At 41.2% G+C, this 576716-nt stretch overlaps 3 protein-coding genes across 3 annotated transcripts; 1 reads left to right on the top strand and 2 right to left on the bottom strand.

The window, feature by feature from the left end:
• Window positions 1–1288: 1288 nt before the first annotated feature.
• dbx1a (developing brain homeobox 1a) lies at window positions 1289–3871 on the top strand. The gene is made up of 4 exons (XM_034159458.1): window positions 1289–1754; window positions 1834–1935; window positions 3231–3433; window positions 3534–3871. The coding sequence occupies exons 1-4, from the start codon at window positions 1313–1315 to the stop codon at window positions 3840–3842; spliced, it is 1056 nt and encodes a 351-aa protein (XP_034015349.1). The 5' UTR covers window positions 1289–1312; the 3' UTR covers window positions 3843–3871.
• Window positions 3872–29713: 25842 nt separating this feature from the next.
• nav2a (neuron navigator 2a) lies at window positions 29714–361088 on the bottom strand. The gene is given in 54 exon segments (XM_034163924.1): window positions 29714–29978; window positions 30819–31019; window positions 31150–31268; window positions 31348–31544; window positions 37271–37342; window positions 37967–38118; window positions 38299–38534; window positions 44655–44832; window positions 49682–49777; window positions 49878–49978; window positions 51891–52081; window positions 52516–52689; window positions 59903–59923; window positions 60036–60198; window positions 63270–63393; window positions 63486–63569; window positions 66899–67040; window positions 68613–68684; window positions 69307–69458; window positions 69638–69873; window positions 76004–76141; window positions 76144–76180; window positions 81033–81128; window positions 81229–81329; window positions 83243–83429; window positions 83579–83732; window positions 83866–84038; window positions 91428–91591; window positions 94664–94787; window positions 94880–94963; window positions 111162–111236; window positions 111548–111571; window positions 120177–120229; window positions 128676–128858; window positions 128994–129154; window positions 152961–153250; window positions 159414–159633; window positions 167933–168656; window positions 175014–175332; window positions 188408–188537; window positions 200995–201211; window positions 234225–234313; window positions 237943–238065; window positions 253246–253659; window positions 256364–256472; window positions 256561–256670; window positions 261402–262602; window positions 262995–263010; window positions 295923–296076; window positions 302861–303080; window positions 303787–303859; window positions 350815–350867; window positions 360470–360587; window positions 361020–361088. Coding segments are annotated over 54 exon segments (9240 nt in total). The 3' UTR covers window positions 29714–29852.
• Window positions 361089–496315: 135227 nt separating this feature from the next.
• LOC117504460 (S-antigen protein-like) lies at window positions 496316–528944 on the bottom strand. The gene is made up of 3 exons (XM_034163933.1): window positions 528898–528944; window positions 528585–528785; window positions 496316–497783 (listed from the first exon to the last, which is right to left on the bottom strand). Exons 1-3 carry the CDS (start codon window positions 528942–528944, stop codon window positions 496316–496318), a joined length of 1716 nt encoding a protein of 571 aa, XP_034019824.1.
• Window positions 528945–576716: the final 47772 nt, after the last annotated feature.

Consider the following 576716-nt stretch of genomic DNA (forward strand, 5'->3'; position numbering starts at 1 on the left):
GAAAAGGAAAAGATACGCAGACAGAAGGATTGAAAAATCTCAAAATGTTTATTTTCTGATTTTCATTCTTGAACCATTTGAAATCGAAATCCAATGTGCAGACATATATAATTCCCCCCGTTGGATTTGTAAACTGTCAAACGGCTTTTCCCCCTTTCTTACAGGGTTTTCGGGGTAAAGCTGACAGAACACGGCGATCAGGCTTTAATAAGAGTTTTATAAGAGCCTTATATGAATGCGCTTTAAATCAAATCACAGATGCACTTTTATTCAGGTGGTTAAAAAAGCAGAACAAAACCGCCTTTAGAAATTGATTTTTTTTTAATACCGCTGCTCTTTTTTTTTTTTTTTCTTTTTTGGGGAGTGGGAGGGTGCTGCTGCAGAGAAAAGGCCTAGGGGCGCCTCCTCCGCGGTGCAGGGTGACAGTTTGTTCATGCTTAACAGGATCACGACGCACGGCTCAGGCCGCACACTTCTCCATGTGCGCACCGCTCCGCGCGCTCTGCGCCAATACAACCAATATTTAACACATCTGTTAAAGCGTTTTGATAGCGCCAATCCCGTTAAGACATTAGTCCATGACGAGCACCAGATTGAGTGTTGAGAATCCAATGAAACCCTGAAAGTGATTTACATCTGAGATGCTGCAGCGTCTGCAAATACAATGCAACTATGAATACACTGACGTTATTTATTGTGCTTTCGTTCAAATCAGGCGCATTTACACAAAGGCCGTTACAGAAAAACGAAAAAAAGTTTGTGAAAATATGTGCATATATATTGTTATCAAAATTAAAAACAGAGTTCATTTTAGAGGACAGTGGAGAGTTAATCATCATTTTCTTCAACTTTTATGATCATTCCGATCAACTAAAAAAAGTACAAATCCCGATTAAAAGCTTTAGATGAATTTGTTTCCAGCAGTGCGGTTTGATTCAGCTCTGGATGCAGATTTGCTGAATTGTTTGTTGCACGCGCTGTAATGTGTTCTTCTCCTGCTTTGCATTGAAAATGCTTCTGAAAACAGTCTGAGTGAATGTTGCTCTTTAATTGGGCCTCCTTCCTCCGTCAAACAAAAGTCAGTGAAAAGAAACTGAGGAATAAACACAAGTGATGTGTGAGCCTCTGTGTGCGCTGTGCGATTATGAAGTCTAATGCAATCATAAATTGCGCCTGTGGGCCAATCAGCGGGCCGGAGACGCGCCATGAAAGCGCCCCATGTGGAGGACTTTGTTGCGCCTCTTTGTGGAGGCCGTGAGCCCTGAAAGCAGGAGGAGGGGGGGAGGCTGCTATAAAACTCCTCACAGTGAGGATGAGGAGTCACAGCGCAGTTTCTCACAGCTGGCACGAGGACAATTTCAACTTTCACTCTCTTAAATCTGGGACCATGATGATCCCAAGCGTCATCGCGCCTCCTGCCATGTACCCGGGTCTTTATCGGCCCGCCGCCGCTCTGCCGCTGCATCACACCCTCCCCTCCAACTTCCCGACCTACTCCAGCTTCCTTGTGGAGGATCTGCTGCGGATAAGCCGCCCCGCCGCCTTCGTAAATCGTACCGGAGCAGCCAGCGCCTCCATGACCGCAGCAACTACCACCGCGTCCTTCAGCGGCGCGCCCGCAGAGCGCACGGCGGTGGTCACCACCCCGGTGACACGCGAATCGTGCACCCCAAAAACGTCGCTGCAGAGCAGCAAAGACCCGAGTTTTCTTAAGTTCGGAGTGAGCGCCATCCTCGCCCCGTCAACAAAGAGCGGTGAGTGAACGCGCCGCGCTGGTCTGTGGACTCCTGCTTTCAGGATTGGTTTTAAACATGTGATCTTCTCCCTCCACAGCGCTCTCACCCCCCGCAGTGCACAGCCTGCACCCCAAGACCTTCCCTGTGCCCTGTTTGGACGGAACCTTCCACCCCATATTCAGGACACCCTATTTACCAGGTAGGCACTACTTTTACGCACAACTTTTACGCACGACCCCTCCTCCTTTCTTTCACCTTTCGAACCGTGTCAACTAATTATATTTAAATGCCCCCCCCCCCCCCCCCCCAAACTAAATATATATTGAACTGAAACAGGAGCAAGCAGCCGGAAAAGAAAGAAATCACTGTCTTATTAATGGAGCCCTGGCTCTGGCCTCTGCTCAGTCTCACCCACGCACCCCCTAATTAACCAATTATCCCAAATCGTCACGCTCTAAATTTGAGGCGGGGTGGCGAGTCCTACTCCCCCCTTGCTTCCCACTGGGGGGCGTTCTGGCATTTCTCCGCCCCGCGTTTTCCCACAGCGCCCGGGGGGCCACCGGGCCGCTATGACGTCCAACAAAGCCTCCCGGCACCGTGACCAATTTTGTCAGCACCCACCACCCACACACCCTGGAGAGTGACTTTTACCAGGCGGGCCGAAGGCGTGAACCAGTCATGCACTAATTTCCCTATTAGGTGCCATTGAGAGTTTTCAATATTCTCACAAGACCACATAGTGCGACGTTGTTCCGCACGTCCTGCCGCTGCGCGCTCATCTCCGAGCAGTGAAAAACCCTGATCAGTGACGTTTGAAAAGTCAAACTGACCCCCGGGAGGTGTGCTGGCTGCGCTGTCAGGTCCACTCGCGAGAGAAAAGCAGAAGAACATTGTGTTAAAAAAAAAAAAGTTCAAAAAAGTCTCTTGGAAAGGAGACGGAGTCTTTTCATGCGCTCAGCTGAAAGCCTCAACAAAACAACTCCTGTGCACTGAAAAGCTTTTCGTGTTCATTTAATGAAAATGATTTGAGGGATCTTCCCCTCCTCCCCCCATCAGTATTCTGGTATGCGGTTGTGTTTAGTTTGAAAGTGTAAATCTCCTTTTGTTGCAGTAATATATGGCCTTCGCCGCCTGTCCTGAGTCTTTTCTGCGTTAGTTCATTACTACACAATTACCGTTCACGGTTTATTAACTCCTCTATCCGCCCTCACAGGGTTCCTTAAAGGATACGCTGCCTCTTTACCATACCAATGCGTTTGGGGACCGGCCAATGTGCTAATTAGTCACCTCGTGCCATTTCACTTGGAACGGAGACGCACTGCGCGGCTTTAGAGGAAAACACCCAATAATAAACCAGAGCAGGATTCACTTTATGACGTGGTATTTTAAAGGACCTGTTCCCCTAAAATTGGAAAATCACGTTCATCATTTCTTTTCAGGTGCTCGTGGGAAGCAGGACCACGCTGACTGTTTCTCGATTTATTTTCTCTGCAGCGTCTTCCTCCGTTGTTCCAATCCCGGGTACATTTTCGTGGCCTCTGGCCGCGCGTGGGAAGCCCCGCAGAGGGATGCTGCGCAGGGCGGTGTTCTCCGACGTGCAGCGCAAAGCTTTGGAGAAAATGTTCCAGAAGCAGAAATACATCAGCAAACCCGACAGGAAGAAACTGGCGTCAAAACTGGGCCTAAAAGACTCACAGGTGAGAGTTCTGCGCGTAAAAGCGCTCAGCGCGTGCCGTGCGCAAAGACGCGTCAGTTTGGTGTCTGACGCGCGTCTTATCTCTCTCTCTCTCTCTCCAGGTGAAAATCTGGTTCCAGAACCGCCGGATGAAGTGGAGGAACTCTAAAGAACGGGAGCTGCTGTCGTCCGGCGGATGCCGCGAGCAGACGCTGCCCACCAAAACCAACCCGCATCCGGACCTGAGCGACGTGGGCAAGAAGTCCTCCGCCGAGGAGGAGGAAGAGGAGGAGGAGATGTTGGAGGAGGAGGTGGCCTTCAGCAGGGAGAGAGTGAGGGCGCCGAGCTGCGGAGGCGCGTCCTCTCCGTCCCTGTCCAGTAAGAACTCGGACTTCTCAGAGTCAGACGACGAAGAAATCACGGTGTCCTAATTAAGAGTCACGTGACGCGCGCGGAGCCGCCCCTCCTCACTCACTGTTTGCTGTTTTTGCACAGCTTTGTCGACCTGTACAGTATTCTGTACAAATTTGTATGGAAATTTTATGCCAAGAAAATTGATTTACTTTGACTTTTAAATAGAGGTGTTTATTGAAAATTGTAGCTATTTCGTTAATAATTTATACGAATTTGTTTAATAAATATGTTGTATATATGTTTATTCCACACTTTGTACAATGCCAAATAAAAAACATGTAAACTGTTTCCACCATAACTGTGTTATCAATATGTGAAGATTTGGATCAACATCAGCGTTTAGGCCGGTGGATTAATTAAAAAATGTAAAATATTCATGGAATAAAATTTTAAACAAAAACCTGATGTGAGACGGAAAGTGACACAACTGGACAGACATGTTAAAAAAAAACAAAAAAACTAAAGTGTACAAGAGTAATATACATATGTGGCAGACATGAATGAGCTCGTCAGCATCTCACCATGTCATTTAGGTTCAGGGGAGCATTAGCATGGCAAAAACCTTTAAGCTTCTGGGGGGAGGGGTGTGCTGGAATGTATAATAGAAGATATACCTTACTGAATTTTCATATCAATATGATAAACTATATGACTATGATTTGACACAAAGTGCAGCAACAGTGAAAATTAAACATTCTTAAACAAAACAGTAATAATGCCACACTCATTTTGCACTCATCATAAGTTTAGGATACTGTGCCCTCACACTTGGAATTTCACACATTTTAATTTGTTTATGCCATTTTAAATACAAGAAATAAAAAAAAGAATTAGTTACTACAAACCTTAGCTGTGATTGTGACTCATCTAATTTGAAATATGAGCCAACAGAACATATAATAACCGGTAATCTTAGAATAACTGAGAACAGTAAGCTTAGAAAATTACTTAGCAAGGGAGCAGAGAACAAAATAATATTAACTGGGACACAAACCTCATAATACGTAGTTAAAAAAGCCATTATGGATTCCAAATAATGTTGGACTAAAAAAGAAAAAGTAGATACTAGAACATTGGATGAATGGGAAGGTCGAGTATTAGAAACAGTTCAAATTAAGATAGATAGACTAAGGAAAAAAGGAAAAATCCATATAAAAAACATGTACTGTCAGACAAGGTTTGCCTAGAATACCGAAATAACTTTCAAAGACGTTTTCTTTCAGTATCAGCAGATAAAGCCAGCAACAATATCCTAATAGTTTGCAAAAAATATTACTTTAGATGTAGTTTTAAAGGAACTCAACACTAGTGATGGGACTAACCCCAAAACATATATGTCTTATAATAGTCACACTTAAGATATTTTTACAAAACACCAAAAATTTCTGACTAAATATAACATTAAAATTACTAACGATATGAAACAATTACCATCCTTCTACTGGCTTACAAAAATGCATAAAAAATCCAATAGGTAGTAGATTTATAGTGGTCTCTAATGCATGTACTACTAAACCATTATCCCAACTACTAACCTCTAGCCTTAAATTAGTTACAAAACATTTCAAACAATACTGCGAAGGCATAGCTTATAACACTGGAGTTAATTGTTTTTGGATTATCGATAATGCTACAGAGGTTTTAAATAAACTAAAAAAGTTAAACAAAACTAAAGTAGCTACACATTTTGATAGTTTTGATTTTTCAACCTTGCATCCTAACATCCGACAGGACCAACTTATATATAGTATCAGTGAACTAGTCAGGGAAGCTTTTAGAATTAGAGGTTCTAAATACATCGTTATCAGAAATGATAGCACAACATATTGGTCTAACACTACATCAACACGGTATCATAATATAACTGAGGAAAATATGATTGAGCATATAGAATTCCCTGTAGACAATATCTATATAGAGGTTGGCAACAGAATTTTCAAACAAACAATAGGGATACCTATGGGAATAGATTGTGCTCCACTTTTAGCTAACCTTTTCCTTTTTTATTATGAATATAAATTTATGAAAGATAAACTTAAAACTTACAGCAAGTCAGCAAAAACCTTTAATAATACCTTCCGTTACATTGATGACCTACTTACTTTAAATAACCCTAATTTTGAGAATGAAATTAAAAATATTTATCCATCAGAATTAAAACTAAAAAAGACTACAGAAAACAATAAAAAAAACTCTCATACTTAGATATAGAGTTGAGCATTATAGATAGACAGTTTAGAACAGCCGTTTTTGACAAACAGGATGATTTTAACTTTCATATTGTAAATTTCTTGTATGAGTAGTAACATACAGAGTAAACCTACAGACGGTATTTACACCTCTCAATTAGTCAGAACTGGTCACATCTGTGATAATTACCAAAGCTTTTCCACTAGACACCATAAACTTACGAGTAGATTAGTTAAACAAGGGTTTCTGTATAACAAATTGGTTCTTCAGTTCAAAAGATTTTTTAATAGACATCAAGAAATAATATCTAAGTTTGGGGTTCCCATTAAAAACATGTAGAAGATGGAATTTCTTCTACCTACATTAGCTAACCATAACCTAACAAATAGGGTAAATAGATAAAACCTATAACATATTATATCTGAGCCTTTGTTTATATAGTTATACTGCTACAATTATAGCTTAGCCTATTAGCTATTAATTATCTAATAACCTGCCTCACCCTCATTCACCTTATATATATATATATATATATATATATATATATATATATATATATATATATATATATATATATATATATATATATATATATATATATAGTAGTGTTCAGAATAATAGTAGTGCTATGTGACTAAAAAGATTAATCCAGGTTTTGAGTATATTTCTTATTGTTACATGGGAAACAAGGTACCAGTAGATTCAGTAGATTCTCACAAATCCAACAAGACCAAGCATTCATGATATGCACACTCTTAAGGCTAGGAAATTGGGCTATTAGTAAAAAAATAAGTAGAAAAGGGGGTGTTCACAATAATAGTAGCATCTGCTGTTGAGGCTACAAACTCAAAACTGTTATGTTCAAATTGCTTTTTTAGCAATCCTGTGAATCACTAAACTAGTATTTAGTTGTATAACCACAGTTTTTCATGATTTCTTCGCATCTGCCATTCATTTTGTTGGTTTGAAACCAAGATTTTGCTCATTTACCAGTGTGCTTGGGGTCATTGTCTTGTTGAAACACCCATTTCAAGGGCATGTCCTCTTCAGCATAAGGCAACATGACCTCTTCAAGTATTTTGACATATCCAAACTGATCCATGATACCTGGTATGCGATATATAGGCCCAACACCATAGTAGGAGAAACATGCCCATATCATGATGCTTGCACCACCATGCTTCACTGTCTTCACTGTGAACTGTGGCTTGAATTCAGAGTTTGGGGGTTGTCTCACAAACTGTCTGCGGCCCTTGGACCCAAAAAGAACAACTTTACTCTCATCAGTCCACAAAATATTCCTCCATTTCTCTTTAGGCCAGTTGATGTGTTCTTTGGCAAAATGTAACCTCTTCTGCACATGTCTTTTATTTAACAGAGGGACTTTGCGGGGGATTCTTGCAAATAAATTAGCTTCACACAGGCATCTTCTAACTGTCACAGCACTTACAGGTAACTCCAGACTGTCTTTGATCATCCTGGAGCTGATCAGTGGGTGAGCCTTTGCCATTCTGGTTATTCTTCTATCCATTTTGATGGTTGTTTTCCATTTTCTTCCATCCGTCTGTTTTTTTTTTGTCCATTTTAAAGCTTTGGAGATCATTGTAGATGAACAGCCTATAATTCTTTGCACCTGCGTATAAGTTTTCCCCTCTCCAATCAACTTTTTAATCAAACTACGCTGTTCTTCTGAACAATGTCCTGAACGTCTCATTTTCCTCAGGCTTTCAAAGAGAAAAGCATGTTCAACAGGTGCTGGCTTCATCCTTAAATAGGGGACACCTGATTCACACCTGTTTGTTCCACAAAATTGACGAACTCACTGACTGAATGCCACACTACTATTATTGTGAACACCCCCTTTTCTACATTTTTTTTACTAATAGCCCAATTTCATAGTCTTAAGAGTGTGCATATCATGAATGCTTGGTCTTGTTGGATTTGTGAGAATCTACTGAATCTACTGGTACCTTGTTTCCCATGTAACAATAAGAAATATACTCAAAACCTGGATTAATCTTTTTAGTCACATAGCACTAGTATTATTCTGAACACTACTATATATATATATATATATATATATATATATATATATATATATATATATATATATATATATATATATATATATATATATACACGAGGGCTGTCAATAAAGTAACGGTCCTTTTTATTTTTTTCAAAAACTATATGGATTTCATTCATATGTTTTTACGTCAGACATGCTTGAACCCTCGTGCGCACGCGTGAGTTTTTCCACGCCTGTCGGTGACGTCATTCGCCTGTGAGCACTCCTTGTGGGAGGAGTCGTCCAGCCCCTCGTCGGAATTCCTTTGTCTGAGAAGTTGCTGAGAGACTGGCGCGTTGTTTGATCAAAATATTTTCTAAACCTGTGAGACACATCGAAGTGGACACGGTTCGAAAAATTAAGCTGGTTGTCAGTGAAAATTTTAACAGCTGATGAGAGATTTTGAGGTGATTCTGTCGCTTTAAGGACTTTTCACGGTGCGAGACGTCGCACAGCGCTCTCAGCCGCCGTCGTCACCCTGTTCAAGCTGAAAACCTCCACATTTCAGGCTCTATTGATCCAGGACGTCGTGAGAGAACAGAGAAGTTTCAGAAGAAGTCGGTTTCAGCATTTTATCCGGATATTCCACTGTTAAAGGAGATTTTTTTAATGAAAGACGTGCGGACGGATCCGCGCGTCGGGACGCAGCCGACGCGGTGCGGCGGCACAGGAAAAACACCTCCATGTTGATAACCATTTGTAAAATCCAGGCGGCTTTTGATGGCTTTCAGTGGAGTGAGTATATGAGAAATTGTTTAACAGGCAGGACATGTTCCAACTTGTCCTTAAGGCTTTCAACAGAGGTGTCATGGTGGTATGGCACACCTGTGAGGTGGGATGGATTATCTCAGCAAAGGAGAAGTGCTCACTATCACAGATTTAGACTGGTTTGTGAACAATATTTGAGGGAAATGGTGATATTGTGTATGTGGAAAAAGTTTTAGATCTTTGAGTTCATCTCATACAAAATGGGAGCAAAACCAAAAGTGTTGCGTTTATATTTTTGTTGAGTATACCTTTGTATACTGGCATAGTTCCACCTTAGAACTGGAATATAATATATAAGATATACCTTACTGAATTTTCATGACTGTCAATCTCTCTCAGACTGGGGCTCCATGCAAGATCGCACCTCGTGTGTGGCGTATCAATGATCCTAAGAAAGGTGAGGAATCAGCGCAGAACTGCATGGGAGGAGCTGGTCAATGACCTGAAGAGAGCTGGCACCACTGTTTCCAAGGTTACTGTGGGTAATACACTAAGATGTCATGGGTTAAAATCATGCATGGCATGGAAGGTTCCCCCGCTTAAATCAGCACACGTCCAGGCCCGTCTTAAGTTTGCCCATGACCACATGGATGATCCAGAGGAGTCATGGGAGAAAGTTATGTGATCAGATGAGACCAAAATAGAACTTTTTGGTCTTAATTCCACTCGCCATGTTTGGAGGAAGAAGAATGCTGAGTACCATCCCAAAAACACTGTCCCTACTGTGAAGCATGGGGGTGGAAGCATCATTGGTGCTGTTTATATGCACATGGGACAGGACGACTGCACTGTATTAAGTAGAGGATGACCGGGGTTATGTATTGCGAGATTCTGGGGAACAACCTCCTTCCCTCAGTTAGAGCATTGAAGATGGGTCGTGGATGGGTCTTCCAACATGACAATGACCCGAAGCACACAGCCAGGATAACCAAGGAGTGGCTCCGTAAGAAGCATATCAAGGTTCTGGAGTGGCCTAGCCAGTCTCCAGACCTAAACCCAATAGAAAATCTTTGGAGGGAGCTCAACCTCTGTGTTTCTCAGCGGCAGCCCAGTAACCTGGCTGATCTAGAGAAGATCTGTATGGAGGAGTGGACCAAAATCCATGCTGCAGTGTGTGCAAGCCTGGTGAAAAACTACAGGAAATGTTTGACCTCTGTAATTACAAACAAAGGGTACTGTACCAAATATTAACATTGATTTTCACAGGTGTTGAAATACTTATTTTCAGCAGTAACATACAAATAAATTATTAAAAAAATCATACATTGTGATTTCTGGATTTTTTTTTTTTTTTTTTTAGATTATGTCTCTCACAGTGGACATGCACCTAAGATGAACATTTCAGACCCTTCCATGATTTCTAAGTGGGAGATCTTGCAAAATCGCAGGGTGTTCAAATACTTATTTTCCTCGTTGTATCTATGTGCTCACCATGCTTCATTGAAATCTGTTCATCACTTCTTGAGTTATTCTGCAAAAAGACAAACACATGAAAAGATACCTCTTTGGCAGATGTAAAGTACAAAACTGGACCAGAACCAGTTCAGTATCTGGAAATAATTGGAAGAACCTTTGATTAATCAATCAATCAATCAATCAATTTTTTTATATAGCGCCAAATCACAACAAACAGTTGCCCCAAGGCGCTTTATATTGTAAGGCAAGGCCATACAATAATTATGTAAAACCCCAATGGTCAAAACGACCCCCTGTGAGCAAGCACTTGGCTACAGTGGGATGGAAAAGCTCCCTTTTAACAGGAAGAAACCTCCAGCAGAACCAGGCTCAGGGAGGGGCAGTCTTCTGCTGGGACTGGTTGGGGCTGAGGGAGAGAACCAGGAAAAAGACATGCTGTGGAGGGGAGCAGAGATCGATCACTAATGATTAAATGCAGAGTGGTGCATACAGAGCAAAAAGAGAAAGAAACAGTGCATCATGGGAACCCCCCAGCAGTCTACGTCTATAGCAGCATAACTAAGGGATGGTTCAGGGTCACCTGATCCAGCCCTAACTATAAGCTTTAGCAAAAAGGAAAGTTTTAAGCCTAATCTTAAAAGTAGAGAGGGTGTCTGTCTCCCTGATCTGAATTGGGAGCTGGTTCCATAGGAGAGGAGCCTGAAAGCTGAAGGCTCTGCCTCCCATTCTACTCTTACAAACCCTAGGAACTACAAGTAAGCCTGCAGTCTGAGAGCGAAGCGCTCTATTGGGATGATATGGTACTACGAGGTCCCTAAGATAAGATGGGACCTGATTATTCAAAACCTTATAAGTAAGAAGAAGAATTTTAAATTCTATTCTAGAATTAACAGGAAGCCAATGAAGAGAGGCCAATATGGGTGAGATATGCTCTCTCCTTCTAGTCCCCGTCAGTACTCTAGCTGCAGCATTTTGAATTAACTGAAGGCTTTTTAGGGAACTTTTAGGACAACCTGATAATAATGAATTACAATAGTCCAGCCTAGAGGAAATAAATGCATGAATTAGTTTTTCAGCATCACTCTGAGACAAGACCTTTCTGATTTTAGAGATATTGCGTAAATGCAAAAAAGCAGTCCTACATATTTGTTTAATATGCGCTTTGAATGACATATCCTGATCAAAAATGACTCCAAGATTTCTCACAGTATTACTAGAGGTCAGGGTAATGCCATCCACAGTAAGGATCTGGTTAGACACCATGTTTCTAAGATTTGTGGGGCCAAGTACAATAACTTCAGTTTTATCTGAGTTTAAAAGCAGGAAATTAGAGGTCATCCATGTCTTTATGTCTGTAAGACAATCCTGCAGTTTAGCTAATTGGTGTGTGTCCTCTGGCTTCATGGATAGATAAAGCTGGGTATCATCTGCGTAACAATGAAAATTTAAGCAATACCGTCTAATAATACTGCCTAAGGGAAGCATGTATAAAGTGAATAAAATTGGTCCTAGCCCAGAACCTTGTGCAACTCCATAATTAACTTTAGTCTGTGAAGAAGATTCCCCATTTACATGAACAAATTGTAATCTATTAGACAAATATGATTCAAGCACCGCAGCGCAGTGCCTTTAATACCTATGGCATGCTCTAATCTCTGTAATAAAATTTTATGGTCAACAGTATCAAAAGCAGCACTGAGGTCTAACAGAACAAGCACAGAGATGAGTCCACTGTCCGAGGCCATAAGAAGATCATTTGTAACCTTCACTAATGCTGTTTCTGTACTATGATGAATTCTAAAACCTGACTGAAACTCTTCAAATAGACCATTCCTCTGCAGATGATCAGTTAGCTGTTTTACAACTACCCTTTCAAGAATTTTTGAGAGAAAAGGAAGGTTGGAGATTGGCCTATAATTAGCTAAGATAGCTGGGTCAAGTGATGGCTTTTTAAGTAATGGTTTAATTACTGCCACCTTAAAAGCCTGTGGTACATAGCCAACTAACAAAGATAGATTGATCATATTTAAGATCGAAGCATTAAATAATGGTAGGGCTTCCTTGAGCAGCCTGGTAGGAATGGGGTCTAATAAACATGTTGATGGTTTGGATGAAGTAACTAATGAAAATAACTCAGACAGAACAATCGGAGAGAAAGAGTCTAACCAAATACCGGCATCACTGAAAGCAGCCAAAGATAACGATACGTCTTTGGGATGGTTATGAGTAATTTTTTCTCTAATAGTTAAAATTTTGTTAGCAAAGAAAGTCATGAAGTCATTACTAGTTAAAGTTAATGGAATACTCAGCTCAATAGAGCTCTGACTCTTTGTCAGCCTGGCTACAGTGCTGAAAAGAAACCTGGGGTTGTTCTTATTTTCTTCAATTAGTGATGAGTAGAAAGATGTCCTAGCTTTACGGAGGGCTTTTTTATAGAGCAACAGACTCTTTTTCCAGGCTAAGTGAAGATCTTCTAAATTAGTGAGACACAATTTCCTCTCCAACTTACGGGTTATCTGCTTTAAGCTACGAGTTTGTGAGTTATACCACGGAGTCAGGCACTTCTGATTTAAAGCTCTCTTTTTTAGAGGAGCTACAGCATCCAAAGTTGTCTTCAATGAGGATGTAAAACTATTGACGAGATACTCTATCTCACTTACAGAGTTTAGGTAGCTACTCTGCACTGTGTTGGTATATGGCATTAGAGAACATAAAGAAGGAATCATATCCTTAAACCTAGTTACAGCGCTTTCTGAAAGACTTCTAGTGTAATGAAACTTGTTCCCCACTGCTGGGTAGTCCATCAGAGTAAATGTAAATGTTATTAAGAAATGATCAGACAGAAGGGAGTTTTCAGGGAATACTGTTAATTCTTCTATTTCCATACCATAAGTCAGAACAAGATCTAAGATATGATTAAAGTGGTGGGTGGACTCATTTACTTTTTGAGCAAAGCCAATAGAGTCTAATAATAGATTAAATGCAGTGTTGAGGCTGTCATTCTCAGCATCTGTGTGGATGTTAAAATCGCCCACTATAATTATCTTATCTGAGCTAAGCACTAAGTCAGACAAAAGGTCTGAAAATTCACAGAGAAACTCACAGTAACGACCAGGTGGACGATAGATAATAACAAATAAAACTGGTTTTTGGGACTTCCAATTTGGATGGACAAGACTAAGAGTCAAGCTTTCAAATGAATTAAAGCTCTGTCTGGGTTTTTGATTAATTAATAAGCTGGAATGGAAGATTGCTGCTAATCCTCCACCCCGGCCCGTGCTACGAGCATTCTGACAGTTAGTGTGACTCGGGGGTGTTGGCTCATTTAAACTAACATATTCATCCTGCTGTAACCAGGTTTCTGTAAGGCAGAATAAATCAATATTTTGATCAATTATTATATCATTTACCAACAGGGACTTAGAAGAGAGAGACCTAATGTTTAATAGACCACATTTAACTGTTTTAGTCTGTGGTGCAGTTGAAGGTGCTATATTATTTTTTCTTTTTGAATTTTTATGCTTAAATAGATTTTTGCTGGTTGTTGGTGGTCTGGGAGCAGGCACCGTCTCTACGGGGATGGGGTAATGAGGGGATGGCAGGGGGAGAGAAGCTGCAGAGAGGTGTGTAAGACTACAACTCTGCTTCCTGGTCCCAACCCTGGATAGTCACGGTTTGGAGGATTTAAGAAAATTGGCCAGATTTCTAGAAATGAGAGCTGCTCCATCCAAAGTGGGATGGATGCCGTCTCTCCTAACAAGACCAGGTTTTCCCCAGAAGCTTTGCCAATTATCTATGAAGCCCACCTCATTTTTTGGACACCACTCAGACAGCCAGCAATTCAAGGAGAACATGCGGCTAAACATGTCACTCCCGGTCTGACTGGGGAGGGGCCCAGAGAAAACTACAGAGTCCGACATTGTTTTTGCAAAGTTACACACCGATTTAATGTTAATTTTAGTGACCTCCGATTGGCGTAACCGGGTGTCATTACTGCCGACGTGAATTACAATCTTACCAAATTTACGCTTAGCCTTAGCCAGCAGTTTCAAATTTCCTTCAATGTCGCCTGCTCTGGCCCCCGGAAGACAATTGACTATGGTTGCTGGTGTCGCTAACTTCACATTTCGCAAAACAGAGTCGCCAATAACCAGAGTTTGATCCTCGGCGGGTGTGTCGTCGAGTGGGGAAAAACGGTTAGAGATGTGAACGGGTTGGCGGTGTACACAGGGCTTCTGTTTAGGGCTACGCTTCCTCCTCACAGTCACCCAGTCAGCCTGCTTTCCCGGCTGCTCGGGATCTGCCAGGGGGTAACTAACGGCGGCTAAGCTACCTTGGTCCGCACCGACTACAGGGGCCTGGCTAGCTGTAGAATTTTCCACGGTGCGGAGCCGAGTCTCCAATTCGCCCAGCCTGGCCTCCAAAGCTACGAATAAGCTACATTTATTACAAGTACCGTTACTGCTAAAGGAGGCCGAGGAATAACTAAACATTTCACACCCAGAGCAGAAAAGTGCGGGAGAGACAGGAGAAGCCGCCAAATGCTAAATCGGCTAAGAGCTAGTAGCTACGCTAAGCTAGCGGATTCCTAAAAACACGCAAAGTGAATAATGTGTAAATAATTTAGAGGTGATTCAGCAGAAGGAGTGCTTTAGTTAAGGCACGTAAAGATTACACTGTGAAACAAATCGTAATCTAGATAACTCGATCAATCTAACTGCGCAGATTAAACAGCTAACAGATACAGAAAAACACCGCTGTGCTCCGGAACAGGAAGTGATACAATACCGCAGTGAGAGCCAACCACCAGTGAACAATCAAACTATGAAAACTAAAGAGGTTGTATTTCTAGAAGCTGTTGGAGGTTTGTTTACACCAGTAATGTTTCAAACAGCTGGTATTTTTAGTTTTCATGAAGCGATAAACAAAATACAGAATTTGTGCAATGACAAAAAATTAGTTTTAAGTTCAATTCAAATTATTATCATACAAAAACAAATTGTGCCTTTACACTTACACTTATCTAATTATTAATATAATATGATGCCTTTGAAACCCACTTGATTTCAAATCACAACTCCTCATTATCAACTTCTTTTGAAATAAAGAGCCGTTTGAGCCACTTCAGTCATAAATAATCATTAATTTTATTTTGTCACAATAATTTAAGACTAGTACAGTGATATCAGATTAAATTCTGTGAGTCCTGGACAGACCAGAGATGACAAACAGCATCAATCTGCTGTGATGTAAAGAGACTGTACACAAAATACTCCTTTTCAAGTACCGTAACAAATGAGCTAGAAAAAGTCAGTCAAAATGCTGCCAGATTATCAAGTATATACAAAGTTATCTTACATAGAAAAATGTACATAGCAAAGAAGGCTAAACATTCATTGAGTGTTGTAATAAATGGAAAGACTGGTCAACAGTATCCACGCTGAAAAACGATAGAGGAATCAGAGTTTGTTTGTGCTTTAAAAAAAAAAAAAGAAAAACACCACAGCAGGAGAGCCTCCAGAAAACAGACTCATATGTCCGGGGTTAGATTTATGTCAAAAGTGTCAAAATGAGGTAAATGATAAAGTGTGACACAAGACTGTGGTAAACCAGTAAGTAGAACATTGCAGTAGTCCAATTTAGAAGAGACAAACACATGAATCAGGGTCTCAGCATCAGCCATAGACAGGATGTAACGAATCTTAACTATATTTCACAGGTGGAAGAAAGCAGTCCTGATAATATCTTTAATGTGGAGGTCAAAGGACAACATAGGATCAAAAATTACTCCAAAGTTCCTCACTTTGTCAGTGTGATGTATGACACATGAGCCTAGGCTAAGCCTTAACTGGTCAAATTGATGCCAATGTCTCACTGGACCAAGAACCATCATTTCAGTCTTATCAGAGTTTAAAAGTAGGAAGTTGCTAGACATCCAGCTTCTCCCTGATGCAAGGCAATCTTCTAAGGATTTTATGTGGATGAGATTACCAGCAGTTATCGGCATGTATAACTGAGTATCATCTGCATAGCAGTGAAAGGTAATCCCAAAACGTCGCAATATGTGCCCAAGGGGTGCTATATAAAGGAAGAAAAACAGAGGACCTAAGACGTACCCCTGTGGAACCCCAATTTTCATCTCACTAAGAGGTAGTGTTACTGTACAAAACACAATGAGAACAACTGGTCAGGTATGACGTCAGCCATGCAAGGGCACTCCCAGTAATCCCAAAATGATTTTCCAGCCTATCAAGTAGAATATGATGATCCACGGTATCAAATGCAGCACTGAGATCTAACAGCACCAGAACCGTAGTGGTGTCCGAATCCATTGCAAGCAGATCATTCACCACTTTAGTGAGAGCCGTCTGTGTGGAATGATATTTTCTAAAAGCAGACTGCAGTGGCTCAAAGAGATTATTCTCAGTAAGATAGTCTACGAGCTACCGTGAAACCACCTTTTCTAGAGTTTTAGAGCAAAATGATAGATTTGATATTGGCCGATAGTTTGTCAATACACTAGGGTCAAGATTAGGTTTCTTAAGTAATGGTTTAATCACTGCAGATTTGAAACATTTAGGAACAGATCCAGAAGTTAAAGAAAGATTAACAATTTCCAGCACAGTCTCCCCAAGACTGAACCACAGGTCCTTAAACAGTTTTGTGGTATGCGATCAAATAAGCAGGTTGTGCTTTTAGTAGACGTTATGAGTTTTGTCAGCATGCCTAATGAGATACTATCAAATTCTGTAAATCTTTAAAAAGGAATAGTTTGCACCATCTGTCATGCTTAGTTATGTTACGGGGTAACATAGGTCACACGTCATAGAATCCAATGGATGTCGACCTTGTTTGACCTTTACTTTGGAGACCAAGCATTCACCACAGTTAAAACTATTCCATTTATTAATCCTTTTATTTCAACCAACAATTTGCATCACTTTTTACCAATATTGGAGCAACTTTCACTTTTGACCCCTGTACAAACTGAAACTGACCTTTGTCACCATTTTTGACGTTTTCACCACATAACTCCAGAACATTCAGTCATAGATAGTCCAAACTATACCTTTTTGGAATCATTATGATCAGACAAATAATGTGGTATAGTTTTCAACATGACTGGAGTGTTTTGAAATTTTGACCACTGTGTAATTCTTTATTGACCCCTGTAGCTCATTAGAGGTCAGCTCCAGGATATGTGTAAATTCCATGCTTTTATCACAAAATGAACAATTGTTTTGCTATGCCACCCCACTATAATGTAATTTTTTTTCTAACCTTTCTGACCTCAAAAACCATCCTCTACATTTTGAGAGATGTTGCACACATACCGATGACATCACATCACAATCAGTGAAAAAGAAAGAAAAATTGTATGTGGTATGTTTTTTTTTTAGTTGCAAAAATATTTAATCTGTTTGATATGATAATTCAGAAATGTTAACTCTTCTGACATAAATATAACCCCGTACATGTACAAAAAAAACCCCTGTTTCCACAGGGACAAACACACAGATTTTTGGCTTCTGTTTTGAGATCTGAATGAATGTTGCATAGCACTAATGACAGAAACACAGGAGTGACAGAAGCCGAGCTGGACCACGTGACCCCCCAAGTCTGATCACTAAAACCCCGACTGGAAGACATTTTCCACTGTTTTTAAATCATTCACCCTCTTAACACTTTTAACGTTAAAACATTCGTATCACTATAAACAAAGCAGCATATACTATGTGTTCGGTGTCACATATTTATGACTTCTGTTTGTCACATAAAACAGATGATGAGTGTGAGAGAAGTACAGCTAAAAAAAAAAACAATGGGGATGAGGTATAAAAAATGAATACGACAACCAGCCAATCCACAAAACCTACCGACTTCAAGCACAACAAATCGGGATCACTTCTTACTCCCTAGTGGTCCCAATATTTACACCAGCTTCTTCGCACTGGGTCTCGCATGCATACAAGTTTTTATTGAACCCAAAGCGCCGCTTTGCATTCACACCTCTTCAAGCCCACGGCATGCTGCGTTTGATATGACGTTGGGCCGGCGCGGATCCTCGGAGGGGGGAGCGCGTCGACTCGGAGCCCTGTGAATTTACAGCCAATCAAACACAGAATCATCGAAAGCACATGGTCTGTTAGAAAAGAGTAAGGCATTGCATGTTTAATTCACTCAGCACCCCAATAATAATAATAATAATAATAATAATAATAATAATAATAATTACAATTGTGCTACAGCAGCCTGGTGGGAACAAAATACACGAGACCTCAGAGGGGGCATTGCCAAATTGGGCCCTGCTACTTTTGATGACGTCAGATGGGGGAAAATAGGTTTAAATGGGACTGTTTTGTTGAAATCTGAATCACATATTCTGTCATTTTGTGGTAGTTACACTAACATGCCAGTAGATGGCAGATTTTCACTGTGTAAGTTTTAGGCATTACCCTCCACAGTTTAGACCTCTCAGACAGACAGACAGTCAGGCCACTGACAGAAGTCTGTACTATGATTACAGTTCATATCGGTAAGTGATGATAACCGTAAGCAGTTATTTAAAGGTCGTTTATAGCGGACGTCTACTCTTTGTAGCGGGTCACCCGTGGTTAGTAGATCGAAATCGCAAATATACTATATATAACGTGCTCATATTTACATGTGTCAAGATAATATTGAGTGCACGTTTTACAAATTGTGGCCGCGTTTAAGTAGATCGTGCACACAATGTTCGATAACAACGTTCACCTAATAGTGCTTTCATTATACTAAGTCATTCCCTCATTTTACTCAATCGTGCGCTCATTTTAGAAATTGCTCTCTCATTTTATTAAATTATGCGTTCATTTTATAATGCTTAAAATGAGCGCATGGTATAGTAAAACAAAAGCACAATTAAGTAAAACGTGTACATAATATAGTGACATGAGTCATGGAAAAGGAGCACACAATTTAGTGAAATGAGCACACAATTTAGGGTAATGAGCTTACAGTGTAATAAAACGAGTGCACAATGTAGTAAAAAGAGTGCACAATTTAGTGAAACAAGCGCACAATTTAGGGAAATGAGTGCATAATGTAGTAAAACAAGGGCACAATGTCGAAAAGTGCACAATTTCGTAAAATGAATGCACAATTTCATAAAACGAGTGCACAATGTAGTGAAATGAGCATACAATTTAGTGAAATGAGTGCACAATTTAGTAAAATGAGCGCACAGTTTAGTAAAATGACCGCATAATGTAGTGAAAGGAGTGCACAAGTTAGTGAAATGAGTGCACAATTTATTGAAATGAGGGCACAATTTAGTAAAACGAGTGCACAATTTAGCAAAACGAGAGCACAATGTGGTAAAATGAGTACACAATTTAGTGAAATGAGTGCACAATTTAGTGAAATAAGGGCACAATTGAGTGAAATGAGGGCACAATTGAGTGAAATAAGTGCAAAATTTAGTAAAATGAGCGCACAATTTAGTAAAATGATCGCATAATATAGTGAAAGGAGTGCACAAGTTAGTGAAAGGAGTGCACAATTTAGTGAAATGAGGGCACAATTTAGTAAAACGAGCGCACAATTTAGCAAAACGAGAGCACAATGTGGTAAAACATGCGCACAATTTAGTGAAATGACTGCACAATTTAGGCTAATGGGCACACAATGTAGTAAAACGAGTGCACAATGTAGTAAAATGAGTGCATAATTTAGTGAAACAAGCGCACAATTTAGCGAAATGAGAGCATAATGTAGTAAAACAAGGGCACAATGTCAAAAAGTGCGCAATTTCGTAAAATGAGCGCACAATTTAGTAAAATGACCGCACAATGTAGTGAAATGAGGGCACAATTTAGTAAAACGAGTGCACAATTTAGTAAAACAACCGCACAATTTAGCAAAACGAGCGCACAATGTGGTAAAATGAGTACACAATTTAGTGAAATGAGGGCACAATTTAGTAAAACGAGCGCACAATTTAGTAAAACGAGTGCACAATTTAGTAAAATGAGCGCATAATGTAGTAAAATGAGCACACAATTTAGTAAAACAAGCTCATAATGTAGTAAAACAAGTGCACAATGCAGTAAAATGAGCGCACAATTTAGCGAAATAAGTGCAAAATTTAGTAAAATGAGCACACAATTTAGTAAAATGACTGCATAATGTAGTGAAAGGAGTGCACAAGTTAGTGAAATGAGTGCACAATTTAGTGAAATGAGGGCACAATGTAGTAAAACGAGCGCATAATTTAGTAAAACGAGCGCACAATTTAGTAAAATGAGCGCATAATGTAGTAAAATGAGCACACAATTTAGTAAAACAAGCTCATAATGTAGTAAAACAAGTGCACAATGCAGTAAAATGAGCGCACAATTTAGCAAAATAAGTGCAAAATTTAGTAAAATGAGCACACAATTTAGTAAAATGACCGCATAATGTAGTGAAAGGAGTGCACAAGTTAGTGAAATGAGTGCACAATTTAGTGAAATGAGGGAACAATTTAGTAAAACGAGCGCACAATGTAGCAAAACGAGAGCACAATGTGGTAAAATGACTACACAATATAGTGAAATGAGTGCACAATTTAGTAAAACAAGCACACACTGTAGTAAAATGAGTGCACAATTTAGTGAAACAAGTGCACAATGTAGTAAAACGAGTGCACAATGTAGTAAAATGAGTGCACAATGTAGTAAAATGAGTGCACAATTTAGTGAAACAAGTGCACAATTTAGCGAAATGAGCGCATAATGTAGTAAAACAAGGGCACAATGTCAAAAAGTGCACAATTTCGTAAAACGAACACACAATTTCGTAAAACGAGTGCACAATGTAGTGAAATGAGTGCACAATTTAGTGAAATGAGTGCACAATTTAGTAAAACAAGTGCAGAATTTAGCAAAACGAGCACACAATGTAGTAAAATGAGCGTACAATTTAGTGAAATGAGGGCACAATTTAGTGAAATGAGTGCACAATTTAGGGTAATGAGCTCACAATGTAGTAAAACGAGTGCACAATGTAGTAAAATGAGTGCATAATTTAGTGAAACAAGCGCACAATTTAGCGAAATGAGAGCATAATGTAGTAAAACAAGGGCACAATGTCAAAAAGTGCGCAATTTCGTAAAATGAGCGCACAATTTAGTAAAATGACCGCACAATGTAGTGAAATGAGGGCACAATTTAGTAAAACGAGTGCACAATTTAGTAAAACAACCGCACAATTTAGCAAAACGAGCGCACAATGTGGTAAAATGAGTACACAATTTAGTGAAATGAGGGCACAATTTAGTAAAACGAGCGCACAATTTAGTAAAACGAGTGCACAATTTAGTAAAATGAGCGCATAATGTAGTAAAATGAGCACACAATTTAGTAAAACAAGCTCATAATGTAGTAAAACAAGTGCACAATGCAGTAAAATGAGCGCACAATTTAGCGAAATAAGTGCAAAATTTAGTAAAATGAGCACACAATTTAGTAAAATGACCGCATAATGTAGTGAAAGGAGTGCACAAGTTAGTGAAATGAGTGCACAATTTAGTGAAATGAGGGCACAATGTAGTAAAACAAGCGCATAATTTAGTAAAACGAGCGCACAATTTAGTAAAATGAGCGCATAATGTAGTAAAATGAGCACACAATTTAGTAAAACAAGCTCATAATGTAGTAAAACAAGTGCACAATGCAGTAAAATGAGCGCACAATTTAGCAAAATAAGTGCAAAATTTAGTAAAATGAGCACACAATTTAGTAAAATGACCGCATAATGTAGTGAAAGGAGTGCACAAGTTAGTGAAATGAGTGCACAATTTAGTGAAATGAGGGAACAATTTAGTAAAACGAGCGCACAATGTAGCAAAACGAGAGCACAATGTGGTAAAATGACTACACAATATAGTGAAATGAGTGCACAATTTAGTAAAACAAGCACACACTGTAGTAAAATGAGTGCACAATTTAGTGAAACAAGTGCACAATGTAGTAAAACGAGTGCACAATGTAGTAAAATGAGTGCACAATGTAGTAAAATGAGTGCACAATTTAGTGAAACAAGTGCACAATTTAGCGAAATGAGCGCATAATGTAGTAAAACAAGGGCACAATGTCAAAAAGTGCACAATTTCGTAAAACGAACACACAATTTCGTAAAACGAGTGCACAATGTAGTGAAATGAGTGCACAATTTAGTGAAATGAGTGCACAATTTAGTAAAACAAGTGCAGAATTTAGCAAAACGAGCACACAATGTAGTAAAATGAGCGTACAATTTAGTGATATGAGGGCACAATTTAGTGAAATGAGTGCAGAATTTAGTCAAATGAGCACACAATTTAGTAAAATGACCGCATAATGTAGTGAAAGGAGTGCACAAGTTAGTGAAATGAGTGCACAATTTAGTGAAATGAGGGCACAATTTAGTAAAACGAGTGCATAATGTAGCAAAACGAGAGCACAATGTGGTAAAATGACTACACAATATAGTGAAATGAGTGCACAATTTAGTAAAACAAGCACACACTGTAGTAAAATGAGTGCACAATTTAGTGAAACAAGTGCACAATGTAGTAAAACGAGTGCACAATGTAGTAAAATGAGTGCACAATGTAGTAAAATGAGTGCACAATTTAGTGAAACAAGTGCACAATTTAGCGAAATGAGCGCATAATGTAGTAAAACAAGGGCACAATGTCAAAAAGTGCACAATTTCGTAAAACGAACACACAATTTCGTAAAACGAGTGCACAATGTAGTGAAATGAGTGCACAATTTAGTGAAATGAGGGCACAATTTAGTAAAACAAGTGCAGAATTTAGCAAAACGAGCACACAATGTAGTAAAATGAGCGTACAATTTAGTGAAATGAGGGCACAATTTAGTGAAATGAGTGCAGAATTTAGTAAAATGACCGCATAATGTAGTGAAAGGAGTGCACAAGTTAGTGAAATGAGTGCACAATTTAGTGAAATGAGGGCACAATTTAGTAAAACAAGCACACAATTTAGCAAAACGAGAGCACAATGTGGTAAAATGAGTACACAATTTAGTGAAATGAGTGCACAATTTAGTAAAATGACCGCATAATGTAGTGAAAGGAGTGCACAAGTTAGTGAAATGAGTGCACAATTTAGTAAAATGACTGCATAATGTAGTGAAAGGAGTGCACAAGTTAGTGAAATGAGTGCACAATTTAGTGAAATGAGGGCACAATTTAGTAAAACGAGCGCACAATTTAGCAAAACGAGAGCACAATGTGGTAAATCGAGCGCACAATTTAGTGAAATGAGTGCACAATTTAGGGTAATGAGCTCACAATGTAGTAAAACGAGTGCACAATGTAGTAAAATGAGTGCACAATTTAGTGAAACAAGCGCACAATTTAGCGAAATGAGAGCATAATGTAGTAAAACAAGGGCACAATGTCAAAAAGTGTACAATTTCGTAAAATGAACACACAATTTTGTAAAACAAGTGCACAATGTAGTGAAATGAGTGCACAATTTAGTGAAATGAGGGCACAATTTAGTAAAACAAGTGCAGAATTTAGCAAAACGAGCACACAATGTAGTAAAATGAGCGTACAATTTAGTGAAATGAGGGCACAATTTAGTGAAATGAGTGCAGAATTTAGTCAAATGAGCACACAATTTAGTAAAATGACCGCATAATGTAGTGAAAGGAGTGCAGAAGTTAGTGAAATGAGTGCACAATTTAGTGAAATGAGGGCACAATTTAGTAAAACGAGTGCACAATGTAGCAAAACGAGAGCACAATGTGGTAAAATGACTACACAATATAGTGAAATGAGTGCACAATTTAGTAAAACAAGCACACACTGTAGTAAAATGAGTGCACAATTTAGTGAAACAAGTGCACAATGTAGTAAAACGAGTGCACAATGTAGTAAAATGAGTGCACAATGTAGTTAAATGAGTGCACAATTTAGTGAAACAAGTGCACAATTTAGCGAAATGAGCGCATAATGTAGTAAAACAAGGGCACAATGTCAAAAAGTGCACAATTTCGTAAAACGAACACACAATTTCGTAAAACGAGTGCACAATGTAGTGAAATGAGTGCACAATTTAGTGAAATGAGGGCACAATTTAGTAAAACAAGTGCAGAATTTAGCAAAACGAGCACACAATGTAGTAAAATGAGCGTACAATTTAGTGAAATGAGGGCACAATTTAGTGAAATGAGTGCAGAATTTAGTAAAATGACCGCATAATGTAGTGAAAGGAGTGCACAAGTTAGTGAAATGAGTGCACAATTTAGTGAAATGAGGGCACAATTTAGTAAAACAAGCACACAATTTAGCAAAACGAGAGCACAATGTGGTAAAATGAGTACACAATTTAGTGAAATGAGTGCACAATTTAGTAAAATGACCGCATAATGTAGTGAAAGGAGTGCACAAGTTAGTGAAATGAGTGCACAATTTAGTAAAATGACTGCATAATGTAGTGAAAGGAGTGCACAAGTTAGTGAAATGAGTGCACAATTTAGTGAAATGAGGGCACAATTTAGTAAAAAGAGCGCACAATTTAGCAAAACGAGAGCACAATGTGGTAAATCGAGCGCACAATTTAGTGAAATGAGTGCACAATTTAGGGTAATGAGCACACAATGTAGTAAAACGAGTGCACAATGTAGTAAAATGAGTGCACAATTTAGTGAAACAAGCGCACAATTTAGCGAAATGAGAGCATAATGTAGTAAAACAAGGGCACAATGTCAAAAAGTGTACAATTTCGTAAAATGAACACACAATTTTGTAAAACAAGTGCACAATGTAGTGAAATGAGTGCACAATTTAGTGAAATGAGGGCACAATTTAGTAAAACAAGTGCAGAATTTAGCAAAATGAGCGAACAATGTAGTAAAATGACTGCACAATTTAGTGAAATGAGTGCACAATTTAGTAAAATGACCGCACAATGTAATGAAATGAGTGCACAATTTAGCGAAATGAGTGCACAATTTAGCAAAATGAGTGCACAATTTAGTGAAATGAGGGCACAATTTAGTAAAAGGAGCACACAATTTAGCAAAACGAGCGCACAATGTAGAAAAATGAGTGCACAATTTAGTGTAATGAGTGCACAATTTAGTGAAATGAGTGCACAATTTAGTAAAACAAGCGCACAATTTAGCAAAACAAGCGCACAATGTGGTAAAATGAGTACACAATTTAGTGAAATGAGGGCACAATTTAGTAAAACGAGCACACAATTTAGTAAAATGAGCGCATAATGTAGTAAAACAAGCTCATAATGTAGTAAAACAAGTGCACAATGCAGTAAAATGAGCACACAATTTAGTGAAATAAGTGCAAAATTTAGTAAAATGAGCGCACAATTTAGTAAAATGAGCGCACAATTTAGTAAAATGACCGCATAATGTAGTGAAATGAGTGCACAAGTTAGTGAAATGAGTGCACAATTTAGTGAAATGAGGGCACAATTTAGTAAAACGAGCGCACAATTTAGTAAAACGAGCGCACAATGTAGCAAAACGAGAGCACAATGTGGTAAAATTACTACACAATATAGTGAAATGAGTGCACAATGTAGTAAAATGAGTGCACAATGTAGTAAAATGAGTGCACAATTTAGCGAAATGAGTGCATAATGTAGTAAAACAAGGGCACAATGTCAAAAAGTGCACAATTTCGTAAAACGAACACACAATTTCGTAAAACGAGTGCACAATGTAGTGAAATGAGTGCACAATTTAGTGAAATGAGGGCACAATTGAGTGAAATGAGTGCAAAATTTAGTAAAATGAGCACACAATTTAGCAAAACGAGAGCACAATGTGGTGAAATGAGTACACAATTTAGTGAAATGAGTGCACAATTTAGTGAAATGAGTGCACAATTGAGTGAAATAAGTGCAAAATTTAGTAAAATGAGTGCAAAATTTAGTAAAATGACCACATAATGTAGTGAAAGGAGTGCACAATTTAGTGAAATGAGTGCACAATTTAGTAAAATGACCGCATAATGTAGTGAAAGGAGTGCACAAGTTAGTGAAATGAGTGCACAATTTAGTGAAATGAGGGCACAATTTAGTAAAACAAGCACACAATTTAGCAAAACGAGAGCACAATGTGGTAAAATGAGTACACAATTTAGTGAAATGAGTGCACAATTTAGTGAAATGAGCGCACAATTTAGTGAAATGAGTGCAAAATTTAGTAAAATGAGTGGACAATTTAGTAAAATGACCGCATAATGTAGTGAAATGAGTGCACAAGTTAGTGAAATGAGTGCACAATTTAGTGAAATGAGTGCACAATTTAGTGAAATGAGGGAACAATTTAGTAAAACGAGCGCACAATTTAGTAAAACGAGCGCACAATGTAGCAAAACGAGAGCACAATGTGGTAAAATGACTACACAATATAGTGAAATGAGTGCACAATGTAGTAAAATGAGTGCACAATGTAGTAAAATGAGTGCACAATTTAGCGAAATGAGTGCACAATTTAGCGAAATGAGTGCATAATGTAGTAAAACAAGGGCACAATGTCAAAAAGTGCACAATTTCGTAAAACGAACACACACTTTCGTAAAACGAGTGCACAATGTAGTGAAATGAGTGCACAATTTAGTGAAATGAGGGCACAATTTAGTAAAACAAGCCACACAATTTAGCAAAACGAGCACACAATGTAGTAAAATGAGCATACAATTTAGTGAAATGAGGGCACAATTTAGTGAAATGAGTGCAAAATTTAGTAAAATGAGCACACAATTTACTAAAATGACCGCATAATGTAGTGAAAGGCGTGCACAAGTTACTGAAATGAGTGCACAATTTAGTGAAATGAGGGCACAATTTAGTAAAACAAGCACACAATTTAGCAAAACGAGAGCACAATGTGGTGAAATGAGTACACAATTTAGTGAAATGAGTGCACAATTTAGTGAAATGAGTGCAAAATTTAGTAAAATGAGTGGTCAATTTAGTAAAATGACCGCATAATGTAGTGAAAGGAGTGCACAATTTAGTGAAATGAGTGCACAATTTAGTAAAATGACCGCATAATGTAGTGAAAGGAGTGCACAAGTTAGTGAAATGAGTGCACAATTTAGTGAAATGAGGGCACAATTTAGTAAAACAAGCACACAATTTAGCAAAACGAGAGCACAATGTGGTAAAATGAGTACACAATTTAGTGAAATGAGTGCACAATTTAGTGAAATGAGCGCACAATTTAGTGAAATAAGTGCAAAATTTAGTCAAATGAGTGGACAATTTAGTAAAATGACCGCATAATGTAGTGAAAGGAGTGCACAAGTTAGTGAAATGAGTGCACAATTTAGTGAAATGAGGGCACAATTTAGTAAAACAAGCACACAATTTAGTAAAACAAGCACACAATTTAGCAAAACGAGAGCACAATGTGGTAAAATGAGTGCACAATTTAGTAAAACAAGCGCACAATGTAGTAAAATGAGTGCACAATGTAGTGAAATGAGTGCACAATTTAGTGAAATGAGTGCACAATTTACGGTAATGAGCACACAATGTTGTAAAACGAGTGCACAATGTAGTAAAATGAGAGCACAATTTAGTGAAACAAGCGCACAATTTAGCGAAATGAGCACATAATGTAGTAAAACAAGGGCACAATGTCATAAAGTGCACAATTTTGTAAAACGAACACACAATTTCATAAAACGAGTTCACAATGTAGTGAAATGAGGGCACAATTTAGTAAAACAAGTGCAGAATTTAGCAAAACGAGCGCACAATGTAGTAAAATGAGTGCACAATTTAGTGAAATGAACGCACAATTTAGTAAAATGGCCGCACAATGTAGTGAAAGGAGTGCACAATTTAGTGAAATGAGGGCATAATTTAGTAAAACGAGCGCACAATTTACCAAAACGAACGAACAATGCAGTAAAATGAGTGCATAATTTAGTGAAATGAGCACACAATTTAGTGAAACGAGCGCACAATTTAGTAAAATGAGTGCACAATTTAGTGAAATGAGGGCATAATTTAGTAAAATGAGCGCCCAATTTAGTAAAATGAGTTCACAATGTAGTGAAATATGTGCACAATTTAGTGAAATAAGTGCACAATTTAGTAAAACGAGCGCACAATTTCGTAAAATGAGCGCATAATGTAGTAAAATGAGCACACAATTTAGTAAAACAAGCTCATAATGTAGTAAAACAAGTGCACAATGCAGTAAAATGAGAGCACAATTCAGTAAAATGAGCGCACAATGTCTCAATATACAAAACATTTTGCGGTGACACTTGTAGGGCTCCATAGTTGAAACACCAGTTCACACATTGCTTGAAAAAGTCACGGGGAGGACTGTGTTCTTTATTGTGCTTTAATGATTTAACATGGATTTCTGCACTTTCTGACTTAAGTTTTTTTTAAATATTATTATTTCTTATTTTTGGGTTGGGTGTTAAGATGCGATTGAGCAGAAAACTATCAACCCAATCGGGCAACTCTGCTCTGAGGTCATTTAATGGGCCGATGTGAAAATTCATGAGTCGAGTATCAAAAAGTGTTTTATTGTTTTTGCTGTGACAGAATAAAAAATACTGTCAAAATGTGGAGGGATGAATCCAGCTGTGGTGAACGCTGATGTGTCCGAGAGCCAGGTGTGCGTGTGTGTGTGTTTCATTTCTCCGACTGTCTCTGTGAATGCAGCCATGATGTCACACTGAATGAGAACATCTTTGATTGTCAGCAGGTCCGACTCCTTATTTTGTGCTTTGGGAAAGGAAAGAGACTGAATTGTGCTGCCATAACAACTGACAGACCATTTCTGGGTTTATCACTCAGCAACAATTTGTATGAGACATCTCCAACATGTGATGGAGAGCAGAAACTAATCACCACATTTTAAAAGCTGGAACCAGCAACCATTTGGCATTTTTTATTCCATAAGTGACTGAAAATTCTTAAAGGGATTCAAAAAAATCTCCAATGCACTGATTATTTGTGTCTTATAATAACAGATTTTCCACATGCAAACATGCTGCATTGCCTTGAATAATTGCTGGAGACATGAAAATGCATTTAAAGTAAAGGAAAAAAAACTGAGAATATAAATGTGCACAGCAGAGTGTTTTTCTCCATGGGTTTGCGGCCCCTCAGCTGTATCCCCAGGCAAACATTCACTTTGGCTGGATTTACCCTCCGACATTAACGCACAGCTGTGGAGGATTTACAGCAGTCAGCCTGTGGCGCCACCTGCAGCCAATGCAGCTGCACTGCAGCCAGTGATAATGATTTAAGATGACGGTGAGACAGTGACGGGTTACAGTTGCATCTGAAGCAGATGTTTCTAAAAGGCTCCTGACAGGAGGAACCAGGGGCCACAGCGGTGAAAACAACAAAAAAAAAAACCACAGCAGTAGAAACGTCCGATGCTCCGTTTCTCAAACGCAGTGATCCATTTGTTTGCTTTGTGTTAAATATTTGGGTTACCTGCACCCAAATGAAGCTGGCTGGTTTGTGTGGTTTGAAATGCTCTCAGCGAGAAGTCCTCTGTCCATAAGGTTCCTGCGGCGAAGCTGCGCCTGCTCTGCACCGTCACAACGTGGACTCCAGCGACGAGTCCAGGATGTCGTCCTGGTGACTGTTGCTGTTGGAGTCGCTGTCATAGCTCTGCGGGCTGGACGACGTCGCAGCCTCCTTCAGACGCATTAGCATGTTCATCTGACGGTTACACACAAAACACAGGTATTAAATACTGGACACGTTCACAGTTGTGTATTTTTTGTCACATGGTGTGTAACACTAAAGAGAATCCTGTAAGAAAATACATGTTCCGGGTTCTGATAGAAATCCCATAGAACTCCTGTAGCGTGGCCTTCAACGCCTTCAAGATTTAGGACGCAAGTTCTTCTTAAGACCCTCTCATGCGAGTTCAGAGGGCAATGACCTCCATCTACTTTTTCTGTGTCAAATCAAAGAAGATTCAAAGTGTTCAGTCTAAAGTGACAAATCAGCAGGAGCTACTGATCTCTTGTTGCAAGTGTGTGTGTGTGTGTGTGTGTGTGTGTGTGTGTGTGTGTGTGTGTGTGTGTGTGTGTGTGTGTGTGTGTGTGTGTGTGTGTGTGTGTGTGTGTGTGTTTTGGCTGGTCCTGTTTGCTGCAGCAGATCCATTTTGATACTGATGCATTTGTGGGTTTGAAACCAAGACCTTCCTGATAGGCAGGAGGGCTAACCTCTGTACCACTGCTCGCACATGTCAGTGTTTCATTGGTTTTGCAACATCTTTGTTTGACATTTTTCCACAGCATTGCACATACAAAACTGAAAATCAGGTTAAAGCTACAGTGTGTAGAATTTAGTGCCATCTAGTGGACAGGTTGCAGACTGCATTCTGCTGTCGCCAGTCATGACTATGTTTCCCTTCACAGTTCGTCTTCTTCGGTGATGGGCACTCATGCTGACTTGATATTTTTGACAGTCTGACGGGGCTAATTTCTGCAGAAGTGATCAGTAACAGATTAAAACAAACATGTCAGTTCTTCTTCGGGGGTTTCTGCTCACCAACGGGTCTGCGTCGCTGTCACTCTGGGCCGCCTCTTTCCTCACTCCTTCTCTTGAGGCGGAGTAACCATCGAACCCCACGTCCTCTGGACGCAGCTGCAGCAGCGGTGGCCAATCAGCTGGAGTGGGTGTGGCTGACCAGGGGTAAGTGTCAATCACCCACTGGGCTGGATCCTCCCATGCAGCTCTGCGGCCGTAAAGCTGCAGAGTGACAGGAAGTGTGAACATCAGCATCTATGACTGCTTTTCAATACTTTAATAATAATAATAATGCTTCTCACAATGCAGCTGCCGGTTACTAAAACACTGCAATCATAACCACGTGTGTCACCTGAAGTCCTTCCCGAACTGCTTCCAGCATGTACGGGATGATGGAGTAGTTCCAGAGATCAGTGAACCAAACCCTGGAACCCTCCACGTCCATGGGGCAGGACAGGAAGAGACGAGGTCCTGCAGGAAGCAGATGGCGATCACACCTATGCAGACTTATCGTAACGCAACATTTTCAGCGCTCAAAACGTAATCTTACCAATGGTGACGTCGGACGAGCTGTGCATCTCCAGGAAGCGGTTCAGGTGGTGCCAAACCCGGGGGACCCAGTCGATGATCTTCACCAGCTCCATGTTTCGTGTTCGGGTGCTGATCTCCGTCTCGATCAGCTTCCGCCTCAGGTAGCGGCCCAGGAAGCCTTTTACAGGCTCCATGTGGTTTGCACACAGCACCCACCTGTGCCCAAAAACAAACACCAAACCATCATTTTAATGTACTTGGAGCATCATGGTTTCCAGCACATGAAACTCGTAGCCACTGTTTGTCCAAAAATTTGCAATGGAAACAGTTTTCCACAATTACAGGTCACATGACATACGGAAAGAGTCACATGACATTCTAAAATACACGTGTGGACAGAACAAGAGACAGAGTGTTCCATCTTTTATGAGAAATGATGTCACGACAGTACCGGATTAAAAAAAACAAACAAAAGAAATGGAAATATTTAGCAGGACTTATCGATCCAGTTTTTGCAAGAGTCTCATGACAATACTAGTTTTGCTTATAACTGAAAGATTTACCTGCCACCTCCTTAATGGATGATGGAAATTAGGAGCAGGTGTGGTTGAAGCTATATTAACAGTCAAGCAGTGGTGGCCTTGATTAAAGAGAGACATTTACACAGGCTATTGAGAGTCAGGTCACTTTACCGGCGAAGGTACGACTTGGACGCCGGGACGGATTTCATTGTTGACCAACTGCAAGGTCCCGAAAAGGATCATGGTTACCGGTGGATGCATACAAAGTGTAAACAACGTGGTATTTCGATCAGAAAAGATGTCATGATCCTCCAATACTTCCGGTCACAACTTCCAGTGATAAGCAGGTCTCCAGGAACCAAATGACTTCGCTGCCACGAAATACTACCATGAAGTCAGGTGGTTCAAATTTGAATATGAATTCTTATCATATACCTATAAATGATACGCCAATATGATTGGATAAAACACTAAAGAATAAATAGCAATACACCCTTTTTGCGGACAGGTAATATTTTTCATGCCACCCGAGTAATCAGCCAATCCGGACAGTGGAGCGGCGCCACGACAAAGAGGCGCGGTCAGAGGAACTGTGAAATACTGGTGAGTCACTATTAATAATTTCTTACGTGTCCAACCTCGTAGGTTGATCGTGAAAATTAAATTCATTAGTTCTAAAAGCCATCATAATTATTTATAGGAAAACGTTCTTTTTTTTTCTACTAAGGTTTGAACTTTGAGTGTTTACACAGGAGAGAAAAGTGAGAAAATGTTAATGCCTGTTTGAGAAAAGTGTATAGTGAGGGGTTTTACAGCCTTAAAACATCTATAATAATTGTAAAAAATAACGCTAACTACTTTGCGGATTTCGCCTATTGCGGGTTATTTTTAGAACATAACTCCCGTGATAAACTAGGGACCACTGTATATGATAAACTCGTTATCAACTTGTTCACCAATGAATATGGCTTTTTACACCCTTCAGAAAACCATACAACATTTAGCATTTATAGGTATATGATAAAATCATTATCAAGTAGTTTTACCAATGAATATGGCTTTTTACACCCTTCAGAAAACCATACAACATTTATCATTTATAGGTATATGATAAAATCATTATCAAGATGTTTTACCAATGAATATGGCTTTATACACCCTTCAGAAAACCATACAACATTTATCATTTATAGGTATATGATAAAATCGTTATCAAGTTGTTTTACCAATGAATATGGCTTTATACACCCTTCAGAAAACCATACAACATTTATCATTTATAGGTATATGATAAAATCATTATCAAGTAGTTTTACCAATGAATATGGCTTTTTACACCCTTCAGAAAACCATACAACATTTATCATTTATAGGTATATGATAAAATCGTTATCAAGTAGTTTTACCAATGAATATGGCTTTTTACACCCTTCAGAAAACCATACAACATTTATAGGCAGTGGTGGGCACAGCTAACCAAAAAATTAACTTCGATAACAGATAATCAGATAACTAAAAAGTTATCTTCGATAAAGATAAAACAATAAACCACCCAAAAATGTATCGGAAGTTACAGATAACAGATAAATTCCAATATTATGTCTGGCACATTTACAACTACTAATAAAACAAACTTAATAACTTCTAGTAATATTAAAAGCAACAACAGACCCAAACAATGAGACCACACTTTTTTCTTTCAACATTCTGCGCCTGCTGGAAGCTCTTACTTACTACAGCGCTCCCCACACAGAGGCACCCTGAGAGCAGCCCTAAAACCAGCTCTCTATCAATTACAATGCTCCAGTCAGGCGGCGGTCTTGAAAAATAAAGTCATGCTGAGTTATGGTTTTGATTTATAAATAACCTTAATACCGATAGAATAACTCCATTAATGTCAATTCTGTCATTTGTACAAAGTTAAAATATAACATATATCTTTTAATGTTGAATAATGCACTAATTCTGAGGTTTAGTAACAGACAGATCGCAAAGGATTCTGGGTAAAAGTGCCTCTGCTAAACACTGATTGGTTCAGTCATTCATTATGTAAACCAACATGTTAATGTGACGTCTGTCGTGTGTTGGTGTTTAAAGATAAATGTGCTTTTGTAAAATATTCCATTTTTTATTTGTAAAAACAGCCATTTTTACGGAGCCCTGGAAGTGTCATCGCAAAATGTTTTGCATGTGGAGAGAATGTGCGCATGTTTTATGATGTAAAACGTGTTTTACACTGTGCGAGATGATTTTTCATGCAGGAATTCTTTGGACCGAGTTTCAGCTTAATCGTGCGTCCTGCATCGTGTAGTGTACATGGAGCATCAAGCTGCGGTCAACATCTGACGACCACCTCCTGATCGCCGATCGTATGGTCGAATGAGAATCAAACCTGTTTGATATATTATTGTGGTCGGTCGTTGTGAGGGTTTCCTGCTGCTGAAAGCTACAAGCATCCAAACGCTTGCACTGTGCCTGTGCAAACACTGCAGAACTGGCTTGTAAAGTTGTTATTATTATTATTATTATTTTGCTGTTGTTTTGTTTTTAAACTTCATTTGTAAAAAAAAAAAAAAAAAAAAAAAAAGCCATTTGCAAAGCCAAAAAGTTGATCTGACAATCATCTGATATAACTGAGGTCAAAATAAATAGAACACTGCCATCTACTGGTTCCCAGACGCTTAGTACTTAGGGCGAATACTACCATGAACACTACTGGCCAGTAGATGGCAGTAGAGGCCTTGAAAACAAAATTCCAGATAATCCCTCTCTGCTACATTTAAAATGCGTGGAATTTAACAAACGCAAATATAAGACCAACATCTATAAACGCAGAGAATATATTCAAGAGAGTTTTAGGCACTAGAGTTTAATGCTGTTGTCCGTGGAGCCTGAACAGAGTGTCTGAAATGCATTTGTCCTGTCGTGACGTACTGAGATGACATCATCGTACCCATAATGCACTGCGGGGCAGAGCATGTGCTCACAAAACCTTAAAAATTAGCACATTACTTTAAAACTAAAACATATATCTGATATTTTCACTTTCTAAAACTTCAGACATGACAGTAATTTTAAATAACTTGTCCAAAATTAGTTTGGTTAAAATTTGAACCATACGTTAAAAATATATGCCTCTGGATGACTTAGGTGATATTGCCAGCATATCGGTATGGTGTTAAAGGAAATGTTTTTTGTTTTTTTGGCTGTTTCTCCTTTGTCAGCAGAGGATTGAGACGGTTTTCATACAAGCAGTTCTCTTATGTTTGCAGAGGTTATAACCTTTAAAAATAATGGTTTTTAAAGTTATCTAAAACGATAATCCGATAATGAAAACATTATCTTCGATAATTATCTGTTATTGGATTATCGGAAGTGTGCCCACCAATGTTTACAAGGTCTGTCAATAAAGTATAGGTCCTTTTTATTTTTTTCAAAAACTATATGGATTTCATTCATATGTTTTTACGTCAGACATGCTTGAACCCTCGTGCGCATGTGTGAGTTTTTCCACGCCTGTCGGTGATGTCATTCGCCTGTGAGCACTCCTTGTGGGAGGAGTCGTCCAGCCCCTCGTCGGAATTCCTTTGTCTGAGAAGTTGCTGAGAGACTGGCGCTTTGTTTGATCAAAATTTTTTCTAAACCTTTGAGGCACATCGAAGTGGACACGGTTTGAAAAATTAAGCTGGTTTTCGGTGAAAATTTTAACGGCTGATGAGAGATTTTGAGGTGATACTGTCGCTTTAAGGACTTCCCACACAGCGGGACGTCGCGCAGCGGTCCCAGGCGCCGTCGTTAGCCTGTTTCAAGCTGAAAACCTCCACATTTCAGGCTCTATTGATCCAGGACGTCGTGAGAGAACACAGAAGTTTCAGAAGAAGTCGGTTTCAGCATTTTATCCGGATATTCCACTGTTAAAGGAGATTTTTTTTAATGAAAGATGTGCGGCTGGATTGCAGCGTCGGCTCGCAGCCGCCACGACGCTCCACCACAGGAAAAACACCTCTGTTGGAAGCCTTAAGGACAAGTTGGAACATGCCCAACTGTTAAACAATTTCTCAGATACTCACTCCACTGAAAGCCATCAAAAGCCGCCTGGATTTTACAAATGGTTATCAACACGGAGGTGTTTTTCCTGTGCCGCTGCACCGCGTCGGCTGCGTCCCGACGCGCGGATCCGTCCGCACGTCTTTCATTAAAAAAATCTCCTTTAACAGTGGAATATCCGGATAAAATGCCGAAACCGACTTCTTCTGAAACTTCTGTTCTCTCACGACGTCCTGGATCAATAGAGCCTGAAATGTGGAGGTTTTCAGCTTGAAACAGGCTGACGACGGCGCCTGGGACCGCTGAGCGACATCCCGCTGCGTGGGAAGTCCTTAAAGCGACAGTATCACCTCAAAATCTCTCATCAGCCGTTAAAATTTTCACTGAAAACCAGCTTAATTTTTCGAACCGTGTCCACTTCGATGTGCCTCACAGGTTTAGAAAAAATTTTGATCAAACAAAGCGCCAGTCTCTCAGCAACTTCTCAGACAAAGGAATTCTGACGAGGGGCTGGACGACTCCTCCCACAAGGAGTGCTCACAGGCGGATGACGTCACCGACAGGCGTGGAAAAACTCACGCATGCGCACGAGGGTTCAAGCATGTCTGACGTAAAAACATATGAATGAAATCCATACAGTTTTTGAAAAAAATAAAAAGGACCTATACTTTATTGACAGACCTCGTATAGGTATATGATAAAATCGTTATCAAGTAGTTTTACCAGTGAATATGGCTTTATACACCCTTCAGAAAACCATACAACATTTATCCATTTATAGCAGGAGTGGGCAACATGTTCCAGAAAGGGCCAAGAGGGTGCAGATTTTCTTTGCAGCCACTGACTCCACCAGGTGATTTCACTGATTAATATCACTCTGAGCAGATGGAATCAGTTCATCAGTGAAATCACCTGGTGGAGTCAGTGGCTGCAAAGAAAACCTGCACCCTCTTGGCCCTTTCTGGATCATGTTGCCCACCCCTGATTTATAGGTATATGATAAAATCGTTATCAAGTAGTTTTACCAATGAATATGGCTTTTTACACCCTGAAGAAAACCATATAAAATTTATCATTTATAGCAGGGGTGAGCAACTTGTTCCAGAAAGGGCCAAGAGGGTGCAGGTTTTCTTTGCAGCCACTGACTCCACCACTGATTAATATCACTCTGAGCAGATGGAATCAGTTAATCAGTGAAATCACCTGGTGGAGTGTATAAAACCATATTCATTGGTGAACAACTTGATAACTGATAGCATTTCGTAGTCACAATTCTCTGGGGCTCTGTAGAATATACTGTATGTCAGCACTCACATCAAGAGCATTGGTCCACAGAGAAGAAATGTGTGTTGAGACCTCTCAGGAGGGGTTTACCTGAAGTTGTGATGAAGCTGCAGGTTGGGGGCAGAAGATGTGGCCTGGCTCATGGTGCCAATGATGAAGGGGCTGGACAGAGAGAGAGACCAAAAAATAAATAAATAAATAAAATAAAATAAAAAATACATCAATTATTGTCTAGTCAGGTTTATCCGACGTCAGCGGCTGTTGTGATCACTCTGAACTTCTTACCTCCATCAATGAGGTTGTGTTTGTTTCTCAGCTGGATTATACAAAAACTAATTTAGCAATTTTGATTAAACTGGTGGGGCATGGAAGAACACATTAAATTTTGGAACATGTCCAAATCCAGGGGCAGATAAGGACAGTATCGCACTCAGGATTTACATTTAACAATCAGGATCCAAGTCCATGAATTCAGTTAAATCAAATTAAATGAATAATCTCTCGGTCAGAAATTGTATTAAATGTAGTTGCTTTAAAATCTTTAAAAACACTCGTATGTGTTAATTCAATGTTAATTTGGTGAGTGAGACGTGACAACACATTTCAGATTACAAGCCATTTTAACTGTGATTAAACGTCCTCTTTTATTTGTAACACTGACTGATTGTACTTTGATTTTAAAAAAGTTATTGCTGTGTTCCACTCTGACTTTTTTTTGGACGTATTTCGCTGTGGTTGTGTGGAATCAAAAAGTGATGAATAGAAATGACTTGAGTGAACTCTGACCAGTGCTGGTAGTTGCAGTTGAAGAGGCCGTTGAAGATTTCTCCCAGTGAGCTGACATGATGTAGATTGTCCAGGATGACCACTAGGGGGCTCTCAGCGCCTGGGACACCATTGCATTGCTCAGCCAGGCCCGACAGGTACTGACGCAGCTCCTACCATGAGACACACACACACACAAGAAACTGCAGCCATCTTGGAGAAACAGGGTTTTCTGCATTTAGAATCCATGAAATTCTTAAAAATATAATCAAACACGTACACCGCCAGAACACCACCACACTACTGTTACCCTCACAAGATCTAAAGCAGGCCTCTCCCATGTGGGCATATACCTTAATCGACTTGTGGTCCACGTTGAATGTGACAACAGCATGCGGGGTCAGAGGTCGTCCTTCCAGAAGCAGCAGGTGTCGAGACAGCTGATTGGCCAGGTAGGTCTTTCCTGTGCCGCTGGGACCCGATAGGATAACACGACGGTGCTCCTTCAACAGGGAGAGGTAGCGTTGCAGCATCGGCTTGGGGATGAGCGTCTCAAACACCAGCGAGTCGACGCTCTCAGTACTCACACCTGCACACAGATACACAGATGCGTCAGGACATCACCACAAGTTAAACTGTTGGTCAGTAGAGTTTTCTGCGGCTGCTGCTCTGACAATAATCTCAGGACAAGGAGACCCAAACAACGCTATCGACTGGCAACTGCTGACCTAAAGGAGAGGACTGGAGGTAAAAAAAAAGTTTAAATAGTGTTTTGAACTGGGGTTTGTCCTTTTGACTCTGAATATGACCTGGTAGTCTATTCCATAATACCATACTAGCATAACAAAATGAGGCTTTACCACGGCACTTCACAAAAGGTATTTGGAGAGATGTGCTACTCATTTGAGTTCTGACTGAATGTCGATTGTGTATTGTTTGAAAATAGCAGAAAATTAATTTGTAGCTTTATAATTTACAATGTTATGAATAAGGTTTAATTTAAGCTTAACATTGGTAACATATGTAGGACTGCTTTCTTCCACCTGCGAAATATAGCGAAGATTCGTCCCATCCTGTCTATGGCTGATGCTGAGACCCTGATCCATGGATTTATCTCTTCTAGATTGGACTACTGCAATGTTCTATTTTCTGGTTTACCACAGTCTAGCATTAGGGGTCTGGTTCAAAATGCTGCAGCCAGACTTTTGACACAAAGCAGAAAGTTCGACCACATTACACCTATTTTGGCATCCCTTCACTGGCTTCCTGTCCCAGTGAGATCAGATTTTAAGGTTCTGCTACTAACCTATAAAATTATTCATGTACTGGCACCTCCCTACCTAGCTGACCTAATTAAACCTTACGTACCGGCCCGGGCTTTACGTTCTCAGGATGCAGGACTACTTTGTGTCCCTAAGGTGAATAAGAAGTCTGTGGGTCACACAGCTTTCTCTTATCATGCCCCTGTTCTGTGGAATGATCTCCCTGCATCAATAAAAGAATCAGATTGTGTGGAAAGTTTCAAGTCCAGACTTAAGACGGACTTATTTTCCCTTTCATATGTCTAGCATACTGGTACAGTTTTGTTTTACGCTTTTTACTCTTTTAGTGAAGTTTAGGGCTAGCGGCCGGCGATCACCTTAGTATTTCTCTGTTTTTCTTGTTGTTTAATGCTGGCAAATTATACAGTATTTTTTGTCTTTCTGATGCCTAATTCTGTGTTTTCTCTCTGTTTAAGGTGCAGCTCCATCCAGAGATGGGAGTTGTATTCGTGTTGGCGACCCTCCTGTCCTGTGCGCCAATAGCATTTCTTGTATATTCGTCCGTGAATTGTTCTGTGAATTGTTCTGTAATTTATGTTTGTAGCATGGCCCAAGCAGAGGGTCACCCCTTTGAGTCTGGTCTGCTTGAGGTTTCTTCCTCAGAGGGAGTTTTTCCTTACCACTGTTGCTCTGGGGGTTGGTAAGGTTAGACCTTACCTGTGTGAAGCGCTTTGAGGCAACTCTGTTGTGATTTGGCACTATATAAAGGAAAATAAATTGAAAATTGAATTGAAACATCCTGACTAGTTCATATTGGTAAGTGCCAGTGGTGAGCACAGTTCTGCTAATATGGTAAGTATTAATAACTATTATTAACTAATTAGCGACATTAACATTTTAGTTAGCGGATTAGCTTTTCAGCTATCCTTGAAAACCATCAGTGGACCAATTAGCTTCCTCTAAATTTAGTTCCGCTAGTCTGCTTACATTTTTTGCTGGCATAGTGAGTAAAGCTTAACAGTCAAAACATTTATAAACCCTATAATCATCCATGTTGGTTCTTATCTGTTGCGTGTTTTGCAACAGTCAGACCGCTGTCCCCCAGCAAAAGAGATCAGACAGGTTGCTGCTACTGCTGGTGCAAAAAAATGCTCATTTACTTTCCACATGCAACAGTACAGTGGACAGGAGATATCAAACGCAAAGCACTTTTCACTCATGGTTTCATTTATAAATCAAACTAATTCTGGAAAGTTTATCAACATTAACAGCAACTCTATCATTTTTACAAAGTCAAAATATCAATTACTTTAAAATATCTTTTACAGTAATGTGCTAATTCTGAAGGTTTGAGCATTAACAGGCACACATGCCAAAAGACATTACAGGAAAATGATTCTCCGCTCAATTACCCCCCCACCCCCAGAATCAAAATGCATAGAACACTGCCATTTGCTGGACAGGAGTGTGAATAGCGACCAATGTGTGATTGTTGGTCACAATTTGTTATGAATTACACTTCACAAACAGAAATTTCATTTTTGCAAATGCCTTTTTTTTTACAAATGAAAAAAATGACATTTACAAATACACATTTATTTGTAAAAACCAACACACACGTTACAGTAACTTGATCAACCCAGACCATTTCTAGATTGATTCCAATGTCCTTCCTGGGGTTGAAGGGAGGGTTATTCCTAATGTACATACATACACCTCCACCTCCATGATTATGGTCCTTCTGCACTATGAGATAGCCAGAAATTTCTACCCCAGATTTGAGGACTGTTGCATCTAGTCACATCTCAGTCAGGCCAATAGCTGCGAGATTGTTGTTTATCGCCAAAACTCTTATCTTGTCCAGGAGTAGGCTACAAGCATTCAGGTGGATGACGGTCAGACCCTTTTACCAGAGGTATTCACACTGCATGTCGTTGAGCATCTGTGAGATGCCACTCTTCTCAGACGACTCGGCCCAGATCTGGGACTGTGCGTAACAAACCTTCACTTCTTGGCAGTTGGCCATCGGAGTCCAGCAGTCCTTGTGTGGTAATGAAATCCCGTTGAATGCTGCATGACACCAAAGAGGTGCTCAGCTGCCACCAGGATCATACAAGGTCCTCTCTGTATTATTTCACAAACCACCATGATCCCAATGGTTCTGTTGAAGTATGAAGCTGCACCTGACTTCCACAGAAGCATTGCCAAGCCCAGAAGAGGCACAAACACCACACAGGTCATGCAATAACACCTCACAGAGCACCCCATGACTGCGTGAAGGATGCACAAAGACAACAGCAGATCATCCATTGACGTGAGTTTGGATGCAAACTCAGGAAAAAAGAGTGATATCATTTCAAAATCACAGCCAATAAGTGTGCAATGATCAGGTCTGTGTCACCACAGTTTTGTCCATGAATTGTATAATCCAGAGTTTGAGTCACAGAACGCTGTGTGGAGCTCCGATCAAAAGAAGGAAAAAAAAGTGAGGTTTCTGAAGAGGATAACAGTCACGTGACTTTTTTCCCTCCCTGCAATAGTTTTAAAAAAATCATCCACACGCACGCGTGCACCCACACAAGATAAATCTAAACTGACAAGCGTGAAAAATGAACCATTTAATATTTATCTTGTTTTGTTCTCTCTCTTTCCCTCTCTCTCTTTCGCACGCATGCTCTCTCTTTCACTGAGTGCACACAAACAGTAAGGACAAATTGTCAACTAATAAACCAGTTATGGTGACATTAGCAAAGCAGACATTCACACAAACAAAGATAACTGAAATACATTTCACTGAATGCATGCTGAGGAAACCCTCAGTTAGAAAACAACAGAAGATGGGTGAAGCTGTTAGGGTTACATGTAAAAGGATTCGCATCAGGCTTAATTAATTTTTGATGCTTGAAAGAGTATCACTATTAACCTGACAAACTGAAGAGGTCTAGTTAAAGCAATCATGTATTAAATAATGCAGCACCATCCCAGTACGTTTACCAGGACTGTAGGCAGGTGAGACATCTGTGAATTATTCATTCACATGATGAGACGTGCACTCTGTCTTTGGTCCTCATCAACAGATGGGCGGCTGAATTATGAGCTAAGTTTTTCTTAGCAAGACAAGAAAAAAACATTGCAATAATCAGTTCTGTAGGTAATAAAAGCATCAATCAGTGTCTCTGCACTGGCCTGAGAGAGTAATAATGTCACTTTGGCAATGTTCTACAAATAATCTTCTTTTTCTTTTGGCTGTCCCCGTTAGGGGTCGCCACAGTAGATCAATCGTTTCCATCTCACCCTGTCCTCTGTATCTTCCTTTGTCCCACCAACACCTGCATGTCCTCCCTCAGCTCATCCATAAACCTCCTCTTTGGTCTCCCTCTTCAACTCCTGCCTGGTGGCTCCATCCTCAGCATCCTTCTCCACATATACCCTGGGTCCCTCCTCTGCACATGTCCAAACCATCTCAATCTCACCTCTCTGACTTTGTCTCCAAACTGTCCCACCTGAGCTGTCCCTCTGATATGTTCATTCCTAATGTTGTCCATTCTCGTCACTTCCAAAGAGAATCTCAACATCTTCAGCTCTGCCACCTCCAGCTCTGCCTCCTGTCTTTTTGTTAGTGCCACCATCTCTAAGCCGTACAACATAGCTGGTCTCACTACTGTCTAGTAAACTTTCCCCTTCACTCTTGCTGATATTCTTCGGTCACAAATCACTCCTGTCACCTTTCTCCACCCACTCCACCCTGCCTGCACTCTCTTCTTCACCTTTCTACCACACTCTCCATTACTTTGAACAGTTGACCCCAAGTATTTAAACTGCACTATTCCACTGGGCTCCCTCTCATTCATACACATACACTCAGTCTTACGCATACTGACTTTCATTCCCCTGCTCTCCAGAGCATATCTCCACCTCTCCTGACTAGACTCAACTTGTTCTCTACTCTCACTAAAGGTCACAACATCATCTACAAACATCACAGTCCATGGAGACTCCTGTCTGATCTCATCTGTCAACCTGTCCATCACCAATGCGAACAAGAAAGGACTCAGAGCTGATCCTTGGTGTAATCCCAACTCCACCTTGAATGAGTCTGTCATTCCTACTGTGCATCTCACCGCTGTCACACTACTCTTGTACATGTCCTGCACTACCCTAACATACTGCCACTCCAGACTTCTTCATACAATACCACAGCTCTTCTCTTGGCACCCTATCATAAGCTTTTTCTAAGTTTACAAACACACAACGTAACTCTTTCTGGCCTTCTCTGTACTTCTCCAACAGTATTCTCGGAGCAAACATTGCATCTGTAGTGCAATGTTCTACAAATGATAAAATGCTGTTTTTGTTATATTTCTAATATGTACCATAAAACTGAGACCTGTGTCAAAGATACCTTATAGATTCTTAATTTTTCTTTAACATGAATTTACTGCCCATGTTTTCAGTTTTGGTTCAGGCCAGATAAGCAAGACTTCAGTTTTGCCCTGGTTGTGCTGCAGAAATTTCTCTGCTATCCATGACTTAATATCTAAAATACAATTAAAATGCTCATCATAGGCCCTGGGTCATCAGGAGACACAACAGTGTTCAGCTGTGTGTCATCAGTATTTTTTATTTTATTTTATTTATTTTTTGCCATGCCTCCTATTGAGGTTTCCCATTAATAACATAGAAAGACTAAAAAGTGGAGGGACCTAAAACTGCACCCTGGGGGACACCACAATCTATTTTATAGTTTTTAGAAGAGTATTCATCTATACTAACACGAAATTCTCTGCCAGTAATATAAGAGCTGAACCATTTTAGAACAGCACCAGAGAGGCCAATCAAACCATGAAGTCTAGGTAAAACAATTGTGTAATCCGCTGTATCAAAGGCAGCAAATTCATGTAAGACCCGTACCAAAAGATTTTTCCTTTCCATATTTATTCTGCGGTCATTTATAAAATTGACTAGTGCTACTTCAGTTCTATGACTGCTGTGAAAACCAGACTGGTAATATTCCAGCAGGTATTATGAAAGTTTATAAAATCATTTAAGAATTTTACACTTAAAAATGGCAGATTGAAAACTGGTATATATTTATTAATTGTATTGTAAAAGAGCTGAGGTGTCTAAATTATTTTTCTTCAGAACAGGATTGATCATAGTAGTCTTGAAGGCAGAAAGAAACACATCTGTGTGAAGAGACGAACTGACAATATTAAGAACATCTTCATCCAAAAACCTATGAACTGTTTAAAAACATTTGTGGGAATGGGATCTAAAAAGCAGGCTGCTGGTTTTAACCAGGAAAAAACTCTCGAGTGTTTCCCCACATAATAGTAAGAGAACCGGGGGGATTAAAATTCCGAGGTTTGCATAATAAACGGGATCTCATACAGTCAAGCTTATTTCTGAAGCTTGTTTCTCCTTGTGGTGTTTTGGAGCTGTTGTACCTTTGAGCTGGATATTGATGGTGTTGCTGTCTCCCACCAGGTAGCCACAGGGCAGCAGCTCGGGTGTGTGTGCCGCACTGGGATTGCTGGGCCGGTGTATTTCTCTGATGTTGTAGCCCTGAACACTTTCTGAGCTCAGACCCAGCTGGTTCACCGGGTCCACATGGGTGATGTACTCCTGGAAACACACCGCATTTATTAACATCACTGTTCAGAAAAAGTCATGGAAGAAAACTGCTCCAGCGTCAGGATGTGCTTTTTTAATATGTCCCGTGTGTTACATGTTTTAACTCGCTTTTAAGTGGTGCTTGAACAATGGAAAAGTGCTACTAAGTATTATGGCCATTGTTCGTATAACGGAAATTTCCAAAATATGGCCATCAGGTATTGCGACGACTTTGCGTCTGTCCGTCTGTCTGTCAGCATAACTTCAGTCCTTTTACTGCCAGGGTCTTCAAATTCATAGGGAACATTCTTGGGTCACAGACCTTGGACAAGTTCAAAGATGGCTAACCTGGACCTATTCTAAGGGTCAAAAGGTCACATTCTTTCTACACACTCTTTCACTGATTACATGCTCATACAGCCGAGGGTACTTTAGCATTGCATTACATTTATCACCTTATTTTAAATGAAGTCTTCTTTGCGCATTTTGTGATGACCGCACACCCGAGGTTCCTCTTGGGGATTGACAATAACTTTTTTAATGTTAACTTTAATATTTGATTGTTGCTGCACCAGTCACAGCTCTGTGGCAGCGTGACACAGAGGAAAACACTGTTCAAGAGAAAATATGTGAAATCAAAGTGCATTTTTGTGAAAGGTTGTGTGGCATAATCAACCCTTTGCCTCATTTTTTTCCTAATATAAGAATTCTTTGCATCACTCGACCAAGCTATTCACCAATCACAGTGAGTGAAACTTGTCAATCATTCAGAGTCGTCATGGCGTCTTGGTGACGTCTCATTGTTCCGCTCCAAGGTTTGAGGATGACAGATTTATATACTTTACTGTTATTTAATGAGTGATTTATTTATTTGAATTACAACAATCTAATTTGGTCATTATGGCAACAATAAATAAAACATCCAATGCTGTTTTTTTTTTTGGGGGGGGGGGTGTTATGATGGGATAAGTTTGGGAGCTGCTAATTTAACTGACTAATGCAGTGCCTGTAGGAAGTAGGTATTCCTATAGATAAGTGGGGGTTTGTTGATGATCTCTGTTGAAGCTAGCGCATGAGAACGTTCACCTTGTGATAATAAAGGCCTGGTCGCACGGCACACGGTGTTTGCTGAAAGAAGGAAAAAAACTTATAAAGCCACAAATCGTCGAGAAAAAGTGGACGAATGAGCCGGCACTTCTCCCATCAATGAAAAGCCTGCGAGTGCAGAGCGCAAAAAAGACTGAAATGAAACCGAAACTAGCAAAAGAAAAACAAAGCGAATGGCGACCTTGATGCTGTGATCATTTCTGCAGCGAGTCTGTGCTCTCCACAGCCACCTGCAGCTGCGTTGTCTTGACAACAGTTTTGTCTTCACTACAACGTGTGTGCGCACATGCACGTTGGAGCCACAGATGGCTGCAACATGCGTAAATAGTTAAAGCAGTTAATAAAACGTTCTTGCCGCTATTGTTTCTGGATGAAAATGTTGCTTTTCATCCCATACATGGATGAGTCACGTTCAGCTCATCGGATCTTTAGTTATTGATCCATTCAGATATCGTCAATGTGTCGGACTTGGGAGTTTGGACGAAGTTGGACAACAATCAAACGGAACGCTGATGGTATGGCAACTACGCAAATGATGAGGAACCGTCCATCCATCCATCCATTTTCTTCCGCTTCATCCGGAGTCATGTCACGGGGGAAGCAGCTCAAAGCAAAGCTCACCAGACCTCCGGATCCACACACACCTCCCCAGCTCCTCCGGGGGAACCCCAAGGCATTCCCAAGCCAGCTGTGAGACATAGTCCCTCCAGCGTGTCGTGGGTCTTCCCCGGGGCCTCCTCCCGACGGGATGTGCCCAGAACACCTCTCCAGTGAGGCATCCAGGGGGCATCCAAAAAAGATGCCTGAGCCACCTCAGCTGGCTCCTTTCAACATGAAGGAGCAGAGGCTCGACTCCGAGCTCCTCCTGAGTGACCGAGCTCCTCACCCTATCTCTAAGGGGGTGCCCAGCCACCCTGCGGAGGAAACTCATCTCGGCCGCTTGTTCTCGCGATGTCGTTCTTTCGGTCATGAGCCAAATCTCATGATCATAGGTGAGGGTCGGAACGCAGATTGATCGGCAAATCGAGAGCTTTGCCCCCCTGTTCAGCTCTCTCTTCACCACGACGGTCCGATACAGCGACGCATCACTGAAGACACTGCACCGATCCGTCTGTCAATCTCACGCTCCATCTGTCCCTCACTCGTGAACAAGACCCCGAGATACTTAAACTCCTTCACATGAGGCAAGGACACTCCACCGACCTGAAGAGGGTAAGGCACCTTTTTCCGGTCGAGAACCATGGCCTCGGATTTGGAGGTGCTGTTTTTCATCCCGGACACTTCACACTCGGCTGCAAACCACCCCAGAGCACGCTGAGGTCCTGATTTGACGAAGCCAACAGAAGCATATTGTCCGCAAACAGCAGAGATGAGATTCTGTGGTTCCCAAATCGGACCCCCTCTACACCCTGGCTGTGCCTAGAAATTCTGTCCATAAAGGTAATGAACAGAACCGGTGACAAATGGCAGCCCTGGCAGAGGCCAACGTGCACTGGAAACAGGCTTGACTTACTACCGGCAATTTGAACCAAGCTCCTGCTGCAGTCGTACAGGGACCGGATAGCCCTTAGCAAAAGACCCCAGACCCCGTACTCCTGGAGCACTCCCCACAGGGTGCCCCAAGGGACACGGTCGAACGCCTTCTCCAGATCCACAAAGCACATGTGGACTGGTTGGGCAAACTCCCATTAACCCTCAAACACCCGATGGAGGGTGTTGAGCTGGTCCAGTGTGGCGCGACCAGGATGAAAACCACACTGCTCCTCCTGAATCCGAGGTTCAACTATCAGTCGAATTCTCCTCTCCAGTAATCTGGAATAGACCTTACGGGGGAGGCTGAGGAGGGTGATCCCCCTGTAATTGGAGCACACCCTCCGGTCCTCCTTCTTAAACAGAGGGACCACCACCCTGGTCTGCCAATCCAGAGGCACTGTCTCCAACCGCCACGCAATGTTGCAGAGGCGTGTCAACCAAGACAGTCCCACAACATCCAGAGACTTAAGGTTGTCAGGCCGGATTTCATCCACCCCAGGAGCCTTGCCCCCGAGGAGCTTTCTAACCACCTCAGTGACTTCGGCCTGGATGATGGATGAGTCCGCCTCTGAGTCCCCAGTCTCTGCTTCCTCTTCGGAAGACGTGACAATGGGATTGAGGAGATCCTCGAAGTATTCCTTCCACCGCCTGACAGCATCCCCAGTCAGGGTCAACAGCTACCCACCCGCAGCGTAGACAGTGCCGGTGGAGAGCTGTACTGTCTACAGTGCAGCTCTCCACCGAGGAACCGTCAACGGTCCAGTGAGGAATCATCAACACTGAAAGCAAAACGGGATACGGACAAACTGAGGTTGTCGTCAGAATTTGTGCACATTTTTCAACAGCTTGAAAATTCTGATGAAGCGCCACCTACAGGAACAAAGCTGGACAACAGTTAACCGATGTCTCAAAAATCAACGTAAGTCCTGATTTCTTGTTTCGCTTTGGCTTCGGTGCCCTTCCTTAGTGTCGTGTGACCAGGGCTTAAAGCAAGAAGTGTCTGTGTGTCTGTGGCTCGCATATCTCTCAGATTGTTTGTATATTATTTATTTCTTAATGTATTTCCTCCATCTATTTCTAACGCGGCCCACGTGAACGCATTAGAGATAGGCATCTCTTTAAGGCAGACAGTGACTCATCTTTGTTGGCGATCTTTGTCGAAGCTGGCGCGTGAGAATGTTCCACCTTGTGCCAATAATAACCGATGACTTCAAAATAAAGGTTTCAAACATTAATTAAAAAATTTTTCATAATAAAAGATGCACAGCTTCATGTCATGCGCAAAGTCATATCTGAAAGCTGAGGTCACCGGCAAAATTTCCTGAATATTCGTTTTTGTAAATTGTTTTGTCAATTGTGTCGCTAGCATGGCCCAGGCAGAGGGTCGCCCGTTTGAGTCTGGTCTGCTTGAGGTTTCTTCCTTAGATCATCAGAGGGAGTTTTTCCTTACCACTGTCACCTGTGTGTATGCTCTAGGGGTTGGTAAGGTTAGACCTTACTTGTGTGAAGCGCCTTGAGGCAACTTTGTTGTGATTTGGTGCTATATAAATGAAAAGAAAAAAAAGAAAAGAAAAAAGATAGATGACATATTCAGGACTGGAAATGTTCTTGTATCCATGTCCTGACGTGTCTAAAATCAACTGGCTGTAAAGGTTATGATTTAATCATTGGATTAAACGTGCAATCTAATGTTTTATGTGTTTTTTAAAAATAATATTTAATTCATTGTATTTTCTAAAGATGCGCTTTTACTTTCTTGCTTAAAAGCATAATTAAAAATACATGTACAATTAAAACTGTGGTATGATAACTTACTTGAACTACGTAATGTAGCATCAATATTTTAAGCGTATTAAAATAAGGCCATCCTTTAATGAAAGACATCAGGGGGCTGATACATACTTTTTTAAACTCTGTCTGACTTCATATTTTCATTTATTTGAGACTTCATCATGAAATCACTTATACCAATCAATCAAAAATACTTTACTGATCAATATGAGCCTTTTGACCAAATCTGGCACTGATAGTGGCGATATTATGGGAAAACCTTTTTTTGCTAGTTTTCCTTGATGTTGACTATGACCTTCAACTAATCTTTTGGAGTGTGTCTGACCCTGAATGAATAAAATGTTCTTATTAATGGACACACGTCTAAAAGGTCCATCTGAACAAACTTCAGATGTGTTCGTTGAGGTCCTGTGTTAATCCGTTCTGTTACCTTGAATAGACGTCGGACGACCCCATCCAGCACGTCCCACTTGGTTTTGCCACTGACAGCGATACAACCAATCAGGAAGTGACGTCGCCGGCCGTCCTATGATGGGAAAACATGTCGTGGTTTATCCAGAACTCCAGAACTGAAAGCTCAAATGAAAATATTTTGAAGTAGAGAAGAATATTTTGAGCCGTCTCACCTCGCCACATTTGCTGTTTTCATCCAAGCTGACGACGATCTTCACATGTCGCCCCTCCTTCCTCATCCCGCTATCACTGCCGACGTCATCTAGCAGCATGTCTAACGGCAAGACCACAATCAGATACAGTACAATCACTACACTTCTACACACCCGGCACAAGCAAGTGTATTGTCAGACATGGGGTCAAATACTTTGCATTGTATTTAAATACAAATACTTTAGATTTTCGAATTCCAAATACAATACTTTGTACTTTTCAAATACAAATACTTTATATTTTGCGTATTTCAAATACAAATACAAATACTTTCTATGAACTATAAACAACAAATCAACACAAAAACTGATAAACCGGTTGACAATTTATTGTAAACATAGCATGACAAAATACTATGATAAGTAAAGGATGAAGGATTGAACTTAGAGTTTTCTGGTGTGTCTCAACACGGTTGTCACAGAGATTCCCAAGTTTGAAAAGTATTTGAAAAAGTATTTGTAAAAGTATTTGTAAATACTTGGGATCGGCGATGTATTTTGAATAGAATACAAATACTTTGAATTCAAAATAAGAAAATACAAATACAAATACCCCCGAAAATGTATTACGTATTTTCAAATACAAATACTTTGTATTTGGCCCCATGTCTGGTTATTGTTACATGACTTCACTTAAGCTAGTGTGGGGTATAATGGCCTTAAAATGAGGTGTGGAAAAGCATAGTTGTGTTGCATTGGTTTCGTCCAGCAGCAAAAGTATTTCTGGCACAGACTGGCAAGAACTGGTCTAAAGATCCAGTGCAGAGTGTGTATGATGTTCAAAGAATGCTTTTTGCACTTCCTGGAAATAGCAGTGGCTGAAGCTATGTGAAGGAATTCTGTTCTTACAGGGGGGCCAGACTCAAAAATGTCAATTCATGATAATACATATTTTATAATGTGCAGCACAAGTGATGGCATGACTCAGATCGGGCAACAGAAGACATAACTCAGTATTTGTGTATATATATATATATATATTATATTTCCACTATCTGACCTATTAATGTTGGCCAATATTGGACGGATACTCATCCAAAACAATGGAACAGTGCACCCCTAGTAACAACCCATACTTAGACACAAAACCAAAAACAACATACTCCAACATAACAGAAAAAGAACCTGCTCATTCAACCACCTTGGTCTGTGTGTGTGTTTAAGAACGCAGATTGCACCAGAGTGTAAAAGTAACAGTTTTTACTTACTGTTAACCAGTGCTGCAATTGATGTTTCTGGTCTGGATGCGTCCTTCCTTACTCTTCCATTTATTCCATTCAGCACAGCAGACAGTGAACAATCTTCACACATAGGAGTGAAGGGAACAGATGCTAATAACTTTGCCAGAAGGTCTCACTTTTCAGTGCTCCCTCTCAATATCAGCCAGCCAGAACTTGGTGCATTCTGGCTTCAAGGTGAGGACAGGTGCCATCAGTAGTTGATGTTATGTTATACCCACAACATCATGTCCATGACTAATTGGATGAATTCTTCGGGCCTCTTTTACCCCCGGTCACCCTGGTTTGTGCTGATATTTCCTCACCATATAAAACAGCAATGTACCGGCTGACACACCCCAAATTCATCTGCACCACACGTTATACACCAGCCTACAAGACAGCGCCCTCTGACTTCATCTGAGAAACTGAACCAGTTTTTTCATCAGCTGTAGTTCCATTTAGTAATACCCTAAAAACAAGATTATCTCTTTGTACTGTATTTACTGACAAGCAGCGGTGGGAACTGTTGTCCTCCACACTCAGGCTTTGGAAATGAAAGGAAAATGACAAAAAAAAAAAGCTTCACATTAACTTCAGCCACACCTGCTCCTAATTTCCATCACTGTAGCATTAGTTGGAGGAGAATATTGAACTTTTTGTTTGAGTTTCCGTAAATTTTCAGTAAAACATAAGTTTCTCAGTCTAAAAAAAAACACATCAGCAGTGGCACCATTTAACTTCAGATTGGTCTCACCGAGGCTTGGAGGACTCGCTGGCTTGGTGAGGTTGAGGCTGTGCTGAGGGAGCCCTGTCCCGGGCCCGGCCCCTGACTTTTGTGTATGAGGAGGAGGTGAGGAGGCGATGGAGGCCTGCGAGCCAGTCCTTTGCTGCCCTGGTTCTCCAACTTCGACGGTCATTCTCTGCTTCAGCTTCTCAATCTCCAGCCTGCAGATGCAAGAGATGCTTTCTGTGATTCCATTTGACCAACACAAATGATCATCCTCTTACAAAACGGACACTGAACTGTGACCTTTTGAAAAATAACCGTTTTTGACCTTTTTTTTTTCACATTTATTTTTGTGTGAGTGCAGACCTGCATGCGGTTCATGGCCTCTCTGAGCTGGTCCAGCTGATGAGCCGAGCTGAGAGCCTCCAGGCGGATATCCGTCAGCTTCATCTCCTTCTCCTGAGTTCGCTGCGCAACTGCATCACCGTCTCCGCCTCACTGTCTAAACACTCCGACAGCCTGAGCACAAAAACACACACACAGAAACATCCAAAATCTCAAGTATATTCAGGAATGTCCTTGTAACTTTTTGAAAATTTAGATGTTGCAGATCTGGCAGGGTTCCTGTCTTCACATGCCCACATGTACTTACAGCGTGTTGGAGTGCGTGTTCCTGAGCATGTTGCTGGCGGAGGTGGTGCCGTTGTGTGACAGCTTGGGGGACGACGGCAGGAGGAGGGAGTCGGTCATCTCCTCGATGTCAGAGTGCGAAGACGCTGATTCGGAGACTTCTTCTTGCTGAATGCTGCTTGAAGGAGCTTCGCAGCTGCAGAGAGGAGAAAAAAAAAGAAGAAAGAACGTCAGGAGGCAGTCATCCTCCAATCAAAAGGCAAGTGGGAGAAGACGAAGGAGTGCACCGGGTGAAGGAGAAAAAAAAAGCTGCAAAAAGTGCAATAGACTCACACAGAAAAGGGAATTCTGGGTAGACTGTCTTATGACTTGAGGTTCGGCCACAAACGCAAACCCTGAGCTTTGGCTTCATGTCTTCACTGTAGAAAGAATCATTGTGAACAGGGCTCATTGTTTTTGGTAACAGGTTTAAGAAAAGTGAAACTCCTAGAATAAAGGTCTTGTGACTATATGATTCATAGTTTTGTTCAAAATGTTTTTTTAATAATTTGGTTGCTTTGTGTGAGAACGGAACATTATGAAGATAATACAAGAGCAAGGTCAACACAGTCAAGTAAGCCAGAAATGGAAACGTGTATCATTAAACAATATGACCTGTACAGTCTGGAGAGTAGTTGGTGAGAGAAAAACGGAAGATAGTTTTTAAAAACAGAAACTAATATACTTTTGCCTCATTAAAAATGCATCATATGCAGATAATATTACAAAAATTCAGGCACTTTAGACACTACTATTTAGATCTTAATTAGACACCAATCGAATTCAAACATTTTATAATTTATTATATTTTGCCTGCATTTAAAATCAAATTTTCCTATTTAAAAAAAAAACCTGTTTAAAAGCCAGAATACGACTTACTGGAAACAACTGCTGTCTTGAAGTTTATTGCATAACATAACACGTTTGGATTAAAAACAGTCTGTGTCATGGTCTCATTTGTGTCGTGGCATCTTCTTTCTTTGATTATTTTTTTTTCCAATTTATACCGTGGTCTGGACCTTGTGGGGTCACAGCCTTGGCCTTGCCTCAAGGGTTCTTGTCCTTGACTACTACACTGCATTGTACAGTCGTCTGATGCATAATGTTATTAATCATTAATTTTTTATTTTTAACATTAATTTTTTCCTAAACATTCTACTGACAACCCCACCAATAATGACAAACATCAAAAGTTTTTTGTTTTTTTTTACACAATTTATATATATATATATAAAATTAAGAAATCACATGTATAATACACACCCTTTGCTCAATACACATACAGCCTCAAGTCTTCTTGATATGATGCCACAAGCTTGGTGCCCCTATCTTTGGCAGTTTTGATCATTCGTCTTGCAGCACCTCTCAAGCCCATCAGGTTGGATGGGGAGCGTCGATGCACAGCCATTTTCAGATCTCCCAGAGATGTTCAATCAGATTCAGGTCTGGTCTCTGGCGGGGCCAATTAAGGGCATTCACAGAGTGTCCTGAAGCCACTCTTTTGATATCTTGGCTGTGATGCTTAAAGTCATTGTCCTGCTGGACAGATGTACCATCGCACCAGTCTGAGGTCAAGAGCAATCTGGAGCAGGTTTTCATCGAATGTCTCTGTACATTGCTGCATTCAATCTTTCCCCTCAATCTTGAATAGTCTCCCAGTTCCTGCCACTGAAAAACATACCCACAGCATGATGCTGCCACCACCATGCCTCACTGGAAGGATGGTACCTGGTTCCCTCCGAACATTGACGCCTGGCATTTACACAAAAGAGTTTCAATCTTTGTCTCATCAGACAGAGAATTTTGTTTCTCCTGGTCTGAGAGTCCTTCAGGTGCCTTTTTTCAAACTCCAGGTGGGCTACCATATGTCTTTTACTAAGGAGTGGTTTCCGTCTGGACATTATCATACAGGCCTGATTGGTGGATTGCTGCAGAGATGGTTGTCCTTCTGGAAGGTCTTCTCTCTTCACAGAGGAATGCTGGAGCTCTGACAGAGTGACCATCGGGTTCTTGGTCACCTCCCTGACTAAGGCCCTTCACCCCTGATCACTCAGTTTAGAAGGGCCGCCAGCTCTAAGATGAGTCCTGGTGGATCTGAACTTCTTCCAGTTATGGATGATGGAGGCCACTGTGCTCACTGAGACCTTCAAAGCAGCAGAAATGTTTCTGTGCCCTTCCCCAGACAATCCTGTCTCAGAGGTCTACAGACAATTCCTTTGACTTCATGCTTGATTTGTGCTCTGACTGTCAACTGTGGGACCTTATACGCAGACAGGTGTGTGTCTTTCCAACTCATGTCCAATCAACTGAATTTGCCCCAGGTGGACTCCAATTAAGCTGTAGAAATAGGGGGTATTGTGTATAGAAATTTGAGGAAAAACATGAATTTTATCCATTTTAGAATAAAGCTGTAACATAACAAATTGTGGGAAAAGTGAAGTGCTGTGAATACTTTCTGGATGCACCGTAAAAGCTTGATATACTTTTTAAAAAACTGAATTCTGGGAATTAAGAAAAAAACAAACAAAACAATGAGCCTTCATCCCATTTGTTTGAATCCTTGTATGTTTCACTTTCTCAAAAGATTCAATACAGTTTGTGTCCGAAGGATAAATCCACCCTGAAATACTCTTGTCTTAATCATCACCACATTATGATCTGACCCATTTACTGCAGTTGTTATTTTAAGAACAACACATTATTGTCTAAATGGATGTGGATGGTGATCTGCCTCATTTACTTTCATTTGATACCCTCTCTAGAGTAATTGCTCTCCATGTTGAGTATCTCATCCTTGTACTGTCTTTGTTTAAATATAAGTGTGGTTGGCATGAAGCTGGAATCTCTGGTGATGGTGGCAGAGAACAGAACACTGGACCACCTGCTGGACAATATGGACGATGCCCTAGTCACCCCCTGCACACCATCATCAGCAACTAGAGGAGCTTCTTCAGCCACAGACTGCTCCTTCCCAAGTGCAGGACCAACAGACTGAAAAACTCCTTTGTCCCTCAGACTATATAACTCTTCACTCAGAGGGAGGAGGAGTAACAGGAAGACAGGGGATGGGAATGAGAGGAACGGTAATAGCCAGTAAATGAGTAGCAAACTGGTATTTATATTTGTATTTACATTTTGCAAATTGCTTTTTACTTTTATGTTTGATACTCTCTGTGCTTCTTACCCTGTGTGTTGCTATACAATGCTGCTGGAACCTCAATTTCCCTGAGGGAGTTTTCCCAAGGGATTAATAAAGTTCTATCTAATCTAATCCAATCTACAATTTGTGATTTCTGTTTTTTTTAAATTTAATTTGCATATCATTAGTTTTTTTTTTTTTTTGGAATTGAGGCTTGTACATCAAAATCTGCTTTTCTTTTTCGAGTTCTTTAGAATAAAATAAAAAAAATGTATTTTAGGGTGGATTTTTGTTTTTTCTTTTGGGAGCTGGCTCAAAGCAGCATAAGAGCGGTTTGGCGGTTAAACAGTCGTGAAAAGGAGACAATGAGGACTACAGGGGCAGCAGAAGGCAGTGAGGGAGAAGGAACTGAGGTTAGTAACCTAGAAAAGGTGCAGGGAGTTAGGCTGCAGTGTTTCTTTGGTCTCACCCACCGTCCTTACCTCATAGACCTGCCACATGGAGCGAAGCGGAGGAAGAGAGAGACAAAACAGCTCATGTTCACATCTGTTTGTGTTAATGTGCCGAGGAGGGACAAAGATTCTGCCACAGGCCATTAGGGGACTCAGGATAAGTTTCCATGAGGTCTTTCATGATGTATTACGAGTGCGGGCGCACACACACACACAAAGGCACAGGCGGGCTGTTTGTTATCACTGGGACCTAAAAGACGACGTGCTACATCAAAGCACAAGGTGGCTCGTCCTAAAATTCAACATCAGCATCGGGGGCCATGTTTGTACTCATCATGTGCACACAAAACAAACACAGGCCACTTTGCAAGGAAATGTTATGACTTTTATACAAGACTTTAGAGAGAGTAGAACGTGTCATTGTGTCAAAATGAAGGCATATTTTTCAAAGAGGGTTTTCAAACCCTTTTTTTTTACATTGTATATAAAAAGATGAATTGTCATCGACAGCCTCCAGGTCAGCAAAGCTAAAGTGGACTCAGCATCACTTTGCACAGAACTTTGTGTCAACACTCTTTCAGCTGTTGTCTGGATGAGCGAGCTCAGACATTTTAGACCACAACTAGAGCATGCTGGGAAATGGAAGAAATGACTCAACCAGCTGGAAATCCAAGCACACCCTTCGGAGTGACGAGGGTTGGGGGCATCGGTTCGTCTCACACACAATGCACGTGGGCAAGTCACCAGAGCACAAACCAGATGTTGGGCGCATATACTAAATGAAGCGAGGCTCATCACGTGGGTTTACAGAGGACCCGAATCTAAGACAAGTTAATTTGGATATATAGTTTGGTGATGTTAATCATGAATTCTACTATATTTTACTGTAAGAGAGAGAAGAGAAGAAGAAGTAAGTCATTTGTTGATGCTGAGGTCTGGTGCAGGTGCTTATCTCCGGAGTCCGTAATGAAGATGAAGATGAGAGTCTATAACTCTCCCTGGATGGGATACCAGTCTGAGGCAGGTTACTTCCCAGCCAAGGCTGTACCCAATTACAGATAAGTGGACTGAGATAATCCAGATTGTCTTAGCCATGGCCATGGAAAGGTACCATGAGCAGGATTCGAACCTAGGGCCTTGCCCACCAACACCAGTCCATTGCAAGTTACTTTGCCAGCCAAGGTTGGCACCCATTCACAGCTGGGTGGACTGGGATGAAGCAGGTTAATGTCTTGTTCAAGGTAACAAAGAATGGAGGGGGACATTTTTCATGATATGATCCGTTTATCTGTTGTGAGGGAGGTGGAGCCTATCCCAGGATGCACAGGGCAGAGACAGAACCCACTGTGGACAGATCACCAGTCTGCTACACTGCTAACAAATACCAGCCAACAATCGCGCCTACATTGTCATCATCAGGTGGCCAAATCTGCACATTTTTGGACTGTGGCAAGAAGAATGATTACAATTTCAATTTATTTTCATTTATATAGCGCCAAATCATAACAAAGTTGCCTCAAGGTCTAACCTAACCAACCCCTAGAGCAGGGGTGGGCAACTTGTTCCAGAAAGGGCCAAGAGGGTGCAGGTTTTCTTTGCAGTCACTGATTCCACCAGGTGATTTCACTGATTAACTGATTCCATCTGCTCAAAGTGATATTAATCAGTGAACAGAGCAAACACACAGGCAACAGTGGTAAGAAAAAAGCTCCCTCTGATGATTTGAGGAAGAAACCTCCAGCAGACCAGACTCAAAGGAGTGACCCTCTGCTTGGGCCATGCTACCGATACAATAGACAATACAGGAAATTATGCAGGAGATTTTGGGAGTCCATGCTGGTGCACAAGAGGGAAGGCCTGCAGAGGAAAACACCCTGAAAAGTAATACAAAACTTGTTAAAAAATAAAAAAATAGGCTTGATGCAACTTTGCATCCAATTTTCAAAAGAATAACCGTAAGAGGACAAGTAATGATAATGGAATATACATCAAGTCCAGACCTACATCAAATCCCATCAGACCTCTATCATGAACTCTATCATGAGAGAGCTGCAGCGGGAAATCAGCTGAGGTGAGCCAAGATGTAACTCTGCGTATTAGAATGTCGTGAGGGAGTTGCTTTAATATCTTGCACGGTTGATAACAGCATCAGCTTTAATTAAGAAACACTTCTCTGCTTTTAACTGCAGAGCTGCATTTGCTGGGGAGCAATTAATAGCCACCATAAGACTCCTTAAAGTTCCGCAAACATGTTTTTCCAACTTGCCACAAACTAAAGGACTTGTTCATGTAGTCACATGACTTTGTCAAAGTCTTGTTACTTTTGACACAATGTGGAATTTCCATATGTAAAACAGTAAAGCTCAGAGTGGATTAACAGTGGAATTTGAGACTTTCACACATACACACTGATAAACTCAGTGTTTGATACGTTGGGATGTGAGAACAGGTTGATATAAATTAATATTCATGACGTGTTTATGTTGAGCATTTCTGAATAATTCTAGAGGTGTTGAAAGCGTGAAACGAGGTTCATCCCTGTCTGCCTGACTTGACTGTGCTAATGCTATTTTTGCAAATATGTTGCACAAACCAACATTTAGTTCACAACTTTATAAAAGGACGACCCCAGACACTGATTAACACAAATGGCTAATACAACACTGCATCAGTCTACAGGACAACAAACAGACACATAATCCGTACATCATCATCTTGGACTCGCCTTCCAGTGCACAGTATAGTCTTTGGACAACAAAGAAACAAAGAAATATGTTGGTACCGGTATATAAATGCAATAGTGTATAAGTATTAGTACAAATAAAACTGAGGAGGTTATGAGAAGACAGTATGTCGTAAACACTGAATTGGTGATTTGTAGAGATCAAAAGATATACAGATATGTAACTGGGATAAATTGTTTTGAGACTTCTATATAGGTTATATATAAAAGCCTTCCAGTGATTGTATTTCGGCATGAAACAGGCCAGAAATACATGTTGAAATATATTTAAAAAAATTTAAATGCTGCTTAAAATTTTGTATGACGAATGTGCAGTTTAAATTAACTTAAATCCTTTGCTTTAGAGTCCATGAGAAATTAAGGTCTTCCCAAATTTCAGTTCTGTGAATGCTGTTGAATTGTCAAGGTTTACACGTAAATGGTTTTGTCTTAAAAGTGATGAATCACCATCTGTAAATTAATGTTTTTCATTGGTGTTATTTTTTCTTATATGCCTTTGGTATCTGTGTACAGTTACATGTAACAAGTATTTCCACTAGCAATTAATTAATTGCTAGTAATTAAATGACACGCCTGTTAATATGTTTCTAAACATCACCTCAGATCATCACAACTAAACTTGTTTAAATAACTAACAAAAATAATACCACATTTGATGATAGAAATTGGGGTTATAGACAGAAAACTATTCAGTACAGAGAAAAATGCAAAAATACACAATATCTAAGTTCCAAAAGGCTAATTACACTTCACTTTGTATGCAGATGACATATCACTCATCATAGGTCACAGTGCCATCTCTCATTTATACATTTCACAGCTAGTTTTACTTTATTGCTTGTAAATAAAACTGTTTATAGAATTCTGAAATACTACTGAAAAGAATGTTATACATAACCTAGGTGTCAAAATTAAAAAGCTTGTTTTTTTAACAAATTTTTAGCCCATTTTCATCAAAAATCTTTTTTCTAAATCACCCAATCAGTGTTTTCTGAGTGGTAACAGCACATCATACAAATACCCTGAGTGTATTCACCTTTTCCCCAGTAAAAGATGCCTACAGAGGACAAACACAAAGATGTAAGACAGACACAAATAAATTAACAGAGACAGGGTCAAGAAACTAGCAAGAGCCCAATATGAATGTCACAACTGTCCAGATGCTTTACCCAGTTCTTCTTGTTTTCTTCTTGCTCTTTGCATCAGTGTCCATGTTGGAGCCCACACTGGAGTGGCTGGTTGCGCTGGCGACGCTGCTGACGCTGTCGGAGGAGTGCTGCCTTCTGATTCGCAGATCCGGTTGTTGTTGCTGTGGACTTCCATTACTGCCAACTAAAAAGACACAAATATTCCATATTTGCATTTTATTCATTTATTTGTCACTTTGTTTGTCTATCTGACCTTCTGACCCCTTGGTGTAAGTTTTTACCCTCATGTGATTTTTGGTTATTGGTGGTTATGATAACGAGATCTGAGCTAATTTTGTTACACCAAGGGCCCAACCAACAGTTAATTATCACTTTCTTTGGTTTGGTTTAGATCATGATGGAGATCGAGATGGGGTACATTATTCATCCTTGGCAGTGAGTACTGGTCCAATCTGTTTGATTAAAAAATACATCATTGACATATGTGACATATAGGTTTATGTCATTTGTGTTTTTGAGACTGAAAAAAAAAGTTTCTAAAACCATGTTCCAAAAAGAGAAAAAAGTAACAAAACTCCTTAAGCTATGATAACAGAATTATATCAACATACACAGTATATTCCAATATTAAATAATTTAATGGCTTAGAGGAAGGCCAGTGTTTTACTGCAGTCAGGACTGCAGCTGCAGGTATCTGTGGAATCTTCTTTAAGCGGGTGTAGATGCTGTTGTCCTGCCTTTGCATGCAATCACTGCTGTCATCTGAGTGACATTTATTATTCCGAGTGAATGAAACAAAGGTCTTTTTGTACAGTATCTATGTGGAACGGCGTGGAATGTGATAACTGCAGGGGTATTATGTGGCGTTACGGTGCCAGGTAAGTACTTACAAGGGTCATTCTCAGTCAGATTCAATGCCAGCTGCTTGCTGCTCAGTGACCGCACAGTTTAGTTTCACACCCGCTCAACAACTGATCGCATACCAGCTCTGCAGGTACTCACTGAAGGCCAGCATGAATTTCAGTGGTGCTTCTTGCAGCTCCGTTAATGTGCCAAAGCATTTGATTTGACTGATCGGACTGCTCTTGGGACATCTTGAGAATTTGTAGCCAGCCTGTTCCGTGAGTGCTGTGTGAAATAGAGTTAGACTCTGTGGCTTCCCAGTTCATTCTGGAGCTCATCAGGGATGTGTTCTGGTTCCTTTTCTGTTCAATATTTGCATGAACTGAGTGTACCATGACCTAGACACCTTGGCAATGGTTCACTCACCTCAACTTTGCAGGAGATGCTGTGATCTTTGTGGAATCAAATCAAATCAATTTTATTTATATAGCGCCAAATCACAACAAACAGTTGCCCCAAGGCGGCTTATATTGTAAGCCAAGGCCATACAATAATTACGGAAAAACCCCAACGGTCAAAACGACCCCCTGTGAGCAAGCACTTGGCAACAGCGGGAAGGAAAAACTCCCTTTTAACAGGAAGAAACCTCCAGCAGAACCAGGCTCAGGGAGGGGCAGTCTTCTGCTGGGACTGGTTGGGGCTGAGGGAGAGAACCAGGAAAAAGACATGCTGTGGAGGGGAGCAGAGATCAATCACTAATGATTAAATGCAGAGTGGTGCATACAGAGCAAAAAGAGAAAGAAACACTCAGTGCATCATGGGAACCCCCCAGCAGTCTAAGTCTATAGCAGCATAACTAAGGGATGGTTCAGGGTCACTGATCCAGCCCTAACTATAAGCTTTAGCAAAAAGGAAAGTTTTAAGCCTAATCTTAAAAGTAGAGAGGGTGTCTGTCTCCCTGATCTGAATTGGGAGCTGGTTCCACAGGAGAGGAGCCTGAAAGCTGAAGGCTCTGCCTCCCATTCTACTCTTACAAACCCTAGGAACTACAAGTAAGCCTGCAGTCTGAGAGCGAAGCGCTCTATTGGGGTGATATGGTACTATGAGGTCCCTAAGATAAGATGGGACCTGATTATTCAAAACCTTATAAGTAAGAAGAAGAATTTTAAATTCTATTCTAGAATTAACAGGAAGCCAATGAGAGAGACCACTATGGGTGAGATATGCTCTCTCCTTCTAGTCCCTGTCAGTACTCTAGCTGCAGCATTTTGAATTAACTGAAGGCTTTTCAGGGAACTTTTAGGACAACCTGATAATAATGAATTACAATAGTCCAGCCTAGAGGAAATAAATGCATGAATTAGTTTTTCAGCATCACTCTGAGACAAGACCTTTCTAATTTTATAGATATTGCGCAAATGCAAAAAAGCAGTCCTACATATTTGTTTAATATGCGCATTGAATGACATATCCTGATCAAAAATGACTCCAAGATTTCTCACAGTATTACTAGAGGTCAGGGTAATGCCATCCAGAGTAAGGATCTGGTTAGACACCATGTTTCTAAGATTTGTGGGGCCAAGTACAATAACTTCAGTTTTATCTGAGTTTAAAAGCAGGAAATTAGAGGTCATCCATGTCTTTATGTCTGTAAGACAATCCTGCAGTTTAGCTAATTGGTGTGTGTCCTCTGGCTTCATGGATAGATAAAGCTGGGTATCATCTGTGTAACAATGAAAATTTAAGCAATGCCGTCTAATAATACTGCCTAAGGGAAGCATGTATAAAGTGAATAAAATTGGTCCTAGCACAGAACCTTGTGGAACTCCATAATTAACCTTAGTCTGTGAAGAAGATTCCCCATTTACATGAACAAATTGTAATCTATTAGATAAATATGATTCAAACCACCGCAGTGCAGTGCCTTTAATACCTATGGCATGCTCTAATCTCTGTAATAAAATTTTATGGTCAACAGTATCAAAAGCAGCACTGAGGTCTAACAGAACAAGCTCAGAGATGAGTCCACTGTCAGTGGATGATGTGGGTGGAGCTAATTGTTTTTAAAGAATGCACTACTACACCGTTTTTGTTTATGTTAGCTTGTTGAAAAAATGGAAGAAGATGTAGTAAATTTGATACAGGCCCTGAGGTCCATCGAGGGGGTGCTCATTTAGTGTGAAGTGGATCAGGATGAGAGTTCCACCTGGGCAGGATGCCAGTCCATCACCAAAAGTGGAATGACTCCTTTAATTCTGTCAATATGTCTCGGATCCACATTCACTTGAAAAAAGTTGATAATTAGTCCAACTAACAATTTAACCAACAAAAGGAGCAAAAACTGAAATGAAATGTAAAGGCACAAGAACAACAAGAACTCAACATAAGGTGCCACAATGTGAGTAGCTGTACCTGTGCAGTCTCCTTTGGGTGTGAGCTCGGGGGTGTTGATGACTCCGTTGATGGCGGCCTGAGCAACGGCGTTTTGTTTCTTCAGCAGCTCTATGGTCTTTCTCAGCTCGTTCAGCTCAGAGTCCTGGGTAGAGAAGAAAAACAGACAGTTAATTCAATGTGACCGTTAATTCAATAACAAAGGAAGCGGGTAACCCAACAAGCTTTTTGCTTCACCTTCTGCTCTGCTGTCAGGGTGAGACTCTTCAGTCTGATGGTCATGTTGCCCAAACTCTGCTCAAAAGCTGCAACGAGGTGAGCCTGCACACATAAGAAATGTTTAAGCTGCATACAGTTTTCAACATGAATGATGTGTTACATCTCAAATCATCTCATCAGATCTGAAAGGCAGAAAAACAAAAAATAGACTAAACAAAATCTTGCAGTGAGATATTCTTACTGCCAAAATTCAAATATTAAATCAAGTGTAAAATGGTTATTTAAAATAAGTGAAATAAGAAAATGGCCTGCTTTCCATTGTCCTTATTTTGAAATAAAAGAAAAAGGAAATAAATAAATAAATAAAAATTTAAAAATATAGAATTATTTTTGTAATGCAAGAGACACATCGGTTAGGCGTCAGTCTTTGGTTTTAAAACAGAAAATGAAAATGGAAATTATGTCATCAGCTACGTATTTTCACTTTTTCTTCATTTTATCAACAACCATTTGGTTGTTAAAAAATAACAAAAGCTGCTAAAATTCTATTCTGCTTTTGTATTTTGATCCGGGTATTTTATGCTGAAAGAGGAAATTGAAATTGAAAGGCCTCACCTCTTCAAAATTTTTTAAATGATTTTAGAAAAGGGTTTTCTTATGCAAATGATAATTTTATCTTTTATGATTCACAAGGTTATATTGCCAGTATGATCAGAATCACCTTGTATGGAAATGATTTGTGATTTTTGACCAGTGTGGGTTAAAATACAGCAACAGCACACCACAACAAACAAATGGTCCAAGTAGGCGTGAGTCTTCTGACTAATAGTCGCACAAATTGCCATAGCAAATTTACCAACACATCTACCACCATTCTAAATCATTTAATTTTGAGATTTAATAGTGGAAAATAAGTACATTAAAGTGTCATTTGCAGTTTGAAATAATGAGTGGAATGAACAATGTGCTGCCTGTATCTTTGGACCTCTAGTAAGATTATTTTCCCATCTGAAACAAACTAGAAGTACACTCTAAAAAATTAACCACTGTCTCAATGAGAAAAAGTGATGTAACAATTTGCATAGATTTTTTAAAGTCATTTCAACTTAACTAAAGTTAATTCAACTTAATTAGAGACGTCTTGTGACATTAACTCAGTTGAAAGCTGAAACTAAGTTGAAATAACTTAAAAAATCTATGCAAATTGTTACATCAATTTTTCTGGTTGAGACAGTGGTTCCTTTTTTAGAGTGTATATTACTCTCATGTCACGAATGTAACTTTGATTTCCCCCTGTAGCTTACCCACATCAAATATATATATATATATATATATATAATATATATATATATATATATATATACACATACACACACACACCGAGGTCTATTAGAAAAGTATCCGATTATTATTTTTTTAAAAGCCATATGGATTTGAATCACGTGTGATTACAGACATGCTTGAACCCTCGTGGGCATGCGAGAGTTTTTTCACACCTGTCGGTTACGTCATTCGCCTGTGGGCAGTCTTTGAGTGAGGAGTCGCCCACCCTCTCGTCGTTTTTTTCATTGTTTAGGAATGGCTCAGAGACTGCTGCTTTGTTTGATCAAAATTTTTTCAAAAACTGTAAGGCAACTGAGTGGACACCATTCGATAAATTCGGCTGGTTTTCGGTAAAAATTTTAACGGCTGATGAGAGATTTTGGTCTGTTAGTGTCGCTTTAAGGACGGCCCACGGCGCCTGACGGCGATCTGCGCTCCGAGGCGGTGGCGTCTCGCTGTTTCAAGCTGAAAACTTCCACATTTCAGGCTCTGTTCACCCAGGTCGTCGTTAGAGAACAGAGAAGTTTCAGAAGAGGTTGGCATGAGGAGTTTATGCGGACATTCCACTGTTAAAGGAGATTTTGTAATGAAAGAACGTGCGGGCAGATTCGCATGTCGGGCCGGACCCGACCGCGGGGGGTCGCGACAGGAAACACACCTCCATTGGAAACCTTAATGGCCCAGCTGTTAAACAATTTCTCAGATACTCACTTGTTGAAAGCCATCAAAAGCCGCCTGAATTTTACAAATGGTTTTCAACACAGAGGTGTTTTTCCTGTCGCGGCGCAGATGGATTTGCGTCATCGTCACGGAACCGACTCGGCGAATTTGCCCGCATGTTCTTTCATTACAAAATCTCTTTTAACAGTGGAATGTCCACATAAACTCCTCATGCCAACTTCTTCTGAAACTTCTCTGTTCTTTGACGACGTCCTGGGTGAACAGAGCCTTAAATTAGGATGTTTTCAGGTCGAAACAGCCAGAGGGACGCCACCTCCGACCGCGCCGCGCCAATCCGCTTTGTGAGCTGCCCTTAAAGTGAAAGAAACTCCACAATCTCTCATCAGCCGTTAAACTTTTCACCGAGAACCAGCTGAATTTCTCAAATAGTGTCCACTTGGATATCCCTCACAGGTCATGAAAAAATTTTGATAAAGCAACACGCGCCGTCTCCAGCAGCGTCTCAGACAAAGGATTTCAGCCGAGAGAGCTGGACCAGCGCTCACTCAAAGCCTGCCCACAGGCGGATGACGTCACTGACACGCGTGAAAAAACTCACACATGCGCACGAGGGTTCAAGCATGTCTGGTGTAATCGCACGTGATTCAAATCCATATAGTTTTTTTTTTATATAAAACTGCCGGTTAGTTTTCTAATAAACCTCGTATAAGCCCTTCAAAATGAATCAAGTTACAAATATTTCCCTTCATAATTTTGTGTCACACTTCAGTTCTATCATATCAGGGCATGTAAGGTTATAACTGTATAACCGATTTTACTCCATCTGGCCAAATAAATAAAGAACCCTGTCATGCAGGCCTGACCAACCAACCTACTGTATTTTACAATTCATGAGCATCACAACTCCAGCGTCTCAGCCCAAATATCATGATTTATGAGTCATGATTTAAAAATATTATATATATACACCACATCACATTTACACCAGCATTACTCTGAGCTCACAAGGTCATATGTTTGTGCACAAGATATAAAACCTGCACGAGAGCATTGGGGGAACTTTACTCATCCACGGCCAAGATTGGAACTTTTTAAATTCATGTCACATTCTATATCCACACTTAAACACACACACGGTTCTGGAGGCAAAAACACCGTGTGACCTCGGACTCTGAAATATCAATGACAATAAAAATTCTCCTTGACTGCAGTATGAGAGAAAGGTTTCTTTTAAACCTCTTGTCCAGATGTGTCCACAGTAGGAGGAACCAAGACTTGTCCAGATCTCAGCCGCCTCCACTGATGCCTGCTCCGAGTAGACGGGTAAAGGTTTAAGGGAATCCAGGGTCCCATGGTGCTCCCAGAATAGTGACGGCTGATGGACGTCATAAATTTGAAGACCGCCTGCCCGAAGCTGGCTCAGGGACCAAACAGCTAATGTCAAGTGATGGCAGCGTGTTAGCGACTGAATGAATAATGTCTGTTCCAGAGTTCTGAGCAGACGTTTCCACTGAGCTGTGATAAGCAGCAGAGACCCTGAAAAGAATCCCAGTAAACAGACTGCTGGATCTGAGAAGACATCAACACTGTTGACACAAATGCAATGACCCTGGAGCTAAAACCCAAACATGACCATCTCATCCTGAAACAAAAATCCAACCGTACCCAAGAAATCCTGCAAAAATTAGGTTCCCACTCAGCAAGATCAGATTGGAACAAGATCCCAAGCAGAAGCCAAATTCTTATGTTCACACATTTCAAGTGTACATCAGGAATTCTCTGAGACGGCTGAAAGGTTCAACGTAAATCGCACACAAAGGAAACAAACAAACATTTTTCTTTTGAAAGTTATAAAAGTCCTCATAGCAAGAAAATAGCAAAACAACAGTAAAATACACCATTCACCCAGATATCCCAGTCTGAGTCACCCCTGAAAATGACATATTCAAACATCTTTCATCTGAGAAAATGACCTTTATTCATTGTATGTTGATCATCTGACCTCCAGCTGCAGCCCATACCTGTGTTGCCTTTACCCATTATCAAAATAATTCGTTGAATTAAATATTCTTACCATTGCACAAATGAAAGAAAAAAATCATTGTTTGTTTTATATAACACCTATAATAGATCCTTGTCATGTGATATTTGATGTACTTACATTTTGGTGTGCGTCACTGGTACTTTGAGGTCAAGAGGTTCCAAACAGTCCAACACAAACTTTAAATAACAATCCAATCCAAAATTGTTTGTGTACAGACTGCCGTCTGCTTTCCTCCATCCAGCGAAAATTCATGATTCATACGAAAGCCGTTCTACTTCAGCTGGACATGTCCCAGCGAATAATGTAAATGCCTCCAGATGGCTTTCAGTGTACTGGATTTGTTTTTTGTGTGCGTGTGTTGGAAGAATGAGCACGTCAAAAAGCTCGTTCAAATCGCTGTCTGTCACCAAAACAAACCCCGCCATGTTTATTTTTAAGCTAAGCGCCGTCGCCGTGTCAAGGTAGGTATGGCATGCAATGTATAACACACAGTTAATGAAACGTATGGTGGGTTTTACAACTAAATCTGTATTTGTAAATATGTCATTTTTTCATTTGTAAAAAAAAAGGCAATTTTAAAACTGAAAATTCTGTTTCAGTCCTTCATCATTTTAGTGAATGTGTGGCACACTGCCATGAACACTGCCATTTACTGACCGTATGGCAGTGTTCATGGCAGTGTGCCACACAGTTCATGGCAGTGTGAACAACCATGTGTGTGTCATACCGACCAGCCAACCACTGACGTCAGGAAACTAATGTACCCATAATGCAATTCGGCATGTGTGTCTAAATGCTAAAACTTTCTAAATTAGTGCATGACTTTCAAACTAAAACATATAGCTGATATTTTGGTTTTTTGCAGCCACTGACTCCACCACTGATTAATATCACTCTGAGCAGATGGAATCAGTTAATCAGTGAAATCACCTGGTGGAGTGTAAAACCATATTCATTGGTGAACAACTTGATAACTGATAGCATTTCGTAGTCACAATTCTCTGGGGCTCTGTAGAATATACTGTATGTCAGCACTCACATCAAGAGCATTGGTCCACAGAGAAGAAATGTGTGGAGACCTCTCAGGAGGGGTTTACCTGAAGTTGTGATGAAGCTGCAGGTTGGGGGCAGAAGATGTGGCCTGGCTCATGGTGCCAATGATGAAGGGGCTGGACAGAGAGAGACCAAAAAATAAATAAATAAATAAAATAAAATAAAAAATACATCAATTATTGTCTAGTCAGGTTTATCCGACGTCAGCGGCTGTTGTGATCACTCTGAACTTCTTACCTCCATCAATGAGGTTGTGTTTGTTTCTCAGCTGGATTATACAAAAACTAATTTAGCAATTTTGATTAAACTGGTGGGGCATGGAAGAACACATTAAATTTTGGAACATGTCCAAATCCAGGGGCAGATAAGGACAGTATCGCACTCAGGATTTACATTTAACAATCAGGATCCAAGTCCATGAATTCAGTTAAATCAAATTAAATGAATAATCTCTCGGTCAGAAATTGTATTAAATGTAGTTGCTTTAAAATCTTTAAAAACACTCGTATGTGTTAATTCAATGTTAATTTGGTGAGTGAGACGTGACAACACATTTCAGATTACAAGCCATTTTAACTGTGATTAAACGTCCTCTTTTATTTGTAACACTGACTGATTGTACTTTGATTTTAAAAAAGTTATTGCTGTGTTCCACTCTGACTTTTTTTTGGACGTATTTCGCTGTGGTTGTGTGGAATCAAAAAGTGATGAATAGAAATGACTTGAGTGAACTCTGACCAGTGCTGGTAGTTGCAGTTGAAGAGGCCGTTGAAGATTTCTCCCAGTGAGCTGACATGATGTAGATTGTCCAGGATGACCACTAGGGGGCTCTCAGCGCCTGGGACACCATTGCATTGCTCAGCCAGGCCCGACAGGTACTGACGCAGCTCCTACCATGAGACACACACACACACAAGAAACTGCAGCCATCTTGGAGAAACAGGGTTTTCTGCATTTAGAATCCATGAAATTCTTAAAAATATAATCAAACACGTACACCGCCAAACACCACCACACTACTGTTACCCTCACAAGATCTAAAGCAGGCCTCTCCCATGTGGGCATATACCTTAATCGACTTGTGGTCCACGTTGAATGTGACAACAGCATGCGGGGTCAGAGGTCGTCCTTCCAGAAGCAGCAGGTGTCGAGACAGCTGATTGGCCAGGTAGGTCTTTCCTGTGCCGCTGGGACCCGATAGGATAACACGACGGTGCTCCTTCAACAGGGAGAGGTAGCGTTGCAGCATCGGCTTGGGGATGAGCGTCTCAAACACCAGCGAGTCGACGCTCTCAGTACTCACACCTGCACACAGATACACAGATGCGTCAGGACATCACCACAAGTTAAACTGTTGGTCAGTAGAGTTTTCTGCGGCTGCTGCTCTGACAATAATCTCAGGACAAGGAGACCCAAACAACGCTATCGACTGGCAACTGCTGACCTAAAGGAGAGGACTGGAGGTAAAAAAAAAAGTTTAAATAGTGTTTTGAACTGGGGTTTGTCCTTTTGACTCTGAATATGACCTGGTAGTCTATTCCATAATACCATACTAGCATAACAAAATGAGGCTTTACCACGGCACTTCACAAAAGGTATTTGGAGAGATGTGCTACTCATTTGAGTTCTGACTGAATGTCGATTGTGTATTGTTTGAAAATAGCAGAAAATTAATTTGTAGCTTTATAATTTACAATGTTATGAATAAGGTTTAATTTAAGCTTAACATTGGTAACATATGTAGGACTGCTTTCTTCCACCTGCGAAATATAGCGAAGATTCGTCCCATCCTGTCTATGGCTGATGCTGAGACCCTGATCCATGGATTTATCTCTTCTAGATTGGACTACTGCAATGTTCTATTTTCTGGTTTACCACAGTCTAGCATTAGGGGTCTGGTTCAAAATGCTGCAGCCAGACTTTTGACACAAAGCAGAAAGTTCGACCACATTACACCTATTTGGCATCCCTTCACTGGCTTCCTGTCCCAGTGAGATCAGATTTTAAGGTTCTGCTACTAACCTATAAAATTATTCATGTACTGGCACCTCCCTACCTAGCTGACCTAATTAAACCTTACGTACCGGCCCGGGCCTTTACGTTCTCAGGATGCAGGACTACTTTGTGTCCCTAAGGTGAATAAGAAGTCTGTGGGTCACACAGCTTTCTCTTATCATGCCCCTGTTCTGTGGAATGATATCCCTGCATCAATAAAAGAAATCAGATTGTGTGGAAAGTTTCAAGTCCAGACTTAAGACGGACTTATTTTCCCTTTCATATGTCTAGCATACTGGTACAGTTTTGTTTACGCTTTTTTACTCTTTTAGTGAAGTTTAGGGCTAGCGGCCGGCGATCACCTTAGTATTTCTCTGTTTTTCTTGTTGTTTAATGCTGGCAAATTATACAGTATTTTTTGTCTTTCTGATGCCTTAATTCTGTGTTTTCTCTCTGTTTAAGGTGCAGCTCCATCCAGAGATGGGGAGTTGTATTCGTGTTGGCGACCCTCCTGTCCTGTGCGCCAATAGCATTTCTTGTATATTCGTCCGTGAATTGTTTCTGTGAATTGTTCTGTAATTTATGTTTGTAGCATTGGCCCAAGCAGAGGGTCACCCCTTTGAGTCTGGTCTGCTTGAGGTTTCTTCCTCAGAGGGAGTTTTTCCTTACCACTGTTGCTCTGGGGGTTGGTAAGGTTAGACCTTACCTGTGTGAAGCGCTTTGAGGCAACTCTGTTGTGATTTGGCACTATATAAAGGAAAATAAATTGAAAATTGAATTGAAACATCCTGACTAGTTCATATTGGTAAGTGCCAGTGGTGAGCACAGTTCTGCTAATATGGTAAGTATTAATAACTATTATTAACTAATTAGCGACAATTAACATTTTAGTTAGCGGATTAGCTTTTCAGCTATCCTTGAAAACCATCAGTGGACCAATTAGCTTCCTCTAAATTTAGTTCCGCTAGTCTGCTTACATTTTTTGCTGGCATAGTGAGTAAAGCTTAACAGTCAAAACATTTATAAACCCTATAATCATCCATGTTGGTTCTTATCTGTTGCGTGTTTTGCAACAGTCAGACCGCTGTCCCCCAGCAAAAGAGATCAGACAGGTTGCTGCTACTGCTGGTGCAAAAAAAATGCTCATTTACTTTCCACATGCAACAGTACAGTGGACAGGAGATATCAAACGCAAAGCACTTTTCACTCATGGTTTCATTTATAAATCAAACTAATTCTGGAAAGTTTATCAACATTAACAGCAACTCTATCATTTTTACAAAGTCAAAATATCAATTACTTAAAATATCTTTTACAGTAATGTGCTAATTCTGAAGGTTTGAGCATTAACAGGCACACATGCCAAAAGACATTACAGGAAAATGATTCTCCGCTCAATTACCCCCCCACCCCCAGAATCAAAATGCATAGAACACTGCCATTTGCTGGACAGGAGTGTGAATAGCGACCAATGTGTGATTGTTGGTCACAATTTGTTATGAATTACACTTCACAAACAGAAATTTCATTTTTGCAAATGCCTTTTTTTTTACAAATGAAAAAAATGACATTTACAAATACACATTTATTTGTAAAAAACCAACACACACGTACAGTAACTTGATCAACCCAGACCATTTCTAGATTGATTCCAATGTCCTTCCTGGGGTTGAAGGGAGGGTTATTCCTAATGTACATACATACACCTCCACCTCCATGATTATGGTCCTTCTGCACTATGAGATAGCCAGAAATTTCTACCCCAGATTTGAGGACTGTTGCATCTAGTCACATCTCAGTCAGGCCAATAGCTGCGAGATTGTTGTTTATCGCCAAAACTCTTATCTTGTCCAGGAGTAGGCTACAAGCATTCAGGTGGATGACGGTCAGACCCTTTTACCAGAGGTATTCACACTGCATGTCGTTGAGCATCTGTGAGATGCCACTCTTCTCAGACGACTCGGCCCAGATCTGGGACTGTGCGTAACAAACCTTCACTTCTTGGCAGTTGGCCATCGGAGTCCAGCAGTCCTTGTGTGGTAATGAAATCCCGTTGAATGCTGCATGACACCAAAGAGGTGCTCAGCTGCCACCAGGATCATACAAGGTCCTCTCTGTATTATTTCACAAACCACCATGATCCCAATGGTTCTGTTGAAGTATGAAGCTGCACCTGACTTCCACAGAAATGCATTGCCAAGCCCAGAAGAGGCACAAACACCCACAGGTCATGCAATAAACACCTCACAGAGCACCCCCATGACTGCGTGAAGGATGCACAAAGACAACAGCAGATCATCCCTTGACGTGAGTTTGGATGCAAACTCAGGAAAAAAGAGTGATATCATTTCAAAATCACAGCCAATAAGTGTGCAATGATCAGGTCTGTGTCACCACAGTTTTGTCCATGAATTGTATAATCCAGAGTTTGAGTCACAGAACGCTGTGTGGAGCTCCGATCAAAAGAAGGAAAAAAAAGTGAGGTTTCTGAAGAGGATAACAGTCACGTGACTTTTTCCCTCCCTGCAATAGTTTTAAAAAATCATCCACACGCACGCGTGCACCCACACAAGATAAATCTAAACTGACAAGCGTGAAAAATGAACCATTAATATTTATCTTGTTTTGTTCTCTCTCTTTCCCTCTCTCTCTTTCGCACGCATGCTCTCTCTTTCACTGAGTGCACACAAACAGTAAGGACAAATTGTCAACTAATAAACCAGTTATGGTGACATTAGCAAAGCAGACATTCACACAAACAAAGATAACTGAAATACATTTCACTGAATGCATGCTGAGGAAACCCTCAGTTAGAAAACAACAGAAGATGGGTGAAGCTGTTAGGGTACATGTAAAAAGGATTCGCATCAGGCCTTAATTAATTTTTGATGCTTGAAAGAGTATCACTATTAACCTGACAACTGAAGAGGTCTAGTTAAGCAATCATGTATTAAATAATGCAGCACCATCCCAGTACGTTTACCAGGACTGTAGGCAGGTGAGACATCTGTGAATTATTCATTCACATGATGAGACGTGCACTCGGTCTTTGGTCCTCATTCAACAGATGGGCGGCTGAATTATGAGCTAAGTTTTTCTTAGCAACGACAAAGAAAAAAACATTGCAATAATCAGTTCTGTAGGTAATAAAAGCATCAATCAGTGTCTCTGCACTGGCCTGATGAGAGTAATAATGTCACTTTGGCAATGTTCTACAAATAATCTTCTTTTTCTTTTGGCTGTCCCCGTTAGGGGTCGCCACAGTAGATCAATCGTTTCCATCTCACCCTGTCCTCTGTATCTTCCTTTGTCCCACCAACACCTGCATGTCCTCCCTCAGCTCATCCATAAACCTCCTCTTTGGTCTCCCTCTTCAACTCCTGCCTGGTGGCTCCATCCTCAGCATCCTTCTCCACATATACCCTGGGTCCCTCCTCTGCACATGTCCCAAACCATCTCAATCTCACCTCTCTGACTTTGTCTCCAAAACTGTCCCACCTGAGCTGTCCCTCTGATATGTTCATGTCCTAATGTTGTCCATTCTCCGTCACTTCCAAAGAGAATCTCAACTCTTCAGCTCTGCCACCTCCAGCTCTGCCTCCTGTCTTTTGTTAGTGCCACCATCTCTAAGCCGTACAACATCGCTGGTCTCACTACTGTCTAGTAAACTTCCCCTTCACTCTTGCTGATTATCTTCGGTCACAAATCACTCCTGTCACCTTCTCCACCCACTCCACCCTGCTGCACTCTCTTCTTCACCTTTCTACCACACTCTCCATTACTTTGAACAGTTGACCCCAAGTATTTAAACTGCACTATTCCACTGGGCTCCCTCTCATTCATACACATACACTCAGTCTTACGCATACTGACTTTCATTCCCCTGCTCTCCAGAGCATATCTCCACCTCTCCTGACTAGACTCAACTTGTTCTCTACTCTCACTAAAGGTCACAACATCATCTACAAACATCACAGTCCATGGAGACTCCTGTCTGATCTCATCTGTCAACTGTCCATCACCAATGCGAACAAGAAAGGACTCAGAGCTGATCCTTGGTGTAATCCCAACTCCACCTTGAATGAGTCTGTCATTCCTACTGTGCATCTCACCGCTGTCACACTACTCTTGTACATGTCCTGCACTACCCTAACATACTGCCACTCCAGACTTCTTCATACAATACCACAGCTCTTCTCTTGGCACCCTATCATAAGCTTTTTCTAAGTTTACAAACACACACGTAACTCTTTCTGGCCTTCTCTGTACTTCTCCAACAGTATTCTCGGAGCAAACATTGCATCTGTAGTGCAATGTTCTACAAATGATAAAATGCTGTTTTTGTTATATTTCTAATATGTACCATAAAACTGAGACCTGTGTCAAAGATACCTTATAGATTCTTAATTTTTCTTTAACATGAATTTACTGCCCATGTTTTCAGTTTTGGTTCAGGCCAGATAAGCAAGACTTCAGTTTTGCCCTGGTTGTGCTGCAGAAATTTCTCTGCTATCCATGACTTAATATCTAAAATACAATTAAAATGCTCATCATAGGCCCTGGGTCATCAGGAGACACAACAGTGTTCAGCTGTGTGTCATCAGTATTTTTTATTTTATTTTATTTATTTTTTGCCATGCCTCCTATTGAGGTTTCCCATTAATAACATAGAAAGACTAAAAAGTGGAGGGACCTAAAACTGCACCCTGGGGGACACCACAATCTATTTTATAGTTTTTAGAAGAGTATTCATCTATACTAACACGAAATTCTCTGCCAGTAATATAAGAGCTGAACCATTTTAGAACAGCACCAGAGAGGCCAATCAAACCATGAAGTCTAGGTAAAACAATTGTGTAATCCGCTGTATCAAAGGCAGCAAATTCATGTAAGACCCGTACCAAAAGATTTTTTCCTTTCCATATTTATTCTGCGGTCATTTATAAAATTGACTAGTGCTACTTCAGTTCTATGACTGCTGTTGAAAACCAGACTGGTAATATTCCAGCAGGTATTATGAAAGTTTATAAAATCATTTAAGAATTTTACACTTAAAAATGGCAGATTGAAAACTGGTATATATTTATTAATTGTATTGTAAAAGAGCTGAGGTGTCTAAATTATTTTTCTTCAGAACAGGATTGATCATAGTAGTCTTGAAGGCAGAAAGAAACACATCTGTGTGAAGAGACGAACTGACAATATTAAGAACATCTTCATCCAAAAACCTATGAACTGTTTAAAAACATTTGTGGGGAATGGGATCTAAAAAGCAGGCTGCTGGTTTTAACCAGGAAAAAACTCTCGAGTGTTTCCCACATAATAGTAAGAGAACCGGGGGGGATTAAAATTCCGAGGTTTGCATAATAAACGGGATCTCATACAGTCAAGCTTATTTCTGAAGCTTGTTTCTCCTTGTGGTGTTTTGGAGCTGTTGTACCTTTGAGCTGGATATTGATGGTGTTGCTGTCTCCCACCAGGTAGCCACAGGGCAGCAGCTCGGGTGTGTGTGCCGCACTGGGATTGCTGGGCCGGTGTATTTCTCTGATGTTGTAGCCCTGAACACTTTCTGAGCTCGACCCAGCTGGTTCACCGGGTCCACATGGGTGATGTACTCCTGGAAACACACCGCATTTATTAACATCACTGTTCAGAAAAAGTCATGGAAGAAAACTGCCTCCAGCGTCAGGATGTGCTTTTTTAATATGTCCCGTGTGTTACATGTTTTAACTCGCTTTTAAGTGGTGCTTGAACAATGGAAAGTGCTACTAAGTATTATGGCCATTGTTCGTATAACGGAAATTTCCAAAATATGGCCATCAGGTATTGCGACGACTTTGCGTCTGTCCGTCTGTCTGTCAGCATAACTTCAGTCCTTTTACTGCCAGGGTCTTCAAATTCATAGGGAACATTCTTGGGTCACAGACCTGGACAAGTTCAAAGATGGCTAACCTGGACCTATTCTAAGGGTCAAAAGGTCACATTCTTTCTACACACTCTTTCACTGATTACATGCTCATACAGCCGAGGGTACTTTAGCATTGCATTACATTTATCACCTTATTTTAAATGAAGTCTTCTTTGCGCATTTTGTGATGACCGCACACCCGAGGTTCCTCTTGGGGATTGACAATAACTTTTTAATGTTAACTTTAATATTTGATTGTTGCTGCACCAGTCACAGCTCTGTGGCAGCGTGACACAGAGGAAAACACTGTTCAAGAGAAAATATGTGAAATCAAAGTGCATTTTTGTGAAAGGTTGTGTGGCATAATCAACCCTTTGCCTCATTTTTTTCCTAATATAAGAATTCTTTGCATCACTCGACCAAAGCTATTCACCAATCACAGTGAGTGAAACTTGTCAATCATTCAGAGTCGTCATGGCGTCTTGGTGACGTCTCATTGTTCCGCTCCAAGGTTTGAGGATGACAGATTTATATACTTTACTGTTATTTAATGAGTGATTTATTTATTTGAATTACAACAATCTAATTTGGTCATTATGGCAACAATAAATAAAACATCCAATGCTGTTTTTTTTTTTTGGGGGGGGGGGTGTTATGATGGGATAAGTTTGGGAGCTGCTAATTTAACTGACTAATGCAGTGCCTGTAGGAAGTAGGTATTCCTATAGATAAGTGGGGGTTTGTTGATGATCTCTGTTGAAGCTAGCGCATGAGAACGTTCCACCTTGTGATAATAAAGGCCTGGTCGCACGGCACACGGTGTTTGCTGAAAGAAGGAAAAAAAACTTATAAAGCCACAAATCGTCGAGAAAAAGTGGACGAATGAGCCGGCACTTCTCCCATCAATGAAAAGCCTGCGAGTGCAGAGCGCAAAAAAGACTGAAATGAAACCGAAACTAGCAAAAGAAAAACAAAGCGAATGGCGACCTTGATGCTGTGATCATTTCTGCAGCGAGTCTGTGCTCTCCACAGCCACCTGCAGCTGCGTTGTCTTGACAACAGTTTTGTCTTCACTACAACGTGTGTGCGCACATGCACGTTGGAGCCACAGATGGCTGCAACATGCGTAAATAGTTAAAGCAGTTAATAAAACGTTCTTGCCGCTATTGTTTCTGGATGAAAATGTTGCTTTTCATCCCATACATGGATGAGTCACGTTCAGCTCATCGGATCTTTAGTTATTGATCCATTCAGATATCGTCAATGTGTCGGACTTGGGAGTTTGGACGAAGTTGGACAACAATCAAACGGAACGCTGATGGTATGGCAACTACGCAAATGATGAGGAACCGTCCATCCATCCATCCATTTTCTTCCGCTTCATCCGGAGTCATGTCACGGGGGAAGCAGCTCAAAGCAAAGCTCACCAGACCTCCGGATCCACACACACCTCCCCAGCTCCTCCGGGGGAACCCCAAGGCATTCCCAAGCCAGCTGTGAGACATAGTCCCTCCAGCGTGTCGTGGGTCTTCCCCGGGGCCTCCTCCCGACGGGATGTGCCCAGAACACCTCTCCAGTGAGGCATCCAGGGGGCATCCAAAAAAGATGCCTGAGCCACCTCAGCTGGCTCCTTTTCAACATGAAGGAGCAGAGGCTCGACTCCGAGCTCCTCCTGAGTGACGAGCTCCTCACCCTATCTCTAAGGGGGTGCCCAGCCACCCTGCGGAGGAAACTCATCTCGGCCGCTTGTTCTCGCGATGTCGTTCTTTCGGTCATGAGCCAAATCTCATGATCATAGGTGAGGGTCGGAACGCAGATTGATCGGCAAAATCGAGAGCTTTGCCCCCCTGTTCAGCTCTCTCTTCACCACGACGGTCCGATACAGCGACGCATCACTGAAGACACTGCACCGATCCGTCTGTCAATCTCACGCTCCATCTGTCCCTCACTCGTGAACAAGACCCCGAGATACTTAAACTCCTTCACATGAGGCAAGGACACTCCACCGACCTGAAGAGGGTAAGGCACCTTTTTCCGGTCGAGAACCATGGCCTCGGATTTGGAGGTGCTGTTTTTCATCCCGGACACTTCACACTCGGCTGCAAACCACCCCAGAGCACGCTGAAGGTCCTGATTTGACGAAGCCAACAGAAGCATATTGTCCGCAAACAGCAGAGATGAGATTCTGTGGTTCCCAAATCGGACCCCCTCTACACCCTGGCTGTGCCTAGAAATTCTGTCCATAAAGGTAATGAACAGAACCGGTGACAAATGGCAGCCCTGGCAGAGGCCAACGTGCACTGGAAACAGGCTTGACTTACTACCGGCAATTTGAACCAAGCTCCTGCTGCAGTCGTACAGGGACCGGATAGCCCTTAGCAAAAGACCCCAGACCCCGTACTCCTGGAGCACTCCCCACAGGGTGCCCCAAGGGACACGGTCGAACGCCTTCTCCAGATCCACAAAGCACATGTGGACTGGTTGGGCAAACTCCCATTAACCCTCAAACACCCGATGGAGGGTGTTGAGCTGGTCCAGTGTGGCGCGACCAGGATGAAAACCACACTGCTCCTCCTGAATCCGAGGTTCAACTATCAGTCGAATTCTCCTCTCCAGTAATCTGGAATAGACCTTACGGGGGAGGCTGAGGAGGGTGATCCCCCTGTAATTGGAGCACACCCTCCGGTCCTCCTTCTTAACAGAGGGACCACCACCCTGGTCTGCCAATCCAGAGGCACTGTCTCCAACCGCCACGCAATGTTGCAGAGGCGTGTCAACCAAGACAGTCCCACAACATCCAGAGACTTAAGGTTGTCAGGCCGGATTTCATCCACCCCAGGAGCCTTGCCCCCGAGGAGCTTTCTAACCACCTCAGTGACTTCGGCCTGGATGATGGATGAGTCCGCCTCTGAGTCCCCAGTCTCTGCTTCCTCTTCGGAAGACGTGACAATGGGATTGAGGAGATCCTCGAAGTATTCCTTCCACCGCCTGACAGCATCCCCAGTCAGGGTCAACAGCTACCCACCCGCAGCGTAGACAGTGCCGGTGGAGAGCTGTACTGTCTACAGTGCAGCTCTCCACCGAGGAACCGTCAACGGTCCAGTGAGGAATCATCAACACTGAAAGCAAAACGGGATACGGACAAACTGAGGTTGTCGTCAGAATTTGTGCACATTTTTCAACAGCTTGAAAATTCTGATGAAGCGCCACCTACAGGAACAAAGCTGGACAACAGTTAAACGATGTCTCAAAAATCAACGTAAGTCCTGATTTCTTGTTTCGCTTTGGCTTCGGTGCCCTTCCTTAGTGTCGTGTGACCAGGGCTTAAAGCAAGAAGTGTCTGTGTGTCTGTGGCTCGCATATCTCTCAGATTGTTTGTATATTATTTATTTCTTTAATGTATTTCCTCCATCTATTTCTAACGCGGCCCCGTGAACGCATTAGAGATAGGCATCTCTTTAAGGCAGACAGTGACTCATCTTTGTTGGCGATCTTTGTCGAAGCTGGCGCGTGAGAATGTTCCACCTTGTGCCAATAATAACGATGACTTCAAAATAAAGGTTTCAAACATTAATTAAAAAATTTTTCATAATAAAAGATGCACAGCTTCATGTCATGCGCAAAGTCATATCTGAAAGCTGAGGTCACCGGCAAAATTTCCTGAATATTCGTTTTTGTAAATTGTTTTGTCAATTGTGTCGCTAGCATGGCCCAGGCAGAGGGTCGCCCGTTTGAGTCTGGTCTGCTTGAGGTTTCTTCCTTAGATCATCAGAGGGAGTTTTTCCTTACCACTGTCACCTGTGTGTATGCTCTAGGGGTTGGTAAGGTTAGACCTTACTTGTGTGAAGCGCCTTGAGGCAACTTTGTTGTGATTTGGTGCTATATAAATGAAAAGAAAAAAAAGAAAAAGAAAAAAGATAGATGACATATTCAGGGACTTGGAAATGTTCTTGTATCCATGTCCTGACGTGTCTAAAATCAACTGGCTGTAAAGGTTATGATTTAATCATTGGATTAAACGTGCAATCTAATGTTTATGTGTTTTTTAAAAATAATATTTAATTCATTGTATTTTCTAAAGATGCGCTTTTACTTTCTTGCTTAAAAGCATAATTAAAAATACATGTACAATTAAAACTGTGGTATGATAACTTACTTGAACTACGTAATGTAGCATCAATATTTTAAGCGTATTAAAATAAGGCCATCCTTTAATGAAAGACATCAGGGGGCTGATACATACTTTTTTAAACTCTGTCTGACTTCATATTTTCATTTATTTGAGACTTCATCATGAAATCACTTATACCAATCAATCAAAAATACTTTACTGATCAATATGAGCCTTTGACCAAATCTGGCACTGATAGTGGCGATATTATGGAAAACCTTTTTTGCTAAGTTTTCCTTGATGTTGACTATGACCTTCAACTAATCTTTTGGAGTGTGTCTGACCCTGAATGAATAAAAATGTTCTTATTAATGGACACACGTCTAAAAGGTCCATCTGAACAAACTTCAGATGTGTTCGTTGAGTCCTGTTGTTAATCCGTTCTGTTACCTTGAATAGACGTCGGACGACCCCATCCAGCACGTCCCACTTGGTTTTGCCACTGACAGCGATACAACCAATCAGGAAGTGACGTCGCCGGCCGTCCTATGATGGGAAAACATGTCGTGGTTTATCCAGAACTCCAGAACTGAAAGCTCAAATGAAAATATTTTGAAGTAGAGAAGAATATTTTGAGCCGTCTCACCTCGCCACATTTGCTGTTTTCATCCAAGCTGACGACGATCTTCACATGTCGCCCCTCCTTCCTCATCCCGCTATCACTGCCGACGTCATCTAGCAGCATGTCTAACGGCAAGACCACAATCAGATACAGTACAATCACTACACTTCTACACACCCGGCACAAAGCAAGTGTTATTGTCAGACATGGGGTCAAATACTTTGCATTGTATTTAAATACAAATACTTTAGATTTTCGAATTCCAAATACAAATACTTTGTACTTTTTCAAATACAAATACTTTATATTTTGCGTATTTCAAATACAAATACAAATACTTTCTATGAACTATAAACAACAAATCAACACAAAAACTGATAAACCGGTGACAATTTATTGTAAAAATAGCATGACAAAATACTATTGATAAGTAAAGGATTGAAGGATTGAACTTATAGTTTTCTGGTGTGTCTCAACACGGTGTCACAGAGATTCCCAAGTTTGAAAAGTATTTGAAAAAGTATTTGTAAAAGTATTTGTAAATACTTGGGATCGGCGATGTATTTGAAATAGAAATACAAATACTTTGAATTCAAAATAAGAAAATACAAATACAAATACCCCCGAAAAATGTATTTAAGTATTTTCAAATACAAATACTTTTGTATTTGGCCCCATGTCTGGTTATTGTTACATGACTTCACTTAAGCTAGTGTGGGTATAATGGCCTTAAAATGAGGTGTGGAAAAGCATAGTTGTGTTGCATTGGTTTCGTCCAGCAGCAAAAAGTATTTCTGGCACAGACTGGCAAAGAACTGGTCTAAAGATCCAGTGCAGAGTGTGTATGATGTTCAAAGAATGCTTTTTGCACTTCCTGGAAATAGCAGTGGCTGAAGCTATGTGAAGGAATTCTGTTCTTACAGGGGGGCCAGACTCAAAAATGTCAATTCATGATAATACATATTTATAATGTGCAGCACCAAGTGATGGCATGACTCAGATGGGCAACAGAAGACATAAATCAGTATTTGTGTATATATATATATATATATATATTTCCACTATCTGACCTATTAATGTTGGCCAATATTGGACGGATACTCATCCAAAACAATGGAACAGTGCACCCCTAGTAACAACCCATACTTAGACACAAAACCAAAAACACATACTCCAACATTAACAGAAAAAGAACTGCTCATTCACCACCTTGGTCTGTGTGTGTGTTTAAGAACGCAGATTGCACCAGAGTGTAAAAGTTAACAGTTTTTACCTTACTGTTAACAGTGCTGCAATTGATGTTTCTGGGTCTGGATGCGTCCTTCCTTACTCTTCCATTTATTCCATTCATGCACAGCAGACAGTGAACAATCTTCACACATAGGAGTGAAGGGAACAGATGCTCATCTAACTTTGCCAGAAGTGTCTCACTTTTCAGTGCTCCCTCTCAATATCAGCCAGCCAGAACTTGGTGCATTCTGGCTTCAAGGTGAGGACAGGTGCCACTCAGTAGTTGATGTTATGTTATACCCACAACATCATGTCCATGACTAATTGGATGAATTCTTCGGGCCTCTTTTACCCCCGGTCACCCTGGTTTGTGCTGATATTTCTCACCATATAAACAGCAATGTACCGGCTGACACACCCCAAATTCATCTGCACCACACGTTATACACCAGCCTACAAGACAGCGCCCTCTGACTTCATCTGAGAAACTGAACCAGTTTTTCATCAGCTGTAGTTCCATTTAGTAATACCCTAAAAACAAGATTATCTCTTTGTACTGTATTTACTGAACAAGCAGCGGTGGAACTGTTGTCCTCCACACTCAGGCTTTGGAAATGAAAGAAACTGACAAAAAAAAAAAGCTTCACATAACTTCAGCCACACCTGCTCCTAATTTCCATCACTGTAGCATTAGTTGGGAGAATATTGAAATTTTTGTTTGAGTTTCAGTAAATTTTCAGTAACATAAGTTTCTCAGTCTAAAAAAACACAATCAGCAGTGGCACCATAACTTCAGATTGGCTCTCACCGAGGCTGGAGGACTCGCTGCTGGTGAGGTTGAGGCTGTGCTGAGGGAGCCCTGTCCCGGGGCCCGGCCCCTGACTTTGTGTATGAGGAGGAGGTGAGGAGGCGATGGAGGCCTGCGAGCCAGTCCTGCTGCCCTGGTTCTCCAACTTCAGACGGTCATTCTCTGCCTTCAGCTTCTCAATCTCCAGCTGCAGATGCAAGAAGATGCTTTCTGTGATTCCATTTGACCAACACAAATGATCATCCTCTTACAAAACGGACACTGAACTGTGACCTTTTGAAAAATAACCGTTTTTGACCTTTTTTTTTTCACATTTATTTTTGTGTGAGTGCAGACCTGCATGCGGTTCATGGCCTCTCTGAGCTGGTCCAGCTGATGAGCCGAGCTGAGAGCCTCCAGGCGGATATCCGTCAGCTTCATCTCCTTCTCCCTGAGTTCGCTGCGCAACTGCATCACCGTCTCCGCCTCACTGTCTAAACACTCCGACAGCCTGAGCACAAAAACACACACACAGAAACATCCAAAATCTCAAGTATATTCAGGAATGTCCTTGTAACTTTTTGAAAATTTAGATGTTGCAGATCTGGCAGGGTTCCTGTCTTCACATGCCCACATGTACTTACAGCGTGTTGGAGTGCGTGTTCCTGAGCATGTTGCTGGCGGAGGTGGTGCCGTTGTGTGACAGCTTGGGGGACGACGGCAGGGAGGAGTCGGTCATCTCCTCGATGTCAGAGTGCGAAGACGCTGATTTCGGAGACTTCTTCTTGCTGAATGCTTGCTTGAAGGAGCTTCGCAGCTGCAGAGAGGAGAAAAAAAAAGAGAAAGAACGTCAGGAGGCAGTCATCCTCCAATCAAAAGGCCAAGTGGGAGAAGACGAGGAGTGCACCGGGTGAAGGGAAAAAAAAAGCTGCAAAAAAGTGCAATAGACTCACACAGAAAAGGGAATTCTGGGTAGACTGTCTTATGACTTGAGGTTCGGCCACAAACGCAAACCCTGAGCTTTGGCTTCATGTCTTCACTGTAGAAAGAATCATTTGTGAACAGGGCTCATTGTTTTTGGTAACAGGTTTAAGAAAAGTGAAACTCCTAGAATAAAAGGTCTTGTGACTATATGATTCATAGTTTTGTTCAAAATGTTTTTTTTAATAATTTGGTTGCTTTGTGTGAGAACGTAACATTATGAAGATAATACAAGAGCAAGGTCAACACAGTCAAGTAAGCCTAGACAATGGAAACGTGTATCATTAAACAATATGACCTGTACAGTCTGGAGAGTAGTGGTGAGAGAAACAAGGAAGAAGTTTTTAAAACAGAAACTTAATATACTTTTGCCTCATTAAAAATGCATCATATGCAGATTAATATTACAAAAATTCAGGCAACTTTAGACACTACTATTTAGATCTTAATTAGACACCAATCGAATTCAACATATTTATAATTTATTATATTTTGCCTGCATTTAAAATCAAATTTTCCTATTTAAAAAAAAAAACCCTGTTAAAAGCCAGAATACGACTTACTGGAAACAACTGCTGTTCTTGAAGTTTATTGCATAACATAACACGTTTTGGATTAAAAACAGTCTGTGTTCATGGTCTCATTTGTGTCTGGTGCATCTTCTTTCTTTGATTATTTTTTTCCATAATTTATACCGTGGTCTGGACCTTGTGGGGTCACAGCCTTGGCCTTGCCTCAAGGGTTCTTGTCCTTGACTACTACACTGCATTGTACCAGTCGTCTTGATGATAATGTTATTAATCATTAATTTTTTATTTTTTAACATTAATTTTTTCCCTCAACATTCTACTGACAACACCCCATAATGACAACATCAAAATGTTTTTTGTTTTTTTTACACATTTATATATATATATATAAAATTAAGAAATCACATGTATAATACACACCCTTTGCTCAATACACATACAGCCTCAAGTCTTCTTGAATATGATGCCACAAGCTTGGTGCACCTATCTTTGGGCAGTTTTGATCATTCGTCTTTGCAGCACCTCTCAAGCTCCATCAGGTTGGATGGGGAGCGTCGATGCACAGCCATTTTCAGATCTCCCAGAGATGTTCAATCAGATTCAGGTCTGGTCTCTGGCTGGGCCACTTAAGGGCATTCACAGAGTTGTCCTGAAGCCACTCTTTTGATATCTTGGCTGTGTGCTTAAAGTCATTGTCCTGCTGGAAGATGTACCATCGCACCAGTCTGAGGTCAAGAGCACTCTGGAGCAGGTTTCATCCAGAATGTCTCTGTACATTGCTGCATTCAATCTTTCCCTCAATCTTGACTAGTCTCCCAGTTCCTGCCACTGAAAAACATCCCCACAGCATGATGCTGCCACCACCATGCCTCACTGGAAGGATGGTACCTGGTTCCCTCCAAACATGACGCCTGGCATTTACACTAAAGAGTTCAATCTTTGTCTCATCAGACCAGAGAATTTTGTTTCTCCTGGTCTGAGAGTCCTTCAGGTGCCTTTTTTCAAACTCCAGGTGGGCTACCATATGTCTTTTACTAAGGAGTGGTTTCCGTCTGGACATTATCATACAGGCCTGATTGGTGGATTGCTGCAGAGATGGTTGTCCTTCTGGAAGGTTCTTCTCTCTTCACAGAGGAATGCTGGAGCTCTGACAGAGTGACCATCGGGTTCTTGGTCACCTCCCTGACTAAGGCCCTTCACCCCTGATCACTCAGTTTAGAAGGGCCGCCAGCTCTAAGATGAGTCCTGGTGGATCTGAACTTCTTCCAGTTATGGATGATGGAGGCCACTGTGCTCACTGAGACCTTCAAAGCAGCAGAAATGTTTCTGTGCCCTTCCCCAGACAATCCTGTCTCAGAGGTCTACAGACAATTCCTTTGACTTCATGCTTGATTTGTGCTCTGACTGTCAACTGTGGGACCTTATACGCAGACAGGTGTGTGTCTTTCCAACTCATGTCCAATCAACTGAATTTGCCCCAGGTGGACTCCAATTAAGCTGTAGAAATAGGGGGTATTGTGTATAGAAATTTGAGGAAAAACATGAATTTTATCCATTTTAGAATAAAGCTGTAACATAACAAATTGTGGGAAAAGTGAAGTGCTGTGAATACTTTCTGGATGCACCGTAAAAGCTTGATATACTTTTTAAAAAACTGAATTCTGGGAATTAAGAAAAAAACAAACAAAACAATGAGCCTTCATCCCATTTGTTTGAATCCTTGTATGTTTCACTTTCTCAAAAGATTCAATACAGTTTGTGTCCGAAGGATAAATCCACCCTGAAATACTCTTGTCTTAATCATCACCACATTATGATCTGACCCATTTACTGCAGTTGTTATTTAAGAACAACACATTATTGTCTAAATGGATGTGGATGGTGATCTGCCTCATTTACTTTCATTTTGATACCCTCTCTAGAGTAATTGCTCTCCATGTTGAGTATCTCATCCTTGTACTGTCTTTGTTTAAATATAAGTGTGGTTGGCATGAAGCTGGAATCTCTGGTGATGGTGGCAGAGAACAGAACACTGGACCACCTGCTGGACAATATGGACGATGCCCTAGTCACCCCCTGCACACCATCATCAGCAACTAGAGGAGCTTCTTCAGCCACAGACTGCTCCTTCCCAAGTGCAGGACCAACAGACTGAAAAACTCCTTTGTCCCTCAGACTATATAACTCTTCACTCAGAGGGAGGAGGAGTAACAGGAAGACAGGGGATGGGAATGAGAGGAACGGTAATAGCCAGTAAATGAGTAGCAAACTGGTATTTATATTTGTATTTACATTTTGCAAATTGCTTTTTACTTTTATGTTTGATACTCTCTGTGCTTCTTACCCTGTGTGTTGCTATACAATGCTGCTGGAACCTCAATTTCCCTGAGGGAGTTTTCCCAAGGGATTAATAAAGTTCTATCTAATCTAATCCAATCTACAATTTGTGATTTCTGTTTTTTTTAAATTTAATTTGCATATCATCCTAGTTTTTTTTTTTTTTTTTTTGGAATTGAGGCTTGTACATCAAAATCTGCTTTTCTTTTTCGAGTTCTTTAGAATAAAAATAAAAATAAATGTATTTTAGGGTGGATTTTTGTTTTTTCTTTTGGGAGCTGGCTCAAAGCAGCATAAGAGCGGTTTGGCGGTTAAACAGTCGTGAAAAGGAGACAATGAGGACTACAGGGGCAGCAGAAGGCAGTGAGGGAGAAGGAACTGAGGTTAGTAACCTAGAAAAGGTGCAGGGAGTTAGGCTGCAGTGTTTCTTTGGTCTCACCCACCGTCCTTACCTCATAGACCTGCCACATGGAGCGAAGCGGAGGAAGACAGAGAGACAAAACAGCTCATGTTCACATCTGTTTGTGTTAATGTGCCGAGGAGGGACAAAGATTCTGCCACAGGCCATTAGGGGACTCAGGATAAGTTTCCATGAGGTCTTTCATGATGTATTACGAGTGCGGGCGCACACACACACACAAAGGCACAGGCGGGCTGTTTGTTATCACTGGGACCTAAAAGACGACGTGCTACATCAAAGCACAAGGTGGCTCGTCCTAAAATTCAACATCAGCATCGGGGGCCATGTTTGTACTCATCATGTGCACACAAAACAAAACACAGGCCACTTTGCAAGGAAATGTTATGACTTTTATACAAGACTTTAGAGAGAGTAGAACGTGTCATTGTGTCAAAATGAAGGCATATTTTTCAAAGAGGGTTTTCAAACCCTTTTTTTTTTACATTGTATATAAAAGATGAATTGTCATCGACAGCCTCCAGGTCAGCAAAGCTAAAGTGGACCTCAGCATCACTTTGCACAGAACTTTGTGTCAACACTCTTTCAGCTGTTGTCTGGATGAGCGAGCTCAGACATTTTAGACCACAACTAGAGCATGCTGGGAAATGGAAGAAATGACTCAACCAGCTGGAAATCCAAGCACACCCTTCGGAGTGACGAGGGTTGGGGGGCATCGGTTCGTCTCACTCACACAATGCACGTGGGCAAGTCACACAGAGCACAAACCAGATTGTTGGGCGCATATCATAAATGAAGCGAGGCTCATCACGTGGGTTTACAGAGGACCCAGAATCTCTTAAGACAAGTTAATTTGGATATACGAGTTTGGTGATGTTAATCATGAAATTCCTACTATATTTTACTGTAAGAGAAGAAGAGAAGAAGAAGTAAGTCATTTGTTGATGCTGAGGTCTGGTGCAGGTGCTTATCTCCGGAGTCCGTAATGAAGATGAAGATGAGAGTCTATAACTCTCCCTGGATGGGATACCAGTCTGAGGCAGGTTACTTCCCAGCCAAGGCTGTACCCAATTACAGATAAGTGGACTGAGATAATCCAGATTGTCTTAGCCATGGCCATGGAAAGGTACCATGAGCAGGATTCGAACCTAGGGCCTTGCCCACCAACACCAGTCCATTGCAAGTTACTTTGCCAGCCAAGGTTGGCACCCATTCACAGCTGGGTGGACTGGGATGAAGCAGGTTAATGTCTTGTTCAAGGTAACAAAGAATGGAGGGGGACATTTTTCATGATATGATCCGTTTATCTGTTGTGAGGGAGGTGGAGCCTATCCCAGGATGCACAGGGCAGAGACAGAACCCACTGTGGACAGATCACCAGTCTGCTACACTGCTAACAAATACCAGCCAACAATCGCGCCTACATTGTCATCATCAGGTGGCCAAATCTGCACATTTTTGGACTGTGGCAAGAAGAATGATTACAATTTCAATTTATTTTCATTTATATAGCGCCAAATCATAACAAAGTTGCCTCAAGGTCTAACCTAACCAACCCCTAGAGCAGGGGTGGGCAACTTGTTCCAGAAAGGGCCAAGAGGGTGCAGGTTTTCTTTGCAGTCACTGATTCCACCAGGTGATTTCACTGATTAACTGATTCCATCTGCTCAAAGTGATATTAATCAGTGAACAGAGCAAACACACAGGCAACAGTGGTAAGAAAAAAGCTCCCTCTGATGATTTGAGGAAGAAACCTCCAGCAGACCAGACTCAAAGGAGTGACCCTCTGCTTGGGCCATGCTACCGATACAATAGACAATACAGGAAATTATGCAGGAGATTTTGGGAGTCCATGCTGGTGCACAAGAGGGAAGGCCTGCAGAGGAAAACACCCTGAAAAGTAATACAAAACTTGTTAAAAAATAAAAAATAATAGGCTTGATGCAACTTTGCATCCAATTTTCAAAAGAATAACCGTAAGAGGACAAGTAATGATAATGGAATATACATCAAGTCCAGACCTACATCAAATCCCATCAGACCTCTATCATGAACTCTATCATGAGAGAGCTGCAGCGGGAAATCAGCTGAGGTGAGCCAAGATGTAACTCTGCGTATTAGAATGTCGTGAGGGAGTTGCTTTAATATCTTGCACGGTTGATAACAGCATCAGCTTTAATTAAGAAACACTTCTCTGCTTTTAACTGCAGAGCTGCATTTGCTGGGGAGCAATTAATAGCCACCATAAGACTCCTTAAAGTTCCGCAAACATGTTTTTCCAACTTGCCACAAACTAAAGGACTTGTTCATGTAGTCACATGACTTTGTCAAAGTCTTGTTACTTTTGACACAATGTGGAATTTCCATATGTAAAACAGTAAAGCTCAGAGTGGATTAACAGTGATGAATTTGAGACTTTCACACATACACACTGATAAACTCAGTGTTTGATACGTTGGGATGTGAGAACAGGTTGATATAAATTAATATTCATGACGTGTTTTATGTTGAGCATTTCTGAATAATTCTAGAGGTGTTGAAAGCGTGAAACGAGGTTCATCCCTGTCTGCCTGACTTGACTGTGCTAATGCTATTTTTGCAAATATGTTGCACAAACCAACATTTAGTTCACAACTTTATAAAAGGACGACCCCAGACACTGATTAACACAAATGGCTAATACAACACTGCATCAGTCTACAGGACAACAAACAGACACATAATCCGTACATCATCATCTTGGACTCGCCTTCCAGTGCACAGTATAGTCTTTGGACAACAAAGAAACAAAGAAATATGTTGGTACCGGTATATAAATGCAATAGTGTATAAGTATTAGTACAAATAAAACTGAGGAGGTTATGAGAAGACAGTATGTCGTAAACACTGAATTGGTGATTTGTAGAGATCAAAAGATATACAGATATGTAACTGGGATAAATTGTTTTGAGACTTCTATATAGGTTATATATAAAAGCCTTCCAGTGATTGTATTTCGGCATGAAACAGGCCAGAAATACATGTTGAAATATATTTAAAAAAATTTAAATGCTGCTTAAAATTTTGTATGACGAATGTGCAGTTTTAAATTAACTTAAATCCTTTGCTTTAGAGTCCATGAGAAATTAAGGTCTTCCCAAATTTCAGTTCTGTGAATGCTGTTGAATTGTCAAGGTTTACACGTAAATGGTTTTGTCTTAAAAGTGATGAATCACCATCTGTAAATTAATGTTTTTCATTGGTGTTATTTTTTCTTATATGCCTTTGGTATCTGTGTACAGTTACATGTAACAAGTATTTCCACTAGCAATTAATTAATTGCTAGTAATTAAATGACACGCCTGTTAATATGTTTCTAAACATCACCTCAGATCATCACAACTAAACTTGTTTAAATAACTAACAAAAATAATACCACATTTGATGATAGAAATTGGGGTTATAGACAGAAAACTATTCAGTACAGAGAAAAATGCAAAAATACACAATATCTAAGTTCCAAAAGGCTAATTACACTTCACTTTGTATGCAGATGACATATCACTCATCATAGGTCACAGTGCCATCTCTCATTTATACATTTCACAGCTAGTTTTTACTTTATTGCTTGTAAATAAAACTGTTTATAGAATTCTGAAATACTACTGAAAAGAATGTTATACATAACCTAGGTGTCAAAATTAAAAAGCTTGTTTTTTTTAACAAATTTTTAGCCCATTTTCATCAAAAATCTTTTTTTCTAAATCACCCAATCAGTGTTTTCTGAGTGGTAACAGCACATCATACAAATACCCTGAGTGTATTCACCTTTTCCCCAGTAAAAGATGCCTACAGAGGACAAACACAAAGATGTAAGACAGACACAAATAAATTAACAGAGACAGGGTCAAGAAACTAGCAAGAGCCCAATATGAATGTCACAACTGTCCAGATGCTTTACCCAGTTCTTCTTGTTCTTCTTCTTGCTCTTTGCATCAGTGTCCATGTTGGAGCCCACACTGGAGTGGCTGGTTGCGCTGGCGACGCTGCTGACGCTGTCGGAGGAGTGCTGCCTTCTGATTCGCAGATCCGGTTGTTGTTGCTGTGGACTTCCATTACTGCCAACTAAAAAGACACAAATATTCCATATTTGCATTTTATTCATTTATTTGTCACTTTGTTTGTCTATCTGACCTTCTGACCCCTTGGTGTAAGTTTTTACCCTCATGTGATTTTTGGTTATTGGTGGTTATGATAACGAGATCTGAGCTAATTTTGTTACACCAAGGGCCCAACCAACAGTTAATTATCACTTTCTTTGGTTTGGTTTAGATCATGATGGAGATCGAGATGGGGTACATTATTCATCCTTGGCAGTGAGTACTGGTCCAATCTGTTTGATTAAAAAATACATCATTGACATATGTGACATATAGGTTTATGTCATTTGTGTTTTTGAGACTGAAAAAAAAAGTTTCTAAAACCATGTTCCAAAAAAGAGAAAAAAGTAACAAAACTCCTTAAGCTATGATAACAGAATTATATCAACATACACAGTATATTCCAATATTAAATAATTTAATGGCTTAGAGGAAGGCCAGTGTTTTACTGCAGTCAGGACTGCAGCTGCAGGTATCTGTGGAATCTTCTTTAAGCGGGTGTAGATGCTGTTGTCCTGCCTTTGCATGCAATCACTGCTGTCATCTGAGTGACATTTATTATTCCGAGTGAATGAAACAAAGGTCTTTTTGTACAGTATCTATGTGGAACGGCGTGGAATGTGATAACTGCAGGGGTATTATGTGGCGTTACGGTGCCAGGTAAAGTACTTACAAGGGTCATTCTCAGTCAGATTCAATGCCAGCTGCTTGCTGCTCAGTGACCGCACAGTTTAGTTTCACACCCGCTCAACAACTGATCGCATACCAGCTCTGCAGGTACTCACTGAAGGCCAGCATGAATTTCAGTGGTGCTTCTTGCAGCTCCGTTAATGTGCCAAAGCATTTGATTTGACTGATCGGACTGCTCTTGGGACATCTTGAGAATTTGTAGCCAGCCTGTTCCGTGAGTGCTGTGTGAAATAGAGTTAGACTCTGTGGCTTCCCAGTTCATTCTGGAGCTCATCAGGGATGTGTTCTGGTTCCTTTTCTGTTCAATATTTGCATGAACTGAGTGTACCATGACCTAGACACCTTGGCAATGGTTCACTCACCTCAACTTTGCAGGAGATGCTGTGATCTTTGTGGAATCAAATCAAATCAATTTTATTTATATAGCGCCAAATCACAACAAACAGTTACCCCAAGGCGCTTTATATTGTAAGCCAAGGCCATACAATAATTACGGAAAAACCCCAACGGTCAAAACGACCCCCTGTGAGCAAGCACTTGGCAACAGCGGGAAGGAAAAACTCCCTTTTAACAGGAAGAAACCTCCAGCAGAACCAGGCTCAGGGAGGGGCAGTCTTCTGCTGGGACTGGTTGGGGCTGAGGGAGAGAACCAGGAAAAAGACATGCTGTGGAGGGGAGCAGAGATCAATCACTAATGATTAAATGCAGAGTGGTGCATACAGAGCAAAAAGAGAAAGAAACACTCAGTGCATCATGGGAACCCCCCAGCAGTCTAAGTCTATAGCAGCATAACTAAGGGATGGTTCAGGGTCACTGATCCAGCCCTAACTATAAGCTTTAGCAAAAAGGAAAGTTTTAAGCCTAATCTTAAAAGTAGAGAGGGTGTCTGTCTCCCTGATCTGAATTGGGAGCTGGTTCCACAGGAGAGGAGCCTGAAAGCTGAAGGCTCTGCCTCCCATTCTACTCTTACAAACCCTAGGAACTACAAGTAAGCCTGCAGTCTGAGAGCGAAGCGCTCTATTGGGGTGATATGGTACTATGAGGTCCCTAAGATAAGATGGGACCTGATTATTCAAAACCTTATAAGTAAGAAGAAGAATTTTAAATTCTATTCTAGAATTAACAGGAAGCCAATGAGAGAGACCACTATGGGTGAGATATGCTCTCTCCTTCTAGTCCCTGTCAGTACTCTAGCTGCAGCATTTTGAATTAACTGAAGGCTTTTCAGGGAACTTTTAGGACAACCTGATAATAATGAATTACAATAGTCCAGCCTAGAGGAAATAAATGCATGAATTAGTTTTTCAGCATCACTCTGAGACAAGACCTTTCTAATTTTATAGATATTGCGCAAATGCAAAAAAGCAGTCCTACATATTTGTTTAATATGCGCATTGAATGACATATCCTGATCAAAATGACTCCAAGATTCTCACAGTATTACTAGAGGTCAGGGTAATGCCATCCAGAGTAAGGATCTGGTTAGACACCATGTTTCTAAGATTTGTGGGGCCAAGTACAATAACTTCAGTTTTATCTGAGTTTAAAAGCAGGAAATTAGAGGTCATCCATGTCTTTATGTCTGTAAGACAATCCTGCAGTTTAGCTAATTGGTGTGTGTCCTCTGGCTTCATGGATAGATAAAGCTGGGTATCATCTGTGTAACAATGAAAATTTAAGCAATGCCGTCTAATAATACTGCCTAAGGGAAGCATGTATAAAGTGAATAAAATTGGTCCTAGCACAGAACCTTGTGGAACTCCATAATTAACCTTAGTCTGTGAAGAAGATTCCCCATTTACATGAACAAATTGTAATCTATTAGATAAATATGATTCAAACCACCGCAGTGCAGTGCCTTTAATACCTATGGCATGCTCTAATCTCTGTAATAAAATTTTATGGTCAACAGTATCAAAAGCAGCACTGAGGTCTAACAGAACAAGCTCAGAGATGAGTCCACTGTCAGTGGATGATGTGGGTGGAGCTAATTGTTTTTAAAGAATGCACTACTACACCGTTTTTGTTTATGTTAGCTTGTTGAAAAAAATGGAAGAAGATGTAGTAAATTTGATACAGGCCCTGAGGTCCATCGAGGGGGTGCTCATTTAGTGTGAAGTGGATCAGGATGAGAGTTCCACCTGGGCAGGATGCCAGTCCATCACCAAAAGTGGAATGACTCCTTTAATTCTGTCAATATGTCTCGGATCCACATTCACTTGAAAAAAGTTGATAATTAGTCCAACTAACAATTTAACCAACAAAAGGAGCAAAAACTGAAATGAAATGTAAAGGCACAAGAACAACAAGAACTCAACATAAGGTGCCACAATGTGAGTAGCTGTACCTGTGCAGTCTCCTTTGGGTGTGAGCTCGGGGGTGTTGATGACTCCGTTGATGGCGGCCTGAGCAACGGCGTTTTGTTTCTTCAGCAGCTCTATGGTCTTTCTCAGCTCGTTCAGCTCAGAGTCCTGGGTAGAGAAGAAAAACAGACAGTTAATTCAATGTGACCGTTAATTCAATAACAAAGGAAGCGGGTAACCCAACAAGCTTTTTGCTTCACCTTCTGCTCTGCTGTCAGGGTGAGACTCTTCAGTCTGATGGTCATGTTGCCCAAACTCTGCTCAAAAGCTGCAACGAGGTGAGCCTGCACACATAAGAAATGTTTAAGCTGCATACAGTTTTCAACATGAATGATGTGTTACATCTCAAATCATCTCATCAGATCTGAAAGGCAGAAAAACAAAAAATAGACTAAACAAAACTCTTGCAGTGAGATATTCTTACTGCCAAAATTCAAATATTAAATCAAGTGTAAAATGGTTATTTAAAATAAGTGAAATAAGAAAATGGCCTGCTTTCCATTGTCCTTATTTTGAAATAAAAAGAAAAAGGAAATAAATAAATAAATAAAAATTTAAAAATATAGAATTATTTTTGTAATGCAAGAGACACATCGGTTAGGCGTCAGTCTTTGGTTTTAAAACAGAAAATGAAAATGGAAATTATGTCATCAGCTACGTATTTTCACTTTTTCTTCATTTTATCAACAACCATTTGGTTGTTAAAAAATAACAAAAGCTGCTAAAATTCTATTCTGCTTTTGTATTTTGATCCGGGTATTTTATGCTGAAAGAGGAAATTGAAATTGAAAGGCCTCACCTCTTCAAAATTTTTTAAATGATTTTAGAAAAGGGTTTTCTTATGCAAATGATAATTTTATCTTTTATGATTCACAAGGTTATATTGCCAGTATGATCAGAATCACCTTGTATGGAAATGATTTGTGATTTTTGACCAGTGTGGGTTAAAATACAGCAACAGCACACCACAACAAACAAATGGTCCAAGTAGGCGTGAGTCTTCTGACTAATAGTCGCACAAATTGCCATAGCAAATTTACCAACACATCTACCACCATTCTAAATCATTTAATTTTGAGATTTAATAGTGGAAAATAAGTACATTAAAGTGTCATTTGCAGTTTGATAAATAATGAGTGGAATGAACAATGTGCTGCCTGTATCTTTGGACCTCTAGTAAGATTATTTTCCCATCTGAAACAAACTAGAAGTACACTCTAAAAAATTAACCACTGTCTCAATGAGAAAAAGTGATGTAACAATTTGCATAGATTTTTTAAAGTCATTTCAACTTAACTAAAGTTAATTCAACTTAATTAGAGACGTCTTGTGACATTAACTCAGTTGAAAGCTGAAACTAAGTTGAAATAACTTAAAAAATCTATGCAAATTGTTACATCAATTTTTCTGGTTGAGACAGTGGTTCCTTTTTTAGAGTGTATATTACTCTCATGTCACGAATGTAACTTTGATTTCCCCCTGTAGCTTACCCACATCAAATATATATATATATATATATATATATATATATATATATATATATATATATATATACACATACACACACACACACGAGGTCTATTAGAAAAGTATCCGACCTTATTATTTTTTTTAAAAGCCATATGGATTTGAATCACGTGTGATTACAGACATGCTTGAACCCTCGTGGGCATGCGAGAGTTTTTTCACACCTGTCGGTTACGTCATTCGCCTGTGGGCAGTCTTTGAGTGAGGAGTCGCCCACCCTCTCGTCGTTTTTTTTCATTGTTTAGGAATGGCTCAGAGACTGCTGCTTTGTTTGATCAAAATTTTTTCAAAAACTGTAAGGCACAACTGAGTGGACACCATTCGATAAATTCGGCTGGTTTTCGGTAAAAATTTTAACGGCTGATGAGAGATTTTGGTCTGTTAGTGTCGCTTTAAGGACGGCCCACGGCGCCTGACGGCGATCTGCGCTCCGAGGCGGTGGCGTCTCGCTGTTTCAAGCTGAAAACTTCCACATTTCAGGCTCTGTTCACCCAGGTCGTCGTTAGAGAACAGAGAAGTTTCAGAAGAGGTCGGCATGAGGAGTTTATGCGGACATTCCACTGTTAAAGGAGATTTTGTAATGAAAGAACGTGCGGGCAGATTCGCATGTCGGGCCGGACCCGACCGCGGGGGGTCGCGACAGGAAACACACCTCCATTGGAAACCTTAACGGCCCAGCTGTTAAACAATTTCTCAGATACTCACTTGTTGAAAGCCATCAAAAGCCGCCTGAATTTTACAAATGGTTTTCAACACAGAGGTGTTTTTCCTGTCGCGGCGCAGATGGATTTGCGTCATCGTCACGGAACCGACTCGGCGAATTTGCCCGCATGTTCTTTCATTACAAAATCTCTTTTAACAGTGGAATGTCCACATAAACTCCTCATGCCAACTTCTTCTGAAACTTCTCTGTTCTTTGACGACGTCCTGGGTGAACAGAGCCTTAAATTAGGATGTTTTCAGGTCGAAACAGCCAGAGGGACGCCACCTCCGACCACGCCGTGCCAATCCGCTTTGTGAGCTGTCCTTAAAGTGAAAGAAACTCCACAATCTCTCATCAGCCGTTAAACTTTTCACCGAGAACCAGCTGAATTTCTCAAATAGTGTCCACTTGGATATCCCTCACAGGTCATGAAAAAATTTTGATAAAGCAACACGCGCCGTCTCCAGCAGCGTCTCAGACAAAGGATTTCAGCCGAGAGATCTGGACCAGCGCTCACTCAAAGCCTGCCCACAGGCGGATGACGTCACTGACACGCGTGAAAAAACTCACACATGCGCACGAGGGTTCAAGCATGTCTGGTGTAATCGCACGTGATTCAAATCCATATAGTTTTTTTTTTATATAAAACTGCCGGTTAGTTTTCTAATAAACCTCGTATAAGCCCTTCAAAATGAATCAAGTTACAAATATTTCCCTTCATAATTTTGTGTCACACTTCAGTTCTATCATATCAGGGCATGTAAGGTTATAACTGTATAACCGATTTTACTCCATCTGGCCAAATAAATAAAGAACCCTGTCATGCAGGCCTGACCAACCAACCTACTGTATTTTACAATTCATGAGCATCACAACTCCAGCGTCTCAGCCCAAATATCATGATTTATGAGTCATGATTTAAAAATATTATATATATATACACCACATCACATTTACACCAGCATTACTCTGAGCTCACAAGGTCATATGTTTGTGCACAAGATATAAAACCTGCACGAGAGCATTGGGGGAACTTTACTCATCCACGGCCAAGATTGGAACTTTTTAAATTCATGTCACATTCTATATCCACACTTAAACACACACACGGTTCTGGAGGCAAAAACACCGTGTGACCTCGGACTCTGAAATATCAATGACAATAAAAATTCTCCTTGACTGCAGTATGAGAGAAAGGTTTCTTTTAAACCTCTTGTCCAGATGTGTCCACAGTAGGAGGAACCAAGACTTGTCCAGATCTCAGCCGCCTCCACTGATGCCTGCTCCGAGTAGACGGGTAAAGGTTTAAGGGAATCCAGGGTCCCATGGTGCTCCCAGAATAGTGACGGCTGATGGACGTCATAAATTTGAAGACCGCCTGCCCGAAGCTGGCTCAGGGACCAAACAGCTAATGTCAAGTGATGGCAGCGTGTTAGCGACTGAATGAATAATGTCTGTTCCAGAGTTCTGAGCAGACGTTTCCACTGAGCTGTGATAAGCAGCAGAGACCCTGAAAAGAATCCCAGTAAACAGACTGCTGGATCTGAGAAGACATCAACACTGTTGACACAAATGCAATGACCCTGGAGCTAAAACCCAAACATGACCATCTCATCCTGAAACAAAAATCCAACCGTACCCAAGAAATCCTGCAAAAATTAGGTTCCCACTCAGCAAGATCAGATTGGAACAAGATCCCAAGCAGAAGCCAAATTCTTATGTTCACACATTTCAAGTGTACATCAGGAATTCTCTGAGACGGCTGAAAGGTTCAACGTAAATCGCACACAAAGGAAACAAACAAACATTTTTCTTTTGAAAGTTATAAAAGTCCTCATAGCAAGAAAATAGCAAAACAACAGTAAAATACACCATTCACCCAGATATCATCCCAGTCTGAGTCACCCCTGAAAATGACATATTCAAACATCTTTCATCTGAGAAAATGACCTTTATTCATTGTATGTTGATCATCTGACCTCCAGCTGCAGCCCATACCTGTGTTGCCTTTACCCATTATCAAAATAATTCGTTGAATTAAATATTCTTACCATTGCACAAATGAAAGAAAAAAATCATTGTTTGTTTTATATAACACCTATAATAGATCCTTGTCATGTGATATTTGATGTACTTACATTTTGGTGTGCGTCACTGGTACTTTGAGGTCAAGAGGTTCCAAACAGTCCAACACAAACTTTAAATAACAATCCAATCCAAAATTGTTTGTGTACAGACTGCCGTCTGCTTTCCTCCATCCAGCGAAAATTCATGATTCATACGAAAGCCGTTCTACTTCAGCTGGACATGTCCCAGCGAATAATGTAAATGCCTCCAGATGGCTTTCAGTGTACTGGATTTGTTTTTTGTGTGCGTGTGTTGGAAGAATGAGCACGGTCAAAAAGCTCGTTCAAATCGCTGTCTGTCACCAAAACAAACCCCGCCATGTTTATTTTTAAGCTAAGCGCCGTCGCCGTGTCAAGGTAGGTATGGCATGCAATGTATAACACACAGTTAATGAAACGTATGGTGGGTTTTACAACTAAATCTGTATTTGTAAATATGTCATTTTTTCATTTGTAAAAAAAAAAGGCAATTTTAAAACTGAAAATTCTGTTTCAGTCCTTCATCATTTTTAGTGAATGTGTGGCACACTGCCATGAACACTGCCATTTACTGACCGTATGGCAGTGTTCATGGCAGTGTGCCACACAGTTCATGGCAGTGTGAACAACCATGTGTGTGTCATACCGACCAGCCAACCACTGACGTCAGGAAACTAATGTACCCATAATGCAATTCGGCATGTGTGTCTAAATGCTAAAACTTTCTAAATTAGTGCATGACTTTCAAACTAAAACATATAGCTGATATTTTCACTTTGCCAAATGACAGATGTGATGTTAATTTCAATAACTTGTCAGGAAATAGTTTGTTTAAAATTTTAACCATAGGTCAAAACTGTCTGCCTGTGCAAGACTCCAGTGAAATGACCGGCAGGTCTGTATGGTGTGAAGAGAAATTATCTTTTTTTCCTCTCCTTCCACTTCCTTCCTTTCTCTCTGGTAGTCAGCTCTCCTCTGCCTGCAGAGGATAGAGCTCTACCATTCATGGATGTCTGTCTGCTACAAACCATGTAACAGAGGCACTAAAATCTTTGATTTCAGACTTTACAAATGTTTTTAACTGTAAAGCTTTATTCACTATGCCCAGAAAAATATGTTATCGGTCTAAAAGCTACTGAAACTAAATTTATCGGAAGCTAATTGGTCCAGTGATGGTTTTCAAAGTTATCTGGAAAGCTAATCTGCTAATGAAGATGTTAGCTTCTATAATTAGCGGTTAGCGGATTAGAAGAACTGTGCCCACCACTGAATATAGGCACTGCTAACACAAAGCAGTTCAAACTGTTTCCAACTCCTGTGTCCACACCACAGCTCTTCCGCTGAAATCGCTAACAGAGCCGTTTGCAGTACTCACCCGCCTCTGCTTCCTCTTTGAGCCTTCATCGTCATGCTCTTTCAGGATTCAATAAAGTTGCGCAACTTTCTTGCAGACATATGTAGAAATAAAATGAAATTGCCAGGCGCTACAAAGTCAAACTATTCACTGTGTGAAATAAGCTTATAGTTAGGGCTGGATCAGGTGACCCTGAACCATCCCTTAGTTATGCTGCTATAGACGTAGACTGCTGGGGGGTTCCCATGATGCACTGTTTCTTTCTCTTTTTGCTCTGTATGCACCACTCTGCATTTAATCATTAGTGATCGATCTCTGCTCCCCTCCACAGCATGTCTTTTTCTTGGTTCTCTCCCTCAGCCCCAACCAGTCCCAGCAGAAGACTGCCCCTCCCTGAGCCTGGTTCTGCTGGAGGTTTCTTCCTGTTAAAAGGGAGTTTTTCCTTCCCACTGTAGCCAAGTGCTTGCTCACAGGGGGTCGTTTTGACCGTTGGGGTTTTACATAATTATTGTATGGCCTTGCCTTACAATATAAAGCGCCTTGGGGCAACTGTTTGTTGTGATTTGGCGCTATATAAAAAAATTGATTGATTGATTGATTGAAAGGGAACCGACGTTTAGCTGTCTGCCAAAATAAATAAATAAATAAATAAAAGCAGATGCTGACAACATAATATATTCTGGGTCCAGTTCTGCCAACATGATATGGCAGGTGGTGGTGGTATGTCAACATTTAACCAAAATAAGGTCTTCTTGCAGAAATAACTTCAGCTGTAAGAAATGCATGCACTGTTCTGGCACTAATGTGTCTTCTCCATGTGCCAGTAATACTGCAGGCGGTTGCGTATGCTGTCTGGAAATGACTGTGTACAGCGCGCAAGACAATACAGCGGTCCTGTCCGGCGATTGTTATTCTTTGTGCATCTAATTATAGTTGATCTTCCAACCTTCCAGTAACCTGCTAATGACCCTGAAGACATGTACTTTTGGAAGAGTGCACGTTAAAGGACATGCAGCCACTTGTTGAGGTCTTCCTGTATTCATCATTCCAATTGCTTCCATTATTTTTTTTTACCCTGCGCACGAGCGAACCAGTGAAGTATTCAGAACAAGATAACTAAAACTTCAGCTGCATGGATTTTTGCTAAACGTGGTGGAATATTCCTTGGCTAGAAGTCTTGAGATGATTAAGTTTAGTAGATGATCTGATAAAGATCAAAAACACGGTGTCAAAAACATATTTTCTGCTATACCTCCTCACCCAATAGGAGTGGAGAGATTTCCTAACATTTATACTGATCAGCAAAATATTTGTCGCTGCAGCCGCGAGCTCTCCTTAGCCGGGAGCAGTTCCACCTCAGTATCCTTTCACTAAGGTACTTACATTTTCTCTCCATATACATTTCAGCACGTTTTATAGTTCTGAATACATACAAATTTTTTTCTTGTTCTCTTTTTTTAATATTATTATATTAGTGATAAAAATGGAGGAGTGGGGTACAATTAGTTATACCTAACAGCTAACGTTAGCTTACGGAGCCGGCTGCAGCACCGTTTGTCATAGCTAATAACATAGTCGGTTCTGTTCTGTTTTGGGATGCTAACGTTAATTCAACCTTTTGTTTGCATTTGTTTTTATATGTATTTGTTGTTAATACCGTTATTGTAGGGTGAAGTGATGCTACTCTACTTTATATGCCAGTTACTGGCTTTGTTGGCTAGCGAGGTATGGTTGGCTAATTAACGGCTAAATTAACGGTAGCTCATCCAGCTGCAGTTAGCTTACTTTTGTGATTTACACTTATTTTACATGGTGTAGATTTTTGATGGTTCTTCAGTTTATGGGTTCTTTAATAGATATCAATAGATAGTATCTAAGTTTGGGGTTTCCATTAGAAAGCACGTAGAGTATGGATTTTGTCTTCCTATAGTAAGCTAGCAGGGTGAACTTTAGATAGATACCTAAAACATAATCCATCATAGCTTCTGTTGCTATAATAAAATAGTAAGATTTATAGCTTAGCCTACTAGCTATAACTTAGTTTTACAACAAGTCTACAGACTAGGTAGACATATAATACAAGCTTCTCCTGTATGAACATTTAGGTTTCAGGAACTAACTCCTATAATATTATGTAGTAACTATATTTCTTGTGTATGTTGTTTACTACCCTGATTGTGTAAATGTCACTTACTGTATATACATGCTGTCCATATTCTTGAGCCGCTTAGGTGGGTAGGGAGAGTTCCCACAGGATAAAAAAGCTTTTCAATCTACCATCCCTGGTTCTCAAGACCAGGCACCTAAGTGGCTCTACTCTACTTTTTTTTTTAGATGTTTAGATATACTTTAGTATACACTGGTAGAGTTCTACCTTAGATTTGGAATGTATAATAGAAGACATACCTAACTGAATTTTCATGGGATCAGTTCCCACCTGTGGCCTTTCTGTGTGGAGTTTGCGTGTTCTCCCCGTTTGCGTGGGTTCCCTCCGGGTGCTCCGATTTCCTCACACATCCAAAGACACACAGGTTACGTGACTGAAAACTTTAAATTGTTCGTAGGTGTGAATGCTTTTGTTTGTCTATATGTGGCCCTGTGACAGACTGGCATCCTGTCCAGGATGAACCCCGCCTCATGCCCTATGACTGCTGGAATAGGCTCCAACCCCCCATGACCCTTAATTGGAGTAAGTGGTTGAAGATGAGTCATAATGAAGTCACAAGGATTCATTATGTTTCTCTTTCCCCATGACCCCAGTCCCGGATAAGCGGTTGAAGATGAATGAGTGATGTTTCTCTTTGAGGTTTCCATGTTTCCTGCTTACAAATGACTCTGGTTCAGGAGTGAGAGAACAATCAATATTAGAAGTTGTCTTACCTTTCAACAAAAACTTGTATGATTCTAAGAAACAAATGATCTCCACAGGTTTTTGTAATCAAAACATTGTGCACACTCAAAAGCTTGTATATACTCCTAACATGAACTATGAACTACACGTATATATCCCAGTATGCAGCGTGCACAGCCCTCTGATGCCTTTCTGTCTTTTTAGCTTGACTTAGTTGTGATGTGAAGGAAACAAATGATAATAACAAGTCATTTTGGATGTTATAGGGGAGTTCCCATATCAAGTCATCCTGTGCAGAACGCACGGTTGAGATAACGATCCCACGTGAAGTCGAGATGGAAGCAAAATCCGTGAACAAACAAGAAGTGCTGAAAGTTACTTACTGCTGTACTTTTCACATACAATATTTACAAGCTACTTTAGCAACAGAAAGTATATTAACGCTATAATTGATCTGTTTATTGTTGCATTTTCATTGCACTTCTGTACATTTTTTTTATACTTGGAGGAGTACCATTTGTAAATGGTACAAATGGTACTCCTGTACAGGAGGAATGGTACAGGCGTATCATTTGCTGGGAATCCTCAACATTGAAACACCTGCATGTTGGATCATCTCCTGAGAAGCACACCATATAGCCACCACTGCAAAAACTGATATCATAGAAAGTAAAAAAAAAAAAAAAGACTTGTTTAAAGAAAATTTAATTTAACTTTTGTCTATTTTGGGAAAATGTATCTCACTTTTTCTTAAGTTTTTCCAGCTAATATCAAGCTGTATTTAACCAGTAACAAGGAAAGGCAGTGGATTTCAAATCATCCAAACAAAGGAACAAGACTCATCTTAAAATAACAATTCTGTCTAGTTTTAAAGCACATTTTGATTATTCAGTACCAAGACATTTTGCTAGTTTTGAGAATTCTACCAAAATAAATTTTTCTTACCCCATTGGCAGATTTTTTTTATTTTTTGCTTAATACAAGACAATTTGGCTAGATTTCTGATTATTTGGCTTATTTTGAGAGGGACAGTTTTTGCAGTGAAAATAATATAGCTGACATTCCCTCCCTAAGTAGCCATTAGTGTGATATAAAGTCTAGTACCAAAGACATCCAGTTGTCATCTTAGGTCACCGATTATGGTCCAAGTCACACAACCTCACTGTAACCAAACAGCGACCTGAAAGAACTGAATGTTTGTTTTCTTGCATGGTTATCAGCATTGCTAAACACCTCTATCCTGGGACCTTATGACTCCAGAAGCTCTTCTCAGGAGTCTTGAAACCTCTAAGGCTAGGTGTGGGCCCTGAGATGATGATGTATGGACATAAATGGATTTCCCTACTGACACTTTCACTGTAAGTGTTGAAACAGCAGAGAGATTCATTTATATACACTTCTGATTATGGAGGCCAGGAAGTCATTGAAAGCCTTAATGGTCTCAGTCTTAGTCTTGATCCATAGCAACGGCAAACCCAGACACTCCAAGTCCTTACTCAGTTTCTGAAGTGTTGCAATCAGGGTATCTATTGATTTAACAAAAATCACAGCATCATCTACAAAGTCAAAGTCAGTAACTGTCAAACTCCTGCAAGAACGTTTGATCTTAATGTCTCACCAATCTCAATCTTGGACACTTGCTGACTTTAGCCTGAGAGCCTTCAACTAAATACTTTGAGAAGATACAATAGGTCTGTGGTCAGGGTTCACAAACTGATGCTAGAAGACCTTCCAGCATCTTCCCATGCTCCTTAGTGGCACTGCAGGTATTAGAATAGTCCAAAAGCTGACGCGTTTTTTTTTTTTTTTGTCAGATCCATGAGGATGAATACAGTCCTTCTGGTCAGACTGGTCCATGCTCTGAAATCCTTCTTGACTAGTGGAGCATCACATTTTGGGCAGCTGTCAATCAACAAGTAAAGCTGAGAGTAAAAAAAAAACTTCTTTAACGAGATGTTCACTCACTACGACTGAAGCATAAACTGAGACAACTAGAGAAGCTTCGGTCTGAGCCTCATACTGCACTCGCTGACAGGAGTCTTCCTGCGTGAAGGCAACTTCTGAAAAAGTCAGATTAGTCAGGATAAGAGTCTCGGCTGAGGATATTTGCATTTAATGGTAGATTTGTGGAAGGAGTCAGATAAGTGGAAGGAATGAGGCCGGATGGAGGTTGGGTTCATGTCTGTGTGTGTGTGTGTGTGTGTGTGTGTGTGTGTGTGTGTGTGTGTGTGTGTGTGTGTGTGTGTGTGTGTGTGTGTGTGTGTGTGTGTGTGTGTGTGTGTGTGTGTGTGTGTGAGAGAGTGAGAGTTTGAGGTTTCGGCTAATGTGTGATTTAAGTTACGGTGCTGCACGAAGCAGCAGATGTTCTTCCGATTCTGAGCCTCAGGGCGCCAAGGTGTGTTCAGACAATTCATCTTCTGTCTGCAGTGTCTAATCACATATTTGTATCAAGACCCCACACACCACCTATGAACATAAATTTAATATTATATTCCCGGATATACTACTTACTTTGAAGGGGAATTCCACAACAGGACAACACACAAAGACACCAAAACAGCACTGAACTGAAGCAGTGAGGACACCCATCGATGCACTTTTAATTATTATACAATTATGATTTTTGTTTAATTCACAACCGTGCCATTTTGTACGGAATCCCTAAGGGGTGTTAGATTCATATATTTTACTGCATCTGTTTTCTTGAGGTAACAAATTATCTCACCTTATTTTCTTAAGACGATAGCATAATTAATTCACTATTTCAAGAAAAGAGAAAAAAATAAATAAATAAAAATATGAATCCATGACCCCTTGGGGCTTCCATAATTTTGTCTGAATCTGTCCTAAAATTTTAAAATTCTAAGCAAGACCCAAAACTTTCAATTGTATTTTCTGAACATCGATTCACTTGTATTTGACTATTCTTGCCAACAAAACAACCAAAGGACATAAATATGACATTACAATACATTATTATTATTATTATTATTATTATTATTATAAGAAAATAGTCAATTTGTGACAATTTCCAAAAATGTGATAATGTAGAAAGTTGAACCACATCTACAGCTGTTGTATTGTTTGTCAGTATAACATTTTAAGTTTCATGAAAATCATTTCATTATCAGTACATCAGTGAAATAAAACCAATGGCATAATTTCTAAATGATAAACCTGAATGCCCCTCCCCCCCCCCCCCCCCCCCCCCGCCTTCCCTCTTTCCACTCCACTGACTTCATCTGAGTTTCACAAATTACTTAAGCGTGCTGATAATTTTGCGAACTTTGGGACAAGTTCAAAGTAAAGTTTGATTACCTGATCCATATTCAGCACTGCCATGGACTTTGTATGATATTAGATCAGATGATGCATATTCAGAAGGAAACCTTCAACAGTTTGCCAAGAATTCACCCTCGCTGTAATCCTGCAGTTTTATCCTTCTGGATCTTGGTTCCCCAGCGCGCACATGCAGCAGATTAGAGTGGAGCGTGGAGAGATTTGTGCCATAGAGGCACAAGATCGTGTCTGGAGATGTAACATTACACCATGTGGGAGAGTAAAGGGTTCTGAGGGTGAAGTATCCCAGAATATATGTGTGCATGTGTGTGAATGCATCAAGGAAAGGTGGGGGGGGGGAAAAAGGCCAATTTGTATTTTTGAAATGACTAATTTCACATAAAAAGTGACAAAGTGATTTAACAAAGATGTGGTATCAGAATAACACAGGCAGTGAGACGTATCCGTGATATGTCTGTTTTTAAATTTAGAACTGAGGCCATAGGTTTACATACAGTGTTGAAACACTTTGCAACTCCATTTATTTATGCTACAAATTATTTAAAAATGATCATTAAAACCATTTTTAATTCCTGCAATTTGCAGTGCAAGTCAGTCTGTGAGTTAGTGGCTCTGTAAAATTTCCATAAGTACATAACTCAAATAATTTCATTGCGATTTTGGGTCCTGATGGATCCAGTGAAGCTGATTGTGGGCCATGTTGGCATTTTTTCATGCAAAGTCTTCCATTATTGTCAGACCTCCGTGCCCAGAAACCTGCTTAGTGATATAGTTGTGTACGCTTATGCCCAGGAACCTGAATAGCTACTACAGTCATTCACCTACCACATTTCTGGCCCAAAATGTCAGTGTTATATGTAACGTGGCATATTATGGCACTCAAATGTGATGTTATTCCCTCAATGTTGCAAGGTTTTCACATTTGTTTGAACTACTAGAAAGTGCTTTTCACTGTGACAGAATGCTTATTTAAACAGCACAAAATATTTCCTACAATACCAGAATTTCATTTAATTCATTTTACAAGCTTCTGACTGACTATCTGACTTAAGTCTGGGTTACTTGGGAAACCTTTGATGTATTTAAGGGCCTGCCTGCAGATCCACTGCCTTCTTGCTCTTAAGAAGTAGTAAGTCCTACGTACATAGGCCCTAGGACCTGTTTGTTCAGGTGCTTATCTCCAGATTCCGTAGTGTGAAGCAGATAAGACTCTATAACTCCCCATGGATGGGACATCAGTCCAACGCAGGCTACTTCCCCAAAGAAGGCTGGTACTCATTTACAGCTCAGTGAACTGGGACAATGGACATGAAGTGTCTTGTCCAAAGACACAACCAAGTAAAGTAGCATGAGCAGGATTCAACCCCAGGTCTACATGTTGGCAGTTCAGCTCCATGTCCTCTGAACTGTTCTACAGCAGTACAAACAATAGCAGGTTTCTTGTTTCTAAGAGCAGGAAAAAAAAAATCTAAAAAAATTGAGCCAAGGCTTCCAGAGTAATATTAGGGAGGGGTGTTATTTCAACAAATTTGGAAATCTATAAATGTTTGCATAGAATATGGAAATATACACGGAATAAACCATAGCAGGATAAATTTTGGGTCATTTGGTTCCAAAAACCCATATGGACGGAGCCAGTGAAGATATTGGGTACAAAAATCGCCAAAAATAGACGAAAATGTCATATCTTGAGAACCGCTGCACCTAGAGACTTGAAATTTGGCTCCAAATGTTGCTTGACCCCAAGTTTATATTCAACTTCTATAGTAACAATAAGCCTATCTGGTGTTTTTTTTTTCCAGAGTAATTGACAAAAAAACAAATTTCAGTACATATGTTACGATCAATTGTAACAAACAAAATCTATGAAGTTTTTATTTCAGGAACATCAGTTTAGTATAATCATCACATGTAAAGAATGACATAGCCACAATGAACTAATTATAAGCAACAGAGTGGTTTTCTACATCAACAGCACATATACGACACACGTTATTTGAAATTTTCCAACGCTCTTCCATATGGGTTTTTGGAACCAAATGACCCAAAAATTATACTGTTATGGTTTATTAGTGTTATACTGTTATGTATATTACCTATGTTATGTATATAATACTGTTATGTATATTTACATATTCCATGCAAACATTTATAGATTTCCAAATTTTTTTAAATAACACTCCTCCCTAGTAATATTATGGATCTCCAAAACTCAGGTTCCTCTTTGACAGCCATCTCAAAAAGATTCAAGATACTGTGTGCCAAACGGTACCTTCAATCCTACCAAACATATTGTTGACATAATAATAAAAATATGACCAAACCTATATCACCCTGATCAGAAAATTTTGTTCTATTTTATTCAGCCAGATGAAATTGTATTCAATCGTAAGCAAAATGTTAGATTTCAGGATGCACTGAGCTATTGGAGAAAAAAAAAAAAAAAATCAGTGATAAATGCATTAGTTACGTTCATACTAAAGTTATGCAGTGAGCAAAGCTTTTAGTTAATTCGCCCTATTGACCTTTCCAATCCCACAAAAACCTCGGAGAGGTCGCCGCGCTGCGAGATCTCAGTAACATTGAGAAGTGCATTGAGACGCTCTGATCACGCTGCACTTTAACCGCTGCACACAGACAACACCATTAACATCACAACATAAAACTAGATTTATATTGTGCCTAAAATTCTCATGAATATATTCTCTGGGTTTATAGACGTTGTTATTGCGTTTGTTTTATGTAAACATGCAAGAAACACAGTCTGTCTCTCCGTTATTTTCAATGGGAGCTGCTGTGAGCTACGCTCGCTTCCTGATCATGTTGTTCTGGGGGAAAGTGAAGTTTGCTCTTTAACATCTTGATTATTGTTTTTTTTCAACACTGTTTGACCTCTTTGTTCCAGACTAATATATATAAGATGTCTGAAATTTGGTTTCCATTTATTAAATTCCACACAGATTAAACATAGCAGACACAGATTATTTGTTAGAATTGTTTTAGCAGGTTTTCAGGATATCATGCAGCAGTCTCTTATTAATGTGACGAAAAGCATAAAAAATTACATTTTTGTAGAATAATATTCATTTACAACTGTCATCATGTGGATTCTCTATATGCTGTTTGACTGCAGCGACTCTCTGGCACGCAGTGATGCCGGTAACGCGTTACTTAGTAATTTAGTCTAATCTGACCACTTTTTTTAGTAATGAGTAATCTAACACGTTAATCTTTCCAAATCAGTAATCAGATTAAAGTTACTTCTCCATGTCACTGTGCGTTACTATTATTTTTCTAGGTGGGTCGATAGCAGCATTAAACTTGGTCCGTGGGCAGGAGGTCGGGGTTCGACTGAACTGCCCACTTTCAGCGAGCTGTGAGCTTTTCATCTGCGGTTTTTTGCAGCTGCTCGACTCGTCCTCACCTCTTAACGCGCGGTGATCAGCACACCTGCACTGAGCTTTACAAAGACATTTTTATACTTTTTTTTCCTCCTTTATTTAGAATTCTGAGCTGAGCCACTTTGTATCTGGTCGTTAAAAACAGCTGATCCTCCTCGACGCGTCAACAACTAACACTATTTTCCACTCAAATGCACCTAAACTCTCTTTCTGAGGACCACATGATGTGAAAACGCAATAAAACTTTCTTACCTGTAAATCTGGTCCTGTTTTCTGCATAAATAAATGTTATCCACTTGTTGTGCTCAAACGCCAAAGCAGGGGCGAATCCAGATTGAATGGAGGCATGGGGCAAGGATGTGCCCCCCCACAACACCCCTAGATTAAAGGTGCAATTTTGAAGCCGTTTTTTACTACAACTAATATTGCTTAAAATAATAATAATTTCGACAAGTAAAATGTTTAGAGAGAATTTAAATGTTAGAAAAATGTTAGAATATAATAGTTACATTTATAAACAATGTAGGTTCGAAATTGCAAGTTTTACTGTTACAGTGCTGTCAACAGTTAAATATGAGGTCAAGAAAGAGGTCTTTATTTTACTTTTTATAAAACAAGTATTTATTTTCATTGAAGTCAAGAAAGGGTGACTATAAAGTGAGTTTTGGCAAAACATCGTCATGTTGAGGTGGCAGAGGGTTGTTGTCGACAGCTGGGAAAAGTAACTAAAAAGTAACTAGTAATCTAACTTAGTTAATTTTACAATTGAGTAATCAGTAAAGTAACTAAGTTACTTTTTCAAGGAGTAATCAGTAATCAGATTACTTTTTCAAAGTAACTGTGGCAACACTGCTGGCATGCAAGGGATTATGGGATACGTCAATAGGGCGAATGATGTAAATTATGTAATACATTATTGACATTATTGTAATAATGTCAATAATGTTAATATAGGTATACTAATAAATATTGTGAAACAAATAATAAAACACTTAATGTTTAAGAAAAAAAATTTGGACAGAAATGTAAATATTTAATATAATTTCAACAAGTTGCCATTCCTTTACCCTAATTATATTAATATTGCAATTATTTAATAATACTATTTCGTGCATTTAAATTCACTAACAGAATAACTACTTAGATTATTTACTGAAAGGTTTATCCACAATATAACACAATGTGTTGTCCACCATCACTTCAGAGATACAGTAAGTTGGAAAAGTAAGTTGTTCACTTACGTTGGCACTCAGCTGTGTTGTCAGGGCGGAAACCTTTTCCTGGGAAGCGTCCAGCTCTCGTCGCAGCTTACGGATCTAAGAACGCAAAAGCAAACTACATTAAAGAGCAGAACTAACTGACGTGAAGGTAACATGCAACACCAGATATACACACACATGCAGACACACAATGAAAAGCTCCCAGATTAGAGCCCTGATGCATGCATGTTAACAGATGAGGCACACAGAGGTGTGCGCAGGTGTTCAGAGCGGAACCACATTTTGCTACAGGGTAACTCACAATACAGGTACACGTGCAACTAAATGCGACTGTGAAAATGCCTCCGTGTTCCGACACGTTCAAGCAGTGCACACAAATTAAAGAGAGCAATGCGGCGGGCACTTACCTCAGACTGAGACTTCTCCTCGTTCTGCAGAAAGAAGGAGAAGAGAGAGAAAACCATTAGAGAAGCCGCTGAGTGAATCGGACATGTTTTAATGAGAAAGGAGGTCTGCCGGAGGTTAGACTGCTCGTATCCTGTTTGACTTCTCAGCTCCATGGAAACCAGGTGCTTCATCAAGTGTGCAGGATGCGGCGTGGTGTAACGTGCAAGAAATCAGAGCTGTCCTCCTGTGAAGGCATTTCACTCACACCTGTTTGAGTCCTACTGTGGCTGTAAGGCTTCACGTACAAGAGTCGGAGAACACCGACAGCAAAACGTATGAGCAGAGAATCCACAAAGCGCAACACGCATCGCTGCAAAACATGCATTCTGAAGATGTTTCCTTCATTTGACGTCAAACCAGCTTATTGCTGTGCGATGAGTTGCTTTCCACAAAAATTAAACATGTCACCAAAAACGTACCATATTCATACAGCAGTGCATGCGGTGGCATTGATTCTGGACCGATGCCTCCGTCTGTACGCAAACAATTCCAAAGAGATTTCATCTGATTTAGATCCAACTTGGTGAGACAGATGAAGGTCAGCCAAGAACAATGTGATATGATTTAGAAAAAATGGCCCAAAGTCGAGGTGACTTTGGACCAGTTTTGGCTCAGTGCTTATATATTCCATGGAACTGATTAAAGGTAAACCTGTTGCTAATATTAATCTCAAATGCCATATTCATTGGTAAAACAACTTGATAACGATTTTATCATATACCTATAAATGATAAATGTTGAATGGTTTTCTGAAGGGTGTAAAAAGCCATATTCATTGGTGAACAACTTGATAACGATTTTATCATATACCAATAAATGATAAATGTTGAATGGTTTTCTTCAGGGTGTATAAAGCCATATTCATTGGTAAAACAACTTGATAACGATTTTATCATATACAGTGGTCCCTCGTTTATCGCGGGAGTTACGTTCTAAAAATAACCCGCGATAGGCGAAATCCGCGAAGTAGTCAGCGTTATTTTTTACAATTATTATAGATGTTTTAAGGCTGTAAAACCCCTCACTACACACTTTATACACTTTTCTCAAACAGGCATGAACATTTTCTCACTTTTCTCTCCTGTGTTAACACTCAAAGCTCAAACCTTAGTAGAAAAAATAGAATGTTTTCCTATAAATAATTATGATGGCTTTTAGAACTAACTTAATTTTAACGATCAACCTACGAGGTTGGACACGTAAGAAATTGTTAATAGTGACTCACCAGTATTTCACAGTTCCTCTTACCGTGCCTCTTCGTCGTGGCACCGCTCCACTGTCCGGATTGGCTGATTACTTGGGTGGTATGAAAAATTTTACCCGTCCGCGAAAAGGGTGTATCGTTATTTATTCTTTAGTGTTTTATCCAATCATATTGGCGTATCATTTATAGGTATATGATAAGAATTTATACATCAACTTTAACTTATCATGGGTGACCTTGAAAACTCAAAGTCATAACTGTTTAACTGAAAAATTTGGAGCGAATAATGGTTGAAAGACGAATAAATACAATGCATCCAGAAAGTATTCACAGCACTTCACTTCTTCCACATTTGGTTATGTTACATTTTTATTCCAAAATTGAGTAAATTCATTTTTTTTTTTTTTGCACTCAAAATTCTGCTTACAAGACCCCATAATGACAATATGGAAAAACTTACTTTGGAAAAACAAAAAAGCTAAGAAATCACATGTACATAAATATTCACACCCTTTGCTCAATACTTTGTTGATGCACCTTTCGCAACAATTACAGCCTCAAGTCTTCTTGAATATGATGCCACAAGCTTGGTGCAGTTTGGTCCATTCCTCTTTGCAGCACCTCTCAAGCTCCATCAGGTTGGATGGGGAGTGTCGGTTCACAAAAACATTTTCAGATCCCTCCAGAAATGTTCAATCAGATTCAGGTCTGGGCTCTGGTTGCACCACTCAAGGACATTCACAGAGTTGTCCTGAAGCGACTCCTTTGATATCTTGGCTGTGTGTTTAGGGTCATTGTCCTACTGGAAGATGAACCGTCACCCCAGTCTGAGGTCAAGAGCACTCTGGAGCAGGTTTTCATCCAGGATGTCTCTGTACATTGCTGCATTCATCTTTCCCTCAATCCTGACTAGTCTCCCAGTTCCTGCTGCTGAAAAACATCCCCACAGCATGATGCTGCCACCACCATGCTTCACTGTAGGGATGGTGCCTGGTTTCCTCCAAACATGATACCTGGCATTCACACCAAACAGTTCAATCTTTGTCTCGTCAGACCAGAGAATTTTGTTCCTCATTGTCTGAGAGTCCTTCAGGTGCCTTTTGTCAAACTCCAGGCGGGCTGCCATGTGGCTTTTACTAAGGAGTGGCTTCCGTCTGGACACTGTACCATACAGGCCTGATTGGTGGACTGCTGCAGAGATGGTTGTCCTTCTGGAAGGTTCTCGTCTCTCCACAGAGGAATGCTGGAGCTCTGACAGAGTGACCATCAGGTTCTTGGTCACCTCCCTGACTAAGGTCCTTCTTCCCTGATCACTCAGTTTAGACGGGCGGCCAACTCTAGGAAGAGTCCTGGTGAATCTGAATTTCTTCCATTGATGAATGCAGCAGAGGCCATAGCAGCAGAAATGTTTTTGTGCCCTTCCCCAGATTTGTGCCTCGAGACAATCCTGTCTCAGAGGTTGACAGACAATTCCTTTGACTTCATGCTTGGTTTGTGCTCTGACTGTCAACTATGGGACATTATATGTAGACAGGTGTGTGTCTTTCCAAATCATGTACAATCAACTGAATTTACCTCTGGTGGACTCCAATTAAGTTGTAGAAACATCTCAAGGATGATCAGTGGAAACAAAATGTACCTGAGTTCAATTTTAAGCTTCATGGCAACGACTGCGAATTCCTATGTACATGTGATTTCTTAGTTTTTAATAAATTAGCAAAAATCTCAAAAACACTTTTTTCACATTGTGATTATGGGGTACTGTGTGTAGAATTTTGAGGAAAAATTAATTTTATCCATTTTGGAATAAGGCTGAAACATAACAATATGTGGAAAATGTAAAGCACTGTGAATACTTTCTGGATGCACTGCATGTTCAATTTTGGACAGAGTTGATTATGTTCAGGCCACACAGAACCATAAATTGTGGTACAACTGGATCACAAAGAATTAATTTGCATGAGTCAACGTCAAACTTGTAAGGCATGCCTGAAGCACCTTTTGAGTGAGCTTTCTTGTTTTCTCTAACTCATTGGAAGAATTTCCAAAAAGTGATCTTGGAAAACGTCAGAATGCAGATTGTTGAAACAGTAAAAAAAAAAAAAAAAAAAAAAAAAAAAACACAAGCCAGAGAGTGCTGACATTTTTGTGGTGTTCCACAGGGTTCTGATTTGAAATTTCTTTGTTTTCTTTGTTCTTGCTCCCACTTTGACAGACATCTACAAACTTCCACAATGCATCTTAGTATTCTTTTTCATGTGACATCCATAAATATTTTTTCTTTTTGACCTGATGAGGTTAATAAACTTACAACTACAAATAAATGTTTGCCTTCAAGCGCAAGTGTAGCTGATCACTTCCTGCAGTCAAGTGCAAATAAAAGAGCCTTTGATCATGCTAACACCTTGTGTCTACTCAAGTTTACCTTATGTAGGTGTCTTCTTACACAAATAGATCTCAGGTTGCCTAGTTACCTTACGTCACAAGGCTTTGCGCCCTTGAATGGTTTAAACTCCAGCACGCTAGTTCTGTGCGCTGACATCATTGTGGTGTTTACACTATGGGATTGTCAGAGCGCACAAACTACACAAACTATCTCCAAGGACTGAAAACAAGAGACGTTTCAGCAGATTTGACAGCAGCTATAAGGCTTTCATCAGTGCAACGAGTCTGATTTCCCACTCAGAACTGATTCTGTTTATATAATTACCTCTGCCAACGAAGTTGGAGGAGGTTATGTTTTCACCCCTTTTTGTTTGTTTGTTTGTGAACAGCCTGGAGCCCACAATTTTTCGTATATCATTATGTAATTTTTACCGAAGAGTCATATCCTGATAGGCAAGAAATTACTCAATTTTCAACGTCATTCGTCAAAGGTCAAAGTCAGGAAAAATCTTGGAAAAATCTTCTTTAACACTGAACCAATTTTCAGAAATTCAGAAGTCTGTCAAAAAAACAACAAAATTCTTTCATACTTGAGTGTTATGTAGGATGGTAACCTTTATTAACGGACAAAGTTTGATCCAGTGTTGCAGACCGAATGGTCTCCCCCTAAAAATCGGTTTGCCCTGCCTTCACTGTGCATGTGTCATTTGGAACCACAGCAGAGTCTCTACAACCAAAGCAACCAAAGGGAATAATGTGATTATTAACCATCAGATGACAAGGAAAAACATCTTAAATCATTCTAAGGTCAGTTTTAAGCAGAAACGAGGCGATAATCGGTGAGTCGCTACTGACGCTTTGAAATGACGGAGGCGCAGTGAACGCAACGGCAGCAGCTCGTCTGGCTGCTGTGCTCTGATTGCTTCCTCCGTCTTTTATGATGAAATAATGCTGAATTTATGTGGAAATGATTGTTGTACAAAAGTTTCAGATATCTGTCGCTTAGATAGATGATGACTGCAGTGCAGTTTTAAGCAGAAACGAGGTGATAATCAGTGAACTGTGGCTGACGCACAGAAATGATGCGATTTTTAGGGGGGTACCGTTCGGTCGGTCTTAATCAAACGTGCCCCAATCACTCTCATATTTGAAAGTGAGTTGCAGACTGACACTCACTATCACCAAAGTTTGATCAGGATCTGATCCGAATTGTGGATTTTGTGGGCATTTTAATTTAATATTGAAAAGCCCATTTGATGCACATTTTGCATTGTATCTCAATCAAAAGTGCCTCAATCACTCTGATTTGTGACATTGAGGTACAAACTGGCACTCTCAATAAACAGACTAATAAACAGACTAAGTTTGATCTGCATGTAATAATAATAATAATAATAATAATAATAATAATAATAATGATAGATTTGATTTGTAATGCACTTTACATCAAATAAAAGACCTAAAAGTGCTACAGTGGGGTTATGGTTAGGATTAGGCTTTGATTGTGCCACAAAAATGTGACGCATTTTGTGACGGCATTATCAAATCAAATCAATTTTATTTATATAGCGCCAAATCACAACAAACAGTTGCCCCAAGGCGCTTTATATTGTAAGGCAAAAGCCATACAATAATTACAGAAAAACCCCAACGGTCAAAACAACCCCCTATGAGCAAGCATTTGGCGACATGCGACATCATGACATAAGTGTGACACTGGGCTGAACCATACTGCCGACAATAAGCTAATTAATAAATGTAATTTCAGTGACCCATTTCCATCGTTGAATGTTGCATTAAACATGTTTATCACTAATCTTGTTGATGTCATGCATATTGCTGGACGTCTATGTACACACATGAAGTATTCTGCTTTTAAATGAAGTGATGCATTCACACCTGAGTCAGGTATGGATCATTGATCAACAAGAAAACCAATCACAAATATATCAATAAATAAATAAAGGGTTTTTTTCTTTTACCCCAAAACTGAACATAAAGGTATGTAACAGGAATACAGCAAAGCTCGAACACAGAGCAGCACTCAGACCATCAATGTGCCAAATGTACTTAGTTATCGGCATCTGGACCAGATAATATTTGCAGGTAACACATAAAGAACTTTGGGGGGTGAAGAGACATCATCAGAACTTTTAAGATCGTACATCAGCCTAAAAATCAAACTAGATTTCAGAGCCAGTAGCTGTGCATGAAGCTGATTAGTTCTACGAGCTCCTTCCTGCACCCCCAAGGACTTCTTCAGACACCCACCCCCCCACCGGACTCCCTAGAACAACAACACAAAGGACTGGCTTTCAGAGGAAACATCTCATATTCTCAGTAATGACATGTTTGCCTTCCAGCTAAAATCTAACAAAACTCAAACAGAAGAATGCAGCGTTTTTTTCTGCGCGCCAAACTCGAGCCCCTCCTCTTCCGCTTCATCCCTACCGTTTGTAGCCGGGATGTGACTGTGCCCGCCAGAGATAATGTCGCCATCATGGTGACTCCGTTATAAGCGTCTTCTGATGTGAGAGTGCAGGAGCAGACGGCGCTCTGATCCGCTGTGTGAGAGTGTCTCTGCTCCACCTGTGCAGGTGAGTAAACCAACCCACACAGACAGGAGGGGGAGGGGCTCTGCTTCAAAACACCAGCCTCTGATTGGCTCCCAAATATGTGCCTGTGTTTACAGACAGCCCTTTTGTTTCCCCCGCCTCCAGCAGCACGTCTGAGTCAGATATCAGAAAAGATTAGTGGGTAAATATGTAACAGTGTGTTTACTGAACGCAGTATTTCATAATTTCACAGGGCAAAGTAAAAAGGTTCTACTCTGTTTTCTGCATGAGCTGAGATATGTGAGCAGAATCCAACAGTTTTAATAGCAAAAGAACGGCGTTTCCCACTCCTGGTCCTCGGGATCCAAAGTAACGCACGTTCCATTTCCTCCTCTTCGACCAAATGCACATCACGAGACAAATCAGGTTTGTTCCATCGATCAGCCAGCTGTTGATTTGCTGAACCAACTCATTCTTACACCTAATTAACTCATCACATTTTGATGCCAAACCCAAAACGTAACCATAAATTGAACATAGATAAATGTTTTGTGCAGTGCTGATGATCGACGTGGGATTCAATCAGATATTTTTGTATGTTATCAGGGAGAAATTAGGTTACTCTATGTTAACGTGCGACCTCATGGGTCACTAAATGACCCAGCTCCTCTAGTGCAGCAGATAACAGAATATTTACAGAGGAATCCTTCAAATGGTGATACAAGCACCAAATTTGGCAAAAGTACATCTTAGATATTACTCTTTTGAAAAAACCGACGGGCCACTTGAATTTTCAATAGGCGGCCACGTGGGGGTCAATTGAAGAATGACATAGGGGTCTAAATATAAAAATGCTCCAGTCATATCGAAAATTACACCACATTATTTGTCTGATGGTAAAGATTCCAAAAAGGTATAGTTTGGACTATCTATGACTGAAGTCTATTGAGTTATGGGGTAAAAACAACAAGAATGGTGAGTTGTTCCAATTTTGTTCAAAGGTGATGAAAATTATTGGATGAGTTAATAGGGTTTCAAAAAGGAATAGTTTGCACCATGTATCATGCTTAGTTATCACGTTACGGGGTAACATAGGTCACATGTCATAGAATTCAGTGGACATAAACATTATTTGACTTTTACTTTAGAGACAAAGCATTCAACACAGTCAAAACTATTCCATTTATTAATCCAAGTAGCTCAATTAACAATTTACACAATTTTTTTTTACTAAAATTGGAGCAACTTTAACTTTTGACGCCTGTACAAACTGAAATTGACCTTTGTCACCATTCTTAAGGTTTTTACTCCATAACTCCATAACATTCAGTCATAGATAGTCCAAACTATACCTTTTTGGACTCTTTATGATCAGACAAATAATGTGGTATAATTTTCAATGTGACTGGAGCATTTTTATCAATCAATCAATCAATTTTTTTATATAGCGCCAAATCACAACAAACAGTTGCCCCAAGGCGCTTTATATTGTAAGGCAAGGCCATACAATAATTATGTAAAACCCCAACAGTCAAAACGACCCCCTGTGAGCAAGCACTTGGCTACAGTGGGAAGGAAAAACTCCCTTTTAACAGGAAGAAACCTCCAGCAGAACCAGGCTCAGGGAGGGGCAGTCTTCTGCTGGGACTGGTTGGGGCTGAGGGAGAGAACCAGGAAAAAGACATGCTGTGGAGGGGAGCAGAGATCGATCACTAATGATTAAATGCAGACTCTATGTATGTATTTTGACTCTATGTAATTCTTCAATTAACCCCTACGTGGCCACCTATTGAAAATTCAAGTGGCTTGTCATTTTTTTCATAAGAGCAATGTCTAAGGAGAATTTGTGCTGGATTTGGTGCTTGTATCACCATGTGAAGTATTGTTTCAGTTATTTGCCGCACTACTCCTGTTTCAGTCGTATGTGCAGAGCAGTTGTAGGTAGTCTTCACTCGACCAATCGGACCGCTGCTTAGCTCCCGTTTGTGAAACGTGTGTCCCTGGATGGGACACTAGTCCATCACAGGTTACCTCCCTATCCAAGGCTGGTAGCCATTTCCAGCTTGGTGGACTGGGTTGATGCAGACTAACTGTCTTGTCCAAGGAGACAGGTGGCTAAAAGTGGACACATCTGAAGTCAAACCAATAGTCTACCCGGTGGCAGCTCAACACAACCTTCATGGCTCAAATGAACTCAGTTTGAGGCCACCAGTCTGTCCCCTTGGACAAAAACGTGTTCACCGTGAAGCAGCAGCTTGGGACAGCCCAAGGTCTTTTGTTCACCGATCATTGTGTGAGGACAGATTCTCAGAACCTGTGACCTTTGTGGAATTTGAAGGTTTGGTCATCTTCTTGTTTGATTTTTATGCTAGCTTCGTGGGCGTGGTTGTTGTGCACTGTTGCCTTGTTACGTCTATGACATGCAGACTTCATGTGTGTTCTCACCATTGAGTAAATGGAAGATGTGCTGGAAACCAAAGACAGGGACGATCCATGAACTGAAAAGACAAAATCAAAAACAACAGTGAGCTCCAGTGTGAACACAATAAATAAGAATCTAAGCAGACCACACACACACACACACACACGCACACACGCACACACACACACACACACACACACACACACACACACACACACACACACACACACACACACACACACACACACTAATCGTGACAATACTGCAGGCCACACCCCCTCAACTACTATTCCCCAGAAATCTTGCCTGTTACAACTTGACCACTAACGTCCTCGTTGGCCTGATCACTGTCTGTGGTTGTAAAGATAAAACCCGTACATGTTACCGTTGAACTGTGGCGCAACTAATGGCTAATGAGTCAGCCACTGATCACGCATCAAAGGCCGGGCCACAACACCAGCACTGTTTCTGGGCCTAAGAGCAGATCAGAGTGGATTAGCAGTGTGACGTCATCATCAGCCACACTGAGAGACCGGTTGGTTCTCAGACACAGGCAGAAACATAAGAACAAGGGAGAATGTTAACATCTCATAGATTTACGGACTTCACAGTCGCCATTCTTTAGAGCCCAGAAGACTCACTTATGCTCAACATGAAATATGGACACCATGGATCCCCTGTCTGCAATTTTGTGTTCATATCCTCCACATGTGTGTCTGTTTTTGAAAGATTGTGGATACAAAAGAAATGGAACAGTACCACCACAAACGGTGGTAACAGTGTAGCCAAATGCTCTTGTCTATTTTTGACATGAACATTGCCATCTACTGGCCAGTAGATGGCAGTGTTCATGGCAGTGTGAAGAGCATTTGCCACACATTCGCTAAGAATGATGAATCACTTAGCAAACAGAATTTTCAGTTTTGAAATTGCCTTTTTTTTTTTACAAATGAAAAAAATGACATATTTACAAATACAGATTTATTTGTAAAACCCACCACACCTTTAAGTATATGGTTATAACAACCAACCAATCACTGCTGACATCAGGAAACTAATGTTCCCTTTGAGAGGCAATCGATTGTAGTTTTGCAGTTGTGGTGGCTAAATTCTTTTCCGTTGGTAAATCCGCTTCTTTTATCCAAATTATGTTTTTTTATTTATTATTTATGTATTACTATTATTTATTTCTGTTCCCATAATGCATTGCGGCATGTATGTCTAAATCCATAGTGGTCAATCCGCGGCTCACGAGCCGCATGCGGCTCTTTGCCTGGTGTCATGCGGCTCTTACGTTCATGCCCAAGTTTGTGTTTGTGTGTGTATTTGTGTGTGTTCGCTTCGCTTAAGTTCAATACGGTAATTTTGTTGAATGTGCTTCACTTGGGTTCATTACGGTATTTCGAGATCATGGCAAATGCGCAGGTGCAAAAAGAAAAATTGCAAGAAGAAGAAGAAGAAGAAGAAGGTCAGGGGGTCGATCTTCTGTCAGATCTCAAAATGGCAGGGAAAAAAATGCACTGCAAAAAGAAAATATGAAGATGAAAACAGGACGTTTCTAACAGAGTGGGAGAATTTATATTTTTTCGTCAAATGTAATGGCAAGCCATTCTGCCTTATAAGTCAGTCATCATTAGTGCATTTCAAGGCTTCAAATCTTTAGCGTCACTTCAGCTCACTCCACGCTAACATTGACCAGGAATTTCCAAAAGGGACTGAACTTCGCAAGCACAAGCTGACCACTTTGAAAAGTCAGGCAGAAAAGCAGGTACAGGTTTTCAAAAAATTTACGAAGCAGTCAGAGACAGTAACACTTGCATTGTATAAACTGGCTTGGAACATTGCACGGGCTAAAAAGCCATACAACGAAGGGGAGTTCGTTAAAAAATGCATAAGTGACGCTGTTGAAATCTTGTCTCCTGAAAACGACAAACTAAAACGCATGGCATCAGACCTCCAACTGTCCTGCCACACTGTTGAACACAGAATATCAGACATTAACACAGTTATTGAATCACAGTTGCACTCTGACTTTCAAGCATGCGAGTATTTCAGTGCCGCATTGGATGAGAGTTGTGACATACAAGACAAGCCTCAGATGCCAATATTTGCACGCTTTGTGTCAAAGGAGTGTGTGATCAAAGAAGAGCTCCTGGATATTGTGCCACTGAAAGACCGAACACATGGCATAGATGTGAAAGAAACAATGATGGCTGCATTTGAGAAAGCAAATCTGCCCCTACAGAAGCTAACCGCAATAGCCACGGATGGATGCACCATCCATGATCGGATCTGTAAACGGGCTCGTGGGGCTGTGCAAAGCCGACAAAACATTTCCCGACTTTTGGAATTTCCACTGCATCATCCACAGGGAGCAACTCGTGTCTAAATCGTTGAATTTAGACAACATCATGAAACCTGTGATGGAAATCGTCAACTACATCCGTACACATGCTCTTAATCACAGGCAATTCAAGAATTTCATCGCTGAGCTGGACGAAGAGCTTCCAGGTGACCTGCCACTACACTGCACTGCACCATGAGGTGGCTGTCAAGGGGAAAGGTACTCGCTCGCTTCTTTGAACTTTTGGATGCTGTGAAACTCTACATGGAAGAGAAGAACAAGGACTATCCCCAGCTCTCGGATCCCAAATGGATTTTGGATTTGGCCTTTTTGGTCGACATGTTGGGCCACTTGGATAGACTGAACCTTACCCTGCAGGGTAAAATGAAAGTGCTGCCTGATCTGGTGCAAAGTGTGTTTGTGTTTGTCAACAAACTGAAGCTGTTCAAGGCACATATTCAAAAGGGAGATTAACGCATTTCTCCACTCTGCTAAAAGTTAGCGGGCAAGTCACCAGTGCCACCCTGAATAAGCAAGGAGCCAGATATGCAACTCTGGTTGAAAACCTGCATGAAACCTTTGTGATCCGGTTCCACGATCTACAACTGAAAAGGCCACAGATCACGTTCCTCGTCGACCCATTTAATGTGGATACAGACTGTTTGAAAACCCCTCTAGTCGCAGATGAGGCAGCCGCTGAGTTGGAGATGATTGATCTCGCTGAGGAGGACCACCTGAAACCTGCTTTAAGGGAAGGGACCACTGAGTTCTGGACAAGTGTGTCAAAGGAAAAATACCCCAATGTCAAAACGGCTGCACTTAAAATACTGTCAATGTTTGCTCAACGTACGTCTGTGAGTCTGTATTTTCTACCATGAAATACGTCAAATCAAAACACCACTCTGTTATGACTGACACCCATGTGAAAGAATTGCTTTGAGTGGCAACAACGGAGTACGAGCCAGATTTGAGGAGGATTGTTCAAGGGAAGGAATGCCAGAAGTCCCACTAAGCAACATGCATAGTAAGTGCACGCTATATTGATTATTGAAAAATGACTGGCCTGTGGTCTTGGCACTGTAGTAAATATGTCATTATCATGTTGGTGTGGGGCATTTGTTATTTGTTATCATGTAGGAGTGACATCAATCTGGCTGAGCCTGTGTGTGTGTGAGAGAGAGTGAGGGAGAGGAAGAGATGGTTAGGGGTGTGTGCCCATGTGTATGATGTTGCTGGCCTGTTGTCTTACTATTGTAGGGGTATTTACAATTAATGTGACTGAGCAGAGGTGTGTGTGTGTGTGTGTGTGTGTGTGTGTGTGTGTGTGTGCGTGTGCGTGCACGCTGAAGGATGGGTAATGTTTGTGTGCCCATGTTCATGTGCCTGTGTGCCGATGTGGCTCTTTGCTGTAACACAGTAAGAAATGTGGCTCTTGGTCTCCGACTGGTTGGCCACCCCTGGTCTAAATGCTAAAACCTTCAAAATTAGTGCATTACTTTAAAACTAAAATATATAGCTGATATTTTCACTTTGTAAAATGACAGATGTGATGTTAATTTCAATAACTTGTCCAGAATTAGTTTGTTCATATTGTTTGTATATATATACACACACACACTTACACTTCCATTCAGAGAAAACACCACAGCTGGAGTCCTTGATAGTATCACACAGCAGGAACAGCAAAAACATAACACTACATGATAACACACAGGTACATGTTGCGGTTCTCAATGATACTTTATGAGTGGCAAAAGGTGATGATTTATGGGGAAATGTATATACACACACACACACACACACACACACACACACCACACACACACACACACACACACACACACACACACACACACACACGTTAGTGGACAAAAGCAGCAGTTTAATTGTGTTTTGTACTTTATGCAATAACAATCAGCTCGTTGGCTTCTGTTCACTAACACAGTTTGTTTGTTTTTTTGTCATAGAAAAATTATTTTAATTTTGCTTCTTGTTGTAAGAGGTAGGAGGTGGTGGCCAAGTTGTTAGTGCGCCTGGTTTCATTTCGGTAAGTTCCTGGTTGAAACCCCACCCCTGCCACTTTTCTCCAGTGTAATGTGGAGTTGTGTCAGGGAGGGCATCCGGTCTAAAACGTATGCCAATTCAACATGCAGGTCCACCTTGAATCTGCTGTAGCGACCCCGAGTGAAAACAGGGGAGCACTTGAAGGCTTGCAAGAAGCAGAAGCACCACATTTCAAAAATAAATGTGGATTATGTTGTTTTTTCCTCTGCATGGCAAATGTTTGGACAGATATGACAAATATTCCAGTGCGACTTATACTTCAGAAAATGCGATATGTCACAGACGACATTCTTCGAGACATCTGTATCCACTTTTGTTTAATTTGTGGTAAAATGCCACTGGAGGACTGGATGTTGAAAGAGAGTAGGTGGCATATAGACGTTATAGACAATTCTGAACTATATAAATAAGGACACCGCTGAAGGAATCTGTCAATCACCATAAATATAATCATTAGTCCTTTATCAAGAAGAAGAAGAAGAAAAAGAATCTTTCCAGCTTCAGAACACATGGTTTTACTCGGTTTGTTCATAACTGCAATTCTGGTTTTGGAATGTTGACAGAGAATCTGCTAAATTAAATATGTCACCATGAATCATGGGATGTGGAAATAACAATAAAAAAAAAACAATACATTTATCTTCTTATGGGGCAAACAATTAATTGTCTAAAAATAACATTATTTAATTGTGAAAAATGTCATTTCAGGGAAATTGTTTTGCAAATATGGAAAATAACAGAAATAAGGCAGGGCGAAAAAAAACCCATATCAAATCTTATAACTGGCATGACGAATATTAAATAAACATTAGACGCCTGACTGTGATTCATCTGAAATGTGAACTTTACTGACTCCCATCTTAACAAAAGAAAAACGAGGAGAAAAAAGAATGAACTGCGCTTCTGCAAATGACACAGTTAATCCGTGTGTGAAGGTTTGAGGCTGTGAACGGCTCAGCGGGTGGAACGCAGACAATCGGTCAGTACGGTTCTGACTGTACGGCGAACGTGGGAGGAGTCAGGTCAAACATGACCTGTGTGACTGTGTGCGAGGAGACTTTTGTCCTGTCAGCCGCACAACGGTCAGTAACTTTACACCTCCCTAACACACACACACACACACACACACACACACACACACACACACACACACACACACACACACACACACACACACACACAAAACACACAAAAACGATGATCTGACACCCACAAAGAAAGAAAGACACAAAGTTGACTTGGAGGGGATTTTTTTTTTTTTCTTTTTGGTGCATTATCACGCCTGTCACTCACAAACCGTGTAATTATCTCATCTTCTGAAGATACAAGAGAGACAGAGAGCCGTGAAAAAGAGAGACAGACATAACAATCCTACGGGGGGGTGGCAGTAAGAACAACAATCTGTGTTAAAGTGCACATGCACGTTCGGTGTGCGCTGAGTGTGTATTTGGTACCATCAATCTTATGCATCCTAGGATTTATGCAACTGTGTGTTTTTTTTATGTACTTTAATAGAGAAAGGAGAGTTGGCGTAGCGGCCAAGCGGTTAAGTGCGCTTGTTTCCAGTGCAGAATGTTCTGACGGTGATTTTTGGGATGATGCCGTGATCTTTGGGGAATCAGTGGATTCTCTGATTGCATCAATTGCCAACCCGAGTGAGGAATCTGATTGTCTGGCTTCCTGGACTTGGCCATCAGAAATATATCTGAAAGTGTCAAATGTAGAGATCCACTTATCTCGGCAGTGACGTTTGTTTCTGTCATAGTTTGGACTATAAGACTGACAGATCCCTTATGGAGTCATGGCATCTTTACAGAAGAACAAAGGCTCAGTTTTTTGGGGTTCTTTCTGTCCTTCTGTACAACTGTGAGACTTAGACGCTAACCGGTGACCTAAGTTGACTACTGGATGTCTTTGGTACAAGGTCTCTTCAGATGATCTCTGGATACGACTGGACTGACTTTGGGTAAAACAAACAGTTACTTAGGGAAAGTAACATGAGGGGTTTCGCTTACATTGTGAGGGAACGTCAATTACGACATTTTGGTCAAAACTGGCAATGCAACCCAACTTATCAGCTGTCATGATCCATCATTCTGTCCATCCATCCATCCTCACTCTATCTTCTATTTATCATGATCCATCATTCTGGCCGGCCATCCATCCATCATTCTGGCCGGCCATCCATCCATCCATCCATCCATCCATCCATCCATCCATCCATCCATCCATCCATCCATCCATCCATCCTCACTCTATCTACCATTTATCATGATCCATCATTCTGGCCATCCATCCATCCATCCATCCATCCTCACTCTATCTACCATCTATCATGATCCATCATTCTGGCCATCCATCCATCCTCACTCTATCTACCGTCTATCATGATCCATCATTCCATCCATCCATACATCCATCCTCAGTCTATCTACCATCAATCATGATCCATCCATCCATCCATCCTCAGTCTATCTACCGTCTATCATGATCCATCATTCTGGCCATCCATCCTCACTCTACCATCTATCATGATCCATCATTCTGGCCATCCATCCTCACTCTATCTACCATCTATCATGATCCATCATTCTGGCCATCCATCCATCCTCAGTCTATCTACCATCGATCATGATCCATCCATCCATCCATCCATCCATCCATCCTCAGTCTATCTACCATCTATCATGATCCATCATTCTGGCCATCCATCCATCCATCCATCCATCCATCCATCCATCCATCCATCCATCCATCATTCATCCTCAATCTATCTACCATCAATCATGATCCATCATTCTGGCCATCCATCCATCCATTCATCCATCCATCCTCAGTCTATCTACCATCGATCATGATCCATCATTCTGGCCATCCATCCTCACTCTATCTACCATCTATCATGATCCATCATTCTGGCCATCCATCCATCCTCAGTCTATCTACCATAGATCATGATCCATCCATCCATCCATCCATCCATCCATCCATCCATCCATCCTCAGTCTATCTACCATCTATCATGATCCATCATTCTGGCCATCCATCCATCCATCCATCCATCCATCTACCATCAATCATGATCCATCATTCTGGCCATCCATCCATCCATCCATTCATCCATCCATCCTCATTCTATCTACCATCGATCATGACCCATCATTCTGGCCATCCATCCATCCATCCATCCATCCATCCTCAGTCTATCTACCATCCATCATGATCCATCATTCTGGCCATCCATCCATCCATCCTCAGTCTATCTACCATCCATCATGATCCATCATTCTGGCCATCCATCCATCCATCCATCCATCCATCATTCATCTTCTATCTACCATCGATCATGAGCCATCATTCTGGCCATCCATCCATCCATCCATCCATCCATCCATCCATCCATCCTCACTCTATCTACCATCGATCATGATCCATCATTCTGGCCATCCATCCATCCTCAGTCTATCTACCATAGATCATGATCCATCCATCCATCCATCCATCCATCCATCCATCCATCCTCAGTCTATCTACCATCTATCATGATCCATCATTCTGGCCATCCATCCATCCATCCATCCATCCATCCATCCATCCATCTACCATCAATCATGATCCATCATTCTGGCCATCCATCCATCCATCCATCCATTCATCCATCCATCCTCATTCTATCTACCATCGATCATGACCCATCATTCTGGCCATCCATCCATCCATCCATCCATCCATCCATCCTCAGTCTATCTACCATCCATCATGATCCATCATTCTGGCCATCCATCCATCCATCCTCAGTCTATCTACCATCCATCATGATCCATCATTCTGGCCATCCATCCATCCATCCATCCATCCATCCATCATTCATCTTCTATCTACCATCGATCATGAGCCATCATTCTGGCCATCCATCCATCCATCCATCCATCCATCCATCCATCCATCCATCCATCCTCACTCTATCTACCATCGATCATGAGCCATCATTCTGGCCATCCATCCATCCATCCATCCATCCATCCATCCATCCATCCATCCATCCTCACTCTATCTACCATCGATCATGATCCATCCATTAACATGCCATCTGTCAACACTTGTCAACTTGTACCTTCCTCAAATCCATCCCTAAATGATCCAGACCGGCTCATGGTACGTGTCTTCTCATCAAGTGACATGCAGGAGTTTCTGAGGCGGTTGTCACTGCACGGGTCAAAGGAAACATCCTGATTGGTCAGGCTGTTGTTGCGCATACCGATGAGGTTGATTTGTGCCGCTGAGGTTGGGCTGGATGCTGTGAGGACAAACGCAGCACATTTGGTATTGTAGCAATTCTCTATTACGTTGTGACGCTTTGAAAGAGTTTGAATTAAGCAGCAAAGAACAAACAAAACCACAGGTGCCTCTGTAGGTCCTGCACATTACATACCAAGTTGACCAAAGTTGAAGCGAGTGCCGGAGGGCGAGGTGAGGCTGGAGCCGGGAGAGAATGGAGAGTTACTGGCTGAGTCCTGCAACCCACTGGTGGAGTGGGAGCGAAGCCAATCACGGGCCTCCTCATGACCTCGCAGTTGAGTGGATGGTGTGTACCTACGTAACACAAAACACACAACAGAACAGACTAAGACTGAGACTGACAGTGTGACTAAGCTGAATCAAAAGTGCACGCAATCTAAAGCATGTCCTTCGTCAGGTCTTGGATTCTATGAAGACCCGTAATTTATTTCTAAAAAATGTGCAACTGTAAGTACGGTGGCCTTTCAGGGCCACACTGAGTTTTTTTTTTTTTTTAAGAATAAAGTCATAATATTATGAGAATAAAGTCCTAATTTCATGAGAAAAAAGTCATAATATTATGTACAAGAATAAAGTCAGAATATTACAAGAATAAAGTCCATAATATTACAAGAATAAAGTCAAAATATTACCAGAACCAAGTCGTAATTTTATGAGAAAAAAACTTTTACGAGAATAAAGACATAATTTTATGGTCTGCATCTCAAAATGAGATCTGTGGTTGTACTTCAGTATAGGTTTTACAAATAAGGAAATACTTAACCTTTTAGCCCATCTACACCACATTATCATTAGTGTTGGAAGTGTTGTGTGGGCCGCTGAAGAGGAGGTACTGCTGGCCCACCACCACCAGAGGGCGCCCTGCTTGGAGTGCGGGCTCCAAGCACGAGAGGGCGCCAGACCCAGAGGAAGTGACAGCTGTCACTCATCACACCAGCTGTCACTCATCTACACCAATACTTAAGCCGGACTGCAACTCCACCTCCCCGCCGAGAAATCGTCTACCGAGAGGTAACTTCTCTGCTGACTCATATCATTGAGTGGATTCTGAACTTCTGTTGCAGCCGGTATCCTGTGGTGTTCGCCCTTATCTGGGGAATTGGCGTGTGGCGTGACGACGACGACTGCGCTACAGATAAGTGGTTACACAAGGAGCTGCACGAGTGTGTGATTCGGAGGTGGAGGTCCTCCTCCTGACTGTGTACAGACTATAGACCACTGAGTGTAAGGACTTACACTCATTCATCTTGTCTCTGCTTTTGCCAGCAGTACCAGGTTCGACAGCCGAAGACAGAGGTCACCTGGGGACTCGGGACTTGGCGGCTCCGGTGTTCTTCAAACCGTTGGTGGTGGAGGCCGTGTGGGACGCGGCCTCTCTCTCGTCGGGGTCTTCTATCTTCGAGCCTGCCCACACGTCACCTGGTGTTAATTGACTTTGCAATTTCTGTATATTTAGTTGTGTATTGTCACAACATTAAATTGTTACCTTTTGGCTTACTCATTGTCCGTTCATTTGCGCCCCCTGTTGTGGGTCCGTGCTACGACACCTTCCCAACAGGATTTCTCGGCCAATCGTCATGGATTCCGAGGGGCGTCAGCTCGAGCGTGAACGGCCAATGGAAGAGCCAGGAGCGCAGGCGTCAGCGGGAGGCGTGTTGAGTGAGCTGCAGCAGATCTTAACCGCCTTCACGGCTCGGTTGGATTTAGTGACCGAGCAGAATGTCCTCCTTAATCGGAGAGTGGAGGCTCTCGCCGCCAGGGTGGAAGCGCACGATCAGGGCGCTGCTGCAGCTCCTCCTCTGGCTGGTCCTGGGCCTGAATCAGACGTACCACTGGTCGTTCAACAAACCCCCCCACCATCCCCTGAAGCATACATAAGCCCTCCGGAACCGTACGGGGGCTGTGTCGAGACGTGCGCGGACTTCCTCATGCAGTGTTCGCTCATCTTTTCACAGCGCCCCGTCATGTACGCATCAGACGCTAGCCGGGTAGCTTATGTTATTAATCTGCTTCGAGGAGAGGCACGCGCATGGGCTACGGCGCTTTGGGAGCAGAACTCACGGCTCCTAACGTCTTATACTGGGTTTGTACGGGAGTTCAAACAAGTGTTTGATCATCCCAACAGAGGCGAGACCGCTTCAAACGTGCTGCTGTCGATGAGACAGGGGCGCCGTAGCGCAGCCGAGTATGCAGTCGACTTCCGCATCGCGGCAGCGAGGTCCGGCTGGAATAACGTTGCGCTCCGCGCCGCCTTTGTAAATGGACTGTCACCGGTCCTCAAGGAGCACCTACTGGCTAAGGAGGAACCGCGGGATTTTGACGGGCTTGTCGATTTGGTTATACGCTTAGACAACCGTTTGAATGAGCATCGTCGGGAGCAGGCCGGGGGGCGTGACCGGGTACGAGCCGTCCCTCCCCCTTCCGGTTCCTACAAGGTGATGTCGTCCCCACGCTTCACTGCCAGAGAGCCCCGTGGGGCTACAGCTCCCCCTGCTGAGGAGGCTATGGACACGAGCAGGGCCAAAGTAAGATTAAATGTCAGACAAAGGAGGCTGGCCCGCGGGGAATGTTTTGTCTGCGGCTCTTGTGAGCATATGCAGAAGGACTGCCCCAAAACGGTCAAACTACAACGCCCGTCCTTAGAAACTGGGCTAAGGGTGGGCCATAACACACGCGGAAAGACCCCGCAGATCGGCACGAATCCCAGTAACAATCCTTTGTGAGGAGTTAACCCTTCACGCCCCAGCACTGATAGACACGGGGTCAGAAGGGAATCTGCTGGACAGCAGATGGGCAAAGGAAGTAGGGCTCCCTCTGGTGGAAATCTGCCGGCACCAGTGCAGGTGCGAGCACTAGATGGCACCCTGCTTCCATTAATCACACATCAGACACAACCAGTGACCTTGGTTGTGTCTGGGAATCACAGGGAGGAGATAGTGTTCCATGTAACACCGTCTACCTCCCGAGTGATCTTGGGTTTTCCATGGATGGTGAAGCACAATCCCCGGGTCGATTGGCCGTCCGGGGTTGTGACGCAGTGGAGCGAAACCTGCCACCGGGAGTGTTTAGGATCCTCGGTTCCCCCCGGCACTACAGCCAATGAGGAGGTCAAAGTCCCCCCAATCTATCGGCGGTGCCAGAGGAGTACCATGATCTTGCTGACGTTTTCAGCAAAGATCTGGCGCTCACTCTTCCTCCGCACCGACCGTATGATTGTGCCATCGATTTAGTCCCGGGCGTTGAATACCCGTCCAGTAGGTTGTACAACCTCTCACGTCCGGAACGCGAATCAATGGAGACCTACATCCGGGACTCCTTAGCTGCCGGGCTGATCTGGAACTCCACCTCCCCGATGGGTGCTGGTTTCTTTTTTGTGGGCAAGAAGGACGGCGGACTCCGTCCATGCATTGATTACAGAGGGCTGAACGAGATCACGGTTCGCAACCGATACCCGTTACCTCTGTTGGATTCAGTGTTCACGCCCCTGCATGGAGCCCAAATCTTTACGAAATTGGATCTTAGAAATGCGTACCACCTGGTTCGGATCCGGAAGGGAGACGAATGGAAGACGGCATTCAACACCCCGTTAGGTCATTTTGAGTACCTGGTCATGCCGTTCGGCCTCACTAACGCCCCCGCGACGTTCCAAGCTTTGGTAAATGACGTCTTGCGGGACTTCCTGCATCGGTTCGTCTTCGTATATCTGGACGATATACTCATCTTTTCCCCGGATCCTGAGACCCATGTCCAGCATGTACGTCAGGTCCTACAGCGGTTGTTGGAGAACCGGCTGTTTGTGAAGGGCGAGAAGTGCGAGTTCCACCGCACTTCTTTGTCCTTCCTGGGGTTCATCATCTCCTCCAACTCCGTCGCCCCTGATCCGGCTAAGGTTGCGGCGGTGAGAGATTGGCCCCAACCAACAAGCCGCAGGAAACTACAGCAGTTCCTCGGCTTTGCAAATTTTTACAGGAGGTTCATCAAAGGTTACAGTCAGGTAGTTAGCCCCCTGACTGCCCTGACCTCCACCAAGGTCCCCTTCACCTGGTCGGATCGGTGCGAAGCCGCGTTCCAGGAGTTGAAACGCCGGTTCTCGACTGCACCAGTTCTGGTGCAGCCTGATCCTGATCGCCAGTACGTAGTAGAAGTGGACGCCTCTGACTCAGGGATAGGAGCCGTGCTGTCCCAGAGCGTGGAGGCTGATAAAGTTCTCCATCCTTGTGCCTTTTATTCCCGCAGGTTGACCCCAGCTGAACGGAACTATGACGTTGGCAATCGGGAACTTCTTGCGGTGAAGGAGGCTCTTGAAGAGTGGAGACACCTGCTGGAGGGGGCATCGTTGCCCTTCACGGTTTTCACTGACCATCGGAACCTGGAGTACATCCGGACCGCCAAGCGGCTGAACCCCAGGCAAGCCCGCTGGTCTCTGTTCTTCAGGCGCTTTGACTTCCGGATTACATATCGCCCCAGGACCAAGAACCAAAAATCAGATGCATTGTCCCGGGTGCACGAAGAAGAAGCCAAAGCGGGGCTGTCGAACCCCACCGAGACCATCATCCCCGAGTCCACTGTCGTGGCCGCCCTTACCTGGGACGTGGAGAAGACCGTCCGGGAGGCCCTGACCAGGAGCCCGGACCCGGGGACTGGCCCCAAGGACAGACTGTACATCCCACCAGAGGCAAGAGCTGCCGTATTGGACTTCTGTCACGGGTCCAAGCTCTCCTGTCATCCCGGAGTGCGTAGGACCGTGGCAGTAGTCCAGCAGCGCTTCTGGTGGGCGTCCCTGGAAACCGACGTCCGGGACTACATCCAGGCCTGTACCATCTGCGCCAGGGGCAAGGCAGACCATCGGAGGATGACGGGCCTCCTCCAACCCCTGCCAGTGCCTCATCGCCCCTGGTCTCACATCGGCCTGGATTTCATCACGGGCCTCCCGCCGTCCCAGGGCAACACCGTAATCCTCACGATAGTGGACCGGTTCTCCAAGGCGGCCCACTTCGTGGCCCTCCCGAAGCTCCCGACGGCCCAGGAGACAGCAGACCTCCTGGTCCACCACGTCTTGCGGCTGCATGGGATACCTTCGGACATCGTCTCAGATCGTGGTCCCCAGTTCTCTTCACAGGTGTGGAAGAGTTTCTGCAAGGAGCTGGGGGCCACCGTGAGTCTCTCGTCCGGGTACCACCCCCAGACCAACGGCCAGGCAGAGCGGGCCAACCAGGAGTTGGAGCAGGCCCTTCGGTGTGTCACCTCCGCACATCCGGCGGCCTGGAGTCACCATCTGGCCTGGATCGAGTATGCCCACAACAGCCAAGTTTCGTCTGCTACCGGCCTCTCCCCTTTTGAGGTGTGTTTGGGGTACCAGCCCCCATTGTTCCCGCTGGTGGAGGGAGAGGTCGGTGTGCCCTCGGTCCAGGCCCACCTCAGGAGATGTCGCCGGGTGTGGCGGACCGCCCGCTCTGCCCTGTTGAAGGCCCGGACGAGGGCCAAGTCCCATGCGGACCGCCGACGGTCCCCGGCCCCCACGTACCAGCCCGGGCAGGAGGTGTGGCTGTCGACAAAGGATATCCCCCTCTGTGTGGACTCAACCAAGTTGAAGGACAGATACATTGGACCGTTCCCTATCCTCAAGATCATCAACCCGGCCGCAGTGAAGCTCCATCTCCCGGCTTCGCTGCGGATCCACCCTGTCTTCCACGTGTCCCGTCTCAAACCGCACCACACCTCGCCCCTCTGTATACCTGGACCCACACCGCCTCCTGCCCGGCTCATCGACGGGGAGCCTGCTTGGACGGTCCACAGGCTCCTGGACGTCCGTCGTAAGGGCCGGGGGTTCCAATATCTGGTGGACTGGGAGGGGTATGGCCCTGAAGAACGCTCCTGGGTGAAGAGGAGCTTCATCCTGGACCCGGCCCTCCTGGCCGATTTCTACAGACGTCACCCGGACAAGCCCGGTCGGGCGCCAGGAGGCGCCCGTTGAGGGGGGGGTCCTGTTGTGTGGGCCGCTGAAGAGGAGGTACTGCTGGCCCACCACCACCAGAGGGCGCCCTGCTTGGAGTGCAGGCTCCAAGCACGAGAGGGCGCCAGACCCAGAGGAAGTGACAGCTGTCACTCATCACACCAGCTGTCACTCATCTACACCAATACTTAAGCCGGACTGCAACTCCACCTCCCCGCCGAGAAATCGTCTACCGAGAGGTAACTTCTCTGCTGACTCATATCATTGAGTGGATTCTGAACTTCTGTTGCAGCCGGTATCCTGTGGTGTTCGCCCTTATCTGGGGAATTGGCGTGTGGCGTGACGACGACGACTGCGCTACAGATAAGTGGTTACACAAGGAGCTGCACGAGTGTGTGATTCGGAGGTGGAGGTCCTCCTCCTGACTGTGTACAGACTATAGACCACTGAGTGTAAGGACTTACACTCATTCATCTTGTCTCTGCTTTTGCCAGCAGTACCAGGTTCGACAGCCGAAGACAGAGGTCACCTGGGGACTCGGGACTTGGCGGCTCCGGTGTTCTTCAGACCGTTGGTGGTGGAGGCCGTGTGGGACGCGGCCTCTCTCTCGTTGGGGTCTTCTATCTTCGAGCCTGCCCACACGTCACCTGGTGTTAATTGACTTTGCAATTTCTGTATATTTAGTTGTGTATTGTCACAACATTAAATTGTTACCTTTTGGCTTACTCATTGTCCGTTCATTTGCGCCCCCTGTTGTGGGTCCGTGCTACGACACCTTCCCAACAGGAAGTTTGAAAAGAATGTACAAGAAAATGTGTCTATTCCAGAGGATGAACCACATGGCCTTCACCTGTAGTTCCGGCGATCACTAGCTCCTGAAATTGCCTCTTTCATGGAGGAGGAGATGGCTGGAACTGGTGTCGTGGGGTTGTATCCCCTGGCACGTGCCGGGGGATACAATTCCTGGTGGGGATAACTACTTTGGCATAACACTGGCATTTGTCGCTTCTTGTATAAATACAACTTTATTTTCGTAATATTACGAGTTTTTCTCATAAAATTATGCCATTATTCTTGTAATATTACAAGTTTTTTCTCGTGATATTACAACTTTATTCTTGTAATATTACGAGAATAAAGTTGTAATATTACGAGTGTTTTTCTCATAATATGACTTGATTCTCGTAATATTACAAGTTTTTTCTCGTAATATTACAACTTTATTCTTGTAATATTACGAGAATTTTTCTCGGAATATTACAACTTTATTCTTGTAATATGAGAATAAAGTTGTAATATTATGAGTGTTTTTCTCATAATATGACTTGATTCTCGTAATATTACAATTTTTTTCTCATAAAATTATGCCTTTATTCTCATAATATTACAAGTTTTTTCTCGTAATATGCCTTAATTCTCATAATATTACAAGTTTTTTCTCATAATATTATGACTTTATTTTCCTAATATTATGACTTTATTCTCACAATATTATAACTTTATTCTCAAAGTCTTAAAAAACTCAGTGTGGCCCTAAAATGCCATCGTAGGTAAGACATTCAACAATTCACTTACATTTTACTGTAAATATAAGCAGCCACATTATGTAGAAGCACAGATCGAACACTCAATGAAACAAACTTAGTGTACAACATGAAGAAAGACGAGTTTAACTTTAAGCAACATGAAACCAAAAAAGTAACAAGCTCAAGCGGAAAGAAATTTTTGCTTTAATCACTTAATCCACGTAGCGAACTGTGTGAGACAGTGACAGAGCTGTACAATGGCAAGTGACGCGTTCCTTCACAGAAGCACAAAACAACACGTGCCGACAAAACTGCCAAACAGAAAAACATCAAGACCAGCGTCAGAAACATGAGCTCAAGCCTCAGAGTGAATGAAGGTGGAAATTAAGAAACACACAGGACACTTATTGGGTGAACCGGTGTGCAAAAGCAGCATTTAGACTCTAGAGCAGTGACGTCAGTACCTGAGTCCTTTCTTAGGCAGAGTGTTTCTACCACAGTGAGGCCCGCTGTGGGAGCAGCACAAAGGAACACTTCAGAGGAGCAAAGGAAAGGAGGCAAGGAGACATGGCCCTACATCTCTCAGGACTTCGAGATAATATTCAGATGTTTCTGTTATCATTCATACTGCGTTATAACTTTTACACTGCAAAGTATATTTGCCACTCAAAATAAAATTTTGGATTATTTTAAATAATTGTACCTTTTTTTGTTTTTAATGCATCACAAAAGCTGCAATTCTTCACATCTAAGAAGCTGGAACCAGGAAATGTTTAATTGTTTTGAATATTTAAAGATGTCATTCAAAACTAATAAACCAATTTTATGGACTTTTGTGGGAAACTGGTCATTGATGATGTTGTTGCTGAGGCAGGTCTTATTTTTCCTGACTTTCAGTTTGTGAAATGGGCCAATTTTGAAAATTTTTGTCAATATGTAGTGTCCAACTGTGTAAAATGTCAGTCAAAAACACAGTTTGATTGGATCTGAAGAGAAACCCGGGTTATAACTTATGTGCAGAGTTAAGCCTCAATTGCTACACTTGTTTGTAACTGCATTAGAACCCTTTTATATCAAAAAGTTTTACAGAAATTATTCCCTTCATCTTCAAACATGAAGTGCAGAATGCATATATAGTATACATACGAGGGCTGTCAATAAAGTTACGGTCCTTTTTATTTTTTTCAAAAACTATATGGATTTCATTCATATGTTTTTACGTCAGACATGCTTGAACCCTCGTGCGCGTGCGTGAGTTTTTCCACGCCTGTCGGTGACGTCATTCGCCTGTGAGCACTCCTTGTGGGAGGAGTCGTCCAGCCCCTCGTCGGAATTCCTTTGTCTGAGAAGTTGCTGAGAGACTGGCGCGTTGTTTGATCAAAATTTTTTCTAAACCTGTGAGACACATCGAAGTGGACACGGTTCGAAAAATTAAGCTGGTTTTCAGTGAAAATTTTAACGGCTGATGAGAGATTTTGAGGTGATTCTGTCGCTTTAAGGACTTTTCACGGTGCGAGACGTCGCGCTGCGCTCTCAGGCGGCGTCATCAGCCTGTTCAAGCTGAAAACATCCACATTTCAGGCTCTATTGATCCAGGACGTCGTGAGAGAACAGAGAAGTTTCAGAAGAAGTCGGTTTCAGCATTTTATCCGGATATTCCACTGTTAAAGGAGATTTTTTTAATGAAAGACGTGCGGACGGGTCCGCGCGTCGGGACGCAGCTGCCGCGACGCTCCGCCACAGGAAAAACACCTCTGTTGAAAGCCTTAAGGACAAGTTGGAACATGTCCTGCCTGTTAAACAATTTCTCATATACTCACTCCACTGAAAGCCATCAAAAGCCGCCTGGATTTTACAAATGGTTATCAACACGGAGGTGTTTTTCCTGTGCCGCCGCACCGCGTCGGCTGCGTCCCGACGCACGGACCCGTCCGCACTTCTTTCATTAAAAAAATCTCCTTTAACAGTGGAATATCCGGATAAAATGCTGAAACCGACTTCTTCTGAAACTTCTCTGTTCTCTCACGACGTCCTGGATCAATAGAGCCTGAAATGTGGAGGTTTTCAGCTTGAACAGGCTGATGACGCCGCCTGAGAGCGCTGCGCGACGTCTCACACCGTGAAAAGTCCTTAAAGCGACAGAATCACCTCAAAATCTCTCATCAGCTGTTAAAATTTTCACTGAAAACCAGCTTAATTTTTCGAACCGTGTCCACTTCGGTGTGTCTCACAGGTTTAGAAAAAATTCTGATCAAACAACGCGCCAGTCTCTCAGCAACTTCTCAGACAAAGGAATTCCGACGAGGGGCTGGACGACTCCTCCCACAAGGAGTGCTCACAGGCGAATGACGTCACCGACAGGCGTGGAAAAACTCACGCATGCGCACGAGGGTTCAAGCATGTCTGACGTAAAAACATATGAATGAAATCCATATAGTTTTTGAAAAAAATAAAAAGGACCGTAACTTTATTGACAGCCCTCGTATATATATATATATATATATATATATATATATATATATATATATATATATATATATATACATTCAACAAAAATATAAACGCAACACTTTTGGTTTTGTTCCCATTTTGTATGAGATGAACTCAAAGATCTAAAACTTTTTCCACATACACAATATCACCATTTCCCTCAAATATTGTTCACAAACCAGTCTAAATCCGTGATAGTGAGCACTTCTCCTTTCCTGAGATAATCCATCCCACCTCACAGGTGTGCCATATCAAGATGCTGATTAGACACCATGATTAGTGCACAGGTGTGCCTTAGACTGCCCACAATAAAAGGCCACTCTGAAAGGTGCAGTTTTGTTTTATTGGGGGAGATACCAGTGAGTATCTGGTGTGACCACCATTTGCCTCATGCAGTGCAACACATCTCCTTCGCATAGAGTTGATCAGGTTGTCAATTGTGGCCTGTGGAATGTTGGTCCACTCCTCTTCAATGGCTGTGCGAAGTTGCTGGATATTGGCAGGAACTGGTCCCCGCTGTCGTATACGCCGGTCCAGAGCATCCCAAACATGCTCAATGGGTGACATGTCCGGTGAGTATGCCGGCCGTGCAAGAACTGGGACATTTTCAGCTTCCAAGAATTGTGTACAGATCCTTGCAACATGGGGCCGTGCATTATCCTGCTGCAACATGAGGTGATGTTCTTGGATGTATGGCACAACAATGGGCCTCAGGATCTCGTCACGGTATCTCTGTGCATTCAAAATGCCATCAATAAAATGCACCTGTGTTCTTCATCCATAAGAGACGCCTGCCCATACCATAACCCCACCGCCACCATGGGCCACTCGATCCACAACACTGACATCAGAAAACCACTCACCCACACGATGCCACACACGCTGTCTGCCATCTGCCCTGAACAGTGTGAACCGGGATTCATCCGTGAAGAGAACACCTCTCCAACGTGCCAAACGCCAGCGAATGTGAGCATTTGCCCACTCAAGTTGGTTACGACGACGAACTGGAGTCAGGTCGAGACCCCGATGAGGAAGACGAGCATGCAGATGAGCTTCCCTGAGACGGTTTCTGACAGTTTGTGCAGAAATTCTTTGGTTATGCAAACCGATTGTTTCAGCAGCTGTCCGAGTGGCTGGTCTCAGATGATCTTGGAGGTGAACATGCTGGATGTGGAGGTCCTGGGCTGGTGTGGTTACACGTGGTCTGTGGTTGTGAGGCTGGTTGGATGTACTGCCAAATTCTCTGAAACGCCTTTGGAGATGGCTTATGGTAGAAAAATGAACATTCAATACACGAGCAACAGCTCTGGTTGACATTCCTGCTGTCAGCATGCCAACTGCACGCTCCCTCAAATCTTGCGACATCTGTGGCATTGTGCTGTGTGATAAAACTGCACCTTTCAGAGTGGCCTTTTATTGTGGGCAGTCTAAGGCACACCTGTGCACTAATCATGGTGTCTAATCAGCATCTTGATATGGCACACCTGTGAGGTGGGATGGATTATCTCAGCAAAGGAGAAGTGCTCACTATCACAGATTTAGGCTGGTTTGTGAACAATATTTGAGGGAAATGGTGATATTGTGTATGTGGAAAAAGTTTTAGATCTTTGAGTTCATCTCATACAAAATGGGAGCAAAACCAAAAGTGTTTCCGTTATATTTTTGTTGAGTGTGTGTGTGTATATATATATATATATATATATATATATATATATATATATATATATATATATATATATATATATATATATGCACAAAATGGTTGGTTTTGTCTGGTTCATTGTTCAGATGCATTTTATAGGCATATCATTAAATCAACCAATCAGGGTGTTGTCAAACCAGAATGCAAGGTGCATAGCCTCTGGGTAATGAAACATATCTGTGCAGACAGGGTGATCAAGAATCAGCTGGTATAAAGCTGAAAGTTCCCATGACAGTTGGAAAAATGCCTAAGTGAATACTGCATCCTTTTCGAAGTGTCCATTGTCACATGCATAAATGAAAGATGAGGCGGTTTCAGTGAAACTTTTAGATACACATAGACCAGTTGCATGCAGTATATTTTAAGGTAAATAAGAAGGGTTTGTCTGTCTGTAACTGTGCTTTCTCTGTGCACTGTGATGTAGTTGGAGTGATTCTTCTTTGTCTGTTATAAGGTTGGAGTTTGTGATTAGTGTTTGTAATGCTGTTTTGTAAAAAAAAAGTATGTTTGTGATGTTTTATTAGCAAATATATTTTTGTTTAAATGTTTAATATCTGCAAAACATCCTGTGAAAATTGAATCCTCCCCTGTCCACACAACTTCTGTGTAGTCCCAGAAAGAAGAAAAGTGCCAATAAAATATAATGCAAACCAGAGTTATTAAAACTGTTTATTCCATTTATTCTTCCATTTATTTGATCATTAATTTGTAATCACTTCAGTTTCATATTCCTTTTATGGGCTATTATAATCTATGTGCACAGTGTACATGTGCAGTGAACCCACATATGTAAGACACATCTGAGTGCTGCGCTCTTAAAATAACACAGTCTCTGCACTCGATACAGCAGACTTTATATCTGTTTACATGTGGTCTGAAATGCAAATGTGAATATGCGCATGTGAACACAGATAAACACAAGTCCATTTGGTATTAAAGGAGAATGGCCATTAAAAAACAAAAAAAAGAGAAGTGCTTCAGATGGAAGCTAGCAATGTTTTATCATGTGTCATGTTACACATGGCAGAAGCGAGGACTATCAATGTGTCAAAATGTTTACAAATAGGTAAAAGATACGAAAACACAAATTTTTTTAAATGTACCAAATTTTGAAAGTTTCTTTTTGTTGAAAAACTTACATAATTTTACAATAGTTTAACTATGAGTGAATGTCTTTTTGTTGTCATGTCACTGTGTCATCGCTGCAATCAATCAAAAAACATGTTTGTTTTGTTTTTATGGAAAAGTAATTTTTGAACATTTGGATTTGATGTGATTTTCTGTTGCCCTACTGATGAAGACAGCAACACACATTGAATCAAAACTCTAGGATGCTTAAAACCTTACCACTGTTTTAACCCAAAGTAAGCCAAAGACTGAGAAACATCTCAGGATTATCCTTCAGGTCTTAAAAATAAAAGCAAAGAATTCTACTGAATAGCTTTTTCATACCACTAATAAGGTATCTGACTGTCCCACCAGCTATACAAAAATTAAAGAATTGTATACGTATAATACCTATATCATCACAGTCTGTAAAAGTTGAACTAAAGATATACATGTAGGTTACAATTTGAAGGTTGTGATTGAACAGATTACAAACAAATTTTACTCACACTATTGATACGTCTGGTTATGACACTTCAATTTTATAAACTATCAACAATCATATGCTGAATTAATGCTGCCTTTGTTTCTACACTAGCCTCAGGACAAGTAAAAATGATCAATAATCTGATTTTATACATTTTCTATGTAGTCTGCAGATTTTTCCACATTATTTGAAAATGACTGACTGAATGAATGATCATTCAGACATCAAAAATAAAACAGTTCATCTGAAAGTCTTTGCAGTGTAAAAGACTCCTAACAGCTATGTTTATATAGAAGCTAATAATCTGTGATTACTCATTACAGCAACGTCTCATATAAAGGCTTCAACTGAAATGGAAGAGTTGAATCTGATTGTGATAAGAGTGGTGACATTCCTGAATAATCTGTTTGGAAAACATTGGAACCTCAGTGTGAACACTCAGAATTTTCATCATGTTCATGCAAAAGACACATGTGAATTCACTGATCAGCATTATTCTGTTCAAATGAGATGATATTCAGATTTGAACCTTTCAGTTAATAAGCAAAATGTCCTGAATCAAGTGGGAAAAAGCTGCACATATAAAGTCCAACACAAGGTGGCAGTATACAAACAGCCACAACAGACCAGAACTAATAAAGAAAAACAGTGAAGCTACCAAAATACACACACACACACACACACACACACACACACACACACACACACACACACACACACACACACACACACACACACACACACACACACACACACACACACACACACACATTTCCATTCACAGAAACACCAAAGCTGGAGTTCCTGATAATAATACCACAAACTACTACACAGTACCACAGTAAAAACACAACACTACACAGTACCACACACAGGTCCATGTTGTGGTTCCCTTTGAGGCTCTGTGAGTGGCAAAAGGTGTCGATTTATAGGGAACTGTATGGGATTAGATATGCATCAAAATCACTGACTGTCTTATTTGATATCAACCAAAATAGAGAACAGAGAAAATCAACACAATTCTTCACCACAAAAAGGCTTCAAAGATATTTGCATCTAAAATGTTATGTATTTTTAACAATAATAACAGTCCAATCATCTTCCAGTACTTACCATGACTAGGTCATGGTGGCAGCAGATGCTCCTTCTCTGAGATTACAAGGTGCTTCCCACACAACTTTGATTTACTGTGTAACATCTCCAACAAGTTCTTCTCCTCCCAGTTGGACACTACCAGAAAGTCTCCAAAGTAATACATCCACCTCAGATATACAAACAATCAGAGCTGCCACAATTCAACCAAAAGGATCCCTGACTGTGTTGTCCGACATCCCCAAGGTTCTGATCATGTTCTTAAGGATGAACTGGAGCGCTCGGAGAAGGAAAGTCATTTTGGACATTGAATATGTAAATGTCCTTTAGTTATCTTTTAGCATGAAATGTAGACAGCATGGTGGCTTAGCGGCTAGCACTGTTGCCTCACAGTGAGAAGGTCGCAGGTTCCCTTCCGAACTGGTTCTTTACGTGTGCAGTTTTTAAGTTCTCCAGTTTGTGAGTTTCCTGCGAGCGCTCTGGCTTTCTCCCTTTTTTTTAAAGACATGCAGGTTTGGTGCGGTCAGGTGTGAATAAGTTTGCCTGGCTCTATATCTCAGCCCTACGACAGATTAGTGTCCTGTCCAGGGTGTACGTCACCTCTCGCTCAATAACCATTGGGATAGGTTCTAGGTCTCCATGACCCTTAACTGGAGTAAACGCGTTCTAAAAATGGATGGATGAAATGAAGAGCAGGTATCTCAAAGTGATAAAGAATTTGTTGACCAATACTATATAGGGTTAGATTCCCAGTCTTGCTTCCTGTCTGTTTCGATCTACACTGTCCTAATCCACCCGTGTTGGAACATAAGCTGAGATGGGCTCGCGTCCCACCAGGCAGAGTCACAGACTCAGCCATTACACCAGGACATGATTTCTGTCATATCATCCAGGCCTAACTACAATTTAATATAATGCAATGCTAAAATACCCTCAGCCGTATGAGCATGTAATCAATGAAAGAGTGTGTGGAAAGAATGTGACCTTCTGACCCCTTAGAATAGGACAAAGTTAGCCATCTTTGAACTTGTCCAAGGTCTGTGTCCCAAGAATGTTCCCTGTGAATTTGAAGACTCTGGCAGTAACAGGAATGGAATTATGCTGAGCACAGACGTACAAACAGATGCAAGTCCTTTGCAAGACCCGGTTACCCAATACCCAACTTTTGGCCTCGGGTTAAAATGACTAATGGAAGCTTTTCTTACTGGTCGATCTTCCTGTTTATGACAATGTCAATATACTCTCACCACGGCTCATGCTGCCGCCGCACTCCGCCTGTGGCTCTAATGCTTCAATTTACCATCAAACATTAACAAGAAGCCAAGATACTTGAAGTCCTTCAGCAGGAGCAGTAGGACACAGAGTGAAAAGCAGGTGTGTTGGGGGGAGGCTAGTACACGTACGGACATACAACCTACCACACCAAAACTTGTTGGCCAAGCAGAAGTACCATATGAGAGGCATGTATCAGAAACACAAGTCAAAATTCCATGAACCCAATCCGACAATCCAACAACCCAACAACGTAAGCCACTGAAGCAAGCTGTCAACACTGTTGAGGCTACTTTTGTTAGTGTTGTTGAGATTAGATTTCTATTTTTGGCCGACACCAAGAACAAACAATTTAATACTTTTGACACATATCTAATCCCATAATTACCTTCCGCTATTTCAGCAGAAGCCTGACACCACACACAGGTACAATTACCTGTCCTGTTTCCGAGGCAGCGTGTTTCGGCTGAATATAGGACTAGCGGAGGGGGAGGAGAGGGGACTGACAGAGACAGACAGAGAGAGAGGCAGGTTTAGAGAACACAGATGAGGAAATCTGTTGGAACAGAAACTCAAGTTATTTTCTGGATGAACAAGTTGAAAGAACCCGGAGTGGAGGGCGACATCATATGGCGAGCCTCAAAGCTTTGGCTCCAGATGCTAATCGTTTTTGTCTGAGACATTCCTGTCACATTACAGTCAACCTGCCAGGATGGAATCTGCTACGAGGACGGTAATTACTGCATGATCGACTGAAAGAGTTTTTGTTTCTGACGACAGTAAGAACGGCAAAAAAAGAAACAGAGCAACGCCAGATCAGACACTTTGTGCATCATCGCGATTCTGGATTATTACAAGTGACTAGAAGGTCCTGCACTCAGTCATTGAAGATTTATTACCATCTGGTTAAAAAGTTTACCGTTCAATATGTAAATCAAAAATCAGTGAAAAACAATAAATTAGTACAGAAAAACTGAAGGTCAAATACACATTTAAAATACTGGAAACAAGTTTTCTTCCATATTAATTAACTTGGCTGTTAAAATGGTTGAAAAATTTCTACTGATTGTGTCAACGGAACATCGTGACATCTAGTCATGGATAACATGCAAACTATATACGAGGTCTATTAGAAAAGTATCCGACCTTATTTAAAAAAAAAAAAAAACATATGGATTTGAATCACATGTGCTTGCGTGAGCCAACCTTGAACCTTCATGCGCATGCATGATTTTTTTTCACGCCTGTCGGTTGCGTCATTCGCCTGTGAGCAGGCTTTGAGTGAGGAGTGGTCCACCCCCTCGGCGGATTTTCATTGTCAGGGAAATGGCTGAGAGACTGCTGCTTTGCTTGATCAAATTTTTTTTAGAAACTGTGAGGCACATCCATGTGGACACCATTTGAGAAATTCAGGTGGTTTTTGGTGAAAATTTTATGGACTTCAAAGACATTAAGGGATGTTACTGTCGCTTTAAGGACGGCCCACAGCAGCGGTGGGGCGCGCCTCGCTCCAGCTGCCATCAACAGGCTGAACGACCATTTCATTTCTAATCGGATCGCTCTGTGGATCCGTGACCATCGTGTGCACTTTCTCTGGTTATCACAAGAGCTGGACATCACCCATTTTCCTGCAGATTTCACTTTTAACAAGAGATTTTGTCGTGGAGAGTCGAGCGGACGCTTCGCGCGTCATGATGGATCTGCTACTGGACCGACACAAAACCACCTCCGTTTTGGTCTCACAGGACGGCTTTGAGATGGCGTTCAGACAGCTGTCGTGGTTTTTCAGTCGAGTGATTATCCAAGAAATTATGGATGTGCCTGGACATGCCAGAACATGTTCTGTGACGCTTCATCACGGCGTTGCTTGAATTCCTCCGCATGTCTGTAAGCACTGAAAGGCATGTCCCAGCTTGTCCTTCTGGCACTCTGAAACTGAGGTGTTCTTTGTCTCTCTTGTCGTCGTGACGCGCGAAGCGTCCGCTCCTTTCCATGACAAAAACTCCTCGTAACAGTGGAATGTGCCGTTCATTTCCAAACTGGACGCTGTGTTTTATCAGGGACGTCGTCTGGACTAGCACAGGAATTGTGAAAAGACGTGGACATCAGCACTTTTTTGGCAAATTGAGACAGACGTGCGGAGGAATTCCGTGCGTCGCGGCACCGCCGTGATGAAGCGTCACAGAACATGTTCTGGCATGTCCAGGCTCGTCCACAATTTCTTGGATAATCACTCGACTGAAAAACCACCGACAGCTGTCTGAACGCCATCTCAAAGGCGTCCTGTGAGACCAAAACGGAGGTGGTTTTGTGTCGGTCAAACAGCAAATCCATCATGACGCGCGAAGCGTCCGCTCGTTTCCGTGACAAAATCTCCTAGTAACAGTGGAATGTGCCGTTCATTTCCAAACTGGACGCGGTATTTTATCCGGGACGTCGTCTGGAGTAGCACAGGAATTGTGAAAAGATGTGGACATCAGCACTTTTTCGGCAAATTGAGAGAGACGTGCGGAGGCGCAAAGCAACGCCGTGATGAAGCGTCACAGAACATGTTCTGGCATGTCCAGGCACATCCACAATTTCTTGGATAATCACTCGACTGAAAAACCACCAACAGGGATCTGAACGAAATCTCAAAACCGTCCTGTGAGACCAAAACGGAGGTGGTTTTGTGTCGCCGCTCGGCTTTCCACGACAAAATCACTTGTTAAAAGTGAAATCTGCAGGAAAATGGAATCCGCTAGCTTAGCGCAGCTACTAGCTCTTAGCCGATTTAGCATGCCGGCTTCTCCTGTCTCTCCCGCACTTTTCTGCTCTGGGTGTGAAATGTTTAGTTATTCCTCGGCCTCCTTTAGCAGTAATGGTACTTGTAATAAGTGTAGCTTATTCGTAGCTTTGGAGGCCAGGCTGGGCGAATTGGAGACTCGGCTCTGCGCGGTGGAAAATTCTACAGCTAGCCAGGCCCCTGTAGTCGGTGCGGACCAAGGTAGCTTAGCCGCCGTTAGTTTCCCTCTGGCAGATCCCGAGCAGCCGGGAAAGCAGGCCGACTGGGTGACTGTGAGGAGGAAGCGTAGCCCTAAACAGAAACCCCATGTAGACCGCCAACCCGTTCACATTTCTAACCGTTTTTCCCCACTCGATGACACACCCGCCGAGGATCAAACTCTGGTTATTGGCGACTGTTTTGAGAAATGTGAAGTTAGCGACACCAGCAACCATAGTCAATTGTCTTCCGGGGGCCAGAGCAGGCGACATTGAAGGAAATTTGAAACTGCTGGCTAAGGCTAAGCGTAAATTTGGTAAGACTGTAATTCACGTCGGCAGTAATGACACCCGGTTACGCCAATCGGAGGCCACTAAAATTAACATTGAATCGGTGTGTAACTTTGCAAAAACAATGTCGGACTCTGTAGTTTTCTCTGGGCCCCTCCCCAATCGGACCGGGAGTGACATGTTTAGCCGCATGTTCTCCTTGAATTGCTGTCTGTCTGAGTGGTGTCCAAAAAATGAGGTGGGCTTCATAGATAATTGGCAAAGCTTCTGGGGAAAACCTGGTCTTGTTAGGAGAGACGGCATCCATCCCACTTTGGATGGAGCAGCTCTCATTTCTAGAAATCTGGCCAATTTTCTTAAATCCTCCAAACCGTGACTATCCAGGGTTGGGACCAGGAAGCAGAGTTGTAGTCTTACACACCTCTCTGCAGCTTCTCTCCCCCTGCCATCTCCTCATTACCCCATCCCCGTAGAGACGGTGCCTGCTCCCAGACCACCAATAACCAGCAAAAATCTATTTAAGCATAAAAATTAAAAAAGAAAAAATAATATAGCACCTTCAACTGCACCACAGACTAAAACAGTTAAATGTGGTCTATTAAACATTAGGTCTCTCTCTTCTAAGTCCCTGTTAGTAAATGATATAATAATTGATCAACATATTGATTTATTCTGCCTTACAGAAACCTGGTTACAGCAGGATGAATATGTTAGTTTAAATGAGTCAACACCCGCGAGTCACACTAACTGCCAGAACGCTCGTAGCACGGGCCGAGGCGGAGGATTAGCAGCAATCTTCCATTCCAGCTTATTAATTCATCAAAAACCCAGACAGAGCTTTAATTCATTTGAAAGCTTGACTCTTAGTCTTGTCCATCCAAATTGGAAGTCCCAAAAACCAGTTTTATTTGTTGTTATCTATCGTCCTCCTGGTCGTTACTGTGAGTTTCTCTGTGAATTTTCAGACCTTTTGTCTGACTTACTGCTTAGCTCAGATAAGATAATTATAGAGGGCGATTTTAACATCCACACAGATGCTGAGAATGACAGCCTCAACACTGCATTTAATCTATTATTAGACTCAATTGGCTTTGCTCAAAATGTAAATGAGTCCACCCACCACTTTAATCATATCTTAGATCTTGTTCTGACTTATGGTATGGAAATTGAAGACTTAACAGTATTCCCTTAAAACTCCCTTCTGTCTGATCATTTCTTAATAACATTTACATTTACTCTGATGGACTACCCAGCAGTGGGGAATAAGTTTCATTACACTAGAAGTCTTTCAGAAAGCGCTGTAACTAGGTTTAAGGATATGATTCCTTCTTTATGTTCTCTAATGCCATATACCAACACAGTGCAGAGTAGCTACCTAAACTCTGTAAGTGAGATAGAGTATCTCGTCAATAGTTTTACATCCTCATTGAAGACAACTTTGGATGCTGTAGCTCCTCTGAAAAAGAGAGCTTTAAATCAGAAGTGCCTGACTCCGTGGTATAACTCACAAACTCACAGCTTAAAGCAGATAACCCGTAAGTTGGAGAGGAAATGGCGTCTCACTAATTTAGAAGATCTTCACTTAGCCTGGAAAGAGTGTCTGTTGCTCTATAAAAAAGCCCTCCGTAAAGCTAGGACATCTTACTACTCATCACTAATTGAAGAAAATAAGAACAACCCCAGGTTTCTTTTCAGCACTGTAGCCAGGCTGACAAAGAGTCAGAGCTCTATTGAGCCGTGTATTCCTTTAACTTTAACTAGTAATGACTTCATGACTTTCTTTGCTAATAAAATTTTAACTATTAGAGAAAAAATTACTCATAACCATCCCAAAGACGTATCGTTATCTTTGGCTGCTTTCAGTGATGCCAGTATTTGGTTAGACTCTTTCTCACAGATTGTTTTGTCTGAGTTATTTTCATTAGTTACTTCATCCAAACCATCAACATGTCTATTAGACCCCATTCCTACCAGGCTGCTCAAGGAAGCCCTACCATTATTTAATGCTTCGATCTTAAATATGATCAATATATCTTTATTAGTTGGCTATGTACCACAGGCTTTTAAGGTGGCAGTAATTAAACCATTACTTAAAAAGCCATCACTTGACCCAGCTATCTTAGCTAATTATAGGCCAATCTCCAACCTTCCTTTTCTCTCAAAAATTCTTGAAAGGGTAGTTGTAAAACAGCTAACTGATCATCTGCAGAGGAATGGTCTATTTGAAGAGTTTCAGTCAGGTTTTAGAATTCATCATAGTACAGAAACAGCATTAGTGAAGGTTACAAATGATCTTCTTATGGCCTCAGACAGTGGACTCATCTCTGTGCTTGTTCTGTTAGACCTCAGTGCTGCTTTTGATACTGTTGACCATAAAATTTTATTACAGAGATTAGAGCATGCCACAGGTATTAAAGGCACTGCGCTGCGGTGGTTTGAATCATATTTATCTAATAGATTACAATTTGTTCATGTAAATGGGGAATCTTCACAGACTAAGGTTAATTATGGAGTTCCACAAGGTTCTGTGCTAGGACCAATTTTATTCACTTTATACATGTTTCCCTTAGGCAGTATTATTAGACGGCATTGCTTAAATTTTCATTGTTATGCAGATGATACCCAGCTTTATCTATCCATGAAGCCAGAGGACACACACCAATTAGCTAAACTGCAGGATTGTCTTACAGACATAAAGACATGGATGACCTCTAATTTCCTGCTTTTAAACTCAGATAAAAACTGAAGTTATTGTACTTGGCCCCACAAATCTTAGAAACATGGTGTCTAACCAGATCCTTACTCTGGATGGCATTACCCTGACCTCTAGTAATACTGTGAGAAATCTTGGAGTCATTTTTGATCAGGATATGTCATTCAAAGTGCATATTAAACAAATATGTAGGACTGCTTTTTTGCATTTACACAATATCTCTAAAATTAGAAAGGTCTTGTCTCAGAGTGATGCTGAAAAACTAATTCATGCATTTATTTCCTCTAGGCTGGACTATTGCAATTCATTATTATCAGGTTGTCCTAAAAGTTCCCTGAAAAGCCTTCAGTTAATTCAAAATGCTGCAGCTAGAGTACTAACGGGGACTAAAAGGAGAGAGCATATCTCACCCATATTGGCCTCTCTTCATTGGCTTCCTGTTAATTCTAGAATAGAATTTAAAATTCTTCTTCTTACTTATAAGGTTTTGAATAATCAGGTCCCATCTTATCTTAGGGACCTCGTAGTACCATATCACCCCAATAGAGCGCTTCGCTCTCAGACTGCAGGCTTACTTGTAGTTCCTAGGGTTTGTAAGAGTAGAATGGGAGGCAGAGCCTTCAGCTTTCAGGCTCCTCTCCTCTGGAACCAGATCCCAATTCGGATCAGGGAGACAGACACCCTCTCTACTTTTAAGATTAGGCTTAAAACTTTCCTTTTTGCTAAAGCTTATAGTTAGGGCTGGATCAGGTGACCCTGAACCATCCCTTAGTTATGCTGCTATAGACTTAGACTGCTGGGGGGTTCCCATGATGCACTGAGTGTTTCTTTCTCTTTTTGCTCTGTATGCACCACTCTGCATTTAATCATTAGTGATTGATCTCTGCTCCCCTCCACAGCATGTCTTTTTCCTGGTTCTCTCCCTCAGCCCCAACCAGTCCCAGCAGAAGACTGCCCCTCCCTGAGCCTGGTTCTGCTGGAGGTTTCTTCCTGTTAAAAGGGAGTTTTCCTTCCCACTGTCGCCAAGTGCTTGCTCACAGGGGGTCGTTTTGACCATTGGGGTTTTTACGTAATTATTGTATGGCCTTGCCTTACAGTATAAAGCGCCTTGGGGAAACTGTTTGTTGTGATTTGGCGCTATATAAATAAAATTGATTGATTGATTGACATTTTCAGCTTCCAAGAATTGTGTACAGATCCTTGCAACATGGGGCCGTGCATTATCCTGCTGCAACACGAGGTGATGTTCTTGGATGTATGGCACAACAATGGGCCTCAGGATCTCGTCACGGTATCTCTGTGCATTCAAAATGCCATCAATAAAATGCACCTGTGTTCTTCGTCCATAACAGACGCCTGCCCATACCATAACCCCACCGCCACCATGGGCCACTCGATCCACAACATTGACATCAGAAAACCGCTCACCCACACGACACCACACACGCTGTCTGCCATCTGCCCTGGACAGTGTGAACCGGGATTCATCCGTGAAGAGAACACCGCTCCAATGTGTCAAATGCCAGCGAATGTGAGCATTTGTCCACTCAAGTCGGTTACGACGACGAACTGGAGTCAGGTTGAGACCCTGATGAGGACGACGAGCATGCAGATGAGTTTCCCTGAGACGGTTTCTGACAGTTTGTGCAGAAATTCTTTGGTTATGCAAACCGATTGTTTCAGCAGCTGTCCGAGTGGCTGGTCTCAGACGATCTTGGAGGTGAACATGCTGGATGTGGAGGTCCTGGGCTGGTGTGGTTACACGTGGTCTGCGGTTGTGAGGCTGGTTGGATGTACTGCCAAATTCTCTGAAACACCTTTGGAGACGGCTTATGGTAGAGAAATGAACATTCAATACACGAGGAACAGCTCTGGTTGACATTCCTGCTGTCAGTATGCCAATTGCACGCTCCCTCAAATCTTGTGACATCTGTGGCATTGTGATGTGTGATAAAACTGCACCTTTCAGAGTGGCCTTTTATTGTGGACAGTCTAAGGCACAACTGTGCACTAATCATGGTGTCTAATCAGCATCTTGATATGGCACACCTGTGAGGTGGGATGGATTATCTCAGCAAAGGAGAAGTGCTCACTATCACAGATTTAGACTGGTTTGTGAACAATATTTGAGGGAAATGGTGATATTGTGTATGTGGAAAAAGTTTTAGATCTTTGAGTTCATCTCATACAAAATGGGAGCAAAACCAAAAGTGTTGCGTTTATATTTTTGTTGTATATATATATATATATATATATATATATATATATATATATATATATATATATAGTTTGTCAGTCTGACATGACAACTTTACATTTGCTTTTGTCCAAAGTCCATAATTAACTTTAAGAGCATGAAGTTTTCCTGATGGAGACCCTAGCTGGAACCAGAGGATATTTATTGATTTATTTACTTAATAAATGAATTAAACAGCTGTTAGACTATAGGGACAGGTTTCGTTGAAGTTGTTTTCTGTCTCTTTACCTCTCGGACATGCCGGTCTTGACGCTGCTGGTGCGTCCTAAGGCAGACAGAGTGTCCTCCCTGTGGGTCCCGTGGCCGCCACCGCCTCCCCCGGCGCTCCCCAGGCACATGTCGATGGACTCGCTGCTGGTGTGCATGCTGCTGACGGAGGGGTAGCCCATGCTGCCCGCCCCGCCATGCCCACCCAGCGTGCTCTCCCTGCTCTGAGCGGAGGAACCGCTGAAGGTCGTGCCCCACGTCAGGCTGTTGGATGGACCGGTGGAGGAGTAGACCGAGCCGGGACTGGAGGCCTGGAGAGATGTGGAGACGAGGTTTTATAGTCAGTGGCAGTCATCCTCTGCAAACATTTTTGTTTGATGCCTTCTACCCAAAGATTTGTTTAAAAAAATTTGTTATGACTGACAGTATTTAATTTATTTTGTTTACATTTCCAAACTGATCATATTAAAAGAAATAGGAGACTCTTAAACTCATTGGAGTTGTGTAATAATGACTGCTTTGACCAAACTAAGTCTGCATAAATCCTGTTTGTTTGTGTCACTGTTCACCGAATACTATTACTACTACCACTACTACTAATAATAATATTACTAAAAAAAACAACAACAACAACAAAAAAACATTGCCCACATCATGAGGACATCTTGGAGATAAAATGTATTTATTTTATTTTTGGATCCTACATAAAGTCTGTCTCAATTCAATGTCTAAATAATTTTAAAGAAAAAGGGGTGAAAATATTTTGATTAAATCACCATCAAAATGTGAAATTTATATTTAACATATAACTTTTTAGAAACTGTAATTAATATATTGACTTTTATGCTTAATTTTTTAAGTCACCCGGTGCCTTGTTAGCAGTAATTAAATTACTTCGTTGCGTCAGCTGATTGTTAAAAAAAACAACCTTCTTTTCTTCTCAATCATCCTGAGTAAATACTTAATTTTGTACATTCTGTGCTTCAGTCCTGTTGAGAAGGAGCATTTATTATGTTTTTTTTTAATTTATTAAGGAAATTGACTTGTCTCTGCTGTGACATTCACGTCTCTGGGTTGTCGGACTATGAAAATGAGAGATGCCCGATAAGAGCTTATGGAATCATGAGGACACTGGACAGAGATGTTTGGCGATGACGACAGTCTCGCAGGAGAACCAAAGTCCAAGTCTTTAAGATCCTGGTGCTGCCGGTCTTACTGTATGGTTGTGAGCCTGGATGATAACCAGTGACCTAATGAGACGACTGGATGTTTTTGGTATTAGATCTCTTCAGAGGATCCTTGGATACTACTGGAATGTCTTTGAAATGAACAGCTACTTAGGGTAAGTAGGGTAAGTTGAGTAAGGGTGAGTATAACTTGTACTGTGAGGGAACATCTGTGCTGACATTTTGGCCATGTAGTGTGTGCACATTAGCTTGGAGAAGACCAAGAACACAGTCATGTTTCACCTGGCAGCAGGTAGATGGCTACCCTTCAGAGGTGAGGATGGACCAGTTGTCTGTCTGGGTGGTTGCCATTCAGGACCCAAGGCAGTTCTTGAGTGTTGTGGATATACTGACACATGGCCAGATTTATTATGGCCTTGAAAATGTTTTTGACTTGGACAAAGTGTTACACTGAAAAAAGAGCCAACTTAATTGAACTGTTTCAACTGGCAACAACTAAATGAAATAAGTTCTTTGAAATTACGTTAATCAGTTAGATTAACACATATGTTACTACTACTACACTCTAAAGCATCGCCGCCTCGTTTAGTTATGTCCACTTGCTACCTCTCTTTAACATAAAGAGCTCTTACAAATTTTGGATGTTGAACTCAACTTTACAACTCAACTCAACTTGTAAAGTTGAGTTGAAGAGAGGTAGCAAGTGGACATAACTAAATGAGGCTGCAAAGTTTTAGAGTGTACTACTACTAATAATAATGATCCCTAACTTAACTTACCTCAACAAAATAAAGAAATATTTATGCCCTAAAGCAGCACTGTAGATAAAATAATAAAAAAGACAATTTTCAATGAGCCACAAAAACAGGAAATGCACTATAGCATATGATTTGTTCTTTAGTTTTTTGAAAACAGGTTTACCCATTTAAAAAGACCAGTGCAACTTTGAAAAGCAAAGCCAGGTGTCTCATTTATGATTCATAGCGATTTTGATAAGATGTTATGAATCATGTGAGAACATGACGGTGAGTTCATGACCAGGCCTGCTCACGTTAGCCACTCAGCAGATGAAGCTATGCCGCCAACATGTCCTCCCACTGAACTCGCACATCGCCGTGTCTGTTCAGCTCTCTGTCCTGAGGCTGAAGTGCGGTTCCCACCATGGCAACAGAGATGGAAGCCCTTCCCACATCTTTCAATCATCTCTAAGCTCTTGGAGAAACGTCACCACTTTCAATCTCATAGATAAACTTAACTGAGCGGGTTGACATTTGCCTAAAATCCATCTGCAACCCACAACTACGGTGTCAACAAACTGTAAAAATAATAGACAAACCTTCTGTGATGTCACCAATCAGTCTGAAGATCTTCACTTAGCCTGGAAAGAGTGTCTGTTGCTCTATAAAAAAGCCCTCCGTAAAGCTAGGACATCTTACTACTCATCACTAATTGAAGAAAATAAGAACAACCCCAGGTTTCTTTTCAGCACTGTAGCCAGGCTGACAAAGAGTCAGAGCTCTATTGAGCCGTGTATTCCTTTAACTTTAACTAGTAATGACTTCATGACTTTCTTTGCTAATAAAATTTTAACTATTAGAGAAAAAAATACTCATAACCATCCCAAAGACGTATCGTTATCTTTGGCTGAATTCAGTGATGCCAGTATTTGGTTAGACTCTTTCTCACAGATTGTTTTGTCTGAGTTATTTTCATTAGTTACTTCATCCAAACCATCAACATGTCTATTAGACCCCATTCCTACCAGGCTGCTCAAGGAAGCCCTACCATTATTTAATGCTTCGATCTTAAATATGATCAATATATCTTTATTAGTTGGCTATGTACCACAGGCTTTTAAGGTGGCAGTAATTAAACCATTACTTAAAAAGCCATCACTTGACCCAGCTATCTTAGCTAATTATAGGCCAATCTCCAACCTTCCTTTTCTCTCAAAATTCTTGAAAGGGTAGTTGTAAAACAGCTAACTGATCATCTGCAGAGGAATGGTCTATTTGAAGAGTTTCAGTCAGGTTTTAGAATTCATCATAGTACAGAAACAGCATTAGTGAAGGTTACAAATGATCTTCTTATGGCCTCAGACAGTGGACTCATCTCTGTGCTTGTTCTGTTAGACCTCAGTGCTGCTTTTGATACTGTTGACCATAAAATTTTATTACAGAGATTAGAGCATGCCACAGGTATTAAAGGCACTGCGCTGCGGTGGTTTGAATCATATTTATCTAATAGATTACAATTTGTTCATGTAAATGGGGAATCTTCACAGACTAAGGTTAATTATGGAGTTCCACAAGGTTCTGTGCTAGGACCAATTTTATTCACTTTATACATGTTTCCCTTAGGCAGTATTATTAGACGGCATTGCTTAAATTTTCATTGTTATGCAGATGATACCCAGCTTTATCTATCCATGAAGCCAGAGGACACACACCAATTAGCTAAACTGCAGGATTGTCTTACAGACATAAAGACATGGATGACCTCTAATTTCCTGCTTTTAAACTCAGATAAAAACTGAAGTTATTGTACTTGGCCCCACAAATCTTAGAAACATGGTGTCTAACCAGATCCTTACTCTGGATGGCATTACCCTGACCTCTAGTAATACTGTGAGAAATCTTGGAGTCATTTTTGATCAGGATATGTCATTCAAAGTGCATATTAAACAAATATGTAGGACTGCTTTTTTGCATTTACACAATATCTCTAAAATTAGAAAGGTCTTGTCTCAGAGTGATGCTGAAAAACTAATTCATGCATTTATTTCCTCTAGGCTGGACTATTGCAATTCATTATTATCAGGTTGTCCTAAAAGTTCCCTGAAAAGCCTTCAGTTAATTCAAAATGCTGCAGCTAGAGTACTAACGGGGACTAAAAGGAGAGAGCATATCTCACCCATATTGGCCTCTCTTCATTGGCTTCCTGTTAATTCTAGAATAGAATTAACAGGATAGAAATGAACAGCTACTTAGGGTAAGTAGGGTAAGTTGAGTAAGGGTGAGTATAACTTGTACTGTGAGGGAACATCTGTGCTGACATTTTGGCCATGTAGTGTGTGCACATTAGCTTGGAGAAGACCAAGAACACAGCCATGTTTCACCTGGCAGCAGGTAGATGGCTACCCTTCAGAGGTGAGGATGGACCAGTTGTCTGTCTGGGTGGTTGCCATTCAGGACCCAAGGCAGTTCTTGAGTGTTGTGGATATACTGACACATGGCCAGATTTATTATGGCCTTGAAAATGTTTTTGACTTGGACAAAGTGTTACACTGAAAAAAGAGCCAACTTAATTGAACTGTTTCAACTGGCAACAACTAAATGAATTAAGTTCTTTGAAATTACGTTAATCAGTTAGATTAACACATATGTTACTACTACTACACTCTAAAGCATCGCCGCCTCGTTTAGTTATGTCCACTTGCTACCTCTCTTTAACATAAAGAGCTCTTACAAATTTTGGATGTTGAACTCAACTTTACAACTCAACTCAACTTGTAAAGTTGAGTTGAAGAGAGGTAGCAAGTGGACATAACTAAATGAGGCTGCAAAGTTTTAGAGTGTACTACTACTAATAATAATGATCCCTAACTTAACTTACCTCAACAAAATAAAGAAATATTTATGCCCTAAAGCAGCACTGTAGATAAAATAATAAAAAAGACAATTTTCAATGAGCCACAAAAACAGGAAATGCACTATAGCATATGATTTGTTCTTTAGTTTTTTGAAAACAGGTTTACCCATTTAAAAAGACCAGTGCAACTTTGAAAAGCAAAGCCAGGTGTCTCATTTTATGATTCATAGCGATTTTGATAAGATGTTATGAATCATGTGAGAACATGACGGTGAGTTCATGACCAGGCCTGCTCACGTTAGCCACTCAGCAGATGAAGCTATGCCGCCAACATGTCCTCCCACTGAACTCGCACATCGCCGTGTCTGTTCAGCTCTCTGTCCTGAGGCTGAAGTGCGGTTCCCACCATGGCAACAGAGATGGAAGCCCTTCCCACATCTTTCAATCATCTCTAAGCTCTTGGAGAAACGTCACCACTTTCAATCTCATAGATAAACTTAACTGAGCGGGTTGACATTTGCCTAAAATCCATCTGCAACCCACAACTACGGTGTCAACAAACTGTAAAAATAATAGACAAACCTTCTGTGATGTCACCAATCAGTCTGGATTTTTCCTTCTTGGCATTGCTTGATACCACCTGATCTTCTGCCAACATATGAATGCCACTTTGTGGGATGAATATAGGCCCAATTCTACCCACCGTTCAAGATGTTTGCCAATCTCGCCCAAACAAACAAGCTAGATAACCTGGGTTAGAGCGACCGATTAATGTATATTTTCTGGAGTGGGCGTGGTTCAATTAACATTTGGCTTGGCTGCAGATAAAAGCCAGTGGCTGTTACAGTGTAGTTAATGTTAACTACATAACGATAGCTGCTAATTAGTGCATACAGTGATACACTATTTGCCTGACTGGCCCAAAAATAAGATGATGCCTAATTATAAGACTACCCCACTTTTTCAAGATATGTTTAACAGTACAGTAAACTGGCCTACATTGACGCCACACATCACCGTGCTAGTCAGTCTATTCTCAACATTCTCTTAAAATTTTAAGACAGCACAGACACTAATGCTAAAGTTGGATTTAGATATAAACATCCTCAATTTACAGCTGGCAGGTGGTACATTGAACTCTTACTGTATTTGTCAGGTGCTTTCAACTCTTAATACTTAGCTATCCTAAAAAAAACTTTCAATGTTCAGATATTTATGGACCCACCTGCAGAAAAAGTCCTTCCAAAGTCTCTCAGCCAAATGTGGCTCAGATGCAGATATTTAGTTTCAAATTATCAAGAATATCTGTAAATTCTCAAATTTTAGGGAGATCGAAAAGTTGAAACTAAATGAATTAGTGATCAAAATACCAAATCGTATGACGATAGTAAGTAAGACCCTTCTGCTGCTCCCTTGTTTTCCACTTGGGGTCGCCACAGCAGATCCAAGGTGGATCTGCATGTTGATTTGGCACAAGTTTTACGCCAGATGTCCTTCCTGATGCAAGTCAACATTGCATGGAGAAATGTGGCAGGGGTTGGAACTGAACCGAGAACCTTCCACACTGAAACCAAGCGCACTGACCACTTGGCCACCACCCCTGCCATGAGTCAAATAACAGTTTTCAGGCTGTATTATTTAATTTATTCTTACCCAGTCTTTAACACCCATCTTATCTGATTACCGCCGTTCTTACCTGCTCACTGCCAAATGTCCCCGTCCCTGACACCGGCACTCGGCCTCCGAACAGGGGACTGCTGGTCTCGCTGTCTCCGCCTCCCAGCCCTCCATCAGGTGACTCCAGTACCGTGGCCACGTGGTTCATGGTGGCGTGGGGGTTGGATATAACCGTGGAGTTCTTCATGCTTTCTGCCGTGGTGACTGGCGCCTGTTTGCTGGGCTTGCCGCCAAACAACCTGAGGTAGAACCAAGGAGCAGGGAGAGTGAAGGCAACACGGGAGGGTTACACACGGCACAAGAAGAAAGGAAACATCACGTTATACTTGACAGTGGAACAAATGATTAAATGTTAGGAATCAAGAAAGTATTAAAAATGAACAAGGGACACATTTTTAAAAGTTTGGTTTTACTTTGGGAAACGATACAGTCGTGAACACAAGCTTATAGACACCTTGACAAAAACTTTTAAACTACCCAAATAACTACAGATCTTCAGTCTCAGAATAATTTTTTAAAATGCACTTGAGTTTCAGATGTCCCAAAAATTGCCTATTTTGTGCACAAATTTGACCCTGTTGGCACCATAATTTTCATATGTTTACCATGTGTTCTTATGCATCAGGAGATGATCTGATAAAAATATGGTGGTGTTGCTGAGCTTCCTTCTAGAGTTATGAATTTTTAAAAGAAAAGCTGTTGTGCATTTGTTGCTGTGCATATTTAATCAAAACACAAATCCTGCATAGCTCAATGTTTCAGACTAGTCACATAAACTTTATTTCAATAAGAGAAGTGTAGGACCCCCTTTCATGAATTAAAAGATAAAAGTGAAGAAAAACAACATTTCATTTTTTAAGTTGGGGGGCCAAAACATGTCAAAGTATTATCACCAGTAACATACATAAACACTTTTCAAGAGATGTATTTACCAAAGACCATGCTCTTGCTGATGTCAGATGCAAGGAGAATGATATAACAGCAACAAATTTTACATCTAACGTTCATGCTTTTATTAAGAAGCTGGATGTCTAGTAATGTCTTGCTTTTAAAATGGTGAATATGCTTACATATCAAAGATAATCTCCATGATTTCAGCAAACAAATAGTTTCTGCTAACTGCACAAGCGCTTCTGTGATGCTGTTACGAACATGAGTATTTAATATGCATTAAAAAATGATAACTCCAAAAGGAAGCTCAGCAACAATACCATATTTTTTTCAGATCATCTTCAGATAAACAAGAACACGTAGTAAACATATAAAAACAATAAACTGCCCGCATGGCAAAATTACAACACAAAAATAATTTTTGAGAAATTTGAAAATTGAAGCAAATTAAAAAAAATAATTTTGAGACTCCCATAACTAATAAATATGGTTACTGCATACACATGCCCCAATATGTCATAAATTATAGGAAAGGGGGAAGTGATAGTCTAGTGGTTAAAGCGCTGGAGTTGAGACCAGAGGATCCTTGGTTCAAATCCCAGCCTGACTGGAAAATCACTAAGGGCTCTTGGGCAAGGTCTTTAATCCCCTAGTTGCTCCCAGTGTGTAGTGAGCACTTTGTATGGCAGCAGCCTCACATTGGGGTGAATGTGAGGCATTTAAAAAAAATCCCGAGTGCTTCATCAAGCCTACTATTTGAGTGAGAAGCTCTGAAAGGGAATTTCATTTCAAATTTTGAATTAGGATATTTTCAGGGTCTTGCAGTGGAAAAAGTTTATAAAATACACTTATTTTGATTCCATTTTTTTATTCTACAGGACAAATTAGTCCAAGTCACAGATTTTCAAAACACTACGTGTCATATGAGCTATGTATGTAAAAAGTTGGCCCAACAGGCTTGTTTGACAAAATGCATAAAATTACTGAAGATTTCAAAGGTATTTATTGCAAATAGAAACCTAATATTTGGCACTTGTCAGTATGTTTGGTATCAGAGCCCCCTGTGAATGTGTGAATGTGAATTATGTTACCTATGCCATTTATGTTGTATAGGTAACATAATTATTATGCAATTCAAACAATATACTTTATGTATTTTTAAATAAATACTGTCATTATTATTGATTTAGAGTAATTATATTTTATTAATACTAAATACATAAAGCTGAGGATTATGCATTTCAAATTAATAGGATTTATTACAGTAATGAATATGCATCATATAAGGTTTATTTGGTAGGTTTGTATTAAAATTATCTAAAAAAAAGTAAATGGGAATTTGTCATGTAATAAAATTACATAAATCTTAAAGGTTAGGGTTAAATATTTCTGTGAGTGTGTGATTTGATATTAAATTTCCCAGAATGGATTTGTAGCTTTGAAGCAAACTGAAAATGTTTAAATTGACTAAAAATCACTTTAAACTAGAACACAGACTCAGTCTCACCTGTACTGTCAGTCTTTGTGACTAAAGCTTTCTTCTTCTATTTTTTTAATAAGTATCATCAAACACCTGAACTTGTTTAAACTGGGTTGCATCAATTTATTGTAGGAACAATGAATACTGAAGGTAATCAATGTCAGACTGAATGATCAAGTCCACAACCGAACTGCACTGCTGGCACAGCTTTGGTGGCACCTTGTAAGAGCCACCTGTGCACGTTGGTGCCTTACATCCTCACCAGAAAAACTGTAGACTCTGCAGTCAAAACAGGAATATTGTAGGTTCGACCCGGCTCTTAAAGCTGATTGGTTTAAATCATGTTGCGTCCAAAACACACCCAGCATTAATTAAGAGACTAAGTGGAGGTGTACACACCTCAAATGCACATGTACCACTCACTATAGACTGTGCACCATGCTGTAGATTGTCAAAATAGGGCCCAAAGTTTGATAAAAAAAAAAATTGTAAGATTTAGTCACAAAAATAATGGCACCAGTGAAATGGAAGCAGAGCAGAAACAAGTCTGTCCATGTTAGAAAAAAATACAAAGATCACATATTTTTAATTACATTTATTCCTCTCTCATGTTGTTGATGCAATAGTTCGCAAACTGTTTGCTTTTTGCAGAAGCAGCAGCAGCAGCAGGTCAAAAACAATAGAATAATTCTTTCTTCTTGGAAGCGAGACAGTTGCAGGCTGGTGGCCAGGAAAGGTAGAGTCAGCACTCAGATGTGAGTCAAGACAAACACACACAGACTCGTTTGTCTCCTAATCCAGGTTTAGGCTTTAACGCTGGGCTGTGGTGACTGGATAATGGCAGCACATAATGTCTCTGAAGAGATATCGCTGCCCCGCGTTAATGAGCGCGCGGCGCTGAGGTAAGAACCAGCTCCCGTTACTCCGGCTGAGGGCTCGGAAGCTGAAGTCCCGCTTTCCTTCCACAGCGGCCTGATTTCACCTCTGCGAGTCCGTGTGTGGAAGCAAGCCCCCACATGTAACACCTACTCACCGCCGCGTACCATTTACTGCAACTGTATGATTACTGGAGCTTAAAGTGCTTTGTCCCGCAGTAGTCTCATGCTTTTTTCGTGCTCCCGTCATGAAATGAGTCACATTTTAATGATGCATTTTTTATTTTATTTTATCATTTCTAACCCCCACCCCTTCCCCAAACCCTAACCATCAGCTTGTTTCCTGACTTTTTATCCAGTTATGTTATGGACATTGTCTTTTTGTTCCTGGTCCTCTGTTTTTGGCTTAAACATGGCATATATATACATACAGTAGTGTTCAGAATAATAGTAGTGCTATGTGACTAAAAAGATTATTCCAGGTTTTGAGTATATTTCTTATTGTTACATGGGAAACAAGGTACCAGTAGATTCTCACAAATGCAACAAGACCAAGCATTCATGATATGCACACTCTTAAGGCTATGAAATTGGGCTATTAGTTAAAAAAAAAGCAGAAAAGGGGTGTTCACAATAAAAGTAGCATCTGCTGTTTTGTTGGTTTGCAACCAAGATTTTGCACATTTACTAGTGTGCTTGGGGTCATTGTCTTGTTAAAACACCCATTTCAAGGGCATGTCCTCTTCAGCATAAGGCAACATGACCTCTTCAAGTATTTTGACATATCCAAACTGATCCATGATACCTGGTATGCGATATATAGGCCCAACACCATAGTAGGAGAAACATGCCCATATCATGATGTTTGCACCACCATGCTTCACTGTCTTCACTGTGAACTGTGGCTTGAATTCAGAGTTTGGGGGTCGTCTCACAAACTGTCTGTGGCCCTTGGACCCAAAAAGAACAATTTTACTCTCATCAGTCCACAAAATATTCCTCCATTTCTCTTTAGGCCAGTTGATGTGTTCTTTGGGAAACGGTAACCTCTTCTGCACATGTCTTTTATTTAACAGAGGGACTTTGCGGGGGATTCTTGAAAATAAATTAGCTTCACACAGGTGTCTTCTAACTGTCACAGCACTTACAGGTAACTCCAGACTGTCTTTGATCATCCTGGAGCTGATCAATGGGTGAGCCTTTGCCATTCTGGTTACTCTTCTATCCATTTTGATGGTTGTTTTCTGTTTTCTTCCACGCGTCTGTTTTTTTTTTTGTCCATTTTAAAGCATTGGAGATCATTGTAGATGAACAGCCTATACTTTTTTGCACCTGCGTATAAGTTTTCCCCTCTCCAATCAACTTTTTAATCAAACTACGCTGTTCTTCTGAACAATGTCTTGAACGTCCCATTTTCCTCAGGCTTTCAAAGAGAAAAGCATGTTCAACAGGTGCTGGCTTCATCCTTAAATAGGGGACACCTGATTCACACCTGTTTGTTCCACAAAACTGACAAACTCACTGACTGAATGCCACACTACTTTTATTGTGAACACCCCCTTTTCTACTTTTTTCATTTATTTCATACAATTTCATAGCCTTAAGAGTGTGCATATCATGAATGTTTGGTCTTGTTGGATTTGTGAGAATCTACTGAATCTACTGGTACCTTGTTTCCCATGTAACAATAAGAAATAACAATAATAAAACCTGGATTAATCTTTTTAGTCACATAGCACTACTATTATTCGGAACACTACTGTATACAACCCCTGGCAAAAATTATGGAATCACCGGCCTCAGAGGATGTTCATTCCGTTGTTTAATTTTGTAGAAAAAAAACCAGATCACAGACATGACACAAAACTAAAGTCATTTCAAATGGCAGCTTTCTGGCTTTAAGAAACACTATAAGAAATCAGGAAAAAAAATTGTGGCAGTCAGTAACGGTTACTTTTTAGACCAAGCAGAGGGAAAAAAATATGGAATCACTCAATTCTGAGGAAAAAATTATGGAATCATGAAAAACAAAAGAACGCTCCAACACATCACTAGTATTTTGTTGCACCACCTCTGGCTTTTATAACAGCTTGCAGTCTCTGAGGCATGGACTTAATGAGTGACAAACAGTACTCTTCATCAATCTGGCTCCAACTTTCTCTGATTGCTGTTGCCAGATCAGCTTTGCAGGTTGGAGCCTTGTCATGGACCATTTTCTTCAACTTCCACCAAAGATTTTCAATTGGATTAAGATCCGGACTATTTGCAGGCCATGACATTGACCCAATGTATCTTTTTGCAAGGAATGTTTTCACAGTTTTTGCTCTATGGCAAGATGCATTATCATCTTGAAAAATGATTTCATCATCCCCAAACATCCTTTCAATTGATGGGATAAGAAAAGTGTCCAAAATATCAACGTAAACTTGTGCATTTATTGATGATGTAATGACAGCCATCTCCCCAGTGCCTTTACCTGACATGCAGCCCTATATCGTCAATGATTGTGGAAATTTACATGTTCTCTTCAGGCAGTCATCTTTATAAATCTCATTGGAACTGCACCAAACAAAAGTTCCAGCATCATCACCTTGCCCAATGCAGATTTGAGATTCATCACTGAATATGACTTTCATCCAGTCATCCACAGTCCACGATTGCTTTTCCTTAGCCCATTGTAACCTTGTTTTTTTCTGTTTAGGTGTTAATGATGGCTTTCGTTTAGCTTTTCTGCATGTAAATCCCATTTCCTTTAGGAGGTTTCTTACAGTTCGGTCACAGACGTTGACTCCATTTTCCTCCCATTTGTTCATTTGTTTTGTTGTGCATTTTCGATTTTTGAGACATATTGCTTTAAGTTTTCTGTCTTGACGCTTTGATGTCTTCCTTGGTCTACCAGTATGTTTGCCTTTAACAACCTTCCCATGTTGTTTGTATTTGGTCCAGAGTTTAGACACAGCTGACTGTGAACAACCAACATCTTTTGCAACACTGCGTGATGATTTACCCTCTTTTAAGAGTTTGATAATCCTCTCCTTTGTTTCAACTGACATCTCTCGTGTTGGAGCCATGATTCATGTCAGTCCACTTGGTGCAACAGCTCTCCAAGGTGTGATCACTCCTTTTTAGATGCAGACTAACGAGCAGATCTGATTTGATGCAGGTGTTAGTTTTGGGGATGAAAATTTACAGGGTAATTCCATAATTTATTCCTCAGAATTGAGTGAGTCCATATTTTTCAGTAACCGTTACTGACTGCCACAATTATTTTTCCTGATTTCTTATAGTGTTTCTTAAAGCCAGAAAGTTGCCATTTGAAATGACTTTAGTTTTGTGTCATGTCTGTGATCTGCTTTTTTTCTACAAAATTAAACAACTGAATGAACATTCTCCGAGGCCGGTGATTCCATAATTTTTGCCAGGGGTTGTATATGCCAGTTAAATGTTTAACGCTTTAAGTGGTTACTGAGTGACTGTGCAAGAAGGAGAACAGTGAGGAAAGCCACCAAGACACTCAGACAACCCAGAAGAAGTTACAGGCTTCAGTGGCTGTGATTGGAGAAATTGTGCAGAGTGTGTGTTTTGCATTTTGTATCACCAGTTACACAGCTTCATGATGAAGTGGATCACAGTAGGATTTTCTTTCACCAAAGCATCACAGATATACATTCTGGCAAATTGTAGCTGAACTTTCAGCTCTTCTTTTTAACAAAACCCTCCTCTGCTCCACTTCATCATGAAGCTGTGTAACTGGTGATACAAAATGCAAAACACACTCCAGTCACAGGTACAGAAACCTGTAACTTCTTCTGGGTTGTCCGGGTGGCTTTCCTCACTGTTCTCCTTCTTGCACAGTCACTCGGTTTTTGAGAACTGTCTACTCTGCACAGATTTACCATAGAGTGCCATACTGTTTGTATTACTTCATAATTGATGTAAAGTCTAAGACATATTCAGTGACTTGGAAATGTTCATGTATCCATCCCCTGACTTGTCTGAAGAAAAGTGGCTAATAAAACAGGTTATTTCCAGGTATTATATCAAAGGGGCCCATTACTTATGTAACCTGTCATCTTGGCTCTTATATTTTTAATTAATTTATATGAAGTTGTAGAGATTTGGTTTGACTTTGAGTTTAAGGAAGATAATTTTAGAAAGTTTTATACTAAGAAGCCTGATTTACTTTTTATATTTGAAATGGCATAAATAAATTAAAATGCATGAAATACCAACGGTCCGAATACTTTTGCAAGCCACTGTATGTAGAAATGATTGTTGTGCTAAAGCTTCAGATATCTGACTCTGAGATGTATGATGACTGGAGTGCAGTTTGAAGCAGAAACAAGGTGTTAATCCATGAACCATGTCATCGGGGGGGGGCCGCGATTTTTAGGGGGGCCGCTTGGTCTGTGACACCGGCTTAAGTCTAAATATGAAACTGTAACTGGATACAGGCGGAAAGACATTCAGGCAGCTTAACGGCTGTGAACCTGTTATGCATTTTTTAAGACACACTCTGGCTTATTTTACTTTTATCACCTATTTCAGGGCCTGCACAAGGTAAAGACTGGGAAGAAATGATTTATAATCTGGCATATAATTTTTTAAAAGATAGTGTTGACTGGAATTTAATATGCCCTTTAAGTACGATGACAGGGTGTTGTTCAAGAGTGGGGGTAAGTTGGAGTGTGAGATCGAGAGATGGATTGGGGCTGCGTCTGATGTTTTATAGACATTATACCTGACCGTCTTGGTGAAGAAAAAGCTGAGCCAGAAGGCAAGACTGTTGATGTATGCTCCTATCCTCCCCTATGGCCATGAAATTAGGGTAATGGCCGAAAGAACAAGATTGCGGATACACGATTTCTCTGTCAGGTTATCTGGGCTTACACTCTGGGACAGCGTTCGGAGGGACTTGGAGTACAGCTTCTGCTTCTTCACATCGAAAGGACCAGCTGAGGTGGTTCAGGCATCTGATGATGATGCGCCCTAGTTGTCTTCCAGACACGTCCAACTGAGAGGAGACACTGGGGAAGACCCAGGACACACTGGATGGATTATATTTCCCAGCTGGCTTGGGAATGCCACAGGATACCCCTAGCCTGACCGGAAAATCACCTGGGCAAGGTACTTAATCCCCTAGTTGCTCCCGGTGTCTAATGGGCACCTTGTATGGCAGCACCCTAGATCACCTCTGATGCAGACGGAAAAGCGCTATATAACTGCAGTCCTCATTGGTGCCTTGGTCAGTCATATCTGTGCATGAATATTGTGTGTGTGTGTATGTTTTACCTGCGGAGTGTTGGTGAGGAGACCTGCTGCCTGCCCGCCATAGGAACAGTCGCGGTGCCTCCACTCTGCATTATGACTCCGCTCCTCAGGTTGTCGATGTCAGGCACCCCCTTCTCCCGATCCGTCTGATTGGCCAGCAGGATCCCTGAGCCATTGGTCTTGGCGGTGCTGATAAACGGTTTCCCATGCAAGTTGACCGACAGAACAGCGGCTTCGATGCTGCTGGTGGAAGAGCGGTTTCCACTGCGGACAGCTGCCCCTGAGCGGCTCGGTCTGGGAAGGCTTCGGTACTGTAAGGTGGAGCGGGCACTAACAGGAAGGAAGCTGTCATCATGGTGACCCATCATTGACCCACCTTCCTGCTCGCCTGCCTTCAGACCCCCTGCTAGCGAGCGCCCTGCAGATTTGGGAATCTTCCCCAGGGTGGCTGAGCCACTGGTGATGGTGGCGCCACTGGCGGTAACCATGGTTACAAGCCCAGAGCCCTGCTTCTTGAAACCAAAGGTACTGGTAGGAGTGCGTGAGGTAAGGGTGTGTGTCTGCGGGTGGGGGTCTGACACAGTCTGCGTGAGGGTGTTGGTCAATGGTGTCCGGCTGGAAGGAACGACTTGTTTCTTTGCCTCATCACCGCTACTACGTCCTGCATCAGAGGGCGAGCGATGGAGGCCATTGGAACGAGGAGAAAGACATCCCTTTTCTGACACCTTGACGTCATCAGTCTTACCTGGAGAAGAAACCACATCGGAAAGGAGAAATGGTGAAACTTCTGCATGATAGTGCTTTACGGTAACCCCCCACCAAAAAAAAACAAAAAAAAAAAAAACTGAGGCAACTGCCTCAAAACATTCAGGTTTAATTAACTCAAATGACTCAGAGTCATCCAATCCAATGACCTTCTGGTTTGAGAGCAACCTTCACTACTCGCTCAACCCCAGTCTTGGACAAAAAAGTAGTAAGTACTTTATAGACCAGGGGTGCCCAAGTTCAGTCCTCGAGATCTACCTTCCTGACACTCTTAGTTGTCTCCCTGCAACAACACACCTGAATCCAATGAAAGACTCGTTAGCAGGCTTTTAATGAGCTTTTCATAGACTCTGATATAGACCCTGAGGCCTGTACCGGTACTTATCCCTGAATTCCGTATCATGACGCAAAAGACGGTATGCGACTTCCCCTGGATTTTGACATGAGTCTGATGCAGGTTACTTCCAGGGGTTAAAGATGCCGACAACAGTCTGGAACAGACATCGTTCTGGCAGCTTCAGTAGGGATGCGCAGTCTGTACTGAACCCTGTGTGATATCGCAGGATCTGACCACTTATGGGGACAGCCGCTGCCGTTGTGCAATACATACACAGCAACTTCACACGGGAAAATGTGCTGTTTTGTTTTTGGCTGCAATCACCGAAGCAGTCGTGAAAAGTGCAGTTTTTTCTGGTTCCCAGTGGAGGAGGGAAGATGAGCCAAATGGAAGACGTCGTGTCGGTAAGTGTTAGCCTACGCAGCTAACCAGAGTAGCTGTGTTCTCTCACCTGCAAAACCGCCTCGACACGTTTGAGCACCGGGTCATAAACAAACCACAACACCTCCACTTTCCACCACATAGTCACTTTTTCTTTGCATTTTCACTTTGCGTGTAATTTTACAAAAACTCAGAGGAAGTGCCGTGTTTCTGTCCCCGGAAGTAGAGAAATTACGTCACAGGCGTCATATTTTACCTCTGTAGCACCCGCCCCCAAACGAAACTGTGCTGCCCAATAACTTTTTACACAACTGCCATTAAACTCAAAACACAAGAAAAAAAAAACCAACTGCCGCTGCAGCAGAAACAACTCCGCTCTAACTTGTTAACAAGAAAAGACTAAGACTTTCCATGTAAACTAAATGAGTAACAGTTGATTCATAAAAGCCAAAGCACCTGAAATCAAACTACAGTGTTTGTGATTTAAATAAATGTAAACAGTCTGCAGTTGCACATCAAACTTGAACAAATCTGGCAGTCCGGCATCGACCTGAAATATCTGAAGCTTGCATTCACCGAGTCCAACTGTGTCATGATCCAGTGCTTCATAGCGCCTCACAAGGACATATAGTGAAGTTGGGGACATCCAGCCTCGATGTAACATTATTGTGCTAGAAATGTGCAGCGTTAGATACTAATGCTGCATTCCAGACGACTCAGAAAAGCCAAATTTGCAACTTCCGAGTGCCTAAAACCATGTGTTCACTTGATGAACTCTTAAAACGATATGGACGCACACAGTTACATATTCAAGCTTTGTTGTTGTCTTTACAAGAAACACACAAATAAGTTGTTACCACTGCTTGTTGTGGATGAGTAAGATGGAAAATGTGTCAGATGAGTGTATTTCTATTTCACAGTATCAGTTACTGCAGATGTCTTTGCAAAACCAATAACACAGGCGACCTCACAAATATATGAAGAACACAAACATATCACGGAGAAAAGTAAATAATTTGATCATGAAAATGGCATTTGGAATATTACTGTTTCAAGAGTTAAAATGGACGACGCCATGATTGTAGTTCTTATGACGTCAAGTTGAATAAATCATTAGGACTGAATTTCTGCCAGGGTTTCTAAGCAAAAAAAAAAAAACAATATTCAAATAGTTTTTTTTCTGAGCTGGAGCTCATATTTTCTGACTTTTCGACATGTCATGAATATGCAAATGTTGCACAGATACTGATCCAAAATAATAGATCAGTGCACCCCTGGGTCTCAAGGGGTGCACTAACATCATGATTCCGTTCACCGTTTTCCGTGCAAAATCACAGAAAGTAAAAAATGGCAGATTTAGGGGAGGTGATGGTCTAGTGGTTTAGGTGTTGGGCTTGAGACCAGAAGATCCTGGGTTCAAATCCCCGCCTGACTGGAAAATCACTAAGGGCCCTTGGGCAAGGTCTTTAATCTCCTATTGCTCCCGGTGTGTAGTGAGCGCCTTGTATGGCAGCACCCTGACATCGGGGTGAATGTGAGGCATTATTGTATAGCGCTTTGAGCGTCTGATGCAGATGGAAAAGCGCTATATAAATGCAGTCCATTTACCATTTACTGTCTCTGCCATAAAGGGTGTTAATAGTACAGGTTGAATCTAATATTACATTAAAACATGATGAGCGGCACAGTGGCTTGGTGGTTAGCACTGTTGCCTCATGGTAAGATTGTTGTGGGATCGGTTCCCACCTGGTCCTTTCTCCCCGTGTTCGAATGGGTTCCCTCTGGGAAATCTGGTTTACTGCTGGGAAAGGCTCTAGCCAAACCCCCCCCATGACCCTTGACTGGAGTCAGTGGGTATAGAAAATACATCAATCAAAACATGACTATTAAATGTGTTTTCAATCATTAAAATAAAATATGCTGTGGGTGGAATCCGAAGCTGCGTCCATGCACACATGCAATGTTCCAAAGCTGCACCTGGTGGAATCCAGAGTCACTGTAGGAATAGAATCATATTAACCTAACGGGAATTTTAGAAAGAAGGCTCAAGCTCTTTAAAATAACAGAAAAACATGCACAGGCAGCCAACAAATCTGGTGGGCACCGACATGCTGAAGAGGCTTTTTGTCAGTCGGAGGTGGCAGCCATGATTTAAATTCAATTCAACTTATTCAATTTATAACGCGGCAAATCACAACAAAAGTTGCCTCAAGGTGCCTCACAAACAACAGTTCAAAATCAAAATTAAAATGAGTGCGTAAATTAAAAGATTCAAATACACAATTAAAAGAATAAAACAGATACAAAATAAAAGCTATTCATAAGAAAGGGAGTAAAAATACATTTTTAGTCTTGACTTAAAAATGTCCACAGAATCTGACTGCCTCACGGTTACTGATGAATCCTTGAACGTCTGGGTGTCTTTAAAGGTTCACTTCATAAACAGCAGGAATGAAGGTGAAAATAAACACCTAAGAATCTGATGGAATGACAGAAAGGAAGGCGAGTCTGTCCGGGTGAATGACAAAAGCATAAACATTAAAGGCGAGCTAATATAGGTCACCAGACGGCCAACACGTTTTTCCTGAAAAAACGCCACATAAGTCGAATTTTTGCTCCCCGTTTCTCTCAGTGACATTCAGATCTCTGGTTCCTTGGCCTTTGAGACCAGAACGAGCTTATGGGATATTTAGGACGGACTCTCATTGCCTGTGTTTGCCTTCCCAACTCCAAAAATATGAAAATTGGGCCAGATTCATCACTACAGCAGGACAAAGTTTCTGCCATTGTGTCAAACACAATGATCCACCACGTTATTGGCAATTAGAACACAGCACTATGACAAGGGAGCTACTGGGCATCAGCAGTACTGTGTGCAGTCTATGTGCTAATGCCTGTGCTTTATAATAGCACATTTAATTCATAATTCATTTTGTGTAAAAATATTGTATATATAAATATACATAATGACATCATATTATTAAAAGTTACAATAAAACAGTTATTAACAATTATAAAACCTGGTGGCATTTACACTATAATACAAATCATAGTTTGCTTTAAAAGCATTGATACTGGGTGAGAGAACTACTTCAGATGGTAAACTGTTCCAAACCGTAATAGCTCGATTGCTAAAGAAATTTTTTTTCTCACATTCAACCTCGATCTATTTACTTCCAGGCTCAGTTCATGGCCTCTAAGGCCAGCATACTTTCTCATTTCGAAGAAGACACTAAAGTTAACATTTTCAAAGCCATGCAAAATTTTATGCATTTCGATCAAGTCCCCTCAAGTTCTTTGCTCGAGGGGACTTGCTTCAAAGTCCCCTCATTGCTACAAAGCTAAAATGTATCTGTTATCATCTGAAAACTGTCTTCTGCCAAAGAGTGCAGCATGCTTTTCATGCAATTGTAGATTAATATAACATGTCCAGAGGAAATTTAAATAGGGCAGCCAAAAGTGAATCTATCAACACTGGCATGTATACACACAGATATACACAGACACATATACATTCTGCTCAAAAACAGACATTCTGCATTGTATTTTAATTTTAACCTGGCATCAAAGTGACTGAGCAGCCAAACCCACATTCAAGCATTAATGATTCATGTCAAGATGCATTAATGAAATTAAAAACCAAAGCAGTCTGAAAAATTAAAGTACAAGCTGCATATTACTCCCAATCTACACAGACTGGGGCAATTTGGACTTATGTCAAACCAATCACCCTTTCAGGTACAAACTTTGCTTATAGCAAGAGAATTTCTGCAGGCACGCTCAGAGAATCATGGGACTTTGGAGATATTTGACACAAAACCCAAAACGTATGTAAACATAAAAACAGATTTTATGCCACATGACCCCTTTAAATTAATAATAAAACACAGGTAGACAGACACATACTCTGTGCATACTGTTTTTGTTTTGTTTTCACATACAACTCTTATTGCCTGCCAGGTGGATTCATTACTCACACGGACAGGAGACTGACATCAAGGCTTCTTTCGAGCACAGCGTCCGTGTTTTGGTTATAGCACATGCACAGTGAGCGCACTCGCAAACATACACAAAGAATGCCTGCAAGGTTGCGCACTCATGCAGTTCCAGATAACTGCAGCACAACTCTTCAGTATTAAGAGTGTGTGATTTTTGGGGAGTGGGGGCACCTCTAACAGAAACACCAGGCAAATCTGGAGGTTTGGTTATAAGGCGTTTAGAATGCAAAAATCAGTGAACACAGCAGGTTGCTCACGTAAAAAAGGAGAGAAAAAAAGAGTGCAACATAATATGTGCTTCTGTGTAACCTTGACATGTACTCAAATGTTGTACACGTTTCAACCACTTTATCCTTGAATAACACAAAACACTTCCAACATATTTAATGCCTAACAGCTCCAAAACTGAGTTAAACACTTGTGATCCTGAGTTTCAGCTTACAAGGTCATTCAGTGTCAAAGGTCATGTGACCATTAGAAAGGTGATGCATGTCTTCCCCCATCCATCCATCCATTTTCAAAACACGCTTTTTGGACATGTTATATTCATCTACAATCCCATGGAAAGCATGTGCAATCTTCGGTAGAATACAGTTTTCAGATGTTAACAGATACGTTTTAGCTTATTCCCTATTAAGGGTCATAGGGGGTGGAGCTTATCCCAGCAGTCATTGGGCGAGAGGCGGGATACTGGGGATGTGAATCATACAACAACTCACGATTCAATTCGATTCCGATTCTTGGGGTGACGATTCGATTCAGAATCGATTTTCGATTGAAAGAGCTCTGAGAAATAGTTATATTACTTAAAAAATGTTTATGTTTAAGAAAATGCAGCTTTACAAGGTTAATCAAGTGATTCTAGATGTAAATTTACTTATCTGCTTTGCTCGTTCAGAGTTGACTGACAGTTTAGCGAAGCATTGGTCAGTCAGCAGATACCGCTGCTCCGTTCTTTTAGCTCCGGGTGATGGCGTAGCATGTGGGCTTGCGGATTTGAAGTGTTTCCGAAGTACTTGACTTTCATTTTGCAGATTTTGCACACTGCGTAAGTCATGTCAAACTCCTTCTTACGCAGCAAATAATAAAATCCAAAATGCGCCCAAACATTTGCCTTCAGCAAAGATGGTGCTGGCTGAATTAGCTCTTCGTCCACCATGCTAAGCTGCAGCTCACGAATGTTTGAAGCATGCCGGACCCTCCCCTCGCGGGGACGCTGTAGTACGGAGGCCGTTGCCTGACAAACAGTACACGCAGCGAGTAAGTAAGAAAATGTTTAAAAAAATGCTTTTTAAAAATCGATTCTTGGACATTTTGGATCGATTCAGAATCGTAATAAATAAGAATCGCTAATCCAGACGTGAATCGATTTTTTCAGGCACCCCTACAGGATACCGCCCTGTATGACTTCATATTAATATTTATTAGTAACCACAAATGTATCTGTAACAAATTCCTCAAAATAGCCATACTATATAAGCAAGGAAGTCCCTTATCTGCAAGAAGCATTTGTTTTGTTTCCTGGACGCATTCACAGGTCAGTCTGCACGGTGTGAAGCAGGCACATGTTTGCCTGTGGGTGAGGTGGTGTAGCGTGTGCAAACCATAAAGCGGATCTTACCTGCGCTGTGTGCCTTGAGGCCGACGGAGCTGGCGGAACCTGTGCTGCTGGTGCTTTTGGTCCGTGGGGAAGTCACCCCCACCTGAGCGCTCATGCCCCTCCTCCAGGAGCCCGTGTGAGACACAGAGGCCGCCTTCTTTCCTGAGCTGCCCTTGTCGGACTCGTCAGAGATGTCAGACGGGTTACGGCGGCTCCACTTGGAACCCGTCTCCATCCTGACCCCGCCGTCTGACCCGCTGTCTGGCCTCTTCACCTCGTCTCCAGACCAGGCCTGGTGCATTGCCGTGGAGGCTGAGTGCTTCTCAGCATCTGTCACAGGCTGTTCACACACACACACACACACACACACACACACACACACACACACACACACACACACACACACACACACACACACACACACACACACACACACACACACACACACACACACACACAGATTTGTTACTGCTAAAGAAAGCAATATTTTTTATGGGACGCTGCCAAGTGGCTGTAAAAATCGTACAGTTTTATGACCACCACCATCACACTCGATAATCCGACACACATCTGCGCCGTTTGCAGTTTCTTTGAAATGTTTCTAAAGTGCTGGAAATTATTCAACTTTATGTTCTGTGGGAAATGAATCCCAAGTACAAGCAGGCAGGTGTGTGTCTTTCCAAATCATGTCCATTCAACTGAATTTCCTCCAATTAAGCGACAGAAAGGATGATTAGTGGAAACAGGACGCACCTGGGCTCAATTTTGAGATTCATGGCAAAACCTTATGTACATGTGATGTTTTTGTTGTTGTTGTTTTACAAATTTGCAAAAATTTCAAAAACCTTTTTCACACTGTCATTATGGGGTACTGTGTGTAGAATTTAGAAAAAAAAATCCATTATAAAATAAGGCTGTGACATTAAAAAAATGTGGGAAAAGTGCAGCCCTGTGACTACTTTCTGGATGCACTGTAACAATAGCAGTGTATGAACTGTTCTGGAATTGCAGCCATTATTATACATAGTCCCTCCATCTTCAAAACCTATAAGTAATGGGACAATAAAAATGTAAGCACGATTGCTAAATTGTCACTTTTCAGTCAGTGTTTTTTGACATGTCAAGGTTATGGGGAGGTGATGGTTTGGTGGTTAAGGAGTTGGGCCTGAGACGGGAAGAGCCACGGTTCAATTCCCAACCTGACTAGAAAATCACTAAGGGCCCTTGTGCAAGATCTTTAATCCCCTATTGCATTGGGGTGAATGTGAGGCATTATTGTAAAGTCAATCAATCAATCAATTTTTTTATATAGCGCCAAATCACAACAAACAGTTGCCCCAAGGCGCTTTATATTGTAAGGCAAGGCCATACAATAATTATGTAAAACCCCAACGGTCAAAACGACCCCCTGTGAGCAAGCACTTGGCTACAGTGGGAAGGAAAAACTCCCTTTTAACAGGAAGAAACCTCCAGCAGAACCAGGCTCAGGGAGGGGCAGTCTTCTGCTGGGACTGGTTGGGGCTGAGGGAGAGAACCAGGAAAAAGACATGCTGTGGAGGGGAGCAGAGATCGATCACTAATGATTAAATGCAGAGTGGTGCATACAGAGCAAAAAGAAAAAGAAACAGTGCATCATGGGAACCCCCCAGCAGTCTACGTCTATAGCAGCATAACTAAGGGATGGTTCAGGGTCACCTGATCCAGCCCTAACTATAAGCTTTAGCAAAAAGGAAAGTTTTAAGCCTAATCTTAAAAGTAGAGAGGGTGTCTGTCTCCCTGATCTGAATTGGGAGCTGGTTCCACAGGAGAGGAGCCTGAAAGCTGAAGGCTCTGCCTCCCATTCTACTCTTACAAACCCTAGGAACTACAAGTAAGCCTGCAGTCTGAGAGCGAAGCGCTCTATTGGGGTAATATGGTACTACGAGGTCCCTAAGATAAGATGGGACCTGATTATTCAAAACCTTATAAGTAAGAAGAAGAATTTTAAATTCTATTCTAGAATTAACAGGAAGCCAATGAAGAGAGGCCAATATGGGTGAGATATGCTCTCTCCTTCTAGTCCCCGTCAGTACTCTAGCTGCAGCATTTTGAATTAACTGAAGGCTTTTTAGGGAACTTTTAGGACAACCTGATAATAATGAATTACAATAGTCCAGCCTAGAGGAAATAAATGCATGAATTAGTTTTTCAGCATCACTCTGAGACAAGACCTTTCTGATTTTAGAGATATTGCGTAAATGCAAAAAAGCAGTCCTACATATTTGTTTAATATGCACTTTGAATGACATATCCTGATCAAAAATGACTCCAAGATTTCTCACAGTATTACTAGAGGTCAGGGTAATGCCATCCAGAGTAAGGATCTGGTTAGACACCATGTTTCTAAGATTTGTGGGGCCAAGTACAATAACTTCAGTTTTATCTGAGTTTAAAAGCAGGAAATTAGAGGTCATCCATGTCTTTATGTCTGTAAGACAATCCTGCAGTTTAGCTAATTGGTGTGTGTCCTCTGGCTTCATGGATAGATAAAGCTGGGTATCATCTGCGTAACAATGAAAATTTAAGCAATACCGTCTAATAATACTGCCTAAGGGAAGCATGTATAAAGTGAATAAAATTGGTCCTAGCACAGAACCTTGTGGAACTCCATAATTAACTTTAGTCTGTGAAGAAGATTCCCCATTTACATGAACAAATTGTAATCTATTAGACAAATATGATTCAAACCACCGCAGCACAGTGCCTTTAATACCTATGGCATGCTCTAATCTCTGTAATAAAATTTTATGGTCAACAGTATCAAAAGCAGCACTGAGATCTAACAGAACAAGCACAGAGATGAGTCCACTGTCCGAGGCCATAAGAAGATCATTTGTAACCTTCACTAATGCTGTTTCTGTACTATGATGAATTCTAAAACCTGACTGAAACTCTTCAAATAGACCATTCCTCTGCAGATGATCAGTTAGCTGTTTTACAACTACCCTTTCAAGAATTTTTGAGAGAAAAGGAAAGTTGGAGATTGGCCTATAATTAGCTAAGATAGCTGGGTCAAGTGATGGCTTTTTAAGTAATGGTTTAATTACTGCCACCTTAAAAGCCTGTGGTACATAGCCAACTAACAAAGATAGATTGATCATATTTAAGATCGAAGCATTAAATAATGGTAGGGCTTCCTTGAGCAGCCTGGTAGGAATGGGGTCTAATAAACATGTTGATGGTTTGGATGAAGTAACTAATGAGAATAACTCAGACAGAACAATCGGAGAGAAAGAGTCTAACCAAATACCGGCATCACTGAAAGCAGCCAAAGATAACGATACGTCTTTGGGATGGTTATGAGTAATTTTTTTCTCTAATAGTTAAAATTTTGTTAGCAAAGAAAGTCATGAAGTCATTACTAGTTAAAGTTAATGGAATACTCAGCTCAATAGAGCTCTGACTCTTTGTCAGCCTGGCTACAGTGCTGAAAAGAAACCTGGGGTTGTTCTTATTTTCTTCAATTAGTGATGAGTAGAAAGATGTCCTAGCTTTACGAAGGGCTTTTTTATAGAGCAACAGACTCTTTTTCCAGGCTAAGTGAAGATCTTCTAAATTAGTGAGACGCCATTTCCTCTCCAACTTACGGGTTATCTGCTTTAAGCTACGAGTTTGTGAGTTATACCACGGAGTCAGACACTTCTGATTTAAAGCTCTCTTTTTCAGAGGAGCTACAGCATCCAAAGTTGTCTTCAATGAGGATGTAAAACTATTGACGAGATACTCTATCTCCCTTACAGAGTTTAGGTAGCTACTCTGCACTGTGTTGGTATATGGCATTAGAGAACATAAAGAAGGAATCATATCCTTAAACCTAGTTACAGCGCTTTCTGAAAGACTTCTAGTGTAATGAAACTTATTCCCCACTGCTGGGTAGTCCATCAGAGTAAATGTAAATGTTATTAAGAAATGATCAGACAGAAGGGAGTTATCAGGGAATACTGTTAAGTCTTCTATTTCCATACCATAAGTCAGAACAAGATCTAAGATATGATTAAAAAGTGCTTTGAGCGTCATGCAGATGGAAAAGCGCTATACAAATGCAGTCCATTTATCATTTATTTATGTCAAGGGAAGGATACATTAACATTTCCAAGTGACTATTTCTTGGACTTCATTTACACAGAAGCCTGTCACAGGTGTCTTGGTGGCTTTGTTCACTCCTCTCCTTGCTTACTCCAGACAGATTCACCATACAGTACCGTTCTGCTTTTATTTCTTAATGACTGTTGTAAATCAAGTTCAAGACATATTCAGTAATTTGGAAATGTTCATGTATCCATCACCTGACATGTCTTATGAAAACTGGTTGTAAAAGTGATGATTTGTGTTTACAATAAACAACATGTCCACTTACTTTTATGGGCACTGAAAAATGGTTAATGTTGGTTAACAGTTAATTTAATATTTTAGCAAAAATGCTTTGAATAAAAGCTTAAATCATTTATACAAGCACACATTCCTTGTTCCATATGGCTTGTTGTGTACAGAGCATAAATTACACAATTTGCATCACTGTCCAGCTGGATGTGGAACTGTATAATTCTGAACAGGGACGTGCACCAATCATTCACTGGTTTCTATGTATTAAATTTGGAGGTTTCCTCTGTTTATTTATTCCTCTGTTGATTATACATTAAATTGGATACACTTGAGTTTTGAAGTATTGCTCAGACAGCTACAAGTAATTTATAGTGTTACCTGTGATCTGTGACTCATCTATAACAAATAATGGGGAAAAAAAGTTTACAAATGATGTACAAATCACTAAAATTGTAGTTTTCCATCAGTAAAAGGCAAACAAACAAAATTAGGCAAGCACAGTCCACCTCAATAGTCAGCAGGTGACATTCATTTAAATTGATTTGCAATTTTAGGCTTGTTAATGGAGAATTTAAAGGCTACCATGTTTTTGATTTTGAGCCACATCATTCCACTTAAAAACTGATTTAACTATAATCAGGTGAACAGTTTATCAGGATGTTGTTACACCACTTAAGGATGACTCATTCCAAAAGCAGACACTCATTATCTCCACCGAGGATGGAGCCATTGGTTTTCAATTGTGCAATACTACTGAAGAAGGCGATACTCAAATTCTTTAAGCTTTTGAATTTTTTTGGCCAGTAGCTCAAAACTAAAGCATAAGTTCAGCACAGATTGGAGGTTATTTGTTGCACCTGAACAGAGACCTCATGAATAAAAGGTGCATGAGGTTCAGGCCATGGTTCAGGTGGTAATGCTGTGTTTACACATAACGACGACAAGTCACGAATGCCACGAAGTACACATTCTTGGCTGCTGATCACGAATGTGATGATTCGGGGCAGAGGCGTCAGGTGTCCTCAGGAACTGCTGCAACCTGTTACCACGCGTTATGATTAATGGCACGTGTTGCTTGAGAATTATCACGAACACGTATAACATTAGCATGGTCAAGAATAATGTTCCGTGTTGTTGGCGCTGTTGCCGCTGTTGCGCGCTATCGCGCGTAACAGCGCATCATTGAGTTCTGTCATGTTGTGAATGAGGTGAATTGTCTCCATACACACCCCCATATTCATCCAACCGTCAGCTGCTGAACAATTCAGATCGCTACAGTTTGCTCCTCAAAATCCACAGCAGAAGAACTTTGTGACTGCACGCTTAGTTGGGCTCTGTGCCATGGAGTGGTGCAGAGGGGAGGAGACAGAGAGCCAGATGTGTGGCTTCACACAGCTCTCGTCTCGCTTGTTTTCCCAAACATCAGGCACATGCAGCAGGTGAAACACCTGCAGGAGCACGCTGAGGAGCACTGGAACGAGATTAGCTGACTTGGCGTCACTGTCCTCCTTCAGCATCCTGCAGCAATGAAACTCAATGCGGTGCAGCAGGGTTTAATTGTGCGCACGTCGGAAAAGAACGCTGTCATGCTCTATTAAGGATCATCACTAATCAAGATGGATCAACACGCTCAGTTGTGACCTCCACGACATGAGGCGAAATGAGGGTGGTGTGTGACATTCATGGAAGATTTTTTTGACAGCCAAAAACATGCTCCACGAAATTCATGAATATCACGCACCAACACGTGCTATTAAGAAAACTAGTCAGATGCGATAAGTCACGTTAAGAATGTCAGGAATGTGCCAAGAATGACGCAAATATGACATTCGTAATACGTATTTCCTATGTGTAAACGCACCTTAATATTTAAATTAAGGACTGGCATGAGACATTTAGTAAATCACTGACTCAGCACCTCACAAGCATGTTGCATTAGGGTGGTCCTCTACCTTATGCCAAAAATAAAAATGTGACTTTCTTAAGGCGCTTCCTGACAAAATTGTTCATTTTGATGAGAAAATGTTTTGTGGTAAATTTTATTTTGATATGACGATTCTAACCATTGCCACATGCGGGGTAGAAATTGCAATAGCTGAGCATATTCACGCAAACCAGCAATCGTAATGTACCTGTTCACAAATAAAATACAAATTTAAACAACAGTCCTTTTTCCATTAAGTGATCATACAGGAGAGATAAAAAAAAAAGTATTACATGTCCACCTATTTGGTGAAAACAAACAGTCATGGGGACAGGGGCGGATCTACTGGGGTGGCATGGGGTGGCAACTGCCACTCTAAAAATAGTTCTTGCCACCCCAATCAGAAGTGGGTGATATTTTTTTCAAAAAAGGGACCTCGCGAATGACTTTAACCGGCGAAAACTGTGCTCTCTGAGCGCCCTTGAATGCAGCACAAGCTGTGCTTTGCGCTTTCCCTGCCCCCCCCCCCCCCCCCCCACCTGTTGTGACGCCGAACATTCCCTAAAAGACACGACGACACGCCAGCGCACACGGCTGCCAGGAAAACTTTGCGGAGAAAGAAATATAAAATTGATACATTCACCAAGTACTGTATAAATTAATAAACAATGAGGAATAAGTTTTCAGTGGTATTTTTATTAGGGCAGAACCTCTTGTTTCCCTCGTCGTTTCAGGTGAACTGAAAACAAGGACGGACGTCAACACTGGTCACATCAGCCGGCAAAACTTTCTTTGTAGCTAGACTTCAGCTTTACTCATGTCTCTTACAGATATTAGGGATGTTTCGTCCAACCTTAAAGTCGTGTTATGTTAACAAAATTCTGTGCACGCGTGCGGCAATGTACGCTTTTTAGGTTTCACTTTCATTTCATAACGCGACAGTGGAGCACTTTTTTTTATTGCTGAGGGGAGAAAACACTTTGTTGTGGATTTAGAGGAACATTGGAAACAAGAGGGTGTGAGGAGAGGACAGAAGGATGGACAGAGGACAGAAGGATGGGCAGAGGACAGAAGGATGGGCAGATGGCAGAAGGATGGACAGAGGACAGAGGACAGTGGGATGGACAGAGGACAGAGTACAGACAGAAGGATGGACAGAGGAGAGGCACTGATACACACACCCTTGAGGTGTGTTTCTGTGAGTCTTCAGCTCAGGTAAGACTCATACAGCTTCTCTGCTGTCATTTGATTAAATATGTTGTTTTCTACTATAGTGGTGCAGCTTAGCTATTTTCCATAACAATCATTCAGTTTGTGATAAAAGCATGAAATTGCCACAAATATTCTAAATTAACTAATATTTATTTTCAGATATGGAGGCATCCTGGAGCTGACCTCTAATGAGCTACAGGGGTCAATAAAGAATTACACAGGGGTCAAACTTTAACAATGCTCCAATCATATTGAAAAGTATACCACATTATTTATCTGATTACACAGCTTCCAAAAAGGTATAGTTTGGACTATCTATGACTGAATGTTCTGGAGTTATGGGGTAAAAACAGCAAATATGGTGACAAAGGTCAGTTTCAGTTTGTACAGGGGTCAAATGTTAAACTTGCTCCAATTTTGGTAAAAAAAATATGCAAATTCTTGGTTTAGTTAATAGTATTTTTAAAAGGAATAGTTTGCACCATCTGTCACGCTAAGTTATCATGTTACGAGGTAACATATGTCACATGTCATAGAATCCAATGGACATCAACCTTGTTTGACCTTTACTTTGGAGACCAAGCATTCGACATAGTCAAAACTATTCCATTTATTAATCCTATTCACTCAACCAATAATTTGCATCACTTTTGACCAAAACTGAAGTAACTTTAACTTTTCACCCCTGTACAAAACTGACCTTTGTCACCATTTTTGCTGTTTTTACCCCATAACTCCATAACATTCAGTCATGGATAGCCCAAACTATACATTTTTGGAATCCTTATGATCACACAAATAGTGTGGTATAGTTTTCAACATGATTGGAGAAGTTTTATATTTTGACCCCTGTGTAATTCTTTATTGACCCCTGTAGCTCATTAGAGGTCACCTCCAGGATGTCTCCATATCTGAGAATAAACATTAGTTAATTTAGAATATGTATGCCACATTTCATGCTTTTATCACAAACTGAACAATTGTTTTGGTGATCTGCTGCACTACTACAGCAATGTTCATTTTGTGATCATGAAAACACAATTTATAGATCTTCTGACGCCCATTGGAGTGCTTGAAATTACCTTTCCACTGACGCATTTTTTTACACACATTGTTTATAGTTTTTTCTATATTGGTCTGCAAAAATGTTTTAACGTTACATGAAAATTGGTCCGTGGCGCAAAAAGCTTGCGGGCCGCTGCTCTAGGCTATATGATCCAGATTCCTGACCTATAATAGCATAATACATAAACATTACATTGCCACCCCACATAATCGTGCCTGTTCCTGCTTGCCACCCCATGAATTTATCTCTAGATCCGCCCCTGCAAGGGGAGTGGCCTTTGGTTCAGATTTTCTTTGCCTCCAGGAACTGACGTCGATGCCACTCAACAACTTGCAGCAGGTGGCGCTGCTGTTCATTCTTTGTTAGGATCTGACTGTAATCTTGGATAAGTGCAACTCTTCGCTCAGCAAAATCATTGACGGCAGAATGTTATCAGGATCTGCTGTGACGACTGGAATGACGGGTCGTCCTCCCACTCTGAGGGTCCTTGATGAAGAAGTCCTTGTTGACGTTGAAATGCCTCAAAAATGCAACCTGAGGCAGATGTAACAAAATCTGCCACGAATGAACTAATGTATCCCGTCCATAAGTGAAAATGTCACTTGCACATCACAAAAAAAAGGGGCGGGGCAGCAGTGGTTAGTATTTTTCAAATCTCATGAAATTTCACTCAATTTGTTTTTTCCCCCTTAAGGAACCAAAAAAATGAAGAAGCACCTTGGAAACATTGAAGTTTGTTTTTCAGGACCACCCTAATGTTGTAATGTAGTAAGGCTCATAATTGAGAAGGCTAACATACCAAGAAAACAGAGCCACTGTGGTGGTAATATGAACTCTGTTGCTGAAACTTTCAACTGCAAACTATGTATATCCCAATATTTTCTGAAAGGTGAACACTCTGGTTGACCAGGACTTTACTAAATTAGATTATCTGACTGATCAGCTGACTATACCACTCATTTCAATAATTTCTAAGCCACATGCGATGTGGACTGTGGTGTGATTTAGTTGGCCAAAATTCATCAATATTGAACCTTCATAAAAGTATAACAATGATGTTTCAAAAAAAAAAAAAAAAAAAAAAGCCTTTTGGGGGGATTTTTCAACCTGAGACCTGTTTTGGTTTTATATTCTCCATTAGGATGAATATGATGCTAATCGGTCCCGTAAGTGAGTTATAACACTGACACTATTTAGAAGTAAGACTCTAAATAGAGGGCTTGCTCTTTCCTGTTGTAAGCAGAAGACAAAGAACCTCATCAGCAATCGACTTGTATGGACTTAGTGGAGAGCCGTATCGTCAAGTGGGAAGCTGGCTAAAGTAATTTACTGCTTGTACAAACAGTCATTTAAAAAGTCTTCATACATTTACTGAGTTAACCCCTTAACACCTGAATTTATATAGCTGTATATAAAAAAATGTTTTGTGTGTGTTTTTGTAGATGGTAAATAATGTTGAGATTATTAATTTCACTTTTGCACAAAAAAATAAATAGTAATTTTGGTATTTTGGTAATAATTTATGTTATAATGTTATAATAATAATAATAATGGTATGCTGCAAATTTGCAACAACCGGCATACTGGTCAATTTGGTATGTTGCATATTTGAGTCAAATATTGTAGCATATATGCGACAACAGGCATTAAGGGGTTAAACATGCATCACCATCTTATGAATCTTTTCCATGCCAGCAGATGACTTGAATGACATTTGCACATATTCAGTGGAAACAAGAGCATTGTTGACAAGACCACTTACCACCATTTTTTTCAGGAAGTGGCATTTTTGAGTCAAAGCTGGTATCCACTCTTTCTGGATGCCATAAACTCAAACTTAAAAATTTTCATTGCAAAAAAAACATACTTAGAAACGCATCGCCAAATAGGCAAAATTTCATAGTATTTCAATGTTTCAGCCCTTTGTTCATGATGTTGTCCAGCATGTGCAATGTAACCTTGTATTGCTGTCTTAGTTTTGAATATTGTTTAATAATGTTTCCACATATCAATTTTATCAAGTTTGCATTTGTGCAAAAGCAACAGGACATGACTGATGTTTGAATGACAGTACATAAAATAAGTGTTCTCTCTGCAACAAACATGCATGTTGTTATTATGTGGATGTTGAATATTTGTCTTTAAGACTTATTTTGGTCTAATTTGTCTTTTGGCCTAATGGTCATTTATGTGTTGGTCATGATTTCGCAAATATAACCTGGATATCAGAATACATGCACCGTTTATTAGTAGTTTGTTCCTTTATAAGTGGTGTTAAATCAATAAATTACAAACATCAGTTTTAACTTCTTAATGAAATGGTACATGTAGAAGTGACAAATTAAGATGTTCATTGTATTTACTCAACATTTTAACAGTAATATGATTTTTGTCATGTTATTCAGGAAAACACATACAAATGTTGAATGCTTTACTTCAGATTTGTCGTGTATCTACCGTATACATTTCTTCTCCATGTAGAAGCTAAAAATAAAAATGTTAGCTTGGTATCCTATTTTTCCATGGACTGGAACATTTGAACAGGTTAAACACAATACTGATATACTTCTACTCAAAAGTGCTGGTTAACCTTTTATAAAGGCACTTTTCATGAATTCTGTCCAGACTATTGAGGTTTGTAACCTTCCCAATAGGCCTATATTGTACAGCTGTTTAGCCTGTGATGACCTTCATATTCCAAATCAACATTGGACTGATGAACCGCCATTTTTGTCCCAAGTGAGAAGACTAACCCAAAAACATCAAAAAATTGGGTTGAAGTTGAAAAATCCCATTTTCCCCCTATAATCTACATTAAAAAAAATGACTCATTGGATGAACTCAATTCAATTATGAGTAGGATTTCCATCTAATAAATATATGTAGCCCAAACTTAAAAAGCACATCCATGCAAGATAATTTAATTTAATTGGGACTACATATGTATATTTACTAGACGGAAATCCAGTCCAATGAGTCCGTTTTTTTTTTTTTTTTAGTGTACCATTCACAGCAGCTGCATGGGAATTAATTGATTTCTGTAAAGACTTTTGCACAATTAGCCGCAAAAATCAAACACCCAACAAACGGACATTAAGGTACACCTGTACACCTTAATCAGTGTATATTATCAGCAAGCATTGCAGTTGGCAGACAAACACACTTTTTAAATCAAGCATTGGCTCAAAACTGCAATAAAGAGACAAGAAGTCCGTTATATTCATGTAGGTGATTTTAACAGAAATTCAACCTCCTCACCAAGAAAAATGGCACAAATTACAGAATTGTGTGTTATATAATAAACATGATTCTGCACCATGTTTTTAATATCAGCTGATAATTTTCTGCTCTCACCCTGATCTACAGTGGCCCAAAACAACATTTGATAATTTCAGGCCAGTTTCTGTGTCAACACTGGATCTGTGAGGTCACAGCTGTGCCACCCAGGAGAAAAAAAAACACAGTCTCACATTCTTCTGTGAACGCTAAGGAATGCTGGGTTACATCGGGTTGAGAGGAGGAGGACAAAAATACTGCTGTGTGATCTCAAAGAGCAAAGTGTGGATAAATCAGATTTAGATATACAATGTACTATCATCCCTATTTAATAAATAGGACAATTCAGACTAGAAAATAACAGAAGTATAACTGTGCAGTGGAAGAAAGGTTGGCAGAGGACACTGAATTTACAAAACGGACACTGAATTTATGAAGGATTGGGTATGTCAACATCCACATGGTTTTGCATGGTTGGGCGTGTCCCACAGTGTCTATTTCAAGGTCAAAATATAGGTCAAAAGGTCATCCTAGTCAAAAAAAAAAAAGAAAATGCACAAAATTTAGATTCCTTGTAGTCTCCCCTTTACATATATACCTTATTTTTCAAAATCGGACCAGTGGTTGCTGAGTTACAGCAGTTTGAAATTTGGCGGCCACACTCTTTTTTGCAAAAAAAATGAAATTGAGATATCTCAAAAATCTTTGGTCTGAGAAAGACAAAATTTGAAATTCTGGATTTTCTGGCCATGAAATACCTCTATACCAAATTTCATATATATTGAAGGTGGTGAGGTTTAACTGATTGGGTGAACTGAGTTGGACTGACTCATAAGGGATATCACATGCATTGTGTGACATTCTGGCCATGTGGCATGTTTCTTGGGTCATGATCCAGATGCCTTGATGTTGAGGACCCATATACACTGCAAAAACTGATATCTAAGAAAGTAAAAAGACTTGTTTAAAGAAAATTGTACTTATTTTTTGTCTAAATATAAAATAATCTTGTCGAGCATTTTCTACATGGGAAAAAATGTCCTATTTTGGGAAAATGTTTGCGAGTTTTGAAAATTCTAACCAAGCAAATTTTTCTTACCCCATTGGCAGATTTTTTTTGCTTAATACAAAACAATTTGGCTAGATTTAGGATTATTTGGCTTTTTTTGAGAGGGGTAGTTTTTGCAGTGTAGATGTTTACTTTCAAGAGGTGAGGATGAACCAGTTGGTTGCCATCCAAGAACCAAGGCGGTCAGTGCATGTTCCCAGACCATTTGCATTTTGGGCCCTAATGCAACTCCTACTTTGTTGTGGTTCTCAAACTAAATCTCCAGCAACATACCCTCCCAAGGTGTTATGAGCAACTCTTTCTCTGAGGTCATGTTCAGGATCAAATCTGAAGAAAAGCTCTCAAACATTTGACAAACATCAGTCCTAACTTGGCTCCGAGATGAGCTATGGATTAATGTCAAGTGATTTCTGACCAATTCCACTTTGACCTATCCATTTGTAGTTCCCGTGTGCGACCTGTAGTAGGATCAGTTTCCATTTGAATGAGTTGGCATGCGGTCCTACCTGTGTGCTGAGGCTTTTGCGCTGTGCCGCCGGTGTGTTGGCGTAGGACGAGATGGAGGAGCTTGTGTTGATATCATCTGTGTCTATGTTGTCACTGATTCCGCTACTCACAGAGCTGCTGTCGTCCCAACTGGACACACACACACACACACACACAAAAACGGCTGCTTTAGGAAACATGTTCATACAATGAATTTGACATGGCTAATGACCACGTGACACTATTAGGTTAGTAGTAGTAGTAGTAGTAATAACAGTAATAGTAATAGTAGTAGCCCTGCAATACACAGCTCATTGTTAACACTACTGGGTTTTGCAGTATCTGCTCTGAGTGTTAGAGCAGGCGTGTCCTAGTTTGTTTTCCAATTAATCTCCTCACTGGTTTTCCAATTAAAAGTTTCCATTATGAAATTACATGATTATTAATATATCCACAAATCATGTGCAATAACAACTTGTTTACAAATTCCAGCACGAGTGTCACCTCATCATATCTAAATTCCACTTCACATATTGTAAATAAGATGCTTATATATATATATATATATATATATTTTATTGCTACCTCATTTTCTTATTTTATTGTATTGTTACAAGTATTATTATTATTGCTTATCTTTGCACACGCTGTTTGATGCACATTTTCCTCTACTTGCACTCATCTTGTGTGTGTTTTTAAGAGCTGACGTAACGTGAATTTCTCCTCTGTGAGATCAATAAAGTCTTATGTTATCTTAATGCATTTGGAAAATTTTTAATACAAAAAATGTACACAATGACGTTCACACAATGATACCAGGAGCTTCTGTGTACTACGTATACGTCCACGCTGAGAGACATTTAAAGTGTAGTATTTTAGCTTTTCAGATACCCTCAGTAATAAACCTCAAGGCGCTTCACACAAGTAAAGTCTAACCTTACCAACCCCCAGAGGGAGCACACAGGTGACAGTGGTAAGGAGAAACTTCCTCTGATGATTTGAGGAAGAAACCTCAAGCAGACCAGACTCAAAGGGGGGACCCTCTGCTTGGGCCATGTTACTGACAATAGACAAAACAATTTGCAAAATGAATATACAGGAAATGTTGCCGGTGCACAGGACAGGAGGGTTTCAGAAACAGACACCACACCCACCTCTGGATGGAGCCGCACCTTAAACAGAGAGAAAAAAACAGAATGAGACATCAGAAAGACAACAAATACAGTATAGTTTGTCAGCACTGAGCAACAAGAAAAACAGAAGAAATACTAAGGTGGTCGCCAGCCACCAGCCCTAAGCTTCACTAAAAGATCCAGACTTTAGATAAAGTTAAGGATGCGGCACGCTCCATTTACTAATAAAATGAATTAAAAGAGTAAAAAGCATAGAAACATACTATGCCAGTATGCTAGCCATATAAAAGGGAAATGAAAGGTAATCCCAAAACGCCACAATATGTGCCCCAGGGGGGCTATATAAAGGGAGAAAAGCAGGGGGCCTAAGACAGACCCCTGTGGAACTCCAAATTTCATTTCACTAAGGTTAGAGGTTTCATTAAGGTTAGAGGTTTCCTGTGGGTTCACCACCTGTAGAGGGGACCATGGGGGTCGGGTGCAGAGAGGATTGGGTGGCAGTCGAGGGCGGGTGGCCCGGTGGCCCGGTCCATGCTCACAGCCCCTGGCTGTTGGGACGTGGAATGTCACCTCACTGGGGGGGAAGGAGCCTGAGCTTGTGCGGGAGGTTGAGAGATACCGACTAGAGATAGTCGGGCTCACCTCCATGCACAGCTTGGGCTCTGGTACCCAACTCCTGGAGAGGGGCTGGACACTTCATTTTTCTGGCGTTGCCCATGGGGAGAGGCGGAGAGCCGGGGTCGCATTGCTTATTGCTCCCCAGCTCAGTCGCCATGTGTTGGAGTTCACTTCAGTGAACGAGAGGGTCGCGTCCCTACGCCTTCGGGTCGGGGACAGGTCTCTCACCATTGTCTCAGCCTATGGGCCGAGCAGCAGTGCAGAGTACCCGACCTTCTTGGAGTCCCTGGGAGGGGTAGTAGATAGAGCTCCGACTGGGGACTCCATTGTTCTCCTGGGGGATTTCAACGCCCACGTGGGCAGCAACAGTGAGATCTGGAGGGGGGTGATCAGGAAGCACGGCCTCCCCGATCTGAACCCGAGTGGTGTTCAGTTGTTGGACTTCTGTGCTAGTCACAGTTTGTCCATCACAAACACCATGTTCAAGCACAAGGGTGTCCATAAGTGCACATGGCACCAGGACACCCTGAGCCGGAGGTCGATGATTGACTTTGTAGTCGTATCATCTGACCTTCAGCCACGTTTCTTGGATACTCGAGTGAAGAGAGGGGCAGAGCTGTCGACCGATCACCACCTGGTGGTGAGTTGGATCCGCAGGGAGGGGAGGAAGCCGGTCAGACCTGGCAGGCCCAAACGTATTGTGAGGGTCTGCTGGGAACGACTGGCGGAACCCTCTGTCAACGAGGTCTTCAACTCCCACCTCCGGGAGAGCTTCTCCCAGATCCCGGGGGAGGTTGGAGACATGGAGTCCGAGTGGACCATGTTCTCCACCTCCATTGTCGATGCGGCCGCTCGTAGCTGTGGTGGCAAGGTCTCTGGTGCCTGTCGCGGCGGCAATCCCCGAACCCGGTGGTGGACGCCGGAAGTAAGAGATGCCGTCAAGCTGAAGAAGGAGTCCTACTTATCTTTGTTGGTAGGTGGGACCCCTGAGGCAGCTGACAGGTACTGGCAGGCCAAGCGTGCTGCAGCCCGTGCGGTCACAGAGGCAAAAACTCAGGTCTGGGAGGAGTTCGGGGAGGCCATGGAGGAGGACTATCGGTCGGCCTCGAAGAGATTCTGGCAAACCGTCCGACGCCTCAGGAGGCGGAAGCAGCTCTCCACTGTTTACGGTGCGGGTGGGGAGCTGTTGACCCTGACTGGGGATTTTGTCCGGCGGTGGAAGGAATACTTCAAGGATCTCCTCAATCTCATTGTCACATCTTCCAAAGAGGAAGCAGAGACTGGGGACTCAGAGGCGGACTCATCCATTACCCAGGCCGAAGTCATTGAGGTGTTTAGAAAGCTCCTCGTTGGCAAGGCTCCTGGGGTGAATAAAATCTGTCCTGAGTACCTTAAGTCTCTGGATGTTGTGGGACTGTCTTGGCTGACACGCCTCTGCAACATCGCGTGGCGATCGGGGACAGTGCCTCTGGATTGGCAGACCGGGGTGGTGGTCCCTCTGTTTAAGAAGGGGGACCAGAGGGTGTGTTCCAACTATAGGGGTATCACACTTCTCAGCCTCCCCGGTAAGGTTTATTAGTACTGGAGAGGAGAATTCGACCAATGGTCGAACCTCGGATTCAGGGATTCAGGAGGGGCAGTGTGGTTTTCGTCCTGGTCGCGGCACACAGGACCAGCTCTACACACTCCATCAGGTGCTCGAGGGTTCATGGGAGTTCACCCAACCAGTCCACATGTGTTTTGTGGATCTGGAGAGGGCGTTTGACCGTGTCCCTCGGGGCACCCTGTGGGGGGGGCTCCGGGAGTACGGGGTCCGGGGTCCTGGTCGTGGTGAAAAAGAGCTGAGTAGGGGGGCGAAGCTCTCGATTTACTGATCGATCTACGTTCCGATCCTCACCTATGGTCATGAGATTTGGCTCATGACGGAAAGAATGAGATCGCGAGTACAAGCGGCCGAGATGAGTTTCCTCCGCAGGGTGGCTGAGCGCTCCCTTAGAGATAGGGTGAGGAGCTCGGTCACTCGGGAGGAGCTCGGAGTCGAGCCGCTGCTCCTCCACGTTGAAAAGGAGTCAGTTGAGGTGGCTCGGGGCATCTTTTCCGGATGCCCCCTGGACGCCTCGCTGGAGAGGTGTTTCGGGTATGTCCCATTGGGAGGAGGCCCCGGGGAAGACCCAGGACACGCTGGAGGGACTACATCTCTCGGCTGGCTTGGGAACGCCTTGGGGTTCCTGTGGAGGAGCTGGGGGAGGTGTGTGTGGATCGGGAGGTCTGGGCGGCTTTGCTTGAGCTGCTGCTCCCGCGACCCGACTCCGGATAAAGAGGAAGAAAATGGATGAATGGATAAGGTTAGAGGTTGGATTATTGTACAAAACACAGTGAGAATGACTGTTCAGGTATGATCTCAACCATGCAAGGGCACTCCCAGTTATCCCAAAATGATTTAACAAAGTAATGAAGTACAAGCCCAATTCCAAAGAAGTTGGGACGTTGTGTGAAATGTAAATATAAACAGAAAACAATGATTTGCAAATCCTCTTCAACCTATATTCAAAACAAGATATTTAATGTTCAAACTGATAAACTTTATTGTTTTGTGCAAATATTTTCTCATTTTGAAATGGATGCCTGCAACACATTTCAAAAAAGTTGGGACAAAAGACTGGGAAAGTTGATGAATGCTCAAAGAACACCTGTTTGGAACATTCCACAGGTGAACAGGTTAATTGGAAACAGGTGAGTGTCATGAATGGGTATAAAAGGAGCATCCCCAAAAGGCTCAGCCGTTCACAAGCAAAGATGGGGTGAGGATCACCACTTTGTGAACAACTGCATGAAAAAAATAGTCCAACAGTTTAAGAACAATGTTTCTCAATGTTCAATTGCAAGAAATGTAGGGATTCCATCATCTACAGTCCATAATATAATCAGAAAAATCAGAGAATCTGGAGAACTCTCTACACATAAGTGGCAAGGCCAAAAACCAACACTGATTGCTTGTGACCTTCGATCCCTCAGGCAGCACTGCATTAAAAACCAATATTGTGTAAAGGATCTTACCATGTGGGCTCAGGAACACTTCAGAAAACCATTGTCAGTTAATGCAGTTCGTCTCTACATTTAAAAGTGCAAGTTAAAACTCTACCATGCAAAGCGAAAGCCATACATCAACAACACCCAGAAACGCCGCCGCCTTCTCTGGGCACAAGCTCATTTGAAATGGACAGACACAAAGTGGAAAAGTGTGCTGTGGTCTGATGAGTTCACATTTTAAATTGTTTTTGGAAATAATGGACGTCGTGTCCTCCGGACAAAAGAGGAAAAAGACCATCCAGATTGTTACCAATGCAAAGTTCAAAAGCCAGCATCTGTGACGGTATGGGGGTGTGTTAGTGGCCATGGCATGGACAAGTTACACCATCAATGCTGAAAGGTACATCCAGGTTTTGGAGCAACACATGCTGCCATCCAAGCAACGTCTTTTTCAGGGACGTCCCTGCTTATTTCAGCAAGACAATGTCAAGACACATTCTGCACGTATTACTACAGCGTGGCTTCGTAGTAAAAGAGTGCAGGTACTAGACTGGCCTGCCTGCAGTCCAGACCTGTCACCCACTGAAAATGTGTGGCGCATTATGAAGCGCAAAATACGACAACAGAGACCCCGGACTGTTGAACAAATCCTCTTACTGTATATAATAATACAAACATATGATTATTATTAAATTACAATTTTGGGGAAGGTGGAGTAGCATCTGGAAGATAGGTTTTTTTTTATTTTTAATAAATCTGCAAAAATGTTATAAAAACATGTTTTTTCATGTTGTCATTATGGGGTGTTGTCAGCAGAATTTTGAGGGAAAAAAATAATTAACTCCATTTTGGAATAAGGCTGTAACATAACAGAATGTGGAAAAAGTGAAGCGCTGTGAATACTTTCTGGATGCTCTGTAAAATAAAGAAAACCAAATCCTCTTACTGTATATGAGAAGGCAGAAGAAGTCAAAATTTCTATTTTTTTTATTTTTTATATATATATATAAGCACTTTAATTTCTGAAATACTGTAGTTGAAACATTTTTTGATGAATGATGAATCAGTTCATTGGCAACTTGATTCCTCCCTAAATTAAATATTCCAGCAGGATGAAGACAACAATAGCGTTCAAGTAACAAAAATGTTCCATTCACTAAAATAATGAATTAATCATGAATTCAGTAAAAAAAATAAAAAATACAGTGAATAAAAAGTGTGATCCGGTGCCTGCAGATCTGTCACATCCTTTATTCTGAATGTAAACTGACTTTGTTTCACTTGACACACAGAGAAACCAAGTGAATGGGGCCTGTCCATCACGTGGACAAAGGCTCGTCACCGGGGGGTGACATCATAGCATGATACAGACACACAGTGTGTGTGCATGTTTGTGAAAGCAGGGGAGGAAGATGATGGTGATGATGGAGAGTCTACACACACACACACACACACACACACACACAGTGCATATTTACAGTCACCAGGGGACGTCGCTCTGAAGACCCCTGGCACATAAATCCTCTGAAGAAAGGCTTTTTGTACGACGACACAGAAACGCGGTGTACACACAGACCACTTACAGCTGACGCAGCGTTCCTTTAGTCGTCCTTCTTTGTCATCATCAGACTGATGCTGACACAAGCAACAACATCCTACCGACACACACTCATCTATAAACCATCCAGGTAGGTGAGATAAATTTACAGCAAGCGGACTTGAATTTGGTATTCAGGCTGACAGTCACAAAATTTGATCATGTCACTGCATCCGTGACACCAAGGAACCGCCTTGGTGTCATGGATGGCAACCGCCCAGGCAGACAACCGGTCCATCCCCACATCTCTAAAATAACCATCTAGCAACAAGGGTCCTCAAGACTCATGCACAGGTGCACTGGATCATGCCCAAAGGAATGGGCCACATAAGTAAAACATCGCAGCTCTGGATTCTGGTAAAAAAAAAACCTCATTAAAAAAAGAAAACTAGAGCATCACACTCTTAAGAGTGCAAACATCCACCAACACAAGTTCCCAAATCTACAAACCTTTACCTTTGGAAAAACTTTTCAAGGTCAAAGTTCTGTTAGAAGTGACTTTTCATAAGACAAATTAGATGTGGTCAAATGTCAGGAGGATGTATTTAGTTCATCCACTTGAATCAAAGTTTTTTTGTGGTGTTGTCAGGTTTTTGTTATTTATTTATTTATTTTTTTTACTTTTTCAGTTTCTGAATTCTTTTTCAGATAATTTTCACAGAAGAACACTGGTTATCTCTGCTATGCACAATTTGTCAGCTTTTTTGTTTCCGGCTGATAACTGGAAGACAAACAGGCATAAAACTGGAACCTCCATCCAATTTTTGTGGTGTAGGTAAATCTATAACAGAAAAATTAGAGTGATTGAGGCACTTTTGATTGAGATATAATGCAAAATATACACCAAATGGGCTTTTTAATATTAAATTCAAAATGTCCACAAAATCCACAATCTGGATCAGACTTTGTTAGGTGATACTGAGTGTCAGTATGCACCTCACTTTCAAATATGAGAGTAATTGGGATACGTTTTTTTAAGATATAATGTAAAATACACATTTAATGGGGTCTTCAATGTTACATTTAAATGGCCACAAAATCTGTAATTTGGATCAGATCTGGATCAAACCTTTGCCATGTGATACTGAGTGTCAGTCTGCAACTCATTTTCAAATATGAGAGTAACTGGGATACGTTTGACTAAGATATAATGTAAAATATACATTAAATGGGGTCTTCAATGTTACATTTAAATGGCCACAAAATCCACAATCCGGATCAAACTTTTGCCATATGATAGTGAGTGTCAGTCTGCACCTCACATTTAAATATGAGAGTGATTGGAGTGTGTTTGATTCAAATATAATGTAAAATATACATTAAATGAGGTTTTCCATGTTAAATTTAAATGGCCACAAAATCTGTAATCTGGATCTGATCTGGATCAAACTTTGTCAGTCGATAAAGGATACCATTCCCCATAACGCTGTCAATTACGAAAGAAATTTGATCTTTGACAGTTATGAATTTTTAAAAATTCATTCAATGTTGAAAATAGGAATTTTTCCAATTTTCCAAGATTTTTCCTGACTTTGACCTTTGACCTTGAAAATTGAATCAGTTCTTGCCCATCAGGATATGTATCTTCAGTTAAAAAAAAAAAAATCCATTGTGATATATGGAAAACTGTGGGCTCCAAGCTGTTTACAAACAAACTAACTGTTGTGTGGGCCGCTGAAGAGGAGGTACTGCTGGCCCACCACCACCAGAGGGCGCCCTGCTTGGAGTGCAGGCTCCAAGCACGAGAGGGCGCCAGACCCAGAAGAAGTGACAGCTGTCACTCATCCTCTGCACCAGCTGTCACTCGTTATCATCACTACCATAAAAGCCGGACTGCAACTCCACCTCCCCGCCGAGAAATCGACTACCAGTACCAAGGTACACTTCTCTGCTGTGATTATTGCGAATAATAATCTGATCTGTTTTGCAGCTGTTTTTCCTGTTGGTATTCCTTATCTGGGATTTTTGGCGTTTGGTGTGACTGCGACGGCTTCGCCTCACACCCCAAAACCGATAAGTGGTTGACCAGGAGCTGCACGAGTGTGTGTGATTTGGAGGTGGAGGTGCTCCCTCCCAACTGTGTTTGGACTGTAAATTACTGAGTGTGCGGACTCACACTCATACATCATCTTTCTGTTTTCTGCCAGCAGTACCAGGGTCGACAGCCGAAGACAGAGGCCACCTGGGGACTCGGGACTTGGCGGCTCCGGTGTTCTTCAGACCGTTGGTGGTGGAGGCCGTGTGGGACGCGGCTTCTCTCTCGTCGGGCGTCTTCTATCTTCGAGCCTGCCCACACGTCACCTGGTGTTTATTGACTGTGAGAATTACGACACATTTCGTTGTGTATTATCACAACATTAAATTGTTACCTTTTGGCTTACTCATTGTCCGTTCATTTGCGCCCCCTGTTGTGGGTCCGTGCTACGACACCTTCACAACACTAACAGACAAAACAACAAACAGGAGCAAAAACAAAACCACCTCCATCTTCATTGGCGAAGGTTAAAAAAAGGTTAATAGCCGTCTTTCAGATCACCATCTGGGCAAAATACATCAATGAATAATAGCACTTCTGAGACCAAAGAAAGAACACCGAGCGGGTGATAGTCATGTTGCCAGTACGGCGTGTACCGTCTTCCAGTACAGCGCGACAGGAAACTTACTCTGTTCTTCTCCTCACCTGCAGGGAACTTCACCAACAGAGCTCAGAAAGCAAGACGTTCCTCAGATAGAAGACAAGAAGTACTTTTAGAAGTTCCTCAGCAGACAACGTTGGGCGTTAACCTTCCAGTTTTAACTTCCAGTTCAATTGTGTGGCTTAAATTTCCTCCTCGAAATCCAGTTGATTGTTTTGTTCAGGTTTTAAAAAAATTCATGCCACACTGATTCATGGAAGATTTAGCCACTCCCCTAAAACACCTGTCAGTCTGAAAACCACCGAATGCAGTCAGAACAGTTTTAGAAATGACAAGCAGAACCATGAGTGTACCTACAATCAGTGATTAGCAATGTAAATAAAAAGTGATAAAAAGCGCACCTTGTGGCACACCTACAGTATCTTACTCAAAATAATATCAGATTCGTTGTTATGAAGTGTGGAGATTAGGTCATTCGTAAAGCAGGTCACTGTACAACTACAGATTTATAAAGTCAACTGCATCTTAGCTGAAATTTAAAGAGATTATCAGCACCGATCTCTCAGACCAGCACGTGACTGTAGTATGATTACTGTTAAAACCATCCAAACCTGCCTCTGATGAAGGCCAACAATCTGCCGGATGTGGATCAAGATCTAAACTGTGTTAACAGTTACTGGTACAACACACATGCTGTCCCATTTTTACTGAGATAGATGTGCTGGTTTAAAAAAAGAAACTCAACAACACACTACTTCACTGTGTTAAACAAAGAGATAATTTAATGATGGATCCATGTCCAGCCCCGGATCATTACTGACATTTCATGGGTTCTTACAAAACATCTTGGAAACATTACTGGTTAAGACATTACAAATACTATTTTGGATATGTTTTACATATAAATATCTGTGCATTTTTTTTTACAGTAATCCTGCTAATAATAATTCAAGACTCAAGAGTCTTGACGCACCCTGCCCCCCGCCACCCCCACCTCTTCATGGTTGGTTAGGGTTACAGTTAGTAAAAAAAGTACAATTTTGGGCTCCATATGTATAATTATAAATAAGTAATGTTTATAAGTAAGTTATAAATAGGCACTGAAAAATGATCACTAAACTACAGGTTACGCCCACTATGCTAGTGTGGAGCTGCCAAGGTTGCTAGGCGACAGTGGTCGATGTCCTAACATTACATCCTACCCATTGAGACATCCTACCGACGGTTAAGGTGCCCTGTGAATTGTTTTGTAAACTGTGTCTGTAGCATGGCCCAAGCAGAGGGTTACCTCTGAGTCTGGTCTGCTTGAGGTTTCTTCCTCAGATGGACTTTTTCTTACCACTGTCGCCTGTATGATTGCTCTGGGGGTTGGTAAGGTTAGACCTTACTTGTGAGAAACGCCTTGAGGCAACTTTGTTGTGATTTGGTGCTGTATGAATGAAAATAAATTTAATTAAATTGACACTTGCACAGATTTGATCCCCGCAATGGCACGCAATCTGGCGTGCCAGAGAATAAACTCATTGTAAATTGTGTGTGAACTGTATGCTGCTGCGTGCATGTGCGCAAAGAAAATTTCGAAATGTTCAAAACTTTCGGCACACATTAATTTTGTGGCCTGGACGTGAACATTTCGCAACCTATTTGGAAACACTGTGTGTCACTGCGAGTCGACGCACCTTGTTGCGCAGAGCTGCACAGCATGTCTGAATGAGATGTTACATCTTTAATAAACTTATCTAACACTTAAGAAGGAATAACAATGCAACTGTTTAACCAATCCATTTATATATATATATATATATATATATATATATATAGCGGCTGCACTCTGCATTGTGTTGTTATGACTCCGCCCATTCGCTCCCCTTGGGACGCGAACTCACAAGCTCCGGCATGGGAGTCGGACTCTCTAACCAGAAGGCTAAAACCCAGGGCTCTGGCCTTGTGACCAGAGAATCCTTTTGAGCTGTTGGGAGTGAGATTTTACTAACTACATCTGCACAGCGACACCTGCTGGCCTCCGTTACACACACACACACACACATATATATATATATATATATATATATATATATATATATATATATATAAAATAAATAATGACTTTTCAGAAAATTCCAGCAGCTGATCTGCTCCATGTCAGCCTGATCCCATCAGATCTCAGAAGCTAAGCAGTGCGGGACCTTGTTAGTACTTGGATGGAGACCTCTTTGGAACACCAGCGGCTGTGTGTGTTTCTCCAGGTAAAACTAGCGTTGCGTCAGGAAGGGCATCCGGTGTAAAATGTGTCAGCTTCCAATGCAGATTTGCTTGTATCTGCTGTGGCAACCCCGAACACAAAACGGGAGCAGCCGAATGGACAACAACAACTTTTCAGATGATTCCAAATGCGTTCTCCACCTCACGATGCGCACAAGAGAAGCTACAACTGCAGGTAATTTCTCTGTGATTCTGGGAGCGACGAGAGAGTCGTTCTGGGAACAAATGCATCATCGGCTATGAAATGATTATTTTATACAACGTGGCGTCAAATGGGACAAAGTGGGTCACATTGGGATGACGAATTGCGCAGCAGTGCGGGGATCAAATTTGTGCACAAGTCAAGGGTCTAGAACACAGGCACACAACACAAAAAACGGAATTTTTCAGCAGTTTTCCACTTTTAAAAGTTCATAATTGATTTTAAATCGTTGAATTTGTAGTGTCGTGCAACAACAAAGTCTTGCTGTTCGTGACTTGTTTTTGTGGGGTTTTTTGGATTGATATTCTGCATATTAGCATACTTGTGCTAGCTTTGTGGAGCCCGTGTGTTTGGTGTCGCCAACAAAGTTCTGTTTAGATTAATCCTGCAATCCAGTATTTCTGGTTTTATGTCATTTGAAACAGCAGATACTGGGTCAGTTTAGATCAACCGTAAGCTGCTTACTTGACAGATGTGTCTATAAATTCAGCGTACAGACGGATGTTTCACCAAAGTAGGATGATTCGTCTGAACACCGGGATAAGCTAATGATGCCGTGTGGGCGAGACAGTCTCAGTTCAGCATGGCTGGTTTGGCTTCTCCCCATCTTGGAAGTCCAGATCTTTGTAGATCACAGCCTTCGAAGGACACGGCCCCTAATTTGAGGCACAGTTAATGTGCCCAGCTCGGCCTCGGTTGTTAACTGTGACATCAGCGAGAGACTACAGAGTCAAATATAGCCTATAGACATTCCGTCTGAAAGATACATGTTGTTTTGACACACGGCCTAATATAGAAAACTGTTCACTGGTTTGTCATTTGGTTCAAACTGTTTGGAGAATGATGATTTTGAGGTGGAACCCAAAACCAGGCGACTGGAAAATAATTCTACTTTGAAGTCCTGTTTAAAACACATCTTTCTTCAGCAGAGAGGCCACGGCCGTGTCGACCGCTCCGCGCAGCCACAGGGGGAAGTCCCACACACACACACACACACGTGCACAAACAGACACTCAGCAGACACACACGGACTCACAGCATCCAAACACTTAACTCCCACTTACTAACTGCACATCACACACACGTGCACCGTCCCGTGTGCACGTGCACACTCATACATGGTATCTACCTGGTATCTGGGTTGCCGTGGGAACCAGAGCGCTGCTGGAAAATGCCGAGTTGGACAGATAGTTTCATGTCTCCATGCTGCCTGTCCCTCTCTCTCTCTGTGTCTGTCAGTGTCTCTCGCCCTCTCTGTGTTCCTACACGGAGCTCCTTTGTCATTTGTTGCACTGATGCTTCATCTCTCGGACTGTGTTCGTCCTCTCTGGACGGACAGAGAGAGACTGAGGGGGTGAGACACACACACAGAGAGAGAGAGAGAGAGAGAGAGAGAGAGACCTGCCCTGCTGCTGGTAACATGAGCCTTTGCTGTGACTGTTAATCACTTCACTGCTGCAGCCACGCCACTAAACACACACACACACACACACACACACACACACACACACACACACACACACACCCCGCGCCCTAAATAAGCCACTTGATTCTCTCAGGAATCAGACCGCCGACCTGCACAAGTCTAAACCACACCGCTGCGGATGAAGTCTTCCCAGACTGAAGGACAATCCCCGCCCCTTTCTTCTTTTCATGTTTCCCTGCGTCAGTTGACAGTGTGTGTGTGTGTGTATATACACACAAGTGTGCAGGACTGCAATTTCCTAGAGAGATCCACCCTGACAAGCCAGTGCTAATTACAGATCAGGTCAGGCAGTGGGGCCCGGCCCTCAGCCTCCCGCTGGCAACGCAACCCACCAGTTAGCAACCACCAGTCCTTTACAACCAATCACAGGAGACGCAGGCATTAACCACAAGCTGCTCCCGGATGGAGAAAGTGGTGCCAACCGCGGGCCGACAAGGCCGAGATGTAGTAGGTCAGCATACTGAGCTGAAGTAAGTCGCGGACTTCCTAATAAAAGGTGGGATTCACCCAAAATACCAAACTAGAGCAGCACTTCCTGAAACACCATCTGCACCTCCACCAACAATCTCCCAGATGGCTTGTGTATTCAGTTTTTTTATTTGGAAATAGCCACACGAATAGACTGGACTTTTAAATGATTTGGTACAAAAGCAGCACCCACGTAAGGCTGAAAGACGAGCAGAGGATCTCCAGTTAAATGCATTAGAGAATTATTGAAACCTTTAAAAACGATGTTGCTCAAATAAAGACAAGAAGGGATTTGCATATTTCTCACACTACAGTGCATAATATCATTAAACAATTTAAGAAAACTGGAGGAATTTCAGCAGTGTTGCCACAGTTACTTTGAAAAAGTAACTTAGTTACTTTACTGATTACTCAATTGTAAAAGTAACTTAGTTACTTTACTGATTACTCAATTGTAAAAGTAACTAAGTTAGATTACTAGTTACGTTTTTAGTTACTTTTCCCAGCTGCCGACAACAACCCTCTGCCACCTCAACATGACAATGATACCTGTTTTGCCAAAACTCACTTTATAGTCACCCTTTCTTGACTTCAATGAAAATAAATACTTGTTTTATAAAAAGTAAAATAAAGACGTCTTTCTTGACCTCATATTTAACTGTTGACAGCACTGTAACAGTAAAACTTGCAATTTCGAGCCTACATTGTTTATAAAGGTAACTATTACATTCTAACATTTTTCTAACATTTAAATTCTCTCTAAACATTTTACTTGTCGAAATTATTATTATTTTAAGCAATATTAGTTGTAGTAAAAAACGGCTTCAAAATTGCACCTTTAATCTAGGGGTGTTGTGGGGGGGCACATCCTTGCCCCACGCCCCCATTCCAGCTAGATTCGCCCCTGCTTTGGCGTTTGAGCACAAAGAATGGATAACATTTATTTATGCAGAAAACAGGACCAGATTTACAGGTAAGAAAGTTTTATTGCGTTTTCACATCATGTGGTCCTCAGAAAGAGAGTTTAGGTGCATTTGAGTGGAAAATAGTGTTAGTTGTTGACGCGTCGCGGAGGATCAGCTGTTTTTAACGAGACGATACGGAGCGGCTCAGCTCAGAATTCTAAATAAAGGAGGAAAAAAAGTATAAAAATGTCTTTGTAAAGTTCAGCGCAGGTGTGCTGATCACCGCGCTTTAAGAGGTGACGACGAGTCGAGCAGCTGCAAAAAACCGCGGATTAAAAGCTCACAGCTCACTTAAAGTGGGCAGTTCAGTCGAACCCCGACCTCCTGCCCACAGACCAAGTTTAATGTTGCTGTCGACCCACAATGAAAAATAATAGTAACGCACAGTGACATGGAGAAGTAACTTTAATCTGATTACTGATTTGGAAAGATTAACGCGTTAGATTACTCGTTACTAAAAAAAGTGGTCAGATTAGAGTAACGCGTTACTAAGTAACGCGTTACCGGCATCACTGAATTTCAGTGTATGAAGGGCAAAGGCACAAGCCTAAGATGAATACCCGTGAGCTCCGTTCCCTTGCCAGCATTGCATCAAGAACTGCCATTCATCAATAGGTGATACAACCACATGGGCAAGGGATAACTTTGGGAATTCTTTCACAAATGCCACTTAAAGCTATACTTTGCAAAAAAATAAAATAAAAGTGAGGCTTCTGTTAAACTTGTCCACAAGCAGCGTCGGCTGTTCTGGGCTTAGAGGCATCTGGGTTGAAAGAGTCAGACAGTGGAAACATGTACTATGGTCAGACGAATCAGTATTCCAGATTTTTTTTTTTTGGGGGGGGGGTATTGGGCAATGGAGCCATGTGCTCCAGAACAAAGACAAAAAGGACCATCTACACCTACAGTAGTGTTCAGAATAATAGTAGTGCTATGTGACTAAAAAGATTAATCCAGGTTTTGAGTATATTTCTTATTGTTACATGGGAAACAAGTACCAGTAGATTCAGTAGATTCTCACAAATCCAACAAGACCAAGCATTCATGATATGCACACTCTTAAGGCTATGAGCTATTAGTAAAAAAAAAAATAGTAGAAAAGGGGGTGTTCACAATAATAGTAGTGTGGCATTCAGTCAGTGAGTTTGTCAATTTTGTGGAACAAACAGGTGTGAATCAGGTGTCACCTATTTAAGGATGAAGCCAGCACCTGTTGAACATGCTTTTCTCTTTGAAAACCTGAGGAAAATGGGACGTTCAAGACATTGTTCAGAACAGTGTAGTTTGATTAAAAAGTTGACTGGAGAGGGGAAAACTTATACGCAGGTGCAAAAAATTATAGACTGTTCATCATGATAAGATGATGACAAGATGAAGAGTATCTTTGCTGAACCAATCCTTCATAAAGCAAAACTTTTTTAGATCCTATTGATTCACCCCCCAACATGCTATAAACAGACTTCACTGGAACTTATTGCTGCTAAACCACATAAATGCTGTTTTATGGAACACTGTTTAATGTCCCCTTGAGTAACTGGGACATTATTTTTGGGAAGAAATGCAACAAATGAGGTTTTAACATGCCTCTATTATGGTATTAGCCCAAAAAAAGGAAACAGTTTATTAACTTGTGTCATAGTGGAAGCAGAAATCTGAGGGATCTTAAACTCTGGTTAGTCCATAAAATCTAGACTCTGCACAATTGGATGAGCCAACCCTTAAATCAGACAGGATATGCGGTTAAAGGACATGAGCAGCTTGTCATTCACCAGAATGAGGAGAAAACCTTATTCACTCTCTTGCCAGAGAGGCCTATAAACCAATCACAGAGGACGGTAAAGCTGGACAGACAGTGTCCTCTGTGAACTGACCCAAATCAAGACATTCCACAGAGAAATTGTGTCCCTTGGCATACGTATGACTTTCTGTTTTCTTAAAGAGGTCAGGGTTCAGGGGCCAAACCTCCAAACCTTATTTAAAGACAGGAGTGACAGTGGGGAAGGCAGCAGGACCAATAAAGAAACAAAAAATAAAGGCCAGCTAGACAAGACGGCCAATAGCAGTTCCAGGATGTGTCCTGAGAAAAGGAGGACTGCTTTTGTTTGCTTAACTTTTGTCCTGTGAGTCCCCGGGGACCTGCGGTCATTCTGGTGGCTGGTTGGTCCGGGAACACTGTAACTCCTGAGCGAAACCCTGTTAGCCTCTGGTGCACATGCACACAGGATCAGAACTGCAGGGAAATGCATCCAGACGTGCAGCCACAACTTGCCGTGAAGCAGAATTAAGGGGATTTCCTTTGTGTGAGGGGTGGCTACTGGTCCTGACACTGCTGCCAGATTAGATAACCACCAAATCTCTGCCAGACTGGGGGGGTACCACTGGGAATTGAATCGTGGTCAGCAGGTGAGGCTGGAAGCTTGATAACATGGTCATATTTTCTTTTCACATACACTGCGTTTCCCTGTTACTGAGGTGCTAATCGTATGCTATCACAATTTGAATTATTTAGCAAATATCACTTAATTTAGCTGTGGGTGAAGCCTGTCAGATGAACACATCAGAAACATACATTATATTAATTGCATAGCCAGTTGTTTAATATGTTTGTTTGGCTGCAAGCTACATGATAACTACCTCAAATCACTCACCATGTCAGTGATCTAACATGGCTACTCCATAGGGTGCCGTTCTACTGTGCAAAAATGGGATGAAACACCTTAATCCAGTTTGCCTCCTGACATGCTGTCTTATAAAGTGCAGACCTGGCAACCTGCCCGAAAAGGAAAGAAAGGAGCTGTGCCCTCAGCCAGACATGATCAAAAACTGCAACAAACGCAGATTGGCTTTAAATTTTTACCCAAATGGTGCATGATCACACAACTTTCAAGCCATAGTCACGACGAATAATCCAACTCAATAATTGGAGCCGTTAAGACTACAAATACCCAAAGTTACCACGTATTATCACCGATTTCAAGAATCCAGATGACATTTTTGAACAGTTAAAAAACTGGATCCTGTTTACAAATCTGGTGGCTATGATGACCATAAATACTATATGTCCCAAGCTTGTTCAAGATGGACAAAGATGGATCAAGACGTTACTATGGTGCTTCAAAACATGCCCAAATTTGATATTCGGGATTAAACAGGAAGGATTGTTGCTCTGTGGAATAGCCCCATTATTGACACATTTGGTCACTTCCCATTAACAGGTAATTGAATGGAATTTATTTGTACTGCAAAAAATGTTGGGGTGATCTTCGATCCCACATTGTCCACAGTTTGCAGAGAATGCATTTTTTTTTTCCTTTTGTAGAATATTACAAAAATGTTGCCTATTTTATATCTGGCTGGTCCAGAGATGAAGATTCATGTGTTTGTTTCATCTTAAATTGATTCCTGTAATGTTGTGTATTTTCTGGCTTGCCACAAACTAGAAATGCTGCTGATGGAGTTTGAATCAGGAATAGAAAATGTAACCATATTACCCCAGTTTTAGTCTCACAACATTGGCTTCTTGTTCATGTGAGATCAGAGTTTAAAGTTTTATTGTTGATTTACGAGGTCTATTAGAAAAGTATCCGACCTTATTATTTTTTCAAAAACCATATGGATTTGAATCACGTGTGATTACATCAGACATGCTTGAACCCTCGTGGGCATGCGAGAGTTTTTTCACGCCTGTCGGTTACGTCATTCGCCTGTGGGCAGGCTTTGAGTGAGGAGTCGTCCACCCGCTCGTCGATTTTTTTCATTGTTTAGGAATGGCTCAGAGACTGTTGCTTTGTTTGATAAAATTTTTTTCAAAACTGTAAGGCACAACTGAGTGGACACCATTCAATAAATTCAGCTGGTTTTCGGTAAAAATTTTAACGGCTGATGAGAGATTTTGGTCTGGTAGTGTCGCTTTAAGGACGGTCCACGGCGCCTGACGGCGATCTGCGCTTCGAGGCGGCAGCGTCTCGCCGTTTCAAGTTGAAAACTTCCACATTTCAGGCTCTGTTGACGCAGTAAGTCGTCAGAGAACAGAGAACTTTCAGAAGAAGTCGGCATGAGGAGTTTATTCGGACATTCCATTGTTAACGGTCATTTTGTAATGAAAGAACGTGCGGGCAGAGTCGCATGTCGGGCTGGACCCGACCGCGGGGGGTCGCGGCAGGAAAAACACCTCCGTTGGAAATCTTAACGGGCAAGTTGGAACATGCCCAAGCTGTTAAACAATTTCTCAGTTACTCACTTGTTGAAAGCCATTAAAAGCCGCCTGAATTCTACAAATGGTTTTCAACACGGAGGTGTTTTTCCTGTCGCGGCGCACACAGATTTGCCGAGTCGTCACTGAAACGACTCGGCGAATTTGCGCGTACGTCTTTCATTAAAAAAATGTCCTTAAACAGTGGAATGTCCGCATAAATTCCTCATGCCGGCCTCTTCTGAATCTTCTCTGTTCTCTCACGATGTCCTGGGTGAATTAAGCCTTAAATTAGGATGTTTTAAGCTCGAAACAGGCCGACGACAGCGCCTGGAAGCGCTGCAGGACGTCCCGCTCCGTGGGAAGTCCTTACACCGACAGAAACACCCCATAATCTCTCATCAGCCGTTAAACTTTTCACAGAAAACCATCTTAATTTCTCGAATAGTGTCCACTCGGATATTCCTCACAGGTCCAGAAAAAATTTTGATAAAGCAACGCGCGCCGTCTCGAGCAGCGTGTGAAACAAAGGAATTCAGCCGAGAGGGTGGGACCACATCTCACTCAAGGCCTGCCCACAGGGAAATGACATCACCGACACGCGTGAAAAAACTCACGCATGCGCACGAGGGTTCAAGCATGATTGGTGTAATCGCATGTCATTCAAATCCATATAGTTAAAAAAAATAAATAAAAGGGTCGGTTTATTATCTAAGAGACCTCGCATAACATTTTAAATGGTCTGGCATCCTCTAGTTAGTCGATCTTGTTAAACCCTATGTGCCGTCCTGTACTCTGCATTCCCTGAAGGCAGGATGACTCTGTGTTTCCTAAGAGTAAAGAAGAGGTCAGTCTTGCTCTTACAATGATTTATTATTCCACTGTTATAAATGGAATTTGTGCCACAGTGTTCTTGTAGTGTGACTGCTCTCTCACAGTCATCATGATTGGAGGCCTTCTGCTACGACACTGTTATACTTGGGGCACTAAAGGGTCTGTCAGTGGCTCTGGGCTCAGACTCTGACATCATACTGGCTTGAAAATGTCCTGCAAACATTTACTAGATGTTTATATGTATTGCTAATTGAAGAGTCTGTGTTTTCCAGAAAAACTGGATTCGTACAAGCTTACATCCTGTGAAAACACAGTGACCACAAAGACTTGCAGAGAACAATCGATTTGTTTGAGTCGTACAATCAATCAATCAATCAACTTTTTTCTTGTATAGCGCCAAATCACAACAAACAGTTGCCCCAAGGCGCTCCACATTGCAAGGCAAAGCCATACAATAATTATGAAACACAGTCTACGTCTAAAGCAACATAACCAAGGGATGGTCCAGGGTCACCCGATCCAGCCCTAACTATAAGCCTTAGCGAAAAGGAAAGTTTTAAGCCTAATCTTAAAAGTAGAGAGGGTATCTGTCTCCCTGATCTGAATTGGGAGCTGGTTCCACAGGAGAGGAGCCTGAAAGCTGAAGGCTCTGCCTCCCATTCTACTCTTACAAACCCTAGGAACTACAAGTAAGCCCGCAGTCTGAGAGCGAAGCGCTCTAATGGGGTAATATGGTACTACGAGGTCCCTAAGATAAGATGGGACCTGATTATTCAAAACCTTATAAGTAAGAAGAAGAATTTTAAATTCTATTCTAGCATTAACAGGAAGCCAATGAAGGGAGGCCAACACGGGTGAGATATGCTCTCTCCTGCTAGTCCCCGTCAGTACTCTAGCTGCAGCATTCTGAACCAACTGAAGGCTTTTTAGGGAACTTTTAGGACAACCTGATAATAATGAATTACAATAGTCCAGCCTAGAGGAAACAAATGCATGAATTAGTTTTTCAGCATCACTCTGAGACAAGACCTTTCTGATTTTAGAGATATTGCGTAAATGCAAAAAGGCAGTCCTACATATTTGTTTAATATGCGCTTTGAATGACATATCCTGATCAAAAATAACTCCAAGATTTCTCACAGTATTACTAGAGATCAGGGAAATGCCATCCAGAGTAACGATCTGGTTAGACACCATGCTTCTAAGATTTGTGGGGCCAAGTACAATAACTTCAGTTTTATCTGAGTTTAAAAGCAGGAAATTAGAGGTCATCCATGTCTTTATGTCTGTAAGACAATCCTGCAGTTTAGCTAATTGGTGCGTATCCTCTGGCTTCATGGATAGATAAAGCTGGGTATCATCTGCGTAACAATGAAAATTTAAGCAATACCGTCTAATAATACTGCCCAAGGGAAGCATGTATAAAGTGAATAAAATTGGTCCTAGCACAGAACCTTGTGGAACTCCATAATTAACTTTAGTCTGTGAAGAAGATTCCCCATTTACATGAACAAACTGTAATCTATTAGACAAATATGATTCAAACCACCGCAGCGCAATGCCTTTAATACCTATGACATGCTCTAATCTCTGTAATAAAATTTTATGGTCAACAGTATCAAAAGCAGCACTGAGGTCCAACAGAACAAGCACAGAGATAAGTCCACTGTCCAAAGCCATAAGAAGATCATTTGTAACCTTCACTAATGCTGTTTCTGTACTATGATGAATTCTAAAACCTGACTGAAACTCTTCAAATAGACCATTCCTCTGCAGGTGATCAGTTAGCTGTTTTACAACTACCCTCTCAAGAATCTTTGAGAGAAAAGGAAGGTTGGAGATTGGCCTATAATTAGCTAAGATAGCTGGGTCAAGTGATGGCTTTTTAAGTAATGGTTTAATTACTGCCACCTTAAAGGCCTGTGGTACATAACCAACTAACAAAGATAGATTGATCATATTTAAGATTGAAGCATTAAATAATGGTAGGACTTCCTTGAGCAGCCTGGCAGGAATGGGGTCTAATAAGCATGTTGATGGTTTGGATGAAGTAACTAATGAAAATAACTCAGACAGAACAATCGGAGAGAAAGAGTCTAACCAAATACCGGCATCACTGAAAGCAGCCAAAGATAACGATACATATTTGGGATGGTTATGAGTAATTTTTTCTCTAATAGTCAAAATTTTGTTAGCAAAGAAAGTCATGAAGTCATTACTAGTTAAAGTTAATGGAATACTCAGCTCAATAGAGCTCTGACTCTTTGTCAGCCTGGCTACAGTGCTGAAAAGAAACCTGGGGTTGTTCTTATTTTCTTCAATTAGTGATGAGTAGAAAGATGTCCTAGCTTCACGAAGGGCTTTCTTATAGAGCAACAAACTCTTTTTCCAGGCTAAGTGAAGATCTTCTAAATTAGTGAGACGCCATTTCCTCTCCAACTTACGGGTTATCTGCTTTAAGCTACGAGTTTGTGAGTTATACCACGGAGTCAGACACTTCTGATTTAAAGCTCTCTTTTTCAGAGGAGCTACAGCATCCAAAGTTGTCTTCAATGAGGATGTAAAACTATTGACAAGATACTCTAACTCCCTTACAGAGTTTAGGTAGCTACTCTGCTCTGTGTTGGTATATGACATTAGAGAACATAAAGAAGGAATCATATCCTTAAACCTAGTTACAGCGCTTTCTGAAAGACTTCTAGTGTAATGAAACTTATTCCCCACTGCAGGGTAGTCCATCAGGGTAAATGTAAATGTTATTAAAAAATGATCAGACAAAAGGGAGTTTTCAGGGAATACTGTTAAGTCTTCTATTTCCATACCATAAGTCAGAACAAGATCTAAAATATGATTAAAGTGGTGGGTGGACTCATTTACTTTTTGAGCAAAGCCGATAGAGTCTAATAATAGATTAAATGCAGTGTTGAGGCTGTCATTCTCAGCATCTGTGTGGATGTTAAAATCGCCCACTATATTTATCTTATCTGAGCTAAGCACTAAGTCAGACAAAAGGTCTGAAAATTCACAGAGAAACTCACAGTAACGACCAGGTGGACGATAGATAATAACAAATAAAACTGGTTTTTGGGACTTCCAATTTGGATGGACAAGACTAAGAGACAAGCTTTCAAATGAATTAAAGCTCTGTCTAGGTTTTTGATTAATTAATAAGCTGGAATGGAAGATTGCTGCTAATCCTCCGCCCCGGCCCGTGCTACGAGCATTCTGACAGTTAGTGTGACTCGGGGGTGTTGACTCATTTAAACTAACATATTCATCCTGCTGTAACCAAGTTTCTGTTAGGCAGAATAAATCAATACGTTGATCAATTATTATATCATTTACCAACAGGGACTTAGAAGAAAGAGACCTAATGTTTAATAGACCACATTTAACTGTTTTAGTCTGTGGTGCAATTGAAGGTGCTATATTATTTTTTCTTTTTGAATTTTTATGCTTAAATAGATTTTTGCTAGTTATTGGTGGTCTGGGAGCAGGCACCGTCTCTACGGGGATGGGGTAATAGGGGGATGGCAGGGGGAGAGAAGCTGCAGAGAGGTGTATAAGACCACAGCTCTGCCTCCTGGTCCCAACGCTAGACAGTCACACAGTACACAAAGAGAATACCCTTATTTACCTGAATGAGAGCCCCGCCCTCCTCACTGTTGTGTGTGTGTGTGTGTGTGTGTGTGTGGTGGGGGTGGTGAACCTGTTACAGACCACTGGCACAAGATGGTCTGATGATCTATGGTAGCTCATAAACGTTTTCTAACGTAAGGCCCTTCCATTCATGTACTGTACACTTTTATCTTTTTAAACACTATTTCTAGAACTCGGTCCTCCGACTTGATTGGATGCACCTCCCACATCGGGCACTAAGATATTTCCTCTGTGAGCTTCCACAGAGAAATACTTTCTGCAGCAGGTGCAGGAGGCAGCATTTTGAGAGTATTTAAGTCCTAGAAATGTTTTGTATTGAATGCCCGTATCTGGGAGAGGACTGTTCAGACTGGTTCAGACCGCTCCGACGTGCTCGCAAAGCCTCTGGCTTCATTACAAACACACACACACACACACACACACACACACACACACACACACACACACACACACACACACACACACACACACACACACACACACACACACACACACACACACACACACACATACCGCTGGGACGCGGCAGAACAATGCTGGCTGGAAGGGATCTACAGTGTTTAGTATTCTAGGGTAGTTGAGGCCTGTGAGCAAAGGATTTAGTTGCATAAAATATGATGAGATCAAAAATGTACGTGTAAGAGGAAAGATAAGAGGAATGCAGACAAAGGATGGGTGCGGCTGTTACCGTTTACAGAATATGTTACTCTGCTGTGATTAAGAAATATTTGTATGAGAATTTGTTTTCCTGATGGGGGAAGAATAGGAAACGGAAGTCGAGCAGTTGCCCCACATTCCTCGACAAAAGATATCTGGGAATTTGGAATTACAGTGGTCTCTCATTTATCGCGGGAGTTACGTTCTAAAAATAGCCCGCAATAATCAAAATCCGCGAAGTAGTCAATGTTATTTTTTTACAATTATTATAGACGTTTTAAGGCTGTAAATCCCCTCACTTCACACTTTATACACTTTTCTCAAACAGGCATTAACATTTTCTCACTTTTCTCTCATGTGTAAACACTCTCAAAGTTCAAACCTTAGTAGAAAAATAAGACCAACCTCTTTTCAGGCCCAAACATTTGTTTGAGAAATAAAAATAGAACGTTTTCCTACAAATAATTATGATGGCTTTTAGAACTAACAAATTTACTTTTAACGATCAATCTACGGGGTTGGACACATAAGAAATTATTAATAGTGACTGACCAGTATGTCACAGTTCCTCTGATCGAACCTCTTCATCATGGCGCCGCGCCGCTGACGCGTCTTTCTCCACCGAGTGACACCTCGGTGCATGTATCTTTTTCCGAGTGAAGAACACAGTTATGGGTAGTTGTTGGCGCTCTTTTTTCTTCTGGGCGAGAAGATTCTTATAAACAGACACGCAGAACACAATGCGCGTACTCTCCCTTCGCGGTGCCGCGACCGGCCTGTTTGATGAGGACGCAGAACACAATGCGCTGTAAAGAAAAAAAAAAAGCATGCAAAATTGGACTAAAAAAAAATCTGTGAAACTGCGAGGCTGCGAAAGGTGAACCGTGTTATAGCGAGGGACCACTGTAATTCAAAATATTTCAGAATAAAAGTTGTGACAAGATTAAGCTCAAACCAAACCTGTACTGGATCCAGTGGTGGGCAAAGTTCAGCTAATCCAATAGCAGATAATTATCGATGCTAATGTTTTTCTTTTCAGATAAGTTTTCAGTCCATTTTCTTTGCTGGTACAGTTTAACATTTGTAAACCCTAAAATCAAACATTTTAGTCTGTTTGTTGTGTGTTTGTAGTTTGTTGTGTGTTGCTTGCTGATGACGTCATCATTAAGCGCAAAACGTGATTGGCCGGTCGACGCAGGGAGCATTGTGGGTGGTGTAGTTCAAGTTCACTTTGGACATTACAGTGACTTGTCCACTCGACACAAAAACAAAACAGACTAATTTTAACATTATTTTATTTTATTTCCTTGTGGCTGTAATTTAATCGCCAAGACTCGGTGGGGAGAGGAGCTCTCACTGCACAGCTGTGTGTACAGAGGGAGGGACTTTTCTTCACACTGTTTGGGATTTTTAAAAAGGATGCTTAATGTGGATTATTTCTTCAGATGAATCCCACTGAAACTAACATGGTAAGAATTTATATTTACTACGTGTATTTTCCTCTGCCAATCAATGCATTAATGGAAGTATTTCGGTTGTTTAAGCCGCAGGGTTCAAAGTGTGTGAAAAAAGCAGCAGCTTTTGGAAGCAGCAGCTTCTCGCTTTGGAAGCGAGACAAAGGAACACCTCCGTTTCGGCGTGTCAGAGGACAAGTTTGGACATGTCCAGCTCTCCACAATTTCACTGATACTTACTGGACTGGTAAGCATTGAAAGCCGAGACAGACATGTCCAAACTTGTCCTATGACATGCCGAAACGGAGGTGTTCCTTTGTCTCGCTTCCAAAGCGAATCGGTCGTGACGCGCGAAGCCTCCGTGCGGCTTTCCATGACAAAATCTCTTGTTAAAAGTGAAATCTGCTGGAAAATGGCTGATGTCCAGCTCTTGTGATTACCAGAGAAACAGCACATGATGGTCTCGTATCCACAGAGCCATCAGCTCAGAAATGGTCCGGTGGCTTATGCCGTATAGTCGCAGCTCGGAGCGCGGCACGCTGAGCGTCCTTAAAGGGGTCCTTAAAGCTGTACTACCAGACCTTATTCTCTGTGAAGCCCGTAAAATTTTCACCGAAAGCCAGATAAATTTTTTGAATAGTTTCGAGGTGCCAGTCTCTAACAGCTTCTGAAAAAACTCTGATGGAAAAAAACTCCAAATCATTCCGCCATTTCCAGACAATGAAAATCCGATGACGGGGCGGGACCACTCCTTCCACAAGGCGTGCTCACAGGTGAATGATGTCACCGACAGGCATGGAAAAACTCACGCATGCGCACGAGGGTTCAAGCTTGTCTGACGTGAAAACATATGAATCAAATCCATATAGTTTAAAAAAAATAAAAAGGTACGATACTTTATGGACAGACCTCGTAGTACGTAAATGACGGTGTATCTAATACTGAAATAAACTGTGACTTCTAATACTGTGTTTTACTGCTTTTGAAAGATGATGACAGTGTTTGGGGTTTTTATTTTTTTGTTTATACATTTTTCGTGCGTTCTTTGTCTTTGTGATCCTTGAATTTACCCAGCAGCCCCTGCGATGCTTAAAGTGAAACTGGTTTGTCGGAAGCCGACAGTGTGATCTGATGTGGCTGCGTCCAAATCAATACTAATAGTTATCGGTTATCAGTTATCTGTAATAAAGATAAATTTTGTAGCAGTTTATCGGTTTATCATCATAAAAGATAAATTTCAGTTATCTCATTAATGGTTATCGAAGCAAGTTGCTTCAAATGTAGCATTTTTATAAATATATTCTTGTAATTTTCAGTTCATGCTGAGTTACGTTTTGGGGAGCTCCAATCTGTGAATTTGCACCAACATCCAAATGCAGGCATGATGCTGTAGACATTTGTGGTAATCAGCTGTAATCCAATTTCACTTCATTCTACTTTTACACTACAGTCAGGTATAAAAGTACTTCGACACACAAATCTGGAGATTTGTAGTAAAAACAATCCTCATCTTTAGTTTGTCCTATTTTTATATGATGGAGGGAGTGTGTAGAAAAAAAAACTGGCTGCAATTCATATATGGACAATACAATATTTTGTGTTTAATCCCTTGAATTCCATCTGAAAGTCTACACAGCGATCCCATTTAAACAGTTTCATTTTTCAGTTTCAAAAAAAAAAAAAAAATGAGGTGGGCTTCATAGATAATTGGCAAAGCTTCTGGGGAAAACCTGGTCTTGTTAGGAGAGACGGCATCCATCCCACTTTGGATGGAGCAGCTCTCATTTCTAGAAATCTGGCCAATTTTCTTAAATCCTCCAAACCGTGACTATCTCTGCACTTCTCTGCAGCTTCTCTCCCCCTGCCATCCCCTCATTACCCCATCCCCGTAGAGACGGTGCCTGCTCCCAGACCACCAATAACCAGCAAAAATCTATTTAAGCATAAAAATTCAAAAAGAAAAAAATAATATAGCACCTTCAACTGCACCACAGACTAAAACAGTTAAATGTGGTCTATTAAACATTAGGTCTCTCTCTTCTAAGTCCCTGTTAGTAAATGATATAATAATTGATCAACATATTGATTTATTCTGCCTTACAGAAACCTGGTTACAGCAGGATGAATATGTTAGTTTAAATGAGTCAACACCCCCGAGTCACACTAACTGGGAGAATGCTCGTAGCACGGGCCGAGGCGGAGGATTAGCAGCAATCTTCCATTCCAGCTTATTAATTAATCAAAAACCCAGACAGAGCTTTAATTCATTTGAAAGCTTGACTCTTAGTCTTGTCCATCCAAATTGGAAGTCCCAAAAACCAGTTTTATTTGTTGTTATCTATCGTCCTCCTGGTCATTACTGTGAGTTTCTCTGTGAATTTTCAGACCTTTTGTTAGTGCTTAGCTCAGATAAGATAATTATAGTGGGCGATTTTAACATCCACACAGATGCTGAGAATGACAGCCTCAACACTGCATTTAATCTATTATTAGACTCAATTGGCTTTGCTCACAATGTAAATGAGTCCACCCACCACTTTAATCATATCTTAGATCTTGTTCTGACTTATGGTATGGAAATTGAAGACTTAACAGTATTCCCTGAAAATTCCCTTCTGTCTGATCATTTCTTAATAACATTTACATTTACTCTGATGGACTACCCAGCAGTGGGGAATAAGTTTCATTACACTAGAAGTCTTTCAGAAAGCGCTGTAACTAGGTTTAAGGATATGATTCCTTCTTTATGTTCTCTAATACCATATACCAACACAGTGCAGAGTAGCTACCTAAACTCTGTGAGTGAGATAGAGTATCTCGTCAATAGTTTTACATCTCATTGAAGACAACTTTGGATGCTGTAGCTCCTCTGAAAAAGAGAGCTTTAAATCAGAAGTGCCTGACTCCGTGGTATAACTCACAAACTCGCAGCTTAAAGCAGATAACCCGTAGAAGATATTCACTTAGCCTGGAAAAAGAGTCTGTTGCTCTATAAAAAAGCCCTCCGTAAAGCTAGGACATCTTACTACTCATCACTAATTGAAGAAAATAAGAACAACCCCAGGTTTCTTTTCAGCACTGTAGCCAGGCTGACAAAGAGTCAGATCTCTATTGAGCCGAGTATTCCTTTAACTTTAACTAGTAATGACTTCATGACTTTCTTTGCTAATAAAATTTTAACTATTAGAGAAAAAATTACTCATAACCATCCCAAAGATGTATCGTTATCTTTGGCTGCTTTCAGTGATGCCGGTATTTGGTTAGACTCTTTCTCTCAGATTGTTCTGTCTGAGTTATTTTCATTAGTTACTTCATCCAAACCATCAACATGTCTATTAGACCCCATTCCTACCAGGCTGCTCAAGGAAGCCCTACCATTATTTAATGCTTCGATCTTAAATATGATCAATCTATCTTTATTAGTTGGCTATGTACCACAGGCTTTTAAGGTGGCAGTAATTAAACCATTACTTAAAAAGCCATCACTTGACCCAGCTATCTTAGCTAATTATAGGCCAATCTCCAACCTTCCTTTTCTCTCAAAAATTCTTGAAAGGGTAGTTGTAAAACAGCTAACTGATCATCTGCAGAGGAATGGTCTATTTGAAGAGTTTCAGTCAGGTTTTAGAATTCATCATAGTACAGAAACAGCATTAGTGAAGGTTACAAATGATCTTCTTATGGCCTCAGACAGTGGACTCATCTCTGTGCTTGTTCTGTTAGACCTCAGTGCTGCTTTTGATACTGTTGACCATAAAATTTTATTACAGAGATTAGCGCATGCCATAGGTATTAAAGGCACTGCGCTGCAGTGGTTTGAATCATATTTATCTAATAGATTACAATTTGTTCATGTAAATGGGGAATCTTCTTCACAGACTAAGGTTAATTATGGAGTTCCACAAGTTTCTGTGCTAGGACCAATTTTATTCACTTTATACATGCTTCGGGGGACTAGAAGGAGAGAGCATATCTCACCCATATTGGCCTCTCTTCACTGGCTTCCTGTTAATTCTAGAATAGAATTTAAAATTTTTCTTCTTACTTATAAGGTTTTGAATAATCAGGTCCCATCTTATCTTAGGGACCTCATAGTACCATATCACCCCAATAGAGTGCTTCGCTCTCAGGCTGCAGGCTTACTTGTAGTTCCTAGGGTTTGTAAGAGTAGAATGGGAGGCAGAGCCTTCAGCTTTCAGGCTCCTCTCCTGTGGAACCAGCTCCCAATTCAGATCAGGGAGACAGACACCCTCTCTACTTTTAAGATTAGGCTTAAAACTTTCCTTTTTGCTAAAGCTTATAGTTAGGGCTGGATCAGGTGACCCTGAACCATCCCTTAGTTATGCTGCTATAGACTTAGACTGCTGGGGGGTTCCCATGATGCACTGAGTGTTTCTTTCTCTTTTTGCTCTGTATGCACCACTCTGCATTTAATCATTAGTGATTGATCTCTGCTCCCCTCCACAGCATGTCTTTTTCCTGATTCTCTCCCCTCAGCCCCAACCAGTCCCAGCAGAAGACTGCCCCTCCCTGAGCCTGGTTCTGCTGGAGGTTTCTTCCTGTTAAAAGGGAGTTTTTCCTTCCCACTGTCGCCAAGTGCTTGCTCACAGGGGGTCGTTTTTACGTAATTATTGTATGGCCTTGCCTTACAATATAAAGCGCCTTGGGGCAACTGTTTGTTGTGATTTGGCGCTATATAAATAAAATTGATTGATTGATTGATTTTAATTCCATTGTGGTGTGTACAGATGTGAACAACAAAAGAAGAGGTTTATTCATGTTTACTAGCAGTATATCTCTTAAAGTGAATTGTTTTATGTAAGGCGCCTTGAGATGGCTTATAATGAGATTGGCGCATTATAAGCTAATTAAATTAAACTAAAAATAAGCCAAATAATTTCAGTTTACCTGCTATGTTATATATATATTTATATGCAAGCTGTTTGGTATGTTTATGTATTCCGGGTCAAGGATGAGTGCCGCTGAAATGGAATGTTGACAGGACAAATATTTTTGGACAAACTACAGATATTAGCTAACAACAATGAACAATGGATGTTGACAGTTACATTCTGCACTCACACACCATTCCAGCAGGGGAAGGCAAATCATCTATATATTAAAAGCCAAGTGGTGTCTGTGTATCTGTATGTGTGTGTGCTTTTATTTATTAACTTCAATGTAAGTACATTGTAAATAAATGAAAAATACATGGATGACTCAAGAAAATGAAAATACCTTTCTATAATACTAATAACAAAACAACAACAAAAACAAACAATAATAATAATAATTATTATTATTATTATAACAATAATAATAATGTGTATATGATAATAAGAACCTAAACAACTTATAAATACATTAAGAAAGTAAATTAACATTAAAAAATTACATAATTAACACAAAATAAATGGGTTGAGTTCCTCTAAAAATGATTGAGGTCTAAGGTTCTAAAACATTCTGGACTCACATGCCATTCCAACTCATTATAGAAACTTTGCATAATTTATTACCACCCTTGAAAAATGTCAGCTACCTATTTTATAAACACTACTGAATCTAGAGCCTGTGGATGCCCACGGGCAACATGCTAGTACATATATATTTGGTAGAAAGCCTAAGTATAGGTGGGATATAGTGACAGAATACAGTAAACTGTAAGTATACTTGCGGAAACTGACAACTGTACTTAGTGGCTTGTATGTACACTCAACAAAAATATAAATGCAACACTTTTGGTTTTGCTCCCATTTTGTATGAGATGAACTCAAAGATCTAAAACTTTTTCCACATACACAATATCACCATTTCCCTCAAATATTATTCACAAACCAGTCTAAATCTGTGATAGTGAGCACTTCTTGTGCCATATCAAGATGCTGATTAGACACCATGATTAGGGCACAGGTGTGCCTTAGACTGCCCACAATAAAAGGCCACTCTGAAAGGTGCAGTTTTGTTTTATTGGCGGGGGGGATACCAGTCAGTATCTGATGTAACCACCATTTGCCTCATGCAGTGCAACACATCTCCTTTGCATAGAGTTGATCAGGTTGTCAATTGTGGCCTGTGGAAAGGTGGTGAGATACAAGCCTAATTATGTTGACACCCAAACACAACCCCATCTTCATCCTGTTTCCACTGAGGCAGTCAAAAAGTCTAAAACGTAAGAGGCCATATTAGGTGAGCATGTTCAATATGCTCACTGGCCACTTCATTAGGTACACCTTGCTTGCACCAACTATCAACTGTTCCACAGTGGTTGACTACATAAGTTAACTAGCATAGTCCAACTGACACGAAGGCTCACTAAACCAATAAACTTAAACTCAATGTCAGGCAGCTACCCAATTAGTAATTTTATTAAATAATTTTATCTCATGTTGTGATGTGAGATGGTTATTTGGTTATGTTTTCACACCTGTTTGTTTGCTTGTTTGTGTTGTGTGGGCCGCTGAAGAGGAGGTACTGCTGGCCCACCAGCACAAGATGGCGCCCTGCTTGAAGTGCGGGCTTCAAGCACGAGAGGGCGTCGGAGCGACAGCTGTCACTCATCATCCGTACCAGCTGTCACTCATCCACTACTCATCACCACCACCATAAAGGCCGGACTGCAACTCCACCTCCCCGCCGAAAAATCAGCTACCATTCAGGTAACCTTCTCTGCTGTAATTATTGTTGTCCAAAACATTGTTCTGTGTGCAGCCGTGTTCCTGCGGGCTCTGTCGGAGGCTGGATTGGTGGACAGTGAGAGGACGACGTTCTTCGCCTCTCACTCCATCCAGGAAAGAGACCAACAGGAGCTGCACGGGTGAAATTGTTGCTGGAGGTGGAGGTTCTCCCTCCTAATTGTGTACAGACTGTGGGATTACTGAGTGTGCGACCTCACACTCATCAGGACTGTCTCTGTTCTCTGCCAGCAGTACCGGGTCTGACTGCTGAAGACAGTGGCCACCTGGGGCGCAGGTGTTCTTCAGCTCCGTTGGCGGTGGAAGCTGTGTGGGATCTGGCTCTTCTCTCGCCAGGCGTCTTCTATCATCGAGCCTGCCCACACGTCACCTGGTGTATGATTGACAGTCACCATATTGTTATTGTCTGTACGTCGTTGTGCGATTCACAACATTAAATTGTTACTTTTTGGCTTATCCATTGTCCGTTCATTAACGCCCCCTGTTGTGGGTCCGTGTCACGACACTTTCACAACAGTCTGTTTGTGAACAGCCTGTAACCCACAATTTTTCATATACTGTTATGAATTTATTTATTTATTTATTTTTTTTTTTTTACAGAGGATTCATATCCTGATAGCTGGGGAGGTGATGGTCTAGTGGTTAAGGTGTTGGGCTTGAGTCCAGAAGATCATGGGTTCAAATCCCTGCCTGACTGGAAAATCACTAAGGGCCCTTGGGCAAGGCCTTTAATCCCCTATTGCTCCCTGTGTGTAGTGAGCGCCTTGTATGGCAGCACCCTGACATCGGGGTGAATGTGAGGCATAACTGTAAAGCGCTTTGAGCATCTGATGCAGATGGAAAAGCGCTATATAAATGCAGTCCATTTACCATAGGCAAGAACTGATTCAATTTCCAATACCGTAGGTCAAAGGTCAAAGTCAGGAAAAATCTTAGAAAACTGGACAAACGCCTATTTTTAATATTAACTGAATTTTCAAAAATTCATAACTGCCAAAAAAGATCAAATTTCTTTCATATTTGGCAGCATCATGTAGGATGGTATCCTTTATTGACTGACAAAGTTTGATCCAGATCTGATCCAGATGACAGATTTTGTGCCCATTTAAATTTAACATTGAAAACCCCATTTAATGTATATTTTAAATTCTATCTTAATCAAATGCCCCAATCACTCCTATTTTGGAGGTGAGGGGCAGACTGACACTCACTATCACCTGACAAACTTTGATTAAGATCTGATCCACATTCTGATTTTGCAGACCTTTGAATTCAATATTGGAAAGTCAATTTGGTACATTTTGCATTATATCTCAATCAAAAGTGCCTCAATCGCTCTCATTTTTGACAGTGAGGTGCACATTGGCACTCTCAATGAATAGACTAAGTTTGATCCAGATCTGATCTGTATTGTGGATTTAGCGGATATTTGATTTTAACATTGAAGAGCCACTTTGATATACTGTATATTTTGTATGATAATTTATCTTATGAAGCTTCTAACAGGACTTTGATGTTGAAATTCTTTTCCAAGGTAAAAATTTGTGGAATTTGAAACTCGTGTTGATGGAGGTTTGCGCTCTCGCCACATGGTGCTTTAGTTTTTGGTTGTGATACTCATAAAACGCAGTTCTCATTGCGTCACCGAGCTTCAAATCCCGTTCTTCTACCTATACCCTGTGCTGACAAGTCCCATTGCAACTGCAGACTGTTTGTAATGCTGTTGTGGGCTTTTCTCTCACATTTAGGTTATGGTTCACGGGCATAGAGGAGTTTTGTCTGTCCAGGTGGAGGCTGAGGTGGGGCTGAACACAGACATGTAGGGAGACAGGTGACGCTTCGCTCTGTTTGTACCTGAGGCCAACAGGGAACCCAGTCAAGTCCAGATAGGAAGGAGAGAGAAAGTACTGGTTCCTGGAGCACGTGTGAACCTCAGTATGTGCCTGTGAACCACTGTGTCAGAAACAGCTTCAGGTCGACTAGAGTCATGGAGGAGAGACGAGAAGACTGGGATTCAACCTTCTTACGTTCAGTTCATTTGCACATAAGTTCATTTGATGCATCCTGAATTACAGTTTACACAAAGCATTCTTTCTCTCTATAACATTAACTGCTCTGTCTGCAATCCAGTTTTTTGCTTTGAGCAAAATGAAAACTACATGCACACACACACACACACACACACAGCAGTTTCTCCTCCACAAACCACTTTTCTTTGTCCGTCCTAGGACAAAGAATTCAAATCAGAGGACAAACCGTTATTGCTTCCTCTTCAGCTGCACAGATAAATGGCACGCTCACTTTTTAATGTCTGTGCACGTTCACTCGGGAGTGCAGGTCCTCTTGGCTCACTGCTTTGCATCCTGTCTGACAAATGCAAAAACTAGCTCTGCACATTCCGATGGGGTTTGCAGGTCCTGATCAGCCCTGATCGATATCTGCCGTCACATCAGTCAGAGATGATGATGAAATGTGACTTCATAAACTCGTGCTTCTGAGTGGGATTGTCAGCAAGCGGTAAGCTCTGACTGGCTGAAATGAGGCAAAAACCAGAGCTACAAAAAGTTGAAGTTCTTTGACTGGCTCCAAAAGTGAGCCAGTTCCCATAGAATCCCATGTTAAAATGCCCAACTTTAAAACAGACATAAACATGATTACAGCCTGTCACCATAAAATGGTTTTGCTCTTCATAGCTAGTTACCCACTCCATGAGAAATATAGCAGGTTTGAACTGGGAACCAAGCACACTAATCACTTGGTCACCCCTGTCATCTAAAGACTTAGTTTAAGACATTTTAAGCCTTAAAGTTATGCATATTTAGGGGCATGGCTGCTTGTTTTGTTTTTTTTGTTTTTTTTTTGCTTGGCTCAGCTTTGCTCACTCAGAAGCCGCTGGGCTGTAGCTGTTAGCTACTGTGCAGGATCATCTCTGTTTTATTTTTAGCATTTTATTGCAAATACCTGCAATAACAGTTTGTCATGTGGTGAAATGTCCTGAAAGATCAAGGAGTCTTTTTTCCAATATTTCCATCAAGTGAAATTATTGTGATAAGCCTTGTCCACACGTAGCAGGGTATCTCACAAAACGAAGTTATTTTTGTACAACTCGCCCTATCATCCACACGTAAACACAGATGTAGGACCGTAAAAACAATTATTTGTAAAAACTCCGACCAAAGTGAAGATTTGGGAAAACTCCGGTTATGCGTTTGTGTGTGTAAGTGAATTCCGGAGATTTACGCTCCCAAACGTCACTGCCATGCGACCCAAACATGTTGACGTCAAATGGGCGACCCGTGTTTACGTTCAGAAACATGGATGTTCTCAAAGTGTTGGTATTGTCCATTGTCCAGGTGCTTTTTGTGTGCATATATTTGCAAGCCCAATTCTTGCTTCACGTTGAAGATCAGAGGCGAAGAAGCAGTATTCGGTCAGCTTTTTTTTGTTTTCAGTTTTTGCGGAAGTGACGACTAGAGATTGAGGCTCCTGATTGGATAGAATTTTAATCAGTACTGCCACCCAAAGGTTTGGCAGACTAATTACAACACATTTATACGGTTCGATGTGGATGGATTTTTTTTTTTAAACAACGTAGTGTGGATTAATTTTTTTCCCCAAACGGAAAGGGTAAGATATTCGGTTTTACAAATACCGACAACGTGTGTATATGGCCTTAATTTTGGAGGCTAATGACATTAGCGCTTTTAGCAGCTATCAGTAGCTTGATCCAATTTTTGCACTGTTCAAAAATATCATCCAGAGTCTCGAAATCATTGCTAGCACGTGAAACATCTGGGTATTTGTAGTCTTAACGGCTTCAATTGTGTTCAAACGTCTTTAAGCAGGGTATTCATAGTGACTACAGCGTGAAACTTTATTGTGCTCCATCGGGGCAAACAATTTGAAGCTGAAGCAGTGTTGTTTGAGGTTTTTGATTATGTCTGGCAAAAGGAGATGTTTCTTTTGTTTGTATTTGGGCGGGTTGCCAGGTCTGCACTTTATAAACTAGCCAGTTGCCAGGTCTGCACTTTTTAAACCAGCCTGTTAGGAGGCAAGTTGGATACTCCAAATCTTTTATTCCCTTTGCGATCAGATTACTTAGCTCTACCATGGGTCATTTAAAATTAGGGCTGTATGATATGACCCAAAATTCATACAGTATAAACTGAATCCCTTCACAGTAAAGGTATATATCGCAGTATAAACTAAACTGTAAAAATCATAATGTGTTTCTGAATGGGTCCCTTAGCAAAGGTAAATTGATCAAAAATAAATAAATAAAAATAACAAAAAACAGATATAATGTAATTTTTAAAACATTTATTGTGCAGATCTCAAAACTGCAGGTACAATTTGATGGAAGCTACATCTAAAATGCGAGCCTAGATTTGATGTTTTGGTGAAATAATTAAATAACATTAATTTACTGTTGGGTCAAGTTTCATCTCTTGAACACTAGATGGCACACCCGCTCTGAATACATGAAGCGCTTTCAGGACAGTCACTGGTGCTTTTCTTCATTTACAAAACCACCAAAAAATGAGTAAACATACTTAATTTACTCAAATTTGAAGTCAGTCTGGGTAAATCGCCTCATCCTGGCTGATTTTGTCTTTTTGCTCCGGTTAAAAAAAGTCCTTGCGTTATTAAATGTGGCACTTTCTCAAATGTTTAATTCAGGTCGTGACGGAGTGTCCGCCTTCCCCCAGTGTGTCCATTGAAACCAAGTTCAAGTTTATTCGGTTCAAGGAAAGAACTTTGCAACACAAAATAAAACAAAACAAAATAAAATAAATAAATAAATAAGGGCTAAGCGACAAAACAAGCATCTCAAACTTACATGAACAGCAGTGAGTCACCTCAGCTCAGAACACCCCTCTCCGCCGCTGCAAACTGGCTCACACACACACACAGCCGCTCAACAGAGGAGTTTTTCTGGATCGAAAAACTCCGTGGGTGTTATCGCAAATCGTCAGTGGAGTCTAAATCTCTACCGTCTGCCAAAATCATACCGTGTACCGGATAAACCGGTTATACCATGCAGCGTTATTTAAAATGTTTGTTTTTTACCCGAGGCCAACATATGGCCATCGGGTATTGCAAAGACCTGGCATCTGTCTGTCTGTCTGTCTGTGCTCAGCATAAGTCCAGTTCTATTACTGCCACAGTCTTTAAATTGACAGGGAACATTCTTGGGACACAGACCTTGGACAAGTTCAAAGATGGCTAACCTTGACACATTTTAAGAGGTTAAAAAGTCATATTGTGCTTGAATCTGTTCTGCTTTGACAGAAATAAACACTTCTCAAACCGAAAACACAGTTTTTGGAAGCTAATAATACGATCTGAACTTATTTTGCGGACATTAACGTGGTGACGTCACAGGCTGGTAGCTAGCTACAAAACTCTGTTTTGTTTGTGTGTAAATATATCCTCTGTCATATATTATGTAAAAGCTAGCAAGAAATAAACACTTCTAAAACCAAAAACGCTGATTTGGAACCTCTGAACTTATTTCGCAGACATTAGCATGGTGGCGTCACAGGCTGGTAGCTAGCTGCAAAACTCTGTTTTGTTTGTGTGTAAATATATCCTCTATCATATATTATGTAAAAGCTAGCAAGAAATAAACACTTCTAAAACCGAAAACACCATTTTTTTTTTAAACCTAATAACACCTCTGAATTTATTTTGCGGACATTAGCATGGTGACGTCACAGGCTAGTAGCTAGCTGAAAAACTCTGTTTTGTTTGTGTGTAAATATATCCTCTGTCATATATTATGTAAAAGCGAGTGAGAAATAAACACTTCTAAAACCAGAAACAGTTTTTGGAACCTAATAACACCTCTGAACTTATTTCGCGGACATTAGCATGGTGACATCACAGGCTAGTAGCTAGTTGCAGATAGTAAAAGATAGCGAGAAATACACACTTCTAAAACTGAAAACGCTCTTTTTGTAACCTGATAACATTTTGCAGCATTAGCGTGATCACTAACTTTCGCTAACTCAAAGCTAACTTCCTATGGAGTTAAATTTGTCTCATTAATACCAGCATACGCACAGGCTGAGCTACAAATATTTTGTCTGATCTGTGATAGATGTGTAACGTTGAATGTTGTGGGTGATTGTGGACGGGGTAAACTGCAAATGAATTGGGATCAATAAAGTTGCCTGAATTCCAAACACGCTTCGGTCCAAACCTGATTATCCTTGGCATTGGTGTGCACTCCAATTGGAAGTCTTTCGTTGCGCTTCTGTCCAAGTATGCTTGGATTTGGAGGTTTTTGTAGTGAAATCTTCAAGGTTTTTTAAAAACCCTCTTCTCTGTGATCCTTGAGCCTTTGAAGCTCTTGACCTCCTTTTCCGGGGGTCACAGGGTTTTGGTCCTAATGCCACAGTGACACCCTACACCTCTCCACCCGCCCCTGCTTTCATAGCAAACCAGCCACATTTAAACAGAAGCAGGTTTCACACGCCCCGTGAGCAAACACTGAGTGCACACATCTTGCATTTCAACATCTCAAACAGTGACTCCGGCACAGCTGATTGGCTGAGCCAAATGCACAATGTGCACGACATGAGCCTCACTTCTAACAACAGAAGGCCGGTCACCCTCCTTCACCCTCCAGCTTTACTGGTTTCCGTTTGCGATACTAATGTGTTCATCTACCCAAAGTCACCTAATTAATCCCAAACTAAGAGCAGGAGGCTCATTTATCTGACACTCCTTCAGGCGGGAGCTACTGGAGCCGTCTCACCCGCTCGTCCCTGCCCTCCTCCTCTGTCATCTCAGCGATAATGAACCCGTCTGAAGATCAGGGAGCGGTTTCTGGAAAGAAAAAAGCCATAACAGCAGCCTACCTGCCCAATTAGAGTTCAGAGAGAAACATAAAAGCTGAAATTAAAACACTCCCACAAAAACAAAAAGAAAGAAATCCCCTCACTTTTATCACTTTACACTTTCCTCTGCACGCTTCACTCTGTAATAAGGAGTCCGAAAAGGAAGAAGCACAGAGACACAACTTCAAGGTCAAAAAGACAACTTTCACATCTTCACCTGCGCCGTCTCAGCTTGTCAAAATTTTTCCTACGACTGCATTTCCATCTTTTTTGCAATGCGGTAAGCAGGGAAGCAGTGTGCTAAGTTGGGGCGCTCCGCCAGTGGGTTTGGGGCGCTTAGCCATGACTCCTAAACTCAGCCTGAGCAATGTACAATGCTTGGACTGCTGCTCAAAAGTTCATCCAAAATTCAAATATGAAGGATTGACAGAGACAAACAAAGAGGACAGCGGTGAGTGACATCATCAGGACGACACAACAATGGCAGCGCTCCCCCCGGATCCAGCAATTTCTCAGGTTGCTCAACTGACAGCTTTAAACAGACATGAGTGCACTAGCTGGGATGTGGTTCTGTTTGCAATGGCGGCATCTTTATGCTGCTATGGCAGCAGGCATTCCGTGCACCCAACTGGGCACAGGGCATCATGACGACTGGCAGATGCCAGCATGAGAGGCTGTTCTCCACATTGCAAAAAAAAAAAAAAAAAAACAGATTTCATGTTTATGCAAGAGCAGGTCCCTTGCTGGGCTAAAGCCCTTGCCCCCCCAGTAACTCTCACCCTTCCATCGGGAGGTCAACTAAAGATCACAGGAGGACCACAAGACTTTGACTACGTTTACATGCAGCCAATAACCCTTTCATAACCGGAATATTAGCAATAACCCGGTTGCGCATGGCCATGTAAACACCCGCAAAAACCCGAATATGCTCATATTCCGGTTTTTAAAAACCTGAATATGACCCCTGGGTTACTCCTTTTCTAACTCGAATATCAGGTCATATAAACATGCATCGGAATATCGCCATAGAAAAGAACATTATTTTGTGTTCTGCGCATGTCCTAGCCGCAAGGAATCTTGGTCTTTTGAGTACGACAACTACTTGTATGCGGCGCGTGCAGCCCACCGGACACCACAGAAGCAGAGGTACAACAAGCATGGCGAAATCCAGATGCGGCAGCACAGCACCACACTTTTGGAGCGAGGAGGAAACCGAGTACTTCATTAGTATCGTGAAAGGCATGAATATAATGTCTTTTATTGACGGCAGAAAGTACCGAGATAGCGACATTTACAAGAAGGTGGCCGAAAAGTTACGCAAAGCAGGATTTGCACGAACGCCAGACCAAATCAAGCACCGGTGGAAGACGTGTGTCGCTGTTGAGATGGGGATATTCCACATGATACCAATGACCATGTATACAGGAGTAACTCTGTCTGCTTCAGCATGTGAACGGGTTATTCCTAGTGATTCAGAAACCGGAATATTGACCTTATCCCAAATATTAACGGCATGTAAACGTAGCCCATGTCTACTGTAACATGATCAAAATTACAAGCGCACAGAAGGGGAAAAAAGCCCAAAACCACTTTTTTTGTTTGTTTGTTTTCTTGATTGTTTTTTAGGCCAACCTGTAATTGGCTGCAGCGGAAACTATCTGCATGCAAAATATTAAAGGATTTGAACAAACCATTTTCATTGTACTGATGGAAATCTGGCTATTTTCTAATGTGTTTTCCATTTTAAAAGACACTTTTGTCAATTTGAAGCCAAAAAATCAACTTGCAAGGTTTTCCAGTTTTTGCAAAACCAAACAAACAGAATGTGTGCATGTGTGTGTGCGCAGGCATATATGTTGGCTTGTGTGTGTGTGTGTGGGGTGGGGGGGGGGGGGGTCACCCTTTCTTCAATACCAATGAGGGGAGGGGGCATCTCCAAGAAAAAAAGGTTGGGAACCACTGAGCTGGAGTTAAGCTCCCAATATGTGGACCTGGGGTTGATTCTTGTACAAGACACTTTATCTGCATTATCTCAGTCCACCCAGCTGCGGATGGGTACCAACCTTGGCTGGGAAAGTAACCTGCATCAGACTGGCATCCCATCCAGGGAGAGTCACAGACTCCCGTCTACTTTACGCTACGGAAACCAGGGACAAGCACAGATAGAATCGGGTCTCGGTGTGTGTAAGCCATGTTCATGAAGAGTTCATGGTGGCCTAATCACCACCATTAATAACTCTGTGCAACGTTCCTGTCCGTGGAGCGAAGAACCGCTGAGACACCGCAGGTTACAGTCACTGCACCCCTTCATAGCATGGAGTGGCACAAACAGAACCCGGGTCTTCTGATGCCACTCTTTAAACCTTTTGTCTTTTCAACCACGGCAGGTCCTTCAGAGGTGAGATGACAGGACACGACAGAGAAAGGACTAAAAGTCAGGAGTGGTAGAGTTTACCTTCAGGTACACCTCAGGACCAGCGTGCATGTATGCGTGTGCAGGACAAAGGTTAAAAGTCTGGAAGCCAGGAAATTAACTACACCTGTGGATTTAAAGGGGGGAGGAGCTGTTTCATGTCCAAATTAGACAAATCAAATCCTCCTGACTGTGCACACGCAGATGAGCTTTGGGCTTCAATTAAAAATCAGTAAAAATATTTGTGTTTTTAAAAATTTTTGAAAAAATATATATACATAACTACACTGGGATAGTTTGTGTTGATGGTGTAGATACAGTTGATGTAAGTTCGATAATGTTGCATTTTTTATCAAGTCTGTGACGGATAATGTCAAATAAAACCAGCACTCAGAGCGTAAACCTCCACCAACCCATGAATCTTCAACTACAGCCGGATCCAGACTAATCTGCAGTTGTATAACTGACATGGGCTCCAAGACTTTTGTTTTCAATATACAGTTAGGTCCATAAGTATTTGGACTATTTGGTCTTCGTTCACCACCACAATGGAGTTAAAAGAAACAATCAAGATGCTTTTGTAGCGTCGACATTTACTTTAAAACAGGAGGATTAACAAAAATGTCACATTACCCACACATACACACACATGAGGTCTGTCCATAAAGTATTGTACCTTTTTATTTTTTTTAAAACTATATGGATTTGATTCATATGTTTTCACATCAGACATGCTTGAACTCTCGTGCGCATGTGTGAGTTTTTCCACGCCTGTCGGTGACATCATTCGCCTGTGAGCACGCCTTGTGGGAGGAGTGGTCCCGCCCCCTCGTCGGATTTTCATTGTCTGGAAATGGCGGAATGATTTGGGGGTTTTTTCCATCAGAATTTTTTCTGAAGCTGTTAGAGACTGGCACCTGGAAACCATTCGAAAAATTTATCTGGCTTTCGGTGAAAATTTTACGGGCTTCACAGAGAATAAGGACTGGTAGTACAGCTTTAAGGACCCCTTTAAGGACGCTCAGCGTGCCGCGCTCCGAGCTGGATACGAGACCGTCGTGTGCACTTTTTCTAGTTATCACAAGAGCTGGACATCAGCCATTTTCCGGCAGATTTCACTTTTAACAAGAGATTTTGTCATGGAAAGCCGCACGGAGGCTTCGCGCGTCACGACCGATTCGCTTTGCAAGCGAGACAAAGGAACACCTCCGTTTCGGCGTGTCAGAGGACAAGTTTGGACATGTCTATCTCGGCTTTCAATGCTTACCAGTCCAGTAAGTATCAGTGAAATTGTGGAGAGCTGGACCACTCCTCCCACAAGGCGTGCTCACAGGCGAATGACGTCACCGACAGGCGTGGAAAAACTCACGCATGCGCATGAGGGTTCAAGCTTGTCTGATGTGAAAACATATGAATCAAATCCATATAGTTTAAAAAAAAAATAAAACGGTACGGTACTTTATGGACAGACCTCATATATATATATATATATATATATATATATATATATATATATATTTACAGGGTGAACTCAAAAGCACTCCTTGGTTCCAAATATTTATAATGCCAAAAGTTACATGAATAATTTTACAATTCTGAAGATGAAGAATCTGTAAGAGAACAAAACTGGATGAGTTTCTGCAACTGTAGACACCAAAATAAATACAATTATTCACGTAACTTTTGATATTATAAATATTTGGAACCAAGGAGTGTTTGAGTTCACCCTGTATGTACACACACACACACACATATATATATATATATATATATATATATATATATATATATATATATATATGTGTGTATATATATATATATATATATATATATATATATATATATATATATGTGCACACACACAGACACTTTTTTTTGTGTGGACCCAACTCCCTGCTGAAGCCTTTGTCTACCTCATTTTGTAGCCCGTTCATTTATTCTTCCAACCTCTTCCATTAATTCTTCAGTCCATCTTCATACCAACCCTTTTTCCTTCCCCCACAACATTTTCTTTCTTTTTGCTTCCATCCTTCTCTCTGTTTCTCTTCGCTGTTTGAGCGTCATTTATTTCTGCCTGTCAATTAGCAAGAAGCCAAATCCTTTTCCAGTGACAGGACAAAGAGCGCTGCAGCTTCTCACCGAATCACTCACACTGATATCAAACAGTCACGAACTCTCACCGTTAATCTTCTCGCATCTCCAAATGACCAATACGACAGCCAGCGGGAACTCCCGCTCTCACTCTGTCTGTGCAACAGCCAGAATCAAGCTGTCATTTATTGCTTCGCTCTTTACAGTGCATCTAGAAAGTATTCACTGCACTTCACTTTTTCCACATTTTGTTATTGCAGCCTTATTTCAAAATGGAAACATGGAAAAAGTTTTTTTTTAATTGTTGCAAATTCATTAAAAATAAAAACCTAAGAAATCACACGTACATAAGTATTCACAGCCTTTGCTCAATACTTTGTTGATGCACCTTTGGCAGCAATTACAGACTCACGTTTTCTTGAATATGATGCCACAAGCTTGGTGCACCTATCTTTGGTCAGTTTGGTCCATTCGTCTTTGCAGCACCTCTCAAGCTCCATCATGTTGGATGGGGAGCATCGGTGCACAGACATTTTCAGATCTCTCCAGAGATGTTCAATCAGATTCAGGTCTGGGCTCTGGCTGGGCCACTCAGGGACATTCACAGAGTTGTCCTGAAGTCACTCCTTTGATATCTTGGCTATGTGCTTAGGGCCATTGAGCTGCTGAGAGGTGAACCGTCGCCCCAGTCTGAGGTCAAGAGCGCTCTGGAGCAGGTTTTCATCCAGGATGTCTCTGTACATTGCTGCATTCATCTTTCCCTCAATCCTGACTAGTCTCCCAGTTCCTGCTGCTGAAAAACATCCCCACAGCATGATGCTGCCACCACCATGCTTCACTGTAGGGATGGTGCCTGGTTTCCTCCAAACATGACGCCAAAGAGTTCAATCTTTGTCTCATCAGAACAGAGATTTTTGTTTCTCATGGTCTGAGAGTCCTTCATGTGCTTTTTGGCAAACTCCAGGCATGCTGCCATGTGTCTTTTACTAAGGAGTGGCTTCCGTATGGCCACTCTACCACACATATTTCTGCAGAGATGGTTGTCCTTCTCTTCTCTCTCCACAGAGAAGTGCTGGAGCTCTGAAAGAGTGACCATCGGGTTCTTGGTCAGTTCCCTGACTAAGGCCCGTCTCCCCTGATCACTCAGTTTAGACGGACTGCCAGCTCTAGGAAGAGTCATGGTGGATCTGAACTTCTTCCATTTATGGATGATGGAGGCCACTGTGTTCACTGGCACCTTCAAAGCAGCAGAAATGTTTCTGTACCCTTCCCCAGATTTGTGCCTCGAGACAATCCTGTCTCTGAGGTCTACAGACAATTCTTTTGACTTCATGCTTGGTTTGTGCTCTGACATGCAACTGTGGGACCTTATATGTAGACAGGTGTGTGTCTTTCCAAATCATGTCCAATCAACTGAATTCATCCCAGGTGGACTCCAATTAAGCTGTAGAAACATCTTAAGGATGATCAGTGGAAACAGGATGCACCTGATCTTAATTTTTGAGCTTCATGGAAAAGGCTGTGAATACTTAGGTACATGTGATTTCTTAGTTTGTTTTTTAATAAATTTGCAAAATTCTCAAAAAACTAGGGTATTAATAAAGAAATTCGTAGGGTTGTTTGTTTTGTCTCCCTGGCCTTTATGTCTTTTGATGAACTGGTCACGAATAGCGCTCCTATTTCATGGTTTTCATTTAGTTTAAAGACAGTTTCGTATGTGTGCAATATATGGACATGCAGTGTTGCTATAGTAACTCTCGCTGCAGCTGTATCTGTCTCTGTATCTGTACCTGTTGCTGTCGGCTCATAAGTGCCGAACTAACTTCCCTTAGATTTCGGCACATGGCCAACTTGGAGGCATGGATGGTGTTGCTGATAACCTGCTTAAAGGTCCAAAAGATGCCACTTTGTCAATAAAAATAACATTGGCCTCTTTTGTAGCAGGGTAAAAACTTTAGTCGGGTAATGTGAAACTTTAGCAGACGAAGCACTTTGTGCAATGACTGACCAACTTCAAAGATTAATCGACTGAGTTTTGGCAACTAAGCAAGAATAGATAGTAAGTATTAGTAGGTATTGCACATCCCATCCATCAAGAAGTTCACTCCAGGACTCAAACGTTTCTACAAGAGCAAGACCCAAGACACCCTCTATACTATTACCAAGATATAAGAAGAAGACTCAAGTCCAGAAAGGGTTTCATTGTTTTACAGAATCTATTCCCTAATAGACCATGGGGCATTCCACAGAAATATGAAATTTCGTTTGACCCATTACTGAACAAAGATCTGACTCTTGTATCCTCTGATTAATGGTACAAATGTGCCAGAATGCCATTTTTCTGGAAATATTACCTTCACATTAATTAGTAACAGCTGTTTCAAATCTACAGTGTTTGTTTTAATATGACTAGTTCTTAACCCTATAACGCCAAGTATATCATATTTGATACAGGATTTTCTGAGATGTCTGCTTCATCAGTGTGATATTTTCTCCCCAAAAAACCCATCGTATACAATGAGATACTTGTAGTGCACAGACAAACCACCAGAAAAGACAGGTTGCATCAAGGGGAAATGCTCATGTCTTGAACATAGCCTACCTTGCACAGAACTGTGTAGGTGCTTAGACTGTTCAAATTCTGGGGAAAAGCCACAAGAGGACGAAGATGAGTTGGACTCAGACTCGGACCTGGATTCAGGGGAAAGTGATGCCGAATAGACATGAAAAATTTCAATATTTCTGATTTATAGACAGTAACTCTTACAGAGACAGTTGATAAATATAGTTAGAATTTTAGCCACAGGATATTTGAAGTAATTTGTGCTACATTATGGATTTACTGAGTCAAAGGGAAGGTGTTTAATGTCTAATAGAGGAAGTTCACAGATCAGGAGGAAATGAAAGGGGTGAGCTATTTAAAAACACTTTGGTTACCCTGCATGACTAATGGCATGGCATGCACTAATTAACAGATGAATTAATTGAGTGGCATGGCATGATGCATATCAGTATTGTGTGATTCACTTAATAGACATGATACTTAAAAGAGTTAATACACGTACCAAATTTATTTTAAGGAAATATTCAAATTCTTTTAATTGAGTGATTTGGTACTTTAAATATCAATGTATTTTTTTCTCGCCATTTCAGTTTGAATTTAAAGTTCTTGTTCACCATACACATGTACTTTCCAGGCATGTAAAGGGTTAATGTGAAATATGTTTTTTTTTTTTAGGAAGGAAAGAGTATATCACTTTCATTGGATATTCCAAAATTTTCATGAAAAATCAATGACAATTTCATGTTGCACACATTTATCCCATTTTTAAGAATTTTGCTCTTATAGTGCAAGTTTTGGTTTGTGGAGGGTTAATATCCAGTTTTATGACCCAGAAAACATCATTTTTGAATTGAGCACCCCCAAAATACCCAAGGATACCTATTTTCAGGTTGTTTCATTTTTCCCCACAATTAAACAATTTTTAGTGTTTTGCTCTTATATTGTACATTTTGGGGCGTGAAGGGTTAATGTGCACATTTATGACCAAGAAAACATTTTTGAATTTAGCACCCCTAAATTACCTAGGAATACGTGTTTTCAGGTTGTTCGCTCATATGTCAAACGAAACTTCATTTCTAAGCCTCTTTCAAGCTAAGCCCCATGGTCTACGAGGGCTGTCAATAAAGTATAGGTCCTTTTTATTTTTTTCAAAAACTATATGGATTTCATTCATATGTTTTTACGTCAGACATGCTTGAACCCTCGTGCGCATGCGTGAGTTTTTCCACACCTGTCGGTGACGTCATTCGCCTGTGAGCACTCCTTGTGGGAGGAGTCGTCCAGCCCCTCGTCGGAATTCCTTTGTCTGAGAAGTTGCTGAGAGACTGGCGCTTTGTTTGATCAAAATTTTTTCTAAACCTGTGAGACACATCGAAGTGGACACAGTTCGAAAAATTAAGCTGGTTTTCAGTGAAAATTTTAACGGATGATGAGAGATTTTGAGGTGATACTGTCGCTTTAAGGACTTCCCACGGTGCGAGACGTCGTGCAGCGCTCACAGGCAGCGTCGTCAGCCTGTTTCAAGCTGAAAATCTCCACATTTCAGGCTCTATTGATCCAGGACGTCGTGAGAGAACATAGAAGTTTCAGAAGTCGGTTTCAGCATTTTATCCGGATATTCCACTGTTAAAGGAGATTTTTTTAATGAAAGACGTGTGGACGGGTCCGCGCGTCGGGACGCAGCCGGCGCGGTGCGGCGGCACAGGTAAAACACCTCCGTGTTGATAATCATTTGTAAAATCCAGGCGACTTTTGATGGCTTTCAGTGGAGTGAGTATATGAGAAATTGTTTAACAGCTGGACATGTTCCAACTTGTCCTTAAGGCTTCCAACAGAGGTGTTTTTCCTGTGGCGGAGCATCGCAGTGGCTGCGTCCCGACGCGCAGACCCGTCCACACGTCTTTCATTAAAAAAATCTCCTTTAACAGTGGAATATCCGGATAAAATGCTGAAACCGACTTCTTCTGAAACTTCTCTGTTCTCTCACGACGTCCTGGATCAATAGAGCCTGAAATGTGGAGGTTTTCTGTTGTGTGGGCCGCCAGAAGAGGAGGTACTGCTGGCCCACCACCAGAGGGCGCCCTGTCTGGAGTGCGGGCTCCAGGCACCAGAGGGCGCAGCCGCCTCACAGGAGCAGCCAGGGTGACAGCTGTCACGCATCACCTGCAACAGCTGTTACCAATCATCTGATCGGCAGGAGTATATCAGCAGGACGACGTCTCCACCTCTTTGCCGAGATATCGCTCTACCTGGAAGGTAATATTCTCAGCTGACTGCTTGACAGTAACCTTTTGTGATTTTTGTGAGTGATAGCAGACTTTTTCTCCAACGAGAGGTGGAGGTAGCTTCCCTGCCGTGCAGGTTGCTGGGTGCAAACGCGCCCACGTTTAATTGTGTTCTTGTTCCTCGCCAGCAGTACCAGGTCCGACACGCGGAGGCAGTGGCCACCTGGGAGTTCGGGACTTGGCGGCTCCAGTATTCCCGGGGTCTGGTGGCAGAGGAAATCGTGTGGTTCCGGTTCTGCTTTGGACAGGCGTCTCCTATCTTCGAGCCTGCCCACACGACACCTTTGTGAATTGACTCTGGTCTATTGTTGTAATCTGTTGTATTTGTTGTGCACATTCACAACAGTAAAGTGTTGTTATTTGACCTGCTCCATTGTCTGTTCATTTGCGCCCCCTGTTGTGGGTCCGTGTACCTACACTTTCCCAACAGTTTTCAGCTTGAAACAGGCTGACGACGGCGCCTGAGAGCGCTGCGTGACGTCTCGCACCGTGGGAAGTCCTTAAAGCGACAGTATCACCTCAAAATCTCTCATCAGCCGTTAAAATTTTCACTGAAAACCAGCTTAATTTTTCGAACCGTGTCCACTTCGATGTGTCTCACAGGTTTAGAAAAAATTTGATCAAACAAAGCGCCAGTCTCTCAGCAACTTCTCAGACAAAGGAATTCCGACGAGGGGCTGGACAACTCCTCCCACAAGGAGTGCTCACAGGCGAATGACGTCACCGACAGGCGTGGAAAAACTCACGCGTGCGCACGAGGGTTCAAGCATGTCTGACGTAAAAACATATGAATGAAATCCATATAGTTTTTGAAAAAAATAAAAAGGACCGTAACTTTATTGACAGACCTCGTATAAGGCAGAACCAGAGATAACCTCCCGAAATGAGGACCGGTGAACTCAGCTGAGTGCCCATGTCACCAACCTAAGCAAACCATGCAGCATATTCTCCATGACTGGGCCCAAATGTCATCCAACAAGACCTATATGAAGCCAATCAAGAAGCCCTGAATTGGTTGCAGTACTTGCACGACAAGATATGATGATGATGAAAAAGATTTGACTGTTTTATGAAACCAGGCCCAGGGGAGGACTTTTCATAATGTTGGGATATCATTTGAAGCTCAGCAAAATCAATCATTGAGAAATGTAAAGAGTATGACACATTAGTGAGGGAAGCCACCAACAACTCTGAAGCAGGTGCAGTCTTCACTGGCTGTGACTGGAGACAGCATTTGTTCTTTGCTTCACCAGTTACAGCGTCATAGTAGATTGCAACAGAAAAATGTGAAAAAGAAGGCAAAAAACCAAAAGTCAAGTTAAGAAAAAGCAGCACATCCTGAAAAGATCTGAACGTCTGGTAGCTCACTTGGAGCAACATGACACAGATGGCCTCATGTGATACTCCAAACCAGCCAATATCCCTCAGCGACACAAACAGGTCGTAAATAGAACCCGCAGAAGATGACCTACCTGTCGGCGTCTCCCTGTCCCGATGATGCGTTTCTGTGCAGAGTCTCCCTGACGGCAGCCATGCTGTCAGGCAGGCGGTTCAGGCGTCGCGTGTACAAACTCAAACCTCCATCAGTCATATAACTGCAAAATACAAAGAGGATACAGAGGATACATAAAGACTTTGTGTGGTTGACAGTTGAGGTGCTGCTTTAGCATCATTGTCATGTTCATGTTCATGTTCAGAGCAGCAAGTTTCCCAGCGGCGATAAAGCAGTTCTTATGAAAGTATTTTTTTAAGCAAGAAAACCTGAAAGTTCAGCTACAATTTGCCAGAAGGTACATCTGAGATGCAAGCCTGGATTAGATGTTTTGGTGAAAGAAAATCCTCCTCTATATCACTTCATCATGAAGCTGTATAACTGGTGTCACGTGCCCGTGGCTCAGAGGACAGTGACAAGGAGGAGACACAAATGAGAGGATTAGAAAAATAGAAGTATTTATTTACAATAGTTTAAATCAATAAATTAAAAGGTGCAAAAATGTGCCGCTGTGCAAAAAGGTGCTCTGTTACCGGTCGGCGCAACGAGACGTCCTAGAAAGAGAGAGGGAGAGAACCAAAATGAATTAGTTGGGCCCACTTAAATAAGAGACAGGGACACTGGGCCCAGGTGCCCCTGATTATGGGCCCGTCCCACTACAAGACAGCGGGGCCGTCACACTGGAGATACAAAATCCAAAATATACACTGTGCACAATTTCTCCAATCATAGCCAGAGAAGCCTATACACTTTTTCTGGGTTGTCTGGGTGTCTTGGTGGCTTTCCTCACTGCTCTCCTTCTTGCACAGTCACTCAGTTTTTGAGAACTGTCTACTCCACACAGATTTACCATAGAGTGTCATACTGTTTGTATTTCTTCATAACTGATGTAAATAAAGTTTAAGACATATTCAGTGACTTGGAAATGTACATGTATCCATCCCCTGACTTATCTGAAGAAAACTGGCAATAAAACTGATTATTTACAGGTACCATACAAAAGAGGCCCATTACTTATGCAACCCATCATCTTGGCTTTTATATTTTTAATTCATTTACATGACGTTGGAGAGATTTGCTTTGATTTTGAGTTTAAGGAAGATCATTTTAGAATTTTTTATATTGAGAAGCCTGATGTACTTTATGTATGTGAAATAGCAGAAACAAATTAAAATGTGTGAAATACTTTGTTGGGCACTGTAGTTACCCCGGTAACTGCCCCTGGTGTGGAATGAAAAAAGGTTCTTAGACACAGTTTGTTCAATGTGCTGTTCATAACAGGCAAAAAGTTCAAAGAAATTTGCTTAATCTAACAGGATAAATGAGACAATATCACCAAACAGTGTGTCATCATGAATATGAGACGTGCAGCTCCACCGGTTATTTGCCTCTGGTCTACAAAGTGTGACTAACGGCTACAGTCGTTGCTGCACTTTAGTTTGAGACACTTGACATGTAATGACAAGCTCATCTGCCGTTGAGTTGTGCCAAAGCTGGAATGCTGGGCAATGAGGGGCTGAGGATTAAACGGAGGTGCGCCTATAACGGCTGACTTCACTTCATGTCAAAACAGAAAATTATTTTTGATTAATGAGTCGTCACCGTCTGAACCCTCAGACAAACATTCCCATTCAAACTAAAACAACACGGAGAAATTCACCAAAAATATTTAGACGTTGAACACATCTGTAACGGACCTAAATATTGACTGCATTAACCCAAGTGTAAGTTAATGAAATATTTGCTGATTTGAACTCCAGCTCGGGCCCCTCAGCTGGTGAATGGCTTCTGTGTTTGACTGTGAAGATTCGGCTTTTACAGTTAAGTGAGACGAAAAATAAGCTCAAGTAAAGATCAGCCACTAAAAGGCTGTGCGTTATCTTGCTTTGGATCTCAGCGAGGGGGAACACACACACACACACACACACACACACACACACACACACACACACACACACACACACACACACACACACACACACGCACACATTGATATATTGGTGTGCGTGTGTGTACAGAGTGTAGGCTCAGCGCAGTGCTGTTGACAGAGTTCAAACTGAATCATCATCTGAACCTCAGAACAAGCTATGAAACCTCTTCAGATGGTGAACAAGTTGCAGTCTCCATACTGTTTCATGTTCATGCACGGGTGGAATTCAGGTTCAACACTTGAAGGGCAAAAACTGTATTTACTCCATTACATGCCTCCACCCTATTGAACGCTCACCTTGATTTTTTTTTTCAGCACATTGCGTGCAGCGAAATTGTGAATTCCAAAGAGAACAGAGTAAAATGAAAATCAAATTCCTACTTCATTGCCACGACAAAACATAAGCAATCCGCGAAGTTCACAATTTGTATCTAGTGTCCAGGATGGTCACAGTCTTCCTCTGCCAAAGTCTTGGCATCATCTTCACTTTACTCCACATCTGACTTCAAACTTTAAATACCAGCCATTCGAGGCTCAACGTTCTGGTTTCCATGTTGCTTATGCAGCCACAGTGCCTTGTATTTCAGACCCTCCCCTGTCACACGGATGCCTGCCGTTCTCATTTCGTAAAACCATTTTAGCAGCTCCTCTACAATGTCCTCATAAGGCACTTTCACCCAGGCAGCCGTTTTGCTGTTTTGGCCAGGATTGCAAGCTTATCCTTGTTCCTACACCACTCCCAGATGCATTTACTCTCAACTAGAAAAATCTGGGCAGCGTGGTTCTTCTGCTTCTCTTCTACTTCTCTTCTACTTCTTTCACAACTTTTAGCTTGAATGCTCCCGAGTAACAATGTTTGCACGGAGCCATTTTATGTAATTGTGTAGCAGCTACTGCATGCAGAAAAAAACATCCATTTCAAGTCTGTGCTGAGTCTCCAAACATACCGTATGGCTGTACTGTGTACAGCATGCATGCAAGCATGCACACGCAAATGCTCGTCAATAAATGCCCCCTTTTTGAAGATTGCGGCCTCCCTGGGGTTTTAATAGAGTAAATATGGTATCATTTAACCCTCTGGGGCCGACGCTGTTGTATATGATGGCTGAGATCAAGCTTTACTAAATTATGAATAACTTTTTAATGATATGAGATAGAAACTTACTTTTTTGCTGAAAAGTTAACTCCGCGGACTTTCGAGCCAGCCATCAGCCATCTTTGTACTCCTCATAGAAGCTGTATAATGACGTGCACAATGTGAGTGTCCAATCGGAATTGGTTCACTGTCACATGGTTTTCCAAAATCCAATCGTAGGGCAGATTTACCTCACGTGATAAACCAAAGATCATTTTTAGGAGTGATGTGTTACTAGTTATAATAGCGGGATGGAAGGCCAAGGGCAAAAAAACAAATGTTGATGTTTTTTGAATTACATGCATACAAATAAAAGGATATTTATTTGTATGAAAAAATATACAATTGAAATCTGAAATTAAAGGTCAAAATCATAAGTGGACTAGTTTAATCTGCTCCATGCTAATTTGTATAGAATTTAACCATAAATTGGGAAGGAAGACATCTGGTTTAGCAATAAAAAAAAAACCTTCCTGGGATCCTTCAGATTTGTGACCGTGTTGTTTAAGTTTTACAATGTAACTGCCAGTAAACAATCAGCAAACAATTTGTTTCTTTGAAGCAATACAGTTCTGTGTGCTAATGCTCTCTCTCTCTCTCTCTCTCTCTCTCAGACCCCATTCATTGCATACCTCATTTGACCATCTCTCTCACTTTCTTTTCTTTCATGGGTAAATTTATTTTAAATAAAAAATCTATTCTGCTGTCATGTGGTAGAATGACTCTGTTATTTGAAGTTTAGAACATAATTGCTGTGAAACAATCAGAAAATACCGGATGACTTCTCTGATACAGAAACTCTCTGAAACCAGCTTCCACTAACCATTCAGCAGTTGACAGATATGGAAATGGGATATTAAACAGGCAAAACTGAACTACTTATTTCAATTAATCTGGTCCACCAAATTTCACCAGATGTAAAAGGGTTTGTCCTCATTATGTGCTGTTTTAACTGCATGATTTACAAGTTGGAAGCATTCATTGTTTTTGAGTTATGATGTTAACAATCAGAAGTGGATGTACTCACTCATTCATTTATTCACATTCTGTGCAGTTTAATCAATCAATCAATCAATTTTTTTTATATAGCGCCAAATCACAACAAACAGTTGCCCCAAGGCGCTTTATATTGTAAGGCAAGGCCATACAATAATTATGTAAAACCCCAACGGTCAAAACGACCCCCTGTGAGCAAGCACTTGGCTACAGTGGGAAGGAAAAACTCCCTTTTAACAGGAAGAAACCTCCAGCAGAACCAGGCTCAGGGAGGGGCAGTCTTCTGCTGGGACTGGTTGGGGCTGAGGGAGAGAACCAGGAAAAAGACATGCTGTGGAGGGGAGCAGAGATCGATCACTAATGATTAAATGCAGAGTGGTGCATACAGAGCAAAAAGAGAAAGAAACAGTGCATCATGGGAACCCCCCAGCAGTCTACGTCTATAGCAGCATAACTAAGGGATGGTTCAGGGTCACCTGATCCAGCCCTAACTATAAGCTTTAGCAAAAAGGAAAGTTTTAAGCCTAATCTTAAAAGTAGAGAGGGTGTCTGTCTCCCTGATCTGAATTGGGAGCTGGTTCCACAGGAGAGGAGCCTGAAAGCTGAAGGCTCTGCCTCCCATTCTACTCTTACAAACCCTAGGAACTACAAGTAAGCCTGCAGTCTGAGAGCGAAGCGCTCTATTGGGGTGATATGGTACTACGAGGTCCCTAAGATAAGATGGGACCTGATTATTCAAAACCTTATAAGTAAGAAGAAGAATTTTAAATTCTATTCTAGAATTAACAGGAAGCCAATGAAGAGAGGCCAATATGGGTGAGATATGCTCTCTCCTTCTAGTCCCCGTCAGTACTCTAGCTGCAGCATTTTGAATTAACTGAAGGCTTTTTAGGGAACTTTTAGGACAACCTGATAATAATGAATTACAATAGTCCAGCCTAGAGGAAATAAATGCATGAATTAGTTTTTCAGCATCACTCTGAGACAAGACCTTTCTGATTTTAGAGATATTGCGTAAATGCAAAAAAGCAGTCCTACATATTTGTTTAATATGCGCTTTGAATGACATATCCTGATCAAAAATGACTCCAAGATTTCTCACAGTATTACTAGAGGTCAGGGTAATGCCATCCACAGTAAGGATCTGGTTAGACACCATGTTTCTAAGATTTGTGGGCCAAGTACAATAACTTCAGTTTTATCTGAGTTTAAAAGCAGGAAATTAGAGGTCATCCATGTCTTTATGTCTGTAAGACAATCCTGCAGTTTAGCTAATTGGTGTGTGTCGTCTGGCTTCATGGATAGATAAAGCTGGGTATCATCTGCGTAACAATGAAAATTTAAGCAATACCGTCTAATAATACTGCCTAAGGGAAGCATATATAAAGTGAATAAAATTGGTCCTAGCACAGAACCTTGTGGAACTCCATAATTAACTTTAGTCTGTGAAGAAGATTCCCCATTTACATGAACAAATTGTAATCTATTAGACAAATATGATTCAAACCACCGCAGCGCAGTGCCTTTAATACCTATGGCATGCTCTAATCTCTGTAATAAAATTTTATGGTCAACAGTATCAAAAGCAGCACTGAGGTCTAACAGAACAAGCACAGAGATGAGTCCACTGTCCGAGGCCATAAGAAGATCATTTGTAACCTTCACTAATGCTGTTTCTGTACTATGATGAATTCTAAAACCTGACTGAAACTCTTCAAATAGACCATTCCTCTGCAGATGATCAGTTAGCTGTTTTACAACTACCCTTTCAAGAATTTTTGAGAGAAAAGGAAGGTTGGAGATTGGCCTATAATTAGCTAAGATAACTGGGTCAAGTGATGGCTTTTTAAGTAATGGTTTAATTACTGCCACCTTAAAAGCCTGTGGTACATAGCCAACTAACAAAGATAGATTGATCATATTTAAGATCGAAGCATTAAATAATGGTAGGGCTTCCTTGAGCAGCCTGGTAGGAATGGGGTCTAATAAACATGTTGATGGTTTGGATGAAGTAACTAATGAAAATAACTCAGACAGAACAATCGGAGAGAAAGAGTCTAACCAAATACCGGCATCACTGAAAGCAGCCAAAGATAACGATACGTCTTTGGGATGGTTATGAGTAATTTTTTCTCTAATAGTTAAAATTTTGTTAGCAAAGAAAGTCATGAACTCATTACTAGTTAAAGTTAATGGAATACTCAGCTCAATAGAGCTCTGACTCTTTGTCAGCCTGGCTACAGTGCTGAAAAGAAACCTGGGGTTGTTCTTATTTTCTTCAATTAGTGATGAGTAGAAAGATGTCCTAGCTTTACGGAGGGCTTTTTTATAGAGGGTACGTGGCTAATATATAAGTAGAATGTGCAGCCACGAGTGACTTTAATAATTACAGAATGAAATTTATGTTATTTAGTATCCTGCAATTTATAATAAAATGATGTATATTTAATCAGCTTTTTACACGTATTTTGTTAGTGAGTGTCCATCGAACTCTTGTAATATACACATTAGTAAAATTACTCTCCCCTCTCAAAAATGCTTGAAAATTAATTTATTTTATTTAATGAAGTAAAACAAAAAGAAAGATGTTTATATTTTGTTGAAATTGGAATGTTTGGAGTTCTCAAATTAGGTGTTCTTTTGACATATGGATGAAGAACATAGTAGCACACCCTACATTTCGTGTGTGTGTGTTCTGAACCTGCTTAGTCCTGTTCAGGGTCACAGGTGTGCTGGAGCCTATCCATAAGGACACAAATAATACTTATAATAATAATAATCACACCTGTCCTGGCTTCCCTTCACTGGCTCCCTGTGAGTCTAAGAGCAGACTTCAGGTTTTGTTCTTCGTTCTCGTACCCTGCGGTTGCTGGATGCGGAGCTCCTGTGTGTGCCAAGGTTTAAAAAGAAGTCAGCAGGTTTTAGAGCCTTTTCCTTGTTTCTACCTTGTGGAACAGCCTGAATGTTGGGATTTGAAAGACAACTTCCATTGACTCTTTTAAGATTAGTCTTAAAACTTATTATTATTTAATATTCTAATCCAGTTTCATTTCCGCAAATCTGATTGGTTAATCGTGTGAGATTTTCAGAACATAAAATATCATGTCGGCGGTGGCAAAATATTTAACCGTTTCACATTTGATGTATTACTCCTCGTTGCTACGCAGATGTCAATAATGGCGCTGTCAGCTGAGGGCGAGAGAAACTAGTGCAGCGACGACGATGCAGAAATGGGTAAATGTAATCTGTCATACGAATTGATGTGGATTCTGATACAGAATTACTCAATGCAGTTGACATGATGGAGAAATCTGGGGGTCTGCTCACAGAATCTCCAGTTTGGCATGAAGACGCTGTTGCTATGGTATTCGCTGACTGAACTAATTACAGAACAATAAACCATGCAAACAATGGAATTGGATTAAAATAGGAATAACCCCCTTGTGTCTGATGATTTACTGATGTTAATGCTGGATTACGGATGCTGGATTAATCCAGCATTCCCTAATTGCCTATCATTAGTTTTATGGTATTAACTCATTTTAATTATTTTGTTTGCACAAAACTGTTTTATGGATTTAAGCGCTTTTACTCTATGACAAGAGGATCTTTATTTAATCTTGTTCTGGAGCTATGTTCTTTGTTGACTTTTTTTTTATTTAAAGTGCTTTATAAATGCATTATTATTGTTATTATTATTATTATTATTATTATTATTATAAATAACAATAATAATAGTAAATAATAATAATAATAATAATAATAATAATAGTACATGGATTGCACTTTTGTATCCGATACAAAAGGTCAGTAATTTACAATGAAGTCTCACATTTGCACAAATAGACACACACACACACACAGAGACACAGATGTAGGGTGCCGCCATGCAAGGTGCCAGTTGCATACAGGGAACAGCTTCGGGATTGATGACTCTGCTCAAGAACCGGTCTCACTCTATGTACCTGAAATGCTCGGGTTTCTATTCTGTTCAATTTTACTGAGTTGAAAATTGAACCAACATTTTTGGAGACAAATTTTTGTCAGAACTGTAACTGAAAAATTCAACAGTAATGAAACAACCTGAGAGTGCAAACAACAGAATAAAGGAAGGAAACACTCTGATTGGTAAAAAAAAAATACTACAATGAAAAAGGGGAGAATTGATTGGAGAAGTAAAGCAGAGTTTGCTTTGTTGACACAAGGGCTTGTTCTGTGGTGGACTTTCACGATAAGACAACAGAAAACAGACAATACAAGAATTTGGACATCCTCCTTTGTCACCGAGGGAGTATTCGCTGTCCGTCAGGAAGCAACGCCACCTTAAAGACGACCCGAGACTGACAGACAACCTGCTTGACTAACAAGCACCTGAAGCTCTCTGTCATGTGGAAGTCTGTTAACCTGTAACCTCCTGCAGAGACAATGTGTCCAAACAGGCACATTCATGGGTTCAAACTGTGCCGCCAGGTGAGGTTGGCACACAACCGTGCCAACATCAGATGCAAAACTTCTCCCATCAAGCAATCAGCAGAGATATTAGACTGAGAAACAAATCCTGATGCCAGATAACCACCACAAGTTGAGGTGGTGCACTGAATAAACAATGGGCTCCTGATGTCAGACGTACCTTTCTGCCTCAAACATGGCAACACGCTGAGTCAAAAGCAAAACAAGTCCAGGTGAGCTGCGATAACAATCTCTCCCTTTCCAGGTCGTCCGGTTGAGTGAGCGTTATCAGGTCTGAACGTGTGCGTGAGATCATCAGGTGATCAGTGGCGTCAGTGATCTGCCCAAGTACAGGCTGAACGTGTGGCGGATCCTCAGTGTAGGAATGCTGCCTGTCTCCTCACATCCACACTCACCCACCCCCCCAACACACACACACACGTGCACACGCACACACACTCCACCCTGCCCCGCCCCCTCCAGTGCTAGAGGTTGGGTCTGTCTGAAAAAAAATCATAAGGAGGGAGGGCAGATCAGGCGATGTACCCTCAGGCTGAGGAGGAGGTTGTGGTGGTGGGGAGATGCTTCCTCGTCTCCACGGCCGAGAGAAGCTAAAAGGCAACAGAGACCGCGGTGGAAAATAAATCAACTGTCAATTTGTCTGCGTAGTCAGTGATCTCTTTAACTCAGTTAAAATGAGAAGGACACTAATTACATTTGCATTCATGCATTTGGTGGATGGTTTTAGCAAAAATAAAATTACAACTGAAGGAAAAAAAAAATACACATTTGGGATAAATCTGGAGGGGAAAAAAATCAACCAGAAGCATGGGGGGAAAAGTAATTTCAGCTCTATAAGACATAAGCACTATAAGTAGACTCAAAAAGACTCAGAGGAATAGTCTGATGGACTCGGACTACAAATCAGACTGGGGTTTGAGTCCAGGAGCCTCATGTACAAAGGCTGCATACGCACAAAAATGTGACGTACGTCTAACGTTCAGCTGTATCAAAAGTGAAATGACCGTGGAAATGTGCAGAGCGTCACGCAAAAATCCTGGCTGGCGTACGCGCGTTTCTAAAGTTCCACTTTGGACATGTAGAGGTGATGCTGGGAAACGTTAGTGTGAAAACAAGAAGACGTCACAGTGATGTGCACATGAGAGACACACTTATGAACAATTAGCACACCCACGTGCTTTCAATCATATGGGTGGATATAAAAGCATGCACAGAGTGATGAGGAAAATGGCACTAACAGTGGCTGCGTTAGTGTTGTTCGAACACATTGCAAATGGTGCAATTCGAGGTGAGCGTGTATTCAGGGAACGCGAGGATTTACTTGCAAATGACGATAACTGGCTCATAAGCCGATTTCGATAACCAAGGCCACTGTTACTGGAGTTGTGCGTAGAACTCCGGACGACCCAGAGCACAATACAGCGAGGAGCCAGGGGTTGTCTGTGCCACACAGGTGCTGACCACGCTGGGCTTCCAGGTAACAGGGGCATTCCAGCGTGAGCTGGCCGATCGGTCAGGAATGTGCCAGTCAATCTTGACCCGAGCCATGCCAGCTGTGTGGAATCATCCGAGTGTCATCCAGGTACATCATATTCCAGCATGAAAATGCATTTAACAGCAAGAGCTGGCGTCGCAGACCAAGCGGCCCCCCCTCTAAAAATTGGTCCGCCCTGCCTTCACTGCGCATGCGTCATTTCGGACCACAACAGCACGTCTGAGACGGACTCTCTACACCCAAAGCGATCAACTGGATTAATGGGATTATTAACCATCAGATGACAAGGTAAACTGGTAAACTAACGCTTAGCCTAGGCTCATGAGTCATACATCACACTGACAGTGTGAGGAAACCTGGAGTAATTTTTGATCCTACATTGTCCTTTGACCTCCACATTAGAGATATTATGAGGACTGCTTTCTTCCACCTGCGAAATATAGCAAAGATTCGCCCCATACTGTCTATGGCTGATGCTGAGGCCCTGATTCATGCCTTCGTTTCTTCTAGATTAGACTACTGCAATGTTCTATTTTCTGGTTTAACACAGTCCAGCGTTAGGGGTCTCCAGTTGGTTAAAAATGCTGCTGGCAGACTTTTGACAGGAAGCAGAAAGTTTGATGACATTACACCCATTTTGGCGTCTCTTCACTGGCTTCCTGCTGCTGTGAGAAAAGATTTTAAGGTTCTGTTACTAGTCTAAAAAATTGTTCACGGATTAGCCCCCCCCCCACGACTTAGCATTCTCGGGGTGCAGGACTACTTGTGTCCATAGCGTGAATAAAAAGTCTGATTCTGTAGAGACTTTCACGTCCAGACTTAAGACACACTTATTTTCCCTTTCGTATGGCTAGCATACTGACATAGTATGCTACTATGCTTTTTACCCTTTTAACCCTCTGGGGCCGACGCGTCGTATACGACGGCTAAGACCAAGCTTTACTAAATTATAAATAATTTTTTAATGATATGAGATAGAAACTTACTTTTTTTTTTGCTGAAAAGTTAACTCTGCGGACTTTCGAGCCAGCCATCGTCCATCTTTGTACTCCTCATAGAAGCTGTGTGATGACGTGCGCAATGTGAGTGTCCAATCGAAATTGGTTCACCGTCACATGGTTTTCCAAAATCCAATTGTAGGGCAGATTCACCTCACGTGAAAAGCCAAAGATCATTTTCAGGAGTGACATGTTACTAGTTGGCCCGTTTGAATAGCCCCCTGGGTGCTCCAATGAGTACATCCAGTGCGCCCTGCGCCATTACGCACAGTGATCAGTGAAAGCACATGGAGAGCCTCTGATGACAATCTCACATGCTTAAACAAAGAGTGTGTAACTATCAGGATTGCTCCACTAGTTTGCATGTGAATGTTACTGGATAATTATGTTGCTTTCTCTGCGTAAAGCACTGTTTACCATATCAATGGACAACAAAACACATAGACCATTTTGTATATATTGTTCAAAATGTGCATTTGTGTTTATTGTTTGAACCTTTTTGTTGTTCAGTCTTTCACACAAGACCTCAAATTACCTTTATAAAGTGTCAAAACAGTTGTTTATTATAGTTTTCTGTGTATTCTGAATAAATGTGTGGAAAAGTATTTTTTCGCTTGCCTATTTTTGATTGTAAACCTTTATTACATTTATAAAACACAACAAAAACATATATATTCTGAAAGCACAGGTTGTCCTGAAAAAAAAAGAGACATAAAACTTGATTGTGGGATGCAGGGAGAGCTGTTAATAGCAATAATAAAACATTTATGCCAGGCGAGTGAACTGTCCAAAAAATGCCCTCGGACCCCAGAGGGTTAAATTCATTTTATTATTTAAAGGGAGCATGCCGTGGCCTCAGTTTTATCTACATTTTGGGTGTTTTAGTGAAGCTTAGGACTTGTAGCCGGCAATCACCTTAATATTTCTTCTGTTTTTCTTGTTGCTAAATGCTGACAAATTATACTGTATTTGTTGTCTTTCTGATGCTTGATTCTCTTTTTTCTCTCTGTTTCAGGTGCAGCTCCATCCAGAAATTGGTTGTGGGTGTTTTCTTCTGCAGGTATTTACAGGTATTATCATCTGGGCTTTTATATTTTTAATTCATTTATATCAAGTTGTAGAGATTTACTTTCAGTTTGAGTCTACAGAAGATAATTTTACAAATTTTTATTTTTTTGTATTTTTTGTGTTTTTATATTTGAAGTGACATAAACAAATTATAATGTGTGAAATACCAAGTGTTTGAAGGCCAATGCATACTGTAAAATTACTCTTCAGAGAGCTCCTTATCTGGTAGATAGTTGGTCGCTGGCATCAGTCTGCACTCCAATGAGCACTGCTCTATTTACCATTTAAAGACAACTAAAGAACGGAAGAATAGTGGAACTGAGAGAGCGTGCACGGCTGTTAATACCAGCTCTGCCTTCTGGGTAAACATCCCACATCTGTGTGGAAGAACCAGTTATTGGATGTTAACAGGCGTGCGATGGCAGGTAACCGCTAAATGCCTGGAGGGCGTACATAGAGAAGTCTACTTTAAATGGTTAAACTGCAGGCTCCTCCCACTCAACACACACACACATGTGCATGTGCATGCACACACTCTTGCTTCTGTGTACAAGCCCACATAAAACACAGCTCGTGCTTCTGTAGTTTCTGCTGCCAAAACTAACTTTGACCCTGTATTTCCGTTCTACTCTGCTTTTGTTCCTCTGCTTCCTGGGTTTGATCACATACACACTGAAGATGTTCCTCACACAAACCACACCAATTACGACACACTGTGTAACCAGTTTAACGTAACAGTGAATCCTCATTTTGAAAACTGTGAGATTATACGTCCGTCCTTTAAATAAATAAATATACAGTCTGTCAGATATACAAGTAAGACAAATCACTATAATCCCCGTAAAATATAGATTTATAATCAAACTAAGACCCCAAAATGTAATCAGCTGCTCTTCCTCACCTTTGGCCCGCCACGGGTGTCGGGTTCTCAGAGGAGCTCTTCTCACCTGTTCGCCTCACTCACCTGTCCAGGTGTTGCAGAGGCTCAACGTTTATGTACTCAGCTGGGATTCAAGTAGATCAGGTACTTCAAGAGCAGCTGCCTTGAGGCTGCAAAAGACCTGATATAACTTACTTGTGCTCCGGGTTTTAAGAAATGTATTAATTTAAGATTTCGGTACTCTATGTTATTCCCAGAACAAATGTTCATTTTTCATTATGGTTAATATTTCAATTATTTAAAGATATTCAGTGTCCAAGACGAAGTCATGGGATATCAGTTCTCAGTATTTCTGTCCATTACCAAACTGAAGTGCCTGTGGGGGCGCTGTTTCACCAAACTACAAATATCATACAAAATGAATAGAGACATTACATTGATTCAAAACTGTCCTGGATCGTCTGGTTTAAAATATACTCAATCCTTTTTTAAAAGAAGGCCAAGCAGTTCGCCAAATACAGTGGAACCTCAGTTTTACAACGGCTGTCTTTACAAACAAACTGGTTCACGAACATATGTTTTGAACGAAAAATGCATCACTTTTCTAACAAAGTCTTGGTTCTCGAACACCTTCACCGCAGTAGGTGGCAGTAATGCACCGTTTCGGGTTGCAATCCACCAATAATCTCCAAAGAAGAAGCAACAAAGTCCATCTTCAGATGTTTATTAAATCATATTTTTGGGGACTGTGCCGTGGTTCTCCTAACAGTTTTCTTTGTTGTGGACATTAAAAATTATTAGCCCCATATTTTTTCCAGTAATCGTACATTAAATAGAACTAACGGGTGAAGCTACTGCCAGCTAAAAGTGCTAATGCTGTTAGCATACAACATTAAACCAGAGTTTGACTGTAACAGAGGCGTCTGATCCATTCAGAAGTTCAAGTACCTGATGTTCTTACGGCCTCTTCTGTACAGGTACTTACTGTACAGTATTTTGTATAAGATACTATGCATATCTTTGTATTTTGTCTGCTTCTTATGCATGAAATGCTGTTAAAAAGGTAAAAAAAAAAAACAGTGTTCTTTTTGGGGCCAGGAACTGATGAATCCATTTTACATTGTTTCTTATGGGAAAATTGGTTTTGGTTTAAGAACGACTTCGTTTTAGAAAAACATTTAGGAACCCGTTAAGGTTCTGCTATACAGTCAGGTGCATAGGTATTTGGACAATGACACAATTTTTGTAATTTTGCCTCTGAACATCACCACAATGGAGTTGATGTGAAACATTGTACACCGTGTGCTCGTAGTGGAGACTTCCTATGTAGACCCTGATGTCAGTCACGCCAGTTAATATCCTTAGATACTGTACTGTGAAGCGGAGACAGTCTAGAGCTCCCTTGAACAGGATGCGAGCCCATTTCATACCCTTTTACAACTTGGTGGACTGGAACAATACAAATGTACAGACACAGAATCTAACCCTGGTCTATATGTTGGGAGTCAACCACCTATCCCGCTGATCCACCTGCTCTGTAGTTAATTCAAAGACTTTAACAAAAATAACGTGTTACAGTACAAGAAGGAGACAAGTGAGGAAAGGAATCAGGACTTACAGAATATGCTTTTATGGATGTGATTTGAGAAACTTTGAATGAGGCAACTTCTGTTTGTGGCATCACCAGCCACAGCTTCAAGGTGAGGAGGAGCAGAGAAGGATTTCCAGACAACAAAACACATCAAATCCAGGCTTGCTCTTCCACTCCACCATGAAGCTGCATTATTGGCATTAAAAGTGCACAAACTGACTGATTCTCAAAACATCTGTTTGACCTCTGACTGTCTGTATGAACTAGTTTTCATAAAACCGTGGTGGACTCCTGGTGGTGACGCCCTCGTAATCTGTTAAATTCTGTTCTGTCTGAGCGTTTTAGTTGCAATCTGAAGACGTGTTGGTGCCTTTAGGAGCTAAACCAGGCCTGCACACGGTGTGACGGGCCATTGTGGGGTCTTAATGTTCCTGAATAACTGTCCATGAGGCCACCAAAGCTGCTTAAGCACCACCGTACCAGTCTGACAATGAGCAAGGAGCAGTACTGCCCCCTACTGGAAAGTCTGCATTAAAGAGGATGAAGTGACTTCAGGTTGAAGTCATAGTGAACATGAGACCACTTTACTTCAGTCATGTGAAATCATGTGTGTCACACTGCTGATTTTCTTTCACTCATTCACCCCCCCCCCACAAAAAAATCTAATTTTACTTAAAACCTGTCGCTGGGGTTAAAGTGACATTAGTGCAGGTTACTCACCCACTGGTGACATCATCAGTGCATGCAGCATTCTTGCTTAGCACATCTCCGTCGCTCATGTACCCGGTGACCTCCATGGCCAACCCCTCCAGGTTAATGTCCTCCCCGGCTCGGTCTCCGAGGTCCACGCTACAGAGGGCCCCGCCCCTGCCGGCGAGCTGCCTTCGCAGGTGTCCGGGATAACGGTAGCGTCCTCCCCGGCCGCTGTAGCCATTCCCCGCGGAGGGGGCATCGCCTGCCTGCAGACGAGGGGTGGATTGTCCGAGGCGCCATGACGTTAGGGACGGGCGGGTAGAAGTGAGGCTGAGAATGCTGCGCCCTCCTCCGCTGCTGCTGCCACCACCGCCAACGCCGCCACCGCAGCTGCTGTTTATGTCTGTAGTGACGCTGCCATCAAAGGTGGTTTCCAGAGTGCTGCCGGTGCAGAGACAGACAATAAAGAGCAGAACAGATCTGCAACATGTGTTTCAGCAACATCAATATGTGACACAGAGCTCCTTCAAATCCATCACTAAACCACTCAGCCTCATTTGTGGTGCCCCCATTTCTCCAAACATACCAAAAAAAAACCCCACAAATGTTGAGCTCCTTCTACCTGCTGCTAACTCTACTTACAATAAAAACACTTCCTCATCAAATCTAACCACCTCGGGTCACTCTCAGCACCCTTTTGCACTTTGACGTTACAAACTGGCTTATTACTGCAGCACCCATGAGAGCACCTACCTTCACCATCAGGCACCAGGTGTCTACCAAGATGTGAGTTAGTTACAGAGTTACCTTTGTTAACAAAGAGATAACTAACTCCTCAAACAATTTCTTTGACTTAAGTCACACAAATATAAAACAAGCGGTTTCATACTGAAACTTTGCCGATGGCAGGCAGATTTCTAAGTGCACTGGAAAATTTAAACTTCACAAGATTTTTGCACATGTGGCCTCTTTAAAAGACAGGACTAGAAACTATGTAGAACTTTGTCAGTGTGCATTTTGATGAAATATTCAAGGGACAGTACACACATCTATGGAATAAAAATCATAAAGTTGGACGCTGCAGAGGAAAAATTGACGTTTTCCGCCTGTCTGTAAGACAGGCCGTACCGGGCCAGGGTCATTCTCATCTTTGTAAATATAACACGTTGTGTTTCTTCACTTTTATGATGAAACATCTAATCATGGCCCTGACTAGCTAAAGACCATGTTTGTATTAGGATTTTGTTTTCATTATGGCAAAAGTTCTTAACATGGCTCTCTGAGAATGGAAAGCCAGAAAGCTCTGAGAGTACATTGCATGCTGTACCGTTTGGAACTTCTTCAGGCCCTTCTGTCTCTGCTTCAACCAAAAATAAATCGCTCTGCATCTGTATGTCTGACGCCTGAATGCTCCTTCATTGTCTGTCTCATTTTATGCTGACATTCATCACAGAAATTCTACATCAGATGCAAAACGTGTGGAATAAAAAAGAGCTTCACTCATTCCCATGTTGTCCTGGTAAGGGCCCTGTCCCATTGGGGAGAGGATTAATTGCGCATGAATTGAGTACACAAATTACAGGCGTTCGTTTTCATCTGCAACAAAAATGGCCAAAAATGACAAATGTCCCAGTATGAATTACAGATATATTAATAATATATAGCAAATATATGATGAACAATCACGGTTATATAACACAAGTAGTGAAGAAACTGATCTGGGTGTATTATGAATGCATCGCACACGTGTTGCGCGTGCACGGCATCTGCATTGTGGTCATAAAATAAGCGCACTCGGGCCTTTCAGCATCACTATTCACACCAACAATGCAGCCTCTGGAGCATTTGCTGGACTTGGACAAGTTGATCACAGAGTTAATGTTCATTTTGTCATGTGAGGGTTAACTGTTGAGACAGTGTTTTTTTTTTTTTTTTTTTTTTTGAGAGTGTCACAGAAAACAGACTTCAGCGTGAGTTGTGGGTAAACAGCAACTCTTCCTTTTGTTGGTGTTAAATAAAAGTCCTGGATTGCAGCAGCTACGTCTTTGTGGATCTACACAGCCGGACCGGCAATGACTGGCAGGTATGTCACTGCCACATATAGTACTTTGGGTTTACGTGACGTGTTTGTTATGCATTCACAGACTGTCCGCAAATCAGCTGCAAAGCAGATGTAATACAAACGCTTTATTTGTGGCCAATTTGTATGCAGTCGCTACAACTTATTTTAGTTTGTGATGTGGACATGATGGGCACGCAATATATCTGTTTTACACACTGTCCCGGTCCGCTGCCAAGCCACAAATCCCTGTCAGTTGCGGATATCAGCGGTTAATGGCAGATATACAGCGCATAGAGTGAGTATGTATTGTGTATGAATTGAGTATTTATGGAGTATGTAAGGCGGATGTTATCTGCATCCAGGTTTTTGAACAGCTCAAAAATCCTGGCTGCGGACATGCATGCCTCTGTGGATGATCACGGACGTGTTCGGATGACGGCCGACTCATACAGGCATGTTACACGGATATTGCGGATGTTTGGCAAATATGGGACAATTTTGTGCACAATCCATACGCAAATCCTCCTAAACGCCAGTGGGAGAGGGTCCTAAGACAAACGCTTGTTAATTACTTGCTTTTTAAGTACCTTGCTTTAAGAAGTATGAGAAATTAACGTGTGCACTAAAACAGTCTGTAGGCTTTAACTGTAGTTAAATATACAGCAACAGATCTCTTAAATATTGCAAAACTGCAAAAATGGAGAGAGACAGACAGAGTGAGATTTGTGGTTTGCCTGTAGTCTGTTTCTGAGAAATGCAAAAGTAACGAGTAATGAAACAAGTTACTTTCCACAGACAGTAAAGAAGTAAAATAAGACATGACATATTTTTTAAAAGTAGAAAGTAATGTGTACTATATAACTTTTTTGGAGAAACGACCCCAACACTGATCTTGACACACACGCGCACACACACACACACACACACACACACACACACACACACACACACACACACACACACACACACACACACACACACACACACACACACACACACACACACACACACCACACACACACACACACACACACACACACATATTCCATTCAAACAGCCACATGGATTCAGTGGATTCTTCACCTGTGTGTAACCTGAGTTCCTCGCAGGCTGGACATGGTCTCCTCCAAGTTCTGACGCAGATCTGCAATGTTTTTCACAGTACGTAACCGCCGCGTTTCTGGGTCTTCACCTGGACAGAAGGACAGTCTCAGACCAATTTCACAGCAGGCACACTGTAATTCATCTAAAACGAACACGGCGGCTTCCCTCCCTCCGACCTGAAAGGTCCTCGATGGAGGGCTGGCTGGTCTTGGTGAAGGGGATGTCTCCGCCCCGTCCTCCTGAGCCGGTGTCAGTGTTCGCCAGTCCCTCACCATCTGTTTGTGATCTGGGGAAACACATTTAATGAGTGATCAAAGGGGGGAATTCATTGATTCTGAATTACTGTGCACTGAGCGTGAACTGAATATTCTGCAAACTATCATGAAAAAGAGCTAAGCCAGATTAGGAATTAACTGCACCTTGTTCCTGTCTTGTGACCATGCAGAGTCCAAAATGAACGTGGCCTTCTGCTAAGCCCTGAATGCCAGTGAGTGTTTGTACGTGTTTGAAGGACAAATCAATACAGTTTGGCCTCTGCACTGAACATGTCAGGCAGACGCAGCCTCTGGACTCCGTCTCAACTTAGACTTTGTCCTTGGTGACGGCTCAGAGCTGTGAGCCAACACAAACTGAACTCATTCACAAAAATCACAGCACCCAAACATCTGTTTTACTTGTGTGTCAAAAGTTGACTGGAATAATCCGAGTTCATGTATGAACGACACACCACAGGCGCATTACTACTGTCGCAAACATTAAAGGAAAAACATTTTGACTGTAAAGTGACCAATTTGGTGAAATATAAGAGCTCTACGGAGAGACATAGTCCTACATAGGCTCTGAGGTCCATTGGACCTGTGCTTATAACCAGATACTCAGGGTCTACGAGTCTCATCAGTCCTTCACAGGTTACTTCCCCAGTCAGTATCTGTACCCAGCAGGGTGTACTTGGACGATGGCGATATAGTGTTCTGCCCAACGACGCAGACAGGTGACATGACTGGGAATTCAATTCAATTCAATTTATTTAATTTATATAGCGCCAAATCACAAGAAAGCTGCTTCAAGGCGCTTCAGACAAGTAAGTTTGAACCTTACCAACCCCTAGAGCAAGCACACAGGTGACAGTGGTAAGGAAAAACTCCCTCTGATGATTTGAGGAAGAAACCTCAAGCAGACCAGACTCAAAGGGGCGACCCTCTGATTGGGTCATGATACTGACACAATTGACAATACAAATATACATTCATGCGCATGTGTGATTTTTTTCACGCCTGTCGATTGCGTCAGTTGCTGGCAAGCAGCATTTGTGTGGGTCGTGTGTGGTGCTCTCAGCGGTTTTTCATTGCAAGGAAAAAGACGGAACGACTGGAGCAGCGCCGCATCAAATTTTGCCAGAAACTGGGCGACAGCCAGGTGGAAACTATTCGGAAGATTCAGATGGCTTTCGGTGGCTTTTCAGTCGTGTGACTATCCGAGAAATTGTGGAAGAGGTGGGAATCATTTTTCAGAGTCCGGCGTGTCCTGTGAGACTTCAACACGGAGGCGCTTTTGTGCCGCCGTCAGCAATTTCACTGCCACTCTTTTCATGGCCAAATCTTCTGTCACAGTGGAATGTACCGAAAAAGTGCTGATGTCCACCTCTTCCGCAATTTCTCGGATAGTCACACGACGGTCCCACATCACCACAGTGTTCACTTTGGGAATGATCTGGTCATTTCAGCATTTCACCGGAGTGTGGCTCGCTCTCTACCGTTGTGCGGATGTCTTTAAACTGGTTGTACCGCTCCTTAATCTGTGTGATGCCCATAGGATTGTCGCCGAAAGCCGTCTGAATAATCCGAATGGTGTCCACCTGGCTGTAACCCAGTTTCTGGCAAAATTTGATGCAGTCGCGCTGCTCCAGTCGTTCCGTCTTTTTCCTTGCAATGAAAAACCGCCGAGAGCACTGCACATGTCCTTACACAAAGGCTGCTTGCCAGCAACTGATGCAATCGACAGGCGTGAAAAAATTCATGCATGCGCACGAAAGTTCAAGGTTTGCTCATGCAAGCACAGGTGATTCAAATCCATCAGGTTTTTGGAAAAAAAAAAGGTCCGATACTTTTCTAACAGACCTCGTCAGTGCGTCTTAAGTCTGGACTTGAAAATCTCTACAGAATCTGACTGTTTTATTGATGCAGGGAGATCATTCCACAGAACAGGAAGTGAACCCAGGTCTCCATATTAGTAGCCCAACTTATATCCCACCGAGCTACCCTCTCTTTAAGAGACAGCTGTTAAAAAAAAAAAGACAAAAGAAAAACTTTAAGGGACTGATTTAGTAAGATCCCATTTCCTGACTGCTAAATGGTGTGGGCACATCAGGTTTGGAGAACATTTTGCAGATGATTTACAGAGAATCACTGTGCACATGAGTGGTAACAAGACATAATAAATAGCAGTATGCAAATGAGGAATTTGACTGTGTTAATGACTGTATATATGCATTGAATCAGCCACTGGCAGGCACGTGGCTTGTGCTCATTTGCACACAAAGCCTATATAAAGTGAAATCTTGATCCAGAATCCAGATTCAAATCTGGATCCAAATCACCTCCAAAATTTAATGGAGTTTTTCATGGCCTAATATGTATCCGTGGTAAAGATTTGGTGAGAATCCGTGAAGTAGTTTTGAAGTAATCCTCCAAAACCTATATAAAGTGAAATCTTGATCCAGAATCCAGATTCAAATCCGGATCCAAGTCACCTCCAAAATTTAATGGAGTTTTTCATGGCCTAATATGTATCCATGGTAAAAATTTGGTGAGAATCCGTGAAGTAGTTTTGAAGTAATCCTCCAAAGTCTATATAAAGTGAAATCTTGATCCAGAATCCAGATTCAAATCCGGATTCAAATCACCTCCAAAAGTTTTTCATGGCCTAATATGTATCTGTGGTGAAACTTTGGTGAGAATCCGTGAAGTAGTTTTGACTTAATCCTTCAAAGCACATACAAAGTGAAATCTTGATCCAGAATCAGGATTTGGATCCAGATCACCTCCAAATTTCATGTTGTCTTCCATGGCCAAATATGTATCTGTGGTCAAAATTTGGTGAGAATCCGTGCAGTAGCTTTGACATAATCCTGCTAACAGTAATCCTTCAAAGCCTATATGAGATGATATCTTGATCTAGAATCTGGATCCAGATCCAGGTAACCTCCAACATGTAATGGAGTCTTCCACGGCCTAATATCTATCTGTGGTAAAAATTTGGTGAGAATCCATGAAGTAGTTTTGACGTAATCCTTCAAAGCGTATATAAAGTGAAATCTTGATCTAGAATAGGATCTGGTTTCAGATCACCTCCAAAATTTAATGGCGACTTCCATGCCCTAATATCTATCTGTGGTGCAAATCTGGTGAAAATCTGTGACGTAGTTTTGAAGTAATCCTCCAAAGCCTATACAAAGTGAAATCTTGATCCAGAATCCAGATTCGAATCTGGATTTTAATCAACTCCAAAATTTAATGGAGTCTGTCATGGCCTAATATGTATCCGTGGTGAAAATTTGGTGAGAATCCGTGAAGTAGTTTTGACTTAATCCTTCAAAATGCATACAAAGTGAAATCTTGATCCAGAATCCAGATTTGGATCCAGATCACCTCCAAATTTAATGGTGTCTTCCATGGGCTTATATGTATCTGTGGTCACAATTTGGTGAGAATCCGTGCAGTAGCTTTCACGTAATCCTGCTAACAGTAATCCTTCAAAGCCTATATAAAGTGAAATCTTGATCTAGAATCTGGATCTGGTTTCAGATCACCTCCAAAATATAATGGAGTCTTCCATGCCCTAATATCTATCTGTGGTGCAAATTTGGTGAGAATCTGTGAAGTAGTTTTGAAGTAATCCTCCAAAGCCTATACAAAGTGAAATCATGATCCAGAATCCAGATTCAAATCTGGATCTGAATCAACTCCAAAATTTAATGGAGTCTATCATGGCCTAATATGTATCCGTGGTGAAAATTTGGTGAGAATCCGTGAAGTAGTTTTGACTTAATCCTTCAAAGCGCATACAAAGTGAAATCTTGATCCAGAATCCAGATTATTATCCAGATCACCTCCAAATTTAATGGTGTCTTCCATGGGCTTATATGTATCTGTGGTCAAAATTTGGTGAGAATCCGTGCAGTAGCTTTCACGTAATCCTGCTAACAGTAATCCTTCAAGGCATATATAAAGTGAAACCTTGATCTAGAATCTGGATCCGGATGCAGATAACCTCCAAAACTGAATGGAGTCTTCCGGTGAAACTTTGGAGAGAATCCGTTAAGTAGTTTAGACTTAATCCTTCAAAGCGAATACAAAGTGAAATCTTGATACAGATTCCGGATTCGGATCCAGATCACCTCCAAATTTAATGGTGTCTTCCATGGCCAAATATGTATCTGTGGTCAAAATGTGGTGAGAATCCATGCAGTAGTTTTGATGTAATCCTGCTAACAGTAACCCTTTAAAGCCTGCATAAAGTGAAACCTGATCCAGCATCTGGTCTGGATCCAGAGCAACTCCAAAATTTACTGGGTTCCTCCATGGCCTAATATGTATCTGTGGTGAAAATTTTGTCAAAATCCGTGCAGTAGTTTTGACGTAATCCTGCTAACAGACAGACAAACAAGTAAACGTAGGTGACTTTATTGCGTCGTTGTTGCACGCAGTAAGTTATTTTTTATTGAGCACTGTCTAATAATGTCTAATAATGAATAATGCAAAAAAAAAAAAAAATCACTTCATGCTCATGCATGTTTCATATGTACCAAACAATCATTTTATCTTGATCAGAGAAGAAAAAAGGTACTCGTATATTATTTCTACTCATTTGTGTTTGAGTCTGTGGAGGGGTTTGTAAACTGTGTTTGTACGATCACATGCACAAATCTGTTTCTATGAGAACATTCAGTAACTTTACTCTTCGAAGGTTACGTGGGGGCGGATACTGTTGCTGTGCGTCAGGGTTTGCGCGCTCTCACCTGTACATGAAAGGTGCGACGGTGGCCATATTGGGATGGCTGTGGTGCTGTTGGGTCTGAGGTAGCTGCACGCTGACCGTGTTGCTGGCTGTGCTCTGTGTAGTGCCCCCTCCCGCCACCGGAGCGGCGCTGTGGGTCTGGGTGGGCTTCCCCTCGGAGGAAGCCAGGCTGGAGGTAGAGCTGGAGTGTCTGCTGTCTCTGTCCAGAGGACCGCGGTGCAGGGCAAAACCCCCTCCTAATCGCATGCTGTGCGGCCTCTCCGCTGCCTCCTTCGCTCCCGCTGACGAGGCTTTGCCCCCGGCCCCCGGGGCTTTAGCTCCTGGCTTTGGTATTCCACTGTGTGCTGGGGTTGAACTTTCCTTTTTGGCCACCTTCCCCCCTTTGGGAATGAAGCTGGCAATTTTAGAGGTCTTTTTGTGTGAGCTTTCTGCTTCTGCAGCAACAGGTGTTTCCTCCTTAGGCTCCTCCCCCCTGAGTTCAGTCCTGTCTGGGGCAGAGATACGCTTCCCTGCCTCCTTCCCTCTCTCCTTCTCCTTCCCTTTCTCTGGACCTTTGACCAAGCCCTTCTTTGCTGTGAGAGCTCTGCTAAACGTGCGCTGAGCAATGCCCCTCAGGGCAATTTTGGGGCTGCTGGCCGTCACGGTAACAGCGCTTCCTGCAGACGGCGCTCCTCCGTATCCCGTCCCATTACTGTTCCCGTTCATTCCGGGCCGGACGTTCCCCTCATCTTCCTCCAGCGGCTCAGTGTTGGAGCCAGCCTCCGCTCGCTCCTCTTGCCCCGCTCCAAGCTGCGGAGGAGGAGCAGCGCTGTCAGTCTGGGCCCCTGCTGCACTGGAGGAGGAGTTGGAGGACTTAGAACCTCCTTTACTGTTAAAGAGTTTCAGCTTCTCCAGCATTGACCTCTGAGCAACAGCTTTAGGAGGAGCTTCAGCTGTGGGAGTATCCTTACAGGAGGCGTCCTGCTTGACGGGCTGGACGGCAGACGAGGAGGTGCTGGTGGAGGAGGTGTTCTTGGAGCTCATGGATTTGCTCCTCCAGGGTTTGCTGCTGCCATTGGGCTGCGGGATGGCTGTGGAAGAGGAGGATGAGGGTGGAACCAGGGCAGAGGTAGAGGAGGGGATGCTGGTGGAGGAGCTGCCGGCAGATGGCGGAGCGTGCTCAGTCATCGCCGGAGGCTGTGAGGTCGTGCCCTCTGAGGAATCTGCACCACAAAACAGACAGTAAGAACATTTTACAAAAGAGGAAGATGCAGAGGACGAAAAAGACGAGCAGCGGGAGGAGCCGGGGGAGAAGAGGAACCAGATGCTGAGTCTCCAGCAACCCCACACAAAGTGGCCTTATAAGGTTCTGTGGTGATCCAACCAAACGTGCCGTTGCTTAACTTTGGGCCAGTCACCAAAACTGTTAAAAAACCTTCAGCGCTAATAATGAAAGGAGTCCACGAGCTGTTCAGAAAAACAAGGACGAGCAGCCGCCAGAGCTTTAAAATCCTGCCAAGCAGGACGCCGCTGCACTTACAAGGGCCGGACTTATATGGACTGGATTTGGTCTTTGTCCCTCTGGTGAAAAAAACAAAACAACCTGACTCCTTACCTGCATCCAGACCGTCCTAACGTCATTCAACAGAGGGCACAGTCCAGTTTGGAAACAAGCAGCATGACACAAATTAACATCACCATCAGGAAAAAAATAAATAAATAAATAATAATAATAATAATAATAATCTGGCATGAAATCGTACATTGGTGTCTATTCCGGGTTTCATTCAACCTTCTTATTAAATAAGTTTTCTACCTTCACCAACTGACAAACATCACAGTAAATTTTTCAGAATAAACTGTGCCAGGACTACATTTGGTCCCAGTCCAAATAGAGTTAAATATACTCTATCGCAGTGTTAAATCAACTCAATCATGCTGTGAATGACTCTTATTGGAGTTGAAAAACTTGATTTGAGAAGACAGTAGAGCTGATTTCACTCTATAATGGAGTGTATTTAACTCTATTTGGACTGGGATCAAATGTACATTTTACTCTGAAGGTTAGAGATATGAGATAATCCCTGTCTGTCTGTCTGTCTGTACATCTGAAGACAGGATAGATGAGTTATTGTATCAAACCGCCACACTGTTTTGCCTTTAATTTAAATTCATTTATTTTCATTTATATTGCGCCAAATCACAACAGAGTTGCATCAAAGCGCTTCACACAGGTAAGGTCTAACCTTACCAACCCCCAGAGCAACAGAGGTAAGGGAAAACTCCCTCTGAGGAAGAAACCTCAAGCAGACCAGACTCAAAGGGGTGACCCTCTGTCTGGGCCATGCTACAGAGATAAATTACAGAACAATTCACAAAACTAATATACAGGAAATGCTGTTGGTGCACAGGAGGATCTCCAGAACAAACACAACTCCCATCTCTGGATGGAGCTGCACCTTAAACAGACAGAAAAAACAGAATCAGGCATCAGAAAGACAAGAAAGTATACAGTATAATTTGTCAGCATCAATCAACAAGAAAAACAGAAGAAATACTAAGGTGATCGCCGGCCACGAGCCCTAAACTTCACTAAAAGACCCAGAATTTAGGCAAAGTTGAGTCCGCGGCCCACTCCAATTGCTAATAAAATGAGTTAAAAGAGTAAAAAGTGTAGAACTATACTGTGCCAGTATGCTAGCCATATGAAAGGGAAAAGAAGTGCGTCTTAAGTCTGGACTTGAAAGTCTCCAAAGAATCTGACTGTTTTATTGATGCAGGGAGATCATTCCACAGAACAGGGGCACGATAAGAGAAAGCTCCTTTACCCCCTTTTTTAATGGTTGCCCATTTAGGGAGGAAAGTGCTTCCCGTGTGCCCTTCAACTTAATTTCAACAATCCTATTAGTGGTCCAATGAACTGACGTGCTAAAATATAACCTCCCATGCAGAGGTTAAAATGTAATTTGTAGAAAAAGATGTTTGAGTGTTCAATACACTCATGGCTGTTGTTCATTCATCTGCTCCCAGTTTTGTTCGGGGTCGCCACAGCGAATACAGCCAGATCCACTACGCCGGATGCCCTTCCTGACGCAACTCCAGTTTTACCTGGAGAAACACACACAGCCGCTGGTGTTCCAAAGAGGTCTCCCATCCAAGTACTAACCAGATCCTTCTCTGCTTAGCTTCTGAGATCTGACGGGATCAGGCTGACACAGAGCAGACCGGCTGCTCTTCAATACACTCATGGCTACAGAAGAAAAAAGTCATTTTAAGAGAAAAACAGCTATTTTGAGAAAGCAGGTCATGAAAACAAGCAGACTGAGGCTTTGGAAATGAAAGACACTGACAAACAAACTTATTTCAAGTTATATTCTTGTCCAATTACCTTTTTTCTGCAAATCTGATTGGTTAATCCTGTGAGATTTCAGACCATAAAATATTGTGTGGACAGTGGAAAAATATTAAAACCATTTCATGTGATGCGTTACTCCGCCCCCTGACTGCGTTGCTGCGCAGGTGTCTCTAATGGCACCGTCAGCTGACAGCGACAGAAACTAGTGCAGCGATGGCGATGCCGAAATGCACGGATTTAATGGATTTAACTGGATTGATTGATGGATTTACTGTGGATTTAACTCAATGCAGTTGATGAGATGGAGAAATCTGTGGGTCTGCGCACAGAATTTCCAGTTTGGCATGAAGACGCTGTTGACACGGTACGCTGTGATGAGCCGACCACACCCTATCACAACGATTCACTGACCGAATTACTTACAGAAAAATAAACCGTGCAAACGATGGAATTGGATTAGAATGGGAATAATCCTGTTGTGTCTGATGATTTGCAGACGTTCATACTGGATTACGGTCACAAATAGCCGTTTTAAAACTCCTTTTTACCAGCACTCAATTTGCGACTGTAAAATCCAGCATGAACGTCCGCAAATCATCAGACACAACACGGTTATTCCCTAATTTACCTACAAAACACAACCGAACATAACAGAGAGAGAGAGAGAGAAAGAAAGAAGGAAGAAGTGTCTGTTTCTTCTACGTTCAAATGAAGTCCTTTCCACAGGGTGGTGTGGACATGTTATCTAAAGCAGCATTACATGAGTTTTGATGCCATCTAGTGTTGAGGTTTGAAGTGGGAACCAAACCAAAAACTGCACCTAACCCTGGACCAAACAAGTGTGTGCTCGTGTGCTGACAACAAGGCCGAAACAGAGATTAACACACTGTTGACTAGACCGGAGAGAAGACATCATGACTATAGACAAGTTAAACTGTTACGCTGATTATTAACTTTTTCATGCTGTGAAACATCAGGATTAGGAACCAAACCAGTTTCCCTGTCACTGTCTAACTTTTACAGAGGCTCAGTGATCTGTGCAAAGTGGAGCTGCAACAAATGATTATTTTCACAATTGATTAATCGAGAAAATAATTGACCGATGACTCACTTAGTTGTTTGGTCCATAAAATGTCTGAAAATGGTCCATGATGTCTACAAATGTCTTTTTTGTCCACAACTCAGAGGTATTCTGTTTACTGTCAGATAGTAGGTGTATCGGAAACTTTATAATTGTCCATGTTTCTCTTGAAAATGAGATCTCGGTCACAGTGGGACTAACCTGGAATTTTTTTATTAAACCAGGAAGTATGCACACTGAAATGAGAAAATTTGGATACTTTTTGCAAAAAACAAAAAAATTAATGGATTATTAAAATAATTTGCGATTAATATGGTAGTTCATTATTATTATTACTGATTAATTATCAATTCATCAGTTAATGAATGATAATGTAGTGACAGTTAGTGAACTGTTAATCAGAACAAACAGTTTCTCGGATTTAGTCTTTTATTTTCCAGACTATAAATAAAATAAATAAATGAATAAAAATTATACTTGTTTAGTACATTCTGCCATTTATATTTCAAAGCGATTCATGTCAGGCAGCACAGTGGCTTAGTGGATAGCACTGTTGCCTCACAGCAAGAAGGTCGTGGGTTCAATTCCCACCTGTGGCCTTTCTGTGTGGAGTTTGCGTGTTCTCCATGTGTTTGTGTGGGTTCTCTCCAGGTGCTCCCAATTCCTCCCACATCCAAAGATACGCAGGTTTGGTGGACTGGAAACTTTAAATTGTCCATAGGTGTGCGTGCGGGTGTGAATGTGTTTGTTTCTGTATATGTGGCCCTGCGACAGACTGGTGCCCTGTCCAGGGTGTGCCCCGTGCAAGGCTCCATGACTGCTGGGATAGGCTCCAGCTCCCTGTGACCCTTTATTGGAATAAGTGTTTGAAGATGAGTGAGTGAGTGACCAACTCATGTTAACAAAATACGGCCACACGATGACAACGTCTACATGTGTGATGTGCTGCTCCTGTGTTCTGAGGGGGACATGCTAAGCCTTACAGAAAGAGAGAAATTAATAAATCATGCTCTCAAACTGAAAGACCACAGTCTTGAATAAAGAGAGGCAATAATCTTCATATGCTGTTGAATAAAGAGAGTGAATAACAATCAATCCGCTCGGTACTGCACTTGTTCACACTTTGTGGGTCAGCCAAATTGCATCTTGGCTAAACTAAGGCTGATGATAATGTTGTAAAAATATTTAATATTTAATTACCATTAGTGAGGTAAATGTGCACATTTAGCTCTGCATTGACATTTTTGTCTGGTCAGTGGTGACAAGAAGCAGTTTACTCTTGAGCTCCTTGTTCCTCCTTCAATAACATCAATTAGCCCATTAGCTTCTGCTTGCTAATAAATGATGTATCGATTAAACTCACTGTATGACAATTCAATTTCACATTTTATAGAAGTGCAACAAATACGGAAGTGCTACATATAGTCCTGAAAATATGATCAATTTATGTGCAAAAAAAAAAAAAAATCAAGAATTGTGTGTGTGTTAATTCTATCTCTCGTTCACTCACTCACTCAGCTAAACTGAAACAAAATCCTATTTGCAGGATTGTGTGGAAGTGTGAAGTCTCATTTTAGTGACAACACTCTCTTGTAATCATACAGACGGCCCTGACGTATCAGCAGAGAGAAAATACTGAAATAAATCTGCAGAAAGTCACTCAACCTGCAAACGTACCGTGGAGAGAAGCAGCAAGAGAAAAGCTGAGTGTCCTGCTGGAAATCGCTGCGTGCAACCTGCAGCATGCTGAGACGGTCAGCGTGCCGACTTCAGACCAGCAACATTTGAATATTCAAACACAAACGGCCAGCGACAGGGAGAGAAAGAGAGGGGGTCTGTGCACGGGCGGAATGAATCACACAAGTTCCACTGCAACGTCCTCACTGAAACTTTCTGCAGCACAGACTGCTGCTGCTGCTTTTCCCACTTGGACCTATAGAAGCTGAACATGTCTTAATATGTGGAGAAAGATTTATTCAGAGCTTTTTCCCCAACAGTCACTCACTGAACATAAAGTTGGACAACATGGCAGTTAATGAAAACCTCAGCCAATATGTGTCTATTGTCTCATCGTGGCTGGTTCCAGTTCAACCAACCACAGTTCACCTCCTCCAATCATGTCACTGGGGCACGGCCAAAATGAAAATTAAAAGTACACACAGAAACACAAAAGACTTTTTGTTTCAATCACAGAATATTTATATATATATATATATATATATATATATATATATATATATATATATATATATATATATAACCATATGGATTTTTCACGCCTGTCGGTTGCGTCATTCGCCTGTGAGCAGGCTTTGTGTGAGCACTGGTCCACCCCTCTCGTCGTTTTTTTATTGCGAATAAATGTCTGAACGATTTGGAGCTTTGCTGCATCAATTTTTTTCCAGAAACTGTGAGAGACCTCCAGGTGGACACTGTTCGGAAAATTAATATGACTTTCAGGGACGATTTTATGGGGATTATACAGATTAAGGAGTGTTACTGCCGCTTTAAGGACGGCCCACAACTGCTGAGAGCGCGGCGCGCTCCCAGCGCCGATCAACAGGCTCAGACCCCGCTGAAACAACCAGATCATTTCCAACGTGAAGGCTTTGTTGATCCGGGACCTCGTCTGACTTTCACAAAAAGGCAGAAGTCGTGGACATCAGCACTTGTTCGGCACATTCCACTGTTACAGGAGTTTTTTTCATGGAAAGAAAAGCAGAGGGACGCGCCACGGAGCCGTTCATTACGCAGGACAAAACCACCTCGGTGTTGGTCTCACAGGATGGCTTAAAGGTGGATTTCAGACGGCTGTCGGTTGCTTTTCAGTCGTGTGATAATCCGATTGTGATTGTGCATGAGCGCGTCGCGGTGGAGCCGCTCCTCTTTCCATGACAAAAACTCCTGTAACAGTGGAATGTGCCGTTCATTTCTAAACTGGACGCTGTCTTGATCCGGTATGTCGTCTGACTAGCACAGGAATTGTGAAAAGACGTGGACATCAGCATTTTTTTGGCACATTGAGACAGACGTGCGGAGGAGTTCCGCGCGTCACGGTGGAGCTGCATGGCGCAAAGCAACGCCGTGATGAAGCCTTCCAGGACATGTTGGGGCAGGTCCAGCTCATGCACAATCACAATCGGATTATCACACGACTGAAAAGCAACCGAGGTGTGGACCAGTGCTCACACAAAGCCTGCTCACAGGTGAATGACGCAACCGACAGGTGTGAAAAAACTCACGCATGCGCACGAGGGTTCAAGCTTGTCTGATGCAATCACATGTGATTCAAATCCATATGGTTTTTGAAAAATTAAAAGGTCGGATACTTTTCTAACAGACCTCGTATATATATATATATATATATATATACATAGATAGATAGATAGATAGATAGATAGATAGACTGATCTACGTATATGTAGTTAGATCGATAGATACAGATCTATCTATATATCTATCCATCTATCTAGATAGATGGATAGATCTATATCTATATGTAGACACATCGATCCATAGATAGATCTCTATCTATCTATCTATCTATCTATCTATCTATCTATCTATCTATCTATCTATCTATCTATCTATCTATCTATCTATCTATCTATAGATAGATCTATATCTACTTATAGATAGATAGATCATCTATCAATAGATGATCTGTCAGTCTATCTGTATACAGATAGATTGATAGATACAAAGGTAACACTTTTGTTTTTGCTCCCATTTTTCATGAGCTGAACTCAAAGATCTATAACAATTTCTATCCACAAAAAAGACTTATTTCTCTCAAATATTGTTCACAAATCTGTCTAAATCTGTGTTAGTGAGCACTTCTCCTTTGCCAACATAATCCATCCCACCTCACAGGTGTGGCATATCAAGATGCTGATTAGACAGCATTAATATTGCACAGGTGTGCCTTTGGCTGGCCACAATAAAAGGCCACTCTGAAATGTTCAGTTCTATCACACAGCTCAATGCCACAGATGCCGCACGTTTTCACAATGCACAGGCCTTTAAAAGCATGTCGATCCCACAAACCCTCATACAGACTCATCATGCTGTATACTTTCTGTTTGGCCGCTATATCTGCGCCTCAGATTTGACTCATTGTGTAGGTTTTGCTCTGCAGCAAACATGCATTGGGTTAGCGCTACATGTGTGCACCAGTATACACAATTCCAAGTGCATAAGAAGACATAAGACCCAGTTTGGGTCAAATGCTAGATTCATGAATGCTTTCCATATTTGGGTAGGTTATTCCTGCTACTTTTGGAGTCTTGTCTTAACCATGTTTTTGTCCAGCATATTTTTCCAAGGTTTTTGAAAATCCTCTTGGGAAATCAAATTCTTTCAATGATAAGCAGAGTCGGAGGAATGTCTGCTCTCAGATCACTGTGAAGTTCAGATTAATCTGATCAGTAACACTTCTTCTCTAAAAGTGGAAAAATGCACACAGTGGATATTGATATGATAAATATCCTGCAAAGGGATTTCCACAGTGCTGAAAGTCAATCGAGAAAACAGGATGTCATGTCTGGAAGACGACCAGTCTGCTTCATCAGGACAGAATCAGGACAGATGTTTTTTTAACAGGATGCTTCTTCTGCTATTATTCCTTAGGTTTCTTCTTTTTATTACCTCCGCCAAGGACGTTATGTTTTCGGTCGCATTTGTGTGTTTGTTTGTCTGTCTGTCAGCAGGATAACTCAAAAGGTTTTGAACGGATTTTGATGAAATTTTGTGGAGTGGTTGGAAATGACGAAAGGAACAAGTGATTAAATTTTAGTGGTGATTCGGATCACGACATGCTAACGCGTTAGCATGTCTATGGCATTTTCAATGTTAAAAGTTAGCATTAAGCAGTTGCAGCTGTCATCACGTTCGGGTGCATTTGTTTTCAAATTGTAATATTTCTTAAATTTATTTTTGTTTATATATTAATAATCTAATGATTATTATATACAATTTTAGAGAAAGAGACAAAAAGAAATAGATCACTGTGTCAAGGAGGGAATCTCTTTAGGGTCAGTGACCCTATGGCCTTGTTTAGAGAAGTGTTTCATAAATGTTAAAAAATTCATATATTTGCAGTTTAGTTGAATAATAAATTGAATTCTGTCTCTTATTTGTTTTTGTCTATAAGCACATGCAATATCAGTATCAGTGCTCAGATGACAGTAGCTTCTGGGAAAGGTGCAAGTTGCAATAAACTGTGATGCCAAGCGCTAAGGATACATGCTATCCAGTCACAGCAGATGAAACTTTTTTTTACTACTGAGCAAACATCATTGTTAGACTTTTTTAGGTTCAATGATTCCACGGCGTGTAGATGTTATGGCGTCAGTGACCCCATGGCCTTGGCGGAGGTTTGCACTCTCTGAGTGCTTCTAGTTCATTTTTACTTCAGGAGGGTGGAAGGACAGACGGTTTCAAGTGCTGGACACAAGAAACAAGAGGCTTTTGTGTAATTATAGTTGATGTAATAAAGGAAGTTAACTTCCATCGAAGCTGCTCTGCAGTAATGATTGCGTAACATGTATTGTTCATTTGGATAATAAGCAAGTCCTCAGTAATACACTGCTCATCTCTCAAAAATGAAGGAAAAAATCTGCATGGATGTTTTTTTAAAGTAATTCCAAGTTTCACAAAGCATTTTGTTAAGTGTTTTAGTTTCCTTGATTTGCTCTGTCCTCTACAAGGTTAATTAAGTTGAACCAACTTAAAATTAAATGCTTAGTATTCAAATTAAAAGGTCTTGGTGGTGTTGGGTAGCCAAGTTATTTCAATGAAATTATGCTAACTTCTTTATTTTTCCTCCATTCTACTCAGAAATGTCTATGCATTTTTTGGGTCATTTCTTTAAATTATTATTTTACTTAAGTCAGAATAAATTACATGTTACAATTCCTGTTTTACAATCAAACTGTTTATAGTAAAACCATTATTCTAGAGTATCAGTACTACTAGTGCATATCCATTTTTTTTTTACTGTGAACAATGTTGTACAAACATCTTGTAAGTTATCAACTTAATAAAATCTGACTTTGCAGAAACCTTATTATTTTTCATGGTGAAAATACTCAATGGTTTAAGTTATACAAACTCATCCCATGCAGTACTTTTACAGTGTGGTCTAAAAAAAACTTGAGTCTTTTAGTTATCCATTTATTTTTACTCTCACCTCCACGTTATTTCATTTTTGCAGCACGTATCATGTGCTAATTTCAAATAGGCCTTTCCTTTCCCCATTTAGCATTTAGTTGCTGCAGCCTGAAACAATGCCGCCATTAGGAAGCGATTAGAGCCCAATTAGCCGTGCTAGCAGTTAGTGATGGGAAAATTGGGTCAGCTTGCTAATAGCTGGCTTCCTATCAGAGGCGACTAAATGAGAGGGGCACCTCCTGTCATTATGTAGGGAGCCCAGGTTTGGAACCAGTGAAGTGAGAAGCATGACGGGGCTTTGATGTGGGGCAGTGGTACGGTCTGTGCCACCCGTGAATGTAATGTGAAGGTCAGCTTGGATTTTGGATAAGAAGGGAGCAGAAGATGAAAGGTAGGACACAGAGAGGCCCCTGGATGCTGGGACAACTGGTTATTGTCATGGTTTGGAGTCAGTGACCACGGTAGACCCGCTCCAGTTGGGCTGTCAAGTGTGAAAGAACGCGGCCAATCTTCAACATGTCAGGTCATGAAGGTCACTGGACTTAGAATCGAGCAGTTATCAGTATTAAAAACAACCCTTTTGAAACACAAGCTTATGACAAGCAGAAGAAATACGTATTCTCATTCTTCTCATGCTATAGAAATTTATAATGATGTTAAAGTGACCACATGGTGTTTGAAAGGGGGTCTTTTAAGTGATAAAACTTCACCATTTAACAAGAAAGAGAAACGTTTTTGTAACTTAATATGTTTTAAGACACTTCTGTTTGTTGTGGGCAGTGTGACTCATAATCTAATTAATCAGTTTGGATTAAACTTTGTGAAAAGGTTGGATCTATTCAGGAAAAAAGAACTTGTGAACTTTGGGTTGGATCTCGAGTAATGGTTGGAACCAGTAATTAATTATTTCCACATTGTGAGGGCCTCTTAAACCTCAGCGGTGAAACAGTTTGCACTTTAACGAGTTCATGTATTTTCATGAAGTGTTTCATATGATCTCATATGAACAGATACATAAACATGACATTTTATTTCATTCACTTCTCAGAAACATGCACAATGTTAGAATAATAAGAAGTATATAAGAGGAATATCACCAAAAACACCATGTTTTCTCTCCCAGGTTACGGATACATGGGATATGTACAAATTTTCTTTTATTAGGAATTGTTCATGAGGATAATCTGAATGAGTGCACTTTTATTCATTCATTCATTTTCTGCTGTTTATCTGCATCCAGGTTGCAGTGGCAGCATAATAAGCAGCTCGGCCCACACATCCCTATCCTCTGCCAGGCCCTCTAAATAATTTTGTAGAAAGTTGAAAGAGCTGAAACTTTGAACTAATTTGCCCAAATAAAAGAGATATAAGGTTTTGTAAACATAATAAGTACTTATTAATGTATCTGAGATTTAAGTAAGATCAAGAACATTATGGAATTTTCCGTAATATAAGTAGGGTTTTTAATTTTTTTTTTTTTTACTAGTTTTGGCGTCTCTGTGAGTTACACTCTGGCGTTACTTACATAAAGAAAAATCACAAGTTTGTTATTCATAACAGTAATTATAATAATAATTTTTATATTGGACTTTCCCAGAAATCAAAGGACTAAACAAAATAAACTCCAAGAATAAAAAGAATATATGCCAATAATAAAAAGTACACGTCAACAACACACAAAAATACCACATTAAAGAGCTGATAATACATAAAAAGGTGCAACTTATATGCCAGTGCAACATATATATGGGTTTTTTCCTCATCAAGAAGCATTTTTTTACAGGTGCATGTTATACTCTGGTGTGACTTATACTCCAGAAAATACAGCATATAATATTTGTATCAAAACAGACTGAATGGAGTTCATCAGAGTTTTTGAGTAGTTGTTGAGTTATTTCTTTCAGAGAACTGTTTTTATTTTTTTCATTACTGGTCCTTTTACTTTCCAATGTGCCAAAATGTGTTTCCGCCTTTCATTTGTAAGTACAAAGTAATTGGAAGTGCAAAACAAACTTCAATATTTTTCCATTCTTTCTTCCATTCTTTCACCTGACAAAGCACTCAACTCAGAATAATTACCATTTGAATGATTACATTTAAAAGTCCTCTCCATTTAAGATGCAATTAGTTCCAAGTTGCACATGGTTACGTTAACAGTGAATGATTTACAACATAAAAGGTCAGAGTTTATAAGACACCAGCCAAAAAGATGAAAAGTCTGATTGTGTTTTCCTGGCAGCGTTTTGAGAAACAAGTCTTTCACGCTCATGACGAACGCACGCTGAACTCTGAGGAGTCTTCACATGTGCTGACCTCATGACCCTGGCTTAGCCTGGAGCTAAACTCCAGAATCAAACGTTACTCTGCTTGAGGAAACATGTTGAAAAAATGTCAGTCTTTAGGACTCAACTGCTTAATTGCAGCCGTCATTAGACATGACGATAAAGAGCAGAAAATGACAACAGAAGACAAAGTGGAACACAGACCACCGCGTAACTTTCTGCTTTACGAAATCTGCTGAAGTGCACCGAAAGCTTTTTTTATTTTTGGTTGTTTTCCACACAGATCGTCATTCTTACGCATTTGTAACTGTACAACCAATTATCAGGGCCACTGTGGGGAAATTAATACCTGAAAACAATCATAATATTTAACAACAAGCGTGTTCCATTTCAAGAATTAAGTTGCAATACAGAAATTTCCATTTACCAGTAAAATGTTTCTTTCTGCATAACCAGCAACAGTTGTTGCGCAATATTATTTCAGTGTTTTAACACTTCTGACAGAACATTTTATTAGTTAAATGAGTGTACAAAATTTCTCCAGAATCCCTACAGTCCTGTCAAGCAGATCTGATCCACCACATCCCCTTTGTCTATAATATTACACTCAACAAAAATATAAACGCAACACTTTTGATTTTGCTCCCATTTTGTATGAGATGAACTCAAAGATCTAAAACTTTTTCCACATACACAATATCACCATTTCCCTCAAATATTGTTCACAAACCAGTCTAAATCTGTGATAGTGAGCACTTCTCCTTTGCTGAGATAATCCATCTCACCTCACAGGTGTGCCATATCAAGATGCTGATTAGACACCATGATTAGTGCACAGGTGTGCCTTAGACTGCCCACAATAAAAGGCCACTCTGAAAGGTGCAGTTTTATCACACAGCACAATGCCACAGATGTCGCAAGATTTGAGGAAGCGTGCAATTGGCATGATGACAGCAGGAATGTCAACCAGAGCTGTTGCTCGTGTATTGAATGTGCATTTCTCTACCATAAGCCGTCTCCAAAGGCGTTTCAGAGAATTTGGCAGTACATCCAACCAGCCTCACAACCGCAGACCACGTGTAACCACACCAGCCCAGGACCTCCACATCCAGCATGTTCACCTCCAAGATCGTCTGAGACCAGCCACTCGGACAGCTGCTGGAACAATCGGTTTGCAAAACCAAAGAATTTCTGCACAAACTGTCAGAAACCGTCTCAGGGAAGCTCATCTGCATGCTCGTCGTCCTCATCGGGGTCTCGACCTGACTCCAGTTTGTCGTTGTAACCGACTTGAGTGGGCAAATGCTCACATTCGCTGGTGTTTGGCACGTTGGAGAGGTGTTCTCTTCACGGATGAATCCCGGTTCACACTGTCCAGGACAGATGGCAGACAGCGTGTGTGGCGTCGTGTGGGTGAGCGGTTTTCTGATATCAATGTTGTGGATCGAGTGGCCCATGGTGGCGGTGGGGTTATGGTATGGGTAGGCGTCTGTTATGGACGAAGAACACAGGTGCATTTTATTGATGGCATTTTGAATGCACAGAGATACCGTGACGAGATCCTGAGGCCCATTGTTGTGCCATACATCCAAGAACATCACCTCATGTTGCAGCAGGATAATGCACGGCCCCATGTTGCAAGGATCTGTACACAATTCTTGGAAGCTGAAAATGTCCCAGTTCTTGCATGGCCGGCATATTCACCGGACATGTCACCCATTGAGCATGTTTGGGATGCTCTGGAGCGGCGTATACGACAGCGTGTACCAGTTCCTGCCAATATCTAGCAACTTCGCACAGCCATTGAAGAGGAGTGGACCAACATTCCACAGGCCACAGTTGACAACCTGATCAACTCTATGCGAAGGAGATGTGTTGCACTGCATGAGGCAAATGGTGGTCACACCAGATACTGACTGGTATCCCCCCCCAATAAAACAAAACTGCACCTTTCAGAGTGGCCTTTTATTGTGGGCAGTCTAAGGCACACCTGTGCACTAATCATGGTGCCTAATCAGCATCTTGATATGGCACACCTGTGAGGTGGGATGGATTATCTCAGCAAAGGAGAAGTGCTCACTATCACGGATTTAGACTGGTTTGTGAACAATATTTGAGGGAAATGGTGATATTGTGTATGTGGAAAAAGTTTTAGATCTTTGAGTTCATCTCATACAAAATGGGAACAAAACCAAAAGTGTTGCGTTTATATTTTTGTTGAGTGTAATATGTAACGTCTAAGTCAACACATACTGTCTTAGAATATTTGGCCAACCTTTTGAAATTATTATTAATTTGTAGAAACAATTAATGCATCATGGAAAAACATGTGTTGTGTGCTGGGGTGTTTGGCTGGCTTTGTTTTTGTTTTCTGTTTCTCCCACCAGGTGGTATGCATTCAGGACTGAGTGGCTGACGTGGGGCTGAGTTTAAGGACCTCACCCTGATCACCTGTGGCTTGTTATCACGTGCAGTTCATCAGGACTCACAGCTGTGGTGCGTCTGTCTTGATCAGGGCATGTTGCATTTAAACCTGGAATACACAGTGTGTATTTGCCAGAGACTCGACTTTGTGACCAGACGTGTGAGATCGACGTTGGGAGAACAATCTCACCACTACGTACGCAGAGACCGCTCTAGGTTTGACGCCACGGTCTGTGAAAGAGGACTGGGTGAGGTCTCACGCTCTTCAGCATACTTCTGGTGTATTTTGGTTTTGGTTTTTGTGACTTTCATGAAGTAAAGTCAGTAAATTTGGTGTCGCTCACACCTTGTTATATTGAGCTGTTATGCTATGCTAATTGTCTAAATCAGCTTCTACTGCAGTGGAGTTTTGAACTGAGTTGTTCCGTGCCTGCAGGGAGAGAAGCTGATTTTACATTTAGGCCAGGAAGTGTTTTGCTGATTGTGTGCACCTTTGAGCTGTCTCTCTGTGTGGAGAGTGTTGGACTCACCTTACGGTTTCTTCTTTCACAGACTCGGTTTATCGCGGCCACCTGGGGGTGTCGGCGGTGTCCTTGGGTCCAGAATTGTTGTGGCTCCGGTCCTTTTGCGCTGCTGGAAGCGCGTCGTTTTTCCACCTCGCCAGACCGTTGACTTTTGGGTTATTACTTAATACACTATGTTAATTAAAACTTGTTTTCCTTTGAACTGTGCTCTGCTTCTTTTATGCTGGGTCCTGTCAAACGCTGGGTCGGTTCTCCGCCCGCGTCCGACACATAACAACATGTTTGCATTGCCCAAACTGATGCAACATTCATTTAAAAAGCACTTAAAAATATACATAGTTGCCATAAATAAGAATATAAATTCATTATACAACCCCAATTCCAATGAAGTAGGGACATTGTGTAAAATGAAAATAAAAACAGAATACAATGATTTTCAAATCCTCTTCAACCTATATTCAATTGAATACACCACAAAGACAAGATATTTAATGTTCAAACTGATAAACTTTATTGTTTTTGTGCAAATATTTTCTCATTTTGAAATGGATGCCTGCAACACATTACAAAAAAGGTGGGACGGGGCAACAAACGACTGGGAAAGTTGACGAATGCTCAAAGAACACCGAACTGGAAACAGGTGAGTGTCATGATTACAATGTTTCTCAAAGTTCAATTGCAAGGAATTTAGGGATTCCATCATCTACAGTCCATCATATAATCAGAAGATTCAGAGAATCTGGAGAACTTTCTACACGTAAGCTGCAAGGATGAAAACCAACAGTGAATGCCCGTGACCTTTAATCCCTCAGATGGCACTGCATGAACAACTGACATCATTGTGTAAAGGATCTTTCTGCGTGGGCTCAGGAACACTTCAGAAAACCATTGTCAGTTAACACAGTTCGTCGCTACATCTACAAGTGCAAGTTAAAACTCTACCATGCAAAGCGATAGTCATACATCAACAACATCCAGAAACGCCGCCGCCTTCTCTGGGCCTGAGTTCATTTGAAATGGACAGACACAAAGTGGAAAAGTGTGCTGTGATCTGATGAGTCCACATTTCAAATTTTTTTTGGAAATCATGGACGTTGTGTCCTCCAGACAAAAGAAGAAAAAGACCATCCAGATTGTTATCAGTGCAAATTCAAAAGTCAGCATCTGTAATGTTATGGGGGTGTGTTAATGCCCATGGCATGGGCAACTTATACATCTGTGGGTACATACAGGTTTTGGAGCAACACATGCTGCCATCAAAGCAACGTCTTTTTCAGGGACGTCCCTGCTTATTTCAGCAACACAATGCCAAGCCACATTGTGTACGTTTTACAACAGCATGGCTTCGTAGTAAAAGAGTGCAGGTACTAGACTGGCCTGCCTGCAGTCCAGACCTGTCACCCATTGAAATGTGTGGCATATTATGAAGCGCAAAATATGGCAACGGAGACCCCGGACTGTTGAACAACTGAAGTCGTACATCAAGAAAGAATGGGAAAGAATTCCACCTACAAAGCTTCAACAATTAGTGTCCTCAGTTCCCAAACGCTTATTGACTGTTGTTAGAAGGAAAGGTGATGTAACACAGTGGCAAACATACCACTGTCCCAGCTTTTTTGAAATGTGTTACAGGCATCCATTTCAAAATGAAAAAACATTTGCTCAAAAACAATAAAGTTTATCAGTTTGAACATTAAATATGTTGTCTTTGTGGTATATTCAATTGAATATAGGTTGAAGAGGATTTGCAAATCATTGTATTCTGTTTTTATTTACATTTTACACAACGTCATTGGGGTTGTAACTGCAATGGAAGATTTTTGAAATTCACTGTTTTAAAACAATTAATTAAATAATTAATTCTTGCACCTAGGATGAGATGCAGTGGATATTTTTGTTGGAGGGGTGTTGCAGAAATGAACTCAACTGCTTCACCTCAGGGAGTGGTGACTGCATTTTTCTGTGATGCTGTTCCATCTGTTGCAGATACTCAAAGCACTATCCAGTGATGCCTCACATTCACCCATTTACACACACTCACACAACGATGTTGTGGAACTCACATGCAAGGTGTTCAACCACACGGCAGGAACAATTGGGAGATTAAGGACTAAAGAGCTCAAGGGCAGTTTAGTGAGTTTCCTGTTTGGCATGGAATCAAACTGAGGATCACTTTGGCCCATTACTTGAAGCTCCAGGCCACCACCTTCCCTACATGATCTGCTATGTCATTTTCTTGCCAGAGAACCTCTCATTTCTGAGTCCACCATGTAAATAGCAATGCACAAGGTTCCACTGCACAATCTCTTCAAGTTTCAATTAATATTATGCCCAAAACACGTCTTGTTGTTTCAGCTCCTCCCGTTAAGGGTCACCACAGCAGGTTTACTGTCTCCATCTCACTCTGTCCTCTGCATCTTCTGTCCCACCCACCTGCAGGTCCTCCCTCAGCACATCCACAAACCTCCTCTTTGGACTGTGTCTTCTCCTCCTGCCTGGTGGCTCCATCCTCAGCATCTTTTTCTCCATATACCCCGGGTCCATCCTCTGCACATGTCCAAACCATCTCAATCTCGACTCTCTGTCTTTGACTCCAAATCGTCCTGCATGTGCTGCCTCTCTGATACTGTATGTTCATTCTTAATCCTGTCCATATTTGTAATTCCTGAGTAAAATCCCAACGTCTTCATCTCCAAACTGTTCAACATAGCTGGTCTTACAACTGTCTTGTAGACTTTTACCTTCACTCTTGCAGATATCCTTTTGTTACAAATCACTCCTGCCACCTTTCTCCACTCACTCCACCCTGCCTACGCTCTCTTCATCACCTCTCTACCACACTCGCCATTACTTTGGAAAGTATCAATCAATCAATCAATTTTATTTATATAGCGCCAAATCACAACAAACAGTTGCCCCAAGGCGCTTTATATTGTAAGGCAAGGCCATACAATAATTACGTAAAAATTACGTACCTTCACCACCTCTGCTCTGTGTAACCACACTACATCACCCTGCTACCTCTCATTCATTCACATGAATATTTATTCCGCCTGACTTTTATTCCCCTTCTCTCCAGAGCACATCACCATCTCTCCAGGCTTGTCTCAACCTGCTCTCTACTCTCGTTACAGATCTGCAGAACACCGTAGCCCATGGAAACTCCTGTCTGAACTTGTCCATTAAGTTGTTCATCACCACTGCAAACAAGAAACTGACATTTCTGCTGCACATCTCACTGTTGTCACAGTGTTCTTGTACATATCCAGCACCACCCTCACACAGTTCTCTGTAACTCCACATCCACAAACGCAGTGCAATTGTTTCTGGCCTTCTCTGTACATCTCCATCAATCCTCTCAGCACAAACATTGTATCTGTCATGCTATTTCTTAGCATAAAACAATACTGCTTCGCACAGATCTTCACCCCTTTTCTCAGCCTAACATCTTTTCTTTTCCATAACCTCATGCTGTGACTGATCAACTACATGCCACTGTAGTTACTGCTGCAGCTCTGCACATTGCCCTTATTCTTAAAAATTTGAACCAGTACACTACTTCTCCAGTTCTCAGGCATCCTCTCACATTCCAAGAATGTATTAACAGTCTATTTAGAAGCTCCACTGCCATCTCTCCTAAACATTCTCATGCCTCCACTGAAATTGCTCGATTCCATAGAAGAGATCAATAAACATGTGGACCAAAGGGTAATAGTTGCTGGTTTATTTATTGACTTAAGAAAGGCTTTTGACACAATTGATCACAATATATTATTTCAAAAGTTGGAACTGTATGGGATCAGAGGAGTTCCTCTGAGTTGGATTAAAAGCTACTTACAAAACCAAAAGCAGTTTGTTAAACTCTGGGAATACTGTTCTTCATGTCTGGACATCATTTGTGGGCTACCACAGGGTTCCGTGTTGGGCCCAAAATTATTTATTTTATACATTAATGATTTATGTAAAGTCTCAGATATGGTTAAAACCGTGCTCTTTGCAGATGGCACAAACCTGTTTTGCTCAGGGGAAAATCTGCAACAATTATTATCTGATTTAGGAGCAGAAATTATAAAGTTAAAGAGATGGTTTGATATTAACAAATTATCATTAAATTTGTCTAAAACTAAATTGATGTTATTTGGAAATTATAAAAAAGACATACAAATTCAGTTAAATATACATGGGGTAAACATAGAGCGTGTCAAAGAGAATAAGTTTTTAGGTGTCATTATTGATGAAAGAATTAATTGGAAAGCTCATATTCAGCATATTCAAATGAAGGTATCAAAAAGTATTGCAGTATTAAATAAAGTAAAGCATGTTCTTGATTGCTGAGCACTACATACTCTCTATTGTTCACTGGTTGCACCCTACTTGACTTACAGAGCTGAAGTTTGGGGCAACAATTACAAAACTACATTGCAACCATTATTCATTCTTCAAAAAAGAGCATTAAGGACAATTCATGATGCAGGTTATCGAGACCACACCAACCCACTGTTCATTAAATCTCAAATATTAAAACTTAATGATATGATTTTGTTCAAGACTGTTCAATTAATGCGAAAAATAAACAAGTGCCATTTAGAATTCAAGAATATTTTACTGAGAGAGGGAAAATATCATTTACGTGGCTTGTATCATTTTAAAATTGCTGGCGCTCAGACGACCAGGAAAGGTTTCTGTGTCTCCATGTGTGGCCCTAGATTATGGAATAACCTGACGGATGAACTCAAACGATGTCCAAATATCAATCAGTTTAAAAATCAATATAAAAAAATGATGTTTTCAAGATATGTATCTGATGAAGTACGATGAGTTTTGTGTGTGTGTGTGTGTGTAATTATGTATGTATGTGTAGGTGTATGTTGGTGTGTGTATACATGTATACTGTATATGTATGTAAATGTGTATGTAGATGAAGACACAGTGTTCACTTGATATGTTTATGATAATGGGATTTGAGTTTGTGTTGTTAAATGTGTTTGTAGCATGGCCCAAGCAGAGGGTCTGGTCTGCTTGAGGTTTCTTCCTCAATACATCAGAGGGAGTTTTTCCTTACCACGGTCGCCTGTGTGCTTGCTCTGGGGGTAGGTAATGTGTATATATGTATGTATGTATGTATATATGGGGTGGGCGTTTATAAGCTTTGCTTCTGCTCACCCCCTTTTTGGTCACACGTCACTGTGGAATTGTCTTGTATATCAGTTTTTGTTATTGACGAGTTGTGTGCCAAATAAATAAGTTCAAGTTCAAGTTCAAATGTAATCTGGACCAACTGCCTTTCCACTCTTCATACCTGTCTGCACTTAATTCATACTAATCTTTCGCACTTCCTGATTTAGTTTCTTTGCATTATCAAGCCTTCTCTCTCACTCCCTTTTTCTTCATTCATCAGCTCCTCAAAATTCTCCCTCTGCCTTCTTAAAACACTCTCCTGTTCTGCTCAACACATATTCATGTTTAATTTAGTGGCTAAATACAACTCATTTGTGTCCTGCACATCACTTTTTGCTGAAATTATATGCTGTGTAAACAAAAAGAGCATGCCATTCTAACTCAAACAATGCCAGTTAGCAGAGCTAAAATGAGAGGCTGGCATTTATCAGGCACTCCACAACTCCACAGTCAGACTTGTCCCCACAAGAGAATGTACATTGTTTATGATTCTATTAAAATCCAGGCCTGTAAATATACCTGCACAATTCCAATGAAAGCACATGTTACGGCCAATTGTCTGATGATGTCACAAAAACCATCTGTGTCCGTATTTCCTTTCACCAGCCAAACTCTGAGATGGGACTAAATAGTCATTGTCAAATGATAAAAATGTATGCAGCTGACTCACAAGATCATCAGATTCATGCATAAAGATGAATAAGTGTGCATGACACCTATCAAGTGTGTCAGATGGTTCAATCATCGCATGTACTAGTACGAGCCGTATGCAAGTTTCCTGCACCATGAAATTTGAAATGGTCTGGCTGCATCTTTGATAGTGCCTTTCAAAACCAAAACATTTCTAATTTAGAACATTAACCAATGGTATCTAAACACCACTAATACCCAAACTCCTCCCTGATGTATTTTAAGGCTTAGTAATTTTAGTTCCATTGCAGGTCCATATGTAGGTTAAGATAAAAAAGAATCCAGACCAAAAACCTGAGGTAAAGACATTTCCTCTCTGGTGGAGGCATTTTGCAATTTTGTACAACATCAGAAAAATATAGGCAAATAAATTTCAATGGCCAATTAGCAAATTGTGCTCTGTTGCGCAAAGGAATCATGAGAGGAACAAAGTTTTCTGATCTACTGCTCCCATCAAAAAAAAAAAAATAGGTTTGTATTAACACAAATTTATCCAGATGCAAATGACAAGTCCAACTAACTGAACCTGCTAAAAACACAGATTGAATAAAAATCTGAAGATACTTATGTCAAACTGAGACCTACAGCCACAGAGGTGTTCTAGAATTGCAGACTGACAAACCTCATCGTTGTCTCAGACGTCCAGCAGGGACAAAAACCCACAAAGAGGAAAGGTGGAGGAAGACAGGAGAGGAGAGATCCAAAGTGTGGCCAACTATCAGGAGAGTCAGGAGGAGGAGGAGGAGTGTGTTGGGTTCTGACAACAGGGAGGGGCTTGACTAGTCAGCAACGGGACACGCTAGAGATCTGTGACCAAACTCACAAAATCGTACCCCCCAATCCACCATGCAAGCGTCTTCCATGGATTATACATTGGCGGAAGTAAATCTTTTGAGATGAAATACTTGAATTAACAAACTGGTCAACCTCTATACACACAACTGACAGCACACAACAGGATTATGTATGCATTATGTGCAGTATTTTGTAAGTATGATGCACAAAGAGTCAAATAATCTTCCCTTGAGGGAAATTACTTTTATTCCTACAAAGCACCCAAAACTTTGGTTGTGGGAACTCTAACAAGATGGGTTGGACAGTAAATATGAAGAGTTTAATCTCAAGAAGAGCAGGATTTTCAAAAATTGGATTACTGAATGTGGCATGACAAGCAAACACAACAATGCCCTCTATGATACAGAGAAGATATGTCAGTTGGGTAAGGGATTGGGCTACCAATACATAAACCAGGGTTCGATTCCTGGTCACATTAGCTGTCTGTGTCCTTGGACAAGACTCCTCATTTGCATTGTCGCAGTCCACCCAGTTGTCCACCAGGCCATGGTTGGGGAAGTAACCTAGGTGAGACTGGTTTCCTGTCCAGATGGATCTGCTTTGCATGAAAGAATGTGGAGACAAGTACCAGCACAAATGGGCCACAGGGCCTATACAGGACTAAATTCTCCTCTGGCACATGCTGTGCTACCATTGCGTGAAGTTTCACAGGGTGATTCCTTTATATACCACCAAATCCTTGTTTGTGAGGTTTAGAAAAATACAAAAGCAAATCAAGCACGAGTGAAGCGCTGAGGTAAACACACTGATGTTTTCCACAGTTTGGATCATGTTTCAGTAATTATCCACTTCAGGTCTTATCAATCAATCAATCAATCAACTTTTTTCTTGTATAGCGCCAAATCACAACAAACAGTTGCCCCAAGGCGCTCCACATTGCAAGGCAAGGCCATACAATAATTATGAAACACAGTCTACGTCTAAAGCAACATAACCAAGGGATGGTCCAGGGTCACCCGATCCAGCCCTAACTATAAGCCTTAGCGAAAAGGAAAGTTTTAAGCCTAATCTTAAAAGTAGAGAGGGTATCTGTCTCCCTGATCTAAATTGGGAGCTGGTTCCACAGGAGAGGAGCCTGAAAGCTGAAGGCTCTGCCTCCCATTCTACTCTTACAAACCCTAGGAACTACAAGTAAGCCCGCAGTCTGAGAGCGAAGCGCTCTAATGGGGTAATATGGTACTACGAGGTCCCTAAGATAAGATGGGACCTGATTATTCAAAACCTTATAAGTAAGAAGAAGAATTTTAAATTCTATTCTAGCATTAACAGGAAGCCAATGAAGGGAGGCCAACACGGGTGAGATATGCTCTCTCCTGCTAGTCCCCGTCAGTACTCTAGCTGCAGCATTCTGAACCAACTGAAGGCTTTTTAGGGAACTTTTAGGACAACCTGATAATAATGAATTACAATAGTCCAGCCTAGAGGAAATAAATGCATGAATTAGTTTTTCAGCATCACTCTGAGACAAGACCTTTCTGATTTTAGAGATATTGCGTAAATGCAAAAAGGCAGTCCTACATATTTGTTTAATATGCGCTTTGAATGACATATCCTGATCAAAAATAACTCCAAGATTTCTCACAGTATTACTAGAGATCAGGGAAATGCCATCCAGAGTAACGATCTGGTTAGACACCATGCTTCTAAGATTTGTGGGGCCAAGTACAATAACTTCAGTTCTTATGTGAACTATATTCAGGGGCGGATCCAAAGGGAGAGAACTTTTGGTTTGCACTGGTAAATACTTAAGTGTTGTTGGACGACTGAATACTTTAGACTAAAATTTGTAAGGATCTTAAAGTCCATGATAACAATCAGAAAAAAGCCAATCTACCTCTGCATCCAGGCAATCACAACTATGTAGTTTACTATAAAACTTGCAAATCAACATCTGGACTGAAGCAGCGTATACAGAAAACTGTAACGCATCTCGATTCAGGTAATCCAGCCAAAACAACACAATTCATTTGTCACATATGCCTGAAGCCCGGCTTTCTGACAGACTGCAGTCCTGTCCAGGGTGTACCCCACCTCACGCCCTATGACCACTGGGACAGGCTCCAGCACCCCCCCGTGACCTTTAATTGGAGTAAGCGGGTACAGAAAATAGATGGATGGTTGGGTTTGCCCAAAGCCAGTGACATCAATGGCTGGTCTCAAGTGTCATCTCAAAGGCCACTAACATTATTTATATATATCAGGGCTGGGCAAGTTAATGCATTATTAACACGTTAATGCATTAATAAATGAATTTACAGCAACAATTATTGTATTGCCCATTAACACAGTTTTTTATGACCATTATTTGGAAGTCTGTTCCTCACTGACTCTGAATGACAGGGGTGGGATGTTGATCAGGACTGGCTTTTCCTCTCAACCAATGAGAGGATTTGGGGTGGGCCAAAGACTGCTGCAGTGCTCACATGAACCTGCAACAGAAAAAAACTGGCCAGCATTGCCAACTTACAACTTTTAACGAATATTCAGACCCCTCTAGTGACTTTTTTTTTTTTTAAAGTGACTAGCGGGATATCTAGCAACTTTTCCTGGATTTATTGGAAACTTTTGGAGACTGATGTGAAAGCACGTATTTCTCCTCAATGAGCAGCGGGTACTTCGATGCGACTGGGCCGTTCGCAGGGAAAAGGAGGCAGACAACCAGCAGTGAGTTACTCCATTTCATTGGCTGAGAGCTCCTTAGTGAGCGCTTCTCATTGGCTCACACAGACACAACACAGGCTGGCTCCCACCTCTGTCACTGCAACTGTGCATGTTTATTTTTGGCCACACAAAATTCTATTCATAAATCATTTTTTGCCCAAGTACTGTGTTTTTTCGCTGACATGCAAAATAATAAATAAACATCTCTACTGTCTGTGTGTCACATCAGTTCCAAGCAGAATTTTTCTTTATCAAAAAGAAATCACTGATAAATGCCAGACTTAAGAGAACAAAAGTAAAAAAAAAAACAACAAAAATACAAAACAAGTAACTATGCTAGAGTCTCTTTTGGGTAATTTTTGTCGGCTCCAAGCAGAAGAATCAACAGAAGTTTGTTTACAGTTCTAAACATATTTAGGGTGTTTTTTACTCAGTTTTTGTTTTGTTCCAACTTGAACCCAAGAGCTGGGCACGCCGCTGCTCACCGTAGCTAGAACCCCAATACACGGTACTAAGAACAGGGGTATGCAGGGCTCGAAATAGTATGTGCATGTGCTAGTTTGTGCATGTATTATTCGAGCGGTGCACGTAATTTTATACAAGTTTTATCAACTATAAGCACCAGTAGAATGAACCAATAAAGGAATAAATAAGGAAAAAACAATTTCCAGTGTGTTGTCTTCGTCTTCCCCGCGTTTTATGACTTCACAAACGGAGCCAGTTTGCTGTGCTCTATTTGTTCTGGAAAGCTGACAAACGTCACCAGCAGCGTGCGCATGTGAAAAAAAACAAACTGGCTGCCGCCGCGGTTCCTTTACGGAACCCGGGAGAGGTATTTTTTTCCGGCCATGATAATTTGTGCACACGTTTTCCTTTAATTGAGCCCACGAATTAATAAAACGTGCTGTCAAATTAATTACACTGTCTGCTGGTTTGTTGACTAATAGTCAAAATCTATGTGTCAAGACAATATTGAATAATTGAGTGCACGTTTTACAAATTGTGGCCACGTTTAAGTAGATCGTGCCTTTGTTTTACTCAAACGATGCTTAAAACATGCGCACAATATAATAAAACGTGCGCACAATATAACAAAACGAGTGCACAATATAATAAAACGTGCACACATTCTCTCCACATGCAAAACAATTTGCGATGACACTTCCAGGGCTCTGTAGTTCCTCGATCTCTCTCCCCTCAAACTCTGTCATAATTGTGTTATAAACCAGTCACCATTCATTTTATTGTACATCTGCGTAGTTGATAAATAAAATAATCTTCACGGACAATTCGTTCACGCTCGCAGGTGAAAAAAAAAAGAAGCTGCTGCTGCTCTCCCCTCAAACTCTCCCCAGAGAGGAAGCATCTGACACATCAGAGGAGGAGTTTTAAGGTTGATATAAGACTGACTTTTGGTTGTGCAAGTAACTTTTTTTTGGTGCAAGTAATTTTTTTGTTACTAGCACCAGTGCAAGTAGGTTAAAAATGTATTTCGACCCCTGGGTATGTAAACTTTGATCAGGGTAGTTTCTGTTGTCATTATGATTTAAACAGACTAAACACAATTGTTTGACAAAAATTGGCTTCACCCAACCACTAACTATGAGTGGAAAAAAACGTTTTGTGTTAATTTGTGTTAAAAATTCTACCAGGGTATGTAAACGTTTGAGTACAACTGTATATAGTTGTCATGAGCAGAGAAACTAGTAATATAGACCAAAACCGTTCTTTGTTGTCCATTCATTCACTTTTTATATCGGTTTACTCCAATCAAGGGTCACGGAGGGGGGCTCGAGCCTATCCCAGCAGTCATCGGGCATGAGTCAGGGTCCAGCCTGAACAGGACGCCACTCTGTCACAGATTCTTTATTGTAAACATGTTTATTTCTGCTATAAAGTTGGACACTTTATCATTGGAGTTTCTATGGGAAATGACTTGCTTTTGAACGCAGCCTCAAGGGGCCATTCAAGGAACTGCACGTTTTGGCACTTTCATGTTAGCTTTATTTTTCAGCGCTGGGCGTGGCCACTTGGGTCGGAACCCAAACCCATTTCAGTCACACGTCCTTCACGTCTGGTGTCTAGATACAGATACGTAAAATGAAGTTGCTACTAAAAGCACGCACACTAGCTTGCGTAACATGCCCATAAACACACATGGAAACATTACGAACCCCCGTCCCTCCCTCCCATCGAAAACTTTCCCATCTTCAGGCGAGCAGCACATCAGAATAAAAGACTCCCAGTGTTTGGGCCTGGTTAATTTGTCACCGCTTAAACAAAGACAACAGCCCCTCTCTCCGCGGCTAATGAGTTTAGACAGCGAGCACTAACACAGCCTAAATAAAGCCTCAGCCCGCCGAGTGCTGACAGAAGCTATTTCAACACTGCTCTCACTCAATATGCTGCCAAACACACTCACTTTTTATTCTGCAGAACACCGAGAGAGTAGAACGAGTTAAACTGGGTCACAGCGGGTTCTGGGTGAAACGCAAACAGTCAGAAATCTCAAAGAGAAAACAGAGACGACTAATGAACTCTTTGCCTCGGTTATACTGTGGAAACAGCCAAGTGATGCATCATTCTACTGACAGGTAACTGTCAACAAATTAGGACTGAGTCATTGAAGGAGGACTGAGATGAGATGATGCCATTGATAGAACACAAACCCTGACAGTCCACTTTATTTTAAGCCCCAAGTAAAAGTCCAGTCTTTAATCCACTCTGACAGACAACCCAGTCGAAAGTATGTTTTAGGTCACAATAGTCCATGAGCCAAGTGAGTTTTGAGTACCACTTAAGGGGAAAAAAACAACACTTAGAATCCAGCCTCAGTGTATCATGGCCTACACAAAAATGTATGATAGCCATCCCAGGGTGGTAGCTGTAGCCAGGTAGGGGTCAATGAAGAATTACACAGAGGTCAAACTTTAAAAATGCTCCAATCACGTTGAAAACTACATCACATCATTGGTCTGATCATAATCATTCCAAAAAGGTATAGTTTGGACTATCTATGGTAGAATGTTCTGGAGTTATGGGGTAAAAACAGCAAAAATGGTGACAAAGGTCAATTTCAGTTTGTACAGGGGTCAAATATTAAAGTTGCTCCAATTTAAGTAAAAAATCATGCAAATGATTGTTTGGGTTAATAGGGTTCTAAAAAGGAATAGTTTGCACCATCTGTCATGCTTAGTTATCGTGTTACGGGGTAACATATGTCACATGTCATAGAATTCAATGGATGATGACCTTGTTTGACCTTCACTTTGGAGACAAAGCATTCAACACAGTCAAAACTATTCTATTTATTGATCCTTTTATTTCAACCAATAATTTGCATCATTTTTTGCTGAAACTGGAGCAACTTTAACTTTTGACCCCTGTACAAACTGAAATTGACCTTTGTCACCATTTTTGCTGTTTTTACTCCAGAACAGACATAGATAGTCCAAACTATACTTTTTAAGAATTGTTATGATCAGACAAATGATGTCAGGGTTCTAGCTAACTTGCGTTACAGCCCGTTATGCTATAATTTTGGACCGTTACGCTTATTTTGGACCGTTGAGCTTATTTTCAATACAGCGTCTGTAATCAACCATTTCTGCAGCGCGACTCCAGTTTGAAGCGTAAATCGAAGCAATGCTTCGATTCAATGGCTCGTGGCTCTTTGATTCGCTGCTCTTCAGAAGTGGTAAGTCCGCTTCTTAACCCCTCTGAAAGCCATTAAAATATCATGAGTCACTTTTGTGTGGATTTTGTGTGGATTGCTTGCCTCTACTGGTGGTTGGCTCTCACTGCGGTCTTGTATCACTTCCTGTTCCGGAGCACAGCGGTGTTTTTCTGTATCTGTTAGCTGTTTAATCTGCGCAGTTAGATTGATCTAGTTACCTAGGTAACGATTTGTTTCACAGTGTAATCTTCACGTGCCTTAACTAAAGCACTCCCTCTGCTGAATCACCTCTAAATTATTTACACATTATTTACTTGGTGTGTGTTTTAGGAATCTGCTAGCTTAGCGCAGCTACTAGCTCTTAGCCGGTATAGCATGGTGGCTTCTCCTGTCTCTCCCGCACTTTTCTGCTCTGGGTGTGAAATGTTTAGTTATTCCTCGGCCTCCTGTAGCAGTAATGGTACTTGTAATAAGTGTAGCTTATTTGTAGCTTTGGAGGCCAGGCTGGGCGAATTGGAGACTCGGCTCCACACCGTGGAAAATTCTACAGCTAGCCAGGCCCCTGTAGTCGGTGCGGACCAAGGTAGCTTAGCCGCCGTTAGTTTCCCTCTGGCAGATCCCGAGCAGCCAGGAAAGCAGGCTGACTGGGTGACTGTGAGGAGGAAGCATAGTTCTAAACAGAAGCCCTGTGTACACCGCCAACCCGTTCACATTTCTAACCGTTTTTCCCCACTCGACGACACACCCGTCGAGGATCAAACTCTGGTTATTGGCGACTCTGTTTTGAGAAATGTGAAGTTAGCGACACCAGCAACCATAGTCAATTGTCTTCCGGGGGCCAGAGCAGGCGACATTGAAGGAAATTTGAAACTGCTGGCTAAGGCTAAGCGTAAATTTGGTAAGATTGTAATTCACGTCGGCAGTAATGACACCCGGTAACGCCAATCGGAGGTCACTAAAATTAACATTGAATCGGTGTGTAACTTTGCAAAAACAATGTCGGACTCTGTAGTTTTCTCTGGGCCCCTCCCCAATCGGACCGGGAGTGACATGTTTAGCCGCATGTTCTCCCTGAATTGCTGGCTGTCTGAGTGGTGTCCAAAAAATGAGGTGGGCTTCATAGATAATTGGCAAAGCTTCTGGGGAAAACCTGGTCTTGTTAGGAGAAACGGCATCCATCCCACTTTGGATGGAGCAGCTCTCATTTCTAGAAATCTGGCCAATTTTCTTAAATCCTCCAAACCGTGACTATCCAGGGTTGGGACCAGGAAGCAGAGTTGTAGTCTTACACACCTCTCTGCAGCTTCTCTCCCTCTGCCATCCCCTCATTACCCCATCCCCGTAGAGACGGTGCCTGCTCCCAGACCACCAATAACCAGCAAAAATCTATTTAAGCATAAAAATTCAAAAAGAAAAAATAATATAGCACCTTCAACTGCACCACAGACTAAAACAGTTAAATGTGGTCTATTAAACATTAGGTCTCTCTCTTCTAAGTCCCTGTTAGTAAATGATATAATAATTGATCAACATATTGATTTATTCTGCCTTACAGAAACCTGGTTACAGCAGGATGAATATGTTAGTTTAAATGAGTCAACACCCCCGAGTCACACTAACTGGGAGAATGCTCGTAGCACGGGCCGAGGCGGAGGATTAGCAGCAATCTTCCATTCCAGCCTATTAATTAATCAAAAACCCAGACAGAGCTTTAATTCATTTGAAAGCTTGACTCTTAGTCTTGTCCATCCAAATTGGAAGTCCCAAAAACCAGTTTTATTTGTTGTTATCTATCGTCCTCCTGGTCATTACTGTGAGTTTCTCTGTGAATTTTCAGACCTTTTGTTAGTGCTTAGCTCAGATAAGATAATTATAGTGGGCGATTTTAACATCCACACAGATGCTGAGAATGACAGCCTCAACACTGCATTTAATCTATTATTAGACTCAATTGGCTTTGCTCACAATGTAAATGAGTCCACCCACCACTTTAATCATATCTTAGATCTTGTTCTGACTTATGGTATGGAAATTGAAGACTTAACAGTATTCCCTGAAAACTCCCTTCTGTCTGATCATTTCTTAATAACATTTACATTTACTCTGATGGACTACCCAGCAGTGGGGAATAAGTTTCATTACACTAGAAGTCTTTCAGAAAGCGCTGTAACTAGGTTTAAGGATATGATTCCTTCTTTATGTTCTCTAATACCATATACCAACACAGTGCAGAGTAGCTACCTAAACTCTGTGAGTGAGATAGAGTATCTCGTCAATAGTTTTACATCTCATTGAAGACAACTTTGGATGCTGTAGCTCCTCTGAAAAAGAGAGCTTTAAATCAGAAGTGCCTGACTCCGTGGTATAACTCACAAACTCGCAGCTTAAAGCAGATAACCCGTAGAAGATATTCACTTAGCCTGGAAAAAGAGTCTGTTGCTCTATAAAAAAGCCCTCCGTAAAGCTAGGACATCTTACTACTCATCACTAATTGAAGAAAATAAGAACAACCCCAGGTTTCTTTTCAGCACTGTAGCCAGGCTGACAAAGAGTCAGAGCTCTATTGAGCCGAGTATTCCTTTAACTTTAACTAGTAATGACTTCATGACTTTCTTTGCTAATAAAATTTTAACTATTAGAGAAAAAATTACTCATAACCATCCCAAAGATGTATCGTTATCTTTGGCTGCTTTCAGTGATGCCGGTATTTGGTTAGACTCTTTCTCTCAGATTGTTCTGTCTGAGTTATTTTCATTAGTTACTTCATCCAAACCATCAACATGTCTATTAGACCCCATTCCTACCAGGCTGCTCAAGGAAGCCCTACCATTATTTAATGCTTCGATCTTAAATATGATCAATCTATCTTTATTAGTTGGCTATGTACCACAGGCTTTTAAGGTGGCAGTAATTAAACCATTACTTAAAAAGCCATCACTTGACCCAGCTATCTTAGCTAATTATAGGCCAATCTCCAACCTTCCTTTTCTCTCAAAAATTCTTGAAAGGGTAGTTGTAAAACAGCTAACTGATCATCTGCAGAGGAATGGTCTATTTGAAGAGTTTCAGTCAGGTTTTAGAATTCATCATAGTACAGAAACAGCATTAGTGAAGGTTACAAATGATCTTCTTATGGCCTCAGACAGTGGACTCATCTCTGTGCTTGTTCTGTTAGACCTCAGTGCTGCTTTTGATACTGTTGACCATTAAATTTTATTACAGAGATTAGAGCATGCCATAGGTATTAAAGGCACTGCACTGCGGTGGTTTGAATCATATTTATCTAATAGATTACAATTTGTTCATGTAAATGGGGAATCTTCTTCACAGACTAAGGTTAATTATGGAGTTCCACAAGGTTCTGTTTTAGGACCAATTTTATTCACTTTATACATGCTTCCCTTAGGCAGTATTATTAGACGGCATTGCTTAAATTTTCATTGTTACGCAGATGATACCCAGCTTTATCTATCCATGAAGCCAGAGGACACACACCAATTAGCTAAACTGCAGGATTGTCTTACAGACATAAAGACATGGATGACCTCTAATTTCCTGCTTTTAAACTCAGATAAAATTGAAGTTATTGTACTTGGCCCCACAAATCTTAGAAACATGGTGTCTAACCAGATCCTTACTCTGGATGGCATTACCCTGACCTCTAGTAATACTGTGAGAAATCTTGGAGTCATTTTTGATCAGGATATGTCATTCAAAGCGCATATTAAACAAATATGTAGGACTGCTTTTTTGCATTTACGCAATATCTCTAAAATTAGAAAGGTCTTGTCTCAGAGTGATGCTGAAAAACTAATTCATGCATTTATTTCCTCTAGGCTGGACTACTGTAATTCATTATTATCAGGTTGTCCTAAAAGTTCCCTGAAAAGCCTTCAGTTAATTCAAAATGCTGCAGCTAGAGTACTGACAGGGACTAGAAGGAGAGAGCATATCTCACCCATATTGGCCTCTCTTCATTGGCTTCTTGTTAATTCTAGAATAGAATTTAAAATTCTTCTTCTTACTTATAAGGGTTTGAATAATCAGGTCCCATCTTATCTTAGGGACCTCATAGTACCATATCACCCCAATAGAGCGCTTTGCTCTCAGACTGCAGGCTTACTTGTAGTTCCTAGGGTTTGTAAGAGTAGAATGGGAGGCAGAGCCTTCAGCTTTCAGGCTCCTCTCCTGTGGAACCAGCTCCCAATTCAGATCAGGGAGACAGACACCCTCTCTACTTTTAAGATTAGGCTTAAAACTTTCCTTTTTGCTAAAGCTTATAGTTAGGGCTGGATCAGGTGACCCTGAACCATCCCTTAGTTATGCTGCTATAGACTTAGACTGCTGGGGGGTTCCCATGATGCACTGAGTGTTTCTTTCTCTTTTTGCTCTGTATGCACCACTCTGCATTTAATCATTAGTGATTGATCTCTGCTCCCCTCCACAGCATGTCTTTTTCCTGGTTCTCTCCCTCAGCCCCAACCAGTCCCAGCAGAAGACTGCCCCTCCCTGAGCCTGGTTCTGCTGGAGGTTTCTTCCTGTTAAAAGGGAGTTTTTCCTTCCCACTGTCGCCAAGTGCTTGCTCACAGGGGGTCGTTTTGACCGTTGGGGTTTTTACGTAATTATTGTATGGCTTTTGCCTTGCAATATAAAGCGCCTTGGGGCAACTGTTTGTTGTGATTTGGCGCTATCTAAATAAAATTGATTGATTGATTGATTGTTTGTTTTCTAATTTATTTTTATTCTACTATGTTTTAATTTTTTTGTTGTGCTTTTCTTGCTTTTAATTTTGATTTTAGATTAATTTATGTTGTTGTGAAGTGTGTGAAGCGCCTAGGGGTGACTTGGTCGTGAGTTGGCGCTATATAATAAATAATAATAAATTGAAATTGAAATTAAATTTTTTTTTTTTTTTTTTTTTTTTTGCCAAAATATGTTTTGCAGTTGACCCATATTATGATAACCATCCAGCACTCACGAACATGAGCTCGCAAACTACGCTCACTGGCCACTTTATTAGGTACACCTGTTCAATTACTTTTGACACAAATAGCTAATCAGCCAATCACATGGCAGCAACTCAGTGCATTCAGACATCTAGACATGATGAAGACGATTTACTGAAATTCAAACCGAGCATCAGAGTGGGGTTAAAAAGGGGATTTAAATTACTTTGAATGTGGCAAGTTTGTTTGTCTGAGTATTTCAGAATCTGCTGATCTACTGAGATTTTCACGCACAACCATCTTTACAGTTTAGACAGAATGGCCCAAAAATAAGAAGATATCCAGTGAGCGGCAGCTGTGTGGATGAAAATGCCTTGTTGATGTCAAAAGTCAGAGGAGAATGGGCAAACTGATTGAATGGGCGACTGTGTGATGCCTTCATGTCAATACGGACCAACATCTCTGAGGAATGTTTCCTACACCTTGTTGAATCCATGGCAAGAAGAATTAAGGCAGTTCTGAAGGCAGGAGTTGTATGAAAAGTCTGAAGTCCATTTTCATGCTTCTTAAACCTCCATGATCGAACACGAGCAACCACAATGAGCGCTGGCACTTTAACAATTTAGAGGACTAAATTGTGGCAGCAGAATTGCCAAGATGATGTTTATTTTAACAATTTTAGCTGATGAGTCCAGTGGACAGACAGACAGTGTGGTCTACCTTTGTGCAGGTGTGAGCTGGCTTTGGTCTTGTCACTGAAGCCCTGACTGCGTCTGTTGCCAGCAGCACTGACCGAGCTTCTGGGAGTGATGTCACCGCCAGCGGTGGACACCCTCGCTGTGGGACCAGGAAGTCTGAAAGGGAGAAAGGATACACACAGACCAAAAAAATATAGTATACGTAGTTTATTCATGACAGTGAAGACGGTAAGCACTCGGCTACTGGTTTCATAAAGACAAATTCAGCTTGTCTGAGGTGCCCTCTAGATTCAGTGGCATATTAGGTGCTTTTCCACCACACTCACAGCTGATCCACCCTCCACCTTGACTGAATCTGTCATTCCTACTGCACAGCTCACCGCTGTCACACTATCCTTGTACATGTCCTGCACTACCCTCACATCTCTGCCACTCCAGACGTCCTAATACAATACCACAACTCCTTTCTTGGCACCCTGTCATAAGCTTCCTCTAAATCCACAGACACACAATGTAACTCCTTCTGACCTTCTCTATACTTCTCCATCAGCACACTCACAGCAAACACTGCATCTGTAGTGCTCATTTTTGGCATGAAACCATATTGCTGTTCACAGATCTTCACCTGTTTTCTAAGCCTAGCTTCTACTACTCTCCCATAACTTCATGCTGTGGCTGATCAACTTCATGCCGCTGTAGTTACTGCAGCTCTGCACATCACCCTTGTTCTTAAAAATAGGAACCAGCACACTTCATCTCCACTCCTCAGTCATCTTCTCACTTTCCAAAATTGTATTAAACAATTTGGTTAGAAGCTTCACTGCCATCTCTCCTAGACATTTCCATGCCTCCACTGGAATGTCATCTGGACCAACTGCCTTTCCACTCTTCATCCTCTTCATAGCTGCCCTCATTTAATCTCTTGCACTTCTTGATTTACTCTGTCAACATCACTCAGCCTTTCCCCTCTCTCATTTTATTCATTCATCAGCTCCTCAAAATATTCCCTCCACCTTCTTAACATGCTGTCCTTGCTTGTCAGCACATTACCTTCTGCATTTACCACTATAACCTGCTGCACATCATTTCCAGCTCGATCCCTTTGTCTGGTCAATCGGTACAAGTTTGTATCGCCTTCCTTACTGTTCAATTTCTTGTACAGCTCACTATATGCCTGTTCCTTAGTATTTGCCGCTTCTCTTTTCACTTTACGCCACATCTCCTTGTACTCCTGTCTATTTTCTTCATTAACTAACAATTTAGTTGTTTTTTCCTGATGACTCACTGCAGTTTGGTGTGATTTCTGCCCCCAGCGTCTCTGTAGGATCACATCCTCTCATGAACACAAGTTGAGCTATAAATTAGGAACTAGTTGCTGAGTCACAGAAACAATTCCCGTGGTGCACAAACACAGACACTGATTAACCAGAACATCTTCTGGAAGATTTATGACCAAAGACCTTTATGTCAAACCAACTGGACTGTATCACTCTGTCAATAAACCCTGAAAAACTCCAATATCGCTGTAAAAATTGACATATCTGACAAAACTGACACTGATCATATACCAAACATTTTCATAATTGTGGCATTTAATGTATCATAATTTAAGCATTTATCAAACAACAAATTCCAAATATTCACAAATGTAAGAATTTGAAGCTTTTTCACACACTCTAAAAAATGAACCGCTGTCTTAACAAGAAAAAATGATGTAACAATTTGCATAGATTTTTTTAAAGTTATTTCAACTTAACTAAAGTTATTTCAATTTAACTAGAGTAGTCTTCTGGCGTTAACGCAGCTGAAAGTTGAAATAACTACAATGTAAGTTAAATAACTACAATGTAAGCTGAAATAACTTAAAAAAATGCAAATTGTTCCATCAATGTTTCTCGTTGAGATAGCGGTTCATTTTTTAGAGTGCAGTTTTACAGTTCTACTGTTACACATGTGCCTAAAAGTTTTGAAAATAATGATAAACTGTTATTTATTCACTACATTGTGAAGCTGTCATTGCCAACTGTATTTGTCTTGCCGTGCATCCGACCTACAAAGAAATTAAGTTTTAATTTTTAATTTTTGAATTTGCTGTTTATATATATATATATATATATATATATATATATATATATATATATATATATATATATATATATATATATATTTGGCTTTTGTTAGAACAAACCTGTTTGGACATTTTGGGCCTGATTGTACTAAAGGTTTGCCTGTGCACAACCACCACTGCACTTATAGATTATACGTATACTTATTATATACTGTATTTGCATGCTGATTTATAAACAGTGCACAATGAAAACAGTGCCGTCCAAATGCTCAGAATAGTGCATATTGTCTATTTAGCACATCTGCTTGCATGAATATGCAATTTGGTTTTTGTTCACCTGAGTGTACAAAACTCTAGAGGTGAACATGCAAATACGCAAGGTTTGCATACGAAAACCTGATTTATTAAGGTCAAAAGGAAATTTAGCGGGTGATAATATCATTTGTAGTTTGCAAGTTTGAAACCTTGGCATTGACTGATTGTGCTTGGCAGTCTGCTGTTCCAGCAGCAGAGGGCACTGCCTCCCTGTGCACAGAATAAAAGTCATTCATCCAAAACCTTTGGCAAAATTTAGTGTTAAACATTTTACTTTGTGTTTTTTTTTTTAATTCTTCCTGTCTCTCGTTCTTTAATAAAAATGTCTCCATGGACTTAAATTTCAGTGAATTGACAGAAATATTTGTTACTCCATAGGCTCCAGAGACCCTTAACTGGAGTAAGCTGGTATAGAAAATGGATGGATGGATGGATTTGTTGTCCTACTTATCAATAAATATATTTCCTACACTGTAAAACGTCACAGTTCAGAAGCTGTAAAGCATTTGTAATGTTATTCTCATGCCGAAAATGAGAGACAACGTTTTGGCTGTTTGACTGTTTTTTAACCTGTAACTGTATCCGAAAAAATGTTTTCCTCACAATCCTGAAAAGCAACAGCAGTTATCACAATTTTGGAATTATGTTTGTGTGAAAATGTAATTAATGAAGTTGCTACATTTATATTTCCCAAATGTCTTTGACAACACATTACATATATAAATGGCATTTTTGGTGAAATGAGCCAAACAAACATAGTACTGATTTCCAGGCTTATTTATTTATTGGTCACTGCACAATCCAACATAAAACCTACAACCTAACAGAGTTAGATTTATGTTTTAGTTGTGGTGTGCAGACTTTTGATTGACACCACGTACAAACCTCTGTGAGGCCCTTTAAGTCTCATATTTAGCTTCACCTGAATTCGCGTTCTTATTAAAAACAATTATTGGACCCATGACTCTGTTTTCTCAAGGTCTGATGGGTTCAAAGAAAGTTTCCTCAAAAACCATGAGCCCAGAGCGAGAGTTGACCTTGTCTTCACCCTGTAGTTACACATGCAGACCAGAGGGTGGAGCCGTTGCATTGCTGTGAGGAGCAGTTGGTGAGGACCACACACACAACCTGGCAGGGGGGCGGCAGCATGCAGGAAGCACCATGGCAAACTGTTGACTTATTTATTGGAGCAACAATATATAAATATTTCTATCTGTAATCACATTGTGGCCATTCAACATGTGACGTTAAATTATTGGTAAACCTCTCTGGTGTACGGAAAGCCACATTCAAAGTGAAGTGTCTTTAAACACGTTGGCATCGTCAGGGAGGCTGTGATGAAGCACAACTTGAATTTAGCATATTTATTCAATACGATGTGTTTAGACATGCTGTAAAAGTAACATTTATCAAAAAGTTATTGTAGCTATGTGAGATGGGAAAACAGCTTGCCATAAAACCGCATGATAAAAGCCGGTGTCTGGGAGCTTTATGACATCATTTGACAGCGCATGCTGATAAATGGATGAATGTGAGTGAGCGGTACGTAATCTGGATGACGCGCACCGTCGAAGAGTTCAGCCACTTAATTGTTAATGTTACATTATATTGGGGGGGGGGGTGCCTGTAGAGTAAACACACACACGCTGTGTTAGGACAGTCACAGTCCATTTAGCAGGCTTGAAAACGGAGCGCCCTGCCTGACAGGAAGCGGCATCAGCAAATGGAGCTGCACGTCCGATCTGCTCAACTCTCATGCACATTACACGCAGATCGCCCCGAATCGCACAATCATTCAGAGATAATGTGAGCATCGGTTAGCGGTGAGGGGAGGTGGGGGGGGGGGGGCAGGAAGGCAGAAGAAGCTGACCTAGAGGTCTTTTTCTGACCAAGGGAGAACTTGAGTAGTTTACTTTGAGAGCCGTCCCTGGAGGAGGGGAAGAGAGAAAAAAAAATGGAAGAGGACGCAGTTATCAATGACAAAGTGTGAGCAGGAAGAGACGACGTGATGGAGAAGAACATCAGCGAGCGAGAAATGACCACAGTGAAAACAACCTGTAGAAAGTCATCCACTTTAGTTCCTGCTTTTACCTCAACCAAGGTTTTTTTTTTTTTTTTTTTTTGTCAAAGTTTGTCTTTTAGCAGGATTATTCAAAAAATGAATGAACATATTTTGCTAAATGTAGAAATGTTGGAGTTTTAGAGCAACAACAAGCACGTTAGCTCACGTTTGGACACAGATCCCGGAGTCTGCTTGTTTTGACTGGTCTACTCTGACAGACTCTTCATAAATGACTAGAGGCACATCGTCACATGACCATTGACGGCTAAAATCTCAGCTGTTATGAATTCCGTGCAACATTTCCTTTGAAACAATTTTGGGAAGTCTCTAAGTGTTCCACTCAACTTTGACAAGTGCTTCATTTGTGCGAGTCCATCAAATATGGCCATCGGGTATTGGGAAGGCTTTGCGTCCATCCGTCTGTCTGTGCTCAGTATAACTCCGGTCCCATTACTGGCAGAGTCTTCAAATTCACAGAGAACATTCTTGGGACACAGACCTTGGACAAGTTCAAAGATGGTTAACCTTGACCTATGGCATATCAAGATGCTGATTCGATGGCTTGATTGTTGCACAAGTGTGCCTTAGGCAGGGTATGAATAATCCATGTCACGTGACATACAAATCACCAATCAAATGACAAGGATCTATTCAGTTGGTCAAATATACATTAAATGGGGTTTTCAATGTTAAATTTAAATGGCCACAAATTCTGTAATCTGGATCAGATCCTGATCAAACTTTGTCATTTGATAAAGGACACCATCCTACATAACGCTGTCAAATATTTAAGACATTTTATCTTTTTTGACAGTTATGAAATTTTTTGAAAATTCATTCAATGCTAAAGATAGGGATTTTTCCAATTTTCCAGGATTTTTCCTGACTTTGACCTTGAAAATTTAATCAGTTCTTGCCTATGAGGATATGAATCTTAATAGTCCATGAGCCAGTCATCAATTTTGACCTAATCGGTACCACTGAAGGTGACTAAACAACACTTAGAATCCAGCCTCAGTGTATCATGGCCTACACAAAAATGTATGATAGCCATCCTAGGGTGGTAGCTGTAGCCAGGTTGGAGTCAATGAAGAATTACACAGAGGTCAAAATTTTAAAATGCTCCAAACACATTGAAAACTATATCATATCATTCGTCTGATCATAACCATTCCAAAAAAGTATAGTTTGTACTATCTATGATGGAATGTTCTGAGGTTATGGGGAAAAACAGCAAAAAATGCTGACAAAGGTCAATTTCAGTTTGTACAGGGGTCAAAAGTTAAAGTTGCTAAAATTCAGTAAAAAAAATGATGCAAATTATTGTTTGGGTTAATAGGGTTCTAATAAGGAATAGTTTGCACCATCTGTCATGCTTCATTATCATGTTACAGGGTAACATATGTCACATGTCATAGAATCCAATAGATGTTGACCTTGTTTGACCTTTACCTTGAAGACCAAACATTAAACACAGTCAAAACTATTCCATTTATTAATCCTTTTATTTCAACCAATAAAATTGCATCATGCTGTACTGAAATTGGAGAAACCTTAACTTTTGACCCCTGTACAAACTGAAACTGACCTTTGTCATAATTTTTGCTGTTTTTACCCCATAACTCCAGAACATTCCATCATAGATAGTCCAAACTATACCTTTTTAGAATTATTATGACCAGACAAATAATGTGACATAGTTTTCAACATGACTGGAGCATTTTTAAAGTTTGACCTCTGTGTAATTCTTCATTGACCCCTACCTGGCTACAGCTACCACCCTGGGATGGCTATCATACATTTTTGTGTAGGCCATGATACACTGAGGCTGGATTCTAAGTGTTCTTTAGTCACCTTAAGTGGTACCGAAAACCTGCTTGGCCCATGGACTATAAGTAAAAATTTCATAACGGTGTATAAAAAATTGTGGGCTCCAGGCTGTTCACAAACAAACAAATAGGGACAAAAACATAACCTCCTCCAACTTCGCCGATGGAGGCAAAAATGGATGGATGGATGTTTGTGTGACTTTAAAAATGACTTGATGCTGCAGCGTCCCCAGATGTCCTGGTGCTAAGGTGCATCATCACAGAAGAACTCAATGAATGTGTGGATGGTGTGAGGTCTTAACGTGCATCCCTTCAGCCAAGCCCCATCTCACAATCTAAGGGCCCCTTCACACATAGTGTGAATATGTACAACTCAGGGGAGCTCCCGTCAGAACAGCTCATATGAGCGAACCACGAAACATCGCGCTGAACCACCGGCATCGTGCCGGCACAGCACAATTTCCTTCAGGATAAATAAAGTTGATCTTCTTATTCTTCAAAGCCACAAGAACATTTCTTCATTTTTTTGTTTTGCTTTGACTTGAATAAATCTCACCATTTTGGGGAACACTGGATATTTCCTTTGTGTAAGTGAATTTAGAAGCATTGATGAACGAGGTCCCCGTCCGTTGGTGGACTGTCCTAGTGTTTGACACGGGGCCTTACCTGGACTGCATCTCGGCCTGCGCTGCTGCTTTGTGGGCTGTGAGGGCAGGGGTCCCATGCGTGGAGTGGCTGAGCTGGGCCGGGGCGCTGCTCTGCTGGCTGAGGGGAGCGTGTGGGTTCTGGCTCTGTGAGTTCTGCCTCTGGGCCTGCTGCTGCTGTTTGTAGCGGGACAAGCTGAAGAAGAGGCCGAGGATAGCCTTCAGATTGCCATTTCGAATCTCTGGAGGGTCAGACACAAGGAGAGCGTGGAACATTTACACAGGCAAAGACGGAGTGAAAGAAAAAGCATTAGGGCGGCAACTAACAATTCTATCTGTAATTGATTAATATGCCTACTGTTTTATTCAATTCATCAATTAATTTTAATAGTGTACTGATTATTTTCTGATCAGTCAATTGCCCTTTATTTAATTTATGAATAGATCAGCCATAAATTCTACCAATAACTTTCTACATTATATTAAAATATTTTGTTATAAAAAGGATGCATTTTACAAGAAATAATACTTAAAAAAAACAAGCATGTAAAGGATACAAAGTGCCAGAAATTAAAAAAGGCGGAATATATATATATTATATATATATATATATATATATATATATATATATATATATATATATATATATATATATGTGAAATAAACAATCTTTATTTATCTTTGTAACTATTTTAACATCAATTTAAACTCTCTTTTGCACAAAGTGCAAATCAACGGGTAAAGCTTTAATTATTATTTTTTTTATCAAGAATTACTTAAATACAACCTGACAAATTGCCAATATCTGAGTGGGTCAAGCAGCTGTTCTGGTCCCTGACTGCATGTGACATTTGTTTAGCAGTTAGGTTGCTTTGGCCCAGTTTGGTGTGTTTGGGTCATGTTCTGTCTGCTGCCCTGGTTCCAGTGAAGTGCATGAATCTATCTTACCTTCTGCAGACAGGCCCTGGATGTTGACTCCTTTGGCTGCCAGGAATTTGAGGCAGGCATCAATGTTCTCAATCTGGACAGGAAGAGACAAACACACCTGCTTTGAGATGCTGCACCCTTCACATTTACATATTCAAATATCACGTAGAAGCGCGTTACCCAGACATGAACACACTTCAGCCATACAGCTGAACTGGAGCTGGGAATTAATAATAATAATAATAATAATAATAATAATAATGAGAATAATAAAAACGGGAGTTATACCACGTGGTGTCTGCGGTTGTATTTGCCTGCTTGTAAATTGCGAGGCACATTACATCAACAAACCATGTGCTACAACACATTCGTGGCCAACCATGAGCTTCACATGTTTGTCACGGTTACAGACTGTGACCTTCTAGGATTCACATCCATGAACGTGAGAACAGGTCTGAAGCAGCTTGATGTGCAGAGATGGACCATTTCTGACATTCTGCAAAGATCACCGACAGAATCAAAACAGGATTCCAGATGAGCAGACAGAAAGGCGAGCCGTCACTTGCAGTCTGTGTCGATCCGTCGCTAGACCCACACAGGATCTGATGAGCGGACAGTCTTTGCGCGGGAGCCCGTGACCTATTGTCCACTGAGGCTGCAGGCTGCCGCTGTAGTCACACAGTAAACCCCATAAAACACGTCAACGTGATGGAATGATCAAAGTTTACCAACACCGAATGAGCAGATATCACACACACACACACACACACACACACAAACCGCTACTTAACTGACACACTGATCATAAAACAGCAATTATAAACACGCCGCAGAATGTCCAAAGGTCAAAGAGGTGCCAGATCGAGCAAAGATCGCAGAATCCATTCTGTCATGGTACACTGTAAAAAAAACAAAACAAAAAAAAAAACATTTGGACAACAGATTCAAGAACCGTTCTCATTACACCGTCACCCAAAATTCCATAAATAAATAAAGATGGGTTCTCATGCATGGCTACAATGTTTGCTGCTCACTGTGAAGTAAAATGGTTTGGTCCACATGAGGACAGTGTGTGAGACGCTACTATGACTGCTGGAACCTACAAGCTTCACCGCGGCATCTGGTGACTTTTCTGTGGCTTCCACGTTTATACACAAGTATTTATGCGGCCACCAGGGCCGTATCTAGAATTCTGAACTCATGGGGTGCTGCTGTTACCCCAATGAATGGGAATCCAAGGCTTGAAATGGTGCATTTTTTTATTTGTGCACAGCGGGATCATTGTGACAGATGCTGGCATAAGTAGAAGGCTGACCTTCACCAACACCTTGGATGATGACACCAGCAATAACCGACTCTCTACTGCCTTTAGTAAGACCATATTGTTCCATGATGACCACACATAGCTGTGAAGAGAGACACCGGGGTCATGTCAAGAGTCAGATCATAAACTGTGGTGGTCACTGGATCTCATAATCAGTAGCTTAAATCTGACTAATAATAAATGATAATTCAGAATAATTCATTTAGTTTTGTAAAAAAATGTATATAATGACACATCATAACAATAAATTAAGAAGAAAACAATAAAACAGTATATTAGGAACCACTGTTAAAACTATAATGGTTACATTTCACAAATTGGGCCTAAAAAGTGTAACAGGGTCATTTTTTTAAGATTCATTATGTAACATATACACGTATTCCTTTCAAATGCAACCTTCTGGATTTAATTGTTCCATTTAGTTTTAGAGAAAAAGCCAATTTATGTGACATAAATGAATGGGAAATGTACTGGAATTCAAACTCTTTTTATCGATATTCTCGGAATTGACCTTTTTTGCAAAAAATACGAGCATTATCAATTTTCATGCAAAATCTATGGAAGTGGTGTCAAAATGTTCTGAAGAACCCATTCTTTCATAATATACCATATTTAATTACATCTGGGCAAAAAATGACTGTATGTTTAGTGAATCACCACCGCCGAGTCCACCCCTGACAGAATTACTTCGACAAACCACCGAGGTTCCTTGATTTATGTCCACATTTTATGAAATACATATCACTGGAAAGAGAACATCCTAAGCTTTAAAATGACACCAAGATTGTCTTGAAAGGTCTTCTCTTCTCCAAGAAAATACATCTGATGTTCATAAAAATTAACCAGAGAGTTACAAGTCCACCCTTTTTGATACACCAGTATATGAAATGTGACCTAATAAAAATCATAATTCATCTCAAAAGAATTAACACTTTGTGAGAGAACCACTTCTTTAGGTAAATTGTTCCATAATACCATTGCTCTATTACTAAAGAAAAAATTTCTAAGATTTAGTCTAGACTTTTTCACCTCAAGGCTGAGCTCATGGCCTCTCAGGCCAGCATACCTTCTCATTTCAAAGAAAATTTCAAACTTTACATTTTCGTAGCCATGCAAAATTTTATACATTTCAATCAAATCATATCTGATACATCAATCATCTAAAGTGGTTAGACCCAGTTCAGCAATTCTGTCCTCGTAGGACGGATATTGCAACTCCGGAACCAACTTGACGGGTCTTCTTTGCACATTTTCCAGGAATTTACGTCTTTTTCAAAGTACGGCGCTTCAAGCCTGAACACAATACTCAAGATTAGGGCATACGAAGGTCTTATATAAGAGAAAGAAGCACTCCTTGTCGATATACACTACCATATCTCACGGCATGTCGTGATTCAGCATCACAAAATATACGTTAATCTATTGGTTCACGAAAAGTGCAAAGTTTTTGTATGGGGAGGATGAATTTATTGTATTGTACATTCCGTGAGGGGGGGTATGGTTAGGGGAAGGGTAGTAAGTAGGGTTAGTAACAGTAAGATTTAAAAAAACCCGTCACGAAAATTTGACTCATTTTGTGACAGGAGCATGAAAAAACTCTTGAGACTGGGTTGGATATACGAGAAGGCTCTTTTTATGTTGCCCAAATATACTGACTGGACTGGTGAATGCTATGGATGAAGATGTTTTTAGACATTCTGTGACTGTTTTTGGTCAAGAGTCATGGATTAGATTCAAGTTGACAGATTAAAAAAATATAATATTCTTAACACAGTGATCTACACTTTCCGCCAATATCAAGTATAATGCAAAGATGCAGTGAGCAGTCTTGAAAGCACTTTGAGAATGAGGTAGTGTGTGGTCTGCTAACAGGAGGGATCCTCTGACTAAAGGTTCATGACATGATTACACTTAATAGAAGTGACTAAATATAGCCTGACCTACAGCCCCCTCTGTGGTTCTGCTGTGAGGACGGATCTGACTGTGAGGAGAGAAGCAGACGTCAAAGCTCCTCAGCCACCATTCTAATTGAGGGGTAAAATATAAGAGTTTACCCATCAACCAGAAAAGACATAACGGGGATAAAGTTGTGATCAGGATTAGATTCAATCAATCAATCAATTTTTTTATATAGCGCCAAATCACAACAAACAGTTGCCCCAAGGCGCTTTATATTGTAAGGCAAGGCCATACAATAATTATGTAAAACCCCAACAGTCAAAACGACCCCCTGTGAGCAAGCACTTGGCTACAGTGGGAAGGAAAAACTCCCTTTTAACAGGAAGAAACCTCCAGCAGAACCAGGCTCAGGGAGGGGCAGTCTTCTGCTGGGGCTGGTTGGGGCTGAGGGAGAGAACCAGGAAAAAGACATGCTGTGGAGGGGAGCAGAGATCAATCACTAATGATTAAATGCAGAGTGGTGCATACAGAGCAAAAAGAGAAAGAAACAGTGGGAACCCCCCAGCAGTCTACGTCTATAGCAGCATAACTAAGGGATGGTTCAGGGTCACCTGATCCAGCCCTAACTATAAGCTTTAGCAAAAAGGAAAGTTTTAAGCCTAATCTTAAAAGTAGAGAGGGTGTCTGTCTCCCTGATCTGAATTGGGAGCTGGTTCCACAGGAGAGGAGCCTGAAAGCTGAAGGCTCTGCCTCCCATTCTACTCTTACAAACCCTAGGAACTACAAGTAAGCCTGCAGTCTGAGAGCGAAGCGCTCTATTGGGGTGATATGGTACTATGAGGTCCCTAAGATAAGATGGGACCTGATTATTCAAAACCTTATAAGTAAGAAGAAGAATTTTAAATTATATTCTAGAATTAACAGGAAGCCAATGAAGAGAGGCCAATATGGGTGAGATATGCTCTCTCCTTCTAGTCCCCGTCAGTACTCTAGCTGCAGCATTTTGAATTAACTGAAGGCTTTTTAGGGAACTTTTGGACAACCTGATAATAATGAATTACAATAGTCCAGTCTAGAGGAAATAAATGCATGAATTAGTTTTTCAGCATCACTCTGAGACAAGACCTTTCTGATTTTAGAGATATTGCGTAAATGCAAAAAAGCAGTCCTACATATTTGTTTAATATGCGCTTTGAATGACATATCCTGATCAAAAATGACTCCAAGATTTCTCACAGTATTACTAGAGGTCAGGGTAATGCCATCCAGAGTAAGGATCTGGTTAGACACCATATTTCTAAGATTTGTGGGGCCAAGTACAATAACTTCAGTTTTATCTGAGTTTAAAAGCAGGAAATTAGAGGTCATCCATGTCTTTATGTCTGTAAGACAATCCTGCAGTTTAGCTAATTGGTGTGTGTCCTCTGGCTTCATGGATAGATAAAGCTGGGTATCATCTGCGTAACAATGAAAATTTAAGCAATACCGTCTAATAATACTACCTAAGGGAAGCATGTATAAAGTGAATAAAATTGGTCCTAGCACAGAACCTTGTGGAACTCCATAATTAACTTTAGTCTGTGAAGAAGATTCCCCATTTACATGAACAAATTGTAATCTATTAGACAAATATGATTCAAACCACCGCAGCGCAGTGCCTTTAATACCTATGGCATGCTCTAATCTCTGTAATAAAATTTTATGGTCAACAGTATCAAAAGCAGCACTGAGGTCTAACAGAACAAGCACAGAGATGAGTCCACTGTCCGAGGCCATAAGAAGATCATTTGTAACCTTCACTAATGCTGTTTCTGTACTATGATGAATTCTAAAACCTGACTGAAACTCTTCAAATAGACCATTCCTCTGCAGATGATCAGTTAGCTGTTTTACAACTACCCTTTCAAGAATTTTTGAGAGAAAAGGAAGGTTGGAGATTGGCCTATAATTAGCTAAGATAGCTGGGTCAAGTGATGGCTTTTTAAGTAATGGTTTAATTACTGCCACCTTAAAAGCCTGTGGTACATAGCCAACTAACAAAGATAGATTGATCATATTTAAGATCGAAGCATTAAATAATGGTAGGGCTTCCTTGAGCAGCCTGGTAGGAATGGGGTCTAATAAACATGTTGATGGTTTGGATGAAGTAACTAATGAAAATAACTCAGACAGAACAATCGGAGAGAAAGAGTCTAACCAAATACCGGCATCACTGAAAGCAGCCAAAGATAACGATACGTCTTTGGGATGGTTATGAGTAATTTTTTCTCTAATAGTTAAAATTTTGTTAGCAAAGAAAGTCATGAAGTCATTACTAGTTAAAGTTAATGGAATACTCAGCTCAATAGAGCTCTGACTCTTTGTCAGCCTGGCTACAGTGCTGAAAAGAAACCTGGGGTTGTTCTTATTTTCTTCAATTAGTGATGAGTAGAAAGATGTCCTAGCTTTACGGAGGGCTTTTTTTATAGAGCAACAGACTCTTTTTCCAGGCTAAGTGAAGATCTTCTAAATTAGTGAGACGCCATTTCCTCTTAAGGTAAGTAAGTTGCTTTGGCTTCTCCATTGTTTCACTCGGGGTTGCCAGTGCAAATCTGAGGAGCGTCTGCTTGTTAATTTGGCACAGGTTTTACGCTGAACGTCCTTCATAAGGGGTGCCCGAGTTCTGTCCTTGAGATCTACCTTCCTGACACTCTTAGTTGTCTCCCTGCTCCAACACACCTGAATCCAATGAAAGACTCCTTAAAAGTCTGCTAACGAGTCTTTCATTGGATTCAGGTGTGTTGGAGCAAGGAGACAACTAAAAGTGTCAGGAAGGTAGATCTCTAGGACCAAACTTGGGCACCCCTGCCCTTCATGATGCAGCTCCATATTACATAGAGAATGGACAGGGGTGGCATTGAACTTGGGAACCTTCTGCGCTGGAAACAAGCACACTTAACCACTTGGCCAGTACCGCTTGACTGCAGGTGCAATTAGTGTAAATCCTGAAGTTAGCCTTTAGGGTCTTGGTACTGCCTGTCTTGCTGTATGGTTGTGAGACTTGGATGCCAACTAGTGCCCTAAGGGATACTTGGATGTCTTTGGTACTATGACTCTTTGGAGGATCCTTGGGTACAGCTGGAATGACTTTGTGTTGAACGAGCAGTTAGTGAGGGAGACTAAGATGAGGAGTTTCATTTTCATTGTGTGGGAGCATCAGCTTCTAGATTTTGGCCATGTGGCGCATTTCTTTATGTGTGATCATGACTGCTGAGGAACCCGGTAGCTGGAGAAAGCCAAGGGGGATCACGTTTGACTCGGCTGTGGCTGATGGTTATTTTAGAGATGTGGACCAGCACTCAAGACAGTTCCGTGGTGCCATGGATGTGGCAAAGTGCATGCTCTCAGACCATTTTTCATAGTCCTTTCTTGACACCTGCTATTCATTCTGGGAGCTTCTGCACAAACAGATTAGATTACAAGTAAGTCCTTCACAGGTCTGAGGCCCATCGGGATGGTGCTCATCCCTGGATTCTGGGGTGTGAAGCCGCTGAGAGTTTAGGACTCTCCTGCACTGGGACATCAGTCCTTCACAGGTTACTTCCTAGTCAAGGCTGGTACCCATTTGCATCTGGTTGGACTGAGACAACGCAGATCAAGTGTCTTGACCGAGGACACAGACAGGTAGCATAAAGAACACACCAGCAATCAAACAACAGTGTGCAGACTGGTTGTCCAACTCCTGCCCCGCAAAGCCACCTGCTCTGCATTTTAGATTACAGGAACAAACATTCAGTGACTACAGACCTTTACCCCCTGCTGTCACTCATGTGACCTTTGACCCCAGAACAGCTGTTAGACAGGTTGATATATGCAGGTGATCCAACGGGCATAAAACGGCAGGAACGCAAAGAATGAGCCTGTCTCAATACCACAGACCCTTAAAAATAAACCAGGCTCACATGCCCCTTGAAGCCAGCTGAAATACCCCCGCAGACTTTTTTTTAAAACTGCATCTGAGGGCCTGAGCCGCTCCTCTGCTGCCTGACATTCCTACGTACTGTTGTCGTTTATATAGATATAGCCTGTTTCATGAGGACACATCAAGTCCGTCCTGCTGAGACATACCACAGTAAGACCTCTCAGAGGGTTTCAATCCAAAACCATTTGGTATTTAAAACCTACATGCAAACTACACAGGATCACTGACGATACCCCCATCACAACCTCACAACCTCCTCAGGCTGCATTTTAGTCAGCAGTGAAGGTATACTGAGCACAACGTCCAACAAAACACGAAGGTTTGCCGTCTTATCGTTGGCACTGTGTCAAGGTCACGGTCTCTGGTGTGAGACTCTCCAACAAGGAGACTAAAACCCAACCTGCTGGCTACTGTTAAAAGTCATTTATGCTCTATTTACATAAAAAAAAAACATAAAACACAGCAACAGTTAAAGAAGTTGTGAGAATGTTTCCATTGCAAAAGAAACAAACATGGAAGTGTCATGATCCGACCCTTTTAGGCCAGATGTTATGGTTCTGTGCTCTGAGCCTTTAGTGTTTTTTGTCATGTCATGTATCATGGTCATGCTTATGAGCTTGACGAGCTCGTAGCTTATGTTTGGTCTTGTTTCATTTTCATGTCAGGTTACCGTGCTCATGCTCAGTTTCTTATTGGTTTTGTTTCATTTTCTGGCCGCGTATATAGTTTTGCTGTATTATTTATTGTTTGCTTTCACTCTTGGTCCCTTCTGTTGCTTTAGTCTTAGTTTAATTCTGTTTATTACATTTATCGTATTATGCTTGAGTCACAGGTTTTGGTTATCATTTATCTTCAAGTGTTTCTTATCTGATCATGTTCAGTTGTTATTTATTCCATTCACTGGTTATCAGTTAGTTCGTTTTGTTTATGACATTATTCTGTAGTCTCTGGTTTTGTCATTCTGTTCATTTATCTTTGGTGACTTTATTATCGGTTATTGCATTTACTTTTTCATATTACATCAGTTTGGTTCTAGTGTTGATTATAATCATTAATCTTCTTGTTTCCCACTATTTACTTTATGTCACGTTATTTCCTAGCTTTTCCCCTTTTGTTTTGTTCACGTTAATTATTGTTTGTTGAGCACCTCACATTTTGTGCTGTTGGTTTTTCAGTCACTTACAGTGAGGAAAATAAGTATTTGAACACCCTGCGATTTTGCAAGTTCTCCCACTTAGAAATCATGGAGGGGTCTGAAATTTTCCTCTTGGGTGCATGTCCACTGTGAGAGACATAATCTAAAAAAAAAATTCCGGAAATCACAATGTATGATTTTTTTTTTATAATTTTTTTGTATGTTACTGCTGCAAATAAGTATTTGAACACATGTGAAAATCAATGTTAATATTTGGTACAGTAGCCTTTGTTTGCATTTACAGAGGTCAAATGTTTCCTGTAGTTTTTCACCAGGTTTTCACACACTGCAGCAGGGAATTTGGTCCACTCCTCCATACAGATCTTCTCTAGATCTTTCAGGTTTGGAGTTTCAGCTCCCTCCAAAGATTTTCTATTGAGTTCAGGTCTGGAGACTGGCCAGGCCACTCCAGGACCTTGAAATGCTTCTTACGGAGCCCCTCCTTAGTTGCCCTGGCTGTGTGTTTGGGGTCATTGTCATGCTGGAAGACCCAGCCATGACCCATCTTCAATGCTCTTACTGAGGGAAGGAGGTTGTTTGCCAAAATCTCGCAATACATGACCCCATCCATCCTCCCTTCAATACGGTGCAGTCGTCCTGTCCCCTTTGCAGAAGAGCACCCCCAGAGTATGATGTTTCCACCCCCATGCTTCACGGTTGGGATGGTTTTCTTGGGGTTGTTCTCATCCTCTAAACATGGTAACTGGAATTGATTCCAAAAAGGTCTATTTTGGTCTCATCTGACCACATGACCTTCTCCCATGCCTCCTCTGGATCATCCAGATCAGTGGTCTCCAAACTGTTCCAGAAAGGGTCGAGAGGGTGCAGGTTTTCTTTGCGGCCACTGACTCCAGCAGGTGATTTCACTGATGAACTCATCCCACCTGCTCCAAGTTATGTTAATCAGTGAAATCACCTGCTGAAGTCAGTGGCTGCAAAGAAAACCTGCACCCTCTCGGCCCTTTCTGGAATAGTTTGGAGACCACTGATCCAGATAGTCACTGGTAAACTTCAAACGGGCCTGGACATGTGCTGGCTTGAGCAGGGGAACCTTGCTGCCCTGCAGGATTTTAAACCATGACTGTTATGGTTTGGACGCGGATTGAGGAGCGATCCAGTGTCTGACTGAACCCAGCGTCAAATAACCAGAAGCAGTTCCAAAAGAAACAAGTTTTTTTTTTTTCCCCTAGTGCTGTACATGAAATACTAAACAAAACTGGTGAGGTGAAGAGGCGGCGCGCTTTCTCAGCGTCTCAATAGATCGGAGCCCGAACGTTTTGGACTCAGGAATTCCGCCGACACCCCCCCAGGTGGCTTTTCCCAGGACTGTACTCTGTGAAGGAGGAACAGAGGTGAGGTTATTCAACACTGTTACCACGAAATATTATTTAGAGGCACACTTATCAGCTACACGTTCAGGTCTGCTTTCGGATTTAGTTCAAAAGGGCTGCTGCTCACAGCTAGTAGAGGATAAGCAATCCGCGCGCCACTGCCGTGAGGAGCAAACCAGACAATTTTCACCAATATTTAATTATAGCTGTGCAAAAACGCCAAATTACAATTACAGATAAGCCTTGCAGAATAATCACCTCTGACGTGTGCTGACCGCGTTTGCCTCTCACCCTCGTCCTCCTTCACAGGCGCAATGTCAGAATCTGGAGCGGCCCTCAGCGTCCCCAAACAATCGTCACATGGTCGTATTCTCCGGCAATTCAGCCCTGATGGCTTAAATGCAGCTCTTCATTTCTTCATTGGCACCAGCTGAGAGTCCTTAGATCTGCACGTGAATGCCACAGGTGTCGTAGATTGTCCTGATAGAGAGCCGCACGTGAGTGCAACAGGTGCAGCAGATCACCGTAACAGAGGTGAGAGACTCTTCTGCAGCACACTCTCCCCAGAGATCAGCCCCAAACCACCTGGGAGGAAAATAAACAAAAAAACAGCAAAACAATGCCCAGCCAAACCCCCCAACACACAACAGACCCCCCCATCAACGGGAAGCCTCCTGGCGACCGCACAGACCTGACCCGAAAACAGCCCCTCTCATCGGGGTCCAAAGCAGGAGGTGGGCAGCAACGATGCCCCCAGAGTCCACAGCAGGCAACAGGGCCGGGAGATGCAGCTGGAAGGCCGGCTGGCATCAAAACAAAAACACCCCCCAAACAACTCCAAAAGAGTCCCAACACAACCCAACATAAAAACAAAAAGACAGAAAAAACCCCCAGCATGCCCCCCAGAGAACACCACAAACACACCCCAGGAAGCACACCGGGGAAAACACAAAAGAAAAACACAACACCCACCGCAACACCTCCCCAGGGGACCGTCCCATCAAACCCCGGGAAGAAATGAAAAACATACAACCCCAAAAACCCAACAAAGCCCCACAACACAATATAACACAAGCTACAGTAAAAAAAACAAAAAACAATCAACACCCTCCCTCCAACATGTAGAGGTCAACTCCCCCCAGAGGACATTCTCGTCAACTCCGGGAGTTGGCTGGGGCCATCGAGGAATCCCCAGACGTATACGGGAGCCTTAACGCCCCCCAGAGGCCCGTCCCATCAAACCCCAGGAGACACCCCCACGACCCAGAAACCCCCACCCCAGCCAAACACGGCCAGTTGGCCCCACAGTCAAACTCCCCCCCCAGAGGACCGTTCCATCAAACCCCAGAGGTGGAAAACAGGAGGAAACATAAACAACGTAAAAATCCCAAACCCCCAGGGGACCCCAAAAAACCACCCCAGGGGCAAATAAAAACAACGGGAAGCCCTGTTGACCTCCCCAGCACCCCGAAAGACCCCGGAACACCCCCAGAGTCTGTCGGCAGACACGTCGTGGCAATTGGCTCAAGACTACTGAGCCGGGGAAGACAACAGGAAAAATGTAACCCAGCCCCACCCCCAAAGGCAGGGGAAAACCAGCAGTACGGCCGGTGTCGTCCCTCCGACTATACTCCAGTCTACCGGGAGGGGTGGACAGCGGAAGAAGAGGCGGTCCGGACCTGTGTCGGGGAAGGCCCCGAGACACAAAACCCCGCTCGGACGTTCGCCCTCTCTCCCGTCCACGCTCCCCAGTCCGATCATCCAGACGAACAACCAAGGATATCAACTCGTTTAAATCCTTCGGTTCATCACGGACTACTAGCTCGTCTTTCAGGGAATCATTCAACCCGTCTACAAACACCCCCTCAAATCGTCAGCGTTCCAACCGGATTGTGCAGAAAAGATTCAAAAATCCACAGAATAAGCAGCTGCGCTTCGCCGCCCCTATCGGAGGTTCAGCAATCGTTGAACCACGGTATTTATATAACTCATGGGAAAATTCATCAAAAGATTCTAGCAGTGATGATTTATTGCTCCACAACGCAGTGACCCACGCCAGGGCGTCCCCTCTCAGCAGATTTGTAACATATGACACACGGCTGCTCTCAGAAGAGAAAGACGCCGGTCGCTGAGCAAAAACCAAAAAACACTGCATCAAAAATGGAGCACAAGTCTCCACATCTCCCGAATAAGGTTCTGGATGACATATAACCGGTTCAGGAGCCGAATCTCTGGACGGCGAACTTATCTGTACCGGGCTCGATGGAACCGGAGCTGCAACCGCAGGAAGCGGAACTGCCTGCGCTACTAGCTCCGTAACACGGGCATCTGTCTGCTGAATTTGGATCGAAAGGTGCTGTACTTGCATCTCCAGGTGTTTCTGGACTTTTTCCTGAAAAAGAACTGCCTCTGCCACTGGGTCCATACTGGAAAGGCCGGAGAATTCTGTTATGATTTGGACGCGGATTGAGGAGCGATCCAGCGTCTGACTGAACCCAGCGTCAAATAACCAGAAGCAGTTCCAAAAGAAACAAGTTTTTTTTTTTCCCCCTAGTGCTGTACATGAAATACTAAACAAAACTGGTGAGGTGAAGAGGCGGCGCGCTTTCTCAGCGTCTCAATAGATCGGAGCCCGAACGTTTTGGACTCGGGAATTCCACCGACACCCCCCCAGGTGGCTTTTCCCAGGACTGTACTCTGTGAAGGAGGAACAGAGGTGAGGTTATTCAACACTGTTACCACGAAATATTATTTAGAGGCACACTTATCAGCTATACATTCAGGTCTGCTTTCGGATTTGGTTCAAAAGGGCTACTGCTCACAGCTAGTGGAGGATAATCAATCTGCGCACCACTGCCATGAGGAGCAAGCCAGACAATTTTCACCAATATTTAATTATACCTGCGCAAAAACGCCAAATTACAATTACAGATAAGCCTTGCAGAATAATCACCTCTGGCAGATCCTGAGCAGCCGGGAAAGCAGGCCGACTGGGTGACTGTGAAGAGGAAGCGTAGTCCTAAACAGAAGCCCTGTGTACACCACCAACCCGTTCACATTTCTAACCATTTTTCCCCACTCGACGACACACCCGCCGAGGATCAAACTCTGGTTATTGGCGACTCTGTTTTGAGAAATGTGAAGTTAGCGACACCAGCAACCATAGTCAATTGTCTTCTGGGGGCCAGAGCAGGCGACACTGAAGGAAATTTGAAACTGCTGGCTAAGGCTAAGCGTAAATTTGGTAAGATTGTAATTCACGTCGGCAGTAATGACACCAGGTTACGTCAATCAGAGGTCACTAAAATTAACATTGAATCGGTGTGTAACTTTGCAAAAACAATGTCGGACTCTGTAGTTTTCTCTGGGCCCCTCCCCAATCGGACCGGGAGTGACATGTTTAGCCGCATGTTCTCCTTGAATTGCTGGCTGTCTGAGTGGTGTCCAAAAAATGAGGTGGGCTTCATAGATAATTGGCAAAGCTTCTGGGGAAAACCTGGTCTTGTTAGGAGAGACGGCATCCATCCCACTTTGGATGGAGCAGCTCTGATTTCTAGAAATCTGGCCAATTTTCTTAAATCCTCCAAACCGTGACTATCCAGGGTTGGGACCAGGAAGCAGAGTTGTAGTCTTACACACCTCTCTGCAGCTTGTCTCCCCCTGCCATCCCCTCATTACCCCATCCCCGTAGAGACGGTGCCTGCTCCCAGACCACCAATAACCAGAAAAAAATCTATTTAAGCATAAAAATTCAAAAAGAAAAAATAATATAGCACCTTCAACTGCACCACAGACTAAAACAGTTAAATGTGGTCTATTAAACATTAGGTCTCTCTTCTAAGTCCCTGTTAGTAAATGATATAATAATTGATCAACATATTGATTTATTCTGCCTTACAGAAACCTGGTTACAGCAGGATGAATATGTTAGTTTAAATGAGTCAACACCCCCGAGTCACACTAACTGCCAGAATGCTCGTAGCACGGGCCGAGGTGGAGGATTAGCAGCAATCTTCCATTCCAGCTTATTAATTAATCAAAAACCCAGACAGAGCTTTAATTCATTTGAAAGCTTGACTCTTAGTCTTGTCCATCCAAATTGGAAGTCCCAAAAACCAGTTTTATTTGTTATTATCTATCGTCCACCTGGTCGTTACTGTGAGTTTCTCTGTGAATTTTCAGACCTTTTGTCTGACTTAGTGCTTAGCTCAGATAAGATAATTATAGTGGGCGATTTTAACATCCACACAGATGCTGAGAATGACAGCCTCAACACTGCATTTAATCTATTATTAGACTCAATTGGCTTTGCTCAAAATGTAAATGAGTCCACCCACCACTTTAATCATATCTTAGATCTTGTTCTGACTAGAAGTCTTTCAGAAAGCGCTGTAACTAGGTTTAAGGATATGATTCCTTCTTTATGTTCTCTAATGCCATATACCAACACAGTGCAGAGTAGCTACCTAAACTCTGTAAGTGAGATAGAGTATCTCGTCAGTAGTTTTACATCTTCATTGAAGACAACTTTGGATGCTGTAGCTCCTCTGAAAAAGAGAGCTTTAAATCAGAAGTGCCTGACTCCGTGGTATAACTCACAAACTTGCAGCTTAAACCAGATAACCCGTAAGTTGGAGAGGAAATGGCATCTCACTAATTTAGAAGATCTTCACTTAGCCTGGAAAAAGAGTCTGTTGCTCTATAAAAAAGCCCTCCGTAAAGCTAGGACATCTTACTACTCATCACTAATTGAAGAAAATAAGAACAACCCCAGGTTTCTTTTCAGCACTGTAGCCAGGCTGACAAAGAGTCAGAGCTCTATTGAGCCGAGTATTCCTTTAACTTTAACTAGTAATGACTTCATGACTTTCTTTCTATTAAAATTTTAACTATTAGAGAAAAAATTACTCATAACCATCCCAAAGACGTATCGTTATCTTTGACTGCTTTCAGTGATGCCGGTATTTGGTTAGACTCTTTCTCTCTGATTGTTCTGTCTGAGTTATTTTCATTAGTTACTTCATCCAAACCATCAACATGTCTATTAGACCCCATTCCTACCAGGCTGTTCAAGGAAGCCCTACCATTATTTAATGCTTCGATCTTAAATATGATCAATCTATCTTTATTAGTTGGCTATGTACCACAGGCTTTTAAGGTGGCAGTAATTAAACCATTACTTAAAAAGCCATCACTTGACCCAGCTATCATAGCTAATTATAGGCCAATCTCCAACCTTCCTTTTCTCTCAAAAATTCTTGAAAGGGTAGTTGTAAAACAGCTAACTGATCATCTGTAGAGGAATGGTCTATTTGAAGAGTTTCAGTCAGGTTTTAGAATTCATCATAGTACAGAAACAGCATTAGTGAAGGTTACAAATGATCTTCTTATGGCCTCAGACAGTGGACTCATCTCTGTGCTTGTTCTGTTAGACCTCAGTGCTGCTTTTGATACTACTGACCATAAAATTTTATTACAGAGATTAGAGCATGCCATAGGTATTAAAGGCACTGCACTGCGGTGGTTTGAATCATATTTATCTAATAGATTACAATTTGTTCATGTAAATGGGGAATCTTCTTCACAGACTAAGGTTAATTATGGAGTTCCACAAGGTTCTGTGCTAGGACCAATTTTATTCACTTTATACATGCTTCCCTTAGGCAGTATTATTAGACGGCATTGCTTAAATTTTCATTGTTACGCAGATGATACCCAGTTTTATCTATCCATGAAGCCAGAGGACACACACCAATTAGCTAAACTGCAGGATTGTCTTACAGACATAAAGACATGGATGACCTCTAATTTCCTGCTTTTAAACTCAGATAAAACTGAAATTATTGTACTTTGCCCCACAAATCTTAGAAACATGGTGTCTAACCAGATCCTTACTCTGGATGGCATTACCCTGACCTCTAGTAATACTGTGAGAAATCTTGGAGTCATTTTTGATCAGGATATGTCATTCAATGCGCATATTAAACAAATATGTAGGACTGCTTTTTTGCATTTACGCAATATCTCTAAAATTAGAAAGGTCTTGTCTCAGAGTGATGCTGAAAAACTAATTCATGCATTTATTTCCTCTAGGCTGGACTACTGTAATTCATTATTATCAGGTTGTCCTAAAAGTTCCCTGAAAAACCTTCAGTTAATTCAAAATGCTGCAGCTAGAGTACTAACGGGGACTAGAAGGAGAGAGCATATCTCACCCATATTGGCCTCTCTTCATTGGCTTCCTGTTAATTCTAGAATAGAATTTAAAATTCTTCTTCTTACTTATAAGGTTTTGAATAATCAGGTCCCATCTTATCTTAGGGACCTCATAGTACCATATCACCCCAATAGAGCGCTTCGCTCTCAGACTGCAGGCTTACTTGTAGTTCCTAGGGTTTCTAAGAGTAGAATGGGAGGCAGAGCCTTCAGCTTTCAGGCTCTTCTCCTGTGGAATCAGCTCCCAATTCAGATCAGGGAGACAGACACCCTCTCTACTTTTAAGATTAGGCTTAAAACTTTCCTTTTTGCTAAAGCTTATAGTTAGGGCTGGATCAGGTGACCCTGAACCATCCCTTAGTTATGCTGCTATAGACTTAGACTGCTGGGGGGTTCCCATGATGCATTGAGTGTTTCTTTCTCTTTTTGCTCTGTATGCACCACTCTGCATTTATTCATTAGTGATTGATCTCTGCTCCCCTCCACAGCATGTCTTTTTCCTGGTTCTCTCCGTCAGCCCCAACCAGTCCCAGCAGAAGACTGCCCCTCCCTGAGCCTGGTTCTGCTGGAGGTTTCTTCCTGTTAAAAGGGAGTTTTTCCTTCCCACTGTCGCCAAGTGCTTGCTCACAGGGGGTCGTTTTAACTGTTTGGGTTTTTACGTAATTATTGTATGGCCTTGCCTTACAATATAAAGCGCCTTGGGGCAACTGTTTGTTGTGATTTGGCGCTATATAAATAAAACTGATTGATTGATTGATTGACGTGTGCTGACCGCGTTTGCCTCTCACCCTCGTCCTCCTTCACAGGCGCAATGTCAGAATCTGGAGCGGCCCTCAGCGTCCCCAAACAATCGTCATATGGTCGTATTCTCCGGCAATTCAGCCCTAATCACTGCTGGATTAAATGCAGCTCTTCATTTCTTCATTGGCACCAGCTGAGAGTCCTTAGATCTGCAGGTGAATGCCACAGGTGTCGTAGATCGTCCTGATAGAGAGCCGCACGTGAGTGCAACAGGTGCAGCAGATCACCGTAACAGAGGTGAGAGACTCTTCTGCAGCACACTCTCCCCCGAGATCAGCCCCAAACCACCTGGGAGGAAAATAAACACAATGCCCAGCCAAACCCCCCCAACACACAACACATGACAGCATCATGTGTTACTAATGTAATCTTTGTGACTGTGGTCCCAGCTCTCTTCAGGTCTCTCTTCTACCAGATACAGGACATGTTCACATCTTCAGTCAAACTCCAGACATCTCCACATCACTACATATCCAGTCCCTGATTGGTCATCATGGCACGACGAGACGAAAAAGTTCTGATTTTTCAACTTGGGGAGGAGGGCAACGCGACGTGATGCGACGCAATATCGCACCACAAATGCGGCAATCGCTCAAAATCGCTTCACTCGCATCGCTTCATTCACGTCGCTTCATTCGCGTCCATCATGTCGCGCTGCGTGACTTGGCGCCAAAACGCGTCGTTCCATAGGGATTATATGGCAACCTGTTGCTGCTGTCGCTCACGTCGAGCCCGGTGTGAATGCAGCATTAGACAGCTCTTTGGTCTTGGCTATGGTGGACAGGTTGGAGTGTGATTGATTGAGTGTGTGAACAGGTGTCTTTTATACAGGTAACAAATTCAAACAGGTGCAATTAATACAGGTAAAGAGTGCAGAATAAGAGGGCTTCTTAAAGAAAAATTAACATATCTGTGTGAGTCAGAATTCTTGCTGGTTGGTAGGTGTTCAAATACTTATTTGCAGCAGTAACATACAAATAAATTATTAAAAAAATCATACATTGTGATTTCCAGATTTTTTTTTTTTAGATTATGTCTCTCACAGTGGACACACACCTAAGATGAAAATTTCAGACCCCTCCATGATTTCTAAGTGGGAGAACTTGCAAAACCGCAGGGTGTTCAAATACTTATTTTCCTCACTGTAGTTATCTTGCTCCAGTTCACTTTGCTTTTGTCTCACTGCACTCTCTTGCACTTACCTTTGTCTTCCCTGGCCATGCCCCCTTCCAGGCCCTTCCACACACTTGCACCTCATCACACCTTGATTAGTCTGCTTCCCATTTAAGCCCTCACAGTCTCACAGCTCACTGCCAGATTGCTGATTTTTTTGTCACATTCCAGCCTAGTACCTTGCTCCATTCTGCCTGCCTGTATTTTGACTCTGCCTCGTTTTTTGACCTTGATTTTGCCTTGCCTCTGATAGCCCTTACACCGTGTTTTTTGACCTGTGCCTGTTTGATGAACTACGTCTCAGCCTCTTGCCTTTTTGTTACCTTTGCCTTGCTGCTGGACCCCAGCTTGTTGCATTTATTAAACCTTTTGAACTCTATCAGTCATGTGAGCTTGCATTTGTGTCCACCTGCTTTGTGCCACGTCTGATAGTAAGTGCACAGAGGTGATCTATGCAGAGTACAAACATAAAACTCCTCAAAATAGTCCGCTGTTGTTAATGTACTTCTTTGTGTCCTTTTGCTTTGAAGGATCTGTCTCACTTAAATTTTGTCTACACTGCCCCCTTAAGTCCAGGAGGTATAGAGCTTGCAGAATTACATCTGCCACTCATGAGTGGATGAAAGACCCCAACATCCTCTTACATACATTTTGGACTCTGCGCTTACACTTTACAGGACTTTACTAAGTACGAGTCACTTGAAGCTTGTGAACAGTTCAGCAGAGGCGGAGTGAAAAATCTCAATAAGGATGTGATGTTATTCAGATTCTCCAGAAATTTACGATGACAGGATTGCAACAACTAATTCAACAGCGAATACAATCAATATACATGTACTGTACATGTAGAGAAAAAGAGATGGATAGAGATGGATGGATCACAGCTCCACATATAGTGGTTGAAATAAGTCAGTCATGTGACATTTCACTTGTGAGTGAGATTACTTCAGCTGTACTGGCCCAGTGTTCACCAAACCCGGTATGTGTGTTTGGTATATTGACTCCTAGAAGCCTACTGTCTTTGGAGTCAAAAGGTCAAGGTCGCTGGAGTGTATTCTGTAAAACCTTTGTGAGGGCAATAACTTCTCCTTTAGCTGCCCAGTTGTCACCAAACATGTTATGCATGTTAGGTATATTGACCCTAAGAAGCATACTGTCTTTGGGGTGAAAAGGTCAAAGGTCAACATCATCAACGTGCACTTTGTTAAAATCTCTTAACAACAATAACTTCTTTCCTAATTATCTGATTGTTACCAAACCTGGTTTGTGTGTTTGACATGGTGACCCCAAGAAGCCTATTGATGTTGGGGTCAAAAGGTCATAGGTCAGACTCACTGAACAATACTTTGCAAAAGCCTTCTGCAGAAAAGCATCACTTGTCAGTGAAAAGCTTATGAACGTTTACCCCCAGACGCCAAGGGTTAGTGCAGACGATGAGCTGGGTTTGGGTTTTTTTTAACAGCCTCTTCATGATGAATGTTTGCTAAAAAGCACAGAGAACTGCATTCTATAAATAAAAACACAGCCCAAATTAATGTGCCTGCATGTGTGCCAACAAGTCAGCACTACATTTGGCTTTGTGTACATGCTGAAAAATTGCATCTTATGAACAGAAATTCCCAAAAGATCAGCTCCTGGCCGACAAGAAGACAGAAAGACAAAGTGTGCAGGTGTGAACACTCAAACTCCACTCCAAATAACCCCGTCCAAAACACACACACACGCACACACACAAAACAAAAATAAAATATATTCACAGGCACTGCCTTTAGGAAGGCTAAACCTGACTTTATTTTCAATATCGTGTGTCACAATAATGTGTCATTTTAATGACAACGTGACGCCGCCTTGGTGGATCACACAGCAGAACGATCTGTCACAGAGATAGAAAGGTTAGTATCAGGACAAAAAAGTTTGAGACAAGCCATTTAATACTGTTTTTTTTCCCTCCGGTGTATACATTACACCTTTTTTGTGTATTATCCATTAATTAATTTGGTACTTATGTGCATTATTTTAGTGTAATTTTATGACTGGTGTTTATTCTTTTATTACTGGAGTTTATTTTGTTTAGTACCTTGAGTCTTGGGAAAACCATATATATACATTATTATAAGTGTTGCTATTAAGAACTAATGTGTGATTTTTTTTTTAATATATAAACCTCCCAAACTAGTAAAAAAAAACAGACAAACAAAACAAACAGAGAAACATCCATCCATACAAAAACAAAAACAAAAAAATGAATTCTACTCCGGGAAATATGACAACTTTCTATATGATCCTGCTGGAAAAGAAGCAAGCGGAAGTAAAAAAAAAAAAAAACAAACAAAATCAGCTACAAATGCTCATAAATATGAACATTTAAATAAATGTGCTGAGAAGACGCAGCAGACTAAAGGATCAAACCTTAAACACAAAGTGTTTGTGCTCTGTTCACTATCGACATGTCATCATACCTCTAAAGACGCTCCTGCCAGCGGATGCCCTCAAACGCCGGCGCTGCCGCTGCAGTCATCCTGACAGAGTACAGAAGCTCAACTTGTCCTCACACCTCCGTCCAGGTCAGCGTCCCCGCGCGCTCTACTGTGGCACAGCGCACCAAATGCAGCGGCACGGGGCCGGCCGAGCAACAATCCTCTGAACAAACACACCCTCCCGACACACAGCTGCTACTGCAGCGTGTGTGTGAGAGAGCGAAAGTTCGAGGGCGTGTGAGGAAGGGCGGCTGCGTGTGCAGCAGGTCTGACTTTGGTATCGGTCCTCTTAATGAAAAGTGCAGACACCAGGCTAGTGACCTGGAAATGTACTCTACACATTTTAATACTGTGTGCATGCAATATTTACAGAACTACTTATAGGAATATAGCAAATGTATATCCACAACTGAGTTGGACACTAGTGGGCACGTGTCTGTCCACAGTTCAGTTTATACGGTACTCGGCGGCCTCCTGGGTGGAGACGTGCACTGGTTTTAAACATAGTGCCCGTATTGTGTTTCTGGCACATGTGCAGACAGTGATCTTGTGCACGTATTCCGACCCATATATAGAAGAGAGAGGGTGATAGTGAGCACTTTGTATGGCAGCACCCTGACACTGGGGTGAATGTGAGGCATTATTGTAAAGTGCTTTGAGCGTCTGATGCAGATGGAAAAGCGCTACATAAATGCAGTCCATTTATATATATAAGATGTATTTAGTAAAAATACTTATGTACGTCCTAAAACAGATTCGTCTTTGTACTCTGTTTTAGCTGCAGTTCGAAACTGTTCCATAAATTCTCACCACAGACTGATAAGATTTTCACTCCTATATTAATGTAACTTGGCACACGTATGGCACTGTAGGTGGGTTCTAATACTGCCCAGGGGTTTTTCACTCTGAACTGCTTTGAACTTGTCACTCACATTGGAAAAGGTTCTGAAGTTACCCAGCAAGGTCAAATTTGCCAAAGGTCAATGATTGGGGTCAAGGTCGTGTATGCTTGTTTGTTTGTCTGTTTGGTCTGCTCCTCCTCAGGTCCCTTTGCTGATCAAAATTTCTACTAAGCTTTGTGGCCAATGAAGGTCAGCCCCAAAACGGCATTTTTTCCCCCTTCAAAACCAGTTAAATAGCTTTGAGTTACAAACTGATATACTTCTACAAACTAACCCCTCTCACTTTCTCCTGTAGCTGTTGGTACAGTCAGTAGTGAAGCATCAGAGGTGTTGCTGTGGAGTCATTTGACTTTTGTCTGAAAGTTAGTTGTGATCATCACTCGATGGATCATCACCTGCAGTTTAACAGCAAAATTTCAGAGAAAAGTTCAGTTCATTTCATTTTAATTTGTTAGCTTCTCAAGCTTGTTTACAAATTATAGATTTTTCAGTATGAGTCTCACCCTGACAAATATGTGGTACACCTTTTAAACAACACCTTGCAACAACATAGCAACATGGCACTACAGCTAAGAAGAATTTCGAAAGCCTGTCTATGCTCTGCTTCACTTCAAATACACACAGAGTCTATTTTTGATGATTACAACATCTGGCGTCTTGTCCATTCCCATGATCTCCATGTGTCCTCTAAATTGCTGGTTGAAAGTGTCAATTGTTGCCTTCTACCAGACTGTCTTGTCTTTCCCTGTCTCCTTTTATTCATCTTCTTCTCCATAGCTTACTGGCAGTTGGAAATATGTTAGAACATCACTGCCAGAAGCTGGACCAGATTGTGAACCTTCTCATCTGTCTTGCCACACATTTAACTATTATTACTGATACCTAGAATCCTTTTGTATTCATAAACTCCTTTAATTACTAACATCATAATCTTCACATCCCCCTTTCTTTGAATAGATTATGACTACAATGATATACTAGGTAGACGTCATAAGAACCATGTAATAATTCAAATTTTTTACTTTTTACCCGAGGTCAAAATACGGCCATTGGGTATTATGAGGACTTTCCGTCCGTCTGTCCATCTGTCCATCTGTCCGTCTGTCTGTGCTCAGCATAAGTACAGTTCTATTTCTGGCAGGGCCTTCAAATTCACAGGGAGCATTCTTGGGGCACAGACCATGGGCAAGTTCAAAGATGACTAACCTTGACCTATTCTAAGGGGCCAAAAGGTTGCATTCTTTCTACACACACTTTCATTGATTACATGCTCATACGCGGGTACTTTAGTATTACGGTCTACATTTAACAAATAAAAACATGAAGTAGGATCTTGGATTGCAGGTACTTTTGTGTCATCTTGGTCATTACAAGCATCAGTTCAAAACTTTGTATCAACAGATTCTCAATATTACAACTTAGATCAGGATAAGGGGGAGACAAAAAAACTTAATTAGGTTGAAAGTTGTTTTTGTGCAGGATTTTATAAAAGGGGGTGTTGTGATACTGGTGGCTAATGTGAGAGCCACTTACAATTCTCATCTCATCTGCTTGTAAAACTTCAAACCTCAGCCAAATTAAAATGGCTTGTGATTTGTGTGTGATTTGCGTGAATGTACACGACAAGCCTGGACAAAGTCAAACTTTACAAAAAAGCATCAAAATGATGCAAAAATACATACATATTTTTTGTTTTACACCTGTAAAATTCTTACTGATAATGTACCGTTGTAAACCAATTTCTTGTATTTTCCAGAAAAAAAAATACTGGCACAGCTAAACTATGGCAAAAAGCTTCATTGCATGAGATTTGCAAGTTGGCTGTTGAAAACGGCTCTAATCGCTTCCTGAATCACAGAGGAGCGCTCCAGCCGCAGCTGTTCACGTGCGCACTGAACAATGTGGAGAAAGCATTTAGCCGTCTAAAAAGGTAATTATTGGTCATGTTTACATTATCATGGCTTGGTAAAACAGTTGCATGTTCTTTCCATCTTGTGTGCAGGTGTAAAAGTATGTTTGTGATAGATTTAACATCTCATTATAATCGTTCAGACGAGCTGCGCTGTGAGCGGTGCGCTGACGCAACCACTCACACTGCTCACTTCTTCTTTACTCGACTTGACGAGCTGAACATAGTGTTGGCGAGTAGATTGCGCAATGCTGAATGACATTTATGCGTGAAAGATTTTTTGAACATATTAAAATTCTCTTAGCTCTCTTGCATGCACCGACGCCCCTCTCTACACCTGTTAACGACAACTTTACTTTCCTGCACGACACAGGGCGTGCAAGTGCATGCAAGTGTCAGGGGGCCTTAACTCTCTCTCAGATGTACAATGTTGCAACAAGCGTTAACTTTCACGACCTAATCATAAACATTAACCAACAGCCACAATACATGCAGCAAATTCTGTCAACATTAATACAAATACATTTCTGAAAAAAATGTTAGTCTTCATTTCATTGTTTGACTCATGAATTATACTGAAGCCTCTTCACAAACACAAACCTGCCTCTCTCATTAACCACTTGGTTGAATGATTAACCGTACATCCCTTTGGGTCCTGTTCCATTTACCTTCTTAAGACTTCATCCTCTTTATAAAATTCCGTCGAATATGTCTGAGTGTAAAAGCAGTAATTGGGCAAAAAGCCTTTCTCAACTGCGGTTGTGTGCACTCAGGTTAAGCACTGGGTATGTTCTGAAAACCTAAAACCATTTGATCGTCATTAACACAGCACCTAATTTCTGCTGTAAGAGCAGGTCTAAACATTTATACACACATGACGAGGAAGAAGCTGAAGTACATTTCTAGAAAGCTGAAGATGTCTCCACGTGTCTGTTATATGTATCACTGCCAGGCTGGCGTTTCTAGCGCAGGATGTACTGGACAAACCCTCTGTAGGTTTTCTGAAAAGCAGGTTTGAAGCTTCAACTGGATGACTCTAGATGTCATCGTCTTGGCTGTGTCTGACAACGCCAAAGTCCCAGCAATGTAATGAGTTTCCTCGAGTAAGACTCACACCAATTAACATAAAAGGTTGTGTCGAAATTGTTTACCACATAGCATGATAATTTATTACTTTACTTCGAAAACACAGCCCCTCATACCCTTAACTAATTATTATTCATCTTTTCTTTTTTTAATCTGATTTGGCTACCATGGAAAGTATGTAGAGATGCTGCATTTATTTTATTTATGAATTAAGTATTTTTGGCCATTTGTGTTAACAAAATTTGATTCCAAGTTTTGACCCGTGTATCGCACAGCTAATTTCCTGAAAAAGGTGGGTACCTTTGAAAAAAAAAAAAAAATTATGAAAAAAAAACAAACCTATGTTTAATTTCAATTATTTATATTACTTGTAGCACTTTGTTGGTGTTGTTTTTGTTGTTCACGACAATTTTATTTAAAGGGAATTGTTGATGTTGATGTTGGGCAGCGCGTGGCTTAGTGGTTGGCACTGTTGCCTCACAGTGAGAAGGTTGTGGGTTCAATTCCCGTGGCCTTTCTGTGTGGAGTTTGCATGTTCTCCCCGTGTTTGCGTGGGTTTCCTCTGGGTGCGCCGGTTTCCTCCCACATCCAAAGACATGCGGGTTAGGTGGATTGGAATCTTTAAAATTGTCCGTAGGTGTGTGTGTGGGTGTGTCTGTGTTTGTTTGTCTATTTGTGGCCCTGCGACAGACTGGCGTCCTGTCCTGGGTGTACCCCGCCTTGCGCTCTATGACTGCTGGGATAGGCTCCAGCCCCCCACGACCCTTAATTGGACTAAGCGGTAGAATGAATGAATGAATTGTTGATGTTGTATTTAAATTGTTAAATTAATTTATTGTATCCAACATTACATGGTGTTTTTTGGAAACTGTTTTTATTTCTAAGTATGCAACTTGTGATGTTGTTGTAATCAGGTTTTTCTGTAGCCAGAATAACATTTTCAAGTTAAATTTTTTTAAACAAGTTTAAAAGTGAAAGCCCCCCCACTGTCTACTTGTACAGGTTGATGTGACATTTGACAGTTTCTTACAAGGATTTGCATTCCCGGTTTTAAATTACATGTGAATGTGGGTCTTTGACTTCTCAACAGAAAAGTGCTCACTGGGGGCTGTCAGTGGTGGGCAGGAGGTGTTTAAACACGCCCCTGTACTGTAATTGGCCTGAATCATACCAGGAAAACAAAATTGCATGTCCGAGCCAACCCATAAATAGAAAAAGGTGAGCCATGGGCAAGACTGGCTTGACCTGGGCAGGTTAAATGGTGTCTGAACATGCCCACATCTCATAATTACTGAGCAAGCTAAAACGAACAGGATAACTTTGGTTCATATATATGTGGAGTGGGTGGTGTTTTTCATAAGAGGAGTGGACATTAAAAGCTATGACCAGCATATTGCCTCAGTAATCTCAACAACATAACATTACCAGGCTATTGATATCTACTAATGACTGCTGACTGTGGTGATATACAAATTAAATACTAAACTTTTACTTAAGGGAAATACTGGAGCAGCAAATGGAGCACAGCTTCTCAAACAGAGTGGACGCCGATAAAAAAGGGAAACATTTTCCGCAATTATATGTGAATTATATGTGAAACTAGTTGAAACCCTGTTTCAAGCACTATTCTAACTAATCTGGTTCCTTGTGTAATTTAATTTAAGTTTTTTTTTGTTTGTTTGTTTGTTTTAGATTTGGTCAACTTTCCATTTCGAGAAAGCTTATGAATTCAATAAACAATGTTTCAAATTTCTCAAAGATTGTTAAGGTGGCCATCTTGTATTTCTAAAAATGGAAACCATGGGATCATGACTGAAGTGACTAACTAAGAATTTTGAAAGGTGAGGACCCAGAGATACTAATTACAAATGACTGAAGGTCATAAATAATAACATTGTATGCTACCATTTTGGATTTTTGTTGCGCGTAGCTGACGTTAATGACTTGTGGGACAAAGGAACCTGATCCATGTGAGTGTCTTTTCCTTACTAATCAGAGACATATATTTGTAACTGTTTAATATTAAAAAAGATACATGAATTCAATCACTATTGGAATTTGTAATAAATGTTATGAACCTTTAAACAAGAATGATACTGCTATTTGTTAATTGTGTACCTCAAAGCTCACCTACAAATAACCAGAAGTCAAAAAAAAGTGAAAAGGTAGTTTCCGAGAGGCGCCAATTTTGGAAATCTAAGACGGCAGCCATAACAACTTTTCAAAAAATGGAAACATTGTTTGATGATTCCTCATCAAACAATAAGCTATCTACAGATGAATAGTTTTCCAAATCTCCAAAAAAGTTTAACCCATAAATAATTACATAAGGAACCTCACTAAACACTCAAAAACAATAGTGCTCTTTCACACTCTCATGACCTTGTACAGACACAGAGTAGAAAAACCCAGCTTTGAGAAGACAAACCAGTCCAACACAGACACGGGTTCAAATCCAAGAAACAAGGTCCAGATTGAAGCCAAAGACAGAAACCATTTCTCAACACGGAATCGAACTGTCTTCCTCATTATCCATAGATCATTGGAGTGTCCTCGTTATACTGAATATGTAATGTTATGACTTCAGTGTCGGAACAAAGTTCAATATTCCATCAGCAGCTGGTTTAATGGTGCACCTGCATGTGCCTAATAGATAATCGGTGGCCACAACAGGGATTGTTTTTTCATTTATTTATATGTAATGCAGTTTAAATTCAGCTGAACTACATAGAGACATCTGTAATTGATCTAACATATCCAAAACCAAAATAGCAATGTGGCAGATTCTTTCACTGTGCACCGAAATCTGGCAGGAAATGTTGATCTGGTTTTTTTTTATCATCACTGAGTTTAGAAAATGTCAGAAAATGGTTTCTTTAAGGAACTTACCAGAGCCTAAAGGTCAAGGAACTGAAGAACCGATGCCTGTCAAAACATTTAAATTGCAATTTTCCAATACAGTTGATTATTATTTTCAAGTACTGTCAAACAACCAACTGACTAAATGATTTACTGTAACAGCACAACAACAATAATTAACCTGTGCACAGCCATATGAGAGGTACTGTAATCACACACCTCTGTGTGTGTATAAAAATAACTAAATTTGTCTGGATGGATTTTTATCAAAACTGATGAGAATATTACTTTGGTTAATAAATAATTTTTACAACAGATTGGTCAAGTGTTAAGGCCAAGTTCAAGCAAAACAAAATATGTTACTCATATCTGTTACCAATGTGGTTACAGATTTGGATCTGGATCGGTAAAACATTTGTGATCAACTGGTATAAGTAAATTCATGATGAAGTTTCAAAGAAGCCATAATAGGAAGTCATATATTGTTAAAAAAAAACACCTTACTCGAATATGCATGGTTCTACGAACGTCACTGCATGTACCACTGAGAATAACGTTTCATAATTCATAACACTAATTTTTTTTTTTTTTACCCTATGGTCAGATTAGCTACAATCAACAGCAAGAGCCAGCGGCAAAGAGACGAGCTGCACATTAATTTTCAATCATAGTGGCCATTTTGCAATGATAAATCACAACAGTTGCTATGCCGCCCGCTAGGCAGATCCAAAAATATGAGAAGTCTATTTTATGCAAAGGCTGAGTGGCGCAGCATTAACTGGAGGCTCACTCAACCAAAATAATCCCAGATGGTGGAATATGCTCCAAAACAGCTGTATTTCTGTATGAATCTCTTTGGCTTTGTTTTCTCATTTTGTAAAGGTTACGAGAAAAATCACATCAAAATCTAAAATCTATGTTTTTGTAAACAGATAATACCTCTGAAGTGATTTACAAGACATCTTATGGAGATGTTCTCATGCTAACTGGCGATACAGGAACGTCACTGCGAAAGACGGTGGACTGAAATAAATCAAGTGAATTTTGGTTCCATTAAGCAGTCAAACATGGAGGAAAAACTCCTAGGGACAGTGTCATTGTTACTAAATGTTGTGCACAGTAACGCAAAGTAACCCTGAGCTAGCTAGGCCCCGGGAACACCTGTCAAGTGACAAACGCCAACTGCTGGTTGACCTCATTCCCAGCTAATCTGACCGTAGGGTAACTGTGTTGTTATCTTGAGGTCAGCTTTGGAGCTGTATTTCTTTTGTATTTGTATTCAGGCTGATGTTGTGAGAGGAGAAACCTCATGTGTGTTTGTGGCATCCTGTGTGGTTTTCACAGCTCAGCGTCAATTCATTCAAAACCCACAGACAAATGAGCTTCACTCAGATCACTTCAACCCCAGCGTAACTCCACAGTATCATATTTGTACTGACACACACACAGCAAAATCCACAGAAGCATTTTTGAGCAATCATGTGAGACGAGGATGTGATGAGTTTAATTCTACTTTAACAAGTACTAGAGGTAGATTGTCACAGAGCATGAAGGGTCTCACCCGAACAGAGAAAGAAGGATGGTGTAACAAGGAGACACCTGATTAAACGTAAAAGCACAAATCACTATTTAGTTGCATGCTGAAACTGCTACATTACGTCTTACTGGAACATCTGCACTCTGCACCAACCCGAGGGGAATTTAATCATAGGTGGCTACAGACACCAGGTATTAATCTATGCTCTTCTGTGTTTGGAGTTAAATGAAAAGCCGCCATAGTAGAGAAGCTTGAATCTTCGAATGGACTGGGTTGCTTGACGCGAGGACATTTCGCTTGTGAAACGTTTGAAACCCAGCCTTAACTGGGGAGGGGGTCTGAGACACGCTTTATCCCCTGTTTACAATGGGGTACTCAGATCAAAGCAGTTTCAGTCTTTTGTTCATGGTAATGAGTCATTCACGTCATCAGCAGAGTCGTCAAGGGAGCCATCAGGAGAGGGACAGCTGCCCTGTCATTAGGAGGGTGCTAACTAGAGCACAATAGGTGCTAATTAGAGCTATTGTTTAGTCACTAGCCTATAGCAGTCTGCCTCTCGGTAGGAGGGGTCTGGTTAGGTTTAAAACTCCAGCTTTTGTGACTTCTTGATTATTCTTCTCTACAAGAGTCAAGACAGAAGTCAGACCACCAGAGCAAGAATTTTAGCTGAGGAAGCTTCTGCGATTTGAAGCGAAACGTCCTCGCGTCAAGCAACCCAGTCCAGTCGAAGATTCAAGCTTCTCTACTATGGAAACCACCTGGACAACTGAGAGCCTTCACAGAAACATGAAAAGCCGCCATAAACCGTACAGCAACAACTGCATGAAAATATGTTTCAAGTTTATCTGTTTTATAAATGCCTTTACGATGTCAAATCTCGCGCGTAATCACGTTCTCGCTGGAGAGGCCGAGATTTCGTTGTCAGTGTAAACAAGCGTTTGCAGCAACTTGTTTGCAACATTGCTTCATTATGGAGGTGAGTTCAACCAAAATATGTATTTAGGTGTTTTTATTTAATTTAATTTAATTAGCTTATGATGCGCCAAATCACAGCAAAAGCTGTCTCAAGGCACCTTACATAAAACAAGTCAACATAAAATTGAATAAATAATTAAAAATGAATAAAAAATTCAAATACATAAATAAAAACAGAAGTAAAAGAATAAAACAAATAAAAATAAAAACTATCCATAAGAAAGAGAATAAAAATAGGTTTTGAGTCTTGACTTAAAAATGTCAATGTTTAACTAAGATAATCATGAGTCTTGAATGTGAGTATTATTTAAAAAAAAAAAAAAAGCGTGTTGCTGTTAGGGTTTTGTGTCGGGAACCGGTTCCTTTCGGGTATCATTAAGAAATTATTCGATCCACCGACATCAACAGCGTATTTGCGTAACGATTCCCTTATCGGCCCTTCAGAGTGGCCGTTGTTTCTGGGGGTGTTTGTCAGGAAAATGATAATTTCTCTACACTGATTACAGACCCTTGCAGCGGGTCTGTATAATCAAGTGTTTCTGCAGCACGGCTTTGCTTTGAACCTTGAACCAATGAAGAAGTGCTTCGATGTTCGATCTGCTGCTTCGTTGCTTCTTTGTTTTATTTCGCTTTATCTTAATTTTTTCCCCGCTAAAACCCTAAAGAGCACATGTCTGAGTAATATTTACTTTTCTATGTTAAACCAACCTGTTATGGTCTTCTGAAACAGTTGATAGATGTACACTCAAAAAAATATAAACGCAACACTTTTGGTTTTGCTCCCATTTTGTATGAGATGAACTCAAAGATCTAAAACTTTTTCCACATACACAATATCACCATTTCCCTCAAATATTGTTCACAAACCAGTCTAAATCTGTGATAGTGAGCACTTCTCCTTTGCTGAGATAATCCATCCCACCTCACAGGTGTGCCATATCAAGATGCTGATTAGACACCATGATTAGTGCACAGGTGTGCCTTAGACTGCCCACAATAAAAGGCCACTCTGAAAGGTGCAGTTTTGTTTTATTGGGGGGGATACCAGTCAGTATCTGGTGTGACCACCATTTGCCTCATGCAGTGCAACACATCTCCTTTGCATAGAGTTGATCAGGTTGTCAATTGTGGCCTGTGGAATGTTGGTCCACTCCTCTTCAATGGCTGTGTGAAGTTGCTGGATATTGGCAGGAACTGGTACATGCTGTCGTATACGCCGGTCCAGAGCATCCCAAACATGCTCAATGGGTCACATGTCCGGTGAGTATGCCGGGCCATGCAAGAACTGGGACATTTTCAGCTTCCAAGAATTGTGTACAGATCCTTGCAACATGGGGCCGTGCATTATCCTGCTGCAACATGAGGTGATGTTCTTGGATGTATGGCACAACAATGGGCCTCAGGATCTCATCACGGTATCTCTGTGCATTCAAAATGCCATCAATAAAATGCACCTGTGTTCTTCGTCCATAACAGACGCCTGCCCATACCATAACCCCACCGCCACCATGGGCCACTCGATCCACAACACTGACATCAGAAAACCACTCACCCACACAACGCCACACACGCTGTCTGCCATCTGCCCTGAACAGTGTGAACCGGGATTCATCCGTGAAGAGAACACCTCTCCAACGTGCCAAACGCCAGCGAATGTGAGCATTTGCCCACTCAAATCAGTTACGACGATGAACTGGAGTCATGTCAAGACCCCGATGAGGACAACGAGCATGCAGATGAGCTTCCCTGAGACGGTTTCTGACAGTTTGTGCAGAAATTCTTTGGTTATGCAAACCGATTGTTTCAGCAGCTGTCCGAGTGGCTGGTCTCAGACGATCTTGGAGGTGAACATGCTGGATGTGGAGGTCCTGGGCTGGTGTGGTTACACGTGGTCTGCGGTTGTGAGGCTGGTTGGATGTACTGCCAAATTCTCTGAAACGCCTTTGGAGATGGCTTATGGTAGAGAAATGAACATTCAATACACGAGCAACAGCTCTGGTTGACATTCCTGCTGTCAGCATGCCAGTTGCACGCTCCCTCAAATCTTGCGACATCTGTGGCATTGTGCTGTGTGATAAAAATGCACCTTTCAGAGTGGCCTTTTATTGTGGGCAGTCTAAGGCACACCTGTGCACTAATCATGGTGTCTAATCAGCATCATGATATGGCACACCTGTGAGCGAGATGGATTATCTCAGCAAAGGAGAAGTGCTCACTATCACAGATTTAGACTGGTTTGTGAACAATATTTGAGGGAAATGGTGATATTGTGTATGTGGAAAAAGTTTTAGATCTTTGAGTTCATCTCATACAAAATGGGAGCAAAACCAAACGTGTTGCGTTTATATTTTTGTTGAGTGTATTTTATTATATCTTAAAAATGGGACAGATGCTAACGCATTAACATGTCTATGGCATTTTCAATGTTAAAGTTAGCATTAAGCTCCCCAGCATATTGTAATTGAAGTTTAAGATAAGTTGTTTTTTTTTACAACAGTATACATACAAACATATATATATATATATATATATATATATATATATATATATATATATATATATATATATATATATATATGTGTGTGTGTGTGTGTGTGTGTGTGTGTGTGTGTGTATACATACAAATAAAAAGAAAAGCATAGCACACTCAAAATATTGATGTCCAGCCGCTGTTTTATTTCATAATAACGTTTCAGCCAAAGGCCTTCGTTAGATTGCAGCTTCAGTTGGATCAAGTGTTCAAAATTGTTTGTCAACCCAGGTGCTCAAAACCCCCTCCAATGAGTGGGAGGTCCCAAAAGTGATGTCACCCAGTGATTTCAGCCCATTCTAAAAATCAGAAGACAAGATTATTAAATGTTCATAGGAAAAACATCAGCATAAACAATACATTGCAAAAACATAATCACAAAAAACATCTTAAATCGAAGTCAATGTTGAGTCCATGAGGAGTGAGAGTCTTCAAATGGTGGATCCAGAAGTGCTCTCTTTTTGACAGTAGCACTTCCAGGTTCCCACCTCTTGGTGGCAGAGTTACATGTTCAATACCAATATACCTTAGAGAAGAGATAGGATGATTGAACTCCACAAAATGAGCTGCCACAGGATAATTTAAGTTTTTACATCTTATTGTGCTCCTATGTTCTGCAATCCGTGTTTTTAAAGCCCTGCTTGTTTTCCCACGTAGGCTTTTCCACATGGGCAGGTAATCATGTAGATAACAGATTTTGTGTTGCAGGATATTATGCCTCTGATGGGTATGACTTCACCAGTGTGGGGATGTTTAAAACTGTTACAGCAATAGGTGTAGTTACACTGACTACAGCCTCCACACCTGCGATTACCATCAGGGATAGGAGTCAACATGATTTGGCCTGTTTTTGGTGGAGAAGGAGGAAGATAGGAATATACCAGTTTGTCTCTAAGGTTTCTTCCTCTTTTGTACACCACCAGAGGGTGCTGTTTAAAGGCCTCCCCCAAGGTAGAGTCAGTTTGTAAAATGTGCCAATGCTTTGAAATGATCTGTTGTGTGTGTACATACACCACAACAAGTTGAATCAATAAATAAATCATGAATAAATTTGAAATCTGCATGAAATAACCACCCAAATCAAAAAAAGAGGTGGATTGAAACATTTTATTCCAAACACCAGCGTGATGTTTGATCCTTTATATTTCGATGAAGCACAGTTTATTTTTGTGTAATACATAATTATTGGAATGTTTTAGTGTGCTATAATGTCAGTGTTTTGGGTATGTTTTAATTTCTGTACATTGAGTCACAATATTGTAGGTGCTGAGTGTTGTTCAGCACTACGATTTTTTTCTCCACTAGCCGCCGTTGGACGTGACTGTTTAAGGAGGATCTGACAGTTATAAAAACAACCACAGGCAGAAAGATAATCAGCGAGTGAAAGGTGGGAGTGTTGTACAACCCCAATTCCAATGAAGTTGGGACATTGTGTAAAATGTAAATAAAAACAGAATACAATGATTTGCAAATCATATTCAACCTATATTCAACGGAATACACCACAAAGACAAGATATTTAATGTTCAAACTAATAAACTTTATTGTTTTGTGCAAATATTTGCTCATTTTGAAATGGATGCCTGTAACACATTTCTAAAAAGTTGGGACAGGGCAACAAAAGACTGGGAAAATTGATGAATGCTCAAAGAACACCTAATTGGAAACAGGTGAGCGTTATGACTGGGTATAAAAGGAGCATCCCCAAAAGGCTCAGCCGTTCTCAAGCAAAGATGGGGTGAGGGTCACCACTTTGTGAACAACTGCTTGAAAAAAACAGTCCAGCAGTTTAAGAACAATGTTTCTCAACATTCAATTGCAAGGAATTTAGGGATTCCATCATCTACAGTCCATAATTTAATCAGAAGATTCAGAGAATCTTGAAAACTTTCTGCATGTAAGCGGCAAGGCCGAAAACCAACATTGAATGCCCGTGACCTTTAATCCCTCAGGCGGCACTGCATTAAAAAACGACATCACTGTGTAAAGGATCTTACCATGTGGGCTCAGGAACACTTCAGAAAACCACTGTCAGTTAACACAGTTAGTCGCTACATCTACAAGTGCAAGTTAAAACGCCACGATGCAAAGCGAAAGCCACACATCAACAACATCCAGAAATGCCGCTGCCTTTTCTGGGCCCGAGCTCATTTGAAATGGACAGACACAAAGTGGAAACGTGTGATGAGTGATGAGATGGTCTGATGAGATGAGTCCACATTTCAAATTGTTTTTTGGAAATCATGGATGTCGTGTCCTCCAGACAAAAGAGTTAAAAACCATCCAGATTGTTACCAGCGCAAAGTTCAAAAGCCAGCATCTGTGATGGTATGGGGGTGTGTTAGTGCCCATGGCATGGACAACTTACACATCTGTGATGGCACCATCAATGCTGAAAGGTACATCCAGGTTTTGGAGCAACACATGCTGCAAGCAACGTCTTATTCAGGGACGTCCCTGCTTATTTCAGCAAGACAATGCCAAGCCACATTCTGCACGTGTTACAACAGCATGGCTTCGTAGTAAAAGAGTGTCTAGACTGGCCTGCCTGCAGTCCAGACCTGTCTCCCATTGAAAATGTGTGGCGCATTATGAAGTACAAAATACGACAACGGAGACCCCGGACTGTTGAACAACTGAAGTTGTACATCAAGCAAGAATGAGAAAGAATTCCACCTACAAAGCTTCAACAATTAGTGTCCTCAGTTCCCAAATGCTTATTGAGTGTTGTTAGAAGGAAAGGTGATGTAACACAGTGGTAAACATACCACTGTCCCAGCTTTTTTGAAACGTGTTGCAGGCATCCATTTCAAAATGAGCAAATATTTGCACAAAAACAATAAAGTTTATCAGTTTGAACATTAAATATCTTGTCTTTGTGGTGTATTCAATTGAATATAGGTTGAAGAGGATTTAAAAATCATTGTATTCTGTTTTTATTTTCATTTTACCCAACGTCCCAACTTCATTGGAATTGGGGTTGTAGCTTATTCCACTGATGGATCTTATTTCCACGTTTCCTCATTGACACACGGAGGTTAAGTAAAGTGGTGGTAACTGGGAGCAGCTTTTCAAAGCTTTGAAAGCTGAATTTCCACAATGATGAAATCAAGTGCGGTAATAAGAGGCTCTTATACCCGTGCACAGCTGCCAGTGACACACACACAGCATGTACGCGTGTGTTTGTTTTGACGGGGTTACAGCACACAAAGAAGACATTTGCATAATGACGGTGTGTGCACCTGCACTGAGCACTGCTTGGGTGGCTTCAGATTTAGTTTGAAATGTGACAAACCCATTGAGATTACAGCACCAAGAAACACTCGTTCAAACTCCGTTGAAGCTGAAGCCATAATTCCATCACCTGATCAACAGAGATTTAACTCACAACTTGTAACAATAATTTATTAATCACAATAAATTATATATATCATACATACTTCTAGTGTTAGCCTATCAAATGTTAACATTTTTCTCAGTTTTACATAACTGTAGATGGAATAATAATAATTATTATTTTATAAATGACTGCTTGTATTATTTATTTATTCATTAAAATATATTGTTTAAATAGGTTATTTCTTTGCTTTTGTGCATGATGGATAACTCAACAAAGAAGTGTAATGATCATTGGTGGATAGACACACCAAGTAAGCTGCATCAAGTTTGGCAACTTTTCTCATAAGTGTTTTAATGCTGTGCAACTGTTTGATTTTTTTTTAATTTTTTTATTTAACCTTTATTTATCCAGGTAAGTTATTAAGAAAAAAAAATTCTTATTTACAATAACGACCTGGTAACTGCTAGTGTGGCATGGAGCAGAGCAGAGGGTTAGGGTGAGCCAGAGTGGAACCAGTCATCATTTTAGGGTGACATATCTACTCGAAAGTACAAATTTCCCAAGCTGCTGAGTACAACTACTGTTCTGCAAGCACATGTTCAGCTCAGCTTGTGGTGATCAGCAGCATCATGAGCTGGGTTCATTTTTTAATCTATGTCATAAAAAAAACAACAAAAAACACAAATACATAATGCACAGAGTTTTCAAATGCTTAATTACATTGCACGTTCACCTCACATATGATTGTCGGTTCAGTAGCATCAAGAAGCAGTTTACTCTCATTTTGTGCCTGTTATATTAACATTAATTAGCTCATTAGCTGTGCTCCTTAATGCAGCGTATGCTTTATAAATAAATAATGTGCCGGTTAAATTAATTTTGTTTTCTACACTGTGACTTTTACTCTGGAAAATATGGTACATAAAACCACTGGTTCAAAATAAATGTTCCTCCATGTTCAATCCCCATAAATAACTGAACAAAAAGTTTTGTTCATATTACTGTTCATAAAAAAAAAAAAAAAAAAAAAAAAAAAAAAAAATCACTTTTACAGACAGTTTTCTTCAGCCAAGTCAGGGGATGGATACATGAGCATTTGCAAGACTCTCAATGTCTTACACTTCATTTTCATCAATCATTAAGACATACATATAGTATAGTACTGTATGGTAAATCTGTCTGGAGTAGGCAGTTCTCAAAAACGTAATGACTGTTCAAGAACGAAACTCGTGACAGATGCTACCAAGACATCCAGATAACTCTGAAGGAACCACAGGCTCCTGTGGCTGTGACTTAAAAAATAGTGCATAGTGCTGTAAATGGCTGTAATTCTGAAATGTTTTAGTGCAAATTCATTTTCACAGTTTTTCAAAAAGTTAGTTAACATAAAACACACTGGTGGGTCAGCCATTTTCAGTTTGTATATCAGCTCACTCTGCCTTCTGGGATTCTGGAATAGAGTGGTGATCCTAGGCCATTGAATAGGTGTGTTTTTTTAATAATCCAAGGTAAAATTAAAACATTTGGGGTAGCTGTATCAAGCCTAAATTATGTTTGTAGCAAGAGAATGTCTGTGATCACACTCAGAACTGTAGGAGTTTGCAGATTAAACATGAAACCTCAAACATGACACTGTAAAAGGTTGATAAAATTGGTTCCACACACTGTGATGGGGTGGAAGCTGTGCTCCTTAAATACTTAACGCCAGTTAACGCCATACTCAAGGAACTTATTTGCTTCAACAAATATGTATAAAGTGTGAATCCAATGGAAGATGAAAAAAAAAATTGCATTTTAATGCTGGCACACACATGTTGCATGGCAAAACAAATAATTGTATCAGGAGCAGAAGAGCTGTTAGCACTATATACTATTTATATACTATTTATTTAAGAACATCAGCAACAAATGCACTCAGTTGCTATTAATTTGATTAATATAAATAAGTATCGCAACATGTTTTCCACAATACTGTATTGATTGTCCTGCTTCTCAAAGCAATACATTAAGTAACTTTGAAATGTGCTTAAACTTCCCCCAAATCCCTCTGATCACTATGACCTCCACTCCTGTAGGTGTCGCTATAGGACTAGTAGGTTGTTTGTCTCCTGGTACTTGGCAGCCGTTACCTCGAGAATTACTTCAGAGATGAAAATGGCAGAAAATAGAGCAGCACCTGTAACAAATGCAGTTTCTAAGCTTTGCGTCACGGAAAACTAGACACATGACAACTGTTATCTATTCATGTTACTTTACATGACCCCAAATCACTGGCAAATGGCTGAGTGCCCTGGATTAAGAACGAGGTGAATTTTAATATTGCATTATGACGTCTTGAGTAATGTGTGACTTTCGATATGTTGACAGGCGTCAAAATCTATAAAGTAGATTTCAGATTCTGATATCTGACACCTTCTGTTGAAAGCCTTGTGACAGTGCAATGCAAATATTGTTCTAAAAAACTAGAATAGAAAGATGGAATGAAATTGTTTTAAATTGCTTTTGCCGCTGAGAAATTAGACTCATGTAATGTGACCAGTTGAGTACACAGGTGATACACAAGAAGTTGCATTCTCAGGTCAGTTTTTAAAATTTGCAATAAACTACGTAGCGTATTGCAATAAATCATGATACAGTCATATTGTGGCCCATGTGTCATGATACATATCGCATCATGAAGCCCTTGCTAATATTCACACTGAAAAAATGGTAAAGCTGCAACCTCAAGTCATCAAACATATTTTAAAGTTTATATATAAAATTCACATGCAAACTAGACGCGATACAGTTAACATAGCCAGAGAATATATGAAATTGTGTGCAGAGTGATTTATTCCTGATTTTTATGATCGCTAAACAGGAGTAAACAACAAATCTACAGCACTTTTTCATTCCGGTGTCACGAAACGCAGTGCAGTCAGGTCGTGAAATGAAAAGAAGTAGTGCAGCATCTGGCAAATATCTGAGGATGAAGATTCAGGGATCAGCTGTGTCGCCGTTTTCGTGTGTGTATGTGGGGGGGCACTTGGGTCTCTGGCACGTGGCCATAAATAGCCCTGTCAGCTGGTGCACGCTCCCATTTTAAGACCTTCACTTTGACTGAAGGACAGTCCTGCCTCAGGACTCATGGCTCATGTCCCACAAATGACACAACATCCAGAAAACACCCACATCCAGCCAGCTCTGGTCTACAAAAAATAAAATAAAATAAAATAAAACCAACAAAAAAATAATAGATACAGTACCTCCAAAAGTACTGGGCCCCTTGATATTTCACACATTTTAATTTGTTTATGCCATTTCAAATACAAAAAGTAAATCAGGCTTCTTAATCCAAAAATTTTTTAAACTTAAACTCAAAGCAAATCTCTACAACTTGATATAAATTAATTAAAAATATAGAAGCCAAGATAATGCACTGAATAAGTAATGGGCCCCTTTGGTATAATACCTGTAAATAATCAGTTTTATTGCCAGTTTCCCTCAGACAAGTCAGGGGATGGATACATGAACATTTCTAAGTCACTGATTATGTCTTGGTCAGCACGGGGGCGTAGTGGTTAGCACTAATGCCTCACAGACACTGGCTGGACTCACAGACACAGGAGTATGAGTAAAAAGGCTTTATCCAAAAATCACCGCTTAAGGTACGGTATACAGATAGACAGTCGGCGTGGCAGAACTTAAACAGAGCAGGAAGTGATTAGAAAACAAGCTGCATGTGTGAGAGAAGTTTCTGGAAAGAGGTGTAGGAATTGTAAAAGGTGCACTGCAAGCAGCGGTGCTGACAGCAGTGAGGGATCATAGCACAGAAAAACAGAAGTACATCTCACTCTCCACCCTTACGGTGCATCCAGAAAGTATTCACAGTGTTTCACTTTTTCCACATTTGGTTATGGTAGTTTTATTCCAAAATAGAGTAAATTCATTTTTCCCTCAAAGGTCTACTCACAACACCCCATAATGACAACAAGAAAAAAGTTTTTTTTAGAAATGGTGGTAAATTTATAAAAAATCACAAGTACATAAGTATTCACACCCTTTGCTCAATACTTTCTTGATGTACCTTTGGCAACAATTACAGCCTCAAGTGTTCTTGACTATGATGCCACAAGCTTGGTGCATCTATCTTTGGTCAGTTTGGTCCATTCCTCTTTGTAGCACCTCTCAAGCTCCATCAGGTTGGATGGGGAGCGTCAGTGCACAGCCATTTTCAGACCTCTCCAGAGATGTTCAATCAGATTCAGGTCTGGGCTCTGGCTGGGCCACTCAGGGACATTCACAGAGTTGTCCTGAAGTCACTCCTTTGATATCTTGGCTGTGTGCTTAGGGTCATTGTCCTGCTGACAGATGACCCATCACCCCAGTGTGAGGTCAAGAGCGCTCTGGAGTCTCTCTACATTGCTGCATTCATCTTTCCCTCAATCCTGACTAGTCTTCCAGTTCCTGCCGCTGAAAAACATCCCAGCAGCATGATGCTGTAGGGGATGATGCTTCACTGAGGGATGGTGCCTGGTTTCCATGATGCCAGGCATTCATGCCAAAAAGTTCAATCTTTGTCTCATCAGACCAGAGAATTTTATTTCTCATGGTCTGAGAGTCCTTCAGGTGCCTTTTGTCAAACTCCAGGTGGGCTGCCATGTGTCTTTTAAGCTGCGTTTACACATAATGACAAGTCACGAATGCCACGAAGTACACATTCTTGGCTGCTGATCATGAATGAGATGATTCGGGGCAGAGGCATCAGGTGTCCTCAGGAACTGCTGCAACCTGTTACCACGCATTACGATTAATGGGACGTGTTGCTGGAGAATTATCAGGAACCATTACACACGGTCAAGAATAATGTTCTGCGTTGTTGCGCATCTGTAAGTTTTGTACCGTTATGAATGAGGTGAACTGTCTCCACACACACACCCTCATATTCATCTAACCTTCAGTTGCTGAACAATTCAGATCGCTCCAGTTTGCTCCTCAAAATCTAGATTGCAGGAACACACTGAGGAGCACTGGAATGAAACATTTAGCCGACTTGGCATCACTGTCCTTTAGCATACTGCAGCAATGAAACTGGATGCAGTGCAGCAGGGTTTAATTGTGCACACGTCAGAGAAGAACGCTGTCATGCTCTATTATGGATCGCCACTAATCAAGACAGATTAACATGCTCAGTTGCGACCTCCATGACATGAGGGAAAATGAGGGTGGTGCGTGAAATTCGTGGAAGATTTTTTTGACAACCAAAAACATGCGTCACGAAAATCATGAATAACACATACCAACACGCATTATTAAATAACCTATTCAGACGTGTTAAGTCACATTAAGAATGTCAGGAATGTGCCAAGAATGACGTAAATATGACATTTGTAATACATCTTACCTATGTGTAAACACAGCATTACTAAGGAGTGGCTTCCATCTGGCCACTCTACCATACAGGCCTGATTGGTGGATTGCTGCAGAGATGGTTGTCCTTCTGGAAAGTTCTCCTCTCTCCACAGAGAAATGCTGGAGCTCTGACAGAGTGACCATCAGGTTATTGGTCACCTCCCTGACTAAGGCCTTTCTCCCATGATCGCTCAGTTTAGATGGTGACCAGCTCTAGGAAGAGTCCTGGTGGATCTGAACTTCATCCACTTATGCATGATGGAGGCCACTGTGTTCACTGGAACCTTCAAAGCAGCTGAAATGTTTCTGCACCCTTCCCCAGATTTGTGCCTCGAGACAATCCTGTCTTGGAGGTCTACAGACAATTCCTTTGACTTCATGCTTGGTTTGTGCTCTGACTGTTAACTGTGGGACCTTATATGTAGACAGGTGTGTGCCTTTTCAAATCAAGTCCAATCAACTGAATTTACCCCAGGTGGCCTCCAATTAAACTGTAAAAACATCAAGGATGATAAGTGAAAACAGGATGAACCTGAGCTCAGTTTTGAGCTTAATGGCAAAGGTTGTGAATACTTACAAACATACGATTTCTTAGCTTTTTGTTTTGAATTCATTTGCAAAAATTTCAAAAAGCAAAGCAAAACTGTTTTCACATTATCATTATGGGGTATTGTGTGTAGAATTTTGAGGGGATAAAAATGAATTTCATCCATTTTGGAATAAGGCTGTAACATAAAACATGGAAAAAGTGAAGCGCTGTGAATACTTTCTCGATGCACTGTATGGGCGGCATGCTGGAGCACAGCGATATAATGAAGCCCAGACACACAGCAGATATTTTCAGCTTTCTCTTTCAGCACCTTGGACAGCATCTTTCATCTGATCACATCTCTTTTCTTAAAAATTAAAAAAAAAAAAAAAGAGCGTACGTCAGATTACTGGGGGGGGGGGGGGCACCTGTAGAATTTGCATGTACAGGCAGTGAAAGTCTCCATAGGCAGTCTGCAACCTTCTCCGGTGTTGAACTTGTGTTCAGTGCACATCTCACACATGGTTTTGCCGTTTTTTCACCTGTAGATTGCCTGTAGCAGCATGTACAGTGAGTTGTCAGGGAAGCTTCATCTCACCTCCACTTTAAATGCATCTGTCATCCATCCATCTGTCATTCTTACTGCACAGTTAACTGCTGTCACACTGTCCTTGTACAAATCCTGCACCACCTTCACATACTTCTATGACACTCCTGACTTCCTCATACAATACCACAGCTATTCTCTTCTCACTCTGTCATAAGCGCTCTCTAAATCAACAAACACACAATCCAGCTCCTTCTGGCCTTCTCTATATGTCTCCATATAGTTTCAAAGGAAAGATCTGCAGTATTCTTTCTTGACCATATTCAATTCAATTTCAATCAATTTTTTTTTTTATATAGCGCCAAATCACAACAAACAGTTGCCCCAAGGCGCTTTATATTGTAAGGCAAGGCCATACAATAATGATGTAAAACCCCAACGGTCAAAACGACCCCCTGTGAGCAAGCACTTGGCTACAGTGGGAAGGAAAAACTCCCTTTTAACAGGAAGAAACCTCCAGCAGAACCAGGCTCAGGGAGGGGCAGTCTTCTGCTGGGACTGGTTGGGGCTGAGGGAGAGAACCAGGAAAAAGACATGCTGTGGAGGGGAGCAGAGATCGATCACTAATGATTAAATGCAGAGTGGTGCATACAGAGCAAAAAGAGAAAGAAACAGTGCATCATGGGAACCCCCCAGCAGTCTACGTCTATAGCAGCATAACTAAGGGATGGTTCAGGGTCACCTGATCCAGCCCTAACTATAAGCTTTAGCAAAAAGGAAAGTTTTAAGCCTAATCTTAAAAGTAGAGAGGGTGTCTGTCTCCCTGATCTGAATTGGGAGCTGGTTCCACAGGAGAGGAGCCTGAAAGCTGAAGGCTCTGCCTCCCATTCTACTCTTACAAACCCTAGGAACTACAAGTAAGCCTGCAGTCTGAGAGCGAAGCGCTCTATTGGGGTGATATGGTACTACGAGGTCCCTAAGATAAGATGGGACCTGATTATTCAAAACTTTATAAGTAAGAAGAAGAATTTTAAATTCTATTCTAGAATTAACAGGAAGCCAATGAAGAGAGGCCAATATGGGTGAGATATGCTCTCTCCTTCTAGTCCCCGTCAGCACTCTAGCTGCAGCATTTTGAATTAACTGAAGGCTTTTTAGGGAACTTTTAGGACAACCTGATAATAATGAATTACAATAGTCCAGCCTAGAGGAAATAAATGCATGAATTAGTTTTTCAGCATCACTCTGAGACAAGACCTTTCTGATTTTAGAGATATTGCGTAAATGCAAAAAAGCAGTCCTACATATTTGTTTAATATGCGCTTTGAATGACATATCCTGATCAAAAATGACTCCAAGATTTCTCACAGTATTACTAGAGGTCAGGGTAATGCCATCCAGAGTAAGGATCTGGTTAGACACCATATTGCTTTCCTTACCATATTGCTGATCAAAGATCTTCACCCTGTCAGCCTGCCTTTGACAAATTTTTCTTATAACTTCATGCTGTGGCTGATCAACACACTTTTCCACTCCTCAGGCATCTTCACTTTTTCCAAGATTTTCTTTGACAGATTAAAAACTCTACCAGTTGCTGTCTCCATGCATCTACTGGTATGTCATCTGGACCAACTGCATTTCTACTCTTCCTCTTCTTCAGTGCTGCCTTCACTTCATCCATACTAATATAAAGAGCTTAGGAATTCACTCTCCTTACATCAGCTCACCTTCTCTCTCTCTCTGATTTTCTTCAGTCATCAGCTCTTCAGTGTGTGTCACCCACCCTGTCAACATACTCTCCTTGTCAGCACATTTCCATCTGCATCATTTATCACCATAAACTGCTGCACATCCTTTCCAGCTCGGTCCCTCTGTCTGGCCAAACAGTACTTTTCCTCAGTGTCCAACTTTGTATATGGCTCATCATGTGCCCTCTCCACATCTCCTTATGCCACATGAATAAATGCATGCATAAATAAACTAAAATGCATATAAATACCAATAAATAGTGAAAGAACATTAAGTGACATTAATTACATGTTTACATAACTCCGCCCACCTTTAGCACAATCACTGCCCTAAATGTTTACAGACACTTTTTAAACTGTACTTTATTCATGTTATATATATATATATATATATATATATATACAGTACATATTTCATAGTTACACAATTTTTGTGGTGTATAAGATGTCTTGTTTTCCTTTTTTGTGGTATACAGTAGCTCTGTGGGATTACTCTCAATTTTGTTGCCCCCCCCCCCCCCCCCCCGCTCTGTACAATGACAATAAAGACTATTCTATTCTATTCTATATTTTCAGTTGTGTTAGAAGGATTAGTCAATACTCAGTCAACCAATTTTCAAGGTACTTGGAGAGATGTTTGGGTCCAACATGCAAGAAAAGCATGTTCAACAGGTGCATATCATGAATGCTTGGTCTTGTTGGATTTGTGAGAATCTACTGAATCTACTGGTACCTTGTTTCCCATGTAACAATAAGAAATATATTCAAAACCTGGATTAATCTTTTTAGTCACATAGCACTACTATTATTCTGAACACTACTGTATATGACTAAAGTGGGAGCTGTGTCTGCATTCTCAGCATTACATCAGACTTGTTCCCAGTGGGTGTTGGTCTCCACCAGGGCTGCCCCTTGTCACCAATCCTGTCAGTGATGTTCATGGAGGTGAGTTGAAGCGATAGACGAATTGGGGTAGCATCTGAAGTTTTAAGGACACTGTACCAGGCCGTTGTGTTGAAGAAGGAGCTGAGCTGGAAGGTGAGGACCTAATCGTTTTACGCTCCTATGGTCATGAACTTTGGGTAATGACTGAGAGAATAAGATCGTGGATACAAGCACTGGAAATGAGATTCCTCTGTCGGTTATCTGGGCTTACACTCCTGGACAGAGTGAGAAGCTCAACTAACCGGGAGGTACTCAGAGATGAGCCCCTTCTACCTTCTCACTGAAAGGAGCCAGCTGAGGTGATTCAGGCACCTGGTTGTGCACTATTTTGTGTATTTGGATGTAATCGATTTCTTCATCTTATTATTATTACTATAATTATTATTATTACTGTTACCAATGTAGTCTTAGTCAGAGACATGAAGTCTGAGTGCCTACCTGACCATTTATTGCCTCACCAAACCAAACCAATTTGAGTGTATTCACTGGAAAAGGAAGAAAAGCAGAATGTATAAACTTTGAGTTCTAACCCTGTTGTCACCTTAGTTTGACTGGTAGAAACTATTGCTTTAGTATTCCATCTCATGTGAAATACAGAAATTTCAATATGCAGATGGCAAGAACTTTCTAGAAACATGTAGAGTGGTCAAGATGGGTTTAGACTGGATAAGATGAGATTTGAGTGGATAAAACAAGTTTAGACTGGACAAGACGGTTTAGACTGGATAAGATGGGTTTACACTGGATAAGACAGGTTTAAACTGAACAAGATGGGTTTAGATGGGTTTAAACTGTACAAGACGGGTTTAGACTGGATAAGACAGGTGTAGACTGGGTAAGATGGGTGTAGACTGGACAAGATGGGTTTAGACTGGACAAGATGGGTTTAGACTGGACAAGACAGGTTTAGACTGGGTAAGGTGGGTTTAGACTGAACAAGATGAGTTTAAACTTGGTGAGACGGGTTGAGACTGGGTAAAATGGGTTTAGACTGAGCAAGACAAGTTTAGACTCGACAAGACGGGTTTAGACTGAATAAGACGAGTTTAGACTGGGTAAGATGGGTTTAGACTAAACAAGATGAGTTTAGACTTGGTAAGACGGGTTTAGACTGGGTAAGACGGGTTTAGACTGGTAAAATGGGTTTAGACTAGGTAAAATGGGTTTAGACTGAACAAGGCGAGTTTAGACTGGGTACGACGGGTTTAGACTGGGTACAACGGGTTTAGACTGAACAAGACAAGTTTAGACTGGACAAGACGGGTTTAGACTGGGTACGACAGGTTTAGACTAAACAAGACAAGTTTAGACTGGGTAAGATGGGTTTAGACTGAACAAGATGAGTTTAGACTGGGTAAGACGGGTTTAGACTGGGTACGATGGGTTTAGACTAAACAAGACAAGTTTAGACTGGGTAAGATGGGTTTAGACTGAACAAGATGAGTTTAGACCAGGTAAAATGGATTTAGATTGAACAAGATGAGTTTAGACTGGACAGTGGGTTTAGACTGGGTATAATGGGTTTAGACTGAACAAGACGGGTTTAGACTGGGTACGACGGGTTTAGACTGAACAAGATGAGTTTAGACTGGAAAAGACGGGTTTACACTGGATAAGACAGGTTTAAACTGAACAAGATGGGTTTAGATGGGTTTAAATTGTACAAGACTGGTTTACACTGGATAAGACAGGTTTAAACTGAACAAGATGGGTTTAGATGGGTTTAAATTGTACAAGACTGGTTTACACTGGATAAGACAGGTTTAAACTGAACAAGATGGGTTTAGATGGGTTTAAACTGTACAAGACTGGTTTAGACTGGATAAGACAGGTTTGGACATAAAAAGACGGGTTTAGACTGGATAAGATGGGTTTAGCCTGGACAAGACGAGTTTAGACTGGAGAAGACAGGCTTAGGTTGGACAAGACGGGTTTAGACTGGATGACTCTCGATTCGTTCGATAAAAAATCTTGATGACTGTCAGAGCTTACAAATACACTTACACAGTAATCCGGTGACATAGATGAAGATGCTGAGTCATCCTGCACTGTAACCAGCTATCAGTGTAACAGGTTCTGTGGCTGCGAGGCCACCTGGCTGCTGTTGTTGGTGTGTCAAGAATAAAATAACCGTGAGCTGGCCGGTGTTTTAACACCTAACAATGGAGTGCATTACAAACACTCACCAGAGTGGATACATCTAAACCGTCTCAGGTCCGAGAATCACAACAACCACAAAAGTACAACTAAAAAGACAGACGTTCCCCGTCTACTGCAGTTCCACAGCGTTTTGCACAGGATGGATCAAAGAGCTGTGCTACTTCACAAACACAAATTTCACATTGTTGTGCCCAAATGCACTCAGATCACTTACCATCTGAGACCGGCTCTTGGGACAGCCATTGATGTCATCAATCTTCTCATTGGCTGTGGGAAAGAAGAAGAAAAGACAGACAAGAGGGAAAACAGGATGAAATGTCTCTTTTGGTGGGTTTGTCTTATGCAGTTGTGTCCTTTATTTCCATCAGAGACAAATTCTGGCTGAGTAAGGACAGTGGGCACCCTCCTCTATAATCTGAAACACTATCTGGTCACAGCAAATGGGAACAAGCCCGCTGGGGGCCCAGCAGAGATGGGAGTGTTCTGTGGGTTTTTTTTTTTTTTCAAAAGGTTTATGTGTTGACCATTAGGGACCCAGCTCACAGCAGCTGAGACCGGGCTGTCACCTCACAGCTGACACGTACCAACAGTACAGCCTCCTGCATCGCAGGGCACAGCAAGGCCCACAGCAGAGCTCCACCACAGGGCCCTTGGGACAACCTCACCTGCAGGAAATACACTGCTCCACTGAATGAACTTACAGTGCACCCCAAAGTATTCACAGTGCTTCACTTTTTCCACATTTTATTATGTTACAGCATTATTCCAAAATGGATGAAAGTCATTTTTTTCCTCAAAATTCTACAAACAATACCCCATAATGACAATGTGAAAAAAAAATTTTTTTTTTTGCATATTTACTAAAAATAAAAAGACTAAGCCCTTGAAATGTTTCTACAGCTTAAATGGAGTCTGGGGTAAATTCAGTGGACATGATCTGAAAAGACACACACCTGTCTACATATAAGGTCCCACAGTTGACAGTCAGAGAACAAACCAAGCATGAAGTCAAAGGAATTGTCTGTAGACCTCCACGACCAGATTGTTCTCGAGACACAAATCTGGTGAAGGATACAGTAACATTTCTGCTGCTTTGAAGGTTCCAATGAGCACAGTGGCCTCCATCATCCATAAATGGAAGATGTTTGGATCCACCAAGACTCTTCCTAGAGCTGGCTGCCCATCTAAACTGAGCGACTGGGGAGAAAGACCTTAGTCAGGGAGGCGACCAAGAATCCAATGGTCAGGGCAAGCATCTCTGCAGCAATCCACCAATCAGGCCTGTATGGTAGAGTGGTCAGACGGACGCCACTCCTTAGTAAAAGCCACATGGCAGCCCACCTGAAGTTTTGCAGAACATGAAGGACTCCAGACTATGAGAAACAAAATTCTCTGGTCTGATGAGACAAAGATTGAACTCTTTGATGTGAATGCCAGACATCAGGTTTGAAGGAAACAAGACACCATCCCTACAGTGAAGCATGGTGGTGGCAGCATCATGCTGTGGGGATGTTTTTCAGCAGCAGGAACTGGGAGACTAGTCAGGATTGAGGGAAAGATGAACGCAGCAATGAACAGAGACAGCCCAGAAAAAAACCTGCTCCAGAGCGCTCTTGATCTCAGACTGGGGCGACGGTTCATCTTTCAGCAGGACAATCACCCTAAGAACACAGCCAAGATAATAAAGGAGTGGCTTCAGGACAACTCTGTGAATGTCCTTGAGTGGCCCAGCCAGAGCACAGACCTGAATCTCATTGAACATCTCTGGAGAGAGATCTGGTAGAGCTTGAGAGGTGCTACAAAGAGGAATGGGCAACACTGCCCAAAGACAGGTGGGCCAAGCTTGTGGCATCATATTCAAGAAGACCTGAGGCTGTAATAGCCAAAGGTGCATCAACAAAGTATTGAACAAAGGGTGTGAATACGTATGTACATATTATTTCTTAGTTTTTTATTTGTAACACATTTGCAGAAATTTCAAAAAAGTTTTTATGCTGTCATTATGGGGTGTTGTGAGTAGAATTTTGAGAGAAAAATGAATTTAATCCATTTTGGAATAAACCTATAACATAAAAAAATGTGATAAAAGTGGATACTTTCCGGATGCACTGTAGATGTCAGAGTTGGATTTAGTGTGTTCATTAGGCATGGGCATGTTACAAATAATACAATAAAGACACGCACATCCAAAACACATAAAAAGGTGCGCAGGACCAAAAAAAAAAAAATACCAAAGAAAGAAACTGAATGATCCGCACAGCCACAGCACTCCAATAGGCTCCTTTGTTAAATAAAAAATTTTGTATTGGAGCGCTGTGGCTGTGCGGATCATTCAGTTTCTTTTTTTGGCATGTTGCAAATAATGTCAATATTTTTGTTACAAGTATTCCCTGAATAAGACCATTACACATTTCATGTGCCCACTCGTGTGTCAGAGACAAACTCTCAAAAATATCTTCCCGCTCCCAATTTTTTCCTCTTACAGTAACTGTATTAATGATGACATGATGTGATGGCATGATGGCATGTGTAGGCAGTGTGTACGGGTATTATGAACCCACTTATGCAAGGAAAGTCTGAGTGTTGCACTCTTTTAGTAAAGAAACACAAACGTGTGTAGTGTATGTTATATACAGAATGGGGGCATTTAAAATGACAATTCCGTCAGGAGGAAATGGGAAATAACACTAACACACATTTCCACGTGTGTTTGTGCCCACGGAAGGGGCCAAATTTTTCTCCTGACAAACTCCAAACAAAATAACTGAAACCAACTCAAAATAAAATTGATAAAAATGAAAAATTAAATATTACGGATGAGGTAGCATGATGGCTTAGAGGTTAGTACTTTTGCATCGTCGTGAGACGGCCCCTGGTTAGCTTCTGACCTAGGTCTGGTTTCATAAAGCAGTCTAATCTTTTAGTCTACTAAACTTACTTAGTAGACTAAGATTAGTCGCCCAATATTATCTGTATAATCGCTGTTTCACATCGGCGGCTAAACATGTAGATTAGCCATTTTATGTTAGTGGACGATTTTCACAGGCATAGCGTCCTCGCGAGTGCCGTTGTTAAGAAATTCCTCCAGTGAGTGACAGTTTTGTTTACTTCCGTGTTGGTCTGTCTACGACAAACATGGCTACAGCAGAGGAGAAGCGCTCCCGACTTTGGCATCCGTAAACATCTCCAATGGATTATTCCAGTCCCGGAACACCTGCTCCCGCCGCAAGTCTCTCCTTCCTTCCTCCTCCATCAAGTGGTGGTACATGATAGGCGCCTTTTTTGAGGTAAGACACTGAAGTTTTGTCAACCAAAATAAGATTAGCCTCCTCTGTACCAGGCTAAAAATGCTAAATTTTAGCCGACTAAGCGCTTTGTGCAACGACTAACGTCAAAAGATGAGTCGCCAAAGTCAGTTTAGTCCACTAAACACAAACAGGCTGCTTTATGAGACTGGGCCGTGGACCTTTCTGTGTGGACTTTGCACATTCCTCCTGTGTGCACCCGCTTCCTTCCAAAGACATCCAGGTTAGGTGAATTGGTGACTCCAACCTGTCCGTAGGTGTGAGTGAGAGTGTGAATGTGTGTTTGACTCTACGTGTTGGCCCTGCAATCTACTGGTGTACAAACAAATACACATAGGAAAAAAAAACTAAATATCAACAAATATGTCCCATGTTTAGGAGCTGAAGATCCATCTAAATGTCATGATCAATGAAAAGATTTTGTTTCTGGGATGATCAGCAAAGATCATAACTTGAAGGTGGCCAGTAAACCAAACCCTGAACTTGAGAAGAAGCTGGTCAAACAGGTCAACAGGTGCCCCCATTCGGCTCTGAGTGTGTCTGTTGTGACAGCAGCACGCTGATCTGGTTTCAACAGAAATGGTGTGAGATTTCCTCAGAGGAGGAGACTGGCTGGCTGGAGGCCAGAACAGGTGACCATAGAGGCACTGTTGGCTGGTTTGTGTTCTTTGAAAATAGGTGCAGCGCTGGTCAGCTGTCACTGTGGTGGGTTTGCCTGGAAGTGAGATGTTTGGACAGAACCACTGAATAAATAAGGTGATCTTCTGGTCCCCTTTTTTCAAAGGCAGGAACGTTTCCAGGAGCTTCATCTCGAAACTCGATAACAAAGAGATGAGGACAAGTCTGTGCTGGTTTTAGGTTCGTGCAGCCTGTTGAGTGGCGCAGAATATGTGAAAATGTAACCACTTAAACCCAACATGACAACTTATAGAAGTGGAATCCCTCTCCAACTTCAGACATTTGGTCAAACAAATGACATTTCTGTCCAGAAGATGATATGATTTAAGGTTTCTGTTGAGCCTTTTGTGAAACCAAATCTGTCCTGTTCATCCAGTCTCACATGCAAGTTGTCAATTTTGATGCAAATGGTTCATTTTCAATTTCAATTTCAATTTCATTTCATTTATATAGCGCCAAATCACAACAAGGTTGCCTCAAGGTGCTTCACACAAGTAAGGTGTAACCTTACCAACCGCCAGAGCAACAGTGGTAAGGACAAACTCCTTCTGAGGAAGAAACCTCAACCAGACCAGACTCAAAGCACTGACACTGGCACTGACCAAACGCAAAAATGTGACAAGTTGGGACTAAGAATGCGTACTGCAGATCAGTTTTTCATCCATTGTGTTATGACTGTCACATACAGGTCAGATCTGGAAGCACACGCCACAGTATAGAACCTTTCCTCACCGACAAAGGCACCTCATCTGCCGGAACCCAAAACCTTGCCCAACACCTAGTCCCAGCAAGTACTGAACAGGGTAGGACCCAGAAGACATCCTTGTTGACGAAATCAGAGCCTCTTTCCCTACTTAAATCACTCACAGTGCCAGCTGTAACATCCAGCAACTTCCTCAGGACAGGCAAATTTTTCAGGATGCTAGGATGTCGGTCACGTGCCCGTCTGCTGCTACACATTTCTGTCCACTAGGTGGCAGTACTCTATGAACAGTTTTGCCAATGTTACGTTGTAGGGTTGGGTATCGAGAACCGGTTCTTTTCGAGTATCGTTAAGAAATGATTCGATCCACCGATATCAATAGCCTTTTTGCTTAATGATTCCCTTATTGGTCTTTCAGACCAATGATTACAGACCCTGCAGCGGGTCTGTAATCAACCGTTTCTGCAGTGCGACACCACTTTGAAGCGTGAATCATTGAAGCAATGCTTCAATCCACTAGCTCATTGGTTCTTTGATTCGATGCTCTTCAGAAATGGCAAGTCTGCTTCTTAACCCCTCTCAAAGCCATTAAAATATGTCAATCGTGAGTCACTTTTGTTTGGATTAAAGTCACTAACTGGGACTCTGAGACAGAGTCCGGTTGGAATTAATAACTTCAAAACAAATTGCCGCTTTAAATAAAATGACACCTGTTTACAAACGTTGTAATACAGACAAAAAACTACAATCGAATAAAATGTTTTTTCATGAGACGTGCTGCATTCTTTATGAATTACATCCTGATCTGCAGCACAGCAGCTGCAAGAGTTCAGCTCAGATTTATGGAAAGTCATTCATGCCGATAATGTCTAAAAGGAAATGCTTTTGACAATAACTACAGATTTTGCTTATTTCTATTTATGTCCAGAGATCAAGGATCCACCATATAGGGTTTATTATGCCTAAAGTTTATGGATCCAGTGACCAATTTCATATTTATTTACTTTAAGACTCAATAAAATTTCAATTCAACTTAATCGGCTTATAAAGCGCCAAATGACAACAAAAGCCGTCTCAAGGCGCCTCACATAGAACAGTTCACCATAAAAAATTAAAATAAAATAAGTAAGTCCCTTCGGCTGCTCCCTTGTTTTGCACTCGGGGTCGCCACAGCAAATCCAAGGTGGATCTGCATGTTGAATCGGCACAGGTTTTATGCCGGATGCCCTGCCGGAGAATTCGCGTGACGACGGAGACAACGCGAACAACGGCGTTTGATACTTTTTAATCGTCGTTTCATTCTGCCCCTTCCTGTAGTGCCGCAGTTTACACCGCCGTAATTGGCGGCCGGCATTGTATCCCTAATCAACGGCATGTAAAATGGCGATAGAGCCCACATCAGCGTCCTCAAGGGCGTTTTAACCGGCCACAGAGGCAGACAAAACGGCGGCGCTAGCGGACAGTACGCCGTTCTAAACGCCACCTCCCGGTTAATGGCGTTCCAAACGGCGGATAGGCGGCGGTCCACATAAAAATGCTAGCGCGCTGCATGCAGGCCTCTCACTCATGGCCAGCTCCAGATATTTTTGCAGAGAAACTCCAGTATGCCTCCTAAAAGAAAATTGGCAGAGGCAAGGACTTACCAAGAAGTCTGGTTCAGAAGCAGAGGGTAGCCCTGTGGTGGAGACGGAGCAACACGTTGAGGAGGGTAAAAGGAAGGAGAATAAAAGGCTGAGGATGATCTCCCTCCCCCTGCAGTGACAGAGGCATGTATTCCTGCTGCTTCAGCCTATTATACTCTGGGGGCGGTGCCTATATGCAAAAGTTCCTGGAGTAACGCAGGATTTGCCTGGATAAATCCAGCAGTACACAGGGCATTATCAGCGGCAGCAGAACACCGCCATTCTCACGCGCACCTTAACCCGCGATTGTAAAGGATAAACGGATTTAGCGGCGTTTTATCTGCGTATTTGCGGATAGTACGGCGGCCAAAACGCCGGCAAAATGCTCCGCCCCTTTCCACCGTGAAAACAGCCGGAACTACCGCGAACTTCGGTCTACGTACTGCCCGCCGACAAAACTGTCTATGTGTAAACTAGGCTTAAGTCTTGACTTAAAAATCTTATCGATACCCATCCCTTGTTACCTGTTTGCTGTTGTACATTGATAAAAATGTTTCCACGAGTGGATAACTACAGTGAATATTCTGATGTTTGTTAGCGTTTCTTAACAAGTGTTAAACATTTCTCCCTTCATATTGAATGCAGCAGCTACAAGATTAGCTTAGTAGACAAAAATACCCAAAACGCCACGCCGGAACACAAACGCCCTGATATCAGGCCGGAGAGACTTTCATACTCCAGCCACATACCAAATGTTGAACACTGATGCACTAAAATTTACACGAGAATCTTTTTCTTCTTGTTTTTAAGACCTATGTAGGCGCCGAGGCCTTTTGGCGGTGGTGCTTATTGTCAGATTCCAACTGAATAGAGTCTGTGACTCCTCCTGGACAGGACACCGGTCCATCACATACGTCCCCAGCCGAGGCTCGTACACGTGTCCGGCTGGGCGTACTGTGATGATGAAGTGTCGTGCCCAACAACACAGGCAGCTGGCGTGACCGCTAATCGAACCCGTGACAACATACTGGTAACCCACCTCCTATCCCACTGGGCGACAAAAACGGAATGTCCACCTTTAACCTCCCAGGTAAGCTGTTTACTGAACACTTTGCACTTTTAGGCTTCTTTGAAAGAAATGAAACATTTTCTGTTGGTGGAAAGAATAATGAAATTTGTAAATGAAGTTGACCATTTTTTTTCCTCCAAATGTCTTTATATATGGTACTGTGTCAATGAGACCAAAATAACCTCAATTCATGCCATCAGACATTCACAAAACTAAAATCCAACAGCACGTTTTAACAGTCATACCTGGAGAAAACTGCACACAGTTCTTATTCAAGAGATATTCATGAATGAAGTTACTATGTTGTGGTCTTGTTTGTATGTCTGTCAACACAATTGGTCAAACATACACACACTTCAACAAACAGCCCAAAAGGTAAAATATTTTCATAAAACTGAAGGGAATCCAGATAAGTATCCAGATGTGTGACCATGAATCTTTTAAGTTCTTAAATCCATATCCAGATCTGAATCATGACTACAATTTATTGGGTTATTCATGAGTTCCAGTTACAATAATGACTAATATTTCTATTAACCACTGTAACCATCAGAAAAAAAAAACTGTCACTTCCTCGTATTTAATGAAGAAAGTATATGTCTGTTATTACCCTAAATTACAGAATCAGATATTGGGAATTTTCAAATAAATAACCATTGGCAGCACGGTGGATTAGTGGTTAGCACTGTTGCCTCACAGCGAGAAGGTCGTGGGTTCAATTCCCGTGGCCTTTCTGTGTGGAGTTTGCATGTTCTCCCCGTGTTTGCGTGGGTTTCCTCTGGGTGCTCCGGTTTCCTCCCACATCCAAAGACATGCGGGTTAGGTAGATTGGAATCTTTAAAATTGTCCTTAGGTGTGCGTGTGGGTGTGTCTGTGTTTGTTTGTCTGTTTGTGGCCCTGCGACAGACTGGCATCCTGTCCTGGGTGTAACCCACCTCGCACCCTATGACTCCTGGGATAGGCTCCAGCCCCCCGCGACCCTTAATTGGACTAAGCGGTAGAAGATGAATGAATGAATGAATAAATAACCAATATAAAATCCATTCTGATCAAAGTTTGACCAGATCTTTAATAGATTCTCACATTCAACTCATCAAATTTTGATGCAAAACCCATTTTGTAATCGAAGGTCAGTATTTGATGAGTTTGTTACACCCTTGGTGTCAGTTAGTGACATGTGGGGAAACACTTACTCCAACCGTAACCTTAACCCAAATGTAGATAAATTTTTCCTGCTGTAGCAGAGGATGAAGAGGGAGTCAAGCAGATTCGTCCCATCCTGTCTACGGCTGATGCTGAGACCCTGGTTCATGCGTTTGTCTCTTCTAGATTGGACTACTGCAATGTTCTATTTTCTGGTTTACCACAGTCTAGCATTAGGGCTCTCCAATTGGTTCAAAATGCTGCGGGCAGACTTTTAACATGAAGCAGAAGGTTTGACCACATTTCATCCATTTTGGCATCTCTTCACTGGCTTCCTGTCCCAGTGAGATCAAATTTTAAGGTTCTGTTACTAGTCCATAGAATTGTTTATGGACTGGCACCTCCCTATCTAGCTGACCTAATTAAACCTTACGTACCGGCTCAGGCTTTGCGTTCTCAGGATGCAGGACTACTTTGTGTCCTGAGGTGAATAAAAAGTCTGCAGGTCACAGAGCTTTCTCTTATTGTGCTACTGTTCTGTGGAATGATCTCCCTGCGTCAATAAAACAGTCAGATTATGTGGAGACTTTCAAGTCCAGACTTAAGAAGCACTTATTTTCACTTTCCTATGGCTAGCATACTGGCAGAGTATGTTACTATGCTTTTTACCTTTTTATATTCATTTTATTAGGAATTATGTTTGTAACTTGTGTCTGTATTTGTGTCGGTAACATGGCCCAAGCAAAGGGTCACTCCTTTGAGTCTGGTCTGCTTGAGGTTTCTTCCTCAGAGGGAGTTTTTCCTTGCCACTGTCACCTGTGTTCTTGCTCTGGGGGTTGTAAGGTTGGACCTTACTTGTGTGAAGCACCTTGAGGCAACGTTGTTGTGATTTGGCGCTATATAAAATGAAATAAATTGAAATTAAATTGAAAACGAAGAGGGAGTCAAGCAAATAGTTTTGTATGTTATTACAGGCAAATTAGACCACTGTGCATTAACGTGCTATCCTGCATGTAGCTAAAAGACATGAAAGGGGTATCCAAGCATTCACATAGTGATGCAAAGGGGTACTGATCAAGGATAAATATGTGGCGAGTTGAGAGTAAGAATGTGTATATAAGAATGTGTATATAAGAATATTTTAGATGACTAGATTAGCAAAGTACATCCAGATAAATGTATTTATTAACAGAAGATTATCATCATACCGGACATGGACAAAGTGGTATTGTGCCATCTCTCATCCTAAAAGTAACAAATAAGATCTTTTCTATTTGTTCCAACAATCCCAACTAACATCAAGTACTTTTAATAGATTTCAGAGTCACACTTTAGTGTTTTTTTCTTACCTACAACCTGTATGATCTCGGCCAGCAGCACTCCATCTGTGACATCTGTTTGCAGGTCCTTGATCAGACGCTTGTGTCCCGACTTGGCGAGGTAGTGGTTGGCCCAGTCCGTGTAGATCTACAGTCAGACACACAAACACGGCTTTCAGTAAGGAGCCAAAAAAAGTAAAATCAAATCCAAGCAGGCCACTGCGATCATGTTGGCCACGTGCTTCCATCGAGGCTCAATCAGTACTTGATAAGTACAAACAAACAGTTGAAGCAAATTTACGACTCTAACAAGGGAACAACATGGTTGAATGGGAACAGAGCAGCACTCTTTTGTTGGTGCACAGATCTGGCGTATATCCGCGTGGTATTCAAATTGGGGCCATTGTGCTCGTTGGGGGCATTCATCTGGGAGCGCACGGAGGCTGTTTTCAATGGGCCATGCTGACATCACTCTCCAGGGACAGAAAAGACCCTTCAGTTTCGGGGGGGAGCAAGCATCTGAATAATCTTAATAGCTTCCTTCATAATAAGTCTCCAAAGTGAGAATTCACTCACTCACCTCCACACATTCAGATAAGTGAGCTTCTATCAAAGGCCACAAAGGTTGCTGGGAAGCTGTGAGGAACATTTTAGATAATTATGAAATAAATCATTTATTCTCCTGAATGAAGCTTGTTTGCTTTGTCTGTAAAAAAAAGTTTGTCTTAGGCCCCCTGCTTTTCTCCCTTTATATAGCACCCCTTGGGCACATATTGCTGCATTTTGGGACTACCTTTCACTGCTATGCAGATGATACTCAGTTATACATGCCGATAACTGCTGGTAATCTCGTTCATATAAAATCCTTAGAAGATTGCCTTGCAGCAGTGAGAAGTTGCATGTCTAGAAACTTCCTACTTTTAAACTCTGATAAGACTGAAATGATGGTTCTTGGTCCAGTGAGACATCGGCATCAATTTGACCATTTAACACTCAGCCTCGGCTCGTGTGTCATACATCACACTGACAAAGTGAGGAACCTTGGGGTAATTTTTGATCCTACGTTGTCCTCTGACCTCCACATTAGAGATATTACTAGGACTGCTTTCTTCCACCTGCAAAATATAGCGAAGATTCGTCCCATCCTGTCTCTGGCTGATGCTGAGACCCTGATTCCATGCATTTATCTCTTCTAGATTGGACTACTGCAATGTTCTATTTTCTGGTTTACCGCAGTCTAGCATTACGGCTCTCCAATTGGTTCTAAATGCTGCAGCCAGACTTTTGACACGAAGCAGAAAGTACAACCACATTACACCCATTTTGGCATCCCTTCACTGGCTTCCTTTCCCAGTTCTGCTACTAACTTATAAAATTATTCCAGGACTGGCATCTCCCTATCTAGCTGACCTAATTAAACCTTACGTACCGGCCCGGGCTTTACGTTCTCAGGGTGCAGGACTACTTGTGTCCCTAAGGTGAATAAGAAGTCTGCGGGTCACAGAGCTTTCTCTTATCGTGCCCCTGTTCTGTGGAATGATCTCCCTGCATCAATAAAACAGTCAGATTCTGTGGAGATTTTCAAGTCCAGACTTAAGACGCACTTATTTTCCCTTTCATATGGCTAGCATACTGGTACAGTTTTGTTTTATGCTTTTTACTCTTTTAATTCATTTATAAGTAATTGCAGCGGACCGCGGCCTCAACTTTACCTAAATTCTGGGTCTTTTAGTGAAGCTTAGGGCTAGCGGCCGGCTATCACCTTAGTATTTCTTCTGTTTTTCTTGTTGATTAATGCTGACAAATTATACAGTATTTTTTTGGTCTTTCTGATGCCTGATTCTGTTTTTTCTCTGTTTAAGGTGCAGCTCCATCCAGAGATGGGAGTTGTATTCGTGTTGGCGATCCTCCTGTCCTGTGCGCCAATAGCATTTCTTGTATATTTGTCCGTGAATTGTTCTGTGAATTGTTCTGTAATTTATGTTTGTAGCATGGCCCAAGCAGAGGGTCATCCCTTTGAGTCTGGTCTGCTTGAGGTTTCTTCCTCAGAGGGAGTTTTTCCTTACCACTGTTGCTCTGGGGGTTAGTAAGATTAGACCTACCTCTGTGAAGTGCTTTGAGGCAACTCTGTTGTGATTTGGCGCTATATAAATGAAAATAAATTGAAACTTCAGAAAGACATCACATAAATGTTTATGCTCAGAAATATGACAGCAGCATCTCAATGCCTGAATCAAAACTGAGACCATAGTCATGCTGTGCTGAGATTTCAAAATGTTTTATGGTGGACAACAGGAGAGCATGGCGGCACGGTGTGTGTGTGTGAGTTCCAATCTGCCCGTCACCGCTGACATTTACACGACCAGATGTGCAGATGTGGCTCAAAGGCCAGCAGCATCATTAAGGTCTCCACCCACCAAACTAATGGAGCGTTTGTTCCGCGCTGCGTTCACTGCACTCATTTACAGTACGTAAATACTGTGAGGGAGTCGAGGGTGTTAAATATAAACCATGAGAGAAGGGCCATAAAAGAAGCCGCATTTCACTCATGAAATATGTCATATTAAAAAAAAATTCTCACCTGATTTTAATTCAGTGCAACTATGCTTACTGCTTAAATGACATTTAAATGTGTCAATATTCAATGCAACATTAAAATTTTAACTTCTTTAACAGAAAGTCCCCGGTTCAAGGCTATCTCTTCCACATCCTCTGTGTCCATGTGCAGTGTATTCTCATAAACATTTGGAGGAAAATATATATTTAAAAAAAAAATTCATACATATGTATTTGTATGTACTTTTTTTGTGCATAAATATCCCATGTATTTGCCACTTATGGTGATTAACTGAGCGAAAATAAACAGTGGTCAGTAACCTTTTACTGTATTATGGCAATTCTAATCCAAAACCTAACCATTAACCTAACCACCAAAATATATGTTGTGCATGCACACAGAAATCTGTAGAAATAACGCACAAGAACACCGAGACAAAGCTGATAAAACACTGGCCAGGATGCAGCAGATGATAACACGATAACGCTACGGTACACGGGCATATGCAGCTCACACATGGTGCCAGTAATGGGCACAGCTAACTAAAAAGTTAGCTAACTAATCTGCTAACTGAAAAGTTAACTTTTCTAATGCTAAACCGATAAAGCACTAAAAAATTTAGCAGAAGCTACAGCGAACTGCTAAATTTTAGTACTGACTCTACACTACACTCATCACACTACACACTGTCGGCTCCTGATAAGTCAGTTTCGAGTTTAAGCACCACCGAGGCTTCTGAGTAAAAAGCTCTTTCCCTGCTGCTAAATGCTATAAACAAACAACAGAATGCCTATCCAAACGGCGTTCACATCATTGCGGGCGACTTTAATAAGGCAAATCTTAAAACTGTTTTACCAAAATTTCACCAACACGTGAAATGCCCTACAAGAGGGGAAAACACTCTGGACCATGTTTATACCAACATCAAGAGAGCATACAGAGCCATACCCTCCCCCACCTGGGCCAGTCAGATCACCTCTCCCTGTTTCTCACCCCCGCTTACACCCCCCTCAACCGACAAACAAAGCCTAAAAGGCTGACCATTAACACCTGGCCTGATGCTGCCCTCGCCCATCTGCAGAACTGCTTTGACCAGACACAGTGGGAAGCCTTTTACCATGAATACCTGGCTACGTTTACAGACACAGCACTGTCCTATATCAAGTACTGCATTGAAATGGTTACTGTGGAAAAGAACATTCTGGTGTTTCCAAACCAAAAACCATGGATGACTAGCCAGGTCCACACGCTCCTCCGGGACCGGGATGCAGCCTTCAGATCGGGAGACAGAGCACTATATAACACCACCTGTGCTGACCTGAGGAGAGGCATCAAGACCGCCAAAGCAGAGCATAAGAGCAGGATAGAAGACCAGTTTAATAACCCCCGACAGGTGTGGCAGGGCATACAGTCGATCACCAATTACAGAGGCTGTGCTGCGACACCAGGGAACTCACATCTGGCACTAGCAGAGGAGCTGAACAGCTTCTATGCCCATTTTGAGTCTCAGGCACAGCACTCAACCACAACACCCCAACCCCCACTACAACCCATTCCAGCCTCCAGTTCCCCCCCCCCCCCCCCCCCCCCCCCCCACTTACTCTAGCGGCTGAGGACGTGAGACGAGTGTTCCAGGCTGTGAACCCCAGGAAGGCTTCAGGCCTGGATGGAGTACCAGGGAAGGTGCTCAAGGCATGTGCTGACCAGTTAGCACAGGTCTTCACTGTCATTTTCAACCTGTCACTAGAACAAGCCGTCATCCCAGCCTGGTTAAAATCTGCCACTGTCATCCCAGTTCCCAAAAAAATCACCCACAACCAGCCTCAATGACTTCCGCCCAGTAGCACTCACCCCAGTCATCACCAAGTGCTTTGAGAAAGTGGTTCTAAGACACATCAAAGCTTGTCTCCCCCTACCCTGGACCAGCATCAGTTCGCATACCAGTCTAACAGATCCACAGAAGATGCAATAACCGCCCTTCACTCAGCACTGACTCACCTGGAGAAACGAGGGAGCTACGTCAGGATGCTCTTCATTGACTATAGCTCAGCTTTTAATACCATAATACCGGACATTCTTATCCCCAAGTTGTGGGGATCCCACTGCCCACCTGCTCCTGGATCAAAGACTTCCTGGTCAACCGACCACAGCAGGTGAAGCTTGGCCCTCACTTCTCCTCCTTCTGTACTCTCAGTACCGACTCTCAGTACTGGCTCACCCTAGGGCTGTGTGCTGAGCCCACTCCTCTACTCGCTCTACACATCTGACTGCACCTCCACCCACTCGGAGAACATCATCGTCAAATTTGCTGATGACACAACAGTGGTGGGGCTGATAACAGGGGGAAACAAAGCGGCCTACAGAGATGAGGTACAAAAACTGGTCGAGTGGAGTGCAGCCAACAACTTGGCACTAAACATCACAAAGACTAAGGAACTCATCCTGGACGTCCGTCGAAAGAAAGCTGCCCCTGCCCCCCTGTACATCAATGGCGAATGCGTGGAGCGAGTGGAGTCCTTCAAGTTCCTTGGGGTTCACATCTCTGCTGACCTCTCCTGGTCAGTCAACACCGCAGCACTGGTCAAGAAGTCCCAGCAGCGACTACACTTCTTGAGGGTGCTTAGGAAGGAGCAATTAAGCACAGCCTGCTGGTGACCTTCTATCACTCCACTATAGAGAGCCTGCTGACCTACGCAGTGTCAGTGTGGCACTCCAGCTGCACTGAAGCTGACAGGAAGAGACTGCAGAGGGTAGCAAACACTGCCCAAAAAATCACTGCCTGTCCTCTGCCCTCCATTTCCACCATCTACACCTCCTGTTGTCTTAGTAGGGCCAAGAACATTCTCAAGGACAATACACACCCCAGCTTTCACCTCTTCAACCTGTTGCCCTCTGGCAGGCGCTACAGGTCCATACAGGCCAGGACAAATAGACTCAGAGACAGTTTCTTCCCCAAAACCATCACCATGTTGAACAATAATCTGCACTAAAAACGGACTATATTAGGTACTGAGTCGCACCATATCTATCTCATTTGTAGCACAGGACTTCTGCACATTTTTCAGTTGTTACATTGTTTACATTGCCTATAGTTGTCATACAGTTTTAGATTTCCTTTTGCACTCTCTCAATTGCTGCACTGTTTGCACTGTCCATATGTTACACAATTTTACATTTCAGCAAAGGACTTCGCGTGTTTCTTTATGTTATATTGTTGTTTATTTATGTTATATTGTCTTGTATTGCACTGCGTGCACATTTTAAGGAGCAGCCCCCCTAATCTTGTTGTACTATACAGACTGTGTTTGCTGTGTATAATGACAATAAAGGCTTTCTATTCTATTCTATTCTAAAATCAAAAGCAATCACAAACCTAAAACGAACAACGAGCCAGAGCTTCTGTCTCTTGTATGGCAGCACCCTCATACTGGGGTGAATGTGAGGCATTATTGTAAAGCGCTTTGAGCGTCTGATGCAGATGGAAAAAGCGCTCTATAAATGCAGTCCATTTATTTACCTTCAGCAACACCACAGGACTCTGCATGGACCAAATGAGTCAAAATGGCACTTGGAACTTCTGAGAAGAACATGTGGAAACGTCTACTCTCAATCTAATGCTCATGGAAAAACGTGCTAAAGAGAGATGTATCCATTTCCCTGAACCTCTGAAGACATAACCGTGGCTGAAGATTTGGCCGGTTCAGTGTGATGTTGTGCAGAACATAAGCTTCTTTCTCAGTGGTGAGGAACTGAATGAAGAACCGAAAACACAATGTTCTGAAGGTCAAATGCGAGCACTCTGTGATGTCATCATAAACACCAGCTGTCGCTCGTCACACTTAGCTCGTACAAACATACGCATCTTCATGCATGAAATCAAATACAAATATACGAACGGTTTGTGGCAAAAAAAAACAGGAACGTTAAAGATCGGACAGACGACAAACACGTAAAAACAGAAGCTCATCCTGAGTGACACATGAAGCTAAAAGCCACCTTCAGTCTCACTTCCTGCTGTCAGCTGCTTCATTTTTTCACGTTTCCTCTGAAGCTGTTCCGAGCAGCTTCATTAGGGGTCTGTGTTGTATTTAAAGCAAAGGAAAATGAGTCGCTTTCAATTACACAGGTGGAAACGAGCGTGTGTGTGTGTGTGTGTGTGTGTGTGTGTGTGTGTGTGTGTGTGAGACGCACGAATAACAAAACACGTTTTGTCCCTGAAGACAAAAACTGGTGTTTTCCTTTAAACTTGGATTGATGTCAGTGTTTTGAACCGTGTGTGTGTGTGTGTGTGTGTGTGTGTGTGTGTGTGTGTGTGTGTGTGTGTGTGTGTGTGTGTGTGTGTGTGTGTGTGTGTGTGTGTATGTGTATGTGTGTGTTTTCTACTGCGTTTCTGAGGTGGTCGATTTCCACCAAATATGCGGTATGGATGCAGGTTGACATCAGAGCTCAGAACATCAGAAAGGTGTCATTTTTGGTTTGTGTGTGTGTGTTTTCTCTCCTCTTCCTCTTCCCTTTGAACAATTTCCATCATATTCGATCTGGTCAAATCTGGTAACGTGCTCGTGCTGCACCTCACTGCATCCAAGATGGCTCACAATATGCTAAACCGTTATATTACACCTGAGGTACTTCATGAATGTGTTTATTAAATATGGATTGTTGAATAGAAATGTTTGAATTGTTAACACTAATGTAACTAATGTATATATAGTATGCATAATTTGAGTGTATTTCGTTGCTCATAAAATAAAGAAAAATTGAAAAGAAGTTTGGAAAATCCACTTTTTTTCATCACATATTATAACACGATTGGACCTCACTTTTTCAACCAGGTCATATTTTTTTCAAACCAACCTCAAGGCAATTGCATTGTGCGTTACTCAATAGAAAACCCATGAAATGAAAAATTAAAAGTAAATAAAAGGCCCTTGAGTCAATTTTAAGTACAAAAAAATTAAATTAAAAATGACCCTTGCGGATGTTACGCCGTCTGTCAAAACCAAGTGGGAGATATAGATGGTTAAAAGTCGCATAAACTATAGCAAACATTTACACTTAGATGGGCATTCTACTTTGAAATATGTATTCTCCAATATACATCATCAATTTATATAAAAGATACGCGTATTAAGAAATTATAACAAGTTGAAAACAACCTGAGAATTGTCCGTCAAAAATAACATCCGCAAGGGTCCATACTCTTATTAATTTCACTTTTCCATAATGGCAAAGTGAAATTTTTAAAGTTAATAGTTAATGAGTTATCTTGAGCTTTGTGGTTTATGAAAGAAATATATGTGTTCTACAATTTCAAACTAGTTTGCAATAAAAACATGTAACTTGAAAAACTGACTTTGTGTTACACTTTCATAACAGTTATCATATTGTGAGCCATATAACAGAATGACCAACTGACATGTTCTAAACAGATTCGAAAGACTCCTGCTGTAAGTAAAACTGGAAGCAGAAGACTTCCAGTCAGGTCAGGTCATGCCAGGTCAGGTGCGCTGCAACTGATGCATCCACCACATTATGGAAACGCCATGTGTCTTTGATGAAAACTAACCAGGCAGACAACTGGTCCATTCCCACATCTCAAAAATAACCATTTATCTGCTGCAGCCAGGTGAAATATGGACGTCCCCTTGGTCTTCTCCTGCTACTGGTGTCCTCAACACTTATGCACCTGTGTGCTGGATCATGCACAGAGAATCAGGCCACATGTCCAGCATGTCGAAGCTGACGCTTCATTACAATACACATGACACCCCTCATCTTCGTCTCTCTGAGCAACTACTCATCTGATACAAAGTCATTCTAATGGCACCCAAAGATCTGCCAAAGAGACCTACAATAGTACTAAAGACATCCAGTCGTGGCCTTACAGTAGGTCACTGATTAGCTTTTCCAAAATTGCCCTTAAGGAGTTAATTTTGGCAAAGGTCAAGGTCAAGGAATTAGATTTTCAAACTGAATCGGATAAAATGTGGCACACACTTAGGTGGTTTCTAGAAATACCCTGGCAAGGTCAGCCAGGGGTTAATCATTTGGTTGAACATCAAGATAACTGGGGTCAAGTGTCAGAATGCTGTAGCAATTAGTGTCTTCATGTCCAAGGATACTACGACCTTGTACAAAACAAATAGTAAATGGACTGCATTTATACAGCACTTGTCCATCTGCATCACATGCTCAAAGCGCTTTATAATAATGCCTCACATTCTCCCCGATGTGAGGGTGCTTCCATACAAGGTACTCACTACACACCGGGTAACACTACCTCTAACCTTAGTGACATGAAATTTGTGGTTCCACAGGGGTGCATTTTAGGCCCCCTGCCTTTCTCCCTTTATATAGCACTCCTTGGGCACATATTTTGGCATTTTGGGACTACCTTTCACTGCTATGCTGATGATACTCAGTTATACATGCCGAAAACTGTTGGTAATCTCATCGACATAAAATCCTTAGTGAGACATCAACATCAATTGACTAGTTAACGCTTAGCCTAGGCTCGTGTGTCATACATCACACTGACAAAGTGAGGAACCTTGGGGTAATTTTTTGATCCTACGTTGTCCTCTGACCTCCACATTAGAGATATTACAAGGACTGCTTTCTTCCACCTGCAAAATATTGGGAAGATTCATCCCATCCTGTCTCTGGCTGATGCTGAGACCCTGATTCCTGCATTTGTCTCTTCTAGATTGGTTTACTGCAATGTTCTATTTTCTGGTTTACCGCAGTCCAGCATTAGGGCTCTCCAATTGGTTCAAAATGCTGCTGCCAGACTTTTGACACAAAGCAGAAAGTATAACCACATTACACCCATTTTGGCGTCTCTTCACTGGCTTCCTGTCCCTGTGAGATTAGCTGACCTAATTAAACCCTACGTACCGGCCCGGGCTTTGCGTTCTCAGGGTGCAGGACTACTTTGTGTCCCTAGGGTGAATAAGAAGTCTGCGGGTCACAGAACTTTCTCTTATCGTGCCCCTGTTCTGTGGAATGATCTCCCTGCATCAATTTAACTGTCAGATTCTGTGGAGACTTTCAAGTCCAGACTTAAGACGCAATTATTTTCCCTTCAGTATGGCTAGCATACTGACATAGTATGTTACTATGCATTTTACTCTTTTAAATTCACTTTATTCGGAAACTGAGCGTGCCGCGGCCTCAACTTTATCTAAATTTTGGGTCTTTTCGTGAAGCTTAGGGCTAGTGGCTGGCGATCACCTTAGTATTTCTTCTGTTTTTCTTGTTGCTTAATGCTCACAAATTATACTGTATTTGTTGTCTTTCTGATGCCTGATTCTGTTTTTTCTACGTTTGAGGTGCGGCCCCATCCAGAGATGGGTGTGGTGTCTTTTGCAACCCTCCTGTCCACCGGCAACATTTCCTGTATATTCATTTGGTGAAATTGTTTTGTAAATTATGTCGGTAGCATGGCCCAAGCAGAGGGTCACCTCTTTGACTCTGATCTGCTTGAGGTTTCTTCCTCAAATCATCACAGGGAGTTTTTTCTTACCACTGTCACCTGTGTTCTTGCTCTGGGGGTTGGTAAGGTTAGACCTTACTTGTGTGAAGCACCTTGAGGCAACTTTGTTGTGATTTGGCGCTATATCAGTTAAATAAATTGAAATTTAATTGACCAGTGGTCAGGATGAACATCCTTAGGTGTTTTTTGATCGTAGGAAGAACCCTCAAAGGGTGACTACCTGCATTAGATTATAATATATTAGATTAGACAGAACTTTATTGATCCCTTGGGAAGACTCCTTCAGGGAAATTGAGGTTCCAGCATGATTGTATAGCAGCACACAGGGTAAGAAGCAAACAGAGTATCAAAAGTGAAAGTAAAAAAGAAAAGCAGTTTGCAAGTATAAATATAAATACACAGTATAAATACCAGGCATATTGATCAGTACTGGTTTACTGGCTACTACTGTTCCTCTCATTCCTGGCCTCTTCTTCCTGTTACTCCTCCTTCCCCTGAATGAGGATTTGTACAGTCTGATGGCCTGAGGGACACACTAACACAGTAACACAACAAACTTGGCCACACTAACAATAACAAACAATCAAATAAACAAAGAACAACAAAGACATGTCCAGCATGCTCGACAGAGATGATGGAGCTAAGCATTCAGGTACTTCTAAAGTGCAGTGGTCACAATGACCAATTAGTCCAAGCAATGAAGTGGTAAAGATCATGGGACCATGAAGAGTGTTGTAGTTAACTGACAGCTCTGAAAGTCCCCCAGATCCCACATCAAGGCATACCGTGCCACAGTCCCTAACCATCTCCCTGCCCCTGTTACAGTCTAATAAAGGGAACTCCAGTCTTCAGCCCCCTACTCAGATAGAGGAGATCCTCTTCAGTGATGTCTCTCAGCAGCTTCTTTGAAAACATCTCCAACAAGAAGACCGAGCAGATGTGCGGCATCCTCAACAAACAACTCCCAGGAACCACATTTATCCTTCTCCACTCCACTCCATCATGATGCGCTAGGCAGTTTCTCCAATCACAGCCACAGAATCCTATATCTCCTACAGAGGTGTCTGGGTGCCTTGGTGGCTTCCCTCACCAGCTTTGACACTCAATTTGCCTACTAGCCACACTATTTCCACACAGTACCCCTCTGCCTGATCAATACAAATAAAAATCGATGCACGCTTCACAACCTTTGCAAATATGCCACAATTAACAAGCCAAATAAAGGTGGACATGTCTCAGCTATATTTAATCTTCCCACAAATACTGGCTTTGCATAAAGACAACGGGAATAGATTTTGACATGTTTGGCATCACGCTGACTGTAAAACATGAAAGAACGTCGCTGCTGTCCCACTCGTACGCGTCAGAAATGTGTCATGCTCTCACACAGCTGCTGTGTCTTTCATCTCTGACAAGCACACAAACGCGCTTCACATGAAGAACCTCCCACCGCCACCGTCTGCTGAGTCACCGCGCACAAAAAGGTCACGCCGAGAGTGCCGCATCAGTCACGAGGACGGCATCCTGCAACTGCAGCCCAAGAGACCAGCGAGCTCTCTGCTGCAGTCGGACAGGCTCAGCTCCAGCTGGAGCACAAAACTTTAGCCAGAAATCTTCATGGTTGTGTGATAAACAGCCAGGAGGAATCATGCATGTGCTTGATGATGGTCATGGCTGTGAGTATGTGACTAGAGGAATTAACGTGTCGCTCAGATGGATGAAGTTTTGCTCTTGTCTTACACTTATGAGGATGTTTAGGTGCAAAAATGTTTTAAAATATTATGCTGATGGCATTGCCTGTTAGAGCCCAACCGATATATCGGCCAGCTGATATTATCGGCCGATATAAGCCCTTTTCAAAGTACTCACTATTGGCTGAAATTTTGCCAACAGAACGCAGATAATTTCTCATAAACAGAACAGTTACTGAAATAATGTTTGTGTCAGCAATGTAAAATGTCCTTGCACCGTTTGTCCAGTAGATGGAGCTCTGACTCCATTCAACTGAGAGCTGCTTACACCCCTGCTTAAATGTGTTCATCACCGGCCCCCGTAGTTTGCGTCACACTGCACTGATCGGCTGACAAAAGCATACAAGTAAGTTTATAAGGATCTATATCCTTATCCTGACACCTATATCTAAGTTGCAACAACATGAGGTACAAGATCAGATGTATTTCACAACTCTTTTTTAAGGATATGTATTTGCTAATTTCACAAAGGTTTAATTCTTGATTGCATTTTTTGAACTTGAAATTCTTCTCTGTTATAAAGTTAATCAATATGAGGACAAAGCTTCAGCTTTTAGCTCATACATTTTTTGTTAAGGGTCCAAAAAAGAACATTTTATTCATTAAAAAAAAAAAAGGCTGATTTATCGGCTGTCGGCAAATCAGTTGATTTATCGATTATCTGCATTTTTTTTCATCCAAATATCGTTATCGACATCGGCCTCAAAAAATCCATATTGGTCAGGCTCTATTTTCTATCTATTGATTGATTACCGCTTATTTTCATACAAGAACACAAATCAAATCTAGGCTTGGATCTCCCATGTGTCTTCTGACAAACTAGAGGAAAATTAACATCTATTTCAGGAGACAAATTCTGCACAGTTTTTCCCCACTCACAGCAACAGAAGCTTATAACTCCTTCAGAGTTGTCTGGGTGGCTTGATGGCTTCCCTCACTCATCTCCTTGTTGAGAGCTGCAGTGGCATGAAAACCAACAAAGTAAGTAGCAAGAGAGAAGTCCTGCTCTTTGGAAGAAAACCTCAAAATGCTGCAATTACGCTCACTAAGGAGACACCATGGAGAGGGTTGAACAGGTGAAATACTGAGGAGCAATTACATCAAAAGAATCAGGAAACAAAGCTTAAGTCACAGAAAGAATCAGCAAATTCAGCCAACAGGCGACAACCCTCTAACTGATCCTCAGAGACAAGTCCCTACCCAAGTCAACAAACCAGTCTTTAACACCATCTGTCTCCTGTATGGATTAGAATCATGGGTCCTGACAAAAGGAGACACAAGTAGACAGCAAGCAGCAGAAATACACATAGTCTGCACCACCTCGGACAAAAGAAGAGCTGACAGAATCCGAAACACACAATTGAGGAAAATGTTGGGCACAACATCTATAGAGGAAGACATTGAAAGCTCATCCCTCAGATGGCTGGAACTCAGAAAGAATGGAAGACAACAGAATCACCAAAAGGCCCTTGAAGTACATACCAATAGGAAAGCACCCTTTGGGAAAACCTAGGAAAAGATGGAGAGACAGCTTACAGGAGATGCAGACTAGACTAGGAGGGGGTCTTCCAAGATCTTGAAGAACATAAGAAACGTTGCTCTTGACTGACAGGCCCTGACATGTAAGCTATAAGTAAGAAGCCCAGTGACATGGAAATCTTTTTCTATCCATCCCTGAACTTTCTATAAAAGTAATGATTTATTTTGACAATAAATCTAGTTTGTCCAATTACTTATGGCCTCTGAAAATGGAGGCACCACGTATAAAAATGGCTGTAATTCGCAAATGATTGACAGAATTTTTCTTTACATCCTTGAATTAAAGGTGGAAGCTACGGCACATTTTTCACATCCAGTACGAAATCCAAAAATTACAAAAATTGCATCACTGTCCAGATACTTATGAACCTGAATGTAAAGGAAGGGTACAATGCTCATCCACATGCAGTATTCAGGTCCTGTCACCTGGCGGTGTCAGGAGCCTTCTATTTAAACACTCTGAGCGATCGGACTCAACCTTTGACATTTCCCGCTGTAGCTGACCTTTACTCTTCATTCATTTTTACCAGTAAAGTCCAGGCTCCTGCTCGTACTCACTTCATCTCACCAGCTAGAACCTCTTCAATCTTACCATCCTTTCCCTTCATACTTGTAAAGTTTCACACATACATACATACATAAACCACTGTGATGTTTCATACAACAAAAGGCAAATACATACAGTATATAAATACATGAATATTTTATTTTCTCTCACAACGATCTAAGATCTCCTCTTATTTTCCTCTCTTGGTCCCTTGCTGGTTTCTTACCACTTTGTAGTTTTTGTAGGAGAAGCGGCTGTGGCTCCTCTCGGGCACTCTGATGGCGCCACACACCGCCATGCGACTGTTTAACCTGGATAAAGAAAACTTATGGGCTGAGACGAACTAGCGGCTGATGAGATAAGTTCCCGCCGCGGAGGTCTGAGAGCTGTTTCTGGCATGTAGTCAAGGTGGAGCGAGTAAATATAGCGAGACTGAAGAGTGCCCGACCCCTCTTACATCTCAACAGTTCTGACATGTTTACTCCTTGTAGCATGTGCTCCTCTCTTATTGCCCTGATTCACGCCGTCTGATCTGACCGCTGTCCCTCTCTCTGCCCGTCGCTGCGTCAACTCCAAACTCCAACAGAGACGATACATCGATGTAAATTCCCCGATGACAAACTCAAACAGGCAAATAATTTAGTTTGAGCTGTCAAAAATGTTATTTCCTGCTCAAATTCTAAATATCATGTGGAGACTCTGTCAGGGACTCCCTGGGACTGTCCCAATTCTGGTCTTCGGAAACCGCGGCAGCTGAACCAACCATTGTGAAGCGAGATGGAGAATTTTGCATTTGCGTAGCAACTTGGACAGCTGTGCACGACAAGCTAGCGTAGTGGGCACATTAGAGTCATTTTTCAATGCTTATCCATGTTTTACTTTTTAACATTACTTATGTATTTACAACATTGGTCAACAACAACAACAACAACAAATTCTTGCATGGACTTTGAGAACTGATTTAGGGTAACTTTGGGGTGCCGAATCCAAATCTGAGCTCAGATTTCTTCTATCACATCACATTTTTCTGCAATTTGCATGTTCCCTATTGATGGATTACGCAAAAGTTGCTCATTCACTCACGAGTTTGACGCCACTAATCCTGCACATAAGCAGATTGAAAAGCATCGTTTTTAAACGAGGTTGGCGAAATGTGAACAAAGCTGTAATATAATTTATGACACCAAAGAGGTGTGTGAGACTGCAGCTTTTGCTTCAATGCTTGGGATGAAAAATATGTTTTCATACTCTGATGTGCAAAAACTAACACCAGATTTGGATTCAGCGCCCCAAATGACCCAAAGTCCATTGAAAAACACTATGCAAGAAAAACTGTGTTGACTAGTGTTCCTGTACACATGGAAACTGAAATTTTAATTTTGTTGTTTTGTTTGTTTATTTTTTGAAGATTTTTTTGAACAAACAAACAAACAAAACCTCAATGACTCTTTGGATTGTTTTAGCTGCGAAGGATAGACCTGTTGCATCCTTCATCTTGGAGGGCAGGAGGCTACATTTGTTGGCCACAATCCACAGAGTCGCTGAAATGGCACAACTATTACACGCGCAGTCGATGAATGCAGTGGTCAAAGGACGCAGCCCCTGAATTAGAACATAGCAGCCCATGATTAATTTCCAATGTCATATGGAATTGACACATGTTCTAAACAGATCTGAAAGATGCTTGTCATAACTTGAACTGGAAGCAGAAGTCCTCAGGTCAGATCAGGTCTGGGAGCATGCACTGACCCCACATTGGCACTGCATCCATCACATCTATGGAACTACCTACTGTGTTGGATGAAACTTAGCCATGTAGAAACCTGGCCCATCCCAACTCTCAAAAGTACCATCTGTCTGCTGCAGTCATGTGAAACTTGGTCATCCTCTTGGCATTCTCCAGCCTCTGGGGTCCTTAAAACTATGGCGCCTAAGTGCAGGATCAAGTCAAGACAAATTCATCATATAATCAAGTTGACTCTCCCTTGCAATATAAGTCTCAGTCCGCATCTTAGTCTCCCTACGTAACTGTGCATTTGATACAAAGTCATTCCAGTAGTACCCTGGGATCCTCCGAAGAGACAGAGTACCAAAGACATTCGGCTGTCACCTCACCATCTCTAAACCATACAGTAAGACAGGAAACACCAGAATACTCTGGACTTGGACCTTCATTCAACAAACACTTTTGTTCAGTGACCTAATGCCTACATAAGGTCTTCACGGTCATCTATCCATCTCAGAGGTCAAAGACATCACAACGCTGACACTTTCACCACAGAGATGCACTTTGGAGGGCCAAGACAAGGAAGTCACTGAAGGTTAAGATCAGGGGTGGGCAACTTGTTCCAGAAAGGGCCAAGAGGGTGCAGGTTTTCTTTGCAGCTGCTGATTCCACCAGGTGATTTCACTTATTAATATCACTTTGAGCAGATGGAATCAGTTGTTTCTGGAACAAGTTGCCCACCCCCAATCTAGATGTTTGTCTTGATCCAGGACAACTTCAAACTCTGATAGTCCAACTCCTCAGTCAGCTTCTCAAGTGCTTGAATCTGGGTATCAGCAGTAAATTTAGGGTTTAGAAACTTGGGAGTCCTTACCGACATCCCAGTCAATGAATTTTGTTTGTCAAAGGAGATGTACGGTTGAATGCAACCCATTTACCTTTCCCAGCATGGTATGCACCTCTTATTATTACTAATTTTGTTTTTCCACACAGACAGCATGCGTCTATAAGGTTGTTGTGTACTGATGTCAGGAATCATGCATATTTCATAGCACTAACATTGATTCTTTTAGTACTTGTGATAGATGTGGAACCAACAGACTCTGACATGAGGGACCTTATGGAGCTTATCTTTGTAGTTACTGATTTTTTTTCTCCCTTAAAACAGAGGTGTTCAAATTCTTAATTTTGGCTATAAATGAAACTGAATGGAAGGCCACGGGTGAAAATTTTTCATCTTGTGTGAATTACATACAATTTGAACTCAATGCATTAGATATTATAGACAATTTCAACATAGTGAAATCAGTTTTATTTAATTTGCTCAAAAGCAGTTTATTAATTCTTGAGAGGCCGACAACTGCTGAGGTGGACCAAAACAAAGGCAAGTTGGGTCACAAATTGAGGCAGCCACAGAAAGACAGCAGGAAGCTTTCGCTGCAGGTTTGTCCAGGTTTATTTGTGTTTTACAGCTTAACACAGCTGTGAAACTCGAGGTGGAATGAAGTCAAACAGCGGTACAAAAATATGTTTTTTTCTAGGTATAGGGAGGAGGAAGGGTAATGAGGGTTAGGGTGTTTTTGTTTTTTGCTTCGGCTTGTAAATATATAGTATTTTGTATGTAAGTAGGTATGTGTAGGTGTATATTTATGTTTGTGTGTATATATATATATATATATTGATATTGATATCGGTTTAGGTGTGTAGGAATTTATGTGTATATGTGGCAAAGGGTATCACTGGTTGTGGGGAAGAAGGGGTAGGGAAAAATAAGCTGATGCTTCACCCTACCCCTTTTCGGACATGTTGGGTACACAGTAGGAACTTTTTTGTTGTTGTCTTCACTGATCTATCTTGTAATTGTTGTTGTATCAAATGTTCGAAATAAACAGTTTTCATTCATTCATTCAAGTCACTATCAAGTCATTCTCAAGTCATCAATCTGCAAGTCCCAAGTCATGTCAAGTCAGCTTACAAACAATTGGTGGTCACTATGACTTGAGACTTGACTTGGGACTTGCTGATTGATGACTTGCTGATTGATGACTTGAGAATGACTTGATGGTGACTTTGTCCCACGAATGGAACAGTGTTAATCTGAACCCTGGGGTATGCAATGATTCCAGAAAAATCAAAGCATCATTTATCAACAGAGTGACAAAAAATATTCTGTGGGTTTTATAATAATTCATAATTCTCGTCTCTGCATCAGTTTGAAGCAACGCAGACGTGCAGCATCAGAGCGTGAGCGCTGAGGAATCCAGCGGCCAAAACAAATGAGAAGCAAGCAACGGTTTGCTAGAACTAAGACATCTGTAGGCTGGTTTGACGCAAGTTACAGCTGAGGCCAGTACCCATTTACCACTGGGTGGACTGAGACAATGCAGAAGAAGTGTCTTGTCCATGGACACAGAAAAGGAGCATAACCAGGAATCAAACCCAGTTCTAGATATTGGAAGTCCAACACAACCCCAATCCCACTATTCCAACGAGCTATCAAAGAGACTGTGTTACTGTGCAGGTTATGAATGCAAAATTAGATTTTGCCAGGCAAATAAAACTTTTTAAGTTGGCACAAACTGAGTGATGTATTTATATGATCTTAGACAGGACATTTACAGATTATGTCAATTTTAAGGCAACGTTTTTTGCTTGGTATTTTACAGAACAGTACGCTTTTGGAACCTAAAGACTTGCTGCTGGCGGCAGACCTTTTCTGTACAACTTGGCTTCTCAAGATTCTGTTGAAATTCCACAGAATGTTGTTGGAAGGTTGAGCCTGTTGTGTTGAGCCATAACTTTTACCTGAATATTCATCAATCTGAGGTGTCGATGTCATTTCAAAGCAGTTTGATCACCGTGCACAGTCCAATGACAGCTTTCCAGAAACCGAGCGGGTGGGTCTGTTAGCAGATGTGCGTGTGGACGGTCACACGTACCCTCACTTATGCCTCTTCAATTCTTCAAATGCAGCAAAAGACAATGAGGACATCCTTCATGATCATGCACAGATTGATTTCCACATCATGCATGGATTCAAGATCGATGGAATAAGAGCTTCAGAAAGCACGCTGTGCACACACACACTCACTTTGTGCTGCACATTATAGCGGTTGCTCACACTCTCAGGTATGGTTTCTTTTGTCATAGTTACATTTCCATAAAAGAATCTGACAACCATGAGCTCAGGTCCATCCTCATTTTGGTCTGAAACGCCAAAATGTCGCCGTCACAAGTATCAGGGGTAATGTTGGGTATTGATAAGATTTTATCGATATCGATGCCATTATCGATTCTGCTTATCGATCCGATTCCTTATTGATTCCCTTATCGATACCTCTTGTGAATTTTGTACTAAACGTAGGCTTTGCAGGGTTCTATGTATTTCACTGAGTCTTAAAGTAAATAAATATGAATATGACCGATGGATTGCCTATTCCGGGTAGGAAATGAGGTCTTGCACCCAAGCAAAGGAGTTCAAGTACCTCAGGGTCTTGTTCATGAGTGAGGGGATGATGGACGTGAGATTGGCCGGAGAATCGGCGCAGCAGGGGCGATGTTGCATTCGCTCTACCGTACTGTTGTGATGAAAAGGGAACTGAGCCAAAAGGCGAAGCTCTCGATCTACTGGTCAATCTTTGTTCCTACTCTCAAATATGGTTGTGAGTGTTGGGTCATGACCAAAACAACTAGATTGCGGGTACAAGCGGCCGAAATGGGCTTCCTCAGGAGGGTGGCTGGTGTCTCCCTTAGAGATAAGGTGAGAAGTTCGGTCATCTGTGGGGACCTCGGAGTAGAGTCGCTGCTCCTTCACATTGAAAGGAGCCAGCTGAAGTGGTTTGGGCATCTGGTAAGGATGCCTCCTGGGCGCCTCCCTAGGGAGGTGTTCTAGGCACGTCCATCTAGGATGAGGCCCCGGGGAAGACCCAGGACTAGGTGGAGAGATTATATCTCCACACTGGCTTGGGAACGCCTCTGGATCCCCCAGTCAGAGGTAGTCAATGTGGCACAGGAAAGGGAAGTCTGGGGTCCCCTGCTGGAGCTGTTGCCCCCGCGACTTGATCCCGGATAAGCGATTGAAGATGAGTGAGTGAGTGGATTTGTGTAATTATTGGCTCTGAAAATGGATTGTAAATATAAAATGGCTGTAATTCATAAATGCTTCCTGTGATGTTGTTAAATCTGTTCAGTTAAAGCTGAACATCTCCAAATACAGTGCTCGGTGGTAGGTCACTACAAACGTGCAATATGATAAATGCTAAATGAGTGAGTTATTCATTCATCATTTCATTGTTGTATGGGATATAATTCAGCTTTCTGGCTTCTTTGACATACTTTCAAAATAAGACAATGTCGTCCTGACCGTGGCTTTGGCAGAGCAGTACACACTACCTTTTGTTGTTGGCGATCTCTGCTGCTGCCTGACTATCGATAAGGACTGCCGCAGACGCCACGGAGGGTGACATGTGGCAATACGTCCCCTCTGACCCGGGCAGAGCTGCAGAGCAGATGGCTGGTGTGAGAATGATGGATGGACTGATGGATACACTGACACAAAAACCTCAAAACACAAAGAGCACATGATGAGAGGAAGCAGTGTTGGGTAGGTGTGTTGGGGGATGATCGTCCTTTTCTCTGTCACATGTCAAACATACTGTAGAATCATTGCAGATAGTGCCAGATAATCCTATCGGCTTCTATAAGTCAACATGCGAACAAACAGACAGATGGCTTGTGGGAAATCACCGCGGCTGGTCTGAGTGACAGAAGAGCAGAGCGGGCGGCGGTCTGCTCTGACAGCTGCCGCGCCGCTTCATACAGAACTGCTGCTCAAATATTTTCACTGGTTTCATTCACAATATTTTCACTTTTCAGTGAAGCATCCTGACCGCTCAGGCTCCTCAAAACGTCTTTACGCAGTGACGGAAAATGGAATTTCTTCCCTGTTGTGCACCATGTGTTTCAACATGGCTATAGCCTGGAGACTAATGCTTCTTTTTTTCCTTTCACACTTTTCTTTTTGTCAAGCACAATTTACTACCCTAAAATGAATAAATCTTTTAACCCCTTAAAGCTGGAGCAGCCTGTCGATGAGCTAACACTTTATTAACCACATGTCCAACCTTTCAGGAATGACATTTTTTTTGCCAAAGTTGTAAGTAAAATGTAACAAAAGCACAAGATCACCTCCTGGATAAACTGCCTTTGATTTTTGACAAAACAACTTCTGGAGGACCTTAAAGCACCTTAAAGCATTTCACAACAGACTCTTGGACTGTCTAAGGTGTACCCCACCTCTCTCGCCCAGTGACCGCTGTGAAACTTTTTAGTGCCAAATTGCAATAAAGTTGCATCAAGGTGCTTCACACAAGTAAGGTCCAACCTTTCCAACCTCCAGAGCAAACACACAGGCAACAGTGGTAAGGAAAAACTCCCTCTGAGGAAGAAACCTCAAGCAGACCACACTCAAAGGGGTGACCATCTGCTTGGGCCATGATACAGACACGAATTACAAAACAATTCACAAAAAAGGCTGCAGAACCTCCTTGGAATAAGTTTGCAAACGGTTTGCAAAGAACTCCTTGTTGGAGTCGTGATGCCAACGCACAATATTTTATAACATTAATAATTGGTTGTATTTTAACTTTTTCTAATCAAAAGGATGAAAGATGGTTAAAAAAAATCAGTTTTTTTTAATAAAGACATTTACTTGGTTCATGGATGGGTGAGATTTATTGTCACTGTCATTACACGAGTACAACAACAATGAGATTATGTCCACACTCCAATTACCACAGACAAGATACAGCAATTAATCCACAATTATTACTTGTTTACCATAATAATGGCACACATCAGAATTAAAAACAACACATATACATTTGACATTGTTTATGTGCACTAAACTTTGAAACAGTCTGTTTTCTGAATTGAGGTGATGTGAATGGGGGGGGGGGGGGCAGCAACATGTAGTCACGCCGTTGTCAGCTTGTGGGGGGGATGGGGAACTACAGCAGCTAAAACTGCGTGGCACCCCGGAGGGGGAAGGGAGTGGCATGAGCGGGGGCCGGGATGGGGTGGTGGACGGGGACAGGAGGGGGTGGAGGGGATGGGAACATGCTTTCAGTCTCTGTCCATGTATGAGTGGCAAATGAGTCAGTTTCTGTCCATGTGTGCTGGAATTGCAGAAAATAAGAAAGAAGGCAGCTGAATGGTTCACCAAGGCCGTAGAAATTCTTCTGGAGGAAAACAATAGAGCATTTTGTCCTTCAGAGGCTGATAAGCCTGCCATGTTTATGGTTTAGCAGTGAAAAACACCGTTACAGCTTCACATGAACAACCAGATCCAATTATGAATATTCCCTGGTCTCCGACATCTTCCTTTGCAAGGCATGCATTCGCTCCGAAATGTTATCCAATTTGCGTCTGAGTTCAAGGGTTAACGCAGTCTGAGAATGTATCACCTTGCTCAACTCATTAATCATGACGGACAGGTGAGGGGTCGTGGTTCTGGTGGCAGCCGTCTTGCTAATTCTCCGGTAGGTCAGGGCAGCACATAAACCAATAAGCACCAACCCTCCTACAATGAAACCAAATATAAATAAATCCTCGACGTCCTCCCCAGAGAATGGCACAAAGAATGTGACATGCCATGTCTCCCAGGAATCAAGAATATAGCCCGCAGGGTAGGTTCCATCTGGGCATGCAGGGTCCCCCAGCCCTGATTTCCTTGTTGAAAAAAATGGTGTCAATAGCGTTCAGAGACCAGCTGATCAATTCCATGGTTAATCCAATATAGTTTGAAGAATTCACAGTCTGGTGAAGTAGGGGACATGAAGGTTGGAGCAGAGATAGAGGAGAGAGGAGGAGATGCAACCACCCTCGCCGGAGTCCCAAGCTCATATTACTGAATATGTTTGAAATTGGAATTTCATGTATATAATTCATATTTCCAGGTCACTGAAGCAGCTTAGTCACCATGATTGACTCTGAAGATGCCATTTACTCTTGCACTATTGGCGAAGAAAGAGAAGTGTTTTCATATTTGTTTTGATTTATAAAATGTACATATTTCTAAAATCTACAGAACAACAGCTTTCATTTCATATGTTACACTTGTGTCTACTGTAATTTTAATTTTCAAGTCCTCAGGGGGAAAATGTTGGAGTGTTCACCATACTTTCACCCAGCAATCAATCACAAATATTTTGCTTATGAATGTAAACTTTAGATCATCTCTCTAGCCCTATTGAAGATATAGCCAAAAATATGACAGAATTCAGAGTGTCATTAAGCAAAAAACCTCCTTCAAATTAGCCCACACATAGAATTATATTTACACATATTTATACACATATTTTGTGTGGTCAGAAGACCAAAACAAAGATATACCCCTGTTTTCTTTCATATAAAACTGACTTAACATGGACAAGGTCTTAGAAAAGAGAAAAGCGGAGCTACAACAACAGTCAAAAGACACATTCAGGACTCTATCTTGATGAGGGGCACGTATCACAAGTATTTTTGGGGCATATCTGGTTATTGGCGACTCTGTTTTGAGAAATGTGAAGTTAGCGACACCAGCAACCATAGTCAAATGTCTTCCAGGGGCCAGAGCAGGCGACATTGAAGGAAATTTGAAACTGCTGGCTAAGGCTAAGCGTAAATTTGGTAAGATTGTAATTCACGTCGGCAGTAATGACACCCGGTTACGCCAATCGGAGGTCATTAAAATTAATATTGAATCGGTGTGTAACTTTGCAAAAACAATGTCGGACTCTGTAGTTTTCTCTGGGCCCCTCCCCAATCGGACCGGGAGTGACATGTTTAGCCGCATGTTCTCCTTGAATTTCTGGCTGGCTGAGTGGTGTCCAAAAAATGAGGTGGGCTTCATAGATAATTGGCAAAGCTTCTGGGGAAAACCTGGTCTTGTTAGGAGAGACGGCATCCATCCCACTTTGGATGGAGCAGCTCTCATCTCTAGAAATCTGGCCAATTTAAATTAAACCCTCCAAACCGTGACTATCCAGGGTTGGGACCAGGAAGCAGAGTTGTAGTCTTACACACCTCTCTGCAGCTTCTCTCCCCCTGCCATCCCCTCATTACCCCATCCCCGTAGAGACGGTGCCTGCTCCCAGACCACCAACAACCAGTAAAAATCTATTTAAGCATAAAAATTCAAAAAGAAAAAATAATATAGCACCTTCAACTGCACCACAGACTAAAACAGTAAAATGTGGTCTATTAAACATTAGGTCTCTCTCTTCTAAGTCCCTGTTAGTAAATGATATAATAATTGATCAACATATTGATTTATTCTTGTTGTGTGTTGGGGGGTTTGGCTGGATGTTTTTGTGTTGTTTTCTTTTCTTTGCTCTCCAGGTGGTATGCAAACTGGTTTTTGTCTGTGGAGAAGGTGCTGGCAGAAGAGTCCTTCACCCTCATCAGCATTATTAGCTGCACCTGTGGAGGATGCTCACGTGTAAACTTAAAGACTTTCAGCTGAAGCAGATAATGAGATGGCGTTCTGCATTTAAGCCATGAGTGGTACAAGCAGAATTGCCGGGAACTCGACCTTGCGACGTTCGTTTGTGAGACGCTGAGGACCGCGCCAGGGTTTGACACATCGTGCCTGTGAAGGAGGACGGGTGAGGGACACATGCTGTCAGCACTCATCAGAGGTGATTATTGTCTGAATGATCGTTAATAGTAATTTGGCATTTTGTTACGCAGTATATTTGAACATTGATGAGAATTGTGCAGTTTGCTTCTCACTGCCGTGGCGTACGGACTGATGATCCTCCACCTGTTCTGAGAAGCTGCTCATTTACATAAAGCTTAAATTCAGACCTGAATGTGTTGCTGATAGTGTGTGCCTCTGAAAGATATTTGCTGTAGCTCTGTTGACCTACCTCACCTTTTCCATCCTTCACAGAGTCAGTTTGTCGTGTCCACCTGCGGGGTGTTTGGCGGTGAATCTGAGTCCAGAAGCGCCGAGGCTTCGAACCTTTTGGGCGCTGGAGAGCGCGCCGTCCTTCACTCCGCCAGACAAACCAATTATTTATGTTATACACGAATTATTGCACTGGAGGGGAATAAAATCGTTTTGTTTGTGGAACCGCTTTCTGGTTATTTAGCACTGGGTTCGGTCAGACATTGGTCCGCTCCTCAACCTGCGTCTGCACATAACAGTAGTTCCCGGCCATTCCAAAATGGACCCAGCGGCAGAAGCGGTTCCGTTTGCCGAAAGAGTTCAAGAACACTTGGAGAAAATATTGGAGCAATTACAGCATCTCGCAAACCAAATTAAACAAACAGATGCCCGCGTTACGGAGCTTGCAGCGCAAGCCGTTCCGTTTCCTACCGGCCTCTCCCCGTTTGAGGTGTGTTTGGGGTACCGGCTCCCATTGTTTCCACTTGTGGAGGGAGAGGTCGGGGTGCCCTCGGTTCATGCCCATCTGAGGCGGTGCCGTCGGGTGTGGCGCTCTGCCCGCTCTGCCCTGCTCAAAGCCCGGACGAGGGCCAAGGCCCATGCAGACCGCCGGCGGTCCCCGGCCCCTACATACCAGCCCGGGCAGGAGGTTTGGCTGTCGACTAAAGACATTCCGTTACAGGTGGACTCACAAAAACTGAAGGATCGGTACATCGGCCCCTTCCCCATCATTAAGGTCCTCAGTCCTGCCGCAGTGAAGCTGAGGCTGCCAGCTTCACTGCGGATACATCCAGTCTTTCATGTCTCCCGGATCAAGCCTCACCACACCTCATCCCTCTGTGCCCCTGGACCGGTGCCGCCTCCTGCCCAGATCATCGACGGGGAGCCTGCGTGGACAGTTCGCCGGCTCCTGGATGTCCGTCGTTAGGGCCGGGGGTTCCAGTATCTAGTGGACTGGGAGGGTTATGGACCCGAAGAGCGCTCCTGGGTGAAGAGGAGCTTCATCCTGGACCCGGCCCTCCTGGCCGACTTCTACACCGGTCACCCAGACAAGCCTGGTCGTGCGCCAGGAGGCGCCCGTTGAGGGGGGGGGGGGTCATGCATTTATTTCCTCTAGGCTGGACTATTGTAATTCATTATTATCAGGTTGTCCTAAAAGTTCCCTGAAAAGCCTTCAGTTCCCTGAAAAGCCTTCAGTTTCGAAATTCGAAATGCTGCAGCTAGAGTACTGACGGGGACTAGAAGGAGAGAGCATATTTCACCCATATTGGCCTCTCTTCATTGGCTTCCTGTTAATTCTAGAACAGAATTTAAAATTCTTCTTCTTACTTATAAGGTTTTGAATAATCAGGTCCCATCTTATCTTAGGGACCTCATAGTACCATATCACCTCAATAGAGCGCTTCGCTCTCAGACTGCAGGCTTACTTGTAGTTCCTAGGGTTTTTAAGAGTAGAATGGGAGGCAGAGCCTTCAGCTTTCAGGCTCCTCTCCTGTGGAACCAGCTCCCAATTCTGATCAGGGAGACAGACACCCTCTCTACTTTTAAGATTAGGCTTAAAACTTTCCTTTTTGCTAAAGCTTATAGTTAGGGCTGGCTCAAGTGACCCTGAACCATCCCTTAGTTATGCTGCTATAGACTTAGACTGCTGGGGGGTTCCCATGATGCACTGAGTGTTTCTTTCTCTTTTTACTCTGTATGCACCACTCTGTATTTAATCAGTAGTGATTGATCTCTGCTCTCTTCCACTGCATGTCTTTTTCCTGATTTTCTCCCTTAGCCCCAACCAGTCCCAGAAGAAAACTGCCCCTCCCTGAGCCTGGTTCTGCTGGAGGTTTCTTCCTGTTAAAAGGGAGTTTTTTCCTTCCCACTGTCGCCAAGTGCTTGCTCATAGCGGGTCGTTTTGACCGTTGGGGTTTTTCTGTGATTATTGTATGGCTTTTGCCTTGCAATATAAAGCACTTTGGGGCAACTGTTGTTGTGATTTGGCGCTATATAAATAAAATTGATTTGATTTGATTTGATATCCAAGTAATCAGAATCTGAAAAAAATGAATGTCACTGAAGATGAACGTGATTTAAAGACATACAGCAACACATCCAGGTACAGGTTCTCTCAAAATAATTATAAAAATAGTTAATCTAGCAAATTTACATAAATCTTCCATTTATGATGATTTATTTAATTAATTTAAAGCCTGATTTACGCAGCTGCAGTTCTGTAACTCCGTGTCATGCAATGACATGCGTGACAGTTTTAAAGTTCTTGGTCTCTGGATTTTGCTTTATTCTGGACTAATTTTACCCTCAACAAGCTTTTCTTTCTACAATCATCACCTCCAAATCAAAGCTAAGCTGAACATTTTCCTCTTTTATTGACTTCATGCTGTAAAGTTGCAGACTTTTCTGATCCATTTATTACGACAGCGTTTTAGGGCCACATAGAATTTTTTTTTTTTTTTTTTTTTTTTTAGACTTTGAGAATAAAGTCGTAATATTACGAGAATAAAGTCGTAATTTTAAGACTTCGAGAAAAAGTCGTAATATTATGAGAATAAAGTCGTAATTTTACGAGAATAAAGTCGTAATATAATATATAATAGTCATAATATAATATTTTGACTTTTTTCTTGTAATATTTTGACTTTTTTCTCATAAGATTTTTTTCGACTCCTCGTGTTGCCACTCTCTCAATCAAGGCACTCTAACTCCCCCTTTGGCTGGACTTTACTGGCAGCTGGCAAACACTGTGGCACATGTCTGCCACCAAATGGACCGGAGTACAAGACAGCAATTATCATATTAGAACAGCACTGACTGAAAAGTAATGCCTCCAAGAAAATTACTTGTAACTGGATGGGAATATTTTAAGGAATGAAACAGAAAATTTACAGTAGAACTGCACTTTATTGCATACCTTCATTTTTCAACACACTTGCCAGGTAACTGGATACATTTCTACCAGTCAAAAAGTTTAGTGAAGCTGTCACAGAAGAATTCCACCTTCTGTTTCAGCAACCAGTTATTATCTGAGTCGTAGTGATTTCCATGAAGGTCTTCATTCATTTTAGGAAAAAGACGGAAATCACACGGATGGTGATGTTGGATGCGCTAATGAGTGGAGTTTCACCTTCCTCAGCTCTTCCATGGTGACATGAGAAGTGTGCGGCCTCGCGGTGTCATATTAGAGGAAAACGGATTCTCCGTAAGCGCTTTTACGGAACAAGTTGAGTTAATTGTTGTCCCATGTTCCTCCAGGAATTCAATATGGATAAGATCATGTGCAACCCCCACAATACAAAAAACAAAACAAAACTATTGACACAATGTTTCCAGCCACAGGATGTGATTTGAATTTTTTTGTGTCTGTGGTGTCTTTGTGTTGATATTCCACAGACTGACACTTTGTTACGGGTTCATAATGGGGCACCCAAGTTTTATCTACAGTAACAATATTGTGGAGAAAAGCTTCACCTTCAGTCTCATAACATGACAGATGTTTCTGGCAAATTTCAAATCGGTGAGCTTTCATTTCAGGCGTCAGCATCCGGGGAACCCACAGAGCACAAATCTTCTGATAATCAAGCAAAGAAATAATGGGACCCACTCTTGTGGAACCATCAGCAATTTCTCTGAGCATTGCGCCAGTTCTCCTGAGTCAATTTCTCGACTCATTTCTTGTGAAACTCATTGGTTGCTGACAGAGGTCTTCCAACTTTTTGTTTGTCACAAAATTTCATTGTTCCAGCTTCACCATCTTTGCAACTGTTGACGGCCGTGCAGTGCTAACATCAACGCATCTATTACCATAAACGACTTGCATTCTATGAAGAATTTCCAGTGGAACAACACCTTCTGCTGACAAGCTTCCATCACAACATTCCATTTGTGCCACAATAAACGTTTTGCCACAATAGCTTGTGGCTAACAGATTGTAGAGGAGAAACCACAGAATGTATTAAACCTGTTTTGCGCCAACGCTGCCAACTGTTGACAAAAACAGGAAACCTCGTATATTTTGATAAATATTGGAAAAGATCAATATGGGGGGGGGGGGGGGGTAACGTGATGCTTGGGTAGTGCTGTGCTCTATGCTGTGCCAGTTGGAAGAGATGATCTGAAGAGTGCATGGACATGAGTCACAAAAACTACACGAGACTGTCAGCAAACCTGCGATAACTCCTTAGTCTTTCCTCCCAACACTCCTAGTGTCAAATATATTGTTGTGCCATGGACCCAGCAGGGTGCAGAGTGGCTGGTTTTAGGTCTGGGCTCCTGGCAGCTACTTTCACCGGGTTCTCCATTGTACACACAGCTCTCTAAAGTGGCTTTAACCCACAGAAAGCTGAAAGAGTCCAGCTGTAATTGAGTCCTCGTGTCTCTGCTGGCTCCCCGTTTGGCACATAAAAGCCTCGTGGTTTCGTGAGGCACGGAGGCCACACCAAGCACATGGCTGACAAAACAACTTAGCCTGAACTCTGTAGTTTGGGTGATGGGGAAACACAGGAGCTACATACATGACACGTGAAGTCATGTGAAGGTCATGGCTGCTGGGGCACGCACCTTTCAACACCAAAACGACTGCAGAATGCTTCATCCATTCCAAATGGTTCAGGCAAAGGCCAAACCCTTTGGATCTGGAACACGTGAATTCAGAGGCACTTCTAAAAAGAGGGGATGTTATAAATACAAGGATAGCAAATCCCATAAATAAGTGGTGTTTTTCTTTTTCTTTTTTTTTCATGGTGGTGTCTGACATATAACATCTAATCAGGACAAATCCTTGCAGGCCGATGCACGTGGCAGCATTATTACTGTACGACTGAATCAGTCACATACAACATCAGAAATGAAAACTGTATCATCAGTTGCTTTGGGTCTGCATCCTACAGTATTTAGTTCTGAGCTACAAAATGATATAACCTGGGGTGAGGGCTAATATTTTCTACCAAAGCCACATAAAGTTCCTTGCACTTTATTTTGGAGACTAACAATGGACTTAATGGGTTCCACATGGGCGGCCCGAATGGGGCCAATGCAGTTTTGTCCGGGGGCTCCACCTGGGGCTCAGCTGGTTGGAGGTGGGCTTGGTGGCTACCCCATGTGGGTAGCCAACTGGACTGGTGAAGCCCCTGGAGAAAACTGCATTGGTCCCCATGTGGGGCCAATGTGGGCATGTTTGCTAGGGAGGGTCACAGGACTGTTAAGTGCAGATACATTCTTAAAATGTCAAAAAAGTCAAATTGTGGTGCCCTACAGTGGAACCAACAGGTCTCAGGACCTATATCGGACTTGAGAGGTAAAAGGACATGAGAGAGCCAGGAATGCAAAAATGGCGATGTGTGTGCAAGTGAGTTAGTCCATCCCAGCCAGGTCATGTGACAATAGCTTTTGATCAATAAATTCTTTCATCTTATAACTTAAATTAAAAGAACATATAATGAGGAAAAAAAAACGTACTGCATCTGGTGAACTTTGATGAACCAGATCAACTGAAAGAGCAACTTTCCTTTAGCTATGTAATATCCCATAGGCATGTCTGCCCCCTGCTGGTTGAACTATGTAATATATCCCATAAACATGTCTGCCCCCTGCTGGTTGAACTCGCATGTAAATTTGCTAATGGTAGTGCTAATCCCGGTGTCGCCAACTGAACAGTCCCCCCCAAAAAATCGGTTCCCCCCTGCCTTCACTGCGCATGCGTCATTTCGGAGCATCAGCAGCGATTCACTGATTATCGCCTCATTTCTGCTTAAACCTGCACTTCGGCCATCATCTATCTCAGCCACAGATATCTGAAGCTTTTATACAACAATCATTTCCACATAAATTAAGCATTATTTCATAATAAAAGACGGGGGAGCGATCAGAGCACCACAGCAGCACGTCTGAGTCTGACTCCCTGAGTCTGACTCTTTACACCCAAAGCAATTAAAGGGAAGAATGTGATTATTAACCATGAAATGACAAAGTAAAACCTCTTAAATTATTCTAAGGTCAGCCAGGGACGGAATTTTAGGGGGCGGGGGGGACTGATCGGTTGGCAACACCTTCACCACCATCCAAAAAGGATAATGTGTTGGCCGCGGATGCAGAGAATATCATAGTAAGGATGCACACATAAAATACACAAAATAGCAAACATGAAAAAGAAAACAATTAAAAAGGACATAATGATGGCTGTTAGCTCAGAAGGAGCTCATCCACCCTTTGACCGATCTCGTCTTTCGTCCTGTTGGTGTCACTACCAGCATGAAGGCTACTGGGGGAGCACCCGTCCACGCAGCAGGTTGTAATGGGGTAAAACCTTACCAGTAGTTGGATCAATGCTGATTTGGACCTGATCTTGTTCGGTGCAGCTCACATAATAATACTCAGAGCACCTCATGAAAACAGACATAAAGCCCCTTTCAGGAAATTGTGCGGTCACTTTGCCCCCTGGGATGACATCAGGGTCTCATGTTTCTCCCAGCGTAGTGGTTTAACATGACAAGCGCATGCTAATTAGAGAGGAGCCAGAAAGACAGAAAGGCAGGAAGAAATTACAGTTAAAAAGGTAAATAAAAAAATGGAACATTAAGGTCTTTGTCAAAACTACTGGTCTTCTTGACCCAAAGATATCCCCATCTTGCAAATGTTGCACAGCGCAGCGCCGGTATCATTGCTTCTTTCCACCAAATGCAGTTGCCATTTTTAAATTCAGCACTCATTCTTCAAACAGGATTCAGCGTTTTGTCATTACCCATAATACAATGGGGCATGGCCTTTAGCATCCATCAGTCACAGACTGGCGTGGATCGGCACCTTGAGAGTCAATCAGTTGGCGCTTAAGCAACGGCTGTGCAAGCCGATGTGGGAATGACAGTCCCTGTGGCAACAACATTCATTCATTCATTGAAGTGACATGAAAAGCCAGTTGATCCGTATTACAGCAGAGGACTGTGTCTACCGTTCACACTGTATAATAACTCAGAGAGTCACTTTAAATCGTGACATTTTGAATCGGCTGCAGTCCCACTGTCTGTCTCTGTCTGACCCTGTGGTCCGTCGCTCTGCTGTCAGTCACACTGCGCGGCGGTTAGTGGGCCGTAATTAAACGGGCCACCTTATCAGCTCATCTCGAGACGAGTAATAACCTCCTCTCCTTCCTCTATGAGCTCACAGCACATCCAGATAAGATGGAGAGATAGAAAAAGAGAGAGGGAGAGAGATAGCGTGCGTCCCGTCTGCCCGTGTTATGTGTAAACTCAACAGGGTGGTCATTATAGAAAATTACTTTTATTAAATCTGCTGCTTCCACCTTTTGTTGCAAACATCAGCCACCACAAAGATTTCTTTTCCTCATCTTTCTGCTCCACATGACCCGCCGCACCTGACTGGTCCTGTTTTTTATCACAGCGTCCCAGATTCTGTTGAATATTCACAAGCTGACACCAAAGAGTGGACAACAAAGCAGAAGTGAACACCGTCTCCTCCAATAAAAGGCTGAAAGCGCGACACACACCAACAAAAAGGTGTCACGCACAAAGAAACGGCTGCTCAAGTTCATGTCCAGGCTGTCACGAATCCTTTGTGTATTTGTAGTGAAACACCACAGCTAACAAACACAAAGTAGAAAAAAGGTATACGAGGGCTGTCAATAAAGTAACGGTCCTTTTTATTTTTTTCAAAAACTATATGGATTTCATTCATATGTTTTTACGTCAGACATGCTTGAACCCTCGTGCGCATGCGTGAGTTTTTCCACGCCTGTCGGTGACGTCATTCGCCTGTGAGCACTCCTTGTGGGAGGAGTCGTCCAGCCCCTCGTCGGAATTCCTTGTCTGAGAAGTTGCTGAGAGACTGGCGCGTTGTTTGATCAAAATTTTTTCTAAACCTGTGAGACACATCGAAGTGGACACGGTTCGAAAAATTAAGCTGGTTTTCAGTGAAAATTTTAACAGCTGATGAGAGATTTTGAGGTGATTCTGTCGCTTTAAGGACTTTTCACGGTGCGAGACGTCGTGCAGCGCTCTCAGGCGCCGTCATCAGCCTGTTCAAGCTGAAAACCTCCACATTTCAGGCTCTATTGATCCAGGATGTCGTGAGAGAACAGAGAAGTTTCAGAAGAAGTCGGTTTCAGCATTTTATCCGGATATTCCACTGTTAAAGGAGATTTTTTAATGAAAGACGTGCGGACGGATCCGCGCGTCGGGACGCAGCCGACGCGGTGCGGCGGCACAGGAAAAACACCTCCGTGTTGATAACCATTTGTAAAATCCAGGCGGCTTTTGATGGCTTTCAGTGGAGTGAGTATATGAGAAATTGTTTAACAGGCAGGACATGTTCCAACTTGTCCTTAAGGCTTTCAACAGAGGTGTTTTTCCTGTGGCGGAGCGTCGCGGCGGCTGCGTCCCGACGCGCGGACCCGTCCGCACGTCTTTCATTAAAAAATCTCCTTTAACAATGGAATATCCGGATAAAATGCTGAAACCGACTTCTTCTGAAACTTCTCTGTTCTCTCACGACGTCCTGGATCAATAGAGCCTGAAATGTGGAGGTTTTCAGCTTGAACAGGCTGATGACGCCGCCTGAGAGCGCTGCGCGACGTCTCGCACCGTGAAAAGTCCTTAAAGCGACAGAATCACCTCAAAATCTCTCATCAGCCGTTAAAATTTTCACTGAAAACCAGCTTAATTTTTCGAACCGTGTCCACTTCGATGTGTCTCACAGGTTTAGAAAAAATTTTGATCAAACAACGCACCAGTCTCTCAGCAACTTCTCAGACAAAGGAATTCCGACGAGGGGCTGGACGACTCCTCCCACAAGGAGTGCTCACAGGCGAATGACGTCACCGACAGGCGTGGAAAAACTCACGCATGCTCACGAGGGTTCAAGCATGTCTGACGTAAAAACATATGAATGAAATCCATATAGTTTTTGAAAAAAATAAAAAGGACCGTAACTTTATTGACAGCCCTCGTATGTCAAAGATATGTCATGTTTTGTGTGGTCAACTTCATTTCATTTGTAAAAATACATCCATTCCTGCATTTAAAGTCTGCAATACATCGCAAAAACTGCTGGAATGGATGCAATTGAGCACGTAATGAGATTAATAAAAATCAGTCATGATATCATATTGAACAGTTGTCAACTGTAATTATGTCATTATTATTTGGTATAAAAGTTGTATCCATGAAAGGCTGACCGTTTCAGGAGCAGTGCTTGGCAGAGGATCTCCAGATTACCAATAAAAGTGTGGGAAAATTATTGAACTGTTTAAAAACAAAGGTTTTCAAAGAAAGGTTAGAAGGGATTTGTATATATTTCCAGCTCAAAATAAAATCATGCATAAGCTCATGAAATAACCCAAAAGAACCAGGAGGAATTTCAGTGTCCAAAGTTCAAGAGTGCAAGCCTAAATGGAACACCAGTGATCTACCATCCCTAAGACAGCATCATTCATCAATAGCTGATATAATCACATGGGCGAAAATTTGTAAAGAAAATGTGTTTGGGCTTATTGTGTTCTGGTGAAATGATGCTTTACAGCAACTAACCTAAGAAATGGAGTGTAGCACAGGTTCTACCAGAAAGACTCAGGCTTTAGCTTTCCTCACATTAGCTAATTAATAGCCCCTGTTATTAAATCAGAAGCAGATTATCTCAACATCTGCATCAACAGCGACCAATAGGAAATGCCAAATCCAGTTAAAGATGGCAATCCTGACTCACTTCTCGGCTGTTTACAGAAACTGTCTGAGGCTTTGCCTCCTCCACTCTGCTGCTTCCTGGTTGGTTCCTGCCATGCATCTGTGTTCTGCTGCCTCCTGTTGGTCCCTGGTTGTTGCTGGCCTTACCTCTCCCTCCTCTTCATGTCACCTTTGCTTGGTTCCTGCATCCACCCTGGTTACTGTCCTGTGTTGTCCTCCACTCCACAGCCACCAGTTGGTTCCTGTCACATTCTGGGGGTAGGCTCCACCTCTGCCTTCTTCCAACGGCAGGATTCAAGTGCAATATACCCTGATGCCATCAGGAATGAGGACCAGCCCCAAAACAAGAACTATCTCATTTGTTCAATTTTAATCTAGGGAATAAATGTTCAAGTGGTTTACCTCCTGAGTCTTAATGATAGAAACCTTTGTCAAGCACTACAATATGGAGTTACATTCACAAATGCAACCTAAAACTTTACCATCCAGAAAAGAAGCCTTATGTTAACCTTGCCCAGAAGTAACATCAACGTCTCTAGGCTTGGAGGCATCTGGGTTGGACTATCATACAGTGGAAACATGTATTTTGGTCAGTTGAATCAATACTTCAGATCTTTTTGTATTTTATTTTTTAAAGAAATAGATGCTGTGTGCTCCAGACCAGAGACAAAAAGTACCATCCAGAATGTTCTCACCAACAAGTCCAAAAGCCAGAGTCTGTCATGGTATGGGGTTGTGTCAATGCCCTTCTTATGTTACACTTCTGTGATGGCAACATTAAGGCAGAAAAATACACTGATATTTTAGGGCTGCCTTCTAGACATCTTTTCTAGTGATGTCCAGCATTTTCAACAAGACAAAGCAAAACCACATTCTGCGCACATTACAAAAAAGGCATGACTGCAGAATGTGTGGAGGATTTTGAAATGAAAATGTAACAACCCCGTACTGCTGTACACCTTAAGTCGTGTTTCTAAGAAGAATAACACCTGATGGACTTCATCACTTGGGATCCTCAATGCCAAAATAACTTTTAAGAGTTGTGAGAAGGAATGGCAACATTACAAAGTGGTAAATGTTTTCGAGTCCCAACGCTTTGAATGTTGAAGGCCTGAAATGCAGGAATGGATGTATTTCAACAAATAAATGAAGTTCACTGGAGAAAACATGATATAATTTGTGTTTGAACTGTTTGCAATGAAACAGAAGTCAAAGTAAATATAAGAATCACTGGGGTGTTTTTTTGGTGTTTGTTTTATTTTTTGCATTTTCCATACGTCCCAACTTTTTTTTTTAGTTGGGGGTTATACTTTGTGCCTAAAGAAAAATGTTTTAAAAAAGCCTGTAATGGTTATTGGTTTGGGGATTTTCAAATGCATTTTTTATTTCAAAACTGTCAATGCACTTGTTAATTCCCAGTTGATACGCAATTTCAAAATTTGTAAAGAAAATGTGTTTTGGCTTATTGTGTTCTGGTGAAATCCCAATGCCAAGTCATTCTTTCATCTTCATTTCTAATAAAGTTTTCTGTTCTTATCACTGAATATATTATTTGAACCGTGGGTCACAGTCAGAGTTCACGTTTAATATGATTTTAGTAACCCGGCCATGTGGAAAAGCAGCATCCTACCCAGGCCCAGATCTCAATCTCATCCCTCCCCTAAGGCCAAAAAATCAATTTACAATAATTTTTAAGAATGATTTAAGATGTCCAGGATACACTGCTTCAGCACGGGTCACACATCAGCCTCAAAATTGTCTGATTTATATTCCAGATGAGCCTCGATTTCACAGTGTTTTGTGAAAATTAGTTTGCTATTCTCACAGGATCTGAAGAGAAAAAAGAGAAGTTAGAATTATTCAGTGCATCGCTCCACCAAGCTCCAAAACTCTCCAACTTGTAATATTAGTGGTCAATAAAACACCCTGGTTGTGTATATTTTGTTCTTCCATTCTGAAGCTTTGTAGTCTGTAGTCCAAATTTTACCAAGCATTTTTATCAAGTTTTATAAAAATTCATACACTATGTTACAACACGTACCATCAATAAATGTCACAATATTAAAAATGTATTGTTGGATTTCCTGCTCCTGCTTGCAGATCAGCATCAATACAGATGTTACGGTATCAAACCCAGGCCCAAACATTTCAGAACACATAGTCAACATCTGTCTGATTAGTAATGCACCCTATCTTGCAATATTATTACAAAAACGCCTATTTTTTAAATGTCCTGCATCACCAATTGAACTATTCTTTTTGCAAACCACTCAAAATGTTTTCACCAAATGTCATTATATTGGGTTCACATAATTTTGAACAATCCTGCTGTCAGTGCCACAAACCAAGAAACAGACAAACATGAACACGTAACTTTGCCATTCAAACTTTGAAAGACAATTTCTGGTGCGTAACTGCAATATTCAGGATTTTTCCTCTACTGATAACAAATAATTCCAGCAAGTTTCACAAAACCCTCCGTACACATATAGAAACAATGACTTAAAACAGAACAAATTCACAAACATGTATACAACATGCACAGATGAGCAGCAGAATGTAGTAATTGTTCAATCGGATGCCCCGGCGTGACCTCGGGGATGACCTGGAGGCACTGATCTTACCAGTTTCATGGTGAAGGTGTTCTGCTCCCAGCGGCACAGCATCAAACTCATGTTGGCGCTCAGAGCGTCCGTCCTCAGAGACACCTGCCTCACACGGAGGGCGGCTGCTGACCGAGCAGCCGGGCCTGATTGTAAGACATCGGAACCTGCTCCAACCCAAACCGGCCAAACCGAGTCCAAAGTCAGGCCCCCGGGGTGCACTCAGAGCGAGGACCCTACGACTCCACGGAGGCGGGTGGAGTAAAATGAGAGCGCAGTGCGCGGATCCACTGGATCCAGAGGGAATGACAGAGAGGCTGCTGCTGCTGGAGCCCTAGCAGGTCTCCGCGGGGTGGAGGGGGGCACGCTCAGTGCCTCTGGTGTCTCTCCACCCACTCTGAGAAACCAAGGAGGGAAAAATAAACCAAGGAGGGAAAAGCCAAGAGGAGAACTGTGGCCTCTGCTGCCGCTCTGACAGGCGGCCAAACCAAACGCACTCAGAGGAGGAGGAGGAGGAGACCCATCCAACCTCCTCCTTCAACCCTCCCCCTTCACGGATGCCCTCGGCAACTCATTGTGCTCCTTCCTGCTCTTCAATGAACCATCGGTCATGTGGCCGGGAGAAAGGAAAAGAAGGAGACAAACCTCTTAACCTTCGGATAGCCCCTCCCCCGATGGTCAAAAAACCCCTCCCCACATGGAACTGGTCACATTTAGAGAAAACTATCAACCGGGAGATATGGCATACCCACACGAGTTTCTGTCCAGTATGATTTGCTGTATTTGAGTAATGAACCATCCATTGACTGGAACCACAGCGTGGTGGCTAACCGCTGTGTACGGACGTCAAACATCACATTTCCTCCTGCTTGAGAATCTTTTTGTCGGACCCCGTGATTAATGAGTACAGCTGTGAGCAGTCTCAACTCAAAATTTGCCAGATAAGTTAGATTCTTAGTAGAATTTGTGTGTAGAGGTTAGCACTAGTAATCAAATCAAATCAAATCAATTTTTTTATATAGCGCCAAATCACAACAAACAGTTGCCCCAAGGCACTTTATATTGTAAGGCAAGGCCATACAATAATTATGTAAAACCCCAACGGTCAAAATGACCCCCTGTGAGCAAGCACTTGGCAACAGTGGGAAGGAAAAACTCCCTTTAAACAGGAAGAAACCTCCAGCAGAACCAGGCTCAGGGAGGGGCAGTCTTCTGCTGGGATTGGTTGGGGCTGAGGGAGAGAACCAGGAAAAAGACATGCTGTGGAGGGGAGCAGAGATCAATCACTAATGTGTAGTAATTCTGACTCAATGCATGTCTACATTGAACCATTACTGATCGTGATGCTACGTCTGTTTTCAAACGTAATGCGCGCCTCACGTTTGCTTTTTTTTAATGAGATACCTCCATTTTACACAACACCCAAGAGTCAACCTCAGTTAAGGTTAGGACCCGTGTGCACAAGCAGTAAGTGCGGCTCGATCACAGACTAATGTTCCGTAAAACCCACTATTAGCCGCGGAATTCTGCGTTAATCTTTTGTCAGGCAGGGTGCCATGTAGCACAGCTTTGATCTGGTGTCATGTTTGGGCCTCTATGCTCAACTATGCACTGTGCGTCCTACGCTTTTGTGTCTAGAGCCAACTGCCAAAGTTAAATTAAGAAGTTGACCAGGCATTGGGCCTCATGCCAGAACCATAACACTTCCTGAATTCACCATTTTTCTCTTTTTCTGCTGTCGTAGATATGAACAAAACCTTGTGGTCACTGGTGGAGTCACTGTCATCCAAACCTAAGGCACCGTTCAGGCTGGGGTCGACAATCTGGCTCGAGACAGATTCAAGCCAGGTCATTTTTTTTTTTTTTTTTTTTATCTGGTAAAGTGAATTGAAATGAAATTGTAGGTTTTTCCGAATGTGAACGATGCAAATCAGATTTAAGTCGGATTGTTTACTAACCGGCTCAACCTGCCTCTCCGAGCGAGGGTTGAGCCGGATTCTGACCCGGATTCGCCAAGGTAAAAGAAAGATCCTTCAGCTGCTCCCTTGTTTGCACTCGGGGTCACCACAGCAAATCTGAGGTGGATCTGGATGTTGAATTGGCACAATTTTTATGCCGGATGCCCTTCCTTATACACATTACATGGAGAAATGTGGAAGGGGTGGGGTCTGAAACCAGGTGCACTAAACCACTTGGACTTCCTCACTGCGTCCGTGCAGCCATAGCGTCCGCTGCACTGTGGCAATGCTCAGTGTGGCTGCAACCGTAAGAACAGCAAACAACAACCTTCTTTCTGTGCGGCACCTACTCACCTAGAAAATCCACCAGGTGCATTCCATTCCACGTGCTACATACACCGACGCCCTCATATCCAGATCCACGCACACACCCTGCGCACTCCAGACAGAAAACCATCCTGGGACGTTGCTGCTGTAAGGCAACAGCGCTAACCACTAAGCCGCCATGCCGCCCCACACTGCACACGGAATTTCATAGGAATATACATGAAATATCTTGCTTAACTTTCAATACGATCTCAAACGAAACACATCATGAGAAAATGTTGCCTTATTTCAGCAACAAAGTTCAACCCTTGATGAAATGTAACTGCTTTAATGGCATTTTCAACTTCCCATTTGCTGGCTTTAGCCAGTTCCTTCCACTTTTTATGCTTTTAACAATTGCTGTTTCTTTTGTGTTTTTATGACAGCAGGGCCTCAGCCTCTAATTAACGGAGTTCCTCTTTGTTGTCCCAATCCCAGTGTTCAAACTGGACACTGCTGGCATATGTAGGCAAGACGTGCAGCCCTATTTGGTGTTTTTGGAGTGTTACCTATGTTCATGAGCGTTCATGAACGTGCACCGATATACACACACACAGGCAGAAATCAGCATGTTCATGCATGTAATTAATGCAATTTTCAAGATTTACGAGCATTTCCCGGAAGATGGTTTATAGAAGTGTTATTGCATGAGGCCCATCGTCCGTGAAGGTTTGTAACATGTCATGGAAATCTCGTCTTTTTTCATATTTGAATGAATGAATGAATCAATTTATATATTTGGCACACAGACCAACAATAACAACAAAAACTCATAAAAAGAACAACTTAACAGTGTCCCCTTGTGGCCAAAAGGGTATACAACCCCTGGCAAAAATTATGGAATCACCGGCCTCGGAGGATGTTCATTCAGTTGTTTAATTTTGTAGAAAAAAAAGCAGATCACAGACATGACACAAAACTAAAGTCATTTCAAATGGCAACTTTTCTGGCTTTAAGAAACACTATAAGAAATCAGGAAAAAAAATTGTGGCAGTCAGTAACGGTTACTTTTTTAGATCAAGCAGAGGGAAAAAAATATGGAATCACTCAATTCTGAGGAATAAATTATGGAATCATGAAAAACAAAAGAACGCTCCAACACATCACTAGTATTTTGTTGCACCACCTCTGGCTTTTATAACAGCTTGCATATATATATAGAAGCCACAGGGGAGATTATCCCTACATGACACTAACAGGAAGAAACAAGAAATTTTTCTACACCTTACACAGGCATCTGTTACCAATTAACCAATTTGAATTTAATATTATGAGGGGACTCCAATTAGAAAAAGGGGCCAAAAATTAAGCGTGTCAGTTTTTTTTTTTTGTGCCTTCCCCAGCAGTGCATCTGCATTCACACAGACAGACATACTGTGAACCAACTCAAATGCTGCAAATGCTAACTATCTAGTCAAATTGGTGATGTGTCTTTGCATGAGAGACACTGTGTGATGGTTTCAGGCACCATAAATCTAAATTAGGGGTATAAAATGCCTGAAAGGGGCTGATCTGGTAGACAACACCAATCGAAGCAGGAAGTTACGTGACAAGATGAAAGACTGTTTGCTCCAACATGAACAATGAGGATCTGCTGTGTCCAGGTCACAAGTCAGATCTGCGTCACTCAACCGTGTGCGCCACTTCTATAGAGCTCTGCAATGCAGGTGCACGCTTACCAGCATCAGACTTTGCATTTACTCACAAAAGAATCACAGCGTTTCTCAGCAGAACTAAGTACAGCTTTTAAAGAACATAGTCCCTTCAGCTTCTCTCGTGTTTCACTCCGGGTCGCCACAGCAGATCCAAAGTGGATCAACATGTTGATTTAGCTCAGGTTTTACATCGGATGTCATTCTTGACACAACTTCAGATTACATGGATAATGAGCAGAGGTGGTTTTTGAACTGGGAACCTTCCACTCTGATAGCAAGCACACTTAACCACTAGGCTTGTTCACGCGCTGCTAAGATTATAGACACAACAGTGATCCAAGATTCGGATCTGGATCCAGATCACCTCTGAATCACCTAAACGAAGATCCGGATAACCTCCAAAATTCAGTGGAGTCTTCCATGCTCTAACATCTATCTGTGGTGCAAATTTGGCGAGAATCCATGAAGTAATTTTGACGTAAACCTTCAAAGCTTATATAAAGTGAAATCTTGATCCAGAATCTTTTTCCAGATCACCTCCAAAATTCAGTGGAGTCTTCCATGGTCTAACATCTATCTGTGGTGCAAATTTTGTCAAAATCTGTGCACTAGTTTTGGCGTAATCCTTCTAACAGACAGACAGATAAATACTGTAAATAAATGCAGATGATTTTATTACATCCTTGGAGAACGTAATGAGTGCTAAAATGTGTTGGAAATTAAAACTCTTGCACACTGAGAAGGACAGTTTTTCAGGTTCTTGACAGACACTAAATATGCAGTTAATAGCTGGCGGTAATGTAACGTAGACAACATTTGCATATCGCTGTATGCAAATAAGGATTTTGTACATGTCATTGGCTGTAAGCACAAGATGAAATTCAATCAGTCATTGTGCTTCGTTACGCACAACCTCTGCCACATGACTGAGCCTGTTCATGCATTGGCAATTAAAATAATAAATAAAAAAATCTGCAATTTAAAACATTTGATTCTTGTACCATCCATAGCATTTAAGAAAAACTAGTGAATAATAATTATGCTGCATTCAACCAGTGGAACCCACACAGACAACAGTGTGCACAGTCTTCTGCATTCCACCGGCAGAATGTAGCATAATTATTCACCACTTAAATACCACGGCTGAAAATAGGTCATTGCTTGTTTTGTTCCATGATGTACGTCCTCTGCACAGCTATGTGTTTAACAGGCAACATGTGACACATCAATGACAGTCAAGATCAGGTGTTGCACCAAAATGTGCTTTACGCTCAGCACAGAATTATGGAGACATTTACACTTAAAGAAATAAGCACAAAGTAAACTGATAACTCCTTATGTTTGGCCGATACAATGAATGACCCTATGACAGACTGACATCCTGTCCAGGCTGTACTCCGCCTCACTCCCTGTGACTGCCGGGATAAGACCCCCCCCAAACCTTTAAGTGCACTATGCGGATATATAGAAAATGGATGGATAGATATTAGATATACAAAGAATGATTTTATTTATTATCATTTTGCGGCCTTTCTAGTGCTGGAACAGCAGGTTTTTCAAGTACAATAAATTAACGACAAGGTTTCAAAAGTACACAATATAGAAGCTATCAGCACCCACTAAATTTCCTTTTGATGTTGATAAATCATGCTGCGTGTGCAGTCGTTACCCACCCACAATTTCGCCCACTCGGGTGGACAAACTCCAAATTGCATATTCAAGACGGGAAATATGTGAAATGGACAACATGCGCTATTTTGCGCATTTGAAAGATGCAATCCTCAATGGGCACGATCAGCGTGCACTTTTTTGTGAGTGCCGCGGTGTTTGCGCAAATTTTTACACATGCAAACCTTTGGTAAATCAAGTCCAAAGTGTCTTTGCCCGAAAGGACGTAAAGCAAAGTGAGATGTTCAGCACTCGGATATAACAGCAGTGAAACTCGATAGCGGGAAGAGGCCAAACCGCGCAAAAGTCAACGCTGTCCGTCTCTTTTCTATTTATTATTTCTTTTACCGGCCCCTCTGCTGTCTGTTAAAAAAAGCCGTGTCTTAGTTTTCCAGACCACAGATGGGGCAGTCCAGCCTCTGATCAGCCGTCACCCACAAAACAGTGCAGCGACTGTGCGCGCGCGTATGCATGTGTGTGTGTGTCCACAGCATAGGATGGCCTCTGTTTGAGCTCACTCCAACCCCCCATGCACACACACACACACACACACACACACACACACACACACACACACACACACACACACACACACACACACACACACACACACACACACACACACACACACACACACACACAACCGCCAACCACAAATTACAAGCCAAATTTAAATTTTGGGAAAGGCCCAAGATTTGCAGAAAGTTCCCACAGTAGGGGGACGCCTGATCACTTCCAGGAGGTGGCACAAAAAACTTTAAGTTTGGTACAACAACAATAATACTTGAACTAGGCAGACTGCTGGAAGCAAAGGGGTGTGATATTTTCACAGACAGAAATGTCTGTTCTGATTCCCCGTTGACAAAAACCATCATCACAGACATTAAAAGTTTAGTGGGCCCAGGACAGATTTGACACTTGCTCTCCGTCAAACGTCTCTCCCAGGAATGAACCTACAGCATAAACTGTTTTGTCAGACCAGCTGTCCAAAGTTCAAAATATCCAGTTAAACAGGAAATCAGAAAAACACAAACAAGCTTATATCAGGGATACATTCATTAACTGATTGCGTCACATGGTTTTTCCTGATCTTCGTAAACGTAGTGTCGAGGTCACCGCAAGTCTTCTCATCTTTGAGGAACTGAAATCTGACCTTGAAGTGAGAGCGTCACACTTCATTTAATTTTCGACTGGGTTCCATTTTGTTGTCTCAGGTCTCAATAATATGTTGAAGGGTGCTTTTTTGTTTGAAACATCAAAGCAGACAGATCTTGGGGTTTTCAGTTGGCCAAAAGGCCAGTTTTCAGTTTCTAACTGGACCCTAGACCCTAGTCTAACAGATATTAACACCTACCGGTGTTGTTTGACTGGACCCTAGGGGCAGGTCAACTGTAGAGCCTAGCAGGTATTAACACCTACCTGTGATGTTTCACCAGACCCTAGGGACAGGCTGACTGTAGAACCTAGCAGGTATTAACACCTACCTGTGATGTTTCACCAGACCCTAGGGACAGGCTGACTGTAGAACCTAGCAGGTATTAACACCTACCTGTGATGTTTCACCAGACCCTAGGGACAGGCTGACTGTAGAACCTAGCAGGTATTAACACCTACCTGTGATGTTTAACTGGACCCTAGGGGCAGACCTACTATAGAGCAGTGATTCTCAACCGGGGTGCCGCGGCACCCTAGGGTGCTGTGATCGATCGTCAGGGGTGCCGTGGGCAATTATCAAATATCACCATTATCGGGTGTATGTGCTGTAATAGTGTGGCAGATGATGTAATGCTCTTTTATTCCAGTAGATGGCAGCAAAGCGCTGTACTATAGTATAATAGACAGTCGAGTTAGTGCTGCGTGACACGTGACACATGACAGTGGCAGTGTAATACGAGCAAGTGACAGTGATGAAGAAATTTTTGAAAAGAGAAAATACAAATGCCAATTGGGATCCTGGACAAAATTCAGACGCAGATGGAGACGGTGGGCCACCAAAGAAAAAAGACAAGACGGTGAAATCGAGGCAATATAGCGAAAGCTACCTTTCATTTGGATTTACTTTTTTTTTTTTTTTTTTTGCTGACTACAGCATGAATCTCAGCTGCTCATGGAGCATGGCTCCTCTGGGGAAGGAGAAACCGCGTTGGCTGTGGAGGTGTGCGGGGAAGGTGGCCTGACCTCCGTTGATGTCACCATGGTCAGACTTGGGCCTTCTCGCTCACAACTGGGTTCGCTGAAGGCAGCCTCTGCGCTCCGTGAATATTAGAGTGGCAGATTATTGTGAATAAAAGTGTCGACACATCTAAAAAAAAACACTTGAGATCAGAGCGCAAAATGCTTGAGGATTTTCGAAATGCGGTGTTTTCTGTATAGATTTTCTATTGCGATAATTGGGTTTTGCGCAAAAAAAGAGGTAATAGAATTATAATATTATTTTGGTTGGTGGTGTGCCGCAGGATTTTGTAAATATTAAAAGGGTGCCGCGACTCAAAAAAGGTTGAAAATTACTGCTATAGAGCCTAGCAGGTATTAACACCTTACTGTGATGTTTAACCAGACCCTAGGAGCAGGTTTACTGTAGAGCCTAGCAGGTATTAACACCTACCTGCGATGTTTAACCGGACCCTAGTAGCAGGTTTACTGTAGAGCCTAGCAGGTATTAACACCTTACTGTGATGGTTAACCAGACCCTAGGGGCAGACCTACTATAGAGCCTAGCAGGTATTAACACTTACCTGTGATGTTTAACCGGACCCTAGAGGCAGACCTACTATAGAACCTAGCAGGTATTAACACCTACCTGTGATATTTAACCAGACCCTAGGAGCAGGTTTACTGTAGAGCCTAGCAGGTATTAACACCTACCTGCGATGTTTAACCGGACCCTAGTAGCAGGTTTACTGTAGAGCCTAGCAGGTATTAACACCTTACTGTGATGGTTAACCAGACCCTAGGGGCAGACCTACTATAGAGCCTAGCAGGTATTAACACTTACCTGTGATGTTTAACCGGACCCTAGAGGCAGACCTACTATAGAACCTAGCAGGTATTAACACCTACCTGTGATATTTAACTGGACCCTAGGGGCAGACCTACTATGGAGCCTAGCAGGTATTAACACCTACTTGTTATATTTAACCGGACCCTAAGGACAGACCTACTGGACTGCTGAGTGGTTTTACCCTTATGACACAGTGCAGAGATTCCACAAAGTACTCATGACTACCACCTTGTTTCTGTCACTTACAAGATGAGTTGCCTTTTAAAACTCAAACAAGTAAGAATACGAAGAAGACTAACAATGCGACAATAGTCAATAACAACAGTCTAACAACAAAACAAGTCTTTATTGTTATTTTGGCACAAGAAAATATCCAGCCTGAATTGGAAGGTAGCTTAAAAAATAAGGTCAAGAAACCCTGAAGAGTAATTTTGCCCAAATATGGGTAAAGTAGCATTAATGATTCAATGTCAAGGAAACGGTAAAGTTTGCCTATCCAAGCGGTCATAGGTCATGAGGCAGGATACACCCTGGACAGGACGCCAGTCTATAGCAGGGTCACATACAGGCAGCAGAGCACACACACACACACACACACACACACACACACACACACACACACACACACACACACCACACACACACACACACACACACACACACACACACACACACACACACACACACACACCTACGTTCAATTGAGAGTCACCCATTCACCTGCATGTCTTTGGACGTGGGAGGAAGCTGGAGATCCCGGAGAGAACCTATGCAACCATGGGGAGAACAAACTCCACACAGAAAGTTAAAAACAGGATAAATGGTAAATGGACTGCATTTATATCGCACTTTTCCATCTGCATCAGACGCTCAAAGTGCTTTACAACAACAATACCTCACATCCACCCCGATGTGAGGAAGTGATCCCAGGTTCTTCTCACTGTGAGGTAACAGTGCCAAACATTCAGCCATCGTGCAACCAGTTATTGAACAGCTTTTCTTCATACAGAACTCTGTAACACCTGCAAACCTGAATAGCACTATGTGTGTGTGTGTTTCTCTCAGATACATATTTATTTAATGATTGGAGTGATGTGTATTGTCAGGAGGAATAAAAAGCTTGAGTCAGATTTAATGCTGCATGCAGTTGCCAGTTTCAGGAGCTCAGGCTGAAATGTTGCAGCAGGTAGAAGAAAAAAACTGCAACTCCAGCCCACGAAAAAATTCTGTCACAACATGCTCGGTGTTCCCCGTAAGTCTGTCAAAGTGCTTTGTTCCAACCAACAACAGACACAATGCCGATATCCAGTCAACAATGCAAAATTTGCTTGTTGATTTTGTTAATATTTTTCAACATGTGGTCATACACACTTTGCACACAACACCTTTTTTTGGACTGGGTGCCCTCTGGAATTAACATAATTCATTAATATACAATTAATTGTAATGAGCTGTTCCAATTAATTCTACATGCAGTTTCTCATTTAACATTAAAGCCTGTGTGACCAGTTGACATCAGGAGATTCAGTAAAAACGTACAGATCTGAGCAGTGAAACCCGTCAATCTCTACTTTGGTGTATAGTTTCCGTGGATACAACAATTCCCAGAGGCAGAATATCTGTCTCGATTTTGAATATTCAAATTACTTAATCAATGAATAGTTTGAGTCAACTATGGCATTTTCCAGAGTACAAGTTCCATAGGAGTATTTAAGATGTAGCTTTTTTTCTGTATTATCAGCTCATTAAATTTGTGATTTTTCTGCATTATTGCAGCGTACTTTTTATTACTGGCTTTTATTCTTTTGTTGTTAGAGTTTAGTTTGTTTAGTCTTTTCATTCCTGGGGTGGATGCAGGACGGACTCTGCTGTAGAAACAGATCCACCCCCCGTGATGGTGTCTGGATGCCTCCATGGACTCTCATCAGTTGTTATTGTGTTGTGTTCTGTATTGTAAACCTTTTTGGTAGAATGGCCTAAAAAGTGGGTCGCCCCTTTGAGTCTGGTCTGCTTGAGGTTTCTTCCTCATTATCATCAGAGTGAGTTTTTCCTTACCACTGTTGGTCTGGGGGTTGGTAAGGTTAGATCTTACTTGTGTGAAGCACCTTGAGGCAGCTTTGTTGTGATTTGATGCTATATAAATTAAATAAATTGAAAATAAATTGAAAGCCTTATGCAAATCATTATAATTATTCTTTGTAGCAACAAAAGGTGAGATATTTCAGTCGATAAGTCGCAGGCCTCCCATATTAGTAAAAAACAAAACAAAGTGACTTATACTTTGGAAAATCCGATACTTACTGCGCCAGTGGCACGGCTGCCGTGGTCACTACAACATCAACGCTAAAGAAACACATCTCACCCTGTCACACAGATGAAACAGCAATATCCCTTTTTTCCCTCCTAAATATTGATTTAATGACATTCTGGCTCTACCCGTAGAGAATATGTCAGCATTTAGTGTTGTGTTTAGTGGTTTTAGCACAGGCCTTCAACAACCTCATTAAGTGCCGCCAGCCTGAATGGGTCGAATAGAAGTCCTTTCACCATCGCACATAAACCCAGGGTGTCACAGACAATAGCGGAGAATAAAACACTGGTGGAGGGGCTTTTGTTTTGGAAGACACACACCCCCCCCCCAACCTCTGGGCTCAGAAAGGTTGGGGTGAAGATAGGGGGTGGGGACAGTGCTGCCGCCTGGTTGGTCTGTTCTGAGAATGGGTAGGTGGGGATCCGGGACATATGCACTCTGCGGCACAGTGGAGGTGGTGGTACACTGACTATTTGACCTTTAATTCCCTCTGTGAGACACACAGTGGGATACTGAACAATCTCAACATTAAACTAGAAGCTCGTTAACAAGCTTCCATGTCCAGTTTATTTCGTGAGGTTGAACAAATAGAATTTGCTTTATTGTTTCCTACGCGCACCAAAAAAGTTCCATCAAACTTGGAAGTGAGGTTGACCCTAGACATACCCCCTGAGCGGACTCTTGGGGATCAATAGACACAAAACTTGAGCGGCACTCAGTGAGAGCATACATTTACCAAGGCACAACAGAACCGACAACCTTAACTAACTTCAAACCATATTCAAAATCGTCAGCTTCTAAATCTATCAAGCAAAAAAAGCCAGCTGACTTTAACCAACCTCTTAACACTGGAGTAGCCATGGGACGCCCCAGCACCCTGTACATCTCATTAACTTCTCTGGAATAAAATGACTCCAAGCATCTATACATTAAAAGCCAAGTGGCCTCTGTGTACGTGTGTGTAACTACAATCACGGACAAACCGGGGAGAGCTGAGATTTGCCGTTTGCTATACTTATGTATTTTGGGTCAAGGATGAAGATCAGGAAAACGGAAAGTTGATTTAAGTTGGTTTAATATTTTTAGAGAATTTTTTTTTTAACCTTTATTTAACCAAGAAAGTTATGAAGAAAAAATTCTTATTTACAATAACAACCTGGTGATTAGGGATATTACATGACAACAGTTAACAATGGACATTGATATCACCATTAATCAGTCCCTGGTAACCAGACAAGCTCTGAACAAAGGAAATATCTCAACCTTGGCAGTTGTAAAACATGACATCAACTAAATGTGCCAAATAATAAATACAATTATTCACAAAACTTTCTCATTTTGATTTCCTGAACTTTCAGTTAAAATCATTATAGAAACTTCTAGAAACGTATAGACAGAAGGTTTTTACTACTTTTGAAAAATGTCAGCTACTTATTTTATAAACATTACCCAATCTAGAACCTGTGGATCCCCATGAGCAATGCGCTAGTGATTTTTTATGATGCTGTCATTCTGAGTAAAATCCAGTGAAAGCACAAGAGAGCCTCCGGGCTAAATGCAGCTCCCTCACTTTCAGATGATGCCACGTCTCGGAGGGCATTCAATTTTAAAGTCTTTCACTGTAATTTTACAGATGATTTCACTGCTGGGTTGGTGGTCTTCTTAGTTTTTATTTAGATACGGCAACAGGCAAAGTTTCACATGTATTAACTATAAGGCAACTTGCAGGCTTGATGGGGACAGAATTGGATAAAGGTGAAGATGAAAACAGAAGGCTTTGTTTGTTAGGGTGTTTGGAAAATGGTGTGGATTTGGGTGTACATTGGTTGTTGTGATTGCTACTATTGTCTTGCTGTATAAATTAATCTTGAAATGATGTCCATTTTGTGCCAAAGGAGGGACAACTGTGTCAGTTGCTATAACTTCTTTTCTAATTGTCCAATAATTCTATATTTTTCTGTAGTCACAGCTTAAATATTTAGCAACATCGTAAAAGTTAATCAAAGGAGCTCGCCAGTTGTGCTCCAAACCTAGCAATTGTAAAAAAATGTATAACTTGGAGTAAAATTCTCTGTTCACCAAAATATGTGTTTTGTTTTTTGCTGCTCTTGTTTTTTTTAATTATTGAACATAAAAAATGTGTAAATTCAAGAGCAGTAAATGTTTAGTTTTGGGTATGTCATTTAGGCTGAAATTGTTCAAATGTTAATACACAGTATGAAATTGAACTATGTATTTCAAACTACTGGTATTTTTTTGTAATCATGAAAGTGTGAGATTTCCTCACTGAATGATTGACAATCTAATACATATGGCACAAGTGGATTTGGGGCATGTTCAGTTTATTTTTTAACTATTTACACACTGCGTAATCTGAGTACAAAAAGCACAGAGTATGTGTGTGTGTGTGTGTGTGTTTTGGGGGGGGGGGGGTTGTAATTATTTTCTTAAATAGTTATGGAAGGTTTTTTGGTGTAACATGAAATCTTATGTGAAGAGCTGGAGTGTGTCAAAAATGTATTTTGATAAAGTGGATTCAAGTGAGAGGATTTCTGGTGAGAACGGATCTGTACCAGCACATAAAAGTGCACCATTGGAGACCAGACACCAAAGCTACCTGAGGTGAAGCAGAAATCAGGTGATGTCTTGTATTTTTACCATGAGTGTGACTGCCTGACTGTCTCCCTGTATATATTGACTGACTGACTGTCCCCCAGCACATAGTGACTAACTGAATGACTGACTGTTCCCCTGCACATAGTGACTGACTGACTGTCCCCCTGTATATATTGACTGACTGACTGACTGACTGTCCCCCTGCACATAGTAACTAACTGATTGACTGACTGTTCCCCTGCACATAGTGACTGACTGACTGTCCCCCTGTATATATTGACTGACTGACTGACTGTCCCCCTGCACATAGTAACTAACTGATTGACTGACTGTTCCCCTGCACATAGTGACTGACTGACTGTCCCCCTGTATATATTGACTGACTGACTGACTGACTGTCCCCCTGCACATAGTAACTAACTGATTGACTGACTGTTCCCCTGCACATAGTGACTGACTGACTGTCCCCCTGTATATACTGACTGACTGACTGACTGTCCCCCTGCACATATTGACTGACTCATTGACTGAATGTTCCCTGCACATAGTGACTGACTGACTGTCCCCCAGCACATAGTGACTAACTGATTGACTGACTGTTCCCCTGCACATAGTGACTGACTGACTGACTGACTGACTGTCCCCCTGTATATATTGACTGACTGACTGACTGTCCCCCTGCACATAGTGACTAACTGATTGACTGAATGTCCCCCTGCACATAGTGACTGACTGACTGACTGACTGTCCCCCTGCACATAGTGACTGACTGACTGACTGACTGTCCCCCTGCACATAGTGACTAACTGATTGACTGAATGTTCCCCTGCACATAGTGACTGACTGACTGACTGACTGTCCCCCTGCACATAGTGACTGACTGATTCACTGCCTGTCCCCCTGCACATAGTGACTGACTGACTGACTGGTGGACTGACTGTCCCCCTGCACATAGTGACTAACTGATTGACTGACTGTCCCCCTGCACATAGTGACTGACTGACTGACTGTCCCCCTGCACATAACAACTGACTGACTGACTGTCCCCCTGCACATAACAACTGACTGATTGACTGCCTGTCCCCCTGCACACAGTGACTGACTGACTGTCCCCCTGCACATAGTGACTGACTGATTGACTGACTGTCCCCCTGCACATAGTGACTGACTAACTGACTGACTGACTGTCCCCCTGCACATAACAACTGACTGATTGACTGCCTGTCCCCCTGCACACAGTGACTGACTGACTGTCCCCCTGCACATAGTGACTGACTGATTGACTGACTGTCCCCCTGCACATAGTGACTGACTGACTGACTGTCCCCCTGCACATAGTGACTGACTGACTGACTGTCCCCCTGCACATAGTGACTGACTGATTGACTGATGGACTGAGTGTCTCCCTGACCATAATGATGTCAAGCTGCACCGTAGGCAAAGACAATTTCCCATCTTTGATGATACGTTTTAAAATGGGTTTTCTTTACTGGGTTTGACCCAATATTCTTGCCGCCAGATGTTCTGATGTTCTAACATTCTCATCACAGTTTATGCAAAAATGGTTGAATTAACTACTCCTTCCTTTTTTCAGATTTCACACAAGAACCTTTGATCATTTTCATTATTTTTTTGCGGAATCTAATATTTCATGAAAATAAATTTAATTTATTTTATTAAAATATATTTTTAATATATTTTATTAATGGGGGAGGTGATGGTCTAGTGGTTAAGGTGTTGGGCTTGAGACCAGAAGATCCTGGGTTCAAATCCCTGCCTGACTAGAAAATCACTAAGGGCCCTTGGGCAAGGCCTTTAATCCCCTATTGCTCCCGGTGTGTAGTGAGCGCCTTGTATGGCAGCACCCTGACATCTGGGTAAATGTGAGGCATTATTGTAAAGCGCTTTGAGCATCTGATGCAGATGGAAAAGCGCTATATAAATGCAGTCCATTTACCATTTATTTAAGTGCTGTAATCAGATTTTGGGAGAAGGGATGACCTAGGCTCCACCCACTTTTGTGAACATGATCCAACACTTTTTTTTTTCTTTTTGTCACATCTCACCTAATCCCCAGTATTTGGAAACATTACTTAGTTAGTAATTCTGTTCTAAAAAAAAAACCCGACAAAGAATAATAACATCAATGATGGGGATTTAAAAAAAAAAACCTCAATCCAGCACGTCCATGTTTTTGGCGCTCTGCTGGCTCCACAGAGGTCGTGGCGTCGCAGCCTGGGTGACGGTGGGTTCGAGACTCTGGGGAGGGTGACTTCAGCCACTGACCTCCCTCCTTCTAAACCACCTCCTGCTTCCAAACTGAGATGGAGCTGACTGTGTTAATCTAACACAGCGTCCCCAGGGGGCGCCGCTCACAATGACCTGGATGCTACCAATAAAGGCCTTACTGTGACAAGTAGTGCAAGGAAAGCAGAGAAGGAGAGAAAACCGGGGGAGGAGAGGCGTCGGGGTGAGATCAATGGAAGGAGTCAGGAGAAGCAGATGCACGGCTCTCATTAATGCGGTTACATCCACAGCCATGACCTCATACAGGAAGGCGCGGCGACAACCCCACTGCACGTGGAATCTGATTGTCAGATCATTATGGCTCCAGACAACCGTCACATGGTCAGTCAAACTCATTAAAAATAAAATAAAAAAACTCTGGGCTTTTCACAATGTTTTGACAAAGAAAAAAAATCTGTTTTTCTTTCATTTTACTTTCAGTCCAGACAAATATAACTGATAAAATTGAAAAGAAAAACAAAAGCATTCTAAAAGCAACAGGATAAATTACCAATAATTAAATCTGTTTAATCATTTCAAGTCTCTTTTCGTTCCAGTAAAACAAACCAGTCTAAACATTTCAATTAAGAACATTAAAGGAAATCTGAAACAAATGTAAACAAGAGCGTTCCTCTAACACTGAAGAACAACACCATTTTAGAACATGTCCACAATCCGGCATGAAACATGGGCTATTGTAAGGGAAAAAAATAAACCTGCTGTACAGTTCGGTCCACAAATATTTGGACTTTGACAAAGTCAGTGGGAGGTACAGCAGTGAGCTCCGTCGTATCTATGTCGTAATGAATCATGGAGCAACGACCCCAGTGCAGAGAACCACAATGTGGGATGATCTGAAATGGATTTAATGACCAGTGCAAAAATAGCAACAGCAATTAGTGACAAGAGTAAAACAAGTTGTCAAAACCCAAGGTTAGATGCACAGTAGTCAATCAAAAAAAAACAACAACAAAAAAACACCCTGGCTTCTCTGAGGGGAGAAACATAAAAACATAATCCAAAACCAGGTCATCTTCAGTAACCAGCGTTCATTCAATTCATGGTAGCAGCCTTTCAACGGGTAGATTTGACCAAAATACAGAAAGAGTTCAATAACCAGGAGAACTGGAAAGAGAACTCATGCGACACAAAGTTTATACAGCAGATGAAACAGGGATCCGGAACGGCAGCAAGGTTCAATAATGTGGAGTCCAAAAACACTGCAACTAGATCACAAGACAGTAGGCAAAAACAGACGTCCAGGACAATAGCAAGATCTGCAATGCAGAGCCAAAAAACAGAGAGTTAGAACGCTAACAAGCAGGGAGAACCTAATACAATCTGGCAGTTAGGAGACATTTTCACAGAGCACTGAAAGGATATGGAGCAGGAAACCTGGATGTATGTGCAGAGATCGTCAGAATAACCATATGTTAAACCACGACCTGACACAGAGCGACAACTAAGAAATAACTGTTGTGACGATAAAACAGACACAGGCAGGGAATCGTAACTGAAGCTAAAACTCAACCCATGACTATGGATGGGTATTGATAAGATTTTATCGATATTGATGCCATTTTCGATTCCGCTTATTGATCCAATTGCTTAGCGATTCCCTTATCAATACCTCTTGTGAATTTTCTGTGTACTAAAAATAGACTTTACAGGTTTTCTATGTCAACAACATTTTAAATTGGTCACTGGATCCTTGATCTCTGGACATAAATAAAAATAAATAAAATCTGTAGTTGTTGTCAAAAGCAATTCCTTTCAGACATTTTGGCATGAATGTCTCTCCGTACATCTGAGCTGACCTCAGTCGTCTGCTGCACGGCAGCGCAGGACGTCTCATTTTGGGAGGAAAAAACATTTTGATCGATTGCAGTTTGTTTGTATTACAACATTTGGAAAGAGGTGTCATTTGATTTAAACGGCATTTCGCTTTGAAGTTATTAATTCCAACTGGACTCTATAGTTCTAACTTGACTCGGCAGAGAGCCGCGCAGCGTTTGGAGCTGTGTGAACAGAACAGAGGACGATTCTCGTTTCATTCTCACAACAAGACAGAAGTCCCAGTTAGTGACTTTAATCTGCACAAAAGTGACTCACGGTTGACATATTCAGGGATGAAAGTGGTGAAAAACAAAAAAAAGCTGTAACCCAAGATTACCCCCCAACACCACCCGCACGAAAATATATATTGTCGTTAATCTTAAATAAAACAGGGATGAAGTGGATGTGTAAGAGTCACTAGGTGTTCACAGGAAACACTTATTTATTTCTATATGTATTTATTTCTGTTCATTGTTAGTTGGTTTTATATTTTCTGTTGAGTTTTGTAAGCTTCTTTTTGTCTGTTTCTCTAAAAATGTATTGTAGCATTATTAGTTATTATTACTATTGTTGTTGTTGTTGTTGCTATTATTATTCATATATAAATAAATTAAAAAAATATTACAATTTGTAATACATTTGACTCTTTAATGACAACAAACGCTGAGACATTAATTCTTATAGAGAAAACAAATGTACACAAACGTGCTGAGATGCAAACAGCTTAATGCTAACTTTAACATTGAAAACCCCATAGACATGCTAATGTGTTAGCGTCGGTCCTGTTTTTAAGTTATTAAAAAACATCTATCAACTGTTTCAGAAGACTGTAACAGGTTGGTTTAACATAAAAAAGGCAAATATTACTCAGACATATGCTCTTAGGGTTTTAGCAGGGAAAAATTAAGATAACAAAGCAGAGCACTTTGAGCCTTTCATTGGATTCAGGTGTGTTGAGCCATTAATTGTTATAGAGAAAACAAATGTACACAAATGTGCTGAGATGCAAACAGCTTAATGCTAACTTTAACATTGAAAACCCCATAGACATGCTAATGTGTTAGCGTCGGTCCTGTTTTTAAGTTATTAAAAAACATCTATCAACTGTTTCAGAAGACTGTAACAGGTTGGTTTAACATAAAAAAGGCAAATATTACTCAGACATATGCTCTTAGGGTTTTAGCAGGGAAAAATTAAGATAACAAAGCAGAGCACTTTGAGCCTTTCATTGGATTCAGGTGTGTTGAGCCATTAATTGTTATAGAGAAAACAAATGTACACAAATGTGCTGAGATGCAAACAGCTTAATGCTAACTTTAACATTGAAAACCCCATAGACATGCTAATGTGTTAGCGTCGGTCCTGTTTTTAAGTTATTAAAAAACATCTATCAACTGTTTCAGAAGACTGTAACAGGTTGGTTTAACATAAAAAAGGCAAATATTACTCAGACATATGCTCTTAGGGTTTTAGCAGGGAAAAATTAAGATAACAAAGCAGAGCACTTTGAGCCTTTCATTGGATTCAGGTGTGTTGAGCCATTAATTGTTATAGAGAAAACAAATGTACACAAATGTGCTGAGATGCAAACAGCTTAATGCTAACTTTAACATTGAAAACCCCATAGACATGCTAATGTGTTAGCGTCGGTCCTGTTTTTAAGTTATTAAAAAACATCTATCAACTGTTTCAGAAGACTGTAACAGGTTGGTTTAACATAAAAAAGGCAAATATTACTCAGACATATGCTCTTAGGGTTTTAGCAGGGAAAAATTAAGATAACAAAGCAGAGCACTTTGAGCCTTTCATTGGATTCAGGTGTGTTGAGCCATTAATTGTTATAGAGAAAACAAATGTACACAAATGTGCTGAGATGCAAACAGCTTAATGCTAACTTTAACATTGAAAACCCCATAGACATGCTAATGTGTTAGCGTCGGTCCTGTTTTTAAGTTATTAAAAAACATCTATCAACTGTTTCAGAAGACTGTAACAGGTTGGTTTAACATAAAAAAGGCAAATATTACTCAGACATATGCTCTTAGGGTTTTAGCAGGGAAAAATTAAGATAACAAAGCAGAGCACTTTGAGCCTTTCATTGGATTCAGGTGTGTTGAGCCATTAATTGTTATAGAGAAAACAAATGTACACAAATGTGCTGAGATGCAAACAGCTTAATGCTAACTTTAACATTGAAAACCCCATAGACATGCTAATGTGTTAGCGTCGGTCCTGTTTTTAAGTTATTAAAAAACATCTATCAACTGTTTCAGAAGACTGTAACAGGTTGGTTTAACATAAAAAAGGCAAATATTACTCAGACATATGCTCTTAGGGTTTTAGCAGGGAAAAATTAAGATAACAAAGCAGAGCACTTTGAGCCTTTCATTGGATTCAGGTGTGTTGAGCCATTAATTGTTATAGAGAAAACAAATGTACACAAATGTGCTGAGATGCAAACAGCTTAATGCTAACTTTAACATTGAAAACCCCATAGACATGCTAATGCGTTAGCGTCGGTCCTGTTTTTAAGTTATTAAAAAACATCTATCAACTGTTTCAGAAGACCATAACAGGTTGGTTTAACATAAAAAAGGCAAATGAAAGGCTCACTTTGAGCCTTTCATTTGCCGGGAGCAGGGAGACAACTAAGAGTGTCAGGAAGGTGGCTCTCAAGGACCGAACTTGGCCACCCCTGGCCTAGACCATGCAAACATTCTTGAGGAACGCTACAAATCATTGCGGAGTTTAAACTGAAACAATCTCGTGTATTTTGGGTTTAGGTTTGGGGTTAATTTGTCAAACTAATAGAGGTTTAACGAAGCGTGTTGGTGTTGAAAGTGTAATTCCTCTTGATTCTCAGAACTCAAGCACATGCCCATATGTGTATAAGTCAAAACAGGGACTCTAATAAAAGCATCACTAATGACAGGCAGATTGGACTGACTTGCTCAGGCACCACTTTGGGGAGAATCAGGCTCTTCATCCGACAGACCAGCTGCCAGTGTGTCACCGACGGTCTGCTTCAACTAAATCCACTTAAAGTTGTGTGACAGGTGACACGGAGGTGTGCTGTCCATGGAATCAACAGCAGCAGAGGCTTCCTTCTGTAGGACGCTGATAGTAACACACTCGGTCACCGTCAGCTGGAAACCTCTTATCTCCTCCGTGTCAGCCTTTCAGCAAACAAACAAACAAACAAAAAAAAAAAGCCCCACAAATATCCTGAGGGATTATCTGATTTGAAAAGACCAAACATGAACCTTTTAACTCGCACTATAAGAGTGGGGTCATGGAGCACGGCAGGAAGAATAATCTGTGCACAAAGGTGTTGTGGGTAATCACTGGTCACCGAGGCTTAGATAAACATTCACACCTTTAAAATCTCTCCAACAGGTTGAGGCCAGTTTTTAGTGTCATTTTCCACTGATGTTCTAAGAAAGTTGTGTTAGTCCGAGATCACCACTGGGGGGCAGCATCACTTACTGAACATGAAAACAGCAGATGTCTGCAAATTACATTTCTATCTGTTTCTGGGTTTTTTTTTTTACAGTTCATCTGACAGCAAGCGCCAGATTCAACCAATCGCTTTCTTTTGACTTGCATCAAGGACGAGGAGCTGCTGAACATCAGTGTATCCACTGTTCTCCTCTCCGTCAGTATCAGTTAGCTCCGCCCCTTTGCCAGTCATACTGCCAACATTCAAAGTTCAGACCCTCATTAACACACTTCTACCTTTTCTCCTTTTCTCCTGCTGTCTCCAGACTCATTCTCCACCTCTTATTCTTTGCCCAGCAGTAGATCAGTTCCCGTAGCCACGCTGTTAGCAGCACCGGTGACGGTCATTAACCCAGTCCTAGACCAATCCGGTAAAGAAATTTAATTTCCAATATGTATGTTTGGTGAAGTTTATGCTGGATGCCATTCCTAATGTGACCCAACTGACAGATTCATCAATAATCAAAATAGCCGTTAGGTTCCAAAGCACCTGTCGTCTTCTTTGGAACCTTCATCTCTGCAATAAAACCCACTTCATGCAACTGAACCAGGTTCAAACCTTTTTAGCTGTGATTGTCTACATTGGACAAACACCAACAGACACAACTAATGCTGCACACAGTGAGAGGAGGATCTCAGGATCATGTCCACCAAGGACCTAATAAAATCATCAGCATTTATTTATCTGTCTATCTAACTGTTAGCAGGATTACATCAAAACTATTGCACAGATTTTAACAAAATTGTTATGGAAGAAGAACCCATTAAATTGAAATGGAAGAACCCATTAAATTTTGGAGGTGATCTGGATCAGCATCCAGATTCTGAATCAAGTTTCACTTTATATGGGCTGTGAAGGATTACTGTTAGCAGGATTACGTCAAAACTACTGCACGGATTTTGACAAACTTTTCAACACAGATACAGTACATATAAGACCATGGAAGACTCCATTATATTTTGGAGGTAATCTGCATCTGGATCGAGATTCTGAATCAAGTTTCACTTTACATCGGCTTTGAAGGATTACTGTTAGCAGGATTACATTGGAATTACTGCACGGATTTTGAGCAAATTTTCACCACAGATACATATTAGGTCATGGAAGAACCCATTAAATTTTGGAGGTGATCTGGATCAGCATCCAGATTCTGAATCAAGTTTCACTTTATATGGGCTGTGAAGGATTACTGTTAGCAGGATTACGTCAAAACTACTGCACGGATTTTGACAAACTTTTCAACACAGATACAGTACATATAAGACCATGGAAGACTCCATTATATTTTGGAGGTAATCTGCATCTGGATCGAGATTCTGAATCAAGTTTCACTTTACATCGGCTTTGAAGGATTACTGTTAGCAGGATTACATTGGAACTACTGCACGGATTTTGAGCAAATTTTCACCACAGATACATATTAGGTCATGGAAGAACCCATTAAATTTTGGAGGTGATCTGGATCAGCATCCAGATTCTGAATCAAGTTTCACTTTATATGGGCTGTGAAGGATTACTGTTAGCAGGATTACGTCAAAACTACTGCACGGATTTTGACAAACTTTTCAACACAGATACAGTACATATAAGACCATGGAAGACTCCATTATATTTTGGAGGTAATCTGCATCTGGATCGAGATTCTGAATCAAGTTTCACTTTACATCGGCTTTGAAGGATTACTGTTAGCAGGATTACATTGGAACTACTGCACGGATTTTGAGCAAATTTTCACCACAGATACATATTAGGTCATGGAAGAACCCATTAAATTTTGGAGGTGATCTGGATCAGCATCCAGATTCTGAATCAAGTTTCACTTTATATGGGCTGTGAAGGATTACTGTTAGCAGGATTACGTCAAAACTACTGCACGGATTTTGACAAACTTTTCAACACAGATACAGTACATATAAGACCATGGAAGACTCCATTATATTTTGGAGGTAATCTGCATCTGGATCGAGATTCTGAATCAAGTTTCACTTTACATCGGCTTTGAAGGATTACTGTTAGCAGGATTACATTGGAACTACTGCACGGATTTTGAGCAAATTTTCACCACAGATACATATTAGGTCATGGAAGAACCCATTAAATTTTGGAGGTGATCTGGATCAGCATCCAGATTCTGAATCAAGTTTCACTTTATATGGGCTGTGAAGGATTACTGTTAGCAGGATTACGTCAAAACTACTGCACGGATTTTGACAAACTTTTCAACACAGATACAGTACATATAAGACCATGGAAGACTCCATTATATTTTGGAGGTAATCTGCATCTGGATCGAGATTCTGAATCAAGTTTCACTTTACATCGGCTTTGAAGGATTACTGTTAGCAGGATTCCGTCAAAACTACTGCACGGATTTTGACAAACTTTTCAACACAGATACAGTACATATAAGACCATGGAAGACTCCATTATATTTTGGAGGTAATCTGCATCTGGATCGAGATTCTGAATCAAGTTTCACTTTACATCGGCTTTGAAGGATTACTGTTAGCAGGATTACGTTGGAACTACTGCACGGATTTTGAGCAAATTTTCACCACAGATACATATTAGGTCATGGAAGAACCCATTAAATTTTGGAGGTGATCTGGATCAGCATCCAGATTCTGAATCAAGTTTCACTTTATATGGGCTGTGAAGGATTACTGCTAGCAGGATTACGTCAAAACTACTGCACGGATTTTGACAAACTTTTCAACACAGATACAGTACATATAAGACCATGGAAGACTCCATTATATTTTGGAGGTAATCTGCATCTGGATCGAGATTCTGAATCAAGTTTCACTTTACATCGGCTTTGAAGGATTACTGTTAGCAGGATTACATTGGAACTACTGCACGGATTTTGAGCAAATTTTCACCACAGATACATATTAGGTCATGGAAGAACCCATTAAATTTTGGAGGTGATCTGGATCAGCATCCAGATTCTGAATCAAGTTTCACTTTATATGGGCTGTGAAGGATTACTGTTAGCAGGATTACGTCAAAACTACTGCACGGATTTTGACAAACTTTTCAACACAGATACAGTACATATAAGACCATGGAAGACTCCATTATATTTTGGAGGTAATCTGCATCTGGATCGAGATTCTGAATCAAGTTTCATTTTACATCGGCTTTGAAGGATTACTGTTAGCAGGATTCCGTCAAAACTACTGCACGGATTTTGACAAACTTTTCAACACAGATACAGTACATATAAGACCATGGAAGACTCCATTATATTTTGGAGGTAATCTGCATCTGGATCGAGATTCTGAATCAAGTTTCACTTTACATCGGCTTTGAAGGATTACTGTTTGCAGGATTACGTTGGAACTACTGCACGGATTTTGAGCAAATTTTCACCACAGATACATATTAGGTCATGGAAGAACCCATTAAATTTTGGAGGTGATCTGGATCCACATCCAGATTCTGAATCAAGTTTCACTTTATATGGGCTGTGAAGGATTACTGTTAGCAGGATTACGTCAAAACTACTGCACGGATTTTGACAAACTTTTCAACACAGATACAGTACATATAAGACTATGGAAGACTCCATTATATTTTGGAGGTAATCTGCATCTGGATCGAGATTCTGAATCAAGTTTCACTTTACATCGGCTTTGAAGGATTACTGTTAGCAGGATTACATTCGAACTACTGCACGGATTTTGACCAAATTTTCACCACAGATACATATTAGGTCATGGAAGAACCCATTAAATTTTGGAGGTGATCTGGATCAGCATCCAGATTCTGAATCAAGTTTCACTTTATATGGGCTGTAAAGGATTACTTTTAGCAGGATTACTTCAAAACTACTCCACAGATTTTGACGAAATTTTCAACACAGATACATATAAGGCCATGGAAGAACCCATTAAATTTTGGATGTGATCTGGATCTGCATTCAGATTCTGAATCAAGTTTCACTTTACGTATATGGGCTTTGAAGGATTACTGTTAGCAGAATTACGTTAAAGCTACTGCACAGATTTTGATGAAATTTTCAACACAGATACATATAAGGCCATGAAAGACTGCATTATATTTTAGGGGTGATCTGGATACAAATCCAGATTTTGGATCAAGATTTCACTTTACATACACTTTGAAAGATTACATCAAAACTACTTCACCGATTCTCACCAAATTTTCACCAAGGATTCATATTAGGCCATGAAAGACTCCACTGAATTTTGGAGGTGATCTACAACCCCTGGCAAAAATTATGGAATCACCGGCCTCAGAGGATGTTCATTCAGTTGTTTAATTTTGTAGAAAAAAAGCAGATCACAGACATGACACAAAACTAAAGTCATTTCAAATGGCAACTTTCTGGCTTTAAGAAACACTATAAGAAATCAAGAAAAAAAGATTGTGGCAGTCAGTAACGGTTACTTTTTAGACCAAGCAGAGGAAAAAAATATGGAATCACTCAATTCTGAGGAAAAAATTATGGAATCACCCTGTAAATTTTCATCCCCCAAATTAACACCTGCATCAAATCAGATCTGCTCATTGACATTGACCCTATGTGTCTTTTTGCAAGGAATGTTTTTGCAGTTTTTGCTCTATGGCTAGATGCATTATCATCTTGAAAAATGATTTCATCATCCCCAAACATCCTTTCACTTGTCCAAAATATCAACATAAACTTGTGCATTTATTGATGATGTAATGACAGCCATCTCCCCAGTGCCTTTACCTGACATGCAGCCCCATATCATCAATGACTGTGGAAATTTACATGTTCTCTTCAGGCAGTCATCTTTATAAATCTCATTGGAAAGGCACTAAACAAAAGTTCCAGCATCATCACCTTGCCCAATGCAGATTCGAGATTCATCACTGAATATGACTTTCATCCAGTCATCCACAGTCCACAATTGCTTTTCCTTAGCCCATTGTAACCTTGTTTTTTTCTGTTTAGGTGTTAATGATGCCTTTCATTTAGCTTTTCTGTATGTAAATCCCATTTCCTTTAGGCGGTTTCTTACAGTTCGGTGACAGACGTTGACTCCAGTTTCCTCCCATTCGTTCCTCATTTGTTTTGTTGTACATTTTTCGATTTTTGAGACATATTGCTTTACGTTTTCTGTCTTGACGCTTTGATGTCTTCCTTGGTCTACCAGTATGTTTGCCTTTAACAACCTTCCCATGTTGTTTGTATTTGGTCCAGAGTTTAGACACAGCTGACTGTGAACAACCAACATCTTTTGCAACATTGCGTGATGATTTACTCTCTTTTAAGAGTTTGATGATCCTGTCCTTTGTTTCAATTGACATCTCTCGTGTTGGAGCCATGATTCATGTCAGTCCACTTGGTGCAACAGCTCTCCAAGGTGTGTTCACTCCTTTTTAGATGCAGACTAACGAGCAGATCTGATATGATGCAGGTGTTAGTTTTGGGGATGAAAATTTACAGGGTGATTCCATAATTTTTTCCTCAGAATTGAGTGATTCTGTTTTTTTCCTCTGCTTGGTCTAAAAAAGTAACCGTTACTGACTGCCACCATCTTTTTTTTCTTGATTTCTTATAGTGTTTCTTAAAGCCAGAAAGTTGCCATTTGAAATGACTTTAGTTTTGTGTCATGTCTGTGATCTGCTTTTTTTCTACAAAATTAAACAACTGAATGAACATCCTCTGAGGCCGGTGATTCCATAATTTTTGCCAGGGGTTGTAGATTCAGATCCAGAATTTCCCTTTATATAGTCTTTGCAGGATTTCTTCAAAACTACTTCACAGATTCTCCCCAAATTTGCACCACAGATACATATTACACCATGGAAGAATGCATTAAATTTTGGAGGTGATCTGGATCTGGATTCGGGATCAAGATTCACTTTATATAGGCTTTGAAGGATTACATCAAAACTACTTCACGGATTCTCACCAAATTTGCACCACAGACAGATATTAGGGCATGGAAGACTCCACTGAATTTTGGATTTGATCCGGATTGGCACACGTCAGAAATCTCTGACTGCTCTTGTTCTGTATGTGGAGATGTGGGCCATCGGCATGCTAATAAATACAGAAGCACCAGTCCCAGACGCCAGTCTATGGAAGCAAATTAGCAACCCAATGCAGCTTTTCACTCTCACCTGCAAGGAGACACAATAAAAGACAGCATGTTTGACATGCAGATGAGGTCAAGGAGAGGAAGAGTGTGTCTCACTGACAGACTGACTCATTAATCCTATGCTTGTTCTGCTAATCACAGGAAATATTATACATTTTTGATTGTAATATCTATAGTATTAACACTTATTATTCTGACAACATAATTTATGCATAGCAGTGCAATAATGAAATGGACCTCGTTGGTCTCCGTGGGAGTGAAAGTATTAGCGAGGCATTTTAATACGCTTGGAATCACATGTATGGGCTCTATTATTAAGTTAAAAGGGGGAGGGAAGGAAAGAAAATCAATTTTTCCAAGCTTTTCCAAGATTCCAGTAGTAACATTATTAGAAGAAGAGCTCAGATACTCTTAATTGCAGGTCAATTAACTGCCGTGTCTGTGGGTGTGTAGGTTCTACATAGCCCAAGTAACACCCTGAATTAAATTAAAGCTTTTTTTAATAATTCAAAAGAGGGCAGTCATAATCTCACAATTACACATCTTCAACGAAGCAATAAGATGAATTAGTGAAGCTCCACAAAACTGAATACTAATGATTTAATATCAGTACCATGTCTGCATCTCAATGCATGCTGCTCGCAGATTTATACCGATGTCTCCTGGGTAAATATTAGCAGAGCTGGATGGTGACCCTCTTTGCTGACCCCGGTTTTGTGTGATTGTGATTCACCTCCCATCGGTCCAGAATCAGCCGTCATACTGAGGCAAAAAAAAAAAAAAAAAAAAAATCCTGATTTAAGGCTTTAGAACCAGGAAGATTGCTATTAAGATATGAGCTCCTTATCACACAGACACATGGACAAATCATCCTTGTGGGCTGAGCACACATGGTACATTTATTTATGCCAATTCACCAGAAACATAATTTGAAAATAATTGGCAACAAGAATTTTATCGCCACTGCCCAAGTCGGTTTGTGGTGACTGATGACACTGTGACTGTTTTCCTTCTGCTGCTATCGTGATATTAGAGTGATGCAAATATTGTGTTCAGTTACGACTTGAAGATCAGGATTTCCAACATCCAAGGTGAAAAACAAAAGAAAAATACACCTTATTTTGAGAAAACTACAGGGTGGGCCAATAAAATGTTACCACTTTTTTAATTTGTCCAATTTTCAAAATAATAAAGTTTTCTTTTTCATCTTCAGGAATATCACTTCCTGAAAATGAAAAAGAAATTAGGAGAATCTCTCTTGAGATGTGTGGGAATGTCATACATAACAAACCCCAACCCCTTATTACAAAAGTGGACAAAATCCCAGTCTCATTCCAAAGTCTCATTTCACTTAAGAGGTTTCAGCTTTTTCTAAGTATTGAGTATTGTGTTGAGGTGACACCATAGTTGTTTAAAGTAACTGTGATAGTCTATTTGAAAGTGTGAATAAAATGTAATTAAATGTGTGTGATGAACTATAAATAAAATATTTTGAATGTATATATGTTATTATTTTATATTTATACATATATATATTTTATATTTGTTCATGAGACTGGGATTTTGTCCACTTTTGTAATAAGGGGTTGGGATTTTGTCATATGGAACCATAACAAACTTCAATGTGCGTGTTGCAGCTGTAGTCCAAAGGAGAGGAGCGTCGATTGAACATGTCATCAATTATTGAACTGTGCGGAAAACAAGAGACAAAGTGGGAAACCTTTGGTACCAAATGTTAATTTGATGCTTCTGTTACAACTCTGTAAATAAAATATTCGAAAAAGTTCTCATTTGAAAAACTTGTGTGCGATCAAAAAGTGGTAACATTTTATTGGCCCACCCTGTATATCAGGAACATTTCAAGCCTGAATACACAATGTGACATCACAAAATCCATGCCTGCAACATCGTGACTGAATAAATCAAAAGTAGTTTGAATGACTGTTAGCAACATCACCTTTATAGATATCACGATCAAGCTAGCTAAAAAAATAATGGCTTCTCTATTTTCTCTGGTATTAGGTCCCAAACCCACAAATATCTAAAGTCACAAATGCAAAGTTGTCATTTGTTAAAGTTAATAACCGGGTAGAAGCCTCATGCTTCAATGAAATAATATTATCAGAATGTATGACTTCATACACGCTCGTTTTAAGCCTTTAAATTAATTTAAATTAGCTTGGATGCTCGCGAGCCCTCATCAGTTACAGACGGATGTTTTCTCATCTTTGAAATGACTAGAAACTCATTTTGAGCCATATTTTACTTGTATCAGGAAGTATTACATATTTTACAATTAACACAGTACTTTAAAAATCTTATGGTGAGTCAAAAAACCTTGTTTCATCTCAGAAATGAGTCAAGATGTTTCCGTGATTCTTACATTAAGATTTTTAGCTAAGACGTCTTTATATCTTACTGACATGTCATCTGGGATGTGACTTTTATTTATTTTTTTTTCTTAAGCATGTTTAGATATTTTAACTATAAATTAGAGGAACATACCTTGTAAGATTTTGCATTTTTACAGTGCAACCCTTTGGAAAAGAACTGGGAATTTAGCCTGACCATGAAATTTCCCTTGCAGAACAAACAAAGTCTGACTTATCTTATGTGATATTGTCTTATCATCACTACTAATTTAATCATATATAACTCTAACTAGCGTGTAGATTGGGTGGTGTTTATAAAAGAGGTTGCTGACAGTTTTCAAAGGTGGTAATAAATTATGCAATGTTTCTATAATAGTTTTAACTGAATGTGCAGGAAATTAGTTTTGTTAATAATTGCATTTATTTTTGTCACATTTAGTTGATGTCATGTTTTACAACCGTTTAAGGCTGAGATATTTCTTCTGTTCAGAGTTTGTCTGGTTGCCATGGACTGATTAATGGTGATATCAGCATCCATTGTTCACTGTTGTTAGCTAATATCCCTCATTTCTCCAAAAATATTAGTCCTATCAACTTTCCACTTTCGCACCGTTCACCCTTGACTAAAAATACATAAGCGTACCAAACAGCAAATGTCAGCTCTCCCCAGTTTCTCCGTGACACAGAGGCCACTTCGCTTTTAATATATAGACGTTAATCCCTAATTCTAAACAACAAAATAAATGGTACATTTCCCCCCCACGTCCTCATAATGTGATGAATACAAGATCTCTCACACACACACACACACCTATACATCTATTTTCTTTACCTAAAACTCAGACACTAGAGGGCAGCAGAGCATATGTAGAGAGAGAGAGAGAGAGAGAGAGAGAGAGAGAGAGAGAGAGAGAGAGAGAGAGAGAGAGAGAGAGAGAGAGAGAGAGAGAGAGAGAGAGAGAGAGAGAGATCTTGTTCACACATTTCCAGACTGTCACCTTCACATCAGGTGTAGCAGACTGCGTCAGATGGTGTTTCTGGTTGTGCACGTTTCGGTGTCAGATGCCAACTGGGTCGACCAGCTGGCTGTGTAGGATTGAACCATGACCTCAGTAATCTTAAAAGAAGCTAAGCATCAAAAACAAACAACAATCTCATTTAAATGTTCCAGTCACATATGACGAAACGATGAAAAACTGAAATTTTGTGTAGAATCAGATCAGGAAATATGGGGAAGAAGAGAAGAGATCAGATGCAAAACCCAGTATCTCCAAAACCATACATTTTAGTAGGCTGTCAAGGGGACCATCAGTGTGCAAAATATGAAAGAATTTGAACAAACTGTTTTCATTTTATTGATGAAAGTCTGTGCATTTCAGAATATGGTTTCCTTTAAATCTCCATTTTCAACTCTATTTTTCTCCATTAAAAAAACACACACTTACTGGGTTTTGCATCAACTCTTCATCAACAATATTGTTAATCTCATTAATAAGTCCCACAGCTGTTTGGCCACGGTGGAGATGTGTCTTTGCAACTTGTTCTATAAACCAGATCCCAATCATCATCAAAATTTCACAGATTCTTCCACTTAATAAAAAAGGATCATTTGATCAAATGCTGAGGAGACGAGCTGAAAATCCAAAGAGCAACAAATAAACCCATCAACCAACCGATAAACCCAAGTGTTGACACATAAATCTTACTGGAAAGCTGTTTAATCGTGCTTAAAATCAGATGGATTTATTTGCCGTTCCTCTGATGTCAAAATCTATTGCAAGATTTCATGAAAATATAAAGAGCTACTATTTTTAGCATGCACAGTTAGCTGCACATTACCAAATATTGTTGATTTAATATCAAGCCAATCTGCAAATATTTAGTGAGAATTTCTGATGGACTATTAGCTAAGTTGGGCGATGACCTTTTTGTTGGCCCCAGTGTGAGTTGTGTGATTACACTTCATGATTATCATAAGCCGCTTGATTAGAACATTAGCCCATTAGCAGTGTTGCCACAGTTACTTTGAAAAAGTAATCCAATTACTGATTACTCCTTGAAAAAGTGACTTAGTTACGTTACTGATTACTCAATTTTAAAAATAACTAAATTAGATTACTAGTTACTTCATTAGTTAGTTTCAGCAGCTGCCGACAACAACTCCGCTACCACCTCAACATGAAAATTGATAACCCGTTTTGCCAATACTCATTTAATTGGAAGTTTTAACAGTAATGAAAACAATATATGTCCTCTCATTATGAGTTGGACTTAAATACTATTTCCTGGAACAAAAAGTTTTTGTAAAACATGAAATAAAGTCAGTCTTTCTTGACTTCAATGAGCATCAATGGTTGTCTTAGAAAAAATAAAATAAAGACAGTCTTTCTTGAATTCATACGTATTTAACTGTTGACAGCACTGTAATGGTAAAACTCACAATTTATAGTCAACAGTGTTTATAAATGTAACAGTTAAATTTTTTTCTACAATTTTTATAATATTTAAATTCTTTCTAAACATTTTAGAGGTTGAAATTCTTCATCTTCTTCTTCTTATTATTATTATTATAAGTAGTAGCATGTAATACTACGATCAACCCGCACCATCTCTGCAATCAACCAGTCGGGCACCCCTGATTAATACGGTATAAAAACACAAAAATAATCAAAATACACTGACTTGGAGAAGTAACTTTAATCTGATTACTGATTTGGAAATATTAACGTGTTAGATTACTCTGTACTAAAAAAAAGTGGCCAGATTAGAGTAAAGCATTGATAAGTAACGTGTTACCAGCATCCCTGTCTTTTAACTTGCAAAGGCAAATATTCTAACTAATAAGTACTTTATCAAACACATCAGAGGATTGGGCTCCATCAGCAATTTGAAAAGTTTTCAAAGCTATGTTTTAAAAACTGTCAGCTCTCCGTACAAACAAAGGATGCGGCTCCAGGTACAAGACTTGTGTACTAAGTGGAAGCAGCTACATGTACGAGACATTTATGTGCATGTCCAGCAGTAGTTCAGTGTACGTAGCATTCTGACATTGTCAGCTATAACATCCAGTGGTATAAAGCTCCTGGCGAAATTCAATTCTACCTGCATTAATGGTATATAACCACCAGGTGGAGATATTGCTCCATTTTAAGAACCTTGAGAATAGGTTGCTGTTGGACACAACAATGAACCTCTTGCTTATAGTAGTAGGTATATTCAAAATGTATCAGACTACGACTACTACTACTACTACTAATACCACTGAAGTAGCACCTTGTGGTGATTATCCATGATTGTTTCTTTGGTTTTTACTTTATGATGTTATGACACAAGATCCTGCAGAACTTTCATCATGTCACAGACGATTTCAGCCAAAAAAGTGCCATAAAAATGTCAAAAATTCTGCTTTGTTTGTTTTTTCCCACCAAAACCCTCATAAAGCAGTAGTACTGCATTTGTTAATACTGCACAGTGCTATTGCGTTCTGTCACAGTGTCAGAGCGCCACTGTGCAGAAATGTCTCATACGTGTTGCCACATCCTTCATTAAATGTTGAAAGTGAAGTAATGTCTTCCCCATGTCAGACACAGAAACGGACAGATTTATTTTTTTGGAATGTGAACATCAGGGCGGCAGGTTGGGAGGGTCAAGTGTTAACAGAGACGGAGACTAAAGACTGCTGCCTCCTCAGAGCCGCAGGGACGGACAAAAGACAAAGTCAGGCAAAGTGGGTCAGCGCCAAAACACAATTAGACAATAAAAACGACACCAGCAGCGGACGCCGGCCTCATGATGTCATCAGGCTGGACTCACTTCACTCTGCCTCACTGGATCCAAGACGCCGTTACTGTGGTGACACGCTGTCAAATGTGAACCTACTTGTTGGCTCCGGCGCACAAATCCGCGCTCAGATTTGGTGCCTCGCTGCCTTACATGGCGTTGGAACATTCCTGCTCGTCGCTGCAGGCGCTATGCAGCCGTTACGCAAGGCGACCAAGTGCAGCCAAAGTATCACAAACATCCAGGAGGACACACAGAGGAGCATGCGCAGCTGGGCTTCGACTTTCTGCACGCGGCAAGGTGACACAAAAACGACGTGCACGACTCCCACAGAGAGAGACACTGCTGACTGAAACCGGACACGCAAAAACACAAAGGAACTGTTGCCCGAAGTCAGCGGGTTTTATATAGTCAAAGGATTTACAACTTCTTCTCTTTTTTCCTTACAAGTGCTGAATGTCCAGCTTGTGAGCCAACCGGCCAGGCAGAGGTCCTGCAAAACGTCAGGCAACATTTGCATAAACATATTCTGAGAAAAGTACATTTTTCCCTCCACAAGTTGCTGCTAGCTCACTCATATAAATGATGGCGCCACTAACTCTTCATCGAAGTCATTATACATGGAAAATTGTTCATATTCCACAAGCAGCAGAAGCAGGGGGACAGTGGACAGGGGCACCACCCCCTCCCACCCCTGTAAATAATAATGGATAGATCAAAAACAAATGATTGTTTTTTTGATCTGTCCATTTTCTCAATCTCACAGTGTCACAGACTCCTCCCAGATATCAGTGCTGATGTTTAAGCCACGCCTTCATATCTTAACACATCAGATTATTACATACTTCATCTTACAAATACTGAGAAATAAAGACTAAACACTGGCACAGTTGGTAAAATCTCCATTAAGAAATTATTAAAATAAATGTAAAGTACAAAAAGACAAAACATGTCAGAATACACAATTTAGCAGAGACATTTTTAAATGTCATTCACTGCCCACCCGTTAATTTTCCTTCTGCCGCCTGTGTATAAACCGACATGCTAAAAACTGTGTTCAACTATGACAAGATGGAAAGGAATTTTTTTTATTTTTAACTCTAAAAAATTAAAACAGAAAACCTACTGTATTTTCCGGAGTATAAGACACATTTTGTTTGTTTTTTTGGTTTTGTTTTGTTTTTTGTTTGTTTTTTTACAAGTATGAGAGATCCTGAAACTATATACTGAAAATTCACAAGTTTTCTATTAATAATAGTAATTATAATATATTATAATATAATTCTAATTTATTTAGAACATTCCCAAGAATCAAATCATTATACAAAATAAACTCCAATACCTGCAATAAAAAATGCACTACAACGCACAAAAACCTCAAATTTAAGTGCTCAGAATACAGAAAAAAACAGACTCCAGTTCAACTTATACTCCAGAAAATACAGTACTTCATAAATGTAATTTATAAATAAAGAAACAAATGATAAAAAATACTTTTGTTTTATATTTAATTTTGTTTTTTTGTTTTTTTTAAGTTTGAAGTGGAAAGCTAACATTGAGGTAGCCAAAACTATATTTAAAAAGTTCAAGTTAAATCAGATTACATCTTCATAACTGGCTTGTAGATAAATCTGCTGTGTCAAATATGAGATGTGGCTGAGCAGAGATCCTGACCTGAGTACCTCCACCAGTCGCTGACATCGAAGTGGCACTTTTTGGGGGTTCCAATCCCCCCTGCTGGCCAAAGGTAAGGACATGTGTCTTCAGAGCCGCGGAGGGCAGAGCCAGAGCTGAAGGCCTGCTGAGTATCTGTGGAATGGGCAGGGCGCTGTGGACTGGTATGGGTTTGGGGAGTCCTGACTTCATGGTTGAGGCCACCAGGATGGCGGGCATCTTCCCCCTGGCAGCCTGAAGTCTCTCCAGCCGCTCCCGCGGTGCTGGATGTCCTGCTCTTCTCTCAGATATGGTCACATATGGTAAAGCTGCTCGGGTGAGTGGATGTGTTGTGGAGTGGAAGCCCCGCTGTGGAATGTCTGGGTGTCCTGGTCTTGACTGGTCCTGCCGGATCAGCAGTGGAGTGAGCTGATCTTCCAAAACATGCAGCTTAGGCTTGAAAAACCCACCAATCACACCTTCAGTTCAGCTGCTCTTCTCGTTTTTGGAAACCAAAAATGACTACAAGCAAATATCCGTGTCCACAGATGGAAATAAGAAAATCCACCCTGCAAAGTCCAGAAAGGAAAATCAAAAGCCCCACTTTACTTTAGGAGGAATCCCCAGCCGGTGTGCAGCAAAGCCGGCATTTCCTCTCGTTACCACCCTGCACTGAGTGACAGCGATCAACCGAAGCATCACACACACGGTTCCCAGCGGTTTCTCCCCCACAGAGCTCAGTTCATCATGAAGGAGAAGATGAAGGAGGCGAGATGAGGAGAGCAAAAAGGAAAAGCAGAGACACAGCAACCGCTCGCTTTGGAACGAGCAGGCTGATTGAACACCAAACACACCGCGCTCAACTGGGGCTCTCTCTCTCTCTCTCTCTCTGTGTCTGTGTGTGTGTGTGTGTGCGCAAAGTCGTACTGAGGAGCAGGTGTGGCTTATAGCTCAGTGCTGACATACTGTACTGTACGAGAATACACTGTCTGCTCCTCCACACACTCCCTCTGTTAACTCACACACACACACACACACACACACACACACACACACACACACACACACACACACACACACACACACACACACACACACACATCTTTAACTGCTTATCTGAGATCAAGTCCTGGGGGGCGGGGGGCGGGGGGGGGGGTGCTGGAGCCCACCCCTCTGTTAACGCTTCTCACAAAAATACCCACAAAAATTTCATCTCTAACATCCTCCACGTTTTTAATTTTGCCACCTTCAGTGTCTTTGCAGTCTTATGCTGAATTTATTAGCACAATTTTTCTATAACTGGTGGAAATATCATCCAATTAATGAATGTTTCTGAGTGCAAAGGTAAGAGTATCTTCATACAAAAAGATAAGGAAAAGAAGTAATGTTTCTTCTTTCAATGCATGAAATGAAAACATTCATTATTTGTTTTATATGACACCTAAATAGCTTTCTTGTAGCATCAACGCATTTTTAGAAAAAGGTCGTGGAGTCAAGTACCTCGGGGTCTTGTTCACTAGTGAGGGGACGATGGAGCATGAGATTGGCCGGAGAATCGGTGCAGCAGGGGCGGTGTTGCATTCGCTCTACTGTACTGTTGTGATGAAAAGGGAGCTGAGCCAAAAGGCGAAGCTCTGGATCTACTGGTCAATCTTCATTCCTACTCTCACCTATGGTCATGAGGGTTGGGTTATGACTGAAAGAACTAGATTGCGGGTACAAGCAGCTGAAATGGGCTTCCTCAGGAGGGTGCCTGGTGTCTCCCTTAGAGATAGGGTGAGACGTTCGGTCATCCGTGGGGAGCTCGGAGTAGAGTCGCTGCTCCTTCACATTGAAAGGAGCCAGCTGAGGTGGTTCGGGCATCTGGTAAGGATGCGTCCTAGGCCGCCTCCCAAGGGAGGTGTTCCAGGCACATCCATCTGGGAGGAGACCCCGGGGAAGACCCAGGACTAGGTGGAGAGATTATATCTCCACACTGGCCTGGGAATGCCTCAGTCAGAGGTGGTCAATGTGGCCCAGGAAAGGGAAGTCCGGGGTCCCCTGCTGGAGCTGTTGCCCCAGTGACCCGAACCCAGAAAAGTGGCTGAAGATGAGTGATGAGTGCCATGGAGTCATTCAATGTAGCTGTTAAAGTATGTTTATGATAGATTTAACATGTTGTTATAATCATTCAGACGAGCTGCGCTCTGATGCGATCCGCTGACGCAATAACTCGCTTTGTTCACTTCTTCTTTACTCCACTTGATGAGCTGCACGTCGTGTTGGTGAGCAGATCGCGCCACGTAGCATGACATTTATGTGTGAAGGATTTTTTGGAACATTTCAAAATTCTCTTTGTGCAATTGCACGTGTCGGTGCCCCTCTCACATTCAATTTGCACCGGTTAAAGACAAGTTTACTCTCCTGCAGGACACAGGGTGTGTAAGTGCGTGAATCAAAGTCATGCACGTGTCGGTGCACCTTAAGTCAATCAATCAGTCAATGCAGCAACTCGGCACAACTCAGATGTACCTCCAACCCCTCCGCAAGGTGCCTCATCATCCAGCAATGGGATTTCTTTTCTTCATCAGTTCCAGTATATACTGCACACTACATACTGTACATATTGATGGATGTTACCGACCACCCTGCCACCTACCTGATGAAATAACTACAGCAGTTTGGTGGTTAAATGTTTAATTTTATGTGGGTTTGAATGTGAACATAACAGTATAATGTGCCATAAAAACAGCAAATAAATAAATAAATAAATAATTAGTTTATCATCCCCGCCTGCATGCCAAAATTGGCCCGCATCATTTTTTTTTTTTTGGGGGGGGGGGGGGGGTGAGTTTCATTGACGGTGATACACCTGGTGCAAGAAGCAGCACGTCTGCTAGGTGGCGAGTATGCTTTAGCCAACGACACCCAAAGTTTACCGACCTGAGCACGGAACTTGCCATTTGTTGTTATTGGCAACCACGCACACGAGGATGATTGCCGATGAAGCCGTGGTACGGTGTGAACGTTCGGTGTATGGAGGTAGCTTGGACCCAGACATCAGAGTGTGAGTGTGCCTGTGTGAATGTGAGGCATAATTGTAAAGCACTTTGAGCGTCTGATGCAGATGGAAAAGCGCGATATAAATGCAGTCCATTTACCATTTAAGTACAACGGTTGCAAGGTTACCGTAAAATCAAGTGTGAGTGAAGAAAAAACGTCCACTGCCTCGTGCTTCGCTAGAAACAGCCTGTGAAGTGCAACATATGTCGTTCATCAGGAAGATGAGAACGAAATGTGTGGACGACGCAGTGATTTCAGTCAGATCATGCAGACTGGTGAGACTGGAACGTATTGGTGGCTGGGACTCCACATAACTGCAGGTGGGGGGAAAAAAACAGAGAGAGAGCGAAGTTCGTGGACTTTTGTCGATTCAAGTGGCTGTTTTCGAGGACAAAACATGTTCAGGACTTGAGAAGTCAAAGAATTTGAGAGGAGCTACCAGTGAATGATCTCCATTGTAGATGTTGTGATCTCACTGTGGACCTGTGATGGACTGGCGCCCACTCAGGGGACTCAGACTCACACTGCGGCATCCAGAGGCACCAGTGCACCTCAGGGACAGGGACTTCTTCTTAAAGCTACAACCTCATGTTATCGTAAAATAATGAAAAGAGGCAGAGCAACGACATTTTAAAAGGGACTTATTTTTATTTCTGTTTTTAAACTTTGCTGGTGCAGTAGGGACCTGAAGCAGAGCGGCTGAATGCCGGGAACACACTGAACGCACCGCTTTTTGATTTATATCGCCGTAGTGAGCACGCTGCGCGCCCAACCCCACAACAAAACCGCCGGGAGCAACTGACATTTAAGGAGGAGCACTTAGAGGAGAAAAAGCTTTGGGACACGCTGCCTGGTGGTAAAGTTAAAGTGCTTCTCTCACACAAACACACGGGGCCTGAACGCAGCGTCACCTTCAACGCCCCCGTGATTTAATCGAGGGGGGGGCGTCTTTAATACGCTCATCTTTATCTTGTTGCATTAATACTAAATTATGGAAATGGCAACATGAGAATATCATTTCATTTGTGCACACAAACGAAATGAGTGAGGCGGTGTGATGTCATTTAATTTTCAGAGTATCTGGGAGTGAACTGCCTGTGAACGCTGTGTACTTTGTTTTGTACCTGCAGTATTTGCAAGGTACACTATTAGTTTCTGAAGCAGTAAAGCCGCTTTGTTTGTCTGCTTTGGTGAAGCAGCAAATAGGTTGAGTTGCCAAATTCAAGTGCCAGAATTGAGCAGCACCATCTACTGACAGTCTGACATAAAGGCAGAGATAAGAACTTCTACAGCTGAAAAACTTACCAGAATTAAAAAAAAATAATAAGAATAATTCAGTCAAGATCAATAATTATTGATGACCTGCTTTTAAGGTAGAAGATCATGTCAATGGTAATTGCTGAGTGATAATGATGCCAAAGTTATGTGAGGGATTGGAGCTCCAGTGAAAAGATACGAGGGGCGATTGAGAAGTTTTGAGTCTGACCCAGTAAAAGAGACGTGGTTCTCCATCTTTTGCATTCTGAGAAACCAACATTTGTCAGCACTGCACACAGTGAGTCAAAACTTCACACTTTCTCAGTAAATAACTATTTGACAGCCTTATGTAGGATAAGATCCTTTATCAACTGACAAAGTGTGATCCAGATCTGATCCAGGCTACAGATTTTGTGGCCATTTAAATGTAACATTCAAAACCCCATTTAATGTATATTTTATATTAGATCTTAATCAAACATGCCCCAATCGCTTTCATATTTGAAAGTGAGGTGCAGGCTGACACTCACTACCACCTGACAAAGTTTGATCCAGATCTGATCTGCATTGCGTATTATTTGGACATTTGAATTTATTTTTGAAAAGCCCATGTAAATGTATATTTTACATTATATCTTAATCAAATGTACCCCAATCACTCTCATATTTGAAAGTGAGGTGCAGACGGACACTCACTATCACCTGACAAAGTTTGATCCAGATCTGATCCCGATTACAGATTTTGTGGCTATTTAAATTTAACACTGAAAACCACCTTTTAATCTATATTTTACATTATATTTTAATCAAACGTGCCCCAATCACTCTCATATTTGAAAGTGAGGTGCAGACTGACACTCATTATCATCTGATCCAGATTACAGATTTTGTGGCCATTTAAATTTAACATTGAAAACCCCCTTTTAATCTATATTTTACATTATATTTTAATCAAACATGCCCCAATCACTTTCATATTTGATGGTGAGGTGCAGACTGGCACTCAGTATCACCTGACAAAGTCTGTTCCGGATCTAATCCCGATTACAGATTTTGTGGCCATTTAAATTTTACATTGAAAACCCCCTTTTAATGTATATTTTACATTATATCTTAATCAAACATGCCCCAATCACTCTCATATTTGAAAGTGAGGTGCAGACTGGCACTCACTATCACCTGACAAAGTTTGATCTGGATCTGATGTGGATTGTGTATTATTTGGACATTTGAATTTAATATGTAAAAGCCCATTTGATGTACATTTTGCATGATATCTCAATGAAAAAGTGCCTCATTTACTCTCATTTGTGACACTGAGGTGCAAACTGGCGCTCTCAATGAATAGACTAAGTGTGATCTGCATCTAACGTATTGGGGATTTAGCAGATATTTGATTCTTTTTAGCATTGAAAAGCCCTTTTTGATATTTTGCATTATATTTTAGCTTATGAAAAGCCACTTCTAAATTTTTTCCAAAGTAAGAATTAGAAGCTAATGTTGGTGGAGGTTTGCACTCTACAAACGTGGTGCTCTAGTTCCTGTTTGCAAAAGAAACTGAGGCAAACATGTCGCCGTCAGTGATGCGCACTGAGGCAGCTGGAGCAGCGGCGTGACATTCCAGCTGTGACAGCGCTGCATCCGCGACTCACCCTCCGCACAGCCGTCCACTTCCTCATGCGCGCTCAGTCATTTACATTAATGAGCAGCGGCAGCGTCATCAAGCCCAGCAGGACTGTCCTCAGGATGCTCCACACACACACACACACACACACACACACACACACACACACACACACACACACACACACACACACACACACACACACACACACACACACACACACACACACAAAACACAACACAAATGCAAACAAACAACAAACACACACCTCTGCTCTGACATATTCAGCACAACCCGGCAGGCAGAATGAGCTGGAAGAGGACAAATGAGTCCAGGCTGATTCTGAGCCATGAGGTGGGACAACAGTCCTTCACACACAAGAATCCGTCAGAACGTGTGAGTGCTTCAGAGGAAAATGTTTCTCTGCAGGGATGCTTGTAGTTCTACGTACTCACACCACGGATATAAAGCAGCGAACTCAGCGAGTGCCAGATTTCAAAAGGATGAAAAGCAGAAAATGTGTGTGAGTCCAACCTGGAGGAGAAGACTTCATGAGTCCAAGAATGAAAACATTGTCACGACTGAAAGAGAGATTTGAAGGCACAGACTGCAATCGAGTTCACACCGTTAAACTAGACTGAGCCGACTGACCTACGACCGAAAAAAAGACACTCCGATACTAATTGATACTACAAATTAGTATTGGATTAGATATACATTTTCATGGAATCAATACCACCAGTGCCGCGTTGTTTGCTTCCTCCCATCTTAACGCGGCTACAGGCAGTTCTCTCTCTTAACACCTCGCTAGTCATGGAGTCAGCGAGCCATGACATGGCCTTATCATGGCAAAGAATTTCGGGGAGAGTTGTTATACAAGACGAGATCAGACTGTGTTGTGTTAGCGTTGAAGTTCCTGACTTCCCGGCCCGCTCTGCACCGGACGCACGGCGCGCGCCACACTAGTGTCATGCTAATGTTGCCTTTAAAGACGGCTGGGAAAACCAGGATGTTCACAAACAACCAGACAGAGAAACAGACAAACGAACTAACAAAGAGGGGCGTAAACACAAACTCTTCCAGCTTTATTAGCAGAGGTAAATGGGTGATTCTTTAACTACGGGCACTACTGGCCTTGTAAATGTAATTTCCACCACACCATTGCCTTACAATATAAAGCGCCTTGGGGCAACTGTTTGTTGTGATTTGGCGCTATATACATGTGCTCTGATGTCACTGTTTATCTCCATAGAAACTACCCAAACAATCTTTCATACAAACTGTTTAAAGGGACATTACAGTGTTGTGGTGGAAATTACGGCAATAGTGTGGGACAACTACATTTTGTTTAAAAAAATCACAACAGTTGTATGACATTGAACACCCCAATTATGTTTTGATTATTTTACTGATATTTTATTCAGAGATATTTTAAAACATTAGAAAAAAACGTTTCTTTACCATTCATTTTTATCATTGAAGAGACAACCAAAAGCATGATCCAAAAGTGAACAGGCCATGACTTTGAAAACTGACATTTGAAACAATCAGACTAATTGTTCACTTCTGGTGTGTAAATATTAACAGGCAGCATCCATCCTGGTGTCCTACCTTGGTTAATTCTGCTTTAGTCAAACCCAATTAAACTCCAGTAGATCTACAGGAGGGGTGACACGAGAATACGGCATGAAGCAGACGTGCATTTTATTACATATTTGGTCTACTGGCACCAACAGTGCCAATTAAGATTTACAAGAATACTGCAACATACCAGTATCTTTACAGTGTTACAGATGCTCCAGTTTGCCTCCACAAGTAATAGTCAGCGGTGTTTTTAGAGATACAGTGATGAGCAATTAACACACCCATGTATTTGCAATTATATGGGTAGATATGGGTGGATATAAAAACATGCGAAAAGTGATGCGTAAAATGGCACTAACAGTGGCTGCGTTATCGTCAGAAGACCTTGCAGATGGTGCAATCTGACGTGAGCGTGTATTCAGGGAACGTGAGGATTTTCTTGCAAATGACAATAATTTGCTCACAAGCTGATTTTGATTACCAAGGCCACTGATACTGGAGTTGACACAGAACTGCAGACGGCCCAGAGTGCAATACGGTGAGGAGCCAGGGGTTGTCTGTGCCCACACAGGTGCTGAACACGATGTGCTTCCTGGAAACAAGGCATTCCAGAGAGGAGTTTGGTTCCACATTCAAGTCCACGTTCAGTGGGATGTACAAACGGAACGTGTGTGGATTCAGATATATCAAAGTGTGCACAGGACACACTTTGATATATCTGAATCTTTTTGTGCTTATGCCAGTTTCTGGGTTTTGGCTCACACCATCTTTTAGTAGGAATCCACACAAGTCTTTGTACATGAGGCCCCTGGGAATATACAAAACGTAAACTGCTAAAGCCTGGTTCACATGGCAAGATAATCAGGCCGATATCGGACCCGATCTTCCCCTTCCGACAATCTTAAGAATGTCCCGATTGTCATGATGATGCGAAAGATAATTTTTTTTAGATATTCCTGCCATGTGTAGTGCATTAAAAGCACTCTGATCTGCTCGGAAGGACGTCAGGAGCGCTCCAATCACAAATCGGGGATATTCAACATGTTGGATTGTCTTGGCTCGATATCGCAGCGTGTTGTGTCCTCCGACCACAAATGAGCACGCAGCTTGCTGAATGCGACGTGCAGCCAGTCAGAAAGCGAGGTGACGGACGCACGGAGTGGAAAATAAAATCAAAACAGCTGTTCTGACTTACCAGAAAGTCCGGTGGTTGCGCTGTCTCCACTCCTTTAAAGAACGCTTTTACTTTTTGTATCGTTTTTTCCATCTGTTGTAAATAGTCCACAAACTATCTCAATTCAATTCAATTTTTTTTTTTTTATATAGCGCCAAATCACAACAAACAGTTGCCCCAAGGCGCTTTATATTGTAAGGCAAGGCCATACAATAATTATGTAAAACCCCAACGGTCAAAACGACCCCCTGTGAGCAAGCACTTGGCTACAGTGGGAAGGAAAAACTCCCTTTTAACAGGAAGAAACCTCCAGCAGAACCAGGCTCAGGGAGGGGCAGTCTTCTGCTGGGACTGGTTGGGGCTGAGGGAGAGAACCAGGAAAAAGACATGCTGTGGAGGGGAGCAGAGATCAATCACTAATGATTAAATGCAGAGTGGTGCATACAGAGCAAAAAGAGAAAGAAACGTCTATAGCAGCATAACTAAGGGATGGTTCAGGGTCACCTGATCCAGCCCTAACTATAAGCTTTAGCAAAAAGGAAAGTTTTAAGCCTAATCTTAAAAGTAGAGAGGGTGTCTGTCTCCCTGATCTGAATTGGGAGCTGGTTCCACAGGAGAGGAGCCTGAAAGCTGAAGGCTCTGCCTCCCATTCTACTCTTACAAACCCTAGGAACTACAAGTAAGCCTGCAGTCTGAGAGCGAAGCGCTCTATTGGGGTGATATGGTACTACGAGGTCCCTAAGATAAGATGGGACCTGATTATTCAAAACCTAATAAGTAAGAAGAAGAATTTTAAATTCTATTCTAGAATTAACAGGAAGCCAATGAAGAGAGGCCAATATGGGTGAGATATGCTCTCTCCTTCCAGTCCCGGTTAGTACTCTAGCTGCAGCATTTTGAATTAACTGAAGGCTTTTTAGGGAACTTTTAGGACAACCTGATAATAATGAATTACAATAGTCCAGCCTAGAGGAAATAAATGCATGAATTAGTTTTTCAGCATCACTCTGAGACAAGACCTTTCTAATTTTAGAGATATTGCGTAAATGCAAAAAAGCAGGCCTACATATTTGTTTAATATGCGCTTTGAATGACATATCCTGATCAAAAATGACTCCAAGATTTCTCACAGTATTACTAGAGGTCAGGGTAATGCCATCCAGAGTAAGGATCTGGTTAGACACCATGTTTCTAAGATTTGTGGGGCCAAGTACAATAACTTCAGTTTTATCTGAGTTTAAAAGCAGGAAATTAGAGGTCATCCATGTCTTTATGTCTGTAAGACAATCCTGCAGTTTAGCTAATTGGTGTGTGTCCTCTGGCTTCATGGATAGATAAAGCTGGGTATCATCTGCGTAACAATGAAAATTTAAGCAATACCGTCTAATAATACTGCCTAAGGGAAGCATGTATAAAGTGAATAAAATTGGTCCTAGCACAGAACCTTGTGGAACTCCATAATTAACTTTAGTCTGTGAAGAAGATTCCCCGTTTACATGAACAAATTGTAATCTATTAGACAAATATGATTCAAACCACCGCAGCGCAGTGCCTTTAATACCTATGGCATGCTCTAATCTCTGTAATAAAATTTTATGGTCAACAGTATCAAAAGCAGCACTGAGGTCTAACAGAACAAGCACAGAGATGAGTCCACTGTCCGAGGCCATAAGAAGATCATTTGTAACCTTCACTAATGCTGTTTCTGTACTATGATGAATTCTAAAACCTGACTGAAACTCTTCAAATAGACCATTCCTCTGCAGATGATCAGTTAGCTGTTTTACAACTACCCGTTCAAGAATTTTTGAGAGAAAAGGAAGGTTGGAGATTGGCCTATAATTAGCTAAGATAGCTGGGTCAAGTGATGGCTTTTTAAGTAATGGTTTAATTACTGCCACCTTAAAAGCCTGTGGTACATAGCCAACTAACAAAGACAGATTGATCATATTTAAGATCGAAGCATTAAATAATGGTAGGGCTTCCTTGAGCAGCCTGGTAGGAATGGGGTCTAATAAACATGTTGATGGTTTGGATGAAGTAACTAATGAAAATAACTCAGACAGAACAATCGGAGAGAAAGAGTCTAACCAAATACCGGCATCACTGAAAGCAGCCAAAGATAACGATACGTCTTTGGGATGGTTATGAGTAATTTTTTCTCTAATAGTTAAAATTTTGTTAGCAAAGAAAGTCATGAAGTCATTACTAGTTAAAGTTAAAGGAATACTCGGCTCAATAGAGCTCTGACTCTTTGTCAGCCTGGCTACAGTGCTGAAAAGAAACCTGGGGTTGTTCTTATTTTCTTCAATTAGTGATGAGTAGAAAGATGTCCTAGCTTTACGGAGGGCTTTTTTTATAGAGCAACAGACTCTTTTTCCAGGCTAAGTGAAGATCTTCTAAATTAGTGAGACGCCATTTCCTCTCCAACTTACGGGTTATCTGCTTTAAGCTACGAGTTTGTGAGTTATACCACGGAGTCAGACACTTCTGATTTAAAGCTCTCTTTTTCAGAGGAGCTACAGCATCCAAGGTTGTCTTCAATGAGGATGTAAAACTATTGACGAGATACTCTAACTCCCTTACAGAGTTTAGGTAGCTACTCTGCTCTGTGTTGGTATATGACATTAGAGAACATAAAGAAGGAATCATATCCTTAAACCTAGTTACAGCGCTTTCTGAAAGACTTCTAGTATAATGAAACTTATTCCCCACTGCTGGGTAGTCCATCAGGGTAAATGTAAATGTTATTAAAAAATGATCAGACAGAAGGGAGTTTTCAGGGAATACTGTTAAGTCTTCTATTTCCATACCATAAGTCAGAACAAGATCTAAGATATGATTAAAGTGGTGGGTGGACTCATTTACTTTTTGAGCAAAGCCAATAGAGTCTAATAATAGATTAAATGCAGTGTTGAGGCTGTCATTCTCAGCATCTGTGTGGATGTTAAAATTGCCCACTATAATTATCTTATCTGAGCTAAGCACTAAGTCAGACAAAAGGTCTGAAAATTCACAGAGAAACTCACAGTAACGACCAGGTGGACGATAGATAATAACAAATAAAACTGGTTTTTGGGACTTCCAATTTGGATGGACAAGACTAAGAGACAAGCTTTCAAATGAATTAAAGCTCTGTCTAGGTTTTTGATTAATTAATAAGCTGGAATGGAAGATTGCTGCTAATCCTCCGCCCCGGCCCGTGCTACGAGCATTCTGACAGTTAGTGTGACTCGGGGGTTTCTGTTAGGCAGAATAAATCAATACGTTGATCAATTATTATATCATTTACCAACAGGGACTTAGAAGAGAGAGACCTAATGTTTAATAGACCACATTTAATTGTTTTAGTCTGTGGTGCAATTGAAGGTGCTATATTATTTTTTCTTTTTGAATTTTTATGCTTAAATAGATTTTTGCTGGTTATTGGTGGCCTGGGAGCAGGCACCGTCTCCACGGGGACGGGGCAACGAGGGGACGGCAGGGGGAGAGAAGCTGCAGCGAGGTGTGTAAGACTACAACTCTGCCTCCTGGTCCCAACGCTGGACAGTCACAGTTTGGAGGATCCAAGAAAATTGGCCAGATTTCTAGAAATGAGAGCTGCTCCATCCAAAGTGGGATGGATGCCGTCTCTCCTAACAAGACCAGGTTTTCCCCAGAAGCTTTGCCAATTATCAATGAAGCCCACCTCATTTTTTGGACACCACTCAGACAGCCAGCAATTCAAGGAGAACATGCGGCTAAACATGTCACTCCCGGTCTGATTGGGGAGGGGCCCAGAGAAAACAACAGAGTCCGACATTGCTTTTGCAAAGTTACACACCGATTTAATGTTAATTTTAGTGACCTCCGATTGGCGTAACCGAGTGTCATTACTGCCGACGTGAATTACAATCTTACCAAATTTACGCTTAGCCTTAGCCAGCAGTTTCAAATGTCCTTCGATGTCGCCTGCTCTGGCCCCCGGAAGACAATTGACAATGGTTGCTGGTGTCGCTAACTTCACATTTCTCAAAACAGAGTCGCCAATAACCAGAGTTTGATCCTCGGCGAGTGTATCGTCGAGTGGGGAAAAACGGTTAGAGATGTGAACGGGTTGACGGTGTACACGGGGCTTCTGTTTAGGGCTACGCTTCCTCCTCACAGTCACCCAGTCAGCCTGCTTTCCCGACTGCCCGGGATCTGCCAGGGGGTAACTAACGGCGGCTAAGCTACCTTGGTCCGCACCGACTACAGGGGCCTGGCTAGCTGTAGAATTTTCCACGGTGCGGAGCCGAGTCTCCAATTCGCCCAGCCTGGCCTCCAAAGCTACGAATAAGCTGCACTTATTACAAGTACCGTTACTGCTAAAGGAGGCCGAGGAATAACTAAACATTTCACACCCAGAGCAGAAAAGTACGGGAGAGACAGGAGAAGCCGCCATGCTAAATCGGCTAAGAGCTAGTAGCTACGCAACCTAGCGGATTCCTAAAAACACACAAAGTGAATAATGTGTAAATAATTTAGAGGTGATTCAGCAGAAGGAGTGCCTTAATTAAGGAACCAAACAGGCCATGAAGCAGCACAGGTAACGCACAACAACAGCGAACGCACGACAACGGTGCTAAAATAAAATAAAAATCGACTAAACACGCTGTGGAGCAGCACAGGTAACGCACGACAACAGTGCTAAAAAAATAAATACATAAATAAATAAATAAAAACGAAAGCGTTAGCAAGCTAGTTTGCTTGCCAACGCTGATGAAAGTTAGCTGATAAAAGTGCTCCGTCGCGATGTTTCGACCGTTAGAGGTCTTCCTTAGGCGTTGGAGCACAGTAAAAAAGTAAAAAAAAGTAAAAAGTTAAAAAAGTAAAAAAGTAAAAAAGTCTTGAAAAAGACTGTTAGTTCAAAGTCCAAAGCAGCAGGTAGCAGTCTCTGTGTAAACAGTCCCAACAGAGAACCAAAATTCTGATGCAATCTCACTCAGTGCCACCTATCTGACTGGGCTGTGACAGCATGTGAATGGCAATTGTGAGGGAAATTGCTTGATTTCGCTTGACACCCACTTGGTCAGCGCTCTTCCCTCGCAGGATCAAAATCTCCTGTAACAGTGGAATGTGCCGCAAAAGTGCTGATGTCCACCTCTTCTGCAATTTCTCTGGTAGTCAGACAATGTCCCAGATCAATATATATAGTCCAAATAAATTTGGGGTTTGTCCAACTCCAAAATGCAATTTGCATGGCCCATAATCTTAGCACAAAGCAGGATACAGTACGCAAAGGGGTTTTCAGCATAACTTGAAATAAACTAAACAAATAGTCATCTGTCATTGCCTCTAAGGTACAAATGTACCAGGGAGGTGGCATGCAAAATAAAAAGAGAATACATAAAATGCCTGTCAAAATGACACAATATGCTGGAAGCCATGACAGGTGTAGTAACTGCTGTTAGTCCTGGAGTAACACATACTGCATCCACTGTGATGTGTGAAAACTAATTCTCAGTGTTGTTGAATGTCTTTTCTGGTTCACCACTGGGCCATGCGACATATACATATTTAAGAAGCATCTTGTTCAACTGGCTTTTGAGAAAGGCCTCTCACACCCTCACACACACAAATGTGTAGAAGAATGAGGCTCTCAAGAGATTCAGCATGATGTTGCTTGCAGCTCTGTTACCGGTAAGATAAAAACTGTTCACTCCGACTCGAAACAAAAATCCTTGTGCCACACAGCTGGGATGCACTCAGTCAGCTGTAGTATGATGCAGACATGGAGTGAGTTTTCTTTTTCTATTGAAGTTGACACGTTTGATCAGAGTGTGTAATGTGTGTGTTATTATCAAAGACACACACATGGGCGGCTGGTGTGAAAATGACAACTGTGTTGATTGTATACTACGAAGACATGCACTCTGTGTACTGCTTTGCACTAGCATATGTTTGATTATTAATAAACCAAATCCTGAAAAACGTTGATCTGTGTTGTAAAAAATGTGGGAAAAGGTTACAACCAAACGGGTTCCTTATTGTAAAGAAATAAGATTTTAAAATTTAAATAATAGACACACACGTGTTTAAAACAGTTCTCTCATACAAACACACACACACCACCTCCTCTGTGGTGTGACTGAAGGCAAGAAGACAAGAGTAAATTCATCAAAATTTTAGATGTGTGCTGCACATCCAGACAGTATTGTGGAGATGGAGAAGACAGCAGCACCCAAACATTCGTCTCCCTGCAGGAAACCGAGGTGACACATCAAGAAACCTGCTGCAAGGTGTGAGGAGAAAATGAACAATGCATCAAATCTACCAGCAAAATCCAATCTGTACCAGCTGGAAACACATGTCCACGTGTTTTCTTTGACACTTTTCTCCGGTGAGCAATTAAAAAGCTGGGCTAATGTAAAATCAGACTTCTAGGAATCACTTTGCGTTAACGAGTTTAAATATTAAGCAGTATTTTAACTCTGCTGTTCGACAAAGGAGACGGCAGTGAATATTTTATGAATGAAAGAAGGTGAAGTTTTACAACCCGCCGACGTAACGAACGACTCAAACTGATATGTGCTCAACTCCCACATTCGCTGACCTGATCTGCTTTGTCCCACCCCAGCGTTTGTCCCGGGGAGGACAAACGCTGAGAAAACACACACCCACCAGGATGTCACATCCAACAACAGCAGACCGTCCTCCACAATGGGAAGGCAAATAATCAATGTGGGCGAAATGAAAAATTGCAGCGAGTAACAGGATGGCTGTAATGTGAGTCCCGAGGGTTAAATAGCAATTACCTTCCCCAGACCGCTGTGACAGAAACAGTGCAATAAAAAGCCACTTAGTGCTTTTTCTCTTTGATAAAATAGGAAAGCGAGGGAAGAGAAACAGAGGTGTGAGAAGGACCAGGAATAAACACATTGATGGAAGAGCAGGAACAGACAATGCAATGATTAAGAAGTACAATGAGGCGATATTTTGGTTCCGTCCGTGTTTCTGTTTGCAGGATGAGCCACAAATTAAACATGATTTCAACTTATTTAACCCTCAAGTAGCCAAGCAATTTTAGCAACTAAAATTACCGAGTCGGGTCATTGAGGACGAGGGATGGGTATCGAAAAGATTTTATCGATATCGATACCATTATTGATTCCGCTGCTTGGGACTCTGACGAGGGCGGTCGCATCTCCTCCACTCTCCCTTATCTCTGTTCTCTGCTTTAACCTTCAAGTCCCTACTTCACCAGACTGTGAATTCCTCAAATTATATTGGATTCTGGATCTATTGGATTAACCATGGAATTGATCAGCTGGTCTCTGAACGCTATTGACACCATTTTTTCTACAAGACGGTCAGGACCGGGGGATCCTACCTGCCCAGATGGAACATATCCTGCGGGCTATGACCTCGACTCCTGGGAGTCTTGGAGTGTTGCATGCTTGGCACCTTTTTCTCCGTTGAGGACGTTGAGGATTTATTAATTTTTGGTCTCATGGCAGCAGGGCTGGTACTTTTTGGCTTATGTGCTGCCCTGATCTACGGGAAAATTGGCAAGATGGCAGCATCAAGAACCACGGCCCCTCGCTTCTCCGTCATGATTAATGAGGTTGGCAAGGCAGTGCATTCTCAAACTGCGATGACTCTTGAACTCAGACGCAAATTGGATGACATCTTGAAGCAGATTCATGCCTTGCAGTTGAAGCTGAAGATTTCAGAGGCTATATTCTTAATTCATAACTAGGAATATTCTTAATTCATAATTGGGTGTTATGTGCAGACGCGAGTTGAGGAGCGGACCAGCGTCTGACTGAACCCAGCGCTAAATAACCAGAAAGCGGTTCCAAAAACAAAACATTTATTTCCCCTTTGTGCAATAATTGTGTACAACATAAAGGTGCGGTTTGTCTGGTGGAGTGAAGGATGGTGCGCTCTCCAGCGCCCAAATGGATCAAAGCCCGGCGCTTCTGGACTCAGATTCACCGCCAAACACCCCCCAGATGGATACGACAAACTAACTCTGTGAAGGACGGAAAAGGTGAGGTAAGTCAACAGCTACAACAAATATCCTTCAAAGGCACACACTATCAGCAACACATTCAGGTCTGAATTTAAGCTTTATGTAAATGAGCAGCTTCTCACAACAGGTGGAGGATCATCAGTCCGTACGCCACGACAGTGAGAAGCAAACTGCACAATTCTCATCAATGTTCAAATATACTGCGTAACAAAATACTAAATTACTATTAACACTTATTCAGCCAATCACCTCTGATGTGTGCTGACAGCATGTGTCCCTCACCCGTCCTCCTTCACAGGCACGATGTGTCAAACCCAGGCACGGTCCTCAGCATCTCACAAACGAACATCACAAGGTCGCGTTCCCGGCAATTCTGCTTGAATCACTCATGGCTTAAATGCAGAACGCCATCTCATTATCTGCTTCAGCTGAAAGTCTTTAAGCCTGCACGTGAGCATCATCCACAGGTGCTGCGAGTCATTAGGCCTGCACATGAACATCCTCCACAAGTGCAGCTAATAATACTGATGAGGGTGAAGGATTCTTCTGCCAGCACCTTCTCCACAGACAAAAACCCAGTTTGCATACCACCTGGAGAGCAAAGAAAAGAAAAACAACACAAAAATGTCCAGCCAAACCCCCCAACACACAACAATTGGGATTTGGTTGTGCAAGTGGAACTGTTAAAAAGTGTTTTTCACTGCTGTAACCATAACATTACAGGTTTATCAAGCCTGAAGGTCAAACTGCCCGACTGTTTTTCCTCCAGAGGGATTTGTTTCGGGGAACATTGGCTGTTTCTTATCTCATCTCACAAAGACAATACACTGCTTTTCACATGACTGAAGCATGTTCCATTCCCTCCCCCCACCCCCCTCCTTCCCCCATCAATAACCCCCCTTTGTGGCGCCTGCTAACGTCACTCCTTCCCCCTTTGGCAGGGGCGGTGCAGTTTTAGTTGCAGCCCATGTCCGCCCCCCCTCCCCCCCCCCCCAAGCTGATGGCAGCGCATCTCAGGGTTGAGGCAAGTGGGTGAAGGCCACACAGCAACGCTGACATGCGCCGCCATCAGCTTGGGGGGGACGTGGGCTGCAGCTAAAACTGTACCGCGACTTCAAACTTAGTGCACATAAACAATGTCAAATGTGTATGTGTTACCTTTAATTCTGATGTGTGCCATTATTACGGTAAACAAGTAACAATTGTGGACTAATTGCTGTGTGAGGTAACTGGAGTGTAAATGTAATTTCTCCACTGTGAGATCAATAAAGTATATCTAAATCCGCTTATCAATCCGATTTCTTACCGGTTCCCTTATCAATACCTCTTGTGAATTTTTTGTGTACTAAAAGTAGGCTTTACAGGTTTTGTATGTCAGTGGGTCAAAGAGCTTTCTGTTATCATGCACCCGCTCTGTGGAACGGTCTTCCTGTGACTGTGAGGCAGTCGGAGTCCGTGGACATTTTTATTCTCTTTCTTATGAATATTTTTTTATTTATTTATTTGAATTTTTATGTTGAACTGTTCTGTGTGAGGCGCCTTGAGACGGCTTTTGTTGTGTTTTGGTGCTTTATAAGTCGATTAAACAAACTGAACAACATTTTATTGAGTCTTAAAGTAAATAAATATGAAATTGTTTACTGGATCCTTAAACGCTGGACATAAATAAACTCTACATGGTGGATCCTTGATCTCTGGACATAAACCGAAGTAAATAAAATCTGTAGTTTCTGTCAAAAGCATTTCCTTTCAGACATTATTGGCATGAATGTCTTTCCATACATCTGAGCTGAGCTCTTGCAGCTGACTGTGCTGCACATCAGGATGTAATTCATAAAGAATGCAGGACCTCTCATTTTGGGAGGAAAAAACATTTTAGTGACTCACGATATTTTAATGGCTTTGAGAGGGGTTAAGAAGCGGATCTGCCGCTTCTGAAGAGCAGTGAATCAAAGAACCAAAGAGCCAGCGGATCGAAGCACTGCTTCATTGATTTATGCTTCAAAGTGGAGTCGCGCTGCAGAAGTGGTTGATTACAGACCTGCTGCAGGGTCTGTAATCAACGTAGAGAAATTATCGTTTTCCTGACAAACACCCTCAAAAACGTTAAGCAAAAAGGCTATTGACATTGGTGGATCTAATAATTTCTTAACAATACTCGAAAAGAACCGGTTCTCGATACCCAACCCTATTGAGGACCCGGTGATACTTTATCCTTTTTTAATGGATCTATTTCTGTTGATATCCTTTTTTAATGGATCTATTTCTGTTGATCCTACCTAGACGGCTTACTTTACCTATGATAGATATTCTGAATGAATGAATGAATGAAAGTTTTATTTCAGACATGATAAACAAAACAAATAAAGAAGAAGAACAACAAACATAGAAAAGCAACAAATCATAAAAACGACAAAACAAAATAACTATCAACATAACAACAGGTTGGAATGATTGATTTTTATATGAGAAAATCAAAGCAAGTTAAGGGTCATGGGGGGGTGGGGGGGTTACAGCCTATCCCAATGGTCACTTGGCAAGAGGCTGAGTTATTTGTTAAATACATATTTTTATATGATAGATATATGGGGCCATACATTACCCCACATATTGTTCCATGATCGCTGCCATACCCATGGGACAATTCCTACTGAAAAAATATGAAAAACTGGAGGACAAGTCGATTGACAAATTCATGTTAGAACATATTTTTCTGGTTAAAAACATCATAACTGCAACAGATAAATATTTGGCTGGGGTCATAGTTGGCCACACTTGTCCACTTGGTTTCAGTTTCATATTGTTAAAATAAGACAACACAGTCTTGCGACAGTTTGTGGAGGCATCATGTATTTATCACATTGTGATACCATCACAAAATGCAGTAGATTTTGGTGTTGGTATCATGATCCAGTAGATTACCAACTGCCATGAGACTGTGGAGCCGCTGTGGAGTGTTACTGTTCGGGTTAGACTGCCCCTTCATGAAAACCTAGATTTCGTCATGGTATCATCGCGATTTAATACCATTTAGTACCACAGTACACTAAACCTGGAACTATTCTGAAAAAAGGAATTAATGGATCCTGTGGTGAGTTTTCTTTGTTTCTGTATCAAATGCTGTGAAGATTATGGAAATTTAAAGCAGCTACCAACTATGCTGGCTCAACAATCAGGTTGACTAAATAAGAATATTAATTACAGAGTGCTGAATATTCATCAAGACTTAAAAATACAGAAAAAAGTGAAGGGCTCAGGATTTTTTTTTTTTTTTTTAACTTTCATCTGCCCTAGTTGCTTGGGGTCACCAAAATAGATCTGGTAGAGGATTGCACTGAGATTTGGAAGAGATTTTACATTGGATGTCTTTGCTGTTGCACATTCTATGTGGAGAAACACGTGCAGTGCTCGTGGTACAGTGGTGGGCACAGTGTTTCTAATCCGCTAACCACTAATTATCAAAGCTAACTTTTTTGTTTGCGGATTAGCTTTTCAGCTAACTTCAAAAACCATCAGCAGACCAACTAGCTTCCAATAAACTTAGTTGTGATAACTTTTAGACCGCTAATGTTTTTTTTAGATAGTAACGGTAAAAAACATTTAGAAACCCTGTTGGCACCTGTCTGCTATGTACTTTGCAGCATTGAGGCAGCTAAGAGAAACTGAGCTCAACTGTACCCCAGCAAAAGGGGCCTGGCTGTTATGTGTCGGACGCAGCCCGGAGAACCGACCAGCGTTTGAAGGACCCAGTATAAAATAAGCAGAGCACGGTACAAAGGATAACTGACTTTAATAACATAACAGTGAGGTGATAATACAAACAAATAAGTGCGCGGTCTGGCGTGGTGGAATGCCGGTGTGCTCCCAGCAGCACTAACGGTCCGGAGCCAGAAACAGTTCGGACCCAAGGACCCCGCCGACACCCCCCAGGTGGCCGCGACAAACCGAGTCTGTGAAAGAAGAAACCATCATGTGAGTCCACACTCCACACACAGAGAGACCGCTCAAAGGTGTACATAAACAGCAAACACTTCCTGGCTTAATCACTAATCAGCTTCCCACCCTGCAGGCATGGAACACCCTGTTCACATACTCAAACTGCAGTGGAAGCTGATTAAACGACTAACATAACAGCTCAATACAATAAGGTGTGAGGGACACCACATATACTGACTGTACAAATGTTAGTCACAAAACCTAACGTACCTCAGGAAGTGTGCTGACGAGCGTGAGACCTCACCCCCTCCTCTTTCACAGACCATGGTGTCAAACCTGGTACAGTCTCTGCATCCACTGATGATGAGATGACTCTAGAGACGACGATCTCACCCGTCTGGTCACAAGGTCGAGTCTCTGGCAAATACACACTGTGTACTCCAGACTTAAATGCCACCATGCTCCAATCCGTGTAGATGCACCACAGCTGTGAGTCCTGACGAGCTGCACTTGATCAGCCTCAGGTGATCAGGGTGAGGTCCTGATGACTCAGCCACACAGCCACTCAGTCCTAAACGCGCACCACCTGGAAGGAAAAACAAAAGACAGCACAGAAGACAGAAACAAAAGGCAGCCAGGCCCCCCCAGCCATACAACACTGACCACCAGGCTGCTACAAAAAAACCAAAACAAAAGTCATTACCCTTTACAGCATACAGCGGTCCAGCCGTGAGGGAGAAGTCCTCAAAATGAAAGCAGGTTTGACTTATGGTTTTGATTTATAAGCCAAATTAATCCGGATAGTTTAACGACATTAATATCAACTCTGTCATTTGTACAAAGTGAAAATATAACACATATCATTTAATTTTAAAATAATGCACTAATTCTAATGTTTTGAACATTAACACACAGATGCCAAACTGCATTATGGGTGCTCTCTTAGAATGAACATGAGCTATGGTCACCGTAACCCTTGTACAACTATTCTTCCAGCACCTATTTCAGCCATCTAAGAAAAACCCACGGCTGTAATCAGGACAGTCAGACACAGACGGTTGATTAAAACACATGAAGGATGTGTTGTACTTCCATATTTAAAGTCAGTGTGACGGATTTCTCCTGAGCTGCCTATAGACGACATGGTAAGAGAAGAAAAAAAATCTTATTTTGGAGCTTTCTTTTGGAGTTCGGCATGCATCAGACATTCAGCAGCAGGAACTGGGAGATTAGTCAGGATTGAGGGAAAGATGAATGTAGCAATGTACAGAGACATCCTGGATGAAAATCTGCTCCAGAGCGCTCTTGACCTCAGACTGGGGCAACGATTGATCTTTCAGCAGGACAATGACCCTAAACACACAGCCAAGATATCAAAGGAGTGGCTTCAGGACAACTCTGAATGTCCTTGAGTGGCCCAGCCAGAGCCCAGACCTGAATCCAATTGAACATCTCTGGGGAGATCTGAAAATGTTTTTGTGCACTGACGCTCCCCATCCAACCTGATGGAGCTTGAGAGGTGCTACAAAGAGGAATGGGCCAAACTGCCCAAAGATAGGTGCAGCAAGCTTGTGTCATCATATTCAAGAAGACTTGAGGCTGTAATTGCTGCCAAAGGTGCATCAACAAAGTATTGAACAAAGAATGTGCAGACTTACGTACATGTGATTGCTTAAGTTTTTATTTTTATTTATTTATTTATTTTTTTTATAAATTTGCAAAAATTTTAAAATTTTTTGACGTCATTATGGGGTGTTGTGAGTAGACCTTTGAGGGGAAAATTAATTTACTCCATTTTGGAATAAGCCATAACAAAATGTGGGGAAAAAGTGACATGCTGTGAATACTTCCTGGATGCACCATATATCAGTATTATAATTTTGTTTTACTCCATAATATTGTAATCATAGCGACCCTTTAAAAACTGGCCTCAAATTTTGAACAGGAGAATCCATGTCAGTGCTCTTGCGGTGAATCATGTGCATGTCCTGTCAACTCACAACACTTCTCTAAAACAACACCACGACCTTCTTATGTCATAAAAGATGATTCCTCATGGCTGAACCTGAAACCATGAAAACTCTGTTGAGGTTCTCTAAGATCGCATCAGACGCTGTCAAGACTCCAGGGCCGTATATAGGAATGTGAAAGGGGGGGGGTTCAAATCCTTGAGTTGGGGGTCCAGTGGGCCACAGGGCCCCCGGTGGGTTCGAGGGGCAACGCCCTCGTGGGTGGCTCAGGGGGGCAAAGCCCCCCGAAGCAGAAGCTTTTTGAGGATTTCATTTGAAACCCAAAATGTATCATTTTAGGAAATACATTTTTATATACAAATAGTCCTTGCTTGGGATTGGATCAGTTGCCGTAAGAACCACCCAGGAAGAACCAAGATAACATTAATGCAAACTTTATACCTGCCTGTCGGTTGCGAATGACACAACCGACAGGCGTGAAAAAACTCACGCATGCGCACGAAGGTTCAAGCTTGGCTGACGCAAGCGCACATGATTCAAATCCATATCGTTTTTGCAAAAAATAAAATGGTCGGATAGTTTTCTAACAGACCTCGTATTTAGCGGTATTAATATTTGCGTTTACATTATGAATATGTACGTATATGTATGTTATGTATTAAAATAGCGGCATTTAATTTGGCGACCTTGTTTAACTCGCCAAATTCGCATAATAAATCCTACGCAAATATTTGCACCTTTACAGTATTTGCAACAGGAAGGAGAAGCTCCCTTTATTTCTCAGCTTATACATACAAACATGTTTTTACAAACCAGACAAGTGTAATTGTGTGTCTACATGGGTATTTACAAGCCTACTAATCTGTTTGATATCAGAGGAGGATAGGGACCAGGGAGCAAAAATTCTCAACCCCCATGGGAAAAGTTTATGTAGCAGTTTCTCCTTTCATCACTTAAGGGATTACTCTGGCAGAGGAAATTGAAACTTGAGGGTGTGTGATAATAGCTGTGTAACAGTTAGTGCTTGTTGCTTATTATCAATGAAAAGAAAATACATAACGATATCCAGATCAGAAAAAAATCAGCAGAATTCTCAGGGGGGTTGGTTGAACCCCCTCTATATACGGGCATGAGACTCTATCGTGGTACAGTCCTCTACATGCTTGCTGCACGATTTAACACAAATATTGAAGGATGCCCAGGATGACCCTCAATGGGCAGCACAATGACACTAAGAGGATTTGTTCCCTGACAATAGCATCTTGTACCATCAGAACCAATCAAGATTGTCCAATATTGAACAAGACTCACTAAGACATCAACGTGACTCTCCACAGGACTGCCATGATTTGGTGTTGGTGTCCTGGACAAGATGGTCCTGGTCATAGTCTCTGTCAAGCTGTGGAACCTGGGAATCAGCACCAGCAGGCCCCGATACAGAACACTTTATTCTTCACACAGTCAGGTCAGATTTTTACACTCCTGCCAAATAAACTGACACCTGACAGAAATCGTCAACTAAGGACGGCAGCAATCCTGGATTAATGTATCGCAGAGACAAAAAATGCTAGTAGAATTCACCAAACAATGTGTTGGATATCTGTGAGGGTTTATAGAGGTGACGGGTTGAACTGATGCATTATTCCTTAGTGGAGGATAGAAAACCTTCTGTGTGTGAATGCAGCATCAGTCCTCAGTATCAATCCTCAGAATCAAGAATGTTCTCCTATGCTTCTGTGTGTGTGTGTGTGTGTGTGTGTGCATACACAAACAACGTGACAGTTTTTATTTGCAAAGCGCAAATTAAAAATACTGCACTGTTGTTTTAATTGGGTAGTTATGTATTAATATTAATAATATATAGTGTTTTGTATTTCACAAGCTCTCTCTTTCTAAAAATCTAAAATTATGAGATGTTTATATGTGAAGTTACAGCTCCATGGAAATAAATTTAAATAAAAAAAAAACCCATTTGACTGGCTGTACACAGAGAAATTCTGCAGCAGGGAACATCTGCTCATTCTACTGAACCCCCCCCCCCATCTCCATGTACATCTGGAGATACGGCAGGAGATTGCAACAAATCAGCATGTGGATATTTATGGATCTGCCGTGGCTCCCCGAGGAATAAAAGGCAGCAGCCAACAGAAGGATTTAAAATTCAGGCCGCATAAATTCATAAATGTGGATTTTAAATGTTTCATTTAAATAAATTAAGAGGACTTTCAACTTTGACATAAAGTATTCAGTTTTAAATGATGATAAAATTTCCATCTGGCTTTTCGCTGCTGCTATAATTCACATTATTACGGCACTGATTTGTTTCCTGCAGCACTTGTAGTATTGTGCTGGCAGATGATGTGAAATGAGGTTCAGGAAGAATTTCAAAGCCTGTGGAGCTTTATCGGACCTTGAATATCTGAGTCCAGCTTCCATGGAGAAGACTATGAGTCTGTCAAAGTCTCCCCACTGTGCGTCACATAAAAGTTACAGAAACCCCAAGACATGCTTCCGACTATCATATAAGCATGTGCCATTTTGGAAAATGAGGTTCGGACTCAAGCTTTAAACTCCCCATTCATAGAAAATATACATAAAGGTTGCAGACCTCAGGACAACAAATGTCTAAGAGTTGCATTTCAGCATGTCTGAAACACTGCACTTCACTACACGTGACATACAGCCAATAATATTGGGAGGCAAGTGGCACTTCAGCCTGATTTCTACCATAAGCTGAACATGTAGTTTTGTAGTGTTCAAGACCATTTTTATTCAATCTTGTCTCTGTGTCAAGCACGGAAGACTTGTACTTCTATTTCAAGACAGTTCAAGACCCCAGCAGTTGAGATATCACTGTATTATCTTGACTTGGGCCACTGAATGTTTGACCTCTTTGGATTAAACATCTTATGTTGCTTTGAAAACATATAAAAGTTGAAATGGTCAGAACTCTATTGAAGCTGACACATTCATTCAAAAACAAACTTAACCCTCTGGGGTCCGAGGGCATTTTTTGGACAGTTCACTTGCCTGGCATAAATGTTTTATTATTGCTGTTAACAGCTCTCCCTGCATCCCACAATCAAGTTTTATGTCTCTTTTTTTTCAGGACCACCTGTGCTTTCAGAATATATATGTTTTTGTTGTGTTTTATAAGTGAAACAAAGGTTTACAATCAAAAATAGGCAATGAAAAAATAAAGCAGAAAATAATTTTCCACACATTTTTTCAAAACACAGAGCAAACTTTAATAAACAACTGTTTTGACACTTTATAAAGGTAATTTGAGGTCTTGTGTGAAAGGCTGTACAACAAAAAGTTCAAACAATAAACACAAATGCACATTTTGAACAATATATACAAAATGGTCTATGCGTTTTGTTGTCCATTGATATGATAAACAGTGCTTTACACCGAGAAAGCAACAGAGTTATCCAGTAACATTTACATGCAAACTAGTGGAGCAATCCTGATAGTTACACACTCTTTGTTTGAGCACGTGGGGTTGGTAATGAGTATATATGTATGTTTGTATGTATATAAGGGATGGGCGTTTATAAGCTTTGCTTCTGCTCACCCCCTTTTGGTCACAGATGTCACTGTGGAATTGTCTTGTGTATCAGTTTTTTGTTACTGTTGAGTTTGTGTGCCAAATAAATTCATTCATTCATTCATTGTCATCAGAGGCTCTCCGTCTGCTCCTGGTTTCACTGATCGCTGTGCGTAATGGCACAGGGCACACTATCTACTAATAGTATGTACTCATTGGAGCACCCAGGGGGCTATTCAAACGGGCCAACTAGTAACACATCACTCCTGAAAACGATCTTTGGCTTTTCACGTGAGGTAAATCTGCCCTACGATTGGATTTTGGAAAACCATGTGATGGTGAACCAATTCTGATTGGACACTCACATTGCGCACGTCATCACACAGCTTCTATGAGGAGTACAAAGATGGCCAATGGCTGGTTCGAAAGTCCGTGGAGCTAACTTTTCAGCAAAAAAATGACTAAGTTTCTATTTCATATCATTCAAAAGTTATTTATAATTTAGTAAAGCTTGGTCTTAGCCGTCCTATACGATTGCGTCGACCCCAAGGGTTAAATCTGAAAAACAAGAAAAAATTCTTGACTATAGTCCACACTCTTGATGATTGGTCCCAAAGTTTCAATATTTTACATATAACTATTATATACGTAAAAACACCTTTGAGGAACGGCAACCAGCTCAACTCCTCAAATGGTCAAGGCATTGCAAGACCGAATCAATGCATTGAGAAAGGCAATGTTGACTTGGTCGCAACTGATTGTCATGTTCATGATGCACTCAAGTCTTGGTCATGACTTGTCTCGGGTCAGTCGACTTGACTACAATTCTGCATACGTGTGTGTATATAAAAAGTATGTTCCTCTTTTATGGTACACCACTATATACACTTGGTACCATCCAATCAATGCTGCCTCAACCCAGTAGTGTAATTATACAAAGAAGTGACATTGTGCAGCTTCATGACATTGAACATGTGTCAACTGGTACTTTTCGAAGACATTGGGGGGGGGGGCTTGGGTGCAAATTTCTCAAAAAGTTATCATACTCTACTGGCTTTGTCTAAATTAGCTGTGCAAATTACATTTTTCTTCCATGTCAGGTACAATCACAAACTACTACAATTACTGGGCAGATTTACATATATTACCTGTATTTACATGTGTATGTATACATCTATCCAACTACATGTGATTTGTAGTGCCTTTATCCAAAAAACACGAACCCAACCATGATGAAAGAGCAGTAGGGTGTTTGGGGACACCCTCCAAGTGGTATGGACAAAACAAAGCGAAAGTGTTGCAGTGGCCATACCAAAGCCCTGACATGAATCCCACCAAAAATCTACTCAACAGGCCCATAAACCTGACTGATTTACACCAGTTCTGTCTGAAGCAATGGGCCAAAATTCTAACAAAATGTTGTGAAAAGCGAGTGGAATGCTATCTGAATGATATATGAATTCTACATAAGCAATAAATAGACACTTCCACCAAACACAATGTAAGTCAACTTCTGACCCACAAAAAATCTGACATATCAGAAAATAAATGCATCATGGAAATAAAACAGGTGCTGTTGTTTACTTAACATGTGACTTGCTTGGAAATATGAAATAACTGGATTTGGGGAAAACTGAGTCTGGAACCTTTTAGCGAAAGTAAATGTATAAATTATGTGTAAATCACAATGCATAAAAAAATATTGGATAAACAAGTCTGTTTTAGGATTCATCTCACTGCACCCTTTGATTTGGTTCAAACCACCATCTGGCAGATGTGTGAGTTTGTAAAAGCCAACGCTGACAGAAAGCCGCACTCAGCTGAATGCCAAAAAATGCAAACAAACAAAGATTCTTACCTTTGAAAGGAAGGAAACAGCATCACAGATGGAGGATGAATGAAAGCATTAAAAGGAGGAGAGAAAAAGAAAGTAAAATGTTCACAACAGATACACAAAAAGAAAATTTATAACATCATTTTAAGAGGTTTGGTTTAAAAAATGAACTCTTTGACCGTAGTAGCTTGGCAGACAATGCTAAAGCACCCAATAAATCAATCAATAAGTAAATGAGACCAAAATTCCCACTAATATGTGTTTTAGAAATACAATTACCAAAACAAAGAAAGAAAAAACCTTGAAGGTACTCAGAGAAGGCATACGTACCTCCGCCAAGGCTGCATATGTTCCAAAAAATATGTTTTGGATTAAATTCAAAATTACCATATTTTCTGGAGTATAAATCGCACCTATTAAAAATGCATATTGAAGAGGAAAAAACCTGTTTATAAGTTGCACCGGAGGATAAGTCACACTGGAGAACGAGTCACACCTTTTCTCTCCATTATTGGTTCTGTAATTTAGAATTTTTGGGCATTGTTGTAATGTACTATATTGGAGTTTATTTCTTAGTGCTTTGATTCTTGGACAGGTTCTATACAAACAGTCACTATAATTATGAGTATTATTAATAATAATGACTTTTTTTTTTTTTTTTTTGTATACAAGTTGCATTGGAGTAGCAGGATCTCCAAAACCAGTAAAACAAAATCATAAGTTCTCAGAAAAATATAGTAAATCCCTCATTTTCTAGGCCAGTATCAAGCTGCTCAGCTTGAGTTTGTCATGAGCTGGGTAGGCGTGGCACAGAAGGAGGTTGAACACAAATGCAGACTCAAAATACTGAGGCTTACGTTAAAGGCTTTATGTCAAAAATCAGCCTGGGGTTCGGTACACAAAAAGGCAGTCCGAGAAGCAGCAGCACAGGCAGGGGTCAGGCAGAGGCGTAGTCAACAACAAGCATGGTTCAAAAATACCAGGAGACACAATACATGGGCAGAGGCAGGAGCAAGGTCAAAAAACAAAGCACGGTAAAAAATGGCAAGGCATATACAGAGCAAAAACAAAAGCTGGAATGTGGACAAAAAATCACAACGAACTAGCAGGGAGTGGAGAAAGTGAGGAACTTAAATAACAGGTGCAAGTAATTAGGGAAACAAGGCACAGGTGTCAGGGAAGGTTCTGGAAGGGGTGTGGTCAGATGAGAGAGGTGAGACAGGAGTCAAGAGAGTGCAAGAAGACAGAGCAGACAGAATTACAATGAAGGTGAGAGAAGCAGATGCAAGATAGTGCAGGAAGACAAATGCAAAGTGAACAGGACCTGACAAGATGGTAAACCTAACCACAGTGATCAAAATAAAACACCAAGACAAAAGATGAACAAAACCCAAGTCCCAATACACAAGAAATAAAATAAAGAAAACCTGACATGAAGGAACAAAGAATTAAACCATGAAACAAATGTAAGAATAAAAGACTAAGACCAAACCAGAATGGAACTATGTGGAACCATAAACAGATAATTCAACATAAGACAAAAGAAAAGCAAACAGGAAATAAAACTAATGAATATACAAAGGTAGGAATGAAACTAGACACATGACTAAAGTAAGATAAACAGAAAATAATTGAAACAGAACATAAAACCACTGACAAAAGTATTACACACAGGAACAAGATAATCAGAACCAAAGTTTGATGAGACTAGATTAATAACTAAAATAAAATGACCAAATAAAAACAATAAGGGACAAAACATGACTGGGCCAGACTGGGGCCGAAACCTGACAGAGTTAAATGTTCCTATATGCAAAACACTCATCTAGATCTCAATTCCAGAATATATTCTGAATGACCTACATAATTGAATCACTTATTTATCTTTTCACAAAATTACATTGAAATCTGTTCATTACTTTTTGAGTTATTCTCAATCAATCAATCAATCAATTTTTTTATATAGTGCCAAATCACAACAAACAGTTGCCCCAAGGCGCTTTATATTGTAAGGCAAGGCCATACAATAATTATGTAAAACCCCAACGGTCAAAACGACCCCCTGTGAGCAAGCACTTGGCTACAGTGGGAAGGAAAAACTCCCTTTTAACAGGAAGAAACCTCCAGCAGAACCAGGCTCAGGGAGGGGCAGTCTTCTGCTGGGACTAGTTGGGGCTGAGGGAGAGAACCAGGAAAAAGACATGCTGTGGAGGGGAGCAGAGATCGATCACTAATGATTAAATGCAGAGTGGTGCATACAGAGCAAAAAGAGAAAGAAACAGTGCATCATGGGAACCCCCCAGCAGTCTACGTCTATAGCAGCATAACTAAGGGATGGTTCAGGGTCACCTGATCCAGCCCTAACTATAAGCTTTAGCAAAAAGGAAAGTTTTAAGCCTAATCTTAAAAGTAGAGAGGGTGTATGTCTCCCTGATCTGAATTGGGAGCTGGTTCCACAGGAGAGGAGCCTGAAAGCTGAAGGCTCTGCCTCCCATTCTACTCTTACAAACCCTAGGAACTACAAGTAAGCCTGCAGTCTGAGAGCGAAGCGCTCTATTGGGGTGATATGGTACTACGAGGTCCCTAAGGTAAGATGGGACCTGATTATTCAAAACCTTATAAGTAAGAAGAAGAATTTTAAATTCTATTCTAGAATTAACAGGAAGCCAATGAAGAGAGGCCAATATGGGTGAGCATTTTGAATTAACTGAAGGCTTTTTAGGGAACTTTTAGGACAACCTGATAATAATGAATTACAATAGTCCAGCCTAGAGGAAATAAATGCATGAATTAGTTTTTCAGCATCACTCTGAGACAAGACCTTTCTGATTTTAGAGATATTGCGTAAATGCAAAAAAGCAGTCCTATATATTTGTTTAATATGCGCTTTGAATGACATATCCTGATCAAAAATGACTCCAAGATTTCTCACAGTATTACTAGAGGTCAGGGTAATGCCATCCAGAGTAAGGATCTGGTTAGACACCATGTTTCTAAGATTTGTGGGGCCAAGTACAATAACTTCAGTTTTATCTGAGTTTAAAAGCAGGAAATTAGAGGTCATCCATGTCTTTATGTCTGTAAGACAATCCTGCAGTTTAGCTAATTGGTGTGTGTCCTCTGGCTTCATGGATAGATAAAGCTGGGTATCATCTGCGTAACAATGAAAATTTAAGCAATACCGTCTAATAATACTGCCTAAGGGAAGCATGTATAAAGTTAATAAAATTGGTCCTAGCACAGAACCTTGTGGAACTCCATAATTAACTTTAGTCTGTGAAGAAGATTCCCCATTTACATGAACAAATTGTAATCTATTAGACAAATATGATTCAAACCACCGCAGTGCAGTGCCTTTAATACCTATGGCATGCTCTAATCTCTGTAATAAAATTTTATGGTCAACAGTATCAAAAGCAGCACTGAGGTCTAACAGAACAAGCATAGAGATGAGTCCACTGTCCGAGGCCATAAGAAGATCATTTGTAACCTTCACTAATGCTGTTTCTGTACTATGATGAATTCTAAAACCTGACTGAAACTCTTCAAATAGGCCATTCCTCTGCAGATGATCAGTTAGCTGTTTTACAACTACCCTTTCAAGAATTTTTGAGAGAAAAGGAAGGTTGGAGATTGGCCTATAATTAGCTAAGATAGCTGGGTCAAGTGATGGCTTTTTAAGTAATGGTTTAATTACTGCCACCTTAAAAGCCTGTGGTACATAGCCAACTAACAAAGATAGATTGATCATATTTAAGATCGAAGCATTAAATAATGGTAGGGCTTCCTTGAGCAGCCTGGTAGGAATGGGGTCTAATAAACATGTTGATGGTTTGGATGAAGTAACTAATGAAAATAACTCAGACAGAACAATCGGAGAGAAAGAGTCTAACCAAATACCGGCATCACTGAAAGCAGCCAAAGATAACGATACGTCTTTGGGATGGTTATGAGTAATTTTTTCTCTAATAGTTAAAATTTTGTTAGCAAAGAAAGTCATGAAGTCATTACTAGTTAAAGTTAATGGAATACTCAGCTCAATAGAGCTCTGACTCTTTGTCAGCCTGGCTACAGTGCTGAAAAGAAACCTGGGGTTGTTCTTATTTTCTTCACTTAGTGATGAGTAGAAAGATGTCCTAGCTTTACGGAGGGCTTTTTTATAGAGCAACAGACTCTTTTTCCAGGCTAAGTGAAGATCTTCTAAATTAGTGAGACGCCATTTCCTCTCCAACTTACGGGTTATCTGCTTTAAGCTACGAGTTTGTGAGTTATACCACGGAGTCAGGCACTTCTGATTTAAAGCTCTCTTTTTTAGAGGAGCTACAGCATCCAAAGTTGTCTTCAATGAGGATGTAAAACTATTGACGAGATACTCTATCTCACTTACAGAGTTTAGGTAGCTACTCTGCACTGTGTTGGTATATGGCATTAGAGAACATAAAGAAGGAATCATATCCTTTAACCTAGTTACAGCGCTTTCTGAAAGACTTCTAGTGTAATGAAACTTATTCCCCACTGCTGGGTAGTCCATCAGAGTAAATGTAAATGTTATTAAGAAATAATCAGACAGAAAGGAGTTTTCAGGGAATACTGTTAAGTCTTCTATTTCCATACCATAAGTCAGAACAAGATCTAAGATATGATGGTGGGTGGACTCATTTACTTTTTGAGCAAAGCCAATAGAGTCTAATAATAGATTAAATGCAGTGTTGAGGCTGTCATTCTCAGCATCTGTGTGGATGTTAAAATCGCCCACTATAATGATCTTATCTGAGCTAAGCACTAAGTCAGACAAAAGTTCTGAAAATTCACAGAGAAACTCACAGTAACGACCAGGTGGACGATAGATAATAACAAATAAAACTGTTTTTTGGGACTTCCAATTTGGATGGACAAGACTAAGAGTCAAGCTTTCAAATGAATTAAAGCTCTGTCTGGGTTTTTGATTAATTAATAAGCTGGAATGGAAGATTGCTGCTAATCCTCCGCCCCGGCCCGTGCTACGAGCATTCTGACAGTTAGTGTGACTCGGGGGTGTTGACTCATTTAAACTAACATATTCATCCTGCTGTAACCAGGTTTCTGTAAGGCAGAATAAATCAATATGTTGATCAATTATTATATCATTTACCAACAGGGACTTAGAAGAGAGAGACCTAATGTTTAATAGACCACATTTAACTGTTTTAGTCTGTGGTGCAGTTGAAGGTGCTATATTATTTTTTTCTTTTTGAATTTTTATGCTTAAATAGTAGTCTGGGAGCAGGCACCGTCTCTACGGGGATGGGGTAATGAGGGGATGTTTTCTGCTAACAGAAAACAAACAGACCGAATAGTTTGGGGCCTATCTCAAAGATCTATTGCACACAGTATAAAGTACATTTGGGGTGTGGCCAACTCCACCTTGCTATTTACAAGGCACGTGATCTGAGCACAAAGTGGATGTATTTATTCACATCACTAGTCATGGGCATATTTTGGGAACAGCATGAAATAAATCAATCAGTCATTTGTGCTAATTGGCAGCGATAAGAGAAGGAACTTCCCACTAGTCCTAGGGTCCACTAGTCATAGGTGTACACTACTCCTGGTTAGCAGTTACAGTGAACTTTAGGTTCAGTTTGTGGTTGTAATATGCACCTTAAAATAATATACAGAGGTTAGGACCAGTGGACCCCTGGACTAGTGGACCCTCCCCTTAAGAGAAACGGCAGATCATGAGCTTCATGATATACCAGAATCAGTAAAGCTAGTCTTACTGAAAAAGGTCATCAAGAGTTGCTGAGACCTCAGGACAACAGTAAGCAATATGAAGGTTGCCGGTGCTCCTGAACACAGATGTGAGAGGTTTCTGCCCCGAAAATACTTGTATGTGCAAAGAATCAAAGCACATGAGAAAGAGCAGTGATCCACCTCATTCTCCTGAGGTGAAGCATTGGAGAACCTCCTGCAACACCTCCTGAATACCCTGCTCATCCTCCTCCCACCACCTGAACACCTTCGTATGTCACCAAGCAGACCAGCCCGCTGTTCCATCTGCACCTCAACACTGTCGCCTGCACCGTCTTGGGAGAAGGACAACCAATATAAAGATATGATACAAACCAGATTCATGGAAATTTCATTTAATTTTTAATTTTCAGTTTTATTGTTTTGTAGTCTGATGCACCCATGCATGCCCACAAAATCTAGACCCAAGTCTCCCAAGTCTTTGAACAAACTGAAGCTGAAATTTTGAAATTTTATAAGAAAATCCGTTCCTGGTCCAGCTGTGATATAAATGGTGGTAATTCCTAAACAGTTGCTGTGATATTTTAGTTAAACCCCTTGAATTAAAGCTGAAGGTCCACATTACAAGCTCATCTTTATTATTTCACTTCAGCCCCACTGTGGTGGTGTACAGAGACAAAATTACAAAAATAAGTCACTGTACTGATGAAGTCAGTCTTTCTACCCAGAAGGATGCAAACGGGATAAAGTGCTTCTGTAAATGAGGTGTGAATGAGGTGTGTGTTTGGCCCGTATGGTGGTGTAATAATCCGAGCAAGCGCCGGTCAGGTTTCCAGCACGTTCGTATCTGCAGGGTGCATGAGATGTGCTGCCCACCCAGCTCAGCGGCACTTACTCACAGCTTCCATTCAACATGGAACGCCGTTTGTACACTGACGGAAAGCTCGTAAAAACTCTGAACTAACGCGTCAAGCCAAGCACTCACACCTGTTTTATGAAGGAGAAACAAACGTGTAAAACGTTGTCAGAGAAACAACACGTTAAAATTACCACCAACAAATAAAAGTCCTGATTTAGAGCCCTTTGGACAGAACCAGAGGAAACAACATCTAAGACCTCGTTTCCTGCCTCCGGGCTTTAAAGGAGAGTCAACGGTTACAAACTGTATTTTATGAATTGTTGTTAAAGAAAAAGGAGTCTAAAAGGCCAACTTTTAAACCTTCAAAGTCGACCGGCTTGTGGAGAGGAAACACATCGGCTCTGAGCCGCAAATATTACACCAATTAAAAGCTCTAATTTGGCAGAGGCCAGTGTGGATGACAAATCAAACAGCACCCACACCCCTGAAACACACACATATCTGAAGTGCGTGCACGTGTTCTTACCTCTGTCAGTCAGCTTACAGGATATTTGTTGGTTTGCCTTTATTATTATTATTATTTTGTTTTGTTTTTTACGCAAGTTTCCTGATATGAACTGTTTTTCTGCTCAGCCTGAGAAAAAGCTTGCGTGTGTGTGTGTGTGTGTGGGGGGGGGGGGGGGGGGGAGGTATTAAAATGTGATTAAAGATTATGCATCCACTTTTTATGCACAATGTGATCCATTTACTTTATTAGCTATAAAGAAATTTAAAAATAAATAAATAGAAATGAAAGGTGTGCACCATATCTGGGAGGTGATGGTCTAGTGGTTAAGCGTTGGGCTTGAGACCAGAGGATCCTCAGTTCAAATCCCAGCCTGACTGGAAAATCATTAAGGGCCCTTGGGCAAGGTCCTTAATTCCCTAGTTGCTCCCATTGTGTAGTGAGCACCTTGTATGGCAGCACAGAAAAAAAAAATGAAACCTTGCAACCAAATAAGATATTTGAAATTTTATTAATTATTATTATTATTATTATTGTTATTATTTATTTATTCCCCGCAACCCGGTCCTGGATAAGTGGATGAAGATGAGTATGAGTATTTATTTATTTATTTGAGCTTCACAGTACATAACACACATGCATGAAATGAGATATCAAAGATACAAAAAAAAAAAGAAAAAAAAAACCCTCCATCTCTGACACAAAATGAAAAATATATTAACTAAACAGTAAACTTCTTGCATAACTCCAAAACCGATTCCATAATGAAGTTCACTCATTTCTTCACTGTATACTCGTGATGCTGTTTCCGCAATTGCATTTATCCATTCTTCTACATGTGGATCCTTGGTGGTTTTCCCGTGTCTTAGGGTGACACTTAAAGCTGTAATTGTACCCATGTTAAAAATTGAAAAAGCAGACTTTGAAATATTTGCCACCTGGGACTTATCCCCAAAGAAAGATGTGGATTCAAAGGAATTCTAAAGTCACACCATCTGGCTCAGCCTGTCTGAGATACATATCTGAGGGGGTCCAAGGAAAAATGGTTGGAAACCACTGACTGAGATTTGGGTGACCACTCCAGCCCTACTGGCTGTAAAGATATCCTCAAAAATATGTTTTCAAACAATTACGACTGCATGAAAATTCAGTAAGGTATGTCTTCTAGAATATATTCCATTTCTAAGGTAGAACTCTACTAGTGTATATGAAGGTATATCTAAATATATAAAAAAGGAAGAGTAGAATAGAGTAGAGCAATTTAGGCACCTGGTCTTGAGAACCAGGGATGGTAGGTTGAAAAGCTATTTATCCCATGGGAACTCTCCCTACCCACCCAAGCGGCTCAAGAAAATGGACATATTCTGCTGCCCCCGCGACCCGACTCCGGATAAAGTGGAAGAAAATGGATGGATGGATGGAAGTTATATTTATATAATAAGGGTAATAAATAACATATACAAGAAATATGGTTATTATATAATATTATAGGAGTAAGCTTCTGAAACCTAAATATTAATACTAAAATATTAATACAGGAGAAGACTGCAGTATACATATACTTAGTTTGTACGTAGACTAGTAGTTAAATTTAATTATTGCTAGTAGGCTAAACTTTTAATATGGTATATCATTATAGAAACAGAAGCTATGATGTAATATGTTAGGTGTCTGTCTAAAGTAAAACCTGTTAGCTTACTATAGGAAGACAAAATACATAATCTATATGCTATAAAATGGAAACCTAAAACTAAGTACTATATGTTGATATCTATTAAAGAACCCATAAACTGAAAAATAATGAAAAATCTACACCATGTAAAAAAATTATGTAAATAACAAAAAATAAGCTAATTATAGTTAGAGGAGTTAACGTTAATACGTTAATAAGCCAACCGCACTTAGCTAGCTAACAAGATAAACAAAACCAGTACCTGCGTATAAAGTATAATAGCGTAGTTAAACCCTACAATAATGGTATTAATAAATACATATAACAAGAAATGTAGACAAAAGTGTGTATTAACATAGGTATTAAAACAGAAAAGAATTGTTAGCTATATATTGTTAGCTATATTGTTAGCTACGAGAAACGGCACTACAGCCGGCTAGATAAGCTAACGTTAGCTGTTAGGTATAACTAATTGTACCCCACTCCTCCAATATTTATCATAAATGTAATAATATTAAAAAAAAGAACAAGAAAAAATGAATGCCTGCTGAAATGTATATAGAGATATGATGTAAGTACCTTAGTGAAAGGATATAAAGGTGGTATCATTCCCGGCATGACATCTTTGTGCTGTTGGTGATGTCACTTATAGCATTACTTAATAATACATTAATATAAGCTTTACATCATTTTCTGTAGTAAACTGTGAAAAATGTGTTTCAGCCAATATTTTTGGTGACCTTAATTGCGCTGTTGAACCGTTCTGCTTCAAAAATTAATCATCTGGAGACACATAAATAGAACATTCCTCGTACATTTGGTGAAAATGTGCTCACTTGTGTCAGAGTTATTTTGTACCTAAGCAGACATACATGAGCGATAAGATTACCTGCAAAGAATCATTCTAAAAAATACAGCAGAACAATAGATGCCATTTTGGAACATCATAAAATTGTTGACTCTTTACAGATGCCAACACTTCACTTTACTTTTTTCTTATTGAAAAGTGCTTGGAAATATTAGATGCTGTACAATAAAAAAAAAGGTGGCGCCAAAATCTCTTAAAGAATTTTACAACATTGTGAGATAGTGTGTTTGGAGTCTTAATCTAATCAAAGGAAGACGTTGATATTACACACGCTCAGCATGTCTGAATTTCTAGAAATGACATTTACGCCCAATGACATTTACAATTCATTCCCATAAATTACATCAATTTGCAAAATTTATGAATGAGATTATAAAGAATTACCTTAAACTATATACATAACACATTTAACGTCTCCACAATGCAAAGCTTGCATCGTTCCAAGTAAAAGGTAATTACATTGTCCTTGACCATTCATTACATTAAAAGTATGAATGACTGTCGGGCTGTTCAGAGAACCAGGACAGCTTTTGTTGAAGCAGATGCCACTTTAAATGCAACTCTAGTGATTCTGACAGGAGCAATCTGGAGATCAGATTAGAAGGTGTGCTGTTTATCAGCCTGCAATCCTTTAAAGAGCTTAGCCAGAGAGGCCGGCCTGCCTCTGACGGTGCACTGGGTCAGGAAGGCGCCTGCTCCCCCTCAGACACTCCACGTTCTGCACTAATCCTGTTTTCTGTGGACTTTTCATGGTAACAAACGCTGGTACACAGACGGTAAAATAAAGGAAGAAAATACAGGAAAAAAAAAACACACACACACAAAAGATGAGTATTGACATTTAACCTCCTGACATCAGGGGGTGCAATTCAGAGATCGCAACAAAGTGGAGCTGGAATGTTGGACCTACAACCGTTACGCACGGCTTCTTTTCAGCTTAAACTCCAGTTGCTCCAGCCAACTGATATGCAAATCAGTAATGTTGATACATCCGCCAAGAACGTAATTAAATCATCGGTGTATATTTGTTTATTTGTCTGTCTGTGTTTTAGGAGGATTAGGTCAAAACTACTGCATGGATTTTGACGAAATTTTCACCACAGATAGATATTAGGCCATGAAAGACTCCACTGAATTTAGGAGGTGATCTGGATCTGGATCGGCGGACGCCAGAAATCTTGGTTTTCTCTTGTTCATGATACTGTAATGATGATCAGTTCCAAAATCAGCCTTGTTAAGATGTTTTAGAATTTAATTTCCCCCAACTGGACTATGTGTACTTCATGACATGCAACATTAACTCAACAAGATAAAATATGTATGTAAACAAACTGTGTCAATAAAACAGGTGTATATAATTTCCATATGGCAGAGAGAACATAGAGAAAGCCGACTTCTTATATGCTGCATTGCAAATGGCTGAGTTGGCCGCCATTTTGAATGTGTGTAACTGGGTGTTGCTATAGACGCACAGTGGCAGTCTTTGTGTCACTCTAGAGTCATGTTAGAGACAAAGGTTTCTGTTTATGTGCATTTTTCATGACCATGGATCATAGCTGTCATACCAGCAAAATCAGAAAAACACCAAGCGCTAAAGGAACTGAGTGTTCGGCTATCAATTGCACCAAGTACACCAAAACAAACAAGGAAGTGGCATTCTACTCCTTTCCAAAGGGTATCGTTAAGAAATGATTCGATCCACCGACATCAATAACCTTTTTGCTTAATGATTCCGTTATCGGTCCTTCAGAGTGGCCATTGTTTTGGGGGGTGTTTGTCAGGAAAATGATCATTTCTCTATATTGATTACAGACCCTGCAGCAGGTCTGTAATCAACTTTTCTGCAGCGCGGCTTTGCTTTGAATCTTGAACCAATCGAAGCAGTGATTCGCAGATCAAAGCAGTGCTTGAATCTAATGCTTCGTTGATTCATTGTTTTATTTCGCTTTATCTTAATTTTCCCCCGCTAAAACCCTAAAGAGCATATGTCTGTGAGTAATATTTATTTTTACCTTTTTTATGTTACACCAACCTGTTATGGTCTTCTGAAACAGTTGATAGATGTATCTTATAACTTAAAAACAGGAGTGATGCTAACATGTTAGCATGTCTATGGCGTTTTCAATGATAAAAGTTAGCATGAAGCTGTTGCAGCTGGCAGCTGCTTGTTTTCTGTATAATAATTAATGGCTCAGCATTTGTTGTCGTAAACAAGTTAAATGTATTACAAATTGTAATATTTTTAAATTTATTTTTGTTTATATATTAATAATAATAATAGCAACAACGACAATAATAGCAGTAATAACTAACAATGCTACAATACATTTTTAGAGAAGAGACAAAAAGAACCTGATTAAAAACACAACAGAAAATATAAAATTAAGTATAAAATCTAAAACTAAAAATATAAAAGATCAGGCTGCCTAGGTTATAATATACTTACAGTGCCTTATTTTCCACTCTATACAATCATAACAAAAACTGTTTTTTTTTTTTTTTAATGTTTGTGTTTGTGTTATTTGTGTTTGTCTTTGTCAATGTCTTTTAATGCAACTCTGTAGTACTTTGCCCAAGACAAATTGCCCCTTGGGGACAATACAGTTTATTCAATCAAAAACAGCTGTTTAAATAAACGTTTGTACTTGTGTTCTAAAGTCAAATAGTGCATTACAGTAGCTTGTAGCACACTCAAGAGATGTTTTGTTTACAAAACATCACTCCACTGCAGCAGCCAAACTGCCCCAGTTACACACAATCAAAATGGCGTCCAGATTACATCATTTTGTGGGAGTCGGCCCTCTCTATGTTCTCTCTGCATAAGGTATCTCTAATCAGTGATATGTTGAGATAAAATAGAAAAGTTGAACAACTACACTGAACAACTACACTGAACTCCCCCCCCCCCCCCCCCCCCCCAAAAAAAAAACGGCTGTTCCGTTGTTTTCACTCAGGGTCAACAAGGTGGGTCCGCATGTTGATTTGGCACAAGTCAGCCAACGGGCTCTTTCATGTCTGCAGTTAGTCCAGAATACTGCAGGGTGACTTTTAACAGGGGCCTGGAAGCATGATCACATAACCCCAATTCTTGCATCTTTGCACTGGCTTCCTGTTAATTTTAGAATTGATTTTAAGATTTTATTGTTTGTTTTTAAAGCTTTGAATGGAGTGGCCCCTCAATACATTACTGACCTCCTACAAATTTACTCTCCGGCGTGTGCTCTGAGGTCTGAGGCCCATTTCCAGCTCGTGGTGACGAAGACGAGACTTAAAACCGGGGGGACAGGGCTTTCTCTGTGGATGGTCCCAGACTCTGGAACGCTCTGCCCCTCCACGTCCGAATATCCCCCACAGTGGAGTTTTCGTCTGAAGACCCACTTTTATTCTGTGGTTTTTAACACTGCGTGAGTTGTGTGACCCTCTGTTTTATTGTTTCTGTTTTTATTTAGGTTGAATTTATTGGTTTTATCTTTTGTATGCTGTATTTATTTATTTATTATTGTTATTTTTAATTTATTTCTTGACTATTGGGGTTTGATCTATCGTTGATTCTATGTGCAGCACTTTGGAAAGTCTTTGTTGTTAAATGTGCTATATAAATAAATGGATTGGATTGGAAGTTTTATGCCAGATGCCCTTCCAGACACAACTCCACATTACACCTAGAAACAAGGCAGGGAAGGGGTTTGAACCAGGAACCTTCTGAACTGAAACCAGGCGCACTAACCACTTGGCCATCACCAACAGCCCTCAGAAACAGTTGTACAATAATGTGATTTTGAAGGGCATTATGGTTGATTCTTGGCCAACATCTTGTGCTGCTAATGAAATGTTGGGCTGCTCAACATAGATGGAGGGCTGATGACATATCACAGGGTCTGGAATAAAATCATGTTATTATGTCCAACAAGGACGTAATAAAATCATTGGCGTTTATTTATTTCATTATTGGTCTGTCTGTTAGCAGGATCAAGTCAAAACCACTGCACGGATTTTGACAACATTTTCACCACAGTCACATATTAGAAATTTTGGAGGTGATCCAGATCCGGATCCGAATTCTGGGTCCAGATTTCTCTTTATATAGAAATGAAGGATTACTTTAAAACTACTTCACAAAATCTCACCAAATTTGCACCACAGATACATATTAGGGCATGGAAGACTCCACTGAATTTTAGAGATGATCCGGGTCCGGACTGGCGGACGTCAGGAATCTCGGACTGCTCTTGTTATGATTATTATCACTTACACCACACAAGCACAAACCATATCCACTATCACACATCAAAGAACATCTATTGCTGAGTGATGGAACATCACGACTGCCAATCTGAGTAACAACAGTATGACATATGCTGGCTGGTTGGTTGAAAAAAACAAAAAAATATCCAACATGGCAGAATAAGCTCCCAAACATCTGTAATTCTGAATAAATCAAGTATGTTTGGCATTTTTTTTCTTATATTTTGGAAAGTTAGCCAGAAGTAAACACTTTCAAATCTAAAAGCTCTGTTTTGTAATCAGGTAAATACCTCGGGAGGTTGTCATGGTTGAGGTTTTATGTTCTACTAGCTGGGGTACCTGGCATTGCCCAGGTTAACCTGTTTAAGATATAATCTACAAAATATTCCAAAGTTTATATTTTGTCATAATTATAGATATCTTACAAGTATATATGTAGTCCGAATAGGCAAAGGTTTGAATGAAAAACCCAAAATAGGTGGAATCCCCAAACCAAGAGAGAAAACTGAATTTTGCTGCATGCAAGAAACAACAATGAAGTTCTTCAGACTTTATATTGCAGATCAAGTATGCTCATAATCATTAATCAGAATTGATGTTATGACCTTTATAATTGTTGATACATTGCAAATCTAGTTTATAAGAATGCTACAAAAATAAAATGGCTTTTAAGCAAATGTTAATTTTGGATTTGAGATGTTGAATATATATTTAAATGTAGCTTTTACTGACCAATAGTTCTGAAGAGCCTCTTGGTAGACAATGTTCCTTGTCCTTCTGTCAGGAAAGTGGATATACAGCTGATTGGGGTTACCAACTCTGGAGCATCTGACTAACTAACTGTGGAAGATTGCAGGTTCTGCCATATTCAGACCAGCCACATTATCAGCAAAAGTAGTGGTTTCTTTTTGCACACTTTGAGGCATTCCATCTTGAAATGGTGTAAATGTTGCCTTGCATATTTCATAAAGTTATGCATTCATTGGTATATTTAGAGAACAAACAATCTTTCAATTGTAAAAAAAGAGGTTTGACCACTAAAAACAGTTTGAGCCATGAAACATCAACATACCAAAACTATTAGATCAACCCCAAAGCTAGTGCACTATTATAATAGGACAGCAGGTTGTGAAGAGGTGATAAATAACAAAATTTAATTTATGATATTTACATCATAATGAGCAGCCTATATACAACGCGCCATTGGAGAACACAGGCTCTATGCCCGCTTACTGGCTGATTGAAAGGGTGCTGCCCCATCAGCAGTTAGAACTACATCACTTTATCAAATGATCTGCAGAGTGCCATTGTGATACAGAAAACATGCATTTGCCTGATGCATTATGATCAACGCTAGGCAAGTGATACACATCATGTACACTCGACACCTTTATTTTTAGAAAATGTGCAAATGTTTAGAAATACATGTACAAATTGCAAGAAAAGACAAAGCTTGATATTTTATCCAGTAAACTTTTAAAGTTTAATTTACAGCCTGTGGTTGAAAGCTCTCTGCTAAGAGTGAAAACCTTCATTCCAAGAAGGAATAGGCTGTATTCTGATAAGTATTATATCATAGTGATTGTGTATAAGTTTTATCAAAATTCATGTGGATTGACCCCCCCAGCCACCCCCACCCCTTCTCAGCCACCAATGCCTGGCATGGGGAGAACTATCACAATTCATGTGGATTGACCCCCCCAGCCACCCCCACCCCTTCTCAGCCACCAATACCTGGCATGGGGAGAACCCATCTACATCTCTGAGCTGGCACCTTATCTGCAGGTCTAAATCCTTGTTCCTGGGGACAGCATTATGAAGAGTTTACCCTGTATTTATTTTGAAGTTGATAATAACACAGTATTGGCCATTAGGTACAGAAAAATCTCAATTTGAGGGTGCATATTGCCATAATGATTAATCCAGATTTAAGGACTATTTTTAAGTAGGATGGCATATCTACTCATTCACACATGGTGTCAAATATCATGGGTGTAATATTGGTAGAGGGGAGTAGGGGGATAACAAAGCACATGGAAGAAAGTTACTTTGTATTGAATTGTGTATTTATATTCTTACAATCAAAATGTTCAGTATATGATTAGTCAGTAAATGACAGAATACTTGTTATGTGTCGGACGCAGCCCGGAGAACCGACCAGCGTTTGAAGGACCCAGTATAAAATAAGCAGAGCACGGTACAAAGGATAACAGAGTTTAATGAACATAACAGTGCTGTGAAAAAAGTGCGCGGTCTGGCGTGGTGGTTTTGCGGTGCGCTCCCAGCAGCGCTAACGGTCCGGAGCCAGAACCAATTCGGACCCAAGGACCCCGCCGACACCCCCCAGGTGGCCGCGACAAACCGAGTCTGTGAAAGAAGGAATCATTATGTGAGTCCACACTCAACACACAGAGAGAACGCTCAAAGGTGCACAAACAGCAAACACTTCCTGGCTTAATTACTAATCAGCTTCCCACCCTGCAGGCATGGAACACCCAGTTCACAAAACTCCACTGCAGTGGAAGCTGATTACACGACCAACATACAGCTCAATATAATAAGGTGTGAGGGACACCACATTTACTGACTGTATAAATGTTAGTCACAAAATCTAACGTACCTCAGGAAGTGTGCTGACGAGCGTGAGACCTCACCCCCTCCTCTTTCACAGACCATGCATCAAACCTGGACGTTCTCTGCATCCACTGATGATGAGATGGCTCCCGAGATGACGATCTCACCCGTCTGGTCACAAGGTCGAGTCTCTGGCAAATACACACTGTGTACTCCAGTCTTAAATGCCACCATGTTCCAATCCATGTAGATGCACCACAGCTGTGAGTCCTGACGAGCTGCAGGTGATCAGCCTCAGGTGATCAGGGTGAGGTCCTGATAAACTCAGCTACACAGCCACTCAGTCCCAAATGCAAGCCACCTGGGAGGAAAACCAAAAGACAGAAACAAAAGACACACAAAAGCCAGCCAGGCACACCAGCCACAACAATACTCACATTTGTTTTTGCTATAAACAGGTCTGAAAACACTAAAGTTTGTAGAGTTGTTCAAATCTTTTCAAGGACAGTCAAACAGGTTTGTAGCACCCACGTGCAGCATGTACAGAGAAAGGATGCTGTTATATGGCTGGGGGGGCCTGGCTGCCGGTTTGTTTCTGTCTTTTGGTTTTCCTCCCAGGTGGCTTGCGTTTGGGACTGAGTGGCTGTGTTGCTGAGGCTGTCAGGACCTCACCCTGATCACCTGCGACTCGTCAGGACTCACAGCTGTGGTGCATCTGGATGGATTGGAACATGTTGGCATTTAAGACTGGAGTGCACAGTGTGTATTTGCCAGAGACTCGACCTTGTGACCAGACGGGTGAGATCGTCGTCTTGGGAGCCATCTCATCAGCAGCGGATGCTGAGAACGTCCAGGTTTGATGCACAGTCTGTGAAAGAGGAGGGGGTGAGGTCTCACGCTCGTCAGCACACTTCCTGAGGTACGTTAGATTTTGTGACTAACAGTTATACAGTCAGTAAATGTGGTGTCCCTCACACCTTATTGTATTGAGCTGTATGTTAGTCATGTATCAGCTTTCACTGCAGTGGAGTTTTGTGAACTGGATGTTCCATGCCTGCAGGTTGGGAAGCTGATCAGTAATCAAGCCAGGAAGTGTTTGCTGTTTGTACACCTTTAAGTGTTCTGTGTGTAGAGTGTGGACTCACATAATGGTTCCTTCTTTAACAGACTCGGTTGTTGCGGCCACCTGGGGGGTGTCGGCGGGGTCCTTGGGTCCGAAACAACTTCTGGCTCCGGACCGTTAGCGCTGCTGGGAGCGCACCACGCCAGGCCGCACCTTTTGTTATTATATTATCACTGTTATGTATTAAATTCAGTTAGCCTTTGTACCGTGCTCTGCTTATTTCATACTGGGTCCTTCAAACGCTGGTCGGTTCTCCGAGCTGCGTCCGACACATAACAGTAGTCTCTGGCCAAACATCACGGACCCAGCGGTAGCAGAGACGGTAACGCGCCGGGAAGGCGGCAGCAGACGTTCAGTAGTTATCCGGATCAGTTGCGGGGCTCTCCGCCCGGAAGGTGCGTGTTTGAGAACCCATTACTGAATACTGATTTGTGCTCTCTTGCAGCCATGTTCCTGTGTTGTGCCTTATCCGTGGGTCGTGGTGGAGTGTGACTGGCGATGGCTTCGCGTCACGCTCCGACCGGATAAGAGGTTTAAACGGGAGCTGCAAGAGTGCGTTTGTAATGGGTTCACGCGCACAGCGGAGCTCTGTTAGCACGGGTCGCTGGGCTTCCTGTGTTACAGTCGTAGCCCCGTTTCCCCGGACAAAGGAAACTACTGCGTCTGTTGTATCAGCTCCGGCATTATTTAGTTGAGCACACTTTGGTTGTGTGTTGCACTCAGCTGCGCACATAAAAGCAGCTCGTTTGTTTTTTCTGTCGCCAAAGGGGTTTTTTCATTTTTAGCACTCAGGCTCCCCCTTGTGGTGACTGAATCACGTTACCGTCAAGCTATTGAGTAGGAACAGGTGTGTTCCATTTGGTTGAGCTTGACGGTATAACTCACTGATTTGTTTTGTGTTAGTTCATTTTGTGTGGGTGTTTTTTGAGTTGGTTTTTGTGTGGGATTTTATTTTTTGTTGTCCACTATTTGTCTGGGGTTGTGACCCTGCAGCCTGTCTGAAAAAGAACAAAAAAAAAACAAAAAAAGGGACCCAAACAACTGTGTGTTGGTCTGTTTGTTTTTTCTTTTATTTCTTTTTGTTTCACATCCCCAGGGTTAGATGGAACGGTCCCCTGGGGGGTGATGGGGTGGTACTTGGGTTATTTTTTCTCTTTGTTTTTTGTTATGCCCTCTCTTCTCCTCTGACTCCAGCCGGGTGTGCCGTGGTGTCGGCATTGCTGGAGGGGTGCAGTTGGGTTGTGCTGGGCGTTTCCCAGGTAGCCTCTGCTTCCGGGAGGGGAGGGGGGGGGGGGTTTGGGGTATCTTTTTGTTTCCCCCCCCCCTGTTTCCGCCCTCAGGGTTTGACTGTGGTGTCCTCTGGGGGGGAAAGGGCTGTAGGCCCATCTAGCCATGGACGGCCGGGGCTGGGTCCATTGGTCATGAGGGGAGGCGTCTCCTGGGGTTGACGAGTGGTCCTCTGGGAGGCGCTGGTAGTCCCCGTGGGTGACGTTGGATCCCAGAGGGACCTCGGTCGTGGTTATTACTCCTGGAGCTGGCGGGAGGCCCTCTGGGGGGTGTTGGTCCCTACATGTCGTTTGGGGGGGAGGAGGGGGGGTATTTTAGCATTTTTGTTTGTAACTCAAGTTTGGGTTTTTCTTTTCTCCCCTTCCCTGGGGTTTGATGGAACGGTCCTCTGGGGAGGGGGGGGGGGTGTTTTAGTATTTTTATTTGTAAGCTCAAGTTTGGGTTTTTCTTTTCTCCCCTTCCCTGGGGTTTGATGGGACGGTCCCCTGGGGAGGGGGGGGTGTTTTGGTTGTTTGTGTTTTGTTTTATGACTAATTACACATGTTTGGATAAAGGCTGACCGCACAGGTGTAAGAACTCCTGGCCACACCTGTGCTAAGAGACTGTCAGAAACAGGGGCAAAGATGCAGCCAGTTCAACCAGTCTGTTGGAGGATGAACGCAGACACGGTTTCCAGCCATGGTCCCTGGAGGGGGGTGTTTCTCCTGGGCCAGGTGTGTGTGGTCGCCGGGAGGCTTCCCGTGAGGGTGGGGTACTGTTATATGGCTGGGGGGGCCTGGCTGCCGGTTTGTTTCTGTTTTTTGGTTTTCCTCCCAGGTGGCGTGCGTTTGGGACTGAGTGGCTGTGTTGCTGAGGCTGTCAGGACCTCACCCTGATCACCTGCGACTCGTCAGGACTCACAGCTGTGGTGCATCTGGATGGATTGGAACATGTTGGCATTTAAGACTGGAGTGCACAGTGTGTATTTGCCAGAGACTCGACCTTGTGACCAGACGGGTGAGATCGTCGTCTTGGGAGCCATCTCATCAGCAGCGGATGCTGAGAACGTCCAGGTTTGATGCACAGTCTGTGAAAGAGGAGGGGGTGAGGTCTCACGCTCGTCAGCACACTTCCTGAGGTACGTTAGATTTTGTGACTAACAGTTATACAGTCAGTAAATGTGGTGTCCCTCACACCTTATTGTATTGAGCTGTATGTTAGTCATGTATCAGCTTTCACTGCAGTGGAGTTTTGTGAACTGGATGTTCCATGCCTGCAGGTTGGGAAGCTGATCAGTAATCAAGCCAGGAAGTGTTTGCTGTTTGTACACCTTTAAGTGTTCTGTGTGTAGAGTGTGGACTCACATAATGGTTCCTTCTTTCACAGACTCGGTTGTTGCGGCCACCTGGGGGGTGTCGGCGGGGTCCTTGGGTCCGAAACAACTTCTGGCTCCGGACCGTTAGCGCTGCTGGGAGCACACCATGCCAGGCCGCACCTTTTGTTATTATATTATCACTGTTATGTATTAAATTCAGTTAGCCTTTGTACCGTGCTCTGCTTATTTCATACTGGGTCCTTCAAACGCTGGTCGGTTCTCCGAGCTGCGTCCGACACATAACAGGATGCATTCATATCAAGGGGGATATTTGAATCTGCTTGGTTATACAACCAAGCTGGCATGCACACCCACACTATGTGTGCTAACCAGCAGCCAGCAGCGGATAGCCCAGAAGTCTGGGGTCTGTTTATAGCAGTAGGCAGGCTACTGAGCTCCTGCATATATGCATAGGGCCAGCGGCCAGCTATTAAAGCTGAGAGATTTGTGCTGGAGTACAACTGCCACTGAGGTACATATGGTTCAACTGTATGTATCAGATTATTGTTAATATTGTTGTCTTAATATTAATTTTTTTGTTTGAAAATAGTACCAGATTGTAGCCCATGTCATGGTGGTTCAGAATATGTAACTTTGGGGTTTAACTGTATGTATCAGATTATTGTTAATATTGTTGTCTTAATATAAATTTTTTTGTTTGAAAATAGTACCAGGTTGTAGCCCATGTCATGGTGGTTCAGAATATGTAACTTTGGGGAGTTCACCTTTTGTAGTTTTAGAGCCTATCCGGACAGACAGAAAGACAAAACTGTATGTATCAGATTATTGTTAATATTGTTGTTTTAATATTATTTTTTTTGTTTGAAAATAGTACGAGGTTGTAGCCCATGTCATGGTGGTTCAGAATATGTAACTTTGGGGAGTTCACCTTTTGTAGTTTTAGAGCCTATCCGGACAGACAGAAAGACAAAACTGTATGTATCAGATTATTGTTAATATTGTTGTTTTAATATTATTTTTTTTGTTTGAAAATAGTACGAGGTTGTAGCCCATGTCATGGTGGTTCAGAATATGTAACTTTGGGGAGTTCACCTTTTGTAGTTTTAGAGCCTATTCCGGACAGACAGAAAGACAGAAGTAGCCATTTATGTATACTCAACAAAAATATAAACGCAACACTTTTGGTTTTGCTCCCATTTTGTATGAGATGAACTCAAAGATCTAAAACTTTTTCCACATACACAATATCACCATTTCCCTCAAATATTGTTAAAAAACCAGTCTAAATCTGTGATAGTGAGCACTTCTCCTTTGCTGAGATAATCCATCCCACCTCACAGGTGTGCCATATCAAGATGCTGATTAGACACCATGATTAGTGCACAGGTGTGCCTTAGACTGCCCACAATAAAAGGCCACTCTGAAATGTGCAGTTTTATCACACAACACAATGCCACAGATGTCGCAAGATTTGAGGGAGCGTGCAATTGGCATGCTGACAGCAGGAATGATAACCAGAGCTGTTGCTCGTGTATTGAATGTTCATGTCTCTACCATAAGCCGTCTCAAGAAGCCTTTCAGAGAATTTGGCAGTACATCCAACCAGCCTCATAACCGCAGACCACGTGTAACCACACCAGCCCAGGACCTCCACATCCAGCATGTTCACCTCCAAGATCATCTGAGACCAGCCACTCAGACAGCTGCTGAAACAATCGGTTTGCATAACCAAAGAATTTCTGCACAAACTGTCAGAAACCGTCTCAGGGAAGCTCATCTGCATGCTTGTCGTCCTCATCGGGGTCTCGACCTGACTCCAGTTCGTTGTAACCGACTTGAGTGGGCAAATGCTCACCTTCGTTGGCGTTTGGCACGTTGGAGAGGTGTTCTCTTCATGGATGATGTGAAGGAGATGTGTTGCACTGCATGAGGCAAATGGTGGTCACACCAGATACTGACTGGTATCCCCCCCAATAAAACAAAACTGCACCTTTCAGAGTGGCCTTTTATTGTGGGCAGTCTAAGGCACACCTGTGCACTAATCATGGTGTCTAATCAGCATCTTGATATGGCACACCTGTGAGGTGGGATGGATTATCTCAGCAAAGGAGAAGTGCTCATTATCACTGATTTCTACTGGTTTGTGAACAATATTTGTGGGAAATGGTGATATTGTGTATGTGGAATTAGTTTTAGATCTTTGAGTTCATCTCATACAAAATGGGAGCAAAACCAAAAGTGTTGCGTTTATATTTTTGTTGAGTATATATATATGGTATTCAGTTCCTGTGTGGTTTTTGTTCTGGGGTTTTCTGGTTTGTGTTTCTTTGTTTGCACACTCTTGCCTTTTGGTTTGGGCTTTGGTTTGGGGTGTGTCTGTCCCTTTTTTGTGTGCCACACCTTTTCCCTGCTGATCCCCCACACCTGTGTCTGATTCACTGTGATCACTCCCTCTATTTAAGTCTTGCTGTTTCTGTCCTTCAACGCCAGATCGTTGTGCCTAACCGCCTTCACTTCCAGCCTTCCTTACAGCATTCCTTCCCAGTTTCTTGACCTAGTCCTTGTTCTGACTGCCTGCTGTGTTACTGACCACCTTCTTGTGTACCAAATCCTGTCTGTGACCAGATTAAACCCTTTTGAACACCAAACACCTGAGTCAGAGTCAAGCATTTGTGTCCAGCCTTCTCTAGTTCCAGAGTCTGATAGAGGAGATTTGTATGCCATCTTTCAGACACATTAGCAAATTAACTCAAGATACTGGAGTGTTATGGGGCACATCCTATTATTGAAACAAATAAATCAGTCAATCTTCTGTCAGTCATTCAAGACATATGGTGCAAGACTCCACTGTTGAAGATACCAAAGTAGGGGGCAGATATTGACATTAGTGGTCCGTCTTTCGTGACCGGTCTGCCTTTGGTGAGCCGTTATAGAGAATCTGCATCCATGCAAAGTAATGCTAACCCCCAAGTAAGTAATAATAATAAATCCAATCATCTGGTGAACGTTGATGCACCAGATTGATCAAAAGAGCAATTTTGTTCATAAGTGTTGTCCAACAGATGTGCTACCACCAGATGGATGGACATAGAATGTGTTTGTCTTCATCAGCACAACAACAACAACAACAAGTTACGGATCTTTAGTGGATGTTGAATATACTGTCGGAAATTACAAATAGCTGTGGTTATACCTGACATGTAGTTTGTCTGCTTCCTAAATACTGACACTGGACTATGTGCTCCTCACTGCACTCTATCCAGCTAAAAAGCGAGCAAGCACGGGGAGGAACATGATGCCCATTAAAACTCTAGAGGAAATCTACAACAGAGTGGAAAAATAAAACCAGATTTAAACAATAGATAAAATGTGTGGCTGGGGATAGTAGCAAAACTTTAAAGCAGCTCAACAAATTAATGAGACAAACTCGAAACACCGCTCCAGACTTTTTCAAAATCTGATTCAAACATGGTTCTGGAATCCAAGCCACGTCTCAATTCACAGGCTGTATTATCAAATGCTGCTTTAACCGACAGCATATGTCATAGTGGCGTGACAAGGTTGTCTCATTTCAAAGGGCCTTCGGAATGTGGCTGATGAATGTGGCCTTCTTTCCCCTGGAAACAAAGGATACAACAGTTGTATCCTTCATGGACCAAATAATCCAAAGTTATTACACAATTTTGTTGTCCAAGACAAAATGACTGAGATGTTGATGACCGGAAATAAAACTAAGGTCGCTCTGATAATGTACTATACACATACACACACACACACACACACACACACACATATATATATATATATATATATATATATATATATATATATATATATATATATATATATATATATATACTACATATTCAAGAAGACTTGAGGCTGTAATTGCTTAATTGCTGCAAAAGGTGCATCAACAAAGTATTGAGCAAAGGGTGTGAATACTTATGTACGTGTGATTTCTTAGTTTTTTACTTTTTAATAAATTTCCAAAAAAAAAACAAAAAACTTTTTGATTGTCATTATGGGGTCTTGTGTGTAGAATTTAATTTTGAGGAAAAAAAATGAAGAGCTGTGAATATGTTCCATATATATATATATACAGTGGTGGGCACACTTCCGATAATCCGATAACAGATAATTATTGAAGATAATGTTTTGATTATCGGATTATCTTTTTAGATAAATTCAAAAACCATCATCAGACTAATTATCTTCCGATGAATTACCGTCCGATAACTTTTAGCCCGATAACGTACTAAACTAAGTTGAACAGTGAAATACATTTTTAAAACTGTTAAAGCTGTTGAGACCTACCTGTTAAAAATTTCCTAATACGCATGTTGTTCTATCCTCTGCAATCAGAAACGGAGAGAACTGGTAACCAAAAAAAAGTAATTTCCTTTAACACCATACTAATATAATCGCAATGTCACCAAGTCATCCAGAGGCATACATGTTTAATTTATGGTTCAAATTTAAACACTCATTTTAGACAAGTTATTTAAAATTATTGTCATGTCTGAAGTTTATAAAGTGAAAATATCAGATATATGTTTTCGTTTTAAAGTAATGTGCTAATTTTTAAGGTTTTGTGAGCACATGCTGTGCCAGGCAGCAATGCATTATGGGTAGCATAAAGTAATCTCAGATGTTCACGACAGGACAAATGCATTTCAGACACTCTGTTCAGGGTCCACAGATAACAGCATTAAACTCTAGTGCTTAAAACTCTCGTGAATATATTCTCTGGGTTTATAGACGTTACTGTATAAACCCAGAGTATAAACCCAAAAAAATGAGGTGGGCTTCATAGATAATTGGCAAAGCTTCTGGGGAAAACCTGGTCTTGTTAGGAGAGACGGCATCCATCCCACTTTGGATGGAGCAGCTCTCATTTCTAGAAATCTGGCCAGTTTTCTTAAATCCTCCAAACCGTGACTATCCAGGGTTGGGACCAGGAAGCAGAGTTGTAGTCTTACACACCTCTCTGCAGCTTCTCTCCCCCTGCCATCCCCTCATTACCCCATCCCCGTAGAGACGGTGCCTGCTCCCAGACCACCAATAACCAGCAAAAATCTATTTAAGCATAAAAATTCAAAAAGAAAAAATAATATAGCACCTTCAACTGCACCACAGACTAAAACAGTTAAATGTGGTCTATTAAACATTAGGTCTCTCTCTTCTAAGTCCCTGTTAGTAAATGATATAATAATTGATCAACATATTGATTTATTCTGCCTTACAGAAACCTGGTTACAGCAGGATGAATATGTTAGTTTAAATGAGTCAACACCCCCGAGTCACACTAACTGCCAGAATGCTCGTAGCACGGGCCGAGGTGGAGGATTAGCAGCAATCTTCCATTCCAGCTTATTAATTAATCAAAAACCCAGACAGAGCTTTAATTCATTTGAAAGCTTGACTCTTAGTCTTGTCCATCCAAATTGGAAGTCCCAAAAAACAGTTTTATTTGTTATTATCTATCGTCCACCTGGTCGTTACTGTGAGTTTCTCTGTGAATTTTCGGACCTTTTGTCTGACTTAGTGCTTAGCTCAGATAAGATAATTATAGTGGGCGATTTTAACATCCACACAGATGCTGAGAATGACAGCCTCAACACTGCATTTAATCTATTATTAGACTCAATTGGCTTTGCTCAAAATGTAAATGAGTCCACCCACCACTTTAATCATATCTTAGATCTTGTTCTGACTTATGGTATGGAAATAGAAGACTTAACAGTATTCCCTGAAAACTCCCTTCTGTCTGATCATTTCTTAATAACATTTACATTTACTCTGATGGACTACCCAGCAGTGGGGAATAAGTTTCATTACACTAGAAGTCTTTCAGAAAGCGCTGTAACTAGGTTAAAGGATATGATTCCTTCTTTATGTTCTCTAATGCCATATACCAACACAGTGCAGAGTAGCTACCTAAACTCTGTAAGTGAGATAGAGTATCTCGTCAATAGTATTACATCCTCATTGAAGACAACTTTGGATGCTGTAGCTCCTCTGAAAAAGAGAGCTTTAAATCAGAAGTGCCTGACTCCGTGGTATAACTCACAAACTCGTAGCTTAAAGCAGATAACCCGTAAGTTGGAGAGGAAATGGCGTCTCACTAATTTAGAAGATCTTCACTTAGCCTGGAAAAAGAGTCTGTTGCTCTATAAAAAAGCCCTCCGTAAAGCTAGGACATCTTTCTACTCATCACTAATTGAAGAAAATAAGAACAACCCCAGGTTTCTTTTCAGCACTGTAGCCAGGCTGACAAAGAGTCAGAGCTCTATTGAGCTGAGTATTCCATTAACTTTAACTAGTAATGACTTCATGACTTTCTTTGCTAACAAAATTTTAACTATTAGAGAAAAAATTACTCATAACCATCCCAAAGACGTATCGTTATCTTTGGCTGCTTTCAGGATGCCGGTATTTGGTTAGACTCTTTCTCTCCGATTGTTCTGTCCGAGTTATTTTCATTAGTTACTTCATCCAAACCATCAACATGTTTATTAGACCCCATTCCTACCAGGCTGCTCAAGGAAGCCCTACCATTATTTAAAGCTTCGATCGTAAATATGATCAATCTATCTTTGTTAGTTGGCTATGTACCACAGGCTTTTAAGGTGGCAGTAATTAAACCATTACTTAAAAAGCCATCACTTGACCCAGCTATCTTAGCTAATTATAGGCCAATCTCCAACCTTCCTTTTCTCTCAAAAATTCTTGAAAGGGTAGTTGTAAAACAGCTAACTGATCATCTGCAGAGGAATGGTCTATTTGAAGAGTTTCAGTCAGGTTTTACAATTCATCATAGTACAGAAACAGCATTAGTGAAGGTTACAAATGATCTTCATGCCATAGGTATTAAAGGCACTGCGCTGCGGTGGTTTGAATCATATTTGTCTAATAGATTACAATTTGTTCATGTAAATGGGGAATCTTCTTCACAGACTAAAGTTAATTATGGAGTTCCACAAGGTTCTGTGCTAGGACCAATTTTATTCACTTTATACATGCTTCCCTTAGGCAGTATTATTAGACGGTATTGCTTAAATTTTCATTGTTACGCAGATGATACCCAGCTTTATCTATCCATGACGCCAGAGGACACACACCAATTAGCTAAACTTCAGGATTGTCTTACAGACATAAAGACATGGATGACCTCTAATTTCCTGCTTTTAAACTCAGATAAAACTGAAGTTATTGTACTTGGCCCCACAAATCTTAGAAACATGGTGTCTAAGCAGATCCTTACTCTGGATGGCATTACCCTGACCTCTAGTAATACTGTGAGAAATCTTGGAGTCATTTTTGATCAGGATATGTCATTCAAAGCGCATATTAAACAAATATGTAGGACTGCTTTTTTGCATTTCCGCAATATCTCTAAAATCAGAAAGGTCTTGTCTCAGAGTGATGCTGAAAAACTAATTCATGCATTTATTTCCTCTAGGCTGGACTATTGTAATTCATTATTATCAGGTTGTCCTAAAAGTTCCCTAAAAAGCCTTCAGTTAATTCAAAATGCTGCAGCTAGAGTACTGACGGGGACTAGAAGGAGAGAGCATATCTCACCCATATTGGCCTCTCTTCATTGGCTTCCTGTTAATTCTAGAATAGAATTTAAAATTCTTCTTCTTACTTATAAGGTTTTGAATAATCAGGTCCCATCTTATCTTAGGGACCTCATAGTACCATATCACCCCAATAGAGTGCTTCGCTCTCAGACTGCAGGCTTACTTGTAGTTCCTAGGGTTTGTAAGAGTAGAATGGGAGGCAGAGCCTTTAGCTTTCAGGCTCCTCTCCTGTGGAACCAGCTCCCAATTCAGATCAGGGAGACAGACACCCTCTCTACTTTTAAGATTAGGCTTAAAACTTTCCTTTTTGCTAAAGCTTATAGTTAGGGCTGGATCAGGTGACCCTGAACCATCCCTTAGTTATGCTGCTATAGACGTAGACTGCTGGGGGGTTCCCATGATGCATTGTTTCTTTCTCTTTTTGCTCTGTATGCACCACTCTGCATTTAATCATTAGTGATCGATCTCTGCTCCCCTCCACAGCATGTCTTTTTCCTGGTTCTCTCCCTCAGCCCCAACCAGTCCCAGCAGAAGACTGCCCCTCCCTGAGCCTGGTTCTGCTGGAGGTTTCTTCCTGTTAAAAGGGAGTTTTTCCTTCCCACTGTAGCCAAGTGCTTGCTCACAGGGGGTCGTTTTGACCGTTGGGGTTTTACATAATTATTGTATGGCCTTGCCTTACAATATAAAGCGCCTTGGGGCAACTGTTTATTGTGATTTGGCGCTATATAAAAAATTGATTGATTGATTGATTGATCTACTGGCCAGGAGTGTTCATGGCAGTATTAAACGTCTGGGTACATGGCTGCTCTCAAAGTGTTGGTATTGTCCATTGTCCAGGCGCTTTTTGTGTGCATATATTTGTTAACTTTGTATTCTAAAACTACGGTTAGAAGTAATTCCGACTCCTTATCGGTCCACACGAATGAGGTTGGCGCCATGTTTTTAGTTTTTGTGGAAGTGACAATCAGTACCACCACCCAAAGGTTTGGCAGACTAATTACAACACATTTATACGGTTCGATGTGGATGGATTTTTTTTTAAATGACGTAGTGTGGATGAAGTTTTTTCCCCAAACTGAAAGGGTAAGATATTCGGTTTTACAAATACCCGACAACGCGTGTACATGGACTTATGCCTGTGAAAGGCACTATATAAATAAATTTACTTACTTACTTACTAATATTGAGAGCACATTTTACAACATCATATAAGTTTTAAAACATGCAACTGCGATGACACTTCCAGGGCTCCGTAAAAATGCCTGTTTTTACAAATAAAAATAGAATATTTTACAAAAGCACATTTATCTTTAAACCAACACACGACACACGTCACATTAACGTGTTGGTTTACATAATGGATTACTGAACCAATCACTGTTTAGCACTTTTACCCAGAATGCTTTGCGGTCTGTGTTTGTTACAAAACCTCAGAATTAGTGCCTTATTCAACATTAAAAGATATATGTTATATTTTAACTTTGTACAAATGACAGAATTGACATTAATGGAGTTATTCTATCAGTATTTTCAAAAAAACATAAGTTAGTATGACTTTATTTTTCAAGACCTCCGCCTGACTGGAGTGTTGAAATTGATAGGGAGTTGACCTTATGGCTGCGCTTGGTGTGACTCTGTGGTGAGAGTGCTGTTGTAAACAAGAGCTTCCAACAGGGGCAGAATGTTGAAAGAAAAATGATTGAGTAGTAAAGAGTTGATTACATGGGTGCTCTCAGGATTTGTCTGTACTGCTTCCTGCAGGGGGCAGCATGGTCTAACATTCATTGCTTATTCTTCAGGTCTTTTACCGCTTTTGATGCTTTCAAAAGCGGTCGTGTTAAAAATCAATTTCAGCTCTTTAGTAACTGCAAATGTCCCATAGACAACACCGGAATTTATCGGTTATCGATTATCTGTAACTTCTGATACATTTTTGGGTGGTTTATCGGTTTATCTTTATCAAAGATAACTTTTCAGTTATCTTATTATCTGTTATCGAAGTTAATTTTTTGGTTATCTGTGCCCACCACTGTATATATATATATAAAAAATTACAATCTGTACATTTTACTCTGAGAGTGAACATCCTCAGTTTACTGTAACTGGGAGACCATCACTATGATAACAAAGAGGAACCACAGACTCTTTACTGATGCTGGGAGAGGAACCAGGGAAGAGACGTAAGAGAATTAGGGCAAAAACCACACACGCCTGAAACAATGAAGAACCCTGATTTGAACAGACATAAGAACGCTGGAAGACAAAGTGCCCAAATGAAAAGGGCAAGAGAAGAGAGCAGGATAGAGGAACACTGCTTGTGGCAGAAAAGCATGATGGAAATGGGATAAAAAGGAGTGGAAGAAACAGCAGGGAAGAGGGCTGGTTTGTGCTGGGAGGCCCAGACACCAAAACACATCCCCATCTGAGCCTCAGCCATGTCAGCTCGCATCATCTCTGCTGCCTAATTCACATGCATGCATGCACGTGCTGACTGACATGATATCTGATCTTTACAGTGGATTATGGGACAAACCTGGACGCTTACAAATCAGAATTATGTCACATTTAAGAACAAATTCAATCACTGCTCCATTCAGCTTTGACTTGTAGAACTCTAAATTTACTCCAAACATAATTTTTCCTGAACTGTAAAATTGAAAATGTAGCTATTGATGCATTCTTGCATTTTCTCACTACTTACAAATTATTGCTGATAATGTTAAGTTCTCCGAAAAGGCTCATCTTCTTTGTAACATATTTTATACTTTATATTATTTTTATGTTTCTCTCAAACTCTAAACCCTGAGGGTCCGAAATGAGGCCACCCAGAAGAAGAAAAAGTTGCAGTTCCTTGACTGGCCACTTGAGGCTTCCTCCAAAAATGCGTGGGTTCCCAGAGAAGCCCATGTTAAAATGTCCAATTTTAGAGAAGAAATAAACATGTTTACAGCTTGGTACAAGAAACGGTTTTGGTCTCTATGGCTAGTTTCGTCCTTCATGACAACTGTAGGGGGTGAATTTTATGTGGTGGTGGTGGTGGTGGGGGGGTAGGGGGGGATCTGGCAGAAAAGTGTTGAGAGAAGGCCCATATGGATTTCATCCCAGTAGTTTTAGTGGGGGAAAATGCCTGCGCTTGGGATTTGTTTTCACACCAACAACAAACAGTTAAATACTAGCTTATAATGTACAGTGATAAAAAGTACTCACTCTCAACAAGAACCTTCTACCCAATCTGCTATCACAGAGTTTTTTTTTTGGTCTTCACTGTGGTACAGTTTGAGCGACAAATCAGCAAAAATAAACCTCTCCTCCCAGTTGCCTGAAAAGGTGCTGCAGCAATGTGTGTCTTTCAAAAAAGTTCAAGGATTTTCAACTCAAGACCAGTCGGAGCAGTCACCCAAAAATCATAGTCTACCCTGAAAAAAAACTGCTGGGTATGCTGTTTTGTTTTGTTTTTTTCCTGGAGGCTGCATGAGGCCGCATCCACTTCATCATCATTCAGATCAAGTTAAAAAAGATGCTGGTACCCAGTAAAACAGACCATATGGGGCTGTAATGGTGTGTAGTGTTTGGTGTCAGTATGGCGCTGGACATGTGATGGTGCAGAGATGTGCCTCTGCTGCAGAACTCTGGGAGGATTATGAAGTTAAAGCAATAACCTGATGCAATCTGTCAGTGGAGGGGGTTGTCTAGATGGATCGGACTACGGTGTTACACTGACCTGTCGTCAGCATAGTGTCTGACTAACTGAACACTCTTACATTTTTTTCATGGTGATGAAAAAACTCAAAATACGAGAGAATTGCTGAAGGTTCTCTTAAATCACACCTACTCACCATCTGTGAACAAATCTATTGGAATGAGTCCCATCAGGTGAATTACACCCACTGACCCCAATCACAAAGCCAGATTTATACAGGAATAGATTCAAACAACCATATTATTGTCTTGGAGGGGTCCAGCTCCAATCGAATTCAGCACTTCAAGGTGAGAATTTGTGGCTGAACTTTTCTGATGAGTAGTTTGATAATGGCAGTAATTTACCAGTTAAAAAAAACCCATTTCTATCAGTAATTGTAAATCTTATAGCTTATATCGAACCATTTCGTCATAAAAACAAATAAAGACATTATGTTGTGAAAGTGTAGTGACACGGACCCACAACAGGGGGTGCAAATGAACGGTCAATAGATGAGCCAAAAAAGTAACAATTTAATGTTGTGAAGGTGCACAACGAATACACAGACAATTTCAGAATCTGATAACAGTCAATCCACAGAGGTGACGTGTGGGCAGGCTCGAGGATAGAAGACGTCTGTCCTGAGAAGAGCCGGAACCACACGATTTCCGCCGCCACCGAACCTGGTGAATACTGGAGCCGCCAAGTCCCGAATTCCCAGGTGATCACCATCCCCGACTGTCGGATCTGGTACTGCTGGCGAAGAACAAAGACAGTCAAGTGTGGGTGTGTGTACACCCAGTAACAACAACGGTGGGAATGCCACCTCCACCTCTAACACACACTCGTGCAGCGTCTGTTTAACCACTTATCTGACGGGACGTAGGACGAAACAGTCGCGACCCACGCCGGTCCTCTGGTTGACAGCTGCAACACAATAGCTCTTGGACTCAATTAATACAGGCAGAGAAAGTTACCTCCATAGAAGTACGATATCTCGGCAATGAGGTGGAGATGACGTCTGGTCTTTATGGAGTGAGATGATGTTGAGTAGATGGGTGACAGCTGTCAAGAGATAATGAGTGACAGCTGTCACCCTCGGCTGTGTCCGTGGCGGCAGCGCCCTCTCGTGCCTGAAGCCCGCACTTCAGGCAGGGCGCCCTCTGGTGGTGGGCTAGCAGTACCTCCTCTTCTGGCGGCCCACACAACACATTACCCAGCTTAAGGAGTAGGGAAGGGACCGATCCGATCCCGGATTGGTATTGGGTTCTGATACAGACGTAATTCACATATCGGAAAATACCGATCCAACCTGCGACATTTTCCGATACCGAAGAAGAGCCACTGTGAATCCTCTCAACTGCTGTTGTTTGCTCTCTGCTTGTTTACTGCCGAGCGGGAGGAGGAGACAGGAAGGTTTTCTGAAGCCGGGCTGTTTCAGAGAACTCTCTTCCATGGTGTTCTATCGGTATCGGTATCGGCAGATATCCAAATTCAGGTATCGGGATTGGCTTGGAAGTGAAAAATTGCGCATCAGTGCATCCCTAATAAGGAGTGCACATCAAATTGTAAAAAATTAAAGGACATGTATGACAAAAGACAGAAATTCAAATCTTGCACATGGCTTGGTCTGTTCCAAACAAGAGCCATCAGGAGATGACACCCCCCCCCCCCCCCCGGTCCCCACAAATCACTAATACAGAGTGTCGGGGATCACCCAAGTACACCCTTATGCGAAATATGAATGAAACCAGGGTGACAATAAAAATATCTTGAATACTGTCAAGCTATTGTCTTGACAGTATTCAAGATATTGACAAACTTCCTGTGGCAAACTACTTTTAAGGCACATTTATTTTTTTATTTTCAGTTTTTCAATTCAGAATGTCTTGTGTTATGCATAGCTGCAAGTGGCTGAGGAATTTTGTTTTGCGCTTACAGTCATGAACATGTGAAATCCTCATTTGCATACTGCTGTATGCATCATGTTACCATCCGCTGACATGAGCAAGATTATTTTACCAATCACCCACAAAACATTTGGAATACCCAAAGAAGTTAGCACCTGTTTATGGGGCCTTAGTAACTCAGGTCCAATGTGATATAGCTGGTAACAGTGAGTAAACTAAAATAATGAACAACATAGTACCTAAATATTAAGTTACCTGGTGTTTACAAAACATTACATATAACGCAATGCTAAAATACCCTCAGCCATATGAGGGTAAAAACAGGAAACAGAATGTGATCTTTTAACCTCTTATAATAGGTCAAGGTTAGCCATCTTTGAACTTCTCCAAGGACTGTGTCCCAAGAATGCTCCCTGTGAATTTGAAGATTCTGGCAGGAACAGGACTGAAGTTATACTGAACACAGGCAGACGGATGGACACAAAGTCGTCACAATACCCGATGTCCAGATTTGGGCCTTGGGTAAAAATGACAAAACACAAGTAAATGAAATCAAAAACACTGGTTGGTGAATGTCTGTGTATTCAAAACTCCAAACTCACCACTAGCATCATGTTTTATATTTGCATCTGTCGGCTTAGTGAGAGCTGCTGTTTGAATTTCAGCAGCTGCATATGTGGAGGCAACCCCACCACCACCACCACCAAAAACAACAACATAGTGCACCTGCAGACTTTGTGATGCAAACTCCAACTCTTCCCAGTCACCCACCCTGCAGCCCTGTGTTCAGATTTCACAGCGACAGCATCGAGAAGTGCCTCTGTGAGCAGAACTTGATTTGAAGAGGGAAGCAGGTTTAGATGGCAGAATGCTTCATGTGACGCTGACAGTGACAGACAGCCCCGTTCTGGACCCCAATCTGAACCCTGTTCTGAGCCCCGATCTGAACCCCAATCTGAACCCTGTTCTGATCCCCGATCTGAACCCCAATCTGAACCCTGTTCTGAGCCCCGATCTGAGCCCTGTTCTGAACTCTGAACCCCGTTCTGAACCCCAATCTGAACCCCATTCTGAACCCTATTGTGAGCCCCGTTCTGAACCCCATTCTGAACTCTGAACCCCGTTCTGAACCCCGTTCTGAACTCTGAACCCCGTTCTGAACCCCAATCTGAACCCCATTCTGAACCCTATTGTGAGCCCTGTTCTGAACCCCATTCTGAACCCTGTTGTGAGCCCTGTTCTGAACCCCGTTCTGAGCCCCGTTCTGAAGCCCGTTCTGAGCCCCATTCTGAGCCTCATTTGGAGCCCCATTCTGAGCCTCATTCGGAGCCCCATTCTGAGCCTCGTTCTGAAGCCCATTCTACGCCTTGTTCTGAGCCCCATTCTGAACCCTGTTCTGAGCCCCATTCTGAAGCCCGTTCTGAGCCCCATTCTGAGCCTCGTTCTGAGCCCCGTTCTGAAGACCCCTTCTGAACCCCATTCTGAGCCCCGTTCTGAGCCCCATTCTGAGCCCCGTTCTGAAGCCCGTTCTGAGCCCCATTCTGAGCCCCGTTCTGAAGCCCGTTCTGAGCCCCATTCTGAGCCTCGTTCTGGAGCATGTTGTGAAGCCCATTCTGAGCCCCATTCTGAAGACCCCTTCTGAACCCCGTTCTGAGCCCCGTTCTGAGCCCCATTCTGAGCCCCGTTCTGAAGCCCGTTCTGAGCCCCATTCTGAGCCCCGTTCTGAAGCCCATTCTGAAGCCCATTCTGAGCCTCATTCTGAGCCCCGTTCTGAAGCCCGTTCTGAAGCCCGTTCTGAGCCCCATTCTGAGCCCCGTTCTGAAGCCCATTCTGAAGCCCATTCTGAAGCCCATTCTGAGCCCCATTCTGAGCCCCATTCTGAAGCCCATTCTGAGCCCCATTCTGAGCCTCGTTCTGAAGCATGTTGTGAAGCCCATTCTGAGCCCCGTTCTGAACCCTGTTCTGAGCCCTGTTCTTAACCCCGTTCTGAACCCTGTTCTGAGCCCCATTCTGAACCCTGTTTTGAGCCCCTTTCTGAGCCCCGTTCTGAGCCCTGTTCTGAGCCCTGTTCTGAAGACCCCTTCTGAACCCCGTTCTGAGCCCCGTTCTGAGCCCCATTCTGAGCCCCGTTCTGAAGCCCGTTCTGAGCCCCATTCTGAGCCCCGTTCTGAAGCCCATTCTGAAGCCCGTTCTGAGCCCCATTCTGAACCTCGTTCTGAAGCATGTTGTGAAGCCCATTCTGAGCCCCGTTCTGAACCCTGTTCTGAGCCATGTTCTTAACCCCGTTCTGAACCCTGTTCTGAGCCACGTTCTGAACCCTGTTTTGAGCCCCGTTCTGAACCCTGTTCTTAACCCCGTTCTGAACCCTGTTCTGAGCCCCGTTCTGAACCCTGTTTTGAGCCCCGTTCTGAACCCTGTTTTGAGCTCCGTTCTGAGCCCTGTTCTGAGCCCCGTTCTGAAGCCCATTCTGAAGCCCGTTCTGAAGCCCGTTCTGAGACCCGTTCTGAGCCTCTTTCTGAACCCCGTTCTGAGCCCTGTTCTGAAGCCCGTTCTGAGCCCTGTTCTGAGCCCCGTTCTGAAGCCTGTTCTGAAGCCTGTTCTGAGCCTCATTCTGAACCTTGTTCTGAGTCCCGTTCTGAAACCCATTCTGAGCCCTGTTCTGAGCCTTGTCCTGATGCCCCGTTCTGAACCCTGTTCTGAGCCCCGTTCTGAACTCCATTCTGAGTCCTGTTCTGAGCCCCGTTCTGAACACCATTCTGAACCCTGTTCTGAGCCTCGTTCTGAACCCCGTTCTGAGTCCTGTTCTGAGCCCCGTTCTGAGCACCGTTCTGAGTCCTGTTCTGAGCCCCGTTCTGAACACCATTCTGAACCCTGTTCTGAGCCTCGTTCTGAACCCCGTTCTGAGTCCTGTTCTGAGCCCCGTTCTGAACACCATTCTGAACCCTGTTCTGAGCCTCATTCTGAACCCCGTTCTGAGTCCTGTTATGAGCCCCGTTCTGAGTCCTGTTCTGAGCCCCGTTCTGAGTCCCGTTCTGAGCACCGTTCTGAGTCCTGTTCTGAGCCCCGTTCTGAGCACCGTTCTGAACACCATTCTGAACCCTGTTCTGAGCCTCATTCTGAACCCCGTTCTGAGTCCTGTTATGAGCCCCGTTCTGAGTCCCGTTCTGAGCACCGTTCTGAGTCCTGTTCTGAGCCCCGTTCTGAGCACCGTTCTGAACACCATTCTGAACCCTGTTCTGAGCCTCATTCTGAACCCCGTTCTGAGTCCTGTTATGAGCCCCGTTCTGAGTCCTGTTATGAGCCCCGTTCTGAGTCCTGTTATGAGCCCCGTTCTGAGTCCTGTTCTGAGCCCCGTTCTGAGCACCGTTCTGAGTCCTGTTATGAGCCCCGTTCTGAGTCCTGTTATGAGCCCCGTTCTGAGCACCGTTCTGAGTCCTGTTCTGAGCCTCGTTCTGAACCCCGTTCTGAGCACCGTTCTGAGCACCGTTCTGAGCACCGTTCTGAGTCCTGTTCTGAGCCTCGTTCTGAACCCCGTTCTGAGCCCCGTTCTGAGCACCGTTCTGAGTCCTGTTCTGAGCCTCGTTCTGAACCCCGTTCTGAGCACCGTTCTGAGCACCGTTCTGAGCACCGTTCTGAGTCCTGTTCTGAGCCTCGTTCTGAACCCCGTTCTGAGCACCGTTCTGAGCACCGTTCTGAGCCCCGTTCTGAGTCCTGTTCTGAGCCTCGTTCTGAACCCCGTTCTGAGCCCCGTTCTGAGCACCGTTCTGAGTCCTGTTCTGAGCCTCGTTCTGAACCCCGTTCTGAGCACCGTTCTGAGCACCGTTCTGAGCACCGTTCTGAGTCCTGTTCTGAGCCTCGTTCTGAACCCCGTTCTGAGCACCGTTCTGAGCACCGTTCTGAGCACCGTTCTGAGTCCTGTTCTGAGCCTCGTTCTGAACCCCGTTCTGAGTCCCGTTCTGAGCACCGTTCTGAGTCCTGTTTTGAGCACCGTTCTGAACCCTTTTCTGAACCCCATTCTGAGCCTCCTCAGGATTTGGCCTCTGATATCCACAGTGACTGTCCTTCCATCTGTTTCTGCTCCCACCATCATCAGCAACCCGTGTCCCAGTTCGTGCACTTCAGTCGCTTGTTTTGCTTGTAATGATCAGTGTTTGGAGGCAATTGTGGTTTTGTGCACAGAATCATCTCCAGGAGTATCTGCTGTACAAAGTAAATCTGATTCATTGACCCTTCAAAAATTCAAAGAATTTCTGGGATTAAATAGACTTGTTGTCAGATGTCTACGTAGACGTGGACATGAGTATGACAGCAGGACAGGGCCGTCAGTGACGTCTGTCAGCTGTTGTTTCATCATCAATTTGAAAAGGTCCAACTAGCTCAGCCTTAATAACAGCAGCCTGTCACAGTAACTCTCCTCCACCTTGCTGGCATCAGACTGGAAGCAGTGCTGTGTGTCCATGAGTGGTCCAGCCACAGGTTCACTCATCTGGTCCATCAAGAGTTACTCTCATTTCATCTGTCCAGGAAACCTTTGGAAAGTCTGTTTTCAGATATTTCTTGGACCAATCTAGACATTTCCATTTGTTAGTCTTATTCAATGGTGGTTGTGTTTCAGCCTTCATTTCTTTGTCCATGTCTCTGAGTGCTGAACACCTTGGACTTCTGGACAATCCATGTATGTTGCAGTTCTGGAATATGGTGCTACTGGAAGATAATAATTCCTGGTAGCATCATGTTTAATTCTTGTGAATTATTTTGCAGTTAATTTGTTCTTTTTTTTTCTCCACAGCTTTCCTGCAACCCTCTTGACTGTTTGCAACAAAATGTTTGATGGTTTGGAGATCACGCCTCATTAGTTTAGCTATTTCATGAATGTTGCATCCTTCTGGAAGATGTTTTGTTTGTTTTTACATTTCAGTGCCTGTTAAATCTTTTTTTATCCCAGTTTGCTCGAGGTAAAGATGCTGAGCCTCACAGCAAGAAGGTTGTAGGATCACTTCCCACGTGGGGCCTTTCTGTGTGGAATTTGCTTGTTTTCCCCATGTTTGTGTGGGTTCCCTCTGGGTGCTCCGGCCTCCTCCCACATCCAAAGAGATGCAGGTTCAGGTGGACTGGACACTTCAAACTGTCCGTAGGTGTGAATGTGTTTGTCTGTCTATATGTGGCCTTGTGACAGACACACCCATGACCCTTAATTACACAAAGCAAGTATAGAAAATGAATGAATGAATAAAGATGCTGCCTAATAATTATGCACACCTTGATATAGGATATTAATCACTTTAGGCCACACCCTCCCTAATGACACAATGGCTCAAATCCAGTGTAGCTTGGAGTTGGAAAATATGCATCATTTTAATAAGAAGGTCAGAATACTCAATACCGAATGTTCGGGTGATGACAAAAAAATGAATAAATAAAAACAATCCAACTGGGCCATCCGCCTCATCCACCATGAGGACCCCTGGAACCATGGGTGCGGCCATTTTGAATGGTCACATGATGTGCCATGCCATCCGTTTCATCCACCATGAGGACCCGTTCACGACAACGTCACTTCCGGTTTGTTTCTGCGTCAGACTGCGGAACATCACTTCCAGTTTGTTTCCTTGACAGAAAAGTGTTCACCTCATCCACCTTAAGGACCCCTAGAACCGAAGGTCACATGATGTGATATCTAAAATAACGTTCAGGAACAATTAATACGGTCGCGGAAAAAAAAAAAAAAAAATGGAAGATTCGGTTGCAGAATGTCACTTCCGGTTCGCTCCTGCATGAGATCAGTCGCCGGCATTACTAAGCATGTTGCTAAAACTTCACAGACAGAGTGCCCGCATATGTGACTGAGTCAATAGACCAAAAACCCGTCTCTGATTTCAAAATAAGGGTAGTACCAAAATATTTAAATTTAAGCAAAACAAAACAAAAAAATTCCGCTGGCCTTTAATACCTAGTGGTGTTGTTACATCTTTTGTTTTTGTGTGCTGTTTTACGGTAGCATGGTGGCTTAGTGGTTAGCATTGCTGCTTCACAGCAAGAAGGTCATGGGTTCGACTCCCACCTGTGGCCTTTCAGTATGGGGTTTGCATGTTCCTCCCGTGTTTGCGTGGGTTTCCTCTGGGTGCTCTGGGTTCCTCCCACATTTAAACACATACAGGTTAGATAAATTGGACACTTTATAATTGCTCAGGTCTCCTTTGCAAAAGAGGTCTCAGTCTCAATGGGACTAACCTGGTTAATTGAAAATTAACTTTATTGTATGTGTTTTGTATGCTTGAAATGGTGGGGAGCCCTGGTTGAGGTTGAAGGGTTTTAGCCATGCTAATGTTTTCCAGAGCCATTTTACTGAAAAAAGTGTGAAGGACCTAAATGACATGTTGAGATGGTGAGGAGCTTCCAGGTATGTCAGAGGCAAATAAAGAAATATGCTTAAAATGGTGGGGGATGAATAAGGCCATGAACGTTTTTAGCCATGCTAATATCCCTCAGAACCATTTTACTGAAAAAAGTCTACTGGACCTAAATGACATGGTGAGATGGTGAGGAACTTCGCTCATTAATGTTGGTGACATAAACATATTTTCTGTTGCTGCAAATGACATTGATTATTCAAAAAAAATCTATCAATCTCAAGAATACAGAAGTTTCTATTCTTGATATTTTACTTACCAATGATATTTTCATGAATACCTTTAATAAACCCATATGTTTTACCATTAAAGCCTAGAATAGTTTATCATTAACAAATCGTCAGTTTAAAATACCTTCATCTCAAGACCTTAATACACCCAAGTAATTTTGAACTATGGTGTATCGCATACAATTGACATGATATATTTACATCAACCTACATCAATGTTCGCTCCAAGGCTTTGCCTTAAAGTTGTATTCATAATAATAGGAGGGTTGACTGTAAAGTGATGATTCCATTTCTTTTTTCGCCAAGAGTTGGCAGCATTGGCACAAAACAGGTTTTAATACATTCAATAGCTTCCCCTGTGCCATTTCACTTATCACCAAGCTTATCACAGTGAAATGCTGCTTTGTTACTGCAGCAACAATGGAACCCTGTAAAGGAAGCTTTTGTCACTACGTTTTGAGCAATGGTCTGTCATTGAGTTCTTGACAGCAGAAGGTGTTGCTCCACTGGAAATTCATCAAAGAATGCAAGTCGTGTTGATGTTGGCACTGTGTGGGCCTGGGCCAACAGATACAAAGATGACAAAGCTGGAACAATGGAATTGTGTGTTTCACAAGAAACGAGTTGACGAGTTGATTCAGGAGAACCGAATCACTAAGAACTTGCCTGCACAGTCGGAATTTCACAAGAGCGAGTGGGTGACATTATTTTGCTTGATAATCAGAAGATTTAAAAAAGTGCTTACGGAGAATTCGAAGAGAGAAAGAAACTGTTTTTCTGCAACATGACAGCGCTAAGCCACACACTTCTCATGTCACCATGGAAGAGCTGAGGAAGCTGAAACTTGACACATTCAACATACAGTTGATTTCCATCTTTCCCTAAAATGAAGGAAGACCTTCATGGAAATCACTACGATACAGATAATGAAATTCAGACAGCAGTCAGGAGTGTGGCTGCGGAAACAGAAGGTGGAGTTCTTCCATGACGGCTTTGTTGGCAGAAATGTTCAGATATCTGGTGAATATGTTGAAAAATGAAGGTATATAATCAAAGTGTAAATACAAAGGATTTTTTTGTGTGTGTGTGTGTGTGTGTGTGTGTGTGTGTGTGTGTGTGTGTGTGTGTGTGTGTGTGTGTGTGTGTGTGTGTGTGTGTGTGTGTGTTTCACTCCTTAAAATATTCCCATCCAGTCACAAGTAATTTTCTTGGAGGCATTACTTTTCATCCAACCCTTGCAGTAATAATAATAATATTAACAATCATAATAATGACGATTCTGTCATGTTTCAAATGTGTATCATCTGTATAATAAAGTCAATGATGTGTTTCTCTAAATAAGACTGTCAAAAGAAACTATGTATAATGTGAATAATATTGGGCCAAGCATAGTACCCTGCAGAACTGCATTGCTAACGTTTGTGTGTTGAGGATTTGTTGTAAAATTGAGATATGAAAATTCAGATCAATCAGATAAGAAGGACTTAAACTGACTTGTTGCTCTTCTTTTAATTCCACTTAGATGATGTAGTTTCTGATGGTATATGGTGCTAAAAACAGCACGGAGATCTTAAAAAAGTCCAAGCAAGTACATGACTCCATTTGAAATCCTGCATACTCTGAGTGATACCCTCACCAGGTCTGTCAGAGAGAGATGACGCCTTAATGCTAATATCAACCCCTTCCCATCAACAGGTATAGGAACAGGATGTTTCTTAGAGAACTGGGAATGGGATATTTTTGAGAAGCATCACCTCACTGTGATTAAGCTACAAAGTCTAACACACATTGCCCTATATCAGCTTGTTGGAAATGTCTATGTCTATACTCTTTACCAGGGGTAGCCAAGTTCGGTCCTCGAGAGCCACCTTCCTGACACTCTTAGTTGTCTCCCTGCTCCAACACACCTGAATCCAATGAAAGTCTCATTAAAAGTCTGCTAACGAGTCTTTCATTGGATTCAGGTGTGTTGGAGCAGGGAGACAACTAAGAGTGTTAGGAAGGTGGCTCTTGAGGACTGAGCTTGGCCACCCCTGCTCTATACTATAATATAACCCTTTACTAAAAAGTTGTATTTTCAACATGAAACACTTATTTCAAAAAAGGGCATTTAACATACACTACCACTCAAAAGGTTGGGCAGATGTTCCCATTCAACTGAATGGGAACATCTGTCCAAACGTTTGGAAGTTGTGCCATAAAATTTTGAACTTGGATCAAAACATCTATGATATATTTAATCTGTGAAGACTTACAAAATGAAATAGATGATCCATGTTTGACACGTTTATTACAGTGGAATCTAATTTTCGAACTGCTCTGTTTACCAACAAAAAGCTTCATGAACATGTTTTTTGAACAAAACATGCACCGGTTTTCGTACAAAATCTCAGTTTGTGTACAACATCCAGCCTCCTGCCAACCACCATTGAATTCCAAAGAAGAACAAGAAGAAGAGCATCTGGCTTCCGACATAATGTGCAACAGTCACAGTGCAGCCGTTGTTCTGTGAACATTCTGTGAACACACACGTCCAACTGGACTTTGGATTACGTACACTGGATTTTCTTTATTTTATGTTATTTATTTATTTATTTATTTATTTATTTTGTCTGTTAAGTAGTTAAGAAAGGAAGCAAAAGTGAAAAACGGAAGAGAAAAGTTGTGAAAATCACAACAGAGGTGAAGAAAGAGATCATATTGAAGCATTAAGTTCTAAAACTGAGGTTCCACTGTATTGCCTTTAAATCCATACAGTTAATAACTTGATATGTAGTTTTGCTAAGAAATAACATATGTATGATGTACAGGAGCATGTGCTACTGTACACGGTACAGTTTCATGATTTGAATCAGCCCAGAATTATATTAGTAAGTAGATAGATAGATAGATAGATAGATAGATAGATAGATAGATAGATAGATAGATAGATAGATAGATAGATAGATAGATAGATAGATAGATAGATAGATAGATAGGATAGATAGATAGATAGATAGATAGATAGATAGATAGATAGATAGATAGATAGATAGATAGATAGATAGATAGATAGATAGATAGATAGATAGATAGATAGATAGATAGATAGATAGATAGATAGAACACCTCTCTGTGATCTTGGATGATCCACTGGTAGTTCGCTGAAAGCAAATCAATTCAGCTGTTGTCGATCACCACAATTAGACGGACAGACAATCATGATAAACGGAAAGCAGTTTGCATCAGCCTATACAAAGTTATTGCGACAATAGCATTTCTCTATCTCAATACTTGAATGGGTTGAGCGGTTCATTCCACAGAAGGGAATGTGGGAATGCACTGAGCTGCAAGACGTTTTCTCTTTCATTTCCCTGTGGAGCAGCAGTGTCTGGAATAATTGGTTTTGATAGAGGTAACTTTTCCTGGAGGCATTCAAAGGAGAGCAGGGACTCCACGTGTAGATTTCCATCTCTTCACTGATAGATGACTCACCGTCCTCAACATGCTCCTTGTCAAGGTCAGGAAAGTTGAGAGAGTGGTGGAAGTGAAAAGCCGGACCAATCGGAACAATCATCTCGAATGCTACAATCTGAAAGGAAATTGGGTATCTGGCAAATTTCATAAGGTCGTATTATGACTGTGTGATGATGGACAACCAACCTGTTCAGGGTGTTTCCCTGCCCACTGCATTATGGGACATAACAACCCAAACAGAGAGATTAAGTGGGCAGAGAAAAAGGAAGAATGAATGCCAGATGGTCAGAGAGCACTTTGCAATTAACCGGAAGGTCAACTGTTGGAAGAGCTGAGCCGGCTCAACAGAAATCACACGTAGAGGTTTGCTCTGTGTGTGTGTGTGAGAGACAGAGAGAGAGAGAGAATCTCCAGAGAAACATACAGGTTGAGAAAGTTATTTCTTTCATGACCCCTGAGGCAACAGGGACCAAAAATACAAAGTGACAGGCGATAATCCCAGATCACCCTCTCATCTATAGGAAGAGATTTAAAGGGAAGCTAAAGACCCTTTTGTATAGGCTGGCTTTTACCTAGTTTTTATGGTTTTATGTTTCTGCTGTTTTTAATTTCTCTGTTCTTATGTGAAGCACTTTGTGATTTCTATCTTGAAAGGTGCTATATAAATAAACCTTACTTACTTACTTACTAACAGCTGTATATTGGACAATAAACTATGAAGAAGAGCATCCCTGTGGTCTCGCTTTGGGATCGGTTCATTATATCCCTGACAAATCAGAAGCTCCTGCTGTCACAATGAAGAAGGGTCATCTTTGAGGGTCGGCCTTCAAGCTGCTGCTGAGCGCCACAGTTAATGTCACCTCAGAGAGACGAGGAAGGACTGACCTCAACCATTCCGGGATGGTAAATTAGGGTTTAAATTAAACCAATACCACTTCAAACTGAGTTTTATTTGGCTGATCCAGCACCAAGGAGGTTATATCTCTAAAACTCAATCACACATATGCCGATAGAGGCCAAATGGTATCAGAATGACACATCCGGCCACTGACGGCATCAAAACAGCATCTGAAATGATCTGATTGCGACTGATTGAGCTCTGAGATCGATTGGTCACAGCAAAGCCTCCACCTCCACTGGACCCCGGACAGGGAGGGTGAAGGAAATGTTACGTAATAATGTGTGTGGCACGCATTCATCATATACAGTGAATGTGAACAGCGCACAATCAAACCAAAAGCACCATGCGCTGCTGCGCCTCTCTGTGGTCTCATGTGCAGTAATGCGTCATCGCACATGTTAGAGCTGAACGAATCTCACCGCTGTAATATACATATTATTACTTGATCACCTAATCTTTGTAGGAGGTGTGATGTGGAACTGTATCCCAGGCCGTGACAGCATTATTAAACATGAAACTCACCTCCAGCATGGAACCAGGACAGCGCAGAGTGCACAGGATCCACACTACAGCCTGTGGTGAAAATCCTCTCACCAGGCTGCTGTGTGCTGCAAATAACCACGGCAAAAATTAAATCCCATGTGATAATCTAACCGATATCACGATGTACAGAGTTGCATTGTGCTCCTGAAGTGAGCAAAAAAGAAAAAAAGAAATTAAAGTTCCCTGGAAAGGCAGTTTGATGTTTTCTGTTTCACTCTAACTGAAAATATCCATAACTATCTGTCATTGTTTGAAAAGGGGAAAGGCCCTCACAAAAAAATGCCCATTTGTTCTGTTGTGAGGGAATTTGTCAATCCTGTTAAAATAGCACATTGATATGTTTTTTTTTTTTTTAATGATGGTATGCACTGTCTGTTGGATGACATAAAAAATAAAAAGTGTTTTCAGGCTGGCAGGACAGGTTTTTTTTTATTTTATTAGCATTCATGAGTATTTTGTGGCAGTGTCAATACGTCTGACTCCTAAATCGAGCAGCAGCACAGTTTGACTAAGCCTGCTGAACTGACAGACAAAGAAAAGGGATTGAAACTGGAGATGATACTGTATTTTCAGAAACTGGTCAAATGATGTCTGTGACCAAAAAACTGAGTTGGACATCCAGGCACATCCACTGACCCCAAAGAGTTTAGGCAATGTTGCATTTTAAATTCTAAACAACAAAATGGCAATATGAAGTGGAACTTAGCCTTCAACTGGAATTACAGTTTTAGCAAGAGCTTCAGTAGAATGAAAGACATCGCGTGAGGACTAGGGATGGGTATCGAGAACCGGTTCCTTTTGGGTATCGCTAAGAAATGATTCGATCCACCGACATCAATAACCTTTTTACTTAACGATTCCCTTATCGGTCCTTCAGAGTTGTTTTTGGGGGTGTTTGTCACGAAAATTATAATTTCTCTACATTGATTACAGACCCTGCAGCAGGTCTGTAATCAACTTTTCTGCAGCGCGGCTTTGCTTTGAACCTTGAACCAATCAAAGCAGTGATTCGCAGATCAAAGCAGTGCTTTGATCATTGCTTCGTTGATTCACTTTTTCTTTCGCTTTATCTTAATTTTCCCCCGCTAAAACCCTAAAGAGCATACGTCTGTGAGTATTATTTACCTTTTTTACGTTAAACCAACCTGTTATGGTCTTCTGAAACAGTTGATAGATGTATTTTATAACTTATAAATGAGACCGATGCTAACACGTTAGCATGTCTATGGCATTTTCAATGTTAAACTTAACATTAAGCAGTTGCAGCTGTCAGTACGTTCGGGTGCATTGTTTTCTGTATAAAAAGCATTTGTTGTCGTAAAAGAGTCAAATGTATTACAAATTGTATTTTTTTTTATTTTGTTTATATATTAATAATAATAGCAACCACAACAATAATAGTAATAATAACTAATCTAATGATTATATACAATTTTAGAGAAAGAGACAAAAAGAACCTGAATAAAAACACAACAGAAAATATAAAACCAACTAACAATGAACATACATAAATAAATAAATACATACATACAGAAATACGAGGTCTATTAGAAAAGTATCCGACCTTATTATTTTTTCAAAAACCATATGGATTTGAATCACGTGTGATTACATCAGACATGCTTGAACCCTCGTGGGCATGCGAGAGTTTTTTCACACCTGTCGGTTACGTCATTCGCCTGTGGGCAGTCTTTGAGTGAGGAGTCGTCCACCCTCTCGTCGTTTTTTTCATTGTTTAGGAATGGCTCAGAGACTGCTGCTTTGTTTGATCAAAATTTTTTCAAAACTGTAAGGCACAACTGAGTGGACACCATTCGATAAATTCAGCTGGTTTTCGGTAAAAATTTTAACGGCAGATGAGAGATTTTGGTCTGTAACTGTCGCTTTAAGGACAGCCCATGGCGCCTGATGGCGATCTGCGCTTCGAGGCGGCAGTGTCTCACCGTTTCAAGTTGAAAACTTTCACATTTCAGGCTCTGTTGACCCAGTAAGTCGTCAGAGAACAGAGAACTTTCAGAAGAAGTCGGCATGAGGAGTTTATTCGTACATTCCATTGTTAACGGACATTTTGTAATGAAAGAACGTGCGGGCAGAGTCGCATGTCGGGCCGGACCCGACAGCGGGGGGGTCGCGACAGGAAAAACACCTCCGTTGGAAACCTTAACGGGAAAGTTGGAACATGCCCAAGCTGTTAAACAATTTCTCAGTTACTCACTTGTTGAAAGCCATCAAAAGCCGCCTGAATTTTACAAATGGTTTTCAACACGGAGGTATTTTTCCTGTCGCGGCGCACACAGATTCGTCGAGTCGTCACGGAAATGACTCGGCGAATTTGCGCGCACGTCTTTCATTAAAAAATGTCCTTAAACAGTGGAATCCGCATAAAGTCCTCATGCCGGCCTCTTCTGAATCTTCTCTGTTCTCTCACGATGTCCTGGGTGAATTAAGCCTTAAATTAGGATGTTTTCAGGTCGAAACAGGCCGACAACGGCGCCTGCAAGCGCTGCACGACATCCTGCTCTGTGGGAAGTCCTTACACCAACAGAAACACCCCATAATCTCTCATCAGCCGTTAAACTTTTCACCGAAAACCAGCTTAATTTCTCGAATAGTGTCCACTCGGATATTCCTCACAGGTCCAGAAAAAATGTTGATAAAGCAACGCGCGCCGTCTTGAGCAGCGTGTGAAACAAAGGAATTCAGCCGAGAGGGCTGGACCACATCTCACTCAAGGCCTGCCCACAGGGAAATGACGTCACCGACACGTGTGAAAAAACTCACGCATGCGCACGAGGGTTCAAGCATGATTGGTGTAATCGCACGTCATTCAAATCCATATAGTTAAAAAATAAAATAAAATAAAAGGGTCGGTTTATTATCTAATAGACCACGTAAATAAGTGTGTTGTGAAAGTGTAGGAACACGGACCCACAATAGGGGGCATTAAATGAACGGGCAATGGATAAGCCAAACAGTAACAATTTAATGTTGTGAAGTGCACAACGGAATGCAGATAAATACAGTTCTTGGAACTACAAACAATTATATGTTGAGTGACGTGTGGGCAGGCTTGAGGATAGGAGACGTCCGTCCAGAACCGAGCCGGATCCCACATGGCCCTCACCACCAACGGATCTGAAGAACACCGGAGCCGCCAAGTCCTGGATCACCAGGTGGCCACCGTCTCCAGCTGTCAGACCTGGTACTGCTGGCAGAGAACAGAAACAGAGTTGATGAGTGTGAGTTCGCACACTCAGTAATCCCACAGTCTGTGTTCTTTTGGGAGGGAGCACCTCCACCTTCAATCACACACTCGTGCAGCTCCTGTCTAACCACTTATCTGGTTGGAGTGTGAAGCGAAGCCGTCGCTGGTCACACCTAACGCCAATCCCTCAGATAAGGCAAACCACAGGAAAACGGCTGCAAAGAAGTTCAGACAATACGTCAGGGTTCAGACAGCAGAGAATATTACCTCTTATGGTAGCTGATTTCTTGGCGAGGAGGTGGAGTTGCAGTCCGGCCTTTAAGGTGATGGTGATGAGTTGTATGAGTGACAGCTGGTGCTGATGATGAGTGACAGCTGTCACTCCCAGTGGCTCCGGCGCCCTCTCGTGCTTGAAGCCCGCACTCCAAGCAGGGCGCCATCTGGTGGTGGTGGGCCAGCAGTACCTCCTCTTCAGCGGCCCACACAACAAAGTGTTTCCTGTGAACACCTAGTGACTCTTACACCTCCACTTCATCCCTGTCTTATTTACGTTTAATGACAGTTTGTTTCGGTCAAACCATATTTCAATGTGTTAATTTCTTCAGTGATTTCCTCCAGAACTATCTGCCAAACTAGACAACTGCTGCATCCTAGTAAGAGCAGAATACGACTGGAATGAATCTGAATAAGGAAAGTTGGGTTTTTTTCTCACTAAATGGATGCTGCACTCACTGCAGTTTATTGTCTGGAATAGTCCCAGATTGCATTTCAGAGCTTCTAGAATTCAAACATTTTCATGTGGGTGGTGTTGGGGGGTAATTTTGGGTTTCAGCTTTTTTTTTGTTTTTCACCACTTTCATCCCTGAATATGTGAAACCGTGAGTCACTTTTGTGTGGATTAAAGTCACTAACTGGGACCCCTATTTTGTTGAGAGAAAGAAACGAGAATCGTCCTCCGTTCTGTTCACACAGCTCCAAACGCTGCGCGGCTCTCTGCCGAGTCAAGTTAGAACGATAGAGTCCAGTTGGAATGAATAATTTCAAAGCGAAACGCCATTTTGTTTATTTTTATTTATGTCCACAGATCGAGGATACAGTGACCAATTTCATATTTATTTATTTAAGACTCAATGAAATACATAGTACAAATTCACAAGAGGTAATCGGATCGATAAGCAGAATTGATTATGATATCAATATTGATAAAATCTTATCAATACCCATCCCTAGTGAGGACAAAATCCAGTAGTCGCATTCCATCACTCAGTGGAAGTGCTGTTATTTCACAATATTGTTTTCTGAAAATATTGCTTAAATTTTGCATAAATCTGTCATTTAAACCCATCTACTGGTGACTCACGTGGAGTGAGCTAAACATCCAACAGGTTGTATTTGCTAATTAAAATAAACCTGACAGAACTCATGACTAATAACGAAAAAAGAACCAACTTTAAAAAGCATTACAATTGGTAAAACCTGAATGAATTAAGTGGTTTGAACCAACAAACTTAAGTTTGTAAGTTTGCTAACTTACAAACATACGTTCAAACCACTTAATTCATTCAGGTTTTACCAATTTTAACTCTTTTTTAAGTTGGCTCAACTAAGCTGTTTTTTCAATGTAAAAATATTCTTCAAAGGTGGTCTTACTGTGCAGCAAAGGTCGGGCAAACTTTGGATGAAGTCTGGTGTCTTTGTCTTTGGAAAACTTTTTCTCCCTGAAATTTTCCTGTCATCCTTCTCCCACGACTCCAAATGCGATATTCAATTTAAGACGCATTTCTGATTCAAAACCATCTGGACAATTTAATTAGACCAACCTTGCTTGAAGCATTGGCATGGAATTGAAGAAGTGCTCTGATAAAGACGTCAGGAAAACGCTGACATGATTAGAACAGCTGAGAGGTGTGGCGTGAGTCAGATTTAATCAGGTCGCTTCCTCCTGAGATCTTCATATCCAGCAGGGCCTCGTGGAGAAATAATTACTCTGATTGAGTGTCATGATAGAGAGTGAATGCGACTCCAGCTCACAGGAGAGGAAATGTTCTCCCGGTGGGAGGTGCAGTAACGCTAAGTCAGCCAGCTATTATGTTTGGTGGCAATCATTTATGCTGCCATCACCTGTAATCAATGTAGAGAAATGATCATTTTCTCAACAAACACCTTCAAAAACAACGGGCACTCTGAAGGACCAATAAGGGAAACGTTAAGCAAAGAGGCTATTGATGTCTGTAGATCGAATCGTTTCTTAATGATTCTCGAAAAGAACCGGTTCTCCATATCCAACCCTACGTCAGACTGAGTTGGATGTTGCATCACGAAGGGCATCCATGTAAAACCCAAGATGTGCCGCCCTGTGTTTCTTTAGGCTGTAGTGATGATACCTGCAGCGTGTGATGCAGTGTGGACTGAACAGACAGCGCGTATAAGATATTTATCAATGGAACACTGGTTCATTTTTTATCTGTGTGAACCCCCCCCCCTTCAGTTTCCATTACAAACATAAACTGCTCAGGGTGAAGGGGATTAGTTGTTAGTTGTTAGTCTCTCAGGCTCTGACTGTGGTTGAGTGATTAGCTGACGGCATGTGTCACATCTCTTCTAATGTGGTTTGCGAGAGCAAATTTTACCACAGCCTGGAAAGAGAAAAAGACACAAGAAAGAAAACACAATAAGCAAATAAGCTGAACCACACAGAGTGACAACTCCGAACTCCCAGCATTCCATTGGGGTCAGTTCTGGAAGCATGCACTGGTACCACGTGTCACCACATTCACCACACTACAGAATCACTTTTGGTCATGGATAGCAACCACCCAGGCAGACAACCAGTCCAGCCCCACCTAGTGGATGTAATATATCAGTGCAATGGAACACCCCCCATTCCCAATCATCCGCCCACCCTTCTTCTTTGAAAGTTGCTTAAACACCCAGCCTAAATAAAAATACATTTAGTGACCCCAGTTATCATCACTTTCACATCCTGCTTGTGTATGACGTCACTGATCTTGCCTCAGATTCAGAGTTCTGCTTGCAGAATCCCACTAGCTGTGGCTGATTGTTGTTGTGCAGGACCGTCTCTGTCAGCTTTGAGCATTTCATTACCAATATCTGTAATATTTGTTCCTAAGTAAACTTTGTTCCTAAGTAGCCGTTTGTTCCTAAGTAACCATTTATTACTAAGTAACCATTTGTTCCTAAGTAACCTTCGTTACTAAGTAAGCGTTTGTTCCTAAGTAACCTTTGTTACTAATCAATCAACTCAACTTTTTTTTATATAGCGCCAAATCACAACAAACAGTTGCCCCAAGGCGCTTTATATTGTAAGGCAAGGCCATACAATAATTATGAAAACCCCCAACGGTCAAAACGACCCCCTGTGAACAAGCACTTGGCTACAGTGGGAAGGAAAAACTCCCTTTTAACAGGAAGAAACCTCCAGCAGAACCAGGCTCAGGGAGGGGCAGTCTTCTGCTGAGACTGGTTGGGGCTGAGGGAAAGAACCAGGAAAAAGACATGCTGTGGAGGGTGGCAGAGATCGATCACTAATGATTAAATGCAGAGTGATGCATACAGAGCAAAAAGAGAAAGAAACAGTGCATCATGGGAACCCCCCCACAGTCTACGTCTAAAGCAGCATAACCAAGGGATGGTCCAGGGTCACCTGATCCAGCCCTAACTATAAGCCTTAGCGAAAAGGAAAGTTTTAAGCCTAATCTTAAAAGTAGAGAGGGTATCTGTCTCCCTGATCTGAATTGGGAGCTGGTTCCACAGGAGAGGAGCCTGAAAGCTGAAGGCTCTGCCTCCCATTCTACTCTTACAAACCCTAGGAACTACAAGTAAGCCTGCAGTCTGAGAGCGAAGCGCTCTATTGGGGTGAATATGGTACTATGAGGTCCCTAAGATAAGATGGGACCTGATTATTCAAAACCTTATAAGTAAGAAGAAGAATTTTAAATTCTATTCTAGAATTAACAGGAAGCCAATGAAGAGAGGCCAACACGGGTGAGATATGCTCTCTCCTGCTAGTCCCCGTCAGTACTCTAGCAGCAGCATTTTGAATTAACTGAAGGCTTTTTAGGGAACTTTTAGGACAACCTGATAATAATGAATTACAATAGTCCAGCCTAGAGGAAATAAATGCATGAATTAGTTTTTCAGCATCACTCTGAGACAAGACCTTTCTGATTTTAGAGATATTGCGTAAATGCAAAAAGGCAGTCCTACATATTTGTTTAATATGCGCTTTGAATGACATATCCTGATCAAAAATGACTCCAAGATTTCTCACAGTATTACTAGAGGTCAGGGAAATGCCATCCAGAGTAAAGATCTGGTTAGACACCATGCTTCTAAGATTTGTGGGGCCAAGTACAATAACTTCAGTTTTATCTGAGTTTAAAAGCAGGAAATTAGAGGTCATCCATGTCTTTATGTCTGTAAGACAATCCTGCAGTTTAGCTAATTGGTGTGTGTCCTCTGGCTTCATGGATAGATAAAGCTGGGTATCATCTGCGTAACAATGAAAATTTAAGCAATACCGTCTAATAATACTGCCTAAGGGAAGCATGTATAAAGTGAATAAAATTGGTCCTAGCACAGAACCTTGTGGAACTCCATAATTAACTTTAGTCTGTGAAGAAGATTCCCCATTTACATGAACAAACTGTAATCTATTAGACAAATATGATTCAAACCACCGCAGCGCAGTGCCTTTAATACCTATGACATGCTCTAATCTCTGTAATAAAATTTTATGGTCAACAGTATCAAAAGCAGCACTGAGGTCCAACAGAACAAGCACAGAGATAAGTCCACTGTCCGAAGCCATAAGAAGATCATTTGTAACCTTCACTAATGCTGTTTCTGTACTATGATGAATTCTAAAACCTGACTGAAACTCTTCAAATAGACCATTCCTCTGCAGGTGATCAGTTAGCTGTTTTACAACTACCCTCTCAAGAATCTTTGAGAGAAAAGGAAGGTTGGAGATTGGCCTATAATTAGCTAAGATAGCTGGGTCAAGTGATGGCTTTTTAAGTAATGGTTTAATTACTGCCACCTTAAAAGCCTGTGGTACATAGCCAACTAACAAAGATAGATTGATCATATTTAAGATTGAAGCATTAAATAATGGTAGGACTTCCTTGAGCAGCCTGGCAGGAATGGGGTCTAATAAACATGTTGATGGTTTGGATGAAGTAACTAATGAAAATAACTCAGACAGAACAATCGGAGAGAAAGAGTCTAACCAAATACCGGCATCACTGAAAGCAGCCAAAGATAACGATACATCTTTGGGATGGTTATGAGTAATTTTTTCTCTAATAGTCAAAATTTTGTTAGCAAAGAAAGTCATGAAGTCATTACTAGTTAAAGTTAATGGAATACTCAGCTCAATAGAGCTCTGACTCTTTGTCAGCCTGGCTACAGTGCTGAAAAGAAACCTGGGGTTGTTCTTATTTTCTTCAATTAGTGATGAGTAGAAAGATGTCCTAGCTTTACGGAGGGCTTTTTTATAGAGCAACAAACTCTTTTTCCAGGCTAAGTGAAGATCTTCTAAATTAGTGAGACGCCATTTCCTCTCCAACTTACGGGTTATCTGCTTTAAGCTACGAGTTTGTGAGTTATACCACAGAGTCAGACACTTCTGATTTAAAGCTCTCTTTTTCAGAGGAGCTACAGCATCCAAAGTTGTCTTCAATGAGGATGTAAAACTATTGACGAGATACTCTAACTCCCTTACAGAGTTTAGGTAGCTACTCTGCTCTGTGTTGGTATATGACATTAGAGAACATAAAGAAGGAATCATATCCTTAAACCTAGTTACAGCGCTTTCTGAAAGACTTCTAGTGTAATGAAACTTATTCCCCACTGCAGGGTAGTCCATCAGGGTAAATGTAAATGTTATTAAAAAATGATCAGACAGAAGGGAGTTTTCAGGGAATACTGTTAAGTCTTCTATTTCCATACCATAAGTCAGAACAAGATCTAAGATATGATTAAAGTGGTGGGTGGACTCATTTACTTTTTGAGCAAAGCCAATAGAGTCTAATAATAGATTAAATGTAGTGTTGAGGCTGTCATTCTCAGCATCTGTGTGGATGTTAAAATCACCCACTATAATTATCTTATCTGAGCTAAGCACTACGTCAGACAAAAGGTCTGAAAATTCACAGAGAAACTCACAGTAACGACCAGGTGGACGATAGATAATAACAAATAAAACTGGTTTTTGGGACTTCCAATTTGGATGGACAAGACTAAGAGACAAGCTTTCAAATGAATTAAAGCTCTGTCTAGGTTTTTGATTAATTAATAAGCTGGAATGGAAGATTGCTGCTAATTCTCCGCCTCGGCCCGTGCTACGAGCATTCTGACAGTTAGTGTGACTCGGGGGTGTTGACTCATTTAAACTAACATATTCATCCTGCTATAACCAGGTTTCTGTTAGGCAGAATAAATCAATACGTTGATCAATTATTATATCATTTACCAACAGGGACTTAGAAGAGAGAGACCTAATGTTTAATAGACCACATTTAACTGTTTTAGTCTGTGGTGCAGTTGAAGGTGCTATATTATTTTTTCTTTTTGAATTTTTATGCTTAAATAGATTTTTGCTGGTTATTCGTGGTCTGGGAGCAGGCACCGTCTCTACGGGGATGGGGTAATGAGGGGATGGCAGGGGGAGAGAAGCTGCAGAGAGGTGTATAAGACCACAGCTCTGCCTCCTGGTCCCAACGCTGGACAGTCACAGTTTGGAGGATCCAAGAAAATTGGCCAGATTTCTAGAAATGAGAGCTGCTCCATCCAAAGTGGGATGGATGCCGTCTCTCCTAACAAGACCAGGTTTTCCCCAGAAGCTTTGCCAATTATCTATGAAGCCCACCTCATTTTTTGGACACCACTCAGACAGCCAGCAATTCAAGGAGAGCATGTGGCTAAACATGTCACTCCCGGTCTGATTGGGGAGGGGCCCAGAGAAAACAACAGAGTCCGACATTGTTTTTGCAAAGTTACACACCGATTTAATGTTAATTTTAGTGACCTCCGATTGGCGTAACCGAGTGTCATTACTGCCGACGTGAATTACAATCTTACCAAATTTACGCTTAGCCTTAGCCAGCAATTTCAAATTTCCTTCAATGTCGCCTGCTCTGGCCCCCGGAAGACAATTGACAATGGTTGCTGGTGTCGCTAACTTCACATTTCTCAAAACAGAGTCGCCAATAACCAGAGTTTGATCCTCGGTGAGTGTATCGTCGAGTGGGGAAAAACGGTTAGAGATGTGAACGGGTTGACGGTGTACACGGGGCTTCTGTTTAGGGCTACGCTTCCTCCTCACAGTCACCCAGTCAGCCTGCTTTCCTGACTGCCCGGGATCTGCCAGGGGGGAACTAACGGCGGCTAAGCTACCTTGGTCCGCACCGACTACAGGGGCCTGGCTAGCTGTAGAATTTTCCACGGTGCGGAGCCGAGTCTCCAATTCGCCCAGCCTGGCCTCCAAAGCTACGAATAAGCTGCACTTATTACAAGTACCGTTACTGCTAAAGGAGGCCGAGGAATAACTAAACATTTCACACCCAGAGCAGAAAAGTATGGGAGAGACAGGAGAAGCCGCCATGCTAAATCGGCTAAGAGCTAGTAGCTACGCAACCTAGCGGATTCCTAAAAACACGCAAAGTGAATAATGTGTAAATAATTTAGAGGTGATTCAGCAGAAGGAGTGCTTTAGTTAAGGCACCAGACAGGCCATGAAGCAGCACAGGTAACGCACGGCAACAGCGAACGCACGACAACGGTGCTAAAATAAAATAAAAATCCACTACACACGCTGTGGAGCAGCACAGGTAACGCACGACAACAGTGCTAAAAAATAAAATAAAAACGAAAGCGTTAGCAAGCTAGTTAGCTTGCCAACGCTGATGAAAGTTAGCTGATGAAAGTGCTCCGTCGCGATGTTTCGACCGTTAGAGGTCTTCTTTAGGCAATGGAGCACGGTGAAAAAGTAAAAAAAAGTAAAAAAGTAAAAAAGTCTTGAAAAAGACTGTTAGTTCAAAGTCCAAAGCAGCAGGTAGCAGTCTCTGTGTAAACAGTTCCAACAGAGAGCCAAAATTCTGATGCCACTAAGTAACCGTTTGTTCCTAAGTAACCTTTGTTACTAAGTAACCGTTTGATCCAAAGTAGCCATTTGTTCCTAAGTAGCCATTTGTTCCTATGTAACCGTTTGTTACTAAGTAGCCGCTAGTTCCTAAGTAACCTTTGTTCCTAAGTAGCCATTTGTTACTAAGTAACCATTTGTTAATAAGTATCCATTTGTTCCTAAGTAACCTTTGTTGCTAAGTAACCATTTGTTCCTAAGTAGCTGTTTGTTCCTAAGTAACCATTTGTTAATAAGTATCTGTTTGTTCCTAAGTAACCATTGTTACTAAGTAACCATTTGTTCGTAAATAATCATTTGTCACTAAGTAAGCATTTGTTACTAAGTAACCATTTGTTAAGAAGTAACTGTTTGTTCCTAAGTAGCCATTTGTTCCTAAGTAGCCGTTTGTTCCTAAGTAACCATTTGTTCCTAAGTAACCGTTTGTAACTAAGTAACCGTTTGTTCCTAATTAGTCGTTTGTTCCTAAGTAGCAGTTTGTTACTAAGTAACCATTTGTCACTAAGTAACCGTTTGTTCCTAAGTAACCGTTGGTTCCTAAGTAACCTTTGTTACTAAGTAACCGTTTGTTCCTAAGTAGCCGTTTGTTCCTAAGTAGCTGTTTGTTCCTAAGTAGCCGTTTGTTCCTAAGTAACCATTTGTAACTAAGTAACTTTGTTCCTAATTAGCCGTTTGTTCCTAAGTAACCTTTGTTCCTAAGTCTTTGTTCTAAGTAACGTGTTGTTACTAAGTAAGCGTTGTTCCTAAGTAACCTTTGTTACTAAGTAACCATTTGTTCCTAAGTAGCCGTTTGCTCATAAGTAACCTTTGTTCCTAAGTAGCCGTTTGTTACTAAGTAACTGTTTGTTCCTAAGTAACCTTTGTTACTAAGTAAACGTTTATTCCTAAGTAACCGTTTGTTCCTAAGTAACCTTTGTTACTAAGTAAGCTTTTGTTCATAAGTAACCTTTGTTACTAAGTAACCATTTGTTCCTAAGTAGCCGTTTGCTCATGAGTAGCCGTTTGTTACTAAGTAACTGTTTGTTCCTAAGTAACCTTTGTTACTAAGTAAACATTTATTCCTAAGTAACCATTTGTTCCTAAGTAACCTTTGTTATTAAGTAAGCGTTTGTTCCTAATTAACCTCTGTTACTAAGTAACCATTTGTTACTAAGTAACCATTTGTTCCTAAGTAACCGTTTGTTCCTAAGTATCCACTTGTTACTAAGTAAGCATTTGTTCCTAAGTAACCTTTGTTACTAAGTAACCATTTGTTCCTAAATAACCATTTGTCACTAAGTAAGCGTTTGTTCCTAAGTAACCTTTGTTCCTAAGTAACCATTTGTTAATAAGTATCTGTTTGTTCCTAAGTAACCTTTGTTACTAAGTAACCATTTGTTCCTAAATAACCATTTGTCACTAAGTAAGCGTTTGTTCCTAAGTAACCTTTGTTACTAAGTAACCTTTTGTTCCTAAGTAACCAGTTGTTACTAAGTAAGTGTTTGTTCCTAAGTAACCTTTGTTACTAAGTAACCATTTGTTCCTAAGTAGCCGTTTGCTCATAAGTAACCCTAGATCCTAAGTAGCCGTTTGTTACTAAGTAACTGTTTGTTCCTAAGTAACCTTTGTTACTAAGTAAACGTTTATTCCTAAGTAACCGTTTGTTCCTAAGTAACCTTTGTTACTAAGTAAGCATTTGTTCCTAATTAACCTCTGTTACTAAGTAACCATTTGTTAATAAGTATCCGTTTGTTCCTAAGTAACCATTTGTTCATAAATAACCATTTGTCACTAAGTAAGCGTTTGTTACTAAGTAACCATTTGTCACCAAGTAAGCGTTTGTTCCTAAGTAACCTTTGTTACTAAGTAACCTTTTGTTCCTAAGTAACCAGTTGTTACTAAGTAAGCGTTTGTTCCTAAGTAACCTTTGTTACTAAGTAACCATTTGTTCCTAAGTAGCCGTTTGCTCATAAGTAACCTTTGTTCCTAAGTAGCCGTTTGTTACTAAGTAACTGTTTGTTCCTAAGTAACCTTTGTTACTAAGTAAACGTTTATTCCTAAGTAACCGTTTGTTCCTAAGTAACCTTTGTTACTAAGTAAGCTTTTGTTCATAAGTAACCTTTGTTACTAAGTAACCATTTGTTCCTAAGTAGCCGTTTGCTCATAAGTAGCCGTTTGTTACTAAGTAACTGTTTGTTCCTAAGTAACTGTTTGTTCCTAAGTAACCTTTGTTACTAAGTAAACATTTATTCCTAAGTAACCATTTGTTCCTAAGTAACCTTTGTTATTAAGTAAGCATTTGTTCCTAATTAACCTCTGTTACTAAGTAACCATTTGTTACTAAGTAACCATTTGTTCCTAAGTAACCGTTTGTTCCTAAGTATCCACTTGTTACTAAGTAAGCGTTTGTTCCTAAGTAACCTTTGTTACTAAGTAACCATTTGTTCCTAAATAACCATTTGTCACTAAGTAAGCGTTTGTTCCTAAGTAACCTTTGTTACTAAGTAACCTTTTGTTCCTAAGTAACCAGTTGTTACTAAGTAAGCGTTTGTTCCTAAGTAACCTTTGTTACTAAGTAACCATTTGTTCCTAAATAACCATTTGTCACTAAGTAAGCGTTTGTTCCTAAGTAACCTTTGTTACTAAGTAACCTTTTGTTCCTAAGTAACCAGTTGTTACTAAGTAAGCGTTTGTTCCTAAGTAACCTTTGTTACTAAGTAACCATTTGTTCCTAAGTAGCCAATGGCTCATAAGTAACCTTTGTTCCTTAGTAGCCGTTTGTTACTAAGTAACTGTTTGTTCCTAAGTAACCTTTGTTACTAAGTAAACGTTTATTCCTAAGTAACCGTTTGTTCCTAAGTAACCTTTGTTACTAAGTAAGCATTTGTTCCTAATTAACCTCTGTTACTAAGTAACCATTTGTTAATAAGTATCCGTTTGTTCCTAAGTAACCATTTGTTCATAAATAACCATTTGTCACTAAGTAAGCGTTTGTTACTAAGTAACCATTTGTCACCAAGTAAGCGTTTGTTCCTAAGTAACCTTTGTTACTAAGTAACCTTTTGTTCCTAAGTAACCAGTTGTTACTAAGTAAGCGTTTGTTCCTAAGTAACCTTTGTTACTAAGTAACCATTTGTTCCTAAGTAGCCGTTTGCTCATAAGTAACCTTTGTTCCTAAGTAGCCGTTTGTTACTAAGTAACTGTTTGTTCCTAAGTAACCTTTGTTACTAAGTAAACGTTTATTCCTAAGTAACCGTTTGTTCCTAAGTAACCTTTGTTACTAAGTAAGCTTTTGTTCATAAGTAACCTTTGTTACTAAGTAACCATTTGTTCCTAAGTAGCCGTTTGCTCATGAGTAGCCGTTTGTTACTAAGTAACTGTTTGTTCCTAAGTAACCTTTGTTACTAAGTAAACATTTATTCCTAAGTAACCATTTGTTCCTAAGTAACCTTTGTTATTAAGTAAGCGTTTGTTCCTAATTAACCTCTGTTACTAAGTAACCATTTGTTACTAAGTAACCATTTGTTCCTAAGTAACCGTTTGTTCCTAAGTATCCACTTGTTACTAAGTAAGCATTTGTTCCTAAGTAACCTTTGTTACTAAGTAAGTGTTTGTTCCTAAGTAACATTTGTTACTAAGTAACCATTTGTTCCTAAGTAGCCGTTTGCTCCTAAGTAGCCATTTGTTACTAAGTAACTGTTTGTTCCTAAGTAACGTTTGTTCCTAAGTAACCTTTGTTACTAAGTAACTGTTTGTTCTTAAGTAACCTTTGTTACTAAGTAAACGTTTATTCCTAAGTAAACTTTTGTTACTAAGTAACCGTTGGTTCCTAAGTAACCTTTGTTAATAAGTAACCGTTTGTTCCTAAGTAGCCGTTTGTTCCTAAGTAGCTGTTTGTTCCTAAGTAGCCGTTTGTTCCTAAGTAACCATTTGTAACTAAGTAACTGTTTGTTCCTAATTAGCCGTTTGTTCCTAAGTAGCCGTTTGCTCATAAGTAGCCGTTTGTTACTAAGTAACTGTTTGTTCCTAAGTAACTGTTTGTTCCTAAGTAACCTTTGTTACTAAGTAAACATTTATTCCTAAGTAACCGTTTGTTCCTAAGTAACCTTTGTTACTAAGTAAGCGTTTGTTCCTAATTAACCTCTGTTACTAAGTAACCATTTGTTACTAAGTAACCATTTGTTCCTAAGTAAACGTTTGTTCCTAAGTATCCACTTGTTACTAAGTAAGCGTTTGTTCCTAAGTAACCTTTGTTACTAAGTAAGTGTTTGTTCCTAAGTAACCTTTGTTACTAAGTAACCATTTGTTCCTATGTAGCCGTTTGCTCCTAAGTAGCCATTTGTTACTAAGTAACTGTTTGTTCCTAAGTAACGTTTGTTCCTAAGTAACCTTTGTTACTAAGTAACTGTTTGTTCTTATGTAACCTTTGTTACTAAGTAAACGTTTATTCCTAAGTAAACTTTTGTTACTAAGTAACCGTTGGTTCCTAAGTAACTTTTGTTAATAAGTAACCGTTTGTTCCTAAGTAGCTGTTTGTTCCTAAGTAGCCGTTTGTTCCTAAGTAACCATTTGTAACTAAGTAACTGTTTGTTCCTAATTAGCCGTTTGTTCCTAAGTAGCAGTTTGTTACTAAGTAGCCGTTTGTTCCTAAGTAACCTTTGTCCGTAAGTAGCCGTTTGTTCCTAAGTAACCATTTGTTAATAAGTATCCGTTTGTTCCTAAGTAACCATTTGTTCCTAAATAACCATTTGTCACTAAGTAAGCATTTGTTACTAAGTAACCATTTGTCACCAAGTAAGCATTTGTTCCTAAGTAACCTTTGTTACTAAGTAACCGTTTGTTCCTAAGTAACCTTTGTTCCTAAGTAAGCGTTTGTTCCTAAGTAACCTTTGTTCCTAAGTAACCATTTGTTAATAAGTATCTGTTTGTTCCTAAGTAACCTTTGTTACTAAGTAACCAGTTGTTCCTAAATAACCATTTGTCACTAAGTAAGTGTTTGTTCCTAAGTAACCTTTGTTCCTAAGTAACCATTTGTTAATAAGTATCTGTTTGTTCCTAAGTAACCTTTGTTACTAAGTAACCATTTGTTCCTAAATAACCATTTGTCACTAAGTAAGCGTTTGTTCCTAAGTAACCTTTGTTACTAAGTAACCTTTTGTTCCTAAGTAACCAGTTGTTACTAAGTAAGCGTTTGTTCCTAAGTAACCTTTGTTACTAAGTAACCATTTGTTCCTAAGTAGCCGTTTGCTCATAAGTAACCTTAGTTCCTAAGTAGCCGTTTGTTACTAAGTAACTGTTTGTTCCTAAGTAACCTTTGTTACTAAGTAAACGTTTATTCCTAAGTAACCGTTTGTTCCTAAGTAACCTTTGTTACTAAGTAAGCGTTTGTTCCTAATTAACCTCTGTTACTAAGTAACCATTTGTTACTAAGTAAGCATTTGTTCCTAAGTAACCTTTGTTCCTAAGTAACCATTTGTTAATAAGTATCTGTTTGTTCCTAAGTAACCTTTGTTACTAAGTAACCATTTGTTCCTAAATAACCATTTGTCACTAAGTAAGCGTTTGTTCCTAAGTAACCTTTGTTCCTAAGTAACCATTTGTTAATAAGTATCTGTTTGTTCCTAAGTAACCTTGTTACTAAGTAACCTTTTGTTCCTAAATAACCATTTGTCACTAAGTAAGCGTTTGTTCCTAAGTAACCTTTGTTACTAAGTAACCTTTTGTTCCTAAGTAACCAGTTGTTACTAAGTAAGCGTTTGTTCCTAAGTAACCTTTGTTACTAAGTAACCATTTGTTCCTAAGTAGCCAATGGCTCATAAGTAACCTTTGTTCCTAAGTAGCCGTTTGTTACTAAGTAACTGTTTGTTCCTAAGTAACCTTTGCTACTAAGTAAACGTTTATTCCTAAGTAACCGTTTGTTCCTAAGTAACCTTTGTTACTAAGTAAGCATTTGTTCCTAATTAACCTCTGTTACTAAGTAACCATTTGTTAATAAGTATCCGTTTGTTCCTAAGTAACCATTTGTTCATAAATAACCATTTGTCACTAAGTAAGCGTTTGTTACTAAGTAACCATTTGTCACCAAGTAAGCGTTTGTTCCTAAGTAAACTTTGTTACTAAGTAACCGTTTGTTCCTAAGGAACCATTTGTTACTAAGTAAGCGTTTGTTCCTAAGTAACCATTTGTTAATAAGTATCCGTTTGTTCCTAAGTAACCTTTGTTACTAAGTAACCATTTGCTCCTAAGTAACCATTTGTTCCTAAATAACCATTTGTCACTATGTAACCGTTTGTTCCTAAGTAACCATTTGTCACTAAGTAAGCGTTTGTTCCTAAGTAACCTTTGTTACTAAGTAACCGTTTGTTCCTAAGTAACCATTTGTTACTAAGTAAGCGTTTGTTCATAAGTAACCTTTGTTTCTAAGTAACCATTTGTTCGTAAGTAGCCGTTTGCTCATAAGTAACCTTTGTTCCTAAGTAGCCGTTTGTTACTAAGTAACTGTTTGTTCCTAAGTAACCTTTGTTACTAAGTAAGCGTTTGTTCCTAATTAACCTCTGTTACTAACTAACCATTTGTTACTAAGTAACCATTTGTTCCTAAGTAACCGTTTGTTCCTAAGTATCCATTTGTTACTAAGTAAGCGTTTGTTCCTAAGTAACCTTTGTTACTAAGTAAGTGTTTGTTCCTAAGTAACCTTTGTTACTAAGTAACCATTTGTTCCTACGTAGCCGTTTGCTCCTAAGTAGCCGTTTGTTACTAAGTAACTGTTTGTTCCTAAGTAACCTTTGTTACTAAGTAACTGTTTGTTCTTAAGTAACCTTTGTTACTAAGTAAACGTTTATTCCTAAGTAAACTTTTGTTACTAAGTAAGCATTTGTTCCTAAGTAACCTTTGTTACTAAGTAAACCTTTGTTACTAAGTAAGCGTTTGTTCCTAAGTAACCTTTGTTACTAAGTAACAGTTTGTTCCTAAGTAAGCATTTGTTACTAAGTAACTGTTTGTTCCTAAGTAACCTTTGTTACTAAGTAAACGTTTATTCCTAAGTAACCGTTTGTTCCTAAGTAACCGTTTGTTACTAAGTAAGCATTTGTTCCTAAGTAAGCATTTGTTCCTAAGTAACCGTTTGTTACTAAGTAAGCGTTTGTTCCTAAGTAACCTTTGTTACTAAGTAACCGTTTGTTCCTAAGTAACCATTTGTTACTAAGTAAGTGTTTGTTCCTAAGTAACCTTTGTTACTAAGTAACCATTTGTTCCTATGTAGCCGTTTGCTCCTAAGTAGCCGTTTGTTACTAAGTAACTGTTTGTTCCTAAGTAATGTTTGTTCCTAAGTAACCTTTGTTACTAAGTAACTGTTTGTTCTTAAGTAACCTTTGTTACTAAGTAAACGTTTATTCCTAAGTAACCTTTTGTTACTAAGTAACCATTTGTTCCTAAGTAACCATTTGTTCCTAAGTAACAGTTTGTTACTAAGTAAGCGTTTGTTCCTAAGTAACCTTTGTTACTAAGTAACAGTTTGTTCCTAAGTAACCATTTGTTACTAAATAACCATTTGTTCCTAAGTAGCCGTTTGCTCATAAGTAACCTTTGTTCCTAAGTAGCCGTTTGTTACTAAGTAACTGTTTGTTCCTAAGTAACCTTTGTTACTAAGTAAGCGTTTGTTCCTAATTAACCTCTGTTACTAAGTAACCATTTGTTACTAAGTAACCATTTGTTCCTAAGTAACCGTTTGTTCCTAAGTATCCATTTGTTACTAAGTAAGCGTTTGTTCCTAAGTAACCTTTGTTACTAAGTAACAGTTTGTTCCTAAGTAACCATTTGTTACTAAGTAAGCGTTTGTTCCTAAGTAACCCTTGTTACTAAGTAACCATTTGTTCCTAAGTAGCCGTTTGCTCATAAGTAACCTTTGTTCCTAAGTAGCCGGTTGTTACTAAGTAACTGTTTGTTCCTAAGTAACCTTTGTTACTAAGTAAACGTTTATTCCTAAGTAACCGTTTGTTCCAGGATGAATATGTTAGTTTAAATGAGTCAACACCCCCGAGTCACACTAACTGCCAGAACGCTCGTAGCACGGGCCGAGGCGGAGGATTAGCAGCAATCTTCCATTCCAGCTTATTAATTAATCAAAAACCCAGACAGAGCTTTAATTCATTTGAAAGCTTGACTCTTAGTCTTGTCCATCCAAATTGGAAGTCCCAAAAACCAGTTTTATTTGTTGTTATCTATCGTCCTCCTGGTCGTTACTGTGAGTTTCTCTGTGAATTTTCAGAACTTTTGTCTGACTTAGTGCTTAGCTCAGATAAGATAATTATAGTGGGCGATTTTAACATCCACACAGATGCTGAGAATGACAGCCTCAACACTGCATTTAATCTATTATTAGACTCAATTGGCTTTTCTCAAAATGTAAATGAGTCCACCCACCACTTTAATCATATCTTAGATCTTGTTCTGAATTATGGTATAGAAATTGAAGACTTAACAGTATTCCCTGAAAACTCCCTTCTGTCTGATCATTTCTTAATAACATTTACATTTACTCTGATGGACTACCCAGCAGTGGGGAATAAGTTTCATTACACTAGAAGTCTTTCAGAAAGCGCTGTAACTAGGTTTAAGGATATGTTTCCTTCTTTATGTTCCCTAATGCCATATACCAACACAGTGCAGAGTAGCTACCTAAACTCTGTAAGTGAGATAGAGTATCTCGTCAATAGTTTTACATCCTCATTGAAGACAACTTTGGATGCTGTAGCTCCTCTGAAAAAGAGAGCTTTAAATCAGAAGTGCCTGACTCCGTGGTATAACTCACAAACTCGCAGCTTAAAGCAGATAACCCGTAAATTGGAGAGGAAATGGCGTCTCACTTATTTAGAAGATCTTCACTTAGCCTGGAAAAAGAGTCTGTTGCTCTATAAAAAAAGCCCTCCGTAAAGCTAGGACATCTTACTACTCATCACTAATTGAAGAAAATAAGAACAACCCCAGGTTTCTTTTCAGCACTGTAGCCAGGCTGACAAAGAGTCAGAGCTCTATTGAGCCGAGTATTCCTTTAACTTTAACTAGTAATGACTTCATGACTTTCATTGCTAATAAAATTTTAACTATTAGAGAAAAAATTACTCATAACCATCCCAAAGACGTATCGTTATCTTTGGCTGCTTTCAGTGATGCCGGTACTTGGTTAGACTCTTTCTCTCAGATTGTTCTGTCTGAGTTATTTTCATTAGTTACTTCATCCAATCCATCAACATGTCTATTGGACCCCATTCCTACCAGGCTGCTCAAGGAAGCCCTACCATTATTTAATGCTTCGATCTTAAATATGATGAATCTATCTTTATTAGTTGGCTATGTACTACAGGCTTTTAAGGTGGCAGTAATTAAACCATTACTTAAAAAGCCATCACTTGACCCAGCTATCTTAGCTAATTATAGGCCAATCTCCAACCTTCCTTTTCTCTCAAAAATTCTTGAAAGGGTAGTTGTAAAACAGCTAACTGATCATCTGCAGAGGAATGGTCTATTTGAAGAGTTTCAGTCAGGTTTTAGAATTCATCATAGTACAGAAACAGCATTAGTGAAGGTTACAAATGATCTTCTTATGGCCTCAGACAGTGGACTCATCTCTGTGCTTGTTCTGTTAGACCTCAGTGCTGCTTTTGATACTGTTGACCATAAAATTTTATTACAGAGATTAGAGCATGCCATAGGTATTAAAGGCACTGCGCTGCGGTGGTTTGAATCATATTTGTCTAATAGATTACAATTTGTTCATGTAAATGGGGAATCTTCTTCACAGACTAAGGTTAATTATGGAGTTCCACAAGGTTCTGTGCTAGGACCAATTTTATTCACTTTATACATGCTTCCGTTAGGCAGTATTATTAGACGGCATTGCTTAAATTTTCATTGTCACGCAGATGATACCCAGCTTTATCTATCCATGAAGCCAGAGGACACACACCAATTAGCTAAACTGCAGGATTGTCTTACAGACATAAAGACATGGATGACCTCTAATTTCCTGCTTTTAAACTCAGATAAAACTGAAGTTATTGTACTTGGCCCCACAAATCTTAGAAACATGGTGTCTAACCAGATCCTTACTCTGGATGGCATTACCCTGACCTCTAGTAATACTGTGAGAAATCTTGGAGTCATTTCTGATCAGGATATGTCATTCAAAGCATATTAAACAAATATGTAAGACTGCTTTTTTGCATTTACGCAATATCTCTAAAATTAGAAAGGTCTTGTCTCAGAGTGATGCTGAAAAACTAATTCATGCATTTATTTCCTCTAGGCTGGACTATTGTAATTCATTATTATCAGGTTGTCCTAAAAGTTTCCTGAAAAGCCTTCAGTTAATTCAAAATGCTGCAGCTAGAGTACTGACGGGGACTAGAAGGAGAGAGCATATCTCACCCATATTGGCCTCTCTTCATTGGCTTCCTGTTAATTCTAGAATAGAATTTAAAATTCTTCTTCTTACTTATAAGGTTTTGAATAATCAGGTCCCTTCTTATCTTAGGGACCTCATAGTACCATATCACCCCAATAGAGCGCTTCGCTCTCAGACTGCAGGCTTACTTGTAGTTCCTAGGGTTTGTAAGAGTAGAATGGGAGGCAGAGCCTTCAGCTTTCAGGCTCCTCTCCTGTGGAACCAGCTCCCAATTCGGATCAGGGAGACAGACACCCTCTCTACTTTTAAGATTAGGCTTAAAACTTTCCTTTTTGCTAAAGCTTATAGTTAGGGCTGGATCAGGTGACCCTGAACCATCCCTTAGTTATGCTGCTATAGACTTAGACTGCTGGGGGGTTCCCATAATGCACTGAGTGTTTCTTTCTCTTTTTGCTCTGTATGCACCACTCTGCATTTAATCATTAGTGACTGATCTCTGCTCCCCTCCACAGCATGTCTTTTTCCTGGTTCTCTCCCTCAGCCCCAACCAGTCCCAGCAGAAGACTGCCCCTCCCTGAGCCTGGTTCTGCTGGAGGTTTCTTCCTGTTAAAAGGGAGTTTTTCCTTCCCACTGTCGCCAAGTGCTTGCTCACAGGGGGTCGTTTTGACCTTTGGGGTTTTTACGTAATTATTGTATGGCCTTGCCTTACAATATAAAGCGCCTTGGGGCAACTGTTTGTTGTGATTTGGCGCTATATAAATAAAATTGAATTGAATTGAATTCCTAAGTAACCTTTGTTACTAAGTAAGCGTTTGTTCCTAATTAACCTCTGTTACTAAGTAACCATTTGTTACTAAGTAACCATTTGTTCCTAAGTAACCGTTTGTTCCTAAGTATCCATTTGTTCCTAAGTAACGTTTGTTCCTAAGTAACCTTTGTTACTAAGTAACCGTTTGTTCCTAATTAACCTCTGTTACTAAGTAACCATTTGTTACTAAGTAACCGTTTGTTCCTAAGTAACCGTTTGTTCCTAAGTAACCTCTGTTACTAAGTAACCATTTGTTACTAAGTAACCGTTTGTTCCTAAGTAACCGTTTGTTCCTAAGTAACCGTTTGTTCCTAAGTAACCTCTGTTACTAAGTAACCATTTGTTACTAAGTAACCGTTTGTTCCTAAGTAACCGTTTGTTCCTAAGTAACCATTCATTTAACACAAATTTATTCCAGTGGTACCATTACACACTAGCCATACCAACATTTCATTGCTAATTAGTGAATTAACTGAGCAAGAGACTGAGCAGAATGTTCCAGCACAGTCCAGTGCAGGAGGAATTTGTGGGACAGTAATGAGCGGTGATTAAATTCATAACGCAGAAAAGTCGTTAAGAAGAATTTGCACCAACAGCCGTGGTGGTGAACTAATTAATGTAAACTGAGTAATGGCATCTTCCCTTCCTTTGCCTGTCTGCAAAGTACACACTCGGTGGACATATCATGCAAATCTAATTATAACACGTCTAGCACAGTAATGACCGGCTTTAGCACCATTTGGAGGCACTGCGGCGTATCATCCCCTCATGTCTGACGGTGACAAATCAGAGGAGGCGTCAGTGATGAAGACGAGCCCCGTCCTGTAGCTGTGGCTCCCTTTGAAACCGTCACACTGGCAGGAAAAAACCTGACAGATGGTGCCTACGGTGGTGTAACGCTGCAGGGCATCCAGCACGTCTGATTCACCTCTGTGCGGCTCGTGCCGATAAAACATATCAATGGCAGCGTCTAAACGGCTGGTGAAAGCAGCGCAGACACACAGGCACAGATGTTTGTGCGATACGAAGCACGCCATTCATAATGTACACACGGTTACACGAGAGGCCTCAGACACACCCCATCCATTGCCTTTGTCTGCTGTTTCCATGGCAACGTGCCGCCTCACTCTGCGGCATATCGATGAAATGGGCTGAGAAGCATTGAAAATAGACGCGAGATCTGTTCGCGATCGTTAGGCGCTCAGCGTGGCGGCAGCAGACAGACGCTGCTCGGAGTCTAAAAGTCACAACGAAAAATGTCCAGAAGTTCCAAAATTATTTGACTTTATAAATCAGGTGAAAGCAACACGTGCAGGATGTTGCAGGCACACACATAACCTATATACGTCACCAAAAACACCATCTATCAATCAGTTCCTCGGGTTTTCAGAGACCGGCGTCTTTTCAACCCCTGTGAAGAATCCCAGCAGATCGATCAGTGAGTCGAGAGACACATCAATCATTTGATCTGGATCATTTACTTCAAAATCTTTGTAAATAGTGAGTTTGTTCTTTTGCAACATATCACTGGAGATAGAAGCCAAAATGTTAAAAAAAAAGATCCCGCCTTCCATTCGTGAAGAACGTAGTGTTTACCTCCACCGTTATGTTTTTTGACCCTGTTTGTTTGTTTTCATCTATTGTTATGACATTTTTAATGACGATTCATATCCTGATAGGCAAAAAAATGATTCAATTTTTCAAGGTCATAGGTCAAAGGGCAAAGTCAGAAAAAAATCCCTATAAATAACATTGAATGAATTTTCAAAAATTCTTAACTCTGTCAAAAAAGATCCAGTTCCTTTCATATTTAAGAGTGTTATGTGGGATAGTTAGTGCAGCAGATAACATAATATTGACAGTGGAATCATTCAAACAGTGATACAAGCACCAAATTTGGCAAAAATACTCCTTAGACATTACTCTTTTGAAAAAACCAACTGGCCACTTGAAAGTTCAATAGGCAGCCAGGTAGGGGTCAACTGAGGAATTACACAGGGGTCAAAAATTTAAAATGCTCCAATCATATTGAAAATTATATCACATTATTTGTCTGATCATAAAGATTCCTAAAAGGTATAGCTTGGACTGTCTACCAATGAATGTTCTGGAGTTATGGGGTAAAAACAGCAAGAATGGTGACAAAGGTCAATTTCAGTTTGTACAGGGGTCAAAAGTTAAAGTTACTCCAATTTTGGTAAAAAGTGGTGTAAATTATTAGTTGAGTTAATAGGGTTTCAAAAAGGAATAGTTTGCACCATCTGCCATGCTTAGTGATCATGTTATGGGGTAACATATGTCACATGTCATAGAATCCAATGAACGCCAATGGACATCAACATTGTTTGACCTTTACTTTGGAGACCAAGCATTCAACACAGTCAAAACTATTCCATTTATTAATCATATTGCATGTATCGTATCACTGGTAGTGTATCGAGATGTGTATCAAATCGTTGTCAGTGATGAAATACACATGCCTCGTCTCATGTCATCAGCTACAGTCTGCTGCAGATGACAGTAATGATGACTATGATGTCTATGACTATGATGCATGACTGTTTTTCTACAGCCAACATGTGAACGCAGCCCGACTATGTTGCCATGAAAACTCAGTAGAGCCCAACCGATATATCAGCCGGCCGATATTATCGACCGATATAAGCCCTTTTCAAAGTACTCACTATCGGCCGAAATTTTGCCGATAGAATGCCGATAATTTCTCATAAACAGAAAAGTTACTGAAATGTTTGTGTCTGCAATGTAAAATGTCCTTGCACCGTTTGTACAGTAGATGGAGTTCTGACTCCATTCACCTGAGAGCTGCTTACACCCCTGCTTAAATGTGTTCATCACCGGCCCTCGTAGTTTGCCGTCACACTGCACTGATCGGCTGACAAAAGCATACAAGTAAGTTTATAAGGATCTATATCCTTATCCTGAACCTATATCTAAGTTGCAGCAACAAGAGGTACAAGATCAGATGTATTTCACAACTCTTTTTAAGGATATGTCTTTGCTAATTCTTGATTACATTTTTTTGAACTTGAAAATTCTTCTCTGTTATAAAGTTAATCAATATAAGGACAAAGCTTCAGCTTTTAGCTCATACCTTTTTTGTTAAGGGTCCAAAAAAGAACATTTTATTCATTAAAAAACAATAATAATATCAGCTGATTTATCAGCTATCGGCAAATCAGTCGATTTATCGATTATCTGCATTTTTTTCATCTAAATATCGTTATCGGCATCGGCCCCAAAAAAATCCATATTGGTTGGGCTCTAAAATTCAGTAAGGTATTATCTTCAATAATACATTCCAATTTTAAGGTGGAACTCTACTAGTGTATACTACAGTATATCTAAATATCTAAAAAAAAAACAAAAGGGAAGAGTAGAGCCACTTAGGTGCCTGGTCTTGAGAACCAGGGATGGTAGGTTGAAAAGCTTTTTTTTATCCCATGGGATCTCAACATGGAATTCCATGTTGACCTGGAAAAATGACAAAAACTCAGTTTGCCTTGTCGACATGCAAATGCTGAAATCTGAAAATCTTCTCCTTGGGTTTTGCAAAAGCTCTATTTTCATGAATCTAAGACTGAGTTGTCATGTGGATAAAACGCTGAAACACATACAAAAATCTCTGTTTTCCAAAAATATCACGTACTGACAACAATGACATTCACGCTGTTAGAGTGATCTTTTGGAAAATCCAAAAGCATGTACCCTGTAAAATCCAGTGAATGAAGATGAAGATGGAGAGGTAGGGCAAGGTGGCTTAGTGGTTAGCACTGTTGCCTTCCTACGTCATCCATTCTGTGTGGAGTTTGTGTGTTCTCCTCATGTTTGAACGGGTTCCCTCTGGATGCACCAAAGACATGCAGGTTAAATAATTGGAATATACCTTGTATATATTTATTTATTAAGTTGACATTGATGTAGGTGTAAATGTATCGACTGGTGGCCTGTTCCGGTTGTACCTCACCTTTCACCCAGTAATTGCTGGGCTGGACTCCAGCTGTCCCGTGACCCTTAAACAAAATACGTAGGAATAGAAAATGAACAAATTAATGTCTGGGCTTGTTTCTGCAGGAAATAATCTTGCCATCTGATGCATGATGGGAACTAGGACCAGGTGTGGTTGAAGTTACCCGTGTCCAGTGGCAGCAAAGGTCACTGCTGCTTGTTTCTGAAGAAGCTACCGTGATTACTCAATTACTGGTTTGTCATTTAATAATAAAAGTTAATAAAATCAATTAAATGGCTTTACATGAGCCTTTTTAATAGGTGACTAAAATAAGTTGTGAGACAGAAAATAATGTTGCTGCACTCACAGCTCCTTTTAGCTTTTTAGATTTCCATATTAACTGCAGCTATATTTCACTGTGCAGAGGGGAAAAGCCTTAATGAGGTGGGATCGGAAATAAAAATGTACTTCACCATGACTAGTAGCAGCAATAAATGTCCACTTGTGGAGGAAATTGGTCTTTTTAACAAAACATTAATTGTGATGAAGTCCTCACAATGGGATCATGGTAATGAGGAGGAACCCTCCAAGAACCTGCAACCACAAAAAAAAAAAAAAAAAAAAAACTAGAGCACCGCGCTCATAGAATGCAAACCTCCGCCAACTCTAATTACCAATTCCACAAATTTTTACCTTGGAAAAAAATTTCAAGGTCAAAGACCTGGTCAAAGTGGCTTCTCATAAGATAAAATATAATACAAAATATAGATCAAAAGGGCTTTTCAATGTTAAAATCAAATATCCACTAAATCTGCAATACAGATCAGATGCAGATCAAACTTAGTCTATTCATTGAGAGTGTCAGTTTGCACCTCATTGTCACAAATGAGAGTGATTGAGGCTAGTTTGATTAAGATATAATGTAAAATATACATTAAATAGGGTTTTCAGTGTTAAATTTAAATTTCCACAAAATCCACAATCCGGAGCAGATCCTGATCAAACTTTGTCAGGTGATACAGAGTGTCAGTCTGCACCTCACGTTCAAATATGAGAGTGATTGGAGCATGTTTGATTAAGATATAATGTAAAATATACATTAAATGGGGTTTTCAATGTTAAATTTAAATGGCCACAAATTCTGAAATCTGGATCAAACTTTGTCAGTTGATAAAGGATACCATCCTACATAATGCACTCAAATATGACACAAATTTGATTATGACTTTTTGAAAATTCGTTCAATGTTAAAGATATGGTAAATTGTAAATGGGTTAAAGATATGTATGTAGATAGGTATTTTCCAATTTTCCAAGATTTTTCCTGACTTTGCCCTTTGACCAGGGCTTAATTTGAGGGGGAGCAAGCCAGAGCGCGCTCCGGAACCTCGGACGCGCGCTCCGGAACCTCTGACGTTGGCTCCGCCAGCTATTTATCCCTTTATCTACGGCGATGGTGCCCATGCCATATTTTCCATATGCGTATTTTTTTTACCGTAACTCCGCCATAGTTTGTCCAATCCGAATGATTCAAAGTGCATTGTAAAGCTAACACCAAGGGCTTTCCAATGATATATGGTGTATTATGGTAAACATAACCTGTGATGTCATAACGCAGAGGAAAATCACGGAAGTTTCACACTAATGCGCCGCTGATTTTCATTACCGTAAGTTCTCATGTAAGCCCTCAATCTGAAAAATTTCAACACTAACAGCAAGCCAAGAACCCGTGCTCTCCAACAGTATGCTATATGTTGCATATATTACGGTAAAGTGCGTTCGGTGACTTTTGAAACGAGGGAAAAGTATGAAAAAGAGTACAAAATTGACACAAAAGTACAGAGACAGACAGCAAACATAAATGTAGTAATTTCTGAGGAAAAGGCAGGTTGTTAGTGTCATTTGTGAAGGTGTGTGTGCATGTTTGTGTGGGTGTGCAGTTTATTTTGTGTGGCGCACAGCATTGTTCGCAAGACCCCCCCTTTTTTCCTGCACCGGAGCCACCCATCCTCTACGCTCCGGGACCTCCCACTTTACAAATTAAGCACTGCCTTTGACCTATGACCTTGAAAATTTGATCAGTTCTTGCCTATCAGGATATGAATCTTCAGTAAAAATATAAAAATATATGAAAAACTGTGGGCTCCAGGCTGTTCACAAAGAAACAAAAACGGGGGTTTGGCACTGAAACGTTGGATCGGCATTAATAATCGTTAATAAAGTCACACGGAGCTCTTATGGGTTGAAAACTGTATAACAATGCTTCATTCATGCTGTTTTTTATCCAGAGTTTATTGTTCAATGAGCAGATTTGAAAATGATTACGTCATTCAATCCGATAAGATAATTATTAAAGGGGTCTTATTGTCCCAAATCACTTTCTCATCTTCCATTTATATTTTCATGTTTGATATTTAATGTTCAATATCGCCAATATCTTACAATTCTGTGACTGTTTTCACGGATGTTTATCTGATTTGAGTGCCATTTATGGCATTTATGGCAACTTATTTCAGACCTCTGTGACATATGTAACTGAAATAAGCACCTTGATGATCTAATTTTACCTTGAGTTATTAAAAGCACCCCCCCCCCCAAAAAAAAATGTCCAGGATTGCAGCCAAAATCAGATAAAAAGCATTGCTGCCTCTCTCTCTCTCTCTCTCTCTCTCTCTCTCTCTCTCTCTCTCTCTCTCTCTCTCACACACACACACACACCTTAATTGAGGTGATAAAAAATTTCAAAACCACACTTTGTAGTGTAGCAATAAATCATGAGGCACCATTATTTTTTACAAAGTTCATACTGTGGACAGTTTATTTTTGTACATTATAATATTTCTTCATTTCTTTTAACATCAGTGAATTTTTTTGTTCATTGTTTTTGCATTTGAATCTCATCTTTACACTGTATGTGCTTTGCGATTGGTGGGGTGATATTTTAATAAAAATTAGAAGTTATTAAATTGGAATTCATTTATCCCAAATCCCAAATCTTGTAATTAATTAGATGGATCTTTATAATTGCCTTACAGCATTGAGAATATATATATATATATATATATATTATATATATATATATATATATATATATATATATAATATAATATATATATATTGTCAATGCTGTATCTATCTGCACATTTTTATATTATATTTTTAAAACAGTCTTAAAACCCATTTTTACTCCCTGGCTTTTAACTCCGCATGAGACCCTGTTTTTGTTTCAGTGTTTTATGGTTTGCTTTTATTTATTGTTTCTAATCGCTTTTAAAAACAATGAAATAATTGTCCTTATTTATTTTATTGCTTTTAATTGCTTTATGTTTTTATGTACAGCACCTTGTTTTTAAAGTTGACCTGCATTGAAATAAATGCAGTCAGATCTTTGGACCAAAAATGACTTATATTTACACATAAGATCCTTCTGAATGTAGTAAAGTAAATCTGCAAGCCCAGATCTGTCATTCAACTGAGAAATCTTCATTTAAAAATGACAAATTTACAGCTAAAATTTAGCCCTTCGCAAAACTGTTATCACATCTGGGACGCTTCCGAGATGTCAGACAGAAGACCCTCTCCCAGCATGCATTGCACACGCCAACTGTAATTTGTGGATTTATGTCAGTTTGCATCTGCACCTTTTTCTTGTCTTATACGGAAGGATCTACTTTTTTTACAACTTCATACTGTCTTGCGGCACGTTTGGTGAGTACACATTTCTTTTATTTGTGCTTGAAAATGATTTTGGGGGACTTTTTCATACGCCCGTTTGATTGAGTGGTGTTGCATTGAAAATCTACTGTCTTTCGCCTCCGGTGTTACCGTCGCGGGGTACGGAGGTGGGACCCGCAAAGAATTCAAGTAATTAAAAAGATATAAACCCCTCTCAGCGGCCACAGAGCTCTGCGGCTCCGATTACTGAGACGTGCGGCGCTGCGGAAAGTCTGTCCTTGCAGCAACAGGTGTCACCGACCGCTCCGCATCAAAACAGCGAGCGTAGTCTCTGGACTTTTGCCAAGTTGGCTGCACCTTCATTTAGTAGACAGGGACGTGGTGCCGGCTGCAAAGCAGACACGGGGGCGATGTGAGTGGCCCGCTTCAGCATTTACCGAGCACGCAGACTCAGTAAGTGCAGCGGAGGCAGAGAGCGAGGCGTCGGGGAAGAACGTCGCCCGTTGTCGATGTCGCTCGCCGCTGATCTGAGCATGCAGAGCTGTATCTCACATTCATTGCAGCTTACTTTTGGATGCTGAAACGAGGATGTGTATAACAGTAACATTACTAACAGATAAAATCAATTTCAATGCGGGATCGGACTGAAGGCGGAGCGCTCCGTCTTCTGCCGGACGTCACTGCAATGACCCGGATGTACAAACAGTTTTCGCTGAAAACGCTCAAATTTTAGCTGCTAATTTGCCATTTTTAAAAGAAGATTTCTCTGCCGAATTACAAATTTGGGCTTGCAGATTTACTTTACTGCATTCATAAGGGTCTTATAAATACATATCAGCTATTTCTTTCTGAGATCTGACCACATTTATTTCAATGCAGGTCTACTTTAACTACATTTGTTTTAAAATGCTATATCAATAAAGTTGAGTTGACTATACAAATAATGAATGTTTATGAGTGTAATGGTAAGACTATTTCATGACATGAAAGATGGAATGTACCATTCAACGAAGATACACTCAACAATCTAGAGCCGGATTCAGATCTGGATCACCTCCCAAATTTAATGGAATCTTCAAAGGCCTAACACCAATGCATGGTGAAAATTTAGTGAAAATCTGTAAAGTAGTTTTAATGTAACCCTCAAAATCTGATAAAGTGTACAAATTGAAATCCTGATCCAGAATCTGGATCTGGAACGGGCTCACCTCCAAAGTTCAGTGGAGTCTATCCTGCCCTAATATTTATCTGTGGTGCAAATTTGGCGAGAATCCGTGCAGTAGTTTTGACATAATCCAACAATAAACAGACAGACAGACAAATAAATAAACATCAGTGATTTTATTGCGTCCTTGACAGATGTAATGAATTCCTGACCAAATATAATGACATTTATACAATGATACTAGAAGTCTCCATGACGCCTCCGAGTACCGACTTGCAGACAAATGCATCACTTCTATAACTTTATCTACATTTTGAGAATATCCTGAGTCTAAATGTTGCTTTTGCACACCTCAGAGTTCAGAGTTTGCACACTATTAAAATTTTATTGTCACCAACAGCCCAAAAACCAAAATGCATGTGCACAGACACATGCAGGCTCAGAGGAAAGGGAGCGGCTGTCTGGTTTTTATTGGACTGTGAGTGACGCATGTGCTGATCCTCATGGGTGGAGGTGCTGCAGAGCCACCAGCTGTTCTAAACAGGTGATCCAGAGACCACCAAGGATCTCAGAGCAGGACCCAAAGCATCATTCCCAAAGTGGGATTTTGTTTTTATTTGAGAACACGGAAACTTCCACAAATGACCGATGCAATGATGTAATGAGTCAACACCGGGCCCAAATGCAGGGTGATCACGGAGGGCCTCCCCTAACCAGAGCGCACAGAGAACAACAACAACAACAACAACAAAACAAAGAAAATTTTAAGTCAAACATAGTGTAAAAAAGTAAAGCGTGAGCAGGGATCTGATTGCTTACATTTTAAAATGTGAGAATCACTGTAAAATTTGTTGATTCCTTTTTTCAGTATGAAACCAACAATAAAAAAAAATTTTTTTTTTCAGTATTCATTTCCAAAACCAAAATGAAAAAATGGATAGCGACTCATTTTGTGATTCATGATTTGGTGCTCAAATCAAAAATGGGAAAAAATGGATAACAAGTCATCATATCTAATTTTGTTTTTTCATTTGACAAAACTGGTGTGACCTCGAAATGACTGTAGTAGTAGGAGGCATAATCCCCCCCCCCCCCCCCCCCCCCAGGACTATATGTGTCTATATGCTTCCCCAGCTCTCAATGAGCATTTTTTTTTTATTGAAAGGATGTTTAAAAACATTTATGTCCACCTCTGAAAAGACATTCAAAACTAAGTTTTTTGCCAAGAGAAGAGTTAGGGTGATGTGCAGAGCTGCAGTAGCTATTGAGGCATAAAGTTGATCAACCACAGCATACAACCACAGTTGTGGGAAAGAGTAGTCAAAGGTAGACTTAGAAAACAGGTGAAGATCTGTGTTCAACAATATGGTTCCATGCCGAGAAAACGCACTACAGATGCAATGTTTGCTCTGAGAATACTGATGGAGAAGTCTAGAGAGAAACCTTATGACAGGGTGCCAAGAAAAGAGTTGATTATTTAATTAGTTAATTATTATTTCTGCCTGTGCCACTGGATCACAGTGAATCTTTCATTTTCCACACTTGGATGGATTAAAAAGAGTAACTGCTTAAAATCTGGGAGGTACAGTGATCCAGACAGATATGCAGGAAGAAAGAGAGTGAGTGAGCTAAGACCTCAATGTGTGTCACTATCAGCTCCAGGGTGTTGTTCGGTCCATCCATTTTCCACACCCGCTTGCTGCAATCAATGATCATGGGGGGTTGGAGCCAATCCCAGCAGCCACAGGGCATGAGGCCAGGTACCCCCTGGACAGGACGCCAGTCTGTCACAGGGTCACATACCGACAAACAAGCAGAGGGTCGCTCCTTTCAGTCTGGTCTGCTTGAGGTTTCTTCCTCAAACCATCAGAGGGAGTTTTTCCTTACCACTGTCGCCTGTGTGTTTGCTCTAGGGGTTGGTAAGGTTAGACCTTACTTGTGTGAAATGCCTTGAGGCAGCTTTGTTGTGATTTGGTGCTATATAAATGGAAAATAAATTGAAATTGAAAATTGAAACAAACACATTCACATTCACACGCATAGACAATTTACAGTTTTCAATTACCCAAACTGCATGTCTCTGGATGTGGGAGGAAGCCGGAGCACCCGGAGGGAACCCACACAAACACGGTGAGAACACGCCAACTCCAAGTAGGAAGTGACCCCATGTACTACCTTCTTGCTGTGAGGCAAATAAGCCACCGTGCTGCCTGATGTTGAAAGGTGTCAAATGAGTATGTGTTAAACACCATGAAGTCTGCACTGTATAAATAACCTAGCCAACATGCACTATGGTCAATGGTAAGTGTCTGTCACACCACAACAGACTGAGGAAACATGACTGCTCGTGTCTGTTTTTGTTTTGTACAAGTCCTTTTCTCATTTGTTAAATGTCTTCTTTGTCAGGTGATGTTCAGCGAGTCTGTCAGAAAGTTTTGTGCATGCTCAAAAACCTTGAGTGGACATCAGGCATTTCCCGGGGGAAGCATGTTTGTGTTCTGTTTTGTCCTGTACTTGCTTGTTACCAGTTCGAATCCAGTTCCCCAGCAAGCATGCATCTCTTGAAACCAGGAAAGACTTTCTGCTGAATGTGATTCTTTGTGTTACCAGTGGAAAAATGACAACATCAGTTCCACCAGTCTGATGGATTAAGTGATATTTGCCACTGGAAAAAAATTAGGAATCAGTTCATCCAATCTATCTTAGTGTGACAACACCTTTAGACCAAGATTTGGTGGTTAATGGCGAAACTGTTTTGTGCTGCTTCACCACAGTGACACTCCAACACTGCATCTGACCACACGTCATTTTAAGACCAACAGACGGGGGCACAAATGTGTGGAATTAAACTTGATATTCAGGCATAATGTGCAAAATGAGGGGAAAGGGTGAAGTGGTGGGGTGAATGGAGAATATTGGGATTGAGCCTGAAAGAATGTGGGCCCTGGGTGTGGAAAAAGACATCTCTGTCATTCGGAAACTAGGAATGACACTTGTGCTGTAGGGTCATTCTTGCCAACTGACATAAATTTCAGGAACCTTCCAAGATTTTAATGGAAAATTCTTAATTGTAGGACTTCTATATGTTTCTATCCACCGTGCAAAATATTAGCTTTCAAGTGGTTAAAGCCGCGGACTTGTGGCCAAAAGACCCTTGAATCAAATCCTCATCAGACCGGAAAAATCCCTTAGGTGCGCCTGGTGCACAGTTGAGCACCTTGTGTGGCAGTACACCAACATTGTGTGTGAGTATGTGTGAATAGTTAAATAGGTGAATGTGAGGCATCACTGTAACGGAAACACTGCATGGAACCGCCCCTGCCTACCTCAGTGAACTCCTCGCCCCACACACCACCTTAAGATCTCTCAGCTCCACCACCTCCTCACACTGCCTTCACCAACCCAGGACCAGACTCTCCACCATGGGAGACAGGGCCTTCCAGGCAGTGGCCCCTCAGCTCTGGAACTCCCTCCCAGAGACCCTGAGGGCCCCACAAAGTGTGGAGGCCTTTAAAAAAGGCCTAAAGACATTGTTATTTCAAAAGGCCTTTTAGATATCTTTCGTTTGAAATGGTTTCTACAAAATCTGTTTTTAAAATCTGTTTTAATTCTGTTTTTAAATCCTTGCTGTAGCACTTTGAGGTTTCTCTGAAATGTAAGGTGCAATACAAATAAAATGTATTATTATTATTTATTATTATTCACTGTAAAGCACTTTAACATGAAAAGTCAATTTTCGATAATTTAGGAAATAGGGGCCTATAAAACTTGGCCCTAAGAAAGCCTCATGTGACAAAAAGCATCTCTTCCAAATTCATCTTAATGTGTTAATTATAAGGTTTTCATCTGGTCACAGGCATATTTTTGGAAGGATAACACAGTTAGGTGATGAATGATAAAAGTTTTAATATAATCCCCTTACTTCAATAGGGGTAAAATGGATGTTTTTTTTTTTTGTTTGTTTGTTTATTGTCATCTCCTGATTTCCTAGGGGTTTAGAATATTTAAATTATTTTCTAAAAACTGCTTTGTATAAGACAGATCTGCTGACCAAATTTCATTATCTAATGCCCATTGTTCCATATAAAAATACATTTTAACCTTTATACAGTAGTGTTCAGAATAATAGTAGTGCTATGCGACTAAAAAGATTAATCCAGATTTTGAGTATATTTCTTATTGTTACATGGGAAAAAAGGTACCAGTAGATTCAGTAGATTCTCACAAATCCAACAAGACCAAGCATCCATGATATGCACATTTTTAAGGCTATGAAAGTGGGCTATTAGTAAAAAAAAGTAGAAAAGGGGGTGTTCACAATAATAGTAGCATCTGCTGTTGACGCTACAAACTCAAAACTATTATGTTCAAACTGCTGTTTTAGCAATCCTGTGAATCACTAAACTAGTATTTAGTCGTATAACCACAGTTTTTCATGATTTCTTCACATCTCGAGGCATTAATTTTGTTGGTTTGGAACCAAGATTTTGCTCGTTTACTAGTGTGCTTGGGGTCATTGACTTGTTGAAACACCCATTTCAAGGGCATGTCCTCTTCAGCATAAGGCAACATGACCTCTTCAAGTATTTTGACATATCCAAACTGATCCATGATACCTGGTATGTGATATATAGGCCCAACACCATAGTAGGAGAAACATGCCCATATCATGATGCTTGCACCACCATGCTTCACTGTCTTCACTGTAAACTGTGGCTTGAATTCAGAGTTTGGGGGTCGTCTCACAAACTGTCTGCAGCCCTTGGACCCAAACAGAACAGTTTTACTCTCATCAGTCCACAAAATATTCCTCCATTTTTCTTTAGGCCAGTTGATGTGTTCTTTGGCAAATTGTAACCTCTTCTGCACATCTCTTTTATTTAACAGAGGGACTTTGCAGGGGATTCTTGCAAATAAATTAGCTTCACACAGATGTCTTCTAACTGTCACAGCACTTACAGGTAACTCCAGACTGTCTTTGATCATCCTGGAGCTGATCAATTGGTGAGCCTTTGCCATTCTGGTTATTCTTCTATCCATTTTGATGGTTGTTTTCCATTTTCTTCCACGCGTCTCTGGTTTTTTGTCCATTTTAAAGCATTGGAGATCATTGCAGATGAACAGCCTATAATTTTTTGCACCTGCGTATAAGTTTTCCCCTCTCCAATCAACTCTTTAATCAAACTACGCTGTTCTTCTGAACAATGTCTTGAATGTCCCATTTTCCTCAGTCTTTCAAAGAGAAAAGGATGTTCAACAGGTGCTGGCTTCATCCTTAAATAGGGGACACCTGATTCACACCTGTTTGTTCCACAAAATTGATGAACTCACTGAATGCCACACTACTATTATTGTGAACACCCCCTTTTCTACTTTTTTTTTACTAATAGCCCAATTTCATAGCCTTAAGAGTGTGCATATCATGAATGCTTGGTCTTGCTGGATTTGTGAGAATCTACTGAATCTACTGGTACCTTGTTTCCCATGTAACAATAAGAAATATACTCAAAACCTGGATTAATCTTTTTAGTCACACAGCACTACTATTATTCTGAACACTGCTGTACATCCACCTGTTTCTTGTGCATAATGGTCTTGCATACCCAAGTGCCATTGCTCACTAAAACAACATTTTACCTCCCACATGCTTATGATATGGCTCATTTTAAAGATCTGGATCTCTAGTTTCTAAAGATGTGTATAAGAACCACCTATATCATTTCAAACATGCCTAAAAATGTTCCTTTTTATTCTCGAAAATAAAAATATGTCAAAAGCCTTTAGCTTGGACATACTTTACAGCAGACATTCCCTACTCACTACAACTGTTGTTCATGTTGTTGGCAGCAACTGTGTGAAATAACAGGTCTCTAGTCATAAGCATTTTGCTTCTGTGAGACTTTTGTGAGAAACAGTCCATTCGGCACAATTGGTCCAATTTTGTGCCAAATTGCTTTATTTGCATTATTTGTCTTCTTAGACCATAAAGACCATTTAGACCATTTTCAAATATTCATATTTTTGCATTGTGACTATGCACTTTCTAATATCCCACATGCATTCTGACTGCCGCCTGGCCTGTGATGCACAGTTATAGCAGCAACCTCTGGATGCATGACTACAAGTCCCATAATGCATGGGAAAGCTTATTTCCTGTTCTACAACCCTACGTAGCCTCAATGCTCCACACATGACTTATTTTTTCGTGCGCTGATTGGATAACAGGTGTTACGCAGTTGTCATTATGGAGCGCTTGTTTTGGTCAAAGGGCTCTGTCGGGTGACTCCGTGCACCGACAACTCCAATGGTGCCATTTTGAAGCCAAGAGCAGTAGGAAATGGAGCATACCAGTCGTAACTCGGTAATGGCGTCAACTGGTGTACAGTAATGCGAACACGCTTGTTTTTTCTCATCTGTTTTTCTTTTTCTTTCTTTTTTTTTTTTTACAAAAACATGACAAAAATGTACTTTGATGGATTCTTTCTTCAAACGATCTTACTTTATGGAAAATACAACTACATATTCTTTTTCCGTGGATTGTTACGGACAAAATGAGCCCAGTCATGCCCAGATTTGGAATGATATGGACCTTCAGAACACCGAGCAAGGTAAGACGTTCTAAATTATGAATAGTAAATTCATCACAAATTATTGTTTTGTTTTGTTTTGTTTTTTGGCTTTTGTGGTGGATAGCTGACTTTGTTTGGATTATGTGGTCACTTTCTTTGAGGTGTCCTGATTCCAAAGAGGTATAACAAGTTGGAATTGTTTTCATATATACTGTGCAGTTTCGGACTTAAAAATAATTTGCACAAAACCGCCCGCCGGCGGATGGTGGAGGTATCAGGTGTTAATTCACATGGTGAATACTATGTGCAAATAATAATAATAAAAAATGTTAGAATCACTACAACTTTGTTTTTGCATTTTTTCGATACTGTCCCAACTTTTTAGGACTTGAGGTTGTACGATTAAGAATTTTTGCAACAAAATCCACAGAGGGGTTCCCAACTCAGGGGTGCCGAAGAGGGGAGAATAAGGAGAAGGCTTCTAGGGGCTCATTGTTGATAGGAGCCCAGAGAGACCCCCAATACAACTATAATACTGACAAAAATATGTGGGGGTGGCCCAGTAAAGTTTCTTTTCCTGGGCACCAAAATCCCTGGCAGCGCCCCTGTCCAGTTCCCAAACCCAAGGTGATTCGGTATGGAATGACCATGTACTGTGTGCTGCTTTGCAATGGATGGAAGATAGTAATCTGTGTATATATGAAAATACTACACCTGGCTGTGAGGAGATCAAACAGAAAGACACCATCTCTCATCAAAAGATGCCTCTAAACATGAAGCTGTAAATTAAATATTCAGCCCAGTTAAAAGTCAAACCATTGCTCAGGAGACGGACTTGGGTGTAGTCCAACCAAAGCATCAGCCAAACCTAGGAAACACGGCAAAGACATCCTGGGGAGTCATCACAGTTAAGAGTTACAGAAAGTGTGTTTCATTTCATGGAAAGTCGTGTAATAATACATTACCACTGTCAATTTCATCATGAATCAGGAAACAATGTATTTGGTGGCACCACACGTGTGTGTGGAACGACGATCAGCGGTGAAGGAACTTTGAGTCAGAAGAAGAAAACGGGTTGCAACAACATGCCGTGGTGTCACGTAAGTGTAGAACTTAACATGCACATATACCACGTAAAGCTTTATCCAGAAACACTCATTTATTTATATTAAACCCATGACGCAATATAAAACCTTCATTTCCATGCAAAACTCTCCAAAGGGCTCCAGCTGCCGGCTGTTAGGTGGGAGGGAGGAAAGCCACATGAAGGCAATTCAACCAACGTCACAACTCTGGTTCTACTTGGGCTGTTTTCCATTTGGACCACAGAGCTAAACATCTGGTGTTTAAGACCATCATAATCCATCGCCTCCTAGTCCTCCAATTAGCCAAACCCTCTCATTTTTGTTGAAAGCATCACCTCCACAGTGGTACAGGAGCTTCTCGTTACTCCTTCATCCAGGCTCCTCTCAGCTGTTCGAGGAAGACCCAACAAACGGTGTTTTAGAAAGTTGACAATGATCTTAATATTGTGAGCATTTCAACTTCTCCATATATATATAAAAAAAAAAATTTGTCCTGGTGCGGAATTAACGGTAGTATTGTAGGTTGTATCCTGAGGCCATGATACTTTTGTACACACAGATTTGTGCATAAACTGTGCATGACTGTATCGACGCAAAGTGTATAATTTTCTAGATTTTACCATACTTTGAGTTATTTCCATTTTAAAGTACTTTTTTGGTATAATGATCATTTCTTACATACCAAAATGTTCACAACTTCGACTTCAACGCTTTTATTATGTCGCTGAAGGGCAAATAATATGTAGCCAGTAGTTTGAATACACACACTTACACCCAAGGTTGGGCAGGATTACTTTGAAAGAATACATGTGGATTACATGTATGTATGTACATACATTTGGATTACTTATCTTAGTAAGTAATCTTAATACTTAGTAATCTGATTACTTTTGGATTACATTTCAAAGTAATCCTACCCAACCTTGCTTATACCTGTCAAATTTTAAACCATCTTAAAATAAAATTTACAGTATAATAAATCTACTAATTATAAACATATAATAATTAAGTAGTTCAAGGATTCAAGGAACTTTATTTGTCGTGCCAACTCACATTTATATGTTAATGGTACGAAATAGTACTCAGGTCTCGGTTATTTAAAAAAAACCCTTCTAAAAACTATAGCTATAAATATAAACTATTAAAATAAAATAAAAGCCACAATTAGCTATGTTTATTACCAAATATAAGTGTGAACATAAATTGCACTGGGAAAACCAACATTGCACGTATACTGCACACGGGAGATTATTGCACATGGGCAATTAAAGTGTTTTTAGTGCAGTCTATGATGGTCTAAATTCTATGGAGCACGGCTCAAGTTCAACAGTCTGACAGCCTCAGGGAAGAAGCTGTTTCTGAGTCTGGTAGTTCTACTCTGAATCCTCCCGAGCCGCCTGAATGAGGGGAGGGGCTGAAACAGACTGTGCGGTATGGGAGGAGTCCCTCAGAATGCGGAAAGCCCTTCCTCTGCACCGTGATGAGTAGAGATCTCAGTCTTTTATTTAAAAGGTTTATTATAGCTATGATAAAAGAGTTCCTAAACCTTTTTGTTTTATATCTCAGTATTCTGTATCTTTTTCAGAAGGAAGCACCTGAAAGGCTCCGTTCAGGGTTTCAGGTGCTTCCTCGGCTTTCAGAATACGCATCACATATTTGTCGAGAACACTGAATGCAAAAATATGTGCAATGAATTTTTTAAATGTCTTCAAATCTGTACTGAAAATGTACTTTTTTTTTCTTTTTTTTTTTTTACAAAATACACAAACTGTTTTGGTGCCAGGAATGAGTTTACCAAAGTCTTTGGTTCACAAAAGTAGCAGAATATATGAATAAAATTGTATATCAATGTAAATAAATGAAAAATATAATCACTCATCACTTCCAGGTAGATGTTTTCTGTCTTCCCTCTATGCAGAAATGTCCACATACAGTAGTGCTCAGAATAATAGTAGTGCTATGTGACTAAAAAGATTAATCCAGGTTTTGAGTATATTTCTTATTGTTACAGGGGAAACAAGGTACCAGTAGATTCTCACAAATCCAACAAGACAAAGCATTCATGATATGCACACTCTTAAGGCTATGAAATTGGGCTATTAGTAAAAAAAAGGAGAAAAGGGGGTGTTAACAATAGTAGTGTGGCATTCAGTCAGTGAGTTCGTCAATTTTGTGGAACAAACAGGTGTGAATCAGGTGTCCCCTATTTAAGGATGAAGCCAGCACCTGTTGAACATGCTTTTCTCTTTGAAAGCCTGAGGAAAATGGGACATTCAAGACACTGTTCAGAAGAACAGCGTAGTTTGATTAAAAAGTTGATTGGAAAAGGGGAAAACTTATATGCAGGTGCAAAAAATTATAGACTGTTCATCTACAATGATCTCCAATGCTTTAAAATGGACAATAAAACCAGAGATGCGTGGAAGAAAACAGAAAACAACCATCAAAATGGATAGAAGAATAACCAGAATGGCAAAGGCTCACCGATTGATCAGCTCCAGGATGATCAAAGACAGTCTGGAGTTACCTGTAAGTGCTGTGACAGTTAGAAGATGCCTGTGTGAAGCTAATTTATTTGCAAGAATCCCCCGCAAAGTCCCTCTGTTAATTAAAAGACGTGCAGAAGAGGTTACAATTTGCCAAAGAACACATCAACTGGCCTAAAGAGAAATGGAGGAATATTTTGTGGACTGATGAGAGTAAAATTGTTCTGTTTGGGTCCAAGGGCCGCAGACAGATTGTGAGACGACCCCCAAACTCTGAATTCAAGCCACAGTTCACAGTGAAGACAGTGAAGCATGGTGGTGCAAGCATCATGATATGGGCATGTTTTTCCTACTATGGTGTTGGGCCTATATATCGCATACCAGGTATCATGGATCAGTTTGGATATGTCAAAATACTTTAAGAGGTCATGTTGCCTTACGCTGAAGAGGACATGCCCTTGAAATGGGTGTTTCAACAAGACAATGACCCCAAGCACACTAGTAAACCAGCGCTATCCTGGTTCCAAACCAACAAAATTAATGCCTTGCAGATGTGAAGAAATCATGAAAAACTGTGGATATACAACTAAATACTAGTTTAGTGATTCACAGGATTGCTAAAAAAGCAGTTTGAACATAATAGTTTTGAGTTTGTAGCGTCAACAGCAGATGCTACTATTATTGTGAACACCCCCTTTTCTACTTTTTTGTTTTACTAATAGCCCAATTTCATAGCCTTAAGAGTGTGCATATCATGAATGCTTGGTCTTGTTGGATTTGTGAGAATCTACTGAATCTACTGGTACCTTGTTTCCCATGTAACAATAAGAAATATACTCAAAACCTGGATTAATCTTTTTAGTCACATAGCACTATTATTATTCTGAACACTACTGTATACGAGGTCTGTGAGAAAAGTATCCGACCTTTTTATTTTATGCAAAAAATATATGGATTTGATTCATATGTTTTTACGTCAGCCAAGCTTGAACCTTCGTGCGCATGCGTGAGTTTTTTCTCACCTGTCAGTTGCGTCATTTGCCTGTGGGCAGGCTTTGAGTGAGCACTGGTCCACCCCTCTTGTCATTTTTTCATTGCGAGGAAATGGCGGAATGATTTGGGCTTTGTTCCATCAGAATTTTTTCAGAAACTGTTAGAGACAGGCAGCCGAGATAGGCAATAGGCAATCTCTTGTTAAAAGTGAAATCTGCCGGAAAATGGCTGATGTCCAGCTCTTGTAATAACCAGAGAAATTGTATACGACGGTCCCGGATCGACACAGCCATCCGTTTAGAAATGAAATGGTGGTTTCTGCCTATCGATCGCGGCTCGGAGCGCGGCACGCCGTGCGGCACGCCGTGCGCCATTGTGGGCCGTCCTTAAAGCGGTAGTAACACTCCGTAATCTCTGTGAAGCCCATAAAGTTTTCACCGAAAGCCATGTGAATTTTCCGCATGGTTTCCAGCTGCCTGTCTCTAACAGTTTCTGAAAAAATTCTGATGGAACAAAGCCCAAATCATTCCGCCATTTCCTTGCAATGAAAAAACGACGAGAGGGGTGGACCAGTGTTCACTCAAAGCCTGCCCACAGGTGAATGACGCAACCGACAGGCATGAAAAAACTCACGCATGCGCACAAAGGTTCAAGCTTGGCTGACGTAAAAACATATGAATCAAATCCATATATTTTTTGCATAAAATAAAAAGGTTGGATACTTTTCTCACAGACTTCGTATCTTAGTCCAGTCATACTGTGACTTGACCCACCACTAATTGCAAAAAAATGTTTTATGTGGGATTCTCCTCTGATATACCTCACGAATAACATTAAAAATAGAGAACAATAGAAGGGGTGAAAGGGCCCAAAATATGCTACTTTATGTTAATTAGTTATGAAGATCAAAGAAACCAGTCAAAAAACTGGACATCTTGTATCTGTCAGCAAAAGAAGGACTGAATTGTTGTCCAAATTCACCTGTATTGTTGGAAATACTAGAAACTGAAATGGATAATTAACTAATTATGTAAACATAACTTAGCTAATGAAGTATCACCATTATTTTACCCTAATGCTTAGAACTTTGAACAAATACGTATGAGATAAGTATCAAATTCAAAGGGTGTTCAAATAACACATGTAAGAATCCTAAAGAGGTTGTAATTATGCAAATACGGCTTAAACAAAAAGAATGCCTTGTACCAGATAAGATAAAACCCGGAGTGAGATGATTCCAACGTCACCAAAAGACTGTCTGAAGCTCTGGGGATTGTTAAGAATCATCATGTGACACCATGCGTGAATGGTCGTTACCAATGCCTGGGTTCAAAACTACTGAGAGACTTACAGTTGCCAACTAGTGTTGCCACACACTACATTAAATGTCATCTCACTGCTGTGGCCACACACAAGCACCTTGATCTCTATTTCACTAATGTTGATTTTCTTCATTCTCTGAGCTGCTTTCCAGTGAGGAACAGAAGCAACAAACTCTATAATCAAATCAAATCAAATCAAATCAATTTTATTTATATAGCGCCAAATCACAACAAACAGTTGCCCCAAGATGCTTTATATTGTAAGGCAGGCCATACAATAATTACAGAAAAACCCCAACGGTCAAAACGACCCCCTATGAGCAAGCACTTGGCGACAGTGGGAAGGAAAAACTCCCTTTTAACAGGAAGAAACCTCCAGCAGAACCAGGCTCAGGGAGGGGCAGTCTTCTGCTGGGACTGGTTGGGGCTGAGGGAGAGAACCAGGAAAAAGACATGCTGTGGAGGGGAGCAGAGATCGATCACTAATGATTAAATGCAGAGTGGTGCATACAGAGTAAAAAGAGAAAGAAACACTCAGTGCATCATGGGAACCCCCCAGCAGTCTAAGTCTATAGCAGCATAACTAAGGGATGGTTCAGGGTCACCTGATCCAGCCCTAACTATAAGCTTTAGCAAAAAGGAAAGTTTTAAGCCTAATCTTAAAAGTAGAGAGGGTGTCTGTCTCCCTGATCTGAATTGGGAGCTGGTTCCACAGGAGAGGAGCCTGAAAGCTGAAGGCTCTGCCTCCCATTCTACTCTTACAAACCCTAGGAACTACAAGTAAGCCTGCAGTCTGAGAGCGAAGCACTCTATTGGGGTGATATGGTACTATGAGGTCCCTAAGATAAGAAGGGACCTGATTATTCAAAACCTTATAAGTAAGAAGAAGAATTTTAAATTCTATTCTAGAATTAACAGGAAGCCAATGAAGAGAGGCCAATATGGGTGAGATATGCTCTCTCCTTCTAGTCCCCGTCAGTACTCTAGCTGCAGCATTTTGAATTAACTGAAGGCTTTTCAGGGAACTTTTAGGACAACCTGATAATAATGAATTACAGTAGTCCAGCCTAGAAGAAATAAACGCATGAATTAGTTTTTCAGCATCACTCTGAGACAAGACCTTTCTAATTTTAGAGATATTGCGCAAATGCAAAAAAGCAGTCCTACATATTTGCTTAATATGCGCATTGAAGGACATATCCTGATCAAAAATGACTCCAAGATTTCTCACAGTATTACTAGAGGTCAGGGTAATGCCATCCAGAGTAAGGATCTGGTTAGACACCATGTTTCTAAGATTTGTGGGGCCAAGTACAATAACTTCAGTTTTATCTGAATTTAAAAGCAGGAAATTAGAGGTCATCCATGTCTTTATGTCTGTAAGACATTCCTGCAGTTTAACTAATTGGTGTGTGTCCTCTGGCTTCATGGATAGATAAAGCTGGGTATCATCTGCGTAACAATGAAAATTTAAGCAATGCTTTCTAATAATACTGCGTAAGGGAAGCATGTATAAAGTGAATAAAATTGGTCCTAGCACAGAACCTTGTGGAACTCCATAATTAACCTTAGTCTGTGAAGAAGATTCCCCATTTACATGAACAAATTGTAATCTATTAGATAAATATGATTCAAACCACTGCACCGCAGTGCCTTTAATACCTATGGCATGCTCTAATCTCTGTAATAAAATTTTATGGTCAACAGTATCAAAAGCAGCACTGAGGTCTAACAGGATGAGCACAGAGATGAGTCCACTGTCTGAGGCCAATGAGGTTCAATGAGGCCATTTCTGGATGCAAATAACCATGAACCTGCACAAGCATGTGCTTTACACCCTCATTTCTACATAAATTCAGCATTATTTCATCATAAAAGGCGGCAGAAGTGATCAGAGTGCCGCGACTAAACGAGATGCTAGGTGATTAGTTCACTGCGCGCCAGACATTTCAAAGCGTCATAGAATTTCACCTCGTTTCTGCAGAAAACTGACTTTAGAATGATTTAAGAGGATTTACCTTTATCATCTGATGGTTAATAATCCCATTAATCCATTTGACTGCTCCGTCTCAGACGTGCTGCTGTAGTCTGAAATGACACATGCGCAGATGCAAAAGGTACACTGATTTTTAGGGGCGGACCGTTCGGTCTGCGACACCAGAGGTGGGGATACAAGACGAGCGAGGCTGATGCTACATACCAAAAGTCTGCTTAAGAATCACCTATTACCCTACTGAGGACTCTGAAATGTTCCATCCAACTGTAAACCTTGGCCTTAAGATGGACTTTGCACCACTATGCTCTTTTTATAAATAAATAAATAAATAAAAACAGAATACAATGATTTGCAAATCCTCTTCCATCTATATTCAATTAAAAACACCACAAAGACAAGATATTTAATGTTCAAACTGAGACTTTATTTTGTACAAATATTTGCTCATTTTGAAATGATGCCTGGAACACGTTTCAAAAAAGCTGGGACAGTGGTATGTTTACCACTGTGTTACATCACCTTTCCTTCTAACAACACTCAATAAGCATTTGGGAACTGAGGACACTAATTGTTGAAGCTTTGTAGGTGGAATTCTTTCCCATTCTTGCTTGATGTATGACTTCAGTTGTTCAACAGTCCGGGGACTCTGTTGTTGTATTTTGTACTTCATAATGCGCCACACATTTTCAATGGGCGACAGGTCTGGACTGCAGGCAGGTCAGTCTAGTACCCGCACTCTTTTACCACAAAGCCACACTGTTGTAACACGTGCAGAATGTGGCTTGACATTGTCTTGCTGAAATAAGCAGGGACGTCCCTGAAAAAGACATTGCTTAGATGGCAGCATGTGTTGCTCCAAAAGCTGGATGTACCTTTCAGCATTAATGGTGCCATCACAGATGTGTAAGCTGCCCATGCCATGGGCACTAACACACCTCCATACCATCACAGATGCTGGCTTTTGAACTTTGTGCTGGTAACAATCTGGATGGTCTTTTTCCTCTTTTGTCCAGAGGACACGACGTCCATGATTTCCAAAAACAATTTGAAATGTGGACTCATCAGACCACAGCACACTTTTCCACTTTGTGTCTGTCCATTTCAAATGAGCTCGGGCACAGAGAAGGCGGCGGTGTTTCTGGATGTTGCTGATGTATGGCTTTCGCTTTGCATGGTAGAGTTTTAACTTGCACTTGTAGATGTAGCGACGAACTGTGTTAACTGACAATGGTTTTCTGAAGTGTTCCTGAGCCCACGCGGTAAGATCCTTTACACAATGATGTTGGTTTTTAATGCAGTGTTGCCTGAGGAATCAATTCAATGTTGGTTTTCGGCCTTGCTGCTTATGTGTAGAAAGTTCTCCAGATTCTCTGAATCTTCTGATTATATTATGGACTGTAGATGATGGAATCCCTAAATTCCCTGCAACTGAACATTGTGAAACATTCTTTTAATTACATTTCACACAACGTCCCAACTTCATTGGAATTGGGTTTGTAACTTCGTAACTGTTAGAATGGCCTCAGCAGTGGGTCACTCCTCTGAGTCTGGTCTGCTTGTGGTTTCTTGCTCAAAACCATCAAAGAGAGTTTTTCCTCACCACTGTCACCTGTATATGTCTGTTCAGGGGGGTTGGTACGATTACACCTTACCTCAGTGAAGTGCCTTTGTTGTGATTTGACGTGATATAAATAAACTGAATTGAACTGAATGCAGAGATAAGAACTAAATGCCAGAACCTGACCCATGTCAATGCAAACATGAACCGTTTCTGGTGCAAACGAAGCTGAGACTGAATTCAAGACAGAGTCTCAACTCAAGTCGATCACCTGCTTTCACAACCAGCGGTGGATCAAAGAGAAGCGACTTCCAGGAGCCAGGGCCATACCCTCCTCAGAGGCCCCGAATATGAGCATTCTTTCCTGGGCTGGTATCACTCGGCAGCTCCTGCCAGGAAACCTTCACTCGTGTATAAATAGCGCTGAGAGTCATGAGGCATTAGGAATAAGAGGCACGGCAGACACAAGAGTCGCAGACAAGCGGTGTCAAGTGTGCAGTCGAGCTGAACGTTCCAGCCCAATTATCATTTAGTTTGCATAGCAAAAGAAGTAAAAACAGAACTCACATAGTGGAAAGAAAGACGATGAGAGAGAGACAGTCTATTCTGGAGCAATAAGGTTGTAAACTGGGTGGTTCAGTGTGGCGTGCAACAAAATGACGGCCAACAAACACAATAACCTGACACAAGGAGTTAACACTCCAAAAAAAGTGTTGGAGATGGAGCAGTGAGAGCAAATAAACTGTAACTGTGAGAAAAGCAAAAGAAAGAACCAAAAGATGCCTGTCGGGGGGGGTTCCTTTTCAGCACATCACCTCTTGATTTAAAGACAGTAATGCTTTGGAGAGCGTGGGTAAACAGATGACTGTGTAGATCGACCCCACGGGGTTCTGAGCTGATGGACCACCAGCAAAGACTAACACACTGAGACAACACCAAAGAAAATACAAAATACTACACAGACAGGGGGGGAGACAGAGAATGAACTACTGAAACCTGAGAGTACTTCAAAACTTGACATGAAGGAAGGAGACTTTAAAAGGAAGTCATTCATACACTACAAGATGACGCAATATGAATGCACATTTTGCCAGAACTAGACAGAAACGTACATAGACATGCACACTGTAATTGTGCACTGGGATCTGCAGATAGCTTCCCACCAGAACTGGCTCCAGGAGTAGACTCCAGTTTCTCCCTAATCAGGGGAAGGTTACTCTATCCTTCACTGTGTTACTCATAATGGGTCCTTTTTTAATCGCCCATTTCTGTCTCCTCACCTGGGACCAATTTGCCAAGGGTGACTCTACCAGGAGCCAAAGCTCCAAACAGCAACACACATAAACCCCTCCACGGCGATAAGGTGGCAATCCAGGGAGGTGTTGGAGGGACTATATTTCACAGCTGGGTTGGGAATGTTTCAGGATCCCCCAAGAAAAGTTAGAGGACACTGATAAAGAGCAGAACGGTTTTATGGTTTTACTGGGAGAAACTGGGATCGTGGACTACACAGCTTGACACATAAATCCTGAAAGGAGTGGCTATATGCCCAACCATTGGTTCAATAAAGTAAATACGCAACCATATATGCCCAACCACAACCGACCAATGAGCGCATTTGTAAGCTCACTTCCAGTTTCAACGCAGGAGGGAAAAAAGGTGGATATTTTTTCGCCGGCTGCGGGAGGGTTCCCACCCTTTCGCCGGCTGCGGGAGGGTTCCCACCCCATGGAAGTGCTGTGATCTAAAGCGGTTCTGTTTGCCTCATCACACCCAGGGAACAGTGTCAAACTAACACCATCTTACAGCCAACAAGCAGCATTTTGTTCAAAAACTGTTTCACCGTCATTAACAGGCTTCTGTTCAAAATGCTTATTAAGTTTGTCTGTTTTGATCCATTGCAGTGTTTTCGCAGTAATTAAAGACGGCACTGTTAAATGTGTCAAAAAGTGTGTTGGAGGTCAAGCGAGTGTCTGACAGGGTGATGAGTGTGAAGTTGGAAATTGAAGGGGTGATGATGTATATCATCAGTGCATATGCCCCACAGGTAGGTTGTGAGATGAAGGAGAAAGAAGATTTCTGGAGTGTGTTAGATGAGGTGGTGGAGAGTGTGCCCAAGCATGAAAGAGTGGTGATAGGAGCAGACTTCAATGGGCATGTTGGTGAAGGGAACAGAGGTGATGAGGAAGTAATGGGTAGATATGGTATCAAGGATAGGAATGGGGAAGGACAGATGGTAGTTGATTTTGCAAAAAGGATGGAAATGGCTGTGGTGAATACCTACTTTAAGAAAAGGGAGGAGCACAGGGTAACATATAAGAGTGGAGGAAGGTGCACACAGGTGGACTACATTCTTTATAGGAGATGCAAGCTAAAAGAAATCATAGACTGTAAGGTGGTAGCAGGAGAGAGTGTCACTAGACAGCATAGGATGGTTGTTTGTAGGATGACTTTAGAGGTAAAGAAGAAGAAGAGAGTGAGAGCTCAACAAAGGATCAGATGGTGGAAGCTGAAGGAGGAAGACTGTTGTGTGAAATTTAGCGAGCAGGTGAGAGAAGCACTAGTTGGAGGGGAAGCAATTTTGGACAACTGGAAAAGTACTGCAGATGTGGTGAGGGAGACAGCTAGGACAGTACTGGGTATGACATCTGGACAGTGGAAGGAAGACAAGGAGACTTGGTGGTGGAATGAAGAGGTCCAGGAAAGCATAAGGAGAAAGAGGTTGGCGAAAAAATTTTGGGATAGTCGGAAAGATGAAGAAAGTAGACAGGGGTACAAGGAGATGCGGCGTTAGGCGAGAAGTGGTAAAAGCAAAGGAAAAGGCATATTGCGAGCTGTACAAGAAGTTGAATAGTAAGGAAGGAGAAAAGGACTTGTACCGATTGGCCAGACAAAGGGACAGAGCTGGAAAGGATGTGCAGCAGGTTAGGGTGGTAAAAGATGCACATGGTAATGTGCTGACAAGTGAGGAGTGTGTGCTGAGAAGGTGGAGGGAATATTTTGAAGAGTTGATGAATAAAGAAAATGAGCGAGAGAAAAGGCTGGATGATGTGGTGAGAGTAAATCAGGAAGTAAAAGAGATTAGCAAGGAAGAAGTGAAGGTTGCTATGAAGAGGATGAAGAGTGGAAAGGCAGTTGGTCCAGATGACATTCCAATGGAGGCATGGAAATGTCTAGGAGAGATGGCAGTAGTGTTTCTAACCAGATTGTTTAATAAAATCTTGGAAAGTGAGAGGATGCCTGAGGAGTGGAGACGAAGTGTGCTGGTTCCTATTTTCAAGAACAAGGGTGATGTGCATGAAACATGAAACAATAGAATCACAGATCAAATAATCTGATTCACGTCCGAATCGCAATTCTTATTTATTACGATTCTGAATCGATCCAAAATGTCCAAGAATCGATTTTTAGAAAGCATTTTTTAAAACATTTTCTTACTTACTTGCTGCGTGTACTGTTTGCATGGCTTCCGTACTACAGCATCCCCACGAGGGGGGGTCTGGCGTGCTTCAAACATTCATGAGCTGTAGCTTAACATGGCGGATGAAGAGTAAATTCAGCCAGCACCGTCTTTGCTGAAGGCAAATGTTTGAGCGCATTTTGGATTTTATTATTTGCTGCGTAAGAAGGAGCTTGGCATGACTTATGCAGTGTACAAAATCTGCAAAATGAAAGTCAGCTACTTCGGAAACACTTCAACTCCGCATAGGGTTGCCAACTCTCTGAAAAATAAATAAGGGACACCTCACTGGCAGGGCTGACCGGCCCATGGAAATATAGACTGGAATGGACATGCGCGCCTCTATCTATTAGCGTCACTCAGGACAGGAAGGCGCCATTACTAAGGGTGGAAATGTGCAGCTCATCAATAATAAACTGACCGCTTTTTTTGCACTAGCGTCACTATTTCTTAATGGATTTTAATAAATGTAGGCTTGTTTCAAAGCCCTTTGAAAGCTCTTTCCAATGCACCTATGCATGTGTGTGTGAAAAAAACCCCAAAACTTTTATGTAAAATGCAGAAATTTGGGGAAATTACGACAAACTGTGCTGCTTTTCTCGCTCTATTGTCACTATTTGTTAACAGATTTTAATAAAAGTAGTATTGTTTTAAAGCCCTTTCATTGCTCTTTCTAATGAACCCATACATGTCTAGTTGTTTTATGTAAAGTGTGGAAATTTGTGGAAAATATTCCATTCTGTTCATTTACTGTGATTTTTTTCCTGTCATCATAATTGTCGATGGATTTTTATAAATGAAGCCTTGTAAGTTGTATTCATGCTAATTAAAAGGTCTAACAAACCCATAAATGTCTGGATAAAAAAAATCCTTATGTATTAAAATATAAATCTGAAGTATGCCTTGACATTGTGCTCATTTACCTTGCTGCTTTTTCCACTGTAATATTACTGCTAGTCTTTTAATGACAACAACATATATATGATTTTTACTAACATTTTATTACAAGTAGATATAAAGCCATTCAGAATTTATGACTTTTGACCCTCAGTCAGGGTAAAAAGTTCCTCCTCCATCCCCCCAACCACACTGTTAAAATTTAAATGCCTCCTGTGACCACATGTACATATCATATTAAACAACAGCTGCAAATATATATATACATAAATATATTTAAACATTTTTGTTTCCGCATGTGAACGCAGCTTAATGAAAAGAACTTATGGCGCTGAGTTATAGTCTCAGTATATTGACATTAAATTGCGACATAACGACTTTAAAATAGACATTTGTTTTACATAATTACATTAAGGCGCTTGTACAGTTCATTTTAGCATTGGAGAATTTGTTTTTGTGGTTCGTGCAGTTGATGATGAAGCACTGGCTGCCTTTTTTCTCCTCATATTGCTTCTGTTTAACAGGATCAAGGTCTCTCTCCACCCTCAGTAACGGCCGCCGTGCAGCACGCCGCTAGTCACGTGACGTCCATTCCAGTCTCTATTTCCATGGACCGGCCAACTGACCATGTGTGAAACGATTTTTAACCATTTGACTATTTAACCACTTGACCCTGAATTTAAGTAGATGCACACATGCATTTGTTATGATATGAACATGCGGAAAACAAATTATTATTTAGCAATTTATTTTTAGTGCAAAATAAATTTTCACTCACAATTTCAATATGAGCATCCTGTCCTGCTTCAAAGTATAAAAAATATGTCTTTAAAAATAAATCTTTCTCTGTCATGTTATTGTTATAAAAGTGTATAAATTAACAAAAAAATATCATTCAAAACAATGTAACAGTGAAAGTCTGAAAAAGTAAACAATATTTACAATACTTATAGCTGTTGTCGTGCACCTTTTCCCATTTGCCCATGTATTTTGCTTTCTTTATTGTTTTGTTTTTTTCGAGGAGGAGTAACGACGTTACAGACATTGCTGTTCGTAGGCGTATCTGCAGTGCCAGTGTCGGTGTCGGTGTCGGTATCAGTCATGCTGCTATGGTCGTCCGACAACCGTCGTCGGCTCATGATTCTCGTCCGGGATCTTCTTGCGAGCAGATGTCCCTCGACCAATGAGATAAGAGTGAATCTGTATCGTCAACTCGTGTCTGTCAGCTCATTGGTGAAGAGCAGGAGAGAGGCTGGGATCAAATTTACCGTAAGTTTCCATATAAAGCGCCAGACGTTTTGATTCTCACAGAAATACGAGACAAACTGCATCCCGTTTCAGGTCAATACGGAATGCACACTTTTATTTCCAAATAAGGGACGATTCTGTTTTCCAAGGGACGGTTGGCAACCCTAACTCCGCAAGCCCACATGCTACGCTATGACCTGGAGCTAAAAGGAGTGGAGCAGCGATATCTGCTGATGACTGACCAGCGCTTCGCTAAACTGCCAGCCAACTCTGAACAAGCAAAGCAGATAAGTAAATTTACATCTAGAATCACTTGATTAACCTTGTAAAGCTGCAATTTCTTAAACATAAATATTTTTGAAATAATATAACTATTTCTCAGAGCTGTTTGAATCGAAAATCAATTCTGAATCGAATCGTCACCCCAAGAATCGGAATCAAACTGAATCGTGTGTTGTTGTACGATTCACATCCCTACAAATAATCTAAATGTACAATAAATACCTTAACACGAAACAGTACAAGGCTGGTCATTTTAGCACAATCATACAGCACTTTTAAAAGACCACACAGGAGCAGCATGTGGTGATACCAATGGTGTTCTTATTTTCTCTTTTTTTTTATGAAAAAGAATGACAATTTTGTAAGTACTCTTTACCCGGGTGAAGACGGGTACCTATGCAAATTCATTAAAAGTTCATGTTAGTTGGATATTTGAGTTTGTAGGATTTTATATTTGACTCTAACATGACATTACCTCCAAAAGCAGTGAACGTAGATCCCCAATCAGCAATCGTCCAATTTTCTACAAGCAAACAAACCTGTGTGGTACATTTAATTCACTTTCAGTAGGACTTCACTGAATTTATTTTTCACTTTCAAACTCAACAATTACAGACAAGAATTACATTATTACAAAGTGGAGCTGCTACACTCCTACTGGGCACATATGTGCACCACCTTGGAGATTAAAAAAAAGACTTTTAGCCCACAGTTTCTGCTCTTAAAACTTAACCACAGTCAACATCAGTTAGTGCCAATCGAACATGAATCAAAAGCTCCCAAAACACCTTTAAAAACCCACTTAGGATTAAAGCGATGCACAGTCATTGGTAGTTTCCAACTAATGTTGCAATTTTCACACCCAGTGCCTATGTTGATTATATAGCAAGTGTACTTGTGCTCCTGTGTGCACCCATGGGTGTGTTGGTCTTCACATGAGGTGTGGTCAGAGTTGGCAGAGGCAGTGAAAAGTGACAGACCAGCAAGAACATGGTCTGAGTCGAGCGCAGAACTTTTTCTGATATTTCTACAGTGCAACATTCACATACACCTTACATAAGCGGGTGCACAACACACATGCACACATTCTGCTTGTACATACATGCAAGCAAAATTATACTCATAATCATGAATCCAACTACCACAATAATAACAACTGAAAAGCAGCAGTAAAATCTGAAATACAAGTAAAAACTAATGGGAAATACAAAAGTTTTATATATCTGGTTTGTTGCCATGTTGTTATGCTGGATTTCCGACAGAGCAAGTGGCCACCTGTTTTGCCATATATATATATATATATATATATATATATATATATATATATATATATATATATATATATATATATATATATATATATATATATATATATATATACACAGTCCGGGTTCATATATATATATATATATATATATATATATATATATATATATATATATATATATATATATATATATATATATATATATATATATATATATATACACACAGTCCGGGGTTCAATTTCAGGTGTGTGCTTCAGGCTACTTGTCTGGATTCTGCAGTGAGGTCCAACCACAAGTTGTCTTCCTACTGAGGCAATGGACCCAAATAATTCCAAAATGAAGATGACTATATCACGATCGAGCAGTGCCACCTTGGACCTGCTAGCATGTGAAAACAGGCACGCTGAGTGTATTTGCAAATTAACGATGTGCGTAATGATAAGCTGCTACTAATTTTCATACATAACTAGCCACATTCTTTGTAACATTAAAAAAACTGCAGGACCCCATTAGCTTTAGCATGTTAGCATCTGGTATGTCATCATGGTAACCCCTGTGTGCATCTACAGTGACCTCCCAAAGTATTGGAACACTTGAATTTGTTTATGCCATTTCAAATACAATAAAATACCAAAAAAATTACAAAAATTTCTCAAATGACCTTCCTTAAACTCAAGCTGAAAACAAATCTATGAAACTTGATATAAATTAATTAAAAATATAAAATCCCAGCACTTTGGTATAATACCTGCAAATAATCAGTTTTATTGCACAGGTTTCTTCAGACAAGTCAGGGGATGGATAAATGGACATTTCCAAGTCATTGAATATGTTTGGGACTTTATTTACATGAATTATGAAGAAATACAAACAGTATGGCACTCTATGAGCAAGAACTATGAACAATCATTGGAACCAAATAGCCATGTCATATCCCACACTTGAAATGAGTGCAATATCCACTGCCACTGAAATATCCACAGTTTTGTACATACTTTTTCTCTTCTTTATTTATATGCAATCTCTTTTTTGCTACTATGTTCTTATACACATACATACACACACACACACACATATATATATATAAATTTGCACTCTGGACATAACTCTTTCATTTGGTTATATTTTATGTCTATTTTTCTATTTTTCTTTTCTTCCTCAGACCTTTTAAGTCTGCACATGGTTTACTCAGGTTTATATTTGCGCTGAAAGGCTGCACTTTGCACCTTGCACCTTCCCTTTTGTTAAACTTGTTACAATAACAAAGAATCTGTATCTATGGTAAATCTGTGTGGAGTAGACAAAATAGGGTGACTGTTTGACGAACACGAAGAGTGAGGAAAGCCACCAAGACACTCAGACAACCCAGAAGAAGTTATAGGCTTCTCTGGCTAGGTGTCTTGGTGGCTGGAGCCCAGAGTGCCTGTATATAGAGTCTGGCAACACTGTTTTGCCAGAGTTTTGAGTGACAGCAGCCATGTGGTTTCCAACGCACGAGTAAACCCATACACACACACACCTCAAAACACATGGCTGTTGGGCGCATGGTGTTACTCGCCAAAAGGTTTGAAAACGACATGATGTTGTGTGATGGGTGGGAAAATCAATCTGAAAATGGATGCAGAGTGTACAGATTTCTTGCAGCTACACAAAGGAGAAAAATTTTGGAAAATTAAATTAAGACATTACGCATCATCTAGCTCATGTCTCTATCAGGCGAGATCACGTTCAAGTTTATACCGTAGCGTGTCGGCCCTACCCTTCAAGTATGATATAATTTAGATTAGTTAATTATACACCCTGTCATGTAGGTTGTGTGGTGGCGGTTAGTGTGTTTGCTTCCAAAGCAAACGCTTCCCAGTTCATAAACACCCATGTCCATTATCTGTGAAATCTAAAGTTCAATTGGGCATAAAACATGTGCCACATCAACATCAGATCTGATTAGGTGACCCCCGAGGAAGTCAAAAGAACTTTTTTTTTTAAAGAGAGCTTACAATGTGGGCAGCACAGTGACTTGGTGGTTAGCTCTGTTGCCTCACAGCAAGAAGGTCATGTGTTTGATTCCCACCTGTGGCATTTCGGTTTGGAGTTATGTTTATGTTCTCTCTGTGTTTGTGTGGGTTCTCTCCAGGTGCTACAGCTTCCCCCACATCCAAAGACACACAGGTTAAAAATATGCATAGAAATGATGATAAAGTCAGAATACTCTCATGCTGATGATGATTTTTTTAATTGATCTGTTGCATCAAATTTCACCATATTTTACTGAGTGTGTCCACAATATAAGCCCTTTTAATTTGGAAATAAAGCAGATAACAGTATTGATTGAGGAAGGAATAATTTATTTGCATCTATTCATTCACTACATTTTATAGGGCATGTGCCTAGCCCAGTAACTGCTAGGATGTGACTTTTTTTCTGTTTGTATCTTCTGCAGTGTTTCCCCTCCCCCTGCAGGTCTGTTTGTGAGTCTTAGGTTGGGTTTGGCTGACCTACTTGCCACTCACTCTTGCAAGCAATCATCTACTCCTGTGCAGTTTATAAGACCAACTCATTCATCCACTCCTCACTAGTTTGTTCAAGCACATCCTGTACCAGCTGCACCCAGCCTCGCCACATGTTCTGCCCGTGTGTGATACACTTTGGACAGATCCCTAGTTTTTGGACTTTGATTAATGCCATTTGGTAAATAAAATCACCTTTGTCACCAAGTCAGTGTGTGATTGTCTGCATTTTGGGGTCATATTTATTCATCTGTATAACAATAACTACATTTATGGTCTTAGGTATTTCACAGCCTTAGTAAAAATTTAGCTGATAACTTGTTTTATATTTCAGCTTCAATGAGTGCTGTTTTATTTAGTATGTATGTGTGGCATTCCTATCTCAGGAGATGTCAAAATGCTTCTGACAGTCTTAAAAGAAAAAAACATGTATGTATCAGAAAAAGCATGTCAAAAATAAATAAATATTCAAACATGTATTGGCAAATATGTATTGTGCTCTTTGTCTACTTTTATTCTGCACAGAATGTTGATTCACCTTTGAAAAAACCAGAGAACAACACAAACAGTTAAAGGCAGGGCAGCCACAGATTTTATCCCCTGAGATAAGTAACTTAAAATGAAGCGGAATCCGCCTGCAGACAGGATGGCATCCTGGACGCATCCACACATACACACGTGCACACACACCTTAATTGCGTAAAGCTTTCAGGACAGCCAGCTGCTCTCTGTCCATCAGAGACACTTGACTTCTAATCTAATGTCACCCCGTGATGTCTTCATGGTCAGATGTTGTTCCTCTAATGAAGTCATGGGTAAAGTGCTCTGCCTGAACTCGCACGAGACTCACAGCACCTGCATGTTCATCGGCCATCAGATTACAGGCACATCGACCTGCAACACCAGCCCGCAGATTAACAAAATGTGATTATTTGGCATTTATTCTGAAAAATGAAAAAAAATTATTTGACAAATTCTGTTGTTTTAAAGTGGTCGTTTCTGCATTAAAAAAGCATCTTATGTCACTGCTCAAAATAACAAGAACCTGAAACTTCATAAAACAAGGTATTGTTTTAGAAAGTGATGGCAAAATCTCAGCTTTTGTCTCAATTAAAAACACAGTTTTGTTAAATTTGTAGTCCAAAAGAAACAGGTGTTGAAGATTTTAAGGTGAAGGCAACTGAGCTCAAAGCGCTCAATGCTCATGTCACTGTCCCAATAACCCTTGGAAAAATCCCTGCCATCTACAAGAGCTTGCAGTGCCCCCCAGTGGCCCAATAAAAGAACTACAGTTGTATGCAAAAGTTTGGACACCCCTGATCATTTTCATGATTTTCCTTTATAAATCATTGGTTGTTTGGATCAGCAATTTCAGTTAAATGTATCATATAGCAGACGAACACAGTGATATTTGAGAAGTGAAATAAAGTTTATAGGATTTACAGAAAGTGTGCAATAATTATTTAAACAAAATTAGGCAGGTGCATAAATTTTGGCACGCTCGTCATTTTATTGATTTGAATACATTTAGCACTAATTATTGGAACACAAAATTGGTTTGGTAAGCTCATTGACCCTTGACCTACACAGATGAATCCAATCATGAGAAAGGGTATTTAAGGTGGCCATTTTCAAATGTTTCCCCTCTTTGCATCTCTTCGAATAAGTGGCAACATGGGAGCCTCTAAACAACCCTCAAATGACCTGAAAACAAAGAGTGGTCAACATCATGGTTTAGGGGAAGGATACAAAAAGCTATCTCAGAGATTTCAGCTGTCAGTTTCCACTGTGAGGAACAGAGTGAGGAAATGTAAGACCACAGGCACAGTATTAATTAAGGCCCGAAGTGGCAGGCCAAGAAAAATCTCAGATAAGCTGAAGTGAAGGATGGTGAGAACAGTCATAGTCAACCCACAGACCTGCTCCAAAGACCTACAACATGAACTTGCTGCAGATAGTGTCTCTGTGCATCATTCAACTATACAGCATACTTTGCACAAAGAGATGCTGTATGATGCCGTAATGCAGAGGAAGCCTTTTCTGCGTACACTCCACAAAAACAGTCGTTTGAGGTATGCTAAAGCACATTTGGACAAGCCAGCTTCATTGTGGAATAAGGTCTTGTGGACTGATGAAAATAAAATTGAGCTATTTGGACATAACAAGGAGCAGAAAAAGAACACAGCATTCTAAGACAAACACATGCTACCTACAGTAAAATTTGGAGGTGGTTCCATCATGCTGTGGGGCTGTGTGGCCAGTGCAGGTACTGGGAATCTTGTTAAAGTTGAGGGTCACATGGATTCCAGTCAATATCAGCAGATTCTTGAGAACAAGACCCTAAACATTGCTCAAAATCTACTAAGGCATTAATGCAGAGGAACAAGTACAATGTTTTGGAATGGCCATCTCAGTACCCAGACCTGAATATTACTGAAAATATGTGGTGTCATTTCAAGTGGACTGTCCATGCTCGGAAACCAACAAACCTGAGATGTTTTCTAAAGAAGAATGGTCCAAAATACCTTCATCCAGAATCCAGACTCTCAATGGAAGCTATCCACCTCATTCCTGGGGGCGCGATTATGGGTGCGGCTTCCTGTTAGACACTGGAAGTAGCAGTGAGCCATTGTTTTCTAGCAGTTTTCATTTCCTAGACTGGTTTATTTGAAAGATTACTGTTTTCTTTTCTAGACGATCTTCAGCTCCCGTGGCATTTAAACAATGTCCTTGCGCAAGTCGGGAACATGTTGCGCTGTTCGCGGTTATACTAACAACCACACAAAGTAAAATCTGCAGCTACAACAGCGATGCTTTTAACGTGCATCCGGACTGAGAGAGTTTCCACCGCCAACCGAGATATGAGGAACCCAGAAGGATGTGGCTGAAAAAACTCAACTTTAAAAGACCACCTAAATTGTTATACATGTGCTCTTTTCGCTTTGTTGACAAAAAGCCCACAGGGGAACGTCTTAGTTTGTGGCTGGGATGTGACAGACCAGAAGCTAACGAGGACTGTCAGCAGTGTCACCAGACTAACAGGTATGATTTCATGTGTCTGGAGGACAAATCAACGTAATATTAACTTATTAATATTAGCAAAAACATGCATTAGCCTTTTCTGAAGAGTTAAAACTTAAAATGTATTTGGACTGCTGGTCAGTATGAACCTAAAAATGGCATAATTTCAGTACAGACATAAAATGTTCAACAATACAGTATTTTAATCTTGTAGCTGTTATTATGTACCAGGTTTTCTCTTGGTTTCTGGAGCACAGAGGTGATGCTGTTACCAGTGGGAAGTTGGGGGTTTGATGGAAGGTTAATGGTGTAAATAAAGTGTTACAATGAAAACCATAATGCATCACTTCTTGATCATAATGTCCTTAATCGCTGCCCTCAGATGAACCCGATGAGATGGATCGGGGTGAGGCACTTGTTTGCAGTAACAAAGTCATCATGTTGGACCCAGATATGGAGAAGATTGTACCTGTTCAAAAGGGCCCAGCATCACGTGTGAAATGCATCCACCAGGCCCTCCACACCCGTAGCTGACTGCATCTAGAGAGTGATGCAGACTCCCGCCTGTTTGCAGGGATTCCACTCAGAATTTCAAGCACTTCACCATCAATGCTGCTTGTGGCCCAAATTCTAATAACTTTGATCAAACTAAGACAGAACTTTGTCCTGGCTGATTTGGAACATTGATTAAAATATCACAAGGTCAGGTCAGCAGCACAGTGGGACTGTGGGTAGACATTATGTGTGAACACATGAAGGATCTCACTGTGTGGTTGCCTCATGAAACAATGAAAGCAGCATTGCCAAAAGCTTTTAAAAGGCATGTTGCTAACACAACGTGTGTAACTGACTGCACAGAGACACTTTTCAAAAAGCAAAAAACCTGGATTGGTGGAAAATGTGACATGTACAGAACACAGATAAAGTTGTTTTTTTTTTTACATTTGGAAGATACGTTGAAAATGTAATGAAGACACTGTTTTCTTTGTAACAATAAAAAATAAACAACTGAAAGCATCTTATTTCCATCCTTCTTTATTTTTCTTCATACAGTGTTTTGTTGTTGTTGTTGTTGTTGTTGTCTGTAACACACATTACACCTGGTAAGTGATGACTGTGTTTTAAAGAGATTCAGATATTTGGGGCAGAGCAGAACCTTCTTTGCAACAAATTCATCCACTAATGTTGGAAGCAGATGTCCAGATGACCTGCTGGAGGAATATCAGTGTCAACTGGACCAGGAGGGATGTAAAAATATGGTTTACAGTTTATTTTAATGAAGGCTCACATGTGTTCTGTCACATTAGCTAATGGATTACAATTAACTAAAGTTACCCACCTGGAGATCTGTCCTGACCTGCGCTGCATGAACACCTGCTGTTTGTATTCACCTGTTGCTGAAACTCAAACCCAGGCTCGGTGATGTGGGACTCTGCTGACTGCTATAAGTCTGCCTTAAAGTAAATAAGTGTGTCCCAAGACCTCTTAACAGAACCGGAGCGACCTTATTACTGTGCAGGTCCTGATGCGCCTCAGAGCTTTTCAGATTGTTCACTGCCTCCCGTCCGGAGCGAGAGCTAAGAAAGGAGCTAAAAATGCTCCCGTATGTCGCCGTCCTACCTCTCTATATTTGTGGACAGCAGGATTGTAATGTTGTCTCATTTAAGCTGTGACACCTGCTGTTTACGTCTCTACGCCTCGTAGAAAGTGGATCCGCGTGAACAATTAACATAACAAACGCCGGTTCCGGTTCATACCGGAAGTCTCATCCATAATTCATGGAAAGCCTCATGGGGGCTCGGAATAAGGTGGATAGGAAGCATTTAGAGGCTGTTATTTCTGCAAAAGGAGGATGTAGTAAATATTGACGTATTTTTCTTTTGGGGTGCCCAAATTTATGCACCTGCCTAATTTTGTTTAAAGAATTATTGCACACTCTCTGTAAATCCTATAAACTTAATTTCACTTCTCAAATATCAGTGTGTTTTGTCTGCTATATGATATATTTAACTGAAATTGCTGATCCAAACAACAAATAAAGGAAAATCATGGAAATCATCAGGGTGCCCAAACTTTTATATACAACTGTAATGTCAAAAAGAAGGTATATCTATCTATCTCTCTCTCTCTCTCTCTCTCTCTCTCTCTCTCTCTCTCTCTCTCTCTGTCTCTCTCTCTCTCTCTCTCTCTCTCTCTCTCTCTCTCTCTATATATATATATATATATATATACACACACACGCACACACATTTCTTACAAAAAAAATGATGCTGTGAATAAGTTTAACAGTATAACAATGAAAATAAGTAAATCCAACAAGTTAAAACTAATAGAAAACAGAAAATTACATTAAAATATGTAAAAAAAAACAGCAAATATCTGTATAGAGTTTTACCTACATTAACAATTTGGAGAGTTATGCTGCTTGATAAGAATAATCCAACTTATTCTCGAGGAAACGGCTCAACAACACACCACCATAATTCAATTAGCTCGAATCACAGACGGCCACAATAGTGTGTGTGTGTGCATGCGTGTGCGTGTGTGTGCGTTCACCACCCTGACACCTTTGCACGTTCCCACACTGAATGAAAATCTGCTTTTCAGGGAAAAAATGTAAATGTTCCATTTGCATAAATCTTGTGTTAATTAAGACATTTAATATGATCTTCTGCTGCAGACACACACACACACACACACACACACACACACACACACACACACACACACACATACACGCACACATAATTCCCCCTGAGCTTGTGGGCCCTCTAACACAATTAAAGCCTGCCTGAAGACAAGAGTGTACGGTGTGATTTCACGCTCATTGTTTTTGAACACAAAAAGGATTAACAGCCGCCAAATCACTTTCGTTACTTTCTCCGCGCAACCTGAAAATCCACCAGCTGTGCACAGACCCTGGCAGCGGCGGAAGCGGCGTCATCCTGCGAGCTGCTCATCACTTAAAGGGGTATTTCTCCAAAACAAGTACTTACATTGTTACCAAACAGCCTTCAAACCACAAAAACAACACTGAGCAAAAACGATGTGCTGTTACAATGAAAACTGTTCTATCAGCACTGAATGAAGGGTTCTCAAACTGGCAGCCCCAGGGCCTGATAATGCTCGACAGGCAGTAGTTTATGGTCCATTGTTTATCATTAAACACATCACACATTTGAAAATAAGTACTGAAACTCATCTCCCTTTGCCACATCAAGTTCTTGTCTAATTCACACACATGTGCTCCATCCTGCTGCTACAGAATTTCATTTCCCTTCTTTCCAGATTTTAACTCCATGTTTTCAGTCTCGTCTCAATCTGCTCTCTACTCTCTCTACAGATCACGATGTCATTTGCAAACATCATAGTCCATGGAGACTCCTACCTGATGTCATTCATCACCCTGTCCATAACCACCGCAAAAAAGAAAGAGATCAGAGCATATCCTTGATGTAATCCCACCTCCACCATGAAAGCATCTGCCACACTGTCCTCATACATATTCTGCACCACCTTCACATACTTCTCTGCCTCTGCAAGCTTCTTCATAAAATACCACAACACCGTTATTTCTTCATTGATCAGTTCCTCAAAGTCCTCCCTCCACCTTCTCAACACTGGCCTTGCTTGTTAGCTCATTTCCAACTGTATCATTTATCACTCTGTCCTGTTACATATCTTTTGCAGGTCAGTTACTCTGTCTCGGTCTCTCAGGACGGCTTTCAGGTAGCTTTCAGACGGATTCCGGTTGCTTTTCTGTCGTGTAAATATCCAAGAAATTGAGCTTGAGCTGGACAAGCCCCAACATGTCCTGTGAGGCTTCATCACGGCGTTTCTTTGCGCCGAGCGGCTCCACCACGACGCGCCGAACTCCTCCGCACGTCTGTCTTAATGTGCCAAAAAAGTGCTGATGTCCACGTCTTTTCACAATTCCTGTGCTAGTCAGAGGACATACCGGATCAAGACAGCGTCCAGTTTAGAAATGAATGGCACATTTCACTGTTACAGGAGTTTGTGTCATGGAAAGAGGAACAAAGGCGGAGGAATTCCGCATGTCGCGGCAGAGCTGCATGGCGAAAAGAAACGCCTGCTCACAGGTGAATGAAGCAACCAACAGGCATGAAAGAACTCACGCATGCGCACGAGGGTTCAAGCTTGGCTGACGCAATCACACGTGATTCAAATCCATATGGATTTTGAAAAAAATAATAAGGTCAGATACTTTTCTAACAGACCTCGTATACACGAGGTCAATATATACGAGGTCACAATATATACGATATATATATACATCTCTCTTCTCTCTGATAATCCCAGTTCTTTTTCATGAAACTCTTCTTCCTTATGCTTTCCTGTACTTCCTTATTCCACCACTATACCTTCTTGTCTGCCTTCCTCTGTCCAGAAATCACACTCATTGTGAATGAAATCGCTGCATCACAGCCACCGCTCCCTCAGAACACCGGTATGGAGTCTCTGTGATGCTGGCGACGAGATGGAACGGCTCCGTGGCATTCGTGCTCTCAGATCTCTGCCCAGCTTTCATCTTGGCCTCAGGCCCCACCACCACCAACAACAAAAACAACGGAGAAACAGCTGATCCGCCGGTACAGCCGGGGACCACGTGACCGCGAGAGCTGGCTGCGACCAATCACGCTCTGCCCAGCTGACGCGAAGGGGATGACATCATCAAGTCGGATTGGTCTATTGAATGCGCGCTGGATAGCAAACAAAGCTTTTTCTCTCAACGAGCTCTTTACCAGGGAGAGCTTGGACTTCATGTTCCTCACAGAGACGTGGCAGAAGGACGGAGAGTTTTTTTTACTTAAACGAACTGTGCCCTGTCGGCTGCTGCGCTCTTGGGAAGCCCCGCCTCTCTCGTAGAGGTGGAGGTCTTGCTGCTGTGTATCAGGACAGATACATATGCAGAGTGATTGACACTGAACACTTCTCTTCTTTTGAGTCACAATTAATAAAGGTTGGCTCTTTAAACTCTTTTTACTGTATCTTAATCTATCGCCCTCCTGGCCCTGCAGGGGTTTTTCTACATGAGTTCAACAGTTTTTTATCTTCTCTTATAAAATTAGAAAGAGTTTTAGTTCTTGGAGATTTTAACCTACACATTGATGATACTATGTCCAACCCAGCACTGGAACTTTTATATATGATTGAAACTTTTGATTTTAAACATGTATCAGGCCCCACCCACTCGAAGGGTCATACTCTGGACTTGGTGTTTTCTCTTGGCCTATACGTCACAAATATGCATGTGGAAGACATCCACCTGAGTGACCACAGCTGTATTTTTTTCAGGTTGATGTTCCCCCTGAGCCTAGGCCTGTCTCTAAAAGGGCAGAAAGGAGGATCATTACACAAACTACAGCTGACAGATTTTGTGCCTTATTTCATCCCAGTGCTTTTAATGACTGTACAGATGTCAATCATCTTATGCATCATTTTAACTCTCACTGTGCCACGTTATTGGACTTGGTGGCCCCTTTCAAAATAAATAATGTCCGTGAAGTCATGTCCATGGATAAATGACAGTATCTTGGAGTTAAGAAGACTGTGTCGGAAAACGGTGCGCTTGTGGAAATCCACACACCTTGAGGTCCATAGGTTACATCTCAGGGACCTTATTTCCACGTTAAATGATGCATTAATAGAGGCAAGATCTAAATATTTCCAATGCCTGATAATGTCCAATAAGGGAAATCCGAAGGTGCTTTTTAACACAATTAACTCTTTCGTGTCCCATGCTGCCTCTGCAACCTCTGAGTTTTGTAAAGCAGATGGCACTGACCTCTTGGAGTTCTTTGTTGATAAGGTCAGACACTTAAAAAATGCCTTTACTGACCCCTTGTGGTCTGGCCCAGTCCGGCCTGAACTGCCACTACAGGTCTGGTCGTCTTTCAACCGAGTGTCACTAGAAGACATTGCAGCAGTTGCAACTAAAATGAACCTGACCTCATGCCCATTTAATGTCCTTCCCTCCAAGCTTTTTTTAGATACTTTTGACTCAATCGGGCCATGGGTCATGAAAATGTTCAACTTGTCCCTGTCATCCGGTCTCTTTCCGAGCTCATTTAAACATGCTGTGGTGGAACCAAGACTCAAAAAGCCTAACTTGGACCAGTCTGAGCTTAAGAATTTCCGGCCAATATCGAAGCTCCCCTTTCTAGCAAAAATACTGGAAAAAATGGTTGCAAAACAACTAACGTCTTTCAGTCAGGCTTTCAGAAACACCACTCCACCGAGACCGCACTACTCAGAGTGTCTAGTGATATCATGATGGCCGCTGACGCAGGAAGATGCACGGTCCTAGTCCTGCTAGACCTGTCCACAGCCTTCGACACCGTCGACCATAGCATTATGGTCAACCGGCTGCGCGATCTGGTAGGGTTGTCGGGGTCTGTGCTGAAGTGGTTTGCCTCATACTTGGAGGAGAGGACCTTTAGTGTGTTGGCTGGCCATAAACTATCGAAAACAGCTGCTTTACAGTATGGTGTCCCGCAAGGTTCTGTTTTTGGGCCACTGCTGTTTCAATTGTATGTCCTTCCCCTCGGCCAGTTGATTCAGGACTTCAGGGATATTCCCTACCACCTGTTTGCGGACGACTTACAACTGTACTGTTCCTTTAAGATTTCAGAAGTCCAAAAATTTAACTCTTTATTTGACTGCCTGTCACAGGTGAAGAAGTGGCTTAATGGAAACCGTCTGCAACTGAACTCTGAAAAAACTGAGACACTTATTGTTGCCCCTGACAGTGCTATTCCTGTTATCAGGAGCCTCCTTGGTGACTTGGGCTTAACGGCAAAAACAAGCCTTAGAAACCTTGGCGTTATTTTTGATGAAGGAATGTCTCTTGCTCAGTACGCAAGCAAGCTTGTGAAGAATTGCTTCTTTCAACTGCGAAATATTGCCAACCTTAAACAATTGGTGTCACAGAAAGAATTAGAGGAAATCATCCATGCCTTTGTCTCCACGCGGTTGGACTATTGCAACAGCATGTTCACTTGCCTGGGTAAGAAGGAGATAAATCGGTTGCAGTATGTCCAGAACTCTGCTGCGAGGCTTCTGACCCGCACCAACAGGAGAGCCCACATCACGCCTATCTTGGAATCCCTCCACTGGCTCCCTGTTGCCTCCAGAATTAATTTTAAAATCTTGGTTTTGACTTTCAGAGCACTACATGGTCCTGATTACATTGCTGACTTGATTCAGCCTTACACCTCAGCCCGCAGCCTCAGATCTTTAGGTCAGAACCTGTTGATGGTTCCTCGAACCTCCTTTAAAACTCGAGGAGACCGATCTTTTAAAGCCGTAGCGCCTCGTCTCTGGAACGAACTCCCTCTGTCCCTGTGATCCCTGGACTCTGTTGAGATGTTCAAAAAGCAACTAAAGACTCTACTTTTTAAACAGGCTTTTCATGGCCAATAATCTTTTAGTACTGAGTGTTTTACTGTATATTTTTATTGTTTTACCTTGTAAAGCGCTTTGTGACCCCTGTCTGTGAAAAGCGCTATATAAATAAAGTTTACTTACTTACTTATTACCTTCCTACTCGTCTCCTTCACCACTTATCACTTCACCTCTATCCATCACCTAATCCATGAATTTAAAATGTCAGTCTTCCTCCTCCACCTTACTATGACTTTTATATGAAATTTTGACTTTATTCATATTTTAAAATAAGAATAAAGTCAAAAGTTGTTTTTCAAAAGAAAACAGTTTTAACATTTTTTCCTGCACAGAAATCCCTGCTGACCACAGCCCACCACAAGGTGGCAGCAGCTTGACTGCTAGCAGGCACAAGCCAGGTTCCACTGATGTCTGTGGGCATTAAAAAAAAAAAAAAAAAAGATTTAGGACGAACCCAGCCAGGAAGGACAAAGAGCAAGAATCAGCTGATATTACATTTTTCTCTTTCACAAAAAAGAGAGAAATGTCACATAAATGGAAAAATGTCTGCAGTTTAAAAAGAAAACATAGTCTCTCTCTCTCTCTCTCACACACACACACACACACACACACACACACACACACACACACACACACACACACACACACACACACACACACACACACACACACACACAGGAGCAGGGTGAACTGTGTTTCCCTGCGTTGTGGAGGAGGTCAGAGCAGCTTGATCCATTAGGTCTGTGGGAAACACTCCAAATGAAAACAGGAGGGTTGTTCACGCAGCCCATTACCTCATTCACACCCCAAACACACACGCACACACACACACACTCGTCTGCAAGGCAGAGCCAATTAAAGAGCTGCGCTGATGTCTGAGCAGCACAACGCTCGGATAAGCAGGAGACAGAGGAACAGAGAGCAAGGTTCTCTGGGAGACCTGCAGACGAGGAGGAGGAGAAGGAGGAGGAGGGATCCTGGCAGCTCCGATCCCAGACTGACAAAAGAACAGAGTGACACCACACAGTTCTTTCAAGCCCACAATTCTTTCTCTGGAATCCTTCTTAAGAAATAAACGTCACCGAAGGCCGAGAACGGCCGGTCTCACAATATAACATTTTTAAACTTCACGAAGACCTCCACCTCTGTGGCCTCATTCAGCACAGGTGCACACAGGACCTCAAAAAGACAAGAACAACAATACTCATGCATATGCTGGGATTTATAAACACAAACTACACATGTACGCAAACTGTGACCCATGCATGTGAACATTTTGGGAGAGGGCGTGTCTGTCTGAGGGGGAACCACACCGAGGATTCTCTGCTCCAAATTATGTTTCAGGATTAATGTCATGTATTTAATATTATTAGGCAATATTTGAATTTACGCAAATGTGACAGAAAATGTTATATCATTGTGTGTACAATAATGTTTTCTTCCAAAATATACGGCAAACCGCCGCCAAGGCCATAGGGTCACTGACGTCACATGGAATACCCTTTGGCAAAGAGACTTATTCCACATCGGTTCACGCATCTACTGTCATGTTTCAGATTCAGTGGTTAACCCTCTGGGGTCTGAGGGCATTTTTTGGACAGTTCACTCGTGTGGCATAAATGTTTTATTATTGCTGTTAACAGCTCTCCCTGCATCCCACAATCAGGTTTTATGTTTTTTTTTTTGTTTTTTGTTTTTTTTTGCAGGACAACCTGTACTTTCAAAATATATATGCTATAGTTGTGTTTTGTAAGTGTAATAAAGGTTTACAATCAGAAATAAGAAAGGAAAAAGTAAAGCGGAAATTAATTTTCCACATTTATTCAAAACACACAGCAAACTATAATAAATTAGTAACACATCACTCCTAAAAACAATCTTTGGTGTGTCACATGTGACGGTGAACCAATTCCAATTGGACACTCACATTGCTCACGTCATCACACAGCTTCTATGAGGAGTACAAAGATGGTGGACGGTGCCTTGAAAGTCAGCGGAATTAACTTTTCAGCAAAAAAAGTTAAGTTTCTATCTCATATCATTAATAAAAAGTTATTTCTAATTTAGTAAAGCTTGGTCTCAGCCATTGTATATGACGCCATCGGCCCCAGACGGTTAAACCCTTAGATCTTCAGCAAATGTATTTATAAAGAGAAACTGCATGAACTACACAAGTTTTTTTTATTTTCTAATGACAAGTTTATTCAATGAGGAGAAACAAATGCTAAATTATTGTTGTGTCGTAACTTAATTTTTGTTCAGCCTTTGTGACCTGTCTTCATGAAGTTAGATGCAAAAATGTTGAAATTGGCCCTATCCTGCAATGATAAAGAATCCTTAAAATAAAATTACTGGATCCGGCTCATGTTCCGGATCATTACCAAGATTTAACGACTTCTAAGTTAGGCCAAGATACACCCCTGGTAAAAATTTCATTGAAATCCGTTGAGGATTTTTTGAGTAATCCTAATAACAAACCAACCAATCAACCAACAACAAACAAATGGACACAACCGAAAACATTACCTCCTTGGCGGAGGTAATAACATAAATAACACAAAATGAAGGGGTGCATATTAGAGTTGAGCAATACCGGGAATTTTGGCATAGATCCAATACCAAGTAAATACAGGCCCAGTATCGCCGATATCGATACCGATACTTTTTTCATATTTAAGCTTCATAGATCCAAAGGATCCAAAAGACCCAGGATAGAATTTTGCCAAACATTGTACACAACAACAAAATACTTTATTATCACAATCAACATTTTGTTTAAAAAAAATATCACTCAACACAACTTAAAACAAAATCTCCTGAGATAAAGGTCTGACAAACCACAATAAAAGGGTGCGCTGCTCTGTGTTGTGTGACACAGCGCAGCGCTGCTCTTACAGACAGAGAGTAGACTTTGATGAATCTGCATGCGCAGCAGTCAGTGCGTGTGGGAGAGGAAAAAAAAGCTTCACCACAGCATTCACTTTAGCAATGACCTGGTCATTTCAGCATGTTGATGGCCGATCGGATCGTGGCGCGCTCTCCACCGTTGTGCGGCCATCTTTAAACTGGCTGTACCGCTCCTTAATCTGTGTGATGCCCATAGCATCGTCACCGAAAGCCGTCTGAATCTTCCGAATGCTTTCCACCTGGCTGTCGCCCAGTTTCTGGCAAAATGTGATTTAGTACCGCTGCTCCAGTTGTTCCACCATTTTCCTTGCAATGAAAATCCGCCGAGAGCACAACACACGACCTCAAACAAATGCTGCTTGCCAGCCAATGACGCAATCGACAGGCGTGAAAAAGTTCACGCATGCGCACGAAGGTTCAACGTTGGCTCATGCAAGCACACATGATTCAAATCCATTAGGTTTTTGCAAAAAAAAAAAAAAAAAGGTCGGATACTTTTCTAACAGACCTCGTATATATATACAGAGAGATAGAGATAAGATAAGTACTTGTCGCTCCACATTAACTTATGTTAATGACAGAGCAGGCCTGAGTCTGATCATATCTAAATTTTGGGACGATGAGTGAAGCAAACGGCTCGCTGCCAGCGATCACACCAACACTGTCAGTTACTCTGTTACTTTGCTGCTGTCATAATTAGACCTCAAACCCTCCAACAAATGACAAAATTCTATCTTCACTTTCTTGTTTTTGATATCTGATTTCTGTGTTATCATGAAAAACACCTCAATATTAACTCAGCAAAAGTTTTGTTTTGTACACTGAAAAATAAAATGTGGCATGAAATTTACTTTAAAAAAAAGAATCTTGGTAACAATTTCCACACCAAAATTCTCAGTAAATTTAACTTGATATATGTGGATTTTTTTTTTTTTATCAGTAAATGGGATTTACTTGTCATGAGTAAATTCTACTTCATAACTGTGCCAGACCATACAGTAAAGTCTTTAAAAGAGTTTGTCATGTCATATTACTGAAAAATAAAAACAGAATTTCAGCTGATATCTATAAATCTTGGC

This window comes from Thalassophryne amazonica, chromosome 2, assembly GCF_902500255.1.
Source record: "Thalassophryne amazonica chromosome 2, fThaAma1.1, whole genome shotgun sequence".
NCBI classification, from domain to species: Eukaryota; Metazoa; Chordata; class Actinopteri; order Batrachoidiformes; family Batrachoididae; genus Thalassophryne; species Thalassophryne amazonica.

Excerpts from the sequence above, each read along its gene's own strand:
- dbx1a (XM_034159458.1), top strand. The coding sequence starts at position 1,313 with ATGAGGAGTCACAGCGCAGTTTCTCACAGCTGGCACGAGGACAATTTC. Across the intron at positions 1,936-3,230 it reads CAGGACACCCTATTTACCAG|CGTCTTCCTCCGTTGTTCCA; the intron begins GTAGGCACTACT and ends TTTTCTCTGCAG. Across the intron at positions 3,434-3,533 it reads TGGGCCTAAAAGACTCACAG|GTGAAAATCTGGTTCCAGAA; the intron begins GTGAGAGTTCTG and ends CTCTCTCTCCAG.
- LOC117504460 (XM_034163933.1), bottom strand. The coding sequence starts at position 528,944 with ATGCCGCAGAGTGAGGCGGCACGTTGCCATGGAAACAGCAGACAAAG. Across the intron at positions 528,786-528,897 it reads CATGGAAACAGCAGACAAAG|CCGTTTAGACGCTGCCATTG; the intron begins GCAATGGATGGG and ends TGCTTTCACCAG. Across the intron at positions 497,784-528,584 it reads GCCTCCTCTGATTTGTCACC|AAACAGATGGAAGGACAGTC; the intron begins GTCAGACATGAG and ends TGGTGGGAGCAG.